Source organism: Molossus molossus, unplaced genomic scaffold (genome assembly GCF_014108415.1).
Source record: "Molossus molossus isolate mMolMol1 unplaced genomic scaffold, mMolMol1.p scaffold_m16_p_1, whole genome shotgun sequence".
In the NCBI taxonomy this organism is placed as follows: domain Eukaryota; kingdom Metazoa; phylum Chordata; class Mammalia; order Chiroptera; family Molossidae; genus Molossus; species Molossus molossus.
In genome coordinates this window covers 149,870,788-150,447,503 of record NW_023425344.1, presented here as the reverse complement: position 1 = coordinate 150,447,503, position 576,716 = coordinate 149,870,788, and the positions used below count along the sequence as shown (strand labels likewise).

Below are 576,716 nucleotides of genomic sequence, written 5' to 3'. Positions count from 1 at the left end.
TGAATATTGAGACTGAATTATTCTCAATATTTATTTGAATTAATATTGCTGCTGTACTTTAAGTTATTCTAGAAAAAGAGAATAAACTCTAGAAATAGTACAGATTGCTTCAAGATATAGTCATGGTCTTTTTTTTTTTTCTTCCACTCATTTTTATTGTTGAATGAGTTACAGATGTCCCCCTTTTTTCCCTATTGGCCCCCTCCTCCCCAATCCTGCCCCCTCCTGCCTTCCCCACACTGTTGTTGGTGTCCATTGTTTATGCATATATGCATGGAAATTCTTTGGTTTATCTCATCCTGCCCCACCCCCCTTTTCTTTGAGGTTCATCAGCCTAACAACCAATTTGTACTTCTTAATTCCTTCATCTTTTTCACCCATCCTCCCAGCCCCACCTATCTGGCAAGCAAAAAAAATTCTCTGTGTCTATGAGTCTGTTTCTGTTTTGCTTGCTCATTTTGTTTGGAGATTCTATTGTTGATAGATAAGTATTAATTGCTATTTTATTATTCATATTTTTGTTCTTCTCATTCAAGAAGACCCTTCAACATTTCATATAATGCCGGTTTGGTGGTGATGAACTCCTTTAGTTTTCCTTCTCTGGGAAACTTTACATGACCATTGATTCTAAATGATAGCTTTGCAGGATAAAGTAATCTTGGTTATAGGTCGTTGCTTTTCATCACCTTGAATAGGTCATTGCCGCTCCTTTCTGGCCTGCAGTTTCTTTTGAGAAATTAGCTGATGGTCTTATGGGAGTTCTTTTGTAGGTAACAAACTACAAACTGCTTTTCTTTTGCTGCTTTTAAGATTCTCTCTTTGCCCTGGCCGGTTTGGCTTAGCGGTTAGAGCGTAGGCCTGCGGTCCAGAGAGACCCGGGTTCGGTTCCCGCTAAGGGTATGTACCTCGGTTGCAGTTTGTCCCCAGCCCTGGTTGGTCATGTGGGTGGCAGCCACTCGATGTGTCCCTTTCACGTCGATGTTTCTCTCTCTTCCTCCCCCCACCCCACACTCTATCTGAACAAAAAATGGAAAAATGTCCTCAGGTGAGGATAAAAAAAAAAAAAAAAAGAAAAAGATTGTCTCTTTGTCTTTAACTTTTGGCATTTTGATGATGATGTGTCTTGGTGTGGACCTCTTTGGGTTCATCTTGTTTGGGACTCTCTGTGCTTCCTGGACTTGTATGTCTGTTTCCTTCATCAAGTTAGGAAGTTTTCTGTCATTATTGTTTTAAATAGGTTTTCAATTTCTCGTTCTCTCTCTTCGCCTTTTGGCACCCCTATGATGCAAATGTTGGCATGCTTACAGTTGTCTCAGAGGCTCCTTAGACTACCCTCAATTTTTTGGATTCTTTTTGCTGTTCTGATTGAGTGTTTTTTGTTTTTGTTTGTTTGTTTGCTCCCTTATATTCCAGGTTGATGGTTATTTTCTTGGTCTTACCTACTCCACTATTGATTCCCTGTAAATTATTCTTTATTTCAGTTAATGCGTCCTTCATTGCTGACTCGTCCTTTTTTATGTTGATGTTCTCACTAAGTTCCTTGGAGGTCTCCTTAAGTTCCTTGAAGTTCTCACTAAGTTCCTTGAAGGTTTCACCAAGTTCCTTGAGCAACCTTATAACCAGTGTTTTGAACTCTGCATCTCATTGATTGCTTATCTCCATTTTGTTTAATTCTTTTTCTGGAGTTTTTTTCTTTTCTTTCATTTGGGACATGTTTGTCTCTTAATTTTGGCAGCTTCCCTGTTATTGTTTCTATGTATTAAGTAGAGTTGCTATGTCTCCTAGGCTTTGTAGTGTGGCCTATTCTTGTAGGTGTCCTGTGGGATACAGTGGCACAGACTCCCTGATTACCTCTGCTGGACCCTCAAGGGGCACCCCTTGTGTAGACTGTACACCCTTCTGTTGTAATTGAGTCTTGATTGCTCTAGGCATGTCAGTGAGAGGGATGTACTCAGGCTGATCAGCTGTAAGGACTGGCTGTGCCCACTAACCACTGGCCTCTGACTCCCTTGGAGGATCAGCTGTGTAGGGGCCAACCACACAGAGCAAGACTTACTTCATCAGGGCTCTAGTACCGACTGAGTCCACTCTTTGAGTGTGTCACTTGTGGAGGTGGCTGGGTGGTGGTGTTTTGATGTGGTCTGAAGCTGTCCACTGGGTGTGCTGGCTCTGGGGCAAGATAAGCCACTACCTGTGTTCTATCCGGGGCCACTGACATAAGCTACAAAGTGATCTGGAGATGGCTTCTTCTTGTGCTGGGCTTGGAGGGGCCCAGCAAAATCCAAGTTGAACCAAGGTAACCAAGGCTGGTTGCTTCTATTTCCAGGCCTAGGGTCACTTAATGAGAGGTATGGGGCTAGCTGAGACCAGATGCTACTTGATTGAGTGATTTTTGGAAACTCTGAAGCAGGATCTAAGACAGGCCAATCCTATGGTAAATCCTTTGGAAACAGCTTGGGTGGGCCTAAAGTTGGGTTGGGCAGGGCCTCAGGGATTCACCAGGGCGGGGCAAACAGTGTGAACCAGGTTGCTGGAGTCCCAGATATGGCAGCCATCTGCTGCCCCAGGGAAGGGCTCACCAAAGGAACATCAGCCTCTGCCAGCACATCTGTCCAGGAGAAAGCCGCCTTTCCATCCCTCATCCAGAGGCCAAACAGCTCAGCTCTTCCCTATATGTCTCTGGTGCCCCTTAAGCTGCTCCCCTTCGAGCTTAGAGGGAGTAAGTCTGAGTAAAACTGTGTTCGGGCCCTTTAAGAGGAGCTGCCTGGGGCTTCAGCCGCCTCAGCCTCCCTCAGTCTCAGTTCCAGCTGGTTTTTCCAGCCAGACCTTATGGGGACTTCTCTTCCTGGCACTGGAACCCTAAGCTGGGTGCCTGGTGTGGAATGGGAACCCCTCACTCCTCGGGGAGGGCCTTCCCAGCCAAGGTGTCCCTCCTGACTTTATCCATCACAGGTAGGTATGGGATCAGCCCGCCCATGCCTCCGCCCCTCCTTCCAGTCTCGATGTGGCTGCTGCTTTAATTTCCTAGTTGTAGGACTTCCATTCAGCTTGATTTTAGGTGATGCTGAATGATTGTTTTTCTGTAGTTCAGTTGTCATTTTGATGTGGTTGTTGGAGGCGGCAATACCGCATTTACCTACCCACCATCTTGATCAGAAGTCTCCCTCATGGTTTTATTTTTTCCTTGTTTATATTTTCAGGTCATTATATATCACATGCTAGAATTCTAATTTTCAACCAAATAAAAGCAATATTTGACCATTTCTGTCACCTAAAAGTTCACTTCCCATGTCAAGCAGAAATCACCTTTGGTCCCCACCTGGGATAAAAGATTGTTCAAGTTAGAAAAGAACCATGATGTTAATGTTTTTGTTTGCATTTGTTTTTGCACTACTACTTACACAAATGAGGTCTGGTCTCCTTGAAAAAATGTTTACACTTCAGATTTAATCCCTCAACATAAAACTTTTCCCAAATCTGGAAATGTTTGATTTTGTTTATACACATAGAATTTAAAATAAAACTAAATTGTCATCCCCTTACTTCCAAAAAAACGACTGCTTTTTTCCCAAAAGGTAAATTATTTTAATCTAGAATTTCCTTGTCACTGCAAGAATACAAATAGCAAATATAATTATAAAATACACACAAGTACAAAAATATAAAAATCATAAGAAGCATATTTGACATAGATTGACTTCAGAGAAAACTTTGGTAGGACACAGAAAAATCTGTAATATTGCTAGAAAAGTAAAATGCAAGAAGATAAAGCTTTCACTAATTTTGACTTATGTTCCTCTGCTGTGGGAATTATTATAATGGAAAATTCCACACAGACAAATAACATTTCTAATGGTCCACAGTTATTTTTTCAAGGTGTCTAATAAAACCAGTTCCTAAATAAAAGAGTGAGCTACTGAAGAAAACTGTGTGCTAGAAAAGAATTTTGTAGCATGAATATATTTTCCTTAATAAAGTAAAAACATATATGAATAACACTAAGTTGGATTTGGTAGAGAATAAAAAATCGGAACAAATAAAAAATATCAAGTGGAGATTAATTTGTAATTTGCATGATTATCTTGAAATAGAAATCAAGTAATTATGCATTGTCCCCAGAGAAAACCAATTTAGATACCTCCCCATATACTCCTGTCAATTTTAAAAATTAACTAATTTGTTTTACAGGTGTATATCATATATCCCCCATTAAAACCCTCCTCCCCACTTCCCCCTTCACAGTATTGTTGTCTATATCCACTGGTTATGCATATATGCACATAAGTTCTTTGGTTTATCTGTTCCCATTTTCCCACCCAGCTCCTCTGAGGTTTGTTAGTCTGAACCATATTCCTTTCTATGTCTCTGGGTCTATTTTGTTCATCAGCCCACCTTGTTCATTATATTCCACAAATAGGTGAGATCATGTGGTATTTGCCTTTCTCTGATTGGCTTATTTCACTTAGCATAATACTCTCCAGGTCCTTCTATGTCATCTCAAAGGATACGAGATCTTTCTTTCTTACAGCTGCATAGTACTCTATTGTATATATGTATCACAGCTTTTTTATCTACTAATCTATTGATGGACATTTGGGCTGTTTCCAGATCTTAGCTCTTGTAAATAGTGCTGCTATGCACATGGGGGGTACATATATTCTTTCTGATTGGTGTTTCAGTCTTCTTAGAATACATCCCTCGAAGTGGGATCACTGGATCAAATGGCAGTTCAATTTTTAATTTTTTGAGGAAACACCATATTGTTTTCCATAGTGGCTTCACCAGTCTGCATTCCCCCCCAGCACTGTACTAGAGTCCCCTTTTCTCTACACCCTCACCAACACTTGTTTGATGATTTGTTGATGGCAGCCATTCTGACTGTAAAGTGTGAAATGATACCTCATAGTCATCTTAATTTGCATCTCTCACTCCTGTCAATTTTTAATTACCAGGTATTGTATCCTTAATTGTCACTATAAAGTGCAGTTAATGACATATTACCTAACTAAAGTGAGGAGAATGAAATAGATCATTATTGGTATTGTAGTTCTGCAAGTAGAGGTCATTTTCAGATTTGTTAGTGGATTAACACAAATAATGTGTCATGCTAAGTGGAAAAAGCCATATGGACAAAAATATAAACATATAAAATAAAGATTGTCATCAATAATAGCAAGCCTGTCAAATATTGATTTGGTTTTTTTAGAAATGGGCAATTAGCCCTGGCCAGTTTTGCTCAGCGGTTAGAGTATCAGCCTGCGGTCCAGAAAGACCTGGGTTTGGTTCCCACTAAGGGCGCATGCATCGGTTGCAGTTTGTCCCTGTCCCTGGTTGGTCGTGCAGGTGGCAGCCACTCGATGTGTCCCTTTCACATGGATGTTTCTCTCTCTCTCTCTCTTTTCCTCTCTCTCCTTTCCACTCTATCCGAACAAAAAAATGGAAACATGTTCTCAGGTGAGGATAAAAAAAAATGGGCAATTAGAACTGGAGCCCATTTTTGCTCGGTAAAACTGCTTTGGTCAAAATGAAAAGTGACAAAAGCAGAAATGAGGTTTCTCTGATAGTTTGTAAAATGGAAGAATACATTCTCTAATCATGTACCATTTCTGTTTGTTTCTGTTACCTGGATGGAGCGGTCATAATGAGAAAAGATGTCACATGAGTAGAGAAAACTAAGAAAGAAAAAGTGGTAAGGAGATATTTGTATGGTAGAACAGTTACAGAAATAGCCACAGCTATGAGTAAAAGATACGTAATTAGGTTTCTTTAATAGTAAAAGGCATAACAGTTAAGGAGATTATACTCAAATCTATATTTACTTACTTCTAACTTCCAATGAATGTTTCTATCTGTTTCCATGCTTTCTACAGAGTCTGGTCACAATAATTATCAGGAGTCCTAGGGCCTTTTAGAGAAAAGAAAAGTGTACCCAGAGTCCGGTTTTGGCAAAGATTTCCAGTTTTGAAAAGGATAAATATATCATGAATTCAGAGTCCCTCTCCTCTAACAGCCCAGCGCATGTACAGACATTCATCTGAGCCCACCTGCGTCAACCTGGGGGACTCGGGGCAAAGGGGACTGTTGCAGATATACTGATGATCATCCTGTTTTCTGTGCTATGAGTAATAGTCTTCAGTCTCTGCCCCAGGGATATTGTGTCTTTTACCAGTATCCATGAAACTGAGGCAGGCTAATTCATTAACGTGCAAGTAAAGTAAAACATCTGAGCCTTCAAAGGTCTTGACTCGAAGTTGAGAGGATACATGAATGGACTCACCAGAGTTACCTGAGACACCACTCCAGACTCACAGATCAGACTGTCTGAAACTCACAGATCAGACTATCAGACTCTCTGGGCATAGATCCTGGAAATCTGAAATATTATTGAGCTTCCTGAGTCATTTGTACAAATCTGCTCTTACAGAAGCATGATTTTAGTACATCATTTCACTCTATCAGCTATTCAAACAAATTTAATGTCTTTTTCTTTTGAAAGCATAGAAAATCTGTGGATACAGACTGCACAGAGGTTGGCATATTACAAATAGTAGCATTGCAACGTGAGTTTTTCTTTGTCCCAGACTTTAAAAATTTGGTTAGATTTTTCTCTGAACTAAAAATGTTCCCCAAGCCCCTTGTTTTTTACAAGGAGCAAATGCTTTCTTCTAGTTGATGGATAGACGGCTAGATTGACATTGAAAATGCTTACTTGGCAGTTCTTATATATGACAAGCTGATTGCTCTCATTTACTTCGATCCAATGGCCAGATGACATGAATCTGATAGACTCAACATTTTTCTGACTTCATCTACTCTTCTTTGTTCCATATTTCTTTCTCTCTCCATTACCTTCTTCCACATACCCCTGCTTCTCCAATCTGGAGACAGAGCATCCTTGCATTTTCCTATTTCCTCCTAGGAACTTTCAGCCCTGTCACATTCGGTACCTCTGCATATCTGTTTTTATCCATTATGTATATTTGCTCTTGTTTACAGAAGAAAAGCAACACAGGTGTGTATAAGTGAACATAATCTCTTTGTCAGAAGGCCTGTGATCTCAGCAGGAAGAGGAATTCCTCTTACCTATCAGAAACTTACGTGGAAAAGGTACAATTGATGTTGTGGAGTCATGTGTGAAGTTATTGTTCCCAAAGGAAGACCTGGGAAATAAATACTGCCTATTGCTATAATAGAAAACCAATCTATTGAGAGCTCTGGATATTCAAATTGCTTATTCCAGCAACCTGGGCTGTCACCCCCAGTGCCATCCTTTTATAGTCCTTTTGGCTTCAGTGCCTTTGAAATTAATAGACTGTTAACAAAGAATAAATTTGCAGTCTGCAGTGGATAAAAAAGGAATATTTAAACATGATATTTGGAGAACATGCCGTATGTAATATAGTGTGGTAAGGCAGCACTAACACCCTGTCTCAGCGGTTATTGCCAATTAAGTTGATAGTGTCACAGTGGTCAACCTTGATATCTAAAGAATTTTAAAATCATGGAGGGCATTATTCAGTGTGATCACCCTTCACAAAAGCACTACAAATGAATCAAAGTAAAAAAAAAAAAAATGGAATGAATATAAAATACTTTTAAGGCAAAATTGTTTCTGATAAGCTCAAATGTGTATTTTTTTCCCACTATCAACCAAGATCTGAAGTTTAAGGCCTGATGTTTTTTGTTTTTTCCAAATTAATGCCTTATGTGGCTATAATAAAGACTGAAAAGAAATAGAGATTTTTGCTATTCTGTCTTCTTTCAAAAGATTGGCGAAGATCCTTTCATCATTAATGAACCATTCAGTAGTATTTATTAGCTTCACAGAGAAAGCAGCATGGTTTGAGTTTAAAATTAACGTATTGGAAAGAAACAATCTTTGGGCATCTTTACATTCTACCTAGATAGGTGAAAGGATAAAGCACACGTGGTTATTACTATGTGACCTGATCGCACTACAGCTTCCTAGCCACGTTACGGTCTAGAACAGAACAAATTACGGGCTATAATAAATGCATTCTGAAGTTCTTATAGTGGATTAATCACATATTCTCAATTAAGAAAGTGAGGAAATGGACTAGAACTTGCCCCAAAGATTAGAGAAAGTTGCATTTTGTTATTACTTTGTAGTTGATGTAATGTTATATTAAAAAAAATAAAATAAAGCCCCAGCTGGGTTTGCTCAGCGGTTTGAGCGTTGGCCTGCGGTCCAGAAAAACCGGGGTTTGGTTCCCGCTAGAGGCGCATGCCTTGGCTGTGGTTTGTCCCAGCCCTGGTTGGCTGTGCAGGTGGCGGCCACTGGATGTGTCCCTTTCACATCAATGTTTTTCTCTCTCTCCCTCCTACTCTATCTGAACAAAAAAAAAAAAAAAAGGAAAAATATCCTCTGGTGAGGATTAAAAAATAATAATAATAAAATTAAATTAAATTAAAAATACAAATGTATCACAATTACCACTATATAGGAAATATTTCCCATTTACTTCATATGATATTAATATCATATATCTGTAATGTCCTCTGGAAAAAACAAACAAAAAAACAATGATTGAAAAATGCCCCAATCTGTTCTGGCCATGATAGTAGCAAATGAAAACACATACTCACATCAGAATTATAACTAAACTACAGAACAACCATCATTAGAACCACCTGAAATCTAGCTGACCACAAGTCCTACAACTAAGAAAATAAAAAGGGAACCACATCCAGACTGGACGGAGGGGCAGAGACTCAGAACATGCTTGTTCCTCACCCACATGAGGCAGAAAATACTTGGAAGGGATATCTTGGTTGCAGAGGTCTCCCTTGAGGAGTGAGGGGTCCCAGCCTCACACCAGACCCTCCAGCTCAGGATTCCAGGCCAGGAAGAGAAATCTCATAACTTCTGGTTGTAAAAACCAGTGTGGATTGTGGCTGAGTGAGATGGGGGGGTCCCTGGAGTCCCAGGCATTCCTCCTAAAGGGCCCATACACTGACTTACACAGATTCACTCATTCTGAGCTCTAGCGCTGGGGCAGCAGCTGAAAGGAACCAGGGATATATGAGGAAGACCTGACCTATCTGGCATCAGGGCAAGAGTTGGAGGGGCAGCTTTCTCCCAGACAGAAGTTCTGGCAGAGGCCACTGTTCCCTTTCTGAGCCCTCCCCACCACATAGCTGGCAGGTAGACACCATCTGAGTCTCCATCAACCTGGTTAACAATGCCTCACCCTGGTGATTGCCTTAGCCTCCACCCCATCAAAATTGTGGACCCACCCAAGCTGTTTCCAGTAGTTGCTCCATACAAAAGGCCCTCCTAGGCTCATGCTTCACAGTTTTCTAAAATATCTCAAACAAGCAACATCTGGCCACAGCATGCCCTGTACATCTCACTGAGTGGTCCCAAGCCCAGCACCAGCACCCTCCAGGCTTGGTTTGCACCTTGGCCTCTCTTGGGCATCTCCAAGCACAGCACAGTAGCAGCCCTCTGAGGATCATTTTGTATCTCTTGCTGGGTGGCCCTGAACAGAACACCAGTGGTAGCTGATTTTGGCCTGCACCTCTTGGGAGACCCCAGAGCCAGTGCACCCTGACAATAGCTTCAGATCATATTGAAGCACCACCCAACCACTTCTACAAGGGACACACACAAGGGGCAGACTCCTTGGGGTCAGCCCCTGCACAACTGATCATCCAGGATGGTTGCAGCCTGTCTCTGAAGCCAATCATCCTGGGGCTAAATCCCTCCGATTGATGTGAAAACAGTAATCAAGGCTCAACTACAACAGAAAGGTGTACACAATCTACATGGGATGGGGAGGGTCTACCTGGAGCACCCAGCTCAGGTAATCATGGAGGCTGTGCCACTGGACCCTACAGAACATCTACTACATATGGCCATTATACCAAGCCCAGAAGATGTAGGAGCTCTACCCAATACATAAAAACAAACACAGGGAGGCTGCCAAAATGAGACAAAGAAACATGTTCCAAATAAAACAACTAAAGAAAGAACTAAACAAAACTCCAAAACAAGAATTGAACAAAATGGAGAGAAATAATCTATTAGATGCAGAGTTCAAAACACTGATTATACGGATGCTTATAATGGTTATAATGCACTTAGCAGAAAAGTAGATGAACTTAATGAGAACTTTAATGAAGAAATAGAAAACATAAAAAGAGAACCAGAAAACATAAGAAAGAACAAGTCAGAAATGAAAAATACACTATTCTTCAGTGAAATTAAGGTTACATTGCAAGGAATCAGCAGTGGAGGACATGAAGCATAGGATCAAATCAGAGATTTGGAAAATAAGGAAGCAGAAAATTCCCAATCAGAACAGCAAAAAAACCCAAAAACAAACCAAAAAACATAGTATTAGGAACCTTTGGTATAACTTAAAGTGAACCAACATTCACATCATGAGGGTGTCAGAAGTAGGAGGAGAGAGAGAGAGCAAGGAATTAAAAACCTATGTGAAAAATTAATGATGAAGAACCTCCCCAACCTAGTGAAGAAAATAGACGTACAAGTTGGGGAAACACAGAGAGTTTCAAACAAGATGAATCCAAAGAGGCTCACACAAAGACACATCATAATTAAAATGCCAATGGCTAAAGAAAAAGAGAAAAGTCTTAAAAGCAGCCAGAGAAAAGCAGTTACTCCAAAGGACACTCCCTTAATATTATTAGCTGATTTCTCAACAGAAACTTTGAAAGCCAGAAGGGATAGGCAAGAAATATTCAAAGTGATAAAAAGAAAGGACCTACAACCAAGAATACTCTACCCAACAAGGCTATCATTCAGAATGAAAAGACAGACAGCTTTCCAGATCAGAAAAATCTAAAGGAGTTCATAACCACCAAACCAGTATCAAATGAAATGTTAAAGGATCTTCTTTAAGAAGAAGAAACAAGATTAAAAAGTTGAATAATAAAATGGCAATACATAATATTTATCACCAATTGAATCTTAGAAACAAAATAAATGTAGAGCAGAACAAAGGCAGACTCATTGATACAGAGAGCATTTGAGAGGGGTTGGAAGGATGGGTGAAGGCGGGGAAGGGCTTGGGAGGTGCAGATTGGTGGCTACAGAACTGTAAGGAGATATGGAGGGCAGCATAGGGCGTGTTGTCAACAATATTGTGAAGGTTATGTATGGTGTCAGATGGTTGCTGCATTTATTGGGATGATCACTAGGTGAGTTGTGTGATGTCTGATCGCTGGGATGTGCACCTGAAACTAATATAATGCTGTATGTCAACTGTAATTTTAAAAAAATGATTTAATGTAAAAAAAAAATGCTCTGCTCTTAATTCAATAACTCTTCTTTATGATTTAATTACCTACAATCTCATTATACTTTCATTATTAGGATCCTTTAATTCTACTAGAATGCATGTGAGCTGGTATTACATATAACATTGTTAAACCTTAGATTTCAACCCATTGGCATTTAGACGTCAATTGATTTTCCCACTGAATAGATTGTGATCATATTAAAAAATCAGTTTAGGTAACATGAGATGTTTATTTTGAAGAGGTAGTCATTAAAAATGCATACCTTCTGTTAATATACATTTATTTATTCTAACTTAATTCTATAAAGTCTGTTTATATGTTGTGAAGCATGGAAACTTAGAGTTAAGAATCTGTGTTGCCATGTCAGAGGTTGTTCCAAATAGCCACTCTATTTAATAGGAGGGACATAGATATTTCACTTAAACGCTGAGTTTCAGTAACCTCCATAGAAATGGTATTACAGCCCTGGCCGGTTTGGCTCAGCAGTTAGAGTGCTGACCTGCGGTCCAGAGAGAGCCGGGTTCGCTTCCCACTAAGGGCATGTACCTCAGATGCAGTTTGTCCCCAGCCCTGGTTGGGTAGTGCGTGTCCCTTTCACGTCGATTTCTCTCTCTCTCTCTCTCTCTCTCTCTCTCTCCTTCCCACTCTATCTGAACAAAAAATAAAAAAATGAACTCCGGTGAGGATAAAAAAAAAATGTATTATAGTAGTCCCCCCCTTATTCATGGAGGATACATTCCAAGACCCCCACAATGGATACTTCAAACTGAATAGAACCAAACCCTAAATATACTACAGTTTTCTTTTACATATGTACCTATGATAATGTTTAATTTATGAATTAGACACAGTAAGAGATTAACTGATAGAAAAATTATAACAAGATACTGTAATAAAGTTATGTGAAAATGGATTCTCTCTCTAGTTACAAACTAGCAAACATTTCTGTTTCCTTCTTCAAAGTTTCAGGGATAGAAGATTAGTTATTATCATAGGTTGTAGGAAACTCAGCATATGATTTTTTTTTTCTTTCCTATTAAGTAAAGAAGTTTAAGTTTTTCACTGAAAATGCTTCACAGCTTCTCTTTTTCATTTTATGGCATGTTTGAATTGCCAGCATCACTACTCTTATGATTTGGGCCATTTCTAAGTAAAATAAGGGTTACTTCAGCACAAGCACTGTGATTCAGAGAGAGATCTGATTACCGAGAGATGGCTGCTGAGTGACTAATGGGCCAGCAGAGTATGCAGTGCGGACACTCTGGACAAGGGGAGGACTCATGTTCTGAGTGTGATGTGGTGAGATTTCATCATGTTACTCAGAACGGCATGCAATTTAAAACTTATAAATTAAATTATTTATTCCTGGAATTTTTCATTTAATATTTGCAGATTATGGTTGACCAAAGGTAACTATAACCACAGAAAATCAGATTGCAGATCAAGGGGGACTACTTTAAGGTAAACTGTTTACCTCAAAATGTTGTTTTAAGAAGGAGGCCTGTATTCCATTGAAGGGTTGCATCACAGTGCATGACATTTGCTGATAAACAGTCATCACTTGGTGTTTTTAAACTCTTGAGATGTACGTATAAGTTTTGTGTTTAATGATATGTTTTAAAATTTATTTTTAACCATTAATCTACAAAGTTTAGTATTTAGCATTTTTTGTTTATTAATAAAAGGAATAGAAGGTTTTTAATATTCAATTGTAACCGTAGCTAGAACTAAATTTACAATATTTTGTAGTTTGTAAGGATTATTTTTTAAATATGACATTTCTTTGAATTTAATACAGCTGAATTTTGAAATATATTTCTAAAATGTGTCATAAATACTTCTTCACCTCTCCTATGCACAGTAAGTGTTCCCTTCCTCTTTGTTTCCATTATATACTCTGCTGCGCTTTATCCCATGTTTAAGCACAAGCCTTGCCCTTTATAAGTACTGTTTTCAGTGTATCTGTTTTATCATATCGTGAGTAATCGGGGAAAGATGCCTTATTCATTTATATCAGTCCATTTACCACTACCTTGAATGTTATAGATATTCAATATGTGTTGTGGAATAGATGACAAGATTTGGATTTATGATACTAAAAATGGACACTATGCAGTTGTGTCATCTTGCTGCTTTATTCCCATGGTCATCATTAATGCCATTAGCCAAATACTTGATGGCTCACATAGGTTTTTATCTGTGGTCTCTCTGGTGATTGGGTGAACCTCCTCTGTCTGCCTGGGGCCCTGGGGGCCGAAAATACACAGAGCTCCTGTGGCCATGTAACCTTAGATAAAAACAAATATGTGTTTACTCAACTGAGATTTTTTTTCTTAACTTTTAGTTAGCCTATTCTATATTCTAACTGGTACAGTGTTCGGCCACATTAAATGTAATTATGAAAAGATTATAAATATGGTTTAAGTTAAAATTGTTCAAAAGAAGAAATATAAGGTGGAGGATGAACACAGATTTATGAAAAAGGCTACAAATGCAGACTAGAAGTACATAAATTGTTTTCTATAAAGACTATGTGTTTGCTCAACTCTGAGAAGCAACTCACCCTTCTTAGTGTCCATAGGCTCTGAATGGAACTGCAGTCCAAACAGATAAAATGTACATATACATTTCCAAATATAATTATGTATTTACTAAAACATAATTGTGCACTAATACTTTAATTAAAAATTCACATTTGCACCCTGGCTACTTTGGAACAGCGGTTAGAGCGTCAGCCGCAGGATCGATTCTGGTCCAGGGTGTGTACCTCAGCTGCAGTTCACTACAGGCCTGGTTCGGGCCGTGCCGGAGGCAACCAGTGGATGTGTCTCTCTCACATCGATGTTTCTTTCTCTCTTTCTCTCTTTCTGTCTCTCTCTCCCCATCTCTAAAAGGGAAAAAAAAATTATGTTTGCATATCAAAGATAATCTATAAAGATGAAAATGGATGTGTTACAGTGACAATGTTAAAACTGATTTGGAAAAAAATGCTGTAATGATGGTATGAGATTTTTTTTTTATCCTCACCTGAGGACATTTTTGCATTTATATTCAGATAGAGGGGGAGGGAGAGAGGGAGGAAGAGAGAGAAAGAAACATCGATATGAGAGAAACACATCGACTGGTTGCCACCCACATGACCCCAACTGGGGCCAGGCACAAACTGCAACCTAGTAAGTGCCCTTAGAAGAACAGAACCCGACACTTTCTGGTCCACAGGCCAACACTCTAACCACTGAGCCAAACAGGCCAGGGCAGTATGAGATTTCTTAAACCCTTTTTTAAAAAAATGTATTTCACAGCCCTCTTATCTCTTCCTCTAATATTTGTAAAATATTTTTCAGATCTTAGGAACTTTAAAATAATACTTTAAACCCGGCTGGTGTGGCTCAGTGATTGAGCGTTGACCCATGTACCAGGAGATCACCGGTTAGATTCCCAGTCAGGGCACATGTTTAGGTTGTGGGTCCAATCTCCAGTGGGGGGTATGCACAAATATGCAGAATGCAGCCAATCGATGTTCTCTCTCATTGATGTTTCTATCTCTCTCTTCTTCTCCGATCCCCTCTCTCTTTAACATCAATCAATCAATCAATCAATCAAATAATACATTGAATCTGTAGAAAGGATGAGTCCAAGTATAGATAAGGCCCTATTCTTTTAACATCACTGAGAGTTGAGAGTTTCAACTACATTAAAAATAAAATTTTTTTTTAAACGCATAGTAATTCTATTTTGTTCTAAGGAAATGAATGAATGTTTTAGTACAGCTCACATGCAACAAGGAAAAAAGACATTAGCAAACACCCGCCAAACTGCATTTTATCTGTTTTATATTAATGAGTTTACAGATATTTTATATCATAATTTATTTTTTCTTAGGAATTTTCAATTAAATTATTCAGTTTGGGCTTAACATAACAATATCTGAAATTATATAAAAGAGAAAAAGATACAGAGAAATAATGTAAGGAAATATGTATAATGTGGCATAACCCATTATTAAAGAGGAATAAGTTAAATGTAGATAGGTAACTATTTATTTTCAGCCCATAAACCTACGAAAAAGTATATGATGAAGCATTCCCAGTTATCTACGTAGGGGAGCTCAGGGATGCAATATGTCTCCAGCAATAAAGAAGTTTGGGAAATGTTAAATTCTGTTTAACTTTCTGTGTCTATTTAATTCTCTGTAGCCTAAGGATTGGCTGACTACACAGAAAGACAGAATGCTGCCCAAAGATAAACACCAGGCCCAGAAAGGAGATTAATGTATATATAGAGTGTGGAAAACTGCCTGATGTTATCTGTTAACTTAGAAATGCATTGTTCTTTCTGATGGTATACGTGACTACCCACCATAAGCTTTTACTATTAATCTATAAAAATGAAACCTGTCCTGGGAGGGTGTGGATTTATTCCCAGCTAGCCCCCACTGGGAGGAAGCAGCTGCTTTGCCCATGTATGTAAGTTTCTCCTACTAAAGTTCTTATGAATTTGAATAAGGCTATGTGTCAGTTCTTCAGAATCGATCTTGAATTTAGACTTTTGGGATTTTTCCCCCAACATCTACTGCTGTATAAAACTACTCCAAATCAATTGCTTAAAACAACTGCAATCATTTATTTTGTTCATGGTTCTGGAGATTGACTGTGCTCAGCTAGGCAGACTGGGCTCACTCTGGAAGTTCATGCAACTGCAATCTGAAGGTGGCTGGAGTTGGGGACATCTTTAAAACTTTTCCACTCACATTTCCGGCAGCTGAGCTAAGATCAAATACCTAGTGAGGAGCAAGTACTGCAGGAGCTTCTCTAGCCCCTCTCTCTGTTTCTGTATGGTCTGACTATGTGGTCCCTCCATGTAGCCTCTAGGTAGCTGGACTTCCTGTGTGGTAGCCAAAGGCTCCCAGAGCAACAGAAGCTTTGCACGTGACCTATCTAAACTGCTCCTGGAAGAAACACAGTATCATTTCCACTCTGTTTGCTGAGGCTGTCAAAAAGGCTCACCCAGTTTCAAGGAGAAGAGACTCTATTTCTGTCTTTTGATGAAAGGAATGTCAAAGATTTTGCAGCATGTTTATAAACCACCTCTGAGATACAAATTGGAATTACAGCATTAGATGGCCTGTACTATGAAAACGTGAGTTTGTGAAAATCACAGTCCAAAGTCTTTTAGGAGTTCTGTTTCACCTGAAATGAGTTATCTAATAGCATTGTTCAGTCCACTGAAGCAGGACTTTGAGAACAAATTCCTGGTGGTTGAGCTCCTCAGCTTGCAGAGGTTTTACTGAGCAAGCAACTTTGTATCACCTGATGCTCCCTCTGCCTCCTCAGCAGCTGAGGCATCAACTGTCTTGAATTTCACTTCCATTCAAAGCAATAACGTTATTGACAGTGAGACATGCATGCTTAGCATTTAGAAATCTTTGAAGGCAGCTGTTTTGTTTCTTCTAAACGTTAAACTGATTGCAGAAGATTAAATGTAATATTTGTTTGAGACCAAATAACACAGGAGTTGCAGACTGTACAATTAGAGTTTTGAAAAAAGTGTCCAAAAGAATATTATCCTTTTTGAAAGGCAGTGATCTACAAAGTGGATTTTTTACAATCCCACGGACATCTGAGCAAAACAAGTATTGATTTCTTTTAAGTTGGCTGCCATTTAAATTGGTCTAAGTTAAAGCCCAAGAATAAGCAAATTCTTGTAATGCTACTGCTGTTGGTGCATTATGACTAATTTGAATCTCTAAAAAGATACATTCTAAATCTCTAGAGAGAACCTCAGAGAAAATTTTCAGGGCCCTGTGCCTAAAGTTACAGGACAAAACAAGCCCCCCCCCCCCATCTGCCTTTTAAAGCTAATAACATTCTAATTATAGAGAACCACTGCCAGCTGAAAGCATTTTGTGGATTTAAAGAGCAAATTGAACCGAAGAAACACAGCTAATGTAACTGTAGTATCTGTGGTTCTCATAGGTTTACTCAGCCAAAACCAATGTATCAAGGTGACCCAAACTATGAGGGGGTTATGTTTTCTTAGGTATGAATAATAAATCACTTCAGAAAGCGACTGTAAAAATGATTTATACTTCATGTCCAGGAAAATAGAATCCAAAATGACTTCAAAGAATTTTAGAAATAATAATGAGGTATTATGAAGTGCTTCCAACAAACTTAAAATTTGATAGTACTGTACCCTTTTCTATGCTTGTTATATTTGACAAATTGAGAGAGTCGCTTGCATGGTGTAAGTATCACCTCTTATGCTATGGAGTTACTTTGAAAATGGAGTTTTCGTGACGAGAAGCCTTGCTCTGCTCCAGTTCTGCATTTTAGACCTTGCTGTGTATTCTTGAATTATCACTTGACCTTTGAAACTGTTTCCCATATAGCCTGTATGAAAAGGGGGATTACCAAGTTCATAGCTGGTTTCAATTTTCATCACTTTGAAATAAAAGTAATTGTGGAATTCATTAATAAAATAGAACTTACTGTAAAGGCTTCTTCCCTCTAACTATATGGCTTTATAACCTGAAGATCTAGATTATATAGACCAAGAAGAAAAGATTCGGGAACCAGTGAGTAATGTTTCAAACAATTTCCATGTATTCTTTTTATTTTTTTTTAAAGCCACTTTTTGGGGACTGTGAGAAAGAGTGGCGCGGAGGAGAAATGAGGACAAAGCATCCTTCTTAGAGAAGCTGGAAGGCAACGTGAAAGAAAAGATTCTGGTGAAGGTTGTGACCCTTTTCTCCGACATCCTTCTGCTCTGAGTTCCACATCGAAAGAATAAATAGATGATCTTATAGATTTTCTATGACAACTTTCAAAAATCTCTACAAAAAGTAGTACAACTTGGTTATCATGATTTTGAAAAATGATTGGAGATTATATCCAGGTGGTTGGGAAAACATAATTAAAAATCAAAATCTTACAACTCTGAAAACCTTTCCATGAAGGTAGGAGAGAGAGGTGAGTTTTACTGTTGAATAAGCGTTAAAACCAGAGTGTAATTAAAAGATTGCAAAGACAGACCTCTCACCATTTTACGTAGCCAAGCCGACACTACTCTTACTCAAGATAACCGATGAGTAGGAGAAGCACCTTTCCTCATCTTTCCACACAGATCCTTCCAATCCACTTGGCAGTTGAGGTGACCTTCTGTATTAGCTAATTGGCATTAACCAAAGTGGGAAAAACAACAAAAATTCTCATATTTTGATGAGAAGAAGTAGTTTTTCTTTTCTTTTCTGTTTTTTAATTTATCCTCACCTGAGGACATTTTTCCATTTTTTGTTCAGGTAGAGTGGGAGGGAGAGAGAGGAACAGAGAGAAAGAGAGAAACATTGATGTGAAAGGAACACATCGAGTGGCTGCCACCCGCACAACCGACCAGGGCCGGGGACAAACTGCAACCAAGGTACTTGCCCTCAGTGGGAACCGAACCCGTATCTCTCTGGACCACAGGCTGATGCTCTAACTGCTGAGCCAAACCGGCCAGGGCCTCTTTCCTTATTTTAAACAGTGAGAATTAATCCTCTTAAATATATGTTTGCCCTTAAAAAAAAGTGCAATATCAGAGCTGAGACAAATGACCAATTATATGGTACATAGCCATCATTTATGGATGAAGGGACCAAGAACCAGCGTATGAAAATTCTCTTTTCTCTGGGAGGACAGGCCCTGGTTCTCACCCCAGTATTCTTTCCATTCACAATGCTCACCTCTAGAAATAGGATCCTCAAGCACAGAAAGAGGTTATGCACCTAGAGAGCCCTGTTCCCTGTTTCACAACTTTTCTTCTTACTTTATGCCTCTGCTTCATGCATGAGCTGCCCAATCTGCAGTGCTCACAGGAATAGTAACCGCCCAAAGGGTTCATGTACGTAGGCCACGTTGGTTCTTCCTTGGGTCATGGCAGTGAAATTCCACATCCTAGTAACTTTACAGGTGAACTTTACAATGTGGGAAAGTAATGGAAATGGAAAGCCATCCAAGATTTTCTAATGAATATAAATGTCTTCTTATTTATTCCCACAAAATAATTCAGCACAAATTACTCAACTCAATCCTGCACAAAGTAGAAAAGTTTGTGCTCTCGCCTTTGTGATGCTGCCATACCAACCGCTTTGAGTTGTCACCCTCAGATAGAAATTCTAGCCTTGCTAGAGTAGTAGAAAGAAATGTATGTAACCTGGACAACAGCAGCAGTAAAACTCCTTACATGTCCTGTCCATGAGGTAAATAAGAGGGAGTAGTCATAAATTTAGAGGATTACTTTTGAATTTTTAAAGCCCTATTTTACTTTGGCCAAATAGATTAAAAAGCCATAATTTTCTTTTGCTTTGAAAGGTTGCAGAGTAGTCTATAACTCTGCCCAGCCACTGGGCTAGGTGACATATAATGCCAACAAAGCCACTAATGTGGAACAAATTTACCTTAATTTCTCAAGTGTATATCAAGTCATTTGAGCCACCTGCCAAAAGAATGATCGCTGAGACAAGGGCAGTATAAACTCATTGATTTTATTTAAAGTGAAAAACTGGTGCTATTGCCAAATAGCCATAAAAATTAGAGCCAAAAGCAATACTGGGTGAAAAACCTAGTAGGTTAAAGACAATACAGATCCTTATAGTGATACAATTAGTCCTTTTTGTTTTTTAAATAAACTGAGTTCTATTTATAAAACCTGAGACAAAAATTTTAAATAAAGGTTGGCGTGATTGTTACGAAGACCTTGAGCCCGGCAGTACAGACCATCTCTAGAAACTGGAAAAGCAAAGGCATGATTTTCCCCTAGAACCTCTATAGGGAATGCAACCCTCTTGACACCTTGATTTTAGCACCGTGATATGTTTCAGACTTCAGATCTCCAGAACTTAAGATAATAAAATTAATGTCGTTTTAAGCCACTGAGTTTGTGAAAAATTGGTACATGAGCAGTAGGAACTGAATACAGTAATGTATCCCATATTGGGAGCATGAAAATCACAGAACTAATTGTCGCTGTGAGCAACGGTTTTCAGTTATACTGAGAATTTTAGAAACTAAGATGGAACATTTCTGTTAGCATTTCCCCACCCAAGGAGGAGTGACGGGTGCTAGAATGTCTATCTACAAACTTCTAGAAGCCTTTGGTTGAGGGTTACTCCTGGGTCAGGGGAGAAGGTATGGTAACTATCCTTTGTAGGTTGTCCTGTGGTTTACAGGTTATGTTCCTGGGGTCAGAAACAGTCCAGGGGCAAAGCAAGATAGGAGATGTCATTTTAGAAAATGGGTCAGTATATCTGAAAATAACAAAGGCCCATGCAGCATTTAAATCTATTCATGCCCTACATTAACTTTATCCTGTCATTGGTTGTGCTATGTAGTGGTTAACCACAATTTCTTAATAAAAAAAGGAGTTTGACCGGAGGGTTTATGTGACAAGTCACAGTCCCAGTGCTACTCTTGTTACCAAGCTCACAAGTGATATTAACATCTGTCTCCTTTATTGTCCATTCTCCATTCTTTTCTCCCTTGATCAGCATGTATTGCTTTCCTAGCAGGGTAACCAAGGGCTACATCCATGAGAAATACAAACTTCTATTCACTCTACCATTGTCTGGCCATGAATGCTGCAATTTTCTATTTACAGTTATCTAGGCATGAAAGCACCCAACGTACCTGTGGTAAATCCCCTGACTTCCTGATATGCCCATCTTGACTCCAATAGATATCAGCAAATCTATCTCCTCAAAAAAATGGGGGTTATTTTTGAGATAGTGTCTGCTAATCTACTGACATAAGGTATCCAAAATGACCAGGCAGAAGAGAGATCTAGGATGAGTGAGATCCTTGGTGTACCTGCTAGAGGCAACCCGTCTCGGCTGAACCGAAATATAAAGGGAAGGGAAGCACAACCTCCTCAAGTGACTGGTTGTGATTCCAAAACAGTCTGTCTACTGCTGTAAGGGAAGAAAGTTTGTTTCAAAATGGTCATTGAGAACTTATGACTTTTACACCAAACCCCATGTTGTCAATTTCTTCAGTGACATTTAACAACCAAAAAGTTCCTCAGTCCTTATATTCACCCTTGTCCTTGTATCTCTCAAATGCTAGACATGTTGCAGAAGCCAATGTACCGAATTGACTAGGAGCTGCCAGTGTGAGTCATTTTAATTCTGGTATAAAAGCCAATGATTATCACACAATGGTATTCTTACAGCCTTCTGGCCAGTCATGATCCAGTTCCAGAATTCCATCTGAGAATCTGCTTCCTCCAACCAGTTCCAACAGCAATTATCTTAGTTTGGGTTCTTCCAGAAGCCGATCCTGTGACAAATATTCAGAGGCAAGTAATTTATTTGGGAAATGATCCCTGGAAGCACCTGTGTAGGAGTCAGGATGTGAGACAGACAAGAGAAAAGGCGGTAGCTAGTAAAGAATGCATTAAAAAGTGACCCCTGTGGGCATGGAGGTTAATCCAACTGAGAAACTCCAGGAGCTTGTCAAACACATGACTTAGGTTATCCCACTGAGGGGAAATTGCTTGAAGGCTGCTCCAGGCACCATTAATTTTCTGGCACTCTGGGCTGACAAAGTTTGTGGAGAGAGCTCTGGAGTCCAGGGAAAATCCTCAGGAAAATGAAATTTGTGCTGGAAGTTTGCAGTTGGGCCAGTAGGTAAGGGAATTATTAGAAATCAGGGATGGGTGCTGACAGAACCTGTTGAATCGATAATGTTGCTTCCTAAAACCTACTGGTATAACCACTTCTCTTGCGGATGTTTCTTTCTCCAACACATAGACAACATATTGGTTAAAAAAAAAAAGTCTGACTGTGGCCAGTTTGGCTTAGCAGTTAGAGCATAGGCCCACGGACCAGAGTCCCCGGTACAGTTCCCACTAAGGGCACTTACCTAGGTTACAGTTCATCCCGGTCCCAGTTGGGGTCCTGTGGGTGGTAACCAGTTGATGTTTCTCTGTCTCTCTTCCTCCCTCTCTATCTGAAAATAAATGCAAAAATGTCCTCGGGGGAGGATAAAAAAAAAATCTGCTGTGTAATCTCCTATGCATATAAATACAGATATATTTTTGGTTTTAATTTTCTTGAAATTCCAGATTCCACATAAAAACTGTCCTAAGTCCATCTAGAATTAAGAAACCATCCCTCCCAGTCCATTTCTGTGTTAGGTGATCAGGGTAGCTGTATTAGTAGAGAAATGTTGGATCTAACCTTAAACATACCTGGAGAAACGGAAATCACACATTGCCTATGTTTGCCTTGCAATCCCAGGTTAAATCAGCATCTGAATTTCTCTTTACCTGAGATTTTTTGTGTGTGTTGTGTCTCTGTGGTCAGTAGTTACAGTTTTCTTACCTTAAGCATTTTCCTTCTATCCATTTTCCCAAGAGATTTATGGTTGCAGAGTTTATACTGGCTGAACCTATTTTGGTTACTGGGTCAAAAGCATAGTATAAGTAGCTGTTCCCCAGGAGAACTATATTTTATCACTTTTTTTTTTTTTTTTTTTTTTTTTAGTGTAGCTTAGTTTAACATTCAATATAATAGAAACAGACTTCCTGCAGTGCCATTTGCCATGGTGGCTACTGATTCCAGTCCTTTATCAAAAGCATTAAAAGATACATCCACTGGTTGTCAAGTTTTTTTCCTTTTTGAGTATTATCCCAACCTTCTGAAACCTCAAAGCAAATATCAATAACCTACAAATGCACAGAGGCGATGTTTGGAGAGCTCAAAATGTATATTTATTTTTCATGAAGGCGTCTAAACCAGTTTCATAAGGTTGTGACTCTGAAAAAGCATATATCTTTTCAATTTGTTATTTAATTCTTATAAACTATTTTTCTGCATCTACATTTTGGTTATATTTTCATATACATATGTAAAAAATACTAGAAAAAATCTAGATTTTTTAAAAATTTGGACATGATAAATTTTAACTTTTATCTATACCAACTAAAATTTTGACTTGGAGGAGTTTTTATATATATATTAGAGAAAGGGGGGAAGGGAGAGCGAGAGAGAACCATTGATCAGCTGCCTACCCCTGCAATGAACCCAGACAGGGGATCGAGCCCACAACCTGAGCATGTACCCTGACCGAGAATCGAACCAGGAACCTTTTGTTGCACGGGATGACGCTCAACCAATTGAGCTACACCAGCTGGGTTGACTTGACAGAGTTTTCAACTTTCCTCCTGAAACCTGCCTCCCATGTAATAATAAAAAAACAGATTAAAACAACAACAACAACAAAATATAAGAAAATGTACATGATGTCAATTTGTGATGTTTGCATATAATGCATGAACATTTTTTCAGTTTGGCTAATATTCAACCAAACAAATACACTCGGGTGGTAATATATCTAGGCTAATACCTAATAAACATTTGCTAAATGTATTTGTCATTAAAATATAATTTTTAAAACGTGCTTACTGACAGCATGTGTGACAGGCTGAAAAATGCCCCCCAAAGACATGAAGGTCCTATTCCCTGGAACCTCTGAATGTTACTGCATATGGCAAACAAGGCCTTTGCAGACATGATTACATTTAGGATCTGTAGATAAGGGGACTATCCTTAGTATCTAAGTGGACCCTAAATGTAGTCACAAGTGTCCTTACAAGAAGGAGCAGAGAGATGTGACCCCAAGGAGAAGGAAGCAATGTTATACAAGGAAGGGGTCATGAACAAAAGAAATTCAGGCAGTTCCTGAAGGCAGAAAATCCAAGGAAACAGGCTTTCCTGGAACACTGCAGAGGGAACCAACCCTGCTAACACCCTGTTTATTACTGGGAGACTCATTTTGGACTTCTGGCCTCCAGAAGTGTACAGTGATAAGTCTGTTGTTCTAACCCATTAAGATTGCTAATTCTTTACTGCAGCCATAAAAAGCTAATATGACACAGATTGTGAAAACACACACACACACACACACACACACACACACACACACACAGGAGTTTTGTTGCAGACATTTTCTTGCAAAGATAAGAGATGCAATTCCCAGAGTATTTATGTGAGTAAAATGAGAGACTCTGAGGAAACCTTCAGATATGGGAAGGCTTCATATCTAACACATCTTTTCAATGCCTTTTATGAATGCAACCATATTATCATTCTACATGTTAACTAGTGTCCTAAAGTGTTGCTGATTTTATGCAAAATGGCAAAATTGATTACATGTGTCTGTCTTTTACCACTTTCTTTTTTGGCATCTTTTCTGCAAGGCCCATGTGGTCTCCATTCACTCCTTACTGTTCTCCTGTTCAGAAAGAATTTGATAGATTTCTTCTCAGTAACGTGCAAATTAATGATGGTGGATTTTTTGTTGTTGTTGTTTTAATATAGGTCGTACTTTACCCTAGCAGGGAGTAGTGGTTTTTGTTTGTTTATTTATTTTATGGAGAAGAACTGGCATCTCTAACTAAAGATGTTGTGTTAGGAGTCTCTAAATCACATTTAAAAATAGAGAGCCAAATGTTCATCAGTTCAAGTTCACCTATGGCCAAATGAAGCAGGATCAGCTCCTAGGACCCTGGGTGGTCATAAATATGAGAGATGTGTTACAGACACAAAGTAGTTGTAAAGTCTGAAGTCATAGATTTTGTTCTGTCCAATAAATCACACAGCTCAGACATATTTCTTTCCTCTTCCAAATGTATGCCCCAAGAATTCTGTACTAGTTTTGATGTCATAAATGGAAAAGCGGCCAGGTACAGTGTGAAGGGTAGGTATCTGAGCAGCTGTTTTCCAGGGCTAAGCTTTAGACAACACACATCCCAGCCAATTAGGAGCAAGAACATGCTAGCTCAAAAACAAGTGATTGCGGTGGACCAAATCTAAAGTTCATGTCCTTCTTGGTTCACAGTGGGTTTCTTTGAAATGTACTATGGGAATTAAGAAATATATTATGAGGCCCTGGGCAGTTTTCTCAGTGGTTAGAGCATCTGCCTGTAGTCCAGAGAGACCCAGGTTCGGTTCCCGCTAAGGATATACCTCGCTTGCAGTTTGTACCTGGCCCTGGTTGGATTGTGTGGGTGGCAACCACTCGATGTGTGCCTTTCACGTCGATGCTTCACTCTTTCTCTCTGTCTCTGAACAAAAAATAAAAAAATGTCCTCAAGTGAGGAAAAAAAAAAAAATGACTACCCTTTAAAAAAAGAAGAAAAAAAAAAGTATTATGAGAAGGTCAAGAAGAAGAGTGTAGGTGATAGAATGAATTCTAGGTAGGTTTTATATGTTGAGCCTTTTGTGATTAGAGACGATAACTCAGTCCATCAGCTTTTACAAACATTGGGCTAACAGTAGATTCTTAACAAAAAGAAGTATGGGAAATCCACACCCAATATTCCATTTGTCATCATGCTGAACCTGAAGAAATAAGGTTTCTCTGACGTTATGTAGGTTATATAAAGGTGTGTTTTACATCATATACACGGATAGGAGCAATAAGAATTAGGAATCAATAATATGAATGGATTGGGAATGCACAGGTTTAGACCATAGTAAATTGTGATAAATTAGTGGATTTGAGCATAGGAATTCAGGAGTTCTCTGGAGATGGTATTCTGAGGAAAATGTGCTTCCATTTAGAGGGTGGAAACTAAAGAATTACAGAAACTGGAGACCAGTTGGGGATTTTGTAATCAGGAATCACATGGTTCTCAGGCCATTAATACCTGGCCCCACTTCTCAGTTCATCTAGTTTGCTATATGCTTTTCTTTGGTTTCCAGGAATGAATGAATTAATTTATTTTTCCATTCTTCTTCTCTTGGTCAAATCCAGAAAAGGAAGGATCAAGTAGTAGGGAAGGAATAACATCAAGGCGAAGCCTTGGTTCTCAATCCTTAGTGAAATGAAAGAACCACTTATCCTTCGTCTCTGCTAGTTAGTGGTTCTAAACTTTTGTGAGAGGCTTATGCCCCTACAGAATCCACAGGGGACTTAAAACTAGAAAGTGTATTGGTACATGCTTTTACAAGCATGGAATATAAGCTCATTTCCAGCATTAAAATTACAATTATTTCTCCCTAGTCATAAATGGGGCATTGAGTTTTACAGAGAAATTTATGAAGCTCCAAACATAGATCAAATTATGAAGTAACATCAACCAGGATGGAGAACAAGAATTAAATTCAAAATGATTAAAGCAGCAGCCAAAAAGTATACTTGGAATTCAAACAGTTGGGAGAGTAGCCCTGAATTTTTCTACACAAACTTATATGACAACTACAACAAATTTTAAACAACACTAAAACCAAAGCCTACAATCAACCTACCTCTAAATTTAACAGAGTTTATGAAACTAATGGTTACACTTATGCTTCATTTTACCCTAAGAAGTAAACACACATTTAGTCTTCCCATGCCTATTCCTTCCCAACAGCTGATTCCATTAAGCTTTGTGATGAACAATAAAGAAAATTCGTCAGTAGTACCTACACTATGCCCTTATTTTATTGTGAGGTTAGATACATACTATTCTCATCCACTCTCATCTCACTTCCTCCAAAAGTCCCACCTCTAAAATTAATAAGTCTTCAGAAGTAAAACCTGGGTGGAAAAAGCAAATAGCTAACAGAGACCATTGTATTGCATCCTGGAAAGGAAATTCTTGCAGAGAGAAAAATCTATACATTGGTCCTTGGTAGCGTTCATTAATATGAGTGGAAATTTGAACTGGAGATGTGCGTATCAATTTGTACTTCAAATATACATAAGTGGGCAGTGGCCAGAACCAAGATCAACAACGACCAAACACACACACACACACACACACACACACACACACACGCACTGGTAAAGATTGTTATGGATTGATTTCTTCTCATTGAGGGATGAGTAAACAAACAAAAAAGTGGTCTAAGAAAAAAATATTCCTGCCTACAAAAAAACAAAATCAGCATCATAAGAAAGAGACAGAACTGCCTGAAATTGAGCTGAATGGAAGTCCTACTAAGAAATTAAAGAAGCCACATTGAGATGATAGGAGGTGCAGACAGACTGGTCCCACACCCATGTGTGGGGGATAAAAATCAGGAGGGGCACCTCAGCTGGGAATGTCCTCCTTGAGGAGTGAGGGTCCCCATCCCACCCCAAACCCCCCAGCTCAGGGTTCCAGTGCCAAAAAGAGAAGCCCCCATAACTTGTGGCTATAAAACCAGTAGGAATGAGGCGGAGGGAGGCTGAGACTATTGGAGCCCTAGGCAGCTCCTCTTAAAGGGCTGGCGCTCAGACTTACTCAGACTTGCTCCTTCTGGGCTCCAGCATTAGGGAGGCAGCTTAAAAGGCACCAGAGACATATGGGAAAAACTGAGTTGTTTGGCATCTGGGGTGAGAGCTGGGGAGGCAGCTTTCTCCTGGACAACCTTTCTGTGGGAGGCCATTGTTCCTTTGGTGAGCCCTTCCCCCATGGGACCAGCAAACAGGCACAATATCTGGGGCCCAGCTACTGGGTTCATGCTGTTTGCCCTGGTGATTACCTGAGGCCCTGTCCCACCTAGCTTTTGGGCCCACCCAAGCTGTTCCCAGTGGCTTTACCATAGGATTGGCCTGTCTTGGCTCCTGTTTCAGATTTTCCTAAATTCTCCCAAACAAGCAGCATCTGGTCTCAGTGAGCACCATACCTCACACTAAGTGGCCCCAGGCCTGGCACTAGGAGCAGCCAGCCTTGGTTCACAGCTTGGCTTTTCCTGGGCACCTTCAAGCCCAGCACAAGCAGCAGCCATCTGCAGATCACTTCGTAGCTTATGCTGGAAGGCCCAGATAGAACACAGGCAGGAGCTGACCTTGCCCCAGAGCATAAATCTATTTACTCTGCTTTTATATTAAACAGAAAAAACAAAATTGAAATGGTTTGGTTCTATTCAAGAACTCTCTCTATTGATAACAGTTTGAAGCAGTTGTCAAGAGTACTAAGATAGCATTTTGGGGTACCTCGATTGTTGAATACCTTGACTCTTAAACAGCTACTACTATCTAAACCAGTTTCCTCATGGAAAGAGGAAGAGGGAATAAGAGCCTGCAGACACAGCCTCTTACTAAAATGCCTTTGCCTAAACTCCAGCCCAGTTTACTGTTGTACCCCCAGGGACTTTAAGGACCCCTTATGCCTAGCCAAATTTTGGCCTAATGTCTAAAGTGTTGCATAGATTGAGATTTAAGTAATTTACCTGCTTACACTAGGCCTGCATCAACACTTCAGCTCGGCCTACCTTAGTATTTTCATAGCAAAGGGAAGTGAATCCAAACAAAAGCAGAACTGGCATCTCTGTTCCTTCTTCAGCCAGTCTGGCTCCAGCCGGATGTTCTGAGGAGGTGGCAGGTTCAGGCAGTGCTGAGGAGAGCATCTTCTTACGGCAGGGGGCGTGCTCTCTCACCGCCACACACCCAATTGGTCCTTCCCATTCTATTCCCCAACTATCAAACGTGCAGGAGTGATTATCCCTCTAGTTCTGTAACCATTCCTAAATGTCACTTAATCTTTCCAATAGAGTGGGGTGGAGAAAAGTGGGGGGAGTTTGACCTAGAATGGGCCACATACACGTCTGGATAGTTGCCGTACCATTTGCAGAGTGGGTGAGCACTGGTGGGGATGGAAGCTCAGCAGGAAATTAGAAATACCTGGACTGAACTTCCCTAAAGCCACTTTTGTCTTTGTATCCAGCTGAAGCTAATGAGGTGAATCACTTAGCCCCTGAAGATATTTTGACAATTGTTAATTTTTTTTTGTTTTTTGTTTTTTTTTAGAGTAGGATATATATTTTTTCCATTTAGTTTACCCCAAGGCCCCACTCTGCATTCAGTTAAGTTACACACAGTTATTTTATTTCCAATTACATCAACTAAGTTGTACAACAAGCTCACAAAACAGGATAATACAATGAGCACTTGGTTGCCATGTAACTAAAACACACACACTTTCTTCTCTACCACACACACACACACACACACACACACACTGTTTGATCTACCAACCTACTTTCTGTTTCGTATGAAATGCCTTGTTTACTAAAATTTTATAAAAGTATAATCGAAAGATTTTCTCTTCTTGATCTGCTGTAAATCACTTCCTTTGTGATTTTATCTGCTCAATGTGCCAAAAACTCTAGAATTTATATCTCCAAACCTGACAACACTATTAAAATTTCAACGCATAGACCACACTGTCTCCTTGACATCTGTACTGGGATGCCTAATAGACACCTCACATCTAATGTGCTTGTGTTATTTAGTCTCCAAAGTGGGCCCTCGTGAGTCACATCTCCATTACTCATGCCTTTGGAAACCCTGCCACATTGAGTCTGGGTAGGGTTATGGGATTTGCTTAATTCAATAAATGCAGCAGAAATAGGTGGTGCTAGTTTAGGTCCGAAGCCTTAGGAAAACCTGGCAAGTTCTGCATTTGTGTTTTTGGATCATTTGACTGGTCCTCCTACTGTGTTGGAGAGCCTAAAATAATGAGACCACATGCAAAAGCCACAGAAAGAAGAGAGAAACCCAGATATGCAGCCATCCATTCTAAAATACTGATATTTAAATAAAGCCATATTGGACATTTCAGCCCCAGTCACCAACTGCCTACATCTGTATGAGAGACTCCCGAAAAGCAAGTCCAAAAACCATACAGTTGAACATCAGCCATTCTTCAGCATTATGAAAAGTAATCAAATGGCTGTTGTTTTAAGCTAGTATGATCTGGGGTATTATCCATGTAACAGTTGATAAACTCATCTGGATGCCTAAGGTACATCCTCATTTGGATGCTTAAGAGACATTATACTATGGCGTGCTCAGGACCTAATTGTCCCACCAAAACTTACTCCACACCCAGGCTTCTTCATCTCAGTTGATGGCATCCCTATTTTTTGTTTGTTTGTTTGCTTTTGATACTAGATCTAATCTGTCGGGTTATCTTTGTCTGTATTTTCAAAATGCATCTGAATTCCAGCCACTGTTCGCTACATTCAGAGCTAACACCCTGCCCTAAAGCATCCTTGTCTCTACGCTGCGTTACTGCAATAACATTCTAACATGTCCCTGCTTCTACCCTTGCCACCTGCTGTCTATTCACAACATGACAGTCAGAGTCACCTTTTCAGTAAATAAGTCATAACGTCATTTCTCTTTTCCCAGCTGTCTCATTTTTAAACACCAAGATGTTTATAATTGGCTTACAAAGCCCACATAACCTATCCCCAACCCAACCTTTCTCATTGCGTTTCTTACATTTCCCCCTATGTTCATTCTCTCTACTCCTATTTAATCCCCCGATGTTCTTCAAACTTACCTGGCACATTCCCAACTCGGGGCCTTTTCACCAGCTCTGCTCCCTGCCTGGAATGCTCTTTCCCTAGATATATGCAGTGCTGATTCATCCTTATCCTTCAAGTAATGGCTCCATGACACTATTTGTTCTACTTCGGAAGGGCATCAGATAGTTTTCGGTTTGAATATTGTACTGGTTAGACTGGGCTGCCATAACAAAGCACAAGCAGGGTGGCCGAAACAACAAATTGTTGTGCAGGCTGGAATTCTGAGGTCAAGGTCCCAGCAGGTTTGGTTTCTCCTGAAACCTCTCCCCCCTGGCTTGCAGATGGCAGTTTCCAGTTGTGTGCTCACATAACCTTTACTCTGCACATTTCTCTTCTGTCTCTTCCTTTTCTCATAAGGAAACCAATCATGTTGAATTATGGCTCAACCTTTATGACCCCACTTAACCTTAAGTACCTCTTTAAAGGTCTTCTTTCCAAATTTAGGGGGAACACAATATAGTCCAGAACAGAAGGTATATTGCAAATTGCTTTGTAATGAACCTCCAATGTTACATATTTTGGTGATCCTATATATTTGTGTTTGATGTGTTTCCAAAACACTAATTTCTGGATTTTATTATATATAAATGCTTAGCTTTCATTGATCTTGCCAGACAGTGTTTCAAAGCAACTGTAGAAATATTCTCTGCCACAAGAGGTAGCACATGAGAGTCCTGTTTCCTCCACATCCTTAATCTACATCCCTGCTGAATGGTCCCTCCTGTTCAAATTCCAGGTACATGTGTTTTAGACGTTTGTGTTATATGTATTTGTTAAACAGGAGTCTAAGGGGACCCAATGATTCTCACCTCCTTTCTTTCTTTATGCAATTCCTTGCTCTTGAACAAGACTGGAAACTAAGTTCTTTTTAGCCAATAGAATATGGCAAAAGTCATGGAATGGTCGCTTTTGGGATTGTGTTGCATTGTGCAACACTCCACCTTAGCAGACAAAGTGAGAGATTCTCCTGCTGGCCTTGAAAAATTATCCTGCCATACTGTGAAGGCGGGGCCCCCTGGGGGAGCACCGTGTGGTGAAAAATTGCAGAAGATCTCTAGAACCTGAAAACAGTCCCTGGCCAACTTTCAGTGAGAAAATGGGGACCTAATCTCTTTCGCCACCAGGAACTAGATTTTGCCAACAACTGCCTGAGCTTGGAAGAGGACCTTTAGCTTCATAGAAAAACACAGCATGCCAAGCTGGTTTAGCTCAGTGGATTGAGCATTGTTCCATGCACTGAGAGGTCACCAGTTCAATTCCCAGTCAGGGCACATGCCCGGGGTGGGGGTTTGATCCCCAGTGTGGCATGTACGGGAGGCAGCCGATGGATGTTCTCTCTCATCAATGTTTCTATCTCTCTCTCCCCATCTCCCTTCCTCTCTATCTAAAAATTTAATAATAATAATAAAAAGAACACAGTTTGGCCAATGTCTTGACTGCAACTTTCTGAAATCCTTCGAAGACCCAGTGGGAGATGTTCATACTCCTGACCCGTGGTCACTGCAAGAAGGCATTAAGTTTGTGGTAATTCATTATACAGCAACGAATAACTAATAGAATTACACACATCTCTTACATTAAAAATTTTTTTTTCTTTATTGGCTGCCTCCTGCATGCCCCTCACTGGGGATTGGGCTCACAACCTAGGCATGTGCCCTGCCTGGGAATCAAACCAGTGACCTCTTGGTGCATGGGTCGATGCTCAACCACTGAGCCACACCTGCTGGGCACATTTTAAAAATACTTTTCATCTATTTTGATCTACATGGATTATTTTATTCTGACCTGTCTTCCAGTTCACCAGATTACACTATATAATGCCTAACACCTCTTAGCTCAGCCTTTGAATTCTTGGTATTTTCTATTTTTAAAAGTTATTTGGTTTCTTTATTTGAGGATATATTAAAGAGTTACATAATTCTAAGTTGTTATTTTCTTTCAGCACTTTAAACATATCAATCTATTATATTCTAATATCCATTACTTCTTTTAAGGCATCAATCTAGTCTTAATTCTGCACCTTCAGAATAAATATATCATTTTGTTTTTTCTGCTTATACGATTTTCTCTTCGTTTGATTTTCATAAGTTTTATTGTGTACCATTATGTGGCTTTATTTTTATTTATCCTACTAAGTATCTGTGGCATTTATTGACTTATTTGTATTGATATTTGATGGCTTGAGATTTTTTCTAGGAGTTGTATCTTTTGATATTACTTTTGCCATATTGTCTTCCTTCTCTTCTTCTACGAATCCAAGTACACACATGAGTCATTTTCATGATATCCCATATGTCTTTTGCACAATTTTATGTGTTGTTTATGCCTTTTCTCTGGCTGGTTTCTTCTGACATGTCTTTTTTTTTTTCGATTTTGTTGTTGCCATAAATCCTCATTAGAGGATGCCTTTTATTATTTTTAATTATTTTTTAGAGACAGTGGGAGGGAGGGAGGGAGAGAGAGAGACAGAAACATCAATGTGAAAAAGACACATTGACTAGTTGCCTCTTGCACGACCCAGACTGGGGCCAGAGATCAAACCTGCAACCCAGGTACGTGCCCTTGACTGGAATCTAACCCAAGACCCTTCAGTCCATGAACCAACACTCTAACTACTGACCCAGACTGACCAGGGCTTGACATGTCTTATAATATACTTGCTTTTAGCTATCATTAATAGTCTATTAAAAGAGCTATTTATTGTGGTAAAAAATTTTAATTTCATAGTTTTTACTTATATAATTCTCATTTGTTTTTGTTTTTTTTTTAGTTTTCAGTTTTTGACTTAAATTCTCAAGTTTGTTTTTTATTTTCATGATGATCACAAGCATTTTTATCCTAAAGTTTATACCTGCATTCCCAATGAGGTACATGTTTTATAGTCTATTATTTCTCTTGCCAGCTGAAATTTATTTTTCAACAGATGCCTGATTATTTATTTATTTATTTATTTATTTATTTATTTATTTATTTATTTATTTATTTATTTATTGTATATGCCCCTATCAGGAATCGAACCCGGGACTCTCTGGTCCACAGGCCAATGCTCCAGTCGCTGAGCCAAACCTGCCAGGGCACCTGATTATTTTTATTGAGTACCTTCAGGGGCATATTTTTAATATTCTTTTTATTGATTTTAGAGAGAGAGGAAGGGAGAGGGAAAGAGATAGAAACATTGATGAGAGAGAACATAGATTGGCCGGCTCCTGCATGCCCCCCACTGGGGATTGGGCCCACAACCTGGGCATATGCCCTGACCGGGAATTGAACTGGCGACCTCCTGGTTCATGGGTCGATGCTCAACCACTGAGCGACATGGGCTGGGTCATATATTTAAAAGGTAGAGATAATTCGAGATTTTTATGAAGTGACCTCATATTTTGGGGCAAGCAGCTGGAGTAGATGCTAACAATGATAGAACACATTAAACCTAGTGGTTAACCACGGTCACTCTTGTTTGGTATTTCTCGACTCCAAATTTCCCCCCAATGCTTGAGTCCTTAAAAATACTACTAATTTTCTCAATTTCTCTGCCATGACTTTGAAATTGGAAAAAGCACTGAACTTAAAGTACACCAAATGCCAGAGTAATTTCCCTTTTTCTCTCACCTGTCTCCATAAGTTCTCACTGCTTTGGTAGTTTTCCAATAGCTTCAAGAAAAATTTTTAAAAAATAATATCTTCCAGCACTTGTTTGTTGATTTATTGATGGTAGACGTTCTGGTAGGTGTGAGATGATACCTCACTGCAGTTTTAATTGACATCTTTCTGATGATTAGTGCCACTGAGCATTTTTTTTTCATATGTCTGTTGGCCATCTGTATGTCCGCTTTGGAAAAGTGTCTATTCAGGTCATTTACCCATTTTTTAATTAGATTATTTGTCTTCTTTTGTTGAGTTACATGAGTTCTTTATATATTTTGGAAATTAACCCTTTTTCAGATATACCACTGGCAAATATATTCTCCCATACAGTGGGTTCCCTTTTCATTTTGATGATTGTTTCTTTTACTGTGCAGAAGCTTGTAAATCAACAAGTGCTGCCGAGGCCTGGGGGAAAAGGGAACCCGAGCACACTGCTGGTGGGAACGCACACTGGTGCAGCCACTGTGGAAAACTGTATGGAGTTTACTAGAAAAATTAAAAATTGAACTGCCATTTGAGCCTGTAATCCCACTGCTAGGAATATGTCCTAAGAACCCCGAAACACCAGTCAAAAAGAATACATGTACTCCTATGTTCATAGCAGCACTATTTACAAGAGCTAAGATCGGGAAACAGCCCAAGTGCTCATCAGTAGAAGAGTAGATAAAAAAGCTGTGGTACATTACACAATGTTTTATTATACAGCAGTAGAAAAGAATGACCTCTTACCTTTTGCAACAGCATAGATGAACCTGGATAGTATTATGCTAAGTGAAATAAGCCAGTCATATAAAGACAAATATCACATGTTCTCACTTATGTGTGGAATCTAACGAACAAAATAAACTGATGAACACAATAGGTCTGGAAGCATGGATGGGTAGAACAGACAGCCAGTCTCAGAGGGGAGTGGGGTGGGGAGATGGGAAGAGATTAGCCAAAGAATTTATATGCATAGACCAAGAACACAGACAAAAGTGGCTTGAAGGCCTGGGGTGGGGCAGGGGCTGGACTGAAGAGGGTAACGGGGGTAAATGGAGGGCATCTATAAAACTGTCAACAATAAAAATATATATTAAAAATAATAATTTTTAAAAATTTATCTACCGCTTCTCAAAGGAAGAGTTGGTTAAAACCATAGCCTACCATTGCTAGGAAAAGAACTTTAAAATAAGCATTTAAAACAAATAAATAACCAAATAATTTTTCATAGAAAAAGCTATGTGTTCCAAGATAGGTAAAATACTTTAATTGGTCAAGGTAAACCAGTAGCTAAAGCACAAAGCAAAGAAAAAAAACAACAACAAAAAAATGGTAAGTTTTGGGAAATTTTGATAAGAAAAATGAACTTTATAAAGTAGGAAATTTTAATCTGTTGAATCAATAGAATGATATCAAATATTGCATAAAGGAAAAACATTTATATAGAATGTAAAGCATCTATTGCTTTCCTAAGTTCTACACATTTAGTCTGGGCTAATTTATAAACACTTCCAAGAAAGTTCTTCAGTATAACCTTCCTGAACAGTATTTATGCATAATTAGAATTTTTATATTGAACTTTACACCCATATATTGTGGCTAGCATCAAACCCTGTCAGAATGTGGGAAACACATCCAAACACTTTTTTTTTTTTTCTGTTAACATTGAACACATATCAGAGCTACATGAGACAAATAGAAAGAAAAGCAAATAAAGTATTGATCATTTTAAGGCTTGCAGGATTCTGAAGTAGATAGCACAACATTTGATTGAATAATTCCCTAGGCCATGACAAAAGTAAGTGAAGTGGCTGCAGGACTTAGCTGTCTTTTCTTTGGTAAGTGGCCTATTCTTTGGTAAAAGTTCCACTTTGAACTGTTTCAGAGCAATTTAATAGCTATTACCTCTTTTTTATCCTCAAGGTAGTAAGAACAGGTATTATTACTCAAAGCGGTTAGGTGAATTAAGGAGAAAACAGAGCAAGTAAGTGCAGAGTAAGAAGTAGAAACAGCTTTTTCTGGTTTGGTGTTTTTCCACTATCCTACACTTCCTCCTTGTGGTATTATATGATGCATGACACGAAATATACATAGAATGGTGAGAAAACCTCTTTAGATTCCCCTTATACACACACTCTTAAAAACACTTTAATACTCATTTAAAAAATCTGAAGCGATGCACTCAATTAAAACTGCAAAAAGTGTTGCTCTTGACACAAACAAACATTCAGATAGTATTCAAAGGGACAGGCAGTATTCCACAGACACCCTCTAGCATAACATGAAAGGACCAATGAGGAGGCAGTGAGGAGAAAACTAAAGCAGGTTAGGAAAGCCAGAACATTTTTGAAGCCAATAGAAAAGCTAGAAAGTCAATGTCTCAGGTCTATAAGGTACAGACCTTCTCCAAAGAGGCTAACTTTGGGTTGTCCCGATTCTTGCAAAAAAGCCCTTTTATAATGTTATGTTAACATTAATCACTATGTTTATCATTCTCCTGAACCCTTCAAATACATTAGAATGCTTTTTTAAAATTTTTATAATGACGCCCTTAATTCTTTCTTTTTTGTTTTTTTTAATCCTCATCCAAGAACATTTTTGCATGTATCTTCAGACAGAGCAGGAGGAAGAGAGAGAGAGAAACATCGATGTGAAAGAGACACATTGAGTGGTTGCCACCCACACAACCGCAACTGGGGCTGGGGACAAACTGCAACCAAGGTACATGCCCTTAGCGGGAACCGGACCTGGGACTCTGAGGTCTGCAGGCCTACACTCTAACTGCTGAGCCAAACCGGCCAGGGTGACCCCCTTAATTCTTTTAATGATGGCAGTCATTGGTCTAGGCATATGGGACATAAGTTAATATCATCAAATATTCTAGTTCTATCTTTTATACAAAACCATAATTTACACATCATTACATTATCATTATAATAATATAAAGTCAATATTTATTTTCATTAGCCATGTAATTATTAAAATTTTAATAATTTTTTTCCTGCATCTTATAATTTCCATATGCAATAATATTTAGAAGATCTTCTATTGAGAATTTATTTGGTTAAATGAAAAATAGTTTTATTTTGCCCTGATCGATTTGGCTCAGCAGTTAGCGCGTTGGCCCATGGACCAAAGGATCTCGGGTTTGATTCCTGGTCAAGGGCACGTACCTGGGTTGCATTTTCAATCCTGGCCCTGGTTGAGTCATATGGGAGGCAACCAGTCGATGTGTCTCTCTCACATCCATGTTTCTCTCTCTCACTCTCTCTCTCTTCCTCCCTCCCTTCCACTCTATCTAAAAATCAGTGGGAAAATATCCTTGGGTGAGGATTAACAAAAAAATAAATAAATAAAAATAGTTTTATTTTTACTACAATAGTAAAGATATTTCCTTGGTATCGTTCTATTTTACAGTTTATTTTCATCTAGTGGAATGGTGGATATAGGACTTCTTATTTTTATTGTTGCTATTGAGAAAACAACTGTTAGTCTAATTTTTACTCTTTGTAGGCAATTTGTCATTTCTCTTCGATGTTCTGCAGTTCAACTAGCAATCATATGTTACTGAGGTCATTTTTGTTTTTAAATTTTATTTTTCAAACCCAGTTGACATTTATTATTATTTTCTATTAGTTTTAGGTGTACAGCAGAATGGTTAGACAGTCATATCCTTTACAAAATATCACTTGATATTTTATGTATCCACTTGGCACCACACATAGTTATTACAATATTATTGACTATATTCCTTGAGCTGCACTTTCCATAACCATGACATTTTTGTAACTACCAATTTTTACTTCTTAATCCCTTCACCTTTTTTACCCAGCCCCACAACAGCCCCTCTTCCTTCTCACAACCGTTCATCTGTTTTCTGCATCTATGAGTCTGTTTCTTTTGGTCTGTTCATTTTGTTCTCTAGATTCTACATATAAATGAAATCATATGGCATTTGTCTTTCTCTGTCTGCCTTATTGTACTCAGCATAGCACCCTCTAGGTTCATCCATGCTGTCACAAATGGTTAAAAAAAAGAAAAGAGAAAAAGAGAGCAAGAACTGATAGACACAGACAACAGTGTGGAGATGGTGGGGCAGGGAGGGGGTGGGTGGAGGTGGAAGAGGTAATAGAGGGGGTAAATGGTGATGGAAAATAATTCATTCTTTTATATGGTCAAGTTATTTTAAAATTGTTATGTTTTTAGTTTTCGAAATTGGTCCTTTTTCAAATATACTTGGGTATTTGTAAGTTGACACCTATGTTTTAAACCTTTTAGTTTTGCCTGGCTGGTGTGGCTCAGTGGTTGAGCATCGAACCATGCACCAAGAGGTCACCAGTTCGATTCCTGGTCAGAGCACATGCCCAGGTTGTGGGCCAAGTCCCCAGCGAGGGACATGCAGGAGGCGACGAATCCATGTTCTCTCTCATCAAGGTTTTTTTTTTTTTCTCTCTCTCCCCTTTCCTTTCTCTCTAAAATCAATAAAGAAAAAATAAATAAACCTTTTAGTTTTATTAACACATAAAATACATTTATATAAGTGAATTCTATATTAAGTATATAATGATAGACGTGAAATCTTTTGTGTATGACTGTGCAGTTGGTTATTTCTCTGGACTCGGTCTTGATGGTTGGTTTTCCTATATGTTTTTTGTCTGTTTTATTGAGAACTTATCTTCCATAAACTTCGATTGGTGGGTTCTTTAAAGCCTGAATGTGAAAGAACACTATTAAGGATTTGCTTCTGTTTGGGAAGTGAAGCCACTTTAAACTAATTTTTTTGGTAGGGCATTGTTTCGGACACAGATAATATAAATTCCAGAGGATTTCAGTTCCAGATGGTGATATAGATCTTGAACTCACCTCTAGTCATGGACACACTGAGTCCAACGGTACGTGTAAATAATTTCCTCCTTGAAAAAAAACAACACACACACACACCTAAAAGTTGGCTGAGTGACAACTATGCATCAGTAAAATGAGAAGAAAACCACACTGAATGGGGTTAGAGAGGCTCGGAGAGGATGTAGCCAAAACCTCCTCCCCAGCACACATCCCCAAACCAGGAGAGAACTAAAAGCCCAGGCCTTCTCCATTTGGAGCAAAGGGTTTGAACTCCACATTGGATACTCCAACTTTTTAGAAACTGATTTGTGAGAGAGGATCATTGATGGGTTTCCACCTGTACGTGCCCCAAATGGGGATCCAACCATAACCTAGGTGTGTCCTGACTGAAATGAAACTGGCAACTCTTTTGGTGTAAGGGGTGACACTCTAACCAACTGAGCCACTCGACACGCTTGAGAGAGGAGCCTTGAAATTTAACCCTGAATCCCAAAGTGGGCAGGCATAGCAAACCTTATACTACTGTAGGGTCTGAGAAATCACTCTTACAGGGCCCCCAAGCGCCAACTGATGCTCCAGGGCCAGCTCAGAGGCATCCTATATCACCCAGACTTTGGTGAAGGAGACTCACCTGCTTATATTAAAGTGTCGGCCTGAGGGACAAGCATCTACTGTAAACCTGCACATCTAGGAGCCTGCTGGAACATTCCCCTGGTTGGACTGGCACGAGGCATCTCTTCACTCTCCCTCTGCCCAGCTCCAGACCACCTGTATCCCCAGCAAGGGAGCTTTTACCAGCATCTGCTGCTGAGTTGGGGGGCTGCCCCCTAGGGGATGGATGTGTCTTGATTGCCTGACTCAGAAGGCCAGGGGAGCTTATATGCCTGGTCCCATAGGACTGTAATTATTGGTGTTAACCAAAAAGAAGCTCACACTCCTGCCTGGCACCTCGATTTTTACGACTGATGCCAGGGGCCACCTCTACATTTCCTGGCTCTGGTGGCAAGAGTCTAAGACATAACCCAAGATTTACTGTCCCCAAACACAGCTCCCCAGAATGTAGTAATTTAAAGAAAGTGTGCAATGTTAACTGATTCTCAGAATGATTTATTGTGAAATTCCTGAAAACCAAATCGCCTCCATACTAGCAATGATCAGAATTGGCAGCACAAAAGGGCTAAGTTCCAAGCAGACTATAAAAGATACACTGGGAATGTAGGGGAACTTTCCATTTCAACTTCACTTTTTACAACGGAGGCATCCCAAGATAGGGCAGACATGCCTTGGAAGTACACTCCGGAGGTTGCAAGACCTCTTGATGCAACGGCTGTCTGGCTAGGTGCTGCGTTGCCATTTTGTGTCCTTTAAAGCTAATTAAACTGGTATTAGGTTCATAATGAGTGTATTTCTACTACTTGGAAACCTAAGACAAAATTACGTTGAATCAATGGCCATGAAGCACCAGCTAGCCATCAGAGATGAATATATTAAAACAATGGAATACGTTTTTTAAAGAAAGAAGAAATCAGTCGCTTTTATTTGTTGATAAGCATTTGGGGGTGATTAACTTCTCATACTGATAGTACAACCACTTTCAAGAGAAATATCTAATATAGTTAAACACAAAATTCTACTTCCAGGTATATATTTGAGAATAGTTGTCTTCAGTGTTTACTGTACAATGGACACCTTGGTGGTTATAAAGACATATATGCACTTATACACAGAATCTGCCACTTACAGATGATTCTGGGGGCCAGCTAAGGCAGTGAAAAAAAATACACACACACCTCAGGTTATTCTTACAGCTATGTTTGAAAAACAAAACAAAACAAAACAAAAAACTTCTCTGTAACAAATGCCCAACTTCTCTATAACAAGTGCTCAAGAAGAAATTTATAAAGCTATTCACTAAGTAATGTTTTGAAAGGCCTGCCCAAATGGAAAATAGCCCAAAGTCCATTAGTAATTAAAGGAAAAAAAATTGTTATATTCAAAACATAAAACACCTTACAGCAGCCGAATTAATAAACTAATATATTGGTATTAATATAAATGAATCTCAAAATAAGATCAAAGATCAAAAGGAAGATTAAAGGAAATAGTTGAAAATGCATAAATTTCTGTGTGAAAAATTTAAATGCACAAAATAGTATGACTCTCTTATGGAACTCAAGGGGTTTGCACTTGGGGTGCTCAATGTAAAACCAAGTCATGGTTATAACAAGATAGTTTTATTTACTTGCAGCATGTAAAGGAGACAAAGGATTCATACCCAAAGCTCTGCCTCTCTGAAAGGAAGCCTAGCCATTGCTTATATACACTATTTGGTCAATTACATGTTGATTTCTTCTTTGCAGTTGGCTGTGCTTATCAGGTGGGGTTCCTGTCAGGTTTATTCTTTTTATAGCTGGTCTGCAAAACACCCTGTTACATTTTAGCATATATCAAGAATAGTATTTAGTAAAAACTGCCCAGAACTTGAGAGCCTTGTTCTATCTAACAATATCTTTTATGACTACAACAGACTAAAATAAAATCATAGCATATTGTATATATGGCAAATCCCTGATGGTGGTTAACTCAAAGAGTGTAGAAAGGAGAATGTTTGAAGAAATGAGCTTTGGGGAATTCAGCCTTATCTGTATTGTTTTATACTTTGAAAAGAGATAATATAAATATGAAAGATATATTGATATTCACTATTTGTAATACATGTGTCCTTGAAAGGCTTTTTGACATTTATAAATTGTTCAAAAAATTATTTGTCAAATCTGTCTCACAAAAGAATTCTGAATGATATATATATAGTACTTCCTTGGCTAGCAGGTGAATTTTAATCCCCTTCCCCCGCCCTTGAGGGTGGGCTAGGCTATATTTCAAAGAATAGAGTGGAGATAGGGAACACTTGCTTTTTCGTGCAGAAACCTGGCAATCACTATAGTATCCAAGTGATGAAAGTTTAACATCACCAATGACATTATGTGGATATCCCGTTATCTCATATAAAGCAAGGAGAAGGGCACTACAACTCGGGTGATAGATTTTTGAAAAAAAATATCACAGAGTTTAATCATAAGAACATCACACAAACCTAGATTCGAGGGTATTCTACAGAATATCTGCCTATTATTCTTCAAGACTAAAAAGGGTCATGAAAAATAAGAACAGACAGAAAAACTGCCACATTGGATTGGACCCTAGAACAGAAAGAGGAAATTAATGAACAAATTGCTAAACTCCAAATAAAGTCTGGAATTAGTTATGGTAACATACCAATATCAGTTTCTTAGTTTTGACAAACACACCATGGAAATGTAAAATGTTAAAGAGAGAAAATTTGGTGAGGGGCATATGAGAACTCCCTGTATTATCTTTGCAACTTTTCTGTAAATCAAAATACATCCCAAAATAAAATGTTAATTCGTAAATATATATATTGTAACCAAGCAAAGAGTTCATCCACCCAGCGCTGTGGAAAGCCAACCACAAGGGGTGTGCCATGAAAGGAAGCACATTCATTGTCTAGCACACACAATGGTGAGCAGGCAGCTTGTGCTGGAAAAACCCCAATTCCTCCATGATTAACAGACAAGGGGTTTTATAGAGCAAAAATCATGAGTAATTGGGAGGAAGGGGTTCAGGACCGTGGGCTGTGTTGATTGGTCAGTTCACATGCAAGCTTCAGTACTCTCTGATTTAGTTGTCTACTGACAGCATCGGGCCAGGGTATATGTGACCATGGCTAGTTTGTCTGGAATAGAAGAAAAAGTCTGTAAAACATCTTGGAGTTGTGCGTCAGTGACATTATCTTAAGAGCAGAAAGAAAAGAACGGAGCTGTACATTTTGTGCTTAACAGGCTACATTCTTCTGTTATCTTAAGCAGAGTATACCTTCTGAAACTTGGTTTATAGGCAGGCTACAGGCCCCAGGACATGACTCCACTCCAGTGTAGCTATGAAGCTTAAGAAGGCCTAATTTAGTATTTTTAACAAAAAGCTAAATTCTAATGTATCTAGTCTGTTATTTGTTGCCAACTTTATTATAAGCATAATTCTAAATGCAAGAAAAAGCCATTGTTCTCCCTATAAAATAATTTGTGTTCAGTTTTATAAACCTATATAATGGTTTAAAAGTTCTATGTATATTGTTTTTAAAGTAAGATCCTCAAACTTTAATAAGGTAAACTTTGCAGGTCATGTGATAATCCTCACACCCTCAGCAGTGAGCAGTAGAAAGCCAAGACCACAGAGAGCCGAGCACATACTGGACTGTTTCTAGTATAGGGCAATAGTTATACTATCTTTCATTTCATTGCCTTTTTAAAAAAATAACTTTTCTTTATTGATGCTAGAGAGAAAGGAAGGGAGAGAGAGATAGAAACATTGATTAGCTGCCTCCTGCATACCCCCCACTGGGGATTTGGCCCACAGCCTGCGCATGTGTCCTGACTGGGAATTGAACCGGGGGCCTCTTGGTGCAGGGGTCAATGCTCAGCTACTGAGCCAAACCAGCTGGGTTAATGTTACTTTTTATAAGTTAATGCTTTTTCTTTTGGAACCACTCCCCCCACCTTCTTAAATTAACCAAATTGCTATATCCAAATATTAATCTAATTAATACAAAAAGTCTTCCCTGTTGTTTAAGGAGTATAGGAGCTGTGTTTTACCCTCTGTCCCTGAGGCAAACAAATAAATTCGTTATTTATGTAGGACTGCAATATGTTCACTACAGTCTGGAAAATTAGTAATATTGACTTCTTCATTTCCTTAGATTTTCAGCTCTTTTTTCCCCAACAAGAGGTGTCTTTATAAATGTTTCCATAAAGGATAACAAAATTAAAAATGATACAGGACATACAAATGGCTGAGACATATGAAGAAATGCTCATCATCACTAATCATCAGAGAGATGCAAATTAAAACAACAATGAGGTATCACCTCACACCTGTCAGAATGGCCGCCATCAACAAATCATCAAACAACAAGTGTTGGCGAGGGTGTGGAGAAAAGGGGACGCTAGTGCACTGCTGGTGGGAATGCAGACTGGTGCAGCCACTATGGAAAACAATATGGTGTTACCTCAAAAGATTAAAAATTGAACTTCCATTTGATCCAGTGATCCCACTTCTAGGAATATACCCTAAGAAGCCTGAAACACCAATCAGAAAGAATATATGTACCCCCATGTTTGTAGCAGCACTATTTACAGTAGCTAAGATCTGGAAATAGCCCAAGTGTCCATCAGTAGACGGATGGGTAAAAATAGCTGTGGGAGACTTTTTGCATGGCATCAATTTTGCTAAAATCTGCTCTGCCATCACCTGCCCCAAAGCAGGATATCGCTGCATTTTGCATTTCTTTAAGTAACCATTTACTCAAGAAGCCAGTCTTTGCTGACCTTTTGTTCCTTTGTGGTATTTCCTAGATTTGCTTCGGGCAAGCCTGGTGCTTGGCAACAGGTGCTTCTTGCCCGATATATTGTGTGAATTACCCCTGAATAAACGAGACTTGATCAGAGCCCTGTCTTGTCTCCATTTCTCGTGTCTCTTGTCCCTTCTCATCCTCACTCCCCCTCTAGAGTCCTCGTTGCTCGACCTGCGGGATGGGTCAAATAGCAGTGGTACATATACACAATGGAGTACTACATAGCTGTAAGAAAGAAAGATCTCTTATCCTTTGAGATGACATGGAGGGACCTGGAAAGTATTATTCCAAGTGAAACAAGCCAAACAGAGAAAGACAAGTATCATATGATCTCACTTATTTGTGGAATATAATGAACATAACAGTCTGAGGAATGTGGTAGTCCCAGAGACGTGGAAGTGGGGTACAGACTGACAATCCCAAGAAGAGGGTGTGGTGGGGGAGACTAAACCACAGAACTTATATGCATGTATGCATGAACAGTGGACATGGACAACAAACTGGGGACAGGGCAGGGAGTGAGGGAGAGGGGAAATCAGTGGGGGAAAAAGGAGACACATCTCTAACAAAAATTAATTAATAAAAATGATACGCTAAAGTTACTATTTGTTGAAACATAAACAGCCCAGAAATCTCTTTCAAAACTTACTACAAATGCATTCATATTAGTTAAACAATTTACCATGCAGTTGTTATTTAGAAACAAAACTACACTTTTTATGTCAGATTTGATTGCTGTGTATGGGTGTGCTCCAAAGACCTTCAACAACCTTACCCTTTTGTTGAAATCATGAAAACATTTTTGTAGTTCAGTCCATTTGGAGAATCATGCCCTCGCTGGTTTTGCTCAGTGGTTAGAGCATCTGCCCGTGGACCAGAGAGTCCTGGGTTCGGTTCCCACTAAGGGCATGTACCTTGGTTGCAGTTTGTCCCTGGTCCTGGATGAGGTTGTGTTGGTGGCAACCGGTCGATGTGTCTCTCTCACATTGATGTTTCTCTCTCTTCCTCCCTCTCTTTCTCCTGCTCTATCTGAAGATAAATGCAAAAAAAATGTCCTCTGGTGAGCATAAAAAAAAAAAAAAAAAAGTTTTGGAGAATCTGGTAATTTACTGAAGGCAGTGAGAAGTCTTAAAAATTATTGGAAAGTATTGATTTTCATTCAGTTTTATCATCCATCTCTTACATGTATGTGCAAGCATGTAATATACAGTTGCCCAGTCACCAAAGAGAATCCCGTTATTCACACTCTGGTTTAAGAGCAGTTGTCAGTCTCTTTAATAATTCTTCCTTTTGCAAGCAGAGAAATCAGTGTTCTTTGACTTTTTATCTCTTTAGCTCCAACATGGTAACCAAGTCCTGAATTTCAGTATATCTCTTATCTCCATTCTTTCCTTTTTTATTTCTTCATATTCCACACTCTACTTTTTCATCTCTTCATGCTTGTTCAACTCATCCCTCATACCACGTGTTCACCTAAAAGTAAAAGGCAAAAGTGAAAGGCAATAAGCATTTGAAATCCAAAAGAATAAAGATGCAGAAAGCACTGATTGAGATTAGCCGAAGAACATCTAGGCATAACCCACAGATGCAGACAACAGTGTGTTGATGGTCAGAGGAAAGCAGAGATGAGGGCGGGGGGAGGTGGACTAAAGGTGTGGAAAATGAGGACATCTGCAACAGTGTCAACAATAAAAATAAAATGAAAAAATAATGTATTTCAACTCTAATTGAAAAAGAAAGCATCATTCAGGGGAAACCCGTAAAATGCTCCAATTAGAAGGTGGAGTCGTGGGGGTATTTATGAGAATGGGAAAGACAATAATTACATGAAGAGAAGAAAGGGATTTTTATGGGTGTGTTATGTTAAGGAAGGGGTTTCTGTACATGCAGATAAAATAACATAGCAATACTAATTCTAGAGAAGGTGTTTAATGTTCATATAGTAGTCAACATGTCTCCTTTTTGTTAGCTCTAGAAACAGTTGTTTGTAGTACAATGCTGCTCGATGGCTCAGTCCAAAGTTATTTTGCATAGTTTTAACATCCCAAAGGTTTGAGGAGTAAGACCTCAAGGCAGTTCCTCTGGGATGGCAGCTCCAACTCCATTTTCAAGTGGCTCCATATACCTGTCACCCTAATTTCCTTAAGAAGTGCTGAGGATTTTATTATAAATTTAATATTAACCCGTGATGGAGAGACCACTAACCAAAGTCCAGGGATTGAAACTGATGTTCTAAATGTTACTTGATTCATTTAACATGATATCATTAGGCAAATCATATACTCATTCTCACATGGCAAAGGGAAAAGGTTAAGCCAGTTGATATCTACATTTTATTCCTGCTCTAAAACTGGACCTAAAACTCAATTTGCAATTATTCTACTGTTCCTGGTCATATTGTTCTCACCTTTTACATAAAGATTTATTAGACATCTACTGTAGAGTCCGGTCGTGTTTTCTAACGAAAGAAGTCTGTTTGCCTGAGCCCATCAAAGCCTGATAAAACAGAACAGGAGTTTGCAGCAAAGACAATGACCCACCCTGGAGATAGATGCGCTAAATGCTCAAAGACCTGGCTCCCTGTTGGCTTCCTGGCGATGGGCTATATAAGGGAAAATCATGAATCATGGTGACTAAGGGAGTTAGGGTGGTGGTCAGGGTTGTGGTCTCTACAGATTGTTCATGCTAGGATAGCGGGCATCTGATCAGTGCATCTGGTCCTGAGGTCAATCATGGTGTCCCTTTCTTTGGCTTCACTGTTTTTCTGGGCCTGGAGCTGACACAACTGAGGTCTAGATGTTCTCTAGTTTGACAGAAACCTTGTCCCTGTGGTCAACAGATCCCAGGCTTTGTTCCTAAGATTATTTGAAACTGATCAGACCCCCACTGTCTTGAGGGCTTAATGATTAAGGGAGTGGTTGTGCAAGGGAGGAGGCAAGTAAGTCAGGGTGCTGGGTGAGGTCAGTTTATATCAAAATGAAAGAAAGGAGAAAAAGTCATAGTAAAGAAATTAAGTTTCTACATGGTTACCGTTGCACTTAAGAAAAAATATCAATATTGTATCTGAGAGTTAAACTCAACCTCTTTATGCAGTAAATTATCTTTGCCAAATAGGAAGTACACATGCATGTAATTTTAATAAAGTTTACTAAGTGTTATACAACTGGATGACTGTGGTTTATACATTTCTTCATACTGTATAAAGGAATGGGCCTCACAGATGATAACTGGTACTCTTACCATGAGTCTGAGTTCTTGTCTCCTGATATAAAGGATTTAGACATGGAATACTGATAAAAGCAAAGACAGATTTATAAAGGCTCTGCAGAGGGCAAGAACACTGAGACAGGGTCTCAAGTTCTGGCACTTAGGGGTTTTTACTGCTTGGGAATACATTATTTGTTGGGGTTAACCAACCAGGGTATAGATTAGCAGGCTTTTTCCTTTTATGGAATACTGATGTCTGGGTATACAGCAGTGAAGCAAAGCATACTAAGATTGTGCAGCACTCATTGTGGGATGCAGGAAAGGACTTTTCCAACCAGGTTAGTTTTTAGATGTGAAAAACTAAAGTCAAGTTACACAGAAGTCAAGTTACTTCCTGGAACATTATTGTATAGCTATTTATTGATAACTGCCATAGCTCTGGCAGGGCTTGACTCAATGAAGCACTTTTGGGGAACATGTTATTCTACCTGTTTCAGTACTTATGTAAGCAGCAACTCCTCCATTGTCTATTGAAATATAATTTCGAAAAGAACAATGCATAATTTGAATTTTGTACTTCATGGCCATGCATAAATAGGCAAAGTTCTGTGTCAGTTATTTGCTTTTGTGGCTTTGAGAGAAAAGGTCTACATAAATTAAAATTTAAATGATACATGCAATTGTTTAGCAAGTCATTTGGATAATTCATAGCAGATAATGTATCATTGACATGAAGAGAAGGAATAGTAACTGGATACTTTTATATTTATACATAAATTAAATCTACTGGAGAATTACTCAAATTTGTGTCATTTTGTCTGTAAAAGCGAAGTTTAAATACTTGCCTGGCATAGTACTAGATGGAATTGACCTAATCACTTTGTTTAACTGTTTAAGTGCATAATAAATTTGCATTACTTTTCATTTTATTTTTGTTAAAATATTGAATTGATTTTAATTCACCACAGATTTCAGAGGAAAATATACAGCTGGAAATAAGATTCTTTATTTACTCAATTTAAATAGGTATACAATTGAGTTATAAAGTGATCACTTTATAACTCAATTGTATCAAATGAAATGCTCTTTGTATCAAATGAAAAACACATAACTTTGAGGATATGGTCAGCTGATACAGAAAAACTATTAAAATAAAAGGAAAAACAAAAACAAAAACAAAATCAAAGTGGGACCTTGCACAGAACCATAGGGATAATGTGTCATGAAAGGGAAAGTAATTAGCTTAATTGACTGCATCTGAGGTCCACAAACAATACAAAAGGAAAAAAAAAAAAAAAAAAAGGAACTCAGCCATATGAAATAGACAGTAGGCCACAGACTGTGGCATTGCTCATTTCTAAATTACTTGGTATGGGTCAAAATACGGTTTACTAGAGAGTGTGTAATCCAAAGGCTAATGATATTGTTCTCAACTTCAGTTGAGTATACCATATGCCTACTACCCTATCAGTTTCAGATTTTTTAGGGAAAGTAAGATTTGAAGGAAAATATAACATGAAAAACTGCAAACATACAAAAAGTTGGGAAAAACAGATCCGATCCTATGAAGTAAATAATGTAATTATAACTTTTCTCTCTGACCTCATCTTTTACTACTTTCGCATCTATTCATCCTATTTAGCCACACTTCTTTACTCTTCTAAATATTCCAGACATTTGCATTGGCTAGTCCTTATGTCAGAATATTGCATGTCTGCTTTTATCATCTGCTTCAAATTTTGCTCTGAGATTCCTCCTCAGTAAGACCTACTCCAACCTCCTTATATAAACTTCCAACTTCTTCCAATGCCGCATTTATAATTTCCCCATGCCAATTTATTTTTCTTTATATGTACAGTACTCTTCACATTTTTTTTTTTTTTTATCCTCACTCGAGGATATTTTTCCATTTTTTGTACAGATAGAGTGGGAGGGAGAGAGAGGAAGGGAGAGAGAGACAGAAACATCGACGTGAAGGGACACATTGAGTGGCTGCCACCCGCACGACCAACCAGGGCCAGGGACAAACTGCAACCGAAGTATGTGCCCTTAGCGGGAACCGAACCTGGGTCTCTCCGGACCGCAGGCCGATGCTTTAACCGCTGAGCCAAACTGGCCAGGGCTACTCTTCACATTTTAACTTACCATGTGATTCACTTATTCATTATGCTCATTGTTAATTGTCTGTCTCTTTCTGATAGAATATAAGTTCACCAAGGACAATAACCTTTCTGTTTTATTTACTGATATGTCCTGAGAACTTAAAATAGTGTCTGGGATAATAATAAGCACTTAGTAATTGTTCTTTGAATGAATTAATAAAAGATAGTTAGATTTATTAGCAATAAACCAAATTCATTCATTTGAAATATATTCCTAGAATTTTAATAGATTTTATTCACGTAAAATTATTCTTTGATATATATTTTGGTCTTTGAAAACATTAAATTATAGATCATTACTTCAAAGAATTAGGAAGCCCTGTTCAGTTTGGCTCAGTGGTTAGAGTGTCGCCCAGGGACCAAAGAGTCTCGGGTTCAATTCAGGTCAAGGGCATGTACCTAGATTGCACCCTGGTTGGGGGTCGTAATGGAGGCAACAGACTGATGTGTCTCTCACATTGATGTCTCCCCCCCACACACTCCTTCCCTCCCATTCTCTGAAGATAAATGAAAAAATATCTCAGCTGAGGATTAAAAAAAAAAAAAAGAAGAATTTAGGGGAAAAAATCAAGGATATAGTCTGTTGTGTTTTAGATGAAATTTTTCTTTTTCAGCACAGATATGCCACAATAACATTATATAGTCCATATGATTTATTGTTTGAATAGTCAGTCCTGAATCAGAAATGCATATTTTCTTACTTTATCCCTATTATAGAAATGTAAGCATTGAATAATGGCACAATAATTAATTCACCAACATAATTTCTTATTGCATGAAACATTTTTTTTTAAACATTAGTAGAGGAAAACTTCTTACCAGCCTTCAATCTGAACTCACAGAAGAGGTGTTGTTTTTTCTACAAAGCAACCAGGGTCCTCAACAACAAAAAACACTATCATCATTGTATTGGAGTTCCTTTATCACACCATGCAGAGTAACCAGATGTGAAGCTATGGAATTAGATACAGTGCAGAACAAACCACCTTGAAGGTGTAGTGTTATAGATTGCTTGTACTCCCCTCCCCCAAATTAATAGGTTGAAATCTTGATGCCCAAAGTCACTACATATGGAAATGGGGCCTTTAATGAGGTAATTAAGATTAAATAAAGTCATAAGCGTGGGTCCTGATTCAATATGTCTATTGTCCCCATAAGAAGAGACACTAGGAATGCATGTGCACATGGAAAAGGGACTGTGTGGACACAGAAAGAAGGCTGCCATCTACAAACAAAGAAGAGAGGTCTCTGGAAAAAGCAAATTGCTGGCACCATGATTTTGAACTTTCAGCTTCTGGAACCATGAGAAAATTTATTCTGTTGCTTAACTTACCCAGTCTGAAGTATTCTGTTATGGTAGCCCTAGCAGACTAATACAGGGAATTTGAAAAGGGTTATATTATCCAACATTTATTTTATATAAGACAATTATGGGGTTCACACTATTATTATTGAAGGCTATATTCTTGTCAGTTATTTAAAAATTGCAATGAAGGACTTTTTATACTCTCAGGGAAATCCACGTGATTCTGTCTCAAGAAAATTTGACTAAAATAATAAATTAAGTATCTGCCTTCCTGTGTTAGATACTTTCTCATATTGAATAGTCTAGAAAAATGAGTAGTGGATTAAGAGATATTACTTAAATCTCTGGTAATAATCCTAATGACTAGATATTTTAATTATAAATGTTTAAATATTTAAATATTCATAAGCTTTTTCTTCTCTTGAGCACACACAAGCATTCACAACAAATGTATCTAGTACAACTACTGACAGAAATGATTTGTACAGTTGGAACAATGATGTAATACTGACATTTTGTAGAACATGGGAAGTTAACATCAAAGAAAACTGTGTTAATACATCAGAAATTTGTACAACACCCAGAATGTTTTCATGTGGAGCTCTTACTTGTACTATTAATTGGGTAACTATTTACCCATGTTTGTATATGCACTTTACTGTGAGAAATATTGCAGCAAGTTTGTTGGCCAGAGAAAACAATCCAGTTGATAGAAGAAATTTAAAAACAGGAAAAGAAAAGGAATAATTGAAGGCAAAGTAAAGAGTTAATGAACAGTAGTCAATAAAAAATATCGAATAATTATATAATAAATGTTAATAAAGTATAAATTACACATATTCACCATCATGTTGGATTATAGGGAGAGTGCTGTTGGAAGCAAGTCATTTTCAACTATATGAGCAAGGATATTTCACTGACATTTTCAGGACAGTGAGATCATCTTTTATTCTGAAAACAGTACTTGCTGAAGAGTCCAGTATTTGTTCACCTTTCCCTGAGGCCTTAATTGAATAAACTTATTTTAGATACTGTCTTCATTTTTTTCTTAAGTTAAATAATCACCTGTCTACTGAAGTATATGAGTGAACTTTTGCAAAGAGACTTGCCAGAGATTCATACACCCAACCATTCTTTGTGTTGATGTACTCACACCACATCAGCTTGAGTGTGGCTGTCAGAGTTGCAACAAAGAGAAAGAAACTGGGGGAAAAAAATACCCCAAAGGAAACCGTTCGTCAATGAACAGCAGAGATAGTAAACTATTACTGGCAGGAAAGTGAAAATCAAAGCTAAGAGTTTTTCCCAAACATTATGAGTACTTTAATACTAAGGTCCTCAAAACCCACTAATCGAGTTTCTTTTAGCTGATGCCTGTACAAAGACGGCTCTTTCATGTCAGTACGACTTTGTACAGGCTGGTCCCTCTGTAATGTTAATCTGTCCTGATCAGATGATATTCGCTTCATTTTTCTAGGATCAACTCAATGTTATATGCCTTGTGAGGACGTCTTCATGGTGAATGCTTTGTTTAGTGTCCCCAAGTCCCTTTGTACATACCTCTGCTAAAGTATATATTATTCTATTTATTCAACCTTTTGTTTCTATATTTGTCTCACTTATGATGCTGCTGCATTTCCTGAAACCAGGTCTGTATATTATTCATCTGACACAATGCTGGTGTTATATAAATGAAATATGTAAAAAAGTAAAATAATATAAAAATTGTCTGCCAGCTCATAGGAAATAACAAGAAAATACATTCCCAATGGATTTTACTTATCTATGCTATTAAATGTATTGCAAATTTATAGATTAATTTTAGATTTAATTTAACGAGCATGAACATAATATATCGAGGGAGAACGAAGAACATATCCTTTCTTCCCGAAGGATGGAAGTCATAAGTGCACACAAGTCAGGTTTTAAAAAACAGGATATAATTAATATCTTAAAAAGGGATTATAAAAAGTCAGAGAAAAATAATTCATTCTAGTTGGTAAATTAATTATAATTTTGGAGAAAATATATGTATCAAAGACATTTCTTTAGGTTAGGACTGAAAGGAAACATTGGATTCTGACAAGCAGAGGTGTACTTGGGGGTAAGCAAATGATAGTAGCGAGGGGTAAAAATGGAAGATAGCTTGATGTGTGGAGTATAGTTTTATTTTTGGCTGCCCAGGATTGGTGGTAGGCAGGGCAGGGCCACACACCCTACCTCAAAACTCACAGGAGCTCAGATATTAGACCTCTTCCTCCCCTTCAGTAATTCCTACATTTTGTGTCCTAAACTTGGGAAACTGAGAGCTCCATCTGGGGATTTTGAATGAAGAACCAAACAAGGCAAAGAAATAATAAACAGCTTAAAAATCATACTCTTGGGTTGCCTTCTTCTCTATTTTCCTAAGTTAATCATTTCATTTCTACTACCTTTCTATCTTCTTTTTACTGAAATGTTCATGCACTTGTCAATTCTATCATTCTCTTTTTAGTAATAGATTACAATCTTTTCATTGCTTTTGGTAGAGTATCAGTAGAAAAGCTGATAAACATGTATGGGAAATCAATTAAGATTACATAGTCTCCAATAAATAAAACTTCTATTCTAATTATATCACTTAAATAATTAATATTATCAATAAACACTTCCTGTAAGATCATTTTAATAACTGTAATATTATATCCAATGCATGTAAAATATTTTACTTAAGCTACTAGTGTTGGGAATTTTAGACTCCTCCATTTAATATGTCCTTAGGCCCTGGCTGGTTTGGCTCCGTGGTTAGTGCATTGGTCTGTACAAAGACGGCTCTTTCATGTCAGTACGACAAAGAGTCATCGGTTTGATTCTAGTTAAAGGCACATACCTTGGTTGCAGTTCAGTCACTGGCCCTGGTCAGTGTTAAGCCGGAGGCAACCAGTCGATGTGTCTCTCTCACATTAACATTTCTCTCTCTCCCTCCCACTCTATCCTAAAATCAATGGAAAAGTATTCTTGGGTGAGGATTTTAAAAAAAGTAAAAATAATATGTTCTTAGGATGCCTATCATTGTACATAAAAGGTTTCTTATAAAATTAAGCACACTAAATGTTTAAAAACAAAATACAAATTGAAGTGACCAGTAGGGCACACATAACTGAAGGATCTTGATAAGCATTGCCAAATTTCCTCCCTGAAGAATTTTGTAATTTCCACTGCTGGCCTAAAAGAGTGCTTTGGTCATTTGTATAAGTCAGTTGTGTACTAAAAAACTCTAGGAGATCCATAACCAACACAGGCTATATAAATAGACTTCCCAGGAGATAAAGAATTCCATGTGGGAATTTTCTATCTGATACTAATTAGTGAGGTGAGCACCTAAATGGATAATTTCTCTCCAAATAGACAGTCAACTATCACAGAATCATTTATTGAATAATATTTTTCTTCCTTAATGAGGATTGTTTTTCTTTATATTTGAGATACATCAAATAGAATCTATCTTTTCTGGGTAGACAAGCAGAATAACCCCAAAGTTGCCCAGGTCTTAATCCTTAGAACCTGAGCATATATTGCCTTGTATGGCAAAAGAGACTTTGTTGATTAAAAATAACATCTTAAAATGGGGAAAATACCATGGATTGTGCAGGTGAGTCCAGTGAAATCACAAATGTCCTCATAAGATAGAGGCAGGACAGTCAGAGTTAGAGAAATATAACTAAAGAAGTGGAGAAAGAGAAAGACTTGAAGATGTAATTACACTGGCTTTGAAAATGGTGGAAGAACCCATCAACATTAAATGAGAACCTACTGTACAGGCAGCCTCTAGAACTAATCAAGGAAAAGTACAGATCCTCCCCTTAGAGTTTCCAGAAGGAATGCAGATCTGCCAACCTAGTTTAGACTTTACTCCAGAGCTGTAAGAAAGTAAATTTGTGTTGTTGTTTTTGCCACCAAATTTGTGGCAATTTGTTACAGCTGCAATAGGAAACTAATACAATGTTATTAATTCCATTCCATTAAGTGGTACTACCTAAGTGCTCTGAAGACACACTATATGACTCCCATAGTAGCGATAAACATCTGTTATGCTAATTGCCTACCTGCTTTTCAATGCACTGACTCACAAAACCAAGCAAAATGGTCAGCTCTGTAAGCAATATTTTCTCCAGTCAATAGTTTATTGTCAGTGCCTTAGTAAAATATATATATTGTGGGCAATAAATATTCACTAGATAAATGATTTCATAGGGCTTTTTTGATATGGTGCAGGGTTTTTTTTTTCCATACCTTTATTTCAAATTTTATTATTCATTTCGAAATACAACCAATATCATTTCAAATGTTCTCCAAATAGGAAGTAATCACTGTGGAGAAAATTTATAGATAATTGTTTCAAAGATTTTGTTTATACATTAAATTTTATCATTGAATCAAATATGATCAGAAATCTTTGTGATTACAAAGTAAATTTGCCCTTTAAATGTTTATTTTAACTGATTTGATTTTTGTCATTTATTTATTTTTTCAATGAAGACTATAAGAAATTAACTCATGTAAACTTTCCATTCATGTACTATTGAAATAATTTGTCTTTTTTTTTTTTTAACATTTTTTCTTTAATTATTTTTTTAGAGAGACAGGAAGGGAGAAGGAGAGAGAGATAGAAACATCAATGAGAGAGAACATAGATTGGCTTCCTCCTGCATGCCCCCCACTGGGAATCAGGCTCACAACCTGGGCATGTGTCCTGACTGGGAATCGAACTGGTGACCTCTTGATGCACAACCACTGTGCCACACTGTCCAGGCTGGAATGATTTGTCTTAACTCTCTCATTGTTAAGACAGTTTTGCTCTTCTTTCGCACTGTAGTGGGCTGGGCTGGTGTGGGTTGTGTTTTGATTGAAGTTTATTTTGTCTTCTCTTACACAGATAAAATCTCCATTTTCACGTCATCCACCATTAAAAGTTATATCCAATCTGCAACTCAGCTACAGTAACTATGTAGGATCTAATCATATGTATGATTATGAATGTAGGTTCACATTTTTCTGAACCTGTATTTCACATGAAACTACCCATGTTACAGTTAGTCAAGTGAAATAATTTCTTATCTAAAACAAGAACTATAAAACAAACTCAGAATTGATTACTGGTCTAAAGCAGTTGTTGATGTCTACAGTTTGGCTTATATCTAGCCACTAGACTTAATTTTGACAGTTTCACATTTTATTTTTTTCTAGATATGCACTTTTACTTACAGAATATGATAATTGTATAAATGCATTAAATTTACATACATGATTGCTTTTATATCATAGTTTTGATACAATTTTTACAGTTTTAAATAATAATAAAAAAACAATGGTGATTTTTAAAGGATTTGTAGAGAAACTCCTCTATGGACATCAATTCCTACTACAAAACATTTATATTTTATATTTTATCTTCATTTTTAATTGATGATGACTCGCCCGGCCAGTGTGGCTCAGTGGTTGAGTGTCAGCCCATGCACCAAGAAGTCGCCGGTTCGATTCCTGGTCAGGGCACATGCCCAGGTTGTGTGCCAAATCTCCAGTGGGAGTCATGCAGGAGGCAGCCAGTCGATGTTCTCTCTCATGGATGTTTGTATCTTTCCCTTTCTCTCTCTCTAAAATCAATAAAGACTCAGCAGGCATTTGCTAAATTTCAATTATATGCTAATACTGTTCACAGATTATTCAGATACATATAACTGTTACTTTCCTCAGGATATTCGCAGGCCACTTGGCTATTGAAAAACAGAGATAGCTGTGATCCGTCTCAGAATATGAATCTAACTCTGGACCAGCAGGAAGGCAGGAGAGGTGTAGGAAAGTTTTCTTTGACTTTATCCTGTTCTCATTGGCATCTGTAATATCTGTACTGTCTACAGTAAAAAAGTTCATTAACTGATAGTAAAATTATATTGTAATACTTTTTTTTAATCAAAACTTAAGATTCTAAATAGCTATAAGTGTTTTTAATCACAGTAAATTGAATGTTCAATTTATTTATTTTTATTTTCAGTTCTCTTTTATATAGAGTCATTTACCAAGCCCTGGAAAGTGTGGCCCAGTTGGTTGGAGCGTCATCACTTACACTGAATGGCCGTGGGTTTGATTCCTGGTCAGGGCACATACCCAGGTTTCAGGTTTGATCCCAGGTAGGGGTGCATACAGAAGGCAACTGATCAGTGTTTCTCTCTCATATTGATATTTCTCTCTCTCCTTTTCCCTTCCTTTCTCTCTGAAATCAATAAAACTTATCCTGAGGAGAGGATTAAACAATAATTATTTTAAAAATAGAATTATTTTCAATATTTTTTAACAGTCTCATTTTAGAAATTAAACAAAAGAACAGATATTATAATAGCACCTTTACCAATGAGATAATTGAGAATTAAGAAATTTGGATGCTATAATCAAGTTTACATAAAAATTTAGAGTGATTTATAGAATTTATATCGCACTCTTACTACCATTCCTGATACTAGTTATTATTTATTTGTACTTTGTTTTGCTTACAATTCTCAATATATATTTGTACCTAAGTAATTGTTCCTTGATGAAAAATGTGTTACACATACACCTAATATATTAAATGTATATTACATGTACATACAATACATATATTGCATATACATGTAATATGATTATACCGATATAAGTAGATACAGTTATATTAACACCTCCACTTGAAAATAATAAAGGTAAAAAATTTGGGTAAAGCTAAATTTCTTATTTTCTCTCCTAGACCTGAACCACCTTTCTCATCTCCATTATTGGCAAATTAACTCCTTCACTTACTTGTTCAGGTCAAAATTTTACAGTTGACCTTGGTGTCTCTCTTTCTCTCATCCCCCTTATCTTTTAAAAACAATTTTTTTTCTTTATTAATTTTTGAGAGAGAGGAAGGAAGAGGGAGAGAGAAACATCGATGAGAGAGAACATCAATTGGCCACCTCCTGCATGTCCCCCAATGGGGATCAGGCCTACAACCTGGCCATGTGCCCTGACCAGGAATCAAACCAGTGAGCTCTTGGTGCATGGGTCAATGCTCAACCACTGAGCCACACAGGCTGGGCATCCCTCACATCTTTTATATCAGAAATCTGGGGACTCTGTATTCAAAAGGTATTTGGCAATCCAAACACTTCTCACACCCTGGCTCCCCACTGTATTCTACCCTCAATGCAATAGTCATGGTGTTCTTTTAAAAGATGTGCATCAGATTAGGATAGTCTCCTGGATATAACTCTTTCTTCCCCAGTACCTCCGATAGAATTTCCTAGTATTCTTTCAATGTTTACCTGCTCGGGCCATATTAGTTTTCTGAGACTTGCCAAGCAATCTGCCACCATAGGGCCTTTGCACTCATGCTAGTCTGATAACCTTATCCTTCTCCCTGATAACCAGATGCTAATCTCCTATAAGTCTTTGCTCGCATATCAACATTTCAATTATCCTACCTAACATTGCATCTACTCTCATATCCTATTCCCCTGATCATCTTAGCATTTAATTTTGCAATATACTATAAAATGTATAATTAACTAATTATGTTTAATCACCTTAATTAGAATATAAGTTTCATAAAGATAAAACTTTTTGTTTGATTTCTTGACATAGTACAAGCCTCTGTGTTGTGCCTGGCATAATTAGGTATTCTATATGTACTAAATGAATGAGTAAATTTTATTTTATTTTATTTTTTTGTTAATCCTCACCCAAGGATATTTTTTCCATGGATTTTAAATAGAGTGGAAACAAGGGAGGGAGATAGAGAGAGAGGGAAACATTAATGTGACAGAGATACATCAAATGGCTGCCTCCTGTAGGAACCTAACCCAGGCGGAAATTGAATCTGCAACCCAGGTACATGCCTTTGAATGGAAATCGAACCTGAGACCCTTCAGTCCACAGTCCAATGCTCTAACTGCTGAGCCAAACTGGCCAAGGGCTGAATGAGTAAGTTTTAAAAGGTGGGGTATTGCAATGTGGTATTGTCATACGAGTACCATTTCTGAAAGAGTGAATGTTTTAACAAAATATAAAAAAAGTTAGATTTAAAGCTACTTTCTGAATAAACAAAATTTTATTTAAAACAACTAAGTGAATACCATTCATTTAATATTAAATCAAATATATACCAAGTATACTCATCTGACAATTAAAAAAAAAATCTAACTCTATCTTTCTATCATCCAATAAATGTACATTGCCCATAACTTATATTATAAATGTTTGTTTTGTTTTTTTCTTTTTTAAATGGTACACACCTACAACTTCATTATTTTGACACAGTTTATATCAAGAATAAATGCATTATTTAATTTATCTTTCCATGACAAAGTCTTTTCTTTTCAAACTTTTAGATCCAAATACCAAACTGCAGAAAATCACTATATTCTGCTTAAAAAAAAATAATAAAGACAACAAAAAGACACCACTTGGTCCTTTGGGTCATATGATCATTGGCCCTGTAGTTTCATGTAGTTTCAATAGCCATGCCTGCCAAACTGAAGATAGAAAACCAATTCTACCTCCTGCTGCTGTAGCTCAGGACTGTATCACTGAGCATTTGAAAAGTCACCTTCTCAAAACAGCATGGAGTAAACTGCTTTCTAATATGAGCAAAACAACCTTGACTCTGAACATCACTTGGGGGTGAATCTTATTCTTTGGGTTCTTTGGTACATTTTGAATGAGTTTTTCAGACAGAGCTATAGATATAATCTCTCTTTCTTTTTCTCTCAGACACATACACACATACACACATATGCATGCACACACACTCACATGCACACACACACACGCACACACACATACACACACTACCCCACATGTAATTTTCAATAATATTGCCTATCATTTTGTATTTTAAATTCAGGTATGTATTGCTTAAAAACTGGGCACAAATTATCTCTCTCTCCTCTTACCCCTTTTCTTCTTTTTGTAACCATAAATAACTGAATTTAAAGACCTTAAATTTATTCATGACTGCAACATCTGATTTGCTCTTTGAAGTTTGTATTTGTCATGATTGTCAGCAAAGCTGAAATATTGACTCTACTTGTTTGTTTTGGTGGTTTTCTCCCCAAACTCCATCATAATCATGCAGCTGTTTGTCTTCCACCACAACACACATTGCTTTTCAATTGAGTCATTTTATAAGGAATTATTTGCAGCTATTTAGATGTTTGACTGCTTGACTGATAGCTCTATTTGTCAAATCTTCAAAGACAGTGCTGTTCAGCTGTTAGTGTTTAGCTTATTTTAAAAAGAATATTTTGCCCTATTCAATATCAATGATAAAAAGCCACAAGGTAGAATTCAAGACCCATAGTAGGAAATAGAAATACACTAAATTTAACAATAAAACATGGCTATCTTAATTTAGGAAACACTGTGATAACCTTAAAATTTGTGGAAGTATCTGGCATATATATGTAGTTAATCCTCACCCAAGGATCTTTTTTTTTTTTTAGATAGAGTGGGAGGGAGGGAGAGAGAGAGGGAAACATCAATGTGAGAGACATATCAATTGGTTACTTCCTTTATAACCCTGACCATGGCTTGGGATCAAACCTGCAACCCATGCCCTGGCCAGTTTGGCTCAGCGGTTAGAGTGTTGGCCTGCGGTCCAGGGAGACCCGGGTTCGGTTCCCATTAAGAGCATGTACCTCGGTTGCAGTTTGTCCCCGGCCCTGGTCGGTTGTGCAGGTGGCAGCCACTCGATGTGTCCCTTTCACATCGATGTTTCTCTCTCTCTCTCTGTTCCTCTCTCTCCCTCCCACTCTACCTGAACAAAAAATGTCCTCGGGTGAGGATAAAAAAAAAACCAAAAAAACAAAAAACAAACCTGCAACCCAGGTACATGCCCTTGACTGGGAATCAAAATGTTGACCCTTTGGTCTGTGGGCCCAAGTTCTAATAGCTGAGCCAAATCAGCTAGGGCAAGATAAATATTTTTTTTTAAGTATTTTTTTACATCGTTGTAGCAAACACACACATACACACACACACACACAAATCATTTAAAAGCAACCAAACTTAAAATACTGAAGTATTAATTTTACAAAGAAGATCCAGGTCCTATATAAAGAATGATATTAAGAAACAACATAATATCTGAATAAACAGAAAGGCATATTATTCTCCGATGAAAACATTTAAAAATGTCAATTTCTCCCAAGTTAGTATGTCTACAAAGTTAGTAAAATTTCCATATGAATTTGTTACCGCACAGGGACCTGCCAGAGCGGGTCAATCTGTAATATGTGGGTCCTTGACTTCCTGCAGGAAAGATTTCACAAAGCAGGTCCAGGTGATTTTGACAGTATGTTTATTAAAGCTGGGGTCAGTGAAACACAGGAAGGGCTCAGGGAACAGTGACAGGAGAGAGCCTAGATGGTGCTCTGCTTTGTCGCCCTAGAAATGCGGTAGGAGAGATGTGAGTCAAGACAGAGCTGCTGATAGCTCACCAGGAAGTGAAGGTGAGTGACAGGAGTGAGCCAGGTGGACTGCCTAGTTCACTGGGCAGTCAGAGAAACAGGGCGCGTTGGAGACAGGACTGGGGCAAAGTCTGCGAAGAGTTGCCCCTGCTGCCCTGATTGCAAGTGTCAAGGAGACCCAGAGTTTAGGAGGAAGTAATAAGTTCGTGACTGAGAAGGGGCACAGGCAAGCTCTAGAGCGAGCCCGCACTGGGTCTTTTTCTTGAGGGTGTTATCTTTCTTCTATGGAGAAAATCTTAGGGGAGGGTTTCAGAGAATATTCAACAGTTTTCCAGGTGAAGTGTTTTTTTTTTCTTCTTTATTGATTTTAGAGAGAGGAAGTGAGAGGGAGAGAGAGAGATAGAAATATCAATGAGAGAGCATCCATTGGCCACTTCCTGCCTGACCCCCACTGGGGATTTGGCCCACAACCTGGGCATGCGCCCTAACTGGGAACTGAACCAGTGACCTCTTGGTGCATGGGTCGATGCTCAACCACTGAGCCACACGGGCCAGGCTCCAGATGCAGATTTTAATATGCTTATGCACCAAAGCGAGTGAATACGAGAGTTTGGGATTATGGTTTGGTCTGCTTTACTGTTTAACTTTTATCTTGGGTCTGTCTGGCTTTAGTTGGGTTTTGTTATTTGTTCCCCTGACTTCATCTGTCCTTGGATTTAGCTGGCACACACGACATTCATTGGGGCTCTGTGCTATATCCCCTGGACCTTCTTGGGTTAGGGAGCAGAGGTATAAACCATTTGCTCTCAAGTGTCCTTGGTTGGGGCAGATACGGTCTTGCAATTCACAAGCTGGCTGTAAATCGTTCAAATTGTTTGGCTTTGTTGAATTATCCTGTCTCAGTTTCCCCATTCCACTTGCCCAGAAAATTTTCTATCTTCTTACTATCCTGATTCAAATTGAAATAGAGTTTTTTAGAATTAGATAAAATGAACTTAAAGTTCAAGATTTCGCCACACGCTATGGGCCATGGGCAATGCACATATGCATATAAATTCTTTGGTTAATCTCTTCCTGCATTACCTCCCCCTTTCCTCTGAGATTCTTCAGTCTGTTTTATGTTTTCCTTCTCTGGTTCTATTTTATTTGTCAGTTTATTTTGTTCATTATATTCTACATATAACTGAAATCATGTGATATTTGTCTTTCTCTGACTGGCTTATTTTGCTTAGCATAATACTCTGCAGGTCCCTCCATGCTGCTCAAAAGTAAGAGAGCTTTCCTTTTATAGCTGCATAGTATTCCATTGTGTAAATAATACAACAGCTTTTTTTTTTTGTTTTTAATCCCCACCCAAGGATATTTTTCTATCATCTTCAGATAGAGTGGGAGAGGTGGGTGGAGAGAGAGAGAGGTCTGGAGATGAGTGTCAAATGTGCCCTTGACCAGAATCGAATCCGAAACTCTGGTCCACAGGCCAACGCTCTAACCGTTGAGCCAAACTTGCCAGGGCTGCACCACAGGTTTTATATCCAGTCATCTACTGATGGACATTTGTGCTGTTTCCAGATACTAGCTATTGTAAGTAACACTGCCATGAACATAGAGGTGTACATATTCTTTCTGGTTGGTGTTTATATTGCATACTTTAAGGAGAATTAGAAGCCTATTTTAACAAATTCAGAGATAATTTAAAACTATAACAACATGACATATTACAAAGAATAACTTGAAGAAAACAACAAAAGAGAAGTTATTAAAATTAAACACATATTTTGTAGCTAAAGAACTGATTGCTAGGTAATCAGTTAAATGTCATACTCTGAAACTGATAGTTTGATTTGCAATCATCTCTACATAGTTGTTCAAGTTATATCTGAGAGTCAGTGAGCTATAGCAATGCTAGTGAATAAGAACAAGATAAACCCATTTTGAAATCAGCTTAAATTCTTCAATATGTTCAGGAAATTCTTGACTAATGATTCTCAGATTAGCACCATGTAACATTCAAGGTAAGGCACTTGACCTGAGAAAACTGAGAACAGAAATTATCAATTAGTTAGAATAAAATGTTACTGCTTATAAATGCCGTTTAGTTCATTCATATTTTTAAATATTGTATTTCTTCTATTTTTCAAACATATTAGGAATAAATTTTAAAATATTCTTTTACATAAAAAATAGTCCTCAATTTAAGCAAGTAATACCATATTTGAAATTTAGAATTTAAGTTATGACTTGTTTTCTTATTTATTGTGTTATGTTATTATGCTGCAATAGAATTTTTGTAGCTAAATCTTTGTGAACATCCATGAACATAGGAAGAGCTCTATGGTATAGGAACAAGCAAGGGATAGAATGAAGATGCTTTTGGACCAGGCCTGGCAGGAGGATCTGTGTGGGTTTGGAGGATTCTCCTTGATCAGTCTGAGACCACCTAATGCAATAGTATCAAGAGATTGGAAAATAAAAACAAAAAACACCCAAAAACTTATATTAGGTATTAAAATGGAATAGAGATTGACAAACAAATTGTAAAGTAGCAAATATAAATTCACTACCTTAATAATGTTGTTTAAGTTGCTCCTATTCAGGTAAAAAATTACTCATTCTTTTTTTTTTTTTACACCTAGAACACAAAATATTACTTGTCACATACCAAAGAAACCAACTTTTGGGTATGAACAAATTAGTGTGAGTTATTATGAGAATTTGTGAATTTTCGTTTTGGGTGAGCTTTTTAAAGTACTATGAGTACAGAGCCCATTTTCCTAATTAAGCAGAATATAAAATATAGAGAGATGGGGATTGTCTTTCATTATGCTGATGGTTTCTTTTGCCTTGCAAAAACATTTTCATTTGATATAGTAACATTTATTTATATTCTGTTTCCCTTGCCAAGGCAATTTGTCACAAAAATATTGCTATGAGTTTTACATTTAAGTCTTTAATCCTTTTTGAGTTTAGTCTTGAATATGGCCTCAGGAGGTGGTCTAGTTTCAATTTTTTTTTCCATCTATTTGTTCAGTTTTCCCAACATCATTTATTGAATAGACTGTCTTTAACCATTGTATGTTTTTGCCACCTTTGTCAAATATTAATTGACCATGAAGCCATGGATTTATTTCTGGTCTCTTTATTCTGTTTGATCTACATGCCTGTTTTTATGTGAGCATCATACTGTTTTGATTACTATGGCCTGGTATGATAGTTAGACATCAGGTTGCATCACACCACCGACTTTGTTCTTCTTTCTCAAGATTGCTGAGGCTATTTTGGATCTTTTGTGATTCCTTACATATTTTTGTAATATTTATTCTAGTTCTGCGAAATACACCAGTGGAATCTTGATAAAAATTGTGTTGAGTCTTTTCATTGGTTTGGGTAGTATGGGCATTTTAATGATGTTAATTTTTCCTATCCATGAGCATAGTATATGTTCCCATTTATTTGTATCTTTCTCAATTTCTTTCTTCAGTGTCTTACAATTTTCTGAGTACACATATTTTACTTCCTTGGTTAAATTTATTCCCAGGTACTTTATTTAAAATTATTGTAGATGACCTGTCACACATAAAAGATCATGATTTTGCCCACTGACCTTGACACTAACATGAGCGCACCAATGTAAGGCATGCTAACATTAAGACATTTCCTGGATGCTGAATATTAAGTAAATACACAATCAATACTGACTTTTCAGCTACTTTCCTTTGTTACTTTCTCTTAAAAGATGTAAACAGAAGAAGAGCTGGAACAAATGTTATTAAGACTTAAATGGTACTATAGTTAAGCATTTTGTAAACTAATAAATCTAATAATTTCAAAATAGCCACAGCCTTTTATCATAGTAAAGGGTTCACTGCCAAGTGATCGTAATTGGGTTTTGTTTTCTGTCAAGTTTTTACACATCATAAATCATGTTTGCTTTCTTTTCACCCAACGTATTAAGGCATGCATTTCCAGATGAAAGAGACTGAAAAACCTGTTGTCTACAGAAGAAGCATATGTTGTTTCTGAACAGCAATAGTGACAAGCAAGAGAGAGCAAAATTGCGAGGTTGGAGAAATCATTTAGAAGAGGGGGGTATATATTCTGTAAGAATCATCCCAGTTCGAATTAGCATTGTGATTCAGTCTAGATAGCAGTCTCAAACTAGCTGTTGTGCTAGTTGTGCTTATAGAGAACCAGTATAATCAGGAGAAATGACTGATAATTGATCTAGGGCAGACTGAAACATTTCCTCAAGGAACAGGATGAGGACTTTTTTATGCCTAAAGCACCAAGATACCATGAACAAACAATTGAAAGTCACATGTATAGCCCAGCCTGTGTAACTCAGTAGATTGAGCAATGTCCCATGGACTGAGAGGTCCTGGTTTGATTCCCAGTCAGAGTACATGCCTGGGTTGGCTGGATCCCCAGTAGGGGGTGTGCAGGAGGCAGCCAATTGATGTATCTCTCTCACATCAATGTATTTTTGTCTCCCTTCCTCTCTCTCTAGAAAATCAATAAAAATATATTTTTTAAAAAAGAAAGTCACATGTGTAGGTATGTCTACATTTCTTTCTCTTATGTTTAATAGAATAAATGAATGTCCTCAGAATTTAAGTACTTTTGACCTGAAATTTCCTCTTCTCAAAACAGAATATAGGTTAAAAAAAACTGAGTAAAGTATATGTAAATGCTGACCCCATAATTTCTTAAGAAAACGGGTCTCTGGAGCCAAAGTAATTTTAAGTTATCTATGAAAGCCTAAAAAACCTCTTAAAAAGAATCATAATAGTATAAAAAAAGGTTAGATAGAGAATCAAATCAAATTACCATTTACACAATGACATGAAGAGTCTTTGTAACCTTTATGTAATGGTATATACAATAATTGAAAAGCAGAAAAATAGAATATAAATCTAATTTATGTGTTCTGGCATGCAATATTTGGAGGTAGAAGATGAACATAGAGTAGAAGTCCAAGAAATCCTAAAATCTTATCCCACACAGTCTAACCCAACATTTTTCCATAGTCATTCTGGTGCTTATAGTTTTGAAAAATAATTTTTATCCTTGTTACAAACTACTGTAGTTTTCATTTACAACATTCATTAACTGCAGACAAAGAGAAAGGAGCTGCAAATACAAAGGTCAAACAAGGCAGAAAAACACTTAACAAAGAGAGTCAGATATCAAAGTTAATGATGGTGTTCTATGGGAATAGTGCAAGCTACTGTAAGGCATCGAGGGTTATTTCCTAGAAAAATATAAACATCCAATATTTAAAAATTCTTGAATAAGCCCTGGCCAGTTTTGCTCAGTGGTTAGAGCGTCGGCCTGCGGACCAGAGAGTCCTGGGTTCAGTTCTCACTAAGGGCACATACCTTGGTTGCAGTTTGTCCCCGGCCCTGGTTGGGGTCGTGTGGGTAGCAACCACTCAATGTGTCTCTCTCATTGATATTTCTCTCTCTCTTCCTCCCTCTTTCCCTCCTGCTCTATCTGCAAATAAATGCAAAAATGTCCTCAGGTTAGGATAAAATAAATAAAAATAAAATAAAATAATAACTCTTGAATAAGTCTATTACTCCTGTCATGTTTGAAAATATTATTAAAGGTTTCAGATAAGACTCCAGGGCCAGGTAGATTCAATATTGACTTACACTCCAAGAACTACCATCTCATTTCGATTTTGCAGGCCATAGAAAATGATGATAAAAACCCATGTTTTTTATAACTAGAAAACCATTAAAAATAAAATAAAATACATATGGTGAAAAAAGATTGCTTAATCTTAGTTTTCCTTTTATAGTTAAATTGTTTGAAGGAAATAGCTATGTTTTCTGTACCAGTTCCTCTCCTTGTACTTTCTCCTAAATTTTTTAATTAGTTTTCCCAAACACATTGCCAAATTTAGGCTGCTCAATGACCTCTTAAACTTATTAATTATCCTTTCCTTGACCTATCATCAATATCTGTTATTGTTGTTCATTTTCCATATCTAACATTGCTTTCTTTGGCTTCAAAGACCCAGAGTCCTTGGTTTTCCTTCTGCGTTAAATGTAACTCTGTAGTTACATAGTCCGCATTTTACCTTTTTGAGTACCTCAGGGTTCAGTCTTTTACTCTTTCTTATCTATATTTGATACAGAGGTGCTCCTGTTGTTAAATAACTGTAATACCAATGACATGCTAATTTCCTATTACCTCTTTATCTTGACTCTCTTCCTGGGATTCCAGAATCTTTAATCCAAATGATATTTATTCAGTATCTTCACTCCGGTGTCTATCAGAAATGTCATGTCAAGAACAAATCTTCTAACATCTATCCCCCAAAACCAAACACGCAACTCTATCCATCCTCAGGTTTTTACATTTTTAGTTAAAGTCCACTTAGGACAGTTGCTTAGGACAAAACCATGGAGTCATCATTCGTGTTTTCCTTTCTCTCTCAGCCTACATACAATCTATCATTATACTCTGTTGGTTCATATTTAGATTCTCATCCTGTTTTACCCCCTAGGCTGCTACCACATTTGTCCATATCATCTTTCTTCTGGGTACTCAGAGCTGATCCAGGTATTTCCTCTAACTGTACTCATCGTCTTACAATCTCACTTTAATATGGCACTAATCACTTCATTCCTCTCATGACCATTTCCTTTTTGCTCGAGGTAAAAGCCAAGGTCCCCAATATGATACAGAATATCTTAGATTATCTAGCCCTCTTTTTCTTCATTGTCTTCCTGATCTCATCTCCTGCTTACTGTTTAAGCTACTCTGGGATACCTCGGGTAGTTTCTCACCTCACGGCCATTCACCAACTGTTTCTCTCATACCAGTTCTCTTCCTCCAGGTGTCCACATGGTCTGTTCCCTTACCAATTTAAAGGCTTAGTTCAACGTTGCTTTCTCAGAGCTACACTGTCTATTAGAACAACTCGATTTAGAACTGCACTTTTACCTCTGCATTCCCCATGTTACCTATCCCCATAGGTACCATTATAAAATAAAATTCATATATATTTTTAAAGAAAATGCAAAACAGAGAAAACAAATATGAACATCTGAAAACCTTTATGTTGTAGGAAAAGAGGAAGCCATTGGCATTAAATTGCAAACCTCAACTTATAATAGAAATAATAATTTGTTGTCATAAGTATGAAAGAGTATGTGGCATAGACCCCATAAGCTAAATGAAGAGATATTATATTTGACCTTACTTGGGTAATAGATGAGATATTAATAGCTATAATTTTCAGAGAAATTTTAAAAATTAAATAAAACAAACAGAAATATATAATTTAAGTTTGTTAAGTTAATGAGCAGAAGCCTTCTATTTGTGTGTGTGTATGCATACACTGTGTATATGTGTTTATATAATTGGCAAGTCATTATGTAAGGTATTTTATTTATTATATATTATCAATGATATATATTATATTTGATTTTATAAAAATTTAGTTGATAGGGAAGGATACATATTGGATTAACATGGTTTATAGATATGTTTTAGGAGTTGAGTTGTTAAAGAAAATGTGTTGCTAATAGTGATAAAGGGTAAGGAGAGGAGAAAATAGATACAGGAAAAAAATGAATATATCTAAACACATATGTATAGTATGATTTTACTGATCCATTTTTATACGCATGTGTGTGTATTTGACATTTTTAAAAATTTTATTTTTCTTTATTGATTTTTAGCGAGAGAGGACGAGAGATAGAAACATTGATGAGAGAGAACATCAACTGACCATCTCCTGCATGCCCCCCACTAAAGATCGAGCCCACAACCTGGGCATGTGCCCTGACTGGGAATAGAACCAGCTACCTCTTGGTGCATGGGTTCAACCACTGAGCCATACCAGCCAGGCATATATAATATATAATTTTATCCCATAGAATGCATTTAGTTATTTCAGTGAGATGAATCTGATCTTACAATCCTATATTTTGAATTCTATTTTTTTTTTTATCCTCACCTGAGGACATTTTCCCATTTTTTGTTCAGATAGAGTGGGAGGGAAAGAGAGGAAGAGAGAGACAGAGAGAAACATCGATGTGAAAGGGACACGTCGAGTGGCTGCCACCTGCACAACCAACCAGGGCAGGGGAAAAACTGCATCCAAGGTATGTGCCCTTAGCTGGAAGGGAACCCGTGTCTCTCTGGACCCCAGGTCGACGCTCTAACCGCTGAGCCAAACTGACCAGGGCTAAATTTTGAATTCTAAAACACCCTTACAGCTTTGTTAAGAAGTACAACCCGAACACATGCATTACATGACCTTCCCCTTGCCATGCTTATGTATCTGTTGTTTTATTTTGTCACATGTTTAAATCCTTACATATCTCAAACTCAATGTATTTCTTATCTTATAAGATACTTTGTTTCTACTCACACATGGCTTTCTAAAAAATTGACTCTCATTTCACAATTCATTTATTTTTTTGGAGAAGTATTTGTTTTAATGAACTTCAATGAAAAAAATTTTATATGTACTTAAATGACAATCTCACTATTTTTAGAATTCAGAAGACATAAGATGATTACATTTCAAAGACATTAGTTCAGTGTATTAATGTTTAATGGACCTAATACTAAATAATGAGCAAAATATACTACTAGAATTTAATCAAAGTATACCATCAAAAGTCTTATATAGGTAGCTGATTTCATTGAAAAACATACAACATAAAGTTTCATGTTAAAATGAAATTTTTCATAATAGTCATGAACTCACTTGGCTGCCCCACATTTGCCTATTGTGCTAATGATTAATTAGCTAAAAACGGCATAGGACTGTTAAGGGTTACATTTAAAATCTCACCAGCAATTAATTTGAAGTTAAAGAGAATCTTACTCTTTCCAGCTGAAATATGTTGACATTGAGAAATATTTTTCATCAATGACAAAACTTCTGTGTTCCTTTGAGTGAACTCCACAAATACTCAGTTACACATAGCTACAATTTGGCCTTGCAATTATATTTCTATTAGATTTCATAAACTTAGTATTCATTGATCATATCCTATTCATTTCAGCCTTTTAATCTTTGTACCTGGAATTACTTAATGGGATGAATTATCCACTCTCTATTAACCTTATTTATCCTTGCTGCTGCATCTAATATATAATTCCTTTCAAGAAGCTGTTTTTTTGCCTTTGGCCTCATTGCTGCCTATTGATAATACCTCTTTTTTATTCCAATAGTTATTTGTATTTTTCTCTTCAATCAAGTATTCAATGCACTTCTTTAGTCCACTCCCACTAGACGGTAAGCTCCTTGAACAAAGTTATCATGCCTTATTCAGGTTTGTGCCTCTCATAAAGCCTATTGCAGTGCTTTGCTTCTACTCAAGTCAGTAATAAATGCTTTTCAGGACCAGTAGAAACTTTTATTCTAGAATGCCAGCAAATATCTGGGCATGAAAAGATGAATGGACATTGAGTTTCTTAGTATTATTAACTACAAACTTATTTCCTATCACTAAATTTTGTATAGAATTGTATTGTGGGGGAAATTTTTTATCAATACCTATAAATTGGTACATATTATATTAGAAGTATAGTCAGCTTAATTTATACATAGGCTGCCACATAAATGATTTTCTGTGTATTTAGTTCAAAATGTACAATCAATTTTGAAGTTATTATTATGAAAGGTAAAATTAGGAATAAAAGAGGCTAGCCAAAATGGACTCATGCTCCATTTCTTCCTGAAATGACCAGGGAAACAGATAATGGAGAATTTAAATAAGTTTAATATCATTACTGAATTATACATATTTGAAATTTTAATGATCGGTATGAATATTTACATGACATATTATAATTGTAGGAGTAGGGAGGAATAGGTATTGAGTAGCATGTCAAATGATAGAATAGACCTGATTTTATTTTTTATTTGACCTTCACAAAAATTCTATATGACAGGTGTTTTTACTCCTTTTATAGATGTGGAAAAGGAAAATTGTATTCAAAGTCAGACAACTAATGAGTAGTAGAGCCAGGATATATCCTCAAAATCATGTCAACCCTCTTTTGTATTGTCCATAGCATGCCTGGCTTCTTATCTTTCAAGAAGGCCTCAAAGTAACCACTACCAAATCAGAGATACTGTCTCTAGACATGCTTATTAATATAATATAATCCTTAACTACCACATCACTTACTTAATATCTATCTATAACCATGATTTATTTCACAGTATTCATGACTTCTTACTCTGTTTGGGCTCTCATAACAAAATACTGCAAACTGAGTACTGTATACACAACAGAAATTTATTAATCACAGTTCTGGAGACTGGAAGTTGAGATCAGGTTGACAGCATGATCAGAGGGGGGCTCATCCAGGTCAAAGATTTATTTTATCCTCACATGATAAAAGAGGCAAAGGTGCTTCCCCCAGCTGCTTTTACAAGGGCATTAGAGAAAGGAGTCCACAGGGCCTGATAACCTAGCAAAGGCCCCCTATTAATACCACCACACTGGGCATTAGGATTTCAATATATGGATTTGAGTGGGGGGATACAACTCTTCAGATAATAACAATGTTCATGGCAAATACATATCCTCCTTATTCGTTTAGTTATATGTTGTTTATATCTCCCCCAGAAACATAGCAGCCATGGGGGCAAGGACTTTCTCTTCTTTACTGCTACACCTGCAGTGCTTAGACCAGTGACTCGCTTGACCATTAACATTAACAGCACCTGAAAGTTGCTAAAAATGCAAATTCTGCAGCATCACACCAGGCACTAAATAGGACCTCTAGGAAAGTGATTTAGTAATTAACATGCGCTGGGCCAAGTCCTCCAGGTTATTCTGATGCACACTGACATTTAACCCCCTACCTAGAACAAGCATTTAATAAATATGTGATGGATAATAAAAACATATGAATGAATTTAAGTAACAGAAATAAAAAACTTTAAAGATATATAACAGCAATATAAACAAAAATATAAAAATCACAGTAAAATTGTATAAAGCAATTAAAATCATTTGAATATAATTAATTGAGTTGAAAAATAACACCATCGGTGTGTTTGACCTAACTGTTTCTCTCTTTTTATTTACCCACTGGGAATTATAAGAACAAACTTTGCACCCTTGTAGGTGATTAGTCCAATTTGTAAAGACAAGATTAGTTTGACAGTTTCTGGCACAATCCCTTGCTCTTGGTTTTCTCCCTGGAAGTATGAAAAGTTATGTGTTCCAGCAGAGAGCATGAAAAACTAGCCAAGCCCTGTTCACAGCCCCTCCCGAGGCTGTCATTGGAAAGGCCACCTTTCCTGAGAATGTTAAAGAGTAGTTAATGCCTGCATAAGTGTTCTAGAAGCCTGAATTTTGATGAGTAAAATTAATTAAATATCCAGATTCAACCAGATTTAAATGATTTATGTGGTTCTCCCCTGAAGCATCAGATTACCATTATAATAAAATTAGTTGAATTTCAAATTAATCAAGCAGGTCATTTATAAGACTATAGGATCAGCGGATTGGCTCCATCCTTGGGAGTTAAAATGAAGTTAATTTCATAGATGGTAAGGAAAATGATGGAATTCTTCATTTCTAACACATAGAGTCCTTGGAGTTCAGTGCTTCTCTTAACCAGTGTGGCTTTACTCCATGATACAGTATGATTTTTCTCTTAAATCAATGCTATAATGATCTTATAAATCACAAATATGGCATAGAATTTTATGTCTAAATTTAAGATAGTCCTGGAAAACAAAACAGTTTGAACATGAACCAATGTGACAGAGGGTGAACCCTTATTTGTTTATTTCTTTGTAATAAGCAGGCTCTGTAAATTGGAAGCAAAAGGACAGATCATTATCTTCAGTCTAAAAGTATTTATATGTAATGATGATAATGTATCATTCATTTTAGATATCTTAATGAAATATTGTTATCTTTTGCAGGGAGTCATAAAACAAACAAACAAACAAACAAACATCCAGTTTAGTTAATAAAGATGAGAAGGCAACAATATGTATGCATTTGATTTTGTAAGTATTTTCTATCCTCTCAGTTCTTTTCTTTTTTAGGAAGGCTCCCAGTCTGCTGGAGTGTGGGCACTCTAAAAACATGAAAACCTCCTCACTGAAGGGCACACACTCCATCTCAGTCAGAGAAACAAGACGAAGAAATTTGAGAGAATCTTTTGAGTGGTATCATCACATTTTTTTTCTCTATTTCTAATGGGAAACATTTCTTAAAATGTTTGTATAAAGAATATTCAAGGTTATCCAGCATTTATTCCACACAAATCCCCTTCTTTACCTCACGTATACTTTCTGAATGCATACCCATTCAGTGGCCATTTCTTGTATCCCCTACATCTTCAGCCGAGAGTTACTGGCCACTGGAGACAGTGGGAACTCAGACAGTGTCAGGATGAAACAAAGATTCTGATTTGGTATCTTTCTAAAATGGTTTACTGCCCATTTGGACACACTTAAATAATCTTGCTAGATTATTTAAAAAATGATGTCACAGAAAGTAATCATTTTCACTTTTTTTTATTAAATAAGTTTAATTGAACTATATTCTATGAACTTTAATGCTAACAAAATTGGAATATGAATTATTTCCCATATATTCCACTCTTGAAATGAGTTGTCAAAGAAAATACCTGCTTATCTTGAATAATCTATTTATATAAATAGTAACTTAATATGTATAAATATCTAATATATAACATATACTTTATATATTTTTAAATTTATAGATGTTTAATATATACAATTGAATAAATATTTAATTTTAAATTCAATTTATTTTATTATATTTATTTTGTTATATTTTTATATTTTATAAATAAAATATTTAATATATGATATTAATATGTAATATATAAAAATTCTGAAAAGTTAATATAGTCAGGGTACTTTAAAAAAACTAACAGTAGGTATACCAGCTGTGAAGTACTTGAACAGAAGGTTTTTGGTGGGAGATTGCTTCATCTGTCTCAACATCAACAGGGAAAATCTATACATATTTTCCCTGTCTCAACATCAACAGGGAAAATCTATACATATTTTCCCTGTATACAACACACACACACACACACACACACACACACACACACCCCCGCTCCCATACAATTTCTACACAAATAACTTGACCACTTTCCCCGCTTTCATCCAAAGGCAGACTAGATGCATTGTTTTGTTTGTTTGTTTGTTTTTTAAGTATCTTTTAAACATTTTTTTTCCTTTATTGATATTAGAGAGAAAGAGGAAGGAAGAGGGAGAGAGACACAGAAACATCAATTGACCACCTTCTGCATGCCCTCTACTGGGATCAGGCCCACAACCTGGGCATGTACCCTGACTGAGAATTGAACTGGCGGCCTCTTGGTGCATGGGTCGATGCTCAACCACTGAGCCACATAAGCCAAGCAAGTTGCGTTGTTTACAGTCATTGTAGGAAAGGTGTTGCCTAGGTCAGCTAAATTAGCCTCTCCAAAAATTGACTAAAAGTAGGTTTACTTTCTAAATAATAAGAAAGCTTTTAAAATAAAATCTCCAGTAAGTATATTATACTTTAAAATTGATTTCTTAAAACATGATTTAACTTAGATATTATTTTAAAACTAAAAATAAAAATTATTTCAAAACACAAACGAGTAAGAACAATGAATATAATAGAATTGGCAAGTATATGAGTACATTAAAAAAATGCTCAACATCACTAATCATCAGAGAGATGCAAATTAAAATAACTATGAGGTATCACCTCACACCTGACAGAATGCCTGCCATCAACATATCTCCACACAACAAGTACTGATAAGGATGTGGAGAAAAGGGAACTAGTACACTGCTGGTGGGAATGCAGACTGGTGCTGCCACTATGGAAAACAATATGGAGTTTCTTCAAAAAATTAAAAATGCAATTGCCATTTGACCTAGTGATTCCATTTCTAGCAATATATCCTAAGAAACCTGAAACACCAATCAGAAGGAATATATGCACCACTATGTTCATACCAGCACTATTTACAATAGCTAGGATCTAGAAACAGCCCAAGTGTGCATCAGTAGATGAGTGGATATAAAAAAAAAGTGATATATTTACACAATAAAATACTATGCAGCTATAAGAAAGAGAGATCGTTTATACTTTGAGACAACATGGAGGGACCTGGAGAGTACTATGCTGACAGAAATAAGCCAGTCAGAGAAATAAAAGTACCACATAATCTCACTTATTTGTGGAACATCATGAACAATTAAGCTATTGATAAAATTAGATCCAGAGACCTGGAAGTAGGGATCAGACTGACAAACCTCAGAGGAAAGGGGGTGGGGGGTATGTGAAGAGATAAACCAAAGAATTTATATGCATAAGTGCATAACCAATAGACACAGAGGATAGTTTGGGGAGAGCAGGAGTGGGGGTGGGAGCAATGAGGAGGGTGTCAATGGGGAACATCTATAATACTTTCAATAATAAAAATTTTAAAAATCATGGTTCAGCCCTGGCCAGTTTGGCTCAGCAGTTAGAGCTTCGGCCTGCGGTCCAGAGAGACCCGGGTTCGATTCCCGCTAAGGGCATGTACCTTGATTGCAGTTTGTCCCTGGAACAGTTTCTCTCTCTCTCTCTCTCTCTCTCTCTCTCTCTCCCTCTCCCTCTCCCTCTCCCTCCCTCTCCCTCTCCCTCTCCCTCCCACTCCGTCTGAACAAAAAATGAGAAAATGTCCTCAGGTAAGGATAAAAAAAGAAAAAAAAAATGTGGTTCAAAGAGACACTGTTGCCCTGGCTGGTTTGGCTCAGCGGTTAGAGCGTCGGCCTGAGGTCCTGAGAGACCCGGGTTCGGTTCCCGCTAAGGGCACGTACCTCGGTTGCAGTTTGTCCCTGGCCCGGGTCGGTCGTGTGGGCGGCAGCCACTCGATGTGTCCCTTTCACATCGATGTTTCTCTCTCTCTCTCTGTTCCTCTCTCTCCCTCCCACTCTACCTGAACAAACAATGGAAAAATGTCCTCGGGTGAGGATTAAAAAATAAATAAACAAAGAGACACTGTTTTTTTAGTTTTTGGCTTTTAGCACATTTTCTCATGTTAAGTGCCTATGCATGGTGTTACAAGATTTACAGGTTTTCTACCTTCATTAATCATATGGTCTAGTAGGAAAGAAGGAACTATCAAAAAGGTCTCTAAAATAAGTTAGGGCAAGTAGATAGTATACATAAAATGGTAAATATATATATATATATATTTATATATAAATATATATATATATATATGCAAGTATACCAATTCAAATATAAATTTCACCCAACTCCATAAAAGTGCTATAAGAAAACATACATGATAAGCTCCTTGACGTAGGTTTTGGCAATAATTGTTCTGAATTGGACAACAAAAGCACAACTTAAAAAAGCAAAAATAAGTGGGTCTACATTAGACAAAATGTACAGCCAGGACAACCATCAACAAAATGAAAAGGCATCTCATTAAATGGGAGAAACTATCAGCAAATCACTTACCCAATAAGGAATTAAAATCCAGATTATATAAAAAACTCATACAACTCAATAGCAAAAAAAAAAAAAAAAAAATTCCAATTAAAAAATGGGCAAAGTTTCTGAATAGACATTTTTCCAAAGAAGCCATACAGATGGGCAACAAATTCATAAAAAGGTGCTTAACATCACCAATCACCAGGAAAATGTAAATGAAAACCACTGGCCTCAGGCCTGTTAGAATGGCTATCAAAAAGACCAGAACTAACAAATAGCAACAATGCGGAAAAAAGCGAACCCTTGTGCACTATAATACTTTCAAATCGGTGCAGCCACTATGGAAAACAGCATGGAGGTTCCCCCCAAAATTAAAAATAGAACTACCATATGATCCAGAAATTTCACTTCTGGGAATTTATCTGAAGGAAACAAAAATACTAATTCAAAAAGGCATATACACCCCTATTTTCATTGTTTATTGCAACATTCTTTACAATAGCTAAGACATGAAAACAACCTAAATGCCCATCAATGGATGAGACAACATGGATGGGCCTAGATGGTAATATGCTAAGTGAAATAAGTCAGGCAGAGAAAGGCAAATACCACATGATCCCACTTCTATGTTGAATTAAACAAACAACCAACCAAACAACCATCAAGTTCATAGGTAGAGAGGAAGGAATGTTGGTTGCCAGAGATGAGGGTGCGTGAAATGGGCAAAGTAGGTTCAAAGGTAGAAATTTGCAGTTATAAAACAAAAAGTCACGGGGATGTAACGTACAACATAGTGACTACAGTTAAAATACTGTATTGTGCCCTGGCTGGTTTTGCTCTGCAGTTGGAGCATCAGCCTGCGGACCAGAGAGTCCTGGGTTCAGTTCGCACTAGGGGCATGAAACAAAACAAAACAAAACAAAACAAAACAAAACAAAACAAAACAAAACAAAGCAAAACAAAACAAACCAAACTGTTTTGCATATTTGAAGGTTGCCAAAAGAGTAGATTTTAAAAGATTTAATCAAAAGAAAAACATTTTTGACTAAAATATCAGGTCATTTCCACAATAAATCTGCTGCCATGGTTTGAGAGGAAATTTTTTTTTTTGTAAAAAAAAAAAAATAGACATAAATTTTAGAACAAAGTAATAGGGATAGTTTATATACATCTCAGATATCATTTTAAAAAAAATCCATGAGTGCCCTGGCCGGTTTGGCTCAGCGGTTAGAGCATCGGCCTGCGGTCCGGAGAGACCCGGGTTCGGTTCCCGCTAAGGGCACATACCGAGGTTGCAGTTTGTCCCCGGCCCTGGTTGGTTGTGCGGGTGGCGACCACTCGATGTGTCCCTTTCACATCGATGTTTCTCTCTCTCTCTCCCTTCCTCTCTCTCCCTCCCACTCTACCTGAACAAAAAATGGAAAAATGTCCTCGGGTGAGGATGTTAAAAAAAAAAAAAAAAAAAAAAATCCATGAGTTACTTAACTGCACTTTAAATTGTTATTATTATTATTATTTTTTGGCCAAAGTCAACTCATTATATATACAACTTTTACAAATTCATTAAAATTGGATACACCTAAAGTATAGTAAAGGTACATTAAAGTTAGAAAACCATTTCATTTCTGTTTGAGGAAAAATGTTTTTTGATAAGAGCATATAAAATTGTTGAGAAAAAGAAATTTCATAAAACATGTATTAGCCTTTATATTTCTTTGACTTAAATCCAGCTACTTAGGTTTTCAGAGAAGAGCCAATGTAAATGAAATAATCTTTTCCACAAATCCTAGCCCAAAAGATTTTAGGTAGCTTTCTTTCACAAGAATGCTGAGAAAGTATCAAGAGAAAACAACAACAACAACAAATCTCAGGCATCTACCATGAAACAGAAATAAGAATGTGAAGCTTCCGTGAATGAAGTCTGTTTCTTTTCAAGAAGCATACAGAAAAGTGAATCAACAAAAAAAAATCAAGCAGTAATAAGAGAGAAGACAGAGATCAAGAGCTTCCCTGTTTCACAATAATGATTTCTTAAAAGAGCAAGTTACCTGTAAAATGTATTTTCCATATTTCACCTGTTTTCTAATTGATAGAACAATAGGGTGTTGTAAGGAAAATGTTAAAAAAAATAGATTATACATGATATAAAAAAATGGTTATTTACTGAGCATTTAATATAATTAATGTACTCACTTTCATCCTCCCTAACAGAAATCTGTCTTATTAGGGTATCCACACTCCTTCCCTCCCTGCCTTTGAACATTGCTCCCAAGGTCACTGATTCCATCACTAACCTTGCAGGAGATTTCTGATTGATCTCGATACACTCATGGAATTCTATTTTCCCTGTCACTGACTAGAATGACTAGGAGGGAGGAGTAATATTCCAGTCAATGAGATGATTGTGTAAATCTAGGAAACGTTTACTCACTTCTACAAGGGAAAACATTGGAACCTGGCCGGTGTGGCTCAGTGATTGAGAGTTGACCCATGTACCAAGAGGTCACCAGTTCAACTCCCAGGAAGGGCACCTCTCTAGGTTGTGGGCTGAATCCCCAATGGTGGGTATGCAGGAGGCGGCCAGTCATAATTCTCTCTCATCTATGTTTGTATCTCCCTCTCCCTTCTTCTCTCTCTAAAATTAATAAAGGAAAAGACATATTTTAAACTCTTTTTTAAAGAAAACATTAGAAACAATTGCTTCTGGGCATTGTTGATTCATTAGGAAAAGCCTTGAATTTGGTGCTTGTAATATTGCAAACATAGAGGGATATACCTTTTAATAGAGCTTCTATTACAGTTGCTAAAATGGACAAATGGAAGGAACTTGGGACTTTAATGACATAACTGCACCATCTTCCACTTTCAGCTGTAGAACAGTACATTTTCTATTTGCTTAAGCTGGTCTGAAATGGAAGGTAATTTTACCAATCTAAGCCCACAAACATCTAAAGTAATACATTACATTAGAAAAAATATATACAATATACATGAAAATTAGTCTGTATCCATATGTAATGAACACGCTTTACGGCCTTCGTGTAGAAAGATCACACAAACCTAATATTGGGATTTGCATTCGCCTGAATTTCTAAAACAGCAGTATTATTAAAACTATTTAAAAATGTTTGTGGTTGAAGTAGGTTCAGTTTACAAGAATGGAGACTATTCTTTAAAAGCACACAATTTCCTAAAGGAAATCATTTATTCTCACTTATAAGAAGCATTATTCTTAGGCTTTCTTCTTTCTTTCTTTTCAAATTTAACAATGAATTCTTTTCATTGAACATAATCTTCTTTTTTATTTTATTTTCTACATGCCCTTATGGGAATCAAACCCATGACTCTCTGGTCCATAGGCCGACACTCCAACTGCTGAGCCAAACCAGCCAGGGTGAACATAATCTTCTTGATTAAGGACAGCATTCAGAACTTCTCATGGAAAACATGACTGGATATAAACTGCAACATTGTGGTTTGTAGCTAGATTTCAACCACTGTGTTTACTGATGGTAACACTTAAGCCATGGAAACAGCAAACCTAATGAAACAAGAAAAGTGAGCAGAAGCAGTTAGATGTGCTTTACTGTTGTTCTGGTGTTCCATTTTATAGAATTCTCTAGGATCATTGCTAACTGTTCCTTCTTCCTCACTGCATTACCTGATACTTGGTGTTTCTTTGTGTCATGCTCATCCCGGTCACTCATCCTTCAGTATCAGATAACAGGAGCAGTGTCTTCTTCATTTCTCAGTGTCACTTTTAAATTGCGACTTCTTTATCCTTTTGGAAATCTCCACTTCAAGACGTACATTTTAAGCTAAGATAAGGTAGCTTGCAGCAAGCCAAAGATCTAGCTAAGAGCATAGTAAAAGAAAAACAAAGAGCAACTAGAAAACTAGAAAAGCTGAATATGATAAAAAAAAATAATAATGAATGAATCTGAATATAGGGAGTTTCTGAGGCTGTGAAAATTTAGGAGTCAGATCCTAAAGTCAGATTGAGAAGGTGAGTCAATGGTATGCAGCCATTTTTTTTTTTCCCCCCCTGGAAGTTTTCACAAATTCTGGGCATGAAACAAGAGTCTGAGGAGATGGGCAATAAGCCCAGAAAGAGGGATTATACTAAAAGGCACAGAAAACAACTGAGCTTTGCCAGTGCCCAAGGGCTACAGAGACAAAAATAAGTGTCAGGAGCTTGGTGGAAAAGGAGGGCACCTAAGCCCAAATCTCATTTGATTTTACCTTCAAGATTTCTACTGAGTTCTGAAACTGTAGGATATGCAAAGCTATAAAGCCAAACAGAAAACCTTAGAGAGCAAAGTTAAAATGTTGGAGGTCTTATATTACTGGAGAGACAAGGCATAGAGTTCAGTAAGTTTATGTAGATATTCTTCATCAAATAGTGAAAGTTTCCCTACACTCTGAGACTTAGAATCTTTATAAGGAAGGGTTGTGGAATTTTGAGGAATGCTTTTTATATATGGATTGATATAATCATTTAATTTATCTTCTTTTGCCTGTTAATATGGCAGATTATAGTGATTTTTAAAATAATGAACTGGCTTTGCATCCCTGAATAAATACATCAGGCTATATCAGTATTTTCTTTATTATTATTTAAAATATAATAATATATCATATATTACTGAATTCTCTTGTTAATATTTTGCTGAGGGTTTTGTATTTGTACTATTCACGAAAATTGGCTGGTAGATTTCTTTTTTGTATTGTTTTTGTCTGGTTTTGATATCAGGGTAATATTGGTCTCATAAAAGGTATTGGAAATTTTCCTCTTCTCTTGGATTTTCTGGAAGTGATTTGGTGTTTATTCTTAAATTATTGAAGAATTATCCAGTGAAACTACCTCTACATGGGGATTTCTTTTTAAGGACTTTTTAATTATGACTGTAATTTCTTTCACTGTTATGGCACTACTCAAAATTTTTAATTTTAATTTTTTAATTTATTTGTTTAATGTTGGATGAGTAATGGTAGTTTGTGCTTCAGGAGGAGTTGGTCTAGTTTAACTAAATTGACAAATTAGGTATATAGAGTTGTTTTCAGTTTACTCAATAACTGATACCTGCAGAGTCTGTAATGATATGTTTCATTCCTGATATAGGTTCTTTGTGCCTTCCATTGCTTTCTTTGTCAGTCCTGCCAGAAGTTTATAGCAATTTAATTTTATTTGATATTTTTAAACAACCAAACATTTGTTTCACTCATTTCATCTTTTGTTTTTTTTATTTTAGAATTCAGTCAATTGATTTCTGCTCTGTATCATTTCCTGGCTCTTCTTTTCCTATGTTCTTAAGTGAGAGCGTAGATTATGCATTTGAGACAGTTCTCTTACAATAGATGAACTCAGTGACATATATTTTCTTTTTAGACAATAGAGAATAAATAGGCAAGAGTTATTTTTAAATGTTTATTTATTGATTTTACAGAGAAGAAGGGAAAGAGAGAGAGAAAGAAATATTGATTTGTTGTTCCACTTATTTATTCATTCATTGGTTGACTCTTTTATGTGCCCTGACCAGGGGATCGAACCTGCAACCTTGGAATATCAGGATGATGCTCTAATCATTTGAGCTACCTGGCTAGGGTGAATTATTTTATTTTTATAGAACGATTTTAAAAGCAACTCTTTCAACAAATAAACACCAACATTCTAACTCTAAAACTGCTATTATAATTTTAGATACAAAATAGAAGTTTGAAATAGTTTAACTGATACAATTGCCATTTAAGTACACTCTATTGAAATATTAGAGAATGCCTACTCTATTCAGGACACTCTTGAATATAATTATTTCTGCCTTGAAAAAAACTGTTATTAACTTGTGTTTGTTCTACCTTCAAATTATATGTATCCATTTTCCTCTATATCCATTTTTCTATTAATATCACTCATATAAAAATCTGCAGTACCTTTCTAATGGGTTCCACTCCTTCCATATAGTTCTCCCTACAAAGCAGTAAGAGTGTTTTTGTTTTGTTTTGTTTTGTTTTGTTTTAAACAGGGGGATGCAATGGAGTTATATCACGTCTTTGTCTTAATCTTGCTAATGATTTTTATTACATGCAATACAAAATCCAATCACCATCCTATGACCTAAAGAGACATCCATAATCTAGATCTTTTCTTTCTTTCAGAATTAATCTCTTAACATTTCCCCCTTCTTTTTATTTCTCCCACATGGAAAGTTCTTTCACTGATTCTTTTAATCTGTTGTTCCCTCTGCTAGGGAAAGCACACAGCATTACTGGAATCAGAGACATGTAATAATTCAATTTATGCCTTTTCTTATTGTGGAATATTGAGCAAGTAGCTTAGGCACTAAGATACTTACTTTTATAATGTAAAAAATAAAATACTATAGCACTAACAAAATGTTCTTCATGGGATTACTGTGGAGATTAAAGATATTGTATAGGTTTAAAAAAAAAAAATCTCACCGATGATAGAATGTGTAGACCAGAATGTGGTAATAATTGCACAGATGTAAACATATACTGAACTTCTAGTAACAGATAAAAATCAATGAAATATTTATCCCATTTTATAACAGCAGAATGATTAACTGTGAAATTAATTGCTACAAATGTTCTAATATCATTTTTTAATATATTAATATTGGAGTAAAGTAAGGTGAGGGAGAGGGAGAGAGAGAGTGAGGTAGAGAGAGAAAAAGAGAGATAGAAAGATGAGGTTTCTAAATATGCTCTTGGGATAGTCAGATAAAATAAAATAACCTGCCTATTTTTTTATTTAATTAATTTATTTATATTTGTTACACACGTTTCTCCACCCCCCCAGTGTTAGCCCCCTCCCCCACCCTCCCTGCCCTGTCCCGAGTTTGTTGTCCATGTCTGCTGTTCATGCATACATGCATATAAATTCTGTGGTTTATCTCTCCACCCCCAGACCCTCTTCTGCGGATTGTCAATCTGTATACCACTTCCACGTCTCTGGGACTACCCCATTCCTCAGACTGTTATGTTCATTATATTCCACAAATAAGTGAGATCATGTGATACTTGTCTTTATCTGCTTGGCTTGTTTTGCTTAGGATAATACTCTCCAGGTCCCGCCATGTAACCTGCCTATATAATAGATGCTCAATAACTACATAGTGTTAAAATATGATTTTGTCTTATCCTCCTATTATTAACAAAACTTCTCTTCTTTTAGTGAACATAGACACTTAAAAATAAAACTATTTGTACTGTAAAAGTTATCCATTAAAGGATACTAATTTCTTTTGAATTGTCCAGGAAAAATACAGATTTGTGTTTTAAATCACCCACTTTGAAATCAAGCTCTGATCAAATTCTACTTTTGAGAGAACAAAAAGTGATGATAATGTTCTGATTGAATATCTGTATTTAAGTTTTCTAACTTAATATAACTATTCCTTTGTCATTTGTCTTTAACTTTAGAATAATAGTAACTGGTATTGAGCAAAATGCATGTTTAAAAGCAATATATTTTCAACAATGCATTATGCCATAATTTTAAAAGTTACAGTTTTATCAGTGAATAAGCTGAACCTGTATTTGTTCAATGAAAGGGTCAGAAAATTTTCTGAATTTGTTTTTATTTTGGTTAATAGGACTACCAAAAATGAATTCTGTCTTCTAAAGATTATATTGTGAGGGAATATTGCTACATTCATTCTGATTATGTGTGTTTAGAACTATGTAAGCAATACTACTTAACAATTTTAAACAATTCAAAATCAACATCGTGTTCCTCACTTGAATTTCAATAAGATCAAATAAAGAATGGTTTAATAATATGCAGACACTAGCGGTTTTTACAGAAATAATAATTCTGAGATACATTTTATACATCTCAAGATGTAGTTATAATATTCTCAAGGATCATATACATGTTGCACAACAAACTTATTTTGCAGATTTGTTATTTCTATTATTTTAGCAGTCATACAGTGGATTGGTAACATTCATAAAAAAATATTGTAACTTCTATTTTATTTTTTTCTTTAATTCTACTAGTTTGTATGTTCCAGAAAATGTTTTAAATATAGTGGTAAAAGCAGGCATCATTAATATATCTAATGGTCATATTTCTGGAATTATACTACTAAATATTAGAGTTAGTAATTAGTGTCCAGAGATCATTAAAATTGAAAAATGTCTAATGTTTTTGACGGTATACAAAAGAGATCACTTTCTCCTCATTTCCACCTTTAATCCAGTGTTTTGTGTTTTCAGATTCAAGAGTCTGCATTGTATTGTACCTTACCAACAGAGCCAGATAGTCCATTCGGGGAGGAGTTAGAAGAGAAGGCTTGTGATTCAAGACAAAACACCTCTGCATAATTATAGACAACTCCTTGCCATATGTTTCACATGACCATCCTATTCTTTAGAACTTAATTTTGAGAGTACATGGCCTGGTAAATTCCTCAGACAAAATTTTTATTGCACAGCATCCTGATTTTTGCATCTGTGGAACCTCGCTCTCTGTGCACTAGTTCAACCAACATCTCAGTATCTTCTATTCAGCACAGTCCTCCTTCCAAACAATTCATTTCTGATTTTAAAGAGTTCCTTATGGTGACCGTGTTTTATCCAGAGGAGAGTCTCCTTAATGGAAATGCTATTTTTGCCACTGGCAAATGTTTTAAAACAGGTGGTCATCTACTCCACTTTTACCATAGTTCTCGACTGCAAAAAAGGGTAGCTCTCTAAGAAGAGGTGAGGGTGTTTGTACATCTCAAGCATTCTTGAATTAGGTTCTAAATTATAGCTTATTTGTTTTATGATTTTAATTTATTATTAGACCAAAGTAAATACTGACTGGATATTATACATAGTTAAATAGTAAGAATGAGTTATTAGATTTTTGAAACTGTCTTAAGTAAAACAGACAATAGATGTGATATTCCTTTCAAGTCAAATATAAAACTGAAAGCAACAACAGAACAAACAAGACAAACCAACACAAACAAAAACTCATAGACACAGAAAACATTATGGCGGTTACCAGAGGGAAGCAGGTGTAATAAAGGGTAAAGGAAGTCATATATACAGTGACAGAAGATTTGACTTTGGGTAGTAAATACACAATGCAATATACAATGTATTATGGAATTATACATGTGAAACCTAAATAATTTTATTAATCAATGTCACCCCAATAAATTTAATTAAAACATTTTTGAAGTCACAATTAAAAAGAAAAATAAGAAAACAAAGCAGGTATATACAAGAGTTTGGGTTTTTATTAGAAGTCTATGTTGGCTAATGTTGAATAAATCATCATAAGGAAAAAAGGGTACATCTGGGGAAAATAATCTGTGAAAAATATTTATGTGCACGGCAAGTCTATTTCAATAGTATTGCTATTTATTGAGGGTTAATAGAGTAAGGATTTGGATTCCAGTTGTTAAGGATAAAAACTATTTATTTTACTTTTGATGTGACTAGAACATTTCTCCTATCTTCATTTTAATGGCTGTGATCTGATTCTACAGTGTCAACAAAAAACAGCATTGGGGTTTAGCCTGTTGCTCTATTGGCCAGACTTCACTGTAAATCTCCCTCTGCAGCCATCTCATTGTGTTTGGACTATGAACACGTTTTTATTCCTGCACCCTGACTGCAAAACAGCAATCTCCTAAATTAGATAATAAACACTTTCAGCTGTAAAACACTGAAATTATTTAAAATATATATGCAAAGCTGGCACTCAAACACAATTTTAATTAACATGTTATATTTTTAGACCAGTAACGATGAACTAGATAATTAAAACCTTAGCAACATTTAGTCTTCCAAGCCATATTCATTGTATCTCTCTCAATGTATTGGTATATTTTTTGTTTCCTCTAGTCATTTTATTTATTTGTTTGTTTGTTTATTTATTTATTTTTAATCCTCACCTGAGGATATTTTTCTACTTATCTTCAGATAGGGTGGGAGGGAGGGAGAGAGAGGAAGAGAGAGAGAAACATCAACATGAGAGGGACACGTAGACTGGTTGCCTCTCGCATGACCTCGACCAGGACTGGGTACAGAACTGCATCTGAGGTATGTGCCCTTGATCAGAACCTAACCTGTGACTCTTTGGTCCACAGGTGGATGCTCTAACCACTGAGCAAACCAGCTAGAACATATTTTTTATTTTTATATAAAAAATTTTGTATTTATTGTGCTAAATTATTTCCTAAGTATTTTATGCTATTTTAAATAATATTTTAAGTTTTATAATTCAATTAATTGCTCATTGTTAGTACAATAGTATGTAGAAATATATAGATTATAGTGCAATAATATATAAAAATGCAATTGATTTTTGCGTATTGATATTTATCAGGCAACCTTGCTAAATTCACTTACTAGTTCTAAGGAGTTCTTTGTAGATACATTAAGATTTTCCATGCTCAAGATTATTATATCAGAGTTTTTTTTTTGGTTTTCAATATGTATACTTTTATTATTTTATTGCCTTACTGAGCTGATCAGGCCTTCAATAAAATGGTTGACAAGAAATCGAAAGATCAAACTTGCCTTGTTTCATATTTTATATAGAAATTTCTCATTTTTTTTAAGACTAAATATTTGGTTTGCTATTGTTTTTTGTATATGTCTTTTTAATCAGGTTTTATTTTTAATTTGTTGAGAAATTTTTATTAAAAACATTGACTTTACTAAGTAATTTTACTATACATATATGGAGATTCTATAATTTTTTATTATTCTAATAATATAAATCATTAACATAATTATGTTAAAATACTTTATGAAAAGTCTATAGTAAAATCTCCCCTTTCATTTATAATAATATTAATTTTGATCTTTTCTTTTTTTTGATTGTCAAGCTAAGGTTTTATAAATTTTAATTATTTTAAAAGAAAGTTTCTACCATCACTAATATTCTGTTTGTCCATATCTTCTTTAATTAACTTTCACTTCTATAATTTTTTTTCTTCCATTTGGTATATTTTGAATTTATGTTTAGTATTCTTTTTGTTAATTATTAAGGACAAAGTTTAAATGATCTTTTGTTTAACATGTATTTAATACTATATGTGTGTGTGTGTGTGTGTGTGTGTATCTTCAGCTAGAGAGGGAGGGAGAGAGAAACATCAATGTGAGAGAGACACATAAATTGGTTGCCTCCTGCATGACCCTGACCAGGGCCAGAGAAGAACTCAACCGACAAACACACCCTTGACAGGAATCAAACCTAGGCATGTGCCCTCATGGGGAATCAAACCAGGACCTCTCAGTCAATGAGATGTTGCTCAGTCTATAGCTGCCAGGCGTATGGCTCTCATCTTTAATATGTTTATCTATTTCTTCCATCCTAATATTCACACAAAGTAATTTTTAGAATTGCTAGCCTATAAACTAATGAAAAACAAATTTAATAACTAGACCATAATATTTTTTACAGTTATTTTTGTCTTTAGCTTGACAGTTTACAGTCAAAATACTACTACTTTCCAACATGACTTAGGTTTGTTCTTCAACACTCCATCAGTGTATATGGTATTCATTTGTAACATGTTAGGTTCATTTATTATTATTTCTATTCTATGGGTTTCTTTTACATCTAGTTGATTTTCATTATGTAACTTTTGAAGGGGAGTATGTAAAATAATAATATGTTACTAAGAGGCAGAGCTATATAAAAATGGATACTCAGAGATGAATCACTACTCCCTTATTTCTGCCACACTATTCTCATTCCTTCATTCTTTCTACCCCACTACAACCCATTCTCTCTAGGTTACACATTCATTATTTGCTGGCTTATCCCTTTTGTATTTCTTCTATTCATTTTATTTTATCTCCCTTTTTCACATAAAAAAAGGTAACATTCTATAGTATAACCTTGCTTTTTAAAATTTAACAATATGTCCTGAAAATAACTCCCCATTATTTCATAACGCTCTTCCTCAATTTTTCTTTTTGCAGTTGCTTAGTAATCTATTGTGTGGATGTGTCATAGTAAACTATGTAGTTTATGAGTATTTAGGTGTTTCAGTTATTTGAAATTCCAAAATAATGCTGTAATGAATAACCTTTTACTGACCATATTTATTTTCCTGTTGTGGGAGATATATCATGGTAGATTCCTAGACATGGAATTACTCTGTTACAGATAAGTGCCTATGTTTCTCAACTACTGCCAAATTATTTTATTTTGTATTCTAACAAGCAATGTGTCAAGCAGCCTTTTTTCTCAATAAAACTTATTGTCATAGTTTTAACATTTCCACAATTTTATAGGTGAGAAATGGTACATCAGTATTATTTGATATGCATTTCTGTAATTGTGAGTTTGAATTTTTTTATGATATTGGTCACTATTATATCTTTCACTGTATTGTATTTTCATGTGTTTTGCTCTGTGTTTTATGATCCTTTGCCCTTCAGTTTTTAAGAGTTCTTCATATGTTAATATCTGTCCTCTTTCTGTACCATATATTGCAGATATTTTCTCTCAATTTATTAGGTGTATTTTCCCCTTGTTTAGAATGGCTTTGTTATTATTTTGCCATGTAATTTTTTGAGTGGTCGAAATTATCAATTATCCTAAAAATATTTGGATTTGAGTCATATATAAAGAAGCATTCACCTATATTTTCTTGTAGTAACTGCATCGATTTATTTAAAAAAAAAAAATTTCAATCCCTAATACATTTGAAATTTATTCTTGTGTATGGTGTGAAGCATAGAAATATATATAATTTTCCAAATGGCTACCCAGATATCCCAGTACCATTTACTACAGAGCCCATCTTTGTCCCAGTGATTTCAGTTACTAACTTTACCATGTGCTAAATTTCTGTATGTACTAGAAACTATTTCTTTACTACTCCACAGAGATTCTCAAAACTTCAGTGTTAGCATTATTTTAAAGTTACATGTGTACATATATATTAGTAATATATATTTGATTAAAAATAACAGAAGTCATTCATGAAAGCCAAACGAACTAACCAACAGAAGCCAGAGGGCAACCCTTTTATAAACTGATAAAAGTATATATTTTAAAAGGGTTAGAAATTAAGCCAGTCAGAGAAAGACAAATACCGTATGAGTTTACTTATATGTGGAATCTAATGAACAAAATAAACTGACAAAAAAAAAAAAAAAAGAGCCAGAGGTGTGGATACATGGACCAGACTGACAGCTGTCAGAGGGGAGAGGGAGGGAAGACTGGATGAGAGAAGGTGAAGGGATGAGCCAAAGAACATAACTCATGGACACAGAAACAGTGCGGTGATGGCCAGAGGGAGGGAGGGGTGCTGGGGCTGGATGGAGGTGTGCAAAGGGTGGGGAAAATGAGGACATCTGTAATAGTGTCAACAATACAAATATAGTTAAAAAGTAAAGGATTAGCTTTGGCTAGTTTGATTTAGCAGTTAGAGTGTTGGCCCATGGACTGAAGGGTTGCAGGTTCAATTCCCAGTCAAAGGCAGGTGTCTGGGTTGCAGGTTTGATCCCCAGCCCTGTTCAGGGTCCTGCAGGAGGCAACCAATTGATATGTGTCTCTGACATCAATGTTTCTTTCTCTCGCTCTTTCTCTCCTTCCCTCCCTTCCACTCTATCTGAAATTTAGTGGAAACATATTGTTGGATGAGAATTAACAAAAAAATAAAAATAGAAATGAAGGATTAGAATTTTATGAATAATGGACTTTTTCCTGTAGTCATTTTTTTTTTCAAACGTCTCCCTTTTCTGATTTGAGAAAGTGATGTGTATTCATTTTCAAAAGATATTTTCTCTTGTTTACATTATATCATTATCTAGAGCAACAGCAGCTGGTCTTACTGTGCTCACCTGTGCTAAAATTCAGAGCATATGGCAATTTGCACAGCAAGATCTATTTTTTGGACTGGAGCGCAACACACATAAATGGACCTTTGGGAGAATAATAGAGCACAGCACTCTCACTTCATTAACTTCCATGGGACTAAATTACATTTTCACACCCAACATTGGGGATTAAAGCCATGTCTACACATGCAAACTGAAGTGAAGGAATTAAGCAACATCTGGATAATTTGAATAAAGAGGAATATTGCTTTAAACAAATTAAGAGGGCTTCATGGCAAAATCTACAGGTCACTGGCTTGGTTTTCTATTTGATTTAGCATTTGCAGCATAAACTAGTGGAATATATTTGTGCAGTTGATTAATTTTATATGTGAAAACATTAATACTGCTTTGTATATTTTGTTTTTTTATTGTTGAAGTTGTTTCTGGAATTTATACAAATTAAAATATATTCAGAGAAAGAAAATATTAAAAATTACCTACCTATAATATAAATTAAAAATACTCTGCCCTTTCCAAGCATATAAATCAAGCTCAGCGTAGCCAGTGAAACTTCAAAATCTTCTCAGCTTTTGGTACTATACAACCCACGTGGTGAGACAAAAACTATGCACACAAAATAAAGTCTTCAACTATTATAAAGTAATAATTAAATAATTTATACATAGACAATAGTGACAAATATTGGATTTAGAAGAAACTGATATATTTATAAATTAAATATAAATTTATATTTTGGTTTATAGTCATGTTGCATAAATTCATGTAGTCCAGCTTTAGAAAGTCAAAATTAAGACAGATTTATAAAAATATGAAAATGGTGTTCATCTCAATTATATTATTACACTTGGGATATATAAAAGATTCATTTAACAAGATAACACTGACCCTTTGAAAAATAAAATATGCTTGCATATTTTCTCCAAACACAATATATTCTGCTATATTAAAATTATATTTGGGTGATAAAAGAGCTTATCTGACCAGTGTAAAAACATCAAGAACAATTTTAGCCTTTTATTTTTTCTATAAACAATTACTTTTTTTTTATTATTATTTTATTTTTGTTAGAGATGTTTCTCCTTTCTCCCCCAATGACACCTTTCTTCAGATCCTGCCCTGCCCCCTCCCCACCCCAGCATTGTTGTCTATGTCCATAGTTATGCATGCAGCATATAAGTTCTGTGGTTCATCTCTTCCCTTCCTAACCCCCATCCCCCTCTTCCCCCCCCCCATCCTCCTCTTCTGAGGTTTGTCAGTCTGTGCCCTACTTCTAAGTCTCTGGGTCTGTTTTGTTCATCAGCTTTTTTGTTCATTATATTCCACAAATAAGTGAGATCATGTGATATTTTATTTATTGAAGATTATCCTAGATCACATGAACTTGAAAAACATTAGCGTAGTTTCTATATTTCTGAGTGTGTACATAGTTTAAGCCAATTAAATAGAAATGTTTACAAACTAATTTTGGCAATTTAATGCAGAGATAGAAAAATATTGTGCAGCTATAACATACATACATACATAAACATACAGACAGTTGCAAACAGAGATTTTATAGCTTATAAGATGTATCATTGGCAAGGCCAGTACAATTGTTGCTAATTCCTCAAAAAATCAGGTTGCAACATGAATGCTGGTAAGAAGCTCACACACCCATCCAACTACAATACCCTTAACTTGTTTTTTTTCATATATATCAGGGACATCTTCAGTCAAGTCAGAAATAAAAATATTCCTATGTTTTATATTTAGAGCTGTATGTTTCCGGAACATTTTAGTAAACCCTTTCACAAACACTCTTTTTGTATCTCTCTACATACATTGTTTTATTTTAGCATAGGGGAAAAGGCCTAAAAAAGTTCCTATCCAGCTCCCATTTTGGCCAATTTATGACAATAGTGCTACTTAAAAAAAAAAAAAAATCCTTATAAGTATCTTGTCAGATTTCATCTGGGACAAATATTCCTGGCGGTATTAAACAGCCTCTGGGACATGAGATGCATCCACAAATGATACAGCCCTCCCGAGATCCACAGATAATCCCAAAAAAGAAAAAAGAAAAAAAAAGACTTAGACAATCCCTTTGAGAGCAAGCAAGAGTCAGTAGAACCCTGGCCACAAAGGGAGTGCCACCACCTTTCTGTCTGGCCACGTGTAGCTGCAAATGGAGTATAACCTACATTTCTGACTGGCCATATTTTAAGGGCCCCTAACCATGTGGTTGTCAAACCAAGTTCTCAGGACACAAAAGAAGACAGATAGGAAGGGAATAGCTGTCCCTGGGCGAGAATAGATTGACAATCAATGGGTACCTAAAAGCAAATTCATGAATCAAAATTCGAAGATCAATTTTTGTCAGCCAGTCTGAATTGGATAAGGCAGGGACAGCATGGGATTTTCTGTTTCTCCCTTAAGCAGGAACCACAGATAGAGATCTCAAAGACCTAACTTTCCTAAGAATTCTCACCCTTTGCCTTCCTCTGCCTGTTTGACCAGGACCCTCTTTGTAGGATCCAGACAGCATAGGAGTCCCAGTGGGTCTTATTCTCGTCACCAGAAGCTGTAGGGAAAAAATAATTATAATTTTCTTTCTACCCTCTAGAGTGAGTGCTTGGCTGAGACTCCTTTTTTCTAGGGCACCTCATAAATTAATAAACTAATCTAGTTTAAAAGTTTTTCACTGTGGCCACCGTAACTCAAGATTATATTTGGTAAGGCTAACCTGCTTGGTAAACCTTAAACAAAATTGTATTTACCTGAGGCCTCATATTGGACACAGTTCAGTTTAAGCTGGACCCAGTCAGACCCCAGACCCTCTCTGGTTTCTAAGTTGGACCTATGCCATCCCTGGATGATTCTAGTTATTAAATTGGCCTCAGTCCAGTTTTCAAGTCAGAGCTAGTCTGACCCTAGACAAGGTCTTGTTTCTAAGTCAAACCCAGTCTGACTTTGGTTGGTTTCTGGACCCTAGTCAGAAAAAGAAATGTTCAGTCTGGAAACTCATAATGCAAAAGGTGCAGAACTAGGATCCTAGAAGCATTTATGACTTCCAGCAGTGGTTCCACAGGTACTTGCACTGCTTCTGGTTGCTCCTGGGGGGCCACAGGGGCCCCCTTTCATTCCCTCCTCTGATACCAGAACTATTAAAAGGTAAACTGAGGCATATAAAAATCTAAGAGTTTATATAAACAAAAATCAATTCTAATTCGGCTGCATTCAATCTAACAGAAAGGATCTCCAAAGAGCTATGTAAAATGAAAGATTATTATACATTGGCAGAAGGGAGCAGGAACAAGGAAGTTATTCTAGGCTCAAAACACATTGGTTATTGCAAAGTTCCTTTCCTTCAGTCCACGGCGGGTGTGTATGAGGCAGATCACCGAACTAAGGTTGATGCGGTGATTCCTGACTGACTGGTTTAAGATTCCACTTATTGAAGAGCCCAAACTGTGATTAAGACTTGGTTTGGTGACATAGGACTTAGTATATGTGAACTCATTCTGGGCCTGTTATCTTGTTTTTAATAGGTTATAGTCAACATGTTAGCCTGGACTGCAGTCCTGTGAAGACTTCATTGTGGCTGCAGGATCCTTTGTCAAGATGGCTCATGTAAACAACTGGTAAGTTGATGCTGGCTACCCTGAGGAGATATTTGTTGCCATGTGGACCTTTCTGCTGGGCTGCTTGAGTGTTTTCACAATGTAGCTGCTGGCTTCCTCTAGAACCAGGGGTGCACGAGAGGACAGGGTAGATATCATAATGGCTTAAAATGCAGAGAAACTAGAACCTTGCTTCAGAAGTCACAATTTTTTATTTCTTCAATATTCTATTAGTTACACAGGCCAGCACCATTCAAAGTAGGTGGGGACTACACAATGGTATGAATACTAGGAAAAAAGAAACATAAGGTGTCTTGGAAGGTCTACTATAGGTTGGGTTTTTAAGAAATCAATGTTATTATACGAGTTCTCTATTCATCATAGAAAAAAACAAAGGAAAAAATTCCTAAACAATAATTTTTGCCATTGCTTCAATTAAAAAATAATGACTGAGCAAATGTTTAATTATATGTTTTCTAAAACATTAAAATGGAAAGAGACTAAAAATTAATTTGCAAGATTTCTTTTTCAGTGAATTTTATGTTTAGTCTATTGATTATGAAAATATACAGTTCCAGAAATAGAAAGGTTACCCACTCAGATACATGCACATGGCCTCTGTATCATAGCTGCTCTACTTGATGAGAACTTCTTTTTTTTTTTGTACAGATAGAGTGGGAGGGACAGAGAGGAAAGGAGAGAGAGAGAGAATCATCGATGTGAAGGGACACATCGAGTGGCTGCCACCCGCACGACCAACCAGGGCCGGGGACAAACTGCATCCGAAGTACGTGCCCTTAGCGGGAACCGAACCCGGGTCTCTCCGGACTGCAGGCCGACGCTCTAACCGCTGAGCCAAACTGGCCAGGGCTGATGAGAACTTCTATAAGGGCAAGTTCTTTGACCCGGCTGGTGAGGCTCAGTGGTTGAGCATCAACCCAAGAGGTCACTGGTTTGATTCCCGGTCAGGGCACATGCCCAGGTTGTGGGCCAAATCCCCAGTGAGGGGAATGCAGGAGGCGGCCAGTCAATGAGAACAAGAATGTTTCTGTTGCTCTCTCCTTTCCTCTCTCTCTAAAATCAATAAAGAAAAAAAAAAATTAAATAAAGGCAAGTTCTTTGTTTTTTTTATCACTGCATTGCCAATAGCTCCTACATGTTACTGTATACAGAAGACATACAATAAATGTTTGTTAAACTGAATTAAAATGTTGGGACAAATCTTCTGAGAAAAAACACATTGACATTATACTGGTCTCACTAAGATGTATCATATTCAATAGCATGCTTGCACAGGTGCATAATCCAAAAAGGTTTCAATGTCTGGCTTTGTTGTTTCAACAGTGATTTTGGACGTAGGTAAGTCTTATTTTAAACAAAAATTATGGAGTCGGCAAAATTATTCTTCATTGCTGTGATCGCTTCCAAATTCGGGTTCATTTTTCCTTTCCTGGTAATCTCTGCCTTTAGCTTAGCTTAGAATTCATCTAAGGTGAAGAATTGTTTTGGCCCAGAGTCTTCCTAATATCAAGCGCTGTGTCTTTTATCAAAGTGCGAAAGGATCTGACAGATCTATTCTGTGAGCCTTTTGCATTCTCAGGGGGCTCTTTTTTCTCTCCCAGGGGTGATTTTTCCTCTTTAGATATCCAGTGTTCCTTTTTTCTTTAACTACCTCTTTTGAACACCGAGAAACAATGTCACTCTATCTGTCATGTTCAGTTGTTAATTGATGGATTTTTCTTTGAAATAAAATAGTTGCTCTCAATGTATTACCTAAACCAGACTGTGCACTCACATGATTCATCTGAGTGGGAAGTCTGATGGAATCCTTTTAAGCATTCCTGACAGCCAGGGAAAGGTATTAGTTAGGGAAAGAGAAGTATCACACGATCTCACTTACATGTAGTATCTAATGAACAAAATAAACTGATGAACCAGAGATGTGGGAGCATGGAACAGACTAATGATCTTAGAGGGAAGGGGGTGGGGTGGGAAGAGATTAACCAAAGAACGTTTATACATATATGGATAACCCAGGGACACAGATAATAGCGTGGTGAAGGCATGGGGTAGACAGGAGCAGAGTGGAGAGACTCAATGAGGGAAAAGTGGGCCAAGGGGGTGCATCTGTAATACTTTCAACATTAAAGATAAATAAATATATATTTTTTAAACTAAAAAGAGTTATTTCAAGGTATTTTCAAGCTAAAAGATACACATCAGAAAATACCTTGGCTTAGGCTTCAGAAAGGCCACTCTGGCCACTAGAGTAGCAGGAGGGTCTAAGTTACAACTCTTTCAAATGCCAGGATACTCCCACCCTGCCTACCTCACACGGTGTCTGGAAAGGACTCTTCATTCAGATCCTCCCATAACTTTTACACCTTTCTGTTTTGCCTGGTTAAGATGTGGTAATTGCCCTCTTCTCTTTTGGCCAAAGTACTTGAAAAGCACTAGTGAGAATAAAAAAACTGAATTTTTAATTTTATTTAATTTGCATTTAGTACACATGGCTATTATTTATCTTACTTGGCAGGAAGCTTTAGAGGCATTAAATGCATAAAAACTAGGACAGTGGTTCCCCCAATGTGATCTAGGGACCTCTGGGGCTCTCCAAGAACCTTTCAGGGACCACAAGATCGAAACTATTTTTTATAACAATACTAAGAGTTGATTTGCATTTCACTCCTCATGCTTTCACAGAAGCTACACGGGCATATGGTGTAAATGCAGCCATAGATTTAAGAACCCACTGTCTTTTCTTAAGCCAAACATTAAAACAATGGATAAAAATGCAAAGTAATGTGTTTCTATTTTTGAAAATATAATTATATTTTATAAAAACATCTGTGAGCATTTGCATTAATGATATTTAAATAAATGTATATTTTAAAATATCAATTTAATTTCTAATATGGTAAATATCCATCAATATAACTCAGCATAAACAAATTTCTTTGGGCTCCTCAATCATTTCCACAGTATATTAAGGTCCGGAGACCCCAAATTTGAGAATTGCTGGACTAAACAACTCAATAATTTCCCTGTTCATTTTATTTTGAGAAGAGAATTCCTTGCTCATTTAACAAAGTTTGTAATATTTTAGTGTGTGTAATCCCTTGAGTGTAATTGGGAGTGGTCCAAAACATTTTAAATGTTTCCCGTAGCAATCAATAATCAACATCTCCTGCTGGGTTAGACTATATCTTTAAAAGGGGCACTTTCCCATAATAGCCATGCTACTCAGGAGGATTTCAGTCATACAGAGAATGAAATGATTTTTTAACATCAGTAAATTACCCAGCATCAGAATGTCTGGATTTAATGAACATAAGTTAATGCATACTAATTCAGAGGTTTATAGGCTGATCTGCATTATATGTAGATAGAAAACACCATGGTATGCAGCATTTTGCATTGAATATTTTTTGTTTAATACTGTACTGCCATCATGGGCCAGAGAAACCACACCCTTTTTAATGATAGCCTCCATTCCTTCTCCAAGGATCCAAAGTCATTGTGAATGGAATATTTTCTGAACCAGACTGATTGCCTTAACTGCACGTTTATGAGGTTTCATATTACTTCACAAAATACCTAATTAATTAACTAGATGTTCTACTTTTCCTAAAGAACACTTATTTGTCTAGTTAAAGTTTACACTACCATCTTAAGGCTTAACTTTTGCTTCCCACTGCTGTCTACAGCGCTGAATATTCCCAGTGTGCTCAATAGGAGTTTGTTTTAAAAACACAGCTCTTGTTGATACATCCTGTGGAAGAGCCTATGGATATCATTCTTACTAGTATAGCATTGCCCTTAGACTTGAGGAAGAAATCCATTCTCCTGGGCTTTGCAGTATAAAATCCTATTTGGGACTTTCTCTTACCAACTTTCTACCCCCATAGGAAAATGAAACATCAAGGGATATATCCACCCCAAGAACATAAACCCACTTCAACACCATGCATATCCAATGGTATCAGAATTATTTGCACAAATAAATAAAACCTTGCTTCTAAGACCTGTTTTGGCCTCTCCCTTGGATCTTTAATCCCAAAGATGTATGTGAATCTCTGAGGTCAAGGAATAACCAAGAGAACAGATGTTCATGGGGTTTGAATATTGAGCTTAGGTGTTAAGCTGAAATGTATCAGAGAGCCTTCCCTGTACTACATAGTACCAGACTTGGGGAAAGAAGGGGGCAGTGTGTGTTTCATGACTATATTCTAGCATGAAACTCAGAAGAGATTAAAAATTCCAAATTGTAAATTTTATTCCACCTTTCCAAGATATTAAGAAAGTATATTTGTCAAAATAAGAAAGTCTAAAACATATTTTATTTAACAGTCTGTTTGCTTGACTTATAATTTTAATATGTTTACTAATGCATTAAACATTATTACTTCGGCCTCCATTCGTACTCTTGTCATGAGCCTCCCAAATGTTAGTTGTAAATCTGAGACTTAATGTTTTCTTTTGGGAAAGAAGGTGATTTCATCATCCACTGTCATTCATATCAATTCACCAGATAAGCAGTCAGTGATCTGAGGAACTTAGAGGATAGAGAATCAATATCCATAGACCTTTCAAGTCTAATAAATCATGACTAAAATGTTAGTTCATTAGAGAGACAACATACTGTTGTCCCCCAATATCCAATTTAGCACTGTAAATTACATGTTGGAGAGACTTATTATCAACTCACTTAGAAAAAGTACCTCATGCATATATGTATACTTTTCAAATGTGTTTATGAAAGTCTTTTAGTATAAACACTAAAGTTTTTAGATAGGCCACTCATAATCCTTTTAATCAGCAAATATAGTCTTTAAAATATTTTAATTAAATTTATTGGGATAGTGTTGGTTAATAAAATTATATAGGTTTTAAGTATCCAAAATATATAAAGAACTCATACAACCCAACACCAAAACCAAACAAATCCAATTTAAAAATTGGCAGAAGACCTGAAATGGTACTTCTCTGAGGAAGACATACAAATGGCTGACAGAGATATGAAAAGGTGTTAGCTCTCCCAAGTGAAGTAGATCAAGATAGAAAAATTGCCTGCTTTTATGTTTATCTTCAACTGGGAAATCATTCTTTCCATTTATTTTAATGGAGGATAATCAACTATAATACATCAAATATCAGTGTCATTCTGCCCTTTCTAGATGACTGAACTGCTAATGAGGTTCTTCTTGCTCACCTACAAAGCCCCTAGATTTTTCCAAGCAAAATTATATTATCTAAATATACAAGCACCTCCAAGAAAGACATACTATATCCAATTTTTCTCTTCAAGTTTATATTCATCCAATATTTATTGAGTGCCTGCTCTAAGTAAGATAGTGTTATGTTACCTGGGATCACAGCAATAAACAAAATTATGACTCTTATCATGGAGCTTAGATTCTAGTATATGTGACAATATGTGAAGAGTTGGGGGTATATCAGTAAATATACAATTATGAGTGTGTGGTAAGTGTTACAGAGGAAAAGAAAGCAGATTAAAATAGAAATTAAAGAGCAGGTGTTATTGCTTTATTTTATAAAAGTTCTCAGGAAAGTATTACAGATAAAGTGATACTTGAGCATTCATCAAGGAGGTAAGAGAGAAAGGCATGTGTATAATTGGGATAAAATTTTTTAGGTGGAAGGAACAGCAAAGGCAAAGTATAAATGTGTTTATCATGTTCTAAGAAGAGCAAGGACACATATTTGTATCTACAGTAGAAAGACTGAAACAGAGAGTAAAGAAAATTAGGTCAGAAAGTTAAAGTGAAGAAAATTTATATTAGGACTGTCTTTTACTATGAACCACTGGAGAAGTTCATGAAGAGGACTGAATGATGTTGCATTTTTTAAAATGATTACTGGGATTCTGCTTTGAGAGTAGAGTATGGATTTTATGCAATTAAGGTAAGGTGAGATATACTACAGTGCAAAGCAACCTAAAAACAACTCAGTGATTTATAACCACTAAGCTAGTTTTCATTTGTTCTGCATCTACACTGTTGGTCACAAAGGGGATTATGTTCATTGTAGTTACTCAGACACCTAAACCACTGGACTTGCTTCCATAACAATAGTATAAAGACAAAGGCATGATTAACCATGCATTGGTTGTTCAAGATTCTGCCTCTGAGTGATACTATCTCCTATGCTCATAATTCCCTGGCCCATGCAAATCTCATGACCCTGACACCATTCAATTGGGTAAAGAATTTCAATTCTAAATATTTTTAAGGCAAGAAAACAGACCTTTTCTTAACACCCTGACTGACTAACCTTATTTCCTTACAGTAACAAATACTTGGTTCACTCTCTTTCCTACATACAAAATACCCTCACATACCTTATTCAATAGGGAAAACTCAAAAGTCCTGTCCATATTTTAAAGCACAAAGTCTAATAAGTGTATCTATACAGGGAGGAGCAAAAGTAGGTTTATAGTTGTTTGTATGAAAAATAATACAATAATGAATAAGTTATAATACAAGAAAAAACGCTGTCTCTTTTGTTATCACTACTATAAACCTACATTTTCCCACCCTGTATAAGACTAGATGTGCTACTTATTGTTCTAGAGACATAAGAAATGTAAAAATACACAAACAAAAGTTATGTGATCTACATACCTATACTATCCCAGTTGGATTTGCAGAAGAGGAACAAAATGACTGAATCAACATTCCTATTCAGAAAAAATAAGTTTCAGAGGAGGGCACCCAGAAAGCATTGAACCTCAGAAATTCTGCATGCCCAGTGAGTGGCCATTTTAAGGTGTTTCTCCTGAGAATAGTTCTCCAGCCTGCACCAGCCTGCAGATCTCAAGGGTCTTTGGCTTGCACTTCTAGACATTATCCTCACTGGATACATCTGAAAGGGATATAAGAAAATTGAGACCTAGAATGAGATTCCAACAAGGTGGCAGATTAAGTAGAAGCTACACTGACCTTCTCTTAGGACCAGTCTGGAATTACAACTAAAATATAGAAAAATCATCCTGAATAACCAAATGAAGACTAGCTGGAGAGAACCCTTATAACCAAGGATGTAAATAGAAGCCCACATTGAGACTGGGAGGAAGTACAGAGGTGCAAGAGGACTGATTGGGCTTCCACAAGCAGAGCTGAGGTCAGCCGAGAAACATGCTCCCTAAAAACTCTGGTGTCGGAACTCCAAACTGGGCTCCTCAGCCCAGAATAAAAGAACTGGGAAAGGTATTCACATAACATCTGGCTGTGAAAAGCACCCAAGGTTCTGTGCAGCATGAGAAATGGCTAGAAACACAGGCACTATCTTAAAGGGCAAACACATTAAATTTCATTAGCAATCACTCACCTGGGACTCCAGCAGAGGGAGGGCAGAGTAGACTAGAGCTGTGTGAGGAGAGTGTGGGGTTGGTGGCTCTGGGGAGAGACCTGAGGAGACAGCAGCCAGGATTCCTCTGCTGAGTCATTCCCCCACAGTGCAGAAGCCATCTTTCTCAGGTAGAGTTTTACTTTAGCCTGGAGGGAAGCAATAGCCACAAATATTGGAAATCCTCTTGCCTAACTCTATGGAGTTTACTCCATGCTCAGGACTACAACCTGAGGCTCATTAAGTGATTGAGACCAACAGTCACTTTCAGCCAGAAGTGAATATCTGGGTGTTTATTTATTTTTTAATTGTCAGCTGAGAATATAGTTAAAAAATTTTTTATTTATTAATTTGTTTTTGTTACAGAGGTTTCTCATCCCCCCCCCCTTGAAACCCTCCTCCCCTTCCCACCGAATATTTATTTATCTTCAGATAGAGTTTGAGGGAGAGAGAAAAACATCGATGTGAGAGAGTCACATTGATTGCTGCCTTCTGCATGACCCTGACCAGGGCCAGGGACCAAACCAACTGAGGTATGTGTCCTTGACTGGAATTGAACAACTTTTTGGTCCATGGACTGACACTACAACCACTGAGCTAAATTGGCCAGGGCTGGTTGGGAGAGGTCCCTCTGTCTCTGGGTGCTTTGAATCTTTGCCTGACCTGCTACTGGGCCAAGGCTAGTAAAAGTAGATCTTGGTGCATATCTTGGTACATTCCACATGCACACAGCCCCAGTAGATAGAGCCACAAGCTGTGGATTGCTGACAGCTCCAAACAGAGTACTCAGGCCAGTCGTAAACAGCATCTGACATTGGCCTTCACTCTCCAAAGAAGCCCTCCCAAAACCAATAAACACAGTGTCCAAACTCAGATAAAAACAGAGCAAGACCCAATAAGCTTCACAAGCAGTAATCCACAGGAAGATTTTGGCAGGCTTCAAAGCTTGCTGAGGCAAATACTGCATCACATGAAAAGCACCTGCAGAACAGTCTGCATGCTGTGTTAGGGGTGGAGCCTCACTGTCAGCTAGCCTGAGGGTCTCATCCATGAAACAATGGATCAATTAAGACTCAATTTCAACAAGAGGACCCACGCAATGTGCACAGTAGACATTGTTAGTGCATCCAGGTCTGGCAATGAGGAAAACTATACCACTAGGTCACACAGGTCACCTATGACATATGGCCACCCCAAGACTGGGAGTCATAGCAGATCTACCTAATATATAGAAACAAATCCAAATAGGTAGCCAAAGGGGGAGACAAAAAACAAAACAGACAAAACAAAACAAAACAAAAACAAATGAAAGAACAAGAGAATTCTCAAGAAGAGCTAAATTAAGTGGAGGTAAGTAATTTAACAGCTATAGAGTTCAGAGTAATGATTATAAGGATGCTCAACAGCATAAAAAAATATAGTAACTATGAAATACAAACAGTAAGAAATGAAGAATTACAGCTAAAATAAATACACTGGAAGGAATAAATAGCAGATCAGAGGAATCTGAGGATCAGATCAACAAATTAGAAGATAGGGTAGAAAAAAATATACAAAATCACAGAATCAAAGAGAAAATAAAAAACAAAACAGGAAGACAATTTAAGGGAGCTGTGGGACAACATGAAACATAAAAATATCCATATCATAGGCATACCAGGAGAATAAAGAGAGCAAGAGATAGAGAACTTGTTTGAAGAAATAATGGCAGAAAACTTCCCAAACCTCATGAAGGAAAAAAATCATGTAAATTCAGGAAGCACAGAGAGTCTTAAGCAAGAAGAGCCTAAAGAGGCACATACCAAGAAATACCATAATAAAAATGCCAAAAATTAAAGAGAAAGAGAGAATCTTAAAGGCAGCAAGAGATAAACAATTTGTTACATACAAAAGTACTCCCATAAGACTGTCAGCTGATTTCTCAACAGAAACACTACAGACCAGAAGGGAGTGGCATGAAGTATTCAAGGTAATAAAAAACCAGGATCTGAAACCAACACTATTCTATACAGCAGGGCTATCATTCAAAATAGAAGGTGAAAAAAAGAATTTTCTAGACAAAAAAAAAAAGACTAAAGAAATTTACTATTACTAAACCTGTATTGCAAGAAATGTTAATGGGACTGCTTTAATAATAAGAAGAAATAGAGAGAGAGAGAGAGAGAAACACAATCATAAAAAATAAAAATATCAGTAAATAAGTACCTATCAATAGTACCAACCTTACTTATAAATAGATTAAATGCTCCAATCAAAAGATATACAGTATCTGAATGAATCAGAAAACATGACCCATATATATGCTACCTACAAGAGATGCACCTCAGAATAAAAAAACTCACACAGGATGAAAGTAAAGGGATGGAAAAAACATTCCCATGCAAATGGAAACAAACAAACAAAACCACGGGTAGCAATATTTATATATAACAAAATAGACTTCAAAGAAAAGGCCACAATAAGAGAGAAAGAAGATTACAACACAATACTAAAAAGATCGATCTAACATGAGGTTATAACCCTGTTAAAGCCAGTATAGGAACACCTAAATATGTAAAAAATAATAATAATAACTCTTGGAGGACTTTAAGTGAGAGACCAACAGAAATACATTCATAGTAGAGGATTTAAACACAACATTGGCTTCACTGGATTGATCGTCCAGACAGAAAAATCAACAAGAAAACAATAACACTAAATGACACTCTAGAGCAGATGAATTTAATTGACATTAACAGAGTATTTCACCCCAAAGCTGCAGAGTATATACTCTTCTCAAGTGCACCTGGGACATTCTTAAATATGGACCACATATTAGGACACAAACTAAGTCTCCACAAGTTCAAGAAGATTGAAATCGTATCTAGCATCTTCTTGGATCACAATGGCATAAAACTAGAAATCAAGTAAAATAAAAGCACTCAAAAACATTCAAATGAATGGAGGCTAAATAGCATGTTTTTAAACAGTAAATGAGTTACCAATAAGATCAAGGAAGAAATGAAAAACTTCCTGGAAACAAATGAAAATGAACACACAACAATGCAAGATCTATGGGACAGAGCAAAAGCAGTCCTGAGAGGGAAGTTCTAGCACTACAGGCCTACTTCAAGAAACAAGAAAAGCCTCTAATAAACTATCTAATCCTACAACTAAAACAATTAGAGCACAAGAAAAGCAAAGAGTAAGTAGAAGGAAGGAAATAATAAAAACCATAGCAAAAATAAATGACATAAAAACTTATAAATCAATAAAAATGACATAAGGACTTATAAATCAACTGAGAGCTGGTTCTTTGCAAAGATAAACAAGATTACTGAATGTCTATTCAAACTCATCAAAATACTAAGGCAGAGGACCCAAATAAGTAAAATCAGAAATGAAAGAGGTGAAGTAAATACAACAGAAATACAAAGTATTGTAAGAAAATATTAAAACAACTCTATGTCAACAAATTGGACAAGCTGGGAGAAATGGATAAAATCCCTAGAAACATACAATCATCCAAAACTGAATCAGGAAGAATCAGAAAACCTTAAATATTGGTCTTAAACAGACCAATAACAACTAATGAAATTGAAGCAGTAGTACAAATAAAATAAAAACCCAAAAGACTCCTAGCAAATAAAAATCCTGGACCGGATGGCTTCACAAGGGAGTTTTCCCAAACTTTCAAGGAAGAACTAACTCCTGAAATTATTCCAAAAAATCAAGAGGAAGAAAGACTTCCAAGTTCTTTTAACTAGTTATCCTAATCCCAAAACCAGATAAAGACACTAGAAAGAAAGAAAATTACAGGCCAATATCCCTGATGAACATAGATGCAATATCCTCAACAAAATATTAGCAAATCAGATCCAGGAATATATTAAAAATACTATTCACTATGACCAAGTGGGATTTATCTCAGGGATGCAAGGCTGGTACAATATTTGCAAATCATTAAATGTGATACATCAAATAAACAAAATGAAATATAAAAATCATATGATTTATCAATAATGCAGAAAAAGTATTTGACAAAATCCAGCACCCATTTTTAATAAAAACTTTCAGCAAAGTGGAAATAGAGGGATTGTATCTCAATATTATCAATAATATATGACAAACCTACAGCCAACATTATGAAACACTAAAAGTGATTCCCTTAATAACAGAAACAAGACAGAGATGTTGGCTTTCAACTCTCTTATTCAACATAGTACTAGAGGTCTTAGCCAAAGAGATAAGACACTAAGAAAAAATAAAAAGCTGGCAAATTAGACAGGAGAAAGTGAAATTGTCATTATTCACAGATGACATGGATATTGTACATAGAAAACCCTAAAGATGCCACCAAAAAACTACTATATTTAATAAATGAATTCAGCAAAGTAGTAAGATATAAAATTAACATCTAATAAATAATGGCATTTTTATATACCAGTAATGAATCCCCAGAAAGAGAAACTAAAAAAAAATCCTATTTACTATTGCAACAACAAAAAATTAAGATACCTAGGAATAAACTTAACCAAAACTATAAAAGACCTATATTTTGAAAACTATAAGACATTGAAAAAAAATAGAGGATGATATAAACAAGTGGAAGCATATACCGTGTTCATGGATTGGAAGAATTAATATCATTAAAATGTTCATATTACCCAATGCAATCTATAGATTTAACACAGTACCTATAACAATACAATTGACATATTTCACAGGTTTAGATTAAGTGCTCCAAAAATTTATATGGCACCAAAAAAGATCCCAAATAAATGCAACAATCTTGAGAACAAAGAACAAAGTAGGAGAGATCAGTGCTAGATATAAAATTATACTACAAAGCCATTGCAATCAGAACAGCCTGGTACTGACACAAGAACAGGCACACAGATCAATGGAGCAGAACAGAGAACCCAGAAATCAACCCAAGCCATTATGCTCAATTAATATTTGACAAACTAGCCAAGAGCATACACTGGAGTAAAGAACATCTTTTCAATAAGAGGTGTTGGGAAAATTGGATAGGTGCATGCAAAAAATTGAAACTAGACCAACAACTTATATCATACACAGGAATAAAATAAAAATGGATGAGACTCAACTGTATATGTGAAATAATAAAAATCCTAGAAGAAACTCATGGGCACTAAATCTCAGACATCTCAAGTAGCAAAATTTTTACTGATACCTCACCTAGGGCAAGAGAAACAAATAAAAAAATAAGCAAATGGGACTACATCAAAATAAAAAGCTTCTGCACAGCAAAAAAAACTATCAACAAAATGAAAGGTATCCCATTGTATGGGAGGACATATTTGCCAGTGAGACCTCTAATAAGGGGTTAATTTCCAAAATATATAAAGAACTCATACAACTTAATAAAAGGAAGACAAACGATTCAATTGAAAAATGGGGAGAGGACCTGAATAGACACTTTTCCAAAGAGAACATACAGATGGCCAAGAGACATATGAATAAATGCTCAAAGTCACTAATAATCAGAGAGATGCAAATTAAAATCACAATGAGATATCACCTCACACATGCCAGAATAGCTATCATCAATAGATCAACAAGACAAGTGCTGGCGAGGATGTGGACTAAAGGGAACCCTAGCACACTGCTGGTGGGAATGCAGATTAATGTAGCCACCCTGGAAAATAGCATGGATTTTCCTCAAAAAATTAAAAATGGATCTGCCATTAAACCCATTAATCCCACTCCTAGTAATATATCCTAAACATCCTGAAATGCCAATCAGAAAGAATATACTATTCATAACAGCATTATTTACAATCACTAAGATCTGGAAACAGCCAAGTGCCCAAAAGTAGATGAGAAAATTAAAAAAAAAAGCTGTGGTACATTTACACAATGGAACACTATATTTTATATCTTCAGTAGTCACACTTTCACTGGCTGGTGGTTTACCAACAATGCAATTTTTTCAAAGCTATAGTCATCTCATTTTCATTTACTTAAAGTCAGTGCCATGTGCCAATAATCTCTCTCGCAATGTTTTTTTGGAGACAAGTCCTTCTTCTGGACTTAATTATGAGTATACATTTGACATATATCCTGAGAGAAACACATCCTTATTTTTCTCTAGACCTTTGGTTTACTTGAAAGATTTACTGGTTGAAAAATTCATTCATTCATTTTTTTCATTTTTAATCCTCACCCGAGGACATTTTTTCATATTTTGTTCAGATAGAATGGGAGGGAGGGAGGGAGGGAGGGAGGGAGAGAGAGAGAGAGAGAGAGAGAGAGAGAGAGAGAGAGAGAGAGAGAGAAAAACATCAATGTGAAAGGGACACAACAAGTGGCTGCCACCCACAGGACCCAACCAGGGCCGGGGACAAACTGCAACCGAGGTACATGCCCTTAGCGGGAACTGAACCCGGGTCTCTCTGGACCTCAGGCCAACATTCTAACTGCTGAACCAAACTGGCCAGGGCCATTCAAGGATTTTTAAATGTGTTTTGATCACACTTTTGTTTTGGCTGTTGCTGTTGCTAGGCTGAATTGTGATTAGTCTTTGTTTTTAAAAATCTTCACTGCATAAAAATGGAAATCAATTGCATTTTTATTCTGCAAGTCACCACATTTCTGAACTCCCTTCAAGACCTTTCATTCCTTCTTCTAAACTAACCATTTTTAAAGTTTATTTTCTGTTGTAGTTAGTCAAAAGTAACAAAAAAAAACCCCTCACATTATAGATACTGTTGCTTATTTTCTTGTATGAAGATACATGCCCAATTAGCATCTTACCACAGGTTAGAATTTTACCAACACATAACATACATCATCATCCATCCAGCCTCCAATGATATTTCCTCAACACCTACAACCCATCACCATGTCCGATCTCGAATATTTTAGGGTTTTGTTCTTTTTGTTCTGGCATTTCCTGGAACAACTTTTTATCAGGTAGGATAGGCATAATTAAGTTGGTTGCCAAGCCGGAAGTCTCAGTGACTTAAAGTGACAAAATAGATGTTCCTTTTATCCTGCATATCTACCCAGACTGTAAAGGAGAGGAACACATGCCAGGAACCTTAGTGGACAGATGATGGCTGCTGCATCAGTCACACTGCTTCTTAAAGCTACTACGCAAAAAGGATACATGTCAATTCTGATACATTTCACTGGCCAAGAAGGTCACAGGACCAAATTATCCATTGAAGTGGGAAGAAAAATGGATTCTTATTATACAGCCAGATGATAGAAGTGACATTAGAAAAGGTCTTCATGAATACCACTGTGGACAAGGATGAGTCCAGGGAGACAGACCATGGAGAAAGGTGCTGAAATAACTCAAGTGTGCGATGGGTGTGGTATGGGGGACCTGTGGAGGTGGTAAGACAATCCGGTAGGTTTTGCTAACAGAAGGTATACGAGAAAGAGGATTAAGAAGTCAGGACTCAGTCTAAGTTCTAACCTGAACAAAGAGGACAGAGTTACCATTTACAAATATGAAGATGTGTGAGGAGCCATTTTGGGAGATAACATCAAGAAATCAGTTTTATGCATGTTAATATTGAGGATCAAATTCTGCAGTCGGTTCTAACACATGTGGGGTCGGAAGAGAGGCCCGGCCTCCTCTTCTTCATGGCTGTCTGGCTAAACCTGCTCATTAAATCTGAAGTTGCATATCCTAGAGAACCATGCTACAAAGTCATCCTAGAGAACCTTGAACTTGTGATAATCACTCTTAGACTTATCAAGAGTCTGTTTCCTTAGTATTCTTTTATCCACATTTATTCCAATTTTATAAGATTTGTTATGTATTTCTACTTCTAGTGACTCTTAATACCTGCCAGGCTATAAGCTAATAACATTAATTAAAAGTTCTTTATTATGCTCTCCTTAGAAAAAATTATCTAGAGAAAGCAATCATTCTATAGCACTCCAAAATTCTGAGTTATTTTTACTTTTTTTTTTTTTTAATCATGTGAGAGAGACACTTTGATTGGTTGCCTCCCACATGGTCCTGACCAAGACTGGGGATCAACTGCAACTGAGGCACATGACCTTGACCGGAATTGAACCCAAGACTTTTTGGTCTATGGGCCGAGGCTCTAACTGCTGGGACAAACTGACCAGGGCTATTTTTACTTTATTAGGCACCATTTCCATTTTAAGCAGATCATGTCTTTCTTACAAAAATAGAAAAATACTTCTAACTTGTAACTACCCTTTTCAAATAACGTAGGGGCTCAGGAATATTCAAAATCACACCTGCCATAAATGTTTCAGAAACCTGTGTCAAGCACTTACTAGTGCTTTTCACAGGACTCCTATTGCAAGTATGCAGAGACACTACCCATCCTCATGGAAACAATAGGATGCAACTTGAAAAACAAACTTTAGTTGATCTTGAATAAAGCATTTATTCAACCATGCCTTTCAATTGTGGACACACCTTTGTAAAAGTTGCAATTTTTATTGAGTAGCCTTCAGAGTCTGTTCTGCAAAAATTCAGCACACTATTCCACAGATTATTGGAATCTGTGTATAGGCAGTATAAAGAATTGTAACTTGGTAAGTGATTGTACAGGAACATAAATCAAACACCATTTCAATGACTAAAAGCATTAGTAACTTGTTATTCACTATCCAATAGCACTTTGCATTAGTTTCCCATAATTCTTGCTCATACATTTTCACTGAGCCTTCAACCAACTTAAACATGTTTGAAATGTCTATGACACAGCACAAATTCGATCTTCACTTTCAATCCCTTGACTTTACTCACTTGGTCTAGGACCTTTGCCAATTTCCCAGCATCATCACTCTGTGGATGTTCACATCTTTTTACAACAATAAAAGGGGGCTTCTTGGCTGGGTAGATTCTAGAGCATTTACTCACTTTTGTCTATACTGGAAGAGCATAATTGACACCAATTGTAACTTCCTGAGCCCTACAGAGCTTCACTGCACTTCACCATAATTTGAAACACAATTTTCTGACCCCAACTTTTCCAGAGCTGCAACTGTGTCAAATCTTCTCTTCATGTCTGTCTCCCATTTACAAGAAGATGTGAATTCGAGTCAGAGACCTCATCCGAGGCACCCAATCCCCTTTTTTATTTTGTTGAAGTTGGCTACCATTCCTCTAGCCCTAAGCTGTTTGGTGTAAGCAGGTGTTTGATCTTAGATTTTGTGTCACAAATTTCTAATACAGGCCACAATTGTGGAAAAAAATTCTAATCTCATAAAACTGCACATTCTTTTATCCTTTCTCGGCTGGGTGCTGAAAATCTTACAATACCACAGAAATGTCTGCCCTGCAAAATGCTTCTTCTAAATTCAGCAACCAGTTAAGCACAGGTGCAAAATCCTTCCCATCTCTCATCCCATGTTACAACGGAAAGGCTCTCTCTCTGCATTATCCAGCTGTGTGCCTCATCTCTAAGGCACTTTATTCTTTCCTCTTCCCCCGCGGGTGTTTTGTGTACAGCCCAAAATCTCCCTTCCTAAGAACACCTCTCAACCATCTGAAAAATGCTTGAACTTTTTGTCATATCATAATCATATTACTCAAAATCTTTCCTTGCCCCTGAAAAAGAAAAAAAAAAAAATCCATCAACAAGCAGAAACAACCACCTTTCATTTCATATTCTATGTGAGATAACAGGAGTTCAGGAATCATCTTCCATGAACTGTTTCTTCAATATTTTTGCATGAAGCTCATTTCTAACACTATGAACCTAAGTTCCTGTATTGTACATGAAAGATCTATTTTGCACATTACATTTCTCAAGTGGGTGCACTGGCCCTGACTACCATCTTCCACAGAGAAGGGATGTCCATTGCGATTGCTACTTGTTCAGGTGGGTTCCCTCTCCTGAGCACTATTCCAAACAGTTTACCAGCTCTCCTTGACTGGACTCAAATGTATACTTTGATTGTAGCAAGGCAGATAATATGGAAAGTTCAGCAAGCAAAGAGAGTATGCACTTGCCAATGGCCCTCACATTTTAAAAGCTTGACATTAAAATGATATACAACTTACTATTGTGCAAATATGCCAATACATTAAATAAAAAAGGATGTTTTAATAATAATAGTACTAGGTATGATAACATGATGATAGGTAGATACTATATATGGTGGCATTGTGAGCCAGCACTAATTATTTTATATTTATTAAGCAATTTAATCTCCACAGTATCTTATGAGTGTATACTGTTATTTATCTAGGTTTGAAGAAGGAAACTGAGGCACAGAGAAGTTTACTTATCTGTACAAGGTCATCTAGTTGAGAAACAGTAAAGACAGGAGTCCAAACAGGTATATGCAGTTTCTTTGAAGTTAGCTGTTTTATAATGAAAATGAAGTCAGCCTTCCCACAAAGGAGACAGGAAACACGTTCACCATGTCCTCTCCCTCCTATGTTCTTCTACTGTTCTAACAGGCTCCACATTCCATCTCTGCTTGCAGGCAAATCATTCCATCTACTTTTGTTAGATGTTTATTTATTTATTTGATGAAGCAGCAGAGTTTGACCTCACTCAGATGTGAACATCCATTTTTCTTGCTATTATTTCCCACCTCTTTTCATTCTCTTTTTAAAATCCACTGAAGAAACCCTAAACTGCCACAAAAATACTATCAAATATGTGTGAGTATACTTATGTATATCATGTAATTTGTCCAAAGTCACACAGAAAATAAGTGGTGTAGTGGAGCTTTGATTTCAAGTGGCATGGCCTCCATATCTGTGCAGTTAACTGCTGTTAGTTATTGCTGCTCAAATAATAACAATAATAATAATAATAATTCTATAATAATAAAGTCTACTTTATATGATGGTTATTATGTGTATGGTTCTTAGAAATATATCTGACAAATAGCAGGCATTCAGTAATGTTTTTCTATTAAATATTAAGGGTGAGATTATATATGGTTGGCTTAAAAATGATATCATATTTTATCTATTTTTCTGCATTTTCCTTACCTGTTATCAATTGCCCTTTTTACTTTTCTTTACACTGACAGGAAAATATGATTTTTAAGGAAATGTTATAATGCATTGTACAAGTTATTTAAGCTATTTTTTAGTGTCGCCCTGTGTCCCAAAGATAAATCCCAAGCTCCTTAAACCTGGCTTCCCCTTAGTTCTCCAGCCTCACTTCTAATCGGTCTCCTCACACTCCAGGATATTGAGCCTTACCCTCACCCTTTTTTTTTACTTCTCACAAAACTCCTGCCTTACTTCCTTATTAAAAATAAAAATAAGGTTTTTAGAGAGAGAAGAAGGGAGAAGGAGAGCTACAAACATCGATAGACATCAATCTGCTGCTTCCTGCATGCCTCCACTGGGGTTTGAGCCTGCAACCTGGGCATGTGCCCTGACTGGGAATTGAACTGGTGATCTCTTGGTGCATGGGTCGACACTCAACCACTGAGCCACAGTAGCTGGGCCTATCTTGCTTCTTTAAACCACAGCTTAGATGGCATGATCCCTAGCCCTGCCTACCAAGTGGCTACAACTAAGGGAAGACCCTTCCCTTGTGCACTGCTCAGTGTATGGCGAGGGCACTTAATATTCCCCCACAGAACATTTTACACTGTGCAATAATAATTCGCTCATTTGTTGAAACTGCCACAGGCTTGTGCCCTTATCTGTTCTATTTAGTATCAATAAAAGTCCTGACACATGATAATGACCCAAAATATATTAGTGTAGTGAATGGCATAAAGCATCATTTAATGAGTAACATTAAAGTGGTCTCTATGGAAGAAGAACAATGTGAATGTTGAAGCTATAACTTGCTTTTTTTTGGCATTTGCAAGTCTGGGTAGTCAATTATCATTATGTAACACTGAAGTACAAGGAAGGAGAATATTGCTACTCAGAAGACAAATTTACAGTGACTGCCTATGGTACAGTGGATGGGATGCTGCCAGACGAGGTTACAAGAAGAGATATTTATCCTGGTACTAAAAATTTCAAGAGTGAGTGTCCATAGCACAGATAGAAGTAGAGATATGGTGGGGGAGAAGGAAAGGAAAGTAAATAAAAATAATGAATAAAAGATGAGACAAAGGAAAGGGAGGAGGAAAGGAAGGATGAAGAAATTTTAATAGAAATGCTATAGGTACATTGCAAGCCTGATAAAGGTATGTGTTAGGATGAAGTTATGTATCAGCTGGAAAAAATATAATAACTAGGTCTAAACATTTAGAAAAAAAGTGATTCTACAGCAGAACCTAGGCAATATTTTTGTTTGTTTTTTCAGAAGGGTCTCTGAGGCTGATAAAAAGTCAACCCTTGAATGCCTCTCTCCCCTTCTTAGAAACAGAGCAAGGAATTCACTAAACCCATAAAAAGTACTTTTTATGTGCTATGCACAAAAGAGTGAACAAGAAGGGTACAATCTCTTCTTTAATTGTATTTATAGTTCGTCTAGGGAATGGAGAGATGAATTATTTATAATGTTCCAGCATTGTGCTGTGTTCTTTGCATGGATTTTTTTCATTTAATTCTTAAAGTAAACCTACAATACTGGTGCTATTATTGCACCCATTTTAATGATGAGGAAAATGAGTTTAGAGGCAACAATTTTCAATACTTGCTGCATGTTAGAGTCACCAAGGGAGCTCTGTGGGGCGGGGCCCCTATCCCTGTGGTCACAGTGTGACCTGCAATGAGTGCTAAATATATATATATATATATATATTTTAAAGTCCTAGGTAATTCCCATATGCAGATAATTATAAAAAAAATATTTGACTTAGGATACATTTATTATTTACCCAATGTTTCTTTCCTAGTAAGTGGTAAGCCAGGACTCAAAATTTAAGTCTTTCTGATTTCACAACTGGAACCCTTATTCCCTTGCCATGTCTTTATGTTAATATCAAAATACATTATGAATGGAGTAATGTAAGTGATCACTGAAAGACATGCCTATTATTTGTCAAAAGATCTATGATAATTTGGAATATTTGAAAAAATACATTAGGAGAATGGTTGAAATAAAGACATGCTAGACATGAAGGTGATACGCATTCTCCTGGTTTTTATAAGAAGATTTAAAATAAGTTAAGGGCTTATTTTATTTATGCCCACATAGTAACATCCTTTCTTCATGCCATACCAACTCTTGGTACAAGAGACACATGTATGATGTTGACTCTATACTCACCAGCAACCTCTCCTCATCTGACGAGATATGGTGATTGCATACACCTCATGCCCTATTTCATTCCTGGGAGCTAAGTGACATGCTCCAAGGGACACATTTCTAAGTGATTTTCAAGGAATCCCTTGATTGGGATATATTACATCAATCTAATGAAAATATAATACAGGTTCAAAGGTGGATATTTAAAAAAATAATTTTAGTCTCTTTACAGAAACATCTTTTATACAGCAGAGATAGCCTGTGGCCTATCTCTGCTGTATACAATAAGAGTAAAATTGATCTTAATGAAATTTAGAGAAGCAAACCACCAAACAAGGGTAATGTTCATCTCAAACAGTGCCATTTCTTGTGATTCTTATTATATTCCATGCTTAAATTTGCAAAGGTTTTGGGTGCACCTCGTTTTCTTATTAGGCACGACATCAATAAGTCTTTTATGACAACTGAAAATTAGGACATTAAGTTAGTCAACTGGAAGACTCCTAAAAATTCACTCATTCAATCCCTCCACTACGGAGAGATAGAGCTCAGCTGTGTGTAAATCTTAAGGGAAAGTTGACATGCTGTTTTGAGAGGTGGTTAAAGACATATTTATTTCCATAAGCTTCTAGGGATTCCAAAATGGTGGTGGAGTGAATGGAAGCTACACAGATGATCTCCCAGGATCAAACTGGAATTACAACTAAAATAAAGACAAATCATCGGTAAAAAGCAACAGAAAAGCAGCTTGAGAGGACCATATAACCAGGGACACTGAATTGAGCCTGGTATGTCTGTGGAGACATGAGAGGGCGGGCTGGGAGCCCACAGACTCTCAGCTAGTACACTGCTGGTGGGAATGCAGACTGGTGCAGCCACTGTGGAAAACACTATGGTGTTACCTCAAAAAATTAAAAATTGAATTGCCATTTGACCCAGTGTTTCCACTTCTAGGAATATACCCTAAGAAGCCTGAAACACCAATCAGAAAGAATATATGTACTCCCATGTTCGTAGCAGAACTATTTACAATGGCTACGATCTGGAAACAGCCCAAATGTCCATCAGTAGATGGATGGATAAAGGAGCTGTGGTACACATACACGATGGAGTACTATGCAGCTATAAAAAAGAAAAAAACTCTTATCCTTTGAGACAACATGGAGGAAACTGGAGAGCATTATCCTATGTGAAACAAGCCAAGCAGAGAAAGACAAATATCACATGATCTCACTTAGTTGTTGAATATAATGAACATAACAGTCTGAGAAACAGGGTGGACCCAGAGTTGTGGAAGTAGGGTACAGACTGACAATCCTCAGAAGAGGGGGTGGGGGGAGGGAAGAGATAAACCACAGAACTTATATGCATGTACACATAACGATGAACATGAACAACAAAGCTGGGGATGGGGTGGCAGGGGGTAGGGAAGAGTGTGTCAATGGGGAAAAAAGGAGAAACATAAAAATAAATTAATAAAGATATATTTATTTCAAAGAATTCTTAATATACTCCCTCAATGTTAAATTATTGTTCTCTTCAATTTAGACCTATAGTTTGATGATCTCTTTTTGATTATTGTTTTATTTTTAGTATATATCATGTTACTTTTAAATGGATTACTAAGATAAAGAGTTTCCCTATTTTTAATGTATTTATTTAAAATATTAAAATAATATCTTGAAGATTATTACTCAAATACAGCAGATTGGATATGCGATGGGCCTCCTCTTCTACAATGCACCAAAGTGAATGATACAAAGAGCAAAATAAGGTATAAAACTGCAAGAATAAAGAGAATAGGAGAGAAGGTAACTATACACAGGAGATTCCAACAAATGTTTGGAAGATTAAAAAGGGATGGAAGAATGGGATGAATTTTAATTAGGAGAATGGAAAAAGTTATAACTAAGTCCTTAAATGGAGAAATAAAAAATAAAACAAAGCAAAACAAAAACAACATTCAAGGGGCTCCAAACTTAAAGGGTCCAGAATGAAGATATGAGATATAGGCTAAAATTGGAAATTGGGTCAAATGTCTGTACACAGAGAGGATGAATACCACAGTGCCATCTTCTTACCACCCTGCTGGGAACACACCATTCTATCCCTAGGAAACATATCCCTGTGCTCAGTAGAAACTGGACAGGGGTTTTAAAACAGAGGACAAAGGAAAAAGCCCAGAGTATAAGTGAGACACAGGGTTGAGAAATGAGGAATTAATAGAAATTCTAGAACTAATCAACATCTGTTCACTGCAGAGAACTGTAGTTCCCAGAACACTGGGTGTCAGGCAAATATCTATGAGACAGAGCAAGCTTCATGGATTGCAATTTCTGAGTCTCATAGGACCAGATGCTCAGAAGGCCCACACTCTTAGTTTAATGCTCTGCTATTGCTGTCTTGAGATTCCTAATGTTTCAACTAGGAGCTCTGTATTTTCACTTTGTATTGGGTCTCATAAATTATGTGGGGCTGACCAGATGTCAATTTTCTAGAAAAAAATGGCTAAAGAGAAAAGACTTGCAGATATTGGCAAACTTGACTATGAACACCGAGAGAGGATGATCAGTTCTCATGCTTTACTTTTAAATTTGAATGGACATGTAAAAGTCAGAAGCCATTTGAGAAAGTTTATCATATAGAAGAAAAACAACAACAATAACTAAACAAAGAAAAATCAAAACATAAAAATCAACCAAGAGAAACAATGACACAGAGAAGAGAGAAATACATCTTCAAGTGACAGGACTATAATTAATAACTCTGTAAGCTATTTTACAAAAATAAAATAACAATATGATACTATACAAATTAATATTTAGCAGAAACAGTGAGCTCTTACAAATAAAATAATTATAACTGAATTATAAATTGAACAACAGCTGGAAAATAAGATTGAGGAAGTCAGTAGTAAAAATAGAATGACAAAACAATGAAAAATGGAGGAAGAGATTTAAAAAAATTAGAATATTCAAAAAAAATTCCAACAGCCAACACATAGCATAATTAACAGGGAAGGAAGAAATGAGAAAAGAGTATTTTAAAAATATAACACAAGCCAACTTTCCCCAACTAAAACACGCATCTATGTACACTGAGGCTTACTGAGTACTGGAATAGAAAAAGGAAAACAAACAACAAAAAAAGTACAAAAATCAAAGATAAACAGAAATTCTAAAAATGCTCTGAGAAAAAAAAATATTCAAAATGTTAATATTCCTTATATTATATTCTTGATGAACAAAATAGACCCAGAGACATAGAAGTAGGGTACAGACGGACAAACCTCAGAAGAGGGGGTGGGGATGGAGGGAAGAGATAAACCACAGATCTTATATGCATGCATCTGTAACCAATGGACATGGACAACGAAGCTGGGAATGGGGCAGGAGGGAGGGGATTGGAAGAAGTGTGTCAATGGGGGAAAAATGAGAAACATCTGTAACAAAAATAAATTAATAAAATAATTTTTTTAAATGTTAATATTGAGAATGAGAATGACATCACACTTGGCAATAACAACATTGAAGACTGGACGACAGCACAAAAATGCCCTCAAGCTCGGCCGGTGCAGCTCACTGGTTGCACATTGACTCATGGACCAAGAGATTGACATTTTGATTCCCGGTCAAGGCAAATGCCCAGGTTGTGGGCCCAATCCCCAGTGAGGGGCATGTAAGAGCAGTCAATCAATGTTTTCTCTCATCAATGTTTCTATCTCTTTCTCTCTCCTTTCCTCCCTCTAAAATCAATAAAGATATATTTTTAAAATGCCTTCACAGTTCTGAGAACAACCTAAAGTTTTATAAACAAACATGAATAAAATAATTATATTTATTGAAACTGTTTAATTTCTGTGTGCTATTTGATAAGAGTATTAAGGCCAGCTGGTGTGGTTTAGTGGTTGAGCATCAACCCATGCACCAAGAGGTCGATGGTTCGATTCCTGGTCAGGGCACATGCCTTGTGGAGGGCATGCAGGAGGAAGCCAATCAATGTTCTCGCTTATCAATATTTCTCTCTCTCTTCTTCTCTATCTAAAATCAATTTTAAAAAAATTAAAAAAAGAGTATCAAGAAAATATGACTGAACAAAATAAAGCCCTTTTTGACAAAGGAGCAAGCAGAGGGTTCTGCATAGGTTGTGTTCACATGCAGCCAGCGTGTCTCTCATGGACATCTGCCCAGCCTCTCATGCAGGAGAGAAACCAAAGGAATAGCAAAGATGAGAGTTCTGGCATGGAGAATAAACATTCCTTCTGGGAGTCAGAGAGCCAAGTGGTCTGAGAACATACCAGTTAGGAAACCATTCAATTGATAAGAATTTTGAAATTATACTGTGATATTTTTAAAATATGCTGGAATAGTTGGAAAGTAAAGTACAAAGTACAAAGGAAATTGAGCAAATGCAGAAGAGTTCATTACTAATTCTAGGCAAATAAAACATAAAAGAAAAAAGTACATATATTATGTAGTATATATGCCATTTGGTTCAGTAGTGAATATCTATAAAATCATACTAATACAAATTTAATAAAACATTGTGACAGGAAAAGAAAAAAAAGAGAAATCAAAGAAATCTAAATATCTAACTACTATAAAATAAAGTTAATAAATATGTTAGACTAATAAATTGAGAAATATCAACATATACATAATTTGAAACAGAAAGGTAAATAATAATAAAAGCATAAATCTTTAGAATCTTTAAAGAAAAGGACTGGTATATTACTAAATTATATTGCATATACAGATGTTTTCTGTTTAAATAATTTTTAAAAAAATTACTTGACTTTCTAATCATGTGCATAGGTTTCTTTAATAAATATAATTGTATTAGAATTTAAAATATAAACCTTTCCCCCAAAAATCAAGGGACTAAATTGCTTCCTGAGATTCAAAGTCTGCCAAATTTTAGGAGATCGATTTAGAAATATCTTCACATTAAATACTTGTGTCTTCAAAGACTGCATTGTTATAAGTCTATCAGAGAGCATAACAAACTCACAAACATATGAAGGGAAAAGGCAAAGTAGTAACAAAACTGAATAGTCACTGAATGTTCATGACTGAAATGTATAACCCATGTTCCCTGGAAATACAGAATTTACGTAGGAGTTGAATAACAACAATATTAATGACAGTAACCAAAGTTGTGTACAGTCTACAGTTTTCAAGGAATAGCCACATCTATTATTTCTAAATTCAACAAAAAATTTAAAAAGAAAAATGAGTTGGAAACGTGGCAATAGTTCAAATGAGCAAAGCCAAAGACAGTCTATCTATCTATCTATCTATATATATATATATATATATATATATATATATATATATATATTTGCTTTGATTATATGGGTGTTTCAAGCCAAAGGACTTATATAGGATAATATCTTTATAAACTTATTTATCAAGAAAGCACTTAATCATGAAGTCCCTTTTCCAAATTGAATGAAAAATAAAATTAATTTAGAAGAGATGAAAGCCCTCTAATGTTTTGTAAAATTACTCAACTTTCTGCTAACTTGAATCCTTAATTACTAAGCTCCCTCCACATCTCCAAAATCTTCAATACAGTCTCCAGCCACTTCAACAATGTTTTGTGGCATCTTCATCAAAAATGGTATAAAACTGGCTCTCAGTTACAGCATTTGGGAAAGTCTTTGATATTTGGTTTCTGTCATTCTCTGTGGGTTTCATTTGCATACATTAAACTGAACGAAACATTGAGGCATTTCATATTTCCCATGTGAACTTTAACCAAATAACTGGAATGAAATGCAATCATTCCTTATTTTCAATTTCCTATTTCAGTCTCTGCCATTAAAAAAAAAAAAAGGTGGCCCCATGCTCCAATCGATGACATCAAGCTGTTCAGCAACATGCAGATGAAATTCCCCTCAGGATTGTGTTTTTGTGCACTTAGTTCAAGAAATATAACAATGAAAGTTGAATGTAAAGCCTTGTCATTGAAATGTCAGGAAATTTATACTTTTCTACTTCACAAGCTTCTGTATGTGTTTTGAAACCAGAATAAATTTTATTTATAAAAAAAATTATTAAAAATTTTGGCTACAAAACTGAAGAGGAGAAATATTCCGACTCCATTTAAAAATCTGGAAAAATTTCCCAGCCTATGTAGCTCAGTGGATTGAGTGTCCTTCCATGGACTGAGAGGTCCAGATTTGATTCCTGGTCAGGGCACAAGCCTGGGTTGTGGGTTCCATCCCCAGTAGAGGGGGGGGGGGCGGTGCAGGAGGCAGCCAATTGATATAGCTCTCTCACATGGATGCTTCTATCTCTCCCTTCCTTTCTCTGTAAAAAAACAAAGCAAAACAAAACAAACAAACAAACAAAAACAACATAAACATTTTTAAAAACATTTTTTAAAAATCTGGAAAAGTGAATTCAACTTCATTTGTTTAAAATTTATCAAACTCATATATACTAGTTATTGAAGGTTCTCCTCATTAGTCACCCACCACCAGATTCAACAAAATAATTAAACAGGAGTTAAAAGTTCTAATAATAAGGTTCATTTTTCCTCTTCCCAGCACCTGAACACAATCTTTAATTTGTGGATTTAGATTTCAAAAGCTTTGGTCAATGTACAAGGAAGGAAAAATGTGGAAGACAGACTGCTTACCCAGGAATCCTACCTTACCAAAACTCTGCCAGCTAAAATTTCAAAACTACGAATAGGCATGAACAGTAAGCACCAATGGGATAATTCATGGCTGAATGTGCTAAAGGCCATTTAAGTCCCACAGAGATCTCTTGACAGTGACATCATGAAAAATAGCAATTTGTATCTAGCCGTATCTGCCTTGTACAGCTTCAGAATTTTTCTGTATGCAGTCAAGAATGGTAGAGGCAAGACAGAATAGTGGTCATAGAGGGACTTCACAAATATGAGACGAGCCCACCATATATAAAGTAGCATAGCCTATACAATTGAACACCAATAAGGACAGTGCAGTATCTTAAACTAAGTTGTTTGTATTAATTGACATCCAGTAGCACTGCATAACTTTGATATAATAGGCATGGTTATGTCAACACTCTTCAGGTAAGGTCAAGTATAGGAAGGAAATATGATTTTTTCCATTTTACTTGTCATTGAAACATTTATATTAAAGATGCAAATTATTGACACTATGTATAATATTAAAAGAGAGGCAGTGTCTAAATATTATACAATTACTGATTTATTTCTTACCTTAAATATATGTGGGAAGATATTTGAGGATATAACATGTCAAAAAACCTCTCCATAACACCCAAAAAAAGTAAACATGTAACTTAGCAATAGCAAATACAATGACTTATATTTAAACCACAATAGTCATTACCAAGGAAAATACAAATTAAAAACATATTGAAATAGAATAAACCACACACACACACACACACACACACACACACTCTGCATGAGCTTACATAACACCAAACTCTTTTTAAAAGTATGAAAATTAAAGACCCATGAAATAGATCATATTAAAAAAGTTCTTTTTTCTAACAAACATTAATATAGATTATCTAAATTCAATTAATGTTAAATGCTATCCCATATAAACAGAAGACACATTTAGTTTATTTATTTATTTATTTTTGTGGTATGTGCCCCTAGCAGAAACTGAACCTGGGACTCTGGTCTGCAGGCCGATGCTCAACTGCTGAGCCAAACTGGCCAGGGCACACATTGAGTTTTTGTAAAAGCACATAAAATTGGGCATCTTTTGGGGCCACAAGACTTCTGATGAAATATATTGGGAGAGAACTATTGGATCTCTTTTCTTTTCAAATGTGTTTTCATTAATTTTTTAGAGAGAGAGGACGAGAGAGATAGAAACATCGATGTAAGAGAGAAACATCAATAGACAGCCTCCTGCACACCCCTTACTGGGGTATGAGCCTGCAACCCGGGCATGTGCCCTGACTGGAATTGAACCAGGACCTCTCAGTCTAAGGGACAATGCTCAATCCACTGAGCCACACCAACCGGGCTCGATCTCTTTTCTTTAACACACCACTACGTTCTAGAATGGTGTCACTCTATTCTAATGTAGTGCCACTGCAGCAGTGAGATACTAGGACAAGTGACCTCAGACAAGTCATTTAAACTCTCTTAATCTCTGATAAATGGGAATACTATAATTCTTAGTTATACCGAGTCTCATTGAAGATTGAATTAAATGTAAATGGTGAAAGTGTGTTAAATAAAGCCTATTATCAAGTAGGTGATGGGAAAATATTCATTGAGTTTAAACCTTTTACACCTTGCTGCAAAATTCAAAAGTAAAATAAAGTAACATTTACAGGTTCATTTATAGACTGATAAAAAAGAGGCAATCAACCAGTGGTAGTCCTCACTATAATATTTATCATAGTTTTAAAAAATATGATCACTGCCCTCAATTAATGAGGAACAGAAAAGCTCATGCTTGGAAATTAATAAAAATTAATACTAATAATTAGTACTCAAAAACTATACATGCTATAGAAAAAGAAAAAAACTTTCCGATTGAGTTGGAATAATTAAAACAGACTTCACATGGATGTGCTACTCCAGTGTGTAACTATCAACTTTAGAGCGTTGTATGTGCTGCAAATGTAGATTCCATCACTAACCATAGCTGCCCAGACTAAAATCCTGAATTTTATTAATTTTTTAAAAAATTGTATTGATTTTAGAGGGAGGAAGGGAGAGAGGGAGCCAAAGAGAAAGGAAAACATCCACGTGAGAGGCAACATTACCCCTCTGCCCCTGCATGCCTGCTACTAGGATGGAGCTGCAACCCAGGCATGTGTCCTGACCCAGAATTGCACGGAGAATCTTTTGGTGCACCGGAGGACACCCTACCAACTGAGTCACACTGGCGAAAGCAAACCCACCATCTTTTGGTGTTCAGGACTATGCTCCAACCAAATGAGCCACACTGGCCAAGGCAAAATCCTGAATTTCCCAAACTCTCTTCCATCCAGATCATTTATGGCTCTATAACACTGGCAGCTACTGAGAGGTTTCTATTTGTCTACATGTGATGTTTCTTAAACCTTTTTAATGTGCTATTGCATTTTATGTTATTTCACAAGTGAAACCAAATAGAAACCAAAGCTAAGTATGGGCAGATGGTGTGACTACCGAGAAGCTAAGCAGCAGAGAAAGTATTTCTTGAATTAATCAAGTGCTGTCAGAAGATGTGAAAAATGTTTTATTTATTTCCAACTATGAGTTCATCCTTTGAGGATACTGACTCTAGACTGTGACCTTTTGGCTAAGATTTTCAGTTTGCCTTTTGTCAAATACTAGTTATTCTTTCCCATATAAGTTATGATTAAGTTGGGAGTGATATATTGATTGCTATAAATACGTACTAATTTTTATTATTGTTGTCAACCTATAGTCATTGGCATCAATTCAACACCAACAGGAATCCCAATTTCAGGGTACAATGAAAAAAGAAACTTTAATTAGTGCAAATAGCTCAATTGTGATACAACACAACTATGAGAACAGCATAGCTATGAAACAGCTCAATTACGAAGCAGCACTGTTGACTGTGAGGTGGCCCTCAGCCAAGTCCTTTTCTGGCTGGACAGCTCTATGCTGGTCTGCTCCACCTGTTCGGTCCCCTCCTCTCTGCCCTGCACCAGCCTGCTCTGCTCTGCTTCAGCCAGACAACTTCCTTCCGTGTTTCAGTTCCGGTGAAGGAAATGCACTCTTCAGTTTTCAGTGGAAAGGGAAAGTGCATTCTCAGAGCCAAAGGAGAGCTGGTGTCTGACTAGTCCACTCTCATTAAAATGAGGACTTCAGACCCTCCTAGTTTGGTCTAAAAGGCACTGCCTTCATTGGTCAGAACGAAGCTGCTCTGATTAGTGGATGAAGATGTTGATGGGGATAGAGATTCACAGCTCTAACAAGTCAGAGAAAGCCTCAGTCCTATTGGTTGAAGTAGAATTTCAGGAACTATTTTATATGGGCAGAAACTCAGTACAGAGAGGCTGTGGAGTGCAGAAGGTGAGCATCTTAATGTAGGCTTCTCCCTAAAGTGTGGAAGTGTGGTTTATGGGAGAGGCCCCCAGGCAGAAATGACTTCTTAGTTCTGTTTTGTTTTGTTGTTGTTTTTAAATTAAGCCAGGTTAACCACCAGGAGCCCTTCTGTAGGTATCTTCTCTCTCAGGATCCACAATGTTAATATTTACCAAACTTCAATGTGTGACAAATTTATGTTCACTGAAATAAGTAAAGTTCTATCTTTATAAAAACATTTAATCTATTGAAGTCTCATGATCAATACAAAAATATATTAGGTAGAATTGCTAGTTATATTTTGAGTAAGCATTTTCATGAGCTGGTATGTTATTAAATCTTAAATCCAGGAATGCAATCAAAATGACATTCTTTTCTGTCAACTTTCAGGGAAAATGTCCATGAAAATAAAAGAAAAAAATTTACTCTAGCTATAGAAATCAGATGTGCTAAATACACATTCCTCAGGATTAAAAGTGTCAGTGGAATCGGAGAGATAAAGAAGGTGTGGTAAGAAGCACCTCCATAGCCCACCATTTCCCTGTTCTTTGCTGTGCACAGAGACTCCTTGATTGTTAACATGGGTGGTCTCCCAGTTCTAGAGATCTCTCCTCTAAAGCTTACAGAAAAAGTCAAACTCTACCAGCAGCCCTGCTTTTATGCAAAGACCTTTTCTCTACTTGTCTCAATATGCTGTAACTATCCCCTGGAAAGAAAACTTGTTCAAACATTGTTCTTTTTAAAATAGAAAAAACTGCCAAAGAATTGCAGAATTGTAGAACTGACGAAAGCAACATAAGCATCGCTTTTTAATAAACCTCTTTCCGTGGATAAGGGTACTGAGACAATTATTCAAAGAGCGTGTAGCGCGTGGATCCTATGAAATGCCTCCTCGTTTCTATGCACGTGTGGACTCCTTGACCACTTCTGCTGTAGTCCACACTCTCCCTCCGCTCTAGTTCCAGCCGCCCAGCCCTCAGTTGTAGGCTACATTTTTTTCTTTGTTTAAGATTCAATTTTACATGACCATCTTCAGAAAATCCAGTGCTTCGTGTGAGGCAAACATAATGAATAATAAGATTAAGAGCTAAACAAAAAATAATAAACCAACCATCCATAGAAAAATGTATCCTTCATAATTGATGTAAAATCGAATAAGTGGTGTTCTCTATCATCATAATTTAACTTGTTTTTTTAAACTATTTAACAAAAACAGCTAACAATTTAGTTATAATAGTATTTTTTTACAATATAAGTGCTAAGTATTTGCAAATAATTTGAATTTATGTTAGGTATGTATAACCATTTTATATAAAACGATGCCAATTTATCATATATTATATTAATATTTTTGAAATTACCATCAATAAAGTTTCAGTTTACAATGACTTATTTATCAAAGAGAAATATAATTTGTTTTATACAGAATTGTTTTAAATTAGATTCATTATTCCAATAAATATTTATTAATACCTACTACTTGTATATGTTATACACCATGCTAGACATCAGGAAAGTATATTTTGTTTGCAGTAAAAGTAAAGCAGACCTAAAGCAAACAATAATGTAGTTCAAAATAAATTAGCAACTTAATATTGGCAAACTTATTACCTCTTAGTATTATATTAAAATCTTGTTATTCAATCAACCTCTCCTTATATTTTTTCATGTATATTTAAGAAATTTTGACATCGAAACACTAAGCAAAATGGATATTACCAGCAATAAAAGATCACTCTCTGTAATGGTCTATTGCTGGGCCATTAAAATTTCTGGGTCATTAAAAGCCTTTTATTATAATATTGAGCATTTATATAAGAAGAATGAAGAGGCATAATTTAAAGGTTAAATAAGAACAGCTCTAGTAATTATAGCAATAGAGAGAATATAAATATTTACCAACAGCTTATTTAGTGCAAAGAATAAGCTAATGAAACTAAATAAGGTATCTCATTTAATTTACATAATAACCTAGCTTCTCATTTTATATTCAGAAACTTTATAATTAATTAATTTTATGCATTTACAGAAACACATATAGATATATTTTTTTAAAAGTTAATTTTCCACTTCCTGTATGCCATATCACAGCTATTTTATTCCTCATATACACTTTTCTCATAAAAAATAATAGAGAAATTTCAGAGCAGGGGGGTCAAGGGGAAGGGATGAGATAAACCAAAGAACTTATATGCATGTATGCGTGGGTAACCAGTGGACATAAACAACAATGCTTGCAAGGTGGGGGTGGGGGTGGGATAGGGAGAAATGTGTCTGAGGGAAAAAGGAGAAACATCTGGAACAAATATAAATTAATTAATTTTTTAAAATAATAACATTAGTAAGTAACTTATGTATCACACTTTCTAAAAACAAATTATCTCTGGCTCACACTTAGACATTAATAACTCAGGATTCGTTGAGGAATCAAGTCGAATACAATCAAACCATACATCTTACTGAAAGTATTGAATTTTAAAAATTTTGATAGTGTGTAACAACAGCTAAGGTAAAATGGTCATCATTGGGGAACAAAAAGTTTCCAAATTTGCATTTCCACTGTTAACAGCATAATCTAGAAAGAATAACAATACAGTAACTTTATTCTTACAGAATTATTACAAAATTATACCAGGATATAAGTTAGAGGAAAATGTTGTATTTATATAGTTACTATTATTTACATCAGTTCTTAAAATTTTTTTATTTTTAAGAGTATTGAAGATATTCCCTCTTTCTTCCCCCATTGACCCATTTCTCCCCACTCCCAACCCACCTCTTGCCTTCCATATATTATTGTCTATGTCCACTGGTTATGCATATATGCAAATAAGTTCTTTGGTTTATCTCTTCCCATACCCCATCCCCCTTCCCACTGAAGTTTGTCAGTCTCATCGCTACTTCCATGTCCCTGGGTCTATTTTGTTTATCAGCTTATTTTGTTCATTATATTACATAAATAAGTGAGATCATGTGGTACTTGTCTTTCTCTGACTGGCTTATTTTGCTTAGCATAATACTCTCCAGGTCCCTCCATGTCATCTCAAAGGGTAAGAGATCTTTTTTTTATAGCTGCATAATATTCCATTTTGTAAATGTACCACAGCTTTTGTTTATTTTTTAAGTTAATTTATTTTAATTTTATATTTGTTATAGATGTTTCTCCTTTTTTATCCTGTTGACACCCTCCTCCTCATCCCCCCCCCACCCCATCCCTGGCTTTGTTGTCCATGTCCATTGGTTATGCATACATGCATATAAGTTCTGAGGTTTATCTCTTCCCACTCCCCACCACCCCCTCTTCTGAGGATTGTCAGTATGTACCCTACTTTCGTGTTTCTGGGTCTACCCTATTCCTCAGATGGTTATATTCATCATATTCCATATATAAGTGAGATCATGTGGTATTTGTCTTTTTCTGCTTGTCTTGTCAGTTTTTATATCCACTCATCTATTGATGGGCACTTAGGCTATTTCCAGATCTCAGCTATTGTAAATAGCACTGATATTAACATAAGGGTGCATATATTCTTTCTGGTTGGTGTTTCAGGCTTCTTAGGATATATTCCTTGAAGTGAAATCACTGGGTCAAATGGAAATTTAATTTTTACTTTTTTGAGGAAACACTATATTGTTTTCCATAGTGGTTACAGCAGTCTGTATTCCCACCAGCAGTGTACTAGAGTCCCCTTTTCTCCATATTCTCACCAGCACTTGTTGTTTGATGGTTTGTTGATGGCAACCATTCTGGCAGGTGTGAGGTGATACCTCATAGTCATTTTAATTTGTGTCTCTGATGATTAGTGACACTGAACATTTTTTCATATGTCTCTGGGCCATTTTTATGTCCTCTTTGGAGAAGTGTCTATTCAGGTCCTTTGCCCATTTCTCAATTGGATTGTTTGTCTTTCTTTTGTTGAGTTGTATGAGCACTTTATATTTTTGGATATTAACCTCTCATCTTATGTATCATTGGCAAATATGTTCTCTCGTACAGTGGGTTCCCTTTTCATTTTGATGGTGGTTTAATTTGCTGTGTAGAAGATTTTTACTTTGATATAGTCCAATTTATTAATGTTTTTCTTTATTTCTCTTGCCCTAGGCAATATATTGGCGAAAAGTCTGCTATGTGTGTTGTCTGAGATTCTGCTGCCTACATTTTCTTGATATAGAGAAAGATATTAAAAAGTGGAAGCATATACCATTTTAGTAGATTGAAAGAATCAATATCATTAAAATGTCAATACTAGCCAAAACAATCTATAGATTCAATGTAATCTCTATTAATGTACCAATGGCATATTTAATAGATCTAGAACAAACACTCCAAAAGTTTATATAGAACCAAAACAGACTCCAAATAGCCACAGCAATCTTGAATCAGAAGAACAAAGTAGGAGGGTTCACAGTATCAGATACCAGGTTATATTACAAAGCCATTGTTATCAAAATAGACTGGTTCTGGCACAAGAACAGGCATATAGATAAATGAAACAGAACAGAGAACCCAGAAGTCGACCCAAGACATTATGTGCAATTAATATTTGACAAAGGAGGCAAAAGCAGAAAATAAAGACAGTCTCTTCAATAAATGGTGTTGAGCCCTGGCCAGTTTGGCTCAGCTGTTAGATCGTCAGCCTGTGGACCCAAGAGACACGGGTTTGGTTCCCACTAAGGGCACATACCTCAGTTACAGTTTGTCCCTGGCCCTGGTTGGGTTGTGCGGGTGGCAGCCACTCAATGTGTCCCTTTCACGTCGATGTTTCTCTCTCTCTCTCTCTCCCTCCCACTCTATCTGAACAAAATATCCAAAAAAAAAAAAAAAAAAATGTCCTCGGGTGAGGATAAAAAAAAAAAATAAAAAATAAATAAATAAATAAATGGTCTTGAGAGAATTGGACAGCTACATAAACAAAAAATGCAATTAGACCATCAACTTATACCAGACACAGAAATAAACTCCAAATATAAATGGATAAAAGACTTAAATGTAAGTCATGAAACTATTTACATTGTTTTTTTTTTAAAAAAACAATCATTTAAGCACTAAATGAAGCTAAAACATCAATTTCATTTAGGAGAGAAGGAAAAAAGAGGTTCATGTTTGTGGGAAGGTATGCTACGATTTTGTCTGGAAAATTTTGAAATAAACTCTAAACTTATTTTGCTTTATGTTTATCAGTTTCGACATGCTCATGAATATTTCATGTTCATTCATTCAGTTTATTCATTCAATAAGTGTTTGTTGGGCACCAAATGGTTGCCAGATTCATGGCAAGAGATATATAATTTGTTGAGCAAAACAGAACTGTTCCTATTCAAAAAAGTCTGTTGTATCATAAGAATAGATAGGCGTTAATCAAATACCAAAATAAATATAAAATTACAAATATGAGTGAGAGGTCTGTACACTATGGAGAGTATAAATTAGAAGAATGTTATCTGGTGTTAATAGTTAGGGAAGGCATCACTAAGGATATGGCTTTAGAATTAAGATTGAAGATGGCATTTTCTTTCCTTTATTGATTTTAGAGAGACAGAGAAAGTAAGAGGGAGACATAGAAACATCAATGAGAGAGAACATCGATTGGCCACCTCCTGCATGCCCCCCACAGGGGATGTGGCCCACAACCTGGGCATGCGCCCTGACTGGGAATCGAACTGCCGACTTCTTGTGCATGGGTTGATGCTCAACCACTGAGCCACATTGACTGGGACAAGATTGCATTTTTTAAGTTAAAAAAAAAAAGCCTAATTTTTTTTCTTTAAAAAGAAATGGAATGAGGAATAGCCTATGACTCTAAGGACTTAATGATTAGAAGGAACACAAAAAATGCTGCTGTGTCTTAAGCAGAAAAAAGAAAGAGGGAATAACAAGATGAGCCAGAAGAATAAAGAAATAGCCATATATTGAGGGCTATATAGGCCACAAAAATATTTAGATTATTGAAAGCAAGCGAAAAACAATGGAGGTACTTTGTGAACTGACATAATCAGATTTTAGGTTTGATAAAAATCATCCCGAAGGAAGCAAGACTGATAAAGGTAGACCAATTCAGAGAGAGGACGCTAGATGGAGGAAATAACCTTCAAGAGAAGACAGGATCAAGACACTTTAGGGTAAAATGTACGTGGTGATAGAGTTTGGATATGCAATGAATGTGACTGAAACGTCAGCGTTTACTCCTAGGTTTTCTGGCTACTGAACACAGTGTGGTTTTATTGAGTACAAGAGGCACGCTTTATTATAAGAAGACAAAGAAATCCTGAATGGGCCCTGGCCGGTTTGGCTCAGCGGTTAGAGCGTCGGCCTGCGGTCCTTAGAGACCCGGGTTCGGTTCCCGCTAAGGGCGCGTACCTCGGTTGCAGTTTGTCCCCGGCCCTGGTCGGTTGTGCGGGTGGCAGCCACTCGATGTGTTCCTTTCACATCGATGTTTCTCTCTCTCTCTCTCTCTTCCTCTCTCTCCCTCCCACTCTACCTGAACAAAAAATGAAAAAATGTCCTCGGTGAGGATAAAAAAAAAAAAAAAAAAAAAAAAAAAGAAATCCTGAATGGGTGCAAAGCTGATCCTTGAGCTTCGAAATATATAAAGCCAAAATTTAACAAAAAGGAGAAATAGAGAAATCCACAATGATATAAAAGGTAGAAAATCTAATACTGCCTTCTCAAAAATTGAACATGGAGGCAAAAAGACAGTAAGGATATACAATTTGTGACAGACTTAATTCCTGACATAAGGAGAGCATTTTTTGGTGTAGTGATGTGGGAAGGCATCAGCATAAGGTTTCCTTCAATAATTTGTTGATAACCTGATTATTTAAAAGATCTCGATTGCTTTTATTTTATTATTTTTCTAATCTTAAGCTCTCTTGCTATATTTTAAGATAGAAGGCAAATCTGAAAATTTCGAGCATTATAAGAAATCACTAGTTGTTACAAGAGACAATAACACAAAAATTAAACCAGCAAATCAGTCTCAGAATCACAGCAAATAAATCATCCAAAAATTTTAAAAAGAAAGTGTTACCTTATTAAATTGATGTGTGCTTATCAGGATCTCATAAAAGAGTTAATACGTGTATATTTTTAATCTTTACTCAGGACATATTTTATTGAGAGAGATCAAGAAGAAGGAGAGAGAGAGAATGAGACATTGAAGTGAGAGAGAAACATCAATCTGTTGCCTCCTGTAGCACCATGACTGGAGATCAAACCCACAATCTGGGTATGAACCCTGAATCGAAATTGAAGCCATTACTTTTATTTTATTTTATTCTTATTATTTTTAATTAATTAATTTATTTTTGTGACAGATGTTTCTCCTTTTTTCTCCACTGATTCCCCCCTCCCCTCACTCCCTACCCTGTTCCCAGCTTTGTTGTCCATGTCCATTGTTCATGCAGACATGCATATAAATTCTGTGATTTATTCTCCCCCACCACACCCTCTTCTGGGGATTGTCAGTCTGTACGGAATTTCCACGTCTCTGGGACAACACCTTTCTTCAACCTGTTATGTTCATTATATTCCACAAATAAGTGAGATCATATGATACTTGTTTTTCTCTGTTTGGCTTGTTTCACTTAGGATAATACTTTCCAGATCTCTCCATGTTGTCTCAAAGGATAAGAGATCTTTCTTTCTTACAGCTGCATAGTACTCCATTGTGTACATGTACCACTGCTTTTTTATCCATTCGTCTACTGACAGACACTTGGGCTGTTTCCAGATCTTAGCTATTGTACATAGTGCTGCTATGAACATGGGGGTACACATATTCTTTCTGATTGGTGTTTCAGGCTTGTTAGGGTATATTCCTAGAAGTGGGATCACTGGGTCAAATTGCAATTCTATTTTTAATTTTTTGAGGTAACACCATATTGTTTTCTATAGAGGCTGCACCAGTCTGCATTCCCAACAGCAATGTACCAGAGTCCCCTTTTCTCCACACCCTCTCCAACACTTGTTGTTTGATCATTAGTTGATGGTGGCCATTCTGACAAGTGTGAGGTAATACCTCATTGGTGTTTTAATTTGCATCTCTCTGATGATTAGTAATGTTGAGCATTTCTTCATATGTCTCTTGGCCATTTGTATGTCCTGTTTGGAGAGGTGTCTATTTAGTTCCTCTGCACATTTTTTAATTGGGTTCGTTATCTTCTTTTTGTTGAGTTGTATGAGCACTCTCTATATATTGGAAATTAACCTCTTATCTGATATATCATTGGCAATTATGCTCTCCCATACATTAGGTTGCCTTTCCATTTTGATGATGGTAGCTTTTGCTGTGAATAATCTTTTTAGTTTGATGTAGTTCCATGTGTTCATTTTCTCCTTTGTTACTGTGGCCTTAGGTTAGGTATCAGTGAAAATTTTGCAGTGTATGATGTCTGAAATTTTATTGCCTACATTTTCTTCTAGAATTTTTATGGATTCATAAGTCACATTTAAGTCTTTTATCCATTTTGAGTTTATTCTTGTGTATAGTGTAAGTTGATGGTCTAGTTTCATTTTTTTTTTTGCATGTAGCTATCCAATATTTGCAACACCATTTATTAAAGAGGCTGTCTTTACTCCACTGTATGCTCTTGCCACCTTTGTCAAATATTAATTGAGTATATTGCCTTGGGTTCATTTCTGGGTTCTCTGTTCTGTTCCACTGGTTTATATGCCTGTTCTTGTGCCAGTACCAGGATGTTTTCATTAAAGTGGCTTTGTAGTATATCCTGAAATCTGATAATGTAATCCCTCCAACTTTGTTCTTCTTTTTCAAGATTGCGGTGGCTATTCGAGGTCTTTTTTGGTTCAATATAAACTTTTGAAGTATTTGTTCTAGTTCTGTGAAGTATGCCATTGGTATTTTGATGGATATTGCATTGAATCTATAGATTGCTTTGGGTAGTATGGACATTTTAATGATGTTAATTCTTCCAATCCATGAAGGAGGTATGTCCTGCCACTTTTTTATATCTTCCTCTATTTCTTTTTTTGATGACCTGTAGTTTTCTGCGAATAGGTCCTTTATTTTTTGGTTACGTTTATTCCTAGGTATCTTATTTTTTTTGTTTGTTTGTTTGCTGCAGTGGTAAATGGGATTGTTTTTGTAGTTTCTCTTTCTGTGAGTTCCTCATTGGTATATAAGAATGCCATTGATTTCTTGACGTTAATTTTGTATCCTGCTACTTTGCCAAATTGATTTATTAAGTGTAGTAAATTTTTTATTGGGTCTTTGGGGTTTTCTATGTATAGTATCATGTCATCTGTGAATAATGACAGTTTCACTCCCTCCTTTCTAATTTGGATCCCTTTTATTTTTGCTTCCTGTCTGATTGCTGTGGCTAAGACTTTCAGTACTATGTTAAACAAGAGTGGCGGAAGTGGGCATCCTTGTTTTTTTTCTGTGCTTAAGGGAAATGCTTATAATTTTTGCCCATTAAGTATGATGTTGGTTGTTGGTCTTTCATATATGGCCTTTATTATGTCGAGATATGCTCCCTCTATTCCCAGATTGCTGAATGTTTTTATCAGAAATGGATGCTGGATTTTATCAAATGCTTCTTCAGCATCTATTATTATGATCATATGATTTTTATCTTTCATTTTGTTTATGTTGTGTATCACGTTTATAAATTTGCGAATATTGTACCAGCTTTGCATCCCTGGGATGAATCCCACTTAGTCATGGTGAATAATTTTTTTGATGCATTGCTGGATTTGATTTGCTTTTATTTTGTTCAAGATTTTGACATTTATGTTCATCAGGAATACTGGCCTGTAGTTTTCTTTCTTTGTAATGTCTTTTTGTGGTGTTGGATTAGAATTATGCTGGCCTCATAAAAGGAGTTTGGAAGTCCTCCTTCTTCTTCAATTTTTTGAAATAGTTTGAGGAGAATGGGTATTAGTTCTTCTTTGAATGTTTGGTAAAATTTCCCTGTAAAGCTGTTTGGGCCTGGGCTTTTGTTTGCTGGGAGAGTCTTCATTACATCTTCCATTTCTTTGGTTGTTATTGGTCTGTTCATGTTTTCTTTCTTTCCCGGTTCAGTTTTGGGAGACTATGTGTTTCTAGAAATTTGTCGCTTTCTCTTAGATTGTCAAATATGTTGCCGTATAATTGTTCATAATATTTGTTAACAATCTTTTGTATTTCTGTGGTGTCAGTTATTATTTCTCCTCTTTCGTTTTTGATTTTGTGTATTTGGGTTCTCTCTCTTTGTTTCTTGGTGAGTCTAGCTAAGAGTCCATCAATCTTGTTTATCTTGTCAAATAACCAGCTATTTGTTTCATTGATCCTTTGAATTGTTTTTTTGGTCTCCATGTCATTTATTTCTGCTCTGATCATGATGATTTCCTTCCTTCTTGCTCTGGGGTTTTCTTTCTATTTGCTTTCTAGTTCTTTAAGTTGTGACATTAGATAGTCTATTAGAAAATTTTCTTGCTTCTTGAGGTAGGCCTGCAGTGCTATGGACTTCCCTCTTAGAACTGCTGTAGCTGCATCCCATAGATTTTGTGTTGTTGTGTGTTCATTTTCATTGGTTTCCAGGAAGTTTTTATTTCTTCCTTGATCTCCATGGTAACCCATTCATTGTTCAATAACATGCTATTTAGCCTCCATGTTTTCAAATGTCTTTGCATGAAGATGCTTGATATGATTTCAATGTTCTTGAACTTTTAGAGACTTAGTTTGTGCCCTAACATGTGGTCTGTCTTTGAGACTGTCTCATGTGCACTTGAAAAGAATGTGAATTCTGCAATTATGGGGTATAATTCTTTGTAGATATCTATTAAATTAATTTGGTATAGCGCTTCATTTAGAAATTGTGTTTCCTTGTTAATTTTTTGTCTAGATGCCAGCAGGGTATTGAAGTCCCCTGCTCTGATTGTATTGCTGTTGATTTCTCCTCTGAAGTTCTCCAGAAGATTTTTAATATATTTTGGTGCTTCTATATTGGGTGCATATATGTTTACCAAGGTTATATCTTCCTGTTAGGTAGATCCTTTCAATATTATGTAGTGTCCTTCTTTGTCTCTAGTTTTGGCCTTCCAGATATGGGTATTGCTACCCCAGCTTTTTTTTTTTTTTTTGCTTTCCATTTGCTTGAAAGTTTTTTTTTTCCATCCCTTCGCTTTCAACTTATGTGAGTCTTTTGTTGTGAGGTGGGTTTCTTTTAAACAACATATATGTGAGTCATGCTTTCTTTTCCAGCCAGCTACTCTCTGTCTTTTTATCAGAGCATTCATAGCATTCACATTTAAGGTGATAATTAATATGTACTTATTTATTGCCATTTTTGTGTAGTGTGGTTTTATTTTTCTTTCTATTTCTTCTCCTAATTACAACAATCTTTTTAGCATATCTTGCAGTGCTGGTTGGGTATTAATATATTCCTTTAGCCTTTTTTTTTGTTGTTGATGCTAGGAAAGCTCTTTATTTGACCTTCTATTTTGAATGATAGCCTTGTTGGATAGAGTAGTCTTGGATTCAGATCCTTGTCTTTCATGACCTTTTCATGACCTTGATAACTTCATGCCACTCCCTGTTGGCTGTTGAGAATTCTGCTGAGAGCTTTATGGGGTTTCCTTTGTAGGTAGCCTGTTGTTTCTCTCTTGCTGCCTTTAGGATTCTCTCTTTGTCTGTAATTTTTGATATTTTAATTACAATGTGTCTTGGTGAGGGCCTGTTTGGGTTTTTCTTACTTGAGGCTCTCCGTGCTTCTCGACCTTGTCTTCTTTCTTCACCAAGTTAGGAAAGTTTTCTGTTACTATTTCTTCAAATATATTATCTAACCCTTGCCCATTTTCTTCCTATTTGGTGACTCCTATGATGCGAATGTTATTACATTTTCAGTTGTCCCACAGTTCTCTTAAGCTGTCTTCCCATTTTTAAATTATTTTTTTTCTTTTGGTTTTCTGATTGGTTGATTTTTTCTACCCTGTCTTTTAATTCACTGATCCGGTCCTCAGCTTCCTCTACTCTGCTTGTTGGTCCTTCCAATGTGTTCTTAATTTCTGTTATGTCATTCTTCATTTCCACTTGGTTGGTTTTCAGTGTTTCTATATCTTTCCTCATGGTGCTGATATCCTTACTCATGTTGTTGAGCTTCCTCAGGATCATGGCTCTGAACTCTACCTTCGATAATTTGCTTAGCTGCATTTCGTTTATCTCATCTTCGATAGAGTTATCTTGTTCTTCCATTTGGGATTTGTTTTTCTTTATTTCACCATTTTGGCTATCTCAGTGGGTTTTGGATCCTGCCAAATGTTCCCTGTATGTGTTGGTGTTCTGCTGTTTGTGGCTCCCTCGACTGGGTTTGGATGAGCCTTCGTGTGCCCACATTAAACCCTACTGTCAAGTCTTACTATCCTGGTTAGATTTGCAAGTCCAAGAAAGGTTCAGTTATCCTCTAGCTTTTTCCTGGTGGCTAATAATCTCCATTACTCTGTGCCTTGGAATGTAGCCCTGGTGTTCTGCATCAGAGGATATCCAGAGGGTGGGATATCCAGATACTGGTTATTAATGAGTCTCAATTTGCATTTCTTTGCCTCACCTGGGAAAGGTTGAATTTCCAAGGTGAAGTGAATCCATAACCTTTTAGTGTATGGCACTATGTTCTATCCAACTGTACCTCACCAATCAGGTCAAGGAGCTAATATTTTCAAAATAATTTTCACGAAACATGAAATGAGTGATTTTTAGTATGATGATGTTTCAACCAAGCAACTAAAATATACCGTTGGCAACAGAGAAAAGTTTGATGACGAGTAAGTACCTAGCCCACAAAATAGCAGTTTAGCCATAATTACTAATATCAGTATATGTAAAAGAAAAAAGAAAAAAAAAAGGCAGAGTGAGAAAGGACAGTGATCCTTAATAAGGACTGGAAACTTTGGAAGCCCATGTGGTAATATGGGGAGATTATATCAAGAACTGTTCAGACATAAGGGACAATGATTCAGAGAACCAAAATTGTCTGGTCAGAAAAGACTAATTAGGCTTCATTATTACTCAGGAAATTATCCTTTAATACTATCCAATCATCTCACTTTAATCTAAATCAATGCCCACACTTTGCTTACTTCCTCAGCTTTCTCCAGTATCATACATGCTATGTTATAAATGCTGGGAAAGCAGATGCCATGCATGCTGAACAATCCAGTCACTAGAAAACATTGTCTATCTTGGACATTTAACTCATTGGTATTCAGTTTTAAGTACGGGTCTTATAAATTATGCTAACAGTGATCTATCTTTATGTGACTGCTCACATATGAGTACCCCAATTAATTTTATGAACCTATGCAAGTGAGTATTAAGACCTTGAACCTTAAAACATTTAGTGAGATGTTAACTCAAGAGATGTATCTTAGTAGCCAGGCTTCCTTGATGACAACCCGATGATTCAACGCACACCTGCTTTAACATGTCAACAGGCAAATATCTACAGACTAAGACAAGTAAACAGCATAAATCTCACAAGAAATATTCAAATACACAAATGGCCAAAATTAACTTATATTTTGAAAAAAAATATGAGGTAGGATTTATGTAGGGAAGGAGTGAATAAGAAATGCAACCCTATTCTTATTCTAAACCCTCCCTGAAGAAATTGTTTTTCAGATTGAAGTGTATAGGAGAAATACTCACTAGAGCAAATGGCAGAGAGTGTCCAAGTTTTTATTAACAGATTCAACTTTTAGGGGCTTAATGAGTTATATTTCATGGGTACTGAGAAAACTATGAAATAATATCTCTAAAACCCAACTAGTAATTTTTGAAAATTTATAAAGAACAAAAAAAGAAGCAAGAACCCCAAATGAAAAAATTCAATTAAAATTGTGAGATGCTAGCCCTGGTCGGATGGTTTAGTTGATTGGAGCTTTGTCCTGTACACCAGAAAATTTGAGGGTTTGATTCCCAGTCAGGGCACCTACCTAGGTTTTAGTTCAATTGCCAGTCAGGGCACATGTGGGAGGCAATGGATGAATGTCTCTCTCTCTCTCTTTCTAAAAAAAAAAAAAATCAAAAATTTATCCTCTGGTAAAAATTAAAAAAAAAATGGCAGGATGCTAAAAAACACACTATCCTAAGAATGCAAATAAGTTGAAAGAAATTTGTTGAAGGAGAAACTTTTTAATACACAAAGAAAATCAGTGATTATCAGAAACCTAGAAATAACTTGCAAAATAAAGTATAAAAATGTGTTTTATTCTAATGTACTTTTACTAGACTCGGATATTAAGAAAAATATGTTACATTTTTCATATCAGCAAGGTGCTCAATGAATTCTATTTTTTCCAGCTCACATCCATTTGTTAATAACTACACCCACCGAGCAACTGACTGATTACAATTGAGATTGTTGAGTACATTGCTCTACTGAAAGCGAACATGTACATGAAAATGTTCAAGTATTTGGGCATTTTGCATAGGATTCTCATTGTCAGTTGTTACATGCACTCATGTTGTAAAAGCCTTGTTAATGGCTGTCCAACTGGGGAAGCAGACCTACTTGCATTTATGTCTTAAAAAATGGAGCTTTTAATGTTGGGCATTAAAGTTAAAACCAGGATGAATGTCCCCAGATAAATAACTATCTTATGTTTTCTATGGGCAGTCAACATAAGAAAGATTTTTCCTGTCAGTCTATTGAAGATTCACTTCTGTTGGACAACACTGGTAATTTACAGCCTTATAAGACTCTTTACAGGCTTATAAGACTCTTTAAATTGAGGTCTTTACAATAAAATTAATATGAGCCTACTTATTGAATAGGTGGACAAAAATAAGAGGAGTGGGTCCAAGTCTTCTATCCCCATATCTATGAAATTAGAGCAGAAAATTCATTGCTCTTGATGGATATGGCTTATTGCACCACTACTAATTGCCACTCTCACATCCCACAGAGAGCTGGAGGATCAGAACCAGAGCTCAGATCTCTATCTATTGAGGATGGCTTCAGGCAAGTAGTAGCAGTTTAAAAAGAGCCAAGTCTTAGAAATTAATAGTGATTGTCCAAACTTTGCTCTAACACTTCCTAACTGATTTCTTACTGGTTCTTCTTCACCAAGACAGCTATGTCACCCTCGGTGTGTGTGTGTGTGTGTGTGTGTGTGTGTGTATGTGTGTGTGTGTGTGTGTAAAAGAGACAGAAAGAGGAGACCAGGATGGGGCATAAAAGAGTGAACTTTGTTCGTGGTTCAGAAGAGAAGAGCTTTTCTGAACAGGCTTATTTCTTTTCAAGTCTATGATTACAAGATAGAAGTTTCACTACCATTAGTCAAATACTTGATCTTCCACTACTGAAACTCAATATTAGTATAGTCTTAGTTTCCATTTATATAAACAGAAGAAATATCCAAGACAAATTACCATTTTCCAAAATCCTGATATTAAATAAGCACAGAAAAATTTGAAGTCTCTACTTCTAATTTTAATTGATATTTGTATAATTAGGTAAATTGACTGCTTAACTGACCATACTTCAATGTTGAGATGGGATCACTGCCTATTTTGATGATAATAGAAAGTCACAGAATCTCATATTCTATTTCATTAATAACTTGCATTAAAATATTCAAGGCAAGCCCCAAAAATGTGTGAGTTATATAAATATGGGAGGTATGATGACAGAATCACATTCCAAGATCTTGAGAATCTCAAATGATGGGCCAAATTTAACAAGACAGTTTTAATCAAAATAATGATAAGGTTACAAAAAGGATAGCTTATGTCCAAAACCCTAATTGCATCAAAATGATAAAAAATAAACATAGCTTAGTAACAAAAAGTATGGTATAAAATTACAAAGCAACTTGAGAATTTCAATTGATATTCTCTACATATTAATTGTCGATACTATGAGGAAAAATAAACATCTTTAACTTGATACCTATTATTGTCAAAATATACCTAGATGATTTTTTTTAGTTATACAACCTACCTTTTAAAAAATATTTAGGACAAAAGAAAACCCATTCTGAGGAATATGATCAATTAATAAGTAAAATACTTGAAAAATGTTATAAAATAGTTAAAAATAACTTTAATTTAAATGAAGGGATTTCCGTACATATGATACTAATGTGTTACCACCATAAAATGGTCTAATAGAAAAAGCTGGAAAATAAATAAATACTTGTAAAATGCTTACTATGTGCCAAGTGCTATGTAATTGAATTTTAGAACAATTGTTACTTTGCTTATTTGACACAGAGACTGGTGCTCGATTTAGATTTCAAATTCAGATTTGTCCATATCCAAAGTCTTTAGTAATTCAAATTAACCCATCTTTCTTATTATAGAAAGTTTTTCTAACTCTCAGATGGGACCACAGGTGAAATTAGTCTGTTGAAAAGACAACAAGACAACATATTTCTAAACATTGGAAATGTTCAATCATGGGGCAAAACACCATTTGCTATTTAATGAATTATATTAAAACACCTTTCACTTAATTTATCATCTTAACAAATTCAGTGTTGTTGTGTTTTTTTTTTTTTTTTTAGTAAGTGTGGTCAAAGTGTCTTTACAAAGACATTTTTTTTTTTTTTAAGATTTTATAAATCTTTCATAAATAAACAAATAACTCCATTCAATCCGAGCAGGTATCCAGAGTCAAGCACTACATTAATACTGATCACTACTAATTGAAAATAGAAATTAAGAAAATAAACAATTTGGCATGGCATGGTGCCCTGTTGATTGGAGAATCATTTTGTATAACAAAAGGTTGTGGGTTCAGTCCTAGTCAGGGCACATATGGGAAGCAACCAATCAATGTTTCTCTCTCACTTTGATGTTTCTCACTCTCTTCCTCTCTCTGTCTCTCTCTGTCTCTGTCTCTGTCTCTCTTTCTCTCTGTAAACATATCCTCTGGTAAGGATTTAAAAGAGAAAAAAAACAAAACAAAACAGTAACTTAAGCTGATAAAGTTCAGAACCTGGTCAGAGACACCCTGTAGTTCACAACATGTATATAAATCTCACACATGCATATGATATGTGTGTGTATTCACTAAGATGCCTTGATGTCTCTAAGTTTTATAGATAATGCTTATAAATAATTTAATATGTTTCAGGTACTATAATTCTGTTTCTGTTAACATATTTAACCTTTAATAATCCCATCAGCAGTCTTACAGATGAAGTAACTAAAGCAAAGAGACATTCAATTACTTGCTCAAGGCCACACAACTAGAGACTGTCCAAACAAGATTTAAACCAAGAAGTTTTACTGCTGAGTCCATGCCCTTAACTACAAAGGATACTGCCTCTCATAATTATCTGCCACATTAGTCAAGATAACAAATCACAAATATAAATGTCTCAACTTTTTTAATGTTATTTTTCGTTGGGTGATCATCTAAAGAACCTAAGTATTTAACATATATACATTTTTAAAATAATTTACTTTGGGTAAATACCAAATATTTTGTTGTTCTCTAATGCTTTATTTATTTAGCTATATGATATGGAGCCCTCAGGTATACTAAGTTGAATTTTTACTAACCTATCTTATAAAAATGTGATGAGATAAGCTATGCTTAACTGAAACGCACATATCCTTACAATACTTTAAGCACTGCACTAAATGCATACAAGAATCATGCTATGTGGGCAGATAAAACTTGTAAATTATTTGCATATCAATGTTATATATGTTATAAATATATAAAGTACAGGACTACAACATACTGTTTTGGGGAGGGCGTGAGCCATTGTACTGAGAAATGGTCCATTGAAACCTCAATAAGTTTCTGAAAATGGCTATAGATTTAGCAACCAACAGAGACTTCATGTACAATAAGAGGAAAGAACCATGTTGAGAAAACTGGGAGGAACATAACAGCCGAGTTAGCATTGGAAACTATAAATAGTTCAGTCTGGGAGTAAAGAATAAGGGTTAAAATGGTGTGGGCCAGGAGCCTGCAGAGACTTGAAGAGACTAGGCAGCATGGATAGAGGTACAGGCATTCTGTGCTCTGCAGATCCATGCAGTGTCCTACATGATAGCAAATGTAATTTCACGCAATGGCGCTGGGGAGTATGAGCTAAAGGTGCAAAGGGGAACAGCTAGCAGAAGTACAAACATACAGAACAGCGACTATAGTTTACACGAGGGATTTTTGCAAGCTTGCACATAAACAACTGGAGGAAAAAGAGAGAGAGGGGGAGTTGAGGAAATTTAAGGAGGTCTGGAAGTCCTGGCTTGGGTGATTGGGGGGAATAGTAGTAGCACAAAATAAGATGGCAGGGTTGGTTACTTCGAGAGATAGTGGTTCAACTGAACAGAATTCTCAACACAGGGCCAATAATTGTTTCAGTAGGAAAACAAAGACAAGCTAAGTCCTGGAGTTTGAGGGGCCTTTGTGAGCCATGAGAAATTTGAATATATGAATCTGGCTCTTGGGATAGATAAAATCAGTATTTTTGTTAATATTATTTTTTTATCCACACCTGAGGACATTTTTCTACTTTTATTCAGATAGAGTGGGAAGGAGAGAAAGGAAGAGAGGGACAGAGAAACATTGATGTGAAAGGAACACACTGAGTGGCTGCCTCCCTCACTACCCCAACCAGGGCTGGGGACGAATCGCAACTGAGGTACATGCCCTTGACCAGAATTGAACCCGCAACTCATTGGTCCACAGGCCGAAGCTCTAACTGTTGAGCCAAACTGGCCAGGGCAATCAGTGTTTTTGAAATTGTTGTTGATAATTTAAAACTATGCAAATTATTACAACCACCCAGGGAAAGTAAATGAAAAAAATAGAAAGCCCTCCAACTAATATAAACTTCTATAGCAATGCAGAGTTGATGATACCATTATTAAACACTAGCACAGAGGGATTTATAACAGAGGTGCTTAATCCTTGACTTCTTTGGCATAGACAATGTTTCTGTAATAATTGCAATAAAGTGCAAGTCTTTAAGTTGTGGATTGAAATCAATGACAAGGCACGTAATTTGTTTTGCCCAGACTCAGTCTTACCCTCGGGTTATCATAGAATAAATTGGCACTGAATTACTATCAGATGTAAGTCAAAGAAATATTATGAGCTGTTTTAGGGCAGTAATTCACTGAAGTTTGGTGCACTGCTTAAAGAAATTTTTTTTTTCACTTTACAAATCAAGCATGAGAAGAGCAGATCTTTTTCTATTAGAACTAATGCATCCTGAAGCTTTTCCTTATCAACTTAATACTTTAGACACATTTATTTTCAATCTACAATGATTAATTAGAAAATGTCCAACTGCTACAGAATTGGTCTGAGATTGTGCAAGCAGACAACACAGTAGGAGCCTAGCCATTAATACCTCATAAAATAAAAGTGTTTATTAAAAAATAATAACCTCTGAACTGCTAGAAAATCCTCTGATGGACTTATATAACTATATTTCCATGAGCTTCCTTACTTGCATAGAGTGAACATTGTGATCTTTACAGAGAAAATGCCTTTTGTTCTGTCAAAAGGCATTGACAAGGGCCCCCACTACTTGAGATGAACAGTTTTATTTCTGTAGCAGAAAGTTCTTTACCAATTAATGAACAAAGCAGCTGTGCTTTTTGCTTAGAACTGTTTTACTTCTTTCAGAAACTATAGAACAAAGACAATGCAAAATTAGGAGAGAAATGTCTAAAATTTAGTTTAAAAATAAGTATATATATTAATACAGATGAGAGAGAAGTAAAATAATTTCCATGAAAGTTCAGTAACTCATTCTATTTTAAAATTATCTTCTGTGTCCCATAATGCTTAACACCATTTTTTCATGAAAATCCCTTATGAAATGTGTCAAATACACACACACACACACACACACACACACACACACACACACAAATGTATATATACATATACATTTAGGAACAGAATTTAATTCATGAATGATTCACTTTTTCCATAATAGAATTGAAAACAAACCTATATGGACTTTACCAGTGGAACTTGTTACGATGGTAACTCTGATTCAAATAAATCTATGATGTTTCAGATAGCTAGGAAGACACCACAGTCAACTCCAATTCTATAGTAGAGAGTTAATGCAAGGAAGTAGTTTCTCAGAAATGTACTGTATTTCCCAGCCCTTGACATTTAGATCGGGCATTGTAACTTGTTCTTGTCATTGGGATACAAATGGAATTTATATGTGTCAGTCTCTGGTTTTATAGGTAATTGTTACTTCTCTATAATCTTCTTCTTTTGCTAGAAACTGGAGCCAACAAAGACTCGTGGATACCAAAGCAGGGTCCAGAGAATCCTCATATAGAGAAAGTTCAAACTCATTTTGATCCAGTCAGCGAACTTTAGAATGTAAATCATACTTCACTGTGCATTGCTGGCCTTTTATATTCCCATATCAGTTCACCAGGTGGTCACTGGCTAAGGGCTGCCCATGGGTGATATAATCCCCTAGGCACTCCTGACTCCTTATGTCTGTAGACAAAGTGGTTCAAGCAGCTATTGGACATTTCCTAGAAGAGAGTCACAGGTATAGACCTTCGAAGTAAAAGAACACAGAAACCATGGGAGGAGTGCACATAAACAGTAAAAGATCTGAGCAGAGCCCTGGTAGCATCTGCTATGTATAGTATGCAGCCCAAAATCATTTGACCGTAATCAGCATAACTAATATCCCTGGTAGTAACTAATATACCTCCATCCTTAAGAGGAGATTCTAATGAGATAGCAAAGGTCTTCTTTTATACCATCCTCAGCGCTAACAGGAAAAATGAAAATAATAACCGAAACACTTTATTTTTAAAGGCACACATTCATATATAATCATATAGATACACATAAAAATAGGTCATATAAATCTATCCTAAAATAGCAAACAAGTGGGGCTCAGCATTCAGTGTTTATGTCTAGTAATATATTCTATCCTACAATAGAGCCCTGGAGAGGGGTGGGTTACCATTAGAGCCAATAGTGATTTCAGAGATCCTTCTTAGACTTTTGGTTGTATTTCTATAAAAAATAAAATTTATGCCCTGGCCAGTTTGGCTCAGTGGTTGAGCGACAGCCTGTGGACCGGTTCCCACTAGGGGCATGTACAAAAAAAAAAAAAAAAAAAAAGTATAAAAAATAAAATTTAACCTAAAATATTCACAGACATATCAAAATTTATAGGTTCAGAGAGTTTAAATATGTCTACAGAATAGGATGATGGAAGGCATGCCCTTTATTTACCAAAAGGTAGACAAAACTCTGGCTTTCATTAACAATGGCTCCATCAAAGTGTGACTGCAACAGTATGAGTAAAAACAACCATGAGTGAAAACCCACATAACTTGTGGCAGATACAACATCAATAGTGGCTGATGTTGAATTAATGATCAGTGACTCTCCCCTCAATACTAGAGATTTGCACATAGTTGTGACTCCAGTAGGTTCAGTGAGGGCACCATGCCAGCAGCAATAGCAGCCTCTAGACCGAAGGAGCAGCAATCAGCATTGAGAAACAGATTTCAGGATCCCAGGAACACATACACAGATATTCAGAGACTTTTGGAGGCTAACGACTTTTGATGATAACGAGGCTTCTAAAAATATCATTGCCCAAAAACTCTTCATCAACTTTAAAGCCATGCAGTTAGACACAGAAACGTGATTTCCATGTGGCTCTTTATTGACTGTGAAAATAAAATAGGACAACAGAATAGCAGTAGGAAGGGGAGGGTAAGATCATCCTGACTGCACTGATGAAAATGGCATTGGTCAACAAAAGTTTAACAAGGGCGAGGAGGAAAAGCCTAAGAAAACAACACTGTTCTAGTGGGATAGAATTTCCTCACCTTGAATTGAAGACACCAATCAGATCACAAGGGAGCCATTAGATTTTCTTCCTTCCTTAAATACGGTGCTTTACACAAAGGATTAATGAGAGCCAAGAACATGTGTAAACCCAAGGAAAATATAAGAACCTCTGGGGCAAAACATAGCTCTAATGGCTAATTAGTACAAGCCAGATAAAAACCTCTAATTTCTAAATTTCAAAGCAGTGCTCTTTCAAGTACATGACACCATTCATTGTTTTCCTTGATATTGGTTCTGAGGAAATGTTTTGGTTAAAAGAGGAGAAACAAAATATAGACTGAGAGAATCTGATGGTGGACACTTGTGCAAGTTTGTAACCCCATAAGCTTGCATTTCTTTTTCATATTACCTACTAGAAGGGAAAGCTAGAATAAAGGTTTTTTTTTATTATTTTAAAAAGTATATGCATATTAATACAATATGCCATTTTTGCCAAATAGAAATCTAATTGCAGTTTCTTAAACTGAATTGCTCAGCTTACAGTAATATATTAATAATTGTTATTTTTACTCCTTTTATTAGAACCAAGCTGGAAGATACAGACCTATATAAAAACAGTTATGTTATCATTAAAATTCTTAGGACTTTAAAATTCTCCATGTTCATCTTTTACACTTATTAGAATTCCTTTGTCATTAAAATTGTTCTCTATATTAATGATAATTACATATGGTTACCAACAATTTTAGGTTTTATTTATGAATCTTTATTGTTGTATACCCTGACAGTATTATGCATTTATGGACTCTCTGAGACCTTATCTTCTTATTTTATTCTATAAAATTTATAACTTTATACTGAATGGTTGGATGGAATTAACCTCTTCATAAGTATATCCCTCATCAACTTAGAAAACTATTTTTCAAAAGCAATAATCATTTGACTTTTAATTAAAGTACAGTGACTAAGTGGATTATCTTAATACAAAATAATTTTCTTACATTACAGTCTTGTTAAAATTACTTATACATATTATGCGATGTTTGCTATAATATATAATAATATACATACTGTATAACACTATTTTATATACCACTATCACTCTTCTCTTCTATAAAATATTACTATAGAAGTTGAAAAATTGAAATGACAGATATTTGGTTGACTTTAATGAAAATAGTGATCTATAATCCAATAGAGGATATTAGGCTTCTTCTCTACAGATGAAGCATCTATGTGAATATGAGATATACCTATAATTTGATCAGTACTCCTTTTCTTAGAATTACCTTTTAATATGATTAGAAGTGAATCATAAATCATTTATGGTCCCAATCAGTTCTGCAGTTATCTCAAGGCCGATCACATTTCATCTACATTCCTGTTTACTTATGCTCCTTTTTAGGCATCTGTTCCAGAGAATATAAAATTAGGTGAGGAATAGTTATCTCAAAGAGCTTGCAACTATTAAAGTCCTACTTTAAATCAACTCAGGAGAAAGTTAAATGAATGAATTAAAGATCAAAAGAAAATGCTATTACACATGTGAATGTACTGAAAACGCTCATCTTATTAAAACTGCTTCATAAGACATCTCCTCTGAATGTTTCAGTGACCCTGAGTATCACATCGGCTCACCTACTCCACATATAATGGATAGAATTGAGCATGAGATTGGTCGTTTGGAGACTTCATTTCTAAGATACCTTCGGCAAATAAATTCACCATTTTCTAATATTAATTTTCTATACTACTGTTGTTGTTGTTTTTTTTTTTAACAAATTATTGAATGTGTAAAGTTAACAAGAACAAAAAACCGAACACCTTTAAATCCGGAGGTAAAGTGTGCTGCCAGGATTTTTAAATCTTGAAAATACTGCTTTTTGTCTCTAGAGTTCCTGGCCCACCTTTTTCTTTTTCATACCTCTGACATTCTTGTCATGTTTGGTAACTATCCCAAAATTTCAGAGAACTCAGGTGTTATTAGACATATTGAATCCTCTAACAAGTCTTGAGGAATCTGCATTTTTCTTTCAGATAGAGCAAAAAATATATGCTTTATTGTCATCTCCACAGCGTTTAAAGTGTAATTCTAGAGCTGAGTCTAACGTCCACAGTGCAGATGTGTTTTTTAATAGAGTTATTTCTCTAACCAGTAAGGTCTGAAGTAAAAGAAAGTAAGGAGAAGTCATTATACAAAATAATCACTGTCTGGAAAATGTAATCCATCTTCCATTTCTGTATTCTACTTGCCACACATGATTAAGGTACACTTGGAATAAAAATGAAGAATTGAGAGATATTTTAGTAAAGCTTGTATATACTTGAGCTCAAAAGTCTTTGTGAATTCCTCAGTCCAAATCATAATTGGATCATGTGGCCAATTAAACTTATGAAGTTTCTGCCAGTCAAAACTTCTCTTACAATCTACCTTACTGCAGAAAATGCACTCTTCCCCAAAAGAAGTGGAAATGTATACTCTTCCATAAAATAAAGTGGAAATGTATACTCTTCTATAAAATAAAGTGGAAATGTATACTCTTCTATAAAATAAAGGTGCTAAAGTCATGTCGACTGCTGTAGAAATCCAGGTGACTTAATTGACTTTCATGGTTGTGAGTTTTACATTCTCCCTTCCTATGGAGTTTTTGTTCCAGAGCAGAACATGGAATGGGAATGTGGAATGAAAAGGTATCATAGAGATTCCAGATAATACCAGTGATCATTTATTCTTCCTGTTGACTTGAAAATGTCTTCATCTAATATTTAACCTTCACAGAGGGGTGGTATGAGAGCATAGTAGTAAAATACAAAATTGAATACACCTGATTAATCTTTTAGCAGATTCATGGAAGATCCCTTTCTTATTTCTAAGAATAACATTTTTGGCTTATTTAGAGTTCATAATTAGTTCAAGTAGACTAGACAATAGAGTGTATGTACACACACACACACACACACACACTCATCTTTTAACTTGTCTTACACTTCTAATGTTCAAAACATCATCAGAGATCATAGATAATGTTTAGCAAACATTCATAGAGGTGAAAAACTCTCAAGTTGTCACTTTTTATTCTATTCACCTTGGCTCTCCACAGCAAAGATTTTCTTGGATACATTTTATTTGCTCTCAAAACATTTTTCTTATATCTCAAATATACTTTTCTATGAAGTTAATTGAGTTTTTCTTTATGTCTTTACTATCTGTTGCTTTGTAACAAATTCAACATTTTATATATTTATTAAACTGTATTACTTTTATTATATTAAATATGCAATTAAGTGATGATGTTACATCTTAATATCTGTTCCTGTCAAAGTCAAAAATGTCTTTAATGCCATTGTCCTTATGAACCTATTTAATGACTTTTCAATCAATTCTCTTTCTTCATCCTTCATTAAGACACTATAGAGTAAACTCTAAGTGTGTAGTGATAAGGTAAAATAATACCTACTAACTATATTACACCATTGGCAATGAAACTAATTTTTCTTCACATTATTAACCTTACATTCATTGATATCTCTATCCTTCATTTGATCAGATGAAACAGACTAAAATACAAAGATAAGTTGGAAGATTATTTTTATATCCCTATTGAAACTGCTATGATACACTAAAAAGGGTAAATAGGCAAAAGATATGTGGATAAGAGAAAACTTAGAGTGGGTTTAGGACACAGGGATATAGATTAATAACTGGAGGTTAGGGCATAGTTTCATGCAGCCCTACTAGTGTGGCTCGGTTGGTTGAACATTGTCCCCTACACCAAAAAGTCACCAATTCGATTCCCAGTTAGGCGACATGCCCAAGTTGTGGGTTTGATCCTGGATCAGGTTGCATATGGGAGGCAACTGATCACTGTTTCTCCCTCACACCAATATTTGTCTTTGTATCTGTCCCTCTCACTTTCTCTCTAAAAAGTCAATCCAGATAAAGGAGACTGCTGCTGCAGCTCTGAGGACCTGGAGCAAAAAGAGAACAGCTACCTGCAAACATGGGGTTGCCTCGTAATTCAACCCTTGAGGCAAAAGTAAGAAAATTATGTGAATTTATACCAGTTGCAAGATTACCCACTAAAAACTTCAACTAAAAACCATGCACTGACATTCTTTTTACCACATAATCAAGTCAATAAAGCTTCAAGATTTCTAAGTAAGAATGACAAAATGAAGCCATGTCAGAAAGTCATGTTCCATTAATATATAAGAAAATGAAGGGTCACTATAAATACTGGCAAACATTTCAACAGGAGACAAATAATAAAGGTGATAAAACGATCTTTACTCCTGCAAGTGGGATCACTGGGTCAAATGGAAGTTCAATTTTTAATTTTTTGAGGTAACACCATATTGTTTTCCATAGTGGCTGCACCAGTCTGCATTCCCACCAGCAGTGTACTAGGGTCCCCTTTTCTCCACACCCTCACCAACACTTGTTGTTTGATAATTTGTTGATGGTGACCATTTTGACAGGTGTGAGGTGATACTTCATAGTTGTTTTAACTTGCATCTCTCTGATGATTAGTGATGTTGAATATTTCTTCATATGTCTCTTGGCCATTTTTATGTCCTTTTTGGAGAAGTGTCTATTTAAGTCCTCACTTCTAGGAATATACCCTAAGAAACCCAAAACACCAATCAGAAAGAATATATGTACCCCTATGTTCATAGCAGCACTATTTACAATAGCTAAGATCTGGAAACAACCCAAGTGGATTAAAAAGCTGTGGTACATTTACACAATGGAATACTATGCAGCTGTAAGAATAAAGATCTCTTATCCTTTGAGATGGCATGGAAGGACCTGGAGAGTATTATGCTAAGTGAAAGAAGCCAAGCAGAGAAAGACAAATATCACAAGATCTCACTTACTTGTGGAATATAATGAACTAAACAAACTGCTGAACAAAATTAACCCAGAGACATAGAGGTGGGGTACAGACTAACAAGCCTCGGAGGAGGGGACTTGGGGGAGAAGAGATAAACCACAGAACTTACATGCATGTATACGTGACCGATAAACATAGACAACAAAGATGGGGATGGGGTCCTGGGGAAGGGGAGGAGGGTGTCAAAAACAAATTAATAAAGTAAAAAAAATAGTATAAGTAAATAAATAAATAAAACAAATTAATAAATTTAAAAAAATAGTATAAGTAAATAAATAAATAAAAGTCCCGGAGGGGGGGGCAATTTTTACTTAAAAACTTTATTGAAGAAAGGTTCTGAAGAAGATGAAGACTGGTGTGACTTCAAACCATACCTGCAACCTTCAGAGGCAGAATGGATGAGTCAGTATTTCCTCTACAACTTAGAAAAAATATACTGAAGAGCATCCTTACTTTTCCACCTTCTAACTCGGGCAGAAGTTTGAAAGAGTGAGTACTGAGGTGAGAATCTGGAAATGTAGAAAATGAAAATGTATATTGTAATATATAGACCAAGCATTAAAAATAAGTATAACTGATACTGAAAGAAAAGAGAAAGTGGCATCATATAAAATGCTCAGTTAAAACCAGAGGGGTCAGAAAAGAAGAAAATATAATAAAAACACATGAAATAAAATATGTGATAAACACAGCAGGTGTGAGGACAGACCAGAATGAGAACACTGTCAGATAAACAGAAGCATGGCCTACTGACGAAGGTGTCAGTGCTTCAGCAAATAATCCTTAGTATGTCCTGACATGACCTAACAACAAAAAAATTCAAAATGCATGTTGCAGCATATATGCTATAACACAAAGGAGAATTAGTGGAATTTATCATTCAAGTTGGAAAATTAATTCAACTTCTCTGTCATTGGTATATCAAGCAGGCAGAAAATTAGTAAGAATGTCTAAATAACAGTATCAGTTTGATCTAATTGATATTTATAGACCATTCCTTTCATCAAGAACATTAAATACATTATTTTAAGCTCGTTTATATAAAAAAGATATATATAAGTATATCCTCAGATGAAAATGGAATTGAACTAGAAATCAATAACAAAGAATTTTGTTAAAATTCTCAAAAGCACATTTTTAAACAATACATGAGTCAAAAAAAAGCAGTGTCAGGAGAAATTAAAAAAAATAATGTACACTAAATAAAAATACAATTAACAAAAATTTGTGGGATGCAATGAGAACAGTGCTTAGAGGTAAATTTAAATAATTAGAAACACATAAAAGAAAAGGAAGATTTAAAACCAAAAACATCAGTTTTCCCCCTTGGAAACTAGACAAAGATCAAATTAAGCCTAAAATACACAGAAAAAGGAAATAACATGAATTTGAGGATAAATCAATTAAATTGTATGGTAAGTTGAATAATGATCCCCTGCCCTGAAATCAGGACCTAATTTTTGAAACCTATAAATGTTACTTTATAAGTCAGGTGGGACTTATGGATCTTGAGGAGAGAAATGACCTGGGATTATCCTGTTGGCCTTAAATAAAATCACAAGTGTCCTGAAAGAGAAAGAAAGAGGAATTTGAGATGTGAAGCTAAAAGTAAGAAATTGGAGTAAAGGAAGCAAGGAAGGGACGACAAGCTGCTTCGAAAAGCAAAAATAATAATAACAATAATGATAAAGTGATACAAATAATAAAAAAACCTGTTCTCCCCTTGGGTGTTCACATTGAACCACGCCTTGACTTTTGCTCAGTGAATTTGATTTTGGTCTTTTTGCTTGTAGAACTTTAGGCAAATACATCTGCATTGTTTTAAATCACAGGTTTATGGTAATTTGTTATACTAGCTATAGAAAACTAATATAAATTCAAAGCAAAGAAATAATAGAGGGAGGAAAAAAAAAAGAAGCTGGTCTGTATAAAAACCTCAGTAAAATATATCCAGTCAGACTAACCAAGAACACATTGTTAATATAAAAAATATAAAATAACCTGGCATTATAGATAATAAGAGAATATAATAAATAATTGTAGGCCAAAATTTTCATAGCATCAATAAAAAGGCCTATGTAGTGAAAGGCACAAGCTACCAATACTCACAAAACTAAAAAGAAATAATCTGAATTACCCTCTACTTATAAGAAATTAAATTAGCCCGCCCGGTGTGGCTCAGTGGTTGAGCGTCGACCCAGGCACCAAGAGGTCACCGGTTCAATTTCTGGTCAGGGCACATGCCCAGGTTGTGGGCGGAATCCCCAGTGGGGGGCATGCAGGAGGCAGCCAATCGATGTTCTCTCTCATCAATGTTTCTATCTCTCTCTCCCTCTTCCTTCCTCTCTCTCTAAAAATCGATCAATAAAAAAAAAATTACGAAATTGAATCATTCATTAAAATGACTCCACAATGTAAAGCACCAGGTACAGGTAGTTTTACTAAGGAAATCTACCAAATATTTAAGGAAGAAATGATTCCAAACCTCTACAATCTTCCAGAATGGAGAACATTTTATAACTCATTTTATGAGACCAACATTACCCTAAAGCAAAAGCAGAAAAAGAATTACAAGAAAACTACATGCCACTATGTCTCATGAACAAAGACTCAAAAATCTTAAACTAAATATTATCAAATCAAACTAACAAAATATAAAATGTATAATGCAGAAGAATTCAAGGTTTTTTATTAACAGTCATCAATCAATGCACTTGTGTATGTACAAATTTATATCAATAGATGCATAAAAAATCATTTGGCAAAATTGAACACACATTAAGAAGAAAAATACTCAAAAACTAGGGATAGAAGTGATCATCCATAACCTAAAACAGGAATATTTAAAACGCTATAGGTAACATCATACTCAATAATGAGATATAGAATGAGTTCACCAAGTTTTGGAAAAAGGCAAGAATGTTCTCTTTCACCACTATTATTTAGCATCCCACACTGGATGTTCTAGGTAGTGTAATAAGACAAGGAAAAGAAATAAAATGTATACATCTTTATAAGGAAGAGATAAAACTATCTCTTTTACTCCAACAACATGAGAGTCTATGTAGAAAACCCAAAATAATTTACAGAAAAAAAATGCTGGTACTAATGAATACGTAGAATACAGTTAGAAAATACAAACTCAAAATATAAAAGTTAATTTCCTATATATCAGCAAATACTTGGAATTTAATTTTTTTTAAAAACCTTCACACAAGCAATAAAACACTGAAATACTGAGATACAAATCTAACAAACTATTTACAGGATCCATATGTGGAAAACTATAAAACACTAATAAAATAAATCACAGAAGTTTAAAATCAATAAACAGACATGTCACATTCATGGATTAGAAGTTCAATACTCTTAGAATGTCAATTATTCCTGACTTCTATAAATTCCATGAACTCCCAATCAAAACCTCAGCAATATATTTTTATCAATATGCAAACGTATTAAAAAATGTATTGGTGCCCAGCCAGTGTAGCTCACTGGTCAACCCATGCATCAAGAGGTCGCTGGTTAGATTCCTGGTGAGGGCACATGCCCAGGTTGTGGGCTTGATCCCCAGTGGGGGGCATGAAGGATGCGGCAAATTTATGTTATCTTTCATTGATATTTCTATCTCTCTATCTTCCTTCCTCTCTCTCTAAAATCAATAATAATAAAAATAATAATAATGTATATTGGAAGGCCAGGACCCAGAATAGCCAACAGAATACTGAAGGGGAACCAAGCTACATTATTGACACTAACCAATTTCAAGACTTCCTGAAAAGCTTATTGCAGCTTACTACAAATCTATAGTAATCAAAACAATGTAGCAATGATGAAAGAATAGCACATAGATAAATGAAAGAGGAATAGTGTACCAAAAATAGACCCACAAAAATGTAGTACACTGATGTTGGAGAAAGATCTAAAGGCAATTTAATAGAGAAAAGATAGACTTTCAATGAACATTGCTAGAACAGCTGGATGTCCATTAAAAAAGGACAAATATTCACACATAACATTTTATACAACATTAATCATAGAGCTACATTATAAGTGCAAAACCATAAAATTATATAAGAAAACATGGGAGAAAATCTATATAGACATGGGTTTGTAATGAGTTTTTAGACACAGCATCTAAGCCCATCTAAAAAAGAAAAAAAATATCTCGGCTGGTGTGTCTCAGTGGAATGAGCATCATCCCATGCACCATGAGGTTGCTGGTTTGATTCCTGGTCATGGCATATGCCCAGGTTGCAGGCTCGATCCTCAGTGTGTGTGTGTGTGTGTGTGGGGGGGGGGGCATACAATGTTCTCTCTCATTGATATTTCTATCCTCTTTACCTCTCCCTTCCTCTTTCTCTAAAAACTCAATAAAAATATATTTTAAAAAAGGAAAACATTATGTGAGATTTTATCAAATTAAAAAAAAATTTCTATGAAAGACAGTTTTAAGTGAATGAAAAGATAAGTCACAGACTGGAAAAAATATTTGAAAATAACAGATAATAGAGAATTTGCCTCTAAAATGTAAAATTCACTCTTAAGACTAAATAATAAGATAACAAAAATTTAATTAAAAATTGGTAGAAAACATGAACAGATAACTTTACCAACAAGGAAAAGCAGGTGACAAAAAGACTTACAAATGATGCACAACATCATTTGTCATTGACATCGCAAATTAAAACAATGAGATATGACTTCATATCTATTACAGTGGCTGACACCCAAATTTGAATCAACCAATTGTTGAAAAACATGCAGAACAACAGAAACTTCCATTCATTGCTGGTAGGAATGGAAAATGGTACAGCCACTTTGGAAACAGCTTAGCAGTTTATTACAAAGCTAAATGTAGTAAAATAATAACAGTTTAAACTGTGCTCCTATGCATTTTCTCAACTGATTTGAAAACTTGTGTCCACAGAAAATCTTGTACATAAATATGTATTGCACATGTATTTATAATTGCCAAAAGTGGCAGGCAAACAAGATATCCTTTAGGAGGTGATTGGTTAAACATATGTGGTATATCCATACAATGGAAAAATATTAAATGATGAAAAGGAATGTATTATCAAACTATGCAAATATATAGATAATTCTTTTTATTTATTTCTTTTTCCTTATTGATTTTAGAGAGTGAGAGATAGAAATATCTACGAGAAAGAACATCTATTGGCCACCTCCTGCATGCCCCCTACTGGGGATTGGGCCCACAAACTGGGCATGTGTCCTGGCCGGGAATCAAACTCTTAGTGCATGGGTCAATGGTCAACCACCGAGCCACACCACCTGAACTATTGGTGATTCTTAAATTTGTTTTGCTAAGTGAAATTAGTAAGTCTGAAATGGCTATATAGTGTATTATTCCACTTATGCTGGAAAACACAAAAGTATTGAAACGGTAATCGGATAAGTGGCTACTAAGGTTTTGGGGAGAGGGAGTGTTGAATAGGTAGAGTACAATTTAAAGCAGTGAAACTCTTATTTATGATACTATAATCACAAACACTAAACTTTACAGCACAAAGAATAAAAAGCTTATATGTGAACATAGTTTTTAAATCATCTAGGAGAGCAAGGCATCATAAGATATAATACAGAATGTGACAGACACAACTAACCATATTACAAATGATGAAATAACTTCACTGCAGGGTTGGGGGGAAGTGCACTGAAAAGTAAATTTAGAAATAAGTAGTAATTGTAAGACTATAGGCAAAAGAAAAGGTATATAAGCACTATACTTTAATTCATAAATGTGTGCCCCACGAGGAAAGGTTTAAAAATTCAGAAACAACTATACATGTATACTATAATTTAAAAATTAAGTTAATAGCCCTGGCTGGTTTGGCTCAGCAGTTGGAGTGTCAGCACATGGACCAAAGAGACCTGGGTTCGATTCCAGCCAAGGGCACACATACCTTGGTTGTGGTTTGTCCCTGGCTCCGGTTGGGGTTGTGCGGGTGGCAACCAGTGGATGTGTCTCTCTCACATCAATGTTTCTCTCTCTCTCTCGCCCTCTCTCTTTCTCTGTCTCTCTCTCTCCCTCTCTCCCACTATGTCTTAAGATAAATGTAAAAAAAATATATCCTCAAGTGAAGATTAAAAAAGAGAAAAGAAAAATAAATAAAATAAAAATTAAGTAAATATATCACAGATAGTGGGAGCCAGGTTTCCAAGTGTTGGAGTGCAAGAACACAGACAAGCAAGAGAAGGCTAGAATGATCCACGTGGTCAATTAAATTTCAGTACGAATTCATGTTTATCTTCATATGGAAATAGATGGTTATATATAGAAATATTTATGTATATGTGTATACTCAAATTTTACTATACACACAAATATTTAATTGTCCTGTCAGTTGAGAGGGCCTAAAACCAACAGCACCCTAATAGTGTTACCATAGGTAGCCGTCAGTCAGAGCACTGGACTGACTGGCAACTTCAGAGAGGCTGGCTATGCAGAAACTGTGCAGAGGATTCAGGCATGCCAGGATCCTAGGGTGCCCTACAGACTCCACATTGCTTCCCCACATGTGTGAATGCCACGTCCAGTGTCAGGAGGTAGGCTAAGGGCCAAGGCATCTCCAGGCTTCCTGATAGTAGGTCCTGCAGCTCCCCTCCCCACTACCATAGACAGGGAGTACTGGGGAGTCTCCCCCATTGGCCAAGATAGTTCAGGGGGAGGTTCTTATACCATACACCCAAAAGATAAAAAGATAAATGAACAGGGCCCCCAGTGAAAGCTAGCAAGATAACTGGATAGATAAAAAGCCTTCCCATCCCTATCCCTAGAAGAACTGTGGGCTTGAGCAGAACTCTCCTGGCTCTTTACGAGGGGAGTCCACTCTTCTCCCAGGTCATGCCACCTGAATAAACCTGCCTCACAAGTTTGGCTTCTGCTGAGGCAGGGAGCCACACCTGAATGTCTGTTACAAGAGTCTTGAGCATAGCTAGTACCCAGGTCTTGGTTACTAATATAATTTGCCAATAAAAACAAAAACAAAACAGAGTTCCTTGGAAAAATAACTGGTTAGAAATAGGGCTGGAAATATACAAGATAAGCCTGTAGCATTACTTAGTATAGAAAGTGCTAACACACACACACACAGAGTAATATGATGGGAATACAGATACAGAAGACAACCCCAATGCTCCACACTGAAAAATAAATATGAACAACAACAACAAAAAAAGAAAAGTACTATTGAATTATAACTCAATATATATAAGTATAAACGAGTAACATTAACACAAGTAAATAATAAAATTAATGTGGAGAATAAACAAAAGTCCTGTGCAGAATTTAAAATATTTGATATAGATACTCTGACCTTAAGAAGGTGGAGCATAATCCCTGCATTCCGTATGTGTGAGGGTTGCACATCGTGACTTCCTTCAAAAAAGTACAGTATGGGACAGGAGGAGAAGGTAAGTCATGATAATAGTTTGTACCATGATATCATGTATTGCGAAAGGCACCTCACCTCTCTGACCTTCTCCCAAAATTTATAACTTCATCTAATCATGAAAACAACATCAAACAAATCTGAAATGAGGAATGTTTTACAAAATACCTTACAGTACTTTTAAAAATTATCAAGGTCATTAAAAATAAAAAGTCTGAGAAGCGCACAGTAACAAGGTATCTAAAGAGACATGAGAACTAAATGTAACATCATAGGATCCTGGAATTGAGGACATATAGTAAAAGCTAAAGAAATGTACATGAACTATGAACTTTACTTAATCAGTATTGGTTCATTTGTTAAAACAAATTTGCCCTACTAATGTAAGAAGTTAACATTAGAAGTTGGGTATGGAGTATATAAAATCTCTCTACACTATCTTTGCAATTTTTTGTAAATATAAAATAAATGTTTATTTACAATACAGATGATATACCATAGAATTGTACACTTGAAATCTGTATTATCTTATTAACTATTGTCACCCCAATGAATTGAATTTAACAACATTTTATATTATTATTTTTTAATCCTCACCCAAGGACATTTTTTGCATTCATCTTCAGATAGAGCAGGAGGGAAAGAGGGAGGAAGACAGAAAGAGAAATGTCAATGTGAGAGAGGATCGACTGGCTGTCACTCACGTGACCCCAACTGGGTCTAGAGACAAACTGCAACCGAGGTACATGCCCTTAGCAGGAACCGAACCCGGGACTCCCCAGTCTGCAGGCCGATGCTCTAACCGCTGAGCCAAACTGGCCAGAGTGAATTTCAAAGCATTTTAAATGTTATATCAAGTTTATTTTCTTCTCATGAAGTATATAATCAAAGGTTCCATATTAAAGTGAGGATATATCTGAATCTTAAGGAGCCTTCACACTGATATAGGATTTGTCCTCCAAGAAGCTGAATTAATTCTGGTGCCAGACATTTAAAAGATACATAAGACAGCAAGGTCAGCTTTGTCTACCAATTTATGCACATAGCAACAACTAGGTCCTCTTCTTCCCCAGCATGATTATCTCTAATCCACCCAGAAGCAGCCTGTCTTCAAACTTGAGTTTCAATAATCTTTCCTCAAAGCCGATATAGAGTCTGAATAAAGTAAATGAGTCACAAGAACTAATTCAATGTATATCATAGTCAACAGAATAACTGGAATGAACTACCCACACTAAATATAATCAGAATATGAAGTATGGCAATAAACTTTCATTATTAGCATATATGTATGGGGACTAGATGTCCTAAAATGTTTCTGCTAAAACACAGCTAAACTTGCTACATAAAATAAAATGAAGTCATGGTAAATGATTTGACAAGACTCCAAAACTCTAACAGGTTTTCTATTAGGATGGGGATACAAGAACAGAGGACATGAGCCAACAGTGCCTCTGACATATATCCTGAAAATATCCAGAGATGTCTAAAAATGATATGCCCTACATACAGTTTCAAGTAATAATGCAGAAAATTCCACATGAAGGCATGCTGAGAAGAGTTCTGCAGCAATGCCAGAATGGAGAATTTTCTTTCTCAGGCTTACTTTCGTTGGAGGTGAAATGCTTCCTTAAATACCATCAACATAAATAAGCTAACATACAGAGTTTTGGAACCAAATATCAAACTGTCTGTGTAGCCCGAATCCTTAAGAAGAATTCCATTTAAAAACAAGAAATTCAAAGTGTAAACATCTGGTTAGATGCTTGGCAGAGGCAAAAATACAAATCCTCCATGGAAGAAGGTCCTTGAACACATACCTCACAAGTACCCGTGAAGAGAATTGTAACACAAACACACAATTAAAAAGAAACTAACAAAACACTAGTCAAGAAAGGTAAGAATTAGCAGATATTTAAAACAAATGAACCAAACTCCCACCTAATTCAGCTAATAAAATTATCAGGTAGAAATTTTTAAATGATCATGTGTGGTATACTTGGCAAACAGAAGAGAAAATGTAACATAGAAGCAAAAAGCAATGATCAGGATTTTTAAAAAGAGACTATTACCTGGCTGGAGAGGCTCAGTTGGTTGTAGCGTCGTTCCTTGCACCAAAAGGTTGGAAGTTGGATTCCTGGTCCGGGCACATCCTGGGTTGTAGGTTGCATCCCCTGTCAGGGTGCATATGGAAGCCAACAGATCATGTTTCTCTCTCACATCTCTCTCTTTCTCTCCATCTGTCTCTCTCTCTCTGTCTCTCTCTCCCATCCCCTCTCTAAGCATGTCTTCAGGTGAGGACAAAGATAAATAGATAAATTAAATAAATAAATAAATAAATAAATAAATAAACAAACAAACTTTAACAATATAAATAAAAATTCTAATGAAATATTAATAGATTAGCCATAATAGAATATACAAATATTGTGCTGGCAGATTTATTTATTTTTTATCCTCACCCAAGGGCATTTTTGCATTTATCTTCAGATGGAGCGGGAGGGAAAGAAGGAGGTAGAGAAAGAAACATAGATGTGAGAGAGACACATCAATTGGTTGCCACCCCCACACAACCCCAACCAAGGCCAGGGACAAATTGCAACCAAGGTACACCCCCTTAGTGGGAACAGAATCCGGGATTCTCTGGTCTGCGTGCTGACGCTCTTATGGCTGAGCTAAACCAGCCAGGTTTGCTGGCAGATGTAATAATACAATATCTCAAGTAATGGAAACAGGAATAAAAACCAGGAAATTTGGAAATGGAAGTCAGCATATTTGAGAATCCAGAATACATTATGAGGTAGAGAGTGGAGCAAGGGGAATATAGACTGAGAGACAATTGCTGAGAATAGTTCAGAAGAGATTCAACAGCAAAGATTCCAAGCAGAAAATTAAAATAAACACACACCACAGCCAAGGTGCAAAACCACACAGACATGGAGAAGAGTCTTAAAGTAGATAAAGGAAAAAAGTAAAAATAAGAGTTCTTCAAAGGAACTCCGTGGACGTTGCAGACATTTCCCAACACCATCTGAAGTCAGAGGCTATTTCTTTCCTGTCATATGATAAAGTGTCCAACTAATCTCTCTGGAGAAGTAAATATTTTTATAAGAGTGATTGTAAAATAAAAATATTTTAGAATAATAAAAGAGATTACTATCAAGAAACTCCTACTAATAAAATGTATTAAGAATGTATTTAAAAAAATAAAATGCTGAGCCCTGGGCGGTTTGGCTCAGTCTCAGTGGTTAGAGCTTCAGCCTGCAGAACAGAAAGACCCAGGTTTGGTTCCCGCTAAGGGCACGTACCTTGGTTATGTTTTGTCCCTGGTCCCAGTTGGGGTCATGTGGGTGGCAACCACACTATGTGTCTCTCTCACACATCGATGCTTCTCTCTCTCTCTCCCTTCCTTTCTCCTTCCCACTCTATCTGAAGATAAATGCAAAAATGTCCTTGGATGAGGATAAAAAATAAAATAAAACAAACAAATAAATAATAAATTCTGAGAAGCAAAAAAGACAAATGAATGAAGGTAATTATAAACATGAAGTTAAATATAAGCAAATCTTTACTTTACATATATAAAATTTTTTTTATCCTCACCCGAGGACATTTTTCCATTTTTTTTTTTGCACAGATAGAGTGGGAGGGAGAGAGAGGAAGAGAGAGAGAAACATCGACGTGAAAGGGACACATCGAGTGGCTGCCACCCACAAGACCAACCAGGGCCGGGGACAAACTGCAACCGAGGTACATGCCCTTAGCGGGAACCGAACCCGGGTCTCTCCGGACCGCAGGCCGATGCTCTAACCGCTAAGCCAAACCGGCGAGGGCTTACTTTGCATATAAATAATAATCTTTAATTTGCAGAATAAAAATAAACAGGTAAAGCCAAAAGCTGAATAACTGTGAGGGGGATCAGCATTACAGCATTAAAGTAATCATTGTGACACATGTCCCTCGTCTTTTACATAACAGAAAAATAACTCTCCAGAAGAAACCACCTTGCCAGATCTTTATCGGAGAGGGAGAAGATAACTCCTCCCACCACAACCTCTTCCTGCCTCACCTCAGAGAGAAAAGAAACATAGTCAAAAGGGATCAAGGTTTTCAGGAAATAAACCGGGACTGCTGCACCTAGAGAACAGAGGACAAAACAAGAGGAGAAAAGATCAGTACTCCTGGAGAAACATTAGTTAACGTTACTGCACAGAAGCATAGGCCAGCCAGTTGGCTGGGGTAGAATCAGATGATAGATTTTCTCTCTCCCTCACACCTGCCAACTCATCCTGGGGGGTTCTGTATCATAGCAGTGGATTGCAACCAATAGAGATGCCCGACACAGACTTTCTCTGAGGAGGAGTATTTAGGGAAGCCCAAAGTCAAGAGGGGAGATTAAAAAAAATAAAATAAAAGCAGTACATTAGAGGAAATTGAAGTCTCTGTCACTTATATCTACAGCAAACATTAAACACAGGCTAACTCCTAGCTGGATAAATATAAACGTCCCACTAAATGCCTATTTACTTCAGTCCCTATTACTCAGATATATCATGTTTGATATTTAACCAAGAACTGCAATGCATGCAAAAAAAAAGGAAACAGTCTGGAGAAATGAAAGTAATCATCAGAGCCAGTATGGCACAGATTTTGTTATTATCAAATGGGGAATTTTAAATAACGATGACTAATATATTTAGGTCTCTAATAGAAAAAGAGAACAACATGTAAGGACAGATGGGGAATATAAGCAAAGAAATGGAAACTCTAAGATAAAATTAAAAGGGAATGCTAGAAATGAAAAACACTGAAATAAGAATAAGAACTACCTCTGATGGGCTCATCAGTAGCCTTGGCATGGCCAAGGAAAGAATCAGTGAGTTTAAAGATAGGTCAGTAGAAACTTACCAAACTGAAATGCAAAGGATAAATAAAAAAGAAAGAAAACAAAAGAAAAACTTAACAGCTCACCTAAGAAAGAGGTAAACTATGAACATATGTAATACCAAAAAGAGAATAAAAAGAGGTTAGGAGAGAAAAAAAAATATTTGAAGAAAAACTGAATGAAAACTTTACAAAATTAGTTACAGTTACCAAACTACAGATACAGAAAGCTCAGAGAACATACACCAGGAAAAATATAAAACAAACAAGCAAATAAGTTATAAATTGCAGAAAACAAAAGATAAAGAAAAAACCTTTAAATAAAATATTGGTTAAACAAAAACAAAACAGTGCCCTGCTCAGTTTAACTCAGCAATGGGAGCATCAGCCTTCGGACCAGGGAGTCTCGGGTTCGATTATGGTCAAAGTCATGTGCCTTGGTTGCAATTGGATCTCCAGCCTTGGTCGGGGTCATGCTGGAGGCAACTGGTCAATGTGTCTCTCTCACATCAATGTTTCTCCACCTCCCACCCCAAACAAGTCTATCTGAAAATCAAGAAAAAGTATCATCAGGTGAGGATTAAATAAAAATTAACTTTTAAAATTAAAAGTTAATGGAAAAATGAAATTGGGCCTATAAACAACAATAAAAACATAACTTTAAACAAAAGCCATAGAATTATAACCCTCAAATTATACAATAAAAATAAATCTATGTCAATAATTCAAATGAATGTAAATATATTAGTCTTTTCAGTTGGAAACAGATGCTTATTTAGAAAATACAAACCAAAAACAAAGCAGGTATAATTTAACGAAATATCATACTATAAGCACTTCTATTGAATATATATCAAAAGTTCTACCCAGCACAATTTGACAAATCAAATAAAAAGATAAAATTTAGAATGGGAAAAACAAAGGTAAATTCATCTATTTGGAAATCTTCAAACAATCTATTAAAATATCAGAATAGATACAACTATCTGTAATATCAAAAAACAAAATATATTCTACATTTATACTAGTAATAGAAAATGAAATTTCTGAAATTTAAAATAGTATTATATATTATCATTTAAAATAAAAACAAAGAATATAAAGTACTTCCATAGAAATAAATTTTAAAAATAAGGAAGAAAAGTATAAAACTTTAAATTCAAAGATATTAAGGAACTACAGAAAAATTATATTTTTATAAATATTGCACTAATTTATAAAAGGTCAATGCTTCCCAATTTTTAATTTTTTTTATTATTTTTAGAGAGAGAGGAAGGGAGAGGGAGAGATAGAAACATTGATGAGAGAGAACATCAATTGGCCTCCTCCTGCATGCCCCCCATGTGGAATTGGGCCCACAATCTGGGAATGTGTCCTGACTGAGAATTGAACCGGTGACCTCTTGGTGCATGAGTGGACGATCAACCACGAGCCACACTGGTTGGGTGGTGCTTCCCATTTTTTATGAATGGTCATTATAATTCAAATAGGTCCCCCAACAAGATTTTTGTTGATTTGACAAATTAAGCAAAAATTTATATGAAAGTCCAAAGCCAAAGAATATTCAATATATTTATGATAAAGAATGGGGTGAGTATATATTTGACATTGTAGAATTAAGATCTTCCAAAATGAAGAAATTTGGACATTATGTGGTGTAACACTGATATGGTGACAGAAAAATCAGAAAATGGCACAGAATGGGAAGGTAAAGAAAATACTCACATATGTATAAAAGCTTAATGTATATATTAATTAGAATGAAAAAAATATTTAAGTAATATAGATGTTCTGCTCGAATGGAAAGGATGTTTTAGAATTACCCCGGGAAACAAAGATTGAACATTTGACACTGTCAAAAGGACAACTCCTCTCAACTAAAAAACACCACAAAGAAGATGAAGATCCAAGCCGTTAACTGGAAAAAGGTATCTGTAACAATAATAATAAAATATAAATATCTGTCAAATCTCTACTTAGAGTAAGGGCAGTTTCTCAACCAGCATCTTCTTAGCATTGAATATCATCTAACAGAGATTAGGAAAGCTATTTTACATTTTATCAAAATAAAAACTATGAAATTTGATTCTGCCAAACCCAGCAGTGACAGAGCAAGGCACGCCCAGTCAGGAGGACTAAAGGGACCTCACCTCATGGGCCTTATTAGCAGCATATTGGTTGGCTTTCCCCTCCGGTGTAAGAATCTGTACCTATATGTTGTTAGTGTACAGAATATGGATTGCGTGCTCTATTTATGTATAGGATTGGAGAACTTTCCTCCCTAGTAACACAGAAAGTTAGCTGTACATATAATTTGATATTTTCGGATTGTATAGCTATACATTCCCCAAGTATTTCCTGATGTGAAATTTAACTTGAAAGTTACATTTGTAGGCTCCAGCTGATGAACTCAACACTCTTCTCAGTATAACCATAGGCAAGTTATTCTCTGCACAGTATATAGGATTTTGGAAGTTAATTAGAGATGCTACATGATTTCAGCTACTTGTGAAATGTTGAAATGGAAATATGATAATCCTCAGGAAAATGTTCTGACAGAGAAAAAGAATAGATGTGTAGCTGATTTGCATCTTAGTGTTTGATGTAAGCATGACTGCTTTAGAGAAAATTGCATAGTTGTCTACAGTTCATCATTTGTTCCAAGGTTCTGTGTCTGGTGTGACATTTCTACACAATTGATCAGGAAGTTACAGGAACAGGGATTTTGATGTTACTGGTAATTAAGACTAAAGGCAAAGCCAATAACTCTGAGGAGTAGGAAACACAGAATTTCTTCTTTTCAAATAAAAAAGGCAGCATTTCAAATGAAGGCCTGTGCTGTTCCTGATTTTGTGTATCATTATCCACCACTGTACCAAAACTTCATGAAAACAGGACTCTATGGAAAGTAACTTGGTGTCTGGCAATTAATAAATATTTTCTGAATAAATAATAGTGAGTAAATAAAATTTTCCTTTTCTCCTTGATGAACAGATTTTACAGAAACAAATATGAGGTTAATCAGGTTAAATACAAAGACTATTGTTTTCAGTGTGCTGTGTTAGATATGAGATAATCTAGCACATATGTTGTCCCACACATCAAATATTTGTAGGTTCAGTGGTTAGGTCCCTGGTAGGGGCACATATGGGAGATAACTGGGGGATGTTTCTCTCTCACATTAATCTCTCTCTCTCTCTCTCTCTCTCTCTCTCTCTCTATATATATATATATATATATATATATATATACACACACACACATATATTTCCCTTCCTTTATCTCTAAAATCAATAAACATAGGTGATGATATAAACAAAACCAAAAAACACTGTCAATAACACTGCAGGAAAGGGGAGAAGGCATTTAGGATTAGAATTAATTTAAAAATGATTCAGTCTCAAAATGTTCTAAGCATAAGTGCTATGAAAGTGCCTTATTATTAATTATGACAATTTCAGACTTCTCTTTACACTGTAGTTTAAATGAGGCCAGGAAAGTGCAATTATATAAATTTCACAAAGTGCTCTTCAAATGTTGTTGTTTTCATTTATAAGTCATATTATAAAATGTGTTCATATAAAGCAGAGCTTCATAAATTTTACCATATTTCCTGAAGAAAAATGGTATCATTATATTCTTGACCAGAAAATAGTGTATTTTATACAACCACTCAATACAGGGTAATGTAATGCAGTCTTCTGCAATAAATTTAAGAGTAAAAATAGACTATAGCTCTTACAAAAAGCACATAAATGCGGTTTACACATGCACCTCCTAAAATAATAGATACATAAGAATATATACACTACATTAAATGATTGTTTTCATTTGTATATTAAAGACTTGACCTAAAAGAACATTAAGTACTTAGATAATAATTGCTATGATTTAAAAATTTCACAATGTTTAACAACATTTTTATAAAATGATGTTGAATTAAGTTTACTTTGAATTATTTTTTTCCAAGGAATAAATTCTGTTAATCAGAAGCAGTCAAAATATTTTTATAATGTCTATGGTTACCTCAAAACAATATAATGCTCAGTTTGTATTTTTTGTTATTGGTGTAGTGATAATGATTACAAGCTTTTAAAATGTCTACAGAATAATCAAATATTTCTTCTCTTTATTTTTTCTACCTATCTACTTTATTCTAAACAGTCTTAAAATACTACATTATGGATATTGGCACTTCAGTCTTCAGTGGAAAAAACAAGTGAAAAACCGTTATCAATTTATTTGGAATTTTTATTAAGAAGATTCTAAATCACTTTAATAGATTTGCTAAAATGTACATAAATATTTCAACAACAAATGCTCATTTCTCATTGCGTCTCACTCAGTGAATAGATAAAGACACCTGGAGTGTGGACATTAATTAAAAAATGCTCAATCAGTAGAGAAAGGAAATAAAAACATTCCTACTTCTGCAGGTAAATTTTGTATTTGTGATTTCAAAAGAGGCAGATTAATTGAATAAAAATAGCTAATATGTGTAGTCTTTAGTATGAGCCAGGCACTGTTTTATGAGATTTACATTAACTCCATCTCAGCTAAGTGAAGTAAGTGCCATTAAACACTCCATTTCACAGATAAGAAACTGAAGTACAAAGGAATTAATTAACTTGCCCAAAGGTACATGCATAGTAAATGGAAGAGTTGAGATTTAGACCCAAGCCATGTGGTCCAACGCCCGAGCTTTTAGCAACTGTGCCTACTGCCTTTGCACTGAGTTAGATTTATTTGAATGGAAAATATTTGGGGAGTTGGGTACTAGTGCTGTACTGTGAAGGAGGTAAAGATGAATAGCACAGATCTTTGACCCTGAAGCAGCTTTTAACCTCACAGATATTCATAAATATTGAACACCAAGAAATGTATTCACAGATTTTTGGCATGCAAACTGCCTTTTGACAGCTCTACATGTTTTTATCTTCCTTCTCTGAAGATAAAAGCACCTAATCAAATACTTCCTTGTCCCTATTAATAGCAGAATGACTCAATCTGGCAATTTATGGATTGCCTACCTTGTTTAAGGAATCATGGTGACATTTTTTTTTTTTGTCTTTTTTCAGAGGTCTTCAAACCAGGGTCCTGGGCTACACATACAAAGACTTTATAAAGGATTGACATGCACAGTTTAAATGGAATTAATTTCTATATTTTTATATTTTACATGTCTTATAATTGATCTAAGAACAAATATAAATTCACATAATCTGCTCCCACATTAGACAATTACAGGCACAACCCTCTCTTACCTCTAACTTTCATGAGGTAGATTAATCTAAGGCTTAAAAACTTCTAAAATGATTTTTAAAAGAAAACAAAGTACTGATTAAACATTAATTATTATAAAATTCTCAAAAAATTACTAATAAAATATGTCTTAAACCTCAAAATCTTTTTCTTTATACACACAGAAGTGCACAATATCAATACAAAGACACACTACAGTTTTATATTATAAATGGATATTTTGACCTAAGTCTAAAAACTGCTTTCAGAATTGCATTGAATAAGTTACTATTGTTATTTTGTTCTGTTTTTCTTAGGATTGCTTTGGCTATTTAGGATCTTTTGTGGTTCCATACAAATCTGATGATTTTTTGTTCTATAGAGTAGTCATGTGACCCAGCAGTACCTCTCCTGGGAAGATATGCAGCCCTATGTTCATTTCAGCATTATTCATGGTGGCCAAGACATGGAGACAACCAAAGTGTCTTGTGATAGAAGACTGGATAAAGAAGATGTGGTACATATACATAATAGAATACTACTCAGCCATAAGAAATGTTGAAATACTGCCAGTTGCTACAACATGGATGAATCTTGAAAATATAATGGTAAGTAGTATAAGTCAAGCAGAAAAATCTAAGAACCATATGATTTTACTCCTATGTGGGATATAAAACTGAAACTCATGAACACAAACACCAGTGTGATGGATGCGAGAAGGAAGGGTGTTGGGAGTGGGGGTGAGGGGGGCCTAATATATGGTGATGGAAAATGATTTGACTCTGGGTGGTGGGCACACAGTGCAATATACAGGTCTTGTAACAAAGAAATCCACACCTGAAACCTATATGATCCTAATAACCATGTCATTCCAATAAATTTAAATAAAAATTGAAAATCTTTTAAAACAGTAATGAGTATTTATATGTATAAAGTCAGTTTTAACTACATAATTGAATAAAACATCTAAAAACTATAAATATATTTGGTCTAATAAAACGTATGGAATTTAATAGTCCTACAAGATATAAAATGTACTAATATTTAAAACATTTTAGCTCTGGCCACTTTGGCTCAGAGGTTAGTGCATCAGCCCATAGATCAACTAGTCAAGGGCACGTACCTCAGTTGCAATTTTGTCCCTGGCCCTGGTTGGGTTGTACAATAGGCAACCAATATATGTGGCTCTATCACATGGGTGTTTCTCTCTCTCTCTCCTTCCCTCCCACTCTATCTGATAATAAGTTGAAAAATATCCTTAGGTGAGTAAAACAAAAACAAAAACAAAAAACATTTTATGGACTTGATCCAAAGGCAAAGGAAGTAAAGGCAAAAATAAATGAATGGGACTATACCAAACCAAAGAGCTTCTGCACAGCAAAATAAACTGATAATGAAACAAAGAGGCAGCTGAGAAATGAGAGATGATATTTGCAAACGATACCTCTGACAAAGGTTTAATATCCAAATATATAAAGGAATCATGAAAATCAACACCAAACAAACACAATTAAAAAATGGGCAGAAGACCTAAACAGACACCTCTCCCAAGAAGACACACAAACAGCCAACATATACGTGAAAAGATATTCAACCTCACTAGCAATTAGGGAAATGCAAATCAAAACTACAATGAGATACCACCTCACACTTGTTAGAATGGCTGATATCAACAAGACAGGTAATAACAAGTATTGGAGAGGTTGTGGAGAAAAGGAAATGCTCATTCCCTGCTGGGGAGGTTGTAGACCGACACAGCCACTGTGAAAATAGTCTGGCAATTCTTCAGAAAATCAAGTTTTTTCAAATTTTAAAATGAAATGTATATTTCCTCTCTCTTAATAGTAGGAAATATACTCATCTCCCATTGGGATTAAAAAAACAAAACAAACAAACAAACAAAAACACTCTGTGAACCTAAAATGTAAAAGGATGTACGTATTTTTCCCAAATTATTTTTTTGATATGTAGAAAAATATCTGAAGTCTTAAAATTGACATCTGGAGAAGGCTACCACTACTGGATTTAAGCTCTTAGAAAATAGGTTTTTATGAACCTACAGTAAAATCATATAATTAAATCTTTACTTTTTAAGTTGAGCATGTACACTTGAAAGACATGAAATACTAAAAATTTTATTTATGTATTAATTTATTATTTTTTAATTCTCACCCATGGTTTTTGTTTTTTTTTTTTGTTTGTTTGTTGTTGTTGTTTTTAATTCTAAGAGAGAGAGAAAAGGGAGAAGTTGAAAGAAACTTTGATATGAGAGAAACATCAATCCATTACCTCCCATTTACACTCCAACTGGGTATTGATACTGCAACCTAGGCATCTGCCCCAACTAGAATCACCTGTGACCCTTCAAAACATGGGATGACACTCCAACCCACTGAGCCACACTGGACAGGGCAAAATACTAGAAATTTAAAAATAATCTAACACTCCATCTAAACTTCCTATATGAAGTCAGTTTTGCTGGTAACTAGATTCTATCCTCTTGAATGGCAATGAATAATACAAATGTTTCTCTGTAGCACTAAAAGAATATGTTTTGGGACATTCCAAAATGATGGCAGAGTGCATGGAAGCAACACAGACCATCTCCCAGGACCAAACTGGAATTACAACAAAAATAAAGACAAATCGTCAGGAAAAAAAAGCAACAGAAAAGAAGCTTGGAGGACCATATAACCAGGGACACTGACTCAATTCTGGTAGGATTGCGGAGGCACAAGATGGGGATTGGGAGCCCACAGTTGGCAGCGGCCTTAGCTAGGAGCAGCGCCCTCTGGTTAAACTCCCAAACAGCTCCACAGTGCAGAGCCAGGACAGATGCTAAAATAGCCACAGCCACTCACCTTGGGCTCCGGCAAAGGAAAGGGGACTGGACTGGAACTGTGTGGGGACACTCAGGATTTGGAGGGTGCTCAGGGTTTTTGCTGAGTTATAGCCACAGAAGACAGTGGTCATCTTACTCCTTCCTGGGGCTCTGGAGAGAGGCAGCGGCCACTCACTAGGAGATTCAACCCCACCCTGTGGACCATTGAAATGCAAATTGAGGCCCATTAACAACCAGCATCTGACCCACCCTCAGGAAATCCCCTTAGGCTGAACACCTGAGGAAGTTTTTCATTCAACTGAGGAGCCAAGGCTTTTCACTTAACCACTACTGATAGCCTCCAGGCAAAAAGCTAGAGGATAACTGTACCATTCCTGGGCTAGCAACTCAAACCAGGAAAGTAAGACTTGACAGGTATGTTTAACGTGGGTCCTCCCTCCCTCATCCAAACTCAGGAGAGGAAGACACAAACAGCAGAACATCAACACCCTCAAGGAAAATTTGGCAGGCTCTAAAGCCCACTGTGATAGCCAAAATGGTGAAACACAGAAATGAAAGAACAGCCAAATGAAACACAGCCAAATGAAAGAACAAAAGACCTCTACTGAATATGAGATAAATGAGGTGCAGTTGAGCAAGTTAACAGAACTAGAATTCAGAGCCATGATCTTGAGGAAGCTCAACAGCATGAGTAAGGACGAGCACCATGAGTAAAGATATAGAAATGTTGAAAATCAACCAGTTGGAAATTAAAAACCACCAAGAAAAAATGAATAATGACATATCAGAAATAAAGAACACATTGGAAAAACTAAATAGCAGAGTAGAGGAAGCTGAGGACCGGATCAGTGAATTAGAAGATAGGGTAGGAAAAAAACAATAAGAAAACCAAAAGGAAAAAAAAAAATTAAAAAGCAGGAAGACAGCTTAAGAGAACTGTGGGACAACTGGAAACGTAATAATATTCGCATCATAGGAGTCCCCGAATAAGAAGAAAATGAGCAAGGGTTAGAGAATATACTTGAAGAAATGGTGACAGAAAACTTTCCTAATTTGGTGAAGGAAGAAGGCATTCAAGTTCAGGAAGTACAGAGAGCCCCAAGCAAGAAGAACCCAAACAGGCCCACACCAAGACACATAATAATCAAAATGCCAAAAATTAAAGACAAAGAGAGAATCCTAAAAGCAGCAAGAGAGAAGCAAAATGTTACCTACAAAGGAAACTCCATAAGGCTCTCAGCTGACTTCTCAACAGAAACACTACAGGCGAGAAAGGAATGGCATGAGGTAATCAATGTCATGAAAAACAAGGATCTGAATTCAAGACGACTCTACCCAGCAAGGCTATCATTCAAAATAAAAGGTCAAATAAAGAGATTCCCAGACCAAAAAAAAAAGGCTAGGGAATACATTAGCACCAAACCAGCACTGCAAGAAATGTTAAAAGGACTGCTGCAATTAGCAGGAGAAACAGGAAGAAAAATAGAACCACACTAAACAAAAATGGCAGTAAATAAGTACATATCAATAATCACCTTAAATATAAATGGACTGAATGCTTCAACGAAAAGACACAGAGTAGCTGATTGGATAAGAAAGCATGACTCATCTATATGTTGTTTACAAGAGACCCACCTCACAACAAAATATTCACATAGGTAGAAGGTAAAGAGATGAAAAAAAAAAGTCTTCCAAGCAAATGGAAAGGAAAAAAAAGCTGGGGTAGCAATACCCATATCTGATAAAATAGATTTCAAAATGAAGGACATAACTAGAAACAAAGAAGGCCACTACATAATATTGAAAGAATCTATCCAACAGAAAGATATAAACTTGATAAACACATATGCACCCAATATAGGAGCACCAAAATATCAAGTATCATATGATCTCACTTATTTGTGGAATATAATTAATATAACAGTCTGAGTAATGGGGTAGTCACAGAGACATGGAAGTGGGATACAGACTGACAACGCCAGAAGAGGGGGTGGTAGGGGAGAGATAAACCACAGAACTTATATGCATGTATGCATGACCAATGGACATGGACAACAAAACTGGGGACAGGGTGGGGAGGGTGTTAGAGGGGGTATCAGAGGGGGAAAAAGGAGAAACATCTGTTAACAAAAATAAATTAATTAATTAAAAACAACAACAACATCAATATATCCTTGGGTGAGGATTAAAAATAATTAATTCATATATAATATTATAGAAATTTTTCAACATTAAAGAGTTGATGATAAAATTGTAAATTATGTTTAAAAAAAGAAAAAAAATGAATAAATAAAATCTGAAAAAAATAAGTAAAATAAAATAAAATAAAATTATATGTTTTGCCACCACAATGCGGTATGATAATCATAAAGCTCTATGCTATACATCCATAAGCTTTTATTTAGCTCATGAGTCTGTTCATTATTAATTAATTATAGACATGAATAGAAAGTCAATTTGGTCTTGGCTGAGGTGATTTACCTACTTGAGTATGTGCTGGCAAAACTGGGGTACTCATCTCTGCTTCATGTGTCTCTCATCTTCCAGTAGCCAGCCACGGCATCCCTTAAGCAATAAATGAAATACAAGAGAGTAAGTAGATACACTCAAGGCCCCTAAGGTCTTGCCTTAAAATGACCAGAATGGCACTTCTTCCTCATTTCATTGGCCAAAGCTTGTCAGTCAAATGATCAAGGCCCACAGAGAAAGCTGACTATAAAGTTACATGGCGAAGGTCACGGTTATCAGGAGGAGCGAAAAATCGTAAACAGGCCTAACGTTGCCATGTATCTCAGATGTATACAAATTTTATTGTTTTTCTTTATTATTTTTACAGAACAGTGAAATAGTTTGCCTAATTGTTACTGTAGATACATTTTTAACTGCTTTGAGTTAAAGCGACCATTTCCTAAACATTCTTATCTCAGGGGGAAAAAAATAAACAAACTACATTTTACTTCATATAGAACTGAAAATTTCCAAGCTATATAATTCAATATATAGTATAGTTTATTTATTTATTTTTTTAATCCTCACCTGAGGACATTTTTTTGTTTTGTTTTGTTTTGTTCAGTTAGAGTGAGAGGGAGAGAGAGACAGAGAGAGAAACATCGACATGAAAGGGACACATCGAGTGGCTGCCACCCGCACGACCAGCCAGGGCCGGGGACAAACTGCAACCGAGGTACATGCCCTTAGCGGGAACCGAACCCGGGTCTCTCCGGACCGCAGGCTGACGCTCTAACCGCTGAGTCAAACCGGCCAGGGCTATAGTATAGTTTAAATATATACTACCATGCTTAGAAAAGAGGAGGGAAAAAAGACTCACTATATGGGTAGGGCCTGGGGGTCCATTTGACTATTCTTCCTACTTTTTATATTTTCTGTATTTACCTTCCTATTACACATATGGTACTTTTTCCTACTTTTCTAGTACTATAATGGGCATGTGTGACAGTTATAATAGAGAGACAAAAGTATGGGGAAATAATCAGGAGATTAAAATGAGTTTAACACTGAACTGAGGTCTTCCTAAGTGAATGTCTTAAATAACGTTTTATTTTATCTTCTCTGCCCTCAGATATATTAATTAGTATAGAATATTAGCTGTGTAACAGAGGCCAAAATTATAGCAAAATGGTGATGTTAACAAAAAAAATTGTGTGGTTAAAGGATGTTAACAGCAACAACAACAACAATAAAGTGTGCTTGCAATGAGCACCCTGGAGGAGGAGAGGGTTTTACATATATCCGTGGATGTCACAGTCACATCACTATTTAGCAAAAAAGAAAAAAATAGTAAATTACTACTTTTTAATCTATGAATAGGAAAAGTTTTATAAGATATCACTTTAAAAATTTCAACAAAATAAGGGATATGGTATATTTACATGGGTATCAATCAAACTTTACAAAGCGGTGTACTGTAATTAGAATGCGGTAAAGATATGGCCTTTGTCTATGCGAATACTGAAGACAATTTTTCTTTTAAATCCTCACCTGAATACATTTTTCCATTTATTTTCAGACAGAGTGAGAGGGAAAGAGAAAGAAAGAAACATCGATATGAGAGAAACACATCAACTGGTTGCTTCCCGCAGGACTCCGAACAGGGCAGGGACCAAACCATAACCGAGTACGTGCCCTTGACCAGGAATCAAATCTGCGACTCTTTGGTCCTTGGGCCGACACTCTGTGAGCCAAACCGACCAGGGCGAGACAAATTTTTTTAAATCACTAGCTTAATCTTGAAATTTTATATTTCATAGGATATGCTACTGACGTATAATGTGGTTTTGATAGTGACAAAGTAACTTTTTCCTCCAATAGAGCAAAGATTGGTCAGTTAAAGCAACAAGCTCATGATAGTGAATCATCTTTCACTATCCCCAGAAAATACACTTTCTTCTAGCCTCAATACCCAGTTTTAAATTTCATTAACATCACACCATTCTATGAGTAAATATCTGGTGCCTTCTACCTGAAAAGCACTGAACTAGACATTGAGGATAAAAAAGGAGGAATAAGGAACGGCCTCATCCTAAAGCTGCTTACAAATATATATATTATTTTAAAAATATGTTTCATTGCCCACCCCCTGCTAAGGATCAAGCCCGCAACCCGAGCATGTGCCCTGACTGGGAATCGAATAGAGACCTCTCAGTTCCTGGATGATGCTCAATCCTCTGAGCTACACTGGCCAGGAGCTTACAAAATATTAAGAGAAACAAGACATATATTCAAATAACTAGACTACAAATGTTTATATTTCAGAAAAGAGAAATAATCAGGAGGTCTGGGACTTCAGAGGAGGGGCAATCATACCACACCATATCTAAGCCATTATTGGTTATCTTGAAAAATAAGGCACGTAATTCAGTGAGATGAGAAACAGGTGTTATTAAGTATTCTCTATGGATGTGTAATAGGCTAGCAACTATAATAGAAAACAAAACAAAAAGATCAACGCAGTGACTGCCCTCCATCATTTGTCTATAGTCACCTACAGAGAAACTCACTGTCCAGAATGTCAATATATTAGGGTTAGCGAAAAAAGAGACACTTCATAGAAGAAATGAAACCCCAAATTAGGTTAGAAAGCCAAGGGGAGAATGCTGTGAGGTAAACTCAAGGGCCAGAGAGGAGAGTCCACAATGAGCATCTGTGTCCCAGGAAGAGTGAACTGATTCATGCATTTTATAAACTTTTTTTATGAAATAGAAATGGACAAAAATTTTTATATAATGAGGGAAATGGCACAACAAAATGAGACAATAGAGTTTAAAAAGTAATATGTGGTTCCAAATGCAGGTGAGAGACCTTGTAGTTTCATAAACAAGTCAAGATTTATTTGGCAGCTAAATGCAGGATGGATTGGAAGAGGCAGAGAGAGGAAAAACAGATGTCAGGAAAAATTCAAATGCGTTTGCCAATATAAAGCTCTATTCTGCTCTTTACTCCCCCGTGAGGAATGAGGAATGAAGGATTTATTTCCCCACCTGCTAGGAGTGCTGCCAGCAGACAGCTCCAGCAGACATCTCTAAGTTCTCAGGCCACTTGGGGGACTCCTTCAGCAAAAGGGAACCACCAGCCAAACATCACTGCCTTCTCCGGGTGGCCTGCATCTTCTTGCCTCACTGGGGAGATCTCTGAATGGTGGGGCCATCTTCAGACCACCTTTGCCAACTGAGGCTTTCTTCAGACTACAATGAAGCTTGACTTCATCTTCAGCCCGATCCTGCTTCCTTCCCTCCCCTGTCACAGGTCATTTCAAGAGACCTCCTCAGCATATCTGCATAATAACCTCCATCTCAAAGTCGGCCGCCCAGGCACGGGAACCAAGTTGTTAACATTCTCTTTACAGAACTGTAAATGGTTCTGAGTTACATCACGTTGGACATGGTAAGAGTGCTTTGGCAACATCTCCCCCTATTGCCTGTTTTTGTTCTTGCCTTAAGGAGCTCCTGTTACACTGACATCTCTACTAAGTACTTCCACAGGGTACAGAAGCACTGGGGGGGAAAGCAACAACCGTAGCAAATACTAAGAATAGTTTCTCATTTTAAACAGTGATGGATAGCTATATGTTAAAATGATGCCTTACTTCATCTTTCCTTGAGTCATCTTTCCTAGCCACGAGGATGTTATTCAAAAAAAAAATTTTAAAAATATCTGATCAGTCCTGGCCTCTCTTTAATGCACCTCCCATCATCACCGTCATCTCACCTTCACTCTGGGTAATCCTTTGTGCTGCACTACAGTTGACCCTTGAAAAGCATTGGGGTCCTGGCTGGTTTGGCTCAGCGGTTAGAACATTAGCCCGCAGACCTAAGGGTCCTTTGATTCCCAGTCAAGGGCACACCTGGGTTGCAGGTTTGGTCCCTAGCCCAGGTTGGGGTGGTGTAGGAGGAAACCAATAGATGTCTCTTTATCTCTCTCTCCTTCTCCGTTTCCTCCAGTCTATGTAAAAATCAATGTGAAAATATCCTCAGGTGAGGATTAGGAAAAAAAAAGAAAGAAAGAAAGATTTGGGGGGATGGGGCGAGGAGACCAAAGCAGTTGAAAATCTACATAAAACTTTGCACTCTATACTATAGTCAACTCTTCCCATCCCCGAATTCAACCAACTGCAGATTAAAAACAGTATTTTCAGTCTGTTGTTGAGAACACCATGGCTGGAAATGTGAAAATACTGTTTGGATGGCAGTTGGTTGAATCCTGCAGATTCAGACCTGAGGAAAAAAGGGCCGATTATATTTATTAAAAACAAGCCTCACCTAAGTGGAACTGCTTAGTTCAAACTCATGTTGTTCAAGGGTCAACTGTATGCACCTTCTAAGCCAATTATTTCTTCTTCAGTGATGATAGGTTAGGGCCCTAAGAATTGTGGCATGAGAAGACAGGTATGTGTTACCTTGGTAAGCAGATTTTGTCTGTAAAAGGGCTGGGCACATACTGCTTCTGGTGTGTGAGTTTTAATGATGGAAAGCTTTAACGAGTAGAACTAGACAAGCTAAAATGCTCTATTTATCTACCCATATTCACTTAAAAAACACACACATTTATTGTATGTGTGCAGAAACCTGTTTTAAAATAATGTTAAAATGCTATCTTTCAAAATGTGTCTGTACTAAAAAAAATTTAATCATTTTTACCATTTGGAAACATTATCGGTTTTAATTAAGATATCAGAGAGACTATGGTGACACTTAAGAGATAAAGCAAGAAAGCATATCCGGTGTAACTTGTTCTCCACAAATTCAAAGGGGCAGAGCTTTTAAAAAGCTCATAGGCCCATAACAGAAGAAAAAGCCACCTTTTTAGATAAGTGCAAATCCACAAGCAGAGCTAAAAGGTCACACCTTCTATCATTTAATTCATTTGAAGAAGAATGCTTCAATTAAAGTAAGAACGGTTCACAATTTTTTCAGAGTCTGAAAACATTAGCCTGAGACCCATCCACCAGATTAAGTGTGGAAAGCATAATTAACCAATTAAGTACTCATTTCCAGTGAAGCGCCCAGCGGAAGTCAAAAGCAAAGGAGGGCTGTTCAACAGACTGTCCTTCTCTATTAGACATTCGATGTTGATTTAATAGTTCTGAGTTTATGCTGGGAGACTTACAGAAGAAATGCTTTTGTTTATAGAATTTTAAGGTACATTATACAGTTAATTTTGTCTCTAAACAAATATAAATCTAATTAGTGTCTTATTTCCTAATTAATATATATTTGCTAAATTAAGTAGCATTAAAGCTAAATTAAGCAAAGTATTATTATTATTTTTTTCTTTATTGATTTCGGAGAGAGAGAAAGGGAGAGGGAGAGAGAGAGAGAAACATCAATGAGAGAGAACATGGATTGGCCACCTCTTGCATGCCCGCACTGGGGATTTGGCCCACAACCTAGGCATGTGCCCTGACTGGAAATTGAACCGGCAACCTCTTGGTGCATGGGTCCATGCTCAGTCACTGAGCCACACCGGCCAGGCTAAAGTCATATTATTTTATTATCCCAAATATTGTAATGCTAAGTGGCTCACATAACACTGAGGAAATTTGTTAGCTTTAAAGATCAGCAGAAAGCATTCCATTGTTTTCTAGTAACCAATTAATGGAAACTGCCCTTCAACTGGGAAAAGAAGGTATTAAGCTTTTACAATTTAATACCTAGGTTGATATTAACTAAGGAAGTCTGAACTCCAATAGTATGTAAATAGAAATAATTTTTAATGATAATATTATGGAGAGATAACAAAAATTCATTATGCCCTATTGTCTAAACTCTGAGTTTTTAAAAAGTGATTAAAAAGGGTCAATAGTTAACGTTTGAAAATATTTGCTCAGATTGCCAGTTTTCTGTCAAATATTGCCTTTTCCCCAACATGCTCACATCTTCGCTCTCTGAACCTGTGACTAAAATAATCATTTGATTACTGATTAATGTATCTCAGTCATCACTTTACAGTTTATAGAATGGTTACCATCTTTTCATGACAATATCATTTTTTAAGGTTCTTAATTGTCTTGATAAATACATTTTGGTATGGCATATAATTACCACGAATGATGAAAATTTGGCCCGTGCTCCCACCTTTGAACTTGCATAATTACATTCTTCCAAAAACAATAAAATGTTTCAGAAACAGGGGTTTAAACAGAAAGTAATTTAAACATGGCAAAATAATCAGGCTCATAGGTAATTAATGAATACTCTAACACAGTCTCTTGTTTACTAACATTTTTATTGCCTTACATATACTAGCTCACACTTATATGGATTTTATTCTCAAAATAGCTAATTCTATGCATAGCTATATAGGACTTTACTAGAGTAAATGAAAAGGTACAGCAGCTGTTGCTGATCTAAAATTCTGTTCACCTGTGTGAATCAGAGTCCAATCAAATTCAAACAGGAGTTTGCAGTCAAGAAAGTAAAGGTTACTTTAAGGAAATGATGCCAAACCTGGAGTGACAGGTGAGCCATACTCAAAGGCCTGGCTCTTCAATGGCTTCTGGGGATAAGTTTTACAAGGAAACACTCATCAGTTATGGAGGAGTTAGGGTCAAGGTCTCTATGGATGGGTTGCACTAGGGTAGGAGGTAGTTGATCATTGGCTGTGGTCCTGATGTCAGCCATTGTATTGCTTTCCCTGGTTTTGCCAGGGTATGGCTGGTGGGGTTCTTCCACTCTTCTGGGTCTGGAACTAAAACGCAATTGAGGCTTAGGTGTTACCTTTAGTTTGACTAAAACTAAGTTTCTCTGGTCAACAGACCTGAGGCTTTGTCTCTGAGATTACTTAGTGCTGACTCATTATCCAGAGTACTTAATGATTAAGGGAGCAGACACACAAGGGAGATGGACATTGATGAGTCTGGGTACTCCCAGGCTAGACAAGGCTAGTTTGAATGAAAAGGCAAGGAGGAGAATAGGTCAGATTAAAAAAAATGAACTTTCTGGACAGTTACACAGATGTACTTATAACTTCTAACCATATCCTGTTAAAATTGTCAAATAGTATATTTAGATATTAAAAATCACACTCATTCAGAAAAACCATAGATTTGCCATGATCTGTATAGATTAATTCTATAAATAGGACAACACAAACAAATAATTGATTGCCCAAGGATTTGTTTAATTCTAGAGTAGTTAAAAAAACACCAGGAAAGTATGACAAAACCATAGCCAAAATTGCTTTTAATTTAAAATATATGAAACCATAACCAGCCTGGCTGGTGTGTGTGGCTTAGTGGATTGAGCATTGTCCCATGGAATGAGAGGTCCCAGTTTGATTCCCAGTTAGAGCACATGCCCAGGTTGCAGGCTCAATCCCCCACTAAGGGGAGTGCAGGAAGCAGCCAATTGATGTTTCTCTCTTATATTGATGCTTCTATCTTTCTCTCCCTTCTCCCAGAGCTCTCTCTCAAAAAAAAAAAAAAACAAAAAAAAAACAACAAAAAAAAAATCAATAAAAACCTATTTTAGAAAAAAATCATTTTTCATTTAAAAAATGTTTTTATGTGTTTGTTTCTTGTTTTCTTAGAATATTTACAAGCTAAAAATAGACATTGCTTTGCTAAATATCTGTTTTTGATAGATATTGGCTGTTTTTTTTTCATCAAAGCTCAATATTCAGTGACATAGTCATTGACAATGAAAAGATATACTCAGTTTCTTGAAATACTTGAATTTTGATCTCCATTTCTTCTGGATATACCCTGGATATAATTCAGCTTTGCAAAGATCAGATGACTCTGGAAAGGTTCCCTCTCAATCTCTCAGATCCCTGGAGCAGCAAAAGGCCTAACAGCAGAGAGCAAGGCACAAGAAAGCCACCTGGGGAGCAATGTGGTTTGTTAGGTCTATGTAGTTACAGCCTGAGTAATTGCAGGGTGCTTGCTGCGGGAGCAATTGAGTTTTCTAGGTCTCTGGAGCCCTGCACCAAGTAATATATCAGACTAGCCACCAAGGAAAGAGCTCATGTTACACGGCCCTGCATGTGGCAAGGAAGGCGAAAACAACCAAAAATAGGAATCAATCTCTTTTATGACCTCCACTGGAAAACCAAAGTAACATCATGTGGTACAAGACTAAGTGACCCACCTTGGAAGAAATGCAATTGCACCAATTCTTTGAAGCATTAAAACCGCTCAGTGGATCTTTGGTTGAATGATACGTGTCTCCTAAGTACACTGTTGGGAGCAAGATGTCTCATCCGAGAGTGAAATGTTTTGCACCATTATTTTCTAGTCTGGGTTGTTGAAACAAGGCTGTTCTTCTAGTTTATTCTCTCTGTGGTGGTTTAAAAAATATATATATGCTGTTTTACTAATGCTTGGTATTCAGTTGCTAATGTGTCTGTATTCTTTCCAAAAGATACTCTCTTCATTTAAGAAATTATGTTTTTATAAAGAAATTAAATTCATCCAATACTTAGCATTCAATTCATAACTGATGAATCAGGCATCTGAAATCATTTTCTTGTAGTCAATGACTCAGTTGCCAATGCTCAGTATTAAACAGTCATGTATCCATACAAAAATCAAACTAACAAAAAAATGGGTAGGGTGAAAATAAATTTTATTTGACATTGGTCCCGGTTATTATTTTTTTCTTATGATAACCACATGTAACAGTTCATAAAAGAAATAAACTTTCTTACCATAATTGTATTAAAATCATCACAACATGTAAACATGGAAGAAACACTGAAAGCCCAATACAATCAGCAGATAATTTATCTTTCTCCTCCATTAAAAGCCATGATTGAGGCCAAAGAGAATGATAAACAACTGTCTTCCCATTGAGGTAACTAAGGAGCTTTATTTAGAATTCCAGGGATTCAAAGGGGCAGAGTTTCTTGGATGAACAAAGTGACCCCAATGATTTAAGCATAGGACATTAAATGAAGAGTAGAAAAGATACGATTGGTGATAGATGCTGATTTTGGAGCAGTAGAAATGTATTCTGGACAAACATCTCTAGTGTTTAGGGTCAGTAAGTGTTATTTTCTCAACTGTAACACTTAGGGTCAGGTTATAATGACAAAAAGAACAACAAAGAATCACCAAAGGAATGTAACTCGTTTTTGGCACAGGTGATACTTCCAATTTCTTGGTACAGAGAGAAGTTAAAGGAAGGGCTGGTGATATGTATATTCTTCAATTATTTTACAAAATCTTGGAACTGCTTGATCTTTGATAATTATACAATAATTATGAACATATTTTCTGGACCTGGGGACAGTTCTACTCAAGGAAGCTGCCCGAGTAACCTCTGTCTCTTGATCTAAGCTCAGATAAGAAATACCAGAAGGGATCCCAAACCCAGTGTCATTCTTTTTTCTGAGCTTCACAGCCAGACTTTTATGTTATGCCCATTATATTTATTTGAAAATGAACAATAAAATCCCAGTGAGGCAGCAAGTAGGTACTATCAATCTCTGATAGATAATAGAACATTAGACTTCATGTTTATCTAAGTGGTTTCAGAATCTTAGGTCAATGCAACCAAAGATAATCTTATCCTGAACAAAACTATGTGGATGTATACATAGTTTCCATCCATAATCACAAGAAATTTTATTGTTAAAAGGCTTGCTTGGAAATATTTCAGAAACATTTTGAGGCATCAGCCTTGGAAATTTATGCATAAGCTTAACTGTGTTGGAAGTGGTCTCACACCTTGCATTTTATGGTCCACCTGGAATAACCAACAAAGATGGGAAATATTCCTGTTCCTGCTCCCCACCCCCACTGTCAGTCTCACAAAGAGACTAAACCCATTAGTACACACCTTTGTGTAGTTTGTAGTAGTAGCAGGAGGAGCAGCGGGAGGGACAGGCAAAGCAATGATATAACACAGATAATAGTAATAATTAACATTCATTTAGCACTTACAGTCATCCAGGCCCTACTTCAACCACATTACACATATTAACTCATTTAATTCTCTACCTGGACTGAAGGAACTAAATTGCATTTTTCAAATAAGAAAACTTTGGCAGAAATAATAAGTAAATTGCTCAATGTTACAATTACATAGTACCAGAGTTGGGATACCAACCCTTGCATTCTGATACCAATTCCTACATGAAAGTGAACAGTTTGTCTTAGATATCTCTAGTTGAGCATAGAATGAGAACTTCTACATGAATAGAGACAGATTCCCAAGATGTTGCCTAACTAGCCGATAATCTAACATTATTATCAACAGTGACAATGAACTAACAGTTATCAGTAGATACCATCCTAGTGATAGTTGTCAATTACTTCATCTTGCCACAAATATAATACCTATTTCCATACCTTATAAACAGTATATAGTCTACACCATGCTTAATTTAATCAGGATTTCCCTTCATAACATTATTTAAAATACATATTTTAGAGAGAGAGGAAGGGAGAGAGAGAGAGACATTCATGTGAGAGGGAAACATTGATCAGCTGCCTCCCACACCCCGCCACTGGGGATCAAGCCTGCAACCCAGGATTGTGCCCTGACCAGGAATTGAACTAAGACTTCTCAGTCCATGGGACAATGCTCAATCCACTGAGCCACACCAGCTGGGCTCCCTTCATAACATTTGAAAATTAAAGAACCACGTTAGGTAACAGTTAAGGGGAGGAAACTGAATTTCTTAGTTTAAGCCTCATCTGTCATTCATGTTTATATTTAAAATTAGAACACAGATAAGACATACTTCTACACAATGATTTTGACCACGACTTATTCTTAGTACAGATTTGTATCTACTAACTCCCAATGTTTGTTGTATACTATCCATTATCACTATCCACTGAGCTTTGGAGCTAAAATAAATAAATAAATAAATAAATAAATAAATAAATAAATAAATAATAAATAATTAAATAATTAAATCTAAAATGAAAGTTTACTAGATGTGATGTCACAGTAGTTTATTTAAACTATTACAAAAAGCTGACAATATTTTTGTATGGCTTTAGTTCTCTTTAACATATACTTTCTGTAAGTACAGTTTTAAATCGTCCTCTGAAATTTCAGCAGTATAACTTTCATCGACATTAATGGAAACGGCCCTGATGAAACACCACATGATGCTTGTGTAATGTATCCTGCAGTCTCCAGTGAGCAATATGGCCTATAACATATTGATTCACTCATTACCATATGTAGCCGCATAAGTAGAAACAACTAATGCACTGTTTTGCCATAGTTATATCATTACTCTGCTTCAAAATGAAAAACAAATATCTCTTCTAACTATTAAAATCACAACCCATAAACTAGAAATTATAAATAAAAGCAATTGCATCACAACTCACGTTAAAAAGCCAATAGTGAATTTTGTCTTATGGAACAAAGTCTTACTGCATCAAGGTTGAGAATACTGTATATGAGCCATTATTCCAGAATCACAGAGTAAATATTGTGTTATGCAAAATAGAATTCAGAAGTATAAATCTTCTGACTGGAAATGTTTTTGTTTTTTTAATTTTTTTTCAGGTTTATGAATATAAGAGGCATTCCTTAAACAATTCTACTTTGCTTAGAATTTGCTCGGATTCTGTACTGCCCCTCTTACTGTTCTTAGTACTTGTAAACTTGTACTAATTATAAGACAGAATCATTTTCATTATATTAATAGCAATTCAAAAAAGCTATGTGACTCTTTTCACTCCACTTCATTTTTAAAAGATGTAATTAATTCCCTCTGGGAAGCGTTAAATCAACTTTTACGTATATAGTCATTAGAGAAAGAATTGCCAGTCAGAAGCATCAAGTATGTAGGTTGTCTTAGTTGAGAGAATTAAGAGTTTGGAAGAGTGGGGTTAGGCTTTTCATTAAATATATTTTTAGAGAGAAAATTGTTTTCAGGTGGAATATATCCTTATGAACCTCGTGGGAGTTCTATGAATGTCAAAAACACTCAGTGTAGCATAAGAAGAGATGAATGAAAGATGATAGATGAGATGGAGTTAGAAAATTCCCCCTTGCTAAGTCTGCCCTAAGCCATGACACCATTCCACAGATGTGTGATTGATTTTAGGGAAATTACAGAGGAAAAGACCAAGACCTTATTTCTGGAAGCCAATTTTATGTCTTATTCCAAGGTTCTTATGCATTCCTGTCAGTGAATTCACACATTTTTCAACATTAAATAAGGAAGCTAGCAAGCCGATTTATGAAATTACAACACAGCAATTATTTTCACTGGCAATCAGATGAGATGGATTCGAAACACTAAACTAAACAATATAAAGTAAAAAAAACCCACAGTTTTCAATAGGAAATTTACTATTGCCCTTTGGATTTATTTCAAAGACCCGTTTATGTGTATTTGTATTAACCAAAAAATTCTTAAATGTACCCCCAACACAGACCCAGTTTTCTAGTGTTCTGCATCTGGGACAATACTTTCAAAAAGTTATGTTCAATGAAGGATCTAGACCCTAAGATAGCCCTGTTGTATATATGTTTATGTGTGCATGAATTAAATATACAGAGGTGGGCAAAAGTAGGTTTATAGTTGTGAGTACATGAAACACAGGCTATTCTTGTATTATCTTAATTATTGTATTATTTATTACTATTATTAACCTACTTTTGCCCATCCATGTATATTAATGTATGCTTACATTGATGTTTTTATTTGTTTGTTTGTTTGTTTTTTTTATCCTCACTCGAGGACATTTTTCCATTTTTTGTTCAGGTAGAGTGGGAGGGAGAGAGAGAAACAGAGAGAGAGAGAGAAACATTGATGTGAAAGGGACACATAGAGTGGCTGCCACCCGCACAACTGACCAGGGCCAGGGACAAACTGCAGCCGAGGTACGCGCCCTTAGCGGAAACCGAACCCGGGTCTCTCAGGACCGCAGGCTGACGCTCTAACCGCTGAGCCAAAGCGGCCAGGGCTACATTGATGTTTTTACAGTTTCTATATCTGTGATGGTAGGAGTGGGCATAAAAAAAGAAGACACACTGTATTTAATCCATTCAGGGTGTATATAGTAATTTAACTCAGTTTCTTCAATCATTTTACCTAATAAGGATATTCATGTAATAGAGAGATTTTTAAAAGTTATTTAAAGAAAATTTAATGAATTCCCTGGATCATTCCCTTTTACTGCTTAATGACTGTTCAACCCAAATGCTCCTCATTCATGTGATGTCAAAATCCTCTACACAGGGTTTAAGCCAATTTATTCTTATCTGTCACCGAGAAAAGAAAGTCTCTATTCACAGTGTATCTGGAGAAGTTTCCACTTCTCAAACGCCCCACATTAAAGAAATCCATTTTCTCCATATGTTCTCTAATTCTGAGATGCTATTTTTTTAATTTAATTTTCTTCATAGTTACTTTTATGAGTGTAATTTATAGACCCTTTCATAATTATTTAAACACAGCTTATTTTAAAGATAATATCTGGGATGGTCTCCCCTGTGGGGAGTCATAATTCCATAAGATATTTTTTAAAGGAACTATTGCTAGTCTCAAGGGAAAAAAAGAAAAAAGTGACTTCTCTCCTGAACATAAAGTATGTGTAGAAATTCAAATCACATTCAGTTAAGAGAATATGCCAGTTTTAGATGATTGTGTTATTGTTTGTTTATTTTTCAGGTTAGCAAAACCTGATACCTTAATCTATCCCTTTCTTATAATACTTCTATTCCTCTTTATCTATATGTTTCTACACTCATTGGCTCAAATATTTTATAAATTACTTTCTCATGTATAGCAGAACAATGATTACTTTTAAGCAAAAGAAAACACATTATTTAAAAATATGTTTTTATTGATTTTTTAGAGTGGGAGAAGGAGAGAGAGTTAGAAACACTGATTAGCTGCCTCTTGCATGCCCCCCACCGGGGGTCAAATATAAAACTTGGGCATGTGCCCTGACCAGGAATTGAATCGGTGACCTCTTGGAGCACTGGAGGGTGCTCAACTAACTGAGCCACACCGGTTACACAAAGAAAACAAACTTTATGGATATAAACATGATGCCAAAATAATTGTCTTAATTTTTAATTTTTAGGCTCTACATTAGATTGTCTGTGAAAAACACCGTAATAAACGGGTTTGTAAAGTTACTTTTGGCTTCCAAAGTGGATCAAGTCAATCAATTTACAATAACTAGTTGAAGATCTTTGACATAAAATAAGTAATTTTAAGAAGATAAGAATGATGTCATAAGTTGAGTCATACCTCGGAGATAGTGCAGGTTCGGGTCCAGACCTGTGCAATACATTGAGTATTGCAATAAAGTGAGTGGTAGTCTTTTTTTTTTTTTTTTCATCCTCACCTGAGGACATTTTTTGTTCAGATAGAGTGGGAGGGAAAGAGAGGAGGAGGGAAAGAGAGGAAGAGAGAGAGAGAGAAACATCGACTTGAAAGGGACACATCAAGTGGCTGCCTCTCACACGACCCAACCAGGGCCGGGGACAAACTGCAACCAAGGTATGTGCCCTTAGCAGGAACCGAACCTGGGTCTCTGTGGACCGCAGGCTGATGCTCTAACTGCTGAGCCAAATTGGCCAGGGCTGGTAGTCATTTTGTTGGTGAAGGGTCTTGCCTTCCATATGTAAAAAAACTCAACATCTATGAATCGCAATAAAGCACGATAAAACAAAATATTCCTATACATGTGTAATCAGTGGAAAGATTAGGTGGGGTTGGAGAATGGTGAATGCCTAGAGCCAGAGTTTCCTTAACTTTACTTTTTTATGTTATATGTAGACATTCTCCTGGTGGGTATATGCAAATTCTTATCTTCTTTAACATGGTTTTGCAAGCATTTGACTTGGAGGAAGAAAAGGGGAGATTATGGGAAATAAGAGTAAATTATTTATATTAAGTAATTTTGCTTGTCATTCTAGGTACTAAATGACATAAACAATGTCCTCTCATTTTAATCCCATGACCCAACAAAGCAAATGCTATACACAGTTGAAAATCTGGTTTTAGGCACTTGCCCTTCAGCAGTCCTCACACTTGGCCTATTCTCTCACCTAGAAGTCAGATGCCCTACTACCCCAGCCAGCCTTTAAAAACACAAAGTGAGCCCTGGCCAGTTTGGCTCAGAGGTTGGAGCATTGGCCTACGGATAAGAGAGTCCCAGGTTCGGTTCCCGCTAGGGGCACATACCAAAAACAAACAAAAAAAACATAAAGTGAGAGTTCCTTCTTTGTTACAGCCACATAAGCCAGTCAGAGAAAGACAAATACCGTATGGTCTCACTTATATGAGGAATCTAATGAACAAAATAAACTGATGAGTAAAATGGAAACTAAGGCATGGAAACATGGTACAGCCTGAGAATTCACAGGGGAGGTGAGGTGCTGGATAAAAGAAGGTAAAGAGAGTAACTAAAGGAGGGGGGATATATATGTATATACACACACACACATTCATATACCTATATATACATATATATAGGTATATGTGTGTGTGTATACATATATATGTGTGTGTGTGTGTGGACACAGACAACAGGGTGGTGAAGGCCAGGGGAGGGATGGTGAGGGGGTGGTGGCTGGGTGGAAGTGGGCAAAGAGGGGGAAATGAGGGACATCTGTAATGATGTCAACAACAAAAAAATGACATTCTTGAGTTGTTTAGATTGCTTTAGAAAACATGAAAACTTTTTTTAACAAAATATTCAGATGAAAGACATATTCCATGGTCCCAATGAGATTGATCTAAGTGTGAAAGAAGCTGATTTTCCTGTAATGCACCATGGGATTTCTGTCATTTAGCAGCCACCTTTGGTAGTTGCAACATTTATTAATTTTCTTTCTCTCACAACTAAGAAATTATATATTTTCTAGCATATGTTTCCAGAATGTTGTTTTAATAAAAAAAATTCAATAATAAGACTTTTGTCTCTCTATAGTTGCTATGGCACAAATTGTTTAAACTTCAGGGTTGAGGTTCTTACTTACCAGGTTTGAAAGGGAGGGTCATTTTCCCAGTCCCCAATGCACGCACTTGCATCCTGTCCTCAGCAGCCTCAAGGCACAAATCACTGTATGAGTACAAGCTACACAAGCTGGGAGCTTACACGAGATACAATCAGGAACAAACAAGCTGCTCTGCACTGATATAACTTAAGTTATAATAGGAGTTCGATGAAAACCGCAAGGTTTCTTGAAGACAATTTCAGAGATGTGAGATTCTGCAGTGATAACTGTAAGAGCTAAAAAGCAAGGTAAGGGAAAATAATGTGTCTCTTTGTTGTCATAGTTCTCTTTCTAAATAGGAACACATGGCAGTAAATAAAATGCAAAAAAAAAAAAAGATATCAGGTTTATGCTGAGGTATGTATTTTTACTTGGATTCTTACGACACAGCTCCACTACCATTCAGGTATCCTTGGATTCTACCTTTCCCATTATGGAGTTCATGCTCAGGGTCGTGATCACTCACACTTCACACTTGGCAACCTTCCTTGAAATCTTACCATCTGGAAGGCTTTAATTCTGCATCTATTTAATTATTGCTTCAGATGTATATACAGCACCATTAAGGATGTATGAGGATAGGACAAAACATATGAAAAGAAGTAGAGATGTGCTTCAAATGCATTTAACTTCATCCGCAATGTCTCAAAATGTATTCCTTTTGAGGAGTCACAATTTGCATCCAAAAATATAATGTACCTAAAGCTTTAAACTTTGATTATAATACTGGAGAGATCCCATCTCAGAATATATGTGGATATTTAGTTATTTTTGATACTAACGGGATATTTATCAGATTATTCTACTTCCCTAACATGAAACAAAATGCCATGGTAAAACAGATTAAACAAGTTCCTGGTTTTGCAATGATGACAAGGGAAACACTAGCGTCCAAATGATGAGTAGTGTTGGGTACATGTTGACTCAAACATAGTAGTCAATGGCAGCTTTCAGAGATAGGATGAGTTAAGAGTAACAATTTGAAGACTATAGCATTCTGCTTTTATAAATTAAAAATACACATCAAAATTGGAACTTTTCTTCATAGAGTAGAAATAATTAAAGTGGCCAGGATTACAAAAACATATACTAAGTGGCCTCTTAGAACAACTTTAGGACTTTGTATTAAATCATATATGTCAATTTCGTAGAAATAAAGTAAAGAATTAATAACAAATGGTTTTTAGGGTTTCTAGGGACATTTGTTAACCACATTCATAACCCAAAAAGGAAGAAGAAAGAAGCAAATATGAGTATAGGTATGATTATTTCTTATGGTCCATTTTCTTGAAATGATAGTTCAAATAACCTGGAATAGAATAATATACCAGTGTAGGGGGAAAAGTAGGCAATTAACTTTCTAAAAAAATGTGACCATAAATTAGTAAGTACTCTATTTTCTGTTTCCTAAAGTAACCAATAGATCACTTATTCTTAGCTCAACATAAATTATATTATTTATTCTATAGTTGCTTTAATTGTTTAAGTATTACATTGTTTATAATATTATTAGAATTACCATATCTCAAAAAGTAAAACTATGTGTAATAATAGTACATTAATGATTATAATTAGTATCACTATGTTTACGTATATAATCACTTTTCACAGTTCTTTTTAAATTTTATATTTATGAATAATGGGAGAAAAAGTCTAATACTGCATCTTTTTGGAGATCAATATAAGCTCTGTTTGTGGTTTTTATTGTTAGTTTTACTGGTAGTAGTTGTAGTAATAGTAACAACAATACTACGCTTCTTTTTCTGATAGTAAAATAATTCTTGTGCAAATATATAATTTATACGTGGCATTTTAGATTTAACATTTTGAATTGTTAATATAATTTGTTTTGTTATTATAATAAACATGAAATCTTGTTCAGTAATACATTTGTTAAAGCCTTAAAGTTGCTATATTATATATATGGGTATGTATAGATGTAGAGATTTCTTGGCGGTGTGTGTTCACATGTATGAATGTGGAGAGACAGTTTTACAGAATGAAGATGATTGTTTGAAAAACTGAGAGACAATAATCATGGAATTTTCATCATTATCACAGACTGAAGCTGTAGGCAAGTGATGATTATCATAAGAAGCCACACTTTTGCATTTCTTGACGATAATGGCTTTCCATTTCCATCTGCCACACTGTTAAAATCCCCATCCCCTGTTGCCGTGCACAGTAAATCATTCCTGATTGCTCAGCACCAAGCATTATCATTTGAATCTCTGGGCCAAAACATTTACTAATGATCACTGTTCCAAATAGGGATAATCAATAGAGCTTACAATTGCTGCACTGGTCTTGCCAGTTTTAAAAATCAAGCTGTTTTCTGTGCTCATTATGTCCCAATTTAAGTAAATAAAATACTTTCCTTGGCCTTTCCCTCCAAAAATTAACTTCTGCCTGTACAATGAAGTACAATAAATGTAATATTTTAAAAAGACATGCTCTTGAGAGATACTAAGTGAATCAAAATTCCATAGACAAGATATTAATACTAAATAAAAAGCTCACACGTAAAATCCTGACAGCCACAAAGACAGGAGATTCCAGACATTATTTATAGTCTATTGTTTCCATTCAGTCATGTAAATAAACCATTTTTCTTCCTTTTAATTTTTTTTCTCTTTTTAATAATTATTGTTCTTATTTTGTTCCATTAAATATCAGCTTTCTTGTGGTAGAGAGCATAGACTAAAAGGTCTAGCAACCATTTGGAAGGTCTAAGATGTAGCCACATTGAAGATTCTGTCCCAACTTATTTTAAGTGTTCATTCAATTAAAAGATAGCTGCTATCTCTACAGTGATTAAAAGCCTGTCAAATGCCTGTTGATCCTGGAAAGATCAAAGTCTTTGCGTGGTTCTTTATTGTTCCCTGATTTGACAAATGCTGACACTAAATGTGCTGTTGACTAGAAGACTGTCATTATGAGAACTAATCAGCTTATTGTTAATGAACATCATTAGATAATTCACTGCCACGTTTAATACAGGAAAATTTAAGTCCTATAATTTCCTCTGGAAATTTACTTAATTCACTTCTATTATTATGTACCTCACAGATTGAAAAGTGCCATACAAATAGTAACTCCCTCACTTAAGCCAATTTTTCTCAATAAGAAATTTCAAAAAAGCATGAGGAAACAAAGAGTTAATGCTCTAGGCAAAATTTTTGGAGAAGTATACCATAACCTAAAGGTAAATAAACCCATTTCAAACCAAAAAATGGTTGTGTAGTATATTTCAAAAAATTTGGAGTGGGGGTATAATGCCATGAAATTCTTTTTTTCTCAACATTCTGGGTATCTTTCAGTTATTTTTAAATTATAATTTTGCCATTTAATCCATCAGTGAAATTCTAATATAAAATTGAAAAGAATTTTATAGCATTAGTGTTTTTAACCACTTATTTTCATCAAATTTTGACCTCCAACCATTTCCTCATTTATTAATCATAGATCATATGCAATTAGACATGAATATACAAATTCCAGCTAATGCATACACATCATTTATACACATGAGCTGCTTATATTTAAATTGTTTAAAAGTCAGAACTGTGGAAGACTTACTTTTATTTTATTTTTTTATTTTTGTTAATACTCACTGGAGAATATTTTTTCCATTGGTTTTTAGACAGTGGAAGGGAGGGTGGAGAGAGAGAGAGAGAGAGAGAGAGAGAGAGAGAGAGAGAGAGAGAGAGAAACAGGTCATCTGGTTGCCTCTCAAACAACACCAACCTGGGCTGGGGGAATCAAACCTACAACCCAGGTGTATACCCTTGACTGGAAATCGAACCTAAGACCCTTTGGTCGGAAGGCCGACCCTCTAATGCTCTAACCTCTGAACCAAACTGACCAGTGCTGGAAGAATTCTTTATTTATTTTTAAATATGTTTTTATTAATTTTTTTAGAGAAAGAAAAAGGGAGAGAGAGAGATAGAACATCAATGTAAGAGAGATACTACTGAGTATGCCCTCTAGTGAGCATGGAGCCTGCAACCCGAGAACGTGTCTTGACCGGGAATCAAACCTGGACTTCTCAGTCCATAGAACGATGCTCAACCCACTGGGTCACACTGGCTGGGCAGGAAGAGTTATTTTTTCTTTTTTTTTTTTTTTTTTGTACAGATAGAGTGGGAGGGAGAGAGAGGAAGGGAGAGAGAGAGAGAAACATCGACGTGAAGGGACACATCGAGTGGCTGCCACCCGCACAACCAACCAGGGCCGGGGACAAACTGCAACCGAAGTACGTGCCCTTAGCGGGAACCGAACCCGGGTCTCTCCGGACCGCAGGCCGACGCTCTAACCGCTGAGCCAAACTGGCCAGGGCAGGAAGAGTTATTTTTAATGAGATGTTATCTTTGCAAACCATTACCTAGGTTTGTCTAATTCTTTGTGACCATAAAAATGCCAATAATCATGCTTGGCACTAAAATATTACATCTAGAAATATTTTATATAACTAAAATAAAATGAATTGACATACGATTTTGCAGCCTTCTGAATGTTGCTCTTAATCACTATTTTGGGGATCAAGTCATAAAAAGAGTTTTTAGTACTTAGAGCCATGCTTCCATTTCAACAACACACAATAGTTTCATACATTATCTCATTTAATTTGCAAAACAATCTTAGAAAAGAGACGTTATTCACAGTTTACTATAATAAAACTAGAGTTCAGAGTTTAAGTTACATGTCAAAAGGCACAGAATCAAAACACCAAATACCAGTCCTAGAGTTTCAATGCTGTGCTCTTCAATGTCCAATCTCTTGTGTTCCTAGACTGCATCTCCAAACCATGTAAGGGGAGGATTGTCTGCGTGGTATAAGAAGTGGGTACTAGTTATCACAGTGAACATCAGTTCAGTAAGAACAGAGAATGGCATTGCACAATCCCCTTTCCACCCACCACCTCTTTCTTACAGACATAGTGGCTCAGTAGGCCCCGGGATACGGAGGTCAGTTTAGTTGGTTTCGTGACCATAGAAAGAAGTGCTTTGCTTTCTTCCTCAGTGTTGAAATTATCTGCAAGAACTAGTGGAGACCTACCTCCTGTTCTTTCCCTGGAGGTCTGAGTTGACCTGCGCTATCTTGAAAATATGGAAATTCAGAGACTACTTTTGAGTTCAGCTTTCATATCTATAAGTACATGATATGTAGCCTGAAGGCCAGGGACATTTTATAATCCTCTAGAAAAGAAGTGCTTTGGAGGGATTAGGTTATATAACGAAATTAAGATATTTTTGCAGAGTGCAATAGTCATTTTTGTGGGAAGCAATAAACATTACATGACCTGGCTGGGGGGAGGGGGGACAAAACAAAACAAAACAAAACAACAACAAAAATATATATATATATGAAATACTAATTTTTAGTTTTTATTCTCAATATAAAAGTATATATATTAATGTACACTTATGTAGGTAAGACCAAAAAATATTTTCTCTAATCTAAATATGTTATACTTTGTAACCTGTACAGTCTTATCTCTGAGTTAATATGTTTTGGTTAGTGCGCAGCCTTCTCAGGAGCTTCCCAGCTAAAATCTGAAACCAGCCTCCTCCGTCTGTAGAAGGCACGGAGATGCCCAAGAAATGTCAGATCACTCCAGATGGGTGGGTGGCAGGTTTACTAAGCAAGGGAGCATACTTACGAGGCTTGTCTTGAGAGGCTGCAAGATTAGTAGATCTCCACACCCTGCCCACCAAATCTTATAAGTTTATATAGAGATCTTAATGGGGTTCAGCTATATATACGGTCCAGAGAGGCACACCACATTTCCATCTCAAGGCTGTATCCTTGGGTAGCTTCTGGGAAAGGGAAAAGCAAGCAGAACATGTATTCAAAGAACAGGGAAGGGTCTGGGAGCCTCTAATCACTCAGGTCCAGCTCTAGGGTTAACTGGATATCATGCATTCTCAATGACGTTCCTCAACAGTGTTCATTTTTATTGATCAATTACTGGTTTGATGCTTAGGGATGTTGAATCTATTGACATATGTAGCTGAGCTATTTTAAATAATATACTATTCATCCATATATGCTGTGGTTTATCAGTTTTACTGGAAAAATGAAGTCAAGGTAATCCTCAAATCATTTTTAAAAAATGACCTCAGTAGCCCTGGCCAGTTTGGCTCAGTGCTTAGAGTGTCGGCCTGCGGACCAGAGAGACCCGGGTTTGGTTACTCCTAAGGGCAGGTACCTTGGTTGCAGTTTGTCTCCCACCCTGGTTAGGATTGTGTGGGTGGCAACCAGTCAATGTGTTTCTTTCACATTGATGTTTCTCGCTCTCTTCCTCCCTCTCTCCCTCCTGCTCTATCTGAAGATAAATGCAAAAAATGTCCTTGGGTGAGGATAAAAGAAAATTTAAAAAATAAATAAAATAAAAAATGACCTCAGCAAAGAGGCATATTCGATGGAAAACATTAAGGTGATTTTCTTATAGTTGTAAATCTTTTAACTTAATTAGAAAAAAAATAGATTCTAAGACAATATCTACAAAATATTAGGAATCCAGTTGACAGGTTTGAATTGAAACATGATAAACTCATATGTCTCATAGTAATTTACCAATTTCTGCTGTGAAAAGCATGATGCTTAAAACTGATGAGATTTCATACATAACAATATGCATATAGTTACCACAACTGTACAGTATACTTAAAAATGGTTAAGATAGCCCTAGCCGGTTTGGCTCAGCGGCTGGAGCATTGGTCTGCGGTCTGGACAGACTTGGGTTCGGTTCCTGTTAGGGGCACGTACCTCGGTTGCAGTTTGTCCCAGACCCTGATTGGGTCGTGTGGGTGGTGACCACTTGATGTCTCTCTCTCTCTCTCTCTCTCTCTCTCTTTCTCTCTCTCTCTCTCTCCCCCTCCCACTCTATCTGAACAAAATATCAAAAAATGTCCTCAGGTGAGGATAAAAAAAAAATGGTTAAGATAAATTTTATGTATGTGCTTTATATCACAATAAGGAAACTGATGAGATATCAATATTTTCAAGTTGATTTTAAAGATAGAAACAATGTAGGAATCTAAGATTAACCCATTATGAGAAATGAATTCTAGTTCAAGACTATTATTGGTATGCTTAATGAACAATATTATGGCATTATCTTGAGAAAATTTACAAGGTATATTTTATACAGCATCAGTAACAAATGTTGCACTATTTCATGGTTTACTTAAACATATACACTCTAATTTAGTTTGAGTTTTTTATGATATTAAACATAGAATATTTTGTGCAATAAACAAGAGCATTACATTCTAAGTAGGACTAACAGTGTTATAAATAATAATAGAAAAATTTAAGAAACAAATTTAATAGATCATGCTTTATTTAATAATTAACAACACAGTCCTTCCTATGGATTTTACAGCACAAGGATGTAAACAATGACAGCATGAATCTTATTGTTTGAATGTATTTGATCACTTTTTTTTTTTTTTGTAATATTGTTATAAGCAGCAACTTATCATTAGTTGAAATAATTTACCTATAGCATGTGTTGCTTTTCTAGGTGAACAAAATATCTATCATTAATGAAAGTGTTGGTTTTGCCGTTACTTATTTTTCTTGGCTTGGTGCACTGGCTTGAACTTCCAGAACATTGTTTTTTACAAAAGGCAATGGTGAGTGTCTGTATGTTTGTACACGAGCATTACTCTAAGGATGATATCTGTTCTGTTTTTTGTGATCTGACTATTCATAGTTGAAATTGTTTTGCAGTTTCCATTTGTACAGTTGTATTCCCATTCTCTGACTTTGATCCTAAGAGCATTCTTTTTTCTTTTTTTATCCTCACCTGAGGACATTTTTTTTTTCCCATTTTTTATCCAGATAGAGTGGGTGGGACAGAGAGGGAGAGAGAGAGAGAGAGAAATATCATTGTGAAAGGGACACATCGAGTGGCTGCCACCCGCACGACCAACCCGGGCCAAGGACAAACTGCTATCGAGGTAGGTGCCCGGGTCTCTCTGGACCACAGGTTGACGCTCTAACTGCTGAGCCAAACCAACCAGGGCCCTAATAGCATTCTTATGAAATAAGTGAATAAGTTTCCTCTTGTTCCATCATTTGGGACAATTTATATCATATAGATTATCTATTCTAGAAAGTTTGGTAGAATCCATTTAAAAAATCATGTGCAGTTCATGTCTTTTTTTCTTTTCCTTTTTTTCTTATCAGGTCAATTTAAATCATCTTATTTTTTGGTAGAAATGATCTTTCCTTGAAGATTTCGAATTTTTATCTTCTTTAAATTGGTATAATTGACATATAACATATTTTCAACTAAATATCATATTATTGGTTTACAACAATACTTATTTTAAATTTCTAATATTCAATATGGTGTTTATAACCTGTCTCATCTTTCTTGATCAATCATCCCAGAGAAGACTTTATGATTGAATTCCATTTGTAAAGAAAAAGTTTATTATGCTAAGTGAAAAAAGCCAGTCAGAGAAAGAGAAATACCATATGATCTCATGTATATGTGGAATCTAATGAACAAAATAAACTTATGAACAAATTAGAAACAAAGGCATGGGTACATGGAACAGACTGACAGCTTGTCAGAGAAGACGAGGAAGGGGGAGTGGATAAAAGAAGTGAAGAGATGAGCCAAAGAACATATATGCATAATCCATAGACACCGACAATAGTGTGGTGATGGCCAGAGGGAGGGGGGTGGTGGCGGGGGCTGGGTGGAGGTGGGCAAAGGGGGAAAATGGGGACATCTGTAGTAGTGTCAACCATAAAAGTAAAGTCGAAAAAATAAACAGTTCAACAATCAAATATTTTAATCTCCTTTCATAACTTTCTATCAATTTGCAATTTTGTTTCTTTTGACAACTTTTTGGGTTGTACATTAATATTCAACCTTTCTTCTCTTTTAACATATGCATCTATGTTTATGTTTCCTTTCTAAATGCTATTAGTTGCAATCCAGAAGTACTGCTGCAATGCTATGTTTGTGTATTCAGCTGTCTAAATTTTACAATAATTTTTCTTCAATAAATCATTTAAATTCCTCAAAATAATACATTAATTCTTATCTCTCCATTAGTGAATTCTGATAATCCCACTGAGATAAGAGATCCTACTCTGTGTAATGCTTATTCAGTTCTTCTATGCTGAGATTTTTAGTTTTTTTTTTGGTATGGCTCAATACATGGTCAGTGTTCTTAAATATTCCATGTATGATTAAAGAAAAGTTCTTACTTAATTTTTAGACCAAGATTCTATATATGTTCTTTAGAAAAGATTTTTAATTATATTATTGAAATTGTTTGTATCATTGCTCATTTTTGTCAACTTTATCTGTTGTAGATAGTATCTATTAAAACCTCCAAATCTGATTTTGAAGTTAATTTCCCCTTGTCAATGTTGAAATGTTTGTTTTATGATGTCAAAATTTTATTTGTAGACATATGCATGTTCAGAATAGTTTCATCTTTCTGTGGAATCAGAAATAATCTGAGTATTAATTCTCTTTATCTCCAATAAGCATATATATATATATATAACATTTTATTTCTATTTTTCTTTTTAATTAAATGAGTTTTATATACTGCTATATGACTATATAATACCATGTATTATATATACTTCTATACAAGAATTTCTCTAGCATGTTAGATTGACCTTTGAGTTTGACATACCCTTTTATGTCTCTTTTCCATCTGTTATTTTGTCATGTTTGCTTCATTTTTTATGAATTCCTCCAAAGCTTTGGCAACTAAACTTTGTACATTTATATTTGTAACAAGTATGTTCATTTTCACAGCTATTTTTGACTTTGAAATATATTTTTTTAATTTTTTTTTTATCCTCACCCGAGGACATTTTTTTATTTTTTGTTCAGAGAGAGTCAGGCACAAAGATTCTGAAACTGAAAATTTCTGTTTCTGAGGGGAGACTCTCCCACCCCTACACCCCATCAATCCTCCCACAAACCTGACAAAAGAAGTTTCTTAGTCTTCTGTCTATAACAATAGGCAGATATTACTTTATAACATACAAAAACAGTGAGAAATTAATTATAGTATTAATAAGTAAACTAGAATTTATGCTTCTTCAGCCATCATAGTTCTTTTCTCCAGAATCAAATGCCGCTGCTGCTTGTTTTGACAGGAGAGATAACGTTCTGGCTGGCTCCCTGTATCTGACGTCTAGATGACTTAGTGAATTCATTTGACTGATCCAAACGCACTGACTTCATCACTGCCCCATTTCCTCATACTACCTTACCAATCATATCAACATTCTCATTATTTTTAGTAGTAAGATACAGTGCTACTAGTAATAGCCAACATCTTACATTTGAGCACATTAAAACTGGAGATTTTTACTGTTGAGCAGTTTCAATTGTTTGGCCCTTCATAGCATTCTAGCATTATTAAATCATTTTTTTTTCTTCACAAGAAACCTAAGGAAAATTTTCTCCCAATAACTCTGGGTGAAGAATAGATGAGGAAGCAAAGGTCAAAATAGTTGAGTGTCTTTTCCAAAGCTACACAAGTAACAAGCGATAGGGTTGTTTGCAAACTCAGACACGTTGAATTTCAGATACAGCATCTTAAAGGCTATATAAAATTGATCCACCATTCAATGCTATGAAATTGAAAGGGACACTTGCAGAAATTACCTTACAATTCAAATTGAAATATCAAGTTACAGAGAATACAGAAAAAAATAATATTATTTTCAATTTTGAAGGTGACTCTTAAATTTAATGACCAAAATACAGAGTCACAAGACAAAAATTGTAAATCTTAATGACAACAGAGAAGACTTGAAATCACTTTATATTTACTGGATTGAAAGACTCAAATGTATAAGGATGTTATTTATCCATCAATTATTTTATTAATTCATTAAAAATAATACATGATAATTTTAGCTAATAAATATATAAAATAAAAAATGTTTAGAAGAAACATAAACATGCAGTATAAAGTTAAATAATGTACCCTAAGCATAAAAAAATTGATATACTAGTCATAATGATACAATAGAACTGAATGTGTTTTTTAAATGTGCATGTGTATAAAATTTGGTTTCTGAAGCAAAATTAAAAATTCAGTGATGAACGGAGGTATTATTTGACAAATGGTGCACACACAAAAAATTAATTGAAATATTAAAAATATACTTTTCTATCTACCATACAACAGATTTCATATATATAATAAAAAATATATATATATAATATATAAATATATGTATATATACTTCAGACAGAACAGAAAGTTAAAATGATAAGTAATTTTGAAATTTTTAAAGAAACCATTAGCGAATATATATTAAGACATTGAAGAGCTCCTCAGCATAAAGACAAATAAAAGAACTACCCAGACAAAAATTTATATTTAACTACACATAAATTAAAACTCCAAGATTTGCATAATATCATGTAAAAGTATAAGGCAGATGACAAGCCCAGAAAATGTTAATAGACGTTATAATAAGCTATTGATATTATGCTTAATAGTTCATACAAATAAATGCAAACAAAAATAATGAATGTAAAATAGATTTTTGAGAATATGTTAGAAAAATAAACATGAAAAATGACCAAATCCATTATTATTCAAAGATTTACCCACATAATTACAATATATTTTCAAGACTAGACATTGATCAAAGTCATTCTTTTCTTTGATGACAATTCCCCACGTTGGTGAAGGTTTGGTAAGATAGGTACTACCAGGCACTATTGATGGGAAAATAACTTAGTCCAACACTTCTGAATGGCATTTGGTCATATGCATCAAGCATCTTCAGAATAATAAAATACTTTGACTGTTAGAAGCAATTGTAAGTATTTCTCATACTTGTGTCTAATACCACCCAAAAACAGAAAACACATTTATACCATAAATAGAGGTATGTATTAATTTAAATAAATTTATTTTAAAATTGATTCTATGCAATATTTTGTATACTAGTTTCTAACAGTATTTGATAACACAGGGAGATTCTTCATGATTCACTGATTCCTGAAGTGAGGTAAACAGGGTACTATATTATGTACAGTAAAATAAAGTACTTTGTCTATCATCTATCTATCTATCTATCTATCTATCTATCTATCTATCTATCATCTATCTACAGTTTATTCTGTTCTCACAATGTCAGGAAAGAAAGGATAAAGCTGGAGAGAAGGGCTGGTATAGAGATATAGGGGCTCCTGTGGACTTCCTTCCAGGGGTCAGGAGGGCACTAGAGGGACGCTGAGACCTTTGCCCTGAAGTTCAGCAGGGCAGGATAGCATGCAGGTGCCACAGGATAGAAAAGTCCCAGACAACACAGTTGGTGTGGGATGCTTCCTTCAGCCAGAAGTTGTAGTACTGTCTCATTTTGATAATATAGTATTCACCTTTGGGTGATATTATTTCTATTTTCTGTTGTAGATTACTTTATACTTTTCAGAGTAATTCTGTTTTACTGATTTAGAGTAGTGTTAATATAACAATCCAAATGCAGAGAAAAAAGATGCTACTGCTTAATAAATAGATTTGGTACATTTTTATATTTGCACCTGAACTTCAATAAAATTGTTATTTCATTTATATATTCAATTATGAAGATTAAGTAAGTAAGCATTAAGCTTTTCCTTTCCCTTTAGCTTTTAAGTTAGCAACTTAGAGACCTTTCTGACACGTTTGTAGTAAAATTTTGTTTTGGATTTTAAACTGTTTATTCAAGCAGGAGAAAAAAAAACAAAAAACAACAAACAAAAAACATTCTCTTAGAGTGTCCAGAGCAAGTACTGCTGTATATGCATATCTACTTACCCTGCAACATTTAGTCTATGGCTAATTGTGAGGAGTTTAATACTTCTAAGTTAACATACTACCTGTTGGCCTGAGCTGACTCCTTAATATTTGGTAACTGATGAATGGGTTAAGTTCAATTCAGCCTACCACTAGGATCTAATCGAAATACAAGTGGTGTTACATCTAATTAAAAGTAGTTTTTATAAGGACATTGAATATGGACTAAAACTTTTTCTAAATTTGCCAGGCAGTTTCATACCCAAAGGTCAACTTCTTACTTGTTGGTGCAGGACAACTCTAAGCCATCTTCCTCTGATCTACTGAGTAGGCTTAGTTTCTTGAACAGAAATCAGGGGCAGCAAAAGACGGCTTGATCGCCATTCCCATTCTTGGACATAAATCACTAAAATTGTCTCAATATTCTGCAAAGTGATATGAAAAACACAGCCTGTGTCGTAAGCAGATTGTAGTCATTATATGTCCACACACAGAGAATATTTTGAGCTTCCACAGAGCATTTGCATGAACCTTACAGAGCAGTCACCTAGGAGATGAGAAAGCATTAGTTGTACACTTGCTTATTCAACGTTTTTACCAAGGCCCATGAGTACCAATGAGAATAAGGCAAACACAGCACATCAAAAACTATATAACTATTATTACCACATAAAGAAAATAAAATACTAGAGAATTATAATGATAGAGATTATATAACTTTATCATTTTTAAAATTTTCTTTTCTTTATTGATTTTAGGGAGAGAGGAAGGGGGAGGGAAAGAGAGATAGAAACATCGATGAGAGAGAACATTGAATGGCTGCCTCCTGCATGCCCCCCACTGGGGATCAGGCCCACACCCTGGGCATGTGCCCTGACCGGGAATCGAATCAGCAACCTCTTGGTGCATGGGTTGACACTCAACCACTGAGTCATACTGGTCGGGCTATAGAATTTTAAATATCTGTCCTCTAAAATATGTCAGCTCTTGCATACTGAATAAAGCTTTCCAACCAAACTAGGAAAGATAATACTGTATCAGCTCCTCATAGTGAACCTGTGATTTCCATCTCTTATAAAAAAAAATTCTATTTTTGAAGACAAACGTTCTAACTGTAATTTAGTACTAAATACATATATAAGTGATGTTTAAATAATTTAAGCTAAGTAAATTAGACCACACTTAAAACTAAAATCGATTTATATTTGTTGGAAGAAATAGCTATTTCTCTAATATACTTGAGTTCTGGCTCCAAAATGCTAGACCATGATTTTTGAAACTTTAAAAATTATTTCTATGGTGGCATAAAAAGATCATCAACATATGGTTTAGTGGTTGCATTCAAGAGTCAGAAGTCTTGAATTATACTCTTCAAAATGTAAAGTATTATGTTTTTTACTCTGTAAAATCAACTGAACAACAAATGAATAAATGTAATTAGTTTTGAATATAGCCTGATGATACTACACTAGGGCTTTTAAATAAGGACGTCAGTTTCAGCCTAACTTTAATCCTCTTTATTCTAGGACAGGACACTTTGCAAGTTCAGGAAAAGAAATATGGGTAAAATAAACAGCATTCACAAGTAGACAATATTTATTGTTATCTAATTGAGCATGAGAAAAATATCTAGACTAGACACAGAGGTAAAGTGAAATTCATCCTTATTTCAATTTTAGCATGCCCTTTGTTTATTTCATCCACCTCACAATATCCTGTACTATTATGTTGTTATTCTTTGGAAATTAAATCTCTTTCTTTATGTTATTTCATACCTGGCTTAGTCTCTAGACTATACCAAACAGACTCTTATGCAATAAACTTAAAAGTGTAATGTGTCTGACCCTGGCCAGTTTTGCTCAGTGGTTAGAGCGTCAGCCTGCGGTCCAGAGAGACCTGGGTTCGGTTCCCGCTATGGGTGCATACCTCGATTACAGTTTGTCCCCGCCCCTGGATTGGTCATGCGGGTGGCACACACTCGATGTGTCCCTTTCATGTCGATGTTTCTCTTTCTCTCTTTCTTCCTCTCTTTCCCTCCCAGTCCATCTGAACAAAAAATGGAAAAATGTCCTCGGGTGAGGATTAAAGAAAAAAAAAAAGTGTAATGTGTCTTACTTACTGAAATTTGCCTTCGGTCTAGAAATATATTTCATGTCTTCATTCTCATGGTTTTTCTTAACCCACAACTTTCTTATTTAAGAACTTCTGACAATTTTCTACTCTACACTTGCCCTCAGATTTAATGCAAAATTAGATTCAGCCTTCTATTATTTTCTTTGATATACTTTTTCTTCCTACCCACACCCACTGCCATGTCCCTAAATTTATATATATAACTTCACAGATTCAATTCTCTCCTACTCTCCCTGCCTAGAATTTACTTCCAATTCAATTTATTTTATTTAATAAGACAAAAGAATTCACTTTTGCTTACTATTATTAATGACTTCTATGTATTTTTGTATCTGTAATTTTTTTCATCTCTGATATTTAGTACATTTAGTCTTTCTATTATGCTTTCTTTTTTGGATATTGTGAAATTAGAGGTATTACCAATAGCAAAAATAATTACAAGGACCATAACACTAATATGGTTACAAAGAGTCAACACCAAGAAAGAATCATATAGCCCACCAAGAGAAGAAACAAAGAATTAAATGGCATGTAATAAGTTCAATTGAAAATATCTTGAAATAAAAGTATAAAAACATAGTTGAATATATAAATTATAATTTACAAATAGAGTAAATAGTACAATTTAAAGATAATTTCATGCACCTTAAGGTAAAAAATAAAGTTGTAGACTATTATTACATTAAAATGTATACCATGCAACAGAAGCAGAATAAAAGTTGAAAAGATAGAGAAGAAACAAAGATTACTGTACAAATAAGGTTTTCTTCAGAATTTAAATATGTAACACTCTGGGGAAAATAAGAAGTTTGTCCTATTTATTTATCTAAAATAACTGTACATTGATTCATTATATAGTATTCCATCTTGCCTCTAACTTGAAAGATTCTCTGGATAGAAACTCTTTTTAGATTATAATGATGCTAATCATATATATATATATATATGTATATGTGTATATATATATATATATATATATACACTTGGTTCTGTAAAGAGTTCATTAATTTAACTTTGAGATGATGCTTTTAGAACACAATCTCTTTTGGGGAAGATTTTATGTTTATAAAAGATAGCACATTAAAATGCCACATAATAGGATTACTGTTGATTTAGGGATAATTTCTCATTGATTTAAAAATGATATTATAATAACTTAACCACTTTAATGAAGTGAATGGCTTTACTATCATTAAAATAGTTTCTGAATTACTAATGCTGATTTACTTTCTTCTTTTGTGTCAAGTTTTTATATTAATCACAATTTTGACCACGTTTGAGGATCTGAGAAAATATGAAATTCTAAAGACTGCAATAATAGTGACTAACTTAATTTTTCTCCTTTGAAAAAGTTTAATGCTACCTCTGTATTATTCACTTGTGAGCTAATGCTCAAAATAACAATGAAAACACTATAATACACATCTTTAGAGAACAAATAATTTCATATTTTTGGAGTATAAATTATTAGAATATTACATTTATATAGTTAAACATTGCAACTAATTTTCTGATAATTTCACATAAAAGAGTGAACTGTTATTTGATAATCAGTTGAAATTTTATGTCCAAAACAGTTTGACAGAGACATCCTAGAAGACAATTTTTGGAGTGTGGAAAAGGTCTCCAAATTGTGAATTAATATAAGATGTTGATATGGCATTACTAAGGGTAGTGAGACTTCATAAGAGCAGTTTCCCATTTATCTGAAAATAAGCAGTTCATTTAAAATAATTCAAATACTTTTTTTAAGGGAAATAGTAAACTTCTTAGTTAATAACAATAGAAAACATTTAGCTGAATTTGTCAGAAACTAATAATCATTTTTATGAAATATTCATGCCATAAATTGACATCTACATGACATCAATTGATCCAAACAGTGGACATAATTTAAAAAATCACTTACTAGGAAGACCAACTTATGTTAACTGTATTTGATACTTTCCAGATATAGTGACATCCTATCAGCCTGTCCTCCTCAGAGTCTTGCTCTCTGATCACCTGCTTTAAAAGTACTTGTAAGTGATGGATGATGGGTGCAAACTATTGAGCTATGTTGGTTCCACACAGATTTCCTGAAGTAGGGTTGAAAGCCAAACATTGACTTGTTTCTGAGGTTATTCTGATGTTCACTAAAGTCTGAGAAATGTTGTAGGGAGCATTTGGTGTCATTTAAAGACATATTGAACATACTGCTTCAAAAGAAAGGTTTATCTACACTACACTATTCATTTTTCAATAAAAAAAAGTCCAGGGAAAGAAATAGCACAATTGAACCATAGAACTAGAATTAAGAATGATCAAGTTGAGCCTGGCTGGTGTGGCTCAGAGGTTGAGTGTCAACCCATGCACCAAGAGGTTGCCAGTTCGATTCCCGGTCAGGGCACATGCCCAGGTTGTGGGCCCAATGACCAGTGGGGGCATGCAAGAGGTGACCAATCAATATTCTCTCTCATCAATGTTTCTATCTCTCTCTCCTTCCTTCCCCTCTCTCTAAATCAATAATGAAAAAAAATTAAAAAAAAAAAAAAGAATAATCAAGTTGCATTTTTTCAAATAACCTGCCCAAAGCAGGATTAGATTGTTGGTGGTTAGTTATTAAGGACTTCATTAATCATGTAAGCAAGTAAAGTGATTTTTAGACCACAAGATCAGATATATAAATGGGAGTGCATTTACATTCAAATACTAATTGTTGCAAATGTTAATTTCCAATACTAGAAGAAATTACATTTTAAAAATAAAAATAAAATAATAAACTTTCAATCTAGTTCTTGAGTACTTTTTATTCAAGCATTTACCAGTGAGTTAGTTGAAGAAAGCAACAAAGCACCAAAAGGGCACCAGCATGAAATTATTCCTATCCTTGAGGCCCTTAAAATAAAATGAGCTTAGATATACTTACATTTTAGAATAACAATTAATTTCTTTCCTGATTTAACTAAGAAAAATGCAAATCAGTATCAATAAAAACAATAAGTAAAAATCATGATTAAAAAACCCCACAAAAATAAAAATACAAAAAAAAAAAAAAAAAAAAAGAAGAAGAAGAATAGATCCAGTTGTAGCTATTTATAATTGCCAAGGATGTCTAGATTAATTCACCTGACATGAAACCTTTAGTTCAGTCAGGGTAGCCACCATTGGGAAGGGAGTGCTAAGAAGTTTTTGAAAAAGAATCTAGGAATTAATTTGAGTAAATTAAAGTACTTGTAGAGAGGATGACAAGAATATTGTATGAAGACTGCAGGGAGTTCAGGAGAGAAAATAAATTTCTTTTCCTAGAGAAGACCAAGAGAATAGTGGTTAAGCACCCAAGAAGATGGTTTACATTTTAGTTTATAGAGTATATAGTTACAGATATATCCCCAATTGCAACACTCGACCCTCATTGCTATCATGTTAAATAAAATCGTATAATGTTAAAAGTTTCTGGTTACCAATCTCCAGACACCAGTTGATTGTCCTACAATTCAACTCCATTCTGACATCCTATCTACCTGGGGATAGTTTCAGATTCCACAGGTTAAAGATTTTGTTCTGCAAAAGTACATTCCCCTCTCCCCGCAACTGTAGTCCAAGTCACGTTTGTCAGCTCTGCCTCTGACCAATGAGCTACGCATTGGAGATTCCAGTGACCCCCTCCAACTCAGATGCCAATCCCGTTCTCATGGATAGGCTATAGATCAGAAGTTCCCACGACCCCCTCCTTGGGTTTGATTAATTTGCTAGAGTGGTTCACAGAACTCAGGGAACCCATTTTTGTCACTACATTACTGGTTTACTGTAAAAGGATATAGCGGAGGAATATCAGATAGAAGAGGTGCACAGGGCAAGGCGTGGGGAAAAGGCTAGGCCCTCCCATGCTCTTTCCCAGAGCACCGTTCTTCCCGAATCTGCACATGCTCACCACCCTGGAAACTTTCAGAAGCCAGTCGTTCTGGGTGTTTATGGAGGTTTCATTACCAAGTCATGATTGAAGAACCTACTGGCCATTGGCAGTTGATTCAACCCTCAGCCCCTCTCTCCTCCCTCGAGGTGCAGGGGAGGGAGTAGGGCTCAAAGTTCCAACTCTCTAATCACATGGTTGGTTCTAATAACCAGCCCCATCTTCAGTGAGGTCTCAAAGCCACCTTCTTCACATAACAAAAGACACCTGTATGACTCTCCTCACTTAGGGAATTCCAAGGGCTTCAGGAGCTCTGTGCCAGGACCAGAACAAAAACAAAAACCAAATATATATTTATCATAAATCAAACTATCACGTATGTTACAATGAAGATAACACTTTTCACCACTCAAATTTTTTATAACTCTCTGTGAATCACCATACTTTCAGATACCAAAAATCTCAGAAACATGTAGTTATTTATAATCATTTATTTTTTTCTGTTTCTCACAGTGTATCTATTACACTCATAGCACATATATTTTATCTTGTTCCAAAACTTGCTGTTTATACATCTACTTACAACTGTAAAAATGAGCTCTCCTAGCACAGAAACAGTTTCCTATGAGAATTAGTAGATTGATTTGTTATGAACCACATAGATGGTCAAAGGTTTACTCTTACCTTAGTAGCAAGTATTTCTAAAAAAAAAAAAAAAAAATGTATAAAATAAAAATAAGTATGTTTATAAATAAAAGTAGGTTCTATTGGTGTTTATGTCTTATTTCAGCTTCTCTTTGCTTAATGTTAGCTATTACCCTCACCTCATCACAGAAGACGTCCACATCCTCAGAGCTGACACCAATTTGCCTTTCCTCAGTTCTTTAGGTACATATCTACTGTTGCAATATATTTATATTACAAACATATTTGGCATAGCTTACATATTCAAAGCAGGATGCTGAGAATTGCAGGGAATCCAAAATTGAATAGAAAATGGCATATGATCTCAAAGACATTTCAAGTCTGGATAAGAAAATACACATTTCTTTAAATATCACGAGGCGACATAAAATTCAGGGCTTGGAGAAGATGGTTTAAGTGGATGTGGTAAAATACTGAGAGTAGTTTCAAAATGGGACCATAAAGTCATGTGGTTCCACCAATGGAATTATGATTTGAGGATACCAATCAATCTTATTCATCATACGTAGCACCATGGTGATGAGCTGTTTTTCATCTCTCTTGCTCAGATGGTCATTGTGTTGGTGTGCAATTTGCTCCCACATAGTTGTGGTCCTAAATCCCTAAAGATATCAATTATTATGTAAACATGTACTATGGCCATAATGTTTGATGGCCCCCCAAATTAATTGGTTGAAATCCCAAGATTATTAGGCGGTGATGGGCTTTTTGGTGGTGTTTAGATCATGAGAGTGGAGCCCTCATGAATGGAATCAGTGCCTTGTACAAACGGGTTCAGCAAGATCTGTAGCTCCTCTTACCACCGGAGCACACAGTCCAAGGCACCGGCTCTGAACAGGGAACAGGGCTTTTACCAGAACACAAGCAAATCGGCACCTCCATCTTGGGCTTCCCTGCTTCAGGAATCATGAATAAAAAATTTCTCCTCTTTATAAACCACCCAGTCTGCGATATTTTTGCTAGAACAGTTTGAATGGACTAACAAGAGTTTCTACACATTTACCTATTACCTAAATATGAACAATTGAGAGCCACGGAGTCATTAATTTCTGTATCTCTGGTGGACGGTACCGGCCCCAGGGTAAATAAAATATTAAACTAATGGTTGCAGAATTGAACAGGTTAGATGATGGGAGCCAGTTATTTTGAAATCTTCTCTTTGAAATAAAAGAGGGCTTTCAGGGTTTGAAGATTTTCTGTGAACATTTTCTAAGGAACTCCACTCAGAAATCAATTCAAATAAAAATGTTCTAATTATATTCAATTACATTTTATGTTTAAATTATTAAATATAATGAATCAATTTTATTTTAACTCAAGTTGGAAAAATAATTTGGACCCACTTCGTTGTTTTCTTATTCTACACCTTTCTTATTGTACATCTCATCCTCCCTAGGAGTCATGACACGCTATATTATGCCCTATCTTTACAGTACCCCTGATATCCCTCTTCTTTATAAAGGACCAGCAACAACAAAAGACAGCTTAAAACAACTCCTTCAAGGAGACTTCATGAACTATAGTTTACCTGCATATGTGTAATAATACACTTAGAGTACTTGTTGCCTTTTTTATGTATTTACCTGTCATGCTGCTAAAGTGAGTTATGCATATGGATAGATTATGCATTCTTTTGAAGAACATAGTTTTATTTCTTTTGTGGTCTTTTACATTTTGGTACTTGTACCAAAGGCAGGTAGAGAGTTATTTATGACCCACTTTACTAATCTATAGAAAGAAAAAGAACGTTTGCTGGTGTTTTGGTTAGGTGGCATTTGCTTTGTGAAAGCAAATTCCTAGATGTTAGTAACGACAGAGAATTTGGCATATGGGTTAGTTGATAAGACTCATGTACGTGATGGGGGTTATGCCTTAAAATGGGGTTGCAATTAGGAAGACAAAAATGAAAGATTCTTGTTAGTAAATTATTTAAGAAGAAAAGCTAATCATAGTGTAGGTTGGAAGCAAGTGAAATAGATGTGACAAGTTTATATCTTGCAAACAAACTTGGTGAACTCACATGCATTTAGTTAACAATTATAATGATCAGGTTTATGATATTGAAAAATATTCTAAAATCAATCACATCATCAAGAGTATAACAATTGCAACTTATATAAACCAGCAAACAATGTCTCAAGATATAAGAAGCGAATACTGGTAGAACCGAAGACAGAAACAGACTGTTCTATAATAATTGTTATTAAATAAAGACATAAATAAAGCACTTTCAATAAAGTATAGAACTGACTTTACAGAGACAAAAAGAATTATAGGAAAATAGTAGAACCAATTTTACAAAACACAAACTAGATAGCCTAGATAAAATTGACAAATCCTTAGAATCACTAAAATTACCTAAACAGAGTTAAGAGAAAATAGAAAAATTCAACAGACCTAAAATAAAGAAATCGAATTAATAATCCAAAACCTCTTGCCTGGCCGATGTGGCTCAGTGGTTGAGCATTGACCCATGCACCAAGAGATTGCTGGTTCTATTCTCAGTCAGGGCACATGCCCAGGCTGTGGGCAAAATCCCCAGTGGGGTCATGCAGGAGGCGGCCAGTCAATGTTCTCTTTCATCAATGATTCTATCTCTCTCTCTCCCTTTTCCTTCTCTTTCTCTAAAAAAAAAAAAAATCAATAAAAAAAAATAATAATAATAATCCAAACCCTCTTAACAATAACAACAAAAAAATCAGATGGGTTTACTGGAAAATTCTACCAAACACTAAAAATAAGAACTACGCCCTGGCCGGTTTGGCTCAGCAGTTAGAGCATCGGCCTGCGGTTCAGAGAGACCCAGGTTCGGTTCCTGCTAAGTGCATGTACCTCGGTTGCAGTTTGTCCCCGGCCCTGGTTGGTCGTGTGGGTGGCGGCCACTTGATGTGTCCCTTTCACGTCGATGTTTCTCTCTCTTCCTCTCTCTCCCTCCCACTGTATCTGAACAGTGGGGAAAATGTCCTTGGGTGAGGATAAAAAAAAAAAAAAGGAACTAACATTAATTCTTTTTCTTTTCTTTATTGATTTTAGAGAGACAGAGGAAGTGAGAGGGAGACATCGAAACATCAATGAGAGAGAACATCAATTGGCTGCCTCCTGCATGCCCCCCACTGGGGAATGAGCCCACAACCTGGGCATGTGCTCTGACTAGGAATTGAACTGGTGACCTCTTGGTGCATGGGTTGATGCTCAACTACTGAGCCATACAGGCTGGGCAACACCAATTCTTTTCAAACTCTTCTGAAAAATAGTGAGGAGAAAACACGCCCTAATTGTAAGAGATCAGCATTACCTAATACCAGAGCTAGATAAAATCATCAAAGAAAAATAAAAGTATACACCAATATCCATTGTGTATAGATTTGCAAAAATTCTTAACAAAATACAAGCAACACAAATGCAACATCATATCAATAGGGTTATACACCAGGACCATGTGGGTTTTATCACAGAAATGCAAAATTTACATCAATGTAATACCCATATTACAGAAATAAGTTTAAAAAAAATGAACAGCCCTGGCCAGTTTTGCTCAGTGGTTAGAGCGTCGGCCTGCGGTCTAGAGAGACCGGGGTTTGGTTCCCGCTAAGGGCACGTATCTCGGTTGCAGTTTGTCCCTGGCCCTGGTTGGGTCGTGTGGGTGGCAGCCACTTGATGTGTCCCTTTCATGTCGATGTGATGTTTCTCTCTCTCTCTCCTTCTCTCTTCCTCCCTCTCTATCTGAACAAAAAATGGAAAAATGTCCTCGGGTGTGGATAAAAAAAAAAAAAAAAGAACAAACAAATAAACAAAAAAACCCACATTATCATCACAATTGACATAAAAGCTGCTTCAAATTCAACTCCCTTTCATGATGAAAACAACAGAAAAGTAGGATCAGGTGGGAACTCTACAAGATAAAGGCCAGTAATTAAAAATTTGCAGTCTACATCTTGAAAGATTAAAAGCATTCCTCTAAGATCAAAAAGAGAACAAGGATGCCCATTTTCACCACTGACATTTGATATTGTACTGGAATTCGTAGCCAGAGCAATTAGATAAGAAAAGGAAACAAAGAGCATACAATATGAAAGGAAGAAGTGAACTATCTCTATTCACAGAATACATAATTCTACATGTAGAACTCCCAAATAACTTAAAGAAAACTGTTAGAGCTAATTCAAACAAGTTGCAGGATATAAGGTTAACACCCAGGAATCAGGTGTTTTTTGAAAAATAGCAGCAATAAAGAAGTCACAAGGGAAATTAAGATAGCTATTTCAATGGCAAGAGTATCTAAAAAATAAAAATAAAATAATACCTTGGATAAAATAAATGTATCCAAGGAGGTGAAAGACTAGTACACTGAAAAATAGAAAATACTGTTGAAAGAATGTATGAAGACACAAGAAAATGCAAAGACATCTTGTGTTCATGGACTGAAAGACTTAATATTGTTACCACGTCAATACAATGTGACGTACAAGTGCAATGTAATCCCCATCAAAATTCCAACTGATGTTTTGTAGAAATGGAAAAGCCATTCCTCAAATTCACATAGAATTGAAAGGAGTTCAGACTAGCCAAACCATCTTGAAAAGCAAAAACAAAGTTGGAGAACTCACTTCCTGGTTTCAAAACTTACAAAACTACAGTACTCAAAACATTGTGGTACTTGCATAAAGTCAGACATATAGACCAATGAAATAGAATCTAGAAATAAACCCATACGACTATAGTCAACTGTTTTTGACAGCCTGCCAAGTCCATTCAATGGGGAAAGAATTGTTTTCAACAGATGGTGCTGGGACAAATGGATTTTCACATGTTAAAGAATAAATCTGGAGCTTTACCTCAAGTTATATATGAAAATTTACTCAAAATGGATCAATTACCTACATATAAGAGTTAAAACCATCTAACTTTAAATAAAAACATAGACCTAAATCTTGATGACCTTGGTTTGGGCAATACATTCTAAGATGTGATGCTAAAAGAAAAAACACAAAATAAAATTACACAATTGGACTTCATAAAATTAAACATTTTTGTTAATTAAAGTATAATATCAAGAAAGTGAAAAGGTAATCTACAGAGTGGGAGAAAATACTTGCAAATGATATACATGAGGAGGGTTTAATATGTAACATATATATCACCTTAAACCAGATAACAAAAGACAATGCGATTTAAGAATGGGCAAAAGAGTAAACATTTCTCCAAAGGAAACACACAACTTGCCAATAAGTACATGAAAAGAAGATCAATATCATTAGTGATTAATAAACTGCAAATCAATACCACAACTGGACAATTAATACCTACTAGAATGACTACTAAAAAATTAAAAATTACATATGTGGACAAATTAGGACCCTTTCACACTTATACACTGAGTGAATGTAATATTTAGCCACAGTGAGACAGGCCAGTGTGGCTCAGTGGATTGAGCATAATCCCATGGACTGAGAGATCCCTTTCGATTTCCGGTCAGGGCACATGCCTGGGTTGCAGGCTGGATCCCCAGTAGGAGGTGTGCATGAGACAGCCAATTGATGTTTCTCTCTCATGTAGATGTCTCTCTCTCTCTCTCTTGAAAAACACAATAAGAACAGTTTAAAAAAAAAATGTTGTAGTAGTCACAGTGAAAAACAATTTAACAGTTCCTTGAAAAACTCAACCAAATATTGCCATGTGCCCTAGCTATTCCACTCCTAGATCTATAGCCAAAGAATTAAAAACTGAAATATATATACAAAAACGTTTATTTTAACACTATTTACTGTGTCTACAAGGTGGAAACAACACAAGAATCCATCAAAGGATAAATGGATAAATGAAATGTGCCATATATATGCAATGGAATATTATTTAGCTATAAAAAGAAATAAAGTTGCCCTGGCCAGTTTGGCTCAGTGGTTAGAGTGTCGGCCCATGGACCAATGAGTCATGGGTTCAATTCCAGCCTCGGTTGCAGATCGTCCCCAGCCCTGGTTGGGGTGGTGTGGGAGGCAACCAGTTGATGTGTCCCTGTCATGTCAATGTTTCTCTCTCTCTCCCTTTTTCTCCCTCCCACTCTATCTGAAGATAAATAGAAAAATGTCCTCAGGTGAGGATTAAAAAAGTAAAAAAATAAATAAAAATAAAGTTCTGATACATGCTTCATGGATGAACCTTGGAATATTATGGTAAGTAGGACAAGCCAGACACAAAAAAGACAAACACTGTATGATTCCACTTATATGAAATATTGTTCAAATTGTCCCTTGTCACCATAAACATTTATCCATGCATGTACCCACATATATGGAAACAAGATTGCTCTAAGGCATTAGAGTTGTCAAGAAACAGAATCAAGCCAGTTGCCCAAGGTCACAAATTAATTGCAACAATTCAACTCACACCTGTTATTTCTGTTTCTTTTTTTTCCTTTTTCTTTTTCTTTGTAATTTTTGTTACATGTTTCTTCTTTTCAAACATAAATTGTATGTATCTGGGAGTGAGTGTCTAAGAGATATGGAATGGTTAACAGATTAATCGAAATTTCTTAAAAGACAAATTTTTCTGGCTATTTTAGTTTTAACTAATTAAAAAAATTAAACTACCTATTACTTTTAATAATTGACAACTACCAGGATTGTCAAGGAACAGAAATAAAATTTCCAATGTTTTAGAGAAACTTGCTTCAGTGTTACTAATATCTCTAATTGAAATTCTTGCTTACACCAAGTGCAGTGATTTTTGAGCATTTTCAAATTGTACAATATATTTCTCCTGTAAGACTGTGGATGTGCAGAGTGAATAAATGGCCAAGATCATGTAGCTCTAGGGGTTGAACTCAGGCCTGCTTTGACATCAGAACTACCTCTTTTTTTAAAAAAATATTATTTTAATATGATTTTATTGATTTTTTTAGAGCAAGAGAAAGGAAGAGATAGAAACATTGATGAGAGAGAGAAACATCAATCAGCTGCCTCAACTCAGTCATGTGTCCTGTCGAGGAATCTAACCAGTACCTCAGTCCATGGGATGAGACTCAATCCACTGTGCCACACCAGCTGGGCAGGATCACCTTTTAAATGCTACACTTGGATACAGCTTAAATATGACCATATTAACATTCATTAGCCATCAAACATAACTTACTCCTATTTATGCTGGTGTTAAATCATATGTATGTTCTTTATTTACCCCAGAATTGTGCAAAATTGGAGAAATGGCCCTTAAAATGAAACATAAGGCCTGAAATTATTAAAACATCATTGCCTTGGCTCTCCAGAAAAGCAATGATTCCTTTGTATTAATTACAATATGCCTACCTTGATGCTTTTTGAAGTCCCACTAGTGAAAGAGACCCCTCATCACTTCCTGTCTTACACTGAGGCTTACAATTCCTGTACTGCTGTTTGAACAGGTGTACTGCTCTCCCATAGAAGGGTGGACTTCGGTCACGGAAGAAATAGTTCCAATATTATAAAACAATCTGTAATGCCTTAAGGTTTTTGCACTACATAAATGTAAAATAATATTATTAGTTCTTGCAATCATCATTTCACCATTTATACTTGAAACAAATGACAGTTCCACAAATCAGGCAAGGTGCACACTCTGTCATTGTAAAACATTTATTGGTTGAAGTGATATAGATTATTTAAGATTCTACAGTCTTAAATCATGAGTGGCAATGTAACATGGATTGATAAGGAACTTGTTGCCCAATGTAGGCTTTTTCCTTTCCTTCTGTTTTAAAAAATAATAATAATTGTGGGCCAGAAGAAAAAACAATTTGGTTTTAAAAGGGGGGTGAACAGTGATCTGATGGAGCCAGTTCCACCGCTATCAGAGACTTCTGTTTCAGGTCCCGTGGATAATTTCTTCTAGGACAACAGTCCAATAATTAGCCTTTGTGAATTGAAACTTTTTTTTTTTTATTTTTCCCAGTAAAAATATCAGTGGCAACGTTTTTCAGGAGAGAGAAGTGCTGCTCTTCAGATTAACTCCAGCCTCTGAAATGAAAGGAAAAACAAAAAAACACATAGCTAATAAGATCATTGTGCTAGAAATCTAGGAGTCACTGAACAGTAGTGCTCAGGCAGGAGCTTCTTGGTATAAAATACAAGACACACCTCTGGGAACAGCCTAGACATGCATATTAACACTTAAGAGGTTGCTTGGTAATTCCAAATTGGTCGATATATAGATCAAATTTTAAAAATAAACTAAATGTATTAAGATTAAGTAGCTATGCAAGTCAAAGCCAAATTTTGAAATAGAATTTTCCCTTGGTTTGGTGTTTCACATGTACATTCTCAAGATAAAAAATATAATGATTTTATTCTTTCATTTATAGCATCTCAATTATAACAAATTTTCTAACTGGCTTTTAGAACATGAACACATTAGATAGAATGTGTTCATTATATCTAAAACCTAAAGTGATCTCTACTGTTTAAATATATTCTGCTGGGAGTTTTACATAAAATTTAAATTTTATAAAATTCAATTATTTAGTTCATAATAGTGAAGACAGTTATTAATCTTAATTAGTTCCTCACTAACAGAACAAATAAAATAAATGTGCAAACTGACAATAACTCACAAGCAATGGCATACATAATTAACATAACTTTAAAATAAATAATATGAAAAAATTAAAAAAATATCTAAATATATTAATGTACCACATACAATAGATACTTCTATAATAAATTCATAATAATAATTAACTATAAATATGTTTTTCCTCTATGTTCTGATCACTTAGTACTCAGTATTAGATTTAAGATATGCCTAGAAAGTCTATGTTTGATGTAGACAAAAAATATTTTTGAGAACTACACAATTTCATACCTATGAAATAGAAGTAATTTTTCTTCTTCCCATTAAAAAATAACTAAGTATTTGCAATTTAGAGGTCATAAAAGGTATAAAACAATAACATTTGAAATATAGATTTTTAGTTACCAACTAAATATTTTGTATCAAAATGCTGATGTAGAACATATTTGGATAACTTGGTGATAATATGATTAAAGTATACTGTGGTTATTTCACAGGACTTACATGCATGTATGCATAACCAATGGACACAGACAACAAAGCAGGGGAAGGGGCTTGGGGGATAGGGCAGAGGGTGTCAATGGGGGGAAAAGGAGAAACATCTGTAACAAAAATTATTTTAAAAATAAAAATAAATTTTTGTGGTTATTTAGATTACTTTATTTTATAAAAGTGGGCAAGATATTAAATATATTTAAGACAAGAGCGGTGGGAAGCAGAAGCATGAGAGGAACAACTGCCTGTATATGGGACCTACAGAGTAATGGGGCACCAAAGAGGCCTGTACAACTCAACAGCCCACAAGAGAGGTGGGAAGCCAGAGCCCAAGAGAGACTGGTACAATCCAGCTGCCGCTGGCAGGACCTGCAGGCTGCAGGGGCAACGGAGAGGCCTCTTCAACCCAGCTGTGCAAAGATAGGCATAGAGGATGTGAAAATGGAGGTGGAGTGAATGGAAGCTACACAGACGGTCTCCAAGGACCAAACGGGAATTACAAATAAAATAAAGACAAATTCTCAAAAAAAAGCAACAGAGAGGCAGCAGGACAGGACTGTATAACCAGGGACACTGGTAGGATCTGTGGAGGCACAACAGGGTTGTGTGCTGGGAGCCCAGGGACAACAGCAGTCTTAGCTGTGAATAGTGTCTTTGGGGAATACAGACCAAGCCCCTCCACAGCGCAGAGAGCTGGGACAGAGCACTAAAATAGCCACAGACACACACCTGGGGATTACAGTAGAGGGAGGGCAGACTGGGCTGAAACTCTGTCGGAACACCTGGGATTTGGAGGGCACTCAGAGTTATTGCTGAGTAGCAGCCACAAAGGACTGCTGCCAGTGAGCTCCTTCCCAGAGCTGTGGGGAAAAGTAGCAGCCCCACACCCCCTCGGAGATTCAGTCTTTCCCAGGTGAGGCAAATAAATGCAAATTGAGGAGCATTAACAACCAGCATCTATGCCACCCTCTGGAAATCCTCTTATGCAGAATACCAGGGCTACATTCCAAAGCACTGAGTAACCGAGACTACTAGCCTCCAGGAAAAAAAAACTAGAGGAAACCTGAACCCTTCCTGGGCTTACAAATCTACCCACGAAAGTAAGACTTGTCAGTGGTGTTAAATGTGGGCCCACCCAGGCTGATCCAAACCCAGTAGAGGGAGCCAAAATCAGCAGAACACAAACACCCACAGATAAAATTTGGCAGGATCCAAAATCCACTGAGATAGCCAAAATGGTGAAACAAAGAAACAAATCCAAAGTGAAAGAACAAGAGAATTTTATCGAACATGAGATCAATGAAATGCAGATAAGCAAATTATCAGAGGTAGACTTCAGAGCCATTATCTTGAGGAAGCTAAACTGCATGAATAAGGACATCAGCACCATGAGTAAAGTTATAGAAACACTGAAAATCAACCAAGTGGAAATGAAGAATCACATAGCAGAAATTAAGAACAACTCGAAAGGACTAACCAGCAGGGTGGAGGAAGATGAGGACTGGATGAGTGAATTAGAAGACAGGGTAGAAAAAATCAACCAATCAGAAAACAAAAGAAAAAAAAACAATAAAAAACAGGAAGACAGCTTAAGAGAACTGTGGAACAACTGGAAAAATAGTAACATTCGCATCACAGGAGTCCCCAAAGAGGAAGAAAATGGGCAAGGGTTAGAGAATGTATTTGAAGAAACAGTGACAGAAAACTCTCCTAACTAGGTGAAGGAAGAAGGCATTCAAGTTCAAGAAGCACAGAGAGCCCCAAGTAGGAAGAACCCAAACAGACCCACACCAAGACACATAGTAATTAAAATGCCAAAAATTAAAGACAAAGAGAGAATCCTAAAGGCCACAAGAGATAAGCAACAGGTTACCTCCAAAGGAAAACCCATAAGGCTCTCAGCTGACTTCTCACAAGAAACACTACAGGCCAGAAGGGAATGGCATGAAGTAATCAAGATTGTGAAAAACAAGGATCTATATCCAAGACTACTCTATCCAGCAATGCTTTCATTCAAAATAGAAGGTCAAATAAACAGCTTTCCAGACAAGAAAAAAAGGCTAAAAAAATATATTAACATCAAACCAGCACTGCAAAATATGCTAAAAGGACTGCTGTAATAGGTAGAAGAAATAGGAAGGAAAATAGAACCACACTAAACAAAAATGGCAATAAATCAGTACATATCAATTATCACCTTAAATGTGTATAATTTGCATGCTCTGATAAAAAGACACAGAGTACCTGAGTGGATAAAAAAGCATGATTCACATATATGTTATTTAAAAGAGACCCACATCAGAACAAAAGACTCACATAGGTTGAAAGTAAAGGGATAGAAAAAAATCTTTCAAGCAAATAGAAAGCAAAAAAAAGCTGGGGTGGAGGAGAAAAAATGGTAGCGGAATGAATGGAAGCTACACAGATCATCTCCCAGGACCAAACTGGAATTAAAACAAAAATAAAGATAAATTGTCAGGAAGGGGCAACTGAAAGGCAGCTTGGAGGACCATATAAACAGGGACACTGACTCAATCCTGGTAGGTTTGTGAGGACGCGAGAGGGGGCCAGGAGCCCATGGTCTGCAGCAGCCTGGGCTGAGACCTGCTGCAGACACCGCTGGGAGCAGCAGACTCAGCTGGAAGCTGCGTCCTCGGCTGGGTTCTGTGGCCTTGGCTGGGACCGGCGGCCGCCTCGGCTGGGTCCTGCGACCACGACTGGGTGCTATGCCCTCTGCTGGAACCAGCAGCCTCAGCTGGCAGCTGTGACCTTGGCTGGGAGCTGCCACAGCCTCGGCTGCACTTAGCTGGGAGCAGCACCCTCAGGTTAAAGTCCCAGGTGGCTCAATGGCGCAGAGCCTGGACAGAGGATAAATCGGCAGCAGCCACTCACCTTGGGCTCTGGCATAGGAAGGGCAGACTGGACTGGAACTGTGTGGGGACACTCGGGATTTGGAGGGTGCTCAGAGCTTTTGCTGAGTGCAGCCACATAGGACTGTGGTCATCTTACTCCTTCCCAGGGCCCTGGGGAGAGGTGGTGACCCCTCCCTCAGAGATTCAACCCCACCTGGTGGCCATTGAAATGCTAATTGAGGCCCATTACCAACCAGCATCTGCCCCACCCTCTGGAAAACCTCTTACAATGAGCACCAGAGAACGTTTTTCAGTCAAGCCAGAAACCAAGGTTCTTCAGGTGACAGCTACTAATAGTCTCCAGGCAAAAAAGCTAGAGGATAACTATAATTCCCTGGGCTAGCAACTCTAACCAGGAAAGGTAAGACTTGACAGTGGTGTTTAAAGCGGGTCCTCCCTCCCTCATCCAAATCCAGGATATGGAGCCACAAACAGCAGAACACCAACACCCACAAGGAAAATTTGGCAGCCTCCAAAGCCCTCTGTGATAGCCAAAATGTTGAAAAACAGAAACAAAAGCCAAATGAAAAAAACAAGAGACCTCTATGGAAGATGAGATAAATGAGGTGCAGTTAAGCAAGTTAACAGGACTAGAATTCAGAGCCATGATCTTGAGGAATCTCAACAGCATGTGTAAAGACATGAGCACCATGAGTAAAGACATGAGCACCATGAGTAAAGACATAGAAATGTTGAAAATCAACCAGTTGGAAATGAAAAACCACCAAGAAGAAATGAAGAATGACATATCAGGAATACAAACATATTGGAAAGTCTAAAGAGCAAAGTAGAGGAAGCTGAGGACCGGATCAGTGAATTAGAAGATAGGGTAGAGAAAATCAACCAATCCGAAATCCAAAAGGAAAAAATAATTAAAAAACAGGAAAACAGCTTAAGATAATTGTTGGACAACTTGAAATGTAATAACATTAGTATCATAGGAGTCCCCGAAGAAGATGAAAATGAGCAAGGGTTAGAGAATGTATTTGAAGAAACTGACAGAAAACTTTCCTAATTTGGTGAAGAAAGAAGGCATTCAACTTCAAGAAGCACAGAGAGCCCCAAGTAAGAAGAACCCAAACAAGCCCACACCAAGACACACAGTAATCAAAATGCAAAAATTCAAGACAAAGAGAGAATCCTAAAAGCAGCAAGAGAGAAGCAACAGGTTACCTAAAAAGGAAACCCCATAAGGCTCTCAGCTGACTTCTCAACAGAAACACTACAGGCCAGAAGGGAATGGCATGAGGTAATCAAGATCATGAAAAACAAAAATCTGAATCCAAGACTACTCTACCCAGCAAGGCTATCATTCAAAATAGGTCAAATAAAGAGCATCTCAGACAAAAAAAAAAAAAAAAAAAGTCTAAGGGAATACATTAACACCAGACCAACACTGCAAGAAATGTTAAAAGGACTGCTATAATTAGCAGGAGAAATAGGAAAAAAATAGAAACACACAAAACAAAAATGGCAATAAGTACATATCAACAATCACCTTAAATGTAAATGGACTGAATGCTCCCATAAAAATACACAGAGTAGCCCTGGCCGGTTTGGCTCAGCGGTTGGAGTGTCAGCCTGCGGTCTGGAGAGACCCGGGTTCGGTTCCCGCTAAGGGCACGTATCTCGGTTGCAGTTTGTCCCCGGCCCTGGTTGGTCGTGTGGGTGGCAACCACTCGATGTGTTCCTTTCACATCGATGTTTCTCTCTCTCTCTATTCCTCTCTCTCCCTCCCACTCTACCTGAACAAAAAATGGAAAAATATCCTCGGGTGAGGAAAAAAAAAAAAATACACAGAGTAGCTGATTGGATAAGAACGCATGACTCACCTATATGTTGTTTACAAGAGACCCACCTCAACACAAAAGACTCACATAGGTTGAAAGTGAAGGGATGGAAAAAAAATCTTTCAAGCAAACGAAAATGAAAAAAAAGCTGGGGTAGCAATACTCATATCTGATAAAATAGATTTCAAAATGAAGGCCATAAATAAAGACAAAGAAGTCCACTAGATAATATTGAAAGGATCTTTCCAACAGGAAGATATAACCTTGATAAACATATATGCACCCAATACAGGAGCCCCTGAATATATTAAAAATCTTCTGGAGGACGTCAAAGGAGAAATCAATAGCAATACAATCAAAGCAGGGGACTTCACCACCCTGCTGACATCACTGGATAGATCTTCTAGACAAAAAAACTTAGCAAAGAAACAGAGACTCTAAATGAAGTACTAGACCAAATGGATTTAATAATTATCTACAGAGAATTACACCCCAAAACTACAGAATAAACATTCCTCTCAAGAGCACATGAGACATTCTCAAAGATAGACCACATGTTAGGGCAGAAACTAAGTCCCTACAAGTTCAAAAAGACTGAAATCATATCAAGCATGTTCTCAGATCACAATGGCATGAGAAATCAATTGCAAGAAGAACATACAAAGACATTTGAACACATGGAAGCTAAATAGCACGTTATTAAACATAAATGGGTTACTGAGGAGATCAAGGAAGAAATTAAAAACTTCCTGGAAACCAATGAAAATGAACACACAACAACACAAAACCTATGGAATGCAGCAAAAGCAGTTCTGAGAGGGAAGTTCATAGCACTACAGGCCTACCTCAAAAAACAAGAAAAATCTCTAATAGACTATCTAACCTCACAACTTAAAGAACTAGAGAGCAAATAAAAACAAAACCCCAGAGCAAGTAGAAGGAAGGAAATAGTAAAGATTAGAGGAGAAATAAATGACATAGAGTACAAAAAGATTTCAAAGGATCAATAAAACAAAGAGCTGGTTTTCCGAAAAGATAAACAAGATTGATGTACCCTTAGCTAGACTCACCAAGAAACAAAGAGAGAGAACCAAATACACAAAATCAGAAATGAAAGAAGAGAGGTAACAACTGACACCACAGAAATACAAAAGATTGTTAACAACTACTATGAACAATTATACGGCAACAAATTCGACAATCTAAGCGAAATGGACAAATTTCTAGAAACACATAGTGTCCCAAAACTGGACCAGGAAGAGGTAGAAAACTTGAACAGACCAATAACAACAGAAGAAATTGAAGATGTAATCAAGACTCTCCCAGCAAACAAAAGCCCAGGCACGGATGGCATCACGGGGGAGTTTTACAGAACATTCAAAGAAGAACTAACACCCATTCTCCTCAAACTATTTCAAAAAATTCAAGAAGAAAGAAGACTTCCAAACTTGTTTTATGAAGCAAGCATAATTCTAATTCCAAAACCAGAAAAAGACACTACAAAGAAAGAAAACTACAGGATAATATCCCTGATGAACATAGATGCCAAAATCCTGAACAAAAAAACTAGCAAATCGGATCCAGCAATACACCAAAAAAATTATCCACCATGACCATGTGGGATTCATCCCAGGTATGCAAGGCTGGTACAATATTCACAAATCAATAAACAAGATATACCACATAAATAAAATGAAGAATAAAAACCATATGATCATATCAATAGATGCCAAAAAAGTCTTCGACAAAATCCAGCATCCATTTCTGATAAAAATGCTCAGCAATGTGGGAATAGAGGGATCATATCTCGACATAATAAAGGCCATATATGAAAGACCTACAGCCAACATCATACTTAATGGGCAAAAACTGAAAGCATTTTCCTTAAGAACAGGAACAAGGCAAGGATGCCCACTTTGCCACTCTTATTTAACATAATACTGGAAGTCTTAGGCACAGAAATCAGACAGGAAGAAAAAATAAAAGGGATCCAAATTGGAAAGGAGGAAGTGAAACTGTCTTTATTTGTAGATGACATGATATTATACGTAGAAAAACCCAAAGACTCCACCATCAAAAATTTACTAGACTTAAATGAATTTGGAAAAGTAACAGGGTACAAAATTAACGTCAAGAAATTGATGGCATTGTTATACACCAATGATGAACTAACAGAAAGAGAAACTAATAAGAATCCCATTTACTATTGCGGCAAAAAAATTAAGATACCTAGGAAAAAACTTAACCAAATAAATAAAGGACCTATTCGCAGAAAACTACAGGTCATTGAAAAAAGAAATAGAGGAAGATATAAAAAAGTGGAAGCACATACCTTGTTCATGGATTGGAAGAATTAACATCATTAAAATGTCCATACTACCCAAAGCAATGTATAGCTTCAATGCAATCCCCATTAAAATATCAACGGCATACTTCACAGAATTAGAACAAGTACTTCAAAAGTTCATGTGGAACCAAAAAAAAAACCTCGAATAGCCACAGCAATCTTGAAGAAGAAGAACTAAGTTGGAGGGATCATATTACCAGATTCCAGGTTATACTACAAAGCCACTGTATTCAAAACAGCCTGGCACTGGCACAAGAACAGGCATATAGACCAGTGGAACAGAACAGAGAACCCAGAAATGGACCCAAGGCAATATGCTCAGTTAATATTTGACAAAGGTGGCAAGAGCATACAGTGGAATAAGGACAACCTCTTTAATAAATGGTGTTGAGAAAACTGGAGAGCTACATGCTAATGAAATGAAACTAGACCATCAACTTACACCATACTCAAGAATAAACTCAAAATGTATAAAAGACTTAAATGTGACTCATGAATCCATAAAAATCCTAGAATAAAACGTAGGCAACAAAATTTCAGACATCATACGCAGCAGAATTTTCACTGATACATCATGTAATGAAACAGAAACAAAGGAGAAAATTAACACATGGTACTATATCAAACTCAAAAGCGTCTGCATAGCAAAAGGAACCACCATTAAAATCGAAAGACAACCCACTGTATGGGAGAGTGTAATTGCCAACGATACATCAGATAAGTAGTGAATTTCCAAAATATATAGAGTGCTCATACAACTCAACAAAAGGAAGACAAAGAACCCAGTTAGAAAATGGGCAGAGGAACTAAATAGACACCTCTCCAGATAGGACATACAAATGGCCAAGAGACATATGAAGAAATGCTCAACATCACTAATCATCAGAGAGATGCAAATTAAAACAACAATGAGGTATCACCTCACACCTGTTAGAATGGCCACCATCAACAAGTCATCATACAACAAGTGATGGCGAGGGTGTGGAGAAAAGGGGACTCTAATACACTGCTGGTGGGAATGCAGACTGGTGCAGCCACTATGAAAAACAATATGGTGTTACCTCAAAAAATTAAAAATTGAAATGCCGTTTGACCCAGTGATCCCACTTCTAGAAATATACCCTTAGAAACCTAAAATACCAATCAGAAAGAATATATATACCCCCATCTTCATAGCAGCACTGTTTACAAGAGCTAAGATCTGGTAGCAGCCCACATGTCCATCAGTAGACGAATGGATAAAAATAGCAGTGGTACATATACACAATGGAGTACTATGCAGGTATAAGAAAGAAAGAGCTCTTATCCTGTGAGATGACATGGAAGAACCTGGAAAGTATTATTCTAAGCAAAACAAGCCAAACAGAGAAAGACAAGTATCATGTTATCTCACTTATTTGTGGAATATAATGAATATAACAGTCTTAGGAATGAGATAGTCCTAGAGACCTGGAAGTGGCGTACAGACTGACAGTCCCCAGAAGGGATGGGGGGGAGAGATAAACCACAGAACTTATATACCATGTATGCATGAAAAATGGACATGTACAACAAAGCTAGGGATAGGGCGGGGAGGGAGAGGGCAGAGAAAATTAGTGGGGGGGAAAGGGAAACATCTGTAACAAAAATAAAATAATTAATAAAATATATATATTTAAGAAAATATATTTCAAATACTTGGTAATCTAAATAAGTGTACATTAATTTTGGCACAAACAGTAAGTTTGTTAGAATTGTTGAACAAAGATGTACACAATGTCTGAGGATTCTTAATAAATAAGCAATATGTATCCTATTTGTAAAAAATAATTATCTTGGAAACAACAGAAGATAGTTATCACTATCATACTTTACCTGAAATATTATTTTTTAAAAATACAAAATCATTAAATTACAATGAGATATATTTAAACTATCCTCTATTTGGTTTATAGCATAGCTTATTATGATGAAATTGGATATCAACAAGATTATATTGGTATATTTCATATGTTCCCTTTAATATAAAAAATATTTAATTGCATTATATCAAAGTTCAAGTTTCAAAAAGTACCAATGTTAAAAAGACTAAATATACCTAGAAGAAAAATGTAGTAGATAGCATAAGAAGTATGACTTTGGGAATAAATCTTTCCAGAATAGCAAAATTTATTTTAATATCAATTGATTATTTTATAAGCTGACAACTTAAGAGTGTTTTGTTTATTTTCACATATTATTAACAAAATGTGTAGGTAGGGTTAACATAAAAGCTGTTAATTTTGAAAATTAAGAAGTAGCAATCAGTTTTGCATACTATGATATGAATTTGTCTGCTTTGAAACTACTTCCATTATAGAAATGAAGACATAATATGGAGCTTAATAAATATTTGTATATATAGGATATTCAGAATAACACTTTTTACTTTACTTATCAATACACAAACTTTGCAGTGATTCCATAACATCTTAATAAGGAACACAAAATTACAAGAGCATTACTGAGAAATAAACAAAATAGATTGTAAAAATCATGCCAAAATTTTACAAGAACTAAAAATAACGAACTTGGTAGGTTCTGGATGCTTTGGTTTGTTACAGTGCTGGCCCTCACGTAACAGAAGGCACCGTGTAAAACACTGTGAACAGTCTTACTGACAGCACAGAGAAAAGAGCAAACTAAAGCACCCTCAACATCTAGAGGAGGGAAGTGTGCTGATGTTGAATGGATTGTGGGAAAGGCTGTTGCTGCCTTTACTCAGATGTCATTAAGAGCTATGAGAGATTTTTACCTTATTCAGTTAGAATATCTAAGAGAAGGAAATCATTTCTAAATGTCAGATCATTCTTCCGTGGGGGAATAATCATTCGAACGACATCTGAATCATACACACCATTTGCTTTGCTGCATAGATCTTACTTCCTTTATTTTCCTATAGTTACTTAGATGTTGCTGTTTAATTATAATCAATATTACTTTAAAAAATTAGTTCTCTAAAAGAACTGCACTTTGTTCATGGTTATTGCATCTATAGCAGAGTTTTTCTGACAAAGTTAAAAAACTGAAATACTTTAACGCTAAACAAAATCAGAAGTCATATTTATTTAAATCATGAACTAATCATTTTAAACTCTGGTGCAAGCAATCACTGAATAAGCAATATTTCATGTGCATATTTAAACACACAATGTCCACACATATTTTGTTAGTCTCAATATATAAACAACTTTTGAGACACTTTACCTAAGACATTTGCAGTTTAAATACAAACCAGTCAACTGTTTCTGTTTAATCTACCAAACATAGCCCTGGCCATTTTGGTTCAGCAGTTAGAGCATCGGCCTGCGGTCCCAAGAGACCCGGGTTCGGTTCCCGCTAAGGGCAAGTACCTAGGTTGCAGTTTGTCCTGGCCCTGGTTGGTTTGTGTGGGTGGCAGCCACTCGAAGTGTCTCTTTTACGTCGATGTTTCTCTCTCTCTATCTCCCTCCCACTCTATCTGAACAAAATGTAAAAAAAATGTCCTCGGGTGAGGATAAAAAAACCGAAAAAAATAAACTACCAAACATAGAATGTCAGTTAATTTTACCAGGTTCATTTTAAGCATAAAAATATTTCAAAGATAAGGTTAATTTATATGTTAAGTGCTAGTTTACTTGTAATTATCACTAATGTTATCAAAGAAGTATCTTTCCTTTGCTCTCAATTCATCTTAGTATGATTAGAATTTGTATTTCATCATAGAAGCTTTATATGTGATACATTATTTTAAGCTCACTCTATTTCTATACACATATGGGAGGTGTCTTAGGGAAGAAAACTGACATAGGGTATATTCTTGCTAATGAAAATAAATATATTAATTCTTCACTTCAGTTAAAAACAAAAAACAAAAAACAGCAAAACAAAACAGTGTCTCAGTGGATACCTGAATGTGAAAAAGAACCTCTCAACCACTAACTGCATGAAACTTCTCTGCCTCTGTACCTTCCTGTTAGAGCATGATGTTCTCTCAGGGACTGTGATATAATCAATTTAATATTGTTGCCTTGGAAACATTTTATATATTTAAAAAAAAAAAACAAATGTTTTTTTTTCCTTACTTTTCTATATACTGAATGAACATTGAAATTGAAATTTAATGCAACAGGGTGTGTCCACGTTTTTGGAAAATACATTTGTCTCTGGGTAGGGAAAGACATATGTTAGAATTCTGAAGATAATATAAACTTACAATAAAATTTTATGTACCCCCCAAAAAAAGAGTGGAGCAGCTGTGAGCACAGGAGCCTTCTGCCAGCTCTCCTCATCCCTTCATGCACAGGCAGCAACGTGCTGCTGACACGTGAAAGGCCATGAGAAGACTCAGAGCACACAGGTTACAGTCTCTGCAAATGAGCATCAGTTTGGCTATGCTGACAGTTCTAGAAGTGTAGGCCTGCTAGAGCAGAAATCATTTACCAAGTAGCAAGAGTCATTATACGGAGGACATGTGGTGACTTAAATCTGATCCTAGAAATGTAGCAAGGAGTTGGGTAACAAGTGAATGATGTATTACTGCTAAAGTTTGTTAAAGTTGTTTTTTGCCTTTCTATTTGTTTTACTTGCTAATGCTTGTAAAAGCAAAAAGAATTAGCCAGAACATGGAAGGAAACATCTGATGACATGATATAGTCATTTTCTTCATTCAGGGAACTAAGGAGAGATACAACAAAGTTTAAAAAGAAGGTGACATATTTCACATACACATATTCACTATGTAAATTTAATACAAGATGCACATATACATACACACACAAATTTACTATATGTGCAGAGGATAAATCACTGAAAGATTAAACCTCAGATTATTAGTATCTCAGTCTAAGTATTGGATTATGACAAATTTATATTTACATTTTTATTTTTAACTATACTTTTTGAAGTTTCTAGAGTGAATACTAATCACTTTGGGATAAAGAAAGTCATTGTTATACATCTTACATACTTATGAGATAGCAAACCCTATGCTATCTCTGGTGGTGCATAAATGTGGTATAATAAATGAATAAACCCAATAATATGTAACATATCCCATGAAATGTATTTGGCAGTTTAGTTTTTAAAATGTGTTTTTATTTTTATTTATTTATTTTTTTGAAAGAGAGAAAGGGAGAGAGAGAAGCATCAATGTGAGAGAGAACATCGATCGGTTGCTTCCTGCATATCCCTTACTGGGAATCAAGCCCACAACCCAGGCATGTGCCCTGACCAGGAATCAAACCAGGACCTCTCAGTCCATGGGACAATGATCAGTCCACTGAGCCACACCAGCTGGGCTTTGGGAATTTATTTTAATTGGTATTTGAAAAGTGATTCAAACTGACTTTCCTGCTTCCAAAATCTTGATAGAACATTGAGCATCATTCTGCACTGAGCTTCTGATAGATTATACCTTTCAAAGGATATCCTAACTTTCAGGATATCTAGATGCCCAAAGTTACATGATAAATGACCTTTTTAAAATCAAAGAAAGAGAGAGAGAAAAGGAATGGGGAAGGAAGGAGGGAGACAGGGGGAGAGGGAGGTTAAGACTGAGAAAAAGAAACGGGGTGGCCGTAACACCATACACCTCATGTGGCTCAGCCCAGTACACAGAACAGAGCATAAAGCACGTGCCAGAGACTGTGCTATTGACTGTTTCCAGTGAGGCAGCTGTTTTTCTTTTTTGTTTGTTTGTTTGTTTTTGCAGCATAGGAATGGAATCCTAAATTCAGCAATGATGCACGAAAAACATTTTGTTTGATTTGGAAATGTAATGTGTTAGGGGAAACCTTCTATGATTGTCCATGTTATTATTATATTTTAAGTACAAAACGTTAAAAAAAGAAAAGATCTTATTTTTACCACCAAGTAATAAATCAGTGACCTCTTTTAGAACTTTTAAAAGCAGGATATTTTTTCTGTGCCAAACTTTAAGCAAATGGCTGATGATTCCAGCTGTTTGAACAGATTGTAAAGTGCATTTCTGCTCCGGAAACACACTTTCTAATCCAATTAAAATGTGGGAATCAAATACTCATTTGAAACTGAGAGAGAGAGAGAGAGAGAGAGAGAGAGAGAGAGAGAGAGACCAAGAAAAGTAATTTGTTTCTGATAAAAAGAATACCATGAATATTTCTTGGGTAGTCTTGCTCCATTTTATAGCAGCCTCATTCATTTTAGATAACAGTGAAATACTCTGCTCCTCTACTTTCAATGAAATACAATGTATCATCTCACCTCTTATTGGGACTGTGGAGGTCAAGAATAGGAGTGAATAGATTCTTACTAAACTACTGTCTTCCCCTGGGTAAATTTTTAAAAAATGCTTGTTATATCACTCATGACTCCAAGAGTGACTCCAATCATACCAGTGTGCCCTTTACTCTTATGGCATAAATCAGAAAGGTTCACTTAATCAGAAATATGTATAAATTTAGAAATTGGAAATTTACTTAACTGAACTCCATCCTTTACTTTTTACATTCAGCTTTAATTAAAAATTTCAATAAGTTACATAAACTGGCAAAGTAAAAAATTAAAATTTCATTTATAAAAGAATATGCCATTTAAAGTGCTGAAGTATGTGACAGGTAACAAGAATCTCACCTGTGTATCCTGGACAATCTGGTCAACATTAGACAGCAAAGCATCTGGGAATAAAATTTTCAGTATCATGAACAATTCATTTTTTAAGAATCAAACCCTAAAACACTTCTCACTGAAATCTTGATAAGATTCCTCTTAACAAAGATTTCTCTAGACTTTTTTTTTTTAAACTTACCAGTTCCTGGGTTAATTGAAGTTGACTTTTATAACACTTTACAGTTCTCTATGGCTACTTTCTGATACATAATACTATAAAGGTAGGATTTTTTAGATACTCAAAAGAGTAATTATCAATATGAAATGTACTTTTCCTGCAAGAACTTCAATAATACAATAACCCTCTCTTCCTTGTCCCTACTCAAAGTTAACATTTCAACTATAGAGTTGCATTTTATTAATATGAAAAGATACATCAAAGAAAATCCAAAGGAGAAAATGTAGTTTCACCGTATTTACCACACAGAGTACAAAGTAATCATTTGCAATATAAGCCATTATTCAATAACCCCACAAACAATAATTTTCCCACGTGCCCATTTATCCTTATACCACAGTGATGTTCTGAATGCAAACATCCTGCCTCAAGTGTCCTGTGAATGTTTAGTACCATTTTGTAGCCCTATACGGCACAAACTCTGTATCTTTCCTAAATGTCCTCTTTTAAAGCAATTACTTCTACTGGTCATTAAGAAGAGACACAATGATAAGAAAAGAATAGGTGTCTCAGGAAAATGTCATTCTCAGGGTTCACAGGTGAGTGTGATGAGAAAAATACAAAATAGTTTCTGATAGAACTCCAGGACATAATTCATGTAAATTTACAATGGCCTCTGGACATTAGGTTTTACATCTTTAGATTATTAAAAGCAATAATAAGACATGTTCACATTATACAGAAGAAAACGATCAGGAAATTGCATTATGGCAGAGCCAACATATTATATTTAATAAGTCTCTTCTTGTTACTGGAATTTTGTGGCAGAATCACGCTCTCTCTCCAGTTCGTGTTGAAGTCAAGATGAAATATACATCCACTTCCAAACGCAAACTGAAAGGGACTTCTTGGCTTTCCCGTGAATGTATTTAAAAATAAATATTTTTGTTTTTAAAATCATAAACATAATAGGCACCTCTTTGAAGAGAATAGATGAATAGACAGTTATCATTAGAAAGGTCAGAAAAATAAATATGTACTAGAGAGTTTATATTCCAATGTAATCTGATAAATAATAGGTACAGTTTGTATAGTTGTTCTGGGAGAAGTTCTCTGATATCCAGCCCATTTAAATCTAGCTGTGTTACATTAACTACAATCTACTCTGCAGAACACAAAATTATGATTTTAACAGATTAATTTTATAAATATACATATTAAATTATCTTTATTACATACATAGATTTTTTAGTGTATATAGATATATAAATATGTACAGTGTATGTATTTTATACGATGGTAACTTCAGATCCTAAATTTTGACCTTCAAAGAGCTGAACAAATCAGAAGACAATGATACACTGAAAAATTTTTATGCTACGTGTAATATTTGATAAAACTGCAAAGTTTTAACATTACCTTAACTGGGTAATTTCATACTTAAATATACTCCCAGAATCAAATGGCTGCTTACTATGTCCCACTTCACATAGCACCACCTTTTTAGGATGTTGCCATTGCAATATGTTTATTCTTTCTATTAAGTGATCATCGGCACTGCTACAAAAAGGATAATTTCTACTACAAAACAAAACCAAAAAAAAAAACAAACAAATCCTAAAACAAACAAACAAAATGACCCAACTCATTGTCATTGTAATCCCAGCAATATTCATCTCGCATGAAAGGGAAAGGATGGTCTAATCTGAGATACGAAGCTCTGAAACCATTGACATATTCCAGTCGTTAATTTTAGTTATTTTCTCTTTCCTGTATGAAAGTTTAAACATGAGATATTTCTTATCCATAAATTGAACTCAACTAACATTTAACTCACAAACATAGTAAGGTAAATTATTATGGTCATTATCATTGTCATCAACATCAACTGAGGAGGGAAAGAAAAATATGCCTTCCCCTGGGATCCTCTGTGCTGAGGTCATATCCCAAACACTTCACACACACTCACACGGCGACACATCCACAGAGAGTGTTGGAGTAGAAATACGAGGCTCTTCCTGAGACACAAGGAAAGGTTTTATAAAGGAAAGAGAGTAGATAGTCTTCATTCTGTTCAGTATAAATGAACACTGCTTTGTCAGCATTATACAATGAAATTGGAATTCAATCACAACCAGAAGAACATGGCCTCGTATTTTCCGTTTTCTTTGATAAAAAGTCCCATTTATCATCACAGTTTCATATACAATAAGTGGTTTGTGTTTTTGGAATTTTTTTTAGCTATTCTATTTTAATGATTGTTTTAAGTTTATTATTGTGAATAAACAGAGGAAAAAATGCTAAAATTTAGGAACTAAAAGGCAACTGATGTGAACTTTGTGATAACAACTTGATTAATGATATTTACTTTATATATGAAAAATTTAGTTTCCCTTCAGTGTGGTTTCAAGCAAATAAACTATATTAAAATTTAATTTTGAAGTAAGAACTTTATGAGTGATTAACGTGAAATAGAAAATACATGATAAAAAAAGATAAAAAGTGATATATGTCAACAAAGGGAATATGTTTATACTTTTTAAAATCTTTAAATTCTTGTGGAGAAAATATGTATCATTCAGAAGTCTTCTTATGTTTACAGATGGCTTACATTAGTTCCACAACTTATATTCTAAAATTTTTAGTAGAATATATCTACAAAGCAGCTAAAATCAACTCTCTGGAAGCATAAAATAGCTTATTGTGACCTCAACTTTACCAACTGCATTTAATGGTTGAAAAAAAACACAGGGAATAAATTGTCCACAATAAGGTATTACCATATATAATTTAAATTAGTGTATTTTTGTATTAATCTATTTGTAAATTAAATAATTTTGTTTTCTCTTAGAATTTTGAGGCAGCTTTAGATGCTTCATTGTTCCTTATGACACTCAGATATTAGTTTTTTAAAAATACCTACTTTAATAGGAGTTTGACATTTTTATATTGGAGACAATTATCCAAAAGAAACCAAAAACAGCAAAGAAACACATATAATTTTTTTAAATGTTTGACGTAAATCTCTGTGAGTATGTTGTCTGCTAACATATTTTACTATTGAAAAAACTGAAATCACATTATAAAATGGCTAAAAATAAAAGACCATATTTATGAAAAGGGAAGCAAAAATCACATATATAACCTATATATAATCAACAAGAACAAATAGCAAACCATAAACTTTAGGTCATACACACACACACACACAGTTGGTTAAATGAGGAATGCAAGAAATGATAGTGAAACAAGAAAGTGACAAAATAATTTCTTGCTGATATTAATATAACATCTGGACCACAAATCTCTCAATTGTGCTAATTAACAAAAAATCTTATTATTGCACCTCCCTGGCCCCATTCATTTATTTATCTATCCTTTTCACTCATTCATGCACCAGAGTCATTATTGTGTTTCAGATATTATACCAGTACCTTTAATCAACCACAACTTTCGCATAGATTTATTTTTCAGTCACTTTGCACTGAGACTATGCTGAGCAAATTTTTCCCTATACATATAAACAAACAAAAACCAAAAACAAAAACATTTGATGCTCTTGATAGGCCAATCTTTTGTCTATCTCTTAAAATATAAACATTTTGAAAGGAGGGAACACAGGACTTTTTATCATTTCTAAGAACAAGTAGTCAAGCCTTTGGTTTATACACCCTGAAAACAGTCTTGGAAAAGTAACAAAAATTTAAATTATTTCAGTGGCTTTAGTCAAACAGAATAAATTGCATATGTTTAGATATTAAAGAGTTCCAAATGTTTATGATAAATAAACATTTAATAAAGTTTTATTAGAAACATAAGCAGGAAATTGATTTTTAAAAATACGGGCAACTGGAAAATACAAAATACATGAATCAGTAGCTTGGAGTCAATATGCTAAGCTGCTGCTTATGTTGCTTATGATTTTGGAGCCTACTTATTCACAATCTTAATAATGCCAGAAATTCCTTCTTTGGAGATTCATTTATTTAAATCTCAACAGCTCTTCTATATTCAGAATTTTAAAATATTATATAGGTAAAAATTAGGGTTAGAGTAATATACTTTTGTCAATCAGCACCTACTGAAGAATTAAGTAATTCAGGTTAATTTAAAATGTTTAGTTGGGCCTGGCTGGTGTGGCTCAGTAGTTGAGCATCAACCCATATACCAAGAGGTCACTGGTTTGATTCCTGGTCAGGGCTCATGCCCAGGGTTTGGGCCTGATCCCCAGTTGGGGGCATGCAAGAAACAGCCAATAGATGTTCTCTCTCATCAATGTTTCTACACTTGCTCCCTCTCCCTTCGTCTCTATAAAATATCAATAAAAAATATTAAAAAATAAATAAAAATAAAATATTTAGTTGGGATTTGAACGTTAATGCAGAAGGACACATACCATATGATCTCGTTTATATGTGGAATCTGAAAAAGGAAAACAGAAACCCAAGGAAAGTAAACTTCATTGATACAGGGAACAGACTGGGGGTTGTCAAAGATGGGGGAGGGGAGGGAGAGCAAATGGATGAAGGGAGTCAAGGGTACCAGCTTCCAGCTATAGAGTAAGTAAGTCATGGGAATATAATGTACAGCATGGTGGATATAGTTAATAGTACTGTATGTATATTTGAAAGTTGCTAAGAGTGTATATTTTAGATGTCCTCATCATAAGAAAAAGTAACTCTTTGACTATGGTGATGGGTGTTAAATTGTTGTGATGATAATTTCACAACACATACAAATATTGAATCATTATGTTAAGCACCCGAAACTAATATAATATTGTATATCAATTATACCTCAATTAAAAATAGAGCCCTGGCCAGTTTGGCTCAGCGGTTGGAGCATCGGCCTGAGGACCAGAGAGTCCTGGGTTAGGTTCCTGCTAGGGGCATGTACCAAAAAACAAAAAACAAAAATAAAAATAAATATGTGGATCAACATTTGAGTTAAAAAAATGAATAAAAATATTTAGTTCGTTTTAGAACATTATGATAGAAACGGTGTTGAAAATGCACTTACAACGTTTTGATTTTATAAACAACTACAATGCATGATCTCATGTATCCCTCACAGGAGCTGTGTGTCTCCGCACGCATGCCGATCAGATTTCAGAAATCTGAAAGGCAAACTTCAGAAAAGAGTGGCAGGGCAGAGAAGGCACTTAGGAACCACCAGGTAACAGAAGCCCGCTAGACAACATTGTCAAGGCCAGCAGGGGATGATGGGCTGCCGCAACCTTGCCCACTTCTGAATGTTGTCACGAGGAATTATATGTGAGAAGAAGTATCTCTGTAAAGTTAACATGAAGTAAAATTGTTACATATGCCTCTAACAGAGGGAAATTAACTAATGATCCACATTCCTCAACTGTGTTTAAATGGTATTTCAAGGGATCCGAGTTAATAAACACTTATTATGACTAATTCTTTTTCCTGCCAGGTTCCTATATGAGCCTTATTCTCAAAACAAAACAAAAAATGAAAAACCCTTTATGTTAACCCTCATTTACCAATCTTTAATAAAAGACCATCATGTTAGTGGAAAATTGTGTAAGATTTTCAACAAGTTGATGGGAACATTTATCTGAAGACCTTGATTTCAGCAAAGGTCCAAAAACATCACATTAACAAAGAACAATATTATTGCCTGACTGAATTTTAAACCTTTTTTTTTTTTTTTAAAGCAGCATGATTTTCAATTAGATTTCATCACAGGTTTTGGTTAAAATAATAAGTGAATTTACTCTAAAAGAGGAACATTCAATCCATAATCACAGCGCAGAAGGGAAAAATGAAACCACTATCTGTTTAATGAGCAACAACTTTATATTGCTTATAAATGTAATATGAAATTCATTAAAAGTATTTTAAATTACTTGGTAATAAAAATAAACACCCCTTTGATAAAGCAGTCCTGTATTGTTTTCTCCCTTTTTAACTTGCATTAAGAAAAATATAAAACTCATTCATTCAGCAAATGTATATTAAATGAATGAATACCTTCTTAGCCTCAGGTAGATGCATGTAAAATTGTGGCACATAACTTAAAACTGAAGTAGATTTTTTATTTTGATGAATGCAAAATCAATTGCATCTTCTACTTCCCACTGAAAAAGTTACGTCCTGGATGAGAAATATCATAGAACCATTAAGGCACCAGAACCAAAAATGTTGTTTAGAAGTTTTAACACTTGTCAGGATGTACTTATTTAATATTTTATTTCAAATAACATAACAACACAAAGTTGTTCTCTCCAATATTTGCCTAAAAAACAAACACCATTGTCATTGAAAGAAATAGGTAATCCATTCACCAGAAAATACCAATTATCTATAGGTGGTTCTTTGTAAGACTGAAAGAGAGATATCATTATTTATGTAAGACTTTATTTTTCCTATGAAAACTTTCATTTTGTGATCTGCTATTGCAGAACCTGGAAACCACTACTTCTTGGGAAAGGCACTGCCACTATGTCATGTGTTCTTTCCCCCTAATGATCCATATATATAAATATATGTGTGTGTGTGTGTGTGTGTATAGGTACCTATACACATACACACATATAGATAATTTTTATATAAATAACTGTATCCTAGAAGGTTTATTAGCCATGTGTCAGAGAGACAGGACTGACCTTTCAAATTCCAAGTCCTTACGTGAGTTCTCAAAGTAATTTTTCATTAAAACTAAATAGGTTACACAATGCTTTCCAATACACATTCAGAATTCAAAAGAGTTGCTTTTTCCCTACACCCATCACGACTGTTGGACCGAATTAATATCCCATTCATAGACATGCTTCTTTTAGAGAACAGTCCACCTGTGCTCGGTGAGTTAATATAACAATCGTATTCCTTTAATTCTCCATTCAGGGAGCACCTGTGCCTTGCTCTGGCTCTCTCAGCAGGCAAAGTGAGAAACTTACTTGGCTTTGAATGTGCTCTTTTAGAGGTGGGCCCCTCGGTGACAGAATCAGGAGATCGACTAGCTAACTGCAATGCAGTTGAGTTGTTCCTGTTAGTGTTTTGGGACTCAACTTTTGTGACCACTTCATTCTGTGGTTCGGTACTTGGCTTTATGCCTGTCTTTCTTTTCTGCTTTTGGGACACAGAAGTGCTTGAAGTCCAGGTAGGAGGCAAAGCAGAGGTAGTGGTGGAGGAGTCCTGACTTGAACAGACGTCTGAAGATTGTATCACACTGTCACTGGCAACTTGACAACACTGAGCATTTTCTTCGTGTCCCACCGCCTGCTTGGACACGGACTGGGGCAGTGTTACACTGCAGCCTTGTATCTGAGCTCCATTTGTTTGAGAGTAGACGTTGCTGACCTTGGTGACCTTGTGTTGCCCATTATTGTTACAAACCTTATATCGGATCATAAGGATGATGATGAAGACCAGCACGGATGCTACAATTATTCCACCAATAATAATAATCATGGTGCCTCCCAAAAACTGGGACTGCATGAAATGGCACCGCACGTAATCCTGTTCCGTAGTAAACTGCACGCAGCCCACAACTCGTGTGGCAGTGAGGGAAGTGACGCCATCATCATATATTGCCAAGACACACAAGTCATACATAGTTCCGGCAGCCAGGTTATTGACAAGAAATGTTTTGCTCGTAGGAGGTATCATTCTGAGGGACAATGGAATTTGTGTTAATATTAAAAAGTAAACAAAACATGCATACACACAGCACCATTATGACTTCTGTTCTGTTTCCTTTCAGGACTTATTAAGATAAGCCCAATAATAAGAGAGATGAAATATGGGGAAAGGATCTAATCTTATATTTTGCCCAGTAAAAATGACTAAATGTTACTGTTGGATTCTGCATTAAATTAAGGGTGTCTGCACCATGCCTTTGATGAGCTTACTAATCACATTGCTTGGCATAGCAGAACTCCTAATAAAAGCCCCTGCTAAAAAAATCATTTATGACAAATTGCTTTTGAAAGGTGTGACTGTGACATTATCTGACTACTAAACAAATCCATTTAGCACTTACAACACCTCTGTGACTAAAAGCCAATTTGAAGGCAGGAGTAACACTGACAATCACACTAGAAACCAGAATGGAAATGCATTTTGCAGTATTTATTTTCCAAATCAGTTATAAGCTGCTCTAGAATGGTACCCGGTAAAATTATCTTTAATAACTAAGCTAATTACTAAGACCAAAGTACCTTATTGACAGATCTCAACCCCCTCTTAAACCCTCATCACTTGGTTCCCTGTATGTTTTTATCTGTATATGAGTTTGAAGAAAATATGTAAGGAATATCCTGTCAGTGAACAGGACACGGCTTTGATCAGAGGGAGCATGAATCCCTAGTCCTCCCCACTGTGGGATGGTGATGTTACTTCCAAAACAGTCTTTAAAATTTGATGACTTTATAGATACCTCTGAATCCATTACATCAGAAAAATCTTCTGTGGAAGCGTATTTTCCATTACCATTTTTTTTTTCTCAGTAGCAACTTAAACTATGACCCAAACTAACATTTATTGTGGGGGAAAAAAAGGCTTGAAACTTGATTTTTTCCCTGAAAGAGAGTTTTAGAAAAACTTGGCCATGTTTATCTGTCACACAACCTAAAATATTCCATCTAACTCTACCAGGAAACTCTAAGGCCAGAGTATGTATTTGTGATTGAAATCACTACCATTTAGGGAGTGATGATAAATGCCAGGCATTACTAAGCATTTTATATTCATTATAATTTAATTTTTATAATGACAGTATGAGGTAGTCATTTTCATTATTTTATATATGACAAACATTAGGGTCCGGAGTTCAAGCCATTTCCTCAAAGTCACATAGAATTTACTTGGCATAGAAGGATTAAAGTCTTGGAATTTAGAAAATAGATACTAACGTATTTCGCACAGTTACTGTTTAAAATATATAGAATGTGCAGTAGCTACAGAAAGACGAGGGGGTAGAGGTTTATGCTTGTCTTACACAGTGGGTTAAGCACCCCATAGCTCAGGTGAAGCGCTGAGTATAACAAAGACCAAAACTACTTTATGCAAACATACATGCATCATAGTCTATACCCCATACATTTAGTAATAAGAGAGGTATTAGAAACCATGTACTCTAATTTCTTCCCTTTCAAGATGAGGAAATGAAAACCCAGCCAGGTAGAACCTTGCCCAGGACTGATCACATGGACAGCTGAGCCAGTTTTGTCTTTTTCCTACCAGCTCATTCTCACTATGAAAAACGTATCTCATTTCCATACATAAGTGAAAAACAAACTATCTTCAAAAATTCACATAGGTATAGAAGAACTGAGTTGATCTGATTTCACAAAAGACAAATGAATATATAAATGTATATATATATTCATTCCATATACATATACGTGTATATATATATATATATGTTTCAAAGCCATGATTTTGCATCATTTCCTAGGATTAATAAGAGTTGATCATGAGTGAAATTATATGGAGGGGTAGAAAGGTATATTTCCAACTGATAATTGGACAAGATGTGACTATAAATCAATGAGGCTGAACTTTAGAAAAACATACCAGAAATTCTTTGGTCAGATGCAAATTCTCTCCATCAATGTCCTTACAGGAGATTACGTATCAACTCCAGTGACACTCTCACTGCTCAAAATGTGTATAAAGCTTCCCTTTGGAAATGTCTTAAGAACCAGTGTAGATGAGACAACATTCACGCACATAAGTCAATCACTCAAAATATCAGTCTCATTATTTTATAGTTACATCCTATTTTTGACCAAAAATGGCAATACCCATCTTGATCACCCACCTTATTCACAAGACTTGGCTCCACATGGCTTTTGCTTGTTTCCAAAATTCAAATTCACCCTCAAAAGACGATGATTTGCCACCACTGAGGATATTCAAAATAGTATGATGAAGGTTTTAAAGATAATTCCAAAAGTGCTTTGAGCAATGGCAGCATCATTGGGGTAATGGTATAGCCTCCCAACGTGACTTCCTTGAAGGAAAGAACACTCATATGGTATGTAAGTTCTGGTATGTTTTTGAATTTTTAAATAAATCAATCTTGTTCTCTGATAGTCACATCTCTTAGATGAGGGGGGAAAAGTAAGCATAATATTAAGTATAAATTTGAACACTCTAACAATTACACCATTCAAAATAGTTCCCCACATGTATTCATCTTCCACAAGCCTTACATTATACACTTTAAAAAAATGAAGTACGATAATTACGATACAGAGTAGCACTGCCAATTAAAAAATATCAGAGTGCCTTAACAAGCCCTGCACTAACATTCATGGTAAGTATACAAATTTGCTTAATCATTCTTACCTGTAAACAAGGGTGTCATCATAAGTACCATTGTACTGGATTTGAAACATACGTATTCCAGGGATATTTCTTTGAAAATTAAATTTAAGTAATGCCGTAGATGATGTTGCTTCTGCAACCACAATTTTGTCTTGACTCATTTTAGTATCACCATTACTACTGCTTGCATTAGAACCTGACTTAGTAGAAGTTGAGATATCCGAAGAACCAGGGTCAGGCTCATGGATATGGTTTGTACTGTTTAGTAAGTGAGGGAGCTTAATTATATGAAGATCCACTGTCTGTGTTGCCTCCCCTGCAGGATTGGAAGCAATGCAGGTAAAAGCACCTGTGTCCTTTACAGTTGTTATAACAATGTCAAGTGTTCCATTATCATACACCAGAGATCTCGTTGCATTTGAAATCAGCTTTCCTTCAGGAGAAATCCAGTGAATTGCAGGTTCAGGGTCTCCTCTGGCTTTGCACCTCAGGGTTGCCCTCTGGCCCTCCAGAACTCTCATCTCGTGTGTATGACGAGTAATGAGAGGAGGTTCACACAAAAACTCTTCCTCAGGAATTGACCAAAAGTAGCGACCAGTTAAAAGTGCTGGAGAAGCACAGGTCTCTAGGTCATCTTCTCTGGACAGACGCCTCAACCACAACAACTCACAATTGCAGTGCAAAGGGTTTCCACCGAAACTTAATGCAAAAGTAGATGGGTTTATGATACCTGAGGTCACTAGTACCTGAGCTCGCTGAAAGAGAGGATCAGGTGGTAGCTTCTGCAATTTATTTGATGTTACATCTAGCCGAGTCATCTTGTGCAAGTGGGAGAAGGTCCCCTTGGGAATGTTATCAATCATATTGTGATCCAAACTGAGGGTGTGCAAGCTGACCATCTTCTCCACAGCATCCCAAGGAATTGTTTCTAAATTATTATAGGACAGATCCAGCTCCTCAAGGGCAAAGACATCATCAAATGCTGTAGATGAAATTAGAGTCAGCTGATTATTGTTCAATATCAAATGATGGAGATTGGAAAGCCCACTGAACATATCATTCGTAATTTTAGTTAATCTGTTGCTATTCAAATGCAATGCCCTCAAATTTCGCAAGTCAGCAAAAGCATGAGGTGTAATAAAACTTATTGTATTCCTGGATAGAGTCAGGTCCACCAAGCTGGTCATATTGGCAAAATCTTTCCTTTTAATATTTGTAACAAAATTGTCTGCCAACCGCAGTTCCACAGTTCTTCTGTCAATGTTTGGCGGAACAAATAAAAGCCCTTTCTTGGCACAAAGTGTTGCAAGATTAGGAGACAAAATCTGACAGACACAACGCTTTGGACAGATCTGAGCTCTCACTGCTATGCCAATGAAAAACAGATAAAAAAGGAATTTTTCCATTGTAGATCAGATTTAAGAGCCTGTAAGAAAAGACACAAAATGGAGAGTTAGTGTCCAATCATTTGACCACATTTCATATTCCTACCAGAAAAACCTCTTTTATCCAAATTGAAATACAGAAGTGATTTATTCATTTGTTTATATAACAAATAACTATAAAATATCTACTCTGGATTTGAGGATATAATGGACACTAGGATAAAAAGATACCATTGACCATCTCATGGGATTTAAAATAAAAAGGGGAAAAGAAGTCAATGGATTATTATAAAACTGTAAATTCAGGGCTATTTTTGAAATATGGCTGGGTTACTCCATAGGTGCACACAAAACAAGAGATGTTTACCCCAAATAGGGTAGAATTTCTGGAAAACTTCTCATAAACACCAAAAAATATAAGTTCAAAAGCTTAGCCCTGGCCGGTTTGGCTCAGCGGTTGGAGTGTTGCCCTGCAGACCAGAGAGTTCCAGGTTTGGTTCCTACTAGGAGCACGTACCAAAAAAAAAAAAAAAAGAAAGAAAGAAAAGCTTAGGCATATTTAAGGATTTGCATCTATTTCAATTTAGTAGCCTGGGTAGAAACAATAAAAAACAATATCTGGCCCAGCCGGTGCGGCTCAGTGCTTGAGTGTTGACCCATGCACCAGGAGGTTGCCATTTCTGTTCCTGGTCAGGGCACATGCCCAGGTTTGGGGCCAGATCCCCAGGGGGGGCATGCAGGAGGTGGCCAATCAATGTTTTCTCTCATCGATTTCTCTCTCTCTCTCTCTCCCTCTAAAATTAATAAATTAAAAAAATTTAAAAAGAAACAATATTTGTTATTGCTATCCTTGTGGAATTATATTGGAAAATAACTAATTTTTTTATTAGATTTATTCATCTTGACTAATTACACTAAACATAGTACAACCTTCACATCCTAATAGTAATGCCGAATCTTATTCTGAAAAATATAAATGCTGAAAATTTACCACTAATACTCTGAGCTTCTTTAATATTATAAAATTTTATTTGATATACATGTAGATTTTTGAAGATAATTTATGGAAAGCAATTATCACTTGATAGTGAGTCCAAAAGATAACCTACCCATTTTCTTTTTTATAAAATAATAATGCATTTATATTTATCCAAATTTAATTTAAAAAGTACTGACACCTTCATTTTCCAGTTTGAGCTTAAGTATTTGCTCTTGAAATTAATGCTCAAAAATAAAATACTAACACATACATAATTAAAAGTTCTCATAGCTTACATGTAGTTTTAATGCAAAGAGGGAAAATAGTTGGAGAAATCATTGAAATTCTTAATTTAAAAAATAAAGTTATTCTAGAAATAATGCACCTAGTTTTCCAAATAAAAAAATTCTTATAGGTTCAATTTACTTTACGCCTATTTTCTGCCATATCAAATGTGGTTATAATAAATAAGAACTGTCATTTTCAACAAATGAAATAGAGTCGTTCTCTAAGTTCATGCCAGAATGACTAGTGCTGAACTAGCCTTTCCAAAATAAGCAGCAAAAACGGTACAAACACATATAAAACTATAGTTTTCAGGCATAAGAAAAGAAATAACAAAACTGTGATTCTTGAGATAAGTGAATTAAAAAGGATGAACTTTGTCATTGCTCCTGGAGACGCGTTCTAAACCGCAGCACAGAAGGGAACACAAAGCAAAGCATGCGCAGTCCTAGCGAACTGCAGAAACAGCGACTGGCGCGCAGAGTCTCAGAGCGGATGGGTGAGGCCGAGGACCAGAGGGCGAGCTTTCAGAACTCAGGTGGTCTCTAGATAGAGACGGAGGAATAAATACTAACTGTAATGAAACGCTGATTCAAAAGAAAGCTAGAAATAAATTGGAACAAAGACTCAGTGACCTGTAGAAAAAAACATTAAGAAGTCAAATATACATGTAATTGTAGTATCAGAAGAAGGCTGTAAGGTCAAAATATATTTGAAGAAATAATGGCAAAATTTTCAAATTTGTGATTTAAAATCCCAGTAACCCATAAATCTAAGTTCAAAATAAGAAAAAAACACACCAATACATGTCACAATTATATTGCAGATAACCAAAGAAAAAGAAAAAATAATCTTAAGCACAGTCCCATACATAAGACAAGAAGATAAGGTGAACAACATAAAAATAATTGATGATTCCTCACCAACGTCCCTTTGGACATAAAGCAAGATGGAAGACAATAAAAAACATCTCTAAAGTACTTCAAGAAAAGGAAAGCCTATCAACTTGGATGTGGGTTTAACCATTCATAAAAGATAAAAGTAAAATAAAGACATTTTGAGAGAAACAAACTGAAAGATTTATCATCAGTAGAACTGCACTATAAGGAACTATAAAGGAATTCTCTTCAGTCTGGAAGAAAATTATATCAGATGGAATCTTGAAATTTCATAAATGGATGAAAAACAACAGAAAATGTGTGGCTAAGTATAAACTATTTTGTGGTGTTTTAATGTCTATCAATAGTACTTCTGGTATAGACTTTAAAAGTTATGAAAGCTACTATTTTCACCCTAACCATCAAGTAAGTTGAATAAGCTACAAATCATATATATTTTAAAACATAACATCTTCATGCTGAGAATGCAAATGAACTTAAAGAAACTGTATTCCAGAAAGAGACAGTCCTTTTTGAAAGGGACGCGATCCATGGATGTCCTCCTGTTTTTCCCACCAACAGAAAGGGAAATAGGAGGACCTACCTGGCATAAATGGGGGGCGGGGGGCAGGGAATGAGATCAGCCTAACTTGAAGAACATGTTTTAACACTTTGTTTTGGAGAGCACTTTTAGGGTTACAACATTGTCTTGGTTGCTCTAGCTCTCTAATAAGACTTGAACTTGAGGAGTATCTGTCCACTAACTTTGTTCTTCTTCGATATTCTTTTATGCTGACTAGTCTGGATCATTTGCCTTTCCATATGAACTTTGGAATCAATTTGTCAATATCCCTAAGACAAATTCTGAGTTTCAAGAACTGTTTGGATGATAAGTCCTTTATCAAGTGTGTCTTTGTAAATACTGTAGTGTCTCCCAGTCTTTGGCTTAAGATTTCCATTTCTGGAACAGCTGTGCACAGACCTTCAGTAGTCTGGTGGTGAAGTCTAGCGCGGGCAGTGTTATGTAGTCCCATGATTAGGTCTCAGTGATTGAGTGAGCCAATGCCTCTAGACTGTGAACTCCACAAGTATTTCTGTGTTCCCCTCCCCTTCTTAGGCGAGACAGGATAGCTATCGTGGGCTGGAGTTAGGCATTTCCCTTTCCCCTCCTGTAAAACTAGAGTTGGCTGGAATAGAGTTTTTTCCTTCCCCAGGTCCACTAGGCTCGAATAATGCCACAGCAGATTAAGCTTTACTTGAGTTGTTTCCCCTGAAGACAGGCCTTGTCGAGTAGTACTGAGTGCTCTAACGTATTTCAGATCGGTCCCTTTTCCCTTCCCTGCTGGAAGCAGGAGATGATCATCCTCCAGTATTTGCTATAAGAATTTAATAGAGCTCCTGGAGGTAAATCTCAAATTATGGTGGGCCCTTCCCTTATTACTGGGTTCCCCTGAAGTTTTTAACTCTCAGACGTGTGCGCACAGAGTCTCCAGCAAGTCATAACAGTTCAGGTGTTCCTACACTGCCTCTGGTTCCGGCAGTGTTTGCTACTCTGTCTTTGCTCCAGTTAGCTGGGGCTCCCTGCCTTTGCCCTTCTGCCTTTTCAATGTTGGGCAAATGGCTAGCCTGTGTCTTCCCCTCTTTTATGGACCCAAGAAAGGTTTGTTTGTATTTTCATTCTTCAATCTGCTCAGTATTCTTACTGTTGTTATAAGGTAGTGGCAACATCCAAGCTCCTTAACATATGGAACAAAAAAACCGTCATTTTAACTGATATTTAAGAAGCATGTGTAGGCTGGTATAAGGACATAAAATCCCCAAGAGCCCCAAACCAACGCAGGCAAGTGCCCCCCCCATTTCATTCTTATTTGTCTTCAATGAGTTATGAGAATCTTACCTAGAAAAACAGGGATGGAAAGACAGCAGAGACAGATATTTTGTATTTGCAGATAAAAAAGAATCAGGAATAAGAAGGAAAGGAAAGTTGAATCCTCCTGGGAACCTAAACTTTAAGCTTTGGAAGAATGGGTATGAAACAGAGGCCTGAAAGAAAAATTTCAGTCACTCAGAACTTTCTGATATAAAAGACAGAGAGGGGGTGGAGAGCTCAGTTTCTTTCTTCCCATATAGATATTTCGAATCTTCAACCACAGAATACCTGGGGTGGCACTGGAGAGGTGAAAAAAATTTCTTAGAAAAAAAAATTTTTTATCTTCATAGAATGTAGCAAAGCTCAGTTCTAGCCCCAAACAAATAAATCTAGGGTGAGCTTAGAGATCAGACATCCCTGGTCACCCGAACAGCTGGCAGCAGCTCTGTAAAACAGGGTGAGTTTTCCAAATGTTTAGACATCACATGGATCATCTGTAAAACTAAGATCTCCAAAACCACTCTCCTGCTAAGAGCTTGTGTCGGTATAAACAGGAAATTCCCAGCCACGCTCTCCAAGCATTTGAAGTTGTGGTGAACTGAATCACAATAATACGGCAGCAAATTACAGGCTGAGCTTAACTGCAAAACATATGGACTCAGCCCCCACTCTTGTAGACTGAAAGAAGAAACACCCCATCTTTTTTTAAAAAAAGTAAATACCATGTATTTCATTCTCTACTGTGTTTTAGTATAAAATATGCTGTATGAAGTAAGAAATTACACACACACACACACACACACACACACACACACACACACACGAGAAAGCAAGAAAAAGTGTCTAAAATTCCAAATAGAGTATAGGCAATAGAAGCAGACCCACAGACATCCCAGATATTAGTGTTGTCACAGCAAACTTAAGATATTTACTGAAAAATGCTGCAGTGTCAGATGGAAAAGTTGCACAACAGGCATGATGTGATGGGTGATACCAGCAGAGATGTAGAAACATTTTTAAAAAGGTAAAGGGTTTTGAAGAAGCCATTAGATGTACTTAAGAGAATACAGAGCACAGCAGAGGAAAGCATCAATATACTTAAAAACAGATTGATAGGAAAAAATACCTAAACTCCAATACATGAGGGAAAAAACTGAAAGAAGAGAACGCAAAGTCTGAGAGCTGAAGGAAAATATCAAAATCTCTGACATAATCATAATTGGAGTCCCAGAGAGAAAGGAAAAACATTTGGAATAGAAGAAATATTTGAAGTGAGAAATCTCCAGAACTGATAATGATCCAAAAAAAGCAAATAAACCCAGACAGTATAAACATAAAGATAATCATACTTAGACATGTAAGAGTCAATTGCTAAAATCTATATAGAAAGAGAAAAACTATGAAGGAAGCAGAGAAAAAAGATATTACATTCAGGAGAATAAGTATGAACTATAGCAAGTCTCATAATAACTAATGAAAGCCAAAAGAAAATGGAATATATTTATAATATAAAACTTAAAAAAAATCTCTCAACCTTAAAGTTCATATTCTAACATAGATATTCTTCATAATGAATATAAAGCAAAAATATTCACAGGTAGACAAAGCTAAGAAAAATTCATCTCAGATATTATCTGCAAGATATAATGAAAAAAGGTCATGGGATAGAAGGAATAAAAAAAATCAACTACTGAGTCGGGCCATTGTGGCTCAGTGGTTGAGCGTCGACCCATACACCAAGAGGTCACCGGTTCGATTCCCAGTCAGGACATATGCCCAGGTTGTGGGCCCGATCCCCAAGGAGGGCATTCAGGAGATGGCCAGTCGATATTCTCTCTCATCGATGTTTCTATCTCTCTCTTCCTCTCCCTTTCTCTCTCTCTAAATTCAATAAAGAAAAAAGAAAACAACTTTTTAAAAAAATCAACTACTGAGAAAATATAAAATAAAATAAAAGATGTTTGACTTAATCCCAATGACACTGATAATTACTTTAAAAACAACTTCAATCAAAATTTGAAGGCAAAGATTATTAGTCTGCCTAAAATAGCTGAAGGGCACATTCATAAAACATTAAAAAAACACAATTTAAATATGAAAATACAGAAAATTGAACGTCAAAGGGTAGAAAAGATATATCATAAACCATGCTGAGCATACAAAACTTGGCATGAATAAATTATTATCAAACAGTAGAAGAAGGAAAAAAGTATAACCAGAATAAAACATGGGCATTTCTAGTAAAAAAGGATCATTCTGAAAAAAATAAAAGAGCATGTACTTCATGATAGAGCTTCCAAATACACAATACATGACAGAAAAAAATGTAGAAATTTTTAAAAATCCACATTACAATTGGAGTCATAAATTATTTCTCAGTAATTAATAGAATAAGATGACCAAATAAAAAGAGCAGTAGCTATAAAAAATTTGAACACTAACACTATTAACCAACTTGATTTCATTGACAAATATAAAATATGAGCAGGTGCTCATAGAACAGTTACCAAAAGAGTCCATATAATTGAAATGAATTCTCAAAATATATAAAATGATTTTATTCAAACAAAGCATAGTATCTGATCATATAGTATTTCATTACGAATCAATAAAAATAAAATATCTAAGATTTGCTAACATGCTTGCAAATTAAAAAGTACAAGGATAAAAAATAATGAAAATAGTCAATATTTTGAATGGAAATGGTTTAAATAAGAGCAAAAATAAATTAAATTGAAATGAGATAAATGTAGAGAAAACATACAAGTGAAAATTAGCTTGTAAAAAAAGATTGAAAAAATTGATCTATCTTCTACAAATTATGACAAAATAAATACAAAATCATTAACAAGAAGAATAAAAAAACAGATATCAATACCCATCTCAAATACATTAAAAGATTAATACAGGCATTTTTATGAACAATGCAATGCCAATAAACTCAATTTAGATGACATTAACAAATTTGTTTTAGGACACAAATTACCAAAACTATTAACACAAGAAAACACATAGAAATAAACAATACCACCATTTATTAAATAAATGAAATTCATAACACCTTTCTGCAAAGGTAATTCTAAACCAAGTAGGATCTTTCTCTCTCTGAGATTAAGAGATATATGATCATTTAAATATATAGTACATATAAATTACATATAATTTAATATGATATAATCCCAAGATGTCAAAATTACTTTAAACACAAATTGTATTTAAAGTTGAAAGACAAAGATTATCAGTCTTCTTAAAATAACAGGGAGAGGGGAACAACTCATAAAGCATTTTATTTTATTTTATTTTATTTATTTATTTTTATTAATTAATTTTTGTTACAGATGTTTCTCCTTTTCCCCCCACTGATTCCCCCCTCCCCCTCCGTCCCCGCCCTGTCCCGAGTTTGTTGTCCATGTCCACTGTTCATGCATACATGCATATGAGTTCTGTGGTTTATCTCTCCCCAGACAGCATAATTCTAATTCCAAAACCAGAAAAAGACACAACAAAGAAAGAAAACTACAGGCCAATATCCCTGATGAACATAGATGCCAAAATCCTGAACAAAATACTAGCAAATCGAATCCAGCAATACACCAAAAAAATTATCCACCATGACCAAGTGGGATTCATCCCAAGGATGCAAGGCTGGTACAATATTCGCAAATCAATAAATGTGATACACCACATAAATAAAAAGAAGAATAAAAACCACATGAGCATATCAATAGATACTGAAAAAGCCTTCGACAAAATCATAAAGCATTTTAAAAACACACTTTGGAAAAAAATATATATATACATGCATGCATACACACAGAGAAGAAAAAAACTGAGGAAGAGGTGGAGGATGGAAGCAAATGTAAATGTTATCATTTGGCAATCTGGGTAAAGTGTATATAGAAAATTTTCATGCTATTTTTTTCAACTATCAGTAATTATGAAATTGCAATAAAAAATGTTAAAAGAGAATAAAAACATCATGAGGAAATGACAAGGCAATTCCCTGACTGGGAGAAAATATTCAAAGTGTGTGTGTGTGTGTGTGTGTGTGTGTGTGTGTGTGTGTTTCACAATAAAAAACTTGTATTATGAATAAAAAAGAAATTTTACAACAATAAAAGAAACACAATTTCCAATAAGAAAACTGGCAAAGGAATGGAAGAGATACTTCAAAATAAAGACACAAGGAAACCCAATATCTACATAAAAATATTAGTAATGTTATTAGTTATCAGTGAAATGCAGATTTAAGTCAAAATCCTCATTATCCAACCTGAAAATTAAAAACAAACAAACACAAAGTTAGTGATGATCTGAAAAACTGGAACCTTAATACCTTGCTGGTGCAAGTGTAAAATGTTACAATCACTTTGGAGAGTTGTTCACAGTGGTTTTGCTACATTAAATGTACTCTTATTTACCTAATGATACAGCAATTGCATCCAAGTATTTACATGAGATAACAAAAAAGCATGTATACAAAAAGATATTTCCAAGAATTTTCAAAATAGCTATATTGATATTAGCCCCACATTCTAAACAACTTAATAGACTGTGAACAGTGGAAGAGATAAACAAATTGCTTTATATTCACACAAGAAATGCTAGGAAGTAACAGAAAAGAAAATGTTACTGATATGCACAATAACATGGGTGGGTCTGTTACAGGTTGAGTTGTGTCCCTCAAAAGAACATGGATGAACCTTGGGAACATTATGTTGAGTGAGATAAATCAAATAGAGAAATACAAATATTGTGTGCTGTCACTTACATGTGGAATCTAGAAAAGCCCAAACCTGTAAAATCTGAGAGTAGAATGGTGGTTTCCAGATGCTAGGGGGTGGGGGAATTTGGAAGGTCTTGTTTAAGGGTACAACCTTGCAACTAATAGATAAATAAGTCCTGCAACTCTAACTATGTACATATACTGATTATATACAATACTATATTATCAACATCAAAGCTGTCAAGAGACTAGATATTAATTGTTTCTACCATAAAAAAAAAAAAAGACAGTTATGTGGCATAATAGTAGTGTTAGCCAATGCTATAGTGGCAATCATATTGCAATATTAAACATATGAAATAAACACATTGTACATGTTAAACGTACACGATGTTATATGTCAATGAATTATATCTCAATTGAAAACAAAAAAATGTGATGTTGATATTTTAACCCCAGTACTCGTAAATGTGACCTTATTTGGAGACAAGGTCATTGTAGATGATCAAGTTAAGGTGATTACTGTAGACCCTAATCCAATGATTGTATCCTTATGAAGAGGGGAAATTTGGACATAAAGACAAACATTCACAAGAAAAGACAACAGGAAGCACAATGAGAATGTTATCTTTAAACCCAGGAAAGCTTAATGATGTTAGAATCTAGGAGAGAGGAAGGGAACAGTTTCTCCCTCAGCGCCCTCAAAGGGAACCACCTATGTCAGACACCTTGATTTCCACCTTCTAGCTTCCAGATTATGAAACAATTCATTTCAGTATACAGTATGCAGTTAGTGGTATAGTTACAGCAGCCCTATCAAACTAACACAAGTGTCTAAACTATTACATTAAAAAAAGGTTTGCAGATATATATCAATACATATTGTAAACTTCCAAGTCTACAAGGTGGGGCAAAAGTATGTTTACAGTTGTTTGTAGGGAAAATAATACAATAATTAATAAATAATAATACAATAAATTCTGTGTTGTGCATACTCACAATTGTAAATCTATGCTGGCCCCACCCAGTATGTGCATTTAGAACAGGCCAAACTAAATTTTAGATACAAAAGTCAAATCAGTGATTGACTAGCTGGAGAACAGTAGACTGGGAAAGAGTACAAGGAAATTTGGGGGCTAATACAAATATTCTATATTTTATTTGGAACAGTATTATACATATATATATATATTCATCACAATTCACAGACTATACACTTAAAATTGGTATTTTATTTATGCCAAGTATATCTCAATATATTTGATCAGATTAATAGAGGAAATATGGGTTTTTCATTATGTTTCCAAATATTAGTTCCAAAGAAAGAAGAATTTATGAAATGACAAGCATTATTGATAGTTAATCAGAATTTAGCCCTATTTTTCTTAGCTCTGTCATATATCTTCAGAGATATCATTTCATTTCAACCCAAATCATGCACCTTATTTCATACTCTGATTTACTTCATCAGGCCATATAAATTCTACCTGATATAATATGATCTCAATGCCAATGTGGTGATTTAAAAAGTAAATGTAAGTTTAGAATAAAATATGTGTCATATCCTTAACTCTGTGTTTATTTTTTTAAGTGAGACTTGTAATTTAAAAAAATCATATACATTGTGATTAACCTGTTAACCAAGCAGGATGTATAAATACGTCAAACATTGCATACAATGAAAAGGGAATTCCCCTGTTAACAGGTTAATACACTTTCCCATGCTATCTAAGGAGAGGGTAAATATTTCCAAGTTTCTAAAAGCAGAGGATAAGGGATCATGTAAAAAAAACAGTTTTCAGTTCTTATAAGTTCACAAATTCTTTACGTACTTATTACATTAATACATGACCACTTGAAGAAAATGATTATGAATGATAGAACAGAGTAGTTGTTGTATTTTGCTGGAATTCATAACTTAAACATTTATAAAGATCATCAAAGACACTATTCTCATTCTTATCTAGCTAAGTGAACTGTTGTAAAACATGATTAGTCTGTTGCTTTCTCTAAATAGTTAAATTCTCAAAAAACAATATTGTAGTGGGGCTATAATTCAGTAAAGTCACACAGTTGCAGCTCTTAAGATAATATTTACACATCTCTACACTATACATTCTCCCAAGCTAGTTCCTTTCAGACGGAAGTGAAACGTTTATTGAACAAGAAGAGTCAATGACACACACACTGGACACTGGTTGTCCAGTACTGCATTCTTCTTTCAGCCCATGGCTATTATGTAACATAGACTCCAGAGAACAGTATTTATTTGGCAATGAGAATAGGATATAAAAGCAAATTTAGATTTTATAACCAACTGAGAGTATAATCTATTCTCTGCAGAAACCAATACAGCACCAATTTATATGTTGTGCTAAAGAAAAGCGATTGGGCTCCTCCGGAGCTGCTATCACTCAGCAGAACTCTACCAGTACAATTAGTGCGCCTTTCCCCAGGCTATTGCTGGGACACAGGCTGACACCTGTTGATGCTGATGAGTTGTTTTAGGATGTGTCAAAATAGATACAGTATTGTAATGGATCTTTTATATTATAGTTTAGATGATGAAACATGATATTCATCTAAAATACTTTAGATTTCTGCCTAATTTTTTTTTAAGTAGGATTATAAATGATAACATTATAATTCCACTCTCTATTAAAATATATACTGAGCGCCCAGCCAGTGTGGCTGTGTGGTTGAGCATCAACCCATGGACCAAGAGGTTGCCGGTTCAATTCCTGGTCAGGGCACATGCCCAGGTTGTGGGCCCAATCCCCGGTGTGGGGCATGCAGGAGGCAGCCAGTTGATGTTCTCTCTCATCGATGTTCCTATCTCTCTCTCCCTCTCCCTTCCTCTCTCTCAAAAATAAATAAAGAAAAAAAATTTAAAAATGATTTAAAATATATACTGAACATATTACCATTGAACCTGTTAAATTCAGGCCTTAACATATAACAACTATCACCTACAAAAATTATTCTTTAGTCTTTGATTATGATAGTCACTAGTAAAATTCCTAAGCACACTGAACATAATACATTTTTAAAACTCATCCTGCATACATTCAGTCATTCTTTTATGAATTTTTTTCATCAAAATTTACTTAGTAAATTTAGTGATTGCTAGAACTTACCAAGCTCAGAAGCCTGAGGTCCACCTAGGACAAATTGATACACAATTATAATAGAAGGCAGACTGAAAAGTTTTAACTTAATATATATTTTGATATTTAAATTTACAAAGTTCAAATGGCTCTGTGAGTTAACACAGCACCCTGTAGTTTTTATTCTCAATGTGTGTGTATGTGTATATGTTTTCTTTTATGAAATGGCATATGTATACATAAATACATATTATTTACACTAATGAACTAATATAAGAGGTAAGTTACTTAAACAAACCAAATTTTAAAAAAATGAACAAAGGTAAATATTAAGGAAGTAATGTTCTCTTTATTTTATAGATAAGAAAAGTAGACTGTGATACTGATAACTTTTAATTAAACCAGTTTACTAAATGGGATACATATCATTTAATAAATGTGTACATATCTAACTAGTAGATGTGGAACTATTTCAGCACTTCTTTGATTTTTAAAATTAAGGCGAAAGCTACATTTTTCAAATGTTTTTAATATTAATTTTGTTAGCTTACATTAGAAACTAAGATGTACTTGTTATGTGATGCACTTACCATAACAAATCCCATTTAATCCTTGCACAACTGCATGCAAAGTGGTTATTTTTATTTACATTTTATATAATAAAATAAATTTTAAGAAATGTTAAGCAAGCCCTCAAGATCATATAGAAAATAAACAAACAGGTAGGTTTAAGATGAAGATATATCTATTTTCAAACCCTATGCTCTTTCAAGGGTAAAATTATGCTCAGAAATATAAGTGATATTGTGTTTTTCTGATTATGTAGCACTTGGACATAAAAGGTTGTCGATTCCAATAATAACTCCTTAAAGTCTTTAAGTGATGTACTCATTTATTTTCCTGGTCTCTCTTCATAAACAAATTATATTTAAAAGATACCAGTATATCCCTGGCCAGTTTGGCTCAGCGGTTAGAGTGTCCGCCTGCAGACCAGAGACACCGGGGTACACTAAGCCTTAGCAGCTAAGGGCATGTACCTCAGTTACAATTTGTCCCTGGCCCTGGTTGGGGTCATGTGGGTGGCAACCAGTTAACGTGTTTCTCTCACGTCGATGTTTCTCTCTCTCTTTCTCCCTTTCTCCCTCCCGCTCTATCTGAAGATAAATGCAAAAATGTCCTCAGGTGAGGAGTTAAAAAAAAAAAGAGGCTCGTATATTATTATGGTAGAGACTGAAAAGCACCTTGGATGACAACCCAAATGATACATTTAACATTTTTCTGTGGTATGTCAAGACACAATTGAAGTTACCGAAATATTTAAATCCATGAAGTATTTATTTATTTATTTATCTTTATTGTTGAAAGTTTACAGATGTCCCCCTTTTTACCTCTATTGACCCTCTCCACCCCACTCCCATTCCCCCGCCAGGCCCTCACCATTCTATTTTCTGTGTCCATGGGTTATGCACATATGCATGTAAGTTCTTTGATTAATTGCTTCCTGCCCCCGTCCTGCCCTCTGAGATTCAGTCTGTTCCATTGTACCTCAGAGAAAGGAGAGTGGTCTGCATATAAAGAGGTCAGTCTTCTCCCACTGATGTGGATTGAGTTGCCCCTCTGCTTGCCCACCTGGAAGTCTGCCTGCAGAGACCACGATGCCATGGAGTGCTGGGGTTAGTAAATGCAATAAGTCGTCCTTCAGGAGAATGTATTCTCTCTTGCAGAAAACAGCTTGGAGAGAGAAAGCAGCCTAGAAGAGCCCAGGGCTAAGAGGATGTGAAGATTCCCTTCAGTGCTGGGCCAACAGTGGTCTGGAGTTGGGGCATTGCACAGGGGGCAAGGGGTTCCTTAAATGGAGGTCTGTGGATTGTGAGCACTCCTTATGGATGTTCAGGTATAAGTGGAAAACATTTGGAAAGGGGAGGGTTGATGTGTGTATATAAAAGTGCAAGATAATTTACATTTAAATCTTCAATAAGACAGTAATCCCTCTAAGGAAATTTTGTTTTGTTTTGTTTTTAATCCTCACTCGAGGTTATTTTTCTATTTATTATGAGATAGAGTGGGAGGGAGGGAGAGAGAGAGAGAGAAACATTGATGTGAGAGAGACACATAAACTGGCTGTCTCCTGTACCACCCAACCAGGGCCAGGGATGAACTGCAAGAGGTATGTGCCCTTGACCGTAATTGAACCCCTGACTCATTGGTCCATGGGCCAAAGCTCTAACTGTTGAGCCAAACTGGCCAGGGCAGGAATAAGTTTCATTTATCTGGAGAGCAGATAATTATTTGTTTAGCAAAATAATTTGATAATCCACTTGTGTATGAATGGTGAGTACCCAAATTCGTGGATTTTAAAGTGGGCCTGGCTGGTGTGGCTCACTGGTTGAGCAACAACCCATGAACCAGGAGGTCATCGGTTCAATTCCTGGTCAGGGCACATGTCCAGGTTGTGGGCCCAATTCCCAGTGGGGGGCATGCAGGAGGCAGTAATCAATATTCTCTCTCAACAATGTTTTTGTCTCTCTTCCCCTCCCTTCCTCTCTAAAAATAAAAAAAATAAAATAAATAAAAATAAAATAAAAAATAAAGGGACAATGGAACAAAGGATAGCCAAATCTCATTTAACAGACTTAGTTAATGTGCACTGTAGGGAACATAAGAGAGAGGTACTGAGGGAGGCACATACTGGGAGGATATCCCATGTAAAACAGTGGCAGGCAGTTGGCCTTCACACAGACAGTCACAGACATGTGACCCCTCAGACAAAGGGTATCTTATTTGCTGAGGTGTTATTATATGGTCGCTCCTCATCAAATTCAACCTGAAGACATGTGCCCTGCCTTGTCCATGCTGTGTGGGAAACATCAGGGGGAAGAGAGTTACGTTTCTGTCTGGGCTGGCATTGGGTGAGGAGGAAACTGAATCCCAGTGAAGGAGACTAGTTGGCAGTCCAATCAGGATTTAATGCACCACTTTCTCTTTCTATTACAGCTCCTTGCAGGATAATCAAGTTTTAATGAACACAGGGGAGAAAGAAGGTCCGGGACATGAAACATTATCACCAAAGTGAAACACGGGGAAATGAAGAAGCTGCCAATGCAGAGTAGTAGTTGACCCCTGTTTTCCTCCAATTTCCAAGAATATAGAAGCTTCCTCCTCAGAATTCACCTCGATTTCATTATGACTTGAAAGGGCACAAAGAGGGTTATAAGACAACTACGACTGCCATTAATAGGTTTTTCAAATCCAATAAATGATTTTGTACTTCACTCATGTTTCTTCGATACTCTGAAGGGTGAGTCGCTGAGCCTTTGAGGTGCCATGCTACCCATTATGTTTCAGCTTCTGGATAACGTTTAACATCTCATGTAACCTAGTCTCTGTGGTTATATTGGCTCTATTGTGCTGTTGCCATAGCAATTAGAAAGCAGAGCTGCAGAGCAATGCACACCGGATGATCAGCACAGCTACGCTGTCTGACACAATTCAAGCATCTAGAAATCTGGACAAGTCATCAGAAAAAAATGTGGTTTAGACTTTCCCGTGATACTATTGCAGGCATTGAGGCAGCCAAGCCATCACCAACAGAAAATCTAATTGAAAAACTGAGGAAATGGGAGAAGAAAGACATATACACACACAAAGGATGGAGTTTACCACGGAGGGTTTAAATACTAAATGTATGTGTGGGTGGAAACTTCTGGCAGTATTCCTACAGAAATATTGTGACAAACTAACACCATATGGAAGCTTTTATACTACAGAAAGCAATGTTTTTTTCTCTCTTTCTCTCTCTTTTTCTTTCCCTCCCATCTTTCTCAAACACACTCACCCTACCCACCATTATTAGATCGATTCTTCCAGTGTTTTTGTTTGTTTGTTTTTTTTATCCTCACCCGAGGACACTTTTCCTTTTTTTGCTCATATAGCATGGGAGGGAAAGAGAGCAAGAGAGAGAGAGAGAAACATCGACGTGAAAGGGACACATCGAGTGGCCATCACCCGCACAACCAACCAGGGCCGGGGACAAACTGCAACCGAGGTACATGCCCTTAGCAGGAACCGCACCCGGGTCTCTGGACTGCAGGCCGGCGCTCTAACCCCTGAGCCAAACCAGCCAGAGCTCTCCTAGTTTTTTTATTGACATTCTTTTCTTACCTTTTACAACATAATGACCATTTTAATGTAAAGTTATGCATATTTCAAAAAGTAATATAACATTACAACATAAAAAGGCCATGCTTATTTATATAATTTTTTTTTTTTTTAATTTCAGAGCTAACTGATTAAAGGATACAAACAGATGATTCATAGCTGCCTGGACTACTACTCCCTTTCTGTATTGAACTGCCAACTAGTCTCCTTCACGTTGATGTCTAATAATCTCAAAACATGTCCACAACTGAGCTCCCAATTTTCTCTCTCAAATCTGCTTTACTCTTCCTGTAATATTTCCCTCTGATTATAGGTCAACTGCATTATTTTCACAGCCTAAACTCCAAACCGTGAAATTATTCATTACTCTTCTCTTTTTGTTATATAATATATCCTGTTCAATAGACTATACAGTAACAATATACACATGATAAGATCATATCTACTGCAATGACTTTTCATCATCTTTCACCTGTAATATAACAATAGCCTCCTCACCAGTCACCCTGCTTCAGATATTGCGCTCTTTCAGTCTATTTTCCACAAAGTAGCCAAAGGGATTTATTAAAACATAAAGCAAAGCCCAGCCAGTGTGGCTTAATGATTGAACATTGACCCATGCACTGGGAGGTCACCGGTTTGGTTCCTGGTCGGGCACATGGCCAGGTTGTGGGTCTGATCCCCAGTGGGAGGCATGCAGGAGGCGACCAATCGATGTTCTCTCTCATTGATGTGTCTATCTCTCTCTCTCTAAAGTCAATAAAGAAAAAAAGTAAAAACAACTTAAAGCAAACCAAAAACTTTTTCCTTGGAGAAAATGCTAACTTGCAGAAAATGCTCACATCCTTACCATAGCCACAAATTCCTACATGATCATCTACCACTGCTTCTTTGATTTCAGTGGTGACTCTGCTCTTATCAACAGGCCACTTTCTGTTTCTCACACACAGTGGGCAAACTGTTACTAAAGACTTGCACTCTATTCCTTTTTTCTGGATCTCACCACCCATCGCTATGCATATGTGTAATGTAATCCCTCAATTCCTTCCAGCCTTTATTTAAATGTCACCTTCAGAGTGGGCCTCCCCTGTCCACCTATTTATATTGTAACCCCCACCTTCCATTCTTGATTTTCACCATAACAAGGACCATCAACTCACCTTCTATACATCTTGGTTCTTTGTTTATTTTCTCACTCCACCAAATAAAATTAATGTTCTACGAGGAAAAGAATCTTTCTCTTTTGTTATCCACTGAATCCTTAACACCTAGAGGAAGCACTGTCACAAAAAGTGTTCTCAATAAATATGTGTTGAGTGAATAAAGATGGGAATCTAACTTTCAGCCAGTGTCTAAGGAAGCATTACAAGTTTTTAGCAATTAAAATATGAATGAAAGCAACATTTTGTAAATTATTGTTTTATTTTTATAACACCAGTGCTGATGAGACTAGAATGAATAGTCCCACACATTGCTATAGGCAGTAGATGTTGATACAGCCTCTAAAACTGAAAAGGTCCGAAGGCTGGAAAAAATAGTCAGTATAGACAGGGGGAGTACGGGCAAAGCTCAACCAATATTGGCAGGTTTTTGACAAGGGACAAAAGTCATTAATTCAGCAGCCTTGCATTATGAAGGAAGTGATGGATGAAGAGCACTGTAGAATGTTTTATCGTGTTTTGGGCAGTGCTATCTCCTTTTCTACATCTGAAGAAAATGTAATGTAAAATTTATATGATTTGTATATGCTTCTGGGTTTGGAGTTTGTGTTACTTTAAAATGCTGCACTATGCCTAAAGCTTTGCACATTCTGAGCCATTTAACAAAATGACTGCCCAGCCAGTATGGCTCAGTGGCTGAGCTTCGACCCATGCACCAAGAGGTCACTAGTTCTATTGCTGTTCAGGGCACATGCCCACTTTATGGGCCCAATTCCCAGTGGGGGGCATGCAGGAAGCAGCCAGTCAATGTTCTCTCTCATCGATGTTTCCATCTCTCTCTCCTTCTCCCTCCCTCTCTCTCTAAAATTAACAAAGAAAAAAAATTATTTATTGAAAAAAAAAAGACTGGCTCTGAGGAGATGCTGCAGGAGTAGGAGCAGTGGCGGCAGTAGTCATCATGGCAGCACCATAGTGAGAAACAACAACAACAACAATGTGGAGAAACCTGTTAGTACGTTCAGAATGAAATATCTTAATTTTTTGACGTTAATGAAGCCATTAAATGTTTATGAATCATAAAGAGATGGAAGTTAGACAGGTGTTTAGAGAAAAGAAAAACAGGATAAGCAATGATATATATAGTATAGTATATGTATATTATTTATCCAAGTCTACGTGTTCATGTGAATGTGTGCAAGTGTACATGAGCATGTGTGTAAATACTAGTTGCTCTTTAAATGTCCATTCTTCCCTTCTTTAATAACAGAACCCTGATTATATTGATTCTCAGAATGAAGAGTTTATTTTCTAGCTTCATTTGTGGGAATGTTTATTCATGTGATTTCCCTTCCTTCCAATAAGGTGTAAGTGAAAATGTTGGCACGACTTCAGAGAAGGCTGTGAAAAGGGAGATGACCAAGATGTGAGGTACTCACTTGTCCTTTTGTCCATCTGCCTTCTTATGAACTATAATTTGGATGTGATGTCTGTAATTCTGGCAGCCAACTTGGACATTGAGGTGACCCTAATAATGGGAGTCATGAGTCAGGATGATGGAGGAGGCATTCCTCATCATCATGGAGTTGCTCTAACAGCCCTGGACTACCTTCCAACATGATTATATTACAGTTATGAGAAGTCCCTGCTATTCATAGCTAAGCTAATCTAAGCTTGTTACAGTAAGATTTTAAAAACACAAAAATACCAAATATGAATATGTTAAAAATGACTAGAAAAACATAGTGTACATTTAAATTGATGTCTATTTCAATATTTTAAAATTCAGATATTCCAGATATTTTGTGTAAACTAAAAAAGTTAAAAATAATTTGGATTAATTCATATGTGTTAGCAATGAGACACACGATTATAAAGTTGTCTATTAATTGAGAGATATTTGACAGGTATTGCTCTGGGCTATCACAATTCCCACAAAATAATTAAACATAGTTATTTTATGATGATCAAAGTTAGTAAACACATTTACTATAAAACTGTGATATGTTAGCAGGCAGACACCATTCATTCAATCTCTGAGGATTTTCTTGATAGTAAATTAGTTAGACAAGCTCGTTAAATATTTCAAGCTAACCAAAGAAACTTATAACAATTAGGTATTGGCTCACCTATAGATATTCTCTGACTATGAAAATGCAATGTAAAAACAGATTTCTGACTTGGTCATTGATTAATTGTATGAGTAAATGCAAGTGTTAGCTTATTTCCTCAATTTTGGCTTGGGGAACTGAGTGGATAAGGTGACATTAATTAGACTATAGAACATAGGGAAGAAAGGAGGTATAAACGTGAGGAGATATAATGAGTTGGTTGGAAATAATCTATTTAAATGTATCTGTGCTATTTAAATTAGGGCTGGATAGACTTTAAAATAAACAAGAGACTAGTATTAAAATCCGTGAGTGTGCAATTCCTGAAGGATATGATAGATATGACTGGCTCGCAGGCAACGCAAATGTGTTCTTTTAAACATCTTGACAGCAGTCACTTGCCTAAATTTAGGAGCATTTTTCATAGTTATTAATTATTTTATGAAATAATGATTACTTTTTATTAATTATTATTTTTCAAGTGCCACTTGTTAAAACTTGTGACACTAACATTTTTTAAAGAGATAAATCTAGCGTCTACTATTTGACTTGAGGGTTGGAGAAAACAGAACTAGACATCAAGTAGTTTTTTTTAAATAATGCAGCTAGTCCTCTTTTTTCCCCAGTTATTATGAACAACTGAGTTATATCCTAGAAAACTACCACTCAAATAAATATCTTGCAGATTATGACTAGAGTTTTTCAAACCTTAAAAACTAGGCACATGAAACAAATATATCCTGATAATCTAATGTTCAAGTGAATTATAATGTACTTCATGTTTTAATGTAATATAGTCATGAAAAAAATCTTTATGGTGGCTAAAAATAACAAGAAAACATGTGTTATAAGGTGTGATGGGCAGAATTCTAAAATGTTCCCTTATGCTTACTCCCCGGCTATACACTCTTGTTAATTCTCCCCTTGAGATCAATTAAAACTTGTAACTTGATTTTAACTAATAGCACGTGGCAAAGGTAAAATATTTTGCATATGCTAAGATGCTTAAATATTTGACTTTGACTTAATAAAAAGAGGGCATGACTTAGTACTCTGGGGGAATGACCAATCAAGTGAGTTCTTTAAAAAAAAAATCCAAGCTCTCCTTGAAGTTAGACACTCAGAGTAGCAGAGATCTTCTCTCTCCATTGCTGGCTTCGAGGAAGTAAACTGTCTGGATTGAATGGCAGTGAGAAAATGCATTTTACCAACAACTTGAGGAAGCTTGGAAGTGGTTCTTCTCTAGTTAAGCTTCCAAATGAGAACTCAACATAGCCAAACATTTTATTGGCACTTTATGAAACCAGCAGAGGATCCAGGTAAGATATGCCAGAATAAATCAGGGAAACTGTTAAGATAATATGTCTGTTTTGTTTTAAGACACCAAGTTTATGGTAATATCACAGGAATAGAAAATTAATACAAAATATTTAGATTAAAAAAACTGATAATAAAACTGATGTAGACTATACTTATAATTGCTTTAAAAAATAAACTAAATCTGTACATAATGCTTCATAGAATTCTGAGTCCAATAATGCTGGGCTAAATAATACAATCCCTTTCACTGAGGATAAGATGAAAAGCTGAATGAAATACTAATGCAAGCCTCTTTTAAAAAATGTCCATCAAGTTAACAAGGCAGTGAAGTGTACCAGATTAAATTTTAGGAAACAGAAAATCATACAGAGATAAGCCTATTTCTCCAAAACAATGTTGTCCTGAGAATCTTTTCTGATTATGGAAACAGAGTCTTTCTGACAGACCCGTGGTGCTGTACATGACCTCAGGAGCCATGCAGAAAATGTTTTCATTAGTGTTATTTGTAAGAACTCCAAAGGGAAAACAACTCAGTTATTCATCCATAGTCAAATAAAAATATGAATTGGGTTATATTTTTAAAAGAGAATACTATAAAGCAATGAAAATAAATGTTACTGCAGGGAGCAACGTATTGTTTACAAGCATAATACTGGCAAAAGAAAGCCACACATTAGTAAACACAATGAACTTTCTACATACATTTGAAAAATGAGGGATGTATTCAAAAATTGATAAAATCATAAAGAAAAGAAAGTTATTAACATAAAATGTTTATGTTTATTTATGCACAATCCCTATTTGGATGCATTATTCAATTATGCATGATACCTATTAGTCATTAACCATATTTATGGATTATGCTTATTTTTGAGGGGATGAGAAAAATGTGATCTCCACATGATGCACAGGGCATCTGGGGTTATTGGCATGTTCAATTCTTAACTGAGGAACATCATTTTATAATTACTCATTTACTGTACCTGCAGTAAACTACTATGCCAGTGTGGACCAATATCAAATACACAGCCCTTATCTGATACAAAACTTACTTGGCACTCTGGAGAAAGAGCTGAAAATAAATAAAAATGAGATGGAATTAGGTTAAAACACAGAAATGTATGGATTTGATTTATATAAAACATTCACGCTTGTTCAAGAGTATCTGGATTAAAACATTTCTTCTACACATGTACACACAGGTTTGTTTATGTTTATAATATATCAAATAACATTTGCAATGACATTATGATGTATATATTATTATAGTAATTTTAAAACTTAGAAACAAAAAGGTTTAAGTAAATCAAGAGTGACAGTGCTTTAAAAAAAGTATGGCTACAATTCCAAATTTGATTACAACAAAATACATGAGAGTACTTGGTTCATACAATAACACAATCTAATATTGTTTAATAAAGTGATCTAGTGCAGCTGGTGTGGCTCAGTGGTTGACCATCGACTCATGCCCCAAGAGGTGGCCAGTTCGATTCTCTGTCAGGGCACATGCCCAGGTTGTGGGCCTGATCCCCATTGTGGAGCATGTAGGAGGAGGCTAATTGATGTTCTCTTTCATTCATGTTTCTATCTCTCTCTCTTACTTCCTCTCTCTTTAAAATCAATAATGAAAAAAAAATTTTAAATGATGTGATCTAGGTTATATATCCTGGATTCATTAATTGGGATTTGTCATAGATTTTTTTTTTCCTAAATACTTTTTCTTAATTGATTTTAGGTAGTGAGAGGAAGGGAGAGAGAGAGAAACATCAATGAAAGAGAACATCAATTGGCCACCTCTGGCGTGCCCCCCATTGGGCATTTGGCTCACAACCTGGGCATGTACTCTGACTGGGAATAGAACCGGCAACCTCTTGGTGCGTGGTTTGACACTCAGCCAGCGAGCCACACCAGCTGGGCTGTCACAGATATTTTGAAAGAGTACTTGAAGAGTTGTCTATATTAGTGTTCTTGGAGATTAAGTCAACATTAGGTAAACATCAGGTACTTTCACAGTTTATCACTTGAATCAACTTGTTAAAGATGTGATGGTTTTAATTTACGTGATATGCCCTATAAGGGAGATTTTCTATTTAATATTGATCTTTCCTCATCAGCAGTAACATAATGAGAAAAGTAGCACAAAAATACATAGTGCTTTTTTTTTCCTTCTTATAAATGATAAAACAATCTGCATGGGATTATCGAGGTGGATTAAAGAACAGGTACTATGGGAATATGATCAATCCTGCTCATGCAGTATATTTGCATCTTCTGGAAATTCTTGGGTTAAGTTCAGATATACTATGATTTGGGGATGAACTATCTTTCCCACAAGAGAGCCAAGGGTAGAGCATATGCTAGTAAGTCTGCAACCCTTACAATGGTAACCTGGACTTGGACCTCAGCCATATCTCCCCTGAGCCTGTAAGAGTGAATACATTCCTTTAAAGGTATTATCCTTCTGACTGGCTACAGCATAAGAGAGGTTGTTAATGTAATCTATAATTGTCAGACTTCCCAGGCAGAGAGAAAGATGAAAGATGAAGAATTAATCTACTTCCTTACACTACACACAAATAATAACTCAGAGACATAAATGTAAGACCTAAAACTATCAAACTCTTAAATGAAAACACACAGGTAAATTTTTGTGGCCTTCAATTAGAAAATTAAGTGAGAGAATTGTATGGCATGTGAATCTCAATAAAGATGTTAAAAAATAATAGTACATAAAAATTAAAAAAAAACAAAAACAAAAAAAACAAAAAACAGAAAAGTAAAATTCTACCAAAACAGAGAAAAAACATGTTTAAATGCTGTATGGTTTGTGGTTTAAAGGGTAGCAAAATAACTGATTTAGTTTTCCTATAATAAATGAAGAATATTGCTATATTAGAAATAAAATAAGAAGAAACTGAAAAGCTAACACAGGAGAGAAAAACAACAAAAGAATCATTTAAAAAGCTCTTGATTATCTCAAGGGAAAATTATTCAATCAAAAAGGAGACAGATAAAATATATATATTATATATATATTATATATTATATATATACTAGAGAAAGATGAAACAAATACTAATATAACATTTAATCCAAAAGCTATCTGTATTTACATGAAGTTTAAATGGAGTAAATGCATTGTTATGTGTTGAACTGTGTCCTCCAGAATTCATATGTTGAAGTCCTAATCCCCATACCTCTGAATGTAGCCTTATTATCTATAGGGCCATCATAGATATAATTAGTTAAAATGAGGTCATACTGGAGTAGAATTGGCTCTGAATCCAATACAACTGATGTCTCTATACAAAGGGGAAATCTGGAAACAGATACAAGGGAGAACACTAGATGAAGATGAAGACAGATTAGGAAGATGATTTTATAAGCCAAAGAACATCAGAGATTGCCAGAAAACCAACAGAAGCTAAGCAAGAGACATAGAACAGATTCTGTCTCATAGTCCTCAGAACAAAACAACACTGCCTGCACCTAGATCTCAGATCTGTAGCCTCTAGAACTTTGAGATAATACAGTTGTGTTATTTAAGCTACCCAGTTTGTGGTACTTGGTAGGTATTTTGTCACAGAAGCCCTAGCAAACTAATACATATTCCAATTAAAACAAAAAATTTGTTAAACTAGATTAAAAATGTAAACTTTATGTCGCTTACAGAAGATACATATGTCATATAATACATATATGATATATATACATGATAAATATATACATATACATGATAAAAAGATAAAAAGAGATATACATATGTACTTTTCATAAGCAAATGCTACAAAAGAAAGCAAGAATAGCTATATTCATATTAGAAAACAAACTTTTAGCCAAAAAGCATTACTAGAGAAAAATACACCTCCACAGGACAATATACAAATTATAAAATTGTATGATTTTTTTTTTCTTTTTACCAATAAAACCTCCAAATGTATGAAGCAAAATAAATAAAGCAATAATCATCATGTATGATTTAATATTCTACCCTCTTATACATGGCAGAATAAACACAGAAAATAATCAGTAAAAATATAGAATAGTGGAACACAGGTAATTAGTTGCTCTAATAAACATTATACCAACACATATATTATACTGTGTGCATCAGATGTAAAACACAGAATATATTTTTAAAAATTCAAACATTCTTTGAATTAAAATAAGTGTATAGAAAATTAAAAAGATTGGAATTATTGAGAATATTTGTTTACACCACAGTGCAATTAAGCTATACATTAATAAGAAAAACATATCTATAAAATATTCATAAATATGGAAATTGACCTGTAACTCTAAGTAACCCATGGGTCAAAGAGAAGCAATATTGCAAATCAGAAACTAGTTTAAATTAATGTGAAATCTTGTGGGATACAGCTAAAATCATAAAGAGGTAAATGTTGAATAGACAGAAATATTTTGGAAAAGAAAACTAAAAAGCAACGACTAATCATCACATCAAACATTGACATCACATAAAACGATAACATGTTTTAAAAGGAACAGCAAAGTAAGCCTAAGGAAACTTTAAAAACATAAGAAAACAATACAAAGGCAGAAATTATTGAAATAGAAAATAAATATATAATAGAAGAAAAGATTGACAAACTGCAAATATTATTTAAAAGAACTATTAAGAGTCATTACCCACTATCAGGACTGATAACGGCAAGAAAAGGGGACTTCATTAGATATAATAAAGACACTTAATGAAAATATATGAAGCTATTAAAACAACTAGAACCGTACATTTGAAAATGTACACAGTATGGACAAATTTTTATGAAAGTAGAATTACCAAGTCTGGCATGAAAAAAAGTGTCAAATTTGAATATTCCTCTCATTAAAGTAAGGGCACAGATGGTTTCACTAATTAATACATCGAAACAAGTAAAGAAGGAATAATAGCAATCTTACAAATCTTTCAGATAATAAAAGCAGATAAGACACTCTCAATTCTATTAAGAAGTCACACATTACTACTAACTAATGAGAATGTTATAAGAAGAAAATTAGGAACTGCTCTCAGTAAGGGACACTGGCACCACCATTCTTACACATTATTATTAAACTGAGTATAGTCATATTAAAATCAAAACACATAATGATAAATTCGAATGGATTTCAAGAATCTTTTTTAGCCTTTCAAGATCGGTCAGTGTAATTCTTAACAGAGCAAAGGAGGGAAAAAAAACCCAACTGTGATCATTTAAATAGAAAGAGTAAAAACTGATGAAATTCAACATCTATTCTGACGTAAAAAAATAAAGAAATAAAACGTTTCTAGGCTAGAAATAGAATGGAAAGCCCTTAACCTGACAGATGTTATCCAAAAATATTATTTTTCATGATGAAATATTGAATGCTTTCTGTCTGAGAAAGTAACAAAATAAGGGAATCCCATGTCACCACTTCTCTTTAGCAATGTCCTGGATGTTCCAGACAGTGAAAACAAACAAGAACATAAATAAAGGTATGAATAATAGAAAAGAAGTAATAAAACTGTTATTACTTACAACTGATAATGTACAAAGAAAAGTTAAAGCTACAGACAAAAATATACCCTTGAAAATAGCAGCAAAACATTACAATTGAGGGCAAAGAAGATGGCGGAGTGCAGGACCAGAGGGAGGATGAGTGTGTGAGCAAGTGAGCGAGTGTGTGGGAGAGTGTGAGTGGACTGGAAGGTGGACGACCAAACCTGAGCAGTGCAGAGCCACGGAGCAGAAAGTTCCTGTGCTGTGGACAGGAGCAGCCGGCTAACACAGTAAGTGGCCCTTCGGGGCTCTTCTCCCTGCACTGCGGGGAGGTCCCACCATTTTGGAAGATGACGGGTCTTCCCTGGGACGAGGCAGTGGGGGCAGCTAGAGCCCAGCAACCTGAGCCCACCAGCACACCTTGCACCATAGGACCAATGGACACTCTGTGTCAATACAGACCAGTGCACAGTAGTGGAGCTCCCAAGGTACTGGTCTCAGAAGCCTCAGACAGCCTGGAGACAAGAACCATCCCCCATTGTAGTAGCCTGATCAGAGGTGAGATATACCCCCAGCAACAGAGTCTGGGGAGCAGACATCCATCCCCAGGAAACAGAAGCACAGACCAGCAGCTGAGACCCATCCCCAAAAACTAGAGCTAAAACTGAGCAGGAGTTGAGCCCCACAGGGAGCAGCACTCCCTAGCCATCAGCTGCAGGACCTGGGGTTCCACAGAGGCCTGTGTGCTCTAGTATCCCAAAGGAGCAGTGAGAAGCCAGACTCCTAGAGAGACTGGTGTGACCCAGCTGCCTGCCCATTGGAACTGCAAGGTGCGGGGCACCAGACAGGCCAGTGCGACCTAGCAGGGACTGTGCCATCCAGTTACTAGCAGGACATGCAGGGTGCTGAAGCACCAGAGAGGCCTGTGAGATCCAGCAGGGACTGTGAAATTTAGTTACCCGTGAGACATGCAGGGAGCTGAAGCACCAGAAAGGCTTGTGTGACACAGAAGGGACTGTGCAATCCAGTTACCCATGGGACCTGCAGGGTGCTGAAGCACCAGAGAGGCCTGTGAGACCCAGCAGCCCATAACATAGAGCCTGGTCCCCAAAGGGACTGTGTGATCCAGTTACCCACTGGACCTGTGAGGGGCCAGGGAACCAGAAAGGCCTGTGGGACCCAGCTGTGCACAAAATAGGCATAGAGGATGTGAAAATGGAGGTGGAGTGAATAGAAGCTGCGCAGATGATTTCCCAGGACCAAATGGAAATTACAACTAAAATAAAAGACAAATCCTCAGAAAAAGACAACAGAAAAGCAGCAGGACAGGACCATATAAGCAAGGACACTGGTAGGATCTGTGGAGGCGCAAGAGGGTGGAGGGCTGGGAGACCATGGACAGCAGCAGTCTTAGCTGTGAGCAGCACCCTTGGGGAATTAAGACCAACCACACTCCACAGCACAGAGAGCCCTGACAGAGCACTACAATAGCCACAGCCACTCACCTGGGGGCTACGGCACAGGGAGAGCAGACTGGGCTGGAACTCTGCGGGGACACCCGGGATTTGGAGAGCACTCAGAGTTATTGCTTAGTAGCAGCTGCAAAGGACTGCGTCCAGTGTACTCATTCCCAGAGCTGTGAGGGAAAGCAGCAGCCCCACCCCCTCAGAGATTCAGCCTTTCCCAGGTGAGGCAAAGAAATGCAAATTGAGGCTCATTAGCAACCAACATCTATCCCAACCTCTAAATCCTCTTATGCAGAACACCAGGGCTACCTTCCAAAGCACTGAGTAACTGAGACTACTAGCCACCTGGAAAAGGCTAGACGAAAACTAAGCCTTTCCTGGGCTTGCAAATCTACCCAGGAAAGTAAGACTTGACAGTGGTGTTTAGCGTGGGCCCACCCGGGCTCATCCAAACCCAGTAGAGGGAGCCACAAACAGCAGAACACCAACAACCACAGAGAAAATTTGGCAGGCTCCAAAACCCACAGAGATAGCCAAAATGGTGAAACAAAGTAACAAATCCCAAATGAAAGAACAAGAGACCTCTATTGCAAATTAGATCAATGAAATGCAGCGAAGCAAATTATCAGAGGTAGAGTTCAGAGCCATGATCTTGAGGAGGCTCAACAGGATGAGTAAGGACATCAGCACCATGAGTAAAGATGTAGAAACATTGAAAATCAACCAAGTGAAAATGAAGAATGATATAGCAGAAACAAAGAACACATTGGAAGGACTAACCAGCAGAGTAGAGGAAGCTGAGGACCGGATCAGTAAATTAGAAGACAGGGCAGAAAAAATCAACCGATCAGAACATCAAAAGGATAAAACAGTTAAAAAACAGGAAGACAGCTTAAGAGAACTGTGGGACAACTGAAAACGTCATAATATTTGCATTATAGGAGTTCCCAAAGAGGAAGAAAATGGCCAAGGGTTAGAGAATATATTTGAATAAATGGTGACAGAAAACTTTCTTAACTTGATGAAGAAATAGGCATTCAAGGTCAAGAAGCACAGAGAGCCCCAAGTAAGAAGAACCCAAACAGGCCCACATCAATACACATTGTAATTAAAAAGCCAAAATTAAAGACAAATAGAGAATCCTAAAAGCAGCAAGAGCTAAGCAATAGGTTACCTACAAAGGAAACCCCTTAAGGCTCTCAGCTGACTTCTCAACAGAAATACTACAGGCCAGAAAGGAGTGGCATAAAGTAAACAAGGTCATGAAAAACAAGGATCAGAATCCAAGACTACTCTATCCAGCAAGTCTACCATTGAAAATAAAACATCTAATAAAGAGCTTTCCATACACACACACACACACACACACACACACACACACACACACAAAAGGCCAAGGGAATATATTAACCCCAAACCAGCACTGCAAGATAGGCTAAAAGAACTGCTGTAATTAGTAGAAGAAATAGGAAGAAAAATAGAACCTCAATAAACAAAATTGGCAATAAATAAGTACATATCAATTATCATCTTAAATGTGAATGGTTTGAATGCTCCAATAAAAAGACGCAAAGTAGCTCACTGGATAAGAAAGCATGACTCACATATATGTTGTTTACAAGAGACCCACCTCACAACAAAAGACTCATATAAGTTGAAAGTGAAGGGATGGAAAAGAAATTTTTCAAGCAAACAGAAAGCAAAAAAAGCTGGGGTAGAAATACTCATATCTGACAAAGTAGATTTCAGAATGAACGCCAGCCCTGGCCGGTTAGGCTCAGCGGTTAGAGCATCGGTCTGTGGTCCAGAGAGACCTGGGTTCACTTCCCGCTAAGGGCACGTATCTCAGTTGCAGTTGGTCCCTGGCCCTGGTTGGGTCGTGTGCGTGGCAGCCACTCGATGTGTACCTCTCACGTTGATGTCTCTCTCTCTCTCTCTCTTCCTCTCTCTACCTCCCACTCTATGTGAACAAAAAATGAAAACATGTCTTCGGGTGAGGATGATAAAAAAAAAAAAAAAAAAAAAAAATGAAGGCCATCACTAGAGACAAAGAAGGCCACTACATTATATTGAAAGGATCTATCCAACAGGAAGATATAACCTTGGTAAACTTATATGCACCCAATATAGGAGCACCAAAATATATTAAATTTTTTTTGGATGACTTCAAAGGAGAAATCAAAAGCAATACAATCAGAGCAGGGGACTTCAATACCCCGCTGACATCACTGGATAGATCTCCTAGACAAAAATTTAACAAGGAAACACAGACTCTAATGAAGTGCTAGATCAAATGGATTTCATAGATATCTACACAGAATTACAGCCCAAAACTGCAGAATTCACATTCTTCTCAAGTGCACATGGGACATTCTCAAAAATAGACCACATGTTAAGGCACAAACTAAGCCTCTACAAGTTCCAGAAGACTGAAATCATATCAAGCACCTTCTCAGATCTCAATGGCATGCAACTAGAAATCAACTGCAACAAGAGCATGCAAAAGCATTTGAAAACGTAGAGGCTAAATAACATGTTATTGAACAATGAATGGGTTACCATGGAGATCAAGGAAGAAATTAAAAACTTCCTGGAAACCAATGAAAATGAATACACAACAACAAAAAATCTATGGGATGCAGCCAAAGCAGTTCTAAAAGGGAAGTTCATAGCACTACAGACCTTTCTCAAGAAGCAAGAATAATTTCTAATAGACTATCTAACCTCACAACTTAAAGAACTAGAATGAAAATAGGAAGAAAACCCCAGAGCAAGTAGAAGGAAGGAAATCGTCAAGATCAGAGCAGAAATAAATGACATGGAGAAAAAACAAACAAACAAACAAACAACAACAACCACAACAAAAAAAACAACAATTCAAAAGATCAGTGAAACAATGAAAAGATAAACAAGATTGATGGATCCTTAGCTAGACTCACCAAGAAACAAAATAGAGAACCCAAATACACAAAATCACAAATGAAAGAGAAGAAATAACAACTGACACCACAGAAATACAAAGGATTGTTAACAAATATTATGAACAATTATATGGCAAAAAATTTGACAATCTAAGTGAAATGGACAAATTTCTAGAAACACATAGTCTTCCAAAACTGAACCAGGAAGAGATAGTAAACTTGAACATACCAATAACAACAAAATAAATTGAAGATGTAATCAAGACTCTCCCAGCAAACAAAAGCCCAGGCCCAGACAGTTTCACAGGGGAATTATATTCAACAATCCAAGAAGAACGAATACCCATTCTCCTCAAAGTATTTCAAAAAATTTAAGAAGAAGGAAGACTTCCAAACTCGTTTTATGAGGCCAGCATAATTCTAATTCCAAAACCAGAAAAAGACACTACAAAGAAAGAAAACTACAGACCAATATCCCTGATGAACATAGATGCCAAAATCTTGAACAAAAGACTCGCAAATCAAATCAAGCAATACATCAAAAAAAAAAAAAAATTATTCACTATGACCAAGTGGGATCCATCCCAGGGCTGGCACAATATTTTCAAATCAATAAATGTGATACACCACATAAACACAATGAAAGATAAATATCACATGATTATATCAATATACTCTGAAAAGCATTTGACAAAATCCAGCACCCATTTCTGATAAAAATGCTCAGCAATTTGGGTATAGAAAAATCATATTTTGACATAATATAGACCATGTATGAAAGACCTACAGCCAACATCTTACTCAATGGGCAAAAATGAAAAGCATTTCTCTTAAGAATAGGAACAAGCCAAGGATGCCCACTTTCACCACTCTTATTTACATAGTACTGGAAGTCTTAGCCACAGCAGTCAGACAGGAAGAAAAAATGAAAGGGATCCAAATTGGAAAGGAGGAAGTGAAATTGTCATTGTTCACAGATGGCAAGATATTATATGTAGGAAACCCCAAAGACTCCACAAAAAAATTTACTAGACTTAATAAATGAATTTTGCAAAGTAGCAAAATAAAAAATTAACATCAAGAAATCGATGGCATTCTTATACACCAATGATGAACTAACAGAAAGAGAATCTAAAAAAAACTTTCCCATTGCAGCAAAAAAATTAAGATACCTAGGAATAAACTTAACCAAGGAAATAAAGGACCTATTGGCAGAAAACTACAGGTCATTGAAAAAAAGAAATAGGGGAAGATATAAAAAAGTGGAAGCACATACCTTGTTCATGGATTGGAAGAATTAACATCATTAAAATGTCCATACTACCCAAAGCAATCTATAGATTCAATGCAATCCCCATCAAAATACCAACAACATACTTCCCAGAACTAGAACAAATACTTCAAAAGTTCATATAGAACCAAAAAAGACTTCGCATAGCCACAGCAATCCTGAAAAAGAAGAACTAAGTAGGAGGGATCACATTACCAGATTTCAGGTTCTACTACAAAGCCACTGTAATCAAAACAGACTGGTACTGGCACAAGAACAGGCATATAGACCAGTGGATCAGAATAGAAAACCCAGAAAGGGACCCAAGGCAATATGCTCAATTAATATTTCACAAAGGTGGCAAGAGCATAGAGTGGAGTAAAGACAGCCTATTTAATACAGCTACACGCAAAAAAAAAAAAAGATACCAGACCATCAACTTACATCATACACAAGAATAAACTCAAAATGGATAAAAGACTTAAATGTGACTCATGAATCCATAAAAATCCTTGAAGAAACCGTAGGCAACAAAATTGCAGACATCATACGCAGCAGAATTTTCACTTATACATCACCCAAGGCAACAGAAACAAAGGAGAAAATGAACATGTGGGACTACATCTAACTAAAAAGCTTCTGCACAGCGAAAGATAGAATCATCAAAATGGAAAGGCCTCCCACTCTATGGGAGAGCATAACTGCCAATGATATATCAGATAAGGGGTTAATTTCTAATATATATAGAGTGCTCATACAATTCAACAAAAGAAAGACAAAGAACCCAATTAAAAAATGGGCAGAGGAGCTAAATAGACACCTCTCCAAACAGGACATACAAATGGCTGAGAGACATATGAAGAAATGCTCAACAACACTAATCATCAGAGAGATGCAAATGAAAACAACAATGAGGTATCACCTCACACCTGCCAGAATGGTCACCATCAACAAATCATCAAACAGCAAGTGTTGGTGAGGATGTGAAGAAAAGCGGACTCTTGTACCCTGCTGGTGGGAATGCAGACTGGTGTAGCCACTATTGAAAACAATATGGTGTTACCTCAAAAAATTAAAAATTGAACTGCCGTTTGACCCAGTGATCCCACTTCTAGAAATATACCCTTAGAAACCTAAAACACCAATCAGAAAGAATATATATACCCCCATCTTCATAGCAGCACTGTTTACAAGAGCTAAGATCTGGTAGCAGCCCACATGTCCATCAGTAGATGAATGGATAAAAAAGCGGTGGTACATATACACAATGGAGTACTATGCAGCTGTAATAAAGAAAGATCTCTTATCTTTTGAGACTACATGGAAGGACCTAGAAAGTATTATCCTAAGCGAAACAAGCCAAGCAGAGAAAGTCAAATATCACATGATCTCACGTATTTGTGGAATATAATGAACCTAACAGTCTGAGGAATGGGGTAGTCCCAGAGACATGGAAGTGGGGTACAGAATGACAATCCCCAGAACAGGGGGTGGTGGGGGAGAGATAAACCACAGAACTTATATGCATGTATGCATGAACAATTGACTTGGACAACAAAGCTGGGGACAGGGCAGGGAGGGAGGGGGAGGGCGAATCCGTGGTGGAAAGAGGAGAAACATCTGTAACAAAAATAAATAAATTAAATAAATAATTGAAAATAGCAGCAAGAAAGTCCAATAACTCAGATTATATTTAGGAAAACAATGTAACAAAATAAATAAAGTGAAAGATTGAATAAAAGTAAACTAAATAAAAGCTAGAACACTCAATAATCTAAAAATGCCATTGATTAAAATTCCAACCCAAATCACAAGATTTATGGATTTTTTCTACCACAAAGCATGATGAATTATAAAACTACAATAATTAAAGCAGTATGGCTTTGTTTACTTTAAAGAGAGTGTAGAAGCAACTGTCTAGAAGGTATTTGCTACACATACAATAATAAAGAACTCATGTCGAATTATGTAAATAATTACTATAAATCAATAAGAAAAATAAAAACCAATAAAATATATAAAATACCTGAATCTGACAAGCATAATATTGGGCAGAAAAAGATCACACATAAAAAAACACTTTATGATTCTACTACAAAAATGCAAAACCAGGCAAAAATAACTCATGATGTGGAAGTCAAGAGAGTGATTACTTTTGAGGAGAAAGGGAGGGTAACTAGTTGGGCAGAGTATGAGGGGAGTTCTGGGATGTCAGCAATGGTCGTTTTTGTTTGTTTTTCCATGAGATTGTGTTTATACAAATAATTGAGTGTACATTTATCTTTTGCATTATTTTGGTTATTGTACTTCTTGCAATAAAATTTTTAAATAAAAGTAATTCACATGTTTGAACTGTGGTAGTATTTTACCCACCACCAAGAATATGTTGATCACTAGTACAATCCAAGTATTCTGTAAGACGTTGGGATTGCAGAGATCAATGGAGCAAGTTTGCTTTTCTTAGTGCCAGTAAAAATGAAAAACATACAAACTTTCATTAAAAAAACGATTAGAACCTTGCTGCTCAAAGAGTGTTATGTGCAATTTGGACATCAAAATATAGTAATGGATTATATTCAGTGGAATAAAACAGAAACCCAGGAGTCAATTCTGATAATACTGATACAAATAAATAAATATCTGAGCAACTGGGGGAGAAGAAAATGGTGTTCTTTATAGTAGTAGGTGGCAACTGATAAATGTAGAAATAATAACAGAACTAGAAAAATCACCACTTGGCAAACATCATGGTAATAACTGATCCAGGCCCATAATCATTAGGTGGTAAAATAGTCGGTGAACATTTGATTTAAAAAATAGCATACTTCCACAATGTCAAAATATCTCCTCACAAAAATTACTAATTTACAAGAGGTATGTAATAACTTTATAAAAAAGAAACCTGTCAGACAATGTATTAAATATCTATAACAATCAACATTATTCTGCAGAACCATTCTAAGTTAAAAGAGACTGAAAATAAAATGCAACATGGATTGGACCCTAAACCAGAATTTTTTATTATTTTTTTCTACAAAGAATAGCATTGAGATATTTGGCTTTAAACCCCTCTTTAAAAATGAATTATTTAAGCCTGGCCAGTGTGGCTCAGTGGATTGAGCGTCATCCCCTGGACTGAGAGATCCCTGTTATATACCTGGTCAGGACAGATGCCTGGGGTTTGGGCTCCATCCCCTGTAGGGGGCGTACAGGAGGCAGCGGTCGATGTTTCTCTCTCACATCAATGTTTCCATCTCTCTCTCTCCCTCCTCCTCTCTAAAAATTCAATAAAAACATAGTTTTAAAAATGAAAGTGACTTATTTAATAAAAAAGTGAATTATTTCTCTTTACATGTATTTTGATATAAAAATTCAGGGATTTCACTTTGTAGTGGATGTTTGTTGCTTTTTTTTTTTTTTTTTAATCCTCACCCGAGGATATTTTTCCATTTTTTGTACAGATAGAGTGGGAGGGAGAGAGAGGAAGAGAGAGAGAGAGAGAAACATCGACGTGAAGGGACACATCGAGTGGCTACCACCCGCACGACCAACCAGGGCCAGGGACAATCTGCAACCGAAGTACATGCCCTTAGCGGGAACCGAACCCGGGTCTCTCCGGACCGCAGACCGACGCTCTAACCGATGAGCCAAACCGGCCAGGGCTGTTTGTTGCTTTTTTTTTTTGCCAAGATTCCATCCTCCTTCACCTGCTAAAAAACTCAGGCGTCTGTGGAGAACTGCCTGTGTCTCTCCAGGTGGTTCTGGAAAATGAGGAGTCACAGTAGTTCTCTGCCTGCCAGCCCGGGACACAGCCAGGCAAGTGGACCAAACTAGGCCATTCTGCGTCATTTGCCTTTGTTATTCAATCTTGGATGAAAATGGAAAAAAAAAAAACCTCTCTTCTTCCTCATTTAATTTTTAAAGAGCAATTTCAGCAACTTTATTAAATATAACAGAAAACAAAATGTGAAATCAGTTAACATTTCACCAAATACATTTAATAATAAAAAAATAGCAGCAACAATAATAGCTAGTATTTATTGAGTGCTTACCATGTGCCAGGCACTGTCTTATGTAGCTTACAAATAGTATCTCCATAAATCCTTTCAATAATCTAGGGGGGGGGTATAGTTACTGGGCTCTGGGACATGTGCTACATTCTCCCACACTGTAGCTTAGAAACTCACTAAAATAGCATGAGCCCTAAACAAAAATGTGAAGGGAAGAAGTGATGATTACTTTAATCCCTCTATCCTCTGCCTGAACTGCTCAGACCACATGTCCCTGGTTCCCAGAATTTTTATCAAAATAAATAAGTAAATATTTAGAAAAAGTATGCTATGAATCCATAGAAAAAATGTAAATCTTAATGTATACTATAGACAAATGTCCATGATACAATTTTAAATAAAAATAGTTTCAGAAAAATATACTTTGCTGAATCCATTTGCATTAAAAATATTATCTATGCTTATAATCTGCATTTCTGTTTATCTAGGAATAGTTCTAAAAGAATATACTACAAAACAAAGCTACTAAAATTGGAAAAGGAAAAAGATTACACTTTTATTTTCTAAAACCCTTCAGTATTAGAAACATTTGTAATTATTTTATAAATAAAATAAATGCCATGAAAGCAAGTTTTTTGTTTTGTTTTGTTTTATGTTCATTCCTGTCTGTAGGAAGAATACAAGAATTTTTTTTTATCCTGTAAATGGTAGGGTACCTCATTATGCCTTTAACTTTCCTGGGCTTTTTATGATTTTGTTTTTGTTTTGTTCATTTTCTGGCCTGCAGTAGGGATTCTGGGCTTTATTTTTCTTTCTAGATAGCTGGCATTGTGTTGAGGTGAAGCAGGCCATGACAGCTGTCTGGACCACAGTCTTGGCGTCTGCTCTGGGGTACTTGGACAAGACTGAGGCAGAAGAATGCATTGTGGTTACGCCATCACGGTGTATAATCCATGCATCTCTGTCTGACTGCGACCACAGGAAGCTGGCTCTGAAATCCATTGTGGAGGTAGGGTAGAGTGACTGATCATTGATTAGTTATAATGTACAAGAGACTTGGCGTAAATAAGAGGACAGAGATGCTTTTGATATGTTGAAAACAGTGAGGGGGTGTTAATGTTTAATAGTAATAAAAATGGTGTAATATTTATTAAGATATTATTGGAGATAAACTCAGACAGAAATGTTAAAACTGCTTCTTTTCTTTTAGGTATTTTTCTGCCAGGATGGCCTCAAATTTCTATATATCTGGATTGGTTTTCTTTGTTTGTTTTTTAAATAATCCTCACCCAAGGATAATTTTTTCTATTTATGTTCGGATATAGTGGGAGGGAGAGAAAGGTAGTGAGCAACATCCACGTTAGAGGGACGCATCCACTGGTTGCCTCCTCCACGACCCTGACCAAGGCTGAACCACAGCCGAGGTACATGCCCTTGGCCGGCATCAAACCCGTGACTCATTGGTCCAAAGGTTGATGTTCTACCTCTGAGCCAAACTGGTCAGGGCAAATTTCTATATATCTCAATAATGCTTTAATATTTTCTGTCTTGAGTGTGACATCTTTTTTTGAGTAAGTTTTCCTGAATTTGAACCTATGTGTAGCACTCCATAGTTAGGCAGGCACTGTGATTGCTGGACAAGTGCCCCTCTCTGTGAAACACAACAGGCCTTTGTGCTGTGTGGCCTGAGGCAGGAAGGAGTTTGGCCACTGTCTACTTGTTTCATTAAAGTTGGAAATATGACCTCACCAATCGTTAGGGTTAATAGTGGACTTTCCTCATGAGGTTAGTTCTATTAAACACTCCTCCTCCCTCCCAAATGGACGCAAATGGATGTGGTTTTAGCTACAGACTTGTACTTGGAGGGAGTCGAATTTGATGGAAAGATACTTGGAAAGTTAATACAACTTTGGGGCTAATAAAATCATTTGGAACCGCTGTCTGTATCAAGTTAGCCCTAAATATAATGTCATTTCTCATGACTTATAGCCGATAGTTTTCTAATCCAATGTTGTGCTGCAGATGGCTCTCCCTGACTCATGAGAGACACGGTTGTTAAATTTTCAGGAATTTTCTGAGCTACTTTACCTCCCATGGTACTGCGAAATTGGTGCTGGTAGGAATAATTACATTATAGAAATTCACAAATGCTACAAATCAGGGCTTCTCCCTGAACTGCCGGCTAGCTAGTACACATTAGCTATTTATTGTTCAACAGCCTACCAGCTAAATAGTCTTTGTTTCAATTTACACCATCACTAAGACCACACGGACCATTACTCTAGGATAGACGTCGTACTGGAGGCCTAGAAGGAGAACTGGGAAGAACAGTGTTAGGCAGGTGAGCTGCCGAAAGCGCAGAGAGGAATAAACCCTGTGAAATGCCTGGCGAGTCCATAAGACTGTGACTGAGATACAGGCACTGCAGTCTGAGGTTAACAGTTCATTAATTTTTGTGTAGTGGTCCACAGAAAAAAGTTTGCGCTGGATTGGGGAGAACGTGGGAGGGTAGGAAGTGTAAATGAGGGTTTCTTTGAAGTCATCGGGAAAGGTTTGGCTTTGAAGAGGAGACGGAAAGGAGAAAGATTAGAGAACCATGTAGGATCAAAGGAAGAATTTTCACTTTGTTGTTGTGTTTCATTTTGTTTTTAGCATATTCTAAACCCATACTAATATAAGGAAAAGATCTAAAGGAGAAAGAATGAATTGATGACAGAAAAAGTATCTATAAGCAAGCAATGCCTTTTTAGCGTCAAGACAGGGTAAAGACCATAATCTGATCAGGAGGCAGGAAAGAAAGGGAGCCGAATGACATGAAGTCTGCTCATCAGGATGGTGAGAGGTGTGTGAATAGTGGCCTTTTTCTTGAAGAAGAGGTCACCCATTCTGCTGACCTTGTCCAAAGGGCACTTGGGGTGGGTGAAGCTTGGGGGGTGGTGGAAAAGGTTTAGAAAAATCTTGAGGTGGATGAGCAAGGACTCTGCCTGGGGAACAACTAAGTAATACAAATATAGTGAAGTTTGAAACCTCAGAATGATATCTCTGAACATAAAAATATTTGCAAACATGTATTTGCAAGAAAAAGGTAAACTTTCTTCAAAACGTTCTTCAGTTGTGGCTCTAACCTGTTTTACTGCCATCATCTCCGGATTCCTTGCTGAGGCTGCGTTCTGATCACCCCGGCCGGCTTGTTCTTGGAGCAATCATCCGCTCTTTCATTTCGTTTCCAGGGGAAATATCTCTTTTCCCTTCTCCTGCCTCACTCATTTTCAAGCTTCAAGTTTCAATGTCCTCACCTCCACAAGGTCTTGACTGATATTCCTACTGAACATAAATTGCTATCTACTTTATCTTCTAATAGCACTCTTGCCAAGAACCTGCAGAACCTCATAATGATTTATTTCCATACTTATGTTTCTTTTCCAATTTTGAAGCAAGTATAGCGAATGTGTCTTATGCATTTTTTTTTTATCCTCACCCAAGGACATTTTTTTTTTTTTTTTTCATTTATCTTCAGATAGAGCAGGAGGGAGAGAGGGAGGAAGAGAGAGAGAGAAACATCGATGTGAGAGAGACTTATCGAGTGGTTGCCACCTGCACAACCCCAACCAGGGCCGGGGACAAACTGCAACCGAGGTACGTGCCCTCAGTGGGAACCAAACCCAGGACTCTCCAGTCCACGGGCCGATGCTCTAACCGCTGAGCCAAACCTGCCAGAGCCCTCTTATGCGTTTTTGTATCACAATACCCAGTATAGGTTTTGCCACATTGCTTACCAGGTGGGATGTATAAAATAAATATGTTTAATAAATTTAAGAATGAATGAATGGGTTAATTGCACTCGTTTAAAAATCAGAATTAGCCCTGGCCGGTTTGGCTCAGCGGTTAGAGCGTCGACCTGCGGTCCTTAGAGACCCGGGTTCGGTTCCCGCTAAGGGCGCGTACCTCGGTTGCAGTTTGTCCCCGGCCCTGGTCGGTTGTGCGGGTGGCAGCCACTCGATGTGTTCCTTTCACATCGATGTTTCTCTCTCTCTCTCTCTCTTTTCCTCTCTCTCCCTCCCACTCTACCTGAACAAAAAATGGAAAAATGTCCTTGGTGAGGATAAAAAAAAAAAAAAAAAAAAAAGGTAAAAATCAGAATTATAAATAGTAACAGTGTCAACAACTATAAGTAACATTACATGAAGGTGCAAAAATGAATAGTGTACGGACTGCCAAAGCAGAATCTATAGACAGTTTCTGAGAGTTGTATAACTCTAGACAACTATTTTACTATGTGGATAGCACAATTAATGGCATCCATGTATTCTATTTCCGGGGTAATAGTGTAATTAAATTAGTTTAAATTGCAAGCTAAATTTCTTGGGCTTTATCAAAATATGTCTCTGTCACTGAACACCTGTAGCACTTAGAGCATTCAAATGTGTTCAATAAATGGTTCAGAAGACAAAAGTTTGAAATGCTGGCATGAAGGGTGGGGCACACTTCCCCTGGTTCTTTCTCCTATTACTGCCCCACTAGGGTGTTCGCTCCTTGAAGGAACTTGCCATGTATCATTTACATTTACATTTCCAGCACCAAGCACAAGGCCTAATAAGTAACATATAATCAAGGACAATCTGTTAAATGCATGAATCCATCAGTTAAAACCACACATTCGGTATATACATTTTGGCAATGTATTTGCAAAAGAATGATTCTCTCTGTTTATTGACTAGACCAGTAATTTCACAAAGACAATTTGCTCTGTTTGCTACAAGAAGAACCAGGTAAAAGGGAGAGTTTCTTGATCAAAGTATACCACATCTCTTTCCTGTGAAGACTACTGAGTCTTAACTTTTCACTGATGATAAATAACATTTTCAATTTCTGTGTTAATATAACAATGTGAATCTAATACAATCATGAAGGGCAACAACTTTTACAGCACAAAATTCCTGAAATACTTCCAAAAAAAATAGTTGAAACTTTTTTTTTTTTTTCCTGGTAACTGGGACTCTGGTCCACAGGCCGACACTCCAACCGCTGAGCCAGACTGGCCAGGGCAATAGTTGAGACTTTTTTAAGTTGTATGTATGAGGTTTTTACACACTAAGAAAAAGAGTCTAGAGTGAGACATAATTTCAAAAAATAAACTTTTATTTGTTATATCCTAAGAGAACAGGTTTTATGGTAAAAATATGTTTGACTGAACTCTATTTGGGTTGTTATAGGTAAATCAAAAATTTATTTTAGCCAGTAGGTCTCATTAAACATTTATAGAAATGCATATTCAGCTTGCTAACAGTAGTCATCAAGAGGTTTCTTAGTGGACAATCATCCTTTTGAAGTTATATTTTTCAAAGTAGAAATGTGCATACACTGCTAAGTGCTTAAAATATTCAGCTGTCTTTTAACAGACCAGAAAAATACCCGGTATCTAGGACATCCTTGCACAACTGTACAAAAGAAAATTGTTCTCAAGTGTTGCCCTAGGATTGCAATAGAAAGTTAATATAAGGAAAAATTATGCCAACCTAAAGTGTAGCTACATAAGTTCAGTGGTATTAAAAGATCATACATACCAACTTACCAAATAGGGGGGCTCATTATCTACTTCCAAATATATTATCTCATCATTCTACTGCTCAAAAACCTCCCATGTCTCCTGGTTTATTACAGAATAAATCTGCACTCTGCATGATATCTAAGGCTTTCACAATCTGTCCATAATATTTTGTGTGAATTATATCCTACTATATAATTTTACTTGCCCTACATTTAAGCCAAATCAGCTTCTGGTCATGTCTTTGATCACCCTGACATCTCCATCTGGAATATCGTTCCCTCAAATTTGTACCCATCAAAATTCCATTAATTCTAAGAGTGCCAGATGAAATGTGTTTTCCTCCATGAACCTTTCAAGATCACTGGGTTTAAATACACACTTTTTTTTTTTTTTTCTTTTAATGGGTCTGTCTTTTACCTGGAGCAAATAATTAATTCATGTCTAGAATCAAGGATCCTCACAGACAGACACTTCATATTCCAGATACTTGATGAGTAATGCTACATGTAAAATGGTGTTTTATGGGATGGAGATGTAAAGCGTCTAAGGGCACTGGAGGTAAAACAACATGATCATCAGACTCACCTCCGCAAACCAACTCCCTTTGATTATCTCTATTAAAATAACAAACAATCCAAAACAATTAAAAGGGAACTACTTCATCTTCCCATACATAAACTACACACCCACAGTCTACTTATATAGTATATTCATTCCTTGTTTCTTCTTCCATTTACACTAATTCCTCAAAGACCAAACTCTTGAGTTCTGGATTATGGATTTTCTTCCCTTCTACCTTCTCAAGGACATACTTTTGGTAGTTCCTTTTTTTTTCATTAGCAACGTTTCTCTCTCTCTCTACACGGTCATAGGTTCTAGTGTTTCCTTATTAAAAACAAACAAAAACTCATTTCATCCTCGACAAGTCACTTTACTTTTTTATACCTTATTTTGTTCTCCTCATGTAAAAGGAAGATGGTAATGGTGCAGAAAGCATTTGGTTGCCATGAGGATTACATAGGTGTTCTAAATGGTGTAAAGCCTACTACACTAATTGGTTCAGAATAAGGAGGCTCAGTCATAGTTGCTGCTGTCACCCCTGCTGTCACTATTACCACAGCTCTTCTGTCTGCCATTCCTCTACCTGATACCTACACACTGCTGTCCCTCCAGGATCCAGGGGAATCTGTGAGCTTCTATTGGTCTTTATCTACACTCTTACTCAAAGTTAGCTCACCGTTCCCCATGGTTTAAATAATTTCTCTAAGGTTATTATTCACTCAAATACATTTCTGGTCCTGACTTCCATTCTGAATTCCAGACCATTATACATACTTGCTTCTTGATATGAACATTTAGATGTTTATAAGTATCTCAAATACTACATATCAAAAATGGAGGCCTGATTTAACTCAATAACCCCATTTTCCCCATTTCAGGTGCTAAAAAGTTCACTGAAGAGTCATTATTGTATTATTACCTTTTCTATGCTTCAACATCCAATTCATTGGACAATTTTAACAATCTGAAGCCAAATGTATCCTAAATACATACACTTATCTTTGTATCTATTCTCACTTGCCAAGAACAAGATGCCATTATCATTTGATCGAAAAGTTGTAATTTCCTACTAACTAGTCTTTTTGCTATCTAGATCGACATTCTATTCATTGTATCTACAATAGAGCTGAGCTTGAAAGTACTTGTTATATGAATTAATGAATTAAAAAACATTCTCCTCTCACCCTCCTTTTAAATTTATTTGAAAACTTTATATTGATTGTTTAATTTAAAAAAAAATATATTTATTCACATTCATCTCCATTCTCAAATTGGGAGATAGTACTTTCAAGAATGCTATTACATTGACTTTATAAAAAAAATCAGCTTCTTTATCCATGTTGACTCCAGACCTTTTTTCTAAGACTAATGCTAAACTTGCATTAAAGTAGTTCCTGTAAGTATAAGTGCTCAGAAACTTCATTTCTTTAATATGACCTTTTCTTCTGTCTTTCCTTCTAACTAAGACTGGCCTCATCCAGCACCGTGACTCCCCTGCTTCCTCTGCCTTGCACACCCCCTGCTTTAATGAGTAAGCCTTCAGGACCATGAGTTTCTGATCTGTATCTCAGTAACAAAGCCTTGGGTCTATTGACCAAACAGACAGGGTTTTAGTCAAACTAGGGATAACATCTAGGCCTCAGTTTTGTTTCAGCACCAGACCCAGAAAAGAGGTGAAACTAGATGAAGTGACACACCATAGCTGACCTCAGGACCAGATGCAATGACCAACTGCCCCCTACCCTAGTGCCAACCAATCAATAGAGACCAAGACCCTGACCACCAGTCTAACTTCTTTAGTCACCATGATTAATGATTTTTTCCCCTATATAACCCACCCCGGAAGCCACTGGGAGCCAGGTCTCTGAGCATGAGTCCACCTCTGACTCTGGACCTGGGCCACTTCCTCAGGTAAGATACCCTCCCTTTCTGTTCTGCAAGCTCCTCTTTGGGTTTTATTGAGCTTTGATGCTCACAGACAGACACCTTTTGTCCAACAACACGAGGGACAGATTAACTTCCCTTAATTACCCCTTAACAGAGAGCCTGGCAAAAAGAAAATGCAATAATGATTTCAGTAGCAAAAAATAATAATGAACAAACAAACAAACGATTCCTTTTAAAATCAACTTGCTTGAAGGTGACCAGAGAATAAGATCAAGCAAAGGAGTCTTGGTACTTATCCCAATATGTCAATTCATTAGTGATGATAAAAATGTGCAGATAGTTTTGTGGTGTGGACATTCACTACTACCAAAGAAGCAATCATCTCTAAAAGAAAGTTAGCATAGAGATTTTGAGAAATCTGTGAGCTAAGGAGAATAAAGTTTTGGCAAGGAGGTTAGAACTTATAAGGGAAAGCTAGTGCTAAGGTGAAAATTGATTTTCAAAAGGAAAAGGTAAATATCCAACTCAGGCAACAGTAGGTCAAAAGTAAGAGAGGTACAGGAAAGGGGATAAACAAATTTTTATGTCAATACATGGTATCTGAGAGTATGGATGTTTTTCAAAATTAGTTATACATATTCTTAAATTGTTTAGATAAAGGTAAGGAAACAAATTTACTTGTGAACTACTTGGGAACTGATAAAAACAAATCAACATGTTAAAGGAAAATTTACACGATTTGCTAAAAATTCATTTGTAATTTTCATTAATGTTGATGGCAGTAATGGATTTGAAAGTTGTCTCCATTTAAATATGTACCTGTGATTGAGAATACAAAACCATAGAACAGATTCATCTGATTATGCTCATTTTCCAATATCTGGAAGTGAACTAATAATTTCATCTTGCTCATAGATAAGGGTGCTCTCAAATAGGACTGCATTAACAATAATAAGTAAGAAGAAGGTTGAAAATTGTGTATTGATCATTAGGAATTATAGTAAATGGCACTTTAGGGGAGTACAGATGTAACCACAATTTGCTCGAAAAGAAAATGTAATGTAAACAGAGCTGGAGAGACAGGATGTTATGGTTTCCACTGTGCTTCTCCTCCTTTCTCTGCATTAGGTGGTAGACAGGCTGACAAGAATTACCACTGCCAGAGAGCAGGGATCAGGTAAGGCACTGGTTTCATGTTAGAACTGAATCATTAATAAAACATCCCGATTTCTAAATTTTCTCAAGTGTAACAGACCCATCAGTTTTGGTTTATTAATATGTGAAAAGGTCTGAGACTATCAAACGCTTGGACCCAAATTTGAAATTCTAATAAACTGCCCTTGCAATGTAAATTGATGTTTTTTAATCAGCTTCACTATGGCATCTGGTAAACCACCCAATCTGTTTATGAAAATTAAACTAAAAATTACACTTATATTTATTAAACAACATCTTATTGTGAATAGCTTTAGAATATAAAACAATTGCCACAAGTTTCCATGTTAAATAGATGAACCTGTCTAAATTGATGTAAAAAAGTACCTTTATACATGTTTTCAATTTTTCACAAAATTATGTTTCCATACTGGGGAAGCTTTGCATAAGTGTTTTATGCAAAAACCTAAAAATATTCAAAAGCCCAGCTTTGTACTCTTTGGCTCTTACATCTGAAGAGAAATTTGGTTTAGAATCAGTATTTTTATAATATATCTATAATAATATTTAAAATAGTTTTCATATAAACTAAGGAGTACATTTTCTAGCATGTAATTTACACGTTAGGATTCTAAATCTGCTTTGAAAAGTCTCTGAAAATAATTGCTTTATAATGTTGTTTTACACAATTTATACAGAAGTGCATTCAGGTGCCATGTTTTCAGTGTAATTATAAGCATCAGGTACACCATAGCGGCAACATCATTAGAACTTTTTTATGTTTTTAACATTTTTTCTTTATTGATTTTAGAGAGAGGAAAGGGGAGAGAGAAACATCTCGATGAGAGAGAACATCAACTGGCCACCTTCTGCATGCCCCCACTGGGGATTTGGCCGACAACCTGGGCATGTGCCCTGACCTGGAATTGAACCAGCGACCTCCTGGTGCATGGTTCGATGCTCAACTGCTGATTCTCACTGGCTGGGCTACCTTGTCCTCATTCTACCCATCACTTTCACTAATCAGTCATTAGCCATACCTTTAATGAGCACATGCTGTATATGTGTCATACATAGTAATTGAAAGATCACAAACTGAAGATCAAAAGATAAGTTATTGTTTCTGCCCTCCCCCTTGAGAAGCTCACTAGCTAATTTGAGGGTATCCATCATATAACAAATGAATGCACATTTAATATGAGAAATGAAGTGTTAACTATTTATAAAACTTTCTTTTGATAAGAATGACTAATCACTCTACCAAAAAACAAATTCTCAAATCTCTTAATAAGGTAATTGGCCCAGCCAGTGTGGTTCAGTGGTTTGAGTGTGGTCCCACGGACTGAAAGGTCCCAGTGATTCCTGATCAGGGCACATGCTTGGGTTACAGGCTTGATCCCCAGTGAGGGTTGTGCAGGAGGCAGCCGATCAATGTTTGTATCTCAAATCAGTGTTTATATCTCTCTCTCCCTCCCCCTTTCTCTAAAACATTAATAAAAAAACATTTAAAAAACAAAGTAATTAGATTATAATATTCACTTCTCAATGGCAAATAAATAAAGTAATTTAGAAGTTAGAAAGGGAGGATGTGTGGGAAATTATTTTGTAATTCATCAGTGTATATTATTTCTCTTTGAGCCAAACAAAATAAATCCACCTCAACAAACATACACAAACGACTGCAAAGGGGTGACAACACATATTTCTGTCTAGCAGAGAGAGGGACCTCTTCACAGAGATGGTCACGTTTGAGGAGGTTCTGGAAAAATGAATAGGTTGTAGACAGCGTCTGAGAGGTCTGAGAAGGGTCTTCTCCTCCACTCTATGCAAATCTGATATTTATTATAGGTTATAAGGATTTATTGAAAATGTTTTAGGCAAAAATGTCAAACCCATCTTTTACAAGGAAAATTTCATGATAAAATAGAAGATGATTTGGGGAAAGGTGAAAAAGAGACCTGGAGATGTGTAAAGGTACTCTGCCAGTTAATAACTGTGGAAATTTGGGGACCCCATTTCACCTTAGTTTTCTCATCTGTGAATGAGTAGTAATAGTTCTGAAGAAGTAACACATATAAAACAATTAAAATAGAGTAAGAGCAGCATAAATATTCTTAATAAAGCAAAGGAAAGTAAGGAGGTAATAGTGGAGATATAACAAAAACTTATTTGTACGATATCCATGAGTCATGTTCAATATTTAAATCATGAAAAATAATTTCCTCTGAGTGATGTTAAGAGCTTTTACAGGGTACATCTTTTAGTTTCATGTTCAAATATATTTGGGCTAACACAGCTAAGTAAATTTCTTTGCTGCAGAATATCTCAGAACCTCACTGTATTAATGCACATTGTGAGTCCCCATGAGGGATGATAGCCATCAGGGTTTCCCAAGTGTGATTAAACATTTTTAAGGGAATATGATGCTCACTTTTAACGGAAAACCTGGAATGATCCCTGGCAGTTTATGGTCCTCAGAGACTTACATGGCAAATATAGTCTGCAGCGCTAAGAAAGAATAATTATTCTCTTTTAAAAAAAAATATGTTTTTATTGATTTTTTTACATAGATGAAGGGAGAGGGAGATAGAAACATTGATGTAGGAGATACACATCGATCTGCTGCTTCCTGCACGCTCCCTACTGGGGATGGAGCTTGCAACCCGGGCATGTGCCCTGACCGGGAATCAAACCAGGACCATTCAGTCCATGGAAGGATTCTCAATCCACTGAGCCACACTATCTGGGCAAGAATAATTATTCTTAAATTAATCTTGACTAGAATCATTATAAAAACATTTTTGTGAAAAGTTTTATCTGAAGTTTCATATTGTGGTAGGCAAAGTAATGGCAGCCACAATGATGTCTCAGACCTAGCCCTGGAGCCCAAGAGTGTGTCACGTTGCTGGAGTCTGAGGCATTCTTCTTAAAGGCCTGAGTAAACTTACTAAGACTCACTCCCTCTGAGCCTCAGCACTGGGGCACCGGGGACATATGGGGAGGAGTTGTGTTGTCTGGAGTCAGGTCAAGAACTAGAGGCACAGCTGTCTCCCAGACAGAAGTGCTGGCAGAGGCCATTGTTCCTTTACTGGGCCCTACTCCCAGCAAGCTGCAGGCATGGGCCTTATCTGAGTCTCCATCAACCTGGCTACCTCTATTCACACACCCTGCTGATTCTCTGAGACCAAGACCCACCCAAGCTTCTGGCCCATCCAAGACATTTCCAGTGGCTTTTCCATACAAATGGCCTGTCGTGGCTCATGATGGGACCTTCCTAAAATCTCTCAAATAAGCAAATCTGGCCTTAGCATGCCCTGTACTGCTCACTAAGTGGCCACAGGCCTAGCACTGTGGGCAGTCAACCTTGGTTCACAGCTTGACCTCTCCTGGGCACATCCCAGCCCAGCACAGGTAGCAGCCATTTGAAGAATGCTTTGTAGCTCATGCTGGATGGCCCCAGGCAAGATGCAGATGGTAGCTGACCTTGGCCTGCACCTCCTGGAAAGCTCCAGAGGCAGTACACCCAACAGACAGTTTCAGACCAAGTCAACACACCATCCAAGCTCCTCCACAAGGGACACGCTCAAGGGGCAGGCTCAGCAGGCATCAGAATCCAGCTGAAGTAAGCCCTTCTCCCTATGGTCAGTTTCTGCAAGATGGTCCTCAGTGGTGGTGGTTGCAGCCAGTCCCTGAAGCTGATGATTCTGGGTGTAAGTCCTTCTCACTGATGTGAAAACAGTAATCAAGGCTCAACTACAATAGGAGGGTGTACACAGCTCATGGCGGGGGTGGGCACCTAAAGTGCCCAGCCCACGTGAATGAGGAGACTGTGCCACTGGTCCCTACAGGACACCTACTACATAAGACGGTGCTACCAAGCTCAGGAAATATAGCAGCTCTACTGAATACATAGAAAGAAACACAGGGAGGCAGTCATTAAATGAAGAATATACTAACTGGAATGAAGAGTACATTACAGGGAATCAACAGTAGAGGGACTAAGCAGAGGATTAAATCAGGGATTTGAATGATAAGAAAGCAGAAAACATGTAATCAGAATAGCAAAAAAAAAAAAAAAAAAAAAGAATCCAAAAAAATGAGGATAGTATAAGGAGCCTCTGAAACAACCTCAAGTGTACCAACATTTGCATCATGGGGGTGCCAGAAGAAGAGAATGAGCAAGGAACTAAAAACCTACATGAAAAAATGATGATGTGAAACTTCCCTAACCTGGTAAAGAAAATTGACATACAAGTCCAGAAAGGACAGAGTCCCAAACCTAAAAAGGCCTACACTAAGACACATCAAATTTAAAATGCAACTATTAAAGACAAAGAGATGATCTGAAATGCAGCAAGAGAAAAGCAGTTAGTTATCTTCAAGGGAGCTCCCATATGGGAGCTTAAGCTGATTTCTCAATAGAAACTTTGCAGGCCAGAAAGGATTGGCAAGGCATATTCAAAGTAATGGAAAGCAACAACCTACACCAATATTACTCTATCCAGCAATGGTAACATTTAGAATCATAGAACAGATAAAGAACTTCTCAGAAAAGAAAAAGTTAAAGGAGTTCATCACCAGCAAACGAGTATTATATGAAATGTTAAAGGGTTTTCTTTAAAAAGAAGAAGGAGGAGGAGGAAGAGAAGGAGAAGGAGAAAAAGAAGAAATGCTTTAAAATATGAATTAAAAATGGCAATAAATAGCTATCTGTCAACAATTGCTTTAAATGCAAATAGATTAAATGCTCCAATCAAAAGACATATGGAGGCTGAATGGATAAGAAAACAATGCCCCGGCCGATTTGGCTCAGTGGTTAGAGTGTCAGCCTGCAGTCCAGAGAGACCTGGGTTTGGTTCCTGCTAAGGGCACGTACCTCAGTTGCAGTTTGTCCCCGGCCCTCGTTGGGTCATGTGGGTGGCAACCACTCGATGTGTCCCTTTCACGTTGATGTCTCTCTCTCTCTCCTCTCTCTCTCTCTCTCTCTCTCTCTCTCTCTTCCTCCCACTCTATCTGAACAAAAAATGGAAAAATGTCCTCGGGTGAGGATAAAAAAAATACAAACAAAAGAAACAAAAAACAAGACCCTTACAAACAGTGTCTATAAGAGACTCAATTCAGATAGAAAGATACACAGACTAAAAGTGAAGGAATGAATAAAGATTGTTCATGAAAATAGAAACAAACAAACAAAGAAAAAGCTGGGGTAGTAATACTTATACCAGACAAAACAGACTTTAAAACAAAAGAACAGATCACCCTGGCTGGTTTGGGTCAGCAGTTAGAGCTTCAGCCTGCAGACCAATGAGTCGTGGGTTCAATTCCGGTCAAGGGCATGTACCTTGATTGTGGTTTGTCCCCAGCCATGATGGGGGTCATGTGGGAGACAACCAGTTAATGTGTCTCTCTCACATAGATGTTTCTCTGTTTCTTCCTTTCTCTCTCTCCCACTCTATCTAAAGATAAATAAAAAAATATATATCCTCAAGTGAGGATTAAAAAAAAACAAAAAAAAAATGAACCGATTGACATATCTCAGGGACTGGGGGGACAGAAAAAGATAAACCAAAGAATATATACACTTATATGCAAAGCCGTGGGCACAGAAAATAGTGTGGTGAAGGCTTGGAGGGGGTAGGGGTTGGGTGGGGGGCGAGGGGGGGGGGAGAGACATCTGTAATACTGTCCACAATGAATATGGATATGGTTATATAACAAGAGACAAGGAAAGAATCTTCAATTCTCCTTCTGGGTATTTATCCAAAGAATTTGAAAAAATTCAAAATGCTAAAATAAACAGACATATACATTCATATGTTCATTGCAATGTTCTTGGCACCATTATTTACAAAGGCCAAGATATGGAAGCAACCTAAGTGTCCATCAATAGATGAATGAATAGAGAAGTGGTACACATATACCATGGAATATGACTCAGTCATATAAAAGAACGACATCTCGCCATCTGCAACAGCATGGTTGGACCTAGATGGTACTGTGCTGTGTGGAATAAGTCAGACAGAGAAGACAAATGCCATATGATTTCACTTTCTGATGGAATCATAAAAAATTAATAAAAAAATACACAAACAAGCAGAATGAAACAGATGAACAGATACAGAGAATATTTTCATGATTTGCCAGATTGGCGAGAAATTAGGGGAGTGGGTAAGAAGGGATTAAGAAGTACAAATCGGTAGTTAGGAAATACAGCCAATAATATTATAATAACTATATATGGTGTCAGATCGATACTAGATTTATTGGGGTGATCACTTAGTAAGTTATAAAATGCCTAATTACTGGGCTGTTCATCTGAAACTCATATAATATAGTATGTCAACTGTAATTAAAAAATCAAAAATGTAAAAAAAAAAGAAAATGAGAACTGTGGTCCTATAAACTCAAGAAACTGAACTTTGCCAACAAACTAACTAAAAAAGGAAATGTCTTCTCCCCTACATCCTGCAGAAACGGCACATCATTTTACCCTAGTCAGCCTTCTGACCTACAAAGACATGCATACATATAGAAAATGCAGAAAACAAGAACATGACACTTGATACATTTCCACACAATAAGCACATTTTTGTAAGGAGAATCTAGATCAAGAAACAGAACACCACTCCCTCCAGCTATACCACTCTCCCGAATTCTAACATAATAGTCTTGCCGGTTTTGATTTTGATGTATATGGTATAATATAATGTGTATTCTTTTGTGTGTGACCACTTCCCTCCACTGTTATGTTTGTGAGCTTCATCCATGTTATTTCATGTCATTCTCCTTGCTATACAGCATTACATTACACATAGCACAATTTATTTATGTGATCTATTGCTGCTGGACACTTTTTCTAGATTTTGATAGTTTCAAATGTTGCTGTTATGAGTATTCTTTATGCTTTTCTTTTTGAATATATGTAAATCCCTTTAGTTTATACTGAGGTGTGAAATTGCTAAATCATGAATCATGTGTGCGTGTGTATACATCTTGAGATATTACTGACATATAGTTTTCCAACATTGCTGAATGAATTTATACAGCCACCGGCAGTGTATGAATATAATTTTGATCTTGCTAGATTTTGAAACTGCATAATTGCACACTCAGCAAAGACTGAATGCCACACAATGTCGACACATGGTCATCTTTACAGCTTACTAATTTTATAACAATTATGGAAGGAGCTCAGAACTAGCTTCCCAGTACTGCTGGTTATCTTTCTGAAACAAATCCTTCAACAAATGTAATGCCCTTGAGCTGCAAGCTTTCCTATTAGTTTTAGCTGCTGATACAGAAAAATGTCCCCTTTTTGCACCAACCAACAGAATTTGAAGAAGTAGACAGTAATAAGAGGCATTGGATATGTTGATTTCATGAATTCACGTACATATTTTATTTATTCAAAGAAATAGATATAATAAAAATGGATGTTAGAAGTATATATAATTTAAGAAAATATATTAATAGTTGGCTATGTATGAGTGTATGAATAATTTTTATACCTTTTAGTGTTTTGTATTTTCCATTTTTTATTGTTGATAACAGATGAAATATCTGTTCCCAGTTGCATTCAATAATGTCAGAATTTAAAAGTATATTATATAATATCCTTGAGCAGAACTAGCTTCTTTCTTCACATTTCTGTATGTCAAAATTATATGTCATATTAGAACCACAATACATGAAACTAATACAAAGTAGAGTTGAATGCAAACTGTAATAAAAAAATAAAAGAAGATTAGAATCACAAAATACTTTGTGGGTGACAAAGAGATCTAGAACATTGAGAAAATAGAGAAAAACAAGAAAAAAATGTATAAATTTTACATAGAAAGAATGCCCTTGTTTAACAATGTATAAAATATGTAAATATATGCTTATAGTGGAAAGACAATATATAGTATGCATTGTATGTACATATTGTGTATATATAGTATAAATATGTTATAAATGCAGATATGATCAGTTAAACACATAATATTTTTCTAATAAAAGACTGTAAATGCTGTCTATAATCTCTGTTTTCCACTCTGTATACTGCAAAATTTTTTCATGTCCTTAAATAACATTTTAAAATATTGTTATGTATCCTATTAATCCATTTTCTGGCTAAACCTTAATTGATTTACAATGCAATAGAGATTTCTCAAAGAATTGCTTAAAAAATCAGTATTTCAATGGACTTAGATAAAATTTGTGCATATACATTTCCATTTTTTTTTTTTTTTTAGGATAAATTACTAGGAGTAGAATTTCTGTGTTAAAAGATAAGCATATAGACGTGATGCTTATTACTAATTTGGCTACTACAAGGTTATAGTCTTTGATTTCACAATTCAAATGTAGAAAATAAATCATATTTAAACCTCTTTCTCTTCAAATATGATTGATTTTATTTTAAAGGAGACTTACAATTTTATCTTTTGTATAACAATGCACTGCTATTTAAAATGAATACATGCACTGAAATCCTTGTGCTGGCTTGTATTAGGCTGCAAGAAACAACTCTAAAATTTTATGAATGGATTGAACTTTTAGTAGCTTGAATCCAGACAAGGAGTTTGGAGTATCTAAGTAAAAATGTTACAAATCGCCCTGGCCAGTTTGGCTCAGCGGTTAGAGCGTCCACCTGCGGTCCGGAGAGACCTGGGTTCGGTTCCCGCTAAGGGCATGTACCTCGTTTGCAGTTTGTCCCCGGCCCTGGTTGGTCGTGCGGGTGGCAGCCACTCGATATGTCCCTTTCACATCGATGTTTCCCTTTCTCTCTCTCCCTCCCACTCTGTCTGTACAAAAAAATGGAAAAATGTCCTCGGGTGAGGACAAAAAAAAAAAAAAAAAGTTACAAATCAAGGGTTGTAACATTTTTTCAGAGAGCCAAATTACCAGAATAACATGATTATGTATAATCACTGGCAGGGTAGTTTAAGCAGTAAAGAATGTGATACTGTCATTGCTAAACTGTCTTTTAAAGGTTGGTAATGTTTTTTAATTTAATCAGGAGATAGCAGCCATCACACCTCAACATCAAAAGTACTGTGAATTGGATAAATAAGGTCTGAGAATCTAATGTATAACACGGTGACCATAATTGACAGCACTATATTGCATAATTGAAATTTGCTAAAAGAGCAAAACTTAAAGATTCCCACTAAAAATAAAAAGGCAATATGTGTGCTGATGAATGTGTTAATTAATCTGATGGGAGAAATCCCTTAATAATATATATCAAAACACCGCATTGTACATTTAAAGTATATAACAATTTTATTTGTCAATTATACCTTGATAAAGCTGAAAAATAATGTATAAAGCATTTAGTGACATCCTACAGTAAATTATAGTCATCATCACGATGAATGATGACAACTCAAAAGTCTCCTCTACCTGTCAAAATGAACAAAATGGGAACGATTCTTTGAATTAATGAATCGATATGAATTCTACTGTACCATCAGTACAAGGAGAAACAGAATGAAAAATCATTGTGAATTATCTATGTAGGAACTTCATTAACATGAAAGTGGAATTGTGACATTGTTATAGTTTGCATTTTCTAATTGTCAGCATGACTGAAATTTTTTCATGAATTGTCATGTTTTCCCTGAGTTATCAGTTCATCTGCATTGCTTTTTAAGCTATTTCCCCCTCAGGGTCTTATTACATATGCAATTTGTACAACAAAGGCTAGAATTCATCTTCATTTGCTACTTATTGCAAACATATTTCCACATCTGATTTTCCAAACCATTAATTAATTTTTATTGAGATATAATTGACATATAACATTGTATTAGTTTTAGGTAAACAACAAAATGATTTTATATATGTACACAAAGCAAACTAATTACCACAATAAGGTTAGTTAGCATCCATCACCACACATCTTTATTTTACTTATGTCTGATGATTAGTGATGTCAAACATCTTTTCAAATACCTGTTAACCATTTGTATGTTTTCTTTGGATAATTTCTACTCAAATACTCGGCCCATTGTTCTTGTAATAAGAACTTGTAAGATCTACTCTCTAAGCAACTTTCAAATATACAAAACAGTATTATCAATCATAGTTACCAGGCTGTACATTACTTACTTATATCTGAAGTTTGCACTTTGTGACCACCTTTCCCCACTTTGCCCCACACTGTCCCCCAACCCCTGCCTTTGGTAACTGCCAATCTGTTCTCTGTATTTGAGTTTGTTTTTGCCTTTGTTTTAGTGTGCACATTTAAGTGAAATCATATAGGATTTCAATATTTGTCTTTTTCTGACTTAATTCACTTAGCATAAAGTCGCCAAGTTCCATTCATGTTGTCTCAAATGACAAGACTGTTTTCTTGTTTGTGGCTGAGTAACATTCCTGTCTGTGTGTTTGCGTGTGTCCCATTTTTGTGTCTATTCATTGGCTGCTGGACACGTAGGTTGTTTTCATGGCTTGGCTATTGTAAATAGTGCTGCAATGAACACAAGGGTACAGATATCTTTTCAAGATGCTGATTTTGCTTCCTTTAGATAATTACCCAGAAGTGAAATTACTGGGTCATATGGTAGCTCTGTTTTTAATTGTTTGAGGAAACTCCGTGCTCATTTCCACAGTGGCTGCATAACCTCACATTCGAGCCAATAGCTCAGAGTGGTTCTTTTTCTTCAACCTTATCAACATTTGTCATTTCTTGGCTTTTTGATAAGAATGCATATTATCAAAATATATTATTTCTGTACTAGCCTGTAGAATATATCACAAAGGAGTGATAAATTTATTTTTAGTTCCCATATTTATTTTAGTAAAGTGATACCTCACTGAAGTTTTGAATTGCATGTCCCTGATGATTAGTAATGTGAAGCACCTTTTCACGTACCTGTTGCCTACTGTATATTTTCTGTGGGTAATGCCTTGTCTTTGACCTATTTCAAATTGGATTTTTTCTATTGAGTTGTATGTGTTTTTCATGTATTTTGGATATTAATACCTTATCAGACTTGCAAATATTTTTTTCTGATTCCATACAGGTTGCCTTTTCATTACAGGGTATGACAACGTAGGTTTACAGTAGTGAGTACTTGAAACAGTTTATTCTTGTATTAGTATTTATTAATTATTGTATTTTCCATACAAACAACTGTAAATTTACTGTAGCCCCACTCTGTATATTGATGGTCTCCTTTGCTGATACTTTATTTTGCTTTAGAGTTTGATATAGCTCATCTTGTTTATTTTTGCTAAGCAGTTAGTTTCTAATTCACTATTTTTTAAGTCAATAGTTGGTAAATGTTTAACAACCAGTTCTCTGAAAAATAAATGTTGCATATAAGTACATGCTTAAATTTATTATAATTGTTGCTGATATAAATGATGTGTAGCATTCAATGAATAAATGCTAAATATTTGTTACTATTTTTATTTACATTTAAGTAGCAAGACATGTGAAACAACAAACATGTATGTCACTGTTGAGTAACATTTTCTCCTCAAATTTCTTAGGTCTAGATAAGCAAAACAAAAACAAAAACAAAATAATAACTTCAGCCCTGATTTGTAATTGTTACCAAATTCTTAATGTAGAGTTGGAAAAAGATGCGTAATAGAACATCTTAATACAGCTTTTTCACCAAAAACATGAAAGACATAAATAACCTCAGTAACATAGATATTAAAATACAGTAAAATAATGTTATGATGATTTTTGAGATTTTCACTTTGTTTTAAATATAATTTACTGAAATGTAAATTTACATAATTCATTTTTAATATTGTCTAAATTTAACAAGCAGTTCACAAAATACCTAAACCTCTAACAAGCAGCACTAGTGAGCTGATAAGTGGTTGCTCTAGCCTACGCATCTACCTATGGCCAGAAACTAAACACTTAGGTATACATTAATAAGAAAGGAGTGCATATGTAACAAGAAGACTGGTACAAGAATGTTCTAAGTAGCTTTATTAATAATAACCCCAAATTGGAAAAAACTCACAGGACCACTAAAGATGTATTCATCAAGAAATTGTGATATATTCATACAATGGGATAGTACACAGCTATACAAGTAATCAATCATTGATATATGTAAAACAAATATGAATCTCTAAAATGTGTCACTGAATAGAAGAAAACCAGGCACAAAAAATACAAACTATCTAATGCCATACATGAAACATGCATGCACATAACACCCCTCTACCCCCTCCCAAAACACACACCGGCATTCTTCAACCAGTCAGATTTATGAACTTACTGGAAGGAAAAAACAAGGCAATGTGTCCCCAGAGCCTCAACTTTAGAACTAGCTGTCTCTATCCAGTAAAGCTACTTAACTTCTATTTTATAAAATGTTCTTCCAGATATTCCCTTTTCATATTCATGTTTTCCAAGTAGGAAAATAAGAGATAACATCCTTATCATTGCTGTACTAGCCTGTAAAAATATCAAAATATCACAAAGGAGTGATTAATTTACTTTGGTTCCCATATTTATTTATGTAATTATATATTTATGTATCATTTATATAGCTACATATTTGCTACTGTGGAGGAAAAAATTCATCTTCATATTACTATATAAATATGTACTATTCTTGCTTTGAGTTTTTAAAATACATACAGATATCTTGAATACTAATATTTTGGAATAAAATTTAAATTTTGATTAATAAAACAATTTATATATTGGTATTACAAAAAATAAAATACACATTTTCACTGAAGATTCTTATTTTAATTGAATCAAAAAAGAATTCTAATTCAGGCCTTTTACACTAAATGAAGCACACATTATTAAAACATTTAATACCAACAAGAGCTAATTGTGTAAATATCAAATAAGTATGTTGCTCACTTAGAATTATTTTAGTTGTCTTCCAGCCCTCTGAAGAATATGACTTTTTTGGCTCTCTCCGCTGGCCTATAAGATAATACAATGGCAAGGTTACAACTTTCCTTACTTAAGGGATGAAGGGGAAAAGAGATATTCATTATTGATGCATTCAGAAAATATTTATGCCTGGGAGTGCCATATCAGAGTTCTTTAAAGGCTATTTTAAATTGTACTTCAGCACTAATAAAGAATTTTACATTCCCCATCAGTAATTTTAATGTTTTGTGCATATTATTATATTAAAATATTTAATAGGTATGATTAAATAATAACAGACTTTATTCCATGGAACTATTGTCTGAATGTCTTTCTGGAATAGTTTGTTTGAAAATAGCCACAAAATAAATTTCACCAATAGTATGCACATTTTCTTTTATAAGAGAATAAAGACATTTAGAGATATTTAGTCATTAACCTACATATGTGTTGCTTGAATTCTTTAGTAACATCAGTACTTTTGCCCAGTAATAAAAAGAGCCATATAAATATGTTGTAACTCCTTTAATGCTATGCACTCAGTCTATCAGATTGATCCATTTGTGTTTATATCTTTCAGGACATCGTGGATCATTGAATAGGTTACTGGATATTTCTTTCTAGCAAGAGTGATCTCTTATAGCTAATGCACATTTGCAAGTTTCCTTCCACAGTTAATGCACGTGCCCTTATTACGCTTCCAAGTAATCGTGAAATTAAAATTACATATTGGAATCATAAGGATGGATGAAAGATGGGAAGAATTAAGAAGAAACAGAATGCAAGGATAATGTGACTATTTATAGCAAGAACAGCATGCATATCTTGATTTGCTGATTCTTTGCTTGTTCGCGTCTGTATTATCAAAGCTGGTAGTATGTGTGCACAGCATGCTTTAGCAACACCTGCTGGTTAGGAATTGAATTAGCTAAAGCCAAGGGAGTTCAATAGAAAGACCTCAGCAAGGGTATATAGCAATAGGTTCACAAGGCATTTAGATCAGGAAGAAAAAAAAGCGGATCATTCTTAAGGTCCCTCCACAGAAATAGCTATCGTGAGTAGAATTTTTTTCCATAAATGCTACAGCTATTGTATTATAAAGTAAAATGTGTGGTTCCTATTTAGCCTGAACTTGTAGCCCTTCCTCCCAGAATGTATTTGCCTTAAGAAAAAGGTGGGCTTCCTTGAATGGAGGGCATGGGATAGCTACACCAAAGAAAAAGCAAATGGTTGTCACCTGGGTTGTAAGGATTAGTAATAAGTATAATCAATGGACGTAAAAAGAGAGACATATCATTCTGATATTATAGCCATTGCTACTGAAGTTATTGTTGTTGCATTATCTTAATATATACAAAAAAAATTTCTTTTTTTTTATCCTCACCCGAGGACTTTTTTGTTTCTTTTCATTCATCTTCAGATAGAGCGGGAGGGAGAGAGGGAGGAAGAGAGAGAGAGAAAAACATCAATGCGAGAGAGACACATCGACTGGCCGCCACCCACATGACCCCAACCAGGCCGGGAACAAACTGCAACCAAGGTACGTGCTCTAACCACTAAGCAAATCAGCCAGAGCTATTTCTATTCTTAAAACTACTGTTAAAGTCAAAAGAAACATGTCTAGGACATCTCATCTGCTCAAATACTCAGTGAATTCATTCACTTTGCTTTCCACTCTGAAAATTCTTTTGTTTATATATGAAAGGTGGGGAGACAGTTGTTAATAAAACAGTCTGAGAAAATGGAAATTATGGAAACATAACATTCTGATTAATTTGTGAAATTAAAACTCTGTTATATAGTATATAGAATAGATAATTTGGAGCAACGAAGGATATTCCAAGGACATTGATATAATTCAATACCAAAACCTGAAAAAAAAAAAAAAAAAAGAACAGATAATATTCTCCAGGAGCCTGGTTCTCTAGGGAGGGAAACAGAGGACATAATATTTTGGAGACGGCATTCCTTTTACTCTCCTGAAATCAATGAGTGCTTCATGGTCAAATGTTTAGCGGCATAAGCCAGGAAAAAGCCCACACATCATGGTCACTAACAATTTCAAATGTTATCTTTTAGAGTCAACATTCCCCCCATCAGTCAAACACAAGTTAATCTTACTTTCTTTACAGACATATTAAATATTCATTCATTTGTAAAGCCCGCATAACTTAGTAACTTTCTCAAAATAGTGCCATGCTATTTATTCTGAGAAATAATATAGCGTAATCTCATTTTCTTAGTTTCTTTCAAAAACCCTAAGGAACAGAACACAGAAGAGACACAGTATAGACATGCCAGCAAGATGATGAATGTTACGACTCCTACTCTCTTTAATTTTACTTACATTGTTTAATTTTAATTTTTTAAAATTTTTCCTAAATTCTTTATTTTAGCTTGGTTCACAGCTGGTATTGCATAAATTAGAAATTCACAACTAGGTTACACAGTGCTGGCTGGTAACGTAATAAATAGGGTGCTGGAGGAAAGAACAGAATGAAGACTTTATCCCTGCATGTGTAGCTGTCATACAATACAGTGCCATTACAGCAAGGTCCGATGACACTGAGGCATCTCACTAGGCAGGTGGGACCAGGTATTGTGTATGCCATAATCTATATTTTCCAAGATGAAATGCATAACATAAAATCTCATAATCATTGAGGTATTATTTTCAAAGTAGAACAAAAATATGACATTAGAGTTTTCTCCTATTTTGGTCTTAACGAATACAAAATAGATAAACATAGTTCATAATGGTGTTTTGTGGGATTTTAAAAAATACATCATTACTCTGTAAGTGCACTGAGAATAAAAATACACCCACCAATTTTTCCCTTTTTCAACATTCTCATGTGCTTTACAATGTAAAAATCTCATCTATTTGGCCTTACAGACTTTTCATATGATGCAAGTTTTCTTTTTTTCCAAATAGTAAATATAAGTCTCTGTGTGTATGCCAATGCTGTGTACATGCCTACCCATAGGCACACACAATTGCCACATTTTCAACATTGAATATATTAGTGAAAAGTGGGCCCATGAGACAGAAATAAAGTAGAACTATATCAGCATTTATTCTTTGGTCTGTATTACAAGGTTCAGTGCTGAATACCATTTTACACACTCCCAGATAAATTATTTTAACTATTTTAAAGCAGCAACTCTTTAAACATCATAGTTCATTTGTATGACAGAGAGGTTGCACATGCAGAAAATAAAATGTTTACATGTACCTCTGGACAATAACTGAAAACAAGATCCCTGTTCCCTTTTTTTCTGATCTACCCTGCTACCTTTACTCAGCAAATATCATTCATTATTACCTATTCGATGTAAACTTATATTTCTTTCTAAAGTGGGCTGTTACTTTGGTCAGATTCTGTAACCTTCAGTTAATAAAACTTGGTCATTCTAGTGGAAGGCTTTAATCTCACTTCTGATTCCAAGCTCTTCCACCCACCATCCCAGGACAAGGTCAAGGGGCCGGAGGTGCAGAATGGAGAACATTCTGTTTGTGTGTCTTTCCCCATTGCCCTCACCTCAGTCCTAGCATCCCACTGCTGGGCAGGGTAGTGGGCTGGAAAGAACTTTAGATTTGTCTTAACTGCAGACAGTGGAGGCTTTCCTGACATTAACTTGACTGGTGAGGTTGTTCTAAGATTTTGTTAGGATGTGTGTGAGAATTCTTCAAAGACCCTTCAGGGACTCCCCAATTCCCAGTTCCCTGATTTGGGAAACGAAGTGGAATTAAATGCTTACACCTTTCAACTCCCCAGAGCTTCCTGCTTGGGTTTTCTTCCCTGAGAGCAATCCTCTGGGTTGAGAAACTGGAGAAATGACTCAAGTCCAGCCAGCTTCCCAATGAGCACTAGCTCAGAGAAAACCCACCCAGCCTCGCCCTAGCACACAGGCCGCTGCATTGGCGCCTGCCATGCCTCTTCATTCCTGCTGCCTCTGCCCTCCTCTCCCCTCAGGAAGGCACAGGCTGGACAGGAAAAACACTAACGCAGATCTCCAAAAAGGAGAGAAAGGGCTGCGAAAAGAAGGGAAAATAAGTTTATAAATTAAATATATAAATGGACCAAATCAGCATGCTGTACACTGAGCTGGCACAATGCTACATGTCAATTATATTTTAATTAAAGTGTTTTATATGAACTACAAAAGAAGAGAAAATGGTCCTCTGGAGGCATCCCAGTCTCTATTAGTGAGTCTGGGTGCAGTAGCCATCCATACAGAGGCAAAAGGATGGTCTCATAAGCACTGCATCCCACAAGGCCAAGGAGTCTGTCTATTAGCCAACCGATAGACATAAACATGAATGCACATGCCAATGTTACACGCATATATGTACACACATGCATGTGCTTCCTTCATGCATTTGAATGTGTTTGCTTTCTTCAAAGGTGTATATAATCTTTATTTGCTGAGATTACCAGCCAAGAGTGTCATTTTGCTGACAGCACATTTTAGAAAATGTAAAAATATACTATCCATTTGCCCAGCAATATTCATGTTCTAGGAACAATGGGAGCATGACAATTTACACGTAGAGTGCAAAAACAAACAAACAAACAAAGTTTGAGTTCACAGAAATGTATATCAGTCCCCTTTTCCTTCTATTCCAAGAAAACTGGTTTTATTCATAGGGGTCTTTTATATATTTTGTGATGTTTTTAAGATGGAAGATTATATAATTTCTGAGTTTACGTTGAGAGTTTAATTTTTACAGTGTGGTGTAATTCAGTGATTTTTGAGGACAACTAAAAGCCACATTTTCAAAGGTTAAAAAAGCATGTTTAACCTAATGACAATTATTTTTTAATTACATGCTATTTATGGATGATCCATTACTTCCATCTACAATCATTACTTTAATATGAACTCCAAAGATTTTCAACTAGATTTTCAAAATCTTTTTCTCTCTACCTCATTTATTCACCAATTAGTTTTTAAGGCTCCCTTGACTACTCTTACCCCTATTTAAAGTCATGAGGTTTATTGAACTTCAAAGTACTTGACAGGTGTTCTACTTCCAAACATAAGCATCTGCTTAAGTTGCTCAGGCTAGAGGTTTACTTGAACTTCTTGTTCACTGCACAATTCTGTGTCCTTATACAGAGGAGGGGACACTCCATATTTGAGCCTATGGTCCCCCAATGGTGAACCAGTGAAATGCAGTAATGGGTATTTATTCTCCACCATCACTGCTCCTCCTTTGCAAAAACGCTGCTCAATCGGTTTAGCTGTTCTGGCCTCAATTCTGTTTTCCTTCTCAACAGGGTATTTGAAGACTGAAACTACCTCATAAATTCCTTGTTAAGTCTATCTTTTTGTCTAAGTTTTCTGTCAAGCCAAACTATTCAAGATATAACAATAAATAATGATGAAAAGTTGGTTTCCATGTCTAAGGTTTCTAAGAGGTTTTTTTTGTCCAATAGTCATTTCAATTATTTTCTTCTGAAATCCACTGGAAACCCACATTTGTATATCAAGTCCCTTTATACTATTTAACATCAACAGGAATTGATCAGATGAATACCTAAAGGTATACTTATTCCATGGTAAGGTGAAATAAAAATGTAAACACAATGTCTTGTGTAATTAGCACACAGAGGGTCTTGGCAGACTAGGATGATTGGTCAAGGTTAACAGGATCAAGGGTTCTAATTTTAGTTGCATTCTTAAAACAAGAGATAGATTTCTCTCAATATGCTGATTTGAGCTCTTGCTTTTTAACTCCTTCAGCTTTGAAATACCCAGTGAAATGACTGAACCAACTGCAAATAGCTATATAAAAAATTTAATAATTAAAACAATCCATGTAAATGAAACAGATATAAACTCAGAAAACAACAAAATAAAATAAAATAAAATAAAATAAAATAAAATAAAATAAAATAAAATAAAATAAAACCTCTGCAAGAGGTATGAAAGAGTTTTGGCTACTTACTGTTCAAAGTGAGATGAAGCTTCCCTGGCCAGTTTGGCTCAGCAATTAGAGCATAGGCCTGTGGACCAGAGAGTCCTGGGTTTGGTTCCTGTTAAGGGCGTATTCCTCAGTTGCAGTTTGTCCCCAGTCCCGTTGGGATCATGTGGGTGGTAACCCGTCAATGTGTCTCTCTCACATTGATGCTTCTCTCTCTCTCTTCCTCCCCTTCTCCCTCCTGCTCTATCTAAAGATAAGTGCAAAATGGTCCTCGGGTGAGGAAAAAACAAAACAAAACAAAACAGTCCGGCTGGTATGGCTCAGTGGTTGAGCATCAACCCATGCACCAAGAGGTCGCCGGTTCGATTCCCAGTCAGGACACATGCCCAGGTTGTGGGCCTGATCCCAATTGGAGGACAGGCAGGAGGCAGCCAATTGATGCTCTCTCTCATCAATGTTTCTATCTTTCTCTCCCTCTCACTTTCTCTCTAAAATCAATAAAGGAAAAAAAATAAAATCAAAAACAAAAAACAAAGTGAGACGAAACTGAGACCCAGTTACACTGAAGCACCTGAAAGCAAAATGACTTTTAGAGATAAGTGGAGTATCCTCCACTAGAATCCCACCGACAATTTAGCTCATCACTCTGTAAGCAAGTAGAAGCCATACTGAAGTGCGAATATAAGTTCTTAAGTTCATCTGCTTTCACGTGAAAAGTGGGGCAATACTGTATGAAAGAAACACACAAATATATAAACATACACAAACATTATCCCCTTGCATAACATCCAGGGTATAGTTTGTTGAAAAGGGATTTTCCTCAGCTGTCAGATTCCCAATACTAAGTAAATATGGATACGACTTCACCCTATCAAGGTTATGCAGAGTCAGTAGTTCAAGTAAAGAATCTAAGCAACTCTCTCCCACAAAGATCTGTGCCCAGGAAAAGGAGAAACCATGAGATAGCCATTATATATAAAAATAACTCGACAAAGTTAAAAAGAAGAAAAAGTAAATGATAGACTATACAAAGGCCAATGACTATACGTAGCCTGTTCAAAGAGCAGCATCAAATTTTCTTTGCTCTTGATTAAAAATCACAAATGTGAACAGCAGCAGCTCTAGCGTTAACATACCACTCAGGGTGAACTTGAAAGGCAGTAGCGAAGGGACATCTCCCCTGTGGCCAAGACTCTGAGCAGAGCACCTGGGTGTAAGTTTGCCAGGAAAGACAGATGGACAGAGATACGAGTTTTCTTTAATACACAGGTAGTGGCTAACATTTTGGCAGGCTAGTTAAGGTTCTGAAAAATGTTATATTTGAAAAATTGGTAACAAGATTCTGTGGAAGTGGTTTATAGGTAAATCTCTCGGAATGTCCAGAGAATGAAGAAATTTGTGTTCCCCATGAATGCTCAGGACACAGCAATCTCAACAGAGGATATTAATCAGGTGAATAAGATGACTTTCCTGTGGATATTAGCTTCTTTCTCCAGGTACTTCCTTTCTTGTGGGGAAATAAAAAAGGCATCATAGTGGTTATAATCTTGTAATATATGAGCTTATAAAAGATGAACTTGCACTTACCAAGGATTGTCAGGCTAGAGACACTACTGAATGATTTAACTATCATCAGCAGAAATCAATAATGAGACCCTGATATGCCCCTGATGTGGGACAGCCAGCTACCGGGTGACAGGTTGATTATACCAGACCACTTCTAAAACAGTAGAGGCAGTATATTGTCCTCACAGGAATAGATACTTATTCTGAATATAGACTTGCCTTCCCTGCCTCCGATGTTTCTGTTAAAACCAATACTTCACTTTACAGAAAAAAAAAAATATATATATATATATGTGTGGCTCACATTCTTGAAATTTACTAACATTACTATGTCTGCTATCAACCTAAAACACCTGACACTAGAAAATTGCAATGGGATTTTGAAGACTCAGTTATGGTGCTCCCTGTGTGGGGCCGTGGCAATGTCGTCTAGGACGAGGGGTATGCTCCAAATCCATGACCAGTATATGGTGCTGTTTTTCCTATTTCCAGGAGTAATGAGTTAGGAGGCATGTTGTGCAACTGTGAATAGCTCCTTTCATTATTGCCACTAATGAGCCTCTAGTGAAAATTTTACTTCTTGTCACTGCACTCTGAGCTCTGTTAGTCTGAGGATCTTAATTCTAAAATAAGGAATATTTATAACTAGGGTCACAACAGTGGTTCCATTAAACTGGAAAATGAAAATGCCACATGGTCAGGTTGGGCTTCTCATGTCAGTGAATCAACATGCACAGAAAGAGCTGATTATCCTGGTTGTTAAGGAAAATTGAACGATGCCATGCAGTGGAAGGTAAAAGCTGCATATCTGGAATGGAGTGAACCCTACTGGGCACCACTTAATGCTTTCATGTCCTGTGATGAGTCTGGAAAACTGCAACAATCCAATACTGGCAAGACTAGAAATGTCACAGATCATTCAGGATTAAAAGTTTGTTCAAGTAAAAGGGTGTGGGTCACCCAACCAGGCAAAGTTCTATTACTAGCTGAGGTGCTTGATGAGGGCTGCTATGCACTTAACTGTGTCCCTCAGAAAGTCATACATTAAAACCCTGACCATCAATGTGATGGTATTTGGACATGGAGCCTGTGGGAAGAAGGTAAGATTAGATGAGGTCATCAGAAAGGAGTCTTCAAGATTGAATTGATGGGTTTATAAGAGGAGAAAGAGAGAGAGAGATCAAAATCACTTTCAAGATGTTATGAGGACACAGCCAGAAGGCCATGTTCTGCAAGCCAAAGCATGTGTCCTTGCCAAGTGCCAAATTGGCCAGAACCTTGATCTTGAACTCTGCAGGCTCCAAAACTGTGAGAAATAAATGCATGTTGTTTAAACCACTCCATCTATTTTGGTTTTTATTGTGGTAACTCAAGCGGAGGGCAAAGAGAAAATAGAAGCTATCACTTAAGAAGGTAGATGCAAATGCCACCTGGGACCCTATGACTCATTACAGAAGAAGAGGGTCCTAGTAGTTATAGTACATAAAATTGAAAAAAAAGAAGTGTGTGTGTGTATTCAATTTAAGAAAAAACATTCATAGGATAGGTGCACAGTCATTATTTTCTGTAATTAGTAGTATGGTCCAAGCATAGGTGTGTGTACATACATGCATAAACACATGTATAGTATATATGTACATATATGCATGCGAGTACATAGCATATATATATAGTGTGTGTATATAATGCACATTGCAGGCATTATGCATTTATATATTATATATATTGTGTATATATGTGTGTGTGTGCACATTTTATGTACATTATGTGTGTATATGTAGGTATATAAGTACATATACATACACAAAATTGTTTTCCTTCACTCATTGCCCTATTCATAAAATGTGTAAATACCGATTAACTTATTTCTCAGTATTTAAGTTATAAGTTATCAAAGGGTAAGTGTGACTCAGCTAGAAAAGGATGATATATTATTCAAAGATATACAAAGTGACATTTCCTCTTTGGGAGAGAAGTTTATGTGAGGTAGTTGCATGATATTGCTATCAATTTCCTCAGAAAAATTGTATGATTAAAACAGTGAAACACAAATGGCATGTTTTCAAAGGGGAACCATGGTGGTGTTAAAAGGTATAAATCTGGCCCTGGCCAGTTTGGCTCAGTGGTTGGAGCATTGGTCCACGGACCAGAGAGCCCTGGTTTGGTACCGCTAAGGGCTGGTACCTCGGTTACAGTTTATCCCTGGTCCCAGTTGGGGTCATGTGGGTGATGACCAGTCGATGTGTCTCTTTCACATCAATGTTTCTTTCTCTCTCTCTCCCTCTCACTCTATCTGAAGATAAATGCAAAAAATGTCCTTGGGTGAGGATTAACAAATTTAAAAAAGGTATAAATCTATAAGCTGAAAAAACCTTTCCTAGAATTCCTGGTATAGATAAAAGGTAGAGGTTGTCTAAAGAGAAAATCACGTGAGATGTGGAAAGAGGAAATGAGTAACAGCTATCGCTCTCTGAAGCTCACTGGGGAGAGATGAGGGGAGAAATACGTCAGAGGTGCCGGTGAGTCCCAGCCTGGCATGGTTTCTGCCACTTCAGTCCAGCTCTTCTTCCCAGCTGCTGACAGGGCGGCCGTGGAGGTCCTCACCAGAAGGAGCATCATCAGCCTTCCCAGATTTCTCCTCCGCCTCGCCTAGGGTTCCCTGCTGACAGCCTAGCCTACCTGCAGCTCAGATTCATGCACTGGTGCCAGGGCTGCAGGGCTGCTCATTAGTGCACATTCCCTGGCACTCCAAGTGCCACTTCTAGATTTTACCTCTGAGAACATGCTCTTTATTCCAAAGTGTTTGTAGTAAACAGGTTTTTCTGATCAAATATGGGCTGATATAACAGGTTACGTATATAAGCTACCATAAAGATTAAACTTTCATAATGCTCTATAGGCAAAGTAACATTATTGTATAAAAGTCATAGCTAATAAGAAACAAGAAAAAATTTTTTTTAAATCTTAAAATTCTTTAACACTTTTAGCTTTAATATTTGAGGGTAATGTTTATTCAAACGAAATTAGAAATTAAAATGTATGGCCTAGCTGGTGTGGCTCAGTTGGCTGAGTGTCATTCCATGCACCAGAAGGGTGATGGTTCGAGTCCTAGTCAGGGCGTATGACCTGGCTGCCAACTCAATCCCCAGTAGTGGGTGTGCAGGAGGCAGCTGATCGATATTTCTCTCTGATCAATATTACTATCTCTCTCTTTCCCTCCCTCCCCCTTCCTCTCTCTGAAATCAATAAAAACATATTTTAAAAAAAGAAATTAAAGTGTATAAATATCATTATATATAGATCATAGAATGTGTGGCTTACATAACTCCAATTCAAAGGAGTCTGCCTGGTGGTGTGGCTCAGTGGTTGAGCGTCGACCCATGCACCGAGAGGTCACTGATTTGATTCCCGGTCAGGGCACATGCCCAGGTTGTGGGGCCAACCCCCAGTGGGGGCATGCACAAGGCAGCTAATTGATATTCTCTCTTATTCTCAATTTTTCTATCTCTCTCTCTTTAAAAATATATAAAGAAAAAATATTTAAAAAACAAAACAAAGGAGTCATATATAAATACCAAAAATATGAACCAAAGATCTGTGAGATAATAATAATAATAATAATAAATCTTTGGTATAAAAGAAAATAAAATCTGTTTACTCAATATTATAAGATAAATATAATGGGAACATTACTCAAAAGCTAACTTACATAGTTGGAAGTAATATTAGCAATAAATCCAAAGCTCTAGTTTCATAAATAATAATGATAAAAGTGTAGTTGAAATAAGCATTCAACTAAATACATTTTTAAATGAGCCACAGAAAATAACTTATAAAATAAGGATTTTATAAATATTAGGGGAAAATTTTAAAGTTATTACCAAAAAAGTATAAAAATCAGAAAATTCAAGAAATGAATGTCTCAGAAAAAAAAGTGAAAATAACACCTTTTGAGCCCTAGTCTAATCAATATAAAGTAAACACACACACATACACAAACACATACATACTGCTTTAAATAAGGAAATTACTATACTTATTTAAAGGGAACTTAAGAAATAAATAATGATGTATTTGAAATCAGTAATACAATGTATTTTTCCTTAGGGTGATAGTAATTATGAAATCAATTCAAAATTGTAGAGGAAATATCAACAGGCAAATAATCATTAATAGAAAGGGAAAATGTTGCTAATTTACCTCTTACTAAGATGACTGGCCTTTAGAAATATACTTTACATATTCCTTTTTAACTTCTGAATGGTAAAAGAAATTAATGCCATTAAAATTGTTCTGTAGAGCAGAAAATAAATTATTCTGCAAAAAACATGGTGTTATTTACCACTGGAAAAGGTAATTTAAAACACACACAAATAAATGTAAATTATTAATGTGATCATTTCTAGCACACGATGTTATGAGCAGATATTACGGGGCAACTGGACTTAGTCTAGAGGTCAAGAAAAAATTCGCCAAGGAGGCAACTTTTAAATATAGTTAATGCAATGAAAGAAACAGTATTTGAAAAGTTCCCATGTTGGAAAAGAGGAATTGTAAGAAGGCTCGTGAGGTGGGTAGTGTTGACAGATTTGGAGTTTAACAATTAACTGAAGAAGTCTGGGAAGAAAATGCTATAATCACAATTGCCTTTGAAAAAGAGCATTTCACTGTTAGGAAGTAAAATTTAAGCTAAGTTTTGGTAAATGGGAAATGGATACATCATAAAGTGTGAAAAAGAGATAAGTGAGCAAAGAGGGAAGAGTATTACAAGAAAAGAGATCATGAGTAAGACCCTGTACCAGAAAATGCTTCAAGTTTTAGAATAACCGAGAAAGGGTTATTAATTGAGTGCTGGTTGTAAGGGAATTGCACGAAATGCGGCTAGAGAGTTATAAAGAGGTATGGAGAGGCCATAAAGTGAAGTTCATGGTAAGCATTTTCCACTTTAAGAAAAATGATGCAGTACTTAACCTGAGATTGCAGAAGGCATGCTCTTGGGAAAAGCAAGGTGAGAGACGGTGCCCCTGCCTAGCTCGGTGTTGACGGTGAAGCTTGAGATCAAGTGGACAGATTTGGGAACTGAGAAGGGGAATCGGTAGAACTTATTGACTTATTTATTAGTCAATGGATGGATGGATAAGGATATGGAAAAGGAAATGAAAGGTCACCATGAGTTATTTCTAGGTTTCTGAGTAGAGAAACTGAACGTGTATATTGAGAAAAGTGACAGCTGTCAGAGGCAGTGGTTGGGGTTTTTTTTTTGGGGGGGCGGTTTGGGCAAAAATGCAAAAACACAAAGAGAGAAAGAACTCATGGTCAAGAACAACAGTGTGGTGATCGTGTGTAGGGTAGAGAGGCGAGGTGGAGGAGGGTGGAGGGGGATTAATGGTGATGGACAGAGACCTGACTTGGGTGGTGAACACACAATATGGTGTGCAAGGGATCTTTTACAGAATTGTGCACCTGAAACCTGTATGATTTTGTTAACCAATCACACCAATACATTCAATAAAAAAGGGAAAAAAATTGAAAATAGAGTAGGTTTCAGAACAAATATCATGCATTCAATACTGGACATGTTGATTTGAGGTGTCCCAGTTAAAAAAATACTGATTATATATGAAGTAAGGAGCAGGAGCTAGATATATGTATCTGGAGACAAGAGGTTAATATACATGAGTTTTTCTTACTTTATTAACATGCAGAAGAAGTTTGGCGAACATTATTTATGCCAAATGTGAAAAAGAGAAACCATGATGATTAAAAGACTAACCCCTATGTCTTTGCTAGAGAAGGAAAGGCAAAGAGAGGCTACTAAGGTCAAAGTAAAGGGATTTTTGCTTTATTTGACAAAAGACAATCAGGGCCTTAAATGTAACATTCCTTCCTCCAATCTCATCAGCTAGCTTTAAGTTAGAAGTTGTGGAGAATGAAAATGAACTGGAAACTGTTAGCACTACCATGCTCTCCAGCTAAATTGGCACCAACTAATAAATAACCCATTCAAATTTCAAGACCTGTACTACAATTATTCTTTTATGCAAACACCTCTGATTGGATTAACCAATATTCTACAATAACAGAAAAAAAGCAAAACAAAAGAAGTTCTGCATTTAGGTAAAAATAAATGGAAGAAACTACATTAAATCCGAAAGATTTTCTCCATATCTGAAATCAAAATGTAGTGTCTGTTATACTGACATAAAGGTTATGACTACAGAAAGCTAACCTAAATATTTCCCTTGGACTTCAGTTTTATGATAAAAACAATACTAACTTCTTTTTATGGAACAGGCATTTTCCTCTTGTGACAAGAACCAAACACTGAACAATAAACACAACCCTGAAACATTGCAAGTTTAAAGGGCAATGCCGGGACTTTTGACGGGGAGAAAAAAAAAAACATATACTGAAGGGAAAAAAGGAAGGAAGAAAGGGTCATGTCTGCTGTGTTTTCTTCCACTGCAAAAGTAAAGTAGGAAAAGAGAAAGATATGAACTAGAACTAGTTCCTAAACTTAGAAAATCATAAGTAATAAAACTTGCTGATATTTCAGAAAATTATTATACGTAAATAAAACACCGTCAAAGCAAATGGTTCTAAATTTTGTCTGGAAGGATATTATCATCTTACCCAAGTGTAATTAGTGAAGTTCTAATTTGCAAAACAATAGTTGGCCTATGGTTTTGTTGTCATAATTTTAGATATTAAGCTGAAAGAAAATTTAAATCAGATGGTGCCAAGATTATCAGGGAATGGTTATTGAATATTTCATTCTTTCTTCATGTCCCTTTTTATTTTTCTTCAATGCGTTTTGCTTCTATAATTTGGCAATCTATCTAGCTTCATATTTTCTTGCTCATGCAAATATATGCTCTCCAAATATACATGTTTCAAAGTAATAAAAGCAATAACTTTTGAAGAGATGTTTCTATCTTTATTCTTCTGCACTTATATTCCTGTTCCAGTATTTCCTACTGCTTACGTTATGAAAATTAGAAATAAATACAGAGATCCCTTTTTGTGCGGTTGAGAAATGAAATTGCCATCATGAGCTTATAGCTCTACTTTTTATTTTATCTATTATGCAAAATGCTAGCATGTTAACATAAAAAGGAAAGCTCTAAAAAGAAATTCTCATGAATGTGAGAAGTAAAAGACTGTGCAATTCAACACTGATAAATTAGATACTAATCTTAATTAATTTTTATCCTTTAAGTAGGGGTAATTTTGTTCTGATCTTATGTGTTTTAATTTCAGATTTGTGAATTTGGAAAAGCTAATTTATATTTCTGAAACTACTTAGGAGATAACAAAAAATCACCTTTGCAAAGTTGGATTTAATCTGTTTAACTCAGTGTGAATCAAAAGTACTAAATTTTTAAACCAACACTTACATAGCACTTGTAACATGTCAAACATATGCACCTCATGTCTCTTCCTTATTTCATTATTACAAACCATAATCATTAGGTATTTTACTCATTTTATAGACAAGGACACCAATACACTTAGTTAAAAAAATGTGTCCAAAGGCACACAGCTAGGTACTGGCAGAGCCCGGACTCAAGCCTAAGCAGTCTGACTCCCAATTTCATGCTTTAAAATATATATATATATATATATATATATATATATATATATATATATATATGTTTTTATCATTCTTTTCAGAGAGAGAGAAAGATAGAAACATCGGTGTGAGAGAGAAACATTGATCGGCAGCCTCCTGCACATCCCCCACTAGGGATTGACCCAATAACCCAGGCATGTGTCTTGACTGGGAATCAAACCTGGACCTTTCAGTCCATGGGAGGAAGCTCAATCCACTGAGCAACACTGGCTGGGCCCAGTCTCATGCTTTTAATCACTGTCCCATACAGTTTTGTAATTTATGTAAGAACAATAAATCTATTGAAATGACATGTTCAATCAACATCAAAACATTTCTTTCTTAGCTTGGGTATACAATTGGCCCTCGTTTATTGCGGTTAATTAGTTCCAGACTCTACTGCGATAAATGAATTTCTGCAAAGTAAGATTCTTTATTTATAAATCAGATATTTTCACAGTTAGAGCATAGAAAACCTCTTTACTACCTTCTAAATATGTTTTTTAACATTATTAGAACCTTCTAGACATAAAATAACACCCTTTAGTCACATTGCACTTGTATTACCCAATATATTAAACAAATAAGAGAAAACAAGACATATTAGATGTTACAACCGTATTATTATTATTGTACATTTAATTACACACACATAACCACTAACCTATGAAAACAGTGCAACTTATTCAATGATGAAGCAATGAAGATGAAGAGATGTACTGCACAGCAAAGAAGAGCAAGGTTACTGCTCCTCTGAAGGCATGACCTCAGTAGGAGAATCTTCAGGTGGTGCAGTATCTTCAGCAGGTGTGTCATCGTCCTCTTCCACTGAAGGAGCACTAGGAGTAGGCAGTGGGTGTCTGAGTGCACAGCTGAAGAACATCGTGATAGGCAGTTGCTGGCGCTGTCTTTTCATATGCGTGTGGAGGCTTTTGTAGGGTTCTATTGCTCTATCAGGTGCATTCTGGAACCGCAATGCATGCATCATTTGTGGGCCACATTCCCAATTATGTCCTGTACTACCTTAATAGTTCTCACGACTTGCAAGAGACGCTCAAGTGTAAGGCCAACGTCCACCTTCTGACCCCCAGGAACCTCTGGTAGCTTTTTCTCTTCCTCACTTGCAGACTTAGATATCTCCACCATATCCAAGTCAATTAAGGGATCTAAATGTGTCTCCAGCAGCTCATTCACATCATCGCGGATCATATGCATGAAACCTTCTCCTAGCATCCGGGCTAGTCTGACTGCCTTATCCACTGCCGAGTTGCCTATATCCTCTGGAGTGTTGTTTACGTAGTCCTCTGCTGCAGGCTGGTCAGCAGAGGCAGCTTCTCCATGGAGAACAACACTCTTCAGATGACACCTCTTCTAGAACTTCTTGAACCCACCCTTGCTCACTGTGAAATCCATGAACATTGCAGAAGAGGGTCCTGGTTGAGGTTTGTCTGCCGTAAAGCACTGATAGAGCTGCCTCGCATTCTCTCAGATAACCAACGAATCCAATGAAATGTTTTTCTTGCAGCTGTCGCTGATCCAAACAGCTAGGGCAGACTTTGTTTTCACTATGAACTTATTACGACTTGTCACGATGCACTTTGCTTTCTTGTTGAAAGAGACAGTAGCCATTGCACAGATGTTCTTTTCACCTTTATGGATGGAGGGAACAGTAGACTCATTCAAGTCATAATGGTGGGCAACCTCCACAGTTTTCTTGGCATCTTTGATCATATCCAAGAGTTTCACCTTCTCCTAGATGGTAAACACCTTCCTCCAGCACTTAGTTTCATAGTCAGAAGGCTTAGAAGAAGCAGCACATTTAGGAGCCATCGTGGGGCCTAGATTAAAGTTCTCAGAAATCGCAAACACTTACAAGAGCAAGGATGCTTCCAATGCATAGTGATATAGAAGCATGTATGAGAGAAACAAACTTGCATGAGGCTGAGCCAATCAGTGGTCAGGATAGGAAGAGGATAGGATAGCCAATCAGTGAACAGCATGTTCTGATTGGCTTGGTTTCACCACACCCGATTTTCTGGAAAAAAGTTATTGCCCACACACAAGGAGTGGTCCAGCGGTTACACCTGGCATTGAAGGATTTGCGGGGATGCTTGAATACATAGGCCTACAGTCCATACGTAGAGTAATTTTAATTTTAATTGTAATACAGGGGTGTATAATTGACTCAGACAACCAAGTGTGCACTGTATCATTTTCACTCTCTTAATCAACTTTTTAATGAATATATTTGAACAAAAAACGGCAATAGAGTGAAATTCAAAGTGTGAAGTGGCAAGGAATGACTGTATGTTAGATCCAATGACAAATCAGCCACCTTCCATGTTTTAGGGGTTGGATGGTGAACAAGGAGATGGGGCACTTTCTGTGATAAGCAAATGATGGCAAGAAAACACTAGTCAAATGGAACACCGTTTAAGAGAGAGTGCAAAGGAAGTAAGAGTACTGCTGGTTAAGAGAGTACAGATGAACATTCCTAAACTAAAGACAAAGCATGTGAAAACATCCCTCAATGGAAAGGGCATGGGTTAACTAAAGGAAGTTAATCATAATCGGAACTTTATATTTAAGGTAAGTAGGGTGCCAGGTTAGTTTAAAAGGTAGGAAGTTTGCCCCCCAGTGTGGCTCAGTGGTTGAGCATTAACCCATGCTCCTAGAGGTCACCATTTTGATTCCCGATCAGGGCACTTGCCAGATTGTGGGCCAAACCCCCAGTGGGGGGCATGCAGGAGGCAGCCAATTGATATTCTCTCTTATTAATGTTTCTATCTCTCTCTCACTCTCCCTTCTTCTCTCTCTAAAATCAATAAAGGAATTTTTTTTTTTAATTTTAAAGGTATGAAGTTGTCTTTGAGGTACCTTGCATAATGATACCACCTCACAAACCCCTTCCAAACTGATGGCAAAGGGATGAAAAGGAAATTAACACAAAGAGACAAAGGTAACTGGAGGACCAACAATAGAGGTCAAGAATTTCAACACTGTAATGATGGTTGAAAACAACATAAGTAGCCACAACATACTTGAAAGATCAAAATGAAATAAATAATTTGCCCACACAAAACCTGAGAACTATTTAAGACTTTATGGCAAATTACACTTGAAAGAAGGGGTATGAGCTTAAACAAAACAAAAGCTCTGGTTAATAGCCTATGTATAAAATACTGAGATTTCCTAATTTTCTACCCAAAGCCAACACAATAAAGTGACATTACCTCCTTTACTTGCTAAGAGATCAGATCTTTGCTCTCTGTTTAAATTGAGTCACAAATCAATATTCTAAATTTATATAAAAAGGAATCTGGAAATAAAAATTGTTATTAGAAGTTAAAATTAAGATACATGAGATTAAAATAAATTAAAAGGAGATTTGAGGATGCAGTTGAAGTCAAATGAAATGGTAATAAATGGTAAAAAGGGAAAGAAAAATAAAAACCAACATTGAATTAATATAATTTTGTAAAGTAAATATTAGAGAAAATGAAGGAAGGAGATAATCATAAATAATAGAAAATACTCAGAACTAAAGAAAATAAAACAAGTTTGAGTGACGATCCCAAAATGTACACAAAAAATCATTATAGCAGAGGATGTAGAACTAAAATGGGATGGAACATCATAACATCAAAACTGGAAGCTACAGCACAATGAATCAGTAACTTCTTTACACTACGTGTAAAGAACTTTATACCTGAACATTTTCTCTGCCCAGCAAAACTAGCCATTAAAAGTCAAAAAAGAGGAAGATATTTTTAGACATAGAAAAATTCAAAATGTTTGCTTGCCACCCAGGATTATATCTGGTAGAAGCTAATAGATAAATATCTTAGAAAAAATAAAATAAAGAAAAAGTTATAAAGTATAGAAAAAAATTATCAAACAGAACTACAAAGTGAAATTCTAGTGTGAAGGTAAATGGAAGCCAAAATGAGAGAATAAACTTTTCAAATGGGGGCCAAGTGGAAAGGAACATCTCTCAATTAATCAATGTATCAATCAATCAATCAATATGATTTTCAGAGCATAGGGAAAACAATGGTAGACATATGCATGTGGTAGAAGTGTTATATCTTTTGAGAAAAAATAAAGATGATTTCAATAAAAACCAGGCAAAAATTTAAAAGGTAAATATATTAATATATCCAGGAAAAATAATAATTTATAGAGACAAGAAAGTATAGTGTCAGTAAACAATATATAATCATTAAAATATGTATGCTGATTATGGATTTAATAACTATTTTAATTTAAAATATCTAGGGGACTACTGAGAGGAGAAGGGAGGAAAAATGTGGCAGAGCCAGGTCATAAATAAACTATGATGAGAAATTGATAGACAATAGGTAGATTAAAAAAAAAAGGAGTTCCAGTATAAGAACATTATTCATAAATGCAGAGGACAATAACAGGTGAAACCGCAGAATTTTGGCTTGGGTAGTGGTATCCCAGGGACTGCTATACTCTTCTTCTGTTACAATCTGCCTTTTGAATTAACTGTCCATATTACTTTAATAAAAATAAAAATGAATTAAAGATTAAAGTGATTACCCTGAATTCTATGGGAAGAATTAAATAGAGAAAAAATACAACATTCACTGGGTGTTTCCTGTATACAGAAGTGGGGGTTTGTGTGTATTGATTCATGTGATTCTCATAAAACATTATTAATACCAGAAGGACAAATTACAAGGTTATTGAAATTATGTATGTAAGAGGTACCAGATATCTGAATTAATGGAAGTATAGAGGGAAATTAATTTTTGACACTTAGATATATTCTGGAGGCATAATTCATAATACTTGGTGATAGATTAAACATAAAAAGATAAGTTTAAATGTAATAAAAAGGAGAAATGTAAAACATATCTCATAGTTTTCTGGTTTTTAATAACAACTCAAATATCAAGTTTCAATTCTTAGCCTAGATTTTCAGATTCTCCAAATCTGCTTCCATAGTAACTTGCAAATACCGCTTGAAAACAGGTTATTATTTTCAAATAGGTCTACTGTGAAATCTAAGCATAAACATCCTGACTCTTGCCAAGCTCTGTGAAACTGCACCCCTGCTACCATTGACAACTCTTGTGAACTCTGACTTAGGAGTCTTCAGCTACTGAGTTGTTAAGACCCAGGACAATGACACATTTTCTCCTAACAAAGCTATGGCTAGTATCCAAAGAAGAGAGACAACAGTGCATTAACGGGATGAGCTGATGTTTTTAGATGTTAAACTAGACTATGTGGTTTTAGGAAGAAAATGAACTCCATGCCAAGAAATTATCTTTCTCGATAGATAGGACAGACTGGAATCCCAGCACATGCATACCCCTCTTACCCAGAATATCAAAGCTCACCTTTTTCCTATTTGTTGGAACTGGGGTAGTCACATTAGGTGGTTAAGAGTTAAGAGTTAGAGCCCTGGCTGGTTTTGCTCAGTGTTTAGAGTGTCGGCCCTCGGACTGGAGAATCCTGGGTTCGGTTCCTGCTAAGGGCACGTACTTCAGTTGCACTTTGTCCCTGGTTCTGGTAGGGGTCATGTGGGTGGCAACCACTTGATGTGTCTCTCTCACATCAATGTTTCTCTCTCTCTCTTCCTCTCTCTCTCCCTCCTGCTCTGCAAAAATGTCCTCAGGTGAGGATAAAAAAAAAAAAAAAAGAGTTAAGAGTTAGAATATAGTGGTAAGAGGCAAGAAATATTGTACAAGGATAAATATATTTGTGTCATTTTCTCATTTGTAAAATTAAATGATAATAAAACTGCCCTCACAAGGTTATTGTGAAGACCAAAAAGAAATAATAATAATCTTTGAATAGGGCTTTACTCAGGTTCCCTTAAAGCTACAAGATTTGTATGACACAAGAAGGAACTATTGTCAAGTGACCTGTGGTCGGTCCATTGAGAAGTATTGAGATGAATGCCAGATGGGGTAAGACCCTAGAATAAGCACAGCAAAAACTGAGGATATTAAAGTCAGGTCTTCCATCTTTGTACTACTCTGTTATGTCTATCAAAAGAACTTCTCCATCCACCATCCGAGTTTAATGTGTGGTGATGTTTAGGAATGAATGTGATACAGCTTCTAATAACCTGGGATCAAAGGACAGACTTTGTCATTCCCCTTGGATTACTTGGCAGAATGAATTACTGGCTAAATAAAAACTGCTCAAGCCTAGGAGACCATAGCATAGATTTCTCTTTTATAGGACAGAAAGGAGAGTCAATGACCCAGATACACCTTCAGGTTGTCTCAAAGCTCTCTTTACTATGTTCTTTCTCTGCTAAAATCCCACTCCTACCATTTATTGCAGATGAAAAATTATCAGCTTCTCAGTTTTTAAGTTATGAAGAGCCTTAAAACATAGGTAAAGTAGGGAAGCTTCAAATGTACAGTCAACATTCTAGATTTTGTTTTGTCACATGCTTTCTTGAGCAACATTGACAGAACTAACAACTCTAATGGTCGATTTCATCATCTGAGAGGCAGAAATAATTAGGCTTCTGGGATTTCTAAGGGATTTGATTTTGTGATGCGGGCTAAACTGAAGCTCAGTACCTTGTTCATGGTAGGATTGTCTTTCCTGGTCTATTTAGATCCCCATTGATTTATTTTGCTACTGCTTGACTTTATATAGTGCCTTTATATTGCAGAATAGAACTTATCATTTAAGAAGGTTCTACAAATACTTTTATATAGGTTTCCCTATATGCATTTATTAATCTCCTCAAATGTATTTATAAGTTTTTTTTAGATTAAAGACTATGCTTTTATTAATTCATTTTTTAAAACTTATCTTTACTGTTGAATGTTGCCCTTTTCTTTCCCCCATTGAGCTCATTCTCCCCAATCCCGCTCCCCTCCTGCCTTCCACACACTATTGTTTGTGTCCATATTGTTATGCATATATGCATAGAAGTTCTTTGGTTTATCTCCCTTCCCCCTTTCCTTTGAGGTTCATCAGTTAATGTGTTTTTTGTTTGTTTGTTTTTTTGACTTTTTAGAGAGGAAGGGAGAGAGAGATAAAAACATCAATGTGAGAGAGAAACATTGATTGGCTGCCTCCTGCATGCCCCCTACTGGGGGTCGAGCCTGCAACCCAATATGTGCTCTGACCAGGAATCGAACTGGGACCTCTCAGTCCATGAGACGAAGCTCAAGCCACTGAGCCACACTCACCAGGCTAAAGACTGTGTTTTATACTCTGTTGATCCTTCAGGACATTTAATTTAAATCTTATTGGTATTGTTCAATTAATGCTTATCGATTGTCAGTAAAAATAGCTTATATATGAAGGACAGCCCTTTCTGGACTAAACTAATAAAGTCATAAAAGAAAAGGATTAGAAAACATGCTCTAAGTATTGGCTCCCTGAATTATGTCCACAATAAAAAAACAAGTGTTAAAATAGTTGCTTTTTGTTGTAAATTGACAACAGATTTGGATGGAAAAGATGACTGTATAGTTTAATATCCAGAATCACCTTCAATTAGCATTTGCATATGTGACCAGCACTAGGGATACAATCATTTTTAAGATTGAGAAACAACTTTTCTATCTTATTTCTTATCACTTTCCACATACAGCACTTATTCCATTAACACCCTCCACCTGGTTTCCTAGTTTGGAAGGGGGTTTCTCTGTTTCTTCAAATCATCACCCCTTCCTTGATTTTGGTCAATACAACTGTCATCATGAATCTTTTCATTACTATTTCAACTTCTACATTCTCTTTAGAAACTACAACCATGCACTGCTTAACAAGGGTGATAGTTCTGAAAAATGTATCGTTAGACAATTTTTTCCTTGTATGAACATCACAAAGTGCACTTACAGAAACATAGATGGTATGGGTTACTACACACCTATACGGTATAACCTATTGCTCTTTTTTCCTTTATCCTTCTCGTTTCTTGGCTGAGACATTCCATAATAAAAGACAGATTAATGAGACAAAAGCAAAAGTTTAATAACATGTATACCTTCTGTCTTCATGGACGATACCTAGGAAAACTAACTAACTTGCAAGAAAAGTTGAAGCCACCACTTCAAATACCACCTTCTACAGAAGACAAAGATGATGTTGGGGGTGGGTTAAGTCAGTTAGGGGAGGTTACCAGGAAAAGCACAATAAAGGAGGGTACGCAGATATAAGTCCTAATGACAGCTTGACTAGGTAATATGATTTTTTCAGTTCCACTGTAATCTCATGGGGTCACCTTTGTACACACAGTCCATTCTTGAACCAAACATCATTATGTGGTGCATGACTATATACTGATCTATACCAAGTAGAACACTACTCATAAAGTAATTGTTTAAAATAACGTTCCATTATACCAATTTTATTTGACAACCTCTTCTGATTACTCATAGTATTAAAACCATTTTGTTCAAACAAATAAAATGGTAAAGTACAATATCTGCCCCCCAAAATACAATAGTACAGAAATTAGAGAGGGACCTTTCTTAGAGTGCAATAACTATCACAATTAAAGTATAAATAACAGTCATAAAATGTGGGAAATACACTTGATGAGTAAAGTCACAGTGACTTTGATCAAGAGTAGGTGAGAGAGTATTATACCTTCAAGGACAAATGACAAACTAACCAAATGAATTAATAGTCATAAACCACAGTATTGTAGTTAATAGAGTGGAAGGGGATTAGGGGAAGAATGAGGAGGATAAAAGGGGTCAGCTATATGGTGACAAAACAGACTAGACTTTAGGTGGTGAGCACACGATGAAATAAACAGATGATGTATTATAGACATATATACCTGAATTTATATAATGTTATTAACCAATGTTACCCCAATACATTTAATTACATTTTAAAAAAGAGAAGTGATTCTATATTAAATTGATAAAAATAGGGAAGATAATTCCAGGAAAAGGAAATGTAAAGACCACTACCCAAGTCATGAAAATGGGTGGTTTATTGACAAACGATGAAGGACAGAAACCAGTTTTACTACCTCACTGTGTACCTCAATAATGAGTTAAATATATTTTGATATATGCTCACTTACAAAAGTATACTTTGATAGTCCTGAAGGTCTCTCTAAGAGATCTAAGACTTAACCTCTGGGACAAATTAAACTATGTTGCCCAAGAAGTTTGACTCATTGGCTGTTCGAGCCCAGGCACATATAGTTCTGGTTCTTTTTTTTTTTAATTCTCACCAGAGGATATGTTTGTTGCTTTTATTATTATTTTTCTTTATTGATATTAGAGAGGTAGAGGAAGGGAGAGGGAGAAAGAGATAGAAACATCGAAGATGAGAGAACATCGATTGGCTGCCTCCTGCATGCCCCCCATTGGGGATCAGGCCCACAACCTAGGCATGTGCACTGGCCAGGAATCAAACTGGTGACCTCTTAGTGCAAGGGTCAATGGTCAATCACTGAGCCACACCCGCTGGGCTGTTTATTGCCTTTAGAGAGAGAAGACTGGAGAGCAAAATAAACATTGATGGGTTGTCTCCTGTACAAGCCCCAACTGGGGATCGAACCTGCAACCTTTTTGGTGTATAAAATGCTCCAACTAACCAAGCCACCTGGTCAGGGCAGTACATATATTCCTGGTTCTTGTAGAAAATCCTAATGACTACAGAAATGTCCTTTTATTGAATCTGTTTTTGCTATCCAACTCAATTTTATTTTGTGTTTTTAAATTTTATGTCTGGTTCTTAGACAACCATGTTAGCCCATCCATATCTTGGTTAAGTTTTCTATTAGGCTATTTCCCATACTACATCCAGGCTCATAAACCAGTGTGTCCAATACCTATAAGACCAGTCTGACTGCATATCAGAAACACTAGTTTCTGTGTACTTTCAGTCTGGTTTACACATAGATGAAATATTATCCTTCACTGGTAACAGCACTGTCAGAAATTTGGACTTGATGATGTGATTTCTTGGTTATCTCTTTCAGGATGATCAAATCTATTCTCTGTTAAACAAGAGAGGACAGAGACTACAGATTGATATTCGTTTGGTTTGTGTGTCTTTCTGAAAGCATAAATCATTTAAAAATACTTTGGATCTGTTGGAAAGAAGAATAGATCTTTTGGATTTTGACTGGTTAATTTCTATATGTACTTAAGTCTACTTTTGACATATGTCTGAAGTAATAGAAATAAAGCTGGAAGTTTTCTGTTGTGTGTGTGTGTGTGTGTGTGTGTGTGTGTGTGTGTGTGTGTATAATTGAAAACAACCTTTATATATCACTGCCTGAGTATAAAATATTTTCCCACCTCCAGAGGATATTAAGAAGTTAGAAATAAATGTCTAAAATAAAAGATCTGTTTTGATTATAGAAACTAATATTATCATAATTCCCAGGAAACAGAAAAACTAAATATTGCATTAATTGTAATGTGCTAGTCTTTTCAGAAGATAAAATCTTCTCACAGAAATTCCTAATTAAGAAGCGTTTCATATAATCCAAATTCCTTTAGTTAAATAAAGTCTGTCACAGAGCCCCCTGTTTCGATAATTTTGTTTTGAAATCAGGTATATATCCTTTCCACCATGCCACTGTGGAATATTATAATACAAGTTTGCATATATATATATGTGGACAGTAAAAATTTGATTTTTATTTCTGTTAAATGACAAATCGGTTTGGAGTATTCAATTAGCTTATAATAAGGTTCCCTTCTGTGCAATCTGTCCCAGATAGTAGATATTCCATATTCATAGAATAGTGTTTTGTGCTCTGTGCTGACTTAGTCATGCTTTTGATTATTAAGACTATTAAAGAGCAAACCATACATTTCAAATGGTGTCACTTATGCTACAAGCCCGTGATCCCACGCCTAGATTTGATACCTGATCTAATTTCAGTTTCAACTTCTCTCAGAAGTGTAATCTTAACCAACCACTTTGGACTTTTCTGGCCAAGCACCAGTAAGGTAATGTGTCACTGAGTCCTCTCCATCTTCCATGAACAGAAAAGGAAGTCTGCATGATGTAACCCACCATTTTCCTTGCTCAGAGAAAAGCTGTCCTGGTTTAAAAATCATATTTTCTTTTCTTTGGTTACTATGTCCCTTGCCCCACCTTTCTTCCTATAAAAAACCTTCCATTTTGTGCAACCCCTCTGCTGTGAGGTGGGATGCTCTCCCATTCATTCATCACTTACTAAAGCAAATCAGTTCTTCACATTTCCTCATTGCAAGTTTATTTTATAACAAGACTCATCATTGAGTCATCTTCTATTATGTTTTTAAAAATATGGTACTGCCACTTTAATGGTTGCAAGTAAAAACAATTCCAGTTCACCACACACCTATGATCTTATTTAATCAGCGGCCAATCTTCTCTCCCAAAGGCAAATTTTGACTTTGCCTTCCCAATATCAAACCCTAAATTTAAAATAAACAAAAACACAAATCAACAAATATTTTAAAAGAAGTTTTGCCCTGGCCAGTTTGGCTCAGCAGTTGAGCATCAGCCTGTGGACCAGAGACTCCTGGGTTTGGTTCCCACCAGGGGCACGTACCACAAAAAAAAAAAAAAATAAAAAAAAAAAATAAATTTAAAAAAAATAGAAGTTTTGCTACAAAAAAAATATTTTAATTGTTTTATATCCCATATTTAGTATTTTTAACAGATATATTAAAATATAAATCCCATACCATACAATTCACCATTTTAAACTGTACAATCTAAAGTTTTCTAGTATATTAGCAGAGCTGTGCAACCAACTTATGTATTCATCAGTCAATGGACATCTGTGTTATTTCTACTCTTTGGCTATTACGAATAATACTGCTATAAACATTTGTGTACAAGTGTTTGTGTAGATATATACTTTCATTTTTCTGGGTATATATACAGTTAGTTATATAATTATTGGGTCATATTTATTTACATGCTTACCATTTTGAGAAACTATCAAACTGTTTTCCAAAGCAGCTGAAATACTTTACACTCTCATCATCAATGGATAAGGATGATAATTTCTCCACATTCTCGCCAACATTAGTTACTGTCTGTTTTTTTCATTGTAACCACTCCAGTGGGTGTGAAGTAGCATTGCACTGTGGTCATGATTTGCATATCCCTAATGGCTCATGATGTCGGACATTTCATATGCTTATTGGCCATTTGTATACCTTCTTTAGAGAAATAGCTACTCAGATTTTTGCACATATTAAAACTGGCTACTTGTCTTTTTATTATTCAGTTGTAAGACTTATTAGATATTTTTAATTAGCTCAACGCTACTGTAGGAACTGCATAGAAAGAGATCAGTCTTCCTTTGTGATTTGTAAAGGTAAAATGTATTGTTATAAATATTTGAGTGCCATACACTTACAGGAGGACCATGGAGATTTGTTACCACCCTTGCTGCCAATTTACCCTTACCCTCAGGAAAGACACAGAAAATATTTGTATGAAATAATACTGTATTTTAATCTAATATAAAACTCTACTCTCCTTTATACCATATATTTAAATAAAAGTTAAAGTGTTATTATTCAAGTAGTGTCTGCTTTCGCTCATGCTTGCCTGAGGTATTTTTTATTGGCTACACACTAGGAAGGTATTTTTAACTAAGGACAGAGCCATATGAACAAACTGCACCATGCTTGGCTACTTGTTCTGAAATATCATTGATATCTTAATTTGGTTGTTATTTCTTTATGAGCATAATATAAAATGTTCTTACTTTCTTTGTGATCCAACTTTAACTATCAATGACAGGTATGCATCTATATATCTATATCCCGTAAATCTAGATGTAATCATTTTGCTGAGTATTATTTACCTACTTTATTTGGCTTCTTTGATTAAAAAATAAATTTTGTTAAAAATATATAGAAAATAGCCCTGGCCGGTTTGGCTCAGCGGTTGGAGCGTTGGTCTGCGGACCAGAGTCCTGGGTTCGGTTCCCACTAGGGGCATGTAACAGAAAAATAATATATAGAAAATATAGCCAGGCCAGTGTGGCTCAGTGGATTGAGCATTGTCCTATAGACTGATAGGTCCTGGTTTAATTCCCAGTCAGTGCACATGCCTGGGTTGTGGGCTCGATGCCCAATTTCTTTCTCACATCGATGTTTCTGTCTCTCTCTCTCCTTTCCTCTCCCTCTAAAAAGTCAATAAAAACATATTAAAAATATATAGAGAAAAAATATTAAAAATATTAAGAAATACTAAGAAATGTAAATGTAAACCATAAACTACATTCACTGTTAATCACTGATAGTATTTTAATGACTATCCTTATATGGTTTATTTGTCTTAACAAAAGTGTATAATATAGTGTAACAGTCAAAAGCTTAAACTCCCTTTCAGAGATTTTAGATCACATTCCAGCTCTGTTGTTTGAAAAATGTGATGGTAGGATTACTATTCCTGTATAATTTATTGTCCCCACTTTAATTAGGCAAAATAATAGTACCTACATTATAGAGTTGCGTTAAGTATTAAATAAGATAAAAACTATACAGAGCATTTTGATGTACCTGTCAAATACTATAGACCCAATATAAAAGCTACCGTAAGTTATTTAAGCTTGCTTTGACTTTACTGAATTTATCACAGTCACTTTCTATGAAAATGAATCTATGAAATTTTCATTTCATAACTATTTCATAGTTTGTTTAATCAGTATCCAGTTAATGCACATGACTTAGTTGCATGAGCTATTTAAAATGGTTCATTAGAGTAAAAATCCAGATATTCATGGTAATATTGTAGTTTGCAGTAAGAAGGAACACCGGTCAGAAGAAAGACAATTTCCTCCTGCTTTGGATAACTGCAATTGTCCAGCATGAACCCTTTCTGCTAAAGCTTGGTGCTAATTATAATGCCAGATGAATACAGGACTTTCTGTTTGAGAACGATAGACTAATTGATCAAGTAAAGTATCTTAGAAGGATATTCTGTGGGATAAAATATTATAATCAAATGCACCATGCAGGATGATGGTAGGGAACTGGATTTCCTCCTGACATAGTAAGCAATCCACTGATACTCAAAGCCCAGAACTTACATCACCCGTAGCTTACGTTGACCAGTGACATGTTATATTAACACATACATAATGCACTATTGAATATTAGAGATAATTTGACTTCTTTTGAATTCTCAACATTTAAAAAAATATCTGCTTTAGTCAGGATTGTTAGAACTGGCCACAACTGGTGGCACTGTTTCTGAAGCTAGTCTCATAAGTTTACTTCTTTTTTCCTTCCTCCCTTTCTCTTTTAGCCTCTGTTTCTCTCTTCCTTTCTTTCTCTGACTTCTGAACATGTTGAGGCATAGAATTATAGAGATTCAAGATATAGACTTAGTCTTAATTTCTTACAGTGAAGGTCATTTATTTTTAGTGACAGTTGGTTCTTTACTAAAATGCCAGCTGACAGAGTACACTAGGTCTACTTGTTATGTTTTTACCATAATTTAGGATGCATAGAAACCAAGAAATATAGTGTTGTGCCCCTAGACAGCTTCCACAGTGTGACCCTGATATGCAGAATCTTCAGAAATGGCATGTTACTCTCAAAATTATTTTTACCCTTCCAACTTCTCATTGCCCCAACTTCTTCACTACAGAAGGCCTATCGTAATCTGCAAACTTGGTTTAAACTTCTTCCCCATCAGATTTTGAGGTTTCCCTTTCTTACATTTCTATATCCATGGACAAGGGAGAGAGAGAGAGAGAGAGAGAGAGAGAGAGAGAGAGAGAGAGAGAGAGAGAGAGAGAGAGAGAGGAGAATATTTTTCCATGGTCATTTCTTCCTTCATTCAAAGCTACATAGCAAGGCATTCGAATCCTTTTAACCTGCTCCTGCCTTTATGATATTTACACCGCATGCTGCTCCTAGGCTCATATAATAACCTAAAAATACACCAGAATACATTTTATAATCCCCCCAGTTCCATGTTGGTCTGTGCCTCCTCAATTTTGCATTAGTACTCAGGATCTCAGTGAAGCAAAATGCAGTTCTTACTTACTCTATTCCCAGCACAGAGTACATGCTATAGACTCAGTAAATGGCTGTTGAATTGATTTTCATCAAATGTTTTCTGTATTTTCAAAATGACCAAGATAATTCTAGACCTATTTTCTTCTACTTAAATAAAAAAGTCTATGTTAAAATATGGGTACTATAATTCTGATAACATATTGCTAATAGTTATTTTGTCCAACATTTGACTATATGTTTTGAAAGTAATTTCTATTATTTAATGTCCTCAGATTGATGTCTACAAAGCCACAATACTATTTTGAACAACAACACCAAAAATTAGTTAGCAGATTACCAGTTCTAATCAGGTCATATTTATTCAACAGGTAGAACAGCAAGTCTGTAGACATACTTTCATTTCTGGATTCTGCCTAAAATAACAGAAAAGTATTCCAGATGCTAACATCACTCATTCCTCTTATATGACCTGTCTTACTTCATTACTTTTCATAGTGATTCTTTCTTGACTGACTAGATGGTATGAATTCACTGAACAGCCATATACTTTAGAATTTGAATCTTTTCAGGGCAGTGCTGGATGAGCAAGTAAGAGGTGAGCAGCTGCCCCTCTAGAGGAGCCAACAGGCTATCAGGCTTGGACCATGTGGTTAATTGTTTAAGGATGGGGATGTGGAAAAACCCTAGATGATCAGGCTTCTGCAGTTGTGACTGAGAAGTTTCTCTCCAAGAAATGGGAGCTTTCCTGGCTAACACCCCACGGAAAGCATCTCCATCCATGAGACCCAGGAGCTTCTCCAGGTTTTCACACACAGCGGGTATCACTTATCTTAGGCAGATCTGGTGATGGAAGCTCAGTTTTTAAATCAGGCTTCTCTAGACATCAGGTTTCCTAGAAATCAGACCTATACTTACCAATTAGCCCAGTGAACATCGATCTTCCTGAATTCTCCCTAGAATTCAGTTCCTGTTGAATAAATCCCCAGTGTCAATCCATAGACAAGTATCAATCATACTATCCTCCAATCTCAGTATCTGCCAATTATCTGGATTCACTTTACAGTGTAAAGGATCACCGTTTAAAGGATCAGCTTTTAGTGCTGAAGGTCCATGTTCAGTGCTATCACTTTTAGTAATACCTCTCAGCTTACTCTAATATTAATAGTATCACAAAATAGCAATTGATTGCCTTGTATATTTTTCCACTTCGGGTATTTGGTATTTTCCCCTAACAAAGAAGTAAATTCTTTGGCTGGACAGGTTGCTCATATGTCTCTATGCGCTGAATGCTGAACATAATGAAGGCAGTCAGGTTCAGAGGTGTTCAACTTACCAAAGATGATCCAGGTGAATACCCATCTAATTGTACAATGTCGTGTGTGAGGTAATCTTACAGGTTGCCTGGGGTGTCACGGTGCTTATCCCTGGAATTCCTGGAAGTCTAGTATCCACCTCTGGTCAAAGTAAGGCCAAGATGAACTAAATGGTGCTTTGTAACATGCTGTTTAAAGTTTAATACTCTCCACTTGGCACCCAGTATTGACTTGTCTTTAGTGTTTAGGGATCTATAGATCAGTGGGTTACACCTGGTTTAACCGGCTACAAAGTCTGGCCTGGCTGCAAGGTCAGTGGTCTATCAAAGAGGCCATTAAAAACTTTCATCTGAGATCCCTGAAACCCAGGTTGCTCACAGATATCTTGGTGATTCATAATTGGAAGAAAAAGTCATGCTGTGCAGCCAAAAAAAGCATCCAGAGGAACTGAACCAGGAAGCCAATCAACTCCTATATGGCCTGTGCTTGCCTTCCGAGTCGACTGTATCTTCTTGAATAAAGCCACAGGGCGTATGTCCTGAGGAGTCCTGTGAGAACAGATAATGACCCAAACCTCTGTAACTGATGCCATTTCCCTTCTATGTTTTATTCTATATTTATAATATGTAAAAATTTTGTTCAAATATTCCTATGTTTTTTAACTTCACACTTATCAATCTGGCTAATATTTCTTCCTCAGATGTTTGCTGAGAGTCAACGTCTTGCTTCAGGGACAAAGAAGGCACAGAATTGTGCTGTAATCCAATTTTTATTTATTGAAAATACAGATGCTATTTATTGCTTTTCTTCTGTAGCTAATCTTAGTAACATTATCCTCCATCTGCTTCTTGATTCACATTGATCCCCCCCCCTTCCATCAGCAGTAAAACCATTACCACCACTAACAGCCTGAAGATATTTTTAATACAATAGCTAATATAATAATGATTTCTAGACTAAACTGACATTTCAAAAAGAAGGAAATGCGCATCTTTATGGTGAATGTTTATTAGTTTTAGAGATAATGTCAATTCCGTTCAGAACATTAGGAGGTGATTAAAAAATAGAAAAGTAATTAAGAAAATAGGTATTCATTCATTTAATAAACATGTTTTCAACACGCTATGTTTCAGGCAATGTTTAGCCCTATAAAAATGGTATTGTAAAACAACAGTATAATTAAAATTGCCTAAAATCCTCTGATCAATGCACTGAATTAGCTTTGTAATGCTATTACTTTATATGGGTAGTTTTGAAAAATAATATACATATTGGTTAGCATAAATCAATGAAAAATACCTAAGGATTTCTGTTTCAGTGATAATTCATATATGCAATAATATATTAGTTAAATAAACAAATTTTACATATAAAGAATGGCATGTTATTTCTAAACTACTCATTTCTTTCCAGTACAGTAGTCCCCCTATACATAGGAAATATGTTTCAAGTCCCCTAGTGGATGCTTGAAACTGCCAAAAGTACCAAACTCTATATGGATACTATATTTTTTACTATACCTACATGACTGTGATAAAGTTTATTTCATAAATTAGGCATAGTAAGAAATTATCAACAATAATAACACTGAACAATTTGAACAGTATACTGTAATAAAAGTTATATGAATGTGGTCTCTCTCTCTGATCACACATCTGATAACAGGTCTCTCTCATCTGATAACAGATGACTACTAAGAAGCTAACAGGTTGGTGGTAGCATATACGGCTTGAATAAACTGGACAAAGGGTAATCCATGTCCCAGGCAGGACACTGAGATTTCATGATGCTACTCAGAATGGTGCACAAGTTAAAACTTATGAATTTTTTTTTTCTGGAGTCTGTTATTTAATATTTCTGGACCAACGTTGATAGTGGGTAACTAAAACCACAGAAAGCTAAACCATGGATAAGAGCAGGCTACAGTACTCTTCTTCGCTTGTTTCTTTGGTAATGTTATTTGGAGTGGGCATAACTTAATATCTTCACTGTGTCTTGATACCAATACTCAGGTACATTTGTATTTTTAAGTAAGGATATAAAATACTCATCAAATATAAATTTTTCTATAGCAAGAAGAACATAAACAGAAAAGGATTATGCACCCCAAAGTAAGTGGTGTTAAAATGTGTCTGTAATGACATCCGATGCTTGCTTTTGTTTTCTGTACCCATCTCAGTGCCACATAATTCTCAGCCCTTCTGAAGCCTAAGGCAAGAGAGAGAGAAAAAAACACAACAAAAACACTGTTGCCTTTGAATATCACCTTCACTGCAGCTTTAGTCTTAATTTTTCTGAACTGGAAGCAAAGACTCTCATTTTGCAAGAAAAACTTAAGGGCCTGAAAATTCAAGGCTAACAAAATTGTGTCCAAGCCTATTACACTATGTTGTAGTTAAGGCTGACTGTTAGCAATTGAAAACGGCTGAGGGATGACTCAGAGGGGTGGAATGATGCATAAAATCAGTTCCAAAAGATTCCCATCTTAGCCGCCTTTTATCTTATCTCATTTCTCTACCCCAAGACTCTCATAATCTCCATTTCCTGGGCATTTGGAGCCCACTGAAGCTCAGTTTCTGAACGCCAGTGCATCTCTCCCAGGTTCTTGGTTAGCCAGTGTTCAGTGGCAGGCATCACCACCTGGGGTGTCAAGGACCCGGTGAGTAAGAAACTCCTCCTCCCTCCCACTCTGTGGCAAATGCTGCTTTCCAACTGCAGGTTTTAGAGCATTCGCTCATTCTCAACAGAGCAATTTATGTAGTCACTACTAATCATTCAAAGTTGGCACAGTGCGATAAAATCTATTTCCATCTCCAACACACTCTGTGTGGGGCTTCAAGTGCCCCAGCATCCAGGATGATGAACGCATTCTGTGAGCTTTAAGGTCCTCGAGGACCCATCACGGAGAGAAGAAAACGGGTATGGGTGAAAACTGGAAAAATGAAAGGGCCCTGATGGAGCACAGAAAAGCTTACCTCTAGAGTGACTGTCAATAGTAAGGGAAGAGATGCTGAGTGGAAGAACAAGGACACTCATCTTTTAAGATGTATGTGGCTTGTTTTCCTGTAGATGTGTGTGATGACTGAAAGTTCAATATCGATAACATTAATTTCAGAGTGAAGGCCTAAAGAAAAGACAAAAATGTCTTTGAAGGATTTTAACTACATCCTAATCATAAATTGGGTGCCTATATTAAGAGCCTTACAAACATACATGTACTTAGACCTCACACCAATGTTTAGGAGATTGCTGCTCCAGTTTTCATACCTAGATAGATACTGCCGAACTGAATACTTTTGTGTGAATTTACACAGCATGTATAGCTAAGTGCCAGAGACTGAATTTGAATTGTGTGAGGGTCCCAAATCAGTTTTTTTTTTTTTTTTCCTATTTCATCATCAATCTTCCCACATGCCTATTATTTCATATTCATACTCGTTTCTTTTTCTTTCTTCTTTTTTTTTATAATCACGTCCTTGCCTCTGCTCTCGGGGCTTGCAGTGAGTTTAATGGTGTCTCCCAAGTTCATGTCCACTCAACCTTAGAATATGACCTTGTTTGGAAATAGAGTCTCTCCCAATGCAATTACTTCAGACGAGGACATACTGGATGATGATGGGCCCTAAGTTCAATGACCAGCACCCTTATTAGAAGAAAAGAAGGACCCACAGAGACAGAGACACAGGGAAGCAGGACGTGTGAAGATGGAGGCAGAGAATGGACTGATGTGGCCACATGCCAAGGGATGGCCGGGAGCCACCAGGAGCTGGGGGACGCCTGGGACAGTGTCTTCCTAATGCCGCGACCCTTTAATACAGTTCCTCATGTTGTGCTGACCCCAACCATAAAGTTATTTTCATCGCTACTTCATAACTGTAATTTTGCTACTGTTATGTCTTAGGCAACCCCTGTGAAATGCTCATTCCACCCCCAGGTTGAGAACTGCTGCCAGAAACCAATAACTCTAACACCTGGATTTTAGACTTCAGTCCTCCTGAACTGTGAAAGAATACATTTTGGTTGTTTTAAGCCACCAAGTGTGTGGTGACATTTTTGCAGCAGCCCTTGGAAACGAATGCAACCCTCTCTTCCTCGTTATATATATACAGCAAAACCCCGACACTAACTAAACCCAGTTCTCCACTTGCTCTGTGCCTACCGCTGACTGGAGTTCAGGTGAAAGAAAACTCAGGCATGTGCTAACTGGTCTCACTTTCCAATTTCCACCACCGATCTTATAGTCTCATGATATTTCCTGGTATTCAATTTGAATTTATAATGCATCCCTTCTTCCATTTTGGGGGGACAAGTATTTCATATTTTTCACACTTTCTTTTCTTGAGTCATTTCTCTCTCTTTCTTATTAAGAAACACTCAAATGTACAGAAGAGCATAAAGATTTATATAACCAATATCTGTACCCACTACCCAGTATTATTAACAAATCCTAATAACTAGAGTGTTTTCTATTCTTTTTATTTCTTGAATTTATTAGGGTGACATTGGTTAATAAAATTAGATTCCAGGTGTACAATATACCATCTGTATATTGCATTGTGTGTTCACCAACCCAAATCAAGTCTCCTTCCATCACCATTTATCTCCCCTTTACCCTCTCCTGCCTCCCCCACCCCTTATCCCTCTGACAACCATCATACTGTTGTCTATGAGGTTTTTCTTCCTTTGCTTAATTCCTTCACCTTTTCATTTTCATATCTAACTAATAATTCCATTATATAGCAACACAAAAATATCATATTAACTTTGCTGTAGTTTTTTGAAAAACTTAAAGACTATATGTGTATGTGTGTGTGTGTGTGTAGGTATATATATATATATATATATATATATATATATATATCCAGTTCTTTTTTTTTAATCCTCACCAGAGGACATTTTTGTATTTATCTTTATCTTCAGATATAGCAGGAGGAAGAGAGGGAGAAAGAGAGAGAGAGAGAGAGAGAGAGACATCGATGCAAGAGAGACACATCAACTGGTTGCCATGAGGTACTGCCCTTAGTGGGAACCAAACCCCGAACTCTCTGGTCCACTAAGCCAAACAGCTGAGCCGAACTGGTCAGGGCTACACCCAGTTCTTATATTTGACTCATAAGTCAAACAGGGTTTTAACCTTGCCATTTTTCTTCATGATCTCTCCTTTCATAGCACTTTGGTAGTACCATGGATTTTTTCCACAATTTTCTAAAAATTAACATTGTAGTCCTTTTCCCAGGGAACTCATTTTATGAATTAGGAGGGACATGGCACATAAATTTATATTTCACTTTACTTATGTTTTCCTTTACCATGTATTCCTATATTTAGAAAATTTAAAATATTATTCAATTTGTTAATGAGTTATTGAGATTGGTTTGCATCCCATGTTTATGTAAAGTAAAACTAAACTTATATTAAACAAGAGTAGTGATGTTATTTGTTTTGCCTATATCTCTAGTGTCTAATAATATACTGGGAATGTATTTTTGTTTAATTATTTACATTTTTGTTTAATTAATAGTACATATTTATATTGATATGTCATAATCAGAGTGTACTATTTAATTAATTTATTTATTTATGTTTTTATATATATATATATTTTATCCTCACTTGAGGACATTTTTCGATATTTTGTTCAGATAGAGTGGGAGGGGGAGAGAGAGAGAGAGAGAGAAACATCGATGTGAAAGGGACACATCGAGTGGTCACCACCCACACAACCCAACCAGGGCCGGGGACAAACTGCAACTGAGGTACATGCCCTTAGCGGGAACTGAACCCGGGTCTCTCCAGACCACAGGCCAACGCTCTAACCACTGAGCCAAACCGACCCGGGCCATTTTAATATATTTTTTATTGACTTTTTTTTAGAGAGAGAGGAAGGGAGAGATAAATAGAAACATCGATGTAAGACAGATACATCAATTGGTTGCCTCCTGAACACCACCTACTGGGGATCAAGCCTGCAACTCAGGCATGTGTCCTGACCATGAATCAAACCCGGACCTCTCAGTCCATGGGACTACATCAATCCACTGAGCAACACTGGCCGGGCAAAACAGACTATTTCTTTTAAAAGTATAAAACTAGATAACCTGTATATGGCTGCAAACACCTCACTTCTACCATTCTTAGGCTGTTAACACTTCAGGGAGTCAGTCCAGCATCATGAGGCTAAAGTACTAAGTTATTGATTACATGTTATATAAGGACATTTGCTGAGAAATTTTTTTGTTCCTATTTTTTATCAATATTTTGGGAAACAACATTATTAATCACATATAAATCTTGTTCTTTAAAACCCTGCAATTTAGTGGCAGCTGGATAGGGAGAGAGGGAAGAATGTAGACAAATAATTATAGGATGTGGCATGATTTTAAATGAGCCACATGGCACACCACTGAGGTGTCGAATTTTGGAAATTTCTTCTAGAAACTGTTGCTGCTTATAATAATATGTGTTATAACAGGGTTGCTATTAGTATTAAATGAAGTACTTCATATAGTATCTAACAAATAATTAAAAATAAACTGTTTTATTTATATTCTTTCCTTTCTACTGACTGTAATTCAGAACCTGAGAGTCTGATTTCCATCCATTATACTTTTTACTTTAAAAAGGCTGTTTAGGCCGCAAATACCACCCATCACTTAAAAATTATATAAAAAATAAAATGAAACAGCAGCAGGAGCCACACTTTCTCAATTTCCAATTCCAGTGGACAGACTCACACTAACCCCCTTACCTGCCCTACTATGAAACTGATAGTAAGTCTGCTTAGAAAGAAATGCATCCACAGTCATGAGGAAAACAGGTCTGAAGCCATCAACAAAATAAGATATTTTAACAAACACCAGGAAAAAGAGTAGATGAAGAATATGCTATGTCTGTAAATCAAGGTAGTAAGAACGTGGATGAGAGTTGGTATAATAACTGAAGATGAAAGCAAGCAATCCTTCATATTCCTGGAAACAGACACTGTACCTGCTCTGGCCAGTGCAGCTCAGCTGGTTGGGGCATTGTGCCCTAGAACAAAAGGTTGTGGTTTCAATCCTGGTGAGGGCACATACCTAGGTTGTGGGTTTGATCCCTGGTCGGGGTGTGTATAGGAGGCAACCAAACAATGTTTCTCTTGCACATCTCTCTCTCTCTCTCTCTCTCTCTCTCTCTCTCTCTCTCTCTCTCTCTCCCAAATCAACATACATATCCTCAGGTAAGGGTTAAAAAAAAGAAGACATTGTACCTGGAATTGCTAAGTATAATGGAAAAAAAGGAATGAGATACACTGCTGGTGGAGATGTAAACTAGTCTAGTCACTACAGAAAACAGTATAGAGGTTCCTGAAAAAATTAAGAATAGAGCTACCATATGCTCCAGCAATCCTTCTTTTGGGTATCTATCTAAAAAAATTAAAGCATTTATTTATAAAGGTATATATACCCCCATTTTCATTTCAGCATCATTCATCATAACAGACATGGGAAAAACCTAAATGTCCTTCAGCATATGATTGGATAAAGAAGACGTGGTACATATATACAATGGAATATGACTCAGCCATAAGAAAAGATGAAATTCTGCCATGTGCCACAACATGAATAGAATTAGAGACTACTATGCTAAGTGAAATAAGTCAGACAAAAAAAAAACCAAGACCCATATGATTTCACTCATATATGAGATATAAAACAGAAAGTAACAAATGAACAAACAAAATATTTTTTTTTAAAGTTCATAGATACAGACAACAGTATGGTGGTAACCAAAGAGAAATGGGGGTTGGAGGAAGTACTAAAGGATAAGGGGGATCAAATATATGGTAATGGCAGGAGACTTGACTTTGGGTGATGAGCACACACAATGAAATATACAGATGATGTACTTTATACAATTGTATACTTAAAACATATCTAATTTTATTAACCAATGTTACCACAATTTTTATCTGGTTCAGTAATGTGTTCACTTACTCCAATACACACACACACACACACACACACACACACACACACACATTGTTGTGCAAGGAATACCTAGCAGTTTAGCTTAATCCTTTTACCCTTCTCACCCACCCCCAAAGACTCATGGACACAGACAACAGTATGGTGATTGCCAGAGTGAAGGGCATTGAGGGAAGTAAAAGATATCACAGTGGGGGTAGATAGTGATGGAAGGAGACTTGACTTGGGGTGGTCAACACACCATACAATATAAATTTGATGTATTGTAGAACTGTATAACTAAAACTTACATAACTTTATTAACCAATGTCAACCCAATTAATTAAATTAAAATTTAAAATAAATAAATAAAATATTATCATCTAAAAAAAAAAAATGCCTGGCAGCAATCCACCCTCCAACTCCCCAGTCAAAAAAAAACACACAAAAAAACTGAAACACACACACACACACAGAATGAATTCTCTTGGAAAGGTTAGAAAAGCTCTTTGATTATTTGTACTCAACACAAAAAACCTTCATATTCTGAGATTTAGTGTTCCCTTGACTCAATGCAGTATCCAGCAATCTGTTTACCCTCAAGCTAAGTTCAGTAGTCAATAAACTTGGACCATGTACAATGCTCCCAAATACATTTATACTTCATTTTAAATGTTCAACTTTTGAGTAAGTTTCCCAGGTTATCCAAGAAAAATTAGAGACCAAGTTAAAATTAAAAAATAAAAAATAACAGAAAAAAAATAAAGGTAACTAGTATAATAAAAAGGACCACACATCAAAAGAAAACAATTAGGAACCTCAGATTAAAAGAGCTATTACATTGATACAAATTAATATGATACCATGACAAATAAATAGAGAAAAGAAAGAGCATATACAATATATGCATACAAATACATGAAAATCAATAGGATGATGTGATAAAGTCAATAAACATACTAAAATTTTAAAACAAAATATCACATGATCTCACTTATATGTAGACTCTACCGAACAATATAAACTGATGAACAGAATAGGTCCAGAGGCCTGGAATCATGGAACAGACTGATAGATGTCAGAGGGAAGAGGGATGGGAGGATGTGGGGAAAAGATTAACCGAAGAATTTATATGCATATATGCATAGCCCATGGACACAGACAATAGGATGCTGAAGACCTGGGGTGGGGGCTGAGTGGAAGGGAGAAGTGGGGGGTAAATAGGGGACATCTGCAATAATATCAACGATAAAAAATAAACTAGAAATAAAAAACAAAACAAAATAAAAACAGAATGATTAAAATTGTAAGTCACAAAAGAGTAAGTAAAGTACAGAATTTTCTGTAAGAACTATTTAAAAATAGAAGACAACTGGAGTGGGACAAACAAACACTGATGCTATGTTAATTTTCTTAAAGTTATACAGATAGTTTGCATGATTTATATATTGTCAATTAAATGGGTAAAATCCAAAACATTCCTTTGGAGTGATATTTAACAAATTCTAAATAGAGAAGAATAGTTTCATTTAGATAAGGAACTTTAGAAAAAGACGAGTAATAACAGAACACTTTTCCAGTGAGAAATATTATCAATGAGCACTGGCCAGTTTGACTCAGAGGTCAGAGCGTCAACAATCAGGGCAAAGGGTCAAAGGATCGATTCCCAGTCAAGGGCAGGTACCTGGGTTGCAGGTTCAATCCTAGGCTCAGTCAAGGTAGTGGGGAAGGCAACCATTCGATGTGTCTCTCTCACATGGATGTTTCTCTCTCTCTCTCTCTCCCATTCTCCCTCCCTATCACCAAGCTATACAAATTTAAAATAGAACAATGCTATAAGATATAACAAGTTAATAAATAAAATACTACAATGATAAAACCTATATATAAAAATTTGTAAATCATCACAAAATGGATAGGTATGATATTCATTAACAAATGCACTGGGAACTTTTTAATATGGGAAAATAATTTAGTATGGTATCCAATTTTATGGCATTTAGCAAAATTAATTCCCAAGTGGCCAAATAGATAAATAATATTAAAAACCATAGAAATTTGAGAGTAAACACAGTTGACTATTCAATCTCATGGTTCATAAGAAATTTATATGCATAAGTTATTAAAATTCACCCAAAAATTTGATGCATTTCTTGAATACACATTTAAAACTCAGATTAAGAACAATAGAAATAATATAGGCAACCAAGTAGAAAAATATTTGCAACAAGTATTCAAAATAAGAAACTCTTCCTAATCTAAGAAAATTCTATTCTTAAAACGAGTAAAGAATACAAACAACAAGAGCATGAAATATTAGAATTATGTTTAAATTCTAAAGTGATTGATGGCATAGAAAATACTAAGAAATTATTATCCTCTATATCTAGTTGAAAGGTATTTGGAAGTGTCTGTCTGTCTGGGAACAGACTCAAGGCAAGAAATGGGACAGGTAGATCAGCCCACTTTTCAAAGTTTACAAGCCAATATGAGTAGGAAAGATCATGTGAAATTCTATCATATAATACAGTAAAATCAATATACAAGGTGGGACAAAAGTAGGTTTACAGTTGTTCATATTAAAAATAATACAATTAATAAATACCACAAGAGTAAACTTTGTTTCATATACTCACAACTATAAACCTATTTTTGCCCTGCCCTATACTTTATTTTAAATTAATTTATTTATTTTTGTTACAGATGTTTCTCCTTTTCCCCCGACTGATTCCACCCCCCTGCACTGTTCCCAGCTTTGTTGTCCGCATTCATTGTTCATGCACACATGCATATACGTTCTGTGGTTTATCTCTCCCCCTCCACTCCCTCTTCTGGGGATTGTCAGTCTGTACCCCACTTCCACGTCTCCGGGACTACCCCCTTTCTCAGACTGTTATGTTCATTATATTCCACAAATAAGTGAAATTATATGATACTTGTCTTTCTCTGTTTGGCTTGTTTTGCTTAGGATAATACTTTCCAGGTCCCTTCGTGTCTACGTAATTAATCTCTAATAAAATAATTAAAGATATAAATAAAAATGTCTTTGCTATATTAAAATACTCATAATGTAAAACTAGAAAATATATAGCAGAGTTTAAATTTCCTAAAGTGTGTGCAGATAACAAAATATTACCTAACCTTTGGAAAACCACATTTTTAAATAATATTAAATAACATAGACACAGTGCTCAGGATAAACTAAAATTGAAAATCTGAAACTTTGTATAAAAGTAAAATTCAATTCGTTTACTTATTTATCTACCACACATGTTCACTTTCACCGGACTTGTTACAACATAGAATACTGGACTACCACGGCAGCGATGTTTTAACAGCGGTAATGTCTGAGTAATGTTTAAAAATTATTTATATTTTCTACATAATTTTGTGCATTTTGTACAATAATTACACATAGATACTACAAGAAGATAATTCAATTTTTGAAAATCTGTGAGTGTCTTCTATTGAAATATACCACAGGCAGGGATTATGATTGCCTCAGTGTTATGAAACACAGCATACGCACAGGAAGTTGAAATGTTCAGAGGTGCAGGCATGAACGAAGCATAGAGTGATGCGTAACCTACAGATTCTGGAATGCAGAGCTTGACATTCCTTGAACGCTCTAGGGAGCTATCATATTCTTTTTGGCAGGGCCATGACTTGAATAAATTGTTGTGTTGGAAATAAAAACCTGGCAAAGTGTTACAAGGGTAGACTGCAAACTTGAATACTATTTAGGAGGGGTCACATTGGTAAATATAAGAAGCAGTGTGCAGAGCCAAGACAGTGGAAGTGAGAAAAAAAAAATGAGTGGAATCAATCAGGTTGATGCCAGATAAATCATCGAAGTGGGTGACAAGAGGAATCCATAAGTCTCTTGTTTCTAGAGATGGTAAAGGAATATAAAGGCAGTAGATTTTCAAAGATAAATTTATGTCCAGATATAATGAACTTGAGCAGCATTTGGGACATTCAAGTGGAAATGCAAGAAACAAACAAAACAAACACAAATCCTGAATATTCAGGATAGAAATTTAATGACAAAATCTCTGGCTAGAAAGTAATTAATTACCAATTTGCTTTTGTGCTTGATCCACATTTCTCTGGACCGCAGGCCGACGCTCTAATCACTGAGCCAAACCGGCCAGGGCGATCCACATTTCTCATTGGCAGGATCGTCCTTGGGCAGTGTGATCATCTAATCCTAATCTTAGCCTTAGGAGTAGGGTAAATGTATATTATGGTTATGTCCACTTTATTTCCAGTTGATGCTCATTGCCTCAGCATACTGCTGGGATTAACATTTGTCCAGAGAAAAGTGTCCAGTGTGGACAATAAGTTGTAATGTCACCCTACCAGCAGCCAGTAGCCCTGTGTTATTGCAATAAAATCTATAGGTCCCTTGAATCAATATTCAAGCATTAAACACTACACAAACTACAGCATGATGTGGGCAAATAAAAAGTCTTTCCTTGTAAATTATATTCCAACATATATAATACTATAAAATTTTCTTGGAAGGTAGCTAATTCAAGGACGGAATATACATTCATTATTATGCATGTGATTTTAGCATATCCTAGTGCACAGAGTAGCATTTGACTCGTATCAAACCTGTGTATTTGGTGTGCTTTACTTACGAATTTGGAGAACATTTCAATTTACCATATTGGCTGCAAAAATATAATAATTTGTTGTTCTATAATATTGGATAACCAAAGTTGAAGAAGTTGTATTCCTTTTTATGTCTTAACTTCTAAGACTCAGCAGTAATCACTTCTTAGTTGGTATTATTCAGAAGGCTTATGTAGCATAATTTTTCAGGATAACCTCACCTTTGAATAAAGGATGGCCCACAGATAATATCTCATATCTTGCAGCAATATGACCTGGAAATTGAGATGAAATAAACCTCTTAATGGAAACACAGTATTGCCATAGGCAGTTTTATCAGTAATAAACCCAAGACAGGTATTCAATGACACTGCTAACAGGAAATATTTTTAAAATGAGATGATTGTGGCAAAAAATACCAATCTAAGTATCAATTAGTCCTGAAATCTTTACTTCCCATATCAGAGTTGGGTAAATATTGGGTGCAAAATTAAATGAAGTAAATGTCAATCTAATATGACAATACAGCATATGAAAATAGTTTAATCATTATTACCAATTATGACCTACTGATCTCACTTTATATTGAACTTGACTGGTCACTCCTTAGGAACAAGTAAATCTATTATGCCCATGAGCCTTGAAGCTAACTACATCTGCATGTTTCTGCTGATGTTGACTAATCATATGCATTTCTACAGAAAATGATGCATGACATCTGTTATCACCTTACTTCCAAAATATTATTGAGGTATTTTCTAAGCAGTGGTTTGCGGATCATCTCAACTCTAATTTCAATACAGTTAGAATGATTCCCAAAAGACATTTTAAAAAATAGGTAATCAAAAGATCAATTTAAGGCAAAAACATTATACAGATAATGAACTGGTTCATAATGCTAAATTCTCAATTAGCCTAGAAGCCAACAATAGGCAAATCAATTTGTACCGAACAACATAACCTCAAAATATGTAGATCAAAACTTGCCCGGTTTTTGTGGTCAAATAGATAAATCTAAAATAATACCTGGGGATTTAAACACATCTTTCTCTGCTACTAAAAGAATATAAAGAAAAATATAAAATAAATGGATTTAATTGGATAACAAACAGGTGAATCCAATGACTATAACATAACAGCCAACAATTATAAGATACACAGTCATATCATAAACTCAGAGAGCATTTAAAAATCTGATTATGTAGCATCCCATAAAGCAAAGTTTTAGCACATTTCAATCTGGAATCATAAAGACTGATTTTTGACCAAAATGAATTAAGCTTTAAACCAGACAAAACTGTTATAAAAAAGTAGTTCTTCAACAGTTAATCAATAAAAACTATATAATATAAATAAGAAAATATTTTGAACTGAATGTTGATAATCATATGTACTGTGGCAAAATCAGTTCTTTAGAAATTAATCTTTTGTTTATATATTACTTAAAAACCAAAGTTGAAAATTAATTAGCAAAAAATCCATCTCAAGTACTTAGGAAAAAATACATCAAAATAAATTATGAGGAGTAGCAAGAAGGAAGTATTGTGATAAAAGCTGAAATTAATTCAATAGAAAATAAATATAACCAAGAAAAATATCAACAAAACCAACAGTTAATCTTCAAACAGCCAAAGACACAAACTGTTCACAGATTCATGGTAAAATCAAGACAGAAAAAAGGATAGGGGCACAAATAATCAAGAGCAGAAATCAAAAAGAGAAGATGCAGATATTATAATGATAATACATAAATAAAAGTATATTATGTAAAGGAAACAACAACACATTTTTAACTTTAGCTTAAAGATATATGTTCCTAGAGAATATGAAGACTACCTTAATTGACAATTGAAACCAGGAATAGTCCTATTACCACTAAAGAAGTAATCTGTAATTTCAAATCTTTCTACAATGAGAAATCCAGGTTTTTATGTCTTCACTGTTAAGTTCTACAAAGCTCTCAAGGAAAAAATAATTTCAATCCTATATCAACACTTCTAGAAAACAGAAAAAAGAAAGAATATGCTCCAAAGCATTTTCTGAGGTAGCACAGCCTTTGAAAATATGAGAAAGAACAGTTAGAAGAGCTCACTCATGAACACAGAAGAGAGTAAGTTAATAAAAATATTAGCAGACTATACTTAATTAAACATAAAAAAGGACAATATATCATGGCCAACAGAGGTTTATCCCAGGAATGCAAAGCTACTTAGACATTAGAAAATAAGGTAGAAAGGAAATGATGAATGATATACACTAATTATTAAGGTTAAAACTTAATAGAATCTACAGATATATTATTAAAATGAGGAAAGTTCAGTGAATTTGCTGGACGCAAAATCAAAATGAAAACTACTGTGCGTTCTCCTTTTAAAAAAATTTTTTCTTTATTAATTTTTTTTTTTAGAGAGAGAGAAGAAGACAGAGGGAGGGAGAGATAGAAACATCGATGAGAGAGACAACAATGGGCCGCCTCCTGCTTATCCCTCACTGGGGATTGACCCACAACCTGGGCATGTGCCCTGACTGGGACTCAAACCAGGAACCTCTTGGTGCGTGAGTCGATGCGCATACTCACTGGACAGGTTGTGCATTCTCTTTTTGACAATGACTATTTTGATATGGACCAGTGCCTCTGTGCGTGTCTGTTTTAAACAGACCAAGGTAGTGAAAGTCTGTGTCATACCCAGAACAGGGAAAACCCTCCCTCACAAATCAGTGAGTCAGAGATCTGGGCCACTAAAACCCTAAAGGCAATTTTTGAAACAGGAGTGAGAGACTAAGTCTCAGAGACCTTTTGTGAGTCCTCGGTTTAAAGGATGGGAAAAAAAAAGGTGGGGGGGAGCTTAGGGCTTTTCATAGACATAACTTTTGTGAACATCCCGGAATTTTAACCTGGATCAAGAATGGATACAATCTTAGAACAAGTTAGATTTACAAATAGCTCAGTCCTCAGGAAGGAAGGGGAACCCTAATTGTATTCACGTGAATAGCCTTCCTCTTACTTGCCCTTTGTTAGCAAAAGTAAATTCTGCACGTGATCTCTTCTACTGAGATAAATTCCATATACTCAAATTATTTTCATACCCAATATTTGGGACACTTTTTAAAAAGTATCAAGCACTAAATAACTAGGCAATATTTGACTTCATAGAAAAAAAGTACAAGATACAATTGCAACAATTGCAAAGGGCATCAAAACATTTGATTTATCAGTTAGCAGACACAAACCTCAAGATACATTTAATTAATGTAAGCTAAAACTAAGTGACAAAATTGGGTATTTTGGAAAAAAACTAGAATGTATTAAAAGCTTCAAACTTAAATTCCAAAACAAATTTCAGAACTCAATAGATGGGTTTAGTAGGAGATTAGACATATTTAAAGAAAAAGTAGAAATTTTTAAAACTAGATTGGAAGAAACTGTCTAGATTAAGCATTGGGAAAAGCTAGGATGGGGGATCCAGAAAAGAAAATTAGTGAACAGAACTATAGGACATAGTGAACAGATATACCTTCCAAATAAATGGAGTCCTAGAACTGACTCCAGATAATAGGGAAGAAGCAGTATTTAAAGCGGAATAAACAATGCTCCTTATAGCTTGTAGATGGTATCAAGAGATTAAAAAAACAAAAAAACAAAAACACAAACTGTGAAACCCAGCATGATAAAAAAAAAAGTATAACCCATTGTCTTAGTTATTCTGGCTGCCACAGCAAAATTCCAAGAAGTGGGTGGCTTAAACGACAGAAAATATTTTCCACTTCTATTTATAAATAAGTAACATACATCACTGTATAAGTTTAAAGCATACAACAGGATGGTCTGATTTGTATATGTTGTGAAATGATTACCACATAGGTTCAGTTTACATATAAGTACAGCATCAAGAAAAGAAAGAAGATAAAAAAAAAAAAAATTCCTCTCATGATGAGAATTCTTAGGATTTACTGTCCTAACAACTTTCTTATACATCATGCATCAGTCAACCACAATCATGTTGTACATTACATCCCTAGTGCTCATCTTGTAACTGGAAGTTTGTCCCTTTTGACCACATTGCCCCAATCCCTCTCCCCAATTCTCTGACTCTGGTAACCACAAGTCTGATCTCCGTTTTATGATTCAGAAATGTATTTTCTCACAGAGCTGAAGGATGGAAGTCTGCAAAGAGGGTGCCTGCATGATCAGATTCTGGTGGGAGCTCTGTTCCAGGTTCTCAAAGTAATCCATCTTCCTAGTATCTCTTCCTATAAAGCTGCTTTTCCCATCAAGAGGGCTCAGTGCGCATGACTTTACCTAATCCTAATTACCTCCTAAAGGCCTCATCTGCAAATATCATCACATTGGAGGTTCAGGCTTCAACAATAAAGTTTGGGGGGAGGACAAAACATTCAGTCCATAGCACTCACTTGCATCATAAAACTGATATAGAATTAACTCATGAGTATCTAAACAGCAGTAAGAAAAATACATATCATATGCCTTCAAAGAAAGAAAAGAAACGATGGAAACTGGAAAACAATGAAATTAAATGAAATTTCCACAAACTTATAATACTATGCCCAATAAACTGTATATTAATTTTTTTTAAAAAACGAGATTTCTACGTCCAGCTAAGATGAAGTTAACAGGGCTGATATACCCTCCCACCTCTTAAACAACTGAAAAATATACAAAATTATGATACATCTTTTCTTGTATATTGGTCAACAGGTTGCACAGAAATATAATTCCTAAAACAAAAAATAGCAGTGAAGTTATTCCTAAAACTGCCTCCACTTTCTTCCTGGCTGCACCACAGGAGGGGTGACCATGGCTGAACCGAGCAGCCTCCCTGAGTGTGCAGTGAGTTCAGGAGGTCAAGAGACTAGACCATGTATGTAGACCATGTATGCAGGTATCAGAAGAGAGGGAGGTGCTTAAGGGGAGTTCCAGAGATCTGCATAAGAACCCCTTTGAATCTAGCAACCGACAATATAAAATTTATAGTGGCAGGCAGCAAGTTAAAAATTACTATGAATGCAAAGAAGCAAGAAAATATGACCCCCTCAAAACTAGGAAACCTTGATCAATAAAAAAAAAAAAAGATGCAGAAAAGAAAGAGGTGATGACAATAACAAACAGTACACTAAAATAGCTATAATAAAGATGTTCAATATGCTCAAAAAGTTAGAGGATAACATGGACATGATGAGGAGAAAAATGGAAGACACACAAAACAGACTGCAGGAAAATACTAGATATGAAAAATACAATATCAACAATAAAAAACACATGAGATTGTTATTTATAGCAGACTTGACACTACAGAAGAAATGTTCTGACTTTTGATGGTGGGCACACAATATACAGATGATGTTTCATACAATTGTACTCTTGAAACCTATACAATGTTATTAACCAATGGTCACCTCAATAAATTTAACTTAGAAAAGACAATGCAATCAACACTATATAAAATGAAGCAAAGACAAAAATACTAACAACAAAACAATGAGATGAACAAAAACAAAAGTGAAAAAATGTGTACAGAGCAGCGGTGGCCTGTGAGCCTACAAATCAGTCTAACATATGTGCGGCTGGAATCTTTAAAAAGTTGCCAAGCAAGAAATAAATTTGAAGGAAGTATGGCTGACATATTCCAAAGATGATAAAAAAAATCATAAACCATTAGATGGAAAATGCGCAACAAACCTCAAACAAAAGAAATCTAAAAACACTCCACTGAGGCACAATTGAATCAATTTTTTGCAAAACACTGATAAAGAGAAAAACTCCAACATAGCCACAAAAACATACACATTCCATACACAAGAACAGGCATAATGATAATAAATTTTTTTCAGAAACTAAATGAAGATGACGGCAGTGGAGAGACATCTGAAAAGTACTAAAAGAAAAAATATGTACAATTAGTATATACAAAAATAACAAAAATAAATAATTAAATACTTTTGGAATAAACAAAAGTTGAGAAATTCATCACCTGTGGACATAACACTATTAGAAATATTAAAGAAACTTCTTTAGATAAAAGGAAAAGAATACTAGATAGTATGAAGGTACATAAATTGAAAATATGTGTAAAGGTATTTTTCAGTGTTTATCTCTTTAAAATATAATTGACAATTTAAAGTTAAAATAACAACCATGTGCTGTGGTGTTTATAACATAGTTAGAAGTAAAATATGACAATAATGACCCAAAGAATAAGAGTGGAAATATGGATATAAATCATTATAAGGTTCTCGCACTATATGTGATATGACATAATAGTAATTAAAGGTAAACTTTGATACGTTAAAGATATACATTTTAAACCCCAGATCAAAATGATATAACAAAATAAAGAGGTACAACTATATAATCCAATAAGGAAAATAAAATGGAATCACAAAAATATATAATTATTCTAAAAGGCAAAAAAAGAAGGGAAAAAATGAACCAAGGACATATAAGAAATATAGAAAAGATTGGCATAATGAAAAATTAAAACCCAAGCATAAAAATATAATGCACTGATTATATGTAATAAAAGAATCACTGATTCTTTTTGTTTTTCAGCTCTTTTATGTTATAAGGACTAGAATGTCAATTTCCAGGTTCTTTACCTGTAGTATATGAAACCCATGTCTTTTAAATTTTTTTTACCCAACTTTATTGAGAATTAATTGACATATATTTTGTGTAACTTTAAAGTTGTGCAACATGATGCTTTGATACACATATATATTGTGAAATGTTCACCAAAAATAGGGTACTGGACATACAGTTCACCTCACAAATTGTCATTTTGTTTTTAGTGGTAGTGTTGTGTTGAGAACATTCCCCTTTTACTTTTATAGCAGTTTTTAAGTATACAATACAAAATAGTTAACTAGCCCTGGCTGGTTTGGCTCAGTGGTTGGAGCATGGGCCTGCAGACCAGAGTCCCTGGTTTGGTTCCCACTAAGGGCGTGTTCCTCAGTTTGTCCGGGGCCCTGGTTGGGGTCATGCGGGTGGCAGCCACTCCATATGTCTCTCTCATATCAATATTTCTCTCTCCCTCTTCCCCACTCTCTCCCTCCCACTCTATTTGAAGATAAGTGCAAAAAATATCCTCGGGCGAAGATTAAAAAAAAACATAAAAACAAAATCATTAACTACAGTCACCATGCTGGACATCATATCCTAGAATTTATTCACCTTATAACTGAAAGTCTGTACTCTTTGACCAACATCTCTTTATTTTCTCCGCCCCTCAGCCCCTGGCAACCAGCATTCTACTTTGTTTCTATGAGTTCAATGGTTTTAGATTCTGTATATTACTGAGATCATAACACAATTTATCTTTCTCCGTCAGTCTTTTTATTTTTATTTTATCTTTATTGTTGAAAGTATTACAGACTGACAAGCCTCAGGGGGGGTTGGGGGGAGAAGAGATAAACCACAGAATTTACATGCATGTATGCATGACCAATGAACATAGAGAACAAAGCTGGGGATGGGGCGGGGGGAAGGTGAGGAGGGTGTCAATGGAGGAAAAATGAGAAACATCTGTAACAAAAAAAAATTAAAAAAAAAAAAATCAACCAGAGTACATAATAATTGGAACAACAACAACAAAAAAAGAAAAGTATTACAGATGTCCATCCTTTTTTTCCTCTGACACCTTCCTCCCCTCCTGTCTCTTGCCTTCTGACAGCCTTTTGAAATGTAGCCACTCTGGTTGGTGGTTTAGAAAGTTAAATTTGCATTTTGACTAATGACTAATGAACTTTAGCAACTTTCTGTATGTTTATTGTCCTTTCAGATACTTTTTAATAAACTGCCTCTTTAAGACTTTGCCCATGGTTGGTTGGTTGGATTTCTGGGTTTTCTCTTCAATTTTATTTTTATTTTCTTTAAATTATATTTTATTTTTATTGCTGACATTATTACAGATGTCCCCCATTTCTACCCCCAATCTGCCTCCTTCCACCTAGACCCCATCCTCCCCTCCCTCTGGCCCTCACCACATTGTTGTCTATGTCCATGTGCTATGCATATATGTTGTATATTATATTGTGTTCATCACCCCCAAGTCATGTCTCTTTTCATCACCATTTATCTTCCCTTTACCTCCCCCTGCTTTCCATACCCCCATTCCCTCTGGTAATGGGTAATGACTTATACTGTCCTCTGTCTATGTGTCTGTGAGTTCTGTTTGTTTTTTATCTTTATTGTTGAAAGTATTACAGATGTCCCTCCTTTTATCCCCATTGACCCTCCCCAACTTCACCACACTACTGTCTGTGTCCATTGGTTATACATATATGCATATACATTTTTGGTTTATCTTTTCCTGACCCTTACCCCCTTCCCTCTGAGGTGCATCATTCTTTCCCTATTTCCATGTCTCTGGTTCTTTTTTGTTCATCAGTTTATTTTGTTCATTAGATTCCACATATAAGTGAGATTATTTTTTCCTTTGGTTAATTTTTGTGAAGTATATAAAATCTGCATCTAGACGCAATTTTCTTTTGTTTGTGGATGTCCAATTGTTCCAACACGATGTGTTGAACACACTGTCTTTGCTCCATTGTATTGTCATTGCTCCTTTGTGAAAATTAGTTGACTATATTTGCAAGAGTCTATTTCTGGAATCTCTATTTTGTTGCACCAATCTGTTTGTCTAGGCTTTCCTAATACCACACGACCTTGATTACTGTAGCTCTACAGTAAGTTTTGAAGTCAAGGAGCATCAGTCCACAAACTTTGTTCTTCTACAATATTGGCTACTCTGTGTCTTTTTGTCTCTCCACGAAAACATCAGAATCAGTTTGTTGATACCCAAAAAATAATGTGCTGGAAATGGGATTGCACTGAATGTAGAGATTAGTTTGGCAAAAAATGACATCTTGACAACATTGAGTCCTCCTCTCCACGAACATGAATCTCTACTAATTTAGTTCATATTTAATACTGTTTGATGTTTTACTTGCATGATATCCTTTTATAAGCTTTGGAAGTTACAATGCTTGGATCATACAAAATAAGATATTTGAGTCTGTGATACAAGATAACAATTTTGTTTAATTTTAATCAAACATTTTCATATTTATTCTTGTTTTCAATTTGTAATCAATTACCACTTATTCAGAATGATTTTAGAATGCTGGTTAATTCTACATTCTCGTGAAGTGAACACTCCTAATATGTCCTAAATATAGATTACTAATTTGCAAGGAATTGCAACATGTCAAAATAAATCTAATACTGAAAAGAAAAGCAGGAGATAAATCTCTACAACTAACTATTTCACATAAGGCCTTGGAGTAACCATTCTTGTTATTTTTTATATATTTGATGTATTTTTAAAGTAAATCCCTGATATTTGTTTGTTTTCCCTTTGGGTATTTTGCATAAAAATGCATTGAAAAATTTGTAAATAAATATATTTTTGGTTATTTGGAATAGACTAAATTGGAGTTTCTCATAAAGTGGTCCATCTTTTAGTATTTTATTAATGACTGGATTTATTCCAAAAATGACTAAAGAAATATTCTGAAAAACAAAAGCATAAGAAACCTATTTGAGTGACACACCTGTCTCTGTCTAGAGGACAGACTTGATAATTTCTGAGGTCTAAAATATATGAGAACAAAATATTTACTTGTTCTCATGGGTATCATGTAGCAAAAATAAATATAAGGATGCTACTCAGACTAGATAAGGATGAGCGCTACATAGACTTGATGATAGCCAGATCCTTACTTGACATTTTCTTCATTATCTCCCTTACTTATCATTACTTTTAATAATGGACTGATTTCTGTGATATTGCCCATAATATATAGTATTTTGGTGAAAAAAATTTTAAAGAATCTATCTATACCTTTAATAAGAGTCACTGGTATATCATGATGAGTAGAGAACAAACTCAAAACGTAATTGAGATATTGAATGACTTCTGGACTCACTATTATGTGACTCATTCTTGGCTACTATTTTCCAGGCTGAAGTGTTCACATATAAACACATACATCAATAAAATCCATGAATGCCACAGCTCCACTCTTATTATCTCTATAACTGTTATACATTGAACCATTCTTTAATTATACCAACCTAAATTTCTGAGATTCTACACTTTTATTTCAAGATGCATATAAGAAGTATTGAAAAATGTTTCATAAAATGCCCATGAAAACATTATATTAAAATGCACATAATTTTATTTGCCAGTGTTTCCTTTTCAGTTTTTCCTTTTAAGTAGAGAATTTTTGTTATTAAAAAGTTTACTCTATCTTTCTGTTTATTTATAAATAATAAATGCATGCTTTCAATTGTGGATTATATGTGAGTTGGAATCATTATTGTACCAGGCACTGAAATAATCTAGAAGGTACTCATTTGCCTGTAATGGGACTCTATCTTCAAGACATAAATAAGTAAGCAGGTTTTAAAAGGTTGTTTTCCAGATATTAAATAGCATGTTAAAGATACAGGATTTAGCCTAGTAACCCATATTTGCCTGAAAGTGATTCAAAAGAAAGCCAAAGTCTTATTATGGATATAGACCTGCCTGACACCAAGAACAGCCATTAAGGGAAAAAAAAAAAAAAAAAAAGTTGTTTTTACTAACAAAGCTTTCCCCTCAGTTGACAATTCGTATCTGCCTGATGGTTTACTGTACACATTGAAGGAAAAAAAAAAAGGTTCTTTTTTTATTCTATGTTAAATCAGTTACACATTAAATTTTCTTAAGTCAAAGGTCAGGTTGATTAGACAAATGAGATCAAGCTACCATTCTGCAAGGTCACCGCCATCACCCAGCTTTCCATATACAACCAGGCATGATGAAGAGGTTATCACTAACTCATCACTTAACTCCTGCTTGTCAATATTCCCAAAGGTGTGCTTTATTTATCCCCTTGATGATAAAAGATCTTCAACATCACTAAGATTCTTCAGCATTTTAGCCATTAAATACTTCTGTGCCCAAACTGGATTATCTAAGTGTACCATCTAAGATAGCACTTTTCAAAACCAAATCTCTAGTTAGGTTTTCTTATACTGTTTTCAGCTAGTAAGGATACGTCTACAAAGTCCCTGTTTTTTTTTTTTTTACACATCTTTCCATGTACTGGTAACTATAAATTTCATCATGCCTTTCCCCTTCAAATATGTCGTTAGTCATATTAACTTAGAGTTTGAGATCAATGTACATAGATTCTTCATATGGCAAGTCATGGATTTTCTTGTAGAAACCTTTGTACTGCAAGGTTTTCCTTGCTATAAAATCTCCCACATTCAACTTCATAATGATGAACGATGTCTCCGTTTACCCAGAGAATTCTGAATCTGACATGTGTTAAAATACCCCTAGTGGCACTCACAGTGTATAAGGAAGAGTAACAGCTCGGTCAGTGGGACAGGTTGCTCATCAGAATAACTGGGATAATAACTGAGGCTGAGTCTGTAAAAACTGGATTTTGTCCAATGGGTTTCATAGCCAACGCTTTGCAATTAAGATCGCTGCCGTGCATCTGATGCCAGCTGCCAGGAGGACTCTCCCCATGGCATCAGTCTCTCCTGGGCTTAAATGTAATCATTATCTCCTAAGGAAAAGCATTTATTCAGACCTCTTCCCAGGACACTTCACAGTAAGAACTGTAGTATTAGCAACCCACAGGGCCAACTCTAACAGTAGGCAGAAAGAGCAGAGGCCGTTTGACATCGAGTACTGCCAGCTAAGACATTTTTAGTTTTGGTGTCAGTACTTAAGGGCTTTGGGGAGATCTGTACATTCTCTCTCCACCTTCTGGAATTTTTATCTAAATGAGACCACACATCAGCACATTAACAACAAAAGCCCAATGTTTAAACTTATCTCTGAGGTTCAGACGATTCTACTTCTAATAAGTATATTTGCATATTCTCAAATGGAAGTGACCTCTTTTCCCACTAAATTCCCATGACTATTTGCAGCTTTTTATCATTATTTATCTTAAGATGCTTCTTTCTACACTGTAATACTATCACCTGTCTTACTGATATATAATTCAGTTTTGGGGCAAAAATTCCTGTTGGATTCATTTATACCTGCTTCATAACAGCAAGGGCAGAGTCTTGATCCACCCCCTACCGGGAAAACGATACTGAGTCTAAAGAGGACAGGGTGGCAGTATAAGGCTATTAGAAAAAGAAACACTCGCTGTGGATGATGAGCAAGCAGTAAGCAGGATCCAACTTTCACAACAGGAACATGTAAAATACAAACACGAAAAGATCGAATAGTTGATCATTACACATTTTGTTCCAGTTGATATCCTTGGAATCTTTCTTTTCTCAGACAACATCAAAAGAATACTCATGTTTTACGTGATGGAGAGAAGCTTCCTCTGTTTTACCGACCAGGGCCTTGGGTTTGACACACATATTTAAACATCTGAACATTCTTATTTAACCTTTATCATTATCAATACAGAAGTAAAAGTATGTCATGCTGTTACTTGCTATTAATTCTAGAAATACAGAAGTGTGGCTCTTTTTAGTAGAATTATAGTTTCTGAAATTTCATAGCAAAAGCCATGACATTTATAAGGAAAACTATCCCAGTAAGTCACTAAAGAAAGAGAACAACATTGGCAGAAAGGCAAACTTGTGAAGTAATTTTCCAGTGGTAATGTTTCCTGTTTGTTACAATTTTTTCTCCCTGCTCCTCCTATGCTCCTATGATAGTTTTTTTTTTCAGATCTTAGAAATTTTCTTTCTCTTAAAACACAGAGAGAGAGAAGGAAGGAGAAAGAGACAAAGAAATGGCAGACGCTATGCCAGTATTCAGAGAGGAGGCAGAATAAAAGGGTTTCAATAATGAACAAAATGAACATGGATTGTGACCTTATAGCGCTTACAACCTGGAAGGGAAGTCAGCATTATCAGTAACGTCACAGAGAAACACAAAGCTGGACAGGTCACAGTTACATGGCGCTATGAGACCATGAGATAGAAGATAATCTGGTCAGGCAGAGGAAGAAACGCTTCCTTCAGGAGGTGACTAGCCCATTGAGATACAAGGCAAAAAAAAAAAAAAAGTTGGAAGTGGTGATTCCCTTCGGGAGAAACAACCAGGTGCCAAGAGCTAGGTGGGAGGGGACAAGGAAGAACCTAAGGACACCTGTGCCTGGGACGCAGAAAGGGAAGGGAGCAAGTGTTGGCTGGGTTGAGGCTTTTAGAAAAGCACTAAAATATGAGAGCATGGCAGCCATGATAAGGAACTTTGTCTACATATTTTTAGAGGTATGATGCCTTATTCTTGTGTTCTGTACAGCTCTCTTTGGAGAACAGACAGCGCAGGTGTCTCTGTGGGTGTGAGCAATAATTTGGCAGCCTCTGGAATAGCCCAGGGGAGAGATTATATTATTTTGGACCAGGTAACTGATGGTCCGAAATGGACAAAAATGGATGAATTCCAGAAGATATTTTTAGATAAATATGACCAGATTAGGTGGAATGAAGGAGAGAGGTGCAAGGTGATTTATATTTATTCTGGTATAATGTGAAGTCATGTACTGAGCTTAAAAATATCAAGAGCATATTTGGAGAGAGAACCAAGTGCTTGCTTTGCAACATGTTAAATTTAAGGCACTTAGTTAATTAGATGTATCAACTTGGATGCAAAATATATACATTCATGAGAGTCATTCTAAAGTTTGACTTTTTTAATTGTTTACTCTCTATTCTTTTTTAAATGATCATTACATAGTATACCATGCTTTGTTCTATCTTTCATAATTGGGATTATTAAACCTAATTAATGTAACCACCGTAGGATTTGTGGTTAACATATTATGATAACCTAAATTTTTTTAACTGTGTTTTTGTGGCTCAAGTGTCCGGTATGATTTCAAATATATAAACATATACCTAAAGATATTAAGCATAAAAAAATCTATCTGGTTAAGAGCATATACAATTTTATAAACTACCTCATAGAGATAGTGAAACAATAAAAAGTTAATGTTTATTAAAAAGTACTAGATAATGTCAAATGATATGTTTGTCATTATTGTAAGTGATTAAGCCACTGTCAACTAGTGTTATCAGAGTTCATAATTTACAAGTCTTAAACATTAGCAGATTTATTTCAGAAAAATAAGAGTAGTTTAAATATTCAATGTCATTAAGCATACCTTAATATATAGAAAACATTTTGTAGAGTGATTATCGTTGCTGTTATGTGTATAGTAAATTATCTCTAGATACATATCTATTTACACAGGCATAGATATCTCCTGTTCAGACATTATTGTTTATTGTTTAAATTCATCAGCGTTTTAGTTAAACAAGAAACAACAGCAGAAACAAATGAAAGTACTATTTTACTGGCCAAGACTAATGGAAAACACCATAGTGAGAAAAATAACCATCATAACAAACACCACCTCCTTGAGTGTCCTGCACTAATAACTAATGGATATTCCATTGCCTCATTAATGTACTACTTCTCCATTCATTATTTCCTCTAAGAAAGTTCCCAGCATTCCATTTATTTTTTAAAGGGTTTGAATGGATGTGCTATGAATTTTCAATGAGCTATTTGAAATTTGGGGAACCTAATTAGGAATGTATTTACTTCCTCTTTTTTCAGGGTGATTAATTCCATGCAAGACTTTCAGCCTAATATTACTCCAAAGAAAAAATAAAAAGGGAAAAGGAGATTCTACTTCTATGGACTAATGGACTGGTAATTAAAAAAATTGAATTAAGCATTAACTCAGAAGAGACATTTTCAATATATAAATTATTTCTATTTAGCCTTCTATTGCCAGGTTAATTAAGTAAATCCTTTGGCCTTACTGCCATTAGTAAATGAAAATGTATTTGAATTAACTAAGTCTTGTGATTTACACTAGGGAATATATATCAATAAATATATTCCCTTTGCTAACAGCTTTCATAAATCAGATAATTTATTTTTAAAAAGCCTTATTCATGGAAAACAAAAATTCACTAGTTATCTAATTGTTTAGGAAGATAAAAATCTCTGGAGTTGCTTGTGTGGTTGCCTTTAAGAAACAAACCCTATATATTTCCATATCTTCCAAATGTATAAAATCACCTCAGGTTTAGACAGGTTCCTCATTTCTTTAAGAAAAGTAAAAGATGAAAAATTTAGAATAGCTTCCTCAAGCTTATTTAATAAAAAGCTCAAGGACCTAGGCAACAAAAGCAATTCTGAAGATAAATGAATAAATCATGTACCAAAGGACTACAAGGTAATAAAATATACATAGAAGAAACCTACACTAAAATAATGACTTCTAATCTGTCTTCTGCATACTTAGACTCAACATTTTACATTACAGTTATAGTTATAATAAATTAACTTCAATATAACCTAATATATCCTTTTTGTTTATCTCTTAAAAGTAGTCCTTCTACATTATTTTGCACACAGTAGCAACAGCATATTGGCTCTCTGTTTTAAATATTATGTAATCTGCAGCACCATGATTCAGAAACAAATTCTTAACAACAGTTTCTATGTTCTCTGAAGGGCATAGACATCTCTGTTGCTGGCATACTGAAGCTGTAATATGCTGCAAAATAAACTACAGTGATTAAATGTCTCCTACCCTTTCTCTCAAGGAAATTTCAATTGCTAAGCACCTAATTATTAAGAGACAATCTCAGCTACAAACCTTGCTCTTTAAAAAAATGCACCCATATAATTTTCTGTGTGGTGTCATTTTGATACAAATACATCTCAAAGAGCTGCAAGAGATGACTATATCAAATATTTGGGCAAAGAAGTGGTAAAAAAAAATATGGTAAATATAAACAGAATAAACTATAATAGAATACAATAAAATCAGAAGTATGAACCAGAAAAGTATGGATTTTTTTCCTGAAAAATTACCTTGACTTTTCCATTTCTATGAACATAACTAATCATGTAATTGATGTATTTATCTGATTTATCTAGTAATTAGAACACCCAAAAATATATATGTAGCTGGGAATTTGTCTCCTGATTTCAATTCACTGTCTTGTATGTGATTTCACTTTTTTTCAGCTTCTCCCATATCCATATTTATAGACAGCCACAAAGTCTCTTTCAATAACACACAAGGAACATACCAACAACTTTTTGGTGTACAGGAGAATGCTCCAACCAACTGAGCCACACCAGTCAGGACAAGTATTTGTTTTTTAAGAATCAAAAGGCCAGGGATTTTATTTCATCTTTACAAATCATTACTCAAGCCCTTCTGATAAAATACTTGGTCATTCTGCATCTCTTTACTCATGTGGAAACATTATGATTTTAATCTCTCCCCATTTATTCTTCAAGGTTGCACATATAAATTATGACAATGCATTGCAAAGCAACCCTATAAAAAGGAAAATCAGAAAATTACATAAAGATATACATAAAATATTGTAGAGTTTGAATCTCCAGAAAGATATGGCTCAAAAAAGTAATAATAATCAGTGAATACTGCTGGTTTTAATTTGTACATTAATTCGCAACGTTTTTCGTAAGCCTCTCCGAAGTGTTTTTAAACCCATTGGCAGTGATCAAACCAAAGGCAATCAACTTACTTCTGGAGCCTGAAGAGTTCCTCACCACTGTGAAGGAGTCGGCACTCTGCTTGGCTGCTGCAGAAGAGGGACAGGGTGAAAGCATCTCCAAAATTGAGTCTAAGGATGGTGTCAGAAGTAAGGGTGTTCAGCTACTACATGTCTTCCTGACACCTGGCTGATTGGGTTCAGGAACTCTTCAAAGGAGACAAGAACAACAACAAAAAAAGTGTATCAAAATATGCTTAGGAAGTATCTTTGATAAACACAGTTGTTTTCAACTGTGATTAACCTCAAACTGTATCAGGAATACCACTAAATAGAATGTAAACAGATCTGCCAAACAGGGCTTTCCAGTGAAATGTACAATATGCACTCTATTACAATAGATAGGTCAGTATTCTGTTTTTTTATTTACGGAAGGAGATTTCTTATCTCATAACTAAAGATCGTTTAAACCATCAAAAGATACGTAGTTCAATTTTATTTATAGTATGTCCATTAATTCAACTTGCAAACTAATGTTAAAACATTGCCTTAGTTAACAAATGTATAATCATCACCGACTTGGTACCAGATACATGACACTGGGGATAGCGCACTGAAATGAAGCTCTCAAACCCTGCCCTCGTGGAGCTATGTTGTGGCGCCTATATTTTCTTCAATAGAGAAAATCTATTATCTCAACATATAAGTCTATGAAGGAAATACACAGGTAGGTCATTTGACTATTAACTTTATGTCAGAAGATTGCTAATTTCTACCTATTTCTGAGGGTTCTATGTCAATCTAAAGCATAATAGACCTAGCTCTTTGAGACACAATATTTAAACTTTCACCCCTAAAATCTTAAAAAAAAAAAAAAAAAAGGCTTTTGTTTTCATTGTATTTGAGAGAGGGGAAGGGAGAGGGATATAAATGAGAGAGAACATTGATTGGCCACCTCCTGCATGCCCCCCACTGGGGATTGGGCCAACAACCTGGGCATGGGCCCTGATCAGAAATCGAACCAGCAACCTTTTGGTGCACGGGTCAACACTCAACTACTGAGCCACACAGACCAGGCTCCACCCTAAAATCTTTATTATAGTATCAGTTGGTATTCAAACACTATCATTCTTAATGTAAAAATAGGATCAATTTATAAAAATGTTCTTGAAATGAACATTTTACTAGGCTATGACATATTTCATCTGGTGAAGCAAAAGTGAGGAATGATATAATTCTATAGTGTGTAACAATAAAGAAAAGATAGAAGACAATAGAAAGATAACTCAGGTCTCAGGTTATGTTTATTGTTCCTCCTATTTCCATTGTTAAATGATCTTACAAAGTGAAAATTTAAAAGGGTGAGTATGTCCTGAGATATCCAATAATTAGGTTTTAATTTAAAAAGAAAGTTAAGCTATTGCCTAAATTTATACTCAAATTACTCAGATACGCTAAAACTCTATATATAGAATGATGGCAAAGCTAAATAAAAATAAGTTACATTTTATCTCAAGTTATCTTTAAAAATGTGTCAACCAATGTTCTTTTGAAAATTTATAATATAAAAGATGTTTATTATAGAATTATAGAATAACTGATGACATACACACAAATATAAGCCAATCATGTGCTAATCCACCTGAGTCAGCTTTCATTTACTTTTTAAAATATTTTTATTGATTTATTTTTGTTACAGATGTCACTCCTTTTTTTCCCCATTGACACCTTCCTCCCCATCCTCCCCACCCCATACCCAGCTTTGTTGTCCATGTCCATTGGTTATATGTTCATTCATATAAATTCTGTGGTTTAACTCTTCCCTACCCCCACCACCCCTTCTTCTGAGGGTTGTCAGTCAGTACCCTACTTCCATGTCTCTGGGTCTACCCTATTCCTCAGACTGTTATGTTCATTATATTCCACCAATAAGTGAGATCATGTGATATTTGTCTTTCTCTATTTGGTTTCTTTCACTTAGGATGACACTTTCCAGGTCCCTCCATGTCATCTCAAAGGATAAGAGATCTTTCTTTCTTACAGCTGCATAGTACTCCATTGTGTCTATATACCACTGCTTTTTTATCCATTTGTCTACTGATGGACATTGGGGCTGTTTCCAGATCCTAGCTATTGTAAATAGTGCTGCTATGAACATGGGGGTACATATATTCTTTCTGATTGGTGTTTCAGGCTTTTTAGGGTATACTCCTTAAGTGGGATCACAAGATTAAATGATAATTCAATTTTTAACTTTTTGAGGTAACACCATAGTGTTTTCCATAGTGGCTGGACCACTCTGCATTCTCACCAGCAGTGTACTAGAATTCCCTTTTCTCCTCACCCTTACCAATACTAGTTGTTTGATGATTTGCTGATGGTAGCCATTCTGACAGGTGTAGGGTGATAACTCATTGTTGTTTTAATTTGCATCTCTGATGATTAGTGATGTTGAGCATTTCTTCATGTCTCTTGGCCATATGTATGTCCTGTTTGGAGAGATGTCTATTTAGCTCCTCTGCCCATTTTTAAATTGGGTTCTTTGCCCTTCTTTTGTTGAGTTGTATGAGTACTCTATATATTTTGGAAATTAACCCCTTATCTGATATATCATTGGCAATCATGATCTCCCATACATGGGTTGCCTTTCCATTTAGATGACTGTATCTTTTGCTGTGCAGAAGCTTTTTAGTTTGATGTAATCCCATGTGTTTATTTTCTCCTTTGTTTCTGTTGCCTTAGGTGTTGTATCAGTGAAAATTCTGCTGTGTAAGATACTTGAAATTTTGTTGCCTTCATTTTCTTTTAGGATTTTTATGGATTCATGGGTCACATTTAAGTCTTTTATCCATTCTGAGTTTATTCTTATGTATAGGGTAATTTGATGGTCTAGTTTCATTTTTTTTTTGCATGTAGTTGTCCAATTTTATCAACACCATTTATTAAAGAGGCTGTCTTTACTCCATTGAATGCTCTTGCCTCCTTTGTCAAATATTAATTGAGCATATTGCCTTGGGTCCATTCCTGGGTTCTCTGTCCTGTTCTACTTGTCCATATGCCTGTTCTTGTGCCAGTACCAGGCTGTTTCGATTACAGTATCTTTGTAGTATAACTTGATATCCGGTATTGTGATCCCACTTACTCTGTCCTTCTTTTTCAAGATGGCTGTGGATATTCAGGGTCATTTTTGGCTCCATGTGAATTTCCGTATTTGTTCTACTCCTGTGAAATATGAATTGGTATTTTGATGGGGATTGCATTGAATCTATAGATTGCTATGAGTAATATGAACATTATAATTATGTTAATTCTTCCAATCCATGAACAAGGTATGTGCTTCCACTTTTTTATATCTTCCCCTATTTCTTTTTTCAATATCCTGTAGTTTTCTGTGAATAGGCCCTTTACTTTTGATTAAGTTTATTCCTAGCTATAATAATTTTTTTGCCACGATTGTAAATGGGATTTTTTTTAGTTTCTCTTTCTGTGAGTTCATGATTGGTGTATAAGAATACCATCGATTTCTTGACGTTAACTTTGTATCCTGCTACTTTGCCAAATTCATTTATTAAGTCTAGTAGATTTTTGATGGAGTCTTTAGGGTTTTCTATGTATAATATCATGTCATCTACAAATAATGACAGTTTCACTTCCTCCTTTCCAATTTGGATCCCTTTTATTTTTTCTTCCTGTCTGATTGCTTTGGCTAATACTTCCAGTACTATGTTAAATAAGAGTGGCAGAAATGGGATTCCTTGTCTTGTTCCTGTTCTTAAGGGAAATGCCTTTAGTTTTTTCCCAATGAGTATGATGTTGGCTATAGGTCTTTCATATATGGCCTTTATTATGTCAAGATATGATCTCTCTATTCCCACATTGCTGAGTGTTTTTATCAGAAACGGATGCTGGATTTTGTCAAAGGCTTTTTCGGCATGTATTGATATGATCATGTGGTTTTTATTCTTCATTTTGTTTATGTGCTGTATCACATTCATTGATTTGTGAATATTGTACCAGCCTTGCATCCCTGGCATGAATCCCACTTGGTCATGGTGAATAATTTTTTTGATGTACTGCTGGATCCGATTTGCTTGTATTTTGTTCAGGGTTTTGGCATCTATGTTCATCAGGGATACTGGCCTGTAACTTTCTTTCATTGTAGTGTCTTTTTCTGGTTTTGGAATTAGAATTATGCTGCCTCATACCACGAGTTTGGAAGTCTTCCTTTTTCTTGAATTTTTTGAAATAGTTTGAGGAGAATGGGTATTAATTGTTCTTTGAATGTTCAGGAAAATTTTCCCGTGACGCCATCCGGACCTGGACTTTTGTTTGCTGGGAGAGTCTTGATTACCTCTTCAAGTTCCTTAGTTGCTATTGGTCTGTTCAAGTTTTCTATCTCTTCCAGGTCCAGTTTTGAGAGGCTATGTTTTTCTAGAAATTTGTCCATTTTGCTTAGATTGTCAAATTTTTTCCCATATAATTGTTCATAGTATTTGTTAATGATCTTTTGTATTTCTGTGGTGTCAGTTGTTACTTTTCCTCTTTCATTTTTGTTTTGTGTATTTAGGTTCTCTTTGTTTCTTGATGAGTCTAGATAAGGGTCCATCAATCTTGTTTATCTTTTCGAAAAACCAATTCTTCATTTCATTGATCCTTTGAATTGTTTTTGTTGTTGTTGTTGTTGTTGTTGTTGGGTTTTTGTTTTTGTCTATGTCATTTATTTTTGCTCTGATTTTTACGAATTTTTTTCTTCTACTTGCTCTGGAGTTTTCTTGTTGTTTGCTTTCTAGTTCTGTAAGTTGTGAGGTTAGATAGTCTATCAGAAATTTGTCTAGTTTCTTGAGGTAGGTCAGCAGTGCTATGAACTTCCCTATCAGAACTGCTTTCACTGCATCCCATAGATTTTGTGTTGTTGTGTGTTTGTTGTCATTGGTTTCCAAGAAATTTTTTATTTCTTCCTTGATTTCCTTAGTAACCCATTTGTTGTTTAATAACATGCTATTTAGCTTCCATGTGTTGAAATGTCTTTGCATGTTCCTGTTGCAATTGATTTCTAGTTTCATGCCATTATGATCTGAGAAGATGACTTGATATAATTTCAATTTTCTTGACCTTGTAGAGACTTAGTTTGTTTCCTAACATATTGTCTATCTTTGAGAATGTCCCATGTGCACTTGAGAACAATGTAATTCTGTAGTTTTGGGATGGAATTCTCTGTAGATATCTATTAAATCCTTTGGTCTAGTGCTTCATTTAGAGTCTCTGTTTCCTTGCTAATTTTTTGTCCAGAGGATCTATCCAGTGATGTCAGCGGGCTGTTGAAGTTCCCTGCTATGATTGTACTGCTATTGATTTCTCCTTTGAAGTTCTCCAGAAGATTTTTAATATATTTTGCTGCTCCTATATTGGGTGCATATATGTTTACTAAAGTCATATCTTCCTGTTGGATAGATCCTTTTAATATTATGTAGTGAACTTCTTTGTCTCTAGATATGGCCTTTATTTTGAAATCTATTTTATCACATATGAGTATTGCTACCCCAGCTTTTTTTTCCTTTCTGTTTTCTTGGAAGATTTTTTTCCATCCCTTCACTTTCAACCTATGTGAGTGTTTTGTTATGAGGTGGGTCTCTTGTGAACAATATATATATGAGTCATGCTTCTTATCCAATCAGCTACTCTGTGTCTTTTTATTGGAGCATTCAATCCATTTAACTTAATGTGATAATTGACATGTACTTATTTATTGCCATTTTTTATTTAGTGCAGTTACATTTTTCTTCCTAGTTCTTCTACCAATTACAGTAGTTCTTTCAACATCTCTTGCAGTGCTGGTTTGGTGCTAATACATTTCCTTAGCCTTTTTTTTTTTTTGTCTGGGAAGTTCTTTATTTGACCTGATATTTTGAATGATAGCCTTGCTGGGTAGAGTAGTCTTGGATTCAAATCCTTGTTTTTTATTATCTTAATTACCTCATGCCATTCCCTTCTTGTCTGTAGTGTTTCTGTTGAGAAGTCAGCAGAGAGCCTTATGGGATTTCCTTTGTAGGTAACCTGTTGCTTATCTCTTGCTGCCTTTAGGATTCTTTGTCTTTAATTTTTGGCATATTAATTACTATGTGTCTTGATGTGGGCCTGTTTGGGTTCTTCTTACTTGGGTCTCTCTGTGCTTCTTGAACTTAAATGCCTTCTTCCTTCACCAAATTAGGGAAGTTTTCTCTCACTATTTCTTCAAATATATTCTCTAACCCTTGCTTATTTTTTTCTTCTTTGGGGACTCCTATGATGCAAATATCATTAGGTTTCCAATTATCCCACAGTTCTCTTAAGCTGTCTTCCTGTTTTTTAATCATTTTTTCCATTTGGTTTTCTGATAGGTTGATTTTTTTCTACCTTGTCTTCTAACTCACTGATCCTGTCCTCAGCTTCCTCTACTCTGCTATTTAGTCCTTTCAGTGTGTTCTTTATTTCTGCTATGTCATTCTCCATTTCTTCTTGGTTTTTAATTGGTTGGTTTTCAATGTTTCTATGTCTTTACTCATGGTATTGATGTCCTTACACATGCTGTTGAGCTTCCTCAAGATCATGGCTCTGATTTGTAACTCTGTTAACTTGCTTAACTGCATTTCATTATTCTCATCTTTGGTAGAAGTCCTGTTATTTCATTTTGGATTTGTTTATTTGTTTCACCATTTTGGCTATCTCAGTGGGTTTTGGAGGCTCCCAAATTTTCCCTGTGGGTGTTGGTGTTTTGCTGTTTGTGGCTCCCACTACTGGGTTTAGATGAGCAAGGGTGGATCCATGTTAAACACCACTGTCAAGTCTTATCTTTCCTCGGTAGAGTTGCAAGCCCAGGAATTGTTTAATTATCCTCTAGCATTTTCCTGGAGGCTATTAGTAGAGTTTACTTGAAGAGCCTTGGTTTCTTAGTTGAATGAAAAACTCTGTCAGGTGTTCATCATAAGAGGATTTTGCAATGGTGGGGCAGATGTTGGTTGTTAATAGGCCTCATTTTGCATTTCAATGGCCACCAGTTGGGATTGAATCCTGGAGAGAGGGCCCCTTGGAAGGAGTAAGATGACCACTGTACTATGTCTTGCATGGCCACAACTCAGCAAATCTCTGAACACCCTCAAAATCCTGAGTACCCTCACACAGTTCCAGTCCAGTCAGCTCTCTTTCTGCTGAAACCCAAAGTGAGTGGCTGTGACTAATTTTAGTGCTCTGTCTAGGCTCTCTGTGCTGTGAAGCCCCTTTCGATTTTAACCCCTGAGGGCACTGCTCACAGCTAAGACTGCTGCTGTCTGTGGGCTCCTAGCCCCTCTCACGTGCCTCCACAATCCTACCAGGATTTGTTCAGTGTCCCTGGTTATATGGTCCTTGCACGCTGCTTTTCTGTTGCTTTTTCCTGATGATTTGTCTTTATTTTTGTTGTAATTCCAGTTTGGTCCTGGGAGATGGTCTGTGTAGCTTTCATTCACTCCACGACCATTTTGAAATTCTCTAATTTACCTTTTCATTTATTTCTGTCCATGAATATTTAAAAATAATATATACATTTTTATATTCACGATAAAAATACAAGAACTCTGAAAGCATATCTCCCTCCAAAGCAAGACACATTCCCTTCAGAAAGAAATGTTCACATTTCAGAACAATCAGATATATTTCACACAAATATAAGAGCATGCATGTATAGATTTTTATACATATTTAAGAATACAGCACCCTGTTAGTCTGATACCTTTCATTTAATACATCATGGAGATCAGTCCATTTGTGTCTTCTATCAGCAAACCCATCCATTCAAATATCTCTCATATGCATATAATATAAACTGCTCATGTATTCCAATTGAAAATCAATGTTTCTGCCTGCCCGGTGTAGCTCAGTGGTTGAGCAAGGACCCATGCACCAAGAGGTCGCTGGTTTGATTCCTGGTCAGGTAACATGCCCATGTTGTGGGGCCAATACCCAGTGCGGGGCCAATACCCAGTGCGGGGCATGTAGGATGCAGCCAATCAATGTTCTCTCTCAATGATGTGTTTATCTCTCTCTCCCTGCCTCTCTGAAATTAATAAAGAAAAAATATTTTATAACTAGAAAATTAATGTTTCTAGTCTGTCATTATTATAAAATTATACAGCCAATGGCAATGTGCATGTATCTATGCACACATGAGTGAATACATGTATAATTAATTCCTAGAAGTGAAATATTTAGAATAAGAAGTCTCACTGTTTTTGAAACTCTGATTATGTCTACTTCTCTGTAGTAAAGAGGTAGTCTAAAGCAAGTGTAAACTTAAATTTATAATTATGTTTTATATATTATATTGCATTATGATAGTAAAATATAAATACTTCCTGTAACTATTCTAACAACAAACAAAGGATTGATGACTAACAGTATTTATATGTATTTACTTTAGCTTGAAGAGCATAGTAACTGTTATAATTCTATCTAAATTCTAGTTTTCCAGAGAAAGTTATTTTTATGTATGGTTACATTATTTATTAATGATAATAACATTTTCCTTTTTATATTGTTTATTAAGCACTCAACATGTGCTAGCTATCAAAAACATGTATTATCTAAGTCAATTCTCCCAATAATGAGAAAAATTACATTTACCTATATACTGGTGTGAGAGGTAGGGACAGAAATATTTCAACAAACCTTTGGCAAGGTAATAGAGATGGTAGTTGGCAAAGCAGGAGTTTTCACCTAGGGCTATCCCACTGCAAATCAGTGCTCTTAGAGCTCATGATGTAAGATTTCAGGAAACCATTATAAGAGTCTATAGTAAATAAACTTGCAGCCCAGCTGGTGTGGCTCGGTGGTTGAGCATCGACCCATGCACAAGGAGGGACTGGTTTGATTCTTGGTCAGGGCACCTGCCCAGGTTGTGGGCCCAATCCCCAGTGGGAGGCATGCAAGGGGCAGCCAATCAATATTCTCTCTCATCAATGTTTCTCTCTTTTTCTCCCTCTCCCTTCTTCTCTCTCTAAAAATCAGTAAAGAAAAAAATAATAATAACTCATATAAGGTGTTTATTTAGTCTATATATTTTGATCAGTGCAATGCCAAAAACATTTTAAATTGGGATTCTAACAATGCTATTTTCCAGTGCAATATTATAAAAATTTCCTTTTTTTTTCTTTATAGTATTCTTAAATAAAACACCTCATAAGAAATTCTAATTAGTTTCTTAATTCTAAATTGTTGCTATGGTGGCCTTCTTTCACAGTCTTAGAAAACTTGGCAATGGTTATTGTTTATGTACATGTTTTCCTAAGAAAGTGTTGGTTCATCCTCTAACAATCATCCCAAATGCTAATACTAAACTCTGAAAGTACTCAGGACACTGGGCAAAACTCTGGAAGTTATTACAGAATATCTTCTATTAAACTGAGACTGATGACCTCTTCCAGCCCCTAACAGTACTGTCTTCCTCTCTGTGTCTTTGCTAAGTTGTTCATCAGTTGTCTGAACAAATACAGACGCTCCTCTGCTTGCAATGGTATGTCCCCAAAAGACATCATTTAAGTTGAAAATACATTTAATACACCTAATCTTCCAAACATCATAGCTTAGCCTAGCCTACCTTAAACATGCTCAGGACACTTCCACTAACCTACAACGGGGCAAAAGCATCTAAACAAGAAATACACTGTTGAGGACCAGTGGCTTACCCTGCTGGTTGCCGGGTTGGCTGAGAGCTGTGGCTCATGGCCAGTGCCCAGCATCATGGACAGTATCATGCCACATTGCTAGCCCAGGAAAAGATCAAAGTTCAAAGTACAGTTTTGACTGAAAGGGGTCACTTTCACACCTTCATAAAGTTGAAAAATTGCAAGTTGCATTTGATCAGTCAGGGACCATCTGCACTTTGATTCCAATTTCACTATCAACAAAGGTAGGACTTTAAAGTTTTATAAACCTTATTAGAATCATAGCAATGACCATATCACTCAGTTTTTCTTTTAAAATGAAAATATAGCCCTGGCCGGTTTGGCTCAGTGGTTGGAGCGTCTGCCTGCGGTCCGGAGAGACCCGGGTTCGGTTCCCGCTAGGGGCATGTACCTCGATTGCAGTTTGTCCCCGGCCCTGGTTGGTCGTGCGGGTGGCAGCCACTTGATGTGTCCCTTTCACATCGATGTTTCCCTCTCTCTCTCTTCCTCTCTCTCCCTCCCACTCTATCTGTACAAAAAATGGAAAAGTGTCCTCGAGTGAGGATAAAAAAAAAAGAGAAAGAAAAAAATGAAAATATAAAAGACCTATATCACAAAAAAGCTGTAATTATTTCAAGGCATGATATCTAAAAGTATCAATCATGGTGCTTTAGTCATTGTAGGCATGTAGAAATTTTGTTTCCCTCAGGAAGTTCATCCTAAGGTTGCTCTGAGTTTTAACCCACTGCTCTAAGAAAACCCTTGAAATATTTGAAGATAACAGTAACATAGTCTTAAGCATTTCCTTCAATTTAAAGATCTACAGAGTTTGAACAATTATTAATCCACCAAATGGTATCATTACCAATCTCTCCATCTTATCTCTAATGGTACAAAATAAACAACATGAAGGAGGTGTTCTATGTTAGTCTTTAATTATGTTTACCTTGTGGGGAAATGATCAAAAATTAAATGTTTAGTCATCCAGATGTTTGATGTACATGATGCAAAAGGACAGCTGTTTTGAAATACATGGGTAAATTAATCATCTGCTCTCATTGCAACTCACTCACTATTTAATAATCATAGAATATAATGTTTGGCACAATATGGCTATGATCTTAGTGGACTACTACAAAAATAAGGGTATAGTATTCAAAATGTTATTTTATTAAGGGGAATAACTAAAAAAAAATGTGCACAAGACATATAGAATAAAATTAAAAATCATTTCCTATTAATGAGTTCTTAAAATGTATGAATGTTCAGAAGGATTCATATGATTGAATACGGAAATGCATTTGTGTTATTGAATACACGTGTAGTAGTATATACTCAGCTGTAGAAAAATGTTTACAAATTATTATACACATCCAGGACCATATGATACGTAAATTAATGCATCACTAGAGCATTTATCGCTTAATGTAAATGTCAGATTGTAAATGAGAACAACTAATCATCCTTTCCCCTAACAGCAAGAGTTAAGCAGTTAAATAAAACATAAATCTTGGTGACCTAAAAATTTTTATTACCGCATTTGAAATTTCCCATTAAGAACTCAAGAAAACAACTCTAAGTGATGGGTATATTTCAATAAGTTACAACAGAAGGTGAAGGTTTTTTGAGAGGGACAGAGGATCGGATGAGGTTGGGTTGACTTTGAAATGTTTCTAAGGAACTAACTAATCCACTAAATTTTATAATGATCATTTAAAATGGATTTTTTGTGATAACAAAACAGACACTAGATTAGTAACTGACTTAGTGGGAAAAAAAATGCATTTTCGTAATCTGACATTATTTCCAAAAGATCCTATTTACTAAATTGTGGTTGTGAAATTCTAATACAAAAAAAATAAATAAAAGAAAGGTAAAATAAGGCCTAATTAAAGATTATAGAGTTAATGAAGTATTTTTATTTGCATAACCATTATTTTCTTAAATGAAAGGATCAAAAGAATATACATTGAAAAATCTTCATTATATAAATACTTCACTAGGTGAGTTTACTCTGCTAAAAGTTTTCTTGAAATTCCTTTGAATTTCAAAGTTTTTTTCTTCCAAAAGACAAGTTTGATTGGCATACTTTAACTGTTTTTTACCAAGTTTATTTGCAGGTGAACAGTACAACATTTACAAAACCATTTTTACAATCAATTCTGCACAATCCTCACACATTTGGGAACTAAGAAAGATGAAGTCCTTCCAACAGCTTTATACTTTCCAGGATAATGAATTTATGAAAAAAAAAGGAAAACTTTCTCTTCCTTCAGCAAACAAAATTAGTTACACAGCTGTACAGTTCAGCACCAGGGAGAAAAATGAAACAACAACAAAAATACCTCCAGGAAAGAACAGCTTCTTTGCTGGTGGGATCCATCATTATACAGATGTTAAATATTCATATCAGAGAGCTCATATTTCAAGAGGAGTGGGCTCCATGTCTGAGTTACAACAGTAAACACTGCATTTATTACCAGCAGGGGATTAGAAGACTCTCTTTGAACATCAGATCTTGCTCTGACTTTTGGAGACAGGGTCAGCATGATTCCTCTCCAATTAACCCTCAAGTTTTATATTTATATCCATTATCTGCCAAATTCCCTTCCTAATGCTCCACTCCACATTTGAAAGCTTCCCAAGAACTGCTCTGACTTTAAGCCGCATCCACCATCCCTAAGTACTTATCTTCCATGTAAGGGTTTGACTCTTGGTCTTTATGAACACAGGGTTTGAGAGATACAGACTCAGGGAAGCCTGCTATTCTCCTGAGCCCAGCTAGTCTGTGTCCCAGCTCTGAGCCCAATGCCTAGTTCAAGGAGTAGGGCTGGTAAATATTGAATCAGCATCTTGCTCCATCGGTGGCATTTAAAATTCTTTTCAGGTGAAAAATTACCACAATTTTGTGCTCAGGGCAGAATTCAAAGGGAGACTTGAAGCAGAAAATCTTTAAGGGACTCTTGCACAGCCAGAAATTCTTTTCAGGCTGATGTACATAAAATATTTAGTAACCAGGACTGTGGAAGGACAAAAGGGCATCTCCCCGGGCCCAGAAAAGCACCATTTCTTAAGCTCATGCTTGGGGTCCTGTGAAGACAGGTTCTATATACAGTGAACACATGGCTGGCAAGAATCAGCAGCAGCTCCAGAGGATCTGGAATTCTCTTGCTCACTTTGGATCTTGGTGGTTCCTTCCACATCTGCATCCCTTGGTGAAGTGAAATAATTGTTGCTTGTCTTCTTCCTCCCTGTCTTAGCTCTTGGTCTGCTATGACAACATGTCAGTCCATTCTGTTCATTTGAACGCAGGGGAAAATAAGGTGCAGCATTCCTGTTAATCTCAGTGGTTTGGGGAAAGTCGGCAGACAGTTATTATGGTCACCCTCATCTGCACATCAGTGTGTCACCTTGGTAATAACCTTTTTCAATGAAAAAAGAATACCAGCAAACTCTCACTAATCCAATGTTTATTTTAATGACACGTATCTATACACAGTGTTTCTTTCCTTCCTCGTTGGCTTCTTTATTCTTCCCTGTTTCCCCATTTCATCATTTTCCCCTCCCTTTCCTCCACCTCTTGTCTCTGCTCTCCAGCCTCCCTCCCTTCCTCCCTTCCTTTCCTCAATAACTTCACTGGTGGTTAAATTAGAAATGATTTCATAAAGAAGCCATCATACTGTACATTATTATTTTTTTAATATTGTTTTCTTTATTGACTTTAGAGAGAGAGAGGGAGAGAGATAGAAACATTGGTGAGAGAGAACATCAATCTGCCTCCTGCATGCCCCCCACTGGGGATTTGGCCCAGAACCTGGGCATGTGCCCTGATTGGGAATCGAACCAGTGACCTCTTGGTGCATGGATCAATGCTCAACCACTGAGACACACCGACTGGGCAGATACTGTACATTCTTTAAATATTAGAATTTTTCAAATACATTAAATAGAATTTTAAAGTACAAAATACTGAGTTCTGATTCATACATAAGTTTGTGAAAGCCAGATCAATTTTTAATTTGCAGATGAGAAAGTGTGTGTAGCATTTTAAAATTAATACTCATTATACAAGTAATAGATGAGTACATTTCTTTTAAAATTGTATATACTCAATAAGAGCTAGGGATGGGAGAGAGAAGTGGTTGTAGTTATAATAGGGTAGCAGGAGGTATCATACTGATAGAACTGCCCTAAATTTTGACGTTCATACATATCTACATATGTGATAAAATTTAGAAAACTAAATATAAATCCACACAAATATATGTAAAACTGGTAATATCCAAATAAGGTCAATGGATTGTATCAAGGTCAGTTTGGGGATTGTAGTATGAGGTATTCTGCTACAGTTATATAAGATGTTACCACTGGGAGAAACTAAGTGTAGGGTTTATGGGGATCTCTGTGTTATTTCTCACAACTGCAGTGAATCTACATAATGGTACATCGTGTACCTTAAGGTGACCCTTGGGAGTAAACAATTCCAAGGCTGCAATCTCAGCATTCATTACCAAAAAGGGAATGTACAGAACATCGAGTTTTACATTTTCACTGAATTATTTGGTCACTTTCAAACTACATCTGAAATACAGTACACCTTACAGGAAAACCAGAAAATAGCTTAAGGCCATTAGTCAATGAAAAAGACAGACTTGCTGCTTGCTTTGAGTATTAGAATATACCACTGGCATTACTATAAGGGACAGGAATCAGGGTGTGTACCAAAAATGTGGTGTGATAAATTACGAACCACTGTGTGCCCTGCTGCACTGAGGTGGGGTAGAATATTTACCTCTCTTCACTGATACTTTATTTTCCCCTTTTAGATAAAATATAAAAGAAAATGTGGATTTGCAGTGCTTAAGAAATGTGAGGTGGTTTAAAAGAGTGAGATAAAATGCTTAATAGTGTGGGTAGGAGTCATTCTGTGTTTGTTTTTGTGGTGGTGGTTGCTTTGTTTTTATTTTATTTTGTTTTATTTTTTTAAATGTGTTTTTATTGATTTTTTAGAGAGAGAGGAAGGCAGAGAGATAGAAACATTGATGTGAGAGAGGTACATTGATCGGCTGCCTCCTGCCTGCCTCCCACTGGGGATAAAGCCCACAACCCAGGCATGTGCCCTGACTGGGAATTTCACCAGGAGCTCTCAGTCCATGGGACGATGCTCAATCCACTGAGCCACACCCGCTGGGCACTTGCTGTGTTTATAATTCATTATTTTAAGCTCTGATGAAAGTGCTTAATCAATTATATTAAAAGTTAAATTTACTTAAATGTATACATCCAAACAAATGAATTTATGGTGTACATAAACTGAACTCACATACCAGCAGACTATATACATAGTATATTAACAACATCTACTTTATTCATATATGTATAAAGTTGGTATTTCTAATGGGTACACCCACCTGAGTATATATTAGAAAACTATATAAATAAGTATAGCTATAGTTCAAATCATTTATCCATCTATCCAGAGAGGGAGAGAGGGAGAACATGCTTCAAATGCCAGTCCAAGAACAGTGGAGCTTACATATTAGTCAGTGAGTTAAACACAAGACTGTGGGTCCTGGGCAAGTGTTGAGCAATTGTCAGTTGGATTCACAGCAGGTTAAAATAATATTTTGGAGCAATTTCAGATAAAAAGGACCTCATGGAGATTGGGAGTTGGAACCACTGAAAACATACTAATAGGTAATATGGATGTAGAAATATCTAGAAGCACAAGGCTTACTTCTTTTGTGGGAGTGGGGGGAGGTAAGTATTTACAGCCACATTTACAACTACAGGGAAGACCTAAGAGAATGAAGTGAGAGGTATCACATTTATAATGAATCTCTAATGATAATCTCTAATATCATGTGCCTAAGCTCTTCTATGGGCCTATAAATTCTTTGAAGTACAGCAAAATCCCATGATAACCCCATGCCCTACAACATCAAGCACACTCAGATTCATATAGCAGACACTCAAGAAATACAGGTTAAATATTTTGAAAAGCAAATAAAGAAAAATCATATACTAAAACACTCAGAGAAGTTGTCTCTTGAGGATAGTTTCTAAGAGAAAAGATGACTCAGAGAAGTTCTAAAAGTAAAATTCATATGATGCAATTAGAAATTGTTTTTATGACAAAGAGGTTATTGGGATGAAAGTTAAGGAAACCACAAAGACTGCAGGAGGAAATTCCCATCAGGTCTGATTATAAAGTGGTATGTATAAAAGACAGAAAGAAGGACACAGAATCAAAGATGAATATAAAATAGCATTTGCAAAGCACTTTCAGATACATTATTTCATTAGACAGTCACCCTGCTGTCCTTGGTCTTTTCTTGTTCAGCATTTTAACACTGATTTGCAAGAGGATATAAGAAATAGTGCTTATTAAATCTGTGATACTGTGACTGACACAAAACTGGGATTTAAAAATGTCTCCATAGGTTTAATGGATGGGCCAAGACTGTCAAAATGAAATATAATAGAGCCAAAGCTAAAGATGCTTAGATTCAGAAACTATGCTATTAATGGTAGGTTGAAGGATACGTCTTTAAAGGCAGTTTACATGAAATACACTTAAGGTATTGATTGTGTCCATGATCCTAAGGGTCAACAGTTTCAGGAATGCAATCTCACCATCCATTAATAGAAGAGAAACATCCAGAACAATAAGTTTAATAGTCGCAGTGAGTTATTTGCTCCTCACCGAACCACATCTGGAACCCAGTGTGTCTCATTCTGAATTCTGCTGGGACATGCCTAGAGACAGACATCCAAAGGAAGTACAGCCCACCCCAACCACTGCAAATAAAAAGTGGCTGAAAAATAAAACTGGAAAATATATCTTGGGAGAGAGAGAAGATACAGGGAATATTTCTTCAGATATTATTTTTAAGGGGTAGCAAGAGGAGGTGTGAAAGCCAGAGAGCATGATTTGGAATAAAGGATGAGATGATATGGGGTTTAATTTTGCATTAAGAACACACTATTTGAATAGTTCCACATTTGGATGGGCTGGAGGCATTTCATTTGTTGTTTGCTGATAGGTTCATTCTATGTGGATACAAAAGATAACATTCTTGTGTAAGATTTATGGTTGGAGGAGATGGTCATGAAGATACTTTCTCATGCTAATATCCTATGGGACTGCCTCCAATAAGATAGCCAGGTTTAGGCAAGCTCTTCTTCAAAAGAAAATTGGCTTTTCAACACTCCCCGAGTATGGCTCTGCTTGGAAAGGCCTCTTACAAACTAATGAGATAAACAGATATGTGTATGTATCATCACTGGATTTATAATGATGAGCTTAAAGACTAAATATAAATGAGAAATTCACCTCAACTCTCACGACATTATTTTTAAGTCATATATTCCTACTCCAATACATGTGTGTGAAAGGGGTATAGTTTTAATTATTTTCCCAGTATGTTCTAGTTTGTGATTTTGATGCTCGAACTAGGGAACTATAATTTCGTTCATAACTGTAAAAATGTGTGCATTTGAATTTTACCGGAAGTGCTATTAGAGCTGTAAACTTTAAGTCTCTGAGGAAGAGCACAATTTAATTTTCTTTACAGTGATTACATGCATTAGTCAAATGGTTCTGCATAGGTGTAACTGAGCTCAGGGTAAAATAGAAGCCAATTTTAGTACTTTCTTTGGGTACTTTACAATTTTCAAAGCGTTTCCATACAACCTAATTAGGTTGGCCTTCAAAATATTCTTACAAGGCAGGAAGCACTGTTATTGATCTAATATCCTCGGCCTAGATGTAAGAAGTTGCTTGCACAAGGCTGCCACTACTGGGTAGCAGACAAAAGAAGACAATATAGAATCTACGACTTCTCATAAGTCTCTTTCCACTCAATTCCATTTTCCACATTTATAAAAAACAGTTACTGAGGCCCAAGAAACCTCTACTAAGTCATGGTAATAAAGAATAAAATTTACAGTACTATAAAAGATGTGAGCAATAAGGAATAAAATGAAAAATTAATTCATAGGAGACAAATTGTTAAATCATTTATGTATACTTTTTCTATTTATTTAGAAGCTAAGGGCGATATATGTTGAAATGCATCTCAGTGTATCAAAAATGAATAAGCTGAACACAACACATATATTAATATAAAAATAAAAGTTACAGAAAATTTCAAAATGTGCATGTATTCCTACTAATGTTGGCTTGAAGTTACCATGTTTGAGATTATTTTATTAAAACATGTGATGGTTTTCAAACATGCATCAGTAACCCTACATCTTAATCATTGCAATAATTTAATGGTAATGAACTCTTAATATTAGGATGGATATTTTCTCACCCAATCAATCAAGTTCTCTTGATTCAATGTCCTTAGTTTCCTAGTTCCGTTAGCCCTCATTCCTCATTACCTTTATTACAGTTCAGTATTTCACTACCTCCTGCCTGTGCTAATACCACAGCTGCATAAAGGGAACCCCTGTGCCTGTCTTATCACAAGACATTTCCTCTATATTTTGCTGCCACTGTAATGATTATCTCTATAAAATGCAAATCAAATCGGGTCACAGATACAATTTTAATATGATACACACGGCCCATACACACCTGGCTTCCACCATTCTTCCTGCCCTGACCTCCATGCACACTAAGCCATGTCCTCTCAAAGACAGCTTTGAACATCTCCAATTATACTTGCAAATCCTCAAACCATCTTGCCTTTTGGAAAGGGGAGGCATCTGCATGGGCTGCTTCTTCATGGAGCATCCTTATCTCTCTTCTCTGCCTAGCTAACTCCTTACCTTCCAAACTTAGCTCTACTATCTGAGACAGAGGAGAAAAAATCAAGAAGAGGTTATATGATCAAATTTATATATATAAAAAAAATCATTCTGGTTAATGATGGCCAGTAAGGAGGAAGAGAAACCAGTTAGGGGGTGACTTCCACTGTCCAGGACGGAGCTGGGGTTTTCAGAGTGGGATGGTCAGGAACAAAGATGGCACCTGGTACAATTCGTCTGAAGCCAGTAGGAGCACCATGCTCCAAAGAGCAGAATTTGTGACTTTGACTATCACTACTAGCTTTATGATTATGGGAAAGTCATTTTACCGAAGCACCAATGATCTCATCTTATTTACTTCACATGAGAATTCAATGAGATCATACGGGTGAAGAGTTGGTATGAGGCCTAGAATATAGCTGGTAGTCAGAGAGATCACCTTTGGAAAGTGTCAAATCTGGTAAGCTTGCAAGAAATTTAAAAAGCGTGGAAAACATCAGATACTAGTGCAAACTTATAGCAAAAAAAATGAGCCCTAAATTCTTATGAGCTGAAAGCATAATGTAAAGAAAAAAAAAAAAGGTTTAGCTAATTCCAACCATGGGTAAAAGTGAGGCAGTGTGACAAAGCTCTGCAGCCTGGGGGCAGTGCACACCTTGGTCCTGGCTCAGATCTCTCTCACTTTCTTGTTGTGGTTCTTTTTTAGCAAGTTCATTAATTTCTTGAATTATCAAATATTTTGGATATATAGTAAGGCACTTGGACTGTATAAAAGCAATATTTATGATCGCTTTTGAAATGGAACATCTAGCTACTTAATGTTCATTTTGTGTATGGCACTCTATAGGATACGGCCCATGTAATAACCAGATGGGAACCTTTTATTACATTAACATTCAAAAATATTAATTAGAAATTAGCAACAATCAGAAAAGAAACAGGCAGCTTCAAATTCTGTGATTATTATTATGAGATTATGGTATCATCTCTCTTTTTTTTTTTTTTTTTTTTATCCTCACCTGAGGACATTTTTCCATTTTTTGTTCAGGTAGAGTGGGAGGGAGAGAGAGGAACAGAGAGAGAGAGAGAGAAACATCGACTTGAAAGAAACACATCGAGTGGTTGCCACCCGCACAACCGACCAGGGCCGGGGACAAACTGCAACCGAGGTACGCGCCCTTAGCGGGAACCGAACCCGGGTCTCTCAGGACCGCAGGCCGACGCTCTAACCGCTGAGCCAAACCGGCCAGAGCGGTATCATCTCTTTTGCAGATACCATATTAGGGTATTTATCTTAATAGAAATACACATAAAAAGATGTTCATAATGGTGAATTAAGAAATAGGAAAGAACTAATGTTTAAAAACAGAAGAATGGTCACAGAAAATAGATTTTACTAGATTGGCATGTACTTATTTAAATGGAAAATTATGCAGTATGTGTCAGTAAAAAATATTAGCATGTTCAAAATCACACAATACATATTATTACTCCACATCAAGTCCACACTCAAACTTCATTTTCCCTGGTAAATCTTTCCTGACTCCTGGTCAATTATAGTTTAGGCTTCCTGGCTTTTTGTCTACCTATTCATCTTCTGGCATGGTCCATGCATTATCTATCTACCCTTTAGTCTCAGATCTCAGAAAAGCACTCTATGCATACAAGTCATTAAGATGTTCGTAATTTAGTGAATTTTGCTAAAAATAAGTTTTCATATGACCGAAGACTTGAAGGGACTAGAGACATGGTTATTATGCTCAGTATTTGCTGAACTACTGGTAAGTGATTAAGACTTTTAAATTATTGAATTTAATTAGCATTTCATAACATTTGTGCAATAAAAGGTAACAAAATGAGAATACAGCCACTTAAAAAGAGTCTATTGATTTCTATGGTTTTATTCATATTCATAATATGATCATGAATAACACTGATGATTTGGAATACATGTTTCCAGATTTATTTCTTTAAAAAAATATTCTAATATTCAAATACTAGAAAAAGAATTTTGGGCAAAAAGGGCTATAAATCTGATGAAGAAGATTAATTCTCGTGTTTTAAGACATCGTTTGTGTCTACTTTTATTTCGGCTATCAAAATAAGTATTAATTCTGTCAGGAAACTCTCATTAACTGAATTATTCTTCACTTATTTGACAATAAAATATTACCTTCTTAAAAGTTTCCCTGGTGATCACAGATGTTTTAAAATTCTTAACACTCTAAAATCATTTCTAAATATTTATAAAAATGAAACATTCACAGAGAATTAATTTAACCTAAGAAGTCTAAAACACCAATCAGAAAGAATATATGTACCCCATTTTTATAGCAGCACTATTTATAATAGCTAAGATCTGGAAACAGCCCAAAAGTCCATCAGTAGACGAATGGATAAAAAAGTTATGGTACATATACACAGTGGAGTACTATGCAGCTGTAAGAAACAAAGATCTCTTATCCTTTGAGACGACATGGAGGGACCTGGAAAGTATTATCCTAAGCGAAACAAGCAAAGCAGAGATAGACAAATATCACATGATCTCACTTATTTGTGGAATATAATGAACATAACAGTCTGAGGAATTGGGTAGACCCAGAGAAGTAGAAGTAGGGTACAGACTGACAACCCTCAGAAGAGGGGGTGGTGGGGGGAGGGAAGAGATAAACCACAGAATTTATATGCATGTATGCATAATCGATGGACACAGACAACAAAGCCTGGTAGGGGGTGGGGGGATGGGGAGGAGGGTGTCAATGGGGGAAAAATAAGAAACATCTATAACAAAAATAAATTAATAATAATTAAAAAAAAAAAAAAAAAAACAACTAGGAAAATGGAAAAAACAAGCAAACAAAAACTCATAGACACAGACAACAAAGAGAGTGACGGTTACCAGAAGGAAGATGCGGTGTTAATAAAGGATAAATGGGGCCTCGTATGTGGAGACATAGAAGGATTTGACTTTGGGTGGTGGGCACACAATGTAACATACAGATCTTATATCTTAGAAATGTACTTTTGAAACCTATATGATCTTATTGGCCAATGCTACTCCAATAAATTTAATAAATAATAAACAATAAAACTGGGGTGTAAACTAAAATAAAAAACACTTCAATAAAAATAAAAACAAAAACCACATCTCTTCAGTATTTAAAATATCAAGAGATGTTCAAGCATTATTTAACAAAGGTAAGAAATTATTGAAGTAACAAAAATATTTTCATTCAAATTAATATCCTTTTCTGTATTTAATAGGAAACTATCATTGTAAAAAAAATGTGGATGAAGATACAGTGTTTGATAGTTTGATTGAATCATTGATTAGTTAATTACAAAAAGTGAGCTTACTGCTGGAAATCTTTCCTCTGGATTTCTAACTGCAATTCAAATTCATGTTTAAGAGACTTGGAGCCTCAAAGAGAAGGGGGAGGGGAGGCAGAAAGAGATAAACCAAAGAACAACCCAGGGATACAAACAATAGGGTGGTGATGGCAGGGAGGAGTTGGTCAGTGAGGTAAAAAAAAGTTTCTAAAATTTACTGTGAAAAAGATAATAATAAATGCATGATTTATTGTTATAAAAAAAAAAAGTATGCTTCCTAACTTTTTGGTTTTTACTGACATACAGAAATTCAATTGATTTTTGAATATTGATTTTTATATCCAGTCCCTTTGCTACACTTTCTTATTAATTTGACTAACTAAAAGATTTGTATTTTCATGTTAACCAGATAAATAAATATAATAAAATAAAAGATGGCATGTGTAAATAAATGGTTAATCCACATACTGAGCTCAAGGAACGTTTTTAAGCCAAAATGGATGGGTCTCTACATTGTTGATTTGTAAAGTTTTTTTCAATTTATAAGAGAAAGATTATTTAGAAAGTTACAGAGGTGATGGAAGTGAGCCAGCTGGGCTCTTAGGCCCGGGAAACAAGGTACAGAAGCAAAAGAAGAGGGTCCTTGGAGTTTAGAAGTGAGAAAGGCACAAGTAAGGATCTGGAGGGGAAGAAGAGGGGGTGGGGAAGGCGAGGGGGTGCCCCAGAGAGAGCGAGCTTGCCTGGAAGTTCATTTTTCAAAAGACCTAACAAAAACAACATACTTGATCAATTTTTGATAGAGTCATTAAATTTAAAGTTGCCATTTTTGTCATAGTGATAAAAAGGTCTCTCATCTACAATGCTCAGACATTCAACTGAGTTAAGAACATTAGAATCAAGAGACTCATTAAATGTTTTGGCTTCGGAATAGAAGACAGCTATAAAATTTGGAAACTTTCCCAATCTCATGCAGTAGACTTGATGGATTGTCTCATGATGAAGAATTTAAGAAGAATGTTAGAAGTCTCTGAAAGATTATAATTCTTAGTTTCAAATGATATCCTAGAGTTAATTTAAAAAGGACTTAGAAGAAATTTTGAAGGATCAAGCAATATCTTTCACTCCTGTCTTGTTAAAAGATAGTCAGCAAATGCGTTTCAATTAGTTTTATTTTTATACTTGAACTTTTTTTGTCACTTTTTAAAAGGGATATACAGGGGCATGTTTTTCCCTCTGAGAGTTTTTGAGTTTGTTAAGATGATCTATCTATATAGGCTCACACACTGTTAGAAATTTTTGCTGAGTGATTCTATTGTCTTTCATTTTCTTCTGAATTACGGATTTTTTAAAGTTGTTAGCCTGAACTCTCAAAGAGGTGGTTATAAACAATTTTATTTGTGTTTTCTTCAAAAGATGTAACAGCAACTAATTTTGTCTGCATGTACTCTTCATGATTGCTGACCCTGCATGTTTATCAGATAAATGTGAGTGATGGCAGAATTCCCAAGTAGGTAGAGCCTTTTAGGTTTTGTAAAAATCACTCACAGAGGAGTAATATTGCCAACATCAGCACCAGAATCTTCCCATTAAGCAAGGACTGATCTGAAAATAAAAACGGGCTGATATTCTTGAAGCGTCATGAAAACAAAGGAGACACTACTTGATATAAAAAAAATAATAAAAGCTCCTTAGGAAAGTTCTAATGTAATTTTAAAGTGTAATGAAAGCTAGAAGAAATTCCTAAAGAAGAATTTAAGGTGAAACAAACGTAGATTTTTTTGGGGGGTTGGGGGACAGACCATGAACAAAATTGCACAAAAGGCCAAAATGAATTTAGAATGTTTTCTTCCAACAGACTTGTCATATGCTCAGTAAACCCTAAATGCTGTGCAGCATCTTCCAACACTCGGCAAAAAGGTCTGAGTGACTCTTAACAAAGAGATATTGAAAAATAAAGCAAGTTTCGGTACCTCAAAAACAACATTTAATAATCAACTCCCAAGCAAAGATGTAAATAGGGTGATTTTTTTTCTTTGATCTTTCTCTTTCGGCCATCTTTCCCCTTTCAGGATTCACTCCTGGCAGAAACAGACGTAACTATAGCCATACTATCCTGGAATCACACACAGCCCCGTTTGTCTGCACCCATTCGTCTGCACCTGGCCTCTCTGCACTGAAAAACAGCAATTGCACATGAGAAGATCTGCACCCCAATCCTCCCCCTACCCTCACTTTCCAATGCTCACTCAACTTGCACAGTTGACATATTTGAGGCATACAGAGAAAAAAATACTGTGGCTCATAGTCACGTATGCAGCCAGCAACATTGCCAGTACTAAGACCATACATTTCAAACCTGAAGTCTGAATATTTTTTTTAATTTTGTTCTTGATAGTGTTGTTTTGCATTTATTTATTTTTTTTATTATACCAGGCTGCTTGACTTTTGGTTGCTTTGCCTCAATTACTGACTTGAAATTTGTAAAGCACTCACCTCAGTATTAAACATTATTTAAAATAAGCCATTACTGATAATCAGTTCATTGTTTTAACGTAAGAATGACTTTTAAATTAACTTTCTATATTAGAATTAGATTCCTCAGGCATATGTAAAGTTAGATTCCAATAAATGATATAAAGTTTTGTCACTGTGAAAGGCCAGTAGAGGTTCCATTTGCAACTGGAATTGCCCTACCTGTGTACAAGCAATCAATAATCACATATTGCATAGGCTTCATAGAATATCAAGAGATTATGAAGTTCAGGTAAGATTTGGGAAAAGAACAAGTATGGTGAAGATGTGGAGAAAAGGGAACCCTAGTACACTGCTGGTGGGAATGCAGAGTGGTGCAGCCACTATGGAAATCAGTATGGAGTTTCCTCAAAAAATTAAAAATGGAACTGCCATTTGACCCAGTGATCCCACTTCTACAATATAGCCTAAGAAACCTGAAACACCTATCAGAGAGAATACATGCACCCCCATGTTTCATAACAGCATTATTTGCAATAGCTAAGATCTGGAAATAGTCCAGGATTCATCAGTAGATGAGTGGGGGCAGGAGGAAGCTGAGGTACATATACACAATGGAATACTGTGCAGCTGTAGAAAAGAAGGACCTAGCCCTGGCCAGTTTGGCTCAGTGGTTAGAGCGTCAGCCTGCGGTCCTGAGAGACTCGGGTTCGGTTCCTGCTAAGGGCACGTACCTCGGTTGCAGTTTGTCCCTGGCCCTGGTAGGTCGTGCGGGTGGCAGCCACTCAGTGTGTTCCTTTCACATCCATGTTTCTCTCTCTCTATCTGTTCCTCTCTCTCCCTCCCACTCTACCTGAACAAAAAGTGGAAAAATGTCCTCAGGTGAGGATAAAACGAAAAGAAGGACCTTTTACCCTTTGAGACAACATGGAAGGACCTGGAGAGTATTATGCTAAGTGAAATAGGCCAGTCAAAGAGAGATAAGTATCACATGATCTCACTTATTTGTGGAATCTAATCAATATAATAAACTGATGGACAAAATAGATCCAGAGGCATGGAAGCATGGAATAGCCTGATGAATCTCAGAGGGAAGAGGTGAGTGGGGAAAGATTAACCAAAGAACTATATACATATATACATAACCCATGGACACAGACAATAGTGTGGTGAAGGCTGGGGGCCAGAAGCGGGGTGGAGGGGTTTGATAGGGAAAAATGGGGGGGCATCATAATACTTTTAACAATCAAGGTAATTTTTAAATGATGTTAAATTACTGAATAATTTTAATATACTATGAAGAAGTGAAATGATATAAAGAAGAGAAAACAAGAGACTAAAAGTCAAATAATTTTATATAAAAATGTTAATCTATTCATATAATTACATACTTTTATTTATTAATGTTAATACTCTATGCACATATTGCTCTGACAGACAAGTCGATCTAGTCTTTTTACTGAAAAATCTATCAACTTTCTATTAAAATATTACAAATATCACTAACAGTTTAACAATTTAGCTATAATGCATAATATGCTCTATACTTTTGAACCTCATGTAAAGAAGGGAGGTTAACAGAATAATCTGACAGAAGAGTAGTTTCTGTGTCAAAATCTAATGGGCTCTTTAAAAGGTAAGTAACTGATTCCTATGATGGCCATTAAAATGTCAAAAGAGTGCCCAGCCAGTGTGGCTCAGTTGAGTGTTGAGCGTTGACTTATGTACCAAGGGGTCACCAGTTTGATGCCTGATCAGGGCCCATGCCCAGGTTGTGAGCCAAATCCCCAGTTAGAGGCACGCTGAGGCGGCCAGAGGATGTTCTCTGTAATTGATGTTTTTATCTCCCTCTCCCTCTCCCTTCCTCTCTCTCTAAAATCAATAAAGAAAAAAAAAATGAAAACATAAAGTCAAAGAGTAAGAAAAATGAATGAACTTTTATTTACATTATAAAAAAAAGAATGACTAAATAAAGAAGATTACTGTCCATATACAATTACAGGGGCACATCAGGGTTAATTTCAGCATCATAATGCCCATATGGAAATTCATGCATTATAGGCATATTAGTGATTATTTCTAGAACATTTCTAAAGAGATGCATGTGTGTTACTTGCTCTAATGCACATTAGCAAAAGTTATATTTCACATAATATATTTGTTATATATACTTATACATTTCACTTGGGGAAAAGAAATTTTGATTGACAAGAATCAGGAAGAAAAAATGAAATTACCTTGTAAGAAAGGCAGGCAATGGCGAAAGTTCCATAGATTCCTTTGAATAATCAGATTTACAAATTGGCATAATGAGAGGCACAGATGTTGACGACAATGAGGGAAGGGAGTAAAGACTACATATTCTACTTTTGAGCTCCAAATAGGGAAGAGTCATTCCCACAGCCAATAGCAAGCCAGCCTATTTAAGTACTGCGTTCCCATTTCATCTAATCAAGTTATTATCATCATCAATTATGTTTATATGCTTAGGTTTTTAAGCTACATATTTTTAAAATAACTAGATAAAATCACTACCAAATTAAATAACTTATGAGAAAATTCAACCATTTGCATCACAATTTTGATTTGAGAGATAAGAGGTTAACACTTTGAATAATGACTTTTCTAAAAATATTTTTTATTAATTTATTTTTGTTACAGATGTTTCTCCTTTTTTCCCCTATTGACACCCTCCTCCCCATTCCCCCCTACCCTGTACCCGGCTTTGTTGTCCATGTCCATCGGTTATGCGTACATGCATATAAGTTCTGTGATTTATCTCTTCCCTCCCCCCACTACCCCCTCTTCTGAGGGTTGTCTGTCTGTACCCTACTTCCATGTCTCTGGGTCTACCCTATTCCTCAGACTGTTATGTTCATTATATTCCACAAATAAATGAGATCATGTGATATTTGTCTTTCTTTGCTTCCAGCCCGTATTTTAGCCTAACGTAAGAGAAAACAAAAAAAACATGAAAGCAGAGAGTTAAGAGTAAATAGTGCTTATTCCGGAGAGGAAAAGACTTTATCTGCAGCACATAGGGACCAGATGCTCTATGAAGTAGATCTACATTTCCTGTAAGAAACTAATTTTTAAAGTATAACAGTATGGTTCTATGAAGACTGAGAATTATTATTCAACCAGAAACTCTCTGAAATTATAACATAGAGTTGGAAAATTATAGTAATCTTGGCAAATATTTACTGATACCTGACAAATAGATTGAGTTGAGGGTAAGAGAGTTATAAATTAAAAAAAAAAAAAAATGCCCCTAAAAATATGGCACAGCAATTGAAGAATTAAGGATGGTTTCTGGGTTTGTGTTTTGAGATGGCTGACTAGTTTCTATGCATCAGGCAAAACCTCTGGAAAGGGTTAGAATAGACAGGAAGCTATCTCGATAGGCTTAATCTAACTGCCATATGATATGTAGAAATGAACCTTGTAAATCAAGAGGCTATCAAATGTCAGTGGTCTCCAAAAACAACTGGTGAAGGCATGCAAGCAAATGGGAAGCAGAAAATGTAATGGGTAATCCATTGGGTTCCAAGTCTGTCAGCCCCAGCTTCTTATGCTGACTCTCTCTCTTAATAGCAATATCACCCGGGGAATTAACATCTTTAGCCCTCCAGTTTGTCACCCCTAAAATGTGACTACTAATTCCAGGCACCTCATTGTTGAAGGGGTCATAAAACTAAAATGACAGAACGAATGTCAGGTGCTACACCTGACTCAGAAATTCTCATTAAAATATCATAACGACTGTGAACTGCAATACTAAACTACCCTCTACTAAGAAATAAGAAAGGGAAAGAACAAAACCACAAGGCAAACTATCCTAGTGGTTTTTCACATCAATAATATCAATAAAAGTAACCATTCAAGACTGTTTAAAAAGAATAATCTGCCCTGGCCGGTTTGGCTCAGCAGTTAGAGCGTCGGCCTGTGGTTCTGAGAGACCCGGGTTCGGTTCCCGCTAAGGGCATGTACCTTGGTTGCAGTTTGTCCCCGGCCCTGGTCGGTTGTGCGGGTGGCAGCCACTCGATGTGTTCCTTTCACATCGATGTTTCTCTCTCTCCCTCTGTTCCTCTCTCTCCCTCCCACTCTACCTGAACAAAAAAAGGAAAAATGTCCTCTGGTGAGGATAAAAAAAAAACAAAACAAAGAATAATCTAACAAAAAGTAGAAAAAAATAAGGGAATAGGTTGTTAGAAAATTTACAAGGCAGTAACCGATTACTAAGATGTAAACAAAAAATTCAAAGAGTAGGAAAAATAAATGAGGCTTTTATTGTGGCTGTGGGCAGAAAAGAAATTAAGAACTGATATATAATAAAATGATGGGTAAACAGGATCATGTGCAAATATAAAAATTAATAATCATCACATACAATAAATGTATAAGTTTAGTTAATATGTGTTGTATTGTATGTTAATGATAACATACTCCTTAAAATATGCTTATAATTTTAAATTTCTTAACCATGTTTACTTGGATTATTTTTATCTCAGCAATAGAAAGAATGACTTTATAATGCTTTATAAAAAGAGAGCATACAGATTTATTACACAAAGATAAAAACTGATTTTATTGGCTGTTTTGCTACTTTAAACATGCTATAATTTCATATGTCCTTACACTTTTAATTAGTATAAGTCAATTTATGTGCACTTATGGACATTATTCTTGAAATCAAACTGTAAATTATTTCTGCTTCCAGTGTATTTTAGTTAAAGGTGCCACTTAACTGAAATATAAATGTCTTGCCTGGCCAGTGTGTTTTAGTGGATTGAGGGTCGTCCCATGGACCGAGAGGTCCTGGTTCAATACCCAGTCAAGGCATATGCCGGGGTCGTAGGCTCGATTCCCATAGGGGGCCTGCAAGAGGCAGCCAATTGATGTAGCTCTCTCACGTTGATGTTTCTATCTCTCTCTCCCTTCCTCTCTTTCTAAAAAAATCAATAAAAACAAATTTAAAAAAAAGAAATATAAGTATCTTAATTAATTTAAAAAGTTTTAGTTAGTAACTTGGTAGCCTCAAAAGACATATACTACAAACTTAAAAGGCTATTTTAATCTTGCTAAATGTGACAAATTGATATTCCTTTCAAATAATTTGAATAAAAAACATTATTTTTTTCTTTTAACTGATGTTGTCATTAGATTTTCTTTTTTTAATGCATCACGGTAAGAGTGTTTAGCCTGAGCTCTGCCCCTTAATCAAATTTCTGTGCACAATACAGTACTGTTGTCTATAGACACTATGTTGTACAGAAGATATTAAAAGCTTATTCATCTTGCCTAAGTGAAATATTATACTTCATTTTCCCTTCTCCCAGCCCCTGATAACCACCATTCTATTCTTTGCTTCTATGAGTATGACTATTTTAGATAACATTATATAAGTGAAATCACACACTATGTGTTCTTCTGTTATTGGTTTATTTCACTTAGCATAATGTCCTCAAGCAGAATCTACCACCTTTTAAAAATATGTTTTTATTGATTTCAGAGAGAGGAAAAGAGGGAAGAAAGAGAAACATCTATGAGAGAGCAACATCAATCAATCGGTTGCCTCCTGCTCACCCCTTACTGGGGATCAAGCCTGAAACCCAGGCATATGCCCCAAACAGGAATCGAACCAAAGACATCCCTGTGAATAGGATGATGCTCAACTGAGCCACACCGGTCAGGCAGAATCTGCCACTTTACATGTCTTAGCAAAAGTTTTTGTTTCTTTACTTTTGTTTTCTTGGTTTAGTTATTTGTCTGTTGCATTTTATTTCAATATTAAATATATATAATATATATACATATATATATTATATAAATATATTTTATATTTTCCCTTCCAATATTTACATATATAATAGAATATATATATATATATATATATATATATATATATATATATATACACACACACACACACATACAGTAAAATCTTAAAGTATGAAAAGGGCAAAGTGATTTAAAGTACATTTAGTTTTTCAAAAATAAAAAGGTCTGGTTAGAGAGAATATAAGGAAATACAATGGATTTGCATAAGCAGTAAAGTGGAGGTGATAAGATTCCTAGATGAGCTAAGTGGTGCCAAGATAAAAACAGCCATTAGAAAGAAAGGTTGTAAATGGGTGCTTTGGAATAACAGCTCTTATAATAACAGGATAATTTCAACAGTAATTTTTAAAAATATACACATTTGTAATTGGAAAGGTTTAAATAGAACAAATAAGATAATATATTTCAATACATAAATCCAAAAAGAAACAAAACACTTTTAAATGATTTTTCCCAAAATCAGGATAAAAATAAAACTTGAAAGAACGTATTTCTAGCTCATGACTCTGGAAGTCCAGAGGAAAGCAGTTTGGGAAAGTCATGAAGACCCTGGCTCGTCCTCGTCCCTCACTGTGGTCCGGTGTCAAGCTTCATCCTAAGGCTGTGTCCTCCCGCAGTTGTAGGATGGCTTCTGGGAGCGGTGCTTCCTCAATTCTGCCTGCTGCAAGGGAAGTGGCAAGAGCCTCTCTCTAACTGTAAAAAATACCCTTCCACCACTTTTAATAGGTCACTTGTGCACTCATAAGGCAGTAGTGAATGTCAATCAGAAGCGTGCTCAAAGTAGGTTTCTGAACCAGTTGCTAACAAGACAGATGGGGTTACTAGGACTCGCTTAGAGCAATCATGGTGAGGATGTGGAGTTTGGGCCAGTAGCCAAAAGGGCTAGGCAGTCAGGGAGAGGTGAGATGAATTTGAATAAATCAACTATAATGTCTATTTCTGCTGACCAGGGCACTCTTCCTATACAGATGTGTCACAATAAACAATTAATGTAAACTATTTGAATTCTAGAAGTTAAGCACTTTATGTATAATTTAAAAAATATACAATATAGTTGAGTACATGTAATATATAGGCTTACAACAGTTACAATAAGCAGCAGTTTTGCCTGTTTTTAGCAAAACACATATTTCTTTGCCCTTTCTAGTCTATGTCAAATAAATCAAAGGACAGGTACATAACTTGACATTTAATGATATGGTTGGCTAATTTCATTAAACTTAATGGTCACTTAGACTGGTGACACTTCACATTACAAGACAGAGAAGTACATATTCTAGAATTATCTCCCATAAACATCTTACTGTGAACCTACTATTTGTCAGGCAATTAAATCCAATAAGTGTACACAGTGTATCCTTCTGACAGATGAGGAAATTGAGGCTTAAAAAGGTCAAGTATTTTCTCCAAGTTGTCTGAACGAAGAGAAAGATGTAAGATCATAGCCAATTCCCTTAATATAAGTCCAATTACCTTTCATTGTATGCATTGTAACATGCCTACATTTTATCTGTGCCTAACAAGATGCTAAAAGTGGGTGCTTTCTGTCTCAATTTTGGGAGAGGTGACAAAAACTGAGAACACAAAAGTGACAAGTATCCCCATATTCACAGGGAAGAGCTAGACCATGAATGCTGCACTTGTGATCTTCGTGCTCTAAGCATATTTAGTGATTTTTGACCTATCCTCCTCTTCTAGGGTAAGAGGCTGGATGTGAAGAAACAAGCAGAGAGACTGGTCTTTTCCAAGAACTCTGCAGGGACGTTGTGGCATTTTCCCTCTGATATCTCATACAAGGGAAAAGGAACGTCATTACATCCTTCTCAAGTTAGGTGACAGTCATGAGAAAGATTTCTCCTAGGGATTGACCTGTGCCACTTAAAGGTCATAGCAGTTGAGACCGAAACTGGACTGCAGCTTAGAAAATTATCAAGGTAAGAGGCTATATGGCTGGCATTCTGGCCAGAGACATACAAAGTGAAGAGGGTTACACCTCTAACAATGATGAATCCAAAGTACCTATTTCCAGCTGATCAGATGTGAAACTCTTGGTATCTAACAAGACTGAGTTTAATTTAGTTTACCAAAAAATAGGAAGTGTCTGGGGTCAGAAATAAGGATTATTCATGGTAACCCAGAGGAAATGCATTATCACTGCCATAATGAGAGAAAACCAGTATCTGTGATTATCTTCCAACATATCTCAAAAGCCTTCTAAGAACATCCACCAATCTAAACAAACAAACAAACAAACAAACAAACAAACCCAAAGAATATCAGAACCAAGCAAGCAAAGTTGTTTCTAGTTGTCAACTCTCTTCCCTTTCCATCCTTTAGCCTCAGGCTAGAGACCACGAAACTGAGTGGAGCAGGAGGAGAAAGAGATAAAGCTGAACACAACCCCACTCTGCCTCACTGTGGCTTCTAGACCGAAAGAAGACTGAATTTAAGGAGAGGAGAAAATAAAATGAAAATGAGGAACTGGAAAATTATATTACACTGGCCATTAAATGTCTAAGATTAGGTTGTTATTATAAGTAACATACCCTTAAAAAACATTTATATTATCTAGCAGTGACTGAAGAACCTGTGGGACTTGCAGAGATGCATCCAAATAACAGGATAATACAGCCCAGTGTGGGACATTTATAGTTCCTTTGTGAGTGCTGTGCTTTCAACATACTGGCACCACACACCAAATCACTAATAATAATCACCACCATCACCTTGAATTTGAACAAATTATTTTCCCATTGATAGATACATAGTAACTATCGATGGGAATAGTTTTTGCACTGAGTAATGAAGTTGAAGAATTCAAGTTTGGGGATGACAAAGACGGGTCCAAGTCTTGCTGCATGCATGCTCCTGGCTTTGCAGTCTTTGATCTATTCACACTTAAGCTTTTTTTTTTTTTTTTTTAAATCTCAGTTTCCCTGTGTATTAATAAGATAAGTATGCTTTCCTTTAACATAGTTTTTCTCAGTCAGGTATGATGTTGTCTCATAGAGGATGTCTGGCTCTAGAAGGAGATATTTTCAGTTGTTACAAGGGGAAGGTGTTACTGGCATCTAGCAGGAAAAGGCCGGGGATGTTGCTAAACACACTGCAATGCACAGGAGAGTCTCCCACAGCAAAGAGTGACCTGGCCCCAAAATCAGTGCTGCCGAGGTTAGGAGAACCTGCTTTTAAGCAATGTCTATTAGAGTTATAAAATAAAGCATCAACCTCAGGATTTGAATGGACACGTAATGAAGGCTAATGAAACCCTTAGCATTATTCTGACTGCAAGTAATGGAAGTCCAACTCAAACTGGCTTAAAAGAATAAGAAAAAGTATTAGCTGACAGAGTGGAGGCTCTGGGGAGGAGAGGCTTTAGCAGAGCCAGGGGTTCAGGGGCGTTAAAGCCGACTCAGACTCCAAACTCAAGTGCACAGTGTTGGTTTTCTTCTCACCATGCAGATGCCAATGAGTTTAATGAGGGTTCACATCTAGTAAGAGAAAGAAAAATACAGTTTGAATAGCTCTCTCTTTCTTTTTTTGTATGGAACACTTCACAGGGGACATGCTAATCTTCTCTGTATCATTCCAGTTTCAGTATATGTGCTGCCGAAGCGAGTACTCTAGTTCTCTCTTCAATACAAAAATATTCTGTCCCAAGTATGCCCCGCCAATCTGTCCTCAACATGCACTGACCCATCTAAGTCTGCTCTGAGTCATTCCTGTGGCTCACATGTACTTAGCTAGGTTAACCAGATGGGGTATAATAAAAAGTGGGTGTGGAATGGGGAGGGACAGCCACAATGTCCAGAACTTCTACTTAAACACCATTGCCATTTTTCATCCTTCTTCATTTTTAAACATGGACAATTTATTTTATTTAATTTATTTTTTATCCTCACCCGAGGACATTTTTTTATTTTTGTTCAGATAGAGTGGAAGGAAGAGAGAGAAAGAGAAACATTGACGTGAAAGGGACACATCGAGTGGCTGCCTCCCGCACGACCCAATCAGGGCTGGGGACAAACTGCAACTGAGGTACATGCCCTTAGCAGAAACTGAACCCGGCTCTCTCTGAACAGCAGGCCGACGCTCTAACCACTGAGTCAAACTGGCCAGGGCAAACATGGACACTTTAAAACACTAATCTATAAGCTCAATATACAGTATCAGAAAAGTATAAGAAAATGATCACTGATATCTTGAGTTTGTGGTTTTTTATTTTTATTTTTCAGAGCAATCAATATAAGGTAAAAGAAGATTTTATTTAGGAAATAAATTAGTTTGACAACAAACAAAGTTTGAAATACTGAGGGAGAATATAAAAATTGGAAAAGCAATTTCATGAGAAGAAAGATTCCATTGACAAATAACCTGAGGAAGAGAAGTTAGAAAGAAAACAAAAGAGGGCCATGGGAGAATTATAAACCCTCATTTCTGAAAGAACAGTCTTCACCTGCAAATTAAGACCGAATGTGACAGGATATGAGGTGTTTTTGTTAAAGGGGGAGATGAAGAAAGACCAGAGAGGCAGAGCTGGAATTCTGATTCCTACATTATAAACCTAATTTAAGGCCCAGGATTAAGTCAACTAAACATTCTACATGATTGAATCAAAACAGAATGTTCTAATGACTCAATACAGAGAAAGGATACTATAAGGACAATTTTTAAGTGTCAAAGATCTGGTCTTAGAGTTCCTCTCTGATTCTTAAGCAAATCATAAATGTTCATGAGGAGCCATTTATTTGGGGAAGCACTAGATTTGGGGGATGTTTTCAATCAGTTACTTTTCATTTTATTACATTCTTTAATACACAATTTCCTTCACTTTTGTGGATATGCTACTTATGACTATGAGGATCTTAGAAATTTTTCTTCCTCTCTATTTATTTCCCCACCAATATTTCATAAATTCCATTGATTGCCTAGATTCTGAAAAGTTGGAAGACTATTTGATAATGAAGTGAAATGTTCTGGAAAATCATGAGGATATTTAACATATTTGACCAAAAAAAAAAAAAAATTAAAATGCCATTGACCTCTGCATATTAGAAAATAACAAAAGTCTGTCCAATTAAAATTCCTATTAAGGTACCAACAATTCACTATGGAAAAGGGAGAAATTTAATCTAAAACTGCTAACTAGGAATAGTTTAGAAGTCATAAAGACTATTATTTCAGCAACCATTTTTGCATGACAATTATATGTCAAGTATTATGTTCCTGGCCTTGCAAGTAAACAAATTAATATGTTGATGCTGATAATTTAATGTAAATCCTCAGAGAGGCATGACCAAATATATGGACCACCAAAAAGAAAGAGAAACAAGCATCTTTGTAGATACTATCTAATAAGAATAGAAATAATGTCTCTTAAGGCCCTGTTCTGCCCCTTTTAATATTATGTTTTACATTTCTATTACATCATTAATTTGGCATGTTTATGCATTTGTTATGATTTATTTTCACTGCTGAATAGTATTCCTCTGTATAAACAGGCTTCAATTTACATAGTCTTTGTTCTGTCAGTGGACATTTTGATTATTTCTGACATTAAGAAGAACTTCTCAGCAATTATATTCCTATACCAAAATTATCAGGTTATAAGGTATGGACATTTTAAATTTAAAAGGAAAAACAAAAAGGTATTGACAAATTGTTTCACGAAGAGATTGTACCAATTTACCTTTAACCAGCAGGCAAAATTACACATTTTGTTCTATGCCCTCTCATAACTTAATTTATGGTATTTTGGGGTTTAACAATAGAGTAGATTTGAAATAGTATGATTGTTTGTTTTTAATTTTTACTTCCCCAAATACCAGTAATATTGAATGTGTTTTGATAGGTTTACTAACCACTCTTATTTCCTCTCCTGGAAAATATTTATTAATGCCTTTTGCTCATTTCACAGGATAATTCTGAAGATTTTAGTTTGTGTATAGAAAATTTTTTACACATCCATTATACTAATCCTTTGGCAGTTATATGTGTTACATATATCTTCCAGTCTGCATTAGTGACAACTTTATGACTTATCTTTGTACTTTATAGGATATTCAGATTGAACAAAATCTTAATTTACAGGAGTCAATTTTCCCAATATCTTTCTATATGGCCTGCACATTTTCTCTTTATTGTTTATTGTTAATGTATTGCTTAAATATTTTTTGTTATAAAGATCCTCCCATTATTTACTTCAAAACTTTTAAACAACTTGTTTTTGCACATAAATCTTTATTCCAATTGGAACTGTTTTGAGATTACTATAGTCACAAATTTCTAATAGTTCCAAAAGGATAATCAAAGGTTCCCAAAGCATTATTAATAACCCGTTCTTTCCTCCGCTGGGTTGCACATACACCTCTATCACATAGATTTCTTATATTTATGTGGATTTGTTTGTAGATCTATTCTTTTTCATTAGACTCTTTTTTCACTGTCTCAATGATAATGCCACATTGTCTTAATTGCTAGCATTATATGACAATTGTTACTATGTAATTTTGCCAAGATCTTAACTTGTTCATTTTTCAATATGTCTTGACTCTTCTTGATCTTTCTGGTTCTATATTAATTTTATAAATGTCAAGTTTCATAGCAAAACTTATTTTATTTGGAATAACATTTAATCTACAGATTAATTTTAGAAAAAGGTACAGTGATAAAACTAACACAAAATTGCCCAGCTGGTGTGGTTCAGTGGTAGAGCATCAGCCCATACACCAAGAAGTCACCAGTTCGATTCCCGATCAGGGCACATGCCCAGGTTGTGGGCCCGATCCCCAGTGGGTGGCACGCAGGAGGCGGCCAATCAATGTTCTCTCATCAATGTTTCTCTCTCTAAAATCAATAAAGAAAAAAGAAAAAGAAAAAAAAGAAAAGAAAAGAAAAGAAAAGCTTAAAAAAACCTAACACAAAATTCATAACTCTTTTTTGGAAAAAGTTATAATCCTAGGAGAAAATTTTAATCCCTTCTTGAAAGACGTTAGATGATACACAAAAATGTTGATATCACTGATGTATAGTTAACAAGACTGCTTTCACAGATATTCCCTCAGGCTGTCCTTCATGTATCTCAATATACCCCACAAACTCCCCACATTTGGTTCCATCGCCTTTTGTGCAGTTTCTTCAGTTCTTCCTTAACTTCACCAATTCTTTGTTTATTGTATCTAATCTGATATCAATTGGCTGATTAATTTCAACATTATTTTTTATTTTTTGAAGTTTCATTTGGTTATTTTCATAATTTGTTTGGCCACCCTGTACCATAGTCTCCTATTCCTGACTTCTTTTGAATCACACACACACACACACACACACACACACACGCATACATACTCACATACACAATCTCATTTTCCATTTCTGAAATTGTTTTAAAATCTGAAAACACCAAGCATCTGACTTTGTTCTCCATTACTCCTGCTTGGTCTTATTGTCTCATTATAGTGCTTTTTCACTCATTCTGTAATGCTGTGAGTTTATATTCATGAAATCTTATGTGCAAAATTTATTTGAATCTTGTATTTAAGGAGAGTATCTTAAAGAGAAACGATGGTTGCTTCTGTCTATAAGCATTAAAAATCAGAAACTAATATAAAAACAATTTATAGCTTCAGATTGCTTGGAACCAAAAGTATAATAAAATTCAGGTGACAATCTAATCCATATATCAGTTTGAAGTTCTGAATACTCAAGAGACTCTCATCTACCAAGATACCTCCCATCTCCCTAGTGCTAAATTCAAGGCAGAAAAGTTTGCTTATTTTTTTTCCATCATGTGGAACCTGTTTCCTTCTCTCATTTACTAAGCACGTCACAATCAGGACTTTGGCTTTAAAGAGGCATATCCTCTGAGTCACACAATTTTATATATGTCCTGGCTTTGTCTACTTTCTCCTGTAAATTATGCACACATCTAAAAAATGAAACTTCAAAACCTCTCAGAAAGCCAATAACAAGTTTATAAATTGCTTATCTCTCTCTCTATGTTGCTATTTTTACTTCATTTATTTTTTTGCTTCAATTAATATCCATTAGTTTCCTACGAGTTGTGTGCATGCATGTGTGTGCGTGTGAATGTGTGTCTGAGATATTTAGAACTTTTTTTGTTTATATTACAATATTTGTTCAGGGAATCTGGTCTTCCTTTCTGACAGAGAGAAGCTCATAATCAAAATTAAAATATATATTTATAAATTGTTATTTTTTAGTGATTTTCATAATGGAATCATTAAATTATACTTCACTAGATAAATGTAAAAATCAAATAAAATCCATTGTATGTTATACTTGTTTCTTGATAGTTATGACAAAGTGAAATACTGTTATCTTCATTAAAGAGTATCTTATGTTGTTACTTTAGGCATATTTGCTCTAAGAACCCCTCTACTGAGTACATATTTGACAGAATATAACCACTTTAGCTATTTCAAAAAAGATTCAGAAAATTTATACTAAATGCTTTCTAAGACTGGGTTCTAATTTTCATAACCCATGATTCAGGAATACACCATTAATAAAATTTCATTAATTTGAGAGAAAACACTTAACTCCTTTCTGCTTCCAGATGTCTGGAAATTAATGACTGACATTCCAGTCTGAAATAGTGCTCCAAGTAGTACTAGCCTGACAGAGCACACAGTGGACCGAAACCCAGGTCACAACAGAATGCCACAAACACTTGTACTGCCTACCACTATATTTCTTATAGCAAATAGAAAAACCTTCTATATGGTTTGATATACTACTATTTTGAGTGTTTTATTTAATGCAGCTGAATCTAGCTCTAATCAACAATAAAAAACAATTCACATAAAAACAAAATGAACAGCCAATAAATACATGAAAAGATGGTCAAACTCAAATTAACAATGAGATAGTAAATATTTAGCCAATTGATAACAATTTGAACAATTGATAATAACAGCAGATGGCCTGGATATGAGGGAATACTCCCTTATTGCCAGAGGACTGTGGATTTTGGAAGCTTTTTAAAAAACAGATAACAGTAATAGAATCTTTGAAAAAGTTCTTTCTGGGAATCTATCCCATTAAAAAAAATAATGATTTAAAGATCTAAGGGTAAAAATACAGATTCTCTGTTCAGTATGTTTGTGGTTGCAAAAATCAATAGAAACAATGTAAATTATATTGATGAGCATATTAAATAAATTATTACCAGATTTATTATGAAATAATTTAAGAAATAAATTATAGGTACACTAGTTAATAGGACAGGATTTTCACAAGGTATGTTTGAATAATGAGTTATATAGTATGAGCCCAGATTTATAATAACAGTGATAACATATATGTATTTATGTAGAGTTTGGGTATGTTTGATAGACATGAAAAACATTTGTCTTGTAAAACACTGAAAAAAAGATACATGTATAGACTATATAAATCTAATTTATTATAAATATGTAAACCTTATATATAAGCATATATGTGATATATGAGCACAATGAGACATGAAATTAATAAGCATATTGCCATGACTAACAGGCTGGAGATACAGTCTGATGTGGAGTAGAACTAAGCAAAGAAGGGAAAAAAAAGTATTATGCTACTTAGAAAATGGTCTATACAATGGTTTTTATAATGTTATCATTGCTCTGTGTGTGTGTGTGTGTGTATGAAAATGAGTAAGAAATAACCACCAAAATACTAATAGCTATTTCAGAATGATTACTAAAGATATTTCATGATGCAAAATGTGCATTACTTTTATGTAAGGTCTTAAACCTCAAATTGTATTAGTTTCATTCCCAAACACTTAAAAAATTACCTTAGTAACCTCAAGAATTTTCACAATTGAGAACAAGATACTTTGAGAAGCTATGACAACATCAATATTTATGTGACATCAGTATCTTTGCAGTCTCCAGAAAAGCAACTAAAGCCACAGCTGCTGCTTAGTGTGGTGTGTTATACTGTTTTGTTTTTTGGATGTTTATTTATTTATTTTCACATGTTATCTGAATAGATTTTGAGGCTCATTTGCAATTATATTAGTTAATTTATAAGAAAAAATGTTACTTTCTCCTTTTGAAAAAGATACATTTTTCAAATGTATAATTTTAGAACTTTAAAATGCTTCTAGAAACAAACAAGTGAACTAGCCAAACCACATGATAACTTATCCTTATAATTAATGGCTGAGGCATACAGATGACTGCCCTGAATAGATCACTTCAACAAATATGTCACACATCTGGCCTTCATTCTTTAAGAGCACTTGAATCATGAGCAGATAGAAGCCAGAAACCTAATTAATTACAATAAGCTTATTTCTCCAGACATGTATCATATATTCCAGCTAGTATAATAGGTATCTTCTTTATTCCCTCTCCCAAAATATTTTAGAAGACTATTTATTCCCTGTTGTGTACATAATCAAAGAAACAACAAAGAAGTTCATGATCCCTTACTAGATTTGGTGGCTACTTGATTTAAAATCAGCTAAGAAAGTGAGTTGTTAGAAGAAAACGTATCTTAAATATCAACAATTTGCAAACCTAGGAAATAAGCTTACAAATGAATAATAAATAACTTTTTAAAAGAATAAGAAACACCCCTAGCAACTGATACAATGGGTGACAATATAGTTTGGACAAGAGGAAAAGGAAAATGAAGTGTAACAACAAGTCTAGAAAATATAGGTGAAATTCCCATTGGAGTGTACATACAAGTAATATGGTATCAGCTATTAAGTACTGAGAAGAAGAGACAATGGGAATGGGGATAAGGGGGAGGAGGGATAACACGTGGCTATTCTGAAAGTAGTAAATAATTCCCAAAACTATAGCTGTGGCTGCTAACATCTAAACATAGCCTTCATATACAGACAATAAAAGAACACTTCATTTAAATTAAAAGAATTACAGTCCAATAGGCATTTGGAAAGATCTATTTTGTTCACTGTTAGCCCACAGGCTTCTGTTCTAAAATTTATTGTCCTTCATTCTCTTCTTGAGATAGATCTCCTTGAATTTAGAATACAGACGGTCATATTCTCCAGGTAGAAAATTCTAGGGTACATCACTAGATTGGGATGATAAGCAAATCAGACACAGATTTTTTTTTTTTTTTTTTTTATCCTCACCCGAGGATATTTTTCCATTTTTTGTACAGATAGAGTGAGAGGGAGAGAGAGGAAGGAGAGAGAGAGAGAGAAACATCGACGTGAAGGGACACATCGAGTGGCTGCCACCCGCATGACCAACCAGGGCTGGGGACAAACTGCAACCGAAGTACGTGCCCTTAGCGGGAACCAAACCCGGGTCTCTCCAGACCGCAGGCCAACGCTCTAACCGCTGAGCCAAACTGGCCAGGGCAGACACAGATTTTTTGAAGAACCTTACACCCTTCTTCACATTGCTATCATTAGCATTAGGTCCTATTTAAAAATAAAGCTCTCCCAAAAATGTCCTATTAAAGAAATAAAAAGATAAGTGATTTCCCTCCATAATACTTGTATAATACAGATTGGAGGAAACAATTCATCCTTAAAATACAACTGGTCCCATGACAGATAAAAAATTGGAGCCTTGTCTGGCAAGTGTGGCTCAGTGGTTGAGCATGGACCCATGCACCAAGAGGTCGCAGGTTCGATTCCCAGGCAGGACACATGCCCGGGTTGTGGGCCCGATCCCCAGTGGGGGACATGCAGGAGGTAGCCAATCGATGTTCTCTCTCATCGATGTTTCTATCTCTCTCTCCCTCTATCTCTAAAATCAGTTAAAAAAAAAAAAGGGAGCCTTAATTGTATAATGTTCCATGACATCAGATGGGAAAACGGTTCTAAATGTGGAGAAGTAAGTACTTCAGAATACAAGATTAAGGAGTACACAAATTACCACAGATTTACCTAAACAGAATCCCAACCTAGCTATTTAAAACATCTGGAGGCCAGCTTCCGGGAATACTCTCCTGATATGAAAACAGGTGGCAGACCTTACATGTGCCTGGAGGATTAAAAAAAAAAAAAATCACTTTCCACGAAGAGGAAGATTTCAAGCATATTATTGTGGTGAAAAGTTAACCTCCTCCAGTTCAGGTGATACTTGTCGAGTTTTGAAGTCCAGATATACTAATTACAATCTCAACTAGAAATGCATTACCTTGTGGGCCAACCTGATGCCAAATCCCTCTTAAAATACTACTCTCAGTGTAATGAATGACTCTCAGAACCCAGTGCTATTGGCCCATCACATGCTATGTAGCCTCGGAGCTGAGCATGTCTGATGTCCTGTTTTCCCATATCTGTGCCAATCATCTACTGCCAGACTTGAACAACCACCATGGGCATGGATAAGTAAATAACATTTGTTAACACAGTAAACATATGTCAAACCAAGAGAGAGAAGTCACCCTATTTTACCTGAAAATAGTGAAGATCTTTAAAATGATAGAAATCGTTCTTGATTACAAGAATTCATAATTGTGGGAGCCAATTAGTTCCAGGGGGGGAAGGAATGAAATATTAAACTATTTAAAAATAAATATTTGTAGGGTGAGTTTAATTTGGAAACACTTCACTTCCCACATATGATGAAAGATAAAAAAAATATATTCAATCCCCTGTTACTTGGAGAAGAAAATAATGTCATCATCAACACTTAGGCTAACTGTAAACATAGACAAACAGAAAGGGGAAGTAAAATGAACATTTGGTTCCCTGGAGAGTCAACTTTTAAAATGCAGCAATTCTCATGTATTAAAATATTTAAAAATATGTGCATTCCCTTCTGGCCCCAGAGAATGGATCGGTATCAACCATCCACGCTTAAATAATTCAGGGGTAGGCAATTCAGCTGTCTTCCTTTTCTCCGATTTCAGAGAGAAGACTTGGAACTGAGCAGAGGATAACACACTTCAAGGTGAAGGGCATTTTACACTGATACATTTCATTTTAATTCAGGTAAGAGTTGAATACTCTGAAAAGTCAAAGAAGGACTTAGATATTGCATGCAGTGTTTATTGCAAGGTAGAGAATTAGTACCTCCCATTTTAATTAAGAAACCAAAAATACATGAAGGTCAAAGTCCTCCAAAGGAATAAAACCTACATTATCATAGTGTGATTTTTTTTTTTTTTTAAAAAGTCATTATAATGTTGATAAAACACTTTGACATTTACTGTACCACCTAGCAGTATCACCTTTGGAGAAGGATGTGTATTCATTTCCAAAGAGTTTCACCATGAAATGATCATCAAATCTGGAGCATTTACTCTGAGAAATGTACACAATATTCAAGACAAATATTTATAAAGAGTCATTTTCCCACAGGAAAGAAGACAAAGAGAAAAAAAGTGATGTGTGTTGCAGCCCTTTAAAAAAGAAAACTGGCCCTGGCCAGTTTGGCTCAGCGGTTAGAGTGTTGGCCTGCGGTCTGGAGAGACCCGGGTTCGGTTCCCGCTAAGGGCACATACTCCGGTTGCAGTTTGTCCCCGGCCCTGGTTGGTCGTGCGGGTGGCAGCCACTCGATGTGTCCCTTCACGTCGATGTTTCTCTCTCTCTCTCCCTCCCACTCTATCTGTACAAAAAATGGAAAAATATCCTCGGGTGAGGAAAAAAAAAAAAAAAAGAAAACTGATCAAACAGAATGTAATAATTAATGTGTTTTTTAAATAAGTAGACAGTTTCATTTCATGGGCCTGGAAAATAATTTGATTGTTCAAGATAAAGAAAAAAAGGACAAAGTCCGCTAGTTTATAGAAAAGTTTTCTTCCAAGAAGGAGCCATTTTTGACACAACCATTAATTATATTAAATTTCTCATCATAATATAATCACATGACATATAAATCAGACATCATCCAATTTCACTATACATCACATTAAAAATATTGGAAAAAATTCATTGACATAATGTATGTAATTAAATTCTTTAATTGCTAGTTAATCAAACAACTATATTCTATTTATAGATACATACAGATATCATCTTTAGCCTTCTATAACTATATAGCAGACTTAAAATATTCTTAATTTTTTAATCTGGATTTTCATTCTTTCTTCTTTAAGTCTTTCCAGGAGATCTGAAAGGATCTTCCAATAATTAAGCCAGATGCTAGAATTTGATAGTGGTACAAGGGACCCATAATGGCCTACTTAGTCTATAGAAACATACTTTCAACTATTTCAGTTTTGGAAAACGGTGTTGTTTCATCAAATTCTTCCTCCCTTGCAATTGAAGGGTAGAAAATGTGCACATTTAAATAGTATTGTGTATCTACTTGTCTCCAGGGAGTACTATTAAAATTAATATGATTATGCTTATCAAACACACTGACCTCTTGAATAGAAGCTGGCATCTTTAGAATCAGAATTCTAGTAAGTACATGTGTATTGTGCCAGTTTTTCATACTGACTTAATTTAAAAGTGTGGATGGTCTATGAGATGTCTGATTTACTGTTTATTCATTCTTCCGCCAGTATTCCTCCCAACTCAATTTTTTTTTTATAATCCTCACCCAAGGTCATTTTTACATTTATCCTCAGACAGAGCATGTGTGTGTGTGTGTGTGGGGGGGGACATCAATGTGAGAGAGACACATCGATTGGTTGTCACCGCATGACCCAACTGGAGCTAGGGAGGAACCGCAACCGAGGTAGTGTCCTTGGCCGGAATCAAACCCGGGACTCTTCGGTCCGCAGGCCGACACTCTAACAGCTGAACCAAGCCAGCCAGGGCCCAACTCAATCTTCAACCTCGTTAGTCACACGATTACTTTGACACATTCACTATTAGGAGCCTCTACCCTCTCTGCTGATTTCTTGCTTATCACTCTTGAGAGCTACACCTGAAATTTACTACGTAATTCTCATCCGAATTTACTATGGTCACATTTCAAATCAACTAAGTCCTTTTCACCCCCAAACTTTTATTACCTCTCTTCCCCACATTTATGCTTAGCAGAAAGCTGGCGTTTCTTAAGCATCAACAGCCATCTTGCCCAAGTGCTCATTATGAAAAGGCCATACTGTCTCCCCTGGCTCCTAATATGTGAGGAAAGGTAGTGAGGGCATGCTTCTTGCTAGCCAGGTCATTTCCATTTACAATACTGCAGGAAAGTGGAAAGAACTCAGGCCCTGATCAAGGTAACTGCTCTGAGCTGTGGTGTCTTCATTTGTAAAATAGACAAAACCTCAAATTTTCTAGGCTTTATTGATTTGTGTTTACAGACAGAGTCCTGTTAATAATAACTGCCAAAAATTCACTAACATTCTCCCTCATTTGCTCACACAGCATCTTTATCCATCTACCAAGTCAGCATGGAATCTTCAGAGTAAGTCTTACATCTCCCATCGCTGCTGTGCTACTAGATTCGGCTTCAATGAACTGCTCGGCCAGGCATCACTTTAAGGTGGGGACCTTGTTAAAGCAGAGTTTCTGAATAAGTACACCTGGGGTGGGGCTTGAGGCTCTGCCTTTCTAACATGCTCCCAGATGATGCTGATGCTGCTGGTCCATGAGCCAAATCAGAGAGGTCACAGACTTTCAGATCAGTGTGCTAAACCCAACTTTTCCCTCTGCTATCCATGATGCTACAACCATCACCCCGAGCCTTTTTCAGTAATGCATGGTCTTGGTGATCTGAGTCAAAAAAGTTGAGGGTGTTTATTCCCATCATATCATCACTCATTTCCCTAAGAATTACACCATTTATGATAACAGCCTTTCTCTCTGCCAACAGGGTACACATAGATTCCTGCAGCTTAGCTAGGGAAAGATTGCATCCACCAAATAAGAAACTCTCATTTGATAACTAATGGTTTTTGATGAACCCACCTTAGCCTGGCATCTTCTTTGTTTTAGAAGACAGTCTCTCCCAGGAGAATCCTGAATCATCCTTATCAATTACTGTAAGGTCTTACTGCCCAATAAGTTCACCATATAATCCTGGTCTAAGGTTAGTAGTAAGAAAGAGTTTAAATAGTAGATTACATATCCCATGTTGTACTAATTACTTTCAAAGGTTGTTACATGAATGAAAATATGTACACCCTATGGTTTATAGTGTTAGCAAGTGTAATCTGTTGTCCATCAATATTTAGTAATCACTAAAAGAGATAAGTATGCAATAAAGTGACATTTCCCTTAGCCATCTTAGTTCTACAATAGAAGCTAGCTTATTAGCAAATCCTAAATTTAAAAATGTGTTTATTCACATATCCAGCAGATACATAATGAGTACCAAATATGTATCAGAAATATACCAGGGAATAAGTGAGATAAAATTCACCCCCTTCATGGAGCTAACATTCTGAAGGGAGCTTTATAATAAAATACTTTATCGTTTTGCATTAGCTATGAGCAAAGTTCCCATCTATCAGAAGGCCTTAAGTATGTCTACCTAAGTCTATATCATCAAAATCACTGCCATCATCTCCACCGCTACACAGAACAGAGGACAATCATCTTACATTCTAATCCCTACTGTTTCCTAAGAGATTTGTATTTCTGGACAAGTAAATTATCTTCTTGATTTTAAGCCTCCTGATCTATAAATTATGGGTGTTGAAATATTAGCTCTATATTCCTTCTCAACCCTATTAATCTATAATATTATTATACCACTCATTCCAAATCCTCGAAACTAAGACCCTCAACAATGGATCCTCAAATCCTTTTTCTCCTTCCTTAACAAGTTAAAAGACGCCTTATATATTTCTTTTCCGGTCCACATTTCCAGACATCTATGCTAACTTTAATAATCACATTGCAGCCTCCCAGCTCCCTGATTTTAAAGGAACTTCTCTCTTTCAAGCCATTCATAATAATATTCACGCCACATCCATCACCTGTGCCTTTCACAACCGTGTTTTGTAATTAGTCATCTCATACCATATTTCATTCCCAAGGTTTCAAACATCTTTTCACGCTCAGGTCTCACAAGAAGCTCATATTACTCTTCATATTTATCATACATTTCAAATAAAGTGCCTTCTAATTCACGCAATCCATTGGGTCATTTCTAGTTTCTCTTATTTCCCCTAAAATGGATGGTCAGCCATTTCCACGTAATCCTTACTTCTCTCCATAATTAGATTCTGTGATACTACCAACAGTGGTCATCTCTACACTCTCATCTACTTTCCCGTCCCCTTCCCCGAGGTGCGGAACATAGATGGTGGTGGAAAGCATCAACACCATGCATCTATTCCACCACAAATTTGTATTCTGGTAGCAAACAGAATCTTCATATTGCTTTAAAATTTCTTTGTAATGTCTTACTGGTTACTTTTTCCTGATCTGTAAAGAACTCTCCCTTTTCTCATTCTTTTATATTTTGTGATCCTCACCTAAGGATATGTTTCTAGAAAGAGGAAGGGAGAGAGAGAGAGAGAGGTAGAGCACAGCGTGAGAGACTGGTTACCTGTCACACACACCCTTCCTGGGGATCACACTTGCCCCTGAGGTAAGTGACCTGGAATCAAACCTGCAAACTTTTGGTATATGGGACAACGCTCCAACCAAATGAGCTACCCAGACAATGCCCTTTTCTCATTCTTTAATTTTTTTTTTTTCTTTATTGATTTTTGTGAGAGAGAAAGGGAGAGAAATATAAAAATAGAAACATTGATGAGAGAGAACATTGATTGGCCACCTCCTGCATGCCCCCCACTGGGGATTTGGCCCACAACTTGGGTGTGTGCTCTGACCAAAAATCAAACCAGTGACCTCCTGGTGCATGGGTTGATGATCAATCACTGAGCCACACTGGCCGGGCCCTTTTCTCATTCTTGACAGACTATCTTTCCTCCTATTCTGAAGAATCCACAGATACTCTTTCTACCTTTGGTTTTTTTCATCCTTGAAACAGACAAAAATGTGTCATTTTCTGTTTTCATGTCTTACTTCTATCTTTAATGTCATGTGTTTCTTTCAGTGTTCTCTGTAGTATTCCTCCTACTAATTTCACTGTTGCCTATATCTACAAAAGAAGCGTATGCCACTTCCTGATTATTACCTAGTGTTGATTCCATAACCCTGTTCTCTGAAAGAATCTCTCCCATGCAATGTTAATGCCACATAAATAAGTGAGGAAACACACTCGTGAACTGTGATTTTACACCGACTATGATCAAAGACAGTTGAAAATAAAACAGCCCTACTGTACCCTACAAGTTCTTTTAAAGATGAACCAAGTTCTTCCTGAAATAACCTTATCTTTTGAACTACAGAACCTCTCTGCAAAACTCCTCCCTCATATTATTTTGACACATTGTTCCATTTTTTACTCGAGTTTATCTCATTCTCATGTGAATTTTTTAAAATGGTCTCTTTATCTTCATGAGGGGCAGTTACCAAGGCAACTGAGAAAGAGGTGTGAGCAGGTCAGCTTTCTGCATGACCCCTGCTCTAACCGTTTCATACAACTGAGCTCCAGCTCCGACTGCGGCCAAGTGTGGTCCTCACACCAGCAGCATTTCATCACGTAGCCACTTATTTGAAAAGAAGAATCTCAAGACCTTCCCTAGACACTTACTAGGTCAGAATCTTCATTTCAACCACAACTCCCAGGTGATTCCTGTATATATTAATGTTTGAGATGTACTGATCTAATTCTCCTCACTTCTCTGCTGGTAAAAAAAATGGAGAGAAAAAAATATTGGGCAAGTCTGTCATTTACTTTATCCTTTTTTTTTTCTTTTCTCAAACTCTCCTCAACTTACATACAAATAAATTTATCGGCTTATTCAGTTTTATTTCTACAAACCAACTTTGACTGTTTTGTTTTTTGTTTTTTTTTTTCATTTTAGATATAATAGATCTTCTGATGAATACTGCACACTCAATTACTTGAACAGCTATAATCAGCAAACTTGTAACCACCCATTCACACATTGATCCTATACAGATGATAACCACCCATCTATTATAAATTGCTAGTTATCTTCTAATTTATAAATTGTAGACATCAGATAATTTTAGAATCGGAAGGTGTTTGGAGAACATTAGTAAACTCCCCTCATGCTGTCTGGCACAAAGTATTGCTCTAATAAATATTTGCTAAAAAAAAGGAAAAAGAGATACAAAAGTCAACCTGATTCACCCTCTCTCAAATGTAGAACAAACACTAGAATCTAAGCTCTGAAGCCTTCTCCAACTCTCCTTGCTCTTGATTGTAGAGTTCAGTCCTTATTCTTTTCCACATCTGATAGCACTGGACCTCGACCTCAGCTACAAAAAGAGGACCACCAGGGTGCTTTAAAAGACCGATGCCTGGGTCTCAAATCTCAGCTGTGATCTTGGGTATAGCCTGTAGAGCAGGGTTTGCAAAGACTCCTAGGGTAATACCAATATGCAGGCGAGGCTGAGAACCACCGCTCTATACAGTGTTCACATTTAATGTGCAGAAAAATTAAAATAAAAAAAAAAAAAGCAGAATCACAGAAAGCTCTTAGATGAATATAATCCTGTGAATTCTAGAACCACATTCAAATAAAAAGTCTCTAGCATTTGGCCATGTTAACTGCCTAAGTCTGAAAGGAAGGGTTTCAGAACAAACAATTCCAGTTTTGCTGTAACTTCTCAGATTCCTGCCCTTTATTTTTCATAGGTCTCTGTTGCTTTATACATTTCTTTAAAATGTCCATCACTGAGAAAAGAGGAAGATGGTGGCAGGCAGGACCTGAGGGAGGGTGACAGTTGAGAGAGTGAGCGAGTGTGTGAGAATGTGTGAGTGGACCTGAAGGTGGACAACCAAACCCTAGTGCAGAGACACAGAGCAGACGGTTCCTGTGCTGGGGACAGGAGGAGCCGGCTACCACAGTAAGCGGCCTTTCAGGGTGCTTCTCCTTGCGCCACCGGGAGATCCCACCATTTTGGAAGATCCCGGGTCTTCCCTGGGAGAAGGCCATGGGAGCGGCTAGGGCCCAGCAACCTGAGCCCACCACATACCTGGCACCATCGAACCAGTGGACACTCTGTGTCAACCCAGACCAGTGCACAGTAGTGGAGTTCCCAAGGGGCCGGTGGTGGAAGCCATGGGGGAAGCCCAGAACCATCCCCCATAGTAGCAGCCCAATCAGAGTCCAGATATACACTCAGCAACAGAGGCTGGGGAACAGACATCCATCCCCAGGCAAGAGAGGCACAGACCAGCAGCTGAGACTCATTCCCAAAAACTATAGCAAAAGCTGAGCAGGAGTGAAACCCACGGGACAGCAGCACTCCCCAGGCACCAACAGTGGGATCTGGGGCTCCACAGAGGCCTGTGTGGTCCAGCAGCTCACAGGACCAGTGGGAAGCCTGAGCCCAAGAGAGACTAGTGCAATCCAGCTACTGGCCCACAGGACCTGCAGAGTCCTGAGGCACCAGAGCAGGGACTGTGCGATCCAGTTACCCTTGGGTCTACAGGGTGCTGAAGCACCAGAGAGGCCTGTGTGACCCAGCTGGGCACAAGATAGGCTTAGAGGATGTGAAAATGGAGGCAGAGTGAATGGAAGCTACTCAGATGACCTCCCAAAACCAAACGGGAAGTACAACTAAAATATAGACAAATGCTCAGGGAAAAAAGCAACAGAAAAGCAGCAGGACAAGACCATATAACCAGGGACACAGGTAGGATCTGTGGAGGCACTAGAGGGTGGCGGGCTGGGAGCCCAGGGACAGCAGCAGTCTTAGCTGTGAGCAGAGCCCATGGGGAATAAAGACCAAGCCAGCTCAACAGCACAGAGAGCCTAGACAGAGTGCTAAAATAGCCACAGACACACACCTGGGGGCTAGGGCAGAGGGAGGGCAGATTTGGCTGGAACTCTGTGGGGACAACCTGGATTTGGAGGGCACTCAGAGTTTTTGCTGAGTTGTGGCCACAAAGGACAGTGGCCAGGGTGCTCCTACCCAGAGCTGTGGGGAAAAGCAGCAGCCCCCCCCTCTCCCGGAGATTCAGCCTTTCCCAGGGGAGGCAAAGAAATGCAAATTGAGGCTGATTAACAACCAGCATCTATCCTACCCTCTGGAAATCCTCTTATGCAGAACACTAGGGCTACATTCCATGACACTGAGTAACTGAGACTATTAGTCTCCAGGAAAAAGCTAGAGGAAAACTGGGACTTTCCTGGGCTTGCAAATCTATGCAGGAAAATAAAACTTAACAGTGGTGTTTAACGTGGGCCCACCCAGGCTCATCCAAACTCAGTAGAGGGAGCCACAAACAACAGAACAACAACACCCACAGAGAAAATTTGCCAGGCTCCAAAACCCACTGTGATAGCCAAAATTTGTGTCTTTGAAACAAAGACACAAATCCCAAATGAAAGAACAAGAGAACTCTATTGAAGATGAGATCAATGAAATGCAGCTAAGCAAATTATCAGAGGTAGAGAGTTCAGAGCCATGATCTTGAGGAAGCTAAGCATCATACATAAGGACATCAACACCATGAGTAATGATATAGAAACATTGAAAATCAACCAAGTGAAAATGAAAATTCACATAGCAGAAATTAAGAACAAATAGAAGGACTAACCAGCAGGATAGAGAAAGCTGAGGACTGGATCAGTGAATTAGAAGACAGGGTAGAAAAATCAACCAATCAGAAAACAAAAGGAAAAAACAATTAAAAAAAAAAAAAAAAAAGAAAGCTTTAGAAAATTGTGAAACAACTGGAAAAAGAGTAACATTCACATCATAGGAGTCCCCGAAGAGGAAGAAAATGGGCAAGGGTTAGAGAATATATTTGAAAAAATAGTGACAGAAAACTTTCCTAACTTAGTGAAGGAAGAAGGCATTCAAGTTCAAGAAGCACATAGAGACCCAAGTAAGAAGAACCAAAACAGGCCACACCAAGACACATAGTAATTAAAATGCCAAAAATTAAAGACAGAGAGAATCCTAAAGGCAGCAAGAGATAAGCAACAGGTTACCTACAAAGGAAACCCCATTAGGCTCTCAGCTGACTTCTCACAAGAAACACTACAGGCCACAAGGGAGTGGCATGAAGTAATCAAGGTCATAAAAAACAAGGACGTGAATCCAAGACAACTCTATCTAGCAAGGCCATTACTCAAAATAGAAGGTCAAACAAAGAACTTTCCAGACAAAAAATAACTAAGGGAATATATTAACATCAAACCAGCACTACAAGATATGTTAAAGGACTGCTGTAATTAGTAGAAAAAATAGGAAGAAAAATAAAACCAAACAAAACAAAAATGGCAATAAATAAGTACATATCAATGATATTTCCCCCCCAAAGATTCCCCCTTAGAGATATTTTATTTTTTATTAATTTTAAACATGTATTTTTTTTTTATTGTTTTTGTAAATTACATTTTTTAAAAAATTTTTAATTTTATTTTTTTGGTTACAGATATTTCTCCTTTTTTACCCCATTGGCACCCCCCTCCCCATCCCCTCTACCCCATCCCCAGCTTTGTTGTCCATGCCCATTGGTTATGCATTCATGCATATAAGTTCTGTGGTTTATCTCTTCCCACCTCCCACCCCCTCTTCTGAGGGATGTCAGTCTGTGCCCTACTTCCATGTTTCTGGGTCTACCATATTCCTCAGACTGTTATGTACATTATATTCTGTATATAAGTGAGATCATGTGGTATTTGTCTTTTTTTGCTTGGCTTATTTCACTTAGGATAATACTTTCCAGGTACCTCCAGGTGAATAGTTTGAATGTTCCTATAAAAAGACACAAATAGCTGACTGGATAAGAAAGCATGACTCACATATATGTTGTTTACAAAAGACCTGCCTCATAACAAACTACTCACATAGGTTGAAAGTGAACAGCTGGATAAAAATCTTTCAATGAAACAGAGAACAACAAAAAAAAGCTGGGGTAGCAATACTCATATCTGATAAAGTAGATTTCAAAATGAAGGCCATAACTAGAGACAAAGAAGGTCACTACATAATATTGAAAGGATCTATCCAACAGGAAGATATAACCTTGGTAAACATATGTGCACCCATAATATTGGTCACTACATAATATTGAAAGGATCTATCCAACAGGAAGATATAACCCTTGGTAAACATATAGGACAACCAACATATATTAAAAATCTTCTGGAGGACTTCAAAGGAGAAATCAACAGCAATACAATCATAGCAAAGGACTTCAGCAACCCGCTGACATCAATTGATAGATCATTTAGACAAAAATTAACAAGACACAGACTCTAAATAAAGCACTAGATCAAATAGATTTCATAGATATCTACAAAGAAATATACCCCAAAACTCCAGAATTCACATTCTTCTCAAGTTCACAGGGGACATTCTCAAAGATAGATCACATGTCATGGCACTAAGTCTCTACAAATTCAAGAAAATTGAAATCATATCAAGCATGTTCTCAGACCACAATGGTATGAAACTAGAAATCAATTGCAATGAGAACATGCAAATATATTTGAAAACATGGTGACTAAATAGCATGTTATTGAACAGTGAATTGGTTACCATGGAGATCAAGGAAGAAATTTAAAACTTCCTGGAAACTAATGAAAATTAACACACAACAACACAAAATCTATGGGATGCAGCTAAAGCAGTTCTGAGAGGGAAGTTCATAGCACTACAGGCCTACCTCAAGAAAAAGATAAATTTCTAATACAATATCTAACCACACAACTTAAAAAAACAAGAAAGCAATCAAACAGAAAACACCAGAGCAAGTAGAAGGAAGGAAATAGTAAAAATCAGAGCAGAAATAAATTACATGGATACCAAAAAAACAATTCAAAGGATTAATGAAACAAAGAGCTGGTTCTTTGAAAATATAAACAAGATTGATGGACCCTTAGCTAGACTCACCAAGAAACAAAGAGAGAGAACTCAAATACACAAAATCAGAAATGAAACAGGAGAAAATATAACTGACACCAAAGAAATGCAAAAGATCATTAACAAATATTGTGAATATTTGGCAACAAATTAGACAATATAAGCAAAATGGACCAATTTCTAGAAACACATAGTCTCCCAAATATGAACTGGGAAGAGATAAAAAACTTGAACATACCAATAACAACAAGAGAAATTGAAGATGTAATCAAGACTCTCCCAGCAAACAAAAGCCCAGGCCCGGACAGCTTCAAGGGGAAATTTTACTGAACATTTAAAGAAGAACTAATACCCATTCTCCTCAAACTATTTCAAAAAATTCAATAAGAAGGAAGACTTCCAAATTCGTTTTATGAGGCCAGCATAATTCTAATTCCAAAACCAGAAAAAGACACTACAAAGCAAGAAAACTACAGGCCAATATCCCTGATGAACACAGATGCCAAAATCCTGAACAAAATACTAGCAAATCGGATCCAGCAATACATCAAAAAAATTATTCACCATGCCCTGGCCGGTTTGGCTCAGCGGTTAGAGCATCGGCCTGCGGTCCTGAGAGACCTGGGTTCGGTTCCCGCTAAGGGCGCGTACCTTGGTTGCAGTTTGTCCCCGGCCCTGGTCGGTTGTGCGGGTGGCAGCCACTCGATGTGTTCCTTTCACATCGATGTTTCTCTCTCTCTCTCTCTCTGTTCCTCTCTCTCCCTCCCACTCTACCTGAACAAAAAAAATGGAAAAAATGTCCTCCGGTGAGGATTAAAAAAAAAACAAAATTATTCACCATGACCAACTGAGATTCATCCCAGGGATAAAGGCTGGTACAATATTTTCAAATCAATAAATGTGATACACCACATAAACAAAATGAAAGATAACAATCATATGATCATATCAATAGGCGCTGAAAAAGCATTCGACAGAATCCAGCACCCATTTCTGATAAAAATGCTCAGCAATCTGGGAATATAGGGATCATATCTTGACATAATAAAGGCTATATATGAATGACCTACAGCCAACATCATACTCAATGGGCAAAAACTAAAAGCATTTCTCTAAGAACAGCAACAAGACAAGGATGCCCACTTTCCCCACTCGTATTTCACACACTACTGGAAGTCTTAGCCACAACAATCAGACATAAAGAAAAAAATAAAAGGGATCCAAATGGGAAAGGGGGAAGTGAAACTATCATTATTCACAGATGACATGATACAATTCGTAGCAAACCCCAAAGACTCCATCAAAAATCTACTAGACTTAATAAATGAATTTGGCAAAGCAGAAGGATACAAAATTAACGTCAAGAAATTTACAGCATTCTTATACTCCAATAATGAACTCACAGAAAGGGAAACTAAAAAAGTAATCCCCTTTACCCTTGCGGAAAGAAAACTAAGATACCTAGAAATAAACGTAACCAAAGAAGTAAAGGACCTATTTGCAGAAAACTACAGGACATTGAAAAAAGAAATAGAGGAAGATTAAAAAAAAAAGTGGAAGCACATACCTCCTTCATGGATTGGAAGAATTAACATCATTAAAATGTCTATACTACCCAAAGCAATCTATAGATTCGATGCAATCCCCATCAAAATAACAATGACATACTTCACAGAACTAGAACAAATACTTAAAAAGTTCATATGGAACCAAAAAAGACCCCGAATAGCCACAGCAATCTTGAAAAAGAAAAACAAAGTTGGAGGGATCACATAACTTGATTTCAGATTATAGTACAAAGCCACTTTAATCAAAACAGCCTGGTACTGGCACAAGAACAGGAAGATAGATCAATGAAACATAATAGAGAACCCAGAAATGGACTCAAGACAATTTGCTCAATTAATATTTGACAAAGGGGGAAAGAGCATACAGTGGAATAAAGACAGACTCTTTAATAAATGGTGTTGGGAAAATTGGACAACTACATGCAAAAAAAAAAAAAAAAAATGAAACTAGACCATCAATTTATACCATACACAAGAATAAACTCAAAATGGATAAAAGACTTAAATGTGACTCATGAATCCATAAAAATCCTAGAAGAAAATGTAAAATGTAGGCAACAAAATTTCAGACATCATACGCACCAGAATTTTCACTGATATGTCACCTAAGGCAACAGAAACAAAGGAGAAAATGAACACATGGGGCTACATCAAAAAACAAAAAGCTTCTGCACAGCAAAAGAAACAACCACCAAAATGGAAAGGAATCCCACTACATGGGAGAGCATAGCTGCCAGTGGTGCATCAGACAAGAGGTTAATTTCCACTCTATATATAGAGTGCTCATACAGCTCAACAAAAGGAAGACAAAGAACCCAATTAAAAAATGGGCAGAGGAGCTAAATAGACACCTCTCCAAACAGGACATACAAATGGCTAAGAGACATATGAAGAAATGCTCAACATCACTAATCATCAGAGAGATGCAAATTAAAGCAACAATGAGGTATCACCTCACACCTGTCAGAATGGCCGCCATCAACAAATCATCAAACAACAAGTGTTAGTGAGGGTGTGGAGAAAAGGGGACTCTAGTGCACTGCTGGTGGGAATGCAGACTGGTTCAGCCACTATGGAAAACAATATGATGTTACCTCAAAAAATTAAAAATTGAACTTCCATTTGACCCAGTGATCCCATTTCTAGGAATATACCCTAAGAAGCCTGAAACACCAATAAGGAAGAATATATGTACCCCCATGTTCATATCAGCACTATTTACAATAGCTAAGATCTGGAAACAGCCCAAGTGTCCATCAGTAGACAAATGGATAAAAAAGCAGTGGTACATACACACAATGGAGTACTATGCAGCTGTAAGAAAGAAAAATCTCTTATCCTTTGAGACAACATGGAATGACTTGGAGAGATCTTTCCTAAGAAAAACAAGCCAAGCAGAGAAAGACAAATTATTACATGATCTCACTTATTTGTAGAATATAATGAACATTACATTCTGATGAATGGGGTAGTCCCAGAGACGTGGAAGTGGGGTGCAGACTAACAATCCCCAGAAGAGGGAATGGGGGCGGAGATAAACCACCGAAGTTATATGCATGTGTGTATGAACAATGGACATGGACAACAAAGCTTGGGACAGGGCAGGGAGGGAGGGTGAGGTGGTATCAGTGAGGGGAAAAGGAGAAACATCTGTAACCAAAATAAATTAATTAATATAAAAAGTAAAAATTCACTCATGAAAAAATAAAATAAAATGTCCATTACTTAACTGTAAATCTATAGCCCATTCTTTTTTTTCCAAATAAAACATTTACATAATTCAGTTTCATACAAGAAAGAAGTCTTGCCATTTGCGACATGAATCGAATTGAGAGCATTCTGCTAAGAGAAATATGTCAGAGAAAGACAGAAAGCAGTATGACATCACTTACATGTGGAATCTAAAAATAATTTTTTTAATAACCAACCTCATAGAAAAGAGATCAGATTAGTGGTTACCATGGGCAGAGGGTACAGGGTGGTGAATCAGATGAAGGTGATCAAAAGGTACAACATTCCATAATGTAAAACATGCTGACTACAGTTAATACTGTTGCATTGTATATTTGAAAGTTAAGAAAGTAAGTAAATCCTAAGTGTCCCCATTGCAAGGGGAACAATATTCTATTTTTGTATCTATGTTGGGTGATGGATGTTCATTAAACTTACTGTGGTAATCATTTCACCATATATGTAACTCAAGTCATTTTTCTCTGGACCTTACCCTATACAGTACTATACGTCCATCTCTCAAAAAAAAAAAAAAAAAAAAAAAAAAAAAAAAAAACTGGGAAAAAAAAAAACAAATTACAACTATTGTCATTATGTACAGAGTTCTGTTAATTTTTCCCCTTGCCTCTATATTTTTCTAGGAAAGCAATAACGTAGGGAAGGAGGCCAGGGAAATCACTTAGAAAATTATTATAGTTAACACATATTTGAGATATTGATTTCCCGGAAAATTGTAGTGGTCCTCCTGAGGCCCATCCACAAATCCCAATGAAAGAATTCTTCTATTCAAGGCACACCTAAAGAACAGCATGGGAAAACAGAAACACATTGGGGTTGCCAGCATGATGAAAAGATTGACGGCTACACTTTTTTCAAGTTGGATCCATAAGATGAATACATACCATGTAAGAAATATGTTGCTTTAATTAATTCTAATTGTCTACTTGTGAGGAGGCCTGAGTACCCAGGCATTAGATGGAATAAAATAATTAGAACATGATCTCTCATCCTGAGAACTATCTGATTAAGAGCTAACTGAAATTTGCAGTCCAGTGCTATTAGGTGTCTGGTTGAAGTGCACAGACATGTCTATAGCAGAAAGAAGCCACTTAAACTGTGATCTGAAGGAAGGATAAAATTTGAATAAATGGGGAGGAGGAGGAATAGAATACTCCCCATGAAACACCGATGAACCTAAGGGAGGAATCAAACACAACCTAGACATTTCAAGGAAGAAGGCAATAAAAATGGTTAATATTTGTGGAGTGCTTACTATATGCCAAACATATTTCTAAAGCATTTTTCATGTGTTAATATCATTTAATCTTAACAGCACCTAGTAAATAAGTACACTTATTATCCCAATTTTACAAATGAGGGGACTGTGACCACTGAAAAATAAAGACTTTACCTAAGTCACCTAGTAGATCCAGAATTTGAAAATGAATTAAACCTCTGGCTTCTGGAAATAGGAGAAGAGAAAGGAAATAAGTCTGTAGACTCCACGCATGTCACGATGGGAATAAATCGGTTTTGAATCAACATCTGGTTCTTAAGTATTGATCTCTCCTGAAGTTTCTTGGACTTGGAAGTGGTGTCATGAAGTGATGTTTTAGAAACATTTATTTAACAGTCTTGTTTGAAGAGAGGTAGATTGTTGGACATGATACTGGAGTGAAAGAAACAAAGAATAATTGCTTAAAGAGAGACTAGAATGAACAAATAAAGAGGACAAGCTAAAGCAGCTGGTATCTCAGATGTGAGCACAGCAAATGGGAATTTTTAGGAGTGGGGGTAGAAAATAAATACTTTAAAGAGAAAAATGCTAGTCAGTTGCTCTTCATTTTTAGGCTAATTATTAATTTCCCACTAAGATGACGTTAGACTTCAGCAAAGAAAGTTTATATTCTCATCTTAAACAATATCATATTAAGCACTTGATTTATTTTTAAATCATAAAATTTCTTAATAATCATCTCTTTTCATGATTTTGCAACTATTACAGTATTCTAATATTAGAAAACAAATTCCCTTTGGAGCAAAAAATGACCTTACAGACTAACAATAAATTAAAAGAAAAAAAGATACTAATATTTCTTAGTTTAAAATTCTCATGTTTCATTTTGCAAACATTTTTCCCCTTGAGAAAGGGGCAGTTCCAGGCTTTTACACAAGAATAAAATAGAAGCTTTTAAAACTAAAATAGAACATATTAAAATGACACTACATTATAATAGAATTCACCATCATTAAAGAAATACTAGCTAAAAGTTAAAAAATAGATAATATATTCTGTTTCTAACTACCTTGCTTTCTGATATTATGCAACTTTAATCTTCCTAGGTCTTATTTTGCTATCTGCTAAAACAAAAATGATGGAAAATTTTGGGGCCTATTTTAGTGAAGAATTATGTATGATTTTATAACTCAATGAAATATAATCAAAGATGAAATTCCAAATGATAAGCTTCAAAGGCCCAAAGGTCCACAGTGCTAAAATAATAAATGAAATTAATACTGTTACCGATGGCTTGAAATGTAAATTATAGAAATGTTTTTTTTTTTATTATTTTTAATTTCTCAAAGGGGTACTTCCCATAATTAACCTTTTATACAATTCAATTTATTTTAATAGGTATTGCATTTATACTATTCATAAATAAAATAAAAAAAAATGCACAAAATTACACAGTGAAAAGTTTCCTTCAAATCCCTATGTTCATGCATCCAGTTCTCATGTGACAGCTCCGATATGTTTTCTGGAGGTTCTTTATATATATGTAAATATAGTAGTGTACTGTATAGTCTTATTGAGCTGTTATTTTTGCTTTATTTTTTTCTTTATCCTCACCCTAGCACATGCTTAGATAGAGGAAGGGAAGAAGATGAAGGGGGGCAGGAGGGAGAGGGGAGAGAGGAAGAGACATAAATGTGAGAGAGAGAAACACTGATTGGCTACCCTCCTCATGCGGCCTGGCCCTGGATGGGGATCAAAACTCAAAGCACAGGCATGTGCCCGACCTGGAACTGACCAGCAAACCAACAGGGCAAGGGACGGCACCCAACCCACCGAGCCACTCTGGCCAGGCTTTCGTTTCTGCTTTTGTTGCGCTTTACAACATGCAGTACAGCAACTTGAATTTTTACAATATAGCTTGGTTATCTTTGACATCTCTGTTTAGGGAGCTTCCTTCATCTTTTTTAAATGATTAGAGTTGAAGAGCTTTCCAGTCTATGGACAAACTTTAATTTATTTAACCATCAAACACTAACAATTTAAGCTGTTTTGCTATTACAATAATGCTAGAGTGAAAAGGTGTTCTTTTTTTTTTTTTTTCCTTTTTCAAGGAGTTTTGTTTATTTTATTGAACATGAACCAATGACATTGGTTGATGAGATTATATGGGTTGCAGGTGTACAATTCTATAATACATCATCTGTATATTGTATTATGTGTTCATCACCCCAAGTCAAGTCTCCTTTCATTACTATTTACTCCCCCTTCACCCTCTTCTACCTCCCCCCACCCCCCTTTCCCTCTGGTGATCACCACAGGGTTGTCTGTGTCTGAGTTTTGTTTTTGTTTTTTGTTTAATCCCTTCACTGTTTTCACCCAGCCCTCCGAACCACCTACCCTCTGACAGCTGCAGTCTGCTCTCTATATCTATGAGTCTGTCTATTCTGTTTGTTAGTTTATTTTGTTCACTAGGTACCGCATGTAAGTGAAATCATATGATGTTTGTCTTTCCCTGAGCGGCTTATTTCACTTAGCGTAATACTCTCCAGATCAAACCTATCCTGTGGCAAAAGGTAAGATTTTCTTCTGTTTTATGGCTGAGTAGTATACCATTGTGTAAATGTACCACAGCTTGCTTTTTTGTTAATCCTCACCTGAAGATGTGTTTCCATTGATTTTTAGAGTAAGTGGAAGGGAGGGGAGGTGGGAGGGAGGGGGATAGAGAGAGAAAGAGAAAAAACTTTGATTGATTGTCTCCCTCATGGCCCCAGTCAGGGCCTCCCTTATGGCCTGCAACTCAGGCATGTGCCCTTGACTGGAAATCAAACCCATGACCCCTTTGATCCATGGGCCAACACTCTAACAGCTGGGCCAAACCAGCCAGGGCTGTATCACAGCTTTTTTATCCACTCATCCACTGATGGGCACTTGGGCTGCTTCCAAATCTTGGCTACTGTAAATAATGCTGAAATGAACACAGGGGTGCATATATTCTTTCTAATTAGTGCTTAAGGGTTTCTTCAGATATATTCCCAAAAGTTGAACTGCTGGGTCATATGGTAGTTCCACTTTTAATTTTTTGAGGAAACTCCATACTATTTCCCACAGTGGCTGTACCAATCCGTATTCCTACCAACAGTGCATGTGGGTTCCCTTTTCTCCACATCTTCTCAAACACTTGTTTGCAGATTTATTGATGATAGCCATTCTGACCAGTGTGATATGATATCTCATTGTGGTTTTATTTTTTTTTTTTTATTTTTTATTTTTTGACAGTCAATATATTTTTTTTTTAATATAATTTATTTATTTATTTTTTTGTTACAGATATTTTACCTTTTTACCCCATTGGCACCCCCCACCCCACCCCCCCTCCACCCTGTCCCCGGCTTAGTTGTCCATGTCCATTGGTCATGCATACATGCATATAAGTTCTGTGGTTTATCTCTTCCCACCCCCCCATCCCCCATCCCCTCTTCTGAGGGATGTCAGTCTGTGCCCTACTTCCATGTGTCTGGGTCTACTGTATTCCTCAGACTGTTATGTTCATTATATTCCGTATATAAGTGAGATCATGTGGTATTTGTCTTTTTCTGCTTGGCTTCTTTCACTTAGGATAATACTTTCCAGGTCCCTCCATGTCGTCTCAAAGGATAAGAGATCTTTCTTTCTTACCGCTGCATAGTACTCCATTGTGTATATGTACCACCACTTTTTTATCCATTCGTCTACTGGTGGACACTTGGGCTGTTTCCAGATCTTAGCTATTGTAAATAGTGCTGCTATGAACATGGGGGTACATATATTCTTCCTGATTGGTGTTTCAGGCTTCTTAGGGTATATTCCCAGCAGTGGGATCACTGGGTCGAATGGAAGTTCAATTTTTAATTTTTTGAGGTAGCACCATATTGTTTTCCATAGCGGCTGCACCAGTCTGCATTCCCACCAGCAGTGTATTAGAGTCCCCTTTTCTCCACACCCTCGCCAACACTTGTTGTTTGATGATTTGTTGATGGCGGCCATTCTGACAGGTGTGAGGTGATACCTCATAGTTGTTTTAATTTGCATCTCTCTGATGATTAGTGATGTTGAGCATTTCTTCATATGTCTCTTGGCCATTTGTATGTCCTGTTTGGAGAGGTGTCTATTCAGCTCCTCTGCCCATTTTTTAATTGGGTTCTTTGTCTTCCTTTTGTGGAGTTGTATGAGCACTCTGTATATACTGGAAATTAACCCCTTATCTGATACATCGTTGGCAATGATGTTCTCCCATACAGTGGGTTGCCTTTCCATTTTGATGATTGTTTCTTTTGCTGTGCAGAAGCTTTTTAGTTTGATGTAGTCCCATGTGTTCATTTTCTCCTTTATTTCTGTTGCCTTAGGTGATGTATCAGTGAAAATTCTGCTCCGTATGATGTCCAAAATTTTGTTGCCTACATTTTCTTCTAGAATTTTTATGGATTCACGGGTCACATTTATGTCTTTTATCCATTTCGAGTTTATTTTTGTGTATGGTGTAAGTTGATGGTCTAGTTTCATTTTTTTGCATGTAGCTGTCCAATTTTCCCAACACCATTTATTAAAGAGGCTGTCTTTACTCCACTGTATGCTCTTGCCACCTTTGTCAAATATTAATTGAGCGTATTGCCTTGGGTCCATTTCTGGGTTTTCAGTTCTGTTCCACTGGTCTATATGCCTGTTCTTGTGCCAGTACCAGGCTGTTTTGGTTACAGTCGCTTTGTAGTATAACCTGATATCTGGTATTGTGATCCCTCCAACTTTGTTCTTCTTTTTCAAGATTGCTGTGGCTATTCGGGGTCTTTTTTGGTTCCATATGAACTTTTGAAGTATTTGTTCTAGTTCTATGAAATATGTCGTTGGTATTTTGATGGGGATTGCGTTGAATCTATAGATTGCTTTGGGTAGTATGGACATTTTAATTATGTTAATTCTTCCAATCCATGAACAGGGTATGTGCTTCCACTTTTTTATATCTTCCTCTATTTCTTTTTTCAATGACCTGTAGTTTTCTGCAAATAGGTCTTTTACTTCTTTGGTTAAGTTTATTCCTAGGTATCGTAATTTTTTTGGAGCGATGGTAAATGGGATTGTTTTTTCAGTTTCTCTTTCTGTGAGTTCATCATTGATGTACAAGAATGCCGTCGATTTCTTGACGTTAATTTTGTATCCTGCTACTTTGCCAAATTCAATTATTAAGTCTAATAGATTTTTGATGGAGTCTTTAGGGTTTTCTATGTACAATATCATGTCATCTGCAAATAATGACAGTTTCACTTCCTCCTTTCCAATTTGGATCCCTTTTATTTTTTCTTCATGTCTGATTGCTGTGGCTAAGACTTCCAGTACAATGTTAAATAAGAGTGGCGAAAGTGGACATCCCTGTCTTGTTCCTGTTCTTAATGGAAATGTTTTTAGTTTCTGTCCATTGAGTATGATGTTGGCTGTCGGTCTTTCATATATGGCCTTTATTATGTTGAGATATGATCCCTCTATTCCTACATTGCTGAGCGTTTTTATCAGAAATGGATGCTGGATTTTGTCGAATGCTTTTTCAGCATCTATTGATATGATCATGTGGTTTTTATTCTTCATTTTGTTTATGTGGTGTATCACGTTTATTGATTTGCGAATATTGTACCAGCCTTGCATCCCTGGAATGAATCCCACTTGGTCATGGTGAATAATTTTTTTGATGTATTTCTGGATCCGATTTGCTAGTATTTTGTTCAGGATTTTGGCGTCTATGTTCATCAGGGATATTGGCCTGTAGTTTTCTTTCTTCGTAGTGTCTTTTTCTGGTTTTGGAATTAGAATTATGCTGGCCTCATAGAACGTGTTTGGAAGTCTTCCTTCTTCTTGAATTTTTTGAAATAGTTTGAGGAGAATGGGTGTTAGTTCTTTTTTGAATGTTCGGTAAAACTCCCCCGTGAAACCATCTGGGCCTGGGCTTTTGTTTGCTGGGAGAGTCTTGATTACCTCTTCAATTTTCTTAGTTGTTATTGGTCTGTTCAAGTTTTCTATCTCTTCCGGGAATAGTTTTGGGAGACTGTGTGTTTCTAGAAATTTGTCCATTTCGCTGAGATTGTCGAATTTGTTGCCATATAGTTGTTGATAGTAGTTGTTAACGATCTTTTGTATTTCCGTGGTGTTGGTTGTTACTTCTCCTCTTTCATTTCTGATTTTGTGTATTTGGGTTCTCTCTCTTTGTTTCTTGGTGAGTCTAGCTAAGGGTCCATCTATCTTGTTTATCTTTTCGAAAAACCAGCTCTTTGTTTCATTGATCCTTTGAATTGTTTTTTGGGTCTCTATGTCATTTATTTCTGCTCTGATCTTTACTATTTCCTTCCTTCTACTTGCTCTGGGTTTTCTTTTTGTTTGCTTTCTAATTCTTTAAGTTGTGAGGTTAGACAGTCAATTAGAAATTTTTCTTGTTTTTTGAGGTAGGCCTGTAGTGCTATGAACTTCCCTCTCAGAACTGCTTTCGCTGCATCCCATAGATTTTGTGTTGTTGTGTGTTCATTTTCATTGGTTTCCAGGAAGTTTTTAATTTCTTCCTTGATCTCCTCGGTGACCCATTCATTGTTTAATAACATGCTATTTAGCCTCCATGTGTTGAAATGTCTTTGCATGTTCTTTGTGCAATTGATTTCTAGTTTCATGCCATTGTGATCTGAGAAGATGCTTGATATGATTTCAATCTTCTTGAACTTGTAGAGATTTAGTTGGTGTCCTATTATGTGGTCTATCTTTGAGAATGTCCCATGTGCACTTGAGAAGAATGTGTATTCTGTAGTTTTGGGGTGTAATTCTCTGTAGATATCTATTAAATCCATTTGGTCTAGTGCTTCATTTAGAGTCTCTGTTTCCTTGCTAATTTTTTGCCTAGAGGATCTATCCAGTGCTGTCAATGGGGTGTTGAAGTCCCCTGCTATAATTGTATTGTTGTCGATTTCTCCTTGGAAGCCCTCCAGAAGATTTTTAATATATTTTGGTGCTCCTATATTGGGTACATATATGTTTATCAAGGTTATATCTTCCTGTTGGATAGATCCTTTCAATATTATGTAGTGGCCGTCTTTGTCTCTAGTTATGGTCTTCATTTTGAAATCTATTTTATCAGATATGAGAATTGCTACCCCCGCTTTTTTTTGCTTTCCATTTGCTTGGAAAATTTTTTTCCATCCCTTCACTTTCAACCTATGTGCGTCTTTTGTTGAGAGGTGGGTCTCTTGTAAACAACATATAGATGAGTCATGCTTTCTTATCCAATCAGCTACTCTGTGTCTCTTTATGGGAGCATTCAATCCATTTACGTTTAAGGTGATTATTGATATGTACTTATTTATTGCCATTTTTGTTTAGTGTGGTTCCATTTTTCTTCCCATTTCTACTGCTAATTACAGCAGTCCTTTTAACATTTCTTGCAGTGCTGGTTTGGTGCTAATGTATTCCCTTAGCTTTTTTTTGTCTGGGAAGCTCTTTATTTGATCTTCTATTTTGAATGATAGCCTTGCTGGGTAGAGTAGTCTTGGATTCAGATTCTTGTTTTTCATGACTTTGATTACTTCATGCCATTCTCTTCTGGCCTGTAGTGTTTCTTGTGAGAAGTCAGCTGAAAGCCTTATGGGGTTCCCTTTGTAGGTAACCTGTTGCTTATCTCTTGCTGCTTTTAGGATTCTCTCTTTGTCTTTAATTTGTGGCATTTTAATTACTATGTGTCTTGGTGTGGGCCTGTTTGGGTTCTTCTTACTTGGGACTCTCTGTGCTTCTTGAACTTGAATGCCTTCTTCCTTCACCAAATTAGGGAAGTTTTCTCTCACTATTTTTTTGAATATATTTTCTATCCCTTGCTCCTTTTCTTCTTCTTCGGGGACTCCTATGATACGAATATTATTACGTTTCCAGTTGTCCCATAGTTCTCTTAAGCTGTCTTCCTGTTTTTTAATAGTTTTTTTCCTTTTGTTTTTCTGATTGGTTGATTTTTTCTAGCCGGTCTTCTAATTCACTGATCCGGTCCTCAGCTTCCCCTACTCTGCTTTTTAAACCTTCCAATGTGTTTTTCATTTCGGATATGTCATTTTTTATCTCTTCTTGTTGGTTTTTAATTTCCATTTGGCTTATTTTCAGTGTCTCTATGTCTTTACTCATGCTGTTCAGCTTCCTCAAGATCATGGCTCTGAATTCTAGCTCTGTTAACATGCCTAATTGCTCCACATTGATCTCATCTTCGGTGGAGGTGTCTTGCTCTTTCATTTGGCTTCTGTTTCTGTGTTTCACCATTTTAGCTATCACTGTGGGCTTTGGAGCCTGTCAAGTTCTCCCTGTGGGTGTTGGTGTTCTGCTGTTTGTGGCTCCCTCTCCTGTGTTTAGATGAGCGAGGGAGGACCCACGTTGAACACCACTGTCAAGTCTTACTTTCCTGGTTAAAGTTGCCAGCCCAGGAAACGTACTGTTATCCTCTAGCTTTTTGCCTGGAGGCTAGCAGTCTAGGTTAATTGATGAGTTTTGGGTTGTCAGTTGATTGAAAAACTCCCTCTGGTGCTCAGCCAAGGGGCTTTCACGAGGGTGGGGCAGATGCTGGTCGTTAGTGAGCCTCAATTAGCACTTCAATGGCCCACAGGGTGGGGTTGGATCTCCGAGGGAGGGGCTGCTGCCTCTCCTCAGAGCCCTGGGAAGGAGCAATGTGGCCACCGTCCTGAGTGGCTGCACTCAGCCAAACCTCTGAGCGCCCTCCAAACCCCGAGTGTCCCGACAAAGCTCCAGTCCAGTCTGCCCTCCCTCCGCCGGAGCCCAAGGTGAGTGGCTGTGGCTGTTTCAGCCTCTGTCCCGGCTGCGCTGTGGGGCCGCCTGGGAGTGTGACCCGCGGGCGCCACTTACAGCTGAGGCCGCTGCCGAGCTGCCGACCGTGCGCTCCCAGCCCCGTCTCGCGCCTTCGCAATCCTACCGGGATGGAGTCAGTGTCCTGCGTTGTATGGTCCTCTAAGCTGCTTTTCTGTTGGTTTTTCCCGTCGATTTGTCTGTGTTATAGTTGTAATTCCAGTTTGGTTCTGGGAGACGGTCTGTGTAGCTCCGTTCACTCCGCCGCCATTTTTCCGAAACCTCATTGTGGTTTTAATCTGCATTTCTCTGATGATCAGTGATATTGAGCATCTTTTCATATGTCTGTTGGCCATCTGTATGTCCTCTTTGGAGAACTGTCTATTCAGGTACATTGCCTGTTTTTAATTGGATTGTTGAATAAAAATTTTTGTGCAAACTGTATTTCATGAATATGCAACTACAGGATGGTAAAAAACAATCCTGGGAGAAGAAAGTATGCATATAGTTTCAATATTTATATCTCTTGCAAAATCACCCAAAATGTGAGAGGTACTGTTTACAACTTGACAGGCCACACATTAGAGTGTTATTTTGCTACTGTACCAGAAATGTGGGTTTAACAAGCTTACAGATGTTCATCAGTCAAATAGACAAAAATATTCTATAAGTGTTGCTTTAATTTAAACTTCTGTTAGGATTCTGATGGATATTTCCTTTATTCAAGAACCATTTTATCATCTTCTTTGATTAAATTTCTGCTGTATGGTTTAGTTTTTGTCTTGTTCTTGATTTCTAGAATATCTTTAAAATATTAGCACATTTCTGTGATAGGAGTTACAAATAATATTCCCTGTCTTTGCATTTACTTGATTTTGATATTTTGTTATACAGATTTTACTCTAATGTAACTAATTCTTCTAATGTAATTATTTTTCAGTATATGAGTTTCTGATAAGGAGTTATGATTATGAAGGACTGCTCCATTTTAAGATTATGAATTATCTCAGTTTTTCTTTTTAAATTATTAAGATCCCATTATATTACACATAAATGTTTTAACTGTACATCTTGGAGTATGTTTTGAAGTATGGATCCAATCTTTTTCCTGTTAGTTGACTACCCATTTCTCACAACGCTATTTACAAACTTGCCATTTGGTTCTATAAACAAAATTACATATTTCTATTCCATAGCTGCCCAAATTATTCATCCTGATTTTCCATGTTTTTCTTCTCTTCTGAATACAGAGCATAATTGCTTAAAAACAGAAGCAATTACCAAGATATATATGTATGCATATATACATATGTATAAATAGAATGTTTAGAACAACAGAAGCCAGATCTAAGGTGAACAGATAAAGTCAGCATTATCAAACGAAGATGAGTGCACAGTGTCTTTGGCTTGGTTATTCTTCGGGAAATCTGATCTGTATGCAAACTGTGCTTGGTATCTGCTAAAGACAGCAATTAAAAAAAATACTTATTTCAAAACTGAGAGATAATAATTTTAATATTAAAGTGTAATTACATGAAAAAAATAATTATTTTATAATTAATTTGAAAAGTTGACGTAGGCTTGGTATTCTGTGTAGTAAAATACTGAAGCCTTTTAGGAGAGTGGTAAAACCCAAAAGGGAGTGTGTAATTAAAACAGACATTATTAGACTACTTTCTAGGAAGTTCCTGTTGACCCAGGATTTGTTATCAAACTAGGAAATAATGTAGGATAGGAGGAATGGTACAGCATGAGCTAGGGAGAGAAATAGAAAACTGATACACATTTAATCTCCCAAGGTCATAGGGTAGGAATTAAGTCTCCCTGACAAAATTTTCATTTTGAACTACAAAGATAGATAGATATAGATACTGATATTGATAATCTGATATATAATAACAATTAAAAGCTAAATGCAATAAAATAGCTTTAATGAGATCATCTGATGAAAACTACAGAAATACTGTGAATAATGGCTATTTATATAACAGTCATTATATTCCAAGCACCATTCAAAACTCCTCTCTTATAACTCATTTATTCCTCAAGTAATCAAGTGAGCCAGATAGTATTATGGTCTTTATGTTATAAGTGAGGAAGCAGGGAAAAGGGATTGAATAACTGGCCCAGGTTCTACAGCCAGTCATGAGTCAGCTGTGCAGCCCCTAAACGAAAAGCGAGAGCTCCATCACCGGTCTGGCACGGAGGGATCCAGGGCAGACGGCAGAATCGAGCTCTAGAGCCCGAATGAGTACAACTGAGATGGCCACTGCACACTGCTGAAAGGAACCGGTATGCTCAAGAATCACAGATCACCAACTAAATGTCTAGAACTGTCAGAAGTCATGCTCAGTGGTTGTCAGCTTAAGTCAGATTGGGAAGAAAGAGAATCCAGTCCCAATTGTATACGAATGAGAGAAAGCAGACAGGCCACCAGGAGTCTAAACCTAGAGGGTGAGGAGAAGAGATTGGCTAACCAAAGAGTTTCGCAGACAGATATTTAGCTTTTCAAGCAGGGCTCACACTAGGGAAAAGGGACACTCAAAGCTGTAAATGTGGGGCTCGATGACCCCTAATAAAGAACCAGCACTCAGATTCAGGAAAGAGGAAGGGGCATGGATTTCTAGCAGCCACTTCTGAGGCCTAGAGCTACACACATCACTGTCCAGTTTGGTAGTCACTAGCCAAATGTAGTTATTTAAATTTAAATTAACTAAAATGAAACAAATCAGAAAATTCAGTTCCTCATCACATTAGCCACATTTCAAGTGCTGAGTAGCACAGGTAGCTTTGGCTACTGTATCAGACAGTACAGCTAGAATATAACAACTTAACCAAAAATCCCCTTTGCTATATATAAGGTAATTTTGTTTTTGACAGCTGTTACAATTTTATTATAGTTTTGCCTCAAATTTTACTTATCCTGCAAGAATTGACTTATCCTGATTTGTACAGTTTGCATTACCATTAAATTTAGGAATGCAGAGTCAGAAAAACAAAGTAAGTAGTACTGCCAGCCTACACTGCAAATAAAAGCTGTATCGTCATCCTTCTCTGAACTAACAGCCCATCATGTTTGTTTATCTGGATCCTGCCTACCCACACACTCCATGAGTAATGGCTGATGAGCCCTTTCAAAGAAACTCTGAACCATGGAAAGGTATTAACAGGAGCAAGAATTTTCTCCTGGTCTTTTTGTTCCCTTTACAAGATAATTCCTAAATCACAAAATTAGAACTTTAAAAGAATGGAATCCAGTTATGAAAACAACTTTTTCACCAATTGAAAACTAACTCCTAAACCTTACATTTCTCGTTCACAAACGTGCATGCTCCCTAGTTAAAAGGCACCTCACCTCGAGAAACTAAATATAGGCAAAACATGCAAAATCTACATACAGCATGATTCATTTTGCATTTAGCAGAAGTAGTGAAAATAATTTCAAATATTCATTAAGGAAACAAAATACTAATATGCACAGCTTTGCTGATTAGTGTGGCCCAACAGAGGATAATTTAAACACTCTATCCATCAGTTTCCATTTCTGAAAAATAGGGATAAGACTCATAAGTTTGTTAGAATGATGGATCTCAAAAGGAATGGGGGAGGTGGTGTGGGAAGAGAGAAACCAATGAACTTATATGCACATATGCATAACCAACAGACACAGACAACAGTGTAAAGAAAGCAGGAGGGTGACAGGATTGGGGAGAAGGAGGTCAAGGAAGGAAAAAAGAGGAACATCTGTAATACATTCAACAATAAAGATAAGTTTAAAAAAAAAAAAAAAAGGACTAATACGTCCCTCTATGGCTAGGATTGTGAGATTTTTTTAAAAATGTGCCACTCTTCCAATTGATCTTTAATACCCTGTAACCCTGATTACTATTCAGGGCCTCAACAAAATGAGAAAAAGAGGAAGCACAAATTAAACATATTGCTGATCAATTTTCGTTCAAAGGCACCAGCAACAACTGGATAAAATAATTTTAAAACCCTTGGAATATGCGACTTCTTAGATCCTCTCAATTAATACAAATTTTTCATAAGTGAGTAAAACAGAATGCAAGTTATATCTGGAGAGATTGTCTCTGAAGAAATTTCCCTATTTAAAATAACCATGAATGACCAAAACATACTTAATACTGACACAAAATACACTGACACAAAATAACAAAGTTGTAACTTCAGTTTTATAAAATATTCAATCATAAGGGAACATTAAACAGATGTAAAAATAAATTTAACATGACATTATAATTGGATTTACATTTCTAACCTGAAATGGACAAATACACATGTCATAAAAGAAATGTATGTTGCAATTTACATGAATAATAGGTATCAGATCTAGCCATTAAAACTGAAGTGAGCATTTTTTAAAGCACCACTGTTCTTCATGAAAGGAGCCTCAGCTTCATCTCATTACTGGTTTCTAAAAATAGAAATGTATGTTTATATTAAAAATTTTAGAGCTAAAAGAAGCCAGAAACTAAGCAGTACTATAAGAGTAAAGTTTACTTGCCCTTGGGCTGAAAATCCCAAGCATATCGTCCTTGAGTGAAGCTTTTCTTATGACTATGATGTTCATCATTTACGCATGTACATTGTGTTCCACTGACTAATAATTAATGGTGTCAACCAAGAAATGAATATGTGGTAGGGAGAAATGCCCAGGTGGGTTTCCTGCACAGCATGGCAGTCAGATCAGAGATTTCTAAGTCCCACCCAATTACATGGTTCTTTGAATGGTCCCTCTTATTCATCCTTTGTTAGCCCCTTATAGAAATTTCTAATGTGATTTACTGCTCTTCTTCCCTTTGTTTTCTTTAGCCTCTGCACAAAAATGTCCCTATTAGAGAGCATTTCAGTAGCTGCAGTAGGGTATCATTGTTTTACACCTGGCCACAAGCACCTTCCCGCATAAAACAACATAGGAAACCAGATAGCATGAGGATGCTGGGACCATCTGTTTTCTAAAAAAAAAAAAAAAAAAAAAAAGAGGAAGTCAAATTTAAGAATGTGCATTTTTAAGCTTTCTAGTCATAATATATATTATATTTCATATACAAAAACATAATATTGATATAGTAAGTAAAATGTATAGTTTGAAGAAAGTAAGCATTATTTTGTAAGCCAAAGAAAGCAAGGTGGTTGGTTCACTGACAAGTTATCATATGCTGACCAGCCACCAGCCAGCTGAAATATAATCATTGGTACCCAGACATTTGGCAGTTCCTTTGCAGATAGAATTACTGTCATTACACACACTTGTCTTCCCATGCACTGATTTGTGTGGACCCTATCTCAGTTCAATCAATATCAACACATTAGGAGAAAGAATTCAATCAGAAATCGTTTTTAAAAGACTAGCTCATAAATAGAAAACAATTATTTTGTGGTCCAATGTACTTTGCATAATTATTTCTAAGAGATTTTTTTGAATGTCATTGGATCAGAGAAAAAATTCCAAAATGTTTGGGTGCTAAGACACATCAACTAAATTAAGAACTTACTTACTTAGCTCTCAAACTCATGAGATTCAAACTTATTAAATTTCAATACCTCCAAGAAAAATTGACATATCAAAATGATGGCACAAATACTGAAAATCGCAGGTTCTAGTATGCTGTTACCTTTTATAGTTAAAGGAATAGTACAAATTTTGCATTTTAAACTACGATTTGTTTTTTAGCTGTTTTTTGATGCCATTTTAAAATTAAGCTGAAGGTATAATTAAACTTAGCAACTTCCTCTGAGAAAGAATCTTGTTATAATTTTAACTCCCCCATGTCTCACCTGCAGATGATTTGCAAACACTTGGTAAGGAGAGCTTAATTATGTAGTTATGTTTCTGGAAATGAGGGAAGGTGAATTAAGGGGGGTGTTCTCAAGGTGTTTCTACCACTCTGGACTATTATGTAGGGGGAAATGAGAGTGAGGAGGAAATGGAACACATTTTATCATGATTCCTACTGTGAACACATTCAAGATTCCAATGCAAATGAATCTTATTTTGGGTGTTAATGTCTACTGATCAAGTTATATACCTCCTATAAAAACACTTTGTTTTTATAGGAAGTAATTTGATTTTTTATTAGTTCATCTTACTATTTAAATATAATCCCTGTATAAACTACACTGGACAGGTACTATTTACCTCTTCCTCTCTGAAACTAGTGACTGCCACTATTCATTTCCATGGCTCCATGCACCACTTTGTGGGCAGAAACTACCTTATAAAGTACTTAAGAACAAATACCCTGCCAAATTTTTACTAGGACATCAGTCCACAATGAAGATAGGCTGCAAGTTATGCTAGAATATACATAATGAGATAATTCTCATAAGCAGCTGCTTTACATATGAGCAATGCTCTCAAAAAGGAAAATCAGGCTCCCTTCAAGGTGATCCTTCCTTAGCCTTATGTTTTTTATGATAATTAGAACTTGTGAGTACTCTTCCCTCTCTACATTTACACAAAACATTCACCATGGATACATAATTAGAAGACTTATTTTTCCACCATAAATACCAATGCAAACAATGGACTCTTATCAGGTCCCGCAGTCCTACGAGGCTCTGCACTGTATCTCCCAGACTTCTTTCCTTGCCAAGCTATGACCTTTTGGTTGGCCTTTTTGTCAACCTCTGACCTAAATACAGCAAAGGATGCAAGTTTGTCCTCTTTGACCAGGAAGAGGTATAATTGCTGACCAGGGCTCTGAATAGTCTTCTCACCGTTATTTAGGTGAAAAATTAAATCCTGTTTTTTTCTTTTCTTTTTTTTTTTTTTTTTATTCCTCACCCGAGGACATTTTTTGTTCAGGTAGAGTGGGAAGGAGAGAGAGGATCAGAGAGACAGAGAGAGAAACATCGATGTGAAAGGAACACATCGAGTGGCTGCCACCCGCACGACTGACCAGAGCCGGGGACAAACTGCAAACGAGGTACATACCCTTAGCGGGAACCAAACCCGGGTCTCTCAGGACTGCAGGCCGACGCTTTAACCGCTGAGCCAAACCGGCCAGGGCAAATCCTGTTTTTTTCTTAAAGGACTTGTTCATGAAGTATGAGCTTGTTATTGGTATTGTCACTGGTAGAAGAGAGATCCGTACAATATCAGTAAGAATTCTTCCCACCAAAGCAACACTTCTCAAATTTTCTTATTCATGAGAATCACCTAAAGTGTCAACTGAAATGAATATTCCAGGGCTCAACCTGGAAATAGTGCTACAGTAAGCAAGGTAAATAAGCAACTATCTTTTCAAGTTATCAAAAATGATTTGAAAATAAGTTGTCCAAGGATCACGTTTTGTGTACAATTTCCTGCTAGAAGGGTTGATGAGTTAAATAAATAATGATAGCTAACTTTAATGGATAAAGAAAAAATGTCATTCAGCCAGGCTTGATGACTGTCTCTGGGCTAACAGATACAGCCCTTACCATTCAAGAGCCCACCGGTTAGAGTTGGTGACACACAGGCAAATCCACCACCACGATAGCATGTTAGGTGATATGGGGCACAGAAAACAGAGCACCCACTAGAGAAGGGTGTCAATAAGCCCATCAGGAAAGCATTCCTGACAAGGTGACCCTCTGGCAGGAGTAGAATGTGTCTCTCACACGATAATAGCCTAGACGGGGAAACACTAAACAACAAAACACTGTAACCAGGGGAAGTCTGACAGGTGTGTAGTTGGCACCCATCATAAACATTCCAAGAATGCTTGTCATTATTTGCATTATTTATTTTAATTGTAGGCTAAGGCTATAATAAATAAGAAAGGGAAGAAAAACTTCATGAAAATAATCATAAGGGAAGCCCTAGGGCCACTGAGCTTTTAGACCAATCAGTGAGCAAATACTTAGGGTAGATGATGTTGTCTGTAACTCACTTTAATGAATTCACTGACAAGTGATTTAAGGGAGAGCCAGCTATTTCAAGGTCATGGGTCCCGAGCATCTAGAAAGATGAAATTTCAAGGAGGTATCATTAAGAGTATCAAATATTGCAGAAAGGTCTGATATGAATAAGAACTGAGGAGTATCCAAAAGATCTTGCTGTTAGCTATTTATGACATTGTTCTTAACCACCTACATGAGATCACTGAGGAGTGCTGATAAATATTCAGATCCTTGCCTTCCAATTTGGGTCTATTCAATTAGAATCTCTGGGGGATGTGGTTTTAGGATCCCAATTAAAGGAAAATTTAGGAGATTATTATTACGATTATTATTTTTCACACCGGAGTTTTAGCACCAGTGAACTAGAGAGATATTTCAGGGTGTGGTAGGAGCACAAGCAACTGCAAGTAACTCACCATCCATTAAAATCAAATCTCGCATCTGTTGGAAGAGGCTATTACTCACTTCTCGTGTTTCTAAGAAGACGGAATTAGATTAGATGGCGTGTAAACAATTTCCACAGTTCTTGTAGGTCATAAGTAGTTGTTAGATGCTATCTATTTTAATCAGAGTAGGACTAGTACACTGCTGTACTGATTCACGTGGCATGCCTTCTGTTCTCATCAAGGTGCGACTTCACCGTATGCAGAACCACTCTAACTCCTACAGGCAAAGTGAAAAAGGCAGTTTGCAATATAAGTTATGGGGTGATTGTGCTGTGGCAACTTAGTTGAGCTGGGAACTCTGTTTCCCCTAATCCCCTCCCTTATGTTGTCCAGGTTAGAGTTGGCTGAAAGCTGATTTTCCACAAGATTTAAGTAACTGCCATAGCTCCCTGAGAGTGTTTTTGCAGACTGATAATGGTGACAAACAGATGCAGAGATGTCCTGTGGGTTCCAGGTAGTTACTCTCCTCTGCTCCATGTACAGCTCCTTTTCCTAACTGATGGCCCCTTATGACCAACTGTAGCTCCGGATTCACAACGGATGCTCGGCTGTGAAGCTATGATATGGGAGCTACACAGAGACCTCCCCGTAAATGTGCCACATTTGGTAGCACTTAAAAACAGTTGTTACGCAGTTAGCTTCTCAGATGTGGCGGTTAGTGACTTCTACAACTCTCCTTCCAGAATTTTACTTCCCCAGTTCCTTCCCGAATTGTGTAAGGTCTAATATTTATAGTATTAAGTGTTCTTTGAAGGAATAAGACATTTGGTTGTTCAAATTGCTTCTCCTATCATGCCTGTGGTTGCTATAATGGTTATTATTGTATTCAGTGTAAAAAATAGTTGAAAAGGTTAATATTTTCTGGCATAAAAATTATATTAGTATTATAAATATGTAGCATGTCATAAAAGTTTAAGAATTGTGTATTCAACTATCTTTAAGTGAGAAACTAAAAGCTTTTGATTCAAATGAATGACATGACACACTTTAAAAGGCAGTTCTACCCGAGCTCTGTGATATTCAACAATCCACTGAACCACCTGGAGATGGTTTTCCTTTATCTCTTACTTGGATATATCACTCATCCTCAATGATAATATTTGTTTGTAATAATGCAGTGACCCACAGAAATCACTCAGTTAATACTGTGTCATTAATTGGCTTCAATGGGGTAAGTTTTACTCTTATGTAACTAGTTAGGTGCCCTTTTTCTTAGTCTTTTCTTGGGGATGAGTTTCAAATGTTAGATTTCTAAATTAGATAATTGTACTAATAAATTAGTACAAATCTACATCCTCAAACTCAAATAAGTTATTTTGTAACTGCCCCGGCCAGGTGGCTTAGTCACTTGAAATGTCGTCTCCTACACCAAAAGGCTGTGGGTTAAATTCCCAGTCAGGGCACATACCTATGTTGCAGGTTCGATCTCCATTTGGGGCGCTTATAGGAGGCAACCGATTGACGTTTCTCTGTCTACAGTCTCTCTCTACCCCTTCCTGACTCTCTCTAAAAATCAGTGAACATATTTTCAGGTGAGGATTTAAAAAAAGTTATTTAGTAACTAAGCATATGATACATTTTATGACTTTCCAATGAGAATATAACATACTTAAGCTACCTCATATATTTCCTGTCAAGTCACACAAAATAAAAAAATTTAAAAAATACTTCCGCCCTGCCTGGCTTGGCTCAGCGGTTGGAGCATCAGCCTGCAGACCAGAGAGTCCCAGGTTTGGTTCCCACTAGGGGCATGTACCAAAAAAACAAACAAACAAAAAAAACCTTCCTTGACCTATTTATGTTCCTAATTATCCTATTTTCTGAGTGGCTTTCATAATAAAACTCGCCTATACTTGCTTTATCTCCATTTCCTCTGTGCTCTGTACTCGTTAAAGATGTGCAGTTGGCTGGGCTCCTAACACACCCTGAAATATCTCTCTCTAGTTCACAAAACTCCGGTGTGAAAAACAATAATAATAGTAATAATAATAATCTGAGTTTTTAAACTGAGATCCTTCAATCACATACTCCAAAGATTCTAACTGAATAGTCCCAAATTGGAAGGCAGGGATCTGAATATTTATCAGCAATCCTCAGGGATCTCGTGTAGGTGGTTAAGAATAATGTCATGAATTGTTGCCTTGGAGATGAGTCCAGAAGCAGCACCTTTAACCCACTACACAGTATCCCTAGAACTTTTTTCATACTCCATATATTTCAAAATAAAACTAAAATCAACATGGGAAATCATGATTCAAAGGCCAGAAACTCCAACATCCCAGTGCCCATGAATACTCCTGCAGATATAAAATTAATAGGAAGCCTTTACTTTCAAGTACGTACAGAAATGGGAAGATTTAACAGGAAGCAACAGCAACTTAAGATGGCCAAAATGTAGCTCTTTTGGATGCCTACATTAATTTTCTTGCATTCAAAATTAGAAAAATCTGGCTTTAAAACTGAACTGAATGAATGAGAAGCTTTTCTTGACTGAAAATCAGAAGCTTTTAGGAGGAGCACAGGTAAATTGCACTCAGAATAGAAACCCAGAAAAGCGCATCTCAGGCAGAGCAGAAACAGTGATTGTATTCATTCCTTGGACTAGAACAGATTTACAAAATCTACCTCAAGATTTTCTCCCTGAGTTTCTCCAGAAACACAATAAAGTCACATACACACACACACACACACACACACACACACACACACAGATTTAATTTAACTGTTAGAACATGTGATCTTGGCCATTCTGATCTATTCCAATTAATATACCTATGGATTTCTGGGAGCAAAACAACAGAATTATTAAACAGGGTTTGCTGAGAGTTTTTTTTTTATTGTAGAAAGCCTGGTCACTTTAGGAAGGGTTATAGAAAACTCAGATGGGATTTAGAAACAAGAAACAGAAACACGTGTAGGGTTGTTCCAAGGACTCTGAGAGGGTGTTTCCATTGCCCTTATTAATAGTGCAGAAGCTATTAAGATGATCATAAACGGGGAAGCTACTAAGGCTCTGCAGATACTGGGGCTCCTTATCTGTTCATAACCACACCAACTAAGTTGCTTCTCTGTCCAAGTACAGCTTCTGCACAAATGGCAGGGATAGCTAATCAACTGATGTCTATTTTTTAATCAGAACCTGTTCCCTTCCAATGAGGGAATGCTATGGCACAGAATCACCTGATAGGATGAGATTTTCTTGAAATCAGTGATACCCACATACCCTTTCCAAGAAGATGAAATGTATTTAGAACTAAATAAACCAGACACTAAATCAAATAAAATAAAATAAAATAAATGATTCTAAAGGAACTACCCCAAGAGGAAACTAATCTTGAGACTGACTGACCATTTGTTAATTTTACCCACAACTCATGTCCTCTCATACCCAGGGATACTCAGCAATTAATGGTCTTCCTAGAATCAGCCAACAGAACTTGCCTTCAGGGCGCGAGGTGCTGTCTCCATCTGGCCGACTTAACTAATATACAAACGTCACTGGAGATATTTTTTATTCTACCCAGGTCCCCTGTTTTTGTTTTGTTTTGTTTTTATCCTCAGCCAAGGACATTTTTCCATTTTCTTCTTCAGATAGAGTGGGAAGGAGAGAGAGGAAGAGAGAGAGAGAAACATCGACGTGAAAGGTACACATCAAGTGGCTGCCTCCCGCACGACCCAACGAGGGACGGGGACAAACTGCAACCAAGATACGAGATACCTGCTCTTAGCAGGAACCGAACCCGGGTCTCTCTGGACCACAGGCCGACGCTCTACCCGCTGGGCCAAACCGGCCAGGGCCCAGGTCCCGTCTTTTCAAACATCTTGTCTGCATACTCTCTGAAGTCCCTGCAACTGGGAAAAGGGTTCTCCTCCAGAAGAGTCTCAGGATAGCATAATAGGGATTTGATCTTCCTTTCAAGGGGCAGGTACCCTCTCCCTACTAGGCAAAGGACCAGGGCTGCTGGGAACATGGAACACAGGTCACTAGCCCTACGAAAAAGACCAGAGTTATAGGGTGAGTTTTCTATCCGTGCTGATGGATGTTTCCTGTATGGGGAGGTGAGGCAGAGTAATCTCCGGTAGGCAGAATAGGCCTGGGGATATCAAGTGAGGAACACTTCGCTTGAGATACGGGCAATACTTCTTGTCCATGTGGAGTTAAGGGACTGCTTGAGCAGAGTGGGTACAGTGTTTAGTGCCCAGGCACTACTGTGACCACTGGGAAGGCTGTCCACAGAAAATGGGGTAACACTCCACACCTCCAATGGTTCCCATGCGGCAGGGTACAGGTGCCTATCTCCTATATTTCAGGAGAACAGGGACACAGAGTGCTCGCAGTGAGGCATGGGGTGCCCACAGAAAGGCCCCAAACAGCCAAGAGGCTTACAGGAAAGTCTCTAACCCTTGGCTTGGCATGTGATTGTCTCTCCGTAGAAGGTAAACTAATCCACTGTACCTCAAGAGACCCCTTTTGGGGTGCATCCTCGCCAGCCGAGAGATATTTTATCCTGGGTCTCTCGAAAAAGAGGCTAATCTTCTTTTGCCACACAGCCTGGCTCCAATATAAAGTGGGCAGTGGATAGGTTTGGCCAGTAATGGCACCATTAATTTCATTGCTACCTTGCAGCTAGACCTGTGGTGCCATTCCCAGGGGAAGTGGATGAAGGTCCCGTACATCCAAACCTCTATGACTCTCAGGGATGACCATAAGCTATGTACTACCTGTGAAATTACAGATCTCTCTGTAATTGCTACAGAGTATGAAAGAAATCTATCATCTATCTATCTATCTATCATCTATCTATCTATCATCTATCTATCTATCTATCTATCTATCTATCTATCTATCTATCTATCTATCCATCTATCTATCTATCTATCTATCTATCCACACACACCAGATGTTAAAAATTTCCAAAAATGGTTGAATGAATTTGTCAGTTCTTTGCCAACATTTGGGTGGCGACCCTATCCTTGAGGGATTGAAAACAACTGTTCTTGTTTTACAAATGAGGTCTGTACAGGGCCAGAGGTGTGGCTGCAGAAACAGTTCAAAGCCCCCCAAATCTTATATGGACCATCTTTTAAAATGCAAGCTTCTAGAAGGTAATTCTTCCTAAAACAAAAAAACAAAAACAAAGCAAAACAAAAAACTTTAGCCATCTGAGCAGATCAATTTAACTTATTTCAGCTGTTTCTTTCTAAGCTACTGTTTTGAAAGAAATTATTATCTTGATATTTTAAGGTAACATGAAACACATAAGCATTGATTGCTAGACAAGTCTTAAGTTACCCACTGTCACTAAAAACAAGGTTTCTACAAGTTAAGAATTCTAATTAGATTGAAAAGGTATAGTTTTGTTAATAACAAGCACAAGGTATAGAGATATTTTATGAAAGAAAGTGAGCTGTTCTAAAGTTGGATAATTTCTGGGTGGATAAGAAAAAACAAACCAAAAAGGGACTAGGAAAGTTCTTGAAGTTTCATGAAGAAAAATCTTGTGAGGAAATTATATGGCTAAATTGGATACTAAATTTAATTACTTAAATGAATATAAATATCAAGAGTAAGCTACTACAGAGTTGAAGTTTAGTTCTTCTTTTTCACTCCGTTAAAGGGACAAGAATTTCCTCGCAACCTTATTTTTTTCTTAAGCAATTTGATTAATTGCACTTTGATAAGGAATATTAAAGCATTTATATTTTTCTCCTTATCTAATCCCTCCAGAATTAGGAAACTCGTAATGAGTATTATTATTTTCATAAAAATATGTTTGTTTGCATGAATCCAATAAGAACATATAATCCAACAATAGGGCACATACATCCAGTCTCCAATCATGGCTTTATTAACCAGGACTTGGACTAGAATGTGTTTTACTAGCCAGGACTTTGACTAGAATGTCATGTTAGAGAAAGACAGGACTAGACTCTGGATGTCACCAGGAAGCTTTAAGGAATTAAGATTGACTTTGGAAGCTCATAAACTCCCCTTGGAGTAACAGCCTGGTACCTTGCTTATTTACACAGTTCATGACAGTTTTTCCAGGTTAAGAAGCAAAGGTTGCCTTCCTGGCAGATGGCAAAGAACCCCAAGACATTTTGGGGACCTTGAGAACTTGAGGGATTCACCCAAACCTATAGGTACTGCAGGCAAAGCCTGATGGCAACTATGTAGCTCGGCTTCTTCACCCTGGGAGGCTAATTAAAGCTCAATCTGGAGATTCCTTAGGAGGTCCTGGCAAAGCAGATTGAAGAAAACCTAATGATTAATTACTATTCTTTTTGTGTTTATGAAAATAAACAAGCCAAATTGAAACTGGACTTAATGCAGTAAATGAAATGGTCTTAATTTGGTTCTTTGATAAAAATGAGGGTGATTTTATGGGGAGACATTGTGTTTCAATAGGATCTGTGATACACCATTTTGGATATTAGACTCTAGTTCAGTTAATTGTCTTCAAAGTTTTATTCTTTACCTATAAACTGAAGGGGATCCTGAATTTTCTAGTTTAATTAAACATTTGGCTACAACTCTCCAAATTAATGTTTCATTTTTCTCCCATCCTTTGACTTGAAATTATTGAGAACTAAACTTTCTTTCTTCTATCAGACCATTCATCATAATTACTGTCATTTTAACTTTTGCCCCAATAATGTTGAGATTTGTAACACAATTTGCCTCCACCAGGTTATAAGCCCTACCCATACTGGGGGAATAACGCTCCTTGACACCATCACAACCTCCTTCCATGACCAGGCCCCATCGTACCTCTGACAGAGAGCAGGAATCTCTGAGCTCTGAAGTGAACTTAGTCCCTCTTCAGCAGGAAGCAGCTACAGGACAGACCATGTACCCTTTTCCCATAAAGAATCCAGAGCCAAGAATTCTTGCGGGTGAAATGTGGTAGGCAATTAGACAGACATGAGCAGAGCAAGACAATAGGCCAGGTACAGAAGAGTGGAAAGCCACAGGTGCCTAGCAACAGGCAAAACTGGGAAAACCGACTTTACACCCAGGGTAACCTTTCCTATCCTAGCATATTGCTGGTTATATGGTTTAGACCCCCTGAGCTTTCCTATCACCGGCCATGTGGTTTGGACCATCCCCTGACCTTTCTCCCTGCTATGTTGCTACTCATGGGGGTTAGACTCCCTTACATGGGAAACACACTGGGGGCCAAAGGCTTCATGCTTAAGCCTTTAAGGTTCTGACCCACATCAAATACATCTAGGTCTCAGCTGTGTTTCAGCCCTAGGCCCATTAAAGCAGCAAAATTGGACATGTGACACCATGACTGACATGAGGAGCAGCTATGATGACTAATAAGCCCTGACCTGACAAAGATCAATCAGTAGAGACCACAACCCTGAAAGGGCACACCTGGAAAGCTGATGAATATTCTATTGGGTTCTTCCCCTAACACCTCCAAATAAATACCCTCAAGATGGTGGACCCAGCTCAGCTCCCTATGGAGCATGCCCATGCCTTTCCCGAGGCCCTTCCCCCAGGCATGTTTTCCTTGCCTCTCTTTTTCTCCTAAGCTCTAAGGGTCCTTCTTTTGCCTCTGTAGCTTGTCCTGAGCCCATTTCCTCTATGGCTCAGTTATTCTACCTACAAAAACTTTCTTTTATAGTTTGAATCTTGACTCTGAATTCTTTCTTAGCCAGAACTCAAGAGCTGAGGTTGCTGAACCAAAGTCTGGTCTAATTCCACCGGTCTAACCCCTGGTGCTGTTTTGCTGCCAACAGAATCACTTAAGGTTGTCCTTAATACTGTAGTCTCAAGCCACCCAATACCTACTATATCAAAAAGCATGACCAACAATAAATATCTTTACAGGCACTCTAGGCGACGTATTCACCTACCATTTGAGTACCACTGACATACATAATCTAAGTAGTTAAATTGAGGCATATAAGAATAACAAAAACAATTGCTCTAATATCTAGAATAAATGGATAAATCCTTTAAGGTCTTATGCAAGCAGTCTTCCGAACATGTAGGGAAAGTACTTGCATAGTCATGTGGACTAAAACAACATGTTTTATGAATTTATAAGTGGAGGTTTCATGGCTGTGAGCCAGGATACAACTGTAATCCAGCATAAAACTACTGCCTTACAACTGTTCAAATATGATCCAGCATAGCTCTGAGCAGAAAGAGAAGCACTGAAAAGGATGTAACTGATAACCATAAAAGAGCTAAAGGAGGCTTTAGGAGCTAAAATAAGAAAAGACAATAGTATACACTTGGAGGCAGAAGAAGAGAACAATTAAGGAACCAGATAATGTGTTAAGTGAGTGAAATCACAGAATTGCTGAATTAGATAAACTACATTTGATTCTAAAATCTATGATTATAAATCATCTAATTAGTTAATAAACATTACATATATTAAAATGTAATGAGTATTGATACATGATGGCAAAGGGCATTGATAATATTAAACCAATAGTAAATAAACACTGCCTTCCTTTTAAAGGGAAAAATTTTACAAGGCTTTAAGATATTTGAAAAAAATTACACTAAAAATTTTAAAACTGTAGATGAGGAATAGAGTAAAGAAACAAAATGGAGTCACTATAATCAAGTTCCTAACTTACTGAAATCAAGTAGGTTGAGTCATAAGGAAGTTTTTCTATTCTTGTTTATTTTTATCCTCATCTGAGGAAATGCTGATTGACTTGAGAGAGAGAGGGACAAACATCTATCGGTTGCCTCCCACACACACTCTGACTGGGGATTGAAACTGCATCCCAGGTATGTGCCCTGATTAGGAATCAAATCTGCAACCTTTTGGTATACAGGACAATGTTTCAACCAACTGAGCCAAGCAGAAAGGATTACTCTTGTTTTAAGTGGCCTGGGAACGTAAAACTTTTGAACTTTTCAGTCCTGAGTCAAAACATGGATATGTCAAAATTCCAGATAACTCTCTATTGCCCCCTGAAGGACTAAGAAAAGGTTAATGTATCCAGACCACTTGACATCCATTACCCAGCCCACCTGTCATCAAGAGGATTACCACTTTGGACGAATCCAGAGACTAAGAATGCAAGACTGATTCTTCCAAAAAAATGTACTTTTTACTGTAAGAACCCTCAGTTATTCTTTCTTCTCCTTCACAACACTCTGGATCTTCTCTACTTGTGTTTCTAGTTTGCAAATCCTAAGACCCCTAAATAAATGTTTATCATTTATTTCTAGCTAAAGCCTCCAGACTCTTTTTGAGTTCATTTGACAAAGAGATAATTCTATTTTAATAGGATAAATGCACAGCACTGGCTACATATGTAAAACATTTATAAAGCCCATTATAAGTTATTCAAATTTACATGAGAAAATTTTGATATATTAGAAATTAATTCCATGCTACAGATTGAAAGAAAAATTATTTGAAAAATATATTATAAGTTCATAGAGGTTATTTTCAAGAGCATAAGAAATGAATGACTAATATGCCAATGAATTATTATTATTCACCACTTTTGCTGGATAAAGTTGCATGTATTAATTAAGTCATGATTTTTAAAATGATATAAGTGCCAATCACACACTTATCAGAAATGTATCAAGTGAAATTATAGGTTAATTTTCCACCTTTTATAATCCTATAAATACTCTTATGAATAAAAATGCCTGTCTCTTTTCATTGGAAAAGCATTCTGATATTTTCTCAAGGATAAGCTCGTCATACAAATTTGTGTCCAATATCTTGTTCAAATAATAAATACAAATAACTATTGTCTGTGTTGGGTCCAAAATGGTTTATAGATCCCTGTAACATGACTTACTCTTTTAGCCCATAACCAAAAAGTAATGACTTTTTTTTAGCTATAGTATTCAAAAAAAAAAAGAAAGAAAAAAAACAAAAACTTTTTTGTTCCTCTAATTAATGGGGAAGTAGTTTAAATATTTTTATTACTTAGAGCTTTGTAAACAAACTATATATGAATGTAACAAAGAAAGGTTTAAAAAAAAAATAAAGGTTTGTTTTTCCCCCCAAATCTGGTTTCCAACAGCCTGTTTTGCCTTATTAAAGCAATTCTTATTCCTATTTTCTATGTAAGAGAAAGTAAAAGTATTCCAGATGACAAATATATTTAAGATTCATCAACAATTTTTCTGGTTGCCTTTGACAAAAGGAAGAAATTGGGGAAATGGCTTAAGTTATTTTCATACCCATTTCAAGCCTTTATAACAATGCTTTTAAAATGACTATGGGTACGTGTGTGTGTTTGTGTATATATATAAATTTGGTTTCATTGAGTTATCATGAATCACCTAAATAGTTACAGTACTCAAATATTCTCGTGTCTGTGTATTGTTTTGTTTTTTAATTCTTACCCCAGGATATTTTTCCATTAATTAATTTTTTTTTCTCTACTGATTTTAGGGAGAGAGAAAGAGAGAGGGAGAGAGACATAGAAACATCAATGAGAAAGAACATCAATTAGCCACCTCCTGCATGCCCCACACTGGGGATTTGGCCCGCAACCTGGGCATGTGCCATGACGGGGAATTGAACTGGCAACCTCTTGGTTCATGAGTTGATGCTCAATCACTGAAACACACTGGCTTGGCAATCCATCGATTTTTTTAGATAGAGTGAGAGGGAGGGAGGGAGAAATGCATGGATTGGTTGCCTCCTGCATGACCCTAACTGGGCCAGGAAATGAACTCATAACAGAGGTATGTGCCCTAGACTGGGAATTGGAATTCAAACCTGAGAGTCTTTGATCTGTGGGCTGACACTGTTACTGCTGAACCAAACTGGGCAGGGCGGTACTTAAATATTTTAAATGGCTTTAAATGCTTCTTGCATATTTTGAAAGTGCATTTAAATATCAAAGGGTTTTAAAAGTCATTTGTAAGGAACTGCTGGGACAACTTCAAGTGTACCGATATTCACATCATGGGGATGCCAGAAGGAGAAGAGATTGAGCAAGATATTGAAAACCTATTTGAAACAATAATGGCAGAAAACTTCCCTAACTTGGTGAAGGAAACAGACATACAAGTCCAGGAAGCACAAAGAGTTCCAAACAAGATGAACACAAAGAGGCGACATCAAGACACATCATAAACAAATGCAAAAGGTTAAAGACAAAGAGAGAATCTTAAAATCCACAAGAGAAAAGCAGTTAGTCACATGCAAGGGAGTTCCCATAAGACTGTCAGCTGATTTCTCAAAAGAAACTTTGCAGGCCAGAAAGGAGTGGCAAGTGATATTCAAAGTGATGTAAAGTAAGGACCTACAACCAAGACTACTCTATCCTGCAAAGCTATCATTTAGAATCAATGGTCATATAAAGAATTTTACAGACAAAAAAAAAGCTAAAGGAGTTCATCACCACAAAACCAGTATTATATGAAATGCTGAAGGGTTTTCTTGAAGATCAAAAATACAAACAATAAAATGTCAATAAATATATACTTATCAACAATTGAATCTACAAACAAAATGAACAAGCAGAACAGAAACAGGCTCATAGATTCGGAGAACTTTTTGTTGGTTGCCAGATGGGAGGGGGGTTGAGGAAATGGGCAAAAATGATAAAGGGATTAAGGAGTACAAATTAGTTGTTAGAGTGACAAACTTCAAAAGGAAGGGGAAAGGCGGGAAGAGATAAACCAAAGAATTTATATGCATATATGCATGATAAATGAACACAGATGATAGTGTGGGGAAGGCAGGAGGGGGGCAGGAGAAGGAAGGAGGGGGTCAATGGGGAAAAAGGGAGGGATATCTGTGATACATTCAACAATAATGATAAAAAAAAATAAACAACCACTAAAAAATAATAAATTAAAATCATTTGTATCTTAGTGACAAGAAACTTTTCAAATCACCTTATGAGCTTCTGTCCAAATGTAGTAACTATTTTAATAGAGACTAACTCTAAAATGCTGCATTTCTGATGTCTTCTGAAATGGGTCAGACCAGAGTTCTAATTTCAGTGACAACCATAGGAATTGTCCACTTGCCTTTACATCATTTTATGGTAAAAACAAATAGATAGGAGTTGATTTGTGGGTCTCTGAGGTCCAAAAGTTGAGAGCTTCTTGGCGCCTGGGGGATGGCACCTGGTGGCCATGACCATGCCACAAAACAAATATATTGAGTTGCACCATAAGTGCTATGGGTATCATTTGGACTACCATGAGAAAAAGAGAAAGAAGGAAGATTGAGAGACTCATGAATGTTCAAAGAAGGCAAAAAAGATGATTGGTCTGAAGGCTAAGCTCTACCATAAACAGCTCCATGCTGGGAAAATACAAATGAAAAAGACTATTAAGATGCATGAAAAGAGAAACACCAAACAAAAGAACAATGAAAAGACTCCACAAGGAGCAGTACCTGAATATCTACTGGACAGTCCCCAAGCTAAAGTACTTTCTAATATGATTAAACAAAAACAAATAGAGAAAGCAGGGAAATAGGAAGTCCCTCTGCCCAAAGTTTGTGCCCAGGGAGAAAAAGAGGTATTAAAAGTTATTTTAACAGAAAACAGGAAAAAAAAAAAAAAAGCATGAAAGAGCTCTTGATGGTTACTAAAGTCTGCTTTGTTGGAGATCGTTTTACTTGAAAAAGCACCTAAATATGAAAGATTCATTAGGCCAATGGGTTTACGTTTCAAGAAGGCCCATAACACATCCTAAACTGAAAGCCACATTTTGCCTGCTAATACTTGGTGTAAAGAAGAATCCTTCATCCCCACTTTATATACTTTGGGTGTCATTATCAAAGGTACTGTCATCAAGGTAAACGTGAGCAAGTTGGGCCTTGTGACACAAGGAGACAAGGTTCTTTGGGGAAAATATGTCCAGGTTACCAACCATCCTGAAAATGATGGATGCATCAATGCAGTCCTACTGGTCTGAAAGCACTTTCAAACAAGTAACTTCTTATAATTATTGAAGACTATGCAATAATTGGGAAAACTCCTTTACTGTGATGTTCCTTAATACTATCTCACAGCCTACATGTCTGCAGTCATCAACTATTTATTCTATTGTAAACAATATTAAAATGGCCTGTTTTTACAAAAAATAAAAATAAAAAATAAATAAATGGACAGTGTACATTCTTGCTGAATAGATTTCATAGTTTTCCTCTGAACCTTTATCAAAAACATGTTTGTGAAATTATTTTGTATGTGATTTGTATTTAAAATTAAACTATAACCTCACTTCTCCACAAAGCACTTAAGTTTAAAAGCTTTTATGCATTAAATGCATAAAGAAATGCAAAAGCTCAAATGCCACCCTGTTTTTCTGCTGATTAGAACAATTCTGATACCTAAATGACCAACATTTCACAATGCAAAAGATGTAGGTCTGAAATACAGATGAGAGATACAGCTAAAAGACTAGAAAACAAGGTTGTACTCCTGTCTCTTTCACTTATTAATAAACAAATAACCCTGTGATTTAATCGCTCTTGCCCTCTGTTCCTTTTTCTATTAATTAAAAACAACAACACCTGCCTAACAAGTATAACTCAATGGATGGGAATAAGGATTTTTAATTTAGAATAAGTCCACACAGATAAATACCTGGGAGCAGCAAAATAACTTAAACTGATGAACAATGGCAGTTCCATGCCTCCCTACCTGCCTTAGAAAAGACATTAGGGCTCCTTTTTCCACCTCAGTCACAGGAAGGACCCAACAATGGAAATGAATGATAAAAAGCCACACCCAGTCCCTCAGTGTACTTTCCTCCGTTTTTGTATCAGTGATCAAGGCTTTACAACTTCACCCCCAAATTGAAATGCTTTTCAAATGTCAGTAATTATTAGATACTAGATTTGCTGAGCATTCAAATCATAACAGTTGTGTCCAATAGCTATATGTTGGAAGTATTTCATATGCACTAAGGTGTACGGCCCTCTTACAGTGAAGACTTAGATATGTATTCTGAATTACCCCCTGCCGAAGCCCCTTCCTGGTCCCAATATTCATCCTGAGTGGAAGATTTAGGTTCATTACTTATTTGAAAGAGTGGTTCAATAGAGCTGCTCAGGTCTCAATAAATCCCAAACTGTGAAATATAAAAAATAAATTTCACCAATAAAAACATTCAAATATTACTAAACAAGAATAAAACTCAGTATGAATGACTAATGCGCTCAAATCCATTTCTTTCATGCCTTTAAGTGGCTAGGATTAGCATAAAGAGCCTTCTCAGAGTGTAGGCAACAATAAAAACTGCAATAACTCATACTTTGTGGTGACTTTCATTTTTGAATCTGGATATTCTTTAATTTTCATAATAGCCTTGGGAGGTAAATATCATTATCCTCATTTCATAGATGAAATTGAGAGATCAGTAATTTGCCCACAGCTACACAGTAAGTGAACTATATGCTGATTTCAGTCTTGGGCATTGGTACTAAAATTACTTTATTCCTAAAATTTATATAGTTCAATGGCTAGCCCTTCTAGAGAAATAGTATTACGGTAACAGCCCAGTTAAAAATCCAGAATTCAGAAACATAAAAACAACATAAAAGTGTACAGGAAAGAGTGGAAAATAACTTGATAGGCATTAAAAAATAATTTCAATGACTAATATTCATTGATTGCTTATCACCTCTGAGGCCCTGTTCTAAATGTTTTATGTGAATTAACTATGTAATCCTTATAGCCTCCAAATCAGTGGTCAAAACTATGAAGTTATCCTTGATTTCATTGTCCCACACTCCACATACAATACAGGCACAAATCCTATAATCTCCAACTCAAAATACGTCTAGAATCTGACCACCTCCCACCACTCGCTCTGTCCTACTTTTGGGATCACTGCCATGGCTTCATAACTCACCTCTTTTCCTATTTGGGTCCTCTTCGATCTGTTCCCTAACCCAACAGCCAGACTCATCTCTTTCAACCATAAATCAGATGGTGTCACCATTATTCCCAAAACTTTCCAATGATTTCTCATGTCCTACTCATAAATATGAGTCTTTGTAAAAGTACTAAAAGGCCTCATGGTCTGAACTCCCCAGACACTCAACCGTGACTCCACCGTTCCAGCCCCATGAGCCTGGCTGCTTATCCTGGGTCCTTCCATACCCTGCACTCCTCACCCTTCTGAGGGGTCCTGTGCTTGTATCTGGCATGGAGAACTCTCCTTCTAGGTATTAGCATGACATACTCCTCGTCATTTTTTCCTGTAGAACCTGTCAGCATCTGAACATGCACTTAATTTGTCTGTCTGGGATTTTTGGAGGGGTGGGGAGTCTATCTCCCACATGACAATTAAAGCTCCAGAGACAGAGATTTGTTGCCTGTCTTGTACCCAGCTATAAGAGTATGTATTTGTCACATTTTAGGTATAGCAGGTACTCAGTATAAATATGTTGAACAAAGGAATAAATTAATAATTCTATGAGGAGTGTCCTATATTACATCCTTTTTAAGAATGAAGAGGCAGAGGAGAGGTATAGAGACAAAATAACCTACTGTTGAGTCACGAAGGTAGAGTGGGCAGAGCTGGATGAGAACTGTGTGGATGAGAACTGTGCCATGTGGCTGCACAGGGCATGCTCCTCTCACTGAACCACACTGCTCTTGGCACACATGCCAGTGACCTGAAAAGGTCTATGCCATGACAACAGCCTGCGGGAGCAATGCTCTGTGCTCACTTACTTTCTACTTGTTACAAGGTTGCTTTTAAAAAAGGTTCCATTAAACCTAATGCTCAGATCATTGTTTCTAAACACAGTTCCCATTAAGGAGAACTAATTTCCGGAGACATAAACTGATAACAAGACTGAGATTGGGGGAGGAAAAAGTGGGTCACCCTGTGCCAGAAGGCAAGAATATGTTGGGAAACTCATGAAGCTCTGTCCAAAGGTTATGTGCACTTAGTAGTTTTCATGTGCAGGGCACTCTCTGTGTTTTCTTCAAATCAACGCTGCATGTAGCAATGTGTCTGATATGCACTGATGCTACGAGACAGACTTGCCCCAGTGAATTTATAGAAAAGGAAACTGGGATCATGGTAGGTATCATACATTGAATCTATGAGTCCACAATGCAGTTATAATCAGGAAAGGATGGAAAGCAGTAAACAAAAGAAATTGAGGGGGAAGGAAAGAGGAAGAAGGAGGAAGGAAAGGAGTTAGTGTGTAGGGACCAAGTGACATAGGAAAAATAAAATAAATAAACAAACATTTTGCCACATACTTTTAATACTTCAGTCGAGGTTCGTCAATTGGATAAAAAGTTGTTAGGAAACAGGATTATCACACATCCCTGAGACAACACCTCACTGCTGAATTATTAATGACAACGAGGAAAGGTAGCTTTCCAATGGAGAAATCAGACCACAGTAACTCTGTAATGATATGTGACATCACCAATAATGGGAGAGACTAATATGACAGTTGTCCTAATGCAATACTCTGACAAATATTCAACGTGAATCTAATCATGAGGAAATGATGAGACAACTCAAAGCTCAGAAATAGTTTTTAAAACACTACCTTGAACTCCACCAGAATGTCAATGCTATTTAAAAAATAATCTAAGTGATAATGCCGATTAAACGCAATGCATGATCGCTGCTTTGATCCTACATTAGATGAAAGCTTAATCTATAAAGGACATTGTTAAACAAGCGAAAAACTCTGAATATACATTCTATTTTAGTGAAGTGTATCGTATTTGCCACATTTTCCCCATTGTAAACTGTATGATTTTATATAGAGTGTCTTTGCTCCTAGAAGTGACACGCTTGAATATTTAGGGGTCTTGTGTCATCATGTCTGCAATATTTCATCTGAGTTTGAAAAAAAAAAGTTTATATCTATAGCTAGCTAGCTCTCTACCTATTTGAGAAAGAAAGAGGAAAAGTTAATGTGACAAAATATTAGTAATTACTAACCTATGCAAAGATTTATTGGGAATTTGTTGAACTTATTCAACTTTCCTATCAGTTGTTTTCAAAGACAGTTGTGGAAAAGCTGTCGTTAGGATTCCTGGACGCAGCTCCAATGTGTGTATGTGCAGAGGCTTCTCCACATCAACAAGCAGTTCTCAGAAACAACGGAATGTCCTGCAATCCAACCCAATTCTGGACTGGAGATAGCATTAGGTTCCACAGGTTAAGTGTTCAGTCCTACAAAACCGCCCCACCCCCCACCCTGCTTAAAATGCCAGTCAAAATCCCAAGTTGTTACCGGTGCTTCTGACAAACTGGCTACATATTGGAGGTTCCCACAATTTCCTCCTTGAACTTTAGACACTAGTACAAGCCCAGGTTGTTACCTATAATTTCTGACCAACAGGCTATAAATCAGAGGGACTCATAACCTCCTCCTTGGGTCTATTAAATCTGCTAAAGCAGCTCACAGAACTCGAAGCCACATTTTACATACTTTATTGCCAGTTAATCACAAAAGGATGTAATTCAGGAATAGCCAGATGAAAGAAGCAAAGGGCAGGCAGGGGAAAGGGCAGGAACTTCTGTCCCTCTCCAGCCAACCGCACATGCTCACAAGCCTGGAAGCACTCTGAACCCTACCCTGTGGGTTTTTATGGAAGCTTCATTAAATAGCCAGGGTTGATTAAATAACTGGCATTTCAAAACTGATTCACCCTCCACACCCTCTCCCTTTCCCAAAAGTCAGGTGTGGGACTTAAAGTTTCAACCCAGTCATCACATGGTTGGTTCTTCTGGCAACCAGCCCCTATCCTTTGGTGGGGTCCAAAAGGTACCTCATATTCCCCCCAAAATTAAAAATAAAACTACCATATGATCCAGTAATTCCACTTCTGGGTATCTATTTCAAGAAAATGAAATGACTAATTCAAAAAGACTGTGTGTGTGTGTGTGTGTGCGCGCACACACGTTCCTATGTTCATTGCAGGATTATCAACAACAGCCAAGATGGAAACAACCTAAGTATCCATCAATGGATGAAATGGATGACTGGATAAAGAGATGGAGCATATATGCAATGCAATATTACTCAGACATAAAAAAGAATGAAATCTTGCCATTTGCAACAATATGGGTGGACTTGGAGGGTATTGTGTTAAGTGAAATGAGACAGACAAAGACAAATTCCAAAAAATTTCATTTATATGTGGAATGTAAAAAACAAAACCATATTCAATGATAAGAGAATGTATTAGTGATTGGCAGAGGGAAGGATGGAACAGGAGGAGACAGATGGAGGGGATCAAAAAATACAGTCTTCTAGATAGAATAGCCCCGGCTGGTTCAGCTCAGCTGTTAAAATATAAGTCTGTGGACCAAAGGGTCTTGGTTTGATTCCCGGTCAAGGGCATGTACCTGGGTTGCAGGTTGGATGCCCGGCCCTGGTTGGGTCGTGTGGGAGGCAGTCAATTGATATGTCTCTCTCACATCAATGTTTATTTCTTTCTCCCCTTCCCTTCCTTTCACTCTATCTAACAATTAATGGAAAATATCCTCATGTAAAGATTAACAACAAAATAAAAACAATATACAATAAGAAAACTATTTTAAAAGTAAAAATAATTTGTTGTCCTAGATCCATTTGTGTTAATACATGAGTTTTCTGGCCACCTGAAATTCTTCCATTATAATTCAAAATATGTAGCTTTTCTCCATTGATTACATCAAATTTTACATACAGAAGTCACAATACAAAAAGTGTCTATAACAATGGTTAACCTGAAGGTAGAATTTGTGTCAAATCCACATTTTTTCTACCCATTGGCATTCTAAATATTTCAAGTTTGTGAATGGGGTCACAGATTTAAGTTTTAGGACAGTTGACTTCCATAGAATACTAGCATTAGCTTTCAGAGCACACCATAGCTAGTGTTTACTTTAACTTAATGGCCCAAATTCAAAATTATAATCTCCACGCGCTATATGAAAATTATCTATTTAGGCCTAACATCCTTTCAACGGTACTAAAATTAGTGGTAGTAAAAGTTAATTTTGCAGTCATATTTTTCTCTAAGTCAGCTTTATATGAGGCTAATCATCACTAAAAAAAAAATGCAAGTGTCTCTCTTCATGTGGCAAAGACAACTAACTACTCAACTTGGAAATGTGTCCTTTTGCAGGGTACAAATTGTTGCTGCGAAGCATCTATCCTGTCTAGGACTATATTCCCCACATGCCTCCTCTTCCACCCCACCCTTGTATCTTGGTGATACAGCCCATCTGACTGTTCTCTATGGAATGTGAACAACCTTTCCGGAATGAAATAAGTATCAGATACACAATCCTCCTCCAACTGGCTCTGTGCTTTGGGCTGCTGAACGTTGTCGATGCAGCAGGGGAATCTGAGGGGACCCTTGAGAGCTAAGGAACAACCAGAGGGGGAAAAGAATATGGCCCCACACTAGGGAAAGCCACCCAATAAACATCCATTTTTCTTTAGGAGAGCAAGGGATTCATTTTTGTTATGTCAACTCTGAGATTTGCCTTTGTTACCACATGTATGTATTGTTAAGTTCACTATTACACATAGAAATCAACTGACAGAAAACTTCCCAGAGAAGCATGACCTACGTATGCTAGCTTAGGTCTGTCTCCTTACTAGATTTGCTTCCTAATGCCAAGTCTCCCCTGTCCATAATACGCATTATTTAATGAATATTTTGTTTATATCTACCCTTTGCAGTAGATTGTAAGATTCATGCTGTCTATTTTTTTCCTGAGCTTTAGTCACAACACCTAGATTAGTGCTTGACACACATTGGCATATAATAACTATCTCAGACACTAATGAGTGACTGTTATTTAAAGTAACATTTCTGTCTACTTGAGAATAGAAGGAATAGGAGAAAATAATCAGTAGTCTGATGGTGAGGATAATTTCTAGTTCTAGGAAAGTAGTGTAATATCTAGGATCATTTCATAGCACTTTTAAGCTACCCAGTAATATTTTTATGCATATGTACACACACACACACACACACACTACAAATCAACTCAAGGTTGCAGGGATAACTCAGAGATATTGCAGGTTCAGTTCCAGACCGCCACAATAAAGCGATTCTAACCCTTTGCTGGTGGAGGGTCTTGCCTTCAATATGTTAAAAATCACAACATCTATGACGCGCGATAAGTGAAGCACAGTAAGACCAGGCATGCCTGCATCTCTCTTCTCCAGGTCAACCCAATGAGTCAGAAGGCTCACTTTCTAAAAGTAACATCCATTACTTCTCATAATTGACTGGTTCTTATCATATTTCTTAAAAAAAATAATACAATTATAAGAAAGAAAATTTGATGATCATAGCTAATATGTTTTAATCCCCACAGCTAATATATGTACTAGATTGGTTGTCCAAAAACAGTTTGAAAAAGGGTAGCTTTTGGAGTAGAAAAGCTTTTGGTGTAAGTTGTGGAGGAAATAACCCACTTTAATCATTTGGGAAAGGACATTTGTTATAAAATATCAAATGGCGTCCTGGGGGGCAAGAAGTAGATCCTAGGCTAGGCTTTTGAAACCACACACTGCCTTATACTTGAGCACCAAAGGAAGTGCTGCTCCTGTTACTATCAAGAACCCCACTGCCAAGGGTTAGAACTGCCAGCTCCCACACTATTTTGTCTCTGTTGCCATGTATACCAGCAGAAGGATGTAACCTTATTCCCTCACCTTTCTCCCCATAACTCACCTCCAAATTCAAGTCTCACCAAAACCCATCAGATTAACATAATCTAAAACACATAGAGAAATCATGTTGAAATTTGCCTGGGTAATGCACGTTTTAGTCTTCCAATCTTTGTATTATAGAAAGGCTCACTAGAGAAAGGTTGCCATAGACACTGAGCTAAGCAACCCAGGCTATTACAGACAACTTGACTGGCATGTTTTACAAAGGCTGTAAAAAGCTCCAGCCACAGAGAAATCCAGAGCCCTCTCCTTCCAGCTGCTCCTCCCTGATTCTAGCCCTTCTTCAATCTCTTTCTTTTCTAGGTATTCATTCTCACAAGGTGACAACCAATCTCCCTGAGAGTTCATTGCAAGTTTGCCCTTCCTTGAGAAAATTTCACCAGCCACATGTGAGACAGATGCCTTAATGGCTTAAAAAACATTCATCTCTGCCTGGCTGGTGTGGCTCAGTGGTTGAGTGTTGACCCATGCACCAAGAGGTCACTGGTTGGATTCCTGGTCAGGGCACATGCCCAGGTTGTGTGCAAAATCCCCAGTGGGGACATGCAGGAGGCAGCCAGTCAATGTCCTCTCTCATCAATGTTTCCATATCTCTCCCTCTCCCTTCCTCTCTCTCTTAAATCAATAAAGAAAAAAATAATAAAATAAAAAACATACAGCCCTAAGGACCAGAAATATTACCAGTTTCCTTACAACTATTCCTTATGCATCTCAGTCACCACCAGAAATCCCAGTTTCCCAGATTATCCATCATTAAAACATCAATTCTTATATTCAATAACCCTCCAGCCCTTCCCTCACAGGCCTCATTAATATTCCCTTTAAAACTTGCTCTCTAATATACCAACTTTTCTCTGAAACTCCGTCAACTTATATTTGTTATCTAACTCCACGGTCTTCTCCTGCCACCTTCTTAAGAAGAGGCTGTTTTCCCCTCCCAACCATCAAAGTAGAAGAGGTAAGAAAACCACATAAGTAGAGTAAGTGCCTGTCCTCTATGCATCTCCTTGATATTTTTGAACTCTTACCTCCCTCTTTAAAAACCCCAGCTCCTTGGAAATGCATGTCATCAGACTTCCCTAGTCCATATCCTTCCTAATTGTCCTCACCCTCTGACACCCTCAACATATCCCTCAGTCACTGATGATTTTGGTTCCCAGTTTACCCTCTCCCAATTCACAATGGATGCTTTCATTATTCTTTTTTTTTTAATTTTTATTTATTTATTTTTGTACGTGCCCCTAGCGGAAACCAAACCTGGGACTCTCTGGTCCACAGGCTGACGCTTCAACCGCTGAGCCAAACTGGCCAGGGCGCTTTCATTATTCTTAGCTACATCAACAAATCGAGAATATGATCTAACACTGTGGCCTCTCATGGCCTTGATATTTTTTGGTTCAATGATCCTTCTGGCCACCTTACCTTAATCACCCATGCACATGGTTATACAATAAACCCTGTCCTCACTTACATCTGTGTTCCTGACTATCACAGCTAATCCCTTCTAGGTCACTTGTTCTAAAACTCCAACTATTTTCTGATACCACTGAGGCCTCCTCTCTACCCCATCAGATTGTTGCTATTTATCACCTCCTTCATATCTTCATATCCCTCTTGCTCAGCCAAAATTCAACAGTTCAGCAGTATTGCCTGCACTTACCCTGACTTTCGTTGACACTGTCTATTCCTTGCATAAATTCAACCCAACAGACACATGCCAAAGAATAGGACTGGGCCACTAACGTCATACACAAAATCTACATTAAATGGATTAATTGCTTGAGTGCAAGACCTAAAATCATAAAACTCCTAAAAGAAAACATATGCAGCCCTGGTTGGTTGCTCAGTGGTTAGAGCATCAGCTCACAAACCAGTGAGTCACGGGTTCAATTCCTGTCAAGGGCATTTACCTCGGTTGCAGTTCAACTCTGGCCCTGACTGGGGTCATGTGGGAGGCAACCAGTCAATGTGTCCCTCTCACATACATGTTTCTCTCTTTCTCTCCCTCTTTCCCACTCTCCCACTCTACCTGACGATAAATAGAAAAATATCCTTGGGTGAGGATTAAAAAGAAAACATATGCAATAAACTCCCCAACATCATTCTTGGCAATGACTTTTTGGATTTGACTCCAAATGCAAAGGCAATAAAAGAAAAACAATTGGGACTACATCAAAATAAAAAGTTGTTGCATAGCCCAGCTGGTATGGCTCAGGGGTTGAGCGTCGACCCATGCACCAAGATGCTGCCGGTTTGATTCCCAGTCAGGGAACATGCCCAGGTTGTGGGCCAAATCCCCAGTGGGGGGCATGCAGGACGTGGCCCATCACTGTTCTCTCTCATCCTTGTTTCTATCTCTCTCTCCCTGTCCCTTCCTTTCTCTCTAAAATCAATAAAGGAACAATTAAAAAAAAAAACGCTTCTGCATAACAAAGGAAATCAACAAAATGAAAAGCAACCTACCAAATGGGAAAAATACTTGCAAATCATATATCTGATAAGGAGTTAATACTGAAAATTTATAAAGAACTCATACAATTCAATAGCAAAATGATTAAATTAAAAATGGCCACAGAATCTGAATAGGTACATCTTCAAAGAAGACATACAGATGGGCATCAGACACATGAAAAGATGCTCAACATCACTAATTGTCAGGGAACTGGAAATCAAAACCACAATGAGATATCACCTTAAACCTGCTGGGATGGCTATTATAAAAAAGACAAGAGTCCTGGCTGGTTTGACTCAGCGGTTAGAGCGTCAGCCTGTGGTCCGGAGAGACCAGGGTTCAGTTGATGCTAAGGGCACGTACCTCGGTTGCAGTTTGTCCTCGGCCCTGGTTGGTTGTGCGGGTGGCAGCTGCTTGATGTGTCCCTTTCACGTCGATGTTTCTTTCTCTCTCTTTTCCTCTCTCTCCCTCCCACTCTGTCTGGGCAAAAAATGGAAAAATGTTCTCGGGTGAGGATAAAAAAAAAAGAAAAAAAGACAAGAAATAACAAGTGTTGGAGAGGATGTGGAGACCAAGGTGTCCTTTGTGGAATTGTAAATTGCTGCAGCCACTATTGAAAACAGTATGGAGGTCCCTTAAATAATTCAAAATAGAATTACCACAAAATCTAGTAATTCCAGTGCTGGGTGTTTATCCAAAGGAAACAAAATTAGTATCCAGGAATTATATCTGAACTCCCATGTTCATTACAGAATTATTTATAACAGGCAAATGCAAGCAACCTAAGTGTCCAGCAGTAGATAAACGGAGAAAGAAAATGAAATAAAACACACATGCACACACACGTGGTATGGCAAAAGTAGGTTTACGGTTAGTTGTTCTAATAAATAATACAATAATAAATTCAGTGTTTTGCGTACTCACAAATGTAAACCCACTCTTGCCCCACCCTGTGCGGGCCTATGTATGTGTGTGTGTCTTAACATTTTTTTTTATTGATTTTAGAGAGAGAGGAAGGGAGAGAAAGATAGAAATATCAATGAGCGAGAACAACAACTGACCGCCTTCTGCATGCCTCCCACTGGGGGTCAGGTCCACAACCTGGACATGTGCCCTGACAGAATCAAACCAGTGACCTCTTGGTGCATGGGTTGATGCTCAACCACTGAGCCACACTGGCCAGACTATATATATAGTTCAGCCAAAAAAAAAAGAATAAAATCTTGCCATTTGTAATAGTATGGATGGACCTTACTGGAATTATGCTAAGATAAGTGAGATGGATAAAGATAAATACTGTATGACCTCACTTATAAGTAGAATCTTAAGAAACAAAACAGCAAAGGGAGCTCATAGGTATAGACAATAGATTGGTGGCTGCTTGAGGTAGGGTGTGGGGGTTGATAAAATGGGTAAAGGGAATCAAAAGGTATAAATTCTCAGTTATAAAATGAATGAGTCATAGGGAAGTAATATATAACATAATGGCTATAGTTAATAACACTGTGTTGCATGTTTGAATGTAGTTAGGAGAATGGATCTTGAAAGTCCTCATTGTCAGAAAAAAAAAATTATACATATGTATGGCAACAGATGTTAACTGGATCTATTGTGGTGATCATTTTGCAATATATACAAATATCAAATCATTAAATTATACATCTAAAACTAATATAATCATATGTAAGTTACGTCTCAATAATCAAAGAAAAATCTGAACCCAGCAGCTGAACATTACTGGTTCACTCAGCAGTACCCGTCACAAGTTTATGACAACACAGCTCAAAGAATCCTTTCTCGGCACCAGACTGTCCTGATCCTATTCCACTTTCCCAGTCAATTCACTTACCCCTCTTCACAGTGACTATTTCACAATGCCTTCTGTTCCTCAAGTTTCCTAGACCTTGTTATCCCATCATCCTGAGCTGATGACATCACTGGTGATTCATAAAGAGAATAAATGCAATAAAATAATTATATCATTTGAACACTAATAATTATTTCAATTCACTCGCATCTGTATCTCCATAATCTGCCTTCCATCAAGTGACAATGGAAGACATGTGTCTTCTTTGTTCACTCCATTTTAGTCACAATCACCTACTTCTGCCCTTGAAACTCATGAAGGTCATTTCATTCAAAGGGAGTTTGCTCATGCTGTTCCTCTGCTCAGAGAGCCCATCTGATCACTGAGGTCATAACTCAAACATCATTTCAGCAGTGCCCTTCCCTGACCACAGTAGACAGCAGCCTCTGTCACTCCCTACCACATTTTCCTATTTTATTCTCTCCTGGTAGCATATAAAATTCCCAATTTCCTTTTATTTATTGGCTTGGACATTTATTTACTCTCTTCCCCATTTGAGTGTTAACTCTCTGAAGACAGGGGCTCCATTTCTTCTGCTTATTGTTATCAAAAGTAAACATAATGGTGTCTTGCCCACTATGTAATTACTTGTTAACTGGCTCATTGGTTTAACAATAATTACATATCATAAAACCTAAGAAGTCTTTCTCCAGAATCTGTACTTACTTTTACACTTTTGCACCTCTTGGAATATCACAATAATGACAAAATTTTGTAAACATGCCACTGAAATATGACATGAAAAAAAGTCAATCTCCATTTTTCAGAGAATTTACACCATTTTTATTTTTATTTTTTTTGCATAGTTCTAATTGAATACATTAACAAAACAATTAGAACAGTGTTAAAGATCCATTCATTCATTTATACAGCCAGTCATTCTTTCCTTCAATTTAGTTATATTCCCCAAAAATCCATATGTTAAAGTTCTAATCCTTGGTACCTCAGAATGTAAATTGGGGACAGAGACAGTAAAGAGGTAATTAAATTAAAATGAGCCTACCAGAGTGGGCCTTAATCAAATATGACTGGTATCCTTATCAGAAGAGGAGAGTAGGACATGAATACATGTGCAGAGATGTTGAGAGAACACATCTACCTATAAGCCAAGGAGAGAGGCCTGAGAGGAAACCCTGAATTCTGGCAAATTATGGCAAAACATATTTCTGTTGTTCAAGTCACCAAGTCTGTGGTAACCTGGTTATAATAACTCTAGCAAACTAATTGACAACTAAGAATAGCAACCAGCTAATGCAGTATGCTTTGCTTAGTAGTAATTGTGGCTCAATTACATTTTGTTTTTAGATTAACTACTTTACAACAAAAATGTTAAGCTTCACACACCTTAGTACTTGGATATCTGTTTTTATTCACTCTAAAAGATGGTGTATTCTAGCACCATTTCCCAGGCTGATCAGATACATATCTTCGTGGAGAAATTAAAGAATCATGAGGTGAAATGCCTGTACTACGCCCACCTGCTAGAAGATGTGGAAGGTTAATACATCTTTTCTTTTTCTATTTCAATTTCTTTGGGTTAGTATAAATGTCAAAATTCAACCTTGTTTTTCCAAATATTGTTTTGTATTACAGCTAGCTGATTGGTATTTAAAGAATCTTTTCAGCTCATGTCACAGATTTTCCTAGGGAATGGCTCAAAAGCACAACTGAAGAGTGCTCTACTCTTGAGACTTAGTCTTTGCCACAGAAAACCCAAGAGTTAGAGTTAGCGTTACTATCTCATCAACTGAGTGACTCTGCATTAATTGTCGCATAACCTGAACACTCATTAAACATTTCCAATAAGAAAGCTCAAATTGGTTGTAGTGGTTGAGGATTTATGAGAGTGTCATAATAGCAAATAATTTGCACAATCTGTTCTCTTTCCACGAGCTGAGCACAGAATGCATCTGCTGTACTCATGTTAAATAAATGAGACATTGTTTATACACAGTCTTATCTTTTTCCAAGTGCAAGTTAATATATGCTTATCTTATGTATAAAAAATATATAAAGAAAAAGTGAAAATAACTTATAGGTTCAGTATCTTTTTGTAAAATTTTGGTATATATCCTTCCAGTCACTAAATATTAAATTTTTTATCTCCTTCCCAGCCGGTGTGGCTCAGTGGTTGAGCATTGACCCATGTACCAAGAGGTCGCTGGTTCGATTCCTGGTCAGGGCACATGCCCAGGTTTTGGGCCCAATCCCCTGTGGAGGGAATGCAGGAGGTAGCTAATTAGTGTTCTTTCTCATTGATGTTTCTATCTCTCTCTCCTTCTCCCTTCCTCTCTTGCTAAAAACAATAAAGAAAAAATATATCATTATATCTCCTTTCTCTCTGTCCATCTTTTTTTAAATGAAATTGTATTATATGAGTACTATATGAGTAGCCTATAATATTCACTTAAAAGCATATTATGAATATATTGATTTAAGTATTTGATAGAGGTATCATATTCTAATGTGTTTGTGTGTGTGTGTGTGTACAGCAATGTACTTTAACTATATATTTTTTAATGTTTTCCTGGTTTTGTTTTAAAAGTCTTCTTCTGCAAATCCATATCTATGTAAGTTTTTAATTATTTCCTTATGAAATATTTCCCAGTGTGGGTTTTCTGGACCAAAAGTTCTGTTAATCTTCAAATTATATATGTACTACCAGGTTGCACTTTGAAAGGTCCTATCATTTAACCTCTAACAGAGTTCATGTAAATTCTCATCTGCTCACAGGTTTGCACAACTGGGTCACATCTTTAATTGCTAATACATTTGGTTATATCATCACTTTATTTTACTTTGAGTATTTCACATATTATAAGGCACCTAATCACCACTGGTCATATTTCAATTTATATCTTGGGTATATTAAAACTTTGTTGCTAATCTATGTTGCAAATCTTTTAACCAGTATATCATTTATTAACTTTTGTGTTTCTTTTTATAAAAAATAAGTTTACATTGTGAAATCTTTTAGTATTTTTCCTAATGATTCTTGCTTTTAATTGCTACAAAAGTAAAATTTATTTACTTTATTTTATTCTAGTATTTTAATAACTAAATACTTAATATTTGGGTGTTGATTTTGATGTATGGTGATGAGGAAATATCTTCAGCATATTTTACAAATTTAAAATTATATCAGTATTATTTGCTAAATAATCTATTTTTTTCAATATTGTAAAAATTTTAGCTTCAAAAGTAAATTATAATATTTACTTTGGCTTATTTCTCTAATAATATTTTAGTTCCATTAAATTCCTTGTCAATCATTTTACCAATATTTTAATTACAAGTTAGAAGTTGACACAAGTTTTATATTATTATTCTGCATCATAATTTTCCTCATTTATTATTTCAATGTAAAGGTTTATTATTCAAATAAAATTGAGCTTTTTTATCCATTCAGCTGCTGATAGACACTTGGGTTTGTTTCCAGATCTTAGCTATTGTAAATAGTGCTACTTAGGGGTACATATATTCCTTCTGATTGGACATGGAGGAACCTGGAGAATATTATGCTAAGCAAAACAAGCCAAGCAGAGAAAGACAAATATCACATGATTTCACTTATTTGTGGTCTATAATGAACTAAACAAACTGATGAACAAAATTGACCCAGAGACATAGAGGTAGGGTACAGACTGACAAACCTCAGAAGAGTGGGTGTTGGGGGGAAGAGATAAACCACAGAACTTATATGCATGTATGCATAACCAATAGACATAGACAACAAAGCTGGGGATGGGGCGGGGGGGATGGGGTGGAGGGTGTCAATGGGGAAAAAAGAGGAACCATCTGTAACAAAAACAAATTAATAAAAATAATTTTAAAAATAAATAATATTGAACATTATTTCATCATGTTTCCCCCCAGAAAGAATGTCATTTTATAAGGAGTGGGGGCTAGGTGGATTCTAATAAATATATAAAATATTTGGGGAGAAATGACATCTTTACAATATTGAGACATCTCAATCAAGGAATTGATGCCATTTATTTACCTCTTATAAAATTTATCTCATGAAGTCTTATAGTTTTATTTATATTTTAAATATCACAAATAAGATTTTTTGTTACCATCAAAAGTCTGAATTTTAGTCCTGGCTGGTTTTGTTCAGTGGTTAGAGCATTGGCCCAAGAACCACAGAGTTCAGGGTTTGGTTCCTGCTAGAGGTACGTGCTTCAGTTGCAGTTTGTCCCCAGCCCCATGGGGTTGTGTGGGTGGCAGCCAGTTGATGTGTCTCTCTCACATCGATGTTTCTCTCTCTTTTTCTCCCTCTCTCCTTCCCACTCTATAAAAAAAAAAAAAAAAAAAAGTCTGAATTTTAAACAGATTCTTGGACTTGGCTCACATCCATCAGCCTGTTCAAATTTAGCCCGTCTCATCCCCAGTAGCTTTTCCAGAACTGCTACCTTCACCAGCAAGCTCCATGAGTCTTCCCAATTCAAACTTGGGGTTCTTCAGCATTTTGACTTTACTAACAAAGACATCATAGAACAGATAAATAGATTGGCAAGCCTTTTCTATGTATTTTCCAGTATCTAGAATCAACTTATTAACCACTTCTTTCAAGTAATTTGTCTACATCTCTCGGATCATGATTCCATCATCTTCTTCTGGATTTGGAGGACCTGTTAATGCTGAGCATAAGAGGTCTTCTGAATCTGAACGTTGCGTTTTTTTTGTTGTTGTTGTATTGTTTTGTAGTAAAACCAACACAAAATAGATTAAACAAATACCATCAGTAGTCCTGACACCAACAGAAGCTTAAGTCATGCTCTGCAATTTTTTACCATGGAGCACATTTTGTCATGAGTAAGACCTGTGCCATGGAAATAAGTCAGCATTTTTTGTCTTGAATATCCTCAGTAATTAGCTTGAATTTTCTAAATGCAACTTCATCATTCTGTAGATCAGCTAGCCTCACTTCTAAAACAAGACCCTTGAGACCATCGGATGTGATTTTGGTTCCTTAAGTTCTTATGACTAGTGCATTTCCAATATTTCTTATATTGAACATAGCTGGTGCTTTGACATCATGTCAACCTTTCTTAGAAAATGGATCAACCACTTTCCTGTTGGCTCCCTATCCATCACCTTTCATAAGGCACTTGTCCTTGCTGACCGCCTTGGTGCTGCCCGGAGAGCCAAAAGGCAAAATCTTACCATTTTATTTATCACGTTCTTGTACATCTTGTTAAGCTTATCCTTGAATATAGTATGCCTCTGTTACTGTTTGACAACACAAGTATGTTTTTTCCAACTGCTAATTTTTAAAAGTAATCTACTTCATTGTATATATTTATATTCTAATGTCATTAATAAACTCAGTGCTCCTGATATTTTACTGATTTAGAAATTTTCTGGATTAAGAAAATAATCTACAAATAATAAACATAAATCTTCATTTCTAACATATATTTTTCCCTAATACTTCAAGAACAATATTAAATAATAATGGTAATTTCCATTCCAGAACCTTGTTAAATAATATTGATACTTAAAATAATTATTGTGTTGGTCAATTGTAATAATAATGGATTTGTTGATTCTCCACTAAGCATGTTACTAATGTAGCTTGTACATTATCTTCAAAAGTGGACTCATATTTCTTAAAAGATGAAATTATATGAAAGATATAGAAAGGCACAGATGTAGATGTTAATATGGGTTTACATAGCAAATTATTATCTCAAATTACTAAACTGCACAATTCTTCTTAGTAATTATTCTTACTAGTTATTATTGCATTCACTCTATTTGCCTATATAATTGTTACTCTTCTCGAATTACCTGAGTCCAGATATTGCTCCTCCTGTTTCTTAAAATTGGCCACCACTCTTCCTACCACCCCTGTCTACTACTCACAGTTTATTCGCAATTGATAATCTCATCCATCCAATCACTACACGAATTTCTCTGAATAAGCCCAAATCTTTGGTCCAGCTTTGGCCTCTCTTATTACTTCTGTTTTAAATTTCGAATCCCTCTTTCACCCTACTTGCAGTTCAAAATCAACACGTCCAAATCTACTGGACAGACTCACATTTTTTTCTGACAAGCCATATCATTCAGATTTGGTGAGCCAGGAGTCAAAGAAGGTAGTGGTCAATTCCCGAAATAATCTTTGAGCTAAGGTTTAGGTGTACATATATATGGATGTATACTGATAAAAGCATAATATGAATATTTACTCTTCAAAACGCTTTCAAAAAATTCACCTGTCCAGTTATTTCTCCTACTTCCTCAGATTCCTGGGAAACTGAAGGACTCCTTGCTGTTCTCTGAGGACTCTTGTCCATTCACATATGGGAAGATGGGGACCACACAGGCTCTGCCTTCAACCAACTCCAGCCAGACTTGAAGGCTGTCAAGAAGCCTCTCCCTAGTACTTGCCCACCAGAAGATGGCAGCAGTAATTGTCTTGGGGCCCACAGTCAGTCTCCAAGATGCTTTGTGGGGAAAGATATGCCCTGAACAATAGTGAGCACTGTCTTACCCAGCACAGTTGCTCAATAAATATTCACTAAATTTTCTAAGAAATTTAAGGATACACTAACATAAAAGGGAAAAAAAAGAAAGTCATCCCGAAGTAAAATGAGGCTGCAAGCTCATTGGGCATAATTAGTCAGCAGACTTCTTGTATTACATTCACATCACCAAAATAGTATTACAGGGGGAAGTGATCATAATACAGGGTATATAAAAAGAGAGTTTGTGTCCACCGAGACGTCTGCCTTGTCTGGGGAACAGCATTTCTTCTTCCTCTTTGAATACCTTTGCCAGGTACACCGAAGCAACGCTTGCACTAGTCCAGCAACAGACAAGATGGTCTCAGGGGCTGAAATTATTTTTACAGGGATAGAGAGAAATTTATTAGCTAAGACTTAAAAAATATCAAGTAAAACAAAGACAAACATACATGGTGAAGAAAACATAAGAAACATTCAATCAACGAGAAAGGGGATAAAAGTTTTTTTCAGATTTTGAGTTGACTGCAAACTTGATTTCAGGGATGATACTGAAAATCTAATGTGTAACTGCCTCGATACAACTAGGGAACGTAGCCTGTTCAAAATGAAACATGCATTGCTTCACAATAATAAGAAAAACAGAGCCAACAGAGGCAGAAGTGGAGGGGACAGAAAAGGGGAGGTTATGATTCTGTTTGACGCTGCCTCTCCGATCCACCAATCCACCAAGGATACAGACTGGGTTTCTAGAGAAACATTAACACACAGGCTCAGTACCCAGAGGAGAACAGTGCAAATGATGAATCATAACGTATGAGGAGATGAAATAACTTAAGATGCTAGCCTCCAAAGAAAAGACTTAAGAAATGGGTTACCTGTACTTAAGTGCTTACATGGTTCTGATTCTAAAGAGACAGTCCTTTTCATCACCTGCAACAAGGCATACCCTCTTCTAAACATAGAAGTAGCAAGATTATTGTTTGAGACTTAAAATATGAAGGGGAAAAAAAATGTTTAATGAGCTCTCCAACAAAGTAATCATAAAAATAACTGCTCATTGTCATTGAGAGTTTTCTTCCAGGCATTATGCTACACTCTACATGAATCATCTCTTTTAATCCCCTCAACCACTCTGTGAGGTAAGAAACTGAGGCATTAAAAAAGACTAAGCTCTCTGAGTTAGCAAAGGTGGAAGAGATAGATTCAGTTAGTCTAAACTACGACAAAAGCTCTTATCCTAGAGTTATGTTGCTGTGGTTATCCTAAAAAAACAACAACAAAAAACAAACAAACTGGTGGCTGTTTTTAGAAGACCATAAAAACAGAAATCCTGCATTAACTTGAATGGCCAAGATGATCCTTAAACTTTCTTCTCATCTCACTTTAAGATTCTCTGATATTATATTTTTGTGGAAGATAAACCTGTGCCTTTAGCCAAGATTCTCACTGGATTCCAACATCCATCTGTTCTGGTCCTCAACATTTGGAAATTAAACTATCAAATAATAGAGTGACTGAAAGTCGGAGGAAGTAGGGAAAGGACTTAAAACACACGCTGGAACAACATCCTTATATATATTGTTCAGGACAATCCTTGTTCTCTATTTCATCACAGGGTTCAAAAGGTATCCTCCACTTTAACCTCAACCGATAACACACACACACACACACACACACACACACACACACACCCTTACCCCATCCTGCTACAGTGTGTGCTATATGGTTCATGATGTGTAATGAAACTGATGGCATCCTGTGTATAGTAGGATATGTGTTATAGGTTACACATTATAAATATAAGTACCGTTTATAAAATATAATCTATGTTTTATAAATTATTATTCTATAGAAGCATTAAAAGAAGATTCAAGGAAACTATATGCCTTGACTATTGAAAGCTAAATAAATGGTGTTCAGACTTTCTATAAGCTCTGAACAATACATTATTTAAGATATTCAATACTTGGAATCTGCCTGCATGCATATTGTAAATACGAATGGTTTTAATTGTGCTGGAAATCTGAAATTCACACGTGAAGTGAGTGAAATTTCAAATTGGTTGAAATCGTGTTATAGGACTTTTAGGATCTCAGAGTTTATGTTAATTTTAAGACCCTAAAAATAAAGCAGCCAACTGAATAGTATCAAAAACAAAACACTACCACTTTTTAATTTTTTTTCTCTATTGATTTTTTTAGAGAGAGGGAGAAATATATAGAAACATCGATTAGAAAGAACATCAACTGGCCACCTCCTGCAAGCCCCCCCACCCACTGGGGATTGGGCCCACAATCCAGGCATGTGCCCTGACTGGGAATCCAACCAGTGACCTCTTGGTGCATGGGTCAATGCTCAACCACTGAGCCACACCGGGAGGGCCACCTTTTCATTTTCAACAGTGACTTCAGTCAGGAAGAATATTCTAATTACTTCTCATTTTAATCTTCCACATTAGTAATTTATTTTTATATCACCACATGTTATATAGGGCAATTTGCTAAACTGTGGTTTGCTACAGTGGTTTCAAGGAGGAAAAGATCAGCTTTGGTGTATTCGTGGAAGAATTGACTTCGACACTGACCGAGCTTTAGAGGGGAAGTGTCGCAGGCCTGGGGAACCTGGGCACAGGCACCGTGAGGGGACATGGTCTCCTGTGTGTGGAAAGATGAGAACAACAGAGCAAGTAAATCAGAGGATTAAAGCACATATGGAAGTAACAATTAATTAGCTTAAGCAGCACAATGTGTGTGCGTGTGTGTGTCCCAGAGGGGAGGCAGAGACTGTGCCCTCGGGATATAGTCTATAGAAAAATGTGACGTAACATCATTGAATTTGCCTTTTTTAGTGCATAGTGGGGAGCTACTGAAGGCAGAACCAGGACCTTGATTCAACCCACTAATGCAAAAATGACTGACTTTAAAGTATACTAGAATATCTAGAAACTAACATATATAGTTTGGGGGAAGCAGTTAAATGAGTTAGGGGAGGTATTTTAGTTTCAAAATATCCCTAAAAGGAAATATATTCTAATATATTTTTCTACTTCAATAATCTCATAGGATATTGAATCCATCAATCTATCTTTAATTGTAATATTATGTACTGAAAATTCCACTGGCTTCGATTGTTTAGTTTTTGTTTGGTCAACTTCATTTATACAAAATGCTCTGAAAAATATAACAACATTAATAATTATTTAAAATTCATATAGATACCTTTTTATCTTGCTTTATTTGATGAAGAAATTACAAATCCATACAAGGATTCCTAAATTAGCTTACCAACAAAACATCTGGGGAGTCAGAAATACTTATGAGTTCCCTTAGCACTAGATTTTGGTCCTGAATTTACAAATTAGTTAAGATTTATTTTTAATACTGCATTTAGGGTGATTGCCTCATACTGATTATGTAAGGCTCTTAATTCATTTTTGTTACTTTTGCTAAAATTTTTGATGTAAATTGTGTAGTAACAGCATGCAGGTATGACAAATCATTTGCATTTAAATGACTGATGGTTTAGTCCAGCTAATTATGCTTCTATAATATTTGTCTAGCTTTCAAGATACCTGTCTTATGTACAATTCTGTATAATACAACAGAACATCTTCCTCAGCCTTTTACTCCAGAATTTAAGATAGTGAGAAAAGAGAAGAAGAGAAAGACAAGAAAAGACAAGAAAAGAAAGGAAAAGAAAAGAAAGAAAAGACAAGAAAAGAAAGGACAGTTTACAAGTAGCCAGTGGGTGGGAGGCTATGAATCATGAAGCAAAAGATCTTTCTATCAATCCACAGTGGCAGTGTTTATGTAATCCTAGTCATTGAGAATGCAGAAATGGGAGACAGGGCTAAATCCTTGCAATCTATTTCAGTTCTTTGTGATACTCCATGTCTTTTGGCAAGGAGCCTGCTTTTACCTTAGAACGGAAGAAACTAAGTATCAATGAAGAAGCACCTGCCTCAGCCAGTAGCTTTCACATACACCTTACCTAAATCTGCATAGCAACTTTTTTTCAAAGCTCTGTGAACTATTTATATATGCTGCCTCAGCTATTTCTCGAACATCCATTGAGCTAGATGCAGACTAATGTTATCACCTTTTTCCAAATGGAAAATGTCAAGTGCAAATAAATGATATGGTAAGTCTGAGAAAAACTAGAATTCAGGTTATAACACAAATAGCCTTCCTCTTCAGAATCTATTTTCTCTATATGTTTGGTAGCCAAGTGTACTTTGTGGTAATGCAGATGATTCAGCGCACATATCTATTTCAACACATTGTTGGAGGACAAAAGTGGTGTAGAAGCTTTGGTGAGCAATCTGTGAACTCTTATTCTGAGTATAATGCTTGTGATGTTTTCCTAATGCTACAGACAGATTCAACGAGTAAGACATGGTCTTCCATGTGTCTTTCGCAATAAAAATTATTTTTGTGTTTCTATTAAACTATAAATCAATAAATAGCAACACATGAAAAGAATCTATTGTCAGAAATAAAGCATGGTTTAGGGTCAATTTCAATAACTTCAGGGTATTAGAGAAATGCACTTACAATGATCAATATACATTTTTCTTGCTCAAGAGGCTTTTATGTTGATGCACTCATTTTCAACAAGAAAAAATATGTTGCACTATAAAAGCAAAGAGAAATTGCTTGATTTATGTGACTGCAGAAATGTTTCGATCTTCAACTTCTGATGTTTCAAGGTAGTTCAATTATCCCACACCTTTAAAAATCTTTTACATGTAAATTATAAAGCCATTATCAAACCACAAGGAACCATATGAATATCTGATTTGGGACACTAAAGATCTGGTAATTATCACTCTGGCAATAGATTTGTGTAATTTAAAAAGCAATTTGATGTTGCGCTTCATGTTTTCTTCCCAAGCAAACTAAAAATACCTTTATAAAAATGTACAGAAAAGCCATTCCACGCTAAAGTACTGATGTTTACATGAAAAGAAAAAAAGGTAATCTTAATTACCAAGGTATAGTGTTTTTGGAACATCAAAAAATATATTATCAGAAAATAACTAAAATCTGTGATTAAAATTAACCAAAATATCAATCTTTCTAATCAATCGACAAAAAAATTTAAAAAAAGTGCAAGTCATATTTCTTAGTGATAGTGAAAGAGAAATATGAATTTACTTCTTCCATCCATGTATTGAAATCCACAATCAAGTGCATTCCTATTTCTCTAGAGTGCTCTTATATAATACTTTAATGTATAGTTAATATTTCATCTGACCCATCCAATGTTCTTTCTACACCGTCAGAATAATGTTTTCAAATGCCCTCCAAAGAGCTCAACGTGTCTCCAGGAGTGATCAAATATGTCTCAAATTACTTTGCTGAGGTTTTACATTGGGGGGGGGGGGGGTGATATCTTGCTCATCATTCATGTAACTTGCACTTGAGAGTTTTTTAATTCTGTCTATGCAGCCATCCTATACCTTTGAAAAATAAAGTTCTTTGTGCTGTTTCTTCAAATACTCATCCTTGAAATTCTAACAGCAGGGAATTCAGATACAGTTCCTAAAGCAATGCCCTGGGTATTCTACTTGGGCCTGAGATTTCTCATCTTTTGCTGATATAAGCAACTAAAGATAAAAATAGGTCATTTAGATAGAGAGAATCCTAGATGTGTGCAAGACAGAAGCTGCGAAATATGAGATAAAGGACAATGAAATCTGAGAAAGAAACTTCTTGGACAATCTTTTAACTTGATACTATTTGTCTGTTAATATATGCTAGATGCTGTATAAGAGCTTTTGATGCAAAGTTCAGACTTATCTAATTATAATACCCAAATACAGGTTAATCAGTGACTAGAGTATACACATTTAATAAAGAACAAAATGACCTACTTCGAATAATGCTAAAGGCACTAGATTTTTCATGAGTGCTCTGCATGGCTCTGTCTCTTGTCCAATCCTTCCTGTGTGTCCCTCCTTCACAGATGTAAACACACGTAAAATGTGATGTAATAAGGCCATGATGGAAACAATCAGAGGGCGGAAATATGTCAATTTGTGCAGCAAAGAACATGGGCTTTTCTTTAGTGTATAACTGCACACAAATATAGTGCTTTGATGTCCATCACTATCTTGAAATTTTGGGTGTATCATCACTTCTAACAATAACTTATTTCCACTTGGTCTGGCATTAAAAAAAAAAAAAAAAAAAAAAGTGTGTCTTTATATTAAGAGCTGAAAGTAAAGGAAAAATGGTATTCCAATCTACCTCAGCCTGCAAGGCTATACTGACAAAGCTTACTTGGAATGGCAGGGTCTTCAGAGTGACAATTTCATGTTTCCACCTGTGACATTTCCATTCCCTAGGTTTACTTTTCACTTCTGCTCACAGTTCCACAGCACTCACAGGATACGGTCAGTGTGGCCGTTTTTATTATGACTGCAGTTATCTGTTAGCAATTTCTTGATATCGTAACCAGAACTAGACATGACCCTGTATTTGTTCAGTCTTCCTACAATTTTCAAGTTCAATTTTACCTCAAAAGTCATATACCTAACCTCACATCAACCCTGCAAAGTAGGTGTGCCAAGTTGTATTATGCTTATTTTATAAATGAAAAATAAAACAAGACAGGGAAGGTTAAATTGTATTTTTTTAAGTTGTACGAGTTAACATGAGAAACAAAGAAAGAATCCCGGTCCCCTGTTCCCAGGAGAATACTCTTTCTTCAGAGGGTATTGCCCCACTCCTGCAGAATAAGACAAGTGGATCTGGTTCACGAGCTTCTCCTTGCTCAATCACTAACAATGTAGGAGAAACAATAAGACTGCATCACACTGTTTGCTAAAAGAACAAGAGACAATGTATTCCCTGTGCCTGTGATATCCAGAGTAGACTACAGGATGGTCTATAAAAAGTTTACCAGAACACCCATACTTTGCAGGCCAAGACTATCTTATTTACTTTGCATTCCCGGCGCCCAGCAAACCACCTCGTCCTAAGAGGAACATAATAGATTCTACCTGTTGAACGAATGGTTCATATGCTCTATCTTTAAGGGAAAAAAATATTATTTTATTATTTCAACACAGGCAAAATAATACTAGGAGTCAGAAGGTTCTAGGTCCATTTCTGTCACTTTTCAAGTATGTTTTACTAAAGAAATTTCTTATCTGTACTGTAAAGACAATGATAGCAACCTTTCTACCTCACAGCATTTCTGTAAACACCCTGAAAGAATGCTTTCTAAGAAGTACAGAGATGCACAGATATAGATTAATAATACGTTGTCTGTATTTGAAATACCACATCTATTTTGTTCCTGGTGATGTAGTTTTGGAAGCATGTTTCAAAGGTTCTGATAAAAATATATATGTTAGCATATTTAAATATTATTACTTCTAAACTTTATAAAATTGATATTGATATGTACTTATATAACATCATATAATTTAGTTTATGTTATAAAAACACAGATCTTATATAATTTAGATTATCCTTAATTTTAAAACTGACTTCTAATAATTGAGATTAGTTGGAATTTCTTTTTAAGAACTAGGATCTTCGTCTCATGGAATATGAATTTTAGTGAGGATAATTGATTTACAACTCTACAAGAACTGAAAATCTAAAGTTGGTAAGTCAGATATTTTTAAATGTCTTTTTCTCATTTAGCAAAATAAAGCAATTTACAATATTATATAAAATGTTCTGAGTAGATTATCTCTTCATTAAATGGCTTTCATTATTCAATCCATCAAAAATATATTTAAGCCCAATCGGTGTGGCTCAGTGGTTGAGTGTCGACCCATATACCAAGAGGTCCCTGGTTCAACTCCCAGTCAGGGCACATGCCCAGGTTGTGGGCCCGATCCCCAGTGGGGGGCATGCAGGAGGTGGCCAACTGATGTTCTCTCAGATCGATATTTCTCTCTCTACCTCTCCCTTCCTCTCTCTCTAAAATCAATAAAAAAATTATAAAAAAGAAAAAAATTTAAATATATATACATATGAAAATATATATATATATATTTTTAAGCAACAATGTGGAGGAGTCCTTTCAGTACGCAACTTCCAGCCAGTGTAGAGTTGGCTATTAACACTCCGCAGATACCCCCACCACATTCTAAGAAGAATATGACACTTCTTGGTAGGGCCAACCTGGTGTGGTATCTCCTTAACATGCCAATTATGAAGAACAAGTTGTATCTAGAATAAGAATATATATTAGCATCTACAAAATCTTCACCAGTAACAGCAAAAATTCCAAAGGTTTGAAGTCCTCAGGGTTACCTCATTTCTATGAGTGAAGCAAAGAAATCAGGGTTTCATTACTCACAAGAATAGATTTGTTCTCATATTACAGCATCTATTCAGGGTCTCAGAGCTGCCTGTGTGTGGAATCCATCTGGTCCCACAGGGCCGTATCACAGAGGGCAAGATAAGTCTGGGGGAAGGTTTTATCTTAAATCCAAAGATGTAAACAGAGAACGGAATCTGAATTTGACGCATAACCTGAAAGATTCCCTAAATAGAATTTAGGCTTGAGAAAGAAACTGTTCTCGGTACACACAGCAAAGCAGAGGGGCAGAGAGGAACTGTGCAAGGTGCTGAACTCACTTGACAATTGGGTCCTGCCACAAAGGTCCTCAAGACTCCCTTAGACTTGTGGAGAACACGGTCATATTCCTCCGTCCTTCAGAAAAAAAATGTTAATCCAGCAGCGCCTGCAGTTTTGAGCTCTGCCCTTAGACAAAGGCTGCAATTTTCACTTATCCCTATGCAACCCTATTTATATTAAAAACAAAACAAAACATACAAACAAAATCTAAGCACAGGGTATAGGGCTCAGTGCAAATGAATACCATGCAGTTTATTTGGAGTGTGAGGCGTACATGATACAACATATGGATTAGGACTATGGGGGTCTATATCATTACTGTAGGGGTGCACACACCTACTTTTTGTAAATAGTTTTATTTTATGACTTTTTTTTAACTATAGAAGACAACACTTAGAAAATTAAAGAAGGTGTAGTAAATAGCTCAAGAACATATATGCATACTCCAGGGACAGGGATAATAATTTGGTAAAGGCCATGGAAGGGGGAGGAAGAAGAGGGTGGGGGTGGGCAAAGGGGGGAAGGGAGACTCCTGCAATAATGTTATATAAAACAAAACTGAAGATAATGTTTTTGCCTGCTGTTTTTTAAAATGTAAGTGAATAAAGGAATATCTTAACTTGCACTCCTAACTTTGTCACGTATAATCTTATAATTGCAATCATTTTTATGAAATTGTCCCTGATCCTAAAACCTGAATGCAGAATGAACCAACACAGACATCAAATTTGTTTGCAACTAACACTAGGGGAACTTCTACTGAACAACACTGGCTCGTGCTAAACCTGTATCTAAAAGGGATCCTTAAGAAATTATTTGTAATTACTGAAACATATTTAAAAATACTTCAGGCGTTGTGCCTACAACGGTCATTTTGTTATCTACTTGTGTCCTGACAACCCTAAGATCTTATAATTATAAGCTTTGTTTACAGATTAGGTACTGAGGTTTAAAGAGGCTACATTATTTGCCCAAGGTGATAGAATTTAAAACCGAGTCTTAATAGAAATTGCATAACTTTGTCAACTCTAAAATAAGCAAAGTCCAGTCAATTGGATTACATTTATGATTTTCACATTTAGTGTTTATCAGATTGAAAAAGCAATTTTATTCATCTAAATATAAGAATTTTAAAATAAGTAAAAGAAAACCAACATCTATTATTTAAAAAAAAATTCAGACAAGTATAAATAAAAAGTTATCCATTTTTCTACTATTGACATTCAACACCACTATTAACATTCTTATGCATTTATTCCTACCCATTTTTTCCATTCTCTAAGAATATAGGAACATAGACACATATGTTCTTATAACTCAATTTCTGCATTTTCCAAGTACAACATGTATAAAAATGTAACAATAATAATACCTACACTTTATAGACCTGTTTTGAAGTGTAAATATGGAATGGAAGTAAAAGGCAGAGTAAACAACCTGGCCCATGGTATACTGTTTTTAAAAAGTAATGGTTGCTTTGAAGTTGAAGAAGGATTCTCCAAAATGATATTGATTTTTTCTTTGTAAGTTCTAGGCACTTCCTACATCAAAACCATGCTTCAGGCCACCATCAAATCCAGACTAAGGCAGCCATGTGTTCTCTTGTTTTCTGAGTGTCCTACTGTCTGCTCAACAGTAGCAGCCAGAGCGGTCATAACCCTGCTCAAAACCCTCCTTGGCCTCCTATATCTCCTACGTTGAAAGTCAAAGTCCTTAGGCTGGCCCCAGGGCTTACTTCTGCAATCCCCGGCTCACTCACTCCTCTTTAGGCTTCTGGCTATTCTGTAAACATACCAAGCCTGCTGCTGCCCCAGAGGTCCTGAACTCACTCTTCCCTCAGTCTCCATTCTTCTCCTGGGAATCTTCATGACTTATTCCCCCAGGGCTCTTGGACAATGTCCTCTCATCTGAAAGGACATGTTCCTGATCACCCGCATTGTGCCCTTGACTTATAGTTGTTGGATAACTATATGGGGGGAGACTTCTTACAGACATGGGTTTCTGGAGAACCAGTTGCATTTGAACAATCAGAAACCATACAAGAGCGAGTGCTGCAGGAACAGCAAGCCTGAGATAATACACAGAGTGGAGGAAAAAAAAAAAAAAGTAGAATCTGTGCAAGCCCAATAATTCAGTTTTATTGTGATATACAATGTGACCAGAGGAGCAGTAGAGTCCAGGCTGGGTCTTATTGGGGTTTGGAGGCCCATGAGTGTCAGAAAGCACATGTGAATTTAATTTAATAAGCAGTGGTGGACCTCTGGAGGTGTTTGAGAGGGAGATTACCTAACTGAAGCTCTGTAGGAAGATTTATCTTGCAGGACTATACAGGATGGAATAAAAGAGAGAAGTCTGTAATAGAGAGTCCATAGCTGTCTATAAGCCATTTCAACCTTATTCATTCTAACACTGGATAAATCAGAAAAGATTTCCAGATTTTAATTTGTAATTTTTCCAAATAAGATCAATGAGTTAAAAATAAACACCTCTGCTATAGAAGATACAGAAGCAAAATGGTACAGAACTAACACAAATGTTAAAAAAAAAAACACAAGAAAATAAAATGTATTTCATTGATAGAAAAGGCTTTATTAAATGAACAAATAAAACTTGAGTAGAAAAAAAAAAAGACCAATGACTGAAACTGGCTGATGTCTTATATGTGATTTCTTATATGACTAAGATATCCTACTATAACAGAAAAGTATCTTTTTCCACTTATGTCATATCAAAAGTATATGATGCAAAATAGTAATGCTGTTAAAAAATGAGAATATTCTAGTTTTACTACTGTACATCTGAACTAGCAGGAAATAAATAAAAACTAAAACTATGTATATAGTACATTATGGTATTAGAATTTCTGGGTCCTGAGAAAATAATAAGCACTCATTAAACAAATGGAAAGAATGTAATACAAGAAAGCAATCTATTCCTAAAGCCATCTTTTTATAAGAAATGGCCTTCAGAAATATCAGAAAAAGCTCAAGAATTCAAATTATAATTTTGAAATTATAAACATTTACAGTAATTAACAAATTCACATAACCCAACAGCCAACTCAGAAATTTAATATATATTTGAAAGTTCATTGCTTTAAACTGATTTAACTCAGAGTAAAGTCTTTCTTTAATTTTATTCATGATATGTATATAGGTCATTCCTAGTTATTCCCAGTATTTCTTCATTGAGAAAAAGTCTTCAAATACTATCCTACACAGATGATGTATCATTGAATTATACACTTGAAACATATAGTTTCAGTAACCAATGTGCCCCCAATGCATTTAATTGAATTTAAAATATTACTCTACAGCAAATATTTAGCTTAATGTCAAAACAAGCTGGAGAAAATCTCTGAGAAAACTGCTGCCTGCATTTAGTGTCACCCATATTGCCTGTACACAAAAACGTGTGCTCCGTCCCACTAATTCAGTAATTCAGTTCAACAACTTCAAACATTAGTCACTTGGATCCAAAAATATTAAAAATAGGTTAAATGTATCATGCACTCAAAGACGTTAGAATCAAATATTTGTGGAGAAAAAGAGAAGCAAATGATTTAAATACAAGGGGTTAGTGCTGTGAAGACAACATGCTGGACACGGAATGGCCAGTATATAAAAGAGTCATTTTCTTAGAAAAGTGTCTGCCCAGAGATCTTGGGACTGAATCCGCACCTAAGCAGCTTCTTTGCACAGAAACAGAAACGCTCCCCCATCCCAACCTCTAAAGCCCATGCAGGGTATATATAAGACATGAGGGTGGTATAGGAGCAAAAGTGTGAAACAATATTCTCAACTTCAGGGCATCAGAGAAGCCTTCCCCAAAAGGAGATTTTGGAGATCATGTTAAATAAATAACTTGAGGATGATAAGAAAATGTTTTAGGTAGGAAGAAGAACAGAATCCAAGACACAGAAACATGAAATAACTTAGTATGTTTAAAGAACTACAAATAGCTTAGTAATGCTTGGACAAGAATTTGTACCCGGCGTACTGACTACCCAATTAGGAAATGCCACTCAGAGAAATAAAACGGTATTTGTCTAACCTAAGCAATGTGCATGAATCCTTGAATAGGTGGACGTACTGAAGAAAGTGAACTGAAGTAAAACAGTAGAATTATTTTACAAATAAGTAACAGGGAGGTCTTTCAAGGTCATAAAGCAGCAAGGAAGCATAGCCCACAAATAAGTGAACACACAAAGCAGACTGAACAGTAAAGCTCCAGGCTTCTCTTGTTGAATAAATTATCTGATGGTGTTATACAAAAAACCACAGAGCAATAAATACATTTGTGATTAACAGGCTATACCCCTCAAGTAAATTTTCAACCCAGCACTTGAACCGGGAACAGTCTATAATATCCAAAACAGGAAGAAAAGCAGGAAAATCTTCAGACCTCATGAAAAAAACTGCAACAACAAAAAAAGTATCTTTTTTTTTTTTTTTTTGCAAATTTGGAGACAATGGCATCTTCCACATCTTTACATAATATATACACATATATTCATATATGTATATGTACACATGTATGCAAAAAAATGTAAATACCTTTAAAAACAGCTGGTGATGAATCTACCCTAACATTTGAATTTTAACAGCTTACAGACTAAATGAGAATGTACAAGAATCAGAGCAGCAGCCCAGATATAACAAGCTAGTCCAACATGCACCACCATTCATCCATGGACCATGGGATGAAAGGAGAAAGTAAACCTGATGGATGGGATCCCACCTTACATGCTCACAGAGATTCTGGGTGCCGGTGTCATAACAATCCTCAGATAAATAATGTGACTCTATATATTTACTGCTAATACCAATACCAGCCACACAATTGGTGTTCAACAAACTGAACCCTTGAATTCCTAAGTATCTTTCTCCCTGTTACTCTATACATTCAACAAGGGCAACCATCAGAGCTTGTATACTGCTGAATCTTTAGATCCTACCACTGTTTCTGGTCCATGCAGAACGTTATCAATAAATATTTTTTGAATGAATGAATGAATTAAAGATTCAGAACTTGACAACGTAAAAAGAGAACCAGCTTGGAGAGAAGATTTTTTTTTTTTAATCCAGTCTGATAAATGTTTCACTACACCTTAGTGAGAAAAACATTGAGAAATTGTTAAGAAGAAAGTAGGGATAAAAAGAAACTTACAATTACAGTAAAAATTCAAGAACTCAAGAGTTGAGAGACCAGATAGACTTCTCCCTTGATAGAACGGTTTTCACAGTACATAGACTTTCTGTGCAACAATCAAATTAACTCAGCAACTTTGAAATAAATTATCAGGCAAGTGCCACTAAGACCTTAAATGCTAAATACTGAGAAAATACTAATTTCCTTATCTGCAATAGGTAAAATTAATTTCCATTATACAACTTACAATTACCAACTGCATAAATGGACACAAAGTATATTTCAAGCCGGTAAAAATGTATGAAATCTCGAGTGATATACAAAGGGGTTTTAATCTAGTATTCTTTACTCAAGTCTCTGAAATTATAAGATTGTTTAAAAAGCAGCACTACATGATAATAGTCACTAATGAACTATTCACTTAAATAATTAACTGCATTCGAATCTCTCTTTGTACCTAACACCAGATCAATCCAGAGATACCTTTAATCACGTTGACAACTTTTTTATTATTGCTTTTGCATTATAACTATATTACCTAACTAAGTGAAGTGGAATTGTCATTTCATTTATAAAAATTGGAATTCCATGAAGTCAATGAAAATGTCAAGTAACTGCAAGAATCAAACGCATAGCTACTGACAAGTGAGGATCTAACAGAATGAAACCACTTTATAAATGAAAAAAATTATCTGCAAGAATGCTTCAAGATACTTGTTTACTTATCTAAAAGATGAAGACAAGCCCTTGGGAAAACGATGTCTTGGAAAAAAAAAAAAAAAGGCCTTGATTTGTTTTTTAATGTACTTTGTTTTTCTTTTTTCCACCCTCTGTCCCCCCCACCCCCAAATATTAATCACCTGGCATGGAGAAATAGGGAGTGTCTGCCAATGGGTATGGACTTTCTTTTGGGGGAGATGAAAAAGTTCTGGAATTAGACAGTGGTAAATACACTAAAAACAACAAATTATACCCTTTAAAAGGGTAACATGTAAATTATATCTCAATACAAAAGTAAAAATGCATTTAAAATTTTGCCTTCCTTAGCCCAGGCCAGTTTGGCTCAGCAGTTAGAGTATCGGCTTGCGGTTCAGAGAGACCCGGTTCAGTTCCCGCTAATCGCATGCACCTCAGTTGCAGTTGCAATTTTTCCCTGGCCCTGGTTGGGTCGTGTGGGTGGCAGCCACTCGATGTGTTCCTTTCACATCGATGTTTCTCTCTCTCTCTTCCTCTCTCTCCCTCCCACTCTATCTGAACCAAAAAAAAAAAAAAGGAAAAAATGTTCTTGGGTGAGGAAAAAAAAATTTCCTTCCTTCGAGTTTTGCTATGAAAGTTAAAATGTTAATTAAAAAGTATTATTTGATAAGTATTCTACTGATCAGTATTATTTGAAAATATGCATAGATTTGATGAGATTTGAGTGTTTCTCTTGCTGTGGAACATACATAGTTGCAATTATATTTTTGTTAAATATGAGATTGAATAGTTTTCATGGTTAGCTTCATTTTTTTGTGCAAAATCTAAATAAACTTTTAACTCTGCTAATGTGGAATTTAGTAGTACTTTCCCCCTATTATTAATTATCTAACTGGTCTCCTAGCAGAGCTTCTTGTATCCTTGTTTTGTTTTATTTTGTTTGTTTAATACATTGAAGTAAATCATAAAACAGGTTTATTTTCAAATAACAGTAAGATTAAAAAAAAAAAAGATTTAAAAAAAATGTCGTGCCCCAATCATTCATATACATGGCTAAAACTGTGCTGGTGTCTGAAGCAATAAAAGCACCAAACACTCAAAATTTCTACTGAGGGACAGCAGAGTTGGCCACCCCAAAATATGCTTTTGGGGTTATTATTATTTTAAATTGATTACTTGTAAGAAATAAGACTCAGAAAAAAACTTTGACCTTCTTCCTCACTGCCTAAAAAATGTACAGGATCCCTCCAGAGAAAGGAGCTGTCCTCATAGATAACTACAGTTCAATAGGAACTAGTGTGCAGAAGACAGGGAGGAGGGAGCAGGGCCCTTGTGATCCAAGTCCTCTCTGTGTCCCAAGTTACAGATGGCCCAGCAAGCATCTGCTTCCTTATCATTAATGATTTTCATCTCTTTGTGAAGTGCCTCCTGCCCTTTGAACTCCCAAATCAGCCTGGGCTTTCCTTTCTTCCTTACCATGAGATGGCACGTAATCTTCAGCTGCCTGATTTGTCCCCAGTTCCCATATTCTTCTGAAGCCCCCATATACACATATGTAATCATTGTGGTTATTTTCTTCTGTCAGTCTGTCTCATGTCGACTTAACTTCTAGAGGAGCCAGAGGAATTATGAGAGAGAAGAAGAAATATTTTCCTTCCCCTACACTATTTCCAGGAACATGAGGCTGTGGCTTTATAGAGCATAGAAGGAAAGTCAAAGTTTTCTATTTTTTAAGTTAAATTTTATGTTTATGTTTTAGAAATACTTTCCCAAAAAGTTGCAATATGAGGTAGAGCAGAAACTCCCAATCAACTGAGTAATGCATATTTATTTGGCTGTTCACATTGCTATTGCAATTCCCCCCTAGTAGTCAAACACAGAGCTTGTTTTATGCAGTGCAGGCAAGATTCTAGATAAGCTTGGTTGCTAAATTTCTACAATTCATTTATAGAAAGTAAGTCTGTAAATATCACTGAGGGTTCTGTTGACATATAAACACTTAATAGTGTTTGCGTAGCATATAATAACCTGTCATCATTTAGACATACTCATTTTTAATTTTGTTTAATATATAATATTCAAACCTTATATTTAAGTTTTTATTATTATAAATTATTTTAATATGCTTTTATTGATTTTAGAGAGACAGAAAAGGAGGGGGAGAAACAAATATCGATGAGAGAGAAACATGGATTGGCTGCCTCCTGTACATCCTCCATGGGGGATCAAACAGAAACACCGCATGTGCCCTGATCCTGACTTGGAATCGAACCCACGACCTCTCGGTGCAAGGGACCATGCTCAACTAACAAAGCCACACCAACTGTGCTATCATGAGTTATTATGTGTACAAACTAGAAAATTTCAAATAGTATGAAAGAATAAAATTTAAAATCATTTGACCCTCCCACCAAGAGGAAACCACCATCTATCTTTTTTGTGTATTCTTCCAAAGAATGTTAATTCATAAATGTGCATTTATATGTATCTGCATAGGTATGTGCATATATTTTTTACACAACTATGAATATTACAGCCATTGTAATTTCCATTCTTATACAACCATATATTTTGGACTGCTTTCTTTAGCAACAAAAAATAGATCTATTTCATTTATTTAAAGAGTATACAATATTTTGTTCAGAAACCTGCTCCCTTCTCCTCATTAATGAGTAGTTTGGTTGTACAGTATTTTGTAAAATCTGCTTTTGCTATTATAATACCATACTGCAATAAACTCTCTTGCAATTTACATTTAATCTGTGTGACAATGAGGTAAATTTTAAAGCCATTCCTTGATCCTATTAACCTTTAACATGTTAGAGTATAATACAGAGTCCTATATAAAGAAAAGCACTCTGTAATTATACTGCCCTTGGTTCATTAACATATCTCTAAACATCCAGCATTTAATCATGATGAAGGTAATAAAATAATCTGTATCTTAGAAAAATATTAATGAAAATACTTACAAAAAGTATAACCTTAGAATTACTTCATTAAAAAGTAAACCGGCAACTGATTAACCTGTAATTAAGATATTTTATCAGGAATTAGTTCTTTTAAGACAAAAAAGAGGGGAAAATAAAATCAGGAGGGACATTTTTTACTGATTTAAATTTATGGAAGAACAAAAGAATATGTGTATGTGAGAAACAGCTGACAAAAAGTACCATGATTCAGTTGTTTCTTTGTTTTTGCTTTGTTGTTGTAGTGGTTTCTCCAGTAAAACTCTGTAGTCCAATTACAGATCCCAGAGAAACATACAGTAAAAGTCTTTCAGAATACAACGGTGGCTTAATCAAAATGTCACTTTAGTCTGTCAGTGGTTGCACTTCAAAAAGCTTATGGTTACTTCTATTAAAAGTGAATCTTTACTCAAATTGAAAAAGACGAGGAAGAGAGTGCTTGTTTTATACCCCTTAATATATTCTATTTTTCCCAATAACCTTCCAGTATAATGTTTTTACTCTCTGAAGAACCATCCTAAGAGAATGCAAATGATATATTATATGATAGTATATCTTACTTGTTCATGATTATGAGCAATCTATTACTAATTTTAATTAAATAATAGCAATCACTTCCACAAAATGACTAACTGCAGGAAAACTAACCAATGGTCAAAATTTCAGTTCACACTGACTGACTAAAAGTGCAGTGTTTTGGACTATATGTAAAAGTTTAAACATTCTGCCCTGCCAGTGTGCCTCCCTGATTGAGCGTCAACCCATGCACCAGGAGGTCACCAGTTCGATTCCCGATCAGGGCACATGCCCAGGTTGTGAGCCCGATTCCCGGTGGGGGGCATGCAGGAGGCGGCCAATCAGTGTTCTCTCTCATTGATGTTTCTATCTTTCTCTTCCTCTCCCTTCCTCTCTCTCTAAAATCAATAGAGAAAAAAATTTTTTTTTAAAGTTTAAATATTCCAAAGTATGCTTAGTAAAATATATGGATTCCGTGCTACCAATAGTGAAATAACAAATAGTTATTTCAAACTTTGGGTAGCTGAAGCTCAAAATATTTGACATCAGAATGTCTTGTATGTAGCAGCCAGGAACCATTTCCGTCTTGGTAATTCAACAACTTATGGTTGCATATGGAATTGATGAAGCTAGTTCCACCCCACAGAGAAAACAGGAGCATGACCTCCCCACACTGCTTCCTTTTCTCTAGAGGCTGCCACCAGCTTCCTCCCAACAAGAAAGCAGAGCTGTGATTGCACCATAATTAGCAAATTTTAGAGTACTCTGACCAAAAATGACTATAAAAGGAAGTTTCCATCTTGACTCTATTTAAGGAAGCTAAAATGAAGGTAAATATTCATCTTTTAATGACATACACCTTACCCCTGGCCAGTTGCTCCGTGGTCAGAGCGTTGGCACGTAGACTGGAGAGATCGGGTTTGATTCCTGTTCAGGGCATGTACCTCACTTGCAGTTTTTCCCCGGCCCAATTGGGGTCGTGTGGGTGGCAACCACTTGATGTGTCTCTCTCACATTGATGTTTCTCTCTTTCTCCCTCTCTTCCTCCCACTCTACTGGAAGATGAATGCAGAAATGTCCTCAGGTGAGAATAAAAAAAAACAAAAAAAATGCACACCTTAAGAAGTTTACCTAGTGCAATTAAAATATAACAGAAATATGTGTAGATATTGTCTACAGTTATTAATTAAGGCTAGAAAGTCAGGGTTACATTATTTTTCAAATTTCTTCATCAGTTTTATAATAATGGTATTAAAAATTGATCATTAAAAGCACTTAATGCAGCCCTAGCTGGGTGGCTCAGGTGGTTGGAGCATCGTTCCATACACTGGAAGGCTGCATGCTCGACCCCAGGTCCGGGCAGCTACAGGAGGCAACCGATCGATGTTTCTCTCACATTGATGCTTCTCTCTACCTCCCTTCCTCTTTCTCTAAAATCAGTGGAAAACATATCCTCGAGTGAGGATTAAAATAAAAATAAATAAATAAATAAAAGCACTTAATATAGGTTGCATACACCAGTAACTGCATTATGGAACTCCCTACAAAACACAGGTATTTGATTACTTTTCTGACGTTCCACTTAATAGAAACTCAAATAGACAGAAATGTCTCAAAATCCCCACAGGTATTAATTTTAGCTGTTTTATTTGTCAAATGGAAGTTTTTTTATTTAATGACTGCAGGAATGCTATGGTCCAGAGGGAGCCACAATGAGCCTTTAGAGGTTGGAAGGCTGAGCTTTTAATAGCTAAGTGACCTCACACTGAGGCAGAAGCTCTCAAACTGACCCAACTCACCCGATGCCAGGGGTTTAGTACGTCCCTCCTTCACCTGAAATCAATAAAAAATGATGGTTTATGCCAGCTAAATGAGTATGACTTCAAGAAATGGGTAAATCATAATAGAGAATATGATAGTTCAAAAGATTGAAAATAATTATAAAAACAAATGCAACAGCTACAATCATTACTCTGGCATTCGTATAATCTCTGGTGTACAAACAAAAAAATGGAAGCAATCCATGACTTTTTATTGTTCATTTATTTATTATTTTTATTTTTTACTGATTTTTTAGAGAAAGAGGAAGGGAGAGAGCAATAGAAACATCAATGTGAGACAGAAACATTGATTAGCTGCCTCCTGCACGCCCCTTATTGGGGATTGAGCCCACAACCTGGGCTTATGCCCTGACAGGGACTCAACTGGGACCTCTCATTCCACCGGATGAAGGTCAGTCCACTGAGCCACACTGGCTGGGCTATCCACAAAATTTAAAAATTATATTTAAATTCAGTCATTATTTTATCTTTTATAGTTTTACTACATTTTAGATGATAATTTTCCACAACCATGTAGCGTCATTTATTCACTGTCCTCTTTTAAAGTGTGATAATTGTAAACAGTACAGTATATAGCCTATACATAAGAGATTTTGTATTTGATAAAAATAAGCTTAAGTAGATATATGTGCATATATATATGTATGTGTGCATACACACACAGAGATGCACACATATACAGGCATACCTGAGATATTGCAGGTTTAGTTCCAGACCACAGCAATGAAGCAAATATTGCAATGAAGCAAGTCACATAAAATTTTTCATTTCCCAGTTCATATAAAAGTTATGTTTACACTATACTCTAGTCTATTAAGTGTGCGATAGTATATCTAAAATAACGTACATACCTTAATTAAAAAATGTTTTATTGCTAAAAATGCTGACCATCATCTAAGCGTCATAACCTCTGCCAGAAGAGGGTCTTGCTTTCAATTTGCAAAAAAAGAACCCACAGTATTAGTGAAGCAGATACAGTAAAGTACATACAGTGAAGCACAATAAAGTGAGACTTGCCTGTATATATAAATAGCCTCCTACTGTTGCAGTATAGTGTGAAGATTAATAAAGAGAAACCTCATTTAAATTGAAGTTGGGAAGGCCACTCATACCCTAACACTCACCCTAAAAAGGAAGTGACTGTACACTCCATACCCAACAGGAAGATGTTTTTGTACTCTATTCCTCCAGCAGGAAGAACGAGGATCTTCTTGCCTGGCAACCGCTCAGCCAGTGAAAAGCCACCACACTTCCAATGCCCAGTTTCTTCAAAGGATTTTGTTTACCACAACCCCTCTCATTTATAAACCCCATTCCTGTCCTCTGTTCTCTGGACTTAAAGATGGCTAGCCAAGAATGTCCTCAATCAAAATTCTTTATTGTTTGCCCTGGCCGGTTTGGCTCAGCGGTTAGAGCGTCGGCCTGCGGTCCGGAGAGACCCGGGTTCGGTTCCTGCTAAGGGCATGTACTTTGGTTGCAGTTTGTCCCCGGCCCTGGTTAGTCGTACGGGTGGCAGCCACTCGATGTGTCCCTTCACATCGATGTTTCTGTCTCCCTCTCCCTTCCTCTCTCTCCCTCCCACTCTATCTGTGCAAAAAATGGAAAAATATCCTCGGGTGAGGATTAAAAATTCTTTATTGTTCTTGTATACCCACTTTCGTAGACAAATACCTGGTTATCTATTTGTTTAAAGTCAACAATAGTCGGATGATAACTTCTCAATGATAGACAGATATACTTTTCTTTGTAGCTAAATTATATTAGACATACTCATTTCAAATATTTGATGATAAGATTATGGCTGGACCACTTTTTTTTTTTTTTTTTTTTTTTTTAAATCCTCACCCGAGGACATTCTTCCATTTTTGTTCAGATAGAATGGGAGGGAGAGAAATGAAGAGAGGGAGGGAAACATCAACATGAAAGGGACACATCAAGTGGCTGCCTCCTGCACAACCCCAACTAGGGCCAGGGACAAACTGCAACCTTGGTACATGCCCTTAGCGGGAACCAAACCCGGGTCTCTCTGGACTGCAGGCTGAAGCTCTAACTGCTGAACCAAACCGGCCAGGGCATGGCTGGACCACTTTTAATTTGTTTAAGACATCTTAAAGCAGGGAAGGGGAGCAGAATTTACTACTACAAAATATACCTCTTTGGCATACAGGATTACTTTAGGCTGATTATTTTTAAGAAACAGGAAGCACAGGAAAAGCTCTAAAACTTAGTAGCAGTCACTCCTTTGTAAAATATATTTATACTTACAAGGAAAATTTCCATTTGTAAGGTTGTCTTCTCTCTGTGCCAGGGAGAGGATGTAAAAATCTCCAGAAACTTAACCAAGGAGAAGGTACTTAAATCTGCACAATGACCAGTTGTAAGTGTTTTGCTTGATTGTCTCCCATTAACCGCCTCCCCACCCCTGGAACATCTTTTGTCTTTACCCAGAGGAGGTATTCAAAGTAATGGGATGGCCATTTGGGGAAGTTGCTCAGTTTTCCTGGGTAACTTCCATGTACACAGGAGATACACACATTAAGCCTCTGTTTGGTTTTCTCTGGTTAATCTGTCTTTTTATTAAGGGGAGGGGGCAGGTCTCAGCCAAGAACCTAGAAAGGTAGAAGGAAAATTATTTTTCCTTTCCTAAGCAGGAAACACTGATTATCAAAGAAAATATTAAAAGTTTACTAAAGTCCTAAAGGCTTTTTCATTTGACATGGAGAATAGGAGAGGGGCTTTTCATGGAAAATAATTCTGAAAGAAAAAAAGGAAAGATAGAAGGATGGACAGAGGACAGTGTTGTGGCGTAAGAGAACCGAGAGACCACCAGAGCCAAATTAAAGCCAAATAGAGAGCAAAGCTGCTGACCACGGATCCCGAGTTCTCAGAGACCAGCCCTGGGGACTCCAAATGTTATGGCACAACAGAGTCAAAGAAGGACCACTAGAGAATTGAAGTCCAAATAAGAGCTGTTTATTAGCTGGCTGGTGTCTGATTCCGAACACCCCTGTGACAGAGTCTTCAGAATTGACCTCGATATGCTTTACCACATGCCTTTTATACCTTACAGAAAATAAGATCTTCTTGATATGATGCCCAGGGCCACAGCAATGCTGTATAGAATTAGTTTGCCTTATGGATAACAGGCACACCCAGAAACACCCAGGTATTTCAAATATTTCAAGGTACACTGGGTCACACTTAGCCCCAAGCTGCACAAACACAATGCAAGACTGATTCCTTGAGATTGTGGGGGAGGTCGAGTTTCTGACTCCAGACCGCCAGGCTCTGTGGGCTCTGTCAGACACATAGGCGGCTCCCAACAATTTCTTGGTTCAGGGAGTATTCCAATTTACTGAGGTTATTTTGACTAAACAGATTCAGCTAGAGGGCATACAGTGACTTTCTCAATCATCAATTATGGAGCAGCACAGTAATTTACCAATCATCAGTTATGGGGTTATAAACATGCCAGCACAACAGCATGAAGGAAGAGGTAAATAAAAGTTATTTGACTCCTTCTAAGCAAGTTCCAAGATTGGAGCTGTTAAGAGAACACAAGTCAAACAACTAGGGCTGATAAGAACCAATTCAAGGATGTGGTTCAGACTGCCAGGAAGCGGTACCCTCTTTCCCATCCTCTCTCTTCTTCCCTCCCTCTCTTTGCCTTTCTCCCTCTGCCTTTGGCTTTAGTGGTGTGATCATGTGAAGCAACAGTGACTCACGCTTCCAACTATGAGAAAATAAATTAACAAAGAGAAACAGAGATAAAAGATGGATCCTAGTTTTTCAATTATTTCCATGCTGAGTCAAGCTCTACCTCAAAGATAACCCTGCTTTACGCTATGGGTTGTGTGAACGAAGAGATTCCTTTTGCTTGAGCCAATTTGAGTTGGGTTTTCCAATTACAGATAAAGAAGTCCACAGTGACACAACCCTGTTTTCCAGCCTTAACTCACGGTTTTTGAAACCAAAACTCTTATGCTACAGAACACTGATTACACAACTGAACTCTAACAAGCCAAGGACGACCACATCACTCCATTGTCTCACTCTTGAACATTATTCAGCTGCAGGTCTCAGCTACTTCTTCAACTGCTGTATAGTCAATATATGATTTCAACTTACCATGGTAAATCCTATCTTTACATTGTTATTGATAGCACCAATTCAGCAAGAATGAATGCTAGCTCCATTTAAATGCAGTTCACATGGATTCTCTCCATCCAAGAAGCACTGAATCCAACAAAACCTATGTATTACCCCTTCCAGGAATATTGTGTAATTTGTGCTTTGAATCAGTTTGAAAGGGTTGATACTTTCCATTCCGAGTATGGAATATATTTATAGAGGGAATATGTGGATGAACAGAATAGGAAAAATCTTCACAATGATACTAAAACATTACATTGTTTTCCAAGGACTTCTTTTTAAATATAAATATATATATATATATATATATATATACACACATATATATATATATATATCTCAAAACTGATTGTTTTTCATGGATCCCCAAATGTTCAAATATTAATATTATAATGTAAACTCCAATATATAGAAAATGACTCTAGAAAATGAAACTGGTGCCCTGGCCAGTTTGGCTCAGCGGTTGGAGCATCAGACCTCGGACCAGAGAGTCCCAGGTTCAGTTCCTGCTGGGGGCGCATAGCTCGGTTGCAGTTTGTCCCCCCCCTTCCTGGTTGGGGTCATGTGGGTGGCGACCACTGGATATGTCTCTCTCACATCAATGTTTCTCTCTCTCGCTCTTCCTCCCTCTCTCCCTCCTGCTCTATCTGAAGATGGATGCAGAAGTATCCTTGGGTGAGGATTAAAAAAAAAAAAAGGAAAATGAAACTGGTTCCTTTCTGTCACTTGTAAACATGGATTTTAGTGCTGTGCAACTCCACTCCAAAACCAGTATTTGTTAATAAATGTACATGTCAATATTCGAACAACACCTCCTGAGTGTACCTTTTGTACCAAGTATGAGTTCATGAAATTCTCTATTTTCCTTTAAAATTGCCCTTGAATCTGCTTTCTTCCTTTAACATAGATATTTTAGAGACAATTATTTATTTCACATTTTCAAGTGCAATGCTACAGATATCACCTAACATTTAAGAAATGATTTCCCTACATTTATTGGAACAATTTGGTCATTAATTATACACACTGATTCATCTACTTATTTTGATCCCAATAAAACAAGAAGTTTTAGATAAATGTTTTCATTTCCAATTTAAGAAGAATATTCAAAGATGTACTAGAACAATTAAAGAGATTACCATGATTTAAAAAACAATACTTGGCACAATTAGTCTAAAGAACTATAAAAACAATATTCCCAAACAGACAAAAAAGGAAGTTACTCTTTTTCTCCAGAATTTGATGAATTCATGCACAATATAAAAGGCAAATGTGTCACAAAGCTAACATTGTACACACAGGCCCCTTCTAAGACATCTTACCTAACTTTTGTGTTTTTAATATGACATTTTTTTTTATTCAAAAGCTACACCAACCTATATAATTTTTAAAACTCTAAAAAGCCTGGATTATTCCTGCCTATTAGATAATTTTTAAAATAATTATTATTTTCAGTTTTCCTAATCATGCTCTAAGGTCATACATTATTTGAGATATTACTTTTAAAATATCATTCCAGCTAGTTTATCTATATTTAGTTATTCTAGCCCTGTATGAAAGTTTATTGTTATTAATTTATTTAAAAATTTCCACATTCATTGAGAAAGATTGTCCTGATATTGTCTTAGAAGATTTCTAAGAATTTTAGAATTTAGTTATTTTAAAGTTCACTAGTAAAAATTTGAAATGATTAACACAATATACATTGCCATACTTATATTCAACTCTAAACTCACATTATAAAAAAAATATAAATAACTTTTCATTTTCAATATATTTCAGGGAGATTTTCAAATCCATAACAGAACACCTTTGTAGAAAATATTTAGGTGAAGTTGACATGCATTCCCATGCACCTCCTCACACATTTATTACTTTACTAAAAGTCAAAACACTGAATTTGATTGTATTTATTTTATAATTATGCATTTTTTTGCAAGTAAATAGCAATCAGGGAGTTAGAAAACCATTGTAATTGCACTGCTCCATGGCCTACATCCTGTGCCTTATTAGACCTGTAACATATGCCAATTTTTTGTAGGGTAATGTGACACATAAATGAGAATATTATTAAATATAACGAGGTATGTGTGAAGTCCCAGAGAAAAGTAATTGTGAAAACTAGATTAAATTTACAGAAGAAATGAATAGTAAATATGAACCACTGAAACATAATTAGAAAGTAAAATGAAATCTTGAGAAATGACAAAATGTCACTCTGAACTAAACTAAGCTCAAATGCAACTTGGAGAAACAAACACAAATTCTTCCTTGGGCTTTAGGTGAATGGCATGGTCCCTTGTATAAAAGAAGAACCCTCTCAGGGAAGCTTCTTTAATGCAGTAATAAGTGGGTGGAAAAGAAAGCAGACAAACAAAATCACATTCAGCCATGTTAGGAAACATCTTATGAAAAAAGCATTGTGAGGAAATTTGATGCATTTGAAGGATCAGCAAATACTCTCAAAGGTTTGAAATAACATATTCTTCTTCAAAAATCCATGTATCTGTGGATGGACAGCCAGCATGCCTGAATTTAGTAAACATGTTTGACATATAGTTGATGAAAGTATAAATAAATGGAGGCAGGGTTGTCTTCCAAAATAGGCATGGTGGGTGGCCATGTCCAATGACCCAAGAGGGGGAAGTCTCAGTTATTTATTCCTACCTTTTAAATTAATGGCTTAAAGTAGCAGCCATTTTATTTCTTCATGATTTGTGGGTCCTCAATTTGAGCTGGTTCTTCTGCTGGTCTAACCTCGGGTCACTCATGTGACTATAATTACTGGAAGCTCAACTGTGTCTGAATGGTACAAGATGACCTCATTCACATGCCTAGCTATTGTTGTAGGATGTTAGCTAGGCATTGTTTCCAGCAGGGAAATCTGGGCTTCTTCACATGATGTCAACATTTTTCCAGAAGGGAAAGATTAGTGGTCTCTGGAAGATTCAGCTCAGAAGTTACGTCGTTACTTCTGCCATACCTACTGTTGGAAGCAAGTCTACTACCAGTCCAGATTCAAGGAGAAGGGTAAGAAATATCTACTCTTGATGGGAAGACATACAACAAATGTGTGGCCGTTTTGAATTTTCCAGAGGTAAGAAAGTAAGTAACAGGTGGTAATACAGTACATGAATTATTCTAGAAACGGTCTGTTTTGACAAAGATATAGCTAGAATTAACCATCAGATTTCGGCTAAAAGGCCTCTCTGTCATTAAAATAACAGCATATAAATCTGGGGACAGGGTGAGTTTGTTATTTTACTTTTTTCTGACCTTGTCCCAAAGGAAGGAGGTAACTGGAGTGTGTGTGTGTGTGTGTGGCGGGGGTGGGGGGTAAAGCCTGAAGCCCTCACTAAGGACTGCAACATCAGCCTGAACAAACTTCTTGGCAACAGGAGTAAGAGGTGAGTGGAAGGTTGAACACAATTCAACAAATGTAAAAGTTTTCATGATAAACAATGCGGTCTCCAAGTTCTACCCAATTTTAATATTTAAATAATCCTCTGATCCTTCTATATTGGGGAAAATGCTCAAGGAAACACTTATTAATTACTTAAGACATACTTGTTTACAATGACTTGAAAGTCCCTACTGCAGAAGATAATTGGTAATTAGAGAAAATCACACAATCTAGTTCGACAAAAAAGAAAAATATATATTTATATTCCAAAATCAGGATTAAACACTTCCTTCTCAATACAAGCAGCTACAGAATCTAATGGATAATCACAAAGTTTTCATAAACTTCTAAACATAAAACATGGCAATTCATAAAGTACCATAAAGAGAAAATAAATTAAGAATGAGATACATATTCAGAAGATGGCCATCAGTCTCGAAGGAGGATAAAAACACATTTCTCTAACAATCAACAACAACAGCTATATGGGGTAAGAAAACGGTGAAGTTTCCTAAATATAGCAGACATAGTATCTTCTTTAGGATCAGAAGAATTTGAATTCTAGCCCTATCATCTATTAGTCCTATATCGTGGGCAAGTAAATTAATCGCCCTCAGCCCCTACTTATTCCTCTAGGAATGTATATAATTATGTCTAAGATGTAAAAACCAAGATTGCCTGCTTAGCAATCTGAGAGTTTATTCTCAGAAAATGATGAAGATGCTGGGGCTACTGATCATCATCTATTATGTATCACCTAAGAATGCCTATTAGCATCTTCCAGTGCTTGCCACACAAAGTGCTTGGAGGGGAACTCACGTGCTTTCCTCAGCGGAGGTCTTAGAACTGTCTCCTTCTGCAGGCTCTTACATTCCAAAGATCTCTAACGATCTTGTTCTTTTGTTATTAAGTTCCTACCAGTGACTTGAAAAGGAAAACAAGCCCACTAAAAAAAGTTAGTTATGAGAGAACACAGATAAATCAAAGAAAGGTCATACATAGAAGATAGAAAAGGAGTTGGGGAAATTGTTTCAGTACAAACTGCCTTAAACATGTCATGGATGGGTCTCCAAGCGTGGCAATCACTATCATATACCATGAAGACATGAAGCCGTTAAAAGAACGAAAATTATATTTTGATTTAATGTGTCAATTTTAATAATGTAGCATTTACATTAAAAGTAAAAATTAACAAAAAAACATTTTTAAACATAATGAGTAAGAAGAATAACATTCAAGGGTGTGGAGAATGTTGATAACCAAAAGATTCATTCCACAAGTATACCAGATAAAGGGAGTGTTACTGTTATTTCCTTCTGTGTTCAAATTATTTTCCCCTTGTTAGAAATTAGGTAACCTCATATGGAGGCTGGAGAAACTGCTAGGAGTATCATTGTTGATTTTATTAAAAAATAGAAGAGGTAACACAAATTGACAATAAATACCCTAGAAATCAGTATCTTCTAGGTTTAAGAGTAAATTAAAAGGCAAAAATGTGAGAATGTCATCAATACTGACTCAGGTCTAGGGCTGCCCTTCGAGGAGTATTTGTTCCTCATTCTGAGCTGCAGTCTCCTCAGAGTGGCATCCATGCCATTTGGCATTTGTCTCAAAGGAACAATGGTGAGCAGAGAATCTCAGGTGCACTCAATGCTGAATAAATGTTTGTTGAAGGAATCAAAGAATAGAGCTTGAGTCATTCTTATCTAGATCAGAGAGCCCATGAGGCAGCCTCCATCCCTTTAAGATGAGGGAAACTCTATGAATCTTACCTTGCTCTATTTCACTCTCAAATGTCAGAAGAACACAAAGGTTTCACAATGCTAGGCCCAGCAAGGGTTAAAATAAATTTAAATTTTAATATCTTGGGTAAGTCTTGCACTCTCCAGCGTGCAAGAGATTCCGCAGCCTCCGATTTCCTAAACCCAGTCAAGGTTTCCAGATTTACCTTCGCTGCTTAGTATCTGAAGACACTGCATTATGTGACCCTGGGTTTGGCTGTAGGATTCCTTGCAACCCTAGGGGTCTTTAACCTCCAAAGGACAGGCCTTCAATCCATTCTGTTACTATATCTTTTCAGTTCCCCCTTTACCCTCAGGATAGCTAATGATGAGATGATGATGGTGACAATGATGATGGTGATGAAACCAGCTAAGTGTCTTTCATCAAAAGCTTCATTTTAGAGGTGAGACACTAAGGCTCAGAGAGGTTATAAGACTTGCTCAAGGTTACACAGGCCTGAGACATGTGATCCCCAAGTCTGTGCTTCTAACCACTGCACATTCAATCCTCCACAAAACACACTATGATTTTCTGATTCCCTCTCTCTCTCCTACTACAAAACATAAAATATCAACATAGAATTAAAAATATCAGTTACTTTCAAACTTATGCATGTGTTCATATCTTGTACGTTATTAAGAAAATACGTTCCTTGAGGTCAGGATCCCATGTCTAATTATATTTTAGTAAAGTGTCTAGCATCTGAACAATCCATCCGTACCCTCCATAATTCCTATAAATAACTCCAAATTCTCAATGTCAAGGTAGGCACATTTCTATTAAATGAGGCATTTCAAACTAAAATATCTGTGAATGTTAGTTATATAATGATATTGCTCCATGTAGAATAAAGCATAGGTACTACTCAATGCTGTGTTCAATGTTGCCATATGAAGTATATGGACTTTAATGTTGCTATACAAATGCCTTAGCGCTAATGAAGCAAGTGCACATAAATCATTTCAGAACCTGATTTTTTACACCATGAGAAAAAATAACAAAAAGAGATACACAACCTGTACTTCCAAAGAAAATAGAGAATGTTAGTTTTCATGGTTACGAAGTTGATATGTTCCCAGTAGTAAATCACTTTAATGCCAACATCCTATAACTTTAAAAGTGATACTACTAAGGGGTCATGAAAAACCTTTTAGATGGGAAATGAGAAGTCAACATCAGAGATGGAATCCGGAGATGCGTCCTGGGCTCTTTAGCATTTCCTCAAAAGAACTACACACGGCAAAGTGAAAATAAAGTAATATAAACAGCACTGTTTTGGCTTCTAACCCTGATAAAATACACATGTTCTAATTGAGTATATATTGATCTAATTAGTGTTGTCTTTCATTCTTTTTCTAAGAATTAAGGAACTATTCCCAGAGTTGGGATAAAGGATCCTGTAACTGTGTGTATATTATTACTTCTTTTAGAGCCTTTTTTGTTCAATCTAAAATAGATGCATTATTCAATGGCAATTCTGCAATTGTTCTTCACAAGGATTATAATAATACTAATTTCAAAATATTTCACTGGGAGTTTTTTTTTTAAGCAATGAAGTCCAAATATGCTGCCACAAAGAAAGACGAGGAGAGATTTAGGATTAAACACATTTCTTTCATAAAAAATATATTTTTGAGAAAGACCCAAATTAATTAATGGGCATTTTCCTCCCAATGTGACCAACTTTGTAACTTAACAAAGTCAACTTCCAAGAAATCTTACAAGAATTGTTTATAATAATAAAGCCTTTTCATGTGGTTTACTTGGTATCAGTAAAATGATAGTGCATTTATGTAACCATGTAACTCCACTGTAATATTCTATCACTTGTTAACCTATCTTAGTAACTAGTATTAAATTCTGTCATAGTTCAGTAAATAGCACTCTATCAGAACAGTATTGATCAGGACACTATGATATAAAAGCTTAAAGATACCATTATCTAGCTGTGAATTAAATTTCTATCTCTTTGTATACTTATATGAAATTGGGGTTTTAATAACTACATATAATTTGTGTTGATAGAACATAATAAAAATGGTTCACCTCTAACCAGAATAGCTTCAATACTTATAAACATAATACTTCTTAATTTCACCATGCACACACCATGTAATGAACAAATTATACTGCTTAAGATTTTAAATAGTCCTCAATGATTAAAGGATGCCACAGGAATAAAAATGTGGGCTGTAGAAATATAATGAGTAGCCTCACTCTCTAGATCTACTGAACAAGGCAAAGCTATGCACATGTGTCAATGCAATGATTTAGCAAAATTCCCTGTTAGTCACGCATCCTATGGGGTCACAATCACATCTATTTAAAAGCCTAAATTTATATCTTTGTACTTCAATGAAACATAAACCTTAGAAATGATTACATAATACACAAAACTCTGAAAGCAATGCCAATATATTACTTTTCTGAATAGAGAGTAGATTAAAATCACAGGAATTAGTTAATAGATTAGCCAGTTAAGCCTTTAGAAAGTTTCAAGTAGCCTGCTTCCTCCAAACCTAAAATTGGCACACATAAAAACATATTAGCAATATTTAGTGTAAATATTTCTTAAAATAACTGTGTAATTATGAGCTATTATGTAGTGGTTTCATGTAGAAGCAGGAATATCGGTAGATATCTTGCAAGCGTCTTATCCCAACCACATGACAACATAGCAATAGTATCAGCAGAAAGCAAGATCCTAATTTCACCAGCTAGAAAACTCAGCAAAACTACGAAGCCAAAAGTGCTTCAAGCAGCAGGAGGAAACAGAGCACTGGTTTAAATGGACCAAGGAACTGATGGCCATTAATGAAAAGATAAAAGGCAGATATAACATATGATAGTCATTAAAACAACAATGCCATAACAAGATACTGCTTCAACACTAAGCATACATTTAATGACAAAGGAGACAAAAAATAGGAGGGGATAAGGGTGGGGCAATTTTCCCTCAAGTGATCACAGCTGTTGCTATCCCCTCTTGAGAAAAAGGAAAGCAAATCACCTCCGGCTGGTTATCTCTCTGACATATCTTGATGGACCCCTCCCAAAACACACAAGCAAAGAAATCTCATATTTCAAAAATGAGGTGTGTGCGTTCACATGTGTGCACATCACGTGTTTGAGGGAGGAAAAGACGTGTGAAGCACAGAAGATTGGTATTGCTCAAGGTCATTGCTCCCCTTCTTGAAAAAAGAAAGGGAAAAAATACTAAAAGAAATGGTCTGGAGGATAGGAGTCAAGTAACAACTTCTTTCCACCTGCCTATATGTTCACATCTGTTCCCATGGGTGTCCTGACTTCCTTATTATTCTGCCCCTCTTAATAGTGACCATAAGAAGGCTCACAGGAAGGGAGATTTTGCTGGGAAATTTCCTATCAATACCTGACAGTCTTAACCTGTTAGTGAGCCAGGTCAGCTCTAAGTACAATGCTTAACAAGCACAGTGGACTCGGATCTCCAAATTGGTTTGCACACATCTCTGTCTCTCAGACAAGCGAAAAGGAATGGGAGGCAGAAATGTCAATTTTTCAGGAACTTCTATATATGAAACTCTGTACTAGTAGTTCTTTTTGGTTATGCATTTTACCTAAACCCCTGAGGATGAGGGTAGAAGGATAAGACCTAACCTACAAAAGATGTAATCCTTAGTGAGAAAAGGTTAAAAAAAGGAGTGGGGAATGAAATGAGGAGGGAGACTATAGGGAAAAAACATCCTTTTCCCAAGTACTTATATCCTCTACCAGCATTCCTTCTTCTCTGGACACCCTCAAACAGGCCTGCTTCATTAACAATTATTATGAATGATATTGTTTCTGTTGTAGTAATATTCTGGAGACATGGGGGAGAGGGGGGACAAAAAGGTGTCCTTGTCAGATTTTAGTACACACAAGTCAGTTTTCTGTCTAGGCTTTTGTGAGTGATAGGAGAAATACCAATAAATTCACTACAAAAGAGAGTGAAAAAACAAAAACATAAATTCTCACCTAATTTCTTCCAAATCCCCAGTTATTTTTAGTTTTATGCAGGCAGTACCCCTTTTTTTCTGAGTCTTCAGAATGTAGAATGGGGACCTGCTTTCTGTTAAATTTGAGTTACCCTCTCTATCCTTTCTTGGTTCTCCCTAGAGCTTGAAGTCACAGAGCAAATCTGTCTTTAGAGGGGCCCTATCTCCTTCATGTTGATTGGGCATGAGGTGGGGTTGGGGGTGAAGGTGTGGGTGTAGTACCCTTTCCACTGGTATTCCAACTGAGGGTAAAACAGGTGTATAAAGGAGCCGATTCAATCCAGGAAAGGAAGAGTGGAGAGAAGAAAAGAAAGGAACAATCGGAAATCTAGGAAAAACTCACTTAGTTTCAGTTTTTGAATCCTGAGAAATTCTACATTATTTGACTATCAAGGCATTTTTGCAGCAAGCTTTCATTCTATGTTCTTGAATATTCATTCACAAGGGGGGTGGGGTGGAGTTGCAGGCACAGGACACCACTGCCCTCCTGGCTTCTCTCTTCATCTCCCTCCTCTCAAATCCAGGGGGCCACCGCCGCCACGATGCACCATCAGTCAGCCAGGGGGCCGCTGAGCTCTCCGGCCCCGCCCCAAGGAAGTGTCAACGAGGGCCTGGCAGCTGCAGTGGAGGAGCCCAGCCCCCAAGCCGGTGGCATACATGGCTTTGTAGCACCACCAGCCTGCAAGAGCTGCAGCAGCAGCCGCGGAGCCCAGACTCCAGAGGAGTCGGGGACATCAAGGGAGAGCAGCAAGCTGGTGGCGAGCTTGTACGTAGTCTGCAAATGCCATCATATGGATATCCATCGAAACGCAGCGGGAAGAGGAATAGCAGGCAGCGCCCCTACGCTCTTCCAAGTGGCTTCAGCAAAGAGAAACCCTGGTAGCAGTCCCAGTGCCTGTCTCCTAGGGCAGGGCGCCTTGTGCTGGGCCTGACCAAACCCTCTGATGGGTGCAGCCATCAGGCAGCTCTGGAAGGCGGGAGACAAATGAGCACTCCTCAGCTGAATTATTCAGACCACCTTCACTATGGAATAAAATATTGATGAGACTACTTTGGAAGTGCTCTATCTTGTTAATCCTAATGCCTCGAGAAGGGAGTGAAATTTTCTGTAGGAGACACGGAGGTGACGGGAAAAAGAAATGAGACATAAGGTGCGAGGGTAAGGGGCTTTGGAAGTTCACTATATTTGTTCTGCTTCCTCAGCTGGCCATGGGAATCTCCATCTTAACATATCAGACCCAATATGTTAATTAGGGAGTCACAAATCTACCCTACTCCTAGTAAATCAAGAATTTTCAAAAATACATATTATACAGAGACAAATACAAACCAAAACAAAAGAAAAAAACCAATGCACACAAGCCCCTCTCTACAACTGAGACAATAAAGCGGGAATGGTGTCAGGGTGGTGGTTATGATTTTAGCCTGATTCCTCTAGATATACAAATGACTTCTTTCACAGATCTCTTTTCCTACATAAAAGCAAACCTTCACAGTTAAACACCATCTTTCAACACACACACACACACACACACACACACACACACACACACGACAATGAATTCCCTTCCATGAAAAGCAAGTTCCAAAAAACTCCATTTGGGATTAAAGTCTCCAGATGTGTCATTTACAAAACTACTAAAGGATCTGGTGAGCTCAGCCATCATAAAGAAAGAAAATCAACCTGGCACCAGAGGTAGGGAAGGGTCAAAAATGCTCCTTGCCTGAAATGATGGGTGGAAACCAAACACTCTCTTGCACTCCACAGTCTGGGGAGGGTTGGACACCAAATGGTCCATGACAACCATAACCTGAAGGAAATAAGGGATTTTAATCTCTGACATATTCAGATAGGTTCAACATGCCTAGCTTTCCAAAAACATCAGTTAGGGTGGAGTGTATCTATATTCCCTTAGCTTTCACGACTGTATTAAGTGCTCAGGTATAGGTTTATATTCCACCTACTAGAATTATATTGCAACATCACCGAACGCCCTTGGATACCCAGCTCTTAATGATTTTCAAAACATTAATAAGTAAAGTAGTCTGCAATGCAGATAAGACACTAGAAACAAGATCATAAGGAAACTGGGTGAGGCGGTTAGTCGTTTGCTTGTTACCTGGTGCCTCTAGAGGAAAAGACGGTCGTAGGAGGACTTTCTGCCTGCAGGTACAATTCCGGCAAGGTGGCTCCAGGTGGCTTTTACAGTCCTACGCGGGTCTCTCTCCTCACTTCGCTGCCCTTTGCCATAGCTCAGCACCTGCATCCTAGGGAGTCCCGGAGAAGGCTTCTGCTACTTATGCCACTGCCTGCAGGTCGCGCTGGGTGGGGAATCCGCGGCGATAGCCCCATGAAACCCGCGTTTCTGAGCCCAGAGAGCGGGCAGAGACAGGGCGGCCGCGCACGCACAATCAGACACACACACTCAAAAGCACATACACACTCGCACCAAGGCGCGCGCGCACTCGCATTCACACTTGCACACGCACACCCAGCACAACACGGGGAGGGGGCAACAAGGGGACCGGCCCTTCTCAGGATTGTCTTGGATGCCCACCGGACCACCGGCAGCATAGAGAGTGGTCTCGAATAGCCGATAGATCACGTTTCCTTCAAGTTCTGCTCCAACCCAAATCCACGTAATTCAAGAGCTGCTGACATTTTGATGGGGAGGAGAGAGCCGAAAAAGGGTTGAGGAAGAGTCGAGGTTTTGTTAAGCAGTTTTAAAAGCTATCCTTGTTACCTTGTTTTTGCAGAAATCAGAACCAGCTGTAAGGGCTGAACTTTTGGTTTCAAATAATGTGGTCCAAAACGTAAATATCCTCTGGCCAAGACAGGAAGGTCTGGATGCTCAGAAATAAGACCGCTGCAGGACCCTCTCTTGACCTTGTGATGTACCTGAAAGCAGGTTAATACTGGCGCTCTCCAAACCTCTGGGTAAAATGATCCGCACACATGGGTCCACAGCCAGGTAGCCGCTCCGAATCAAGTGGGGAAAATGGGTCTGAGCGTCCTCCGCCCTCTTGGAGAACCCAGGCACGGAGGGGCACACCAAGTTAACACATTTGCTTCTGGGCAATTGGATAAAAGACAGTCAAATGCATCAGATAGGTGCGCGCTTGCTCTCTCTCTCTCTCTCTCTCTCTCTCTCTCTCACACACACACACACACACACACACACACCTAGCTGGAGAGCAGATTACAAAAAATAAATGCCAAGATGACTTCAAAAGGTAGAAAAGATCCAGAATCCTTCCGGAAAATGGAAGGACCAGCAGAAAGGTTACGAAAATCTTCTCAGGTCTTTAATTGTTTCTTTCTCGTGTGAGTGTGTGCGTATTTCCAGAAGGTTTCGTTTATCTGCCCCACCCCCGTCCAGTTGCGCTTTTTACTCCAGATATAAACCGACCTTACAAAATGGATTATGTGGGTGGGTTGTGCTCATAGCCCAGAGCTCCAAAAAGTCAAGAATCCTAAGGGAACAGCCGGCTGCGAAGCTCTTCACATCCTCGAGGGAAGAAGGAAAAACACGCGCAAACACACGCACACTCGCGCGCACGCACACACAGAGTCTTCGATTCGGGCCGCTCTGCACACGCTCACCGCCTCCCTGCGCGCGGCTGCACACAGCGCTCCGCCCGCTGCCTGCGGCACCCGGGCGAGTCCGAGGCTCGGGCGCAGGATTAGCAGCCCAGATCCCCAGCTGCAGATGCGGCCGAGGCGGGTCCCGGTCCTTGGCTCCCCGTGGTGGCGTGTTCCGGCAACAGCTACCGCCCATCCCGGAGGAACTGCGCCCGGTGCTGCAGCATGGAGGCGGTGGCGGGCGCGCGGCCGTGGGCCCGGCCTTCACCACAGTGACCGGAGCTGCCGCGCCGCCCAGACTCAGAGTCAGGCCAGACCCCGCCGGGTCCGCCTTGCCACCCGTGCCCCTCTGAGCCGGGAATGTTCGGAGCGATTTACCCGCGTCTGCTGTAAAGAGCTCGAGCTGCGCCCGCAAACCCCTGAGCTGGGAAGCGCGGGGGCGTTGCAGGCAGGGGGAGGGGAGAGGGCGGAAAACCTGGAGCAACGAGGCGAACTTCCACGGGGTTCCCAACCTCTTCCAAAGAGGGATTTGCTGACCACCCACTGCCCCGCTTCTACCGTATGAAGGAATTGTCACAGGGTCAGTCAAGGACTGACAGCGGTGGATAAAGCCATTAGTTATAACCCGCCGGGAAAATGTGAGACCAAGGGCTGCTGACTTGGGATCTTAGTCACCTGCGACCGGCTTCCATCATGCCCTTAATATCATGTTAGGTGGTAGATTTTCTTACAAATAAGTTGGAAGTGGAAGCTGAAAAGAACATTTATATTTGATAATCAACTGACCTTAGCTGTTGGCTACATTTGCTATCAAAGGCAGAAAGGAATCCCAATAGCCTCCATAAGCCAGGCCTGGCCCCTAAGGTCACTGGGACTGGGAACGGGTCTGAATCAGGAAGGAGCAGGAGGGTGGGGAGAAGGCTAGACAAGGCCTCACAGGGAGGGGTTGGCTTTTCTGAAGTCTCTGCCACAACTATCGGAGCTTTTCTCCACGACCCTGCACCCTCACTCTCTCCGTCCCGGAAAGGGCTTCCTCCTGGGAACCCCCGAATGAAATCATGCTGTGACTTTCAGGTGGAGCCAGGAAACCCTTTCACCAGCACGTGGTCTCCATTCTTAGCAGAGTACCTCCCCTCTCGGCTCCCGTCCTGTCTGGCTCTGACAGCAGCCTGAATCTAAAGAGAATGTAACAGTTGGAGGTTGCAGAGGGAAGCTGGCTAATAAGGGCCCCTTGCTGGCCGACTTGGCGAAGCACGTGCTAGTGGTCTCCTTGGATAGGGCGCTCTCGCATTTTGCCACCAATAGCTCTCCCGCGTTGCTCTGCCGGTGCACACAAGCTCCTTCTGGAGTGCACTCACGGGCTCACCCAAATGCTTACACGTGCAGCCGCCTTCTTCGGGAAGAAACCCAAGGGGTGATACTTCTCGAATCTCCACCTTCCTCTCTGCTCCCCCTCTATGCTTGCCGGGCTCCGGGTCCAACTATGGGTTCGGGAATTCCCGCAACCCTTCTGGTCGCGTTGTTCCGAAGGAGCGTGGCTCTGGTGGTGCAGTTGCCAGGTCGCTTCCTCTCTCCAACCAAGTCGGCAGGCGGTGCAGCGTCCGGGGCTTTGGGGGTAGCTCTGCGGAGCCCGACGGCACTGGCTGATCCGAGTTCAAGATTTGAAGGGTCAAACTCGCACAGCAGCGATACCTCTCTCTCTCTCTCTCTCTCTCTCTCTCTCTCTCTCTCTCTCTCTCTCACACACACACACACACACACACACACACACACACACACACTAAACCAACGGGATACAATGGACAAATACATCAGCGGACACCGCTGCAGTCCAGGAGAGTCTCCACTAAAACCATCAGCGCTTCCCCTGAAGCCTTATGTCTCCCGAAGTGGAAACATGGGTTTTCCGATAAGTGCACGGTAAGAACCAGCAGCGAACCTAGCCCAGGAGTTCCCGGAGGAGCAGGTGGAGCGAGGGCTTCCATCGTCCTTTCACTTTAAATTTAGCGGCTTCTGGGACTTCACTGGAGGGCGGCGGAGTTGCACCAGTGCACACTAGCAGATACGAGGGAGCATTGCCAAATACTTGAGGACGTGGGGGTGACTCCCTTTTCCTTCAGGATTGTCCCACTTGCTCCCCTTCCCTGCTGAGTGGGACAGCTAAAGTCTAGGAGATAAAGGTTTGCAGTTCCCCTGGGGACCAAAGTATAGAGAGATGTTGAATGAGAGACTGAAAGACCCTACCTTGCTATTCTAAATAACTTTTCTTTTTACCCCTAGTGCCGGGATCGAGGTGAGGAGTGAGCACACCAAACCAGTTGTTGTAAGTCCAGAGTTGGGAACAGGGCAAAGCTCCTTTATCTTCCTGGATACTCGTTCATATTCATTCTCTCTCTCTCTCTCTCTCTCTCTCTCTCTCTCTCTCTCTCTCTCTCTCTCTCTCTCGTTTGCTTGAGAAGGTTTGCTAATGTGAGGAGTAATAATGTGTAACTTTTCAGTGTTCTTTTATGTTGCAAGTCATAAAAATATCCTTTTTTTTCCCCGTTGTTTAGTCTTCCTATACATTATTGTTAGTATTTGAACGTGTTTTCTTCTGCTTTCACATTTCATCTCATCTCTAGAAAGCACTCTGGTAAAGCCAGGTACTTTGTTCCATTCCCTCCTATTCAGGCTGATTAGAGTTTGCCAGTAGAGAAGGAGCCTAAAGCTTTGTTTTATATGCTTTTCAGTGAATGGTGGCAAGACTTGCAAGGAAAAGCTAGGATATTCTTACCCAAGGGATCTTTCCTAAAGTTAACACAGGGTAATTTTTATTTCTATTTCCTCCAAAGGAAAAAAAAATAAAGCCTCTGAAAACAAGGGAGATAGCAATTTATAGTTTGTCTATATAATTATTATTACAATTAACTAACTCTGAAGCTGATATAGCTTTAATGGTTCAAAATAATTTCTTGTAGAATAGGGTCCCTTAACACATCTAAAGAGAACTAAAATTTATTTCAATGATTTACTTTTTACTTTTGTCAATATATCTGCCTAGACTGTCTTAATTTATCCTCCAATCCAATGTTTATGCTAAATCACCTTTAAAATTGTGTCAAGCTTCTTTCTCTCCTAGATTGTTTTTGGTAAAAAAAAAAAAAAAAAAAAAAAATTCTATAATCCAGAATTTAAAAAAAAAAGTGGAGTGTTTTGCTGATTTCAGACAATAAATACAAAGATGAATGTTTTACAGTTAAGATGATGCATACCAAAGGTAACCTGAGTCTCTTTTTTTAAAAAATGTATCTTTATTGTGGAAAGTATTACATATATTCTCCCTTTTTTTACCCATTGACCCCCATTAATAAACTGAGTTTCTGGTTAGATTATTATTTAGCATTACAATTGTAATTAACAATTTGTTTATTTCATGAATTATCTTATATCTGTGGATTGAAGTATGTGATAAATTGTCACTTTAGTTCATTTTTTGTTTGATATATACTTTATGAAACTAATATTTACAATGGAATTATCTCCAAATTTCCTGGGTCACTATTGTAAAGAGCTTTTGATTACTTTTATAAATATTAAGTTCTCTATTAATTCAATACTGGACAATGATATGAAGAACCAACAGGAAAATACAAGTTTCTGAACTGAAAAAATAACATTAAAAAAAATTAAAATAGAATAAATGAAATCCAAATATCACTTTTTTTTTTAATTACTGCCACAGTTGTAATCTATATAGTTTTGAAATATAAAAAGAGATCTGCTTGTCTTAGAAACATGTTTCTGATATTGTACCTGACTATAAAGATAAGAATTATTTTGGCAATTAGACTTGAAGACCCAGTATTTTTCAGCCAAAAGTAAACAGATTTCTAATTTTCTATTCTGGACATCCCCTCAAAAATCAAATGTATTTACTATTTAGCATTCTTGTGAGACACAGAAAGTATTTTTCTCTTTATTTTATCTTTAAATAAAAATTTTATTGTTAAGGATATTTTCACTTGCTCTATTATAAAACATACATTTCCTTTCCTTTCTTTCTGTATTTTGTGATATTTTTTAACCTTTATGAATCCTGCTAATGGGTTACTACATGATTTAAGGTTTATCCTATGAATACTGGAACTAGCAATAAGAACCCAATAAATTACTATATGAAAGTGGTCATTTATTTTACTAAGAGAAGTGTTTCTTTGAACCATACTTTTTAAAACATAAGTGTAATGATTTTTAAAGATAGTGTCCTTGCCCTGGCTGGTTTGGCTTGGTGGTTGGAGCGTCAGCCTGCGGATCAGAAAGTCTCTGGTTCAGTTCCCGCTAGGGGCACATACCAAAAAATAAAAAATAAACATAGTGTCCTAGAAATAACTTTTTGAGAGAGTACAAAGAGGAGTTGTTTCAGAGATAAACATTGCTGGATAAAAAAAGGCAGTGCTTAGGCAATATTGCAACTAAGAAGTGTATTTTCTTTGAATATTCATCCATCTTTTTTTCTTGTGTATTTGCTGACATCCTGTTGACAACTCCTTGTATGTGTCTGGTGCTTCCATTTAGTTACCCAAAATTTCCAAAGTACAATATCCTATCTAGGAATATCTATGACTTATTTTCTTCTTTTAGTCAAAACCCTCATTTAGTCAACTTAGATAGATCTAATTACATTCTTAAGAAAAAAAAATACCATGCTAATTCAAACTAAAGTGTCAATGACTAGCAGTTTGACCCACTGCAGGAATGTGAAACCAACTTAACTTCTAAAAAGCAGAATTTCTGACAGTGTGAAACATATATAGGAAGTAAAGGGACCTCTGTCATTTTTGAATTTTTGTACAGGATTGAATGTTAACTATGCTACTGTTTTTTGATATATTTTATTTTTTCTATTTTTGGTTGTGCCATTAAACATTTACTAAAACCTATATTTTCTTTTTCTTTTTTTTTTTTTTTTATCCTCACCCGAGGACACCTTTCCATTTTTTGTTCAGATAGAGCGGGAGGGAGAGAGAAGAAGAGAGAGAGAGACATCGATGTGAAGGGACACATCGAGTGGCTGCCACCCGCACGGCCAACCAGGGCCGGGGACAAACTGCAACTGAGGTACGTGCCCTTATCTGGAACCGAACCCGGGCCTCTCTGGACTGCAGGCCGACGCTCTAACCGCTGAGCCAAACCGGCCAGGGCTAAAACCTATATTTTAACCTTGAAAAAAAAAAAATTTAGAAAGTTTTATATTGATATATCCATAGAGTATTTTAGGAATATTTCCACATGATCTTGAAACTCTATTCTAAAATGCAGTCGGTCATCACATAAGTATCTTAAAAACAAAAGTCTGCATTACTGTTCTTATGACTTGATTTATGAGTACTGGTAGGCATACCCAGTTATATTACATGTAAGTAATAAGCTTTTGAAAGTCTGTGGACTTAACTTCTCTAAAAGCCTGATGATAAACTAGATTAAAAAAAAATGCTTTTAAGCTTTAGTTTTACAGATTTAGGTTTCTAATATTTATCTTTCTCCAAAATCTGCCCCTGAATTTCAACCAGGTGGCCACAAGTTGGCAGTAATGTGACACGCTCACATGGTTGAGATCACTGGGTTTGCCTTTCTCATAAACCATCACAGATTTGTAATTAAAAATTAATTTGTTTTACTATGAAAGATGCATTTTCATTGAAACACATAATGTTGGATAAGTTTTACCTACATGAAAGCAGATAATTATTTAGAACAATTATTTCTTAACGTAAATTTCAAAAGTATAATGTTAGGTATTTTCTCCTAATCTCTTCACTAGTCCTCTTCTTTAATTAGGGTCCCTTTAGGATACCGGGTTACTTCTCATTTCTTTATTTTTTTATTTTTTTAACTTATCTTTATTGTTTAATGTATTACAGATGTTCTTCATTTTTTCCCTATCGACCCCCTCCTCCCCACTCTTGCTCCCCTCCTGCCTTTCCCCACACTGTTGTCTGTGTCCATTTTATGCATATATACATAGAAGTTCTTTGGTTTATTTCTTCCAACCCCCCCCCCACTCCCCTTCCCTTTGTGGTTTGTCAGTCTAACAACCAATTTGTATTTCTTAATCCCTTCAGCTTTTTCACTCATTCCCCCAAACCCCCTCTCATCTGGCAACCAACAAAGTGTTCTCTGTATCTGAAAGAATGTTTCTGTTCTGCTTGTTCATTTTGTTTGTAGATTCAATTGTCGATAGATATGTATTAAGTGTCATTTTGTTTGTTCATATGTTTAATCTTTTTCTTCAAGAACCCTTCAATATTTCATATAATAATGGTTTGGTGGTGTTGAACTCCTTTAGCATTTTCTTCTCTGGGAAACTCTTTATATGGCTGTCAATTCTAAATGACAGCTTTGCAGGATAGAATAATCATGGTTGTAGGTTCTTGCTTTTCATCACTCTGAATATTTCTTGCCACTCCTTTTTGGCCTGCAAAGTTTCTTTTGAGAAATCAGCTGACAGTGTTATGGGAACTCTCTTGTAGGTAGCTAATTGTTTTTCTCTCACTGCTTTTAAGATTTTCTTTTTGTCTTTAAACTTTGGCATTTTGATGATGATGTATCTTGGTGTGTGTATTTTGGGGTTCATCATGTTTGGTGCTATCTGGGCTTCCTGGACTTGTATGTCTGTTTCCTTCACCAAGTTAGGGAAGATTTCTGCCATTATTGTTTCAAGTAGGTTTTCAATTTTTGGTTCTCTCTCTTCTCTTTCTGGCACCCCCAAGATGCAAATGTTGATATGCTTAAAGTTGTCCCAGAGGCTACTTACATTATCCTCATTTTTTTGGATTATTTTTCTTTTTGCTGTTCTGATCGAATGTTTTTTGCTTCCTTGTATTTCAAATCGATGGTTTGCGTCTTGGCTTTACCTACTCTACTACTGAATCTGTGTAAATTATTCTTTATTTCAGTTAGTGCCTCCTTCATTTCTGACTGTGCATCCTTCATTTCAAACTGCTCTTTTTAAATTTTTTATTCATTAATTAATTTATTTTTGTTACAGATGTTTCTCCTTTTCTCCCCACTGATTCCGCCCTCTCCCTCCCTCCCTGCCCTGTCCCCAGCTTTGTTGTCCATGTCCATTTTTCATGCATACATGCATATAAGTTCTGTGGTTTATCTCTCCCCCACCACCCCCTCTTCTGGGGATTGTCAGTCTGTACCCCAATTCCACGTCTCTGGGACTACCCCATTCCTCAGACTGTTATGTTCATTATATTCCACAAATAACTGAGATCATATGATACTTGTCTTTCTGTTTGGCTTGTTTCGCTTAGGATAATACTTTCCAGGTCACACCATGTAGTCTCAAAGGATAAGAGATCTTTCTTTCTTACAGCTGCATAGTACTCCATTGTGTATATGTACCAAAGTTTTGTTAACCATTCTTCTGCTGATGGACACTTGGGCTGTTTCCAGATCTTAGCTATTGTAAATAGTGTTGCTACAAACATGGGGGCACATATATTCTTTCTGATTGGTGTTTAAGGCTTCTTAGGGTGTATTCTTAGAAGTGGGATCACTGGGTCAAATGGAAGTTCAATTTTTAATTTTTTGAGGTGACACCATATTATTTTCAACAGTGACTGCACCAGTCTGCATTCCCAGCAGCAGTGTACTAGAGTCCCCTTTTCTACACACCCTCGCCAACACTTGTTGTTTGATGCTTTGTTGATGGCAGCCATTGTGACAGGTGTGAGGTGATAACTCATTGTTGTTTTAATTTTCATCTCTCTGATGATTAGGGATGTTGAGCATTTCTTCATATGTCTCTTAACCATTTGTATGTGCTATTTGGAGAGGTGTCTATTTAGTTCGTCTGCCCATTTTTTAATTGGGTTCTTTGCCTTCCTTCTGTTGAGTTGTATGAGCACTCTATATATATATTGGAAATTAACCCCTTATCTGATATATCATTGGCAATTATGCTATCCCATACAGTGGGTAGCCTTTCCGTTTTGATGATTGTATCTTTTGCTGTGTAGACGCTTTTGAGTTTGATATAGTCCCATGTGTTCATTTTCTCCTTTATTTCTATTGCCTTAGGTGATGTATCAGTGAAAATTCTGCTGTGTATGATGTCTGAAATTTTGTTGCCTACAGTTTCTTCTAGGATTTTTATGGATTCATGAGTCACATTTAAGTCTTTTATCCATTTTAAGTTTATTCTTGTTTAGGGTGTAAGTTGATGGTATAGTTTCATTTTTTTGCATGTAGCTGTCCAATTTTTCCAACACCATTTATTAAAGAGGTTGTTCTTACTCCACTGTATGCTCTTGCCACCTTTGTCAAATATTAAATGGGCATGTTGCCTTGGTCCTTTTCTGGTTTCTCTTTTCTGTTCCACTGGTCTATCTGCCTATTCTTGTTCCAGAACCATGCTGTTTTGATTACAGTGGCTTTGTAGTATAACCTGAAAGCTGGTAATGTGATCCCTCCAACTTCTTCTTTTTCAAGATCGCTGTGGTTATTCGAGGTCTTTTTTGGTTCCATATGAACTTTTGAAGTATTTGTTCTAATTCTGTGAAGTATGCCATTGGTATTTTGATGGGGATTGCATTGAATCTATAGATTGCTTTGGGTAGTATGGACATTTTAATGACGTTAATTCCAATCTATGAACAGGGTATGTGCTTCCACTTTTTTATATCTTCCTCTATTTATTTTTTCAATGACCTATAGTTTTCTGCAAATAGGTCCTTTACTTCTTTGGTTAAGTTTATTCCTGGGTATCTTAAATTTTTTTGCCTCAATGGTAAATGGGATATTTTTCTTAGTTTCTCTTTCTGTGAGTTCATCATTGGTGTATAAGAATGCCATCGATTTCTTGATGATAATTTTGTAAACTGCTACTTTGCCAAATTCATTTATTAAGTCTAGTAAATTTTTGATGGAGTCTTTGGGTTTTCTACATAGAGTATCATGTCATCTGTGAATAATGACAGTTTCACTTTCTCCTTTCCAATTTGGATCTCTTTTATTTTTTCGTCCTGTCTGATTGCTGTTGCTAAGACTTCCAGTACTTTGTTAAATAAGAGTGGAAAAGGTGGGCATCCTTGCCTTATTCCTGTTCTTAAGGGAAATGCTTTTAGTTTTTGCCCATTGAGTATGATGTTGGCTGTAGGTCTTTCATATGTGGTTTTATTATGTCTAGGTATGATCCCGCTATTCCCACATTGATGTGTGTTTTTATCAAAAATGGATGCTGGATTTTTTCGAAGGCTTCTTCGGTATCTCTTGATATGATCATGTGGTTTTTATTCTTCATTTTATTTATGTGGTGTATCACTTTTATTGATTTGTGAATATTGTACCAGCCTTGCATCCCTGCGATGAATCCCACTTGGTCATGGTGAATAATTTTTTGGTGTATTGCTGGATCCGATTTGCTAGTATTTTGTTCAGGATTTTGGCATCTATGTTCATCAGGGATCTTGGCCTGTAGTTTTCTTTCTTTGTATTGTCTTTTTCTGGTTTTGGAATTAGAACTATGCTGGCTTCATAAAACAAGTTTGGAAGTCTTTCTTCTTATTGAATTTTTGAAATAGTTTGAGAAGAATGGGTGTTAGTTGTTCTTTGAATGTTCGGTAAAACTTCCCCGTGAAGCCATCCAGGCCTGAGCTTTTGTTTGCTGGGAAAGTCTTGATTATATCTTCAATTTCTTTCATTGTTATTGGTCTGTTCAAGTTTTCTATCTCTGCCTGGTCCAGTTTTGGGAGACTATGTGTTTCTAGAACTTTGTCCATTTTGCTTAGATTGTCAAATTCGTTGGCATATAATTGTTCATAGTAGTTGTTAATGATCTTTTATATTTCTGTGGTTTCAGTTACTTCTCCTCTTTCATTTTAGATTTTGTGTATTTGGGTTCTCTCTCTTTGTTTCTTGGTGAGTCTAATTAAGGGTCCATCAATATTGTTTATCTTTTTGAAAAACCAGATCTTTGTTTCATTGATCCTTTGAATTGTTTTTTTTTTTTTTTTTTTTGACTCTATGTCATTTATTTCTACTCTGACCTTTACTATTTCCTTCCTTCTACTTGCTCTGGGGTTTTCTTTTTATTTGCTCTCTAGTTCTTTAAGTTGTGAGGTTAGATAGTCTATTAGAGATTTTTTTTTTTTTTTGTGGTAGGCCTGTAGTGCTATGAACTTCCCTCTCAGAACTGCTTTTCTGCATCCCATAGATTTTGTGTTGTGTCTTCATTTTCATTGGTTTCCAGGAAGTTTTTAATTTCTTCCTTGACCTCTTTGGTAACCCATTCATTGTTTAATAACATGCTGTTTAGCTTCCATGTGTTCAAATGTGTTTGCATATTCTTGTTGCAGTTGATTTCTAATTTCATGCCATTGTGATCTGAGAAGATGCTTGATATGATTTCAGTCATCTTGAACTTATAGAGACTTAGTTTGTGTCCTAACATGTGGTCTATCTTTGAGAATGTCCCATGTGCACTTGAGAAGAATGTGAATTCTGTAGTTTTGGGGTGTAATTCTCTGTAGATATCTATTACATCCATTTGGTCTAGTGCTTCATTTTGAGTCTCTGCTTCCTTGCTAATTTTTTTTTTTTCTCTAGAGGATCTATCCAGTGATGTCAGTGTGGTGTTGAAGTCCCCTGCTATGATTGCACTGCTATCGATTTCTCCTTTGAAGTCCTCCTGAAGATTTTTAATATATTTTGGTGCTCCTATATTGGGTGCATATATGTTTATCAAAGTTATATCTTCCTGTTGGATAGACCTTTTCAGTATTATGTAGTGGCCTTCTTTGTCTCTAGTTATGGCTTTCATTTTGAAATCTATTTTATCAGATATGAGTATTGCTATGCCAACTTTTTTTTTTCCTTTCCATTTGCTTGGAAGAATTTTTTCCATCCCTTTACTTTCAACCTATGTGAGTCTTTTCTTGTGAGGTGGGTTTCTTGTAAACAACATACAGATGAATCATGCTTTCTTATCCAATCAGCTACTCTGTGTCTTTTTATGGGAGCATTCAAACCATTCACATTTAAGATAATAATTGATATGTACTTATTTATTGCCAATTTTGTTTATTGAGGTTCTATTTTTCTTCCTATTTCTTCTATTAATTACAGCAGTCCTTTTAACATTTCTTGCAGTGCTGGTTTGGTGCTAATGTATTCTGTTAGCCTTTTTTTTTTTTTTTTTTGTCTGGGAAGCTCTTTATTTGACCTACTATTTTGAATGATAGCCTTTCTGGGTACAGTAGTCTTGGATTCAGATCCTTGTTTTTAATGATCTTGACTACCTCATGTTATTCCCTTCTGGCCTGTAGTGTTTCTGTTGAGAAGTCAGCTGAGAGCCTTATGGGGTTTCCTTTGTAGGTATCCTATTGTATATCTCTTGCTGCTTTTAGGATTCTCTCTTTGTCTTTAATTTTTGGCACTTTGATTACTACAGTATGTGTCTTGGTGGGCCTATTTGTGTTCTTCTTACTTGGGGCTCTTTGTGCTTCTTGAACTTGAATGTTGTCTTCCTTCACCAAGTTAGGGAAGTTTTCTGTCACTATTTCTTCAAATATATTCTCTAACCCTTGCTCATTTTCTTCTTCTTCAGGGACTCCTATGATGCGAATGTTATTACATTTTCAGTTGTCCCACAGTTCTTTTAAGCTGTTTTCCTTTTTTTAAATTATTTTTTCCTTTTGGTTTTCTGATTAGTTGATTTTTTCTACCCTATCTTCTAATTCACTGATCCGGTCCTCAGCTTCCTCTACTCTGCTATTTAGACTTTCCAATGTGTTTTTTATTTCTGATATGTCATTATTCATTTCTTCTTGGTGGTTTTTAGTTTCCAACTGGTTGATTTTCAACATTTCCATGTCTTTACTCATGGTGCTCATGTCCTTACACATGCTGCTGAGCTTCCTCAAGATCATGGCTCTGAATTCTAGTTCTTTAACTTGCTTAACTGCACCTCATTTATCTCCTCTTTGATAGAGGTCTCTTGTTCTTTAATTTGGCTTTTGTTTTTGTGTTTCACCATTTTGGCTATCACAGTGGGTTTGGAGTCTGCCAAATTTTCCCTGTGGGTATTTGTGTTCTGCTCTTTGTGGCTCCCTCTCCTGGGTTTGGATGAGGCAGGGAGGACCCACTTTAAACACCACTGTCAAGTCTTACTTTTCTGGTTAGAGTTGCTAGCCCCGGGAATGGTAGTTATCCTCTAGCTTTTTTTCCTAGAGGCTATTAGTAGTGGTCACCTGAAGAACCTTGGTTTTGAGTTGAATGAAAAAGCCCCTCAGGTGCTCAGTGTAAGAAGATTTCCCGAGGAGGGCGGTGCAGATGTTGGTTGGTAATAGGCCCCAATTAGCATTTCAATGGCCACCAGGTGGGGTTGAATCTCCGAGGGAGGGGCCGCCGCCTCTCCCCAGGGCCCTGTGACAGTGTAAGATGACCACAGTCCTGTGTGGCTGCTACTCAGCAAAAGCTCTGAGTGCCCTCTAAATCCTGAGTGTCAACATACAGTTCCAGTCCAGTCTGCCCTCCCTCTGCCGGAGCCCAAGGTGAGTGGCTGCTGCTAATTTAGCCTCTGTCCAGGCTCTGTGCTGTGGAGCTGCTTGGGTTTTTAACCCTAGGGCGCCGCTCCCAGCTAAGGCCTTTGCCCCCTGCCAAGGCTGCAGCAGTTCCCAGCTGAGATGGCAGGTCCCAGGTCCCAGGTCCCAGCCGAGGCTGCTGAAGGTCCCAGCCCAAACTGCTCTTTTTTAATGCTCCTGAGGCCCTCACCAAGATCACTGAGGTTCTCACTAAGTTCACTGAGCATCCTTATAAGCAGTGTGTTGAACTCTGCATCTATTAGATTGCTTATCTCCATTTCACTCAGTTCTTTTCCTGGAGTTTTGTTCTGTTCTTTCCTTTGGGACCTGTTTCTTTGTCTCCTCATTTTGGCTGCCTCCCTGTATTTGTTTCTATGTATTACTTAACAAGAAGTATGGGGCTAGCTGAGACCAGATGCTGCTTGTTTGAAAGAATTTAGGAAAACCTGAAGCAGGATCCAAGACAGGCCAATCCTATGGTAAAGCAATTGGCAACAGCTTGGGTGGGCCTGAAAGTTTGATGGGGCAGGGCCTCAGGGAATCACCAGCGTGGGCCAAACCAAAGGAACAAAGGTTGCTGTAGTCCCAGATATGGCGGCTGTCTGTCGCCCCAGGGAAAGGCTCACCAAGGGAACAAAGGCCTCTGACAGCACATCTGTCCAGGAGAAAGCTGCCTCTCCCGCCCTCACTCCAGTGCCAAACAGCTCAGTTCTTTCCCATCCTCTGATGCCTTTCAAGCTGCCTCCCCCATGCTGGAGCCTGGAGGATGAGAATCTGAATAAGTCCAGGCACTGGCCCTTTAAGAGGAGCTGCCTGGGCCTCCAGCCGCCTCTGCATCCCTCATCCTCAGTTCTGCTGGTTTTTCCAGCCAGAAGTTATGAGGACTTATCCTCCTGGCACTGGAACCCTGAACTGGGCACATGGTGTGGGACAGGGACCCCTCAGTCCTCAGGGAGGACCTTCCCAGCTGAGGAATCCTCCTGATTTTTATCCACCACACATGGGTGTGGGACTAGCCCATCCACATCTGCCCCTCCTACCAGTCTCGATGTGGGTGCTTCTTTAATTTTGTAGTTGTAGGACTTCCATTCAGTTTGATTTCAGGTGGTTTTGAATGATGATTGTTCCATAGTTTAGGTGTAACTTTGATGTGGTTGTGGGAGGACACGCTAAACATTTACCTACACTCGCCACCTTGATCAGAACTCCTTACTTCTCATTTCCTTACTCATGTTTTACACTCCCAGTTGTCCTGCTCTGGGACTGACTCCCAAGTTCCCTGACAGCCTGGTCTTCAAGTTCATTTGGATTTGTTTTTCAGCTGTAGTGGCAGTGATTTCTAGAAGGAATGCAAATCCTCTCTGTGATTGTTTCCCGCCACACTTCTTTCTCCATACAGTGACCCTTTGTAGTTTTGATCATTTAATGGAAATTTATCCAATGCCTGGTTTCAGTCAGCATCCTGCCCTAGGCACTGGGGAGAAAAGAGTACCCATAATTCTTTTGGTCTGTGGCCCCACAATAGAGCTTCCCATCTAGTGGAGATTATAGATTAACAAGCAGTCATTGCAATACAATCTTGCATTTATTGCACTAGCTATACTTTGCTATTAAGCCCAAGTCTTCTTTTATTAAACATCTGGAACCCATCACCTATTGACTCCAGTAATAGTTTCTCTGTTGCTCTGTGTTTCTAGATTTTTTTTCTCACATTCACTCAAACTCTCTTGCCTGTGAAATATCCAGACATAGTGCTTTATCAAAGTTCAAGGTGCAACACAGCATATTCCATGAAGTGCTGGGATACAACACACCTGGGTTGGAATCTGGTTCTGAAATTTACTGCATTACTTATGGAAATCATTTCACTCTAGTATGAATCTTTAATTCTTTTGTGCGTAAATGGAAATTATGAGACTTAGGTTTGGGTTTGGTCGAGAGATTTTAATGACTTTGCCTGTGTAAGCTACCCAGTACAAGGAGATATGATCCATGAAACATTCTAATAGTTTTATTTTCCTTCATATTAAATAATTTGTAATTTTGGTGGCACTGTTTAGCAAAATCTTGAAATACACAAGTTGCACTTTTCAGACACTACTCATCTTCAAAATGTATTTTACAAGTTTAGTACTAGTTCTTTAAACACCCTCCCCTTTAAGGGAGCTACTCTTATAAGAATATAATCAAAGCAGCTTTCTTGAATTATGCCTGGCTTAACCCTAGCTTTCATACTAGTTAGAATATACATAACGTCTCTTCATCATTATTGAATTATCTAGAACTTATCAGAGAGGGAAAAGTATTATATTAATTATAAAAGTTAAGAAATATATTAAGAATAACAGTTGAGCAATATTAAAATAAAGATAAAACATTATTAAATACATATTGGCCTCTAATTTATTAATACCCTCATTAACATGTATATTTGTAGAAAATGTAATTATTTTTAACCACTTTTTGTTTTTATTGCATTATATTGCAATAGTATTTTCTCAGTTTCTCTAAAGTGATTTTGTATATTGGAAACATTAATTTAAATAGTATACATTGGTTGTATCTTTTGTTTCCAAAAACATAAAATACTGTCTTATTTTGTGTTAGTTTGGCATGTTTTAACCTTTTAATAATATTATAAACCAAAAAACACATTGTTGGTCAATTAACATAACTTATTCGTTGTGGGGACATATTAGATATTTTATGTTGGTTTTATTAACAACAGAATTTAGGAATTATTAGAAGACATTGCAGTTTTTCTATGTAGTTTTCAAATATGGTCAGCATTTATTATAGTTCATTAGCTTTTATAGTTCTACAAATTTGAGGATTTATTACATTTTCTGGGGAAAGTTTCAAGACTATCTTGGTTTCTTGTGTACTGATCAATGTAGCCAAAAGTATAAAAACACTGACATTGAATTTATCATTTATTCATTCATTCATTTACTCTTTCATACACGTTATGCTTCAAGATTAGATCCTAGAGTGCATTTACTAAAACGGTAATGTTCTCCAGTTTCATTCATACTAAATTCAGCAATATATCTTGAAAGGCAAATAAAAAAGAGAGAGAGCAAAGAATGAAGGCAAGTTGTAAGGCTTATAATTATTTAGAACTACATAAACAATTATCTGTATCTTTTCGAGGAATGCTTTTTCCCCCACTTCAAATGTTAATTCTCTGTTTCCCAAAGTACTTTCTTACCATTCCACTGAGCCATTCATTTTATACACCTTTAAGAAAATAGGGATAAATGGAAGATTTATAAAAAAGAGAAGTAGAATTGCGTATATAATGGATCTTAAGAACACATTAAAGATCTTAATTTTCAATTTAGTGAATAGTGGAAAGTTTCAAATGTAGTTTTAAATCTTCACTTTGTTTTAAATATGAAAATGCTCACAACAAAAAATACAAATTTTATTAATTTTGAGAGAGACTCTTGTTTGAGGCAGTGAACTAGACTAAGGCAGTTTCTTTTTCTAGTGACCTCATCTTGGAGGCCTTGATTGGACTCAGTATCACCGCACTTATTCATTTAGAAAATTGCCAGTGAGCTAGGAGATGGATTCCCGGACCTCCCGAACTCATTTCTGCTCATTGTGTCTGTCTTTATGCAACTAGCTTCTCTTTCTTTCTTTTGTTATCTAATCAATTCTGATTTATCTTTGGCAAGAGAATATTATTTTATATGTGAAATGAGTGCCTGTTTTCCAACACCAAGCAACATGGGAATTACTCGGCTTGCAGTTGGAGAATCAGAAAAGTGCTTCTTTGAATAGTTATGACAGAGGCTTCTGGAAAATATTACAAAAATGTCCCAGTTGGAACTTACAGTGAGATGTAAACTACTAATGAAAAAAAAAACCAGAGCAATATGTCGAATGGCCTTACCTAGATCACTTTCTGTAAATGTAAGCTCATTCATCATTGTAAATATGCAGGTAATTGTCAATAATATAGCAAATGTCCAGTTCACATGGCAACTATTCTTTGAAGCTAATTTGACTTTCGTTTGAAACATTTTTCTGGTCTTTGAAATGTATAAACACACGGTTTCTCTCTTTATTGTGTTTTGCTTTGACTTTTAGGTATAAAATCTCTCCACCTGGGATTCATTGGCTATTTTTTACGTTATTAGTGCCATTATCTGTGGCTTTCCCTGAGAAGCAAATGTTGGAACTGAAAGGCAACAGTAATAAAGATCCCAAGAAAGTAAATCCTGGATTTGAAGAAAGTTGTTAAATTTTGGAGGAGAAAGTGACTGAGCATCACCCACAGTATACCCAAGCATGTCTGTAATTTCAGCTATGATCTAGTCAGCAAATTCAGTGTTTCTATTTCTATGTAGATCTTATTCCCACAAAGTGACAACTACATGTTTTAAGTAATGAATGAAAAGACTTCCTTAAACTTTGTCTTTTCAAATGTAATACTTATTCTGTATTTTATAAGGGTTATAGTATGATAATGTGCATATGCATAAAATGTTTCAAGCCTTACAAAAAATATTTATTTTGTAATTTCAAACAGCTCAATTCCTCCTCCTCCTCTGTTACTGTAATGTTAAAAAGAACATATATATAAAATTTATGTAGACTAGACTTCAGTTGGGTATCACATTTATTTTTAAAATGTATTTTTATTTTCTCTAAGCTATTAACTGTGTAATAGGGGAAATAATACCTGACTTAAACAGCTTAAAATAAGAAGTCACTTATATTTAGCAATCATGATTTAAAAAAAAAAACAAAAAACATTTGACACTTTGTTCCATTTTCTGTCTCTGGAAGTGTTTCTGTGTTCGGTTTTAACAGCATGAGCTTCAGGCTGAATAGTAAGAAGTTAGGAAAATTCCTTGGCAAGTGGAATGGGGAAACTGAGGCAGATAGCTGAATCAAAGTGGCCTCATCCAGCACCCTGACTCGCCTGCCTCCGCCTCCCATGTGTGACGACACTCCTTTAAGCCTTAAGCATTCAAAACCATGAGTTTCTGACCCTGATCAAATCATCTTAGGAACAAAGCCTCAGGTCTGTTGACCACAGACACAGAGTATTGGCCAAACTAGAGATAACATCTAGGCCACAATTGTGTTTCAGCTCTAGGCCCAGAAAAGCAGCAAATGCAGACAAATTGATGCCATGGATGGTATCAGGACCACATTCCATGACCAGAGACCCCCTACCCTAGCACTGACCAATAAGTAGAGACCATGGCCCTAAAAGGGCACACCTGGAAAAGCTGATGAATATTCTATTGAGATCCTCTCCTGAGACCCCTAAAATTCCTGCCTTTAGAAATCAGATGAAAACCCTTAATGCAAAGGACCCAGTGCACACGTGTATGCTTGCTCTCTGTCTGGCGCTCACTCTCTGTGTGTCTCTCTCTGCCTCTCTGTCTCTCTCTCTTTCTGCCCAGCTGAATGCAGGTGCACATCTTCCCTCCTTTCCTTAGGCATGCATCCTTTGCTTTCTCTTTCCTAAGCCTCTTCTTTTGCCTCTGTAACTTTTCCCTGAATCCAGCCCAGGTGCCTCACATCTTCTGCCTCTGTGACTTTCTAAAAGGCAAATAGAATTCTTGCATTAGAGTTCTTGGCTCTGAGTTCTTTTTCTGTCAAACTGAAGAACTGAGTTCTAATATTGTTGCTAACAAACTGATGATGAAACATTCTTAGAACACAATCTGTTAGAGGTTACCTCTAAATGAATAAATAGTTTTTCTATGTAATCTGACATTTTGTTGTGCTATATCTTGATTTACTCAATATTACAATTGGCGATTGACATTTACATTAATTCAATATAGCCCTTTTATATGTATGTTACTGTAATCAAATGTTTTGTGATATTTGCACCTACAGAGGGATAAATTCAATTATATATTTCAATTTATGCTCATACAAGCAGTAACATTTGCCTTTGAGTATTAACATAAGTATGTTTGCTGGTCACTAATGATTACTTTTCAAACTATTCTATTCATATTTAGAATTGTTTTGATTTTCCAAGAGCAGAATTGTAAAGTTAGAAGGAAATTTATAGATCAGCTATTTCAACCTCTAATTTTAAGTTAGTTAACTTCCTCATGTTTCCTGGAGAGAAGTAGAGGCAGGATTAGAATTAACTGGATCACACTGCCTCCTCCTCCCACTCCCCAATCATATTAGTAGAGCCCATTGTTGTAAAAAGTAGAAAATCACCTAGATCACATTTGGATAAAAGAAATTGCTTTTTAAAATACATGTAGAATTTATGTAGGAAAAAATACATTGTGGTTCCAAGGAATCTTAGCTATATGTCTCACAATTTGAAATGCTATGAAGAGAACCACTGATTTAAATATGACGGGATTAATGAATGTTAAAGTAATTAAACAAGGATGGCATTAGACCAAGGTGATTCAAATGCCTTGATAGCCAACACAAGCAAACCACAACCTAAACTAAATCTTTTTCTCTTAGTAGAACATCACAGTTTCTCATTTTTATGCTCTCTCTACATGTGATTTTTATGAGCCTTGCTCTTAAGACCAGGTCTTTTTCCAGCTTGAGAGAGAACATGGCCCAGACAGATATGGTCATTTTAAGTACTAGTAATACCACATTCTGTCTGTTTCTTGACTTCAACTCCCAAGAAGAGATTGCACTGGCCCAGCTGTATTCAGGGTGTAGGGTAATGTGGCCTGCTACCTACTCATCAAATGGCCATGGGAGGCAGACTCTAAAAAGAGATTTAGGTAAATTTTCTTAGAAGTGGATCTGAAGCCAAGAAAGAATATATGAGTCTCTAGTTAATCAATATATGGTGAGACAAATTAATTCAGTTTTGTTTTATTTATTTATTTATTTATTTATTTATTTATTTATTTATTTATTTATTTTTATTGTTGAGAGAATTGCAGACCTCTCCTCCAATTATTCCCCTTCCCCCAAAAAATCCTATTTCCACCCTGCCCTGGGCTTTCACTACCCTATTGTATGTGTCAGTGAAGTATACATATATGCATATAGGTTCTTTGATTAATTTCTTCCCTCTCCTCCCTCCCCTTCCCTCTGAAGTTTGTCAGTTTGCTCCATGTTTCCATGCCCTTGTTCTATTTATCAATTAATTATGTTCATTAAATTCTACATGTAAGTGAGATCATGTTATACTTGTCTTTCGCTTATTGGCTTATTTTGCTTAGCATGACAATCTCCAGGCCCCACCATGCTTTCTCAAAGGGTAATAGGTCATTCATTTTTAACTGCTGTGTAGTATTCCATTGTGTAAATGTACCACACTTTTTTATTCACTCCTCTACTGATGGGCATGTGGGCTGTTTCCAAATCTTAGCTATTGTAAATAGAGCTGCAATGAACATAATAGTGGATATATTCTCTCTGATTGGTGTTTTGGTGTTCTTAGGCTCTATTCCTAGAAGTGGGATTACTGGGTTAAATGGCAGTTTTATTTTTAATTTTTTGAGGAAACCCCACACTGTTTTCCACAGTGGCTGCACTAGTCTGCATTCCCACCAGCAGTGTACTAGGATTCCTGTTTCTCCACACCCTCACCAGCACTTGTTGTTTGATGAATTGTTGATGGCAGCCATTCTGGCAGGTGTGAGGTGATACCTCATTGTTATTTTAATTTGCATCTCTCTTGATGATTAGTGACATTGAGCATTTTTTTTCATATGTTTCTTGGCCATTTGTATATCCTCTTTGGAGAAGTGTCTATTCAGGTCCTCTGTCCATTTTTTAATTGTATTGTTTGTCTTCCTTCTGTTGAGTTGAGTCAATATATTCTGGAAATTAACCCCTTATCAGATGTATCATTGGCAAATATGTTCTCCCATAATGTGGGTTTCCTTTTCATTAAGATGCTGGTTTCTTTCCTGTGCAGAAGGTTTTTAGTTTGATGTAGTCCCATTTGTTTATGTTTTTCCTCTTGTTACACTTTCCCTAGGCAATGTATCAGTGAAGATTCCAATGGGTGTTTGATATTTTGCTGCCTGTGTTTTCTCCTAGGATTTTTATGATTTCACAACTTACATTTAAGTCTTATCCATTTTGTGTTTATTCACGTGCATGATGTAAGTTGGTGTTCTAGTTTAATTTGTTTGCATGTACCTGACCAATTTTTCCAACATCATTTATTGAAGAGACTGTCTTTATTCCATTGCATGCTCTTGGCTCCTTTGTTAAATACTAATTGAGTATAATTACTTGGGTCAACTTCTGGGTTCTCTGTTCTTTCTGTTCCAGTGACCTATATTTATGTTCTTGTGCAAGTACCAGGCTGTTTTGATTACAATGGCTTTGTAGCATAACCTGATATTTGGTATTGTGATTCTTCCAAAATCATTCTTTATTTTCAAGATTGCTGCTACATTTCAGGGTCCTTTTTGATTTCATATAAATTTTTGGAGTATTTGCTGTAGATCTGTGAAATATACCATTGGTATTTTTAATAAGGATTGCACTTAATCTATAGGTTGCTTTGAATAGTATGGACATTTTAATGATGTTAATTCTACCAAACTATGAACATAGTCTATTCTTGTACTTGCAAACCAAAGCCCTGATCTAGATGGCTTCAAAGCGAAGTTTTGCCAAACATTCAAAGAAGAAAAAACACCTATCCTTCTCAAACTATTCCAAAAAAGCCAAAAGGAAGGAACACTCCCAAGCTCTTTTTACAAGGCCAGCATTATTCGAATTCCAAAACTAGACAAAGACACTACAAAGAAAGAGAATTAGGCCCTTGCTGGTTTAGTTTGGTGGTTAAAACATCAGCCCATGAACCAAAGAGATGCAGGTTTGATTCCAGTAAAGGGCATGTTCCTTGGTTGTCGTTTGGTTCCCAGCCCTGGTTGGGGTAGTGTGCAAGACAGCCAATCAATGTGTCTCTCTCACATTGATGTTTCTCTCTCTTTCTCTCTTTCTCTCCCTCCCACTTTATACTAAGATTAAAAAATTTAATTAAATAAAAATCAAAATGAAAGAGAATTATAGGCCAGTATCACTGGTGGACACAGATGCTAACATCCTCAACCAAATATTAGCAAATTTGATCTAGCAATATATTAAAAAGATTATACACCAGGATCAAGTTTGATTTATTACAGGGAAGCAAAGTTGGTACAATATATGCAAACCAATTAATGTGATACATCATATAAACAAGTTGAAAGACAAAAACCACATGATGATATCAATAGATGCAGAAAAAGCATGTGACAAAATCCAATACCAATTTTTGATTGGAAAAAAACAACAACAACACTCTCAGTAAAGTGGGAATAGAGGGATCATACCTCAACATAATAAAGGCCATATATGACAAACCTACAGCCAACATTATACTCGATGAGCAAAAACTAAAAGCATTTTCCCTAAGAACAGGCACAAGACAGGGATGTTTGCTTTTATCACTATTATTCAAAATAGTATTGGAAGTCTTAGCCACAGCAATCAGACATGAAAAAAAAACAAAAGGCCTCCAAACTGGAAAAGAGAAAGTAAAACTGTCATTATTTGCATATGACATAGTATTGTACATAGAAAACCCTAAATACTCCACCAAAAAAAAAATAACAATTAGATTTAATAAATAAATTTGGTGATGTAGCAGGATGCAAATTTAACACCCAGAAAATTGTAGCATTTATATACACCAATAATGAAGTTTCAGAAAGAGAAACTAAAGAAACTATCTCATTTATCATTGCAACAACAACAACAACAAAATTAAGATGCCTAGGAATAAGCTTACTCTAGTACGTGGAAAACTATAGGACATTGAAAACAGAGGAAGATATAATTCAGTTTTTATATGTGAGTCCAAGATGATTGAAGAAATATTCTCAGGAAGTATTTGGATATATAAGTTGAGTTCAGAGGAGCAATCTGGAGTGGAGATACGTTTAGAAGTCATTAACTTATACAAAACAAAACCATATGATTAATGAGAAAGTATGAATGAGGACATCTCACATAAAATGGACTCTGGAAGTATAGGAAGAGCCAAGAAATAAATGAAAAAGAATATAGAAATAAGTTGAAAATAATATATTTTAATGTAGAGTTGGAGAGATTAATATCAGAAAAAGCATGCACATAAATTTGAGAAGTGGATTATAGGACAGTATCAAATGTTGCAGAGATTGGCAATATAAAATGTGAAATGAAGGGAGAAGATTTACAGGCCATCACTGGTGATATTAGCAAGAACAGATTTAATGGGGTGATGAGAGCAGGACAACTCCTTCTTGCAGTGAATCAAGGAGAAAATGGTAGATGACAAATCTAGAATGGGTATGGATCATTCATTCAAATGGGAAGACAAGTGCAGATAGTGTTGAAAGATCTAGCAAGTCAGTTCCCATTAAGAAACAAAAGATATAAATTGAGCATATGGTCTTGGGTCCATTTCTGGGTTCTCTATTCTGTTCCATTGATCTAGCTGCCTGTTCTTGTGCCAGTAACAGGCTGTTTTGATTACAGTGGCTTTGTAGTATAACCTGAAATCTGGTAATGTGATCCCATCAACTTTGTTCTTCTTTTTCAAGACTGCTGTGGCTATTCAAGGTCTTTTTTAGTTCCATATTAACTTTTGAACTATTTGTTCTAGTTCTGTGAAGTATGTCGTTGGTATTTTGTTGGGGATTGTATTGAATCTATAGATTGCTTTGGGTAGTATGGACATTTTAATGATGTTAATTCTTCCAATCCATGAACAAGGTATGTGTTTCCACTTTTTTATATCTTCCTCTATTTCTTTTTTAAATGACCTGCAGTTTTCTGCAAATAGGTCCTTTATTTCATTGGTTAAGTTTATTCCTTGGTATCTTAATTTTTTTTGCTGCAATGGTAAATGGGATTGTTTTCTGTTTCTCTTTCTGTGAGTTGATCATTGGTGTATAAGAATGCCATCGATTTCTTCACGTTAATTTTGTATCCTGCTACTTTGCAAATTCATGTATTAAGTCTAGTAAATTTTTGATGGAGTCTTTCGGGTTTTCTACATATAGTATCATGTCATCTGCAAATAATGACAGTTTCATTTTAATTATTATGTGTCGTGGTGTGGGCCTGTTTGGGTTCTTCTTACTTGGGGTTCTCTGTGCTTCTTGAACTTGAATACCTTCTTCATTCACCAAGTTAGGGAAGTTTTCTGTTATTATTTCTTCAAATATATTCTCTAATCCTTGCCCATTTTCTCCCTCTTCGGGGACTCCAATGATGAAAATGTTATTACATTTCCAGTTGTCCCACAATTCTCTTATGCTCTCTTTCTGTTTTTTTTTTTTTTTTTTAATTGTTTTTTCCTTTTCTGATTGGTTGGTTTTTTTTCTACCCTGTCTTCTAATTCACTGATCCGGTCTTCAGCTTCCTCTAATGTGCTGGTTATTCCTTCCAATGTGTTTTTTATTTCTGCTATGTCATTCTTCATTTCCACTTGGTTGGTTTTCAATGTTTCTTTTTTTTTTTTTTTTTTTTTTTTATCCTTACCCGAGGATATTTTTCCATTTTTTGTACAGATAGAGTGGGAGGGAGAGAGAAGAAGGGAGAGAGAGAGAGAAACATCGACGTGAAGGGACACATCGAGTGGCTGCCACCCGCACGACCAACCAGGGCCGGGGACAAACTGCAACCGAAGTACGTGCCCTTAGCGGGAACCGAACCCGGGTCTCTCCGGACCGCAGGCAGACGCTCTAACCGCTGAGCCAAACTGGCCAGGGCTGGTTTTCAATGTTTCTGTATCTTTACTCATGGTGCTGATGTCCTTACTCATGCTGTTGAGCTTCCTTAAGATCATGGCTCTGAATTCCACCTCTGATAATTTCCTTAGCTGCATTTCATTTATCTTATCTTTGATAGAGTTCTCTTGTTCTTTCATTTGGGATTTGTTTCTTTGTTTCACCATTTTGTCTATCATAGTGGGTTTTGGAGTCTGCTAAATTTTCCCTGTGTCTGTTGGTGTTCTGCTGTTTGTGGCTCCCTCTACCTGATTTGGATGAGCCTGGTTGGGCCCACGCTAAACACCACTGTCCAGTCTTACTTTTCTGGGTAGATTTGCAAGTCCAGGAAAGGTTCAGTTATCCTCTAACTTTTTCCTGGAGGCTAGTAGTCTCAATTACTCAGTGCCTTGGAATGTAGCCCTGGTGTTCTGCATAAGAGAATTTCCAGAGGGTGGGATAGATGCTGGTTGTTAATCAGCCTCAATTTGCATTTTTATTTGCCTCACCTGGGAAAGGCTGAATCTCTGAGGGGTGGTGCTGCTGGTCCCCACAGCTTGGGGAAGGAGCACACTGGCCACCATCCTTTGTGGCTGCAACTCAGCAAAAACTCTGAGTGCCCTCCAAATCCCGGGTTTCCCCATAGAGTTCCATCCCATTCTTCCCTCCCACTTCCGTAGCCCCCAGGTGAGTGGCTGTGGCTATTTTAGCCCTCTGTCCTGGCTCTCTCTGCTGTGTACCTGGCTTGATCTTTATTCCCCAAGGGCGCTGCTCACAGCTAAAACTGCTGCTATCCCTGGGCTCCCAGCCCCAGCCCCCCACCCTCTCATGCCTCCGTAGATCCTACCAGTTATACATAGATCCTATCCCTGGTTATACGATCCTGTCCTGCTGCTTTACTGTTGCTTTTTTCCTAGGATTTGTCTTTATTTTAGTTGTAATTCCTGTTGGGGCCTGGGAAATCGTCTGTGTAGCTTTTATTCACTCTGCCTCCATTTTCACATCCTCTATGCCTATCTTGTGTGCAGCTGGGTTGCACAGGCTTCTCTGGTGCCCCCGCATCCTGCAGGTCCTGAGGGTAACTGTGTTGTACAGTCCCTTTGGGGTCTCGCTCTATGCCTATGTTATGGGCTGCTGGGTCACACAGGCCATTCTGGTGCTTCAGTACCCTGCAGGTCCTGTGGGTAACTGGATTGAACAGTCCCTGCTGGGTTGCACAGGCCTCTCTGGTTCCTCTGCACTCTGCAGGTCCTGTGGGCAGGCTGTTGAATCGCATCAATCCCTCTCAGGCTCCAGGATCCCACAACTCTGTGGACTGCTGGATGGCACAGGCTTTTCTGGTGCTCCAGCACCCCACAGGACCCACTGGCAATTGGATTGCACCATTCCCTCTCAGTCCCTGGCTTCCCACAGCTCTTGTGAGCTGCTGGACAGCAGAGGCCTCTGTGGAGCCCCAGGTCCAATAGGTGGCGGCTGGGGAGTGCTGCTGCCCCATGGGGCTCAACTCCTGCTCAGCTTTTGCTTTAGGTTTTGGGGATGGGTCTCAACTGCTGGTCTGTGCTTCTGTTGCCTGGGAATGGATGTCTGCTCCCTAGCCTCTGTTGCTGGGGTATATCTGGATTTTGATTGGGCTGCTACTGTCTGGTGGATGGTGCTGGGCTCCCAGCTGTCCGTGACTTCCGAGACCGGCACCTTGGGAGCTCTACTACTATGCACAGGTCTGTGTTGACAGAGTGTCCACTGGTTTGATGGTGCCAGGTGCACTGGTGGGCTCACATTGCTGGGCCCTAGCAGCTCCCACTGCCTCCTTCCAGGGAAGACCTGGGATCATCCAAAATGGTGGGACCTCCCTGTGGTGCAGGGAGATGCACCCTGAAGAGCTGCTCACCATGGTAGCCAGCTGCTCCCGTCCACAGCACAGGAAACTTCTGCTCTGTGTGTCTGCACTGCAGGAGTTTCATTGTCCACCTTCACGTCCACTCGCACTCTCTCACACCCGCACCCTCCCTCAGGTCCTGCCTGCTGCCATAGATTTTAATGTGTGTGTGTGTGTGTGTGTGTGTGTGTGTGTGTGTGTATATGTATATGTATATGTATATGTATATGTATATGTATATGTATGTATTTTATCCTCACCCGAGGACATTTTTCCATTTTTTGTTCAGGTAGAGTGGGAGGGAGAGAGGAATAGAGAGAGAGAGAGAAACATCGATGTGAAAGGAACACATCAAGTGGCTGCCACCCACATAACCGACCAGGGCCGGGGACAAACTGCAACTGAGGTACGCGCCCTTAGTGGGAACCGAACCCCGAACCCCAGTCTCTCAGGACCGCAGGCCGACACTCTAACCGCTGAGCCAAACCAGCCAGGGCTCTATATATGTTTTGATCTCACCTTTTATTTCTTCCTTAACCCAGTCATTTTTCAGTAGTATGTTGTTAATATCACATATTTGTGGGTTTTTACGTTTTTAAATATTTTATTTTGCAGTAGATTTCTAATTTCAAAGCACTGGGGTCAGAGAATATGATTGGTATGATTTCAAACTTCTTAAATTTGTTGAATCTAGTTTTGTGACCCAACATATGCTCTATTCTTGAGAGTGTTTCATGTGTGCTGGAGAAGAATGTATAATCTGATGTTCTGAAACAGAAGGCTTTGTAAATGTCAATTACTTACACTTGTCCTAATGAGTCTTTTAAGGCTGATATTTCTTTATTGATTTTCTGTTTGGATGATTTATCTAGAGTTATTCATGGAGTATTTAGGTCCCCTACTATTGTGCTTTTGTCATTTTCTCTCTTTAGTTCTGTGAGTAGTTGCTTAATATATTTTGGTGCTCTCTGATTGAGTTATATATATTGAGAAGTGTTATGTCTCTTTAAAGTAATGCCCCCTTTATTATTATAAAATGTCTCTTTGTCTCTTGTTACATTTGGTATCTTAAAATCTGTTTTGTCTGATATAAGTGGGGCTGTACCTGGTTTTCTGTGGGTATTATTTGCTTGGCGAGTCATTTTCCACCCTTTCACTTTGAGTCTATATTTTGCAGCTTAGATGTGTCTCCTAAAGGCAGCATATGGTTGATTTTTTTTTTCCCCTAATCTGTTGCTCTGTGCCATTTTATTAGTGAGGTCGCCTTTGCTCAAACCAGCATTGCAACTGAAGTCAAGTCAGTTGAAATCCAATATGAATCTTTGTCATTAATATTTGACAGTTATAATAAAATGTGCCTTAAAGAAAACCTTTCTAGATTGCAGTAATTGGGTGTTCATGTTGCTTCTTGAATTTGAGGGTCTAGAACTTTCCATAGGCTTGTGAAGTTCTTGTCAACTATTTATACGAACAGATTCTTTGTTTCTCTCTTCCTTGCTTCTTCTTCTGGTATGCCTATTATTCTTATGTTTCTCTTTCTGATGGACTAGATAGTTTGTGTAGAGTTCTTTCATTTTTTAAATGCTCAAGTTAACCTCTTCTTCCCTCTGCATTACTTCTAGATTTGTATCTTCAATATCACTATTTTTTTTCTTCACCTGCTCTATTTCCAATGCTTACTAGTTTGTTTTTGGTCTCTTATGTTGAGTCCTTCATCTCCAGAATTTCTATTTGGTTCTCCCCCCCACTTCTTTATTGAATGTATTTAGGTGACATTGGTTAATAAAATTATATAGGTTCAAGGTGTATAGTGCATCATCTGTACATTGTACTGTGTGTTCAACACTTGGACCCAATCCAATCTCCTTTCCTCACCACTTATTTCTGCGTGCCCTCCTGTATCTCCCCTCACTGCTCTTTCCCTCTGGTAATCAACATACTGCTGTCTACATTCAGGAGTTGTTGCTGTTTGCTAAATCCCTTCAGCATTTTATCCCAGTCTCCCAAACTCCCTCTCTCCTGTTAGCTGTCAGTCTGTTTTTATTATTGTTATTAGTTTATTTTGTTCACTGGATTCCACACATAAGTAAGATCATATGGCACTTGTTTTCTCTTGACTGGTTTATTTCACTTAATACTCTCCAGGTCAATCCATGCTTTCAAAAAAGGGAAGATTCCCTCCTTTTTAATGAGCGAGTGGTAGTTCATTGTGTAAATGTACCACGGTATTTTTATTCACTCATTCATTGATTGACACTTGGGCTGCCTGCAAATCTAGTCTGTTGTAAATAACACTGAGCTGAACATAAAGGTATATATACCTTTTGAATTAGTATTTTGGATTTCTTTGGATATAATTCAAGAAGTGGGGCCAGTGGGTCATAAGAAAGTTCTATTTTTTAAATTTTTGAGGTAACTTCATACTGGTTTCCACAGTGGCAGCACTAATCTGCACTCCTATCAACAGTGCACGAGGGGTCCCCTTTTCCCCAACCTCACCAACACTTGTTTGTTGACTTATTAATAATAGTCATTCTGACAGGTGTGAGGTGGTATCTTGTGGTTTAATTTGATTTCACTAATGATTAGTGATGTTAAGCATCTTTTTATATGTCTGTTGGCTATCGGTATGTCATTTTTGAAGAAGCATCTATTCAGGTCTTTTGCCCATTTTTAAATTGGATTGCTTATTTTTTTGGTGTTAAGTTCTATATAAATTTTTTTATATTACCCCTTATTAGAAATATCATGGCCGAATATGATCTCCCATTAAGTGGGTTGTGTTTTCATTTTGTTGACAGTTTCCTTTACTGTGCAAAACCTTTTTAGTTTGAATTAGTCCCATTTGTTTATTTTCCTTTTGTTTCCCTCCTCTGAGAAGATACATCAGAAAAAAATATAGCTTTGAGAAATGTCTGAAATTTTACTGCAAATGTTTTCTTTTAAAATACTTATGTTTAGATGATTACATTTAAATCTTATTTTATATTGAGTTTACACTTGTGTATGGTGTAAGAAGGTGCCATAGTTTAATGTTTTTGCACATATCTGTCCATGTTTTCCAATACCATTTATTGAATAGGCTATCTTCAGTACATCGTATGTTTTTTCCTCCTTTGTCAAATATTAATGGACTCTAAATTTGTAGGTTTATTTTAGGGCACTCTATTTTTTCCATTGATCTGTATGTCTCATTTTATGCCAATATTATGCTGTTTTGATTACTATGGACTTGAAGCATAGTTTGATATCAGGTAGCATGATTCCTCCAACTTTGTTTTTCATTCTCAAGATTGTTTTGGTAATTTGATTTCTTTTGGGGTTCCATATAAATTTTTGGAATATTTGTTCTAGTTCTTCAAAATACACAATTCCTTTATTGATAGGAACTGCACTAAATTTATAGATTACTTGGGTAGTATGGGCATTTTAATTGTGTTAATTATTTGTGTCCATGAACACGGTATATGCTTTTACTTATTATATCTTCCTCAATTTTTTTCTTCAGTGTCTTATAATTTTTCAAGTAGAGGTCTTTTACATACTTGGCAAAATGTATTCCTAGGTCAATTACTCTTTTTGAAGCAATTGTGAATGGAATTGTTTTCTTATTTTTCCTTTCTGGTAGTTCATTATTGGTATATAAAAATGCAACTGATTTATAAATATTTATTTTGTATCCTTCTACTTTACTAAATTTATTTATCAGTTCTAGTAGATTTTTTGTGAAATCTTTAGGGTTCTCTCTATACAGTATTATATCATCTGCAAATAATGACAGTTTTACTACTTTCTTTCCAATTTAAATGACTTTGTTTCATCTTCTTTTCTGATTGCTATGGCTAGGACTTCCTGTCCTATGTTGAAGAAGAGTGGTGAAAGCAGACATCCCTGTCTTGTTCCTGATCTTGAAAAAACAATTTTAGATTTACCCATTGAGTGTGATGATAGTGGTGGGTTTGTCATATATATGGCCTTTATTATATTCAGGTATGTTCTCTCTCTTTTCGCTTTGCTTAGAGTTTTTAGTATAAATGGGTGCTGGATTTTATCAAATGCTTTTTTTGCATCTATTGTTATGATCATGTAATTCTTATCCTTCATTTTGTTTCTGTGGTGTATCATGCTTATTGATTTGCAGACATTGTACCAACCTTATACCCCAGAATGAATACCACTAGATAATGGTGTATGATCTATTTAATGTATTGCAGGATCTGGTGTGCTAAATGTTGTGAGGATTTCAGCATCTATGTTTATCAGAAAATTGGCATATAATTTTCTTTTCTGTGGTGTCTTCATCTGGTTTTGTAATTGGGATAATGCCGACCTCATAAAATGAGCTTGAGAGTCTTTCCTTCTCTTGAATTGTTTAGAATAGTTTGAGGAGGATAGATGTTAGTTCTTTATTGAATATTTGTTAAAATTCATCACCTGCGAAGTCCTGTGTTTCAGGGAATTTTTTGTTGAGAGTTTTTTTTTTTTTTTGATTACTGTTTCAGCTTCACTAGTTGTAGTCTATTATTCAGATCCCTTTTTCAGTATCAGAAGATTTTGTATGTTTCTAGGAATTTATTCATTTTTTTCCAAATTGTTCAATTTGTTGACTAATAGTTATTCATTATATATATAAATTATATATATATATATAAATATATATATAAATTTTTTTTTTTTTTACTAATTCTTTGTATTTCTTTGGTCAGTTGTTACTTCTCTTTCATTTCTGATTTAAATTATTTTAATTCTCTTACATGTTTTTCTTTCTTTTCTTTTTTTTTGCAAGGTAAGAGATGAACTTTTATTGATTTTTCTTGGGCAAAAATATCTGGTCTACTGAGTGGGGGTCTAACACAGGTTTGCTGCATCTCTTGTGCATGTTTTTCTTCTGGTCTTGTGGTGTGGGAGTTCTACCTCACAGCATCCAGAGCTGTCTACTGAATCAAGACTTTTAACAACTGAAAGCTTGTCAACACCAAAAGGTAAATACATTTTTCTATCATTAGGTGACCAACACCCATAACAGCTCATAACCACAGAGAGGGCATCTGTGTGGATTTTGTATCACAAACTATCTTTCGCTCTCCATCCATCAGCACTTAGGGCCAATTAATTTGTGTTTGCATTGCTCAACAGAACCCACTTTCAAGAAAAAGATACTGTTTACTTTCAACTTGAAACAGAAACAAGAGACTGGAATGAACTACACAAGGAAAGCAACTCAGAAATACAATCTAATAGGAAGATCTAAATTCTAATTCTCCTGAAGCAAGGGCATTTAATCGCTCTGAGATTTACTCATCTATTAAATAAAAATATTGGATTACATGACATCCAATATTATTTTATTCAAATAGTCTATGTGTTTTGTAATAGTTTCATTTAATTCGAGTTTTTCTATCTTTTATTCCCTGTATGCCTTTACGTCCTCCACACAACCACCTCCACTGCCACAATCACCACACTGTTGTTCAGGTCCATGATATCTCTATTTTTTTTCTTTTTTGCTCAATCCCTCCATCCCCCAACCTCTACCCCCAAGCTGTCTGCCTGCTTTCTATCTATGATTCTGTCTCTAATTTGCTTGGTAGTTCAGTTTGTTCATTAAATTCCACATATGTGTGAAATCACATGGTACTTGTCTTTCTCTAACTGTCTAATTTCAATTAACATGTTCTCCAGGTCCACCCATGCTGTCACAAAGGGTAATTTGTTTTTCTTTTTACAGCTGAGTAGTGTTCATTGTGTAAATGTACCACAGCTCTTTTATCCACTGCTACTACTGTACACTTGAACTGTTTCCAATCTTGGCTACTGTAAATAACACTCCAATAAACATAGGGGAACATATATTCTTTTGAAATAGTGTTTCAGGTTTCTTCAGATAAATCCCCAGAAGAGGATTCCCTAGGTCATAAGTCAGTTCCATTTTTAATTTTTTGAGGTAACTTCATACTGCTTTCCAGGGTGGCAGCACCAATCTGCATTCCCACCAACAGTAAACAAGGATTCCCTTTTCTCCACATCAACAAACTTGTTGTCTGTTGATTTATTGATGAAAACCATTCTGACAGGTGGGAGATAGTAGCTCATTGTGGTTTTAATTTGAATTTCTCTGATGATTGGTGACATTGAGTATCTTTTCATATATATATTAACCTTCCATATGTCCTCTTTGGAGAAGTATTTATTCAGGTCATTTGCCCATTTTTTAGGGTTTTTGTTTTTTTGGTATTGAGTTTTATAAGTTCTTTATAAGTTCTGGATATTAGCCTCTTAGAAGATGTATCATTGATGAATTTATTCTCCCTTTCAGTGATTTGTCTTTTCCATTATATTGATGGTTTTCTTTGCTGTGAAAAAAACTTTTTAGTTTGATGTAGTCCCATTCGTTTACTTTGTCTTTTGTTTTCCTTGCCTGATGAGATATATCAGAAAAAAATATTGCTACTAGAATTGTCTGGGATTTTATTGTCTATGTTTTCTTCTAAGATTTTTATGGTTTTAAGTCTAACATTCAAATCTTTTATCCATTTTGAGTTTCTTTTTGTATGTGGTATAATAAGGTTAATAAGTTGGTCTAGTGTTATTTTTTTGCACGTATCTGTCTAATTTTCCCACCATCATTTCTGGGCTCTCTTTTCTGTTTTATTGTTCCATATTATCTGTTTTTATGCCAGTACCATGCAGTTTTTTGTGTTTTTTTTTTGTCCTTACCCGAGGACATTTTTGTGTTTATCTTCAGATAGAGAGGGAGGGATAGAGGGAGGAAAAGAGAGAGAAACATCAATGTGAGAGAGACACATCAACTGGCTGCCACCCACACAACCCCAACAGGAGCTGGTAACAAACTGCAACCAAGGTATGTGCCCTTAGTGGGAACCAAACCCAGGACTCTCTGGTCTGCGGACCAATGCTCTAACTGCTGAGCTAAACCAGCACCATGCTGTTTTGATTAGTATATTCTTGTAGTATACTTTGATATCAGGTAGGGTGATTCCTCCTACTTTGTTTTTTTTTTTCTCCAGATTGCTATTGCTATTCAGGATCTTTTGTGGTTCTATATGAATTTTTGAAACATTTTTTCTAGTTCTGTGAAATACTACACTGGTATCTTGATAGGAATTTTATTGAATCTGTAGATTGCTTTGGGTAGTATAGACATTTTAGTGATGTTAATTTTTTCTCTCCACGAACATGGCATATTCTTCTACTTATTTGTATCTTCTACTTATTTGTATCTTTCTCAATTTTTTTTCTGCAATGTCTTATAATTTTCTAAGTACAGCTCTTTTACATCCTTGGTTAAATTTATTCCTAGCTATTTTATTCTTTTGGAAGTAATTGTAAATGAAATTGATTCTTTCCCCTTTCTGAGAGTTCATTATTGTTATATAAAAATGAAAGTGATTACTGAATATTTATTTTTTGTTTTTCTACTTTACTAAATTTATTTATCAGATCTAGTAGTTTTTTGGTGGAATCTATATGGTTCTCTATATAATGTATCATGTCTTCAGCAAATAATGACAGTTTTACTTCTTCCTTTTCAATTTGAATTCCATTTATTTTCTCTTCTTGTCTGATTGTTGTAGCTAGAACTTCCAGAACTATTTTGAATACAAGTAATGAAAGGAGACATCCCTGTCTTATTCCCGATCTTAAGGGGAACATTGTAGATTTTGAGTATGATGTTGTCAGTGGGTTTATTATTTATAGCCTTTATTACATTTAGGTATGTTCTCTCTATTTCCACTTTTCTGAGGGTTTTTATCTTAAATGGGTGCTGGATTTTATCAAATATTTTTTTCTGCATTTCTCAGTCTGATTTTGTGGTTTTATCTTTCTATTTGTTTATGTAGTGTATTGTGTTTATTGTTTTGTGCCTATTCTATCAGTCTTTCATCCTGGAATAAATTTTACTTAAACATGGTGCATAATCTTTTTAATGTATTGCTGGATTTGGTTTGCTAATATTTTATTGAGGATTTTAGCATGTATGTTCATAGGGATGTTGGCTTACAATTTTTTTCCTTTGACATGTATTTTTCTGGCCTCATCAAAGGAGACGTCCTTCCTCTTTAATTTTTTGAAATTATTTGAGAAGGAAAGGTGTTAGCTCTTCTTTGAATATTTGTTAAAATTTACCTGTAAAGCCATCAGATCCAAGACTTTCTTTTGTTGGGAGTTTTAAAATTATTTATCTATTAAAAGAACCAGGTCTTTGTTTCATTGATCTTTTGTATTGTTCTTTTGGACTCTGTTTCATTAAAATAATATATATTTTTTTCTTTATTGATTTTAGAGAGAGAGAAAGGAAGAGAGAGAGAGAGAGATAGAAACATCGATGAGAGACAACATCAATTAGCTGCCTCCTGCATGTCCCCCAATGGGGACTTGGCCCACAACCTGGACATGTGCCCTGACTACAAATTGAACTGGTGACCTCTTGGTGATGGGTTAATGCTCAACCATCGAGCACACCCTCTGGGCTGGACTCTATTTCATTTTTTTCTGCTCTGATCTATATTATTTCCTTCTTTCTATTCATTGTGGGCTTTGTTTGTTTTTCTTTTCTTGATTCCTTTAAGTGTAATGTTAGATTGTTTATTTGAGCTTTTTCTTATTTCTTAGATAGGCCTGTAATGCTATACATTTTCCTGTATCCTACTGATTTGGGGTTGTCGTATTTTCACTTTCACTCTTTTTAATGTATCTTTTGATTTCTTTGTTGATCTCATTGTTAACCCATTAGCTGTTTAGTAACATTTTATTTACCAGCCATGTCTTCGTGTGATTTTCAGGTTTCTTTTTGTGGTTAATTTCAAGTTTCATAACATTATGGTCAGAGAAGATACTTGATATGATTTCAGTCTTCTCAATTGAGACTTAACATGTGATCTATCCTAGAAAATGTTCCATGTGCATTTGAAAAGAATGTATAGTCTGTTGCCTTGGTGTTGAATGGTTTGAAGATATCAATTAAATCCATTTGATCTAGTGTGCATTTAAGTCCACCATCTCCTTATTGATAATCTGTCTGGAAGATCCATCCATTAATGTCAATGGGGTTTTTAAATTTCTTATAATAACTGTATTACTGTCACTCTCTCTCTTCATGTGCCTTAAGATTTGCTTTATATACAAGTGTTTTATCCCATATTTGGATTGCTCCTTTTATTATTATGTAATGTCTTTCTTTGTCTCTTATGATATTCTTGGTATAAAGTCTCTTTTATTCAGATGTGAGTATTGCTACCCCAGCTTTTTTTACTTTTCATTTGCATGAAATATTCTTTTCCATCCCGGTACTTTTAGTCTGTATGTATCTTTTGTTTTGTTTTGAGATGGGTCTCTTGAAGACAGTATATGCATGGGTCTGTGTTCTTATCCATTCAGCTATCTTATGTCTTTTGACTAGAGCATTTAAGCTATTTATATTTATAGTGATTTTTGATAGATATGTATTTATTGCCATTTTATTTTTTAATTGTTTTCCTCTGTTTGTTTGTTTTTGTGTTTGTTTTCTTTTTCTTCTTCTGCTCTTAAATGCAAGCCCATTAACATTTCTTGTAATGTTGGTTGGATGGTAACAAACTTCTTTAACTTTTTCTTGTCTTGTGTGCTCCTTATTTCTCCTTCAACTTTAAATGATAGCCATTCTGGGTAAATAGTCTTGGTTGTATGTTCTTGCTTTTTTATTACTTTGAATGTTTGATGCACATCCCTTCTGGCCTGAAATGTTTCTGTTGACAAATCATCTGATAGTTTATGGGAGCTCCCTTTTAGGTAACTAATTGTTTTTCTCTTGCTGTTTTTAAGATTCTCTCTTTGTCTTTAAACTTGACTATTTTAACTATGATGTGTATTGATGTGGACCTCTTTGGGTTCTTCTTGTTTGAGACTCTGCTTTCTGTTCTTATGAGTTGTTTTCCTTCACAATGTTAGGGAAGTTTTTAGTTTTATTTATTCAAATAGGTTATTGATTCCTTGTTCAATCTCTTTTCCTTCTGGTACCCCATGATGCAGATATTGGTACACTTCATGTTGTCCCAAAGGACCCTTCAACTATCCTGTTTTCTTATTGCTGATCTTATTGGGTGTGTTCTGCTACATTGTCTTCCAAATTGCTGACTTAATCCTCTGCTTCATTCAACCTCCTGTTTATTCCTTTTGATGTAGTCTACATTTTTTCTTTTTTTTTTATCCTCACCCGAGGATATTTTTCCTTTTTTTTTTTTTTTTTTTTTTGTACAGCTAGAGTGGGAGGGAGAGAGAGGAAGGGAGAGAGAGAAACAGAGAAACATCGATGTGAAGGGACACATCGAGTGGCTGCCACCTGCACGACCAACCAGGGCCGGGGACAAACTGCAACCGAAGTACGTGCCCTTAGCGGGAACCGAACCCGGGTATCTCTGGACCGCAGGCCGACGCTCTAACCGCTGAGCCAAACTGGCCAGGGCTCTTTGGTTCTTTTTTAAAGTTTTAACCTCCTTGGTAAAATACTTATTTTGGTGGTTGATTTTGTTTCTGAGTTCATTGAAGTGCCTATCTGTGTTTTCTTGTATCTCACTGAGTTTTATCTGAACTGCAATCTTGAATTCTCTGTCATTTAAATCACATATTGCCATGTATTTAAGTTTATTTTGTGGAGATTTATTTTTTTTCTTTCTGAGCTCCCTTATTACCTGGGCTATTTTTGGTATTTGATGGATTCCTTCTCTGTCCAAGCATCTATGTATGAATGGAAATTATATAGTAGATTGTTAAAAAAGAAGTTTTTTAATTGTGTTCCAGCAGGTGGTGATGAATCGCAAGTTTTTAGTTCTTCTGCACTTCTCTAGCTTTTCAGATCTCTGGAGAGTGGTAGATAATGGCCTGTCTTCCCTGGGAAGGTGGACACCTCCAATGTGATCCAGTTCTTTCAGTTTCAGGAGACCAACCAGTAGGGGAACATGCTGGGTGATGGGGTTCCAAATTCATAAAATACCAGTGCTGTCCTCTGTATGCTGCTGGCAGTGCAACCTCAATGTGTGGATGTGGCATGAGCTGGAAGAACCGACCACCTTCTTTGGTGCTTTGCCCTTCCAGAAACCAGTGAAGCTCTGGAGCATCCTCCCTGTATCTCCACTTAATCTAGGATTAGTTGCAGAGTGTGCCTTTTGTGTTTCTGTAGTACCAGTTCTTGGGTCTACAGATAGTGTGCTCTGCAACCTGACACTAAGTGAGGTTAGGCAAGTTCTGGGAGGTTAAGGAAAGGTAGCCAGGTTTTGTGGCTTTGTTTCTCTACCTAGTATGATGATAGTCAGACAACTGTCACCACACATCCATGCTTCAATCCTTCCCAGGTCATTGAACTCAGTCATAGCTGGTGCTGCCCACTTTTGCAGGAATGCTCACTAAATCTTTTTGCTCTTCTTGGCTGAAGGGAGTGCCATCCACAAACTTATTCTTCTTCTCTCTGAGCTAAACTCTACAGAGAGCTTTGGGCTTCAGGACTACATAGGTGGCTCCTTTGAGCTCTTCTCCCTACTTGCCTCCCCAATTCACTCCCACTTACCCACTTATAGATGTTTCAATGTGTGGATCTCTCAGATACGTTTATTCATTAAATAAGGAATTCTTTGTTGAATTATAGCTGTTCAAATTGTTGAAAATTTAGAGGAAGAGACCAAGGGGATCTCTCAGGCTGTCATTCCTCTGACATCACCAAAAATATTTAAATATCTGTCCTTTGTGGTGCAAACGTTCTATGATAGATGTATCATTACAAAAAGCTGTACAAAGCCCTGGCCAGTTTGGCTCAGAGGTTAGAGCATCAGCTTGTGGATAAAAGAGTCATGGATTTGATTCTGGTCAAGGACATAAATGTACCTCAGTTGTGGCTTGCTTCCGGCCATGGTCAGGGTCATGTGAGAAGCGACCAATCAATGTGTCCCTCTTACATAGATATTCCGCCCCAATCGGAGGATAAATTGTTCCAGGTGAAGGTTTTTGTTTAAAATGTACAAAAATATGTAAACAAACTAGTAATTTATGTATATTTTGTAAAACACAATAAATAATAAAAAAACAACATGCAAATTTAAAACAAGCAAACAAAAAGAAGACAAAACAGTTCAAAGGCACCTTGATTTTTCTGTTTCCAATTATCCCAGCTTTCACTAGAATTTGGATAGATATAACTTCTTTTCTAACAATACATACAAACACTTTGGTTTTCCAAGAACAGAACCGTCATGAAGAAACAATAAAATGAGGAAACTGTTTTTATAATATAGAAAATAGTATATTCAGAATGGATGTTTGAGTTACTGAGTTTCAGAAAATATCTATTTTTATCAAAGAAAATCTAAGCTTTTTTTTTTTTTTTTTTTTTTTTTTATGGAACAACTAGTTGGTATATTAGAGGAGGTTATCTAAAAGACTTGACCACTGGTTAGCACGAGAGTCCTTCTAGGCCTTGGGTGGCTCCTCATCTCCACCCTGTCCTTGAACTGTGCATTTCACGCACCATTTGCACAGTGGAAAAGTTTTTCAAAGATGCAGCCTTGAGAGAGCAATATGTCGAAACCATCTGGATGGTATATATGACTTAATTCAGTTAGGGATTTTATATAAACTTATAAAATCTGTCAGGCAGGTACAGAGATCTACTTGTCCTGACTCCACCCAAATCAAGCCTTGTAAGTAAGTTCCTTTACTTATTAAACCTGCCACTTACCCTTTTGAAATGGTCTCTCTTACATCTCTTTTTACCCTCTGCAAACAGGGGCCAGTTTGCAAACCAGCAGGATAATGACCTCAAAAATATTTTCAGTATACTTCTAAGGCAAAGGTGCTGAAGCTTACTTATTAGACAACAGCTCATTCCATATCTCAAAGATCTGAGTAATTTGTCAGTCTCAGGTTGGTTAGTCTTAATGAAACTAGTGCTTAGAAGACTTACAATTTTAGAGCAGTAATTCTCATAGTGTGGTCCCTGGCCCAGCACTGTGTTAGAAATGTAAATTCTCAGATTTATCCCAAACCTACTGAAGCATAAACTCTGGGTTGGGGCCCAAGTATTTTTAAAAACACTCTCCAGGTGCTTCTCTGCTCTCTGTGTTTTGAACACCATTGTTTTTAAGGTTAATACTGGTTTATTGTAAATAATAAAGAGGCCAACTGATGAAAAACAGATATTCCAATTTGACATTAATTTCATGTAAATCTAAAAAAAAATTAATTTAAATGACAAAACACATTTTACTTTAATACTGCAGTTCATCAATTATTTTACTACATATTTGAAAGAAAAAGCAGAAGAAAAGCACTCTAATAAACCTGTATTTTATTTACATTAAATTATATTGTTTTGTAAATTTTTCTTCTCACTTTTGTGCTTGTGCTTTAGCATAAATTGTTGATTTTAAAGAAAATTGCTTGAAGTATGCGGACAGTTCTTATAATCTGTATTTATTCACAATGTATATTTTCCTCAAAAACAGTATCGTCGCTTTAAAGTAAATAAATTGGTTGTTATACTTTTAACAGTACACTGCAGCCTGTAGCAATTCGAAACCTATAAAATACCCTCTAATCTGAAAATTCCATGATTTGTTATTTTCCATACAATTAAACATTGCCATAATTTATTCCATAGATTCTTCAATCTTGTGAAACTATTTATCAAAAAGAAGTAAAAAAAAAATATTTAATTAATGTGATAATTTGTCAGGGGGGTTTGGGGAAGGGAGCAGGGAAGGTTTTGATTTGTAAACTTTGCCAATCTCCAAGGTTTAAAGGATCCTGCCTTGGGGGATTTCAAGCTACTATCTGAGGTTATCTAACACCGATTTGGGAGGAGATTCACACAGCTGGTTTCAGCTAACCAATAAGCTGGGTTCTAAAAATGTCTCCACATGTCTCCATTATAAAACATTCAATAGATTTAACCAATATATTCCCTGCCAAACACTCAAGAAATCTAGGTGGTTTGTATACATTTGTGTGTGGGGTTGGTGGCAGTGGGGGGATCTTTTCCAAATGGAGCCGTATCTTTGATGTATTATTAAAGGAAATTTTTTGAAAGAATCTGCTTTATGTTTAGTAGACTGTTGAATACCTACTTTATAGAATGAAAAATCCATGCAATTCTCCTTTAGTCTATTAACTATAATTCTGTGTGTGTGTGTGTATGTGTGTGTGTGTGTGTGTGTGGTGGGCCTTATTTTTCCTCTCTGGCTCTCCTAAAATTTGTATTTGTTTCGCAATAATTAATATAGAAAAATTCTAGTACATAAGGACCAATGAATCATTAAAATTAATACATTTTAATTCATATATGTATTATGCAACATAATTTTACAAATATTAATTTATATATTTGCCGACACAATTTTTCAGGAATTTCAGAAAAATATCCTTTCACCTAAATTGTCTTGAGTAATTAATTTTTAGGGTTTTTAATGGAATTAGTGTGTAATCATTATTAAGGAGTCCTGAGGTAAGTTGTTTAGTACTTTTTAAGGCTATTTTGCAAGACTATAAATAAAGAATAAATATTTGTTTAAATATTAAGTCAAACTACTTTGGAGAGAAAACCGAAAATATTGTTGTTAAGTGATTAAAATATAAGAAAACTTTAAAAAAGACTTGACAGTGGAAGTATCACCTTTAAAACATATAAGCAGAGCAATAAAAATTTTATTTTTTCAGAATATTTTCAAAAAGCATAGGATACCCATAATATTTATTTATCTTCACAAAATGAGTTTCTTAGTCTCTGAAATAATTTCAGTAATCTATAAGGATTTTATGTTCTCACATTATGTAGAAATAATGAATACTTTTGGTACAGGTATATCAATGATAAGATTTCTGTCTTCTCAAGAGTAAGGAAAGAAAACAGAATTAACAAAATACAATATAGTATTTATGAAAAGAATAGTTCCAGTTTATGTTCTGTAGTCTAAGTTGGGGGAGCTATGACATTACACAAGATACTGGTCAGCACTTTCACTCTGCACATTTTCCTTTGATTAATACGTTTGTAGTAAATGATGACATAGACTTTTATAAATGTCATCTTCACTGAGGTTATGATCTAATTAAATTGTGTCTTTAAAGGGGGTTCAGTTCCTAGAACTATAACATATTAGTTTACTAGTAATATATTTAAAGTAGCTACCAACTCATTCTCTAACATCAATACATATTGGTCAATATTCCATTTTTAGACTAATGCTTGTTTGACTTTAAATGAAAGTTTGAGTATCTGAAGAGCATGAAAATACTTTTATTTTTATCCTCACCCGAGGATATGTTTCTATTTTTTGTTCAGATAGAGTGGGAGGGAGAGAGAGGCAGAGAGAGAGAGAGAGAGAGAGAGAGAGAGAGAGAGAGAGAGATCTCATCGACGTGAGAGGGACACATCGAAAGGCTGCCACCCGCATGACCCAACCAGGGCCGGGGACAAACCGCAACCGAGGTACATGCCCTTAGCGGGAATAGAACCCTGTTTCCTCTAGACTGTAGGCCGATGCTCTAACCACTGAACCAAACCAGCCAAGGGGAAAATAATTTTCTTTAAAATAAATGCTCTGTTGTTGTTTAGTTCTGCTTCTGCTTAAATACAGCAAGTCTCTTAATCATCCTTAAGGGTAGAAGGGAGAAGAGGAATGCATATCAAACTCAACCTTGAGTGAATCCAAGTCAGAACACAGAGTGCCTTCACATTTTAATCCTACAATCTTCCTTTCTACAATGTTGAGAGGAAGAAAAATATTAACACTACATAAATTATAACCTAAAGTCTTTCTAAACTAGGTTGAAAAACCTGCTCATAAGCAGCTAATAACATCTTATATTTAAGTAATAGAATTTTTGTTACAGAAAGAATTTTTATAATACTCTAGGATCTGAACATTATTAACTCCTGTTGTTCATAAGGGAAACCTTGGACGCAGAAGGGCTCTTTGTGGTATGCAGTTACTTTTCTCCTGCCTTATCTTCACATTGACAGAAAAACCTGGAAGTGAGAAAAGTATATATTAACGGCCCTGTTCTGTAGGTTAAAAACTGAGATATGGAAGAGTTATTTTCTAAACTTACCCAGTTAATTATCAGCAATCACGGTGCTCTATGAATCTAAAATATTTTAGCTTTATTCCAACATAGAGGGAAAAATAAATAATACCTGTCTATGTAAGGTTCTTGAACATTAGGTCGATAAAATTAACTTGTATGTAGTCATAAAATGTGATGAAAATGTTAGTTCTTGGTCTCTTGGTGCCCTGATAATGTATATTTTTATGTATAAGTTATTTATGTGTTTAAATATTCTAATTGTAACCCTGAATACACAGGAAAAGAGCATCCACTGCCAGGTGCTTTCAAAGTAACATCACTGTTTTTCCTTGGTATTTCATCCACTTGGAATGGTGTATGGTGAAAAGCAATAAATATTTCTTCATTGTTACCCATGACTTTAAAACTTCATTAACTATAAATGGAAAGAAAGTTTCTGAAAATACTTTTAGCAATAAAAAACCTGAATACTCAAAATGAAATATATGTGCTGATTTTAGGAGTAGTATAACTAGGTAATCCAAGCTAACTTGCAGAAATAGCATCTCTTAAAATCAGTGTGTGTGTGTGTGTGTGTGTGTGTGTGTGGTGTGGAGAGAGAGAGATAACTAGTAACAATTAATTTTGAAAGCAATATAGAATAATGGTTATGATCCCAGTTTAAGAATCAGATTTGAAGTTTTATTGACTATATCTGCCATATCTCAGCTGTATGACTTTAAGCAATCAGTTTAACTTTTCTGAGTTTCTTCATCTGTAAAATTTAGGTGAAAATGATGCTGCACACAGTTGGTAGAAAAATAAAATCAGATAATATTTGTAGAACACATAAAAAAACTCCTGACATAAAATAAGTACATAATGTAAAAGTACATTAAAATTTTTTTAAATATTAAGACAATTCAAATGTTTATCATTTTGTTTTTTTATTATTTTTATTCAATCAGGCTTTAGGAAAATTATAAATTTATTCTGTTTATAATTTAATATTTTAGTGAGATGGGCCTCTAACCCAACCAAAACATTATTTTATTAAATATCTGAAAGAACCATGATTTCATTCTTTCATGAAAATATGAGAGTCAATACTACTACTATTTTCTTAAGGTCTTTTAAAACATTGCTTTTTCTTAAAGACTAGATTACTTTGCATATTGTTGAATCAGCAAGGAAATAATTTTAAAATCCTGATTTAGATATTTGAGATCTACTTTTAGGTAACCTCGCCCAAGAATAATGTTGATAAATGTCTACTTTCAAATATCATCCCAATTTACTATTTTATGGTGATTTGAGTTTAATTATTGGAGGAACTCGGCCATTCATTCATCTTTTTATTCTAGTTAAATCTATATATCATTACTATTACCTGTAATACCTTATATGTTTATCTTTGTTGCGTTAGGAAAGACAGTGGCTATTTTTTATCCTAAATTGAGTTCTGCCATCGATAACTTCTTCATAGTTAACAATGTAGAGGTTAAGATTGCAGGCAAATCCTGAGGTAGGTTACTTTAACTCCTCTCTACCTCAGTATCTTCTGCTATAAAATGCACTAATATTAATACCTACTTAATAGGTTGCTATGACTATTAAATGAATGGACCTATCCCAAGAACCTAGAATTGTGCTTGGTGTATAAGTGTTCAGTTAATGTTAACTACTACTTTTGTGTAAGAAAATACACATAAGAAATCACTCGGATACAGATATTTCAAGAGCAAGTATTGAAGTTAAAGTTATTCAGCAATTATTGAGAGTATGAACATATCTATGTTATATTTTCATATCAAAATTATGTGACAGTCTTTCTTTTTAACTCTAAGTGCTTTCATGTAAAACACACTTTCCTCTCTTTCTATTGTATAGGTAAAGCAATTGATAACAATAGGATAAGGTTATATCATGGTTCTCTGGAGATAATATAGTTTTCCTCAGAGGCAGAATTGAAATGAGGATATATTATTTCCGAGATCAGATCATTAGGTACAATCTCTTAAGTTTGAAAAATATCAGACAAAACTTAGACATATGCATTATTAATTCCTCAACATGTTAAGACTAAAATGAGACTTCAGAGAGTAAGGCAGAAAAAGCGAAGAAAACCTTTTTCATGAGAAAGAGGTAAATTAAACAAGTTTATCACATAAGCCATTAAATCTTCCTTGAAAATAGATAAAGGAAAAAAGAAAAGAAAGAAAAGAACCAAACCAGAGATTTGAAGGGAAGAGCAATTAGCACAAAGTCACAAGAAGAAAAGACTTTTTGTTTGTTTGTTTGTTTTTAAAGCAATCAAATCAGGTTCTGAAATAGCTTTTCAATTTTCTCCTTCTTAGTGAAAACAAACAAATCCCTACCTGAAGGGAATGCTGAGAAAATCTTTAAGTGAATTTGCATGTGCCCATAAATCAAAAACATGTGAATGGACACTTAATTTATTTTAAATTATATCAACTTTTGCTTATTAATACACTTTATAAGACTTCATGGTTAAAGAATTATTTAAACATGTTTCAGATAAAAAAACTCAGCCATTTAGAGAAAGGATAAGTAGTATAATGTATAATACTGGTAGTTCCTTAAATTATGTGAGTTAGGAAATACTCATGATTCTGGATTTGATTTTAACTTTTACTGCTTAATTTTCATAATTATTTAAAAGTATTTCATATGTTTAACATAAGTGAATAAGTCATACATTAATAAACATTTTAAATTATACATAGAAAAGTATCAGTTTACTCATATACAAATACATTCTACAACATATAAAAACATATTTTCATATTTGCTACCATATACTTCAAATCCAAATTTGAGACCAAAAAAAGTTTATAATATCTTGCTAAGTTGAAATATATGTGTGTACAAATGCATAAAAACATTTTTTAAGATTAAAAAACAGCACCAACATAGTAAAGTGATTATTTCAGTTTTAATTATGGTTAATTTTTAAATCAGGTTTTACTAACCTGATTGTTTACATTGCCACATTTTTATATTTTATATATTGCATTTCATATTTAAATGCTCTAGTTGTTTCTTTTAGTATGTTTTGAGTCATTTTTTTTAGTATTTTCCCTAGTGATTACATTTTACATCTTAATTCAAAGCAATTTAAATTACATTAATATCTACAGATATATAGTTTTTTTGTTTTGTTTTGTTTTTGGTATGTGCCCCTAGTGGAAACCAAACCCGGGATTCTCTGGTCCGCAGGCCAGTGCTTCAGCCGCTGAGCCAAACCAGCCAGGGCGATATCTACAGATATAGTATAGAATTGTACACCTGAGATCTATATAATTTAATTAAAAAGAAAATCACAATAAGTCAATTTAAATGGTATATAAAAATTTGCTCCAAAAGCTCTATTTTTTCTACATTTTTGTACAATTATTTTCATGCAATTTACATCTTTATGCATTTAGAAGTTCACTAACACCATTTAAAAATATTACTTTATGTGGATGTATTTTAAATCAGGTAGTAAAATAGAAGATTTATAAACGAATCTACATTTGTAGTGTCTCTTATTTCCCAAATAGTTACCTTTACTATTTAATTCTTTTGTGTAGATTCAAATTAAGATTTATTTTCCTTTTATTAAAGCCTGAAGGACGCCCTTCCAGGGCATGTCTGCTAGCAATCAATCCTCAGGTTTTATCTTGGAATGTTTTAATTTCTCCTTAAGGTTTGCAGAACAGAATTGCAGAATATAGAATTCTTGGGTTTACAACCCTTTTCATTCAACACTCTTGAGTTCAGCATCCCACTTTCTTCTAACCTCCATAATTTCTGAGAAGTAATCTGTCAACTTTTGAGGATTGTTTGTGATGAGTCACTTTTCTCTTGCTACTTTAAAATATTATTTTAGTACTTGTCTTTCAAAGCTTTGATTATTATAGATTTACACAAGGCTCTCTTTGAACTTATTCTACTTGGATTTCACTAAGCTTAGGTGTGATGATTGATGTTGTTCATCACATTTGGAAAGTTTTCAGCCAGTATTTATTTAAATATTTCTTCTCACTCTTCTCCTTAGGGATCTTTCATTATACATATGTTTGTACGCCTGTTGCTGTTTCACACATTTTGAGGCTGTGTTTATTTTTCCAAGTTCCTTGGACTGCATGATCTCAATTGACCTATTCTTTTATCCATTGATGCTGCCTGCTCAAATCTGCTGTTCTTACTCTGTAATAATTTGTTTTTATTCCTATTGTACTTTCAACTCCAGAATTCCTACTTGACTCTTTTTTATATTATCTCCATCTTTTTATTAATAGTTTTATTTGGTACAAAATTTCACTCATGCTTTCCTTTTGTTCTTCATACATAGTTCTCTTTAGTTCATTGACCAATTTAAAATTCTGACTTAGCCCTGGCCAGTTTGGCTCAGAGGTTAGAGCATCAGCCTGTGGTCCAGAGAGACCTGGGTTCGGTTCCTGCTAAGAGCACATACCTCGGTTGCAGTTTATCCCTGGCCTTGCTTGAGTGGTGTAGGTGGCAGCCACTTGATGTTTCCCTTTCACATTGATGTTTCTCTCTCTCTCTCTCTCTCTCTCTCTCTCTCTCTCTCTCTCTCTCTCTCTCATCCTCTCCCTCCCTCCCACTCTATCTGCACAAAAAAATGGAGAAAATGTCCTTGGGTGAAGATAAAAAAATAAGTAAAATAAATAAATAAATAAAATAAAATAAAATGCTGACTTAGAAAGAGAAACTAAAAAGACAATTCCATTTACCATTGCAGCAAAAAATTATGATACCTAGGAATAAAGTTAACCAACGAAGTAAAGGACCTCTTTACAGATAACTACAGGACATTGAAAAATAAATAGAAGATATAAAAAAGTGGAAGTATATGCCTTGTTCATGAATTGAAAGAATTAACATCATTAAAGTGTCCATACTACCAAAAGCAATCTATAGATTCAATGCAATCCCCATCAAAATACCAATGACATACTTCACAGAAATAGAACAAACACTCCAAAATTTATATGGAACCAAAAATGACCCTGAATAGCTATCTTGAAAAAAGAGAACAAAGTAGGAGGGATCATATTACTAGATTTCAGGTTATACTACAAAGCCACTGTAATCACAACAGCCTGGTACTGGCACAGGAACAGGCAGATAGGTCAATGGAACAAAAAGAAGACAGAACCCAGAAACTGACCCAAGACAATATATTCAATTATTCTTTGACAATGTTGGCAACAACATACAGTGGAGTCAACACTCTCTTCAATAAATGGTGTTGGAAAAATTGGACAGCTACTTCCAAAAAAATGAAGCTAGAATACCAACTTACACCATACATGAGAATAAATTTAAAATGGATAAAAGACTTAAATGTAACTCGTGAATCCATAAAAATTCTAGGAGAAAATGTAGGCAACAAAATCTCAGACATCATATGCAACAGAATTTTCACTGATACAACATCACCTAAGGCAACAGAAACAACGGAGAAAATAAACACATGGGACTAGATCAAACTTAAAAATTTCTGCACAGCAAAAGGAACAACCATCAAAACAGAAAGGAATCCCACTATATGGGAGATCATAATTGCCAATGATGCATCAGAAAAGGGGTTAATTGCCAAAATATATAGAGGGCTTATACAACTCAACAAAAGGAAGACAAAAAACCCAATTGAAAAATGAGCAGGGGACTCTAGTACACTGGTGGTGGGAATGCAGACTGGTACAGCCACTGTGGAAAACACTATGGTGTTACCTCAAAAAGTTAAAAATTGAACTGCCATTTGACCCAGTGATCCCACTTCTAGAATATACCCTAAGAAACCTGAAACACCAATTAGAAAGAATATAGGTACCCCCATGTTTATAACAGCACTATTTATAATAGCTAAGATCTGGAAACAACCCAAGTTTCCATCATTAGATGAGTGGATTAAAAAGCTGTGGTACATGTATACAATGGAATATTATGCAGTTGTAAGAAAGAAAGATCTCTTATCCTTTGAGATGGCATGGAAGGATCTGGAGAGTATTATGTTAAGCAAAACAAGCCAAGCAGAGAAAGACAAATATCACATGATTTTACTATTTGTGGAATATAATGAACTAAACAAATTGCTGAACAAAATTAACCCAGAGACATAGAGGTGGGGTACAGAATAACAAGCCTCAGAGGAGGGAGTTTGGAGGGGAAGGCATAAACCACAGAACTTACATGCATGTATGCATGACCAATGAACATAGACAACAAAGCTTGGGATGGGGTGGGGCAGGAGGGGAGGAGGATGTCAATGGGGGAAAAATGAGAAACATCTGCATGAAAAACAAATTAATAAATTAAAAAATGGTAAAAAATAAATAAAATGCTAACTTAAAGTCTTTGTTTAATAAGTTAAATATTTTTGGATTCCTCTTGGGCCTTGTCTATTGACTGCTTGTATTCCTGTGTACAGTTCTAACTTTCCTATTTTTTTTCCACATATAATTTTTTACTGCTGTTGAAAACTGGACATTTCAAATAATATAAAGTTTCAGCTCTAAAAATTAGATTGTTCCCCCTTCCTCTAGGTGTCCTAATTTTTCTGCTTGTTTAGTTAATTTCTTGGACATATTCTGTAGAGTATGTATTTTTGTTATAAGTGATCTTGATCAACCAATGATTGAACAGAAATTTCCTTCCGTTTTTTTGTTTTTTTTTTTTTATCCTCACCCGAGGACATTTTTCCATTTTTTGTACAGACAGAGTGGGAGGGAGAGAGAGGAAGAGAGAGAATGAGAAACATCGATGTGAAAGGGACACATCGAGTGGCTGCCACCCGCACGACCAACCAGGGCCGGGGACAAACTGCAACCGAGGTACGTGCCCTTAGCGGGAACTGAACCCGGGTCTCTCCGGACCGCAGGCGGGTGCTCTAACCGCTGAGCCAAACCGGCCAGGGCCCTTCCGTTTTTTTTATGTTCACATGACATGTTTATTAATTTTTTATAAATAGAGTAAGGGAGAAACACAGAGAAAGAGAGAGAGAAAAACATTAATGTGGGAGAGACACATCGATCAGTTGTCTTCTATACATGCCACACAAGGGATGAAACCTGCAACTTAGGTATGTGCCCTGATCAGATCAAACTTCTAACCTTTTGGTGTATGGGACTACACTCCAACCAAATGAGACACCTGGCCAAGTTTCACTATGTGAGATGTCTGAGATTTTGCTGCTGCTTTTAGGGTTTTTATGATTACATGAGATATATTTAATTATTTTATCGATTTTGAGTGTGTTTATTCTTGTATATGGTTTAAGTTGGTGGCCTGCTTTTAATTTTTTGCATGTACGTGTCCAATTTTCCCAAACATTTATTGAAGAGACTGACTTTACTCTGTTGTATACTCTTGCCTCCTTTGTCAAATATTAATTGAGCATAATGTAATAGGTCAATTTCTTGGTTCTCTGTTCTGTTCTATCGATCTATATTCCTGTTCTTGTGCCAGTACCAGGCTGTTTTGATTACAATGACTTTGTGGTATAATCTATGTCTGGAATTATGATTCCTCCAACTTTGTTCTTCTTTATCAAGATCACTGTAGCTATTTGGGATATGTTTGGTTCCATATAAGCTTTTGGAGTATTTGTTCTATATCTTTGAAATATGTCTTTGGTATTTTAATGGGAATTTCATTGAATCTACAGATTGCTTTGACTAGTATGAACATTTTAATGATATTGAATCTTTCAATCCATGAACGTGGTATGTGCTTCCACTTTTTATATCTTCCTTATTTCTTTTTTTCAATGTCCCATAATTTTCTGAGAACAGGTCTTTTACGTCTTTAGTTGTTTATTCCTAGGTATCTTAATTTTTTTGTTGCAATAGTAGATGGGATTATTTTTATAATTTGTATTTCTGAGTGTTCATTATTGGTGCATAAAATCGCCATCTATTTTTACATGTTAATTTTGTATCCTGCTACTTTGCCAAATTAATTTATTAAATCTAGCAGTTTTTTTCATGGAGTCTTTAGGGTTTTCTATGTACAGTATTATGTCATCTACAAATAATGACAGTTTTACCTCCTCTTTTTCAATTTGAATTCCTTTCATTTTTTCTTCTTATGTGATCTCTGTGGCTAAGACTTATAGTACTATGTTGAATAAAAGTTGTGAAAGCAGACATCTCTGTCTTGCTCCTGTTCTTAAGGAAAATGCTTTATTTTCTTCCCATTGAGTATGATGTTGGCTGTAGGTTTGTTATATATGGTCTTTATTATACTGAGGTATGATCCTTCTATTCCCATTTTGCTGAAAGGAATTTTTAAATGATTTTTAAAAATTGATTTAGAGAAGAAGGGAGAGGGAGAGAGAGATAGAAAAGTTGATGAGAGACAAACATCAACTGGCTGCCTCCTTCACACGCCCCACTTGGGTTTGAGCTCACAACCTGGGCATGTGCCCTGACTAGGAGTCAAACCAGTGATCTCTTGGTGTATGGGATGACTCTCAACCAAATGAGCTACACTAGCTGGGCTTCTGGAATTTTTGATGCTTTTTCAGCATGTATTGATATTATCATATGATTTTTATCTTTCTTTCTGTTTATTTAGTTTATAACATTTATTAATTTGCAAATATTATATCAGCCTTGTATCCCTGGGATAAATCCCACTTGGTCATGGTGAATAATTTTTTTAAATTATATTTATGGATCTGATTTGCTAATTGTTAAGAATTTTGGTGTTTATGTTCATAAGGAATATTGGCCTGTAATTTTCATTTTTTGTAGTGTCTTCATTTGGTTTTGGAATTAGGATTATGCTGGTTTTATAAAGACAACTTGGAAGTCTTCCTTCCTCTTGAATATTTTGGAATACTTTGAGGAAAATAGGTATTAGTTCTTTGAATGTTTGGTAAAACTCCCCTGTGAAGCTGTGCAGACCCAGGCTTTTGTTTGCTGGTAGTTTTTTTATTCCTGCTTCAATGTCCTTAGTTGTTATGGTCTGTTCAGGTTTTCTGACTCTTCCTAGTTGAGGTTTGGGGGACTGTGTGTCTCTAGGAATTTGTCCATTTCACCTAGGTTGTACAATTTATGGCGCATAATTATTCATTGTATTTTCTAACAATCCTTTGTATTTTTGTTGTGTCAGTCATTACTTCTCTGTTGTTTCTGGTTTTATTTGGGTTCTCTCTCCTTGTGTCTTGCTGAGTTTGGCTGATCTTGCTTATCTTTTCAAAGAACCAGCTCTTGGTTTCATTGATCTTTTGTATTGTTTTTTTTTTTTTAGTCTCTATGTCATTTATTTCCACTCTGATCATTATTATTTCTTTACTTCTACTTATTGTTGGTGGGTTTTTTTTGTTGTTCCCTTTCTAGTTCTTTAAGTTGTAGGGTTAGATAGTCTGTCAGAAAATGTTTTTTGTTTTGTTTTGTTTTGTTTTGTTTTGTTTGTAATCCTCACCCGAACACATTTTTGCATTCATCTTCAGATAGAGCAGAAGGGAGGGGGGGAAGAGAGAGGGAGAAACATTGATGTGAGAGAGACACATCGACTGGTTGCCATCCACACAACCCCAACTGGGGCTGGAGACAAACTACAACCAAGGTACGTGCCCTTAGCAGGAACCAAACCCAGGTCTCTCTGGTCCACAGGCCGAAGCTCTAACTGCTGAGCCAAACCGGCCAGGGCTGCTCTTGTTTCTTGAGGCAGGCCTATAATGCTGTGTACTTTTCTCTCAGGACTGCTTTTGCTGCATCTCATAAATTTTGTGTTGTGTGTTCAATTTTCATTGATTTCTAGGAAGTTTTTTATTTATTCCTTGATCTCCTTGGTAACCCACTCATTGTTTAATAACATATAATTTATCCTCTATGTGTTTGAATGTTTTTGAAATTTTTTATTGTAATTATTTCTAGTTTCATGGCTTTGTGATCTGAGAGGATGTTTGATATCATTTCAATATTCTTACATTTGTAGAGACTTAGTTTGTGTCCTAATGTGTGGTCTACCCTTGAGATTATTCCATGTGCATTTGAGAAGACTGTATATTCTAAAACTTTGGGGTGAAATCTTCTGTAGATCTCAATTAAATTCACCTGATCTATTGTGTCATTTAGGGTCTCTATTTCCTTGTTGATTTTCTGTGTAGAAGATTTACCCAGTGATGTCAGTGGGGTGTTAAAGTCCCCTGCTATGATAATATTACTTTCTATCCCTTCATTGAAGTCCTCCAGAAGTTTTTAAATATATTTTGGTGCTCCTATATTGGGTGCATATAGGTTTACCAAGGTTATATTCTCTTGTTGGATCAATCCTTTTAATATTATATAATGACGTTCTTTGTCTTTTATTGTGGCCTTCATTTTGAAGTCCATTTTATCAGATATGAGTATTGCTACCATGGCTTTTTTTTTCCATTTACATTTGCATGGAAACATTTTTTGTACCTTTACTTTCATCCTATGTGAGTCTTTTGTTCTGAGGTGGGTCTCTTGTAGACAGAATTTATAAGGACCATGTTTTCTTGTCCATTCAGATATCCTGTCTTTTGATTGTAGCCTTTCAGCCATTTACACTTAAGGTTATTATTGATAGGTTATTATTTGTTGCCATTTTTATTTTTTATGCCTGTGTTCCCCTTTCTCTGTTTCTTTTTCTTATTCCAACAGTCTATTTTGTATTTTTTGCAGTGCTGGTTTGGTGGTACAAACTCCTTGAGCCTTTTTCTTTGTTTGGGAAGCATTTTATTTCATCTGCAATTTTGAATGATAGGCTTGCTGGATAGAGTAGTCTTAGATTCAGTCCCTTGCTTTTCATTACTTTGTAAACTTCTTGCCACTCCTTTCTGACCTGGAGTTTTTCTATTGAGAAATCAGCTGACAGTCTAATGGGAGTTCCCTTGTAGATAACTTTCTGTCTCTCTCTTGCTGCCTTTAAGATTGTTTCTTTGCCATTATTGTTTGCCATTTTAATTATGATGTGTCTGCATGTGGAATTTTGGGAGTTCATCTTAATTGGGACTCTCTGTGTTTCCTGGAATTGGGTGACTTTTTCTTTCATCAAGACAGGAAAGTTTTCTGTCACTATTTTTTCAAACAGGTCCTCTCATTCTCTCTCTGATTCTTTTCCTCTGGTATCCCTGTAATGCAAATATTGTTATGTTTTGTATTGTCCCAAAGCTCTCTTAAACTCTCTTCCTGCTTTAATTTTTTTTCCCAATTGTTTCTCTAATTGGATGTTTCTTTCTACCTTGCCTTCTGTTTTGCTGAGTGAGTCTTCAGCTTCTTTTAATCTTCTATTCTCCTAGCATATTTTTTATTTCAGCTATGTCATTCTTCATTTCCTGTTGATTTTTAGTCATAGCTTCTACCTTCTTTTTCACATTGATGTAGTTCCCACTAGGTTCTTTATAATTCTCACTGAGTTGCTTGTAATTCTCTCTAGGTTGTTTTAGCACCCTTATAATCATTACTTTGAATTCTTTATCTGATAAATTGCCTATATTTTGTTTAGTTCTTTTTTTGTGTGATACTTGCTTTTTTTCATTTTGGGTTTTTGCTTTTTCTTTTTCTCACCTTTTTATTGGTCTGGTGTTCCCAGGCCAGATGGGGTGGGGTGGATCTGGTCCAGTGGTCCTGGGCTGTAAGTGGCTCTCAGGGGTGGTAGTGGGGCACTGCAGCAGGGATGTTGGACAATGCCTCTCTTCTGTCAGGGGGCCTGCGGTGCCTCTAGCTCATGGCTACAGTGGGGCTGGCAGCTCTCTCCTGCTGGTGGGTCCCACCAGGGCAGCAAGGCCCTTTGCTACTGGTGGGTTCCACAGGGTCAGTGGGGCCCTCTGCTGCTGGCAGGTTTCACACAGGTGGTGGGGCTCGCTGTGCCTATCTGTGGCCTCTGGGCACTAGGACTCTTCACTGTAGCCTCCCCCCAAGAAGGACCCTACTAATCCTCCAAAATGGCATGCTGCCTGATCAAGAGTGAGGAGAGACATCCCAATGGGAACCCACCTCTGCAGCTGGCAGCTCCCTACACCCAGAGTGCCCAAACTACCAGCCCTGGATTCCCCCATCAACAGGCAGGTGCCCACGCCTACTCACTGCCATGCACCCTCTCTGTTACACGTGCTCATCCTCTCACACTCCCTCACTCTGGTCTTCCCTGCTGCTGTTTTCTTGGGATATTGGAGGCTGTTCGTTTTGAAGGCTGCCACAGAGTTTGGAGGTGGGGAATGACATATAAGCTTGTTGCTTTTACTGAGATTTGGCTGTTTTTCTTGAATATAAACACGTTAAATTGTTGCTAATCTTTAGCTGATTTTAAAAGTTCTAAAATATTGATTTCAAAATTTGTTGATATTGAAAGTTTTTCCAGTTGTTACAGTTTATAAGGAAGAATAAATTTTTAGAGGTTATTATCCTCTCAGGAACCAGATTGTAACCTAAATTCCCTGAATCTAAATCTATGCAGTGTTCGAATATTATGTTTTCCATTATATGCTATTTATCTGGAGACTCCAAACAATGTCTTGACAACTGCCTGCCTACCTAACTGTAGCTCTGAAATGTCACCTTTTCCTGCATTACACATTGAGTTGACCACACTATAGCAACCATTTCATGTTCAAGGACATGGCAATGGCAATGTAAACTTGAGCAATCTTATTTTCACTTTGTTTTTTGTTTCATTTAAATCACATTCCAAGGTTGCATAATTGCATACTCTGCTTTTTTTAATTTTATTTTAAAAGTGTGGTCTCTGATAGAGTTCTCTACAACTTGTTGGTAACAGAGTAACAGAAGATGGGCTACAGAATGTTCAGTGTGATATTCTTGTACAGACAGGCCAGAGACACTGCTGTGGTCTCACTGAGGTGTGGCCCTGAGGAAGGATTCAGGAAGGAAATCTCCCCGGTGGGTAGAATGTCCAGTGGTGCATTTTTGTCTACTTTTCTTAAAGCAGAGATGGCCTAAACTTAGCATCTACATGGTTTTATGAGGATTATTGGTAGGCATAGGACTTAGAGGGAACATTAATGAGAACAAACAAGATTGAAACAGAATCATAGATACATAGAACAGACTGACAGCTGTCTGAGGGGAGGAGGTTAGGAGACTGGGTGAAAAAGGTGAAGGGATGAAGAAAAACAGCAACAACAAAAGACACATAGACATCAACAACAGTATGGTGACAGCCAAAAAGAAAGGGGGTAGGGAGAGGTGGAAGTGGGCAAAGAACGGATAAATGGTGGTGGAAAGAGACTTGAGCCCACCATGCATTATGCCAACAATGTGTTACAGAGTTTTACACTTGAAACCTGTATGGTTTTATTCACTAATGTCACCCTAATAAATTTAAAAAAATATATAAAAAGTAAAATAAGATTAATTAAACTAGTAGTGAATACATGGGTTTCACTGCAATTTTTTCAACTTTTCTCTGTTTAAAATTTGAATAATAAAGTACTGGGAGGAGATACTTGTTGACACAGGAAACAAGGATTTATGAAAACTGTATGTAGTTGGACCATGTACATTCAGCTTAGGCCCAGAATTTGATGATATTTTTACTCAATATTACTATTCACACCCAAGGTCCCCAAAATAAATAAGGTGAAAAAAATTGCTTATTTAGTGCTTTCTCAGTGGAATAAAACAAACACCATCTTAAAGATAGATGCTATTGATGGACTCAGCAATAAAACTTTCACCTCAACAAGGCTAACTGGGTTACTGCCCCAGCTAAGTGCTTATCTTTTTAGCAGTTCTGAGCCCCAATATGGGGTGTTACCTCGTAGAGACCTGCACTGCAAGCTACCTGAGGAAATTGATTACGTTGGACCCACTCCCTTGAGCTTGCCCTTTGCTCTCACGTGTAAATAGACATATTCTGGATTTGACTTTATTTTCTCTTCATCATGCCTCTGTCAGAATCATCCTCTATGGGGTTTCTGTCTAATAAAACATAATGTTGCATCACAAACTTTTGTGTTCTAAAATGATCTCAGTTTACTGAAAAAAAAGTAAGACAATTGACGAGTTTTCAGAGAATTCACTGATATTATAAGGTTCTCCATCAGCCAGAAGCCACTGGACATAAAGAAAATTAGTTTGGCTATTTGAAAAGTTGTTTTAGTCGAAGGTAAGAGATAGCACCTTGTCCGTGTTGTGGTGCACTCTAGCAGTGTGTGGTGTATGCTCCGAGCCAGTGAAAAATATGAAATATCCCCCTGCATTACTGTGCAGAAGTTTTGAGAACAAAGGGGTAGAAATGTAGATGGCACCTCTCACTCATATAATATATAATGACCTAATGGCAAAAAATTGCTTTCCATGCCTATTACTTTTAGGTCTGCAGGTTTGGAAATTATAATGCCCACAGAAAAAAATGCTCCTATGGGGCTCTGTGTGTTGCTGAGTGAACAGGCACAACAGGGGTTTGAGTGACGACTGGGATTATGTTTTTTCCCATCAAGGGGAGATGCTATGGTGGCATAAAATTGGGCAGAGGAGAGTATAAACCAGGGTCTAGGGCATCTCTCAAGTTCCATGTTTACGTCCTCATCAATGGTCAGTATTAGAGGAAGAGTGTAGACAGGATCACCAAGGATTCTGATGAATCCTTCAGAATGACGGTTTGGATCACCTAATCTCCATCCCAGATATAAAGCTGTGAGAACTGAAATGTTGAATGAAGGCAGGGAATTTTAATCAGCTGGTAAAGAAAGATATTTGAATACCAATCATGGTCTTAATATTCCATTTCAGAAGTACTAACCTACCTAGTTATATATAAATACTTGATTTCTTAAACATATTTTTATATTTTCACTAATGTCCCTTTATTATCCTTTATTATTTTTGCCTCATTTCTCTGCCATTCTATCAATGGAGGTTTTCTTTATAATATATATAACAACATATATAATCCTACATAAAATATTTTTTAATTAATTTATTTATTTTAGTTACAGATGTTTCTCCTTTTTCCCCTACTGATTCCCCCCTCCCCTCCCCTCCCTGCCATGTCCCCAGCTTTGTTGTCTATGTCCATTGTTCATGCATATCTGTATATAAGTTCTGTGGTTTATTTCTCCCCCACCACCCCCTCTTCTAGGGATTGTCAGTCTGTACCCCACTTCAACGTCTCTGGGATTATCCCATTCCTCAGACTGTTATGTTCATTATATTCCACAAATAAGTGAGATCATATGATACTTGTCTTTCTCTGTTTGGCTTGTTTCACTTAGGATAATACTTTCTAGGTCCCTCCATGTTGTCTAAAAGGATAAGAAATCTACCCTGGCCGGTTTGGCTCAGCGGTTAGAGCGTCGGCCTGCGGTCCTGAGAGACCCGGGTTGGGTTCCCGCTAAGGGTGCATACCTCGGTTGCAGTTTGTCCCCGGCCCTGGTCGGTTGTGCGGGTGGCAGCCACTTGATGTGTCCCTTTCCCATCGATGTTTCCCTCTCTCTCTCTGTTCCTCTCTCTCCCTCCCACTCTACCTGAGCAAAAAATAGAAAAATGTCCTGGGTGAGGAAAAAAAAAAAAAAAGGATAAGAAATCCTTCTTTCTTACAGCTGCATAGTACTCCATTGTGTATATGTACCACAGATTTTTTATCCATTTTTCTACTGATGGACACTTGGGCTGTTTCCAGATCTTAGCTATTGTAAATAGTGCTGCTATAAACATGGGGGTACATATATTTTTTTCTGATTGATATACATAAAATATAGTATGCCACTCTTTTTAATAAACTGTGATATTTGCTTTGTGTCTAAGATATCTATACATTTTTAATGCTCACTCAAGAATATTTTTCTATTTATCTTCAGATAGAGTGGGAGGGTGGGGGGGGAGAGAGAGAGAGAGAGAGAGAGAGAGAGAGAGAGAGAGAGAAACATCGACGTGAAAGAGACACATCAATTGGTTACCTCCCCCATGACCCGAACGGGGCCAGGGATGAATGACAACCGAGGTACATGCCCTTGACTGGAATCAAACCCACAATGCTTTGGTCTGCTGGCTGGTGCTCTAACCACTGACCCAAACTGACCAGGGCTAAGATGTCTATTTTTGACGGCACAACATATTTATACATTAAAATTACCAAATTTTGCAACCTAAATGTCAGTGAAGTGATAATTGTCTAGTTACTGTTTTATTATAGAACAAAATATGCCTAAGGTAAAAATAGACTGTCCTTTTACAAAAATTTACAACTGTCATAATTTAGTGAGTAACTATGGTGAGTGTGTGTGTGTGAGATATAGAGGGGGGTGAATAAATGGGGGATTATTGCACATCTGCAGTATAAGTCATTTAAAAATTCACTTGCTGATATTTAAAATTAAGAATTCATCAACTTATCATAATTAATGATATAAAATTCTCAATTTCAGATATTAAATTTCAAATATACTGACAATCATTGCTAGTCACCTGATCTATAGAAAAGCAATTAGTTTGAAGTTTACATTGTAGCTAACAGAACTCTTTCATCTGTTTCATATGTACACAAGTTCATGTTTTTAGCAAAATATAGGTTTGTATAAATTTTATAAACTAACCTATCGCCACCTGTGCATCATCATCTTCTTTAGCTCCATTCCCTTCTCCTCAGTCTCCTCTTGATACCCACTCTTCATATGCTCACTGATTACTAAAACTTCTACCAGATGTTTGGAGAGAAAGGCATGGGAGATATTGGTTTTCTTCTGAATGATAGGCCAGGAGGTAAATCAACAGAAAATTTGAAATTTGAAGTATATAGGTGACTGCTATTTATTTCTTCCATGAGTCTTGAGATGTAGAATTGGATATGGTCATGTGCACTTAAGAGAGCCCTCTTAAAGCAACATTTCTAAATCTAATAGATTTTGAAATTTAAACAGCTTGTGGATTATTATAAACTATACAGTTAGTTTGGCCCTTTTTAACACTAAATCAAGATCCATACAGGTGGGGGTTGGGCATCCCTCTTTTGTTACAAATTCTACAGGCTCTCATTACAATTAATCTTAATCAAAGATTTTTAATAAAATGCCTATTAGATTGACACATTCATTTAGGTTGGAAAAAAGTTGTTGTTTTATACAGTCCAAAATATAATTTGAGTATAGTTACAAAGTCTGTTTACCTTCTTATATGTATTTATATAATAAGGGACGCATACAGAAACTATATAATTGTAAGTGTAGATGTGCATACAGAGCTAGTCTTATGGATGTTTGAAAAATGTATCAGGGCCCTGGCCCATTTGGCTCAGTGATTAGAGCATTGGCCTGCGGTCCAGAGAGTCCTGGGTTTGGTTCCCCCTAAGGGCATGTAAGTTGGTTACAGTTTGTCCCTGCCCCAGTTAGGGTAGTGTGGGTGGCAACCACTTGATGTATCTCTCTTGCATCAATGTTTCTCTCTCTCTCTTCCCCTCTCTCTCCCTCCTGCTCTATCTGAAGATTAATGCAAAAAAAAAAAATTCCCTGGGTGAGGAAAAAGGTATCAGGTACATTTTGGGAGATAATGCTTGAACTGACCTGTTACAGTATCCGACATTCTCACATCACTTATTCATTTGTCACAGCTGAAAGGAGAGAAGTTTTAAACTATGAAACTTTATTTCACAATTCTGTTTCAGATTATACAATAATGTACCTAGAGTTAGCAAAGCATGTTAAGGAGGGAAAGATGAGAAATAAAAAATAGAAAAAAATGTGATATTTAGCAGGGCAAAATAGGGTAGGTAGTGAATTAGGACATCTTGGTCTAAATGACAGAAGCATGTTCCTGTTGCTGAAGAGATCAACTGATAATTTGGTTGATCAAGTGTTATTAAGCATGAAGACATTATTCTCAGACTGAAGTGGGTAAGTTGATATAATGACTAGATCCTATAGGGACTTAAACAGTAACTGAACAGTGTAAAACCTCATATGTTTGCATCCACTTGTGACGCACACACGTTCAAATGACACATACACGTTAAGGAATGATCAACTGGCACCTGCAAGCAAAGATAATCAACTTCAGGCATTGAAAATAGGCAAGTTCCACAGCTTTTTGTCAACTTTATTTTATCAAGCAATGACATTTTAATTTTTCTTCCTTGGGAAATTAATGCCTCTTCTAGAATTTATCTTACCTTGAGAGAGTTTATGATACATACCAATACCAGTGCACTTCTGTGTTGGAAGAATATATGAAGGTTCTCATAGGTGCTAAGATCATGATGCCCTTAGCTAGCACCAGTTCATGGTATTTTGAGAGGTTTCCTTCTTTCATGGATTCTGTGGTTTGATACCACTTTTAATTTTGGTTGCTTACAAAGATAACCACTTTATATCCTGATGACCCTAACAAGAAGCATTTTCTTGCACTTATCTAAAATGATATTATTATAAATATATACTGTTAAGAACAATCTCAACTTTTCTGGTCAGCAATTATGAATTTTTTTATCTGCCATTGCTGCAAAATCTCTCAAATATTTAGATTTTCTGTACTCTGAAGCACATTCTGATAAAGATAAGAGGTTGAATCTTTTCAGTTGAAGTAGTAGAAGCTAGAAAAATTCATTTGGTAAAATAAATATTTTTTTAGCACATGGTTTATGTCAAAGATGTGGCTGAACTGTGGTCTCCTATAAGCTAGTTTAAAGGAGCAGGAAGAATGTCCAATGAACTAAGAAGGTGCTTCGGGGCAAAATGGCATGAAATAGTCTTGGACTAAGTTTTTCCCTCATTATTACTCAAATAAATTTTAACTTACTTAAAAACTCAAATATGATATAAATGTGACTAAAAAACTAAAAATAATATATTGTTGAAATAAAGCAATGGAGAAGACAGGGATTTTCTTTTCCTTTTTTTTTTTTTTTTTTTTGAGGCTGAAGCTAAATACCATATTGTAATGCCACACTTATATGACTCCTCTTCATTTTATTTATTTTGCTTGGAAAGTAATACTTTCTGCCCCATGTTAACACCCTGATTTCAGACCTTTGTCCTCTAGAATGGTAAAAGAATAAATTTTTGTTCTTTTATCCCCCCTAAAAAGACTTCTTTCTGTCTATATGTATTAAATTTATTTCAACAAAGAATTGTATAGAGATCATTTTATCTGAAATCTGTAGACTAACACTAAAATAACCAAGTTAATACTATTTAATAAACATATATTTTAATGGCCATAGAAATTCTGACTGATGTCTGGTAGAGAGGTTTCCTGAAAGCCATGTTTTTTGTTCTTGTTTGTTTTCCAAAAACATCTGTTATCTTGCTAGAAAAAAAAAAAGTTATAATTAAAGCTACATTTTAAAAACCAAATATAAAAGTATGGTGCTATCTCTAAATGTCAACTCAAGGTTAATCTTTGTCTTTAAATGAACAAAACACTTACCAACATTTCTACATTTATTTCATTGTAATAAAATAACATGACAATCATTATAATAGAAAATAAAAAAGCTACTCACGATTTTATTATTTTAACATAACTCAGGATTATATTCTGATCTCTGTCCATACTGTAATTCACATGCTGGAGACATGTATATTTAATGTCCAAACCTCCATATATATTACATTTATTAGTGGAAGGAACTATGAAAATGTTCACATTTAGCCAGTTTATTAGAAGCAAATTTTATATCAATGACTTATTAAGTTTTTCTTTTTATTCTTGGTGAAGAGATGCAGCTGCGCCATTAGGAAATTCTGAGTTCTTTGCCCAAGCACCTTGCGAGGGTCACGTTTTGTTTTAAAATCCAGTTTGAGTTCTGTATTGACACTGCCAGGCAGCCTTAATGAAAGCCATCTCCCAGGCAGCTGCAGCTTCACTTAGCTTGGTGGCAGCAGCTCTCTCGATTAGCCCCTGCAGGAGCTGCGCAGACTGAACCAAAATCTGCTCTCGGGAGCCACACACGTGTGCAACCCAGGGCCACTCGTTGTCGAAATTTACCAACGCAACGTGGTAACCTTTCTTTTTGGCTTAATCATTGTGTGTGCTCAGAATAGCCATAGATATTCACAGAATATGCATTGTCTGAGACCTTCCAGCATAAGGCTAGTGAGTTGTAATTATTGCATGTGATGTGGAAGAGCATGGGGAGTTACAATAACAGAACAAACCATAGCCACCTCCAGTTTTTATTCTAATCTTTTGTATTTAATCACATGCACTTACACTCTTGGCTTCCTGAAGGTTTTCTGTAGAACTCAACAGGTGCTAGATCTGCATAGTTCTTTCCAATTCTTATAGAAAAGGGCACAGCATGGCAGTGAGGTTTTATTTAGAATAAATTTTACCATCACAGCTAAATGCACAGTCTTTATGCTGGCTCAATTTTTTATGAACAGGCAAGGTTTTATTACGATACAGTTGTAAGTTGGTGCTTTGTTCTTTTTTATTTAACTTGCTCTAAAGTCTTAGATTCTGACTAGTTATCCTGGACATAAGAAAAAGTTTTCATTCGTGGGTGTGTGAACAGGAATATGTGTATATGTGTGTATGCTTTGTGTGCACTCAGACCATATAATACACTGGGTCTTCAGGGATCTAATACAGTGGTGGGAAAAGGCATACCAAAAAGTGTGTCAATCAGCATTACGGCTTGGAATATGTAAGGAAGGTATGTAGAAGAGGTAAGCTTTGTATTGAAATGAAAATGAAAGTTGGAAGGCAGAGATGAGCACAAAAACTGAAGAAGCTGTGGTAGGAAGTTATGGCCATCTCCACACGCCAATAAATAGTTCTATATAAATATCACATAATTGGAAGTCCTCAAAAGGCTCTAGGTCATCTTGAGATAGGCTATACAGCACAGAAAATAGATATCAGAGAAAACTCTAGATCCTGGGTCTCCTTAGGGTTTGGAATGGGTAGAAGTTAAATAATAATAGAAGCTTATGTTTATTGAATAATATTACTGGGCCAGATACTGTTTTAATAGAAAGCAGCAAGGGAAATACATTTTAAAGTGATTTGCGTTCATGAAAAATGAGGGGAAATAGAACTAACGAGGAAGGAAACGGGTAAAGCCATGCTGAGGCTAGATGTGTGAGAAGGGGGCTGAAGGAAGACAGAAAAGGAAAGGTTTCAGGACAATGGAAAGGAGAGGGAGATGGGTGTGGGTCCTGGGTCTTCCCAGGAAAATTGAGGCTGCAATCCACGGCATCGGTACACACTGCTGCATGGAGTAGCTCTCAGAATTTGAGCAGGAGGGATGGAGTCCCCCAATCTAGATAGTCGTCACAGGCAGTGACTGTCATTGTATAAAATAATGTTGTATACAATAACGAGGTAGGGCGCAAATAAGAGAGTGTGGTTGGCAAGGAATGGGATTTGCATAGAGAGACAAAGAGGTATTTCAGGAGCCAAACCATCTGAGTGGGTGAGCAAATCGCAGGAAAGGGGCCTTCTGCCCTCCAACCTGATTTGAAGCAGTTTTTGTGTCACAGCTTATTTACCTCATGGACAATCCAGTGAGGCCAAGCTGCTTGCGAGGCGAGCGGACCCCACTGTGCTGAGGAAGGAGCACTGACCAAGCAGGGACATACTGAAGCACGAGAGGAGCTTTGCAAACCTGAGACAAGCATTAAGAGCGTGAGATAGATCACTATCATCGTCCCTCGCCACTTCACCCTTCAACTTTCACCGCTTCACTCTATCATGGTTTTTTCAAATATATTCATTAAAAAGTTGATCGAGACAGTGAAAGTGATATCGCGTGTGCCCAGTTGGCTGAGTCAATTATACACCCCTGTATTACAATTAAAATTAAAAAATTACATATGGGCTGTAGGCCTATGTATTTGAGCACCCCAGGGGTCCTTTAATGCCAGGTGCAACTGCTACAGTTTGCAATGGAGTAACCACAATAAACGAGGGACAACTGGAATGCGAAACAATGTTTGCAGATGTGGGAGATGAGGAAAAACACCATTTGGAGTCTAGGAATTGGTGATATTTAATACATAGTGTCAGCAGTATTGAGAAGGAAAGAGCCCTGGCTGGTTTGTCTCAGTGGTTAGAGCCTTGGCCCATGGACCAGAGTCTTGGGTTTCGTTCCTACTAAGGGCACTACCTCAGTTGCAGTTTGTCCCGGCGCTAACTGGGGTCATGTGGGTGGCAGCCACTTGATGTGTCTCTCTCCCGGCAATGTTTCTCTCTCTCTCTTCCCCCCTCTCTCCCTCCTGTTCTCTCCCTCCTGCTCTATCTGAAGAGAAAATGCAACAATGTCCTCTGGTGAAGATAAAAAATAAATAAATAAAAAATAAAACTTAAAAAAAATAGAAGAAAAGATAAGGAGAAAAGGATTGAGGAGCTAATCAATTCAGGAAGTGTAAATCCCCCCAAAACAAAGGAAAAACAATACTAGTGTGTCTTTCAGTACAAAGCAGAGTGAAGATAAAATGCAGTGGTAAAAGAGAGCTGGATGATAACATGGTAAGTCTTAAAATCAGACGCGTTGAACTGCGAAGGGAAGGAAGCCCTGCTAGAACGAGTGACCCCACCTGGCAGGCCCTTTGGGAAGGTGCTGATAAGTCACGGTGAGGGTTCTGAACAAGCAAGAAGAATGTGAAATAAAAGTTTCAGAAGCAATTTATTGAGCAGCTAGTACCACCAGATTCTGTCTTAGATATCGAGATAGAAAAGGCAAGTCAAAATGCTTGTAGGTAAGAGTGTTAAAGGAATGCTGAGCGAATATGTTGTGGTGGAGGCACCAAGTGAGCTGAGGGTACAGCAGGGGACATCTAATCCCACCTGCAGTTGAGGAAAGAGGTCATGGCTAATTAGAGTTAAAATCTCCGGAGAATTTCCCCCAAGAAGTCCAAGGATATGGGTAGATAGCATATAATTATCTATATTATATACAAAGTCTATGCTACATTATAATGTTATATATGATGTCTAAGTCTTCTTAAAATAACTGCCAGTGTTCCAAAGTTACCAAGAGGATTATCTTTCTGAGTAGTGTGGAACTTTTACACTTTACTTTAGGGTAAAGTTCTACCCTAACTTTAATTCTGAAAGATAAACCTTTATTTTGGAGCTCTCTCACTGATTATAGTTTTTTTCTATTGCATTAACCTTAAGGCTAATGTTACTCCCTTTAATACCTCAATATGAACCTACATGACCCTTCTATCTTATGCCTATAGTATACCAGAGACCATGCTAAAATCTCTATACAGGATCTACTAAAGTATTGGTTAATAATAATAATGAAAAAACAAAACAAAAAGTAGTGGTTAAATAAGACAGTTGATTTTATTTATTTATTTCATTGAATGTATTGAGGTGACATTCATTAATAAAACCACACAGGTTTTGCCCGGCCAGTGTGGCTCAGTGGTTGAGCGTTAACCCATGTACCAAGAGGTTGCCAGTTCAATTCCCAGTCAGGGCACATGCCCAGGTTGTGGGCCTGATCCCCAGTGTGGGGCATGCAGGAGGTGGCCAATCGATGTTCTCTGTCATCGGTGTTTTTATCTCTCCCTCCCTCTCCCTTCTTCTCTTTCTAAAAATCTATAAAGAAAAAAAATTATAATTAAAAAAACCACACACACAGGTTTCAAGTGTATTTCTCAATAAAACATCATCTACATACTGCATATTTCACTCACTGCCCCAAATAAACTCTCTTTCCTCCCCATTTCCCCCCTGTTGCCCCCTCCCACCTACCCCTTTCCCTCTGCCTATCATCACATGATTGTTGTCCAATTTTTTTTAAAACTCATCTTTATTGTTTTATGTATTACAGATGTTCCCCCTGCTTTTTTCCCCATTTACCCCCTCCTCCCCAATCCTGCCCCACTCCTGCCTTCCCCACACTATTTTGGTGTTTAGTTTGTCTCATCCTGCCCTCCCTCCCCTTCCCTTTGAGGTTCATCAGTCTAACAACCAACTTATACTTCCTAATACCTTCATCTTTTTCACCCACCCCCCAGCCCTCGCCCATCTGGCAAGCAACTAAAGGTTCTCTGTATCTATGAGTCTGTTTCTGTTCTGCTGGCTCATTTTGTTTGTAGATTCACTTGTTGATAGATATGTATTAATTGCCATTTTATTGTTCATATGTTTATTCTTTTCCTTCATGAAGACCCTTCAACTTTTCACGTAATACTGGTTTGGTGGTGATGAACTCCTTCGGCTTTTTCTTGTCTGGGAAACTCTTGCTATGTCTATCTATTCTAAATGATAGCTTTGCAGGACAAAGTGATCCTGGTTATAGGTCGTTGCTTTTCATCACCTTGAATATCTGTTGTCCCATTTTTTAATTGGGTTAGTTGTCTTCTTGGTGTTGAGTTTCATAAGTTCTTTATATATTTTGGAAATTAACCCCTTATCAGATATATCATTGGCTAATATGTTCTCTTATTCTGTGGGTTGCCTTTTTATTTTGTTGATTGTTTCTTTTGCTGTGCAAAAGCTTTCTGATTTGATGTAGTTCCACTGGTTAAATTTTCTTTTGTTTCCTTTGCCTGAGGAGATATATCAGCAGAAATATTCCTACAAGAGATGTCTGAGATTTCACTACTTATGTTTTCTTCTAGGATTTTTATGGTTTCACTACTTACATTTAGGTCTAATTTATTTTTGGATGTATCTGCTCAATGTTTCTAATACTATCTATTGAAGAAACTGTCTTTATTCCACTGTATGTTCTTGCCTCGTTTGTCAAATATGAATTGAGCATAAAGGCAATAGTTTATTTCTAGCCTCTCTGTTTTATTTCATTGAGCTATATGCCTGTATGCTTGTTCTTATGCCCATACCAGACTTTTTTTGGTTAGTCCCCACCTGAGGATATTTTTTTCCATTGATTTTTAGATAGAGTGGAAAGGAAGGAGGGAGGGAGGGAGAGAGACAGAGAAACATGAGAAGCGTTAATGTAAGGAAGACACATCGATTGGTTGCCTCCTACATGACCTTGATTATTGCTGGGGATCCAACCTGCAACCCAGGTACATGCCCTTGACCAAGAATTGAACCTGCGACCCTTTGGTCAATGGGCTGATGCTCTAACTGCTTAGCAAAACTGACCAGGGCAGTACCAGGCTGTTTTGATTACAATGGCCTTGTAGTATAGTTTGGTATCAGGTAGTGTGATACCTCCAACCTTGTTCTTCTAAAGATTGCTGAGGCCCTTTGGGATCTTTTTGGTTCCATATAAATTTTTGGAAAGTTTGCACTAGATCTCTGAAATATGCCCTTGGTACTTTATTTATTTATTTTTGTACATCTTCACCCAAGGATATTTCTTTTCATTGATTTTTCTTTTTTTTATATTTATTTATTTTGTTTATTTTTTAAATTTTTATAATTAATTAATTCATTTTTGTTATAGATGTTTCTCCTTTTCCACCACTGATCCCCCCCCCCTTACACTCCCTCCCCACCCTGTCCCCAGCTTTGTTCTTCATGTTCATTGTTCATGCATACATGCATATGAGTTCTGTGGTTTATTGCTCCCCCCACCACTTCCTATTCTGGGGATTGTCAGTCTGTACCCCACTTCCACAACTCTGGGACCACCCCATTCCTCAGACTGTTATGTTCATTATATTCCACAAATAAGTGAGATCATATGATACTTGGCTTTCGCTCTTTGGCTTCGTTCACTTAGGATAATATTTTCCAGGTTCTTCCATGTCATTTCAAAGGATAAGAGATCTTTCTTTCTACTCCATTGTGTATATGTACCAAAGCTTTTTTATCCATTTGTCTGCTGATGGACATTTGGGCTGTTTTCAGATCTTAGCTATTGTAAATAGTGCTGCTACAAACATGGGAGTACATATATTTTTTCTGATTGGTGTTTAAGGCTTCTTAGTTATATTCCTAGAACTGGGATCACTGGGTAAAATGGCAGTTCAATTTTTAATTTTTTGAGGTAACACCATATTGTTTTCCATAGTGGCTGCACTACTCTGCATTCCCACCAGCAGTGTACTAGAGTCCCCTTTTCTCCATACCCTCCCAACACTTGTTGTTTGATGATTTGTTGATGGCGGGCCATTCTGACAGGTGTGAGGTGATACCTCATTGTTGTTTTAATTTGCATCTCTCTGATGATTAGTGATGTTGAGCATTTCTTCATATGTATCTTAGCTATTTGTATGTCCTGTTTTGAGAGGTGTCTATTTAGTTCCTCTGCCCACTTTTTAATTGGGTTCTTTGTCTTCCTTTTGTTGAGTTTATGAGCACTCTATAATTGGAAATTAACCCCTTATCAGATATATCATTGGCAGTTATGCTCCCCCATACTGTGGGTTGCCTTTCCATTTTGATGATTGTATTTTTTGCTGTGCAGAAGCTTTTGAGTTTGATGTAGTCCCATGTGTTCATTTTTTCCTTTGTTTCTGTTGCCTTAGGTGATGAATCAATGAAAATTCTGCTGTGTATGATGTCTGAAATTGTGTTGCATACATTTTCTTCTAGAATTTTTGTGGATTTATGAGTCACATTTAAGTCTTTTATCCATTTTAAATTTATTTTTGTGTATGGTGTAAGTTGATGGTCTAGTTTCATTTTTTTTTTTTTTTTTTTTTGCATGTAGCTATCCAGTTTTCCCAACACCATTTATTAAAGAGGCTGTCTTTACTCCACTGTATGCTCTTGCCACATTTGTCAAATATTAATTGAGCATATTTCCTTGGGTCTATTACTGGATTCTCTGTTCTGTTCCACTGGTCTATATGCCTGTTCTTGTGCCAGTACCAGGCTCTATTGATTACAGTGTCTTTGTAGTATAACTGAAATCTGGTAATGTGATTCCCCCAACATTCTTCTTCTTTTTCAAGATTGCTGTGGCTATTCAAGTTTGTTGTTGTTGTTGTTGTTTTTGTTTTGGTTCCATATAAACTTTTGAAGTATTTGTTGTAGTTCTGTGAAGTATGTAGTTGTTTTTTTTTAAATCCTCACCTAAGGACATTTTTTCATATTTTTTGTTCAGGTAGAGTGGGAGGGAGAGAGAGGGAGGGAGAGTGAGAGAGAAACATCAACGTGAAAGGGACACATCTAGTGGCTGCCACCTGCACAACCAACCAGGGCCGAGGACAAACTGCAACCAAGGTACGCGCCCTTTAGCGGGAACCAAACCCGGGTCTCTCAGGACCACAGGCCGGTGCTCTAGCCACTGAACCAAACCAGCCAGGGCATGTGGTTGGTATTTTGAAGGGGGTTTCATTGAATCTATAGATTGCTTTGGGTAGTATGGATATTTTAATGATGTTAATTATTCCAATCCATGAACAAGGTATATGCTTCCACTTTTTTATATCTTCCTCTATTTCTTTTTCCAATGACTTGTAGTTTTCTGCGAATAGGTCCTTTATTTCTTTGGTTAAGTTTATTCCTAGGTATCTTAATATTTTTTGCCATGATGGTAAGTAGGATTGTTTTTATTAGTTTCTCTTTCTGTGAGTTCATCATTGGTATATAAGAATGCCATTAATTTCTTGACGTTAATTTTGTATCCTGCTACTTTGTCAAATTCATTTATTAAGTCTAGTAGATTTTTGATGGAGTCTTTGGGGTTTTCTACATATAATACCATGTCATCTGGGAATAATGACAGTTTCACTTCCTGCTTTTCAATTCAGATCCATTTTATTTTTTCTTCCTGTCTTATTGCTGTGGCTAAGACTTCCAGTACTGTGTTAAATAAGAATGGCGAAAGTGGGCATCCTTGTCTTGTTCCTGTTCTTAAGGGAAATGCTTTTAATTTTTGCCCTTTGAGTATGATGATGGCTGTAGGTCTTTCATATATGCCCTTTATTATGTTGAGATATGATCCCTCTATTCCCAGATTGCTGAGCTTTTTTATCAGAAATGGGTGCTGGATTTTGTCAAATGCTTTTTCAGCATCTATTGATATTATCATATGAGTTTTATCTTTCATTTTGTTTATGTGGTGTATCACATTTATTGAT

The 576,716-nt window shown here is 36.4% G+C and overlaps 1 protein-coding gene and 2 pseudogenes across 3 annotated transcripts; 1 reads left to right on the top strand and 2 right to left on the bottom strand.

Annotated features, from left to right (window-relative positions):
- Positions 1 to 217,656: 217,656 nt before the first annotated feature.
- Positions 217,657 to 506,079, bottom strand: LRFN5 (leucine rich repeat and fibronectin type III domain containing 5). 3 transcript variants are annotated; one of them, XM_036275619.1, is made up of 6 exons: positions 505,099 to 506,079; positions 362,870 to 363,045; positions 243,236 to 244,640; positions 239,839 to 240,551; positions 232,760 to 232,803; positions 217,657 to 218,053 (listed from the first exon to the last, which is right to left on the bottom strand). In XM_036275619.1, exons 3-6 carry the CDS (start codon positions 244,618 to 244,620, stop codon positions 218,036 to 218,038), a joined length of 2,160 nt encoding a protein of 719 aa, XP_036131512.1. In that variant the 5' UTR covers positions 244,621 to 244,640; positions 362,870 to 363,045; positions 505,099 to 506,079; the 3' UTR covers positions 217,657 to 218,035. The 3 variants fall into 3 exon arrangements, with proteins under 3 accessions (XP_036131512.1, XP_036131522.1, XP_036131504.1); XM_036275629.1 differs by lacking the exons at positions 239,839 to 240,551; positions 505,099 to 506,079; XM_036275611.1 differs by lacking the exons at positions 217,657 to 218,053; positions 232,760 to 232,803; positions 362,870 to 363,045; positions 505,099 to 506,079 and having other exon boundaries at positions 239,609 to 240,551; positions 243,236 to 244,620.
- On the bottom strand, positions 396,419 to 396,535 carry LOC118621841 (annotated as a pseudogene).
- LOC118639305 lies at positions 450,521 to 451,303 on the top strand (annotated as a pseudogene).
- Positions 506,080 to 576,716: the final 70,637 nt, after the last annotated feature.

Excerpts from the sequence above, each read along its gene's own strand:
- LRFN5 (XM_036275611.1), bottom strand. The coding sequence starts at position 244,620 with ATGGAAAAATTCCTTTTTTATCTGTTTTTCATTGGCATAGCAGTGAGA. Across the intron at positions 240,552-243,235 it reads GATGACACCCTTGTTTACAG|AATGATACCTCCTACGAGCA; the intron begins GTAAGAATGATT and ends ATTGTCCCTCAG.